At 41.3% G+C, this 499893-nt stretch overlaps 3 protein-coding genes and 1 long non-coding RNA gene across 55 annotated transcripts; 3 read left to right on the top strand and 1 right to left on the bottom strand.

Moving 5' to 3' along the window:
- Nucleotides 1-81859: 81859 nt before the first annotated feature.
- Nucleotides 81860-86087, bottom strand: LOC102931054 (arg8-vasotocin receptor). Its single transcript, XM_007052659.3, has 2 exons — nucleotides 85172-86087; nucleotides 81860-82210 (listed from the first exon to the last, which is right to left on the bottom strand). Exons 1-2 carry the CDS (start codon nucleotides 86085-86087, stop codon nucleotides 82011-82013), a joined length of 1116 nt encoding a protein of 371 aa, XP_007052721.1. The 3' UTR covers nucleotides 81860-82010.
- Nucleotides 86088-89009: 2922 nt separating this feature from the next.
- LOC122466332 lies at nucleotides 89010-92985 on the top strand. The gene is made up of 3 exons (XR_006291752.1): nucleotides 89010-89150; nucleotides 89682-89962; nucleotides 91953-92985. It is a non-coding gene; the product is annotated as an uncharacterized LOC122466332 (long non-coding RNA).
- Nucleotides 92986-119956: 26971 nt separating this feature from the next.
- On the top strand, nucleotides 119957-182525 carry PNPLA8 (patatin like phospholipase domain containing 8). 3 transcript variants are annotated; one of them, XM_037888470.2, is made up of 11 exons: nucleotides 119957-120262; nucleotides 122593-123800; nucleotides 124207-124356; nucleotides 127959-128110; nucleotides 132361-132455; nucleotides 136941-137112; nucleotides 148068-148125; nucleotides 150378-150404; nucleotides 151558-151752; nucleotides 179550-179745; nucleotides 181256-182525. In XM_037888470.2, the coding sequence occupies exons 2-11, from the start codon at nucleotides 122682-122684 to the stop codon at nucleotides 181528-181530; spliced, it is 2439 nt and encodes an 812-aa protein (XP_037744398.1). In that variant the 5' UTR covers nucleotides 119957-120262; nucleotides 122593-122681; the 3' UTR covers nucleotides 181531-182525. The 3 variants fall into 3 exon arrangements, with proteins under 3 accessions (XP_037744398.1, XP_037744405.1, XP_037744410.1); XM_037888477.2 differs by lacking the exon at nucleotides 150378-150404; XM_037888482.2 differs by lacking the exons at nucleotides 150378-150404; nucleotides 151558-151752.
- Nucleotides 182526-215358: 32833 nt separating this feature from the next.
- Nucleotides 215359-499652, top strand: NRCAM (neuronal cell adhesion molecule). Of its 50 annotated transcripts, XR_005223675.2 has the most exons (36): nucleotides 215397-215549; nucleotides 328163-328253; nucleotides 377706-377805; nucleotides 386320-386517; nucleotides 391962-391979; nucleotides 394635-394740; nucleotides 398191-398387; nucleotides 399345-399467; nucleotides 399887-400057; nucleotides 400607-400663; nucleotides 402951-403062; nucleotides 414403-414587; nucleotides 416976-417107; nucleotides 430598-430741; nucleotides 432197-432308; nucleotides 432651-432817; nucleotides 432912-433059; nucleotides 436252-436376; nucleotides 438610-438639; nucleotides 440233-440334; nucleotides 441684-441881; nucleotides 441995-442065; nucleotides 443010-443235; nucleotides 443555-443670; nucleotides 457105-457309; nucleotides 457573-457695; nucleotides 463091-463267; nucleotides 464479-464514; nucleotides 477593-477658; nucleotides 478203-478328; nucleotides 479908-480060; nucleotides 484545-484676; nucleotides 486274-486352; nucleotides 492910-492971; nucleotides 496763-496774; nucleotides 497308-497367. XR_005223675.2 is itself a non-coding variant. In XM_037888172.2 (35 exons), the coding sequence occupies exons 4-35, from the start codon at nucleotides 386427-386429 to the stop codon at nucleotides 497543-497545; spliced, it is 3978 nt and encodes a 1325-aa protein (XP_037744100.1). In that variant the 5' UTR covers nucleotides 215397-215549; nucleotides 328163-328253; nucleotides 377706-377805; nucleotides 386320-386426; the 3' UTR covers nucleotides 497546-499652. The 50 variants fall into 50 exon arrangements, 47 of the variants coding, with proteins under 47 accessions (XP_043405275.1, XP_037744100.1, XP_037744113.1 ...); XR_005223674.2 differs by lacking the exon at nucleotides 496763-496774; XR_006291724.1 differs by lacking the exons at nucleotides 496763-496774; nucleotides 497308-497367 and adding an exon at nucleotides 493094-496158.
- The last annotated feature ends 241 nt before the right edge of the window (nucleotides 499653-499893 follow it).

Here is a 499893-nt window from a genome sequence, read left to right as displayed (position 1 = left end):
ATTTGGTTAAACCAGTGCAAACCCATGTATGGACATTTGTTTGTTTTACATCTGGATTTATATTAACTTCATTCTAAATATAGTATCATAGAAATTGCTTCAGTATATCAGACCAGTAGTTCATCTAGTCCAGGTTCCCACCTCCTATAGTGGCCTGCACCAGCTATTTCTGAGAAAGGGGTAAATAACCCTGTAGTAGGTGATTTATGGAATACGGTGCCCCCAGAGTAAGTCTTCTAACTACCAATGGTCAGATGCTGGATTATAACCTGAAACATGAAAGTTTGCAGCCTTTTCAAAACATCTGTTTATTTTGTAATATTTATTATAACAGCTGGATATGCTTGTTATATCAATGTCCTGCTGAGCTCTCAATTCTCAGCCTTGTGGCAATGAGTTACACAGTCTAATTATGCACGGTGAGAAAAAATATTTCCTTTTACCTGATTTGAATTTACCATACTTCAATTTTGTCAAATTGCTAATCCAGCTGCAGTTTCAACCCACCTGGCACAAGGTTTACTGTTCTGTAGGAACGCTTAAGCTCCCATACCCTCCTCTACATTCTTTTTAGTTCACAATTTTTGTCCACTGGTAGTTTGGGGTGAAAATTGAAATTGCTCTGCAGTAGAATTTATAGAAATAAGAATATATAGAATATATATAAGAATTTCTTTTTATACCTAGCAAGCTGTTAGTTAAGGCTTAAAGAAGCTAGCTCTATGAAGCAGCTATGGAAGTATTTTGAACTGGTTGGATCTTCAGGATTGTAGCCTAGCCCAGCACACCCTGACTGCCATGTCAGGTTCTGCCTCTCAAAGAGCAGCACGCTTTGGTAAGACTCATTGATAATGAATCTGCAGCCTTCACTGCTACAAGAAAGGAAATTTCTGAGTAAGTTAAGGTACACTTTCTTATTTCCTATCTCCTGGCCACTTTGATCCATGACAATATGTTGCTTGAACTATGACTGTTTAGGTTCTTTAGTAGTTCTTTTGTGAGGAACTTTGTCAAAGGCCTTGAAAGTCCAAATAACTGAAATTGGTTCTCCTTTATTCACTATTTCATTGATATGTTCAAAGAAATCTAATACATTAGTGAGGCATACAATTATTTTGTGGAAGCAGTGTTGGTTAAACTCCTTCTAGGTGTTTTATAATTCTATTTTGTAATTGTAATTTCAGTCAGTTTACTAAGTACAGAAGTAAGGCTTTTCAAATCACCCCTAGCCCTCTTTTTTCTAAGTATAGGTACAACATTTTGCTGCCCTCCAGTCCTCTGGAATAATAGCTGATTGTAATGAGAGATTGCACATTGTTGCTAGCAGCTGAGCCACTGCATTCTTAAGTTTCTTCAGAATTCTTGGATGTGTGCCAATTGGGCCTGTGACTTGCTTTTTAAATACCCACCATAGCTTGTGCTCCTTTCTAGGTGGATTTCCATTTTCAGAAGGAATCCTGCTTGGCTTAAATAACTTCTTGAGGCTTGCCATTTAGCTGGTTTACTTCTTACCTTCCTGCTACTACCCTTTTTATTTAGAGTAATGTACTTAGACAATAAGTGCTTTGGGGCAGGGATGGTCTTTATGTTGGGTTTGTACAGCACCTAGCACAATGGGGTCCTGGTCTGTGACTAGGGCTCCTAGGCACAACAGTAACGTATAGCTTTGTGAACTCCTTTTTTTTTTTTTTTAAAGTTACATCTGTGCCGGGTCTAAGCATTTTAATTTCTTTACTTTTGACACTGGGGCCTTTTTGACTAGCTTCCATTTTGTTTTTATAAACTTAGTCATAAAGCAGGACTTGAACTAAGTCCTGCACATTACTTAGGACTATGTTAAGTCTCTCCTCTTGTGTACCATAATACCCACCATCCCAAAAGCTATTGTTTAAGGTGTTAAGAAATGGCTTCTCTAAACCTTGTCCTGTTGTGACGTTTGATCAATTCATGTGCAAGAAGTTGAAGTTGCCCATTTTTGTTTTTTTGGACTTTGCTTCTCTTCTCTTGCTTCCAAGTGTGTTCTCAATATCGCTTTCCTGATCTGGAGCCCAGCCGCATAATCCTGTGTCGTCCTCTCCACTCAGAATTTTATCTCACTAAATTCTATGGAATCTTTCAGATACAGTATTATTCCCTGACAGTTGCTCTGATTGGTCCTTCCTGAAGCTGTGAGCTTAAGCTTTCTTCCTATGAAACTAATTTTAGCTTCTAGGACCTCCTATACCTTTTCACATCACCAATATGGAGTACATCCACAGACTCCTCCCCACCACTCATTAGATGTCTTGTGAGATCTGCCACCTTTGCACCAAACAGTTCTCATGGTTATTGTCATGTTCTGGGGTGCAATTCCAGACCAGTGACAGATTGTGTCACCGCCTGCCCTGTAACCCTGGGGTGCCTCACAATGCCTTGCTGCTGTAGTTCCCAACCTGACTCGCTCACAACAAGCCTACCAGCATGGAGGTCATACCCTGAGTGTCTGTGTGCTAAACAGCCCTGGTTCAGCAGCTTTGACCCCAGCAGCCTCTCTACAGTCGCAGTGTTGGTTACAACCAGCAAGATGACCCCAACACACTCCCAATCCTGAATTTCCCCAAAACCTGAAGTATCCAGCCCTCTCCTGGGCAATGTCCTGTAAAGAGACAAAACCACTTACAGCATATTAACTTAACTGGGGGTAAATGCACCATTCCCTTTAAATACAGCACTGAGTTGGTTCATGGTAAAAATGAAATAAGTTTATTAACAAAATATACATAGGATTAAGTGAGTTCAAGTATAAGGAATGAAGATAGAAAAAGGTACAAGTAAAACAAAACAAATTATGCTTCTAAAAGTCTAAAATTTAATCTAGCAAGGTACAATCTTCGTTCAAGATGGTTTCTCTCACCAGTCATTCTTTTTCCCAGCCATGGCTCACTTTCCCTCATTCACAGCCTTCCACAAAAGGTGCTGGCTTCCCTTGTCATCTGAGGTGAAAGATCTTTACCACAGCAGGTTTCTCACCTATATTCAGTTCCAGAGACTTCAACCCCACTTGGGTGAAGGAGCCATCTCTGAGCTTGCAAGGGCTCTGTTCCTTTGTGTCTGTCTAGTAATTGATGTCTAAAATGGCTTTCTGTCCTTGCTTATATCTCCCAAAGTTCAATGACCTTGCTTCAGGAGGCAGGAAGCCCTCCAGTGTGCTTAGCTTGCTGTGTCCACCAGGAAGGTGAAATATTGTTCTCCCCTTCCTATGAGCTTCCCATCCCCCCATATGATTTCTATGTAAATAGGGCTTCCATTGTTTCTGATTTCACCACGCTTAATTTACAGAGGGGAGAGATAGATGGCCATGACATTCCCTCCTGTCTGGGCAGACTGTGCAGTCTAATATCAATGAGTGTCCATAGTTCCTTACATAGTGTTAATACGTATATTTCACAATGACGTCAGTCACCGGTATATCATTAGCTTTCAGTAATGACCTCACTTCCTGTACTCTTATAATACAGTAATATTGCATACAATCAGTTGATTCAATTGCTTATCACTTGAAGTTCAGACCCTCTAGTCTTTATAAACCAGTAAAACTTTGAAATGGATTCTTCTCAGTGTTGCCCCTCAAAGTAAAGTTTATTCAAGCTGTGAGGAAGGCAACATGGCATCTGGTAGTAAAGGAAGCACCACGCTCTCTCTTCCCCACTTGATTACCGAAGTGCAAATTGTTCTGTTTCTGCTTATATGTAAATATGGACTTCCATTGTCTTTGCCTGAATGTTGGGCTGGTGAGAGAATGAAATACACATTCCTTTGTCTAAGATAGACCTATTTAACAACTCCCCCAACATACCTGGTTTGCACACATTGTCATAATTCCAGCATATATTCATAACTCTTAATACATGTTGCATGCATACATCACACAACAATATTAATGATCAGTGAGTTATCAGTTTTCAGATGATCCTTCACAAGACCTATTTTGTACAGATATTGCTACAATAGTGTGTAGGGTATGAATACAGTGGTGCTTAGTGTCACAGTCACCACATCAGTTTCTATTCCTGAGGGTCAAATCCTTTACTACCACAGCTTGTCTCCCAACTGTAACACCATCCTTTGGAACAGCCTCCCCAATGTGAAAGCCTCCTCTATCTCACTCAGAAGCTGTGACTGATATGGGGTTTATTCCTCCATTCCACTTAATTCCCTTCCTATCATGGGACTTGCTCTTTCAAAAGGAGAACTGGGGTAGTTAGTTCTGAGGTAGGTCCCCTATATGCCATCCCTATAAATAGTTCTGATTCTCTCTGCTCCTCCATATCACCAATTCTACCCTCAGTATGCTATACTTGGGCTCTGAGAGCCATGATCTGCTTGCACTAGGTTCATACATCTGCTACTTGGCCATTTTAAGATGGGCTTTAACTCTAAGTGGACAGAAGATTATACTAGTTTACTTTAAATAGAATTGTAGTTGTTTTAGTGTCCTTACAACTAACATAGGAGCCTGTTTCCCCTTAGCACCAGCTCTTACTCTGTCCAAGCTTTCCAGAGCCCTTGCTGTCAGTTGCCCCTCTGCTCAGTCTGGGGCCTCTCCTCCCTCAGGAATATGACCTATTGGTTTCTTTACTCCACTATTACGTGGTTCTATTAATAAAAGTGAACATTCATCTGGGGGGATGTGTTCCTTATAAACTCATGGAGGTTATTGTTCAAGGTTCTGTTATCCTTTTCAGGTTTAAGAATTTACTAGTGACCAAAGGACATCCTGAGGTTGGCTGAGCTAATAAAGGATACAAATGAAATACCACGCTCATGTCTATGCTTCAGAAACTTAGGACTTGTCTACACTACAGAGCGTTGGCCAGCTTAGTTATGCCAGCAGAGTTGCCAGGATACCTGCAGCGTAAGCCTGCAGAAGGAGTTCATTTGCCACGCTACCTCCCAGAATGACATTCGCTGTGTTGACAGAAGTTGTGTTTACAATGGAAGTTTTGCTGACATAGCTAAGGGTTGTGACTTTCCTCTTCCCCACTCTCCCACTCCTATCCAACATAATTATTCTGGAAAAACTTTGTAGTCTAGACCAGATCTATCCCAGCAAACCCAGAAAGCACTGCTAACAACAGCCTGAATAGCTTGTGAACATCCAGATGGAGCAAAGAAGTTCATATCCGGCTTCAAAGAAAGGTTTAGTATAATGGAAGTTCTATCTTACCTCTATTGTTTTACAAATGCATATCAGAACTTGAATGTAGACTGATCGTAGGTACACTTCTCTCTGCTCTGATTACCAGTTAATGTTATTTGTGACCTTCTATAGCTATTTCATTTTATTTCCACAGTCTTGATTGACTCTTCTGAAACAGGAAAATATTTAGTACTTTTGGTCATAAATTCTATCAAATATCAATTTTATTCATTTTTGTTCCTCACTGGAATCAAATGATTGACTTCCCTATATACCAGATTATTTACTATTGTAGTGGTGGTGGTTGTTTCCTGAAATATTTTGCACAGTTAACTAGTGAGGTACTAAAGTATGGTTGGCCCCAAAATATACAAGACTTCTCATTTTGTAAAAATGATATAGCAACGGGTGCAGAATGTAAACCAGAATTTTAAATTTCTACTTTTTCCTGTATAGGACATTTGGAGGAAAATGTTCAAAAGCACATAAGCAATTTGAGTCTGTCTCATTGACTTTCAATGGGATTTAGGTTCCTTAGTCACCAGGGCCAGCCCACAACATTTTGGCACCTGAGGCGGGGAGCTCAGATGATGCCCCCATGCCCCCTCACTTGGGCCAAAACTTTGAAAGGTCTCAATTCTGCCTTCTTCCTGTTCTACTCCTCTCATGGTACTGCTCTGCTACCTACCCCAATAAAGGAGAACTAACAACTTAAAATGCCTTGTTCAAACATTTTAAGTAACACTTAACTTTCAAACGCCTGAACAGCAAATGTAACTTTTTTTTGTCTGCATAGTAAACACTGGCATTTTTATCTGTTTGAATAATCAAAGTGGTGCTTTCCATGCCTTCTTGGTTGCAAAGATTTGAACTGCTTCCTGAAGGTCCACAGTCTGGGCCAGCTCATGATCTATTGAGATGGTTGCAATGCCGACCAGCCTCTCCTGTGTCATTGTGGAGCGTAGATGTGTTTTTATTAAATTCAGCTTGGAGAAGCTGCATTCTCCACTGGCAACTGTTACAGGAAGTGTTAGAAGTATGCGCAGAGCAACAAAAGCATTTGGAAAGAGGGTGGTCATCTTATTTGTGCACATATATTCCAGAACAGCCTTTGGAGTTGATCCTGCTGAAATGTATCTTGAAAGGGCTTTTAGTTCATCACCTAAATCACTCGCATCAATATCGCGCATGTCATCATGTGTCAACACTGTCTCTAGCGCCCTGCATTGCTGGTGTAGGTCTTCTTCAGGTGTAGTGAGGAGTTTTGGAATATCATACAACATCCCAAATATACTGCTGTGTTCCTTGAGCTGCATGAAACGTTCTTCAGCTGACTGTATTGCACAATCTAGCACCTGGTTAAAGAATTCAACTTTGAATTGTTGTTTGGGGTCTCTTGTGGGATTATCCCGTGCCTCATAATCAAAATGTCATCTTCTTCGGTGACTCTTGTCTCTTGTATTCTTGAATGGGTGGGAAAATAGCTTCAGTGTGAAGTTCCTCTGCCAGCTTCTGTGCACTCTTCAGAACGTTTTGAAATCCCTCTTCTGACCGGTAAGACTGTAGGTCTGTCTTTGCTTTGTCCAGTTGTTCCATTGCTCCAGATATATCAAGGTCAACACCTTGGAGTCTCTTGCTTACAACATTTATTTCAAACAGTATGTCATGCCACAGCACTAAGCCACACAGAAATGTGAAGTTATGTATATTTCTGGTGATTCCGTTTCCTTCTGCCACTGTTCTCCCACAAACAGTTCCTGTCATAGCATTATCCTCCATAATGGCAACTATGGCATCATTTATCTTCCCAATCTGGTGTTTGATAGGCTTTATCACCTCCACTCGACTTTCCCATCTCGTGGAACTCAGTGGTTTCAGTGTCAGAGAGGATGTTTCCAGATGTTGCTTCAAAATTTGCCATTGATGAGTTGATGCAGAGAAAAATACATAGATGCTTTGAATTACATTAAAAAATTCAGCAGCCTCACTAGAAGCTGATACTGCATCACTGACCACCAAGTTCAATGAATGAGAGAACTGCATGGGACAAAAAAAGCTCGAGGGTTTAACTCTCGGATCTGTGTCTGCACTCCTCTGTTCTTTCCTCTCATGTTGGCATCATTATCGTAGCCCTGACCTCTCATGTCAGCTATCGTGCTTCTTAAAAAGCTGGAAGATATGGGAATTGCATTTGTCATACCAGCTCCTGTAGTATCATCAATGTCAATAAATTCTAGAAAATGCTCTCTGGAAGTCACCACTGCAGGGACATTTTCACTTGTTACAAAACGTACCATTAAAGTCATTTGTTCTGTACGGCTGATGTCAGGTGTGCAGTCCAGAATGACAGCATAATATCTTGCTGATTTCAGATCTGCCACAATCTTCTGTTTGACTTTTGTTGCCAGTAACTGTATGATCTCATTTTGAATTGTTTTTCCAAGGTAGTGGTGTGTGTACATTTCTTGGGTGGTGATTCTTCTTAGATGCTCCTGGAGTACAGCATCAAACCCGGCCATCAGCTCCACAATTTTAAAGAAGTTTCCATTTTTTGGCACATACAGCTGATCTGAAGTGCCACGCAGTGCTAGGTTTTGGGTAGCAAGCATTCTCACACTGGCAATGAGCCTTTTCAGAACATTTTGCCAGTAAAGAGACACTGATGCAATCTTCTCTTGATGTTGATCATCTATGGTGGCCTTTAACCTTAGTCCCATCTCAAGCTCTTTCCACCTATGGAATGCTCTCTGGTGATTTGCTGCCTTCTCGTGGCATGCCAGATTTCTAGCCAGATTTTTCCAGTCCTTTGTTCCCTGTAGAGCCCAATGTGGCTAGAACATTAGACTGGAAGAGTTTGCAACAAAAACAGTATGCAGCATTATGGGCTTTTAGTACATAAGCCATGCCCTCTCCACTTTGTCACCATTTGGGATTTCACGCCAGTAACGTGTTGGATGGAAACTTCTATTTTCATTGTCTTTGGGGAACATGAAGTTTTTCACTTGCTGTGGCCCATGCAGTACAAGGAAGTCCCTCAGGCTACTGCTCAAGTGGGTCCACAATCCTGGATCATCTAGACTTAAGGAACTAAACTCAGCAGCAGCAGCTGTTTCTTGCGCCTCCACCACACTCTTCTCTGATTTCCACTTTTCTTCAAGAATGTGCATGGTTACATCCATTTGAGATGGAGATATGGATGCTGCAGTAGCTGCCAGGTCACCTGCACTCTGACTAACTGGAAGATCAGGCATCTCCTCACCACTCACATCCTCACTGGGGCCGGAAAGCTCACTGTGAACATTTGTGTCTATGTATCTCAGGAGAGCTCCTTCCTGATTAGATAGAAAAGCTTCCTTTGCTTTCTTTCTTTTTCTGAATGCTGCCGCAGAGGGGTGTTTTCTTCTTTCACTCATGACTGCTGTTCTGTGCCAGCTATAGTGGCTCTCAACACTCAGTGGAAGGGGACAAATAAGCAGGCTGGTAGAAGGGCCTGAGTGATGGAAGATATCAGTGTCTTAAGGGCCTAACTGGCTCCTACTTCTTCAGTTGACTACCTGTTCTCCTCAAGTAGGTTCAGGGAAGCAGCAGGAAACAGGAAGCTCCCTGAGAAGCTGGTGTTAATCAGTCCAGACTCCTGAGGGTGCTAAAGAGGTACATAAGAGGCTCCTCCTCCTCTCTCTCCCTCTCACCTTTTCTCCTGCCTGCCTGTTATGTCTCTTGTGCCCTCCGCCATCTTTGTGCATCTAGAGCAGAGAGAATACATATGCACCAGTAGCAGACACAATTTTCTACACTCTGGGTCCTAGTGGCGCCCCCCACACACAATCTGGCACCTGAGGCGGTGCCTCAGTTCACCTCATGGTAAGGCCAGCCCTGTTAGTCACTCCTTAGAGCTTCTGAAACATTTACCCTTCATAAGCAGAACCAGTGCCTTATATTAACAGTAGATGGAGCTACTGGATCACATTGTAGAAGAAATAGTAGCAAACTGGATTATCCTTTCCCTTTGTTGTGTTTTGAAATTTAAGTACCCAAATTACATTTGCATAGATTATTTTCTTGTATTTCTAAATGTTGCTGATATATAGTTCCTGCCCAAGTCAATGGAGGATGCATTCCTTGTTTTTACTCAGACCTTTTGTTTATTGAACTGGGTCAGTGTGATTAAGATTTGAGTCCCGTGAACAGTTTAGCAATGCTTATCTGCCTGTTCATCAGGGCAGCTGTGTAAGCATGCAAGCACACACTCATCAAATATGTCCATCTTTCCTCACCACTCACCCAAATAGTGCGTAAAAGGATTGAGACTGAGCAGATTAAAGCACTGTAGCTGTTCATATGATTTAATCTCCTCTCAAAATTTTGAGCGCCAAATTCTACTTAATGCATGCATAGCTTGAAAGGACTTGGACAGGATTTGAATGTCCATATATGATGACAGAATTTGGTCCTGTATAGTCAAGTTCGCTCCCAGCTTATTCCAGCAGGTACTACCTAGAAATACAATAGATTGGGAGAGATTAGAGATATAGATGAGAAATGTCTTTGGAGAGTCATCACATTATCATTGGCTGAGTGAATAAGCAAGCTTAAAAATAACAGCGGAGATAAAGGGTCCAAATCATTGAGCTGTAACCCTTTAAGATGGCTTCAGTGACAAAAAGGGATCACACAGCAGCCCCTTCTTTGGATGCCTGGGGAGTTCTCACGTGGCAACACCTGCCGTATCAGCTCTACACCAGGACCCCTTTGCAGAGCATGGGTAGGGGCACAGTTTGAGTGCTTCTAGCCTCTAGTTGTTACTGGCTGCTACAGCAGTCTCTTGGAACCATAATAAGCAACAGGGTGCAAACTAGGGTAGCTCTGAGGCTGCTCTAACTTGTATTAATGACACAGTAGCCAGTACCGAGCACAATATTGTCCTGCGTCATGACTCAGGCTCCTTGGTACTATCGCAATACAAATAATAATAATCTGACCTAAGAATAAAAAATGTCTTTTGCCACCCCTGCTTTGGATCTTATGCTAACAGAGCTTGGTTGCATATGAGAATTAGGGACAGGATGCTTAAGTGATCAAAATCTCTACTAACCGGAGGAGGGGAAGGGACACAATTTAAATGGGCCAGGCATGTCCCCAACAGAAACTACAATTCAAAAGGTGGTGACCTCCCTTTCTTTACTGCACCCAGAACAGGAAAGGATAACCTGGCCCACTCAGAACTGATTGGGTGAGAACATTCTGCAAGAAGTAAAATATGCAGATATGGGCAAAGAATCAGCATGGAATTATATTTCATTTAGGGAGATTAATTAGGAACAATAAAAACTCCCAATTAGATTTTTAAATTAAAACTATATATTAAAAGTTGACACTTATTTGGTACTGCCATAAAAAGATGAGCTTAGCCACTAGTTGTATTTGAATTGACTAATTTTCACAGCATTAAAATGTATAATTCTCTGTAGTGAGATCACACCCATGAATTAGATAGGATTTTGCATTGCACAGCTGTGTCATTGCAACCATGAATTACATTTTTAAATCCACCCATTTGTGTAATATACGAAGTATCTGTGTAATACATTTGAAGGGCTTCAGGTACTTTATTCTGTAATCAGCATCCTGAGATGAGTTTGTAGCTTTGTTCACAGGTTTCCAAGTAGCCATTGTCCTAGCTTCCAAGAGGACAAGAAAAAAATTGGGCTTCTAGATTGGGCTAATTCCTTGTTGGGCAACAATTGCATGGTTGCTGACTCAGGACACTTTTTCCTCCTCTGGTTTATTTACAATGTGCACATAGTTCCAAACACAAAAAAGCAGCAAAATAACTAGTCTTTCTGGCACATCCAACCGCATTTCAGGGCTCCAACAAAACAGCTTTCTATTCAAAATATCCAGCCCAACTGTGTCTGTGTCCGCTGATTAACTCAGGCACTGCTTTCTACTAATGTACTTCTCTCTTATCCACACCCCACATATTAAAATGCTGTGGTAAGAACATATACTTGGCTCATAATTAAAAAAATCATAACTCCTCATGGCCTTGGTTATGTGGTTCTGAGTGCTAGGAAAATGTTGCCTTCCACCTGCTGCAGTCATTCTCTCCGAGATTTTTACTCCCAAACGGGGACCTAATTGAACATATCACATTTGAAGGTACCGACATGTGAGATTGTAAAGGTTCCTAGCTGTAAAAGGCCTACCATTTGTTCAGCATCTCAGCTTCTCATAGACAACACAGCTCTCTCTCTGACATTATTTTACAACAGAACCAAGGATAACATGCTAGACTGATCAGGGAAAACACAAACAGGAGAGTTGACGAAGGTTTCCTTTGATTCATGGTTCTTCTTCATGGACATCAATTCATCTGAAACACTTTTTCCCTCCTCCAGAAACTGATGCAGGGGTAGTTCTATAATGGCAAGCTCCTGGACCAATCTCTGATAACAGGAGCCCAGATGTGTGGCATACTGAGGCCTATGTTGGAATTGCAAGCTATTGTTTTAAGAGCTTGGGAGGGAGCAGTTCTGGGCCCTGCTTGTTAGAGGGCTCTGAACCAAAGCGTGTGAGCCCTCTAGCAAACCTCTTTGAGATGGGGTGTGAACAAGGCAGTTGTAAGAAGGGCCACACAGTCTGCCCAGAAACTAGCACTGTGGGCAGAAGGTCCACTGGGTATTGTGACCGGATCTGGGGGCAAGGGGGTGAGGGAAGACAATGCACAGAAACTGAGAACACACAGAATAGAGAAAGAGCAAAATGGAAAGCCAAGCAGCAGCCTATGAGCACAGTGTGACCCTGGAAAAAAGCTAGAGAGAGAGCTTTTGGATCTGTTGACTAAAATGACTTGTAAACTAAGAAACTGCTTCTTTTGTTCTTGGTGCCTCCTGCATTTGGAGAAGCAGCACTTTGTACATTCCTTGTAAATAAACAAGCCTGCATCAAAGAAAATATCAGAGTCCATCAATTTCTACTTCCAACTAGAATCATAGTATCATAGAATATCTGAGTTGGAAGGGACCTCAGGAGGTCATCCAGTCCAACCCCCTGCTCAGAGCAGGGTCGATCCCCGACTAAATCATCCCAGCCAGGGCTTTGTCAAGCTTGACCTTAAAAATTTCTAAGGAAGGAGATTCCACCACCTCCCTAGGTAACGCATTCCAGTGTTTCACCACCCTCCTAGTGAAAAAGTTTGTCCTAATATCCAACCTAAATCTCCCCCACTGCAACTTGAGACCATTATTCCTTGTTCTGTCATCTGCTACCACTGAGAACAGTCGAGAGCCATCCTCTTTGGAACCCCCTTTCAGGTAGTTGAAAGCAGCTATCAAATCCCCCCTCATTCTTCTCTTCTGAAGACTAAACATCCCCAGTTCCCTCAGCCTCTCCTCATAAGTCATGTGTTCCAGTCCCCTAATCATTTTTGTTGCCCTCCGCTGGACTCTTTCCAATTTTTCCACATCCTTCTTGTAGTGTGGGGCCCAAAACTGGACACAGTACTCCAGATGAGGCCTCACCAGTGTCGAATAGAGGGGAATGATCACATCCCTCGATCTGCTGGCTATGCCCCTACTTATACATCCCAAAATTCCATTGGCCTTCTTGGCAACAAGGGCACACTGTTGACTCATATCCAGCTTCTCGTCCACTGTAACCCCTAGGTCCTTTTCTGCCAAACTGCTGCCTAGCCATTCGGTCCCTAGTCTGTAGCAGTGCATGGGATTCTTCCATCCTAAGTGCAGGACTCTGCACTTGTCCTTGTTGAACCTCATCAGATTTCTTTTGGCCCAATCCTCCAATTTGTCTAGGGCCCTCTGTATCCTATCCCTACCCTCCAGCGTATCTACCACTGCTCCCAGTTTAGTGTCATCTGCAAACTTGCTGAGGGTGCAATCCACACCATCCTCCAGATCATTTATGAAGATATTGAACAAAACCGGCCCCAGGACCGACCCCGGGGGCACTCCACTTGATACCGGCTGCCAACTAGACATGGAGCCATTGATCACTACCCGTTGAGCCCGACAATCTAGCCAGCTTTCTATCCACCTTATAGTCCATTCATCCAGCCCATACTTTTTTAACTTGCTGGCAAGAATACTGTGGGAGACCGTGTCAAAAGCTTTGCTAAAGTCAAGGAACAACATGTCCACTGCTTTCCCTTCATCCACAGAGCCAGTTATCTCGTCATAGAAGGCAATTAGATTAGTTAGAACATCCCCAGGGCCCTGAACTTTGATTTGCCACTCATGTGAAAAAGAGGCAACAATAGATTTAGTCTTAAGAAACGAAGACCTGATAAGACTTCAAATATGATAAGGGATATTACCAAGAGTTTGATGATCAATTGTACTCCATAGCCACTGATGGTAGGACATAATGTAATTGGCTTAATCAGCAGCTGGAGATTTAGGCTAGATATTAGGAAAAACTTTAACTATAAGGATAGTTAAGCACTGGAATAAGCTTACCAAGGGAAGCTGTGTAAACCTGTGTTTGAGGTTTTTAAGAACAGGTTAGACAAACACCTATTGGATGGTCTAGCTTAACTTGGTCCTGCCTCAGCTCAGGGGGGTGGACAGATGACCTCTCAAGGTCCTTTCCAGCCCTACATTTCTGTGATTCTGTGACATTTATCTAATTTCTGTTTGTATGCTGTGAAACATAACAAGATCAAGGAAGCTTTTCAGCTGCCCTGAAGTGAGAACTTCCCCCCCCCCAGCTTTTTTTTCTAACAGATGCAGGCTTCTGTTGGTTTATGCACACCACTCTCCATGTAATTAGGAGTATCAATATTTAAGCTACTATAATTCTTTTTTTTTTAATGAAATCTTCAGAACAAGCCCAAAATTTGATGCTGCTTCTTATCTGCTGGTGTATTGGCTTATGTGTGCTGCCTTAGCACTCTTAATGTTAAACATACATTTTAATACTGATAAAGTATCAGTAGGACATGAAGGTTTTAAAATGATGCCTGGTGGAGTCTCTGTATCTTGAGGACTTTAAATCATGCTTTGAGGACTTCAGGAACTCAGCCAGAGGTTATAGGCCTATTACAGGAGTGAGTGGGTGAGGTTTTATGGCCTATGATGTGCAGGAGGTCAGAGGATCATGATGGTCCCTTCTGGCCTTCGTCTATGAACGGAGAGCTATGTCCTGACTTTTTTTGCAGAAGATGGGTTAATATTATGGTGCATTTGAAATTACTATTTACAGTGATGTGGAAATGTGTCAATATTGATTACATCATCTTAAAAAAGTGAGACCGTCTTATTAGGAAATAATCCTTTTGCTGTAGTATAACTAACAAAATGACTGTCTTTGGTGCAGTAGGAAAAGGCTGCCTTTCAGGCAAACAAAGCCTGTGAGCTAACACTTTCAAATAGAATAACTATTGATGCGTGTTCAGGAGTTCATGTTTTCTGCCATTTTCTCCAGAGATAAAGCAGAAGCAATTCGCATTTGGAGCATTGCAGAGTCATTAAGTGTTAATTGCTTGTTCACTTTGCACTGGAAGCCGGTAACTCTCAAGGGGCATGGCTAGGTGAGGATGGTGAGCAAAAGTTATATCACAAGCCTCCATAAGTCTGTACTGTAAAGCAACCTTGGTATTTTTATCCTAATATACAGTTTTCTGTGCTGTCAGGAGAGGTGGGAACTGATCCCCGCTCTCCTGAGTTCCAGTCTTAATCATGAGTCCATCCTTCTTCCGTAACTTCAGGTGCAATGAAATTATCTTAGTGCAGATGTGAGTCAGGAGGAGGCTCAAGAAGGAGGTCTCAGATGTAGCCAGGGCCTAGGGTATTAAGCCAGTAGTGCCAAATTAAAGCATACCTGCTGTTTTACAGACAGCCAGTGTACAAAATACAAGATGGCATAATGTGGTCACAGTTTCTGAACAAGCTGCAGGAGCAGATGCGCTGATTATAGCCCTACTAAGACAAATTCCAATAATCAAGAATCAGGTCACAAGAGTACAAACAGCTGTGGCAAGGCCACACTGCACATGTGGAAAAATCACATACCATGCCCGACACATGGCTTTGTATGGGAAAGGCATGACTAAAACAGGCAAGAGTGGAAGTCTTAGTCTTTTTGAGCCAATCTCCTCAGTAAGAAGGGACATGTAAAATTGTTAATGATACACCTCTATGGACCATCTATCCTCCATGTGCCCTGCAGAGAGACCATCAGAGGTGGGGGGGGGGGGGGGGCAGGCAGGCAATATTGCCATAGTTTGTGCTCCCTTGGATCTTCTGGTGGAGTAGGACTGCTTTCAGTCATCACTGGAGCCTCCAGGGAACCCTGTCAGCGTAGGCTACTGAGGAGATGTGCCAAATCACTGCTAGTTATTCCCCCATTTTGGCCAGCTCACTGCTGTGCTGCTCTCCTTCTGATCCACCAGCAGAGGGGTGATTGTGACAGCTATCTGTTGTTACAACCTCCTGCATTCCACTCCCCATACAGAGACCCTGTTTTTTACTAGCAGACACCTCTCTTCAGATTCTAGGCTGAATCTGACCCCTTCTTTTCTGCTTTCTGCCTGATTCAGCATAGTTTGTGGTCATTAGCAAGTTCAAACCAGATGGAGGGGGTTTTTTTAATGCTTTATTAAACATTTTACAGGTCTCCCCACTCTTGCTCTACATATGGATAACAGCAGCAAGCGGAAGTTTTTATTTTATGACCGCTGTATCATCAAAGGAAAGGACAAGAATATGAAATGCGGAGGGCAAGAGCATCCAGATGACTTTCCGTTCTGTCTCCTGAAGAGTGTGGAAAAGCTTTCTTGATTAACTTTTATTGTGATTTGGAGAGCTCCCCTGTAGCCTATTGACCTCAGTGGGCTTTGGATCAGCTCCATTAAACAGAAAATTAAAATTCAAAATTAATATATTCTTTGATATAATTCATAAGAGAAATAGAAATACTTTGGCTTGCGTGGTTTATTTTTTTCACTGCATATTTACTTATTTCTTGATTATTTTTCCTAGTTTTCTTCTGAATAACCTCCTGTTACAAAGAAACCAGATTTGAACTAGGTCAAAGTGTGTGGGGGAACAAGAGGGCAGTAGAGTATTTTCCTTAGGAGGATCTTAAAATATGTAGCCTTTGAAGCTGTAAAGGAGTTAGAGACATTCCAGTATTATTCAAGGAAAACTAGGAACATCCGTTTGAATCAATGGTGGTATAACCAAGTTATTCTACCATAATAAGTCACTCTTTGTTTTCAAGTCATGCTGTTGATCTTGAAAGGGCAATATCACTAGGGGGATGAAAAGAGGCCTGAATATCAGTGGAGACTCCTCAGGGTAAGCATTACCAATTGAGTCAGATACTGTGTGAGCTTCACTCGCTGCTATAAATTGGCTCTGAAGAGGTGCCTTTGTATGTCAGTTTTCCAACCCTCTCTCAGATGTCAACAACAACAACCACAGCTGAATGTTTTTAAATGTTTTTAAACAATGCACACAAGTTTATTTCCTACACAGTGAACGTGCAGGGAAGTGTAAAAACAAAAAGCTAGTCTACTACTTCCTAGAGAGCAGGGGGGGCAGTGCCATCACTTTTGGTGCTTTCATTGTTCTGACATACTCCACTGATTTGAATAAAATTTGAACACAATCACTGATTTGAGGCAGTCAGCAGATTCTGATGAAAAGTGTGAAAATATGTTCTCAGGGGCAGGAAAGAAAAAAATAAGGTCAAATCTTTTCCCTAGGGAAACTGAAACTAATTAACAGAGTATTCACTCCGAAATAACTGTGACATACCAGAGACAACTTTAATGATGGCATGAGGGAGAGAGATCCCATTATTGATAAATCCTTTTCTATTCCAGATGCCATTCCAATTATTTCACTATGCCAAATACCTAAAAATATTATTACATTTTGCTGCTTCTGCTCCCTTGATTTTTTTCAAACAAATATCTGATCTAAGAAGCATGGATATTTTAATATGCATGTGATCTTATTCAATAGACTCAGAGACCCGTAGTAGGGCTATTATGCTGAAAATAAATGTTTTAGTTAGGGCTGTCAAGCGATTAAAAAAATTAATCGCGATTAATTGTGTGATTAAAAATATTCATCGTGATTAATTGTGCTGTTAAACAATGATAGAATAACATTTATTTAAATATTTTTAGATGTTTTCTACATTTTCAAATATATTGATTTCAGTTAAAACACAGAATGCAAAGTGTACAGTGCTCACTTTATATTTTTTATTACAAATACTTGCACTGTAAAAAACAAAAGAACAATGTTTTTCAATTCACCTAATTCTAGTACTGTAGTGCAATCTCTTTATTATGAAAGTTGAACTTACAAATGTAGAATTATGTACAAAAAAAACTGCATTAAAAATAAAACAATGTATCACTTTAGAGCCTACAAGTCCACTCAGTCCTAATTCAGCCAATCGCTCAGACAAATAAGTTTGGTTACAATTTGAAGGAGACAATGCTGCCCGCTTCTTGTTTACAATGTCACCTGAAAGTGAGAACTGCATTCGCATGGCACTGTTGTAGCTGGCATCACAAGACATTTAGTGCCAGATATGCTAAAGATTCATATGTCCCTTCATGCTTCAACCACCGTTCCAGAGGACATGCGTCCATGCTGATTACAGGTTCTGCTCGATAACAATCCAAAGCAGAATGGACCGACGCATGTTCATTTTCATCATCTGAGTCAGTCAGATGCCACCAGCAGAAGGTTGATTTTCTTTTTTGGTTGTTCGGGTTCTGTAATTTCCACATCTGAGTGTTGCTCTTTTCAGACTTCTGAAAGCATGCTCCACTCCTCGTCCCTCTCAGATTTTGGACGGCACTTCAAATTCTTAAACCTTGGGTCGAGTGCTTTAGCTATCTTTAGAAATCTCACATTAGGACCTTCTTTGCATTTTGTCAAATCTGCTGTGAAAGTGTTCTTAAAACAAACATGTGCTGGGTCATCATCCGTGACCACTATTACATGAAATATATGGCAGAATGAGGGTAAAACAGAGTAGGAAACATACAATTCTCCCACAAGGAGTTCAGACACAAATTTAATTAATTCATTATTTTTTAACGAGCATCATCAGCATGGAAGCATGTCCTCTGGAACGGTGGCAGAAGCGTGAAGGGGCATATGAATGTTTAGCATATCGGGGACGTAAATACCTTGCAACATCGGCTACAAAACTGCCATGCGAATGCCCGTTTTCACTTTCAGGTGACATTGTAAATAAGAAGCGGGCAGCAGTATCTCCTGTAAATGTAAACAAACTTGTTTGTCTTAGTGATTGGCTGAACAAGAAGTAGGACTGAGTGGACTTGTAGGCTCTCAAGGTTTACATTGTTTTGTTTCTGAGTGCAGTTATGTAACAAAAATCTACATTTGTAAGTTACACTTTCATGATAAAGAGATTGCACTACAGTACTTATATGAGGTGACATGAACAATACTATTTCTTTTGTTTATCATTTTTACAGTGTAAATATTTGTAATAAAAATAATAATATAAAGTGAACACTGTACACTTTGTATTCTGTGCTGTAATAGAAATCAATATACTTGAAAATGTAGAAACACATCCAAAATATTTAATAAATTTAAATTGATATTCTATTGTATAACAGTGCAATTAATCGTGATTAATTTTTTTGAGGTAATCGTGTGAGTTAACTGTGATTAATTGACAGCCCTACTTTTAGTTTATACTCAGAGACTAAAGGCTGTCTGTCTACTCAAGCAACTTGTCTCAGGCCTCATCAACATGAAGCATCCAGGCTCAGCAGAAAGACAAAAAGGTTCACATGTAAAAGCAGATTAAGCAGAAAGCAACTCAGCACCTTCATCAAGATGAGAGTCCTGTAATGAAACAATGTGCCCGGATCTTAATTTTCAACTCATTTTAGGGTTTAGCTTTTGACAATTTCTAGCCCTACAGGAGGTGATCTGCTGGGGGGCAGTAGTAATGAGATTACTTTTAGTTTGTAAATAAACATTTCTCTATAAACATCCTTTCCCCCTTTATAATCTCTCATTTGTTTTGTAATGTCTTATCTGTTCTCCAGCACTAATATTTAAGTGAAGATCAACTTAGATAACATAATGATAGAACGTTACCTCAGAGATGCATATGGTACGCTATTTTCCCCCCAGATGCTTTCCAGGTTCAAATAAGAATTGCCTATTTGCTAAATCTTACTATATATTTTCAGTTAATCTTCTTATTTGGTTTCCCCAGCTGCCGTCATACTCAATAGGATTTAATTTTCGGAGCAACTTGCTTATCTTTGAAGTCAGTGTTATCCCTTCATGCAATCCTTTGTGTGTCAAAGCTTAGGCAAGTCACTCTTTAGCATGTTCAGCTTTCAAAGTCAGCCTAGCTATTTCTAGCTAACCTGTCAGTCTAGGTAGGATCATGTTAATTCTGCCCTGGGAATCAAATATGCCCCTCAGCAGTCCAGTTTATCTGGAAAGGCTGAAATTGAAACAGCTTTGGACACTGCAGATAGCTTAGAAAATGCTTCAGAGTCTGGAGAAAATCAAACTCCATGAGAAAAACAACACACACACACTGCACTATTACAGATCATTCTGATTTTGCCCAGTCTGTATTAATTTTACCCCTTACTTGTCTTGGAGATTGTAACAATGGAGTTTAGTTTAATTCCAGGTGGGATATTTCAGAGACATAGGCTCCTGCTGTTGCATTAGCCTGATAGAGCTATCGTGAGAGGCTGTAAGAGATATAATGGCATCACTTGTATGATGTCTTGCTTTCAGTCTGTTATCTGGGGGATGGATCTAGATATTAGAAGAGTTATTTTACACCATTGGGACATTATCATTCTGGTACAGCCAGATAACTTGATATTTGCTAATCAGACTGTAACAGCTGCCAGGTGGCTGCTCATCTTCAAAAGAACCTCTGGCTGCCAGAGAGGTGGTTGTTTCCTTTGTAACTTCCCAGGTGGTGAATTAGAGTGTGGCTCAGATAGTAGGCTCAGTGCTCCAAGGGATTTTTCCTTTTACGTTTATTTTTAAAAGACATTTTTTCCATAAGCAAAGAAAAGACTCTTGTGTGTCGGGCTCCCAGGGAAAGGACGTAGTCTGTGGTTACAGCACTGCACTAGGATGCGGGAGATCTGATTTCACTTCATAGCTCGACCCCCAACTTGTTCCCTTGATCAAGTCACTTCGGGCTACATTTAAATTTAACAGACCCAGGGCTGCCCAGGGTCATGCATATAGCATGACAGTCACATCTGACACCTCCGTCATACATTCTGACACCTCTGCTGCAGTCTCAAGCATCTGGCTGAGCTGCAAGAAGGCAGCAGTCAGTTGTATGAAGTTGTGCCTGTTGGCCAGTAGAGACTGCTGTGGTGCACGATGAGCACGCAGCCAGGCGCCTCCTTTCCCTATCAAGGCCAGGAACAGCAGCAGCCCAGAGGCGGTGGAAGCAGAACACAGCAGCTGGGGAGGTCGCTCAGGATGCCCGATAGAAGCTCCCTGCAGCCTGCTGCACCAGGTTCTCTCCAACACAACCCCCAACCCTTAAATAGCTCTTTCCTCCCTAGGAGCCCCCAACACCCACCTCCCCACCCCCAGAAGCCTAACCATCAGCAGTCCCTGCACCTTCTTCCCATCCAGGTGTTCCAGAGTCCTGTTTACCTCCCCCCCCCCCCCGCCCTCAAGGAATGCCCCTGCCCCTAGCAGCTCCCACACCCATCTGCTCTCCAATCAGCATGCCACCCAACCAGCTATCCCCACTACATGTTTTTGAGCACTCAACCATTCTCCCCTCCATAGCTGCCAAGTTCTGTACAGCTCCACCACCTTCCCATACGCAAGGGGTGTTCACCATAAGCTTATTTATTTTTATAGGCAAATATGCAACTTTGTTCATTAGATAATTTGTATAGCATCATGCAGGGAGCAGAACAAAGCTTGGCAGCAATTCAAACCAGGAAAGTAACTGTGACTCTCAAGAGTCAGAATTCATTCCCCACTTCCCCCCCTTTCTCCCCCAATACAAACACCTGATTCATGCAGGAAGCAATCTACTACCAGTACAGGCTTTTCTAGTAACAGGTCTGGTTCAGCTGTGCTGGCTAGTGCATTGTGGGATGCACAGTCAAGGGTTTGCCTCATGAAATAGAGGAGAAACAGCCCTACACCAGCTGCTTTCTTGCACCTCATGATGTGAGCCATGAGGTGTGTGGTGTGCACAGGGCAACATGACCCTTAATCACTGCATCTCAGTTCCCTAAGTGTAAAATGAAGATAATACTCCCCTACCATACAGGGATGTTGCAAGGATAAGTCTATAAATACGTAGGAAGTGCTCTGCTATCTGATTACGAGGGCCCTATAAGTATCTAGTGAGATAGTAAATGGTTTTACATTGGCAAACTGTGCAGATTGTGGTAACAGTACATCTTTGTCTTATAGGTTTGGGTGACTCATCTTTTTTTTTTTTTTTTTGCCATAGAGAGAGGTTACAGCAACCAGATATGCAAATTACCCCTACAGCATACAGGAGAATGTGGGATTACTAAATTTTCTAGCAGGGAGCCTGACTATTGCAGAGCTCATACATTTCTGACAGCTATTATGGTAACTTGAATTGCTTTTCATTATACTGAACAATTTCATTGGTTCTTTATGAAGAAATGTATTTTATAAGCATGTACTGACTCACATTAAAATGCCAATGTTCAGTTAACTACAAGGACACTCTTAGCGCGACTTTGTTGGGTGTATTTGTAAGAGTATGTTCGCAGGATCAGGCCCTAATTTATTGCATAGAAAATATTCTGTGCCTCACAGTTGTTTTTAATGAAAACCTAACCTCGCCATAAGGCGAATGTCATGTAACACAGAACATCTTGAAGTTCCGTTGTTACGGTGCTATGAAACATTTCCAGTTTTCTTCTGTTCAATTTCTTTTTGTAACGAAGAGATGGGCTTGATCCTGTATCCACTCAAATCAGTGGCAAAGCTTTTGTTGACTTCGGTGGGTGCAGAACTGTCCCAATGCTTTGTCCCAAGATCTCCTCAAGCTACCAGATCAAATCTCTTTAAAATTGACTCCAAAAAGTCATGATGCTGCGAAATGGAGCTTTAGGGAGCTCATCTTTATCAGTTCTGCTTTAGCTTTCTCTGTTTGCTTTGATGCATATCCACTAGGATTAAGATTTTAATCTTTCATATAGAACACACATTTAGATTTTGCTTACAGGGAATAAACACAGTGAACTAAGATACCATAGGAAATGTTCCTGTACCACTTGCATGTTCATTTCACATTGCTGATAGTGTAGCATAAGAATGGAAGGCATTAAAAGGCTATTTCCTAATCTAAATTCATTATCTTGTATCATTCCATTCCCTCAGGACACTGTCATACTGTTTCTTACAAAACCTGCAACTTTTGCTGCTAATATATTCCATACATTACTAATTCTTGGTGAAGAAAATAGTCCCTGATATATATACTGTGATTAAGGTAATTCCTTTTTCTAATTTCTAGGCTGTGCAGATAATGCTTTCAAAGCCCATCAGTCTCAGGCATCTAAGAAGTGGCCTGATTTCCAAAAGTGCTGAGCGCCTAGCAGCTCCTATTACTTCCACCACTCCAGAACCACAGCACAGAATCTGTATAAGCATAGCCCAGATGTCTATCGTCAATGGCCATCTGCCCTCTGATTGTCAAGGTGATACATAGTATCAGGCTCTTTTACACTGTTCATTGCTCCCAAATGGCTTCAATAGCTAGAAATGCCTTTTACCATCTTCTGGGAAGGAAACTGCCCCACTTCTTATTGGCCATAGCAGTCCACACATTCATCTTCTCCAGGTTTGACTACTGCACGGCAAGCATTCTGGGGACTGCCACAATTCCGTGAAAAAGCTCCAAACGGTACAGCATGCTGCAGCAAACATTCTGATTGTCTTCTGTCAAAGAGAACACCCCATCCTAGTTCCCGCCGACAGCCCTGGCTCCTGGTCTGACACAAAATTGAGTTTAAAGCTCAGGGGCCCTAATTTTCCACTTAATTACACCAAGTTTACACTGGTATATAACTCTACTGAAGTAAGAGTTCTAATTGCCTGAGCTTCTCTTCTTCGTATCAAATGTAGATTTGAAAAGAAGCTTAGTGAATGGGACTGCATTCAGTGGAAACAGAATTAGTCCCCAACTCTTTCTTCCACTTTATTGTCTGTATCATTTCCCTACCTCTCCATTTATTCTTTGCTCACGCTTTTGTCCCTTTTTCCTTACCAGAACAAGTTTTTTAAATTCCTTAATATCCTCTCTAACCGTTTAGCAATCAGTTTATACAACACAAATAGTATCTCTAAGGGAATATTGAAGTATAGATATCATCTCAGCCTCAAAATAATAAGTCAGTCATGTCAAGGAGGGAATCACTTAAAGATAAAGATATGATTTTAAAATGTCATCGTTTGTATGAGTTTAATTGCCGTTGTTGTGCTGGAGGATGTTGGTATCTGCCACCAAGAGTGTCTTTGTTCCATGGCAAGTTGCAAGCCTTGTTGAAGCTGATGGGCATGCTAGCCAGCTTTGACTCTGACTAAATGAGGGAGTAATAAAATGCCCTTTCTTTAGTGAACCCATGGATCAGCATGGCAAGGCTGCTGTAGATGCTGGGCCATGCAAGCCTAAGGGGTTCCCACCACTGAATGCAAAATGCAAGAGCTGGTGCATTGATTTGGTTGCAGCTGCATTGTCTGTGTGCATGAGAGGAACAGGAAAGCCAGCAGAAAGACAGAGAAGTGCTAGCAGTATGGCCCTCAGAAGGATAAAAAAATGAGAGCTTCTTTTGGATACAGAACTGGCTGAAAGTGGACTTGGATTGCTGAACAACTACCTCCTGCTTGTTCCTACTTTGCTCAGGGAAATAGGATTTTGTGTACGTAACCCACCCATTTCCTGGATGTCGTGTTCTGTCCCTTCTAGTGGAACAGAGACCACTTAAAGAGAAATTACTAAGTTTCCTCGACAGCCTTAGCTAAGTGCATGGCTTTTAGCTCGTGCAGTAGCAGCTTATACGTTTAGCTCCAAAGGTCCCAAGTTCAATCCTGCCTGCCGACGACCGGGGTCTGTTGGTGTTACAAGTACATTCATTGAAAGTAAACAGAATTGTACTCGAGATACCTGGCTACCATCAATTTCTTCTTCTAATGGAAACAATCCCAGCAGGGCCCTAAATGTTGGCTAACCTTTTGGGTGAAGGGGCAACTCTATCATCAGTCATACAGAGTTGACTGTATTATTTAGGGATTACTTGAAGTAGATCAGCTGTAGACCTTGTAAACTGGAGTAATAGTAATAGGATGAAATTTAATAGTGAGAAGCGTAAGGTCATGCATTTAGGGATTAATAACAAGAATTTTAGTTATAAGCTAGGGACGCATCAATTAGAAGTAACGGAGGAGGAAAAGTATCTTGGAGTATTGGTTGATCATAGGATGACTATGAGCCGCCAATGTGATATGGGTGTGAAAAAAGCTAATGCGGTCTTGGGATGCATCAGGAGAGGTATTTCCAGTAGGGATAAGGAGGTTTTAGTACCGTTATACAAGGCACTGGTGAGACCTCACCTGGAATACTGTGTACAGTTCTGGTCTCCCATGTGTAAGAAGGATGAATTCAAACTGGAACAGGTACAGAGAAGGGCTACTGGGATGATCCGAGGAATGGAAAACTTGTCTTATGAGAGGAGACTCAGGGAGCTTGGCTTGTTTAGCCTAACTAAAAGAAGGTTGAGGGGAGATATGATTGCTCTCTATAAATATATCAGAGGGATAAATACCAGAGAGGGAGAGGAATTATTTAAGCTCAGTACCAATGTGGACACAAGAACAAATGGATATAAACTGGCCACTAGGAAATTTAGACTAGAAATTAGACGAAGGTTTTTAACCATCAGAGGAGTGAAGTTTTGGAATAGCCTTCCGAGGGAAGCAGTGGGGGCAAAAGATCTATCTGGCTTTAAGATTAAACTCGATAAGTTTATGGAGCAGATGGTATGATGGGATAACATGGTTTTGGTAATTAAATATTCATGGTAAATAGGCCCAATGGCCTGTGATGGGCTATTAGATGGGGTGAGATCCGAGTTACCCAGGAAAGAATTTTCTGTAGTATCTGGCTGATGAATCTTGTCCATATGCTCAGGGTTTAGCTGATCAACATATTTGGGGTCGGGAAGGAATTTTCCTCTAGGGCAGATTGGAAGAGGCCCTGGAGGTTTTTCGCCTTCCTCTGTAGCATGGGGCATGGGTTACTTGCTGGAGGATTCTCTGCTCCTTGAAGTCTTTAAACTACGATTTGAGGACTTCAATAGCACAGATATAGGTGTGAGGTTTTTTCTGTAGGAGTGGTGGGTGAAATTCTGTGGCCTGCGTTGTGCAGGAGGTCAGACTAGATGATCATAATGGTCCCTTCTGACCTAAATATCTATGAAAATACATATCAAAACATTGCAAAAATGTTATTCTCTTTACTAGCCACCTAAGTGGCAAATTTAAATATGGACATATATATTGTTGTGCCATATTTGTTGTTCTTAACTTTACAAAATAGCCTAACACAAGAGCATGCTACAGAATGGTACAGAAGGGGGGATATTTATTTAGGGCGATAATGATTGCATTCCACTAAGGAGTCTACAAGTATATTGCTAAATGTGCAGCCAATTGCTTGACTACACTTGTTTATTATTAAGAATGTTTAAGAGACCAATTAATCAAGCGTAGCCAAACTTCTTGGCTGAAGACAAAGCAGCACAACACAGAAAGGAAAGAGTTAATACATCGTCAATCCTTCTGGGAAGCAGTTCTCTCAGCATTCAGTCCACCTAGCCCAGAAGGGCTGCTCCCCAATATGCATTCAAACCCACCCATGTTTAAGGTAGTTTATGAGTTTAAACCACTTTATATGTCACCCAAGATTAAAATTTACCAATCAGCTTTTTATCTTGTTTCACTGGTACCACTTGTTTCTTTAGCTCTGTTTTGGATACTAGATTCCAAACCGGTTGCCCATTAAGTTCTCCTTCCAGTGAGTAACCAGGGCTGTGGGACACCTCACTACCACCTGCCCTTAGCGTGAGAGACCCTTGCCTGTGCCTGCCGTGGGTCTACTCCCCAACTCCATCAGCCGCAGGAAACACCAGCATTCCCCTCTAGACCTCACAGGCCCCACTCTCACTCTGCAAGTTACAATTGGCACACTCCTACCCTGGAGCCCTCTGAGCATTTCCCTGGAGTGCCCAGCCCCTGCTCCAATGGACACTTGCCATATTCACGGATCTGCTGCTTCCAAAGAAATGGTACACCCAGTTTATCAGTTCCACCTCAGATCAATGCCCCACTTAACACACCGCACTTAAATATGTTTATAGTGAAATCGAGTATAAGTTTATGTAACAAACCCTAAGGATTCAGGTAGTTGCAAGTAGAAGTATTGGAAACAAATGGTTAAATAAAAAATAAAATCATAACATGCATTCTAGAGCCTAGACTAAATTAACAAGATATTTTCACGTCTTGCAGAGGAATGCTCACCCAAAATCCATGCAGCGCTTTACAGCCAGACTTGCTGTGGCCCTCCTTCCATGAGATAGAAACGCTGTCAGTTAGCCTCCTAGGTGAAGGATTCAGTGTGTCTCTTTGCACTCCGAGATATACCAGACCCATCATTTGTCTTTATTCATAAACTGGACAACCCCCAGCTGGTTATTTATTCCTGTAGATTTCCTTTCTTGTAGATATTGCAGTCTCTCAGTCCGCATCTAACTCTGGATGCAAATAGAATATATTGTGGGGTGTACAATACACAAATGCCAAGACAGGGAGATAAGTGTCAGTTATGTCCAGCCTGAAAGGAACATTTCTGAGGTTTGTCACCTCCTGTTGGCCTGCCCTAATTCCAAGACCTTAAGAACACAATTTTTAGTATTGATACATAGCTCCTTAAATATTATTTGTAGGTACATTTTGCAATGCTTATGATGACCAGTGCTATCGGTACTTGCTCTCACTACAGATTTCACATTCCAACCTTTGGTGACCTATTATGCAGCTCTTTGACCCAGGGGATGCCTGTAAAACCCCATGCACCCTCTGTGTCCTCTGCCAGTTGGCCTCTAGGGTCCGTGGGTTACAATACCTCCCAAGCTTGTACCAGGGCAGAACATTCATGTTTCGTGTCTGTAACTATAGCACCCTCATGGCCAAGATGGAATCCACTCTCAGGCAGTTCCAGCCAAGAAAAGGCACATGCAGGAACGCAGGAGGGAAACTCCCTTCCACCCCAGGGACACTTATTCCAACTACCCCCTGGAGTAAATACACACACACGGGAATAGTACAATGGATATAGAAGGACCAACAGGCCCAGTACCACAGTATGAAAGGGTTCACACTGAGCAATGCATCTAGACTCAGACTTCAGGAAACCTGGGCAGAGTTCCAGTCCATCAGTGAGTCTTGGGTGCACCTGGTCACCTTGGGCACCAGTGAATTTTCCCCAAGAAACACCTCTGCTGTCCTCTTCTGCTGCTCTCTGCAAACCCACACCGAGTGAAACCTCCACTCAACTAGCTAACAGCTTCCCGCCATATTCCCAATGCAAAGTCACAAGCCCCAGTATTCACAGTCCCAGACAGCTCTGGGTGACAGTGATACTGGGTCTAACTCCAGTTTGTCTTTTTCAGGTGAATTCTCCAGGGCAGGGTGCTCCTCCTGGCTCTTGTTCTGGGATGTACCTGGTCCGCCACAATGTCTAAGGTGACCATACTTCCCAAAGAGAAAATGGGACAATGGGTACAGCTAGCCTGAGCCTCTGCATGGGGCTGGCCCGAGCCACTTGCCTGAGCCTCCCTCCCTATGCGGAGCTGGCATCGCTGCTCACCCAAGCCCTGCCTGCCCCCCACGTAAGGCTGGGGCTGATGTCGCTGTTCGCTCAAGCTCGGTTTGCCCTCTGCCAGAGCTCTGCCTCTCCCCAGTGAGGAGCTAGCATCCCCGTTCATTCCCCGACCCCCCCACCCCTCCCTGCCGAACGTTCATCTGCACCTCCCTTTTTTGACAAAAGTGGGCATTTGTCCCACTTGCCCTTGCCAACTTGATGCAACTTGATGACTGTCCCGACTAAAATGGGACATATGGTCACCCTAGTTCTGTCCCTCCCAGGCTTCAGGCTGGTTGTCGGCTGCGTCACTATGTGAGGGCCTGCTTGCTGTAGGCCCTCTTGTCTGGAGTGCCAGATACACACTCCCTTTCACTTTCTCCTTCCCCTATCCTGGAACAATCAGCACTTCCTCTGCCTCTGAACAAGGTTTTAAAGGGGTTATGTTCCCTTAATCCCCAAGGGGGGTTTATGTCTTTGACAGGTTTTGTATTTTCCTATGACTTCAGCTTCGCAGAGTGTTAAGGTTATTGGATACTTAGCATGGCTGAACAGAACTATGGGAAGAGCATAATACATTCAGTAACATAACTTCCCAACACCTAGACATAATGTATTAATACTGCACACCTAATACTTATTAATGGGGGCAGGAGTTGTGCACACCATGTGTGTAGGCTAACACGTACCAACAGGGGAAAATGGGTAAAACAAAAGTCACATTAAAATTCCTAGAATTGGGAGTGCAAGAAATGTGTTCATGTTATACAACTTGGCCCACCTTCTAATTTCCACTACATGCATACAACTGTGGCTAAGTGATTTGCTTGCAGTTTTCTGGACAAATTTGAAAGCCTACATCGTCAAGGAAAAATGCATTCAGCTGACTAAATCTAGTTCAAATTCAGACCTGATGGAAACGTTCGTTAAGGTGGAGTGTGATTGACTGGAACTTACGTACTAAGGAGCCAGAAGGGAAAGCTGTAGCAGGAAAAGTGACCAACCAGAGAGTGTAAAATACACTGGGTAGGGACAGCTTTATCTTATTTTTCTTGTTGCTTGCTTTTTGGGAAACATTTTTTTCACAAAGAAGAAAGTGTTAGCGTGTCATTAAACTTTCAAAATTTGAAATACTTTCCTGCTGTGACCCTGTCTTTAGGCCTATTCAGTATGAAAAGGATTTTCAGCATAGAAAACCAGATCTTTGGCCCTTCTTGCTTTAACTGCTCAAGACTCAGGCTACCAGGAAAGGGAAGCTCAGGGAACATTACAGAGGGCCAGGTCTTCTCTGGGGAGACACTAAGCTCACAAGACAAGAGCCCAATTTCCAATTGAAGCTCAAGATTCTTTAGGACAAATCCAGTGGAGAAAATACTACAGCAAATCCACAAGGTTCTTCTCGTGGGGTGTTTTGAGCAGTTTTTCCCCCTCCTGCAGCCCATTTCCTGGTATGATGCCATCATACCAAATGAACTATTAATTGCACAGTGTATCAAAGAATGCAACATTCTGCCATCTCCCCTTGCGTATTGGTCTGGAGAATATGAACAAGTCTTTCCTTATTTCCCACCATTATATATAGTCTTGTGTTTCTAGGGCTCAGTTCAGCTCTTAGATATGTGCATGCAAATCAGCAGTTACCCTGGGAATACACCTACTTAGTTTGTGTATGCCTGCACAGTAGCTGATTCTGGGAGGTACATGGCAATGCATTCCCACATATTGGAGAGAGATACTGCGTTCAAAATGTCTCTCCATTCTCCAGATTAAAGTGTATTTTCCTCTTAGACATAATGAATCACATTCAGCTCTGATGAAAACATGTGTAAGTCCAGTCAAAAGTGAGAATTGTATCCACTTACACCAACCCTGAATTTGGGTTAATGTCACTTTTTGACTTATTACACATTTCTAACTCACAATTGTCTCCAAGTCTGGCTTTCAGGAAATTTAGCAACATTTTCTCCTTCTCCCCAATTTACCCTGTGTGTTTCTCTAATTTTGTTCCCATTTTTGTGGTGTTTCTCCCCTTTATTTCTAGTTTACAAAACACTGGTAGCTACTTTCCGAATGTATTCAGCTGACTAAGTAAATTATTGTTTTTTGTGTTGCCAGTTCACTAATCCCTAAAGGCAAACCAAAAACCACAGTCAAAGTCATTGCATTGATTCTCTCACAGAATGGGAGTCCAGCAACGTATTGTTCATTATTGTACCTATTCAGGAAGAGCATACAGCCAGCACTTTGAGTCCTTTAGGAGGTTAATGTAGGATACCATGTGACCTGGTTCTGTTTGACAACTTGTCATCCAAACAAATTGCTGCAAAAACCCCCAAACCATTTCATATATAAAAGCATTTGAACAGATTTGTATCCAGGCAACAGTTGTAAGCTTCTAGATAAATTGCTCATTGCTCCTAAATTAGTTGCAGCTAATTTCCCTGAGCAAATGCTGTCTGCAAACCCCTGATAAAGCAAACTGGTGAAAGCAAGTTTTAGGAAGACTGCCCTTGCTGTCTTACTACATTCAGCCATTTCTTTTTCGATGGATTTCAAATATGAGGAAGACACTAACTGAATCTTCGGCAATGCATCATATGCACAAACTCTGACTATTACACAGCCATTGACTGAGCAAAGTATTTCTCTTTTCCTCTTGTGTGAATGTTGCCAATTTGCATTACTATAGCATTTTAATGATAACAAAACAAAATATATAAAAGACATTTGCAAGCACAATTTACTACAGTGTGTTACAGGATTAGCTCAAGATCTCAGAGCAACCATGACCACAATGGGACTGTCCCAGGTGACTTCAATTCATATAGCTGGCTACACACTGGATCTTCCTTTTACGCTGGGACTGGAGGTAAAGGGAAGGGATGGTGAAGTTTACGCTTTTGTCATAGATAGACCATTACTTTCTCTGTTTGAGGTCAGGACCTAGTTTGCTGGTGTGTGCTCTCAGAGGCTAATGGAACCCCCTGGGTTTCAGAGAGCTCTGAGGAAAGGTACTGTTTTGCTAACTGGGTCACTCTGTTAATGGCCTGGTGGTACTTTATAATGCTTTTGTTGTCTTCAGCCATTGACCCAGCGGTTCCTAAAGGCAGGCTTCCCACTCTCTTTAATAATAATGAGAGGCTTTAATACTCTCAGGTCAGCACAATATTCAAAATGCCTATGTCTGAGAGAAAGGGGGTAAAAGTCTAAGGCAAGTGAACCAAAAGTCCTGTTGTGAGTCTCACCACTTGGTGATACAGAGTTTTGAAACTTGGCTGTAACTGTGAAGGAGGCAGTGAAAGGTTTCCCAGGCCAATTCATCAGAATTTTGTGGGTCGTAAACAACCTGGATAACCCAGGTTGTTTACATCAGGTGACAGCCAAATGTTCCTTCCATGTGAAATTTTCAAACTATTTTGCTGGTGAGATCACTGAGATACTGCACTGTTTCCATGATAGCAGAGCTTTACCCTATTGGGAGAAATGCAGAGTCTTCCCTGGTCAAGCTTCAGACCGTGTCTGTCACGCACTGAGGTGCTGGCAGATGCACAGGATATGATATGTGCATTAGACTTAGGGCCCCCTTGTCTGGCAAAGGCCAGTAGGAAGGTATTGGAGCCATTACTAGAATATAGTAATTTTCTTACTGGATGAAACCAGTTGGTTCATGTAGATCAGTATCCTGTCTCTGGGAGCAGAGTACCAGAGTGTTTAGAGGAAGGAGTAAGAAGCCATGCCATAAGCACCTACTTCCACTCAAAAGCCTTTTTGTCTTGACCTGACATATACGTGAGACTCTATTTTCATCACAAAGAGCACTTTAGTGGGTATGTTTGTATAGTGTATCACTTCATCCTTTTTTCCTCGTGTACTTAGATATTTTTACTTTTAAACTATAATCATGCTAGATGCCTGAAGAAGAGCTCAGTGTAGCTTGAAAGCTTGTCTCTTTCACCAGCAGAAGTTGGTTCAATAACAGTTATTACCTCACCTCCCTTGCCCCTCTCATATCCTGTGACCAACACAGCTACAACACCACTTCTTTCTATACAGCACTGTTGCCAGTTAAAACATACACAGGAATTTATTCTTGAATGTGGTAGGTATACCTGGTTTTAAAGTATAATCTCATGAAGTTATGCAATAGGGACCTGATCCAAAATCCATTGACGTCAGTGGGAATCTTTCCATTGACTTCAGTGGGTTTTGGATCAGGCTTAAAGTAAGATAATAGTTTATACAGAATACCTAGTTCTTCCTCATTTCTAGACATTTCTTGGCCTTTCATTCTGACTCAGTGAATAAATGTGTAATGGGACAAAACCACATGTGTCTTAGCTTACTATTATTGTTTGTTAATAAGCACTAGACTAGTGCTGCAGAGGCACTGGATTTTGAAAGGGGATGGGCCAGGCCATAGGCTCAGCTCCATCTGCATGAACCGGCAGAGATAGTTGGATTCAGAGGAGAGTGGATACTGCATCTTCTCCAACGGTGGCACAGCAGTACCATACTACACTGAGCTCCAGAAAACACTGAGTGAAATCCTGCTCCATTGAAATCAATGGGAGTTTTGCCATTGACTTAAATGGGGCCAGAATTTCTTCCATTGTGCCTCTGAGTTCGTATTGGGGCAGAAGCCACTACAGACTCCCGTTTTAAGGGTACAACTGAATATTTTGCCAAGTGGTTCTGAGAGACTAGAAATAACACCTTTAACTTTACTTGCTATATTGTGAATAATTTTCAGCAACCAGCAAAATTCAGACTGGTGCTATGGACAATCAATACATAAATATGGGCTATTTTACAAGTAAAATTGACTCTGGTTTACAGCTTATCAGCTGTTACCACTTGCCATGAAAGCATTTCACCCTTTTAGCGTATCAGCCTTGAGGGCTAGATTTGCCAAATGAGGTGGCCATGAAAAAATAGTCACTTTAAATAAGTCCCATTCTGCTTTGGGGAAAAAATATACTTCTTGCAGTCACATTAATAAATTCCATTCCTTTAGAGCCTTTTCTATTAATCTAGTTTTTTTTTCTTTGGTCTGGATTATTTCTGTTGATATTACAAGTTTGTCTTTAATATCTAGCATTACACCTGTAGGGCTTCAATGGCAGTTGTGAAGCCACTTTAGAAAATCCCCACTTGTAAGCCTTCTGCAGACATGTGTGTCATTTCTGGAAATTTCGTCCCCCGCCCCCCTTCATATTTTGTCTTAGGACAGAGACAAACATTTTCAGCTTTATTCTGAGTCACAAATGTTTCAAGCAAACGGGTAGATTAATTACCTCCATACTAAACCAAAACTCTGTTTCCTATTAAGAGGCAGTTGTCCAAGTCAAGAAATATAGAGTTTGTAGTGGACTGTCTCTGGAAGTAGACTGAGGAAAGCTGGAGAGGGAAGGGAAAAGCAATCAAAACCCCATACAGCATCCAACTAACAAAGCTATATGAGGGGTGGAGTGGTTTACTTCCTTGCTTACTTCCTTGATAACAAATTATCTCATCAACTCTATACTACTTGCCATCTCTTTCTTTCCCTTGAGAAAATGTATATATTTCTGAACTGGGCAGGGGGAAACCATCTTCAGCTTCTCCCCCCATACTAAAGATACAGGTAACTAACAGCAGCAGGTGGTAATTGTACTGGAGATGTCTCTCTCCTATCCATTGTAGCTATAATCAGCACACACTCAGAGATGCACGTTAGCAAATACCCAGTTGTGGAACCCTCCCTTAACCACAAGTGGTGAGCATTTTAGCAAATAGTCCCACAGACTTCAGTGCAGCAGCTTGCATGAGTCAGTGCTCACCTATTCTACATCAAGCCCTTTGTAATGATCAGGGCTTGCTTCTGTAACTGTCACTCACACATAGTACCACCTTATACTGGGAGTACTCTCATAATTTTCTTTTTACATTTAATTCTACAGGATCCCTAGATCATTAGCCCCAATGAGTCCCCTCTCACAATATAGAGGGCACATACAGCTGCCCTATGTAAGCAGCTGAAAATTGGCCTGGCATGAGAGTATCCACAGATGACATCGAGCCAGGTATGACATTCTCTTCCACTCCTCCCCCGGCGTGTGAGGTGTATCATAGCCAGACCACAGCCAGCTCCCACACGCAACAATAGCCCATAGGGGGCTGTTACAAACTGGCACAATTTAGAGAAGATCTTGGGGATGCTTGGGTCTGAACTGGCTTTCAGGGGGGACCATGGGAATCAGTGCAAAGAAAAATGGCCTTTACCCCCTAACTGGTAAGCTGTGTGCTGTTCTAGCCCACCTTTCAGTAGCTTTACGCAGCTAGGGAAAACAAACTAGACAATGAAATTTCAGTGATCCCTGCTGACACCCACAGAGTGCAGTAATAACGACTGTCACAGATAGCAGGACTTTGATCCTCCTGTGACAGTTCACTAGACCATTTATTCCAGCCATCCTCCTATACATATCTCTCATGTTCTTTGATTTGTTTTATATTGTCTGAATTGAAATGCATATGCCATAGAAAAAATTAGTTCTATCTAGCCATTTCTAATGATGACAGCATTTTCAGATAATAGTATACCTCAACTCTTGGACACTAACAGCCCTATTTGGGAGACAGTTACTGTCAGAGTGTCACTAAAGGTTTTTAGGAATTGAAGCAAATGCAAGAGCAGACATGTACATAGTTCAATTTTCCGTTGTTCTGTTGGGGGTTGGGTGAAACCTCCTTGAAACTGGTGAGCGTAACAATTGCTTTTTATATTTGTTCGGAATGAAAGGCAATTAAGCACCTGTATGGAATAGATAGCTGAAACAAAAGAAACCACCAAGTAAAAGACACAGCCCACATTCAAGGCTGGTTAGGAATCTGAGCATGTGGGTAGAGGGATTTCACTGGGGGCTTCATAAAATGCAAAGGGCTGGGTATTGTTTGATTGAATTGTGAGTGTGACAGAGAGAGAAGCAGAAGAAACACCAGAGGCAGCAGGGAAGTACCAGAGACTGCCAGAGAAGCACTTGTAGAGGAAAAAAAGCTAAGAGAAATAACTAGCCAGCAAGTTTAAAATGAACCAAAGGAAGTATTTCTTCACACAACATACAGTCAACTTGTGGAACTGATTTCCAGAAGATGTTGTGATGGCAAAAACTATAACTGGATTCAGAAAAGAATTAGATAAATTCATGGAGGTAAGTCCATCAATGGCTATTAGCCAAGATGGTCAGGGATGCAACCCCATGCTTTGGGTGTCCCTAGCCTCTGACTGCCAGAAACTGGGACTGGACAGGGGACAGATCACTTGATAATTGTCCTGTTCTGTTCATTCCCTCTGAAACACCTAGCATTGGCCACTTACATTAAAGAGCACTTTTGGGCAGAGTGCTGGATAGAAAGGAGTTTGGAACTGTGAGCAAAGAAGCTGTCTCTTGTTTTATTCCTACTGTGTTCAGGGAAATAGGACTTTGTGTACACACTGTATCAGAGAAATAGCTGACTCCATCATCAATTCCTCCTCCTAACAGAAACAACCTGAAAGACCCTGGATACTGGCTAACCACTCAGGTCAAAAATACTAGCACCATGTTTGAAAACTCCTTTGGTCTCTGCATACAGAACAGCATCTCATTTATACAACCTAAAGGTGTTTCATCCCCAAAGATAACTACTGACTGTAACATTTAGGGTATGTCTACACCAGAGAGGGAAGGTGTAATTTCCAGCTCCGGAAGATAAACCCAAACTGGCTGTGATTGATCTAGCATGGTAAAAATACACGGGTGCCACAGCAGTAGAGGGGCTAGCCACCCAAATACATACCTAGGGTCTTAGATGGAATTGTACTCAGGGCCACTAGCTTGTCCTGCTGTGCACACTGCAGCTGAGCACCTGCAGCCACCCTTCTATTTTCAGCATACGAGCTTGATCAGAGCTACTGCAGGTATGTCTACTTGATCTGGAAATTACCTTCCAGCTCCAGTGTAGACTTGCCCTTACTTAGGCCCAGTCTAGACCTAAATATTAGGCTGACTTAACAACATCACCCAGGGCTGTATGAGATTTTGCACCCTCCGCAATGTAGTTAGACTGACATAATCCCAACTGTGGCCACAGCTAGAGTGACAGAAGAATCCTTCCATCAACCAATGGCAAAAACCTTTCTATCATCATAGTAAGTGTCCGCACTATGACGCTGCAGTCGAGGAGCTACAGCACTGCAGCTGTGCCACTGTAGCGTCATAGTGTAGCCACGCGCTTAGCCGTAGCTGTAACGCAGAGCGATTAATGGGCCAGCTTCTGGTCTCAATTATACCACTGTAAACCTGGAGTAATCCTATTAAAAAATCTGTGGGGCTACACTCACGTAAATTAGGAGCAACTGAGACCAGAATGTGGCCCTATGTTTGTGAACTCTGACAATATTACTGCAAAATTCTCATATTAGGCAACTGTCATGTTGTATGACACTTTGTAAGACTGCACCATTGTGAATGACAATCCACACACACAGACCAATGTGTGTTGTAGATTTATATTTTTGAGGTTACCAAGGAGGGCTAGGGATGGAAATATGACGTGCCTGATTGGCCCACACACTATTAGCCCAGTGATAGAACAAAGTTAACTTCACAGCTTGGGAGAGCCTGACAGGCCTCCAAACTGAAATCCTCTCTTTATTTGTAGACGTAGAAGATGCGTGACAGCAGTGAAGGAGCGGGTTCCGCCCAGACATGGAAGGAGCATTATTATTTTTTTAAAAGTTGGCTCATGATTATAAAGAAGAAAGGAAAGGACATTTATCCAGACTAATATTTACTGTAAACAAAGTTATGCAAAGGAGAATTTCTCTGCTGACAGGACACTTTGTCTGGTAAAGAGACATTAGCTTTGAGCACATAGTATCTACAGTACAACACAGGGAAAATATACATGAGAAGATAAATTGATTTTCATTTTGAATGGCTTCAAGAAATAGGGCTAGAATAGCCTAGTCTACCTTCTATTACTGGAGTGAAATGAAGGTGCCCTGCAGTCTAAATTATGTCACTGATGCCCACCCTCAGAGGCAGCGCACTTTCAGAAGGGTGCAGCCTGCTCCTCCCAGATTACTGCTCCCAGTCTGCTCTGTGGGCTGGTATGGAGGGGAGCAGGGCTACAAGAGCAATTTATAATTGTCCCTAGGGACAGCAATTGTCACTAGCCCAAGGTGCACAAGTGAGGGAGAATCCATGCAGCCTCCCTCTCCTGCACAATCAGAGGCTATGCAAAAATTGCCCCTCCATGTAACCCTGATTCAGATTCATTACGCCCTAATGCTATTCTTCTGTCAGACCTTTTGGTTAAACTGTGTTCAGCTAGCTTGTTAAATCAGTTTGCTCTGTGAGAGAGAGAAAAACAGCATAACAGAGAGGTTGGGGGAGAGGGACGTGGAGAGGAGAGAGCATGGTAGCATGTGAGAAAGGGTCAGACTGTGAAGGTTTTTCCCCACCCCCTTTCAGATGTCACTGGTTTGAGAAGCGTAGATGGTTCAGATGTGAACACGCTACTCCACGCACTCAGAACTATGCTGATATGTATATCATGCTCCTGCCACTTGGAGCAGGGTATGGGCTGATCTACTCACAGCTTTTGTTCTGTTTTCACTCTATAGGTTTCTAAACCAATACATACTTAACGTAGTACAAACCACTAGTATGGATGCAGTTATATCAGTGCTTATATGGGTGTAGCAGGCCGGCTCTGTGAAAATACCATCACCTTAAGTGACCCCACACAGGTAAACAGAGACTCAGAAATTTCAATATAAACTCACTTTTACTGAGACAGCAACAGCTCAGCCTAGTATCCTTTCATTATCTGTGTTTGTCAGGTGGGCTGGCAAAGGGAAAGATAGATTTCTAGTTCGCTGTGTTGGTCTAAGTCTTTTTCCATACCTGGTAAAGACACTCTGGCCCTTTTATTTTATATCCGCTTCTGTGATCCAGAGCCCTTTAGGACAGCAACCAAATTGGCTTTGACAGCTAGTCCACAAAAGGCAGCAAAATACAACTTCTTGATCCAGCTCTGCTAGACACACTCACTTTAAACCATATAGAAATCCCCCACAATTAAAGGGTGAAATCCACCCCTCTGCTGAGAGCCCTCCAAAGGCCTGTACATCACTTAATTCCTCAAAATAGACTCAACAGCAACGACGAAGAAATTGCACATTTCCTGTCAACAGATCTGCTCCCTATGTGTAGCTATGGAGTTTTGTGACCAAAAAAGCTTGCATTACTTTTATTCCTGTTAGCACCGCCAAGTAGATACAGCTATGGGAGAGTGATTTGGATTCTATTCTGGTTCATCACTCAGAATTTGTTATTTAGGCCAAGATTTTCAGAACTGGGTGCCGAGAGCACCTAAAATCAACAGGCAGATTTTCAGAAGGGCCAAATCAATGGCAGTGGCTGGGCACTCAGCACTTTAGAAAATCAGGCTTCCAGTTTAGGGAACTACATGTGGCCTTATGAGCCTAACTTTAGGAACTCACTTGTCAGATTCTGTCCTCAGTCACACCTGGGCATCTTCACGATGGACAATGGGGTCATCCAGATGTAACTGAGGGCAAATTTGAAGCCATTGGAGTTGCAAAGCTGAAACTGAGGGCAGAATTTACACTATAGAATGTTCAGTGATAGGTAAAGAAGGGACAGACCCAGCTTATTTTTACATTTTCTATTTTTAAAGGGATGTATTCAATAACTATCCTTATTCTGTCTAGACACACCACAATACACAGGGAAGAGTTTGTTGCTAGGCCAGAGGTGGGCAAACTACGGCCCGCGGGCCACATCCAGCCCGCAAAACTGTCCTGCCCAGCCCCTGAGCTCCTGGCCCGGGAGGCTCGTCCCCGGCCCCTCCCCCACCCCCTCTCCCGCAGCCATGCCACCGCATGGGCAGCGCTCTGGGCGGTGGGGCTGCATGCTCATGCAGAGCCACGCAGCAGCGTGTCTAGCTCCAGCTGGGCGGTGCGGCTCCAGACATGCTGCTCTGAGTGGCATGGTAAGGGGGCCAGGGCATGGCGGGACGGGCCAGGGTGGGGCGGGGCCAGGGGGTTGTATAAGGGGAAGGGGGTCCCAGGGGGCAGTCAGGCAACAGGGAGCAGGGGGCGGTTGGATGGGGCAGAGGTTCTGGGGGTGGGGGAGTCAGAGATTGGGGAACAAGGGGGGTTGGATAAGCATGGGAGCCCCGGGGGGCCTGTCAGGGGGTGGGGGTGTGGATAGGGGCTGGGGCAGTCAGGGGACAGGGAGCAGAGCGGTTGGATAGGGGGCGGTTAGGGGCAGGGGTCCCGGGAGGGGGTGGTCAGGGGACAAGGAGCAGGGGGGGTTGGATGGGTTAGAGGTTCTAAGGGGAGCAGTTAGGGGGAGGATAGGGGGCCGGGCCAGGCTGTTTGGGGAGGCACAGCCTTCCCTACCCAGCCCTCCGTACAGTTTTGGAACCCTGATGTGGCCCTTGGGCCAAAAAGTTTGCCCATCCCTGTGCTAGGCTGCCACTGGCATAAGAACATAAGAACGGCCATACAGGGTCAGACCAAAGGTCCATCAAGCCCAGTATCCTGTCCTCTAACAGTGGCCAATGGCAGGTGTCCCAAAGGGAATGAACAAACAGGTTATCACCAAGTGATCCATGCCCTGTCACCCAATCCCAGCTTCTGGCAAACAAAGGCTAGGGACACCATTCCTGCCCATCCTGGCTAATAGCCATTGATGGACCTATCTTCCATGAATCTATCTAGCTCCCTTTTGAACCCTGTTATAGTATTGGCCTTCACAACACCCTCTGGCAAGGAGTTCCAGAGGTTGACAGTGTGTTGTGTGAAAAAATACTTTCTTGTGTTTGTTTTACACCTGCTATCTATTAATTTCATTTGGTGGCCCCTTGTTCTTGTATTACGAGAAGGAGTAAATAACACTTCCTTATTTACTTTCTCTATACCACTCATGATTTTATAGACCTCTATCATATCCCCCCTTAGTTGCCTCTTTTCAAAGCTGAAAAGTCCCAGTCTTATTAATCTCTCCTCATATAGAAGCTATTCTATACCCCCATATAATTTTTGTTGCCCTTTTCTGAACCTTTTCCAATTCCAATATATCTTTTTTGAGATGGGGCAACCACATCTGCTGCCAGTATTCAAGGTGTGGGAGTACCATGGATTTCTATAGAGGCAATATGATATTTTCTGTCTTGTTATCTATCCCTTTCTTGATGATTCCCAACATTCTGTTCGCTTTTTTGACTGCCGCTGCACATTGAATGGATGATTTCAGAGAACTATCCACAATGACTCCAAGATCTCTTTCTTAAGTGGTAACAGCTAATTTAGACCCCATCACTGTATATCTATAGTTGGAATTATGTTTTCCAATGTGCATTACTTTGCATTTATCAACATAAAATTTCATCTGCCATTTTGTTGCCCAGTCACCCAGTTTTGTGAAATCCTTTTATACCTCTTCGCAGTCTGCCTGGGACTGAACTATCTTGAGTAGTTTTGTATCATCTGCAAATTTTGCCACCTCACTGTTTACCCCTTTTTCCAGATCATTTATGAATAAGTTAAATAGGACTGGGCCCAGTACAGATCCCTGGGAGACACCACTATTTACCTCTCTCCATTCTGAAAACTGATAATTTTTTCCTACCCTTTGTTTCCTATCTTTTACCAAGTTACCAATCCATGAGAGAATCTTCCCTCTGATCCCATGACTGCTTATTTTGCTTAAGAGCCTTTGGTGAGGGACCTTGTCAAAGGCTTTCTGAAAATCCAAATATAGTATATCCACTGGATCTCCTTTGTCTGCATGCTTGTTGACCCCTTCAAAGAATTCTAGTAGATTGGTGAGGCATGATTTCCCTTTACAAAAACCCCATGTTGACTATTTCCCAAAAAATTATGTTCATCTATGTGTCTGACAATCATAGAATACCATAGAATATCAGGGTTGGAAGGGACCTCAGGAGGTCATCCAGTCCAATCCCCTGCTCAAAGAGGACCAATCCCCAACTAAATCATCCCAGCCAGGGCTTTGTCAAGCCTGACCTTAAAAACTTCAAAGGAAGGAGATTCCACCACCTCCCTAGGTAATGCATTCCAGTGCTTCACCACCCTCCTAGTGAAAAAGTTTTTCCTAATATCCAACCTAAACCTCCCCCACTGCAACTTGAGACCATTACTCCTTGTTCTGTCATCTGCTACCACTGAGAGCAGTCTAGATCCATCCTCTTTGAAACTCCCTTTCAGGTAGTTGAAAGCAGCTATCAAATCCCCCCTCATTCTTCTCTTCTGCAGACTAAACAGTTCCCTCAGCCTCTCCTCATAAGTCATGTGTTCCAGTCCCCTAATCATTTTTGTTGCCCTCCGCTGAACTCTTTCCATTTTTTTCACATCCTTTTGTTGTTCTTTATGATAGTTTCAACCATTTGCCTGGTACTGAAGTCAGGCTTACTGGCCTGTAGTTGCCAGGGTCACCTCTGAAGCCCTTTTTAAAAATTGGTGCCACATTAGCTATCCTCCAGTCATTTGGTACAGAAGCTGATTTAAATGATAGGTTACAGATGACAGTTAGTAGTCCTGCAATTTCACATTTGAGTTCCTTCAGAACTCCTGGGTGAATACCATCTGGTCCTGGTGACTTATTACTGTTTAGTTTATCAATTTGTTCCAAAACCTCCTCTAATGACACCTCAATTTGGGAGAATTCCTCAGATCTGTCACCCAAAAAGAATAGCTCAGGTTTGGGAATCTCCCTCACATCCTCAATAGTGAAGACCAATACAAAGAATTCATTTAGTTTCTCTGCAATGGCCTTAATGTCTTTGAGTGCTCCTTTAGCATCTCAATCGTCCAGTGGCCCCACTGGTTGTTTAGCAGGCTTCCTGCTTCTGATGTATTTAAAAAAAATTTTGCTATTACTTTTGGAGTCTTTGGCTAGCTGTTCTTCAAATTCTTTTTTGGTCTTTCTAATTATATTTTTACACTTCATTTGCCAGAGTTTATGCTCTTTTCTGTTTTCCTCATTAGGATTTATCTTCCACTTTTTAAAGGATGCCTTTTTGCCTCTCACTGCTTCTTTTACTTTGTTGTTTGACCACGGTGGCTCTTTTCTGGTTCTCTTACTATGTTTTTTAAATTGGGGTATACATTTAAGTTGAACCTCTATTATGGTGTCTTTAAAAAGTTTCCACTCAGCTTGCAGGGATTTTACTTTTGGCGCTGTACCTTTTAATTTCTGTTTCACTAACCTCATCATTTTTGTGTAGTTCCCCTTTCTGAAATTAAATGCTACAGTGCTGGGCCACTGTGGAGTTTTCCCCATCACAGGGATGTTAAATTTAATTATATTATGGTCACTATTACCAAGCGGTCCAGCTTTGTTCACCTCTTGGACCTGATTCTGTGCTCCACCAAGGACTAAATCAAGAATTGCCTCTCCTCTTGTGGGTTCCAGGACTAGCTGCTCCAAGAAGCAGTCATTTAAGGCGTCAAGAAACTTTATCTCAGCATCTCTTCCTGAGGTGACATGTACCCAATCAATATGGGAACAGTTGAAATCCCCCATTATTATTACTGAGTTTTTTAATTTTAATAGCCTCTCTAATCTCCCTGAGCATTTCAGAGTCAATAACACCATCCTGGTCAGGTGGTCTGTAATATAGCCCTACTGCTATATCCTTATTTTTCAAGCATGGAATTACTATCCATAGAGATTCTATAGTACAATTTAGTTCATTTAAAATTTTTACTTCATTTGATTCTACACTTTCTTTCACATATAGTGCCACTCCCCCACCAGCACGACCTGTACTCTCCTTCCGATATATTTTGTACTCTGGTATTACTGTGTCCCCCAGGTTTCTGTGATGCCTATTATATCAGTATTCTCATTTAATACTAGGCACTCTAGTTCACCCATCTTATTATTTAGACTTCTAGCACAGGTATATAAGCATTTTAAAAACTTGTCATTTTTTGGCTGTCCCCTATTGCATGATGTAATTGAATGGGATTTTTTTTCATTTGTCTGTTTCTCATCAGATCCTCCCTCTATTTTATAATTTTCCATCCTCTCCTCCTTATTAGGACATAGGGAATCTCCATTTATAGAACCTCCCCTAAGAGATGTCCAAACCACATGCTCCTCCGCACCTGTCGGCTTTCCCTCAGCTCTTAGTTTAAAAACTGTTCTATGACTTTTTTAATTTTAAGCTCCAGCAATCTGGTTCCATTTTGGTTTAGGTGGAGCCCATCCTTCCTGTATAGGCTCCCCCTCTCCCAAAAGCTTCCCCAGATCCTAATAAATCTAAACCCCTCCTCCCTATACCATGGCATGTTCTTTTATTTATCTAAGAATATATTCATCTACTGTTCTTAACAACAATGGTACTCACCTAGCTCTCTGGGTATTTTGAAGCACAGTTAAGGATTGCATAAAACTTTGAGATCATTGGATGAAAGGCACTCTATTCTGTAGTTACGCAGCCTTGTTGTTAAGATGTGTTGCAGAGATGATAACAGAAAACAAGGTTCCTATTCCTCAAGTTTCTGTTAGGTTCATTCACTGTCTCTCTCTTGGCCATTATGAGCTAAGTTCATGGGAGTTCACTGACTACAGATTTCAGAGTAGCAGCCTTTCAGAATAGGCTGTGTCCGCAAAAAGAACAGGAGTACTTGTGGCACCTTAGAGATTAACAATTTTATTTGAGCATAAGCTTTCTGATGAAGTGGGCTGTAGCCCACGAAAGCTCATGCTTAAATAAATTTGTTAGTCTCTAAGGTGCCACAAGTACTCCTGTTCTTTTTACTGACTACAGAGAGATTGAGAAGACCATAATGAACAATGGCAAAATTAGGCACCACCAGGCCTTCTTCAATCTACTATAACTCTGGTTCCCATACTTGTTCCACCACTTGTGCGGGGAAAGCCCCTGGCGGGCTGCGCCGGGTTTGTTTACTTGCCACATCCGCAGTTTCGGCCAATTGCGGCTTCAGGCCAATGGGAGCTGCTGGAAGCAGCGGCCAGTACGTCCCTCGGCCCGCGCTGCTTCCAGCAGCTCCCATTGGCCTGGAGCAGTGAACCACAGCCACTGGGAGCCGTGATTGTCCGAACCTGCGGACGCGGCAGGTAAACAAACCGGTGCGGCCAGCCAGGGGCTTTCCCCGCACAAGTGATGGAACAAGTTTGGGAACCACTGTCTTAGAGGCATAGCACAAGAATCTCACCACAGGACATTACACCACTTCCTGCTATCCTCTGATACCTTATTAGCAATGTATTTTTGATAGAGAGTCTGTAAGAAACCACCCACTTGCAAATAAAACTGCAGGAATTGTATGAGCAGTGGAAGAACTGTCTCTTCCCATGCAGAGTCCAACATGATCCTTAGTCATTTCTTTTAAACACAAAATGTCTGAAACTTGTTAACTAATTGCCCTTCATATAGTGTTTTGGCCTTCATCTCTGCTTGTGCTTTACTACAAAAGCTGGAACAAAACCTCAAAGAAAGTGATTACTGGAGCTGCCAGAAACAAGAACACTGGAAATAAATTGGATTTCATGGGGTTTTTTGAGTGCTCCCAAAGATGCTACCATCAAAAACAACCTTCCAAAGCAGTCAGCATGATACTTAATCCAGCAACAACCTCAGTAATGCTCCAGTGTAAATTTACATTAAAAACCTTCTGTTACTCAGGCTGTAGAAAAAAGAAGGCATAAAATATCAACTACCCTTAACAGAAAGGATGATCTGGAACCTGGTGGCATCAATGTAACATGATTCCGCCATCACCAAACCAGGAGTCTGGAGCCGCCTTCAGTCTTTTTTGAATTTTCAAACCTATAATCTCTGTTCCAGACACTAATACCTCTCATAAATAAATATCCCTGGATCTGTTTTGTGAAAAGATAAACAAAACAGGTAAACCATGTGCATAGCTAGCTGTCAGTCATGAGTGGTATAGTGGATGCTGATCTGCAGTTTCTACAGATGGACACTAGATGTCCCTAAGTAGTAATAAATACAGCTGGTTCAAATTGCTTCTTTGTATGTGCAACCACAAAATAAAGTAAAAAGAAAAGGAGGACTTGTGGCACCTTAGAGACTAACCAATTTATTTGAGCATAAGCTTTCGTGATGCATCCGATGAAGTGAGCTGTAGCTCACGAAAGCTTATGCTCAAATAAATTGGTTAGTCTGTAAGGTGCCACAAGTCCTCCTTTTCTTTTTGCGAATACAGACTAACACGGCTGTTACTCTGAAACAAAATAAAGTGACTGCTTGCATTCAACATCTGTGCATAACGCCTGTTATGCACCACCTTGGCAGTGAACAAACCAGGCTGTGTATCAACCAGAGGTGGCACCCATTTAAGGGACATGCAAAAGACTTTATGCCCTTGAACCCGGTGGCCTACTCACTGCTGGGTAGCGCCCCCTTTTTGCAATTCTGGGAGTTAGCTCTACCAGTCTAACACCCCTTCCTGAGGTTGCTCGCTCCATCACTCTCTCAGTCTTTGTCTCTTAGGACTCAACTGCTCCCACTTCATGGCTTGGCCCTCCAGCCAAGTCACTCAGGTTTTTCCCTTCTGGGAAATAGTGTGTACAAGCCTCTCAGGGCCACTGTCCCTGGCAGTTTTCTCTTTCACTGCCCCTTAACCTTGCCACTTCCCCAGTAGCTGGCATGGGAATCCAGGCCTGCCCTCTACAACTGGGGTCCAGCCCAGGGACCCTGCAAAAAGCAGTCAAGGTCTGCACTTATCTCTGGGCTACTTCCTACTTTGCCTTCTTTCACCTTCACAGTGACTGCAGCCTCTCTCTCTGCAGCCTCTTTCTACTCTCAGCTACTGGGCTTTATACAGGCCCCTCCTGTTCCTGTCCATAAGAACATAAGAACAGCCATACTGGGTCAGACCAAAGATCTTCTAGCCCAGTATCCTGTCTTCCAACAGTGGCCAATGTCAAGTGCCCCAGAGGAAATGAACAGAACAGGTAATCCTTTCCCTGTCGTTCATTCCCAGCTTCTGACAAACAGAGGCTAGGGACACCATCCCTGTCCATCCTGGTTAATAGCCATTGATGGACCTATCCTCCATGAATTTATCTAGTTCTTTTTTTAATCCTGTTATAGTCTTGGCCTTCACAACATCCTCTGGAAAAGAGTTTCACAGGTTGACTGTGCATTGTGTGAAGAAATACTTCCTTTTGTTTGTTTTAAACCTGCTGCCTATTAATTTCATTTGGTGACCCCTATGAGAAGGACTAAATAACATTTCTTTATTTACGTTCTCCACACCAGTCATGATTTTATAGGCCTCAATCACATCCTCCCTTAGTTGTCTCTTTTCCAAGCTGAAAAGTCCCAGTCTTATTAGTCTCTCCTCATACGGAAGCCCTGTTCCATACCCCATAAAATTTTTGTTGCCCTTTTCTGAACCTTTTCCAATTCCAAGTCCCGTTGAGCTTCATCTCTATTTAATCCTCTTTGCTCCCTGGCTGCTCCTCCTGGTGCAGCCTAAGTGGTCAACTAGCCCTCTAAACTATCTTACGCCCTTCAGGCCTTGAGTGGGGTGAACACCCATCACGGCCCTTTTTTACTTCTTTAGGATATACACAGAGGGCTGGAGAGGGACTTTTTTTATGTTGCCCCAAAATGGTTTTTCTTGCTTACTCTTTGACATTGGAAATATTGGGAATGTCAAGTCTGTTTTTCTGTACTTTCGTATGTTGGGAGTTTCAGGTGTTAAGAGGTTTGTTGATATATCAATAAAGCAGAAAACAGGGCGCATATACCTGATCTACATTAAAAGCTGCTCACTTAAACTTCGAGTTTACTTGGTTTTGCTTCTCAGATATTGTAGAACATAGATTTTAACGTTGGGGGGCAAGAATAACATCTTTGCTGTATTATACAGCACTAAGTAACACTCAGTAATAATGCACAATAATAATCTTAAAGCTTATTTCCAACAAACGCAGAGAGTGGATCAGCAGGGCTGAATGAATTGCCTTTGAGCTTACATATTTTTAAAAAGTTGACACTTTTTTTTGTGTAGACTGAAGATATGAATTACTTTAACAATAGACAAGACTGCTTCGATTTATTTAGATGCACAGAGCAGGTTGACAGATCCAAAATTTAACACCCCAGCAAAAATTACATTTTAACTTAAGTTGTGTAAATAAAATGTATCCATGCACATGGCATAAGAGTCTCTCCCTGTCCAAAATGAAAGCAGCAGCTGTGATTAAAAGGCTGATTCTGCTCCCACTAAAGGCAATGGGAGTTTTTTCCACTGCCATCCTTGGAAGCAGTACTGGGCCCAAACCACTGCTGTTCAGAAAGAAACAAATCAGCGGGATGGGTTTGTGAGCAAGAACCTGTGTATGCACTTCGTGCTGTCACACCATTCCCCTCCATGGCTCAGCTGACAATGTTATGAGCTGGCAGTGCATTGGAATTGACATTAAACTTGCTTTGAGAGAAGGAATCTTGCCAATTTAGTCTCCTGTTGTCTCTCATAGCTAGAGCTGTTAAAGAGAGTAAAGGGACAGCGTGAAAGTCACATGTGCATTTGCAGTAGCTTCAACATATTGTACTACAGTAGTTTGCAGCTGATGACTCAGTGATGCATGGAAAGGCTGATCACTTTGACTGTAGGGTGTGTATAGACAGAGGAGCAAATTAAGACAGAGGTGAAAATGAAGGGGCCTATTAACTTTGAGTGTCATTTTCACAAATAAAATTTGTAACAGTAACTACCACAGTCAGTGGATACTGACCCATATTGTGCAAAAGGGATATTTGCATTCAGAACCCTGACCCAGGTCACGTGACTGGGGTCAATAAAAGCCCAAATAAATTATCAGCATATTTAGCAATATCTATAAATATAGGGTTAATAATCCAAAAGAGAATTTCTCACTGCCACTAAATCTTTGCAGCACTCTTGGCTATTAGCAATAGTTTGCTGCATGCCAGGCAAATGTCTCAAAAGTTCATCTTAAGACTATATGTTTGCCAATTGCCATTACACTCACTAGTCCATTGCGTTTGCCCACTTTCTGGTACATTTCCCCTCAGTGACTGATACGTTTAAAAACCATTCCAACTGATCATTATTTTTATTCCAAGGTCACCAAAATGACTGTAGGTGGTGTTTTAGCTTACACAGCAAACATAGTCTCCAAGAATAAGAGCACCATCTTAATGGAGAATATTCTACCCAGGCTGAGTAACAGTGTTAAATGCCCAGTAAGGTTTGTTAACCCTTAACTTGATGTTTAAACATTCTTTCATTAATTCCCAAGTGCTGGTGCTATTCCTTTTCCATTTGAAATGGCAAATTTCCTTTCCATTTCAATCCTTACCTAAATTGTACTAATATTTTAACAAAATTTTAAAGGAATCAAGGCAATATTTTATAATAAATGAATTTTTTTAAGAAGGATAACTATAGAACAATAGAATCCAGTTCCTCAGAGCAGCATTCAACTGATTTAGCAATGTAGGATTAGAAGGGACTTTCTCAGTCATGAATTCCAGTCCCCTGCTATCTCAGGTAACTCTGTCATATAATCCCATTATAAATGTATGAAGTGCCATCTTAAAACAAGTTAGGTTACTTACTCCCATTACTCTTACTGGAAAGCTGTTCCAAAAGTTCACATCTCTGATAGTTACAAACATTCTTTTAATTTCTGGTCTAAGTTTATTCATGGCCAGTTTATAGCCATTTGTGTTTGTGGCAACACTGTGCTTTAGATAGCTTTAAATAGTGCTTCCCCTGCCTGGTGTTTGCTCCCCTGACATGTTTATAGAGAGCATCCCCTCTCAGCCTTCGTTTGGCTAAGCATTCTGTAGTAGTTGGAGTTTCCTAAGCTTTGAATGTTTCATGGCCAAGTATATCATCACACTGCTGTAGTCCAGATGGGAGATGACAAAGATGTATATAACTGAGGCCATGTCATCATCTGCCAGAATGGGATAGAGGCTCTTCGCCAACTGGAGATGGCAGGTGGTATTACTCACAGATTCTGCTATGTGAGAGCCTAGCATCAGTGGGGAATCCAGTGCACTTCTAAACTACTGACTGAATTGACCAATTGTGGGCTGCCAACTTTGCAAAGTGCTTTCCTCTGCTCACCAGTATCACTTCTGTTTTGCTCAGGTTCAGCTTCGGCCAGCTGTTCTTCATCCATGAGCTAATCTTGTCCATGCACTAGGCCATCTTGGTGTTGGTTGTCTAGTTGTGTGTGATGAAGGATAAGCAGATCTGTGTGCCATCTGAATATTGCTGGCACTTAAGTCCATATCATCTGACTGGTTCATCCAGTGGTTGCATGTAGATGCTGCATAGGACGAGAGACAGAACTGATCCTTGTGGGATTCCACAAGTGAGAGGGACTAGTAGCTGAGTTGCAGTTTCCTATCATTACTTGTTTAGTGCCTCCCTCCGCGAAGGACTTAACTATTTTAGCATGTTACCCTCTATTCCTGCCACCTCTCTCATGTGGGACAGCACTAGTCTGGATGCTGTAGGGCAGGAGAAGTTCTAAAGGGGACAGACACTGAGACAATGACTTCTGATGGACATTCCTTAAATTCGCAGCTCTGTATCTGAGATGAGTGAAGGTGCTGGTACTGGAAGCCATATATGACTGGAGTCTAGGACATTGTTCAGTCCTGTATGCAGGGATAAGTGACTTCCAGACAGAAAGAGCGTAGATAGATGTTAGAGTAAGTCATGAATTGGCAGGATTCTGAGGGACTGTGGGAAAGTACTGGAGAACTAATAGTCATTGATTGTTGTGTCATGGCAGTCACCTGCATTCTCACTGAAAATAGCTTATGATTGTTGCTCACTCAAAGTAACTTGAGGTCTACCCAAGGCCATTGTCCATGCTCGCTGCAACAATTACTGCATAAGAAACATAGGATTGAGGGAGGTTTGTATCTGGACAGGATGCAAGTTAACAGAAACAGTTAGGCCAGACCTCAAGATAAATCTCTAGTGAAAATAAGGCAACAGAGAATGTCCCACCAGGAACCTCTTTTTTTTTTTTGTATAGAAGGGGGCTCCAGCTTATTCTCTGAGCTCAGCTGTGTTAGAATGAGGCCACTGTATCCTCAAGCAAATGACAGAACAGGAAGTGCAGCTACCCAAAGACTGAGAAAAAGATCTTTACAGGTTTGCATGCACCACAGTTGCAAAATGGACTGTTTCCTGCCGAACTGTTAATGAGAGACAAATTACAAAGATGATTTCATGGAATCACTAAAGAGTGGCCTGGTAGTGAGCTATATCTACGATAATGCTCATGCATTACATACAGCAGATGCCTTACATTTCATCTGATTGCCTATATCCTCAACCCACGGCTCAAAGCAGGACCAACACCAACTAAGTCATCCCAGTCAGGGCTTTGTCAAGCCAGGCCTTAAAAACCTCTGAGGAAAGAGATTCCATCACCTCCCTAGGTAACCCATTCCAGTGCTTCACCACCATCCTAGTGAAATAGTGTTTCTTGCCCAGAAATTCTGCCTCCCAGTCTCTAAATCAATCCTGTCCCCACCCAGCCACATCAGTCCCCACCCCACAGCTCAGCCTCCAGCTTCACCTCTGCTCCTTCTAGGATTTTTCAACCCTTTCTCCCAGGGCTGGGGTGGCTGCCGTAGGGTCCCCTTTCCCAGACGGGGTGGAGGCAACTCCAAGAACTCATCAGCACCTTCTAAGTCTAGGTGCTACAGGAGAAGGAGCAGAGGTGCCGTCCTCCCATATCACAGGAGGGAAGCGGGGAAAACAGAGCAGAATTGCACTGGGCTGCTAGGCTCTTTGCTCCCTCTTTTCCGCTCCCCACCTGTGAGAACAAGCAAGTGGAGACAAGAGACTTTGCTGGCTACCAGCAGGGGCTGAACTTTGCAAGAGGGCTGGAGCTGCTCACTTCATCACAAGACAAGCTCCAGCATTCTCTGAAATCTTGTCACTCATAAAAAAAAAATCACAAGAGTTGGCAATACCGTGTATGTCACTGTGATGCTGAGCCAGGCTAGCAACTAGCAGGCTAAATGACCCAAATTCTACCTTTAAAGACATATTATAAAAGTATGTGAATGGTAATTAGGGCCATTCCTTATTAATAGTCAACATGTTAGATAGACTAGGACTTTGAAATGTAGACTTGTATTGCTAGAGAACTGGAAGAAGATAGTGATTGTAGTGGTCTATGTTTACCTATATCTTGTTACAGGTTAACAATGTAACCAAAGATTCCTGTCTGTTACTCTGTTCTATTGATTCAGAGATCAAAAAGGGAACATTAACATTTAGATGAAACCTGAATGTAATAATATCATTGTCTATATTTCTTTTTGAAGTTTATAGTAAACTGTATATGAACTGCTTAATGGATAATTACCTTATGCCAGGGGTTCCCAAACTTGGTTCGTGGTTTGTTCAGGGTAAGCCCCTGGCAGGCCATGAGATGCTTTGTTTACCTAAGCGTCTGCAGGTACGGCCACTCGCAGCTCCCAGTGGCCGCGGTTCACCATTCCTGGCCAATGGGAGCTGCGGGAAGCGGTGGTCCGGCCCGCACCCCATTCTTTGCAGTTTGCCTGATTGAGCAATCTTAGCGTGGTCCCCCTGGGACCCTGGTCACAGTCATGACAGGGCATTGTGGGGAATTTTGCCATACTTCTGTTTGTGGCACAGATTAATAAAGAAGTTAATTCTTTAGGGCTGACAATGCAGCTCAATACACATATTCAAAAAGAAACCCTGACTGGATATTGGTCCATCATTAAGATATACACCAGAATCAGACATCTAGCTTTCTTGATTATTTAGTTGTTTATTCCTAAAATAGGAGAACAATGGTGACACTTTATTACCATGGCTTTATCGTCAGTTCTTAGATATCATGGTGACAAGCCCTTTAGAAATACCATAGATATGAAGAGAAGTAGAACAAATAATTGTTGCTGATTTAGCGTCAACAAATCTAAAAGACTCCAGAATGTTTTTTTAACTAAACACCACATAAAGTTACAGCACTTTTTTCATTTCTTCATTGCTCTAGAAAAGAGGAACAGACTAAAAGGGGTAGGCACCTTTTAGCACATAAATCACCAATCCTGTTAATATTTAATATTTTAATAAAAGGAAGGTTTAAAATATTTATCCCCCTTCCTTTGTTCACAAATCTTCCCCAAAGCAACCCCAAGGACAAGAAACAATCTGTCAGTTCTGCACTAGTTGTTCAGCGGCTTCCTCCATTTGTAACAATCTAGTCTATGTGACAGATGTCATAGTCATAGAATATCAGGGTTGGAAGGGACTCCAGGAGGTCATCTAGTCCAACCCCCTGCTCAAAGCAGGACCAATCCCCAATTTTTGCCCCAGATCCCTAAATGGCCCCCTCAAGGATTGAACTCACAACCCTGGATTTAGCAGGCCAAGTGCATCCACTGAGAAATGATGCAACTCTTTCCCACTAATACAGACTTGTCCTAGTCTCGTCTCTTCCATTGAAAATTTCAGGTTTACTCAAACAAGAAGTCCCTGCTGTGTAAGTAGAGGAGGGTTTTATTACCAAGCAGGGTGCCTCTTTTCCTTATACCTGTTAGCCCCCACCCCACCATGCGGTAATGTTGGTTCTATAGTAGATTTTGGAGACAATAATTCTCTTTCAGGAATGATATTTGCGGCTACACTACAGCCGGGATCAATGCTCTGAGATCGATCCACCGGCAGTCAATGTAGCAGATCTAGTGAAGACCCACCAAATCGAGAGCAGATCGCTCTCCAGTCTACCCCGTACTCTACCCTCAATGAGAAGAGTGAGGTAAGTCAATGGAAGAGTTTCTCCCATCAATCCCCCACGGTGTAGACCCTGTGGTAACTCGACCTAAGGTACGTCGACTCCAGCTACGTGAATAACGTAGCTGGAGTTGCATAGCATAGGTCGACTTACCACTGTAGTGTAGACATAGATTGTGTGTGTGAGAGGGTAGAAGGTTCAGACATACAGGTCAAAGAGAGTTCCTGCAAGGGAAATGGTTATAGGGGTTAATTTCTTTTTACTGACACAGCTCTCAATTCTAGTAATGTATTAAGTGACAACTTAATAATAAAGAATAATAACTAGTTATTATAACAAATATTAAACAATCTACAAATCTTGCATGAATCTAATCTGTCAACTCCATCCCCTCTAAATCGAAACAAACCCCAAGTTCTGACTTCTGATTTTCACATCCACAGCAGCAAAAGGTAAAATAAGCAATGTGTCTGAGCAGTTCACAGTAGTTTTTGCACTAAACTATTGGGGTATTGTGGCCTTCCTAAAATATATTTAAAATAATTATAGTTCAGATACTCAAGTACGGCTCAAATTCACTAGAAGATTATAAAAATGAAGTATGAAAAACCCCAAAATGTGGGACGCTTCAGCTTACTTCCGAGATATTTGTACATGCCTGTCTGAAGGTAGTATACCAGGAGCATATTTCATAAATACAATATACAAGTACTATGTAACTGCTGGGATAAACAACACATATCAGCCTCTTCAGATGCATAGTCTACAGGACATGTGTTTTCATGTGACTGGGGTTTTTTTTTCCTGCCACACAACACTTTGGGATATCACACTAATAATTATAACCCATACAGCACACCACTGATGTAGATAGTCTTTTTCACTTAATTAATCCAAGTATAATTCAATACAAACTATTAAATTTAGTTTAAAATACTCCTAATGAGAGAACAAACCCAAACACAACTCTCTGATACAAATCAGAGAGAAAATAATTGCATTTAGTAGCACGTGACTTGCCTCTCGGTGCATTAAAATGCGTATCACAGTCTGGTGTTTCAAATGAACCATGCCAAATCCTAGGTGGCGTTTCACATGTGAAAAGTTGATGTGTGCTTTTTTTTTTCATTTCACTGAGAAACACTCCATATGCTAGGAAATGCTATAATCCTAATAGCAAAATCCTGGGGGCTATATATGGGTCAGATGTAATAAGTGTTAAATTACAGTCTAGATGTGGTATACAATGGAACAAGCAGGAATAGGAAGTGAAAATGGGTCAAGTATATATCTTTCCTGCTTATTCATTCAGATGTGGGTCCAAGCAGTTTTAGCCAAAGTTTATGTTTCACATAATGCTTGTCTCGTCCGCTGTTCTAGTTATTCTGCACCTAGCAAAGATATGGCTCAGAAGCCTGTTCTGGGCTGATTCACAAAAAATAGTCATATAAACACATTATAGGGGGCATAGGTTAACACAGACCATGTTTATCTGCAGGACAGACTTAGAACAGAGGGTATGTGGTGTGAGTTGTGTGCTGCTCAGAGGTACGTACTGTACGGGCTCCAGGCACTAGGCTCTGGCCTTGGGTAGATTGCCATAAATTCTGATGAAGTAACAAAGGATTCCTTTACTAGGGCTGCTAGAAATGGAAAATGCAAATACCCTGGGCACAATTTCTTTATCAGTTAAAAGGAAGGGTGAACCAAAAGCTTCTAGCTCAGCCCTGAGAAGCAGCCCAGTATAGAATATGGAGGTAGGGTTTGCCCAGCCTTGTGCCCAGAATATTCACTCCACCACACCCGTCTCCCGAACGCAACCATGCACTGGCCTACAGATCCCCCAGCCAGAGTGCAGTCCTTTTGTCCTGTTTGATCCCATCTGCATGGTCCCCATCTGCAGGCCACTCCTCACTATCAGCGTCTTGCCAGCAGAAGACTGTTTCTCAGCCTTTCAGTCCCAGCTCTGAAGATGCCTGACCTTCTCTCCACAGCCAGCTTTCAGGCTGCCACCTCCAGCCAACTGCTCCAGCTCCCACACAGCCTCTTGCTCACCCTCATGTCACCCTTTGATTTCTGGTTGTACTTCCCATTCCTATTTGGAGTCCTCTGCTGGTTGGATGTTGAACTGGGGCTAAATATGTTGCCTGGTAATAACTAGCAGGCTCACAACAGCTCCACTCTTCCCACTTGTTCACTTTTTGCAAAGGTTAGAGTCAAGCCCTTAATATATAATAGGATTCTTATTAGTCTGAGGAACCATTATTTATTTAATTGACATGGAACAAGATGGCTATCACATGTTTAACATTAGTGAAAATATGGAATTCATCAGCATTTAATTATTTAATGCCTAATTAGTTTGCTGTAAGCTAGTTTGTGAGAAAATGGAAATTAGAAATGGGAGCATCTTACAAGATTATAGGTTTTAAGGTTAATAAATTTAGACTCTTAAAAGTTCTAGTAGTTCTTGAAATATTTTGGAAGTCTTTAGGAAATAATTTTTATGGTTTCATTATGAGGAATTTATTAGAATAACACATAACATGCCTTTCTAAATAGATCATGTTATAAGTACATACATATTAACTTCATTTAAAAGAGAGTTCGTATTCGGGGCTGCTAAGTGAGGTCAATCTCTTGCGTAGGGTTCCCCCTCACTGTTTTATTTTTCTTCTAGATCATTAAGTTCACTTCTTTCTTTCAAACAGCCCTTTAAGCCTTGCTTCCACTCCTTCTCTGTCCAGCCTTATTCCTTACTCTCTCAGCCCCAACTATGGTCACAATTCCACAAGGTAAAGCAATACTGTGTAAGTGACCGTAAGCACATGAGTAGTACCATTGACTTGTATTTAAAGTTATATACGTGCTTAACTACCTTGCTGAATCAGGACTTACTGCTATCAGCAGTGCTTTGATCAACATGTTGCAAGGCCTTTCTTTCAGAGACCTCAGTTTTGTCCTTCTGAGTCTGCATATCCAGATTATCTTCTCCTACTACTGCACGTCCATGCGATCTCAACCTCAGCCACTTAACTATGCATCTTCATTTGTCCATGCTGCTTGCTTGCTCACACGGCCACTTAGGAAAGCACAATATTTTAATTATCTGGCTAGGGAGATGACTCAGGCCCAGCCTCTACTTTGAATCATCTTTTGAGATCTTACCCTTCAATCTGTATGGATGACCTCAGCAAGGCAGTGCAACCTCTTTCTTGGAACCTGTAGCCTAACTGATGGATTTATATATTGATGATTGGTTAATTTCTTAGACTGCAGTGGTCAACAAAGACTTGGTCTCCTGAACAGCTACAGCATCAGGAAAGTTCACTCCACTATTATTAGAATGAGAGACACAAGGAGCACATGAGAAACAACTGCAATTTATCACAAGTCCCTTTATTATCAAATCCATAAACAGATGAAGAATCCCACAAACATTGAAATACAGCAGCAGACAAAGAGACAGTGCAAAGGGGTTAGCCCTAGGGCTGGCATCACTCACATGTCCTGCTGGGAAACACCAGCGTGTCAGTTATTATCTTCCTCATCAGTTATTATCATTGTTGTCACCATCATCACCACTGAGTATCTTCCTGCCATCGTCCCAGGCACACGAGCTGGGATACAGCTTTGATAATGTGTTACGCTGATGCCCACTGGGGATTATACATATTTATGAAGGTGGTTACAACCTACTTTTCCTTATCTGTATTTTCACACCACACTACATTTTGGGTGCCCCATTTTTCAAAGGCCAGCTTGTCAGTTCCCCTGATACGCATTAACATTTACATCCTTCAGTCACCATAACAACTTGTGGCGAACACGTTCCTGACACCCTAAGTCTGCAAAAATCCCCAAAATGTTACCATCAGCCTTAACTGGCATCTTTTAACTGGTATGTTACAATACACTTTCCCCAAAATATCAGCACTTAATACATCCGTTACTGTAACAGCACAATTTACAAGGTTATTCGTCGGTCAGCTAATCATGTCAATGTAGTCCTCAGCCTGAGGCCCTGTTTGGCTAAGCTAAATATCTTATAGGCCTTTGGGGGCTATATTACAACATTAATGAATAAGTATATTTCACTTCTGTATCCTAAATCTACCTGAGCTCTTATCCTTGGCTACAAATCATTTTATGGGTGTTTTTAAATTCTTCATACCTGTTCGCATATTCAAAATCATGTGAACCAGCATAATGGTCAGGTTACATTGTCAGTGAATTGTAACTCAATTCCCTTTCACCAGCAGTCCCAAGGCCCAGCCTAAAGTATGCTCCTTCGGGGGCATGAAGTGTTTAAGGCCAATCAGAGCAGAGGAAGAGGAGGGTAAGGATGATTTTGTGATTAAGGCACGAAACTGGGACACAGATTCCGCTTTCTGCCCCACATTCCCCATGTGACCTTGTACAAGTCATTCAGCGTCTCTGTGCCTCACTTTCACCAGTTGTAAAATACTTCCCTGGCCCTCACCTGGAATAAATTCATTCCTGTTGTAAGGCACTGAAATTCTAAGGTGATGAGCATGATACAAAAGCCTATAGATTAAAACCAGTATGTGGCTTGAACTGCTGGGTCATTCAGCTCCTGGGTAGTAGAGAATTTTTCCAGCCAGCTAACTGTTCCCAGAAAACAAGTGAACTGAGATTTTCAGTTCTCATTTTAAGTAAGAGTATAGACATCGGGGGGAGGGGGGGGGAATGCAGAAGCCTGTGACACTGTGTCACACTGAGAAATTCTCTCTTATAAGTTTGATGTCCCTCAAAATGCAAATGGTATCCTATAATTCTCTGCACATTCATGCATGCCGCTTATGTGTGCTAGTGTCCCTGCCATCTGCTCACCAGCATTAGCTCCTGTCAGATCGCTCTCTTTTTGGAACTGAATAGACTGCAGCTTTCATAAATTTTAGCTTGAAAGAAAAAAGATATCCCATACAAATAGCTACTTTTTGATATACATGCGTCAGGAGTAAAATTCTAAGCTCCTGGGATATATAGTGAGTATATTTTTAGCATCCATGATTGCGTGTGTAAGCTACATGCAAGCTATTTCTTTGTTAATAGGCCCAAGAGATGAAGTTTCTTTTCCACTTAAGCCTTTCATGCTGGGAGTGGGATTTTCCCAATGCTACACTTGAAAAGGGATAATACCACACATCATTTGCTGGAGCTCCTAAGGCCTGATACCAACTTACGACATGAAGCATTTGAAAATGACAATGGATTTTTTTAAACTTCAATTTCTTATCTTTTTCAGAATAGAATGAGGTCCTGAAATTCCTTAGAGATATCTCAGTTCCATAAGAATGGCCCTACTTGTTCAGAACAATGGTCCATCTAGTCCAGTATCCCATCTTCCAACAGTGGCCTTAAGGTGCTTCAGAAGGAATGAACAGAATAGGGCAATTTGTCAAGTGATCCATCCCCAGTCATCCAGCCCCACCTTCTAGCAGTTAGAGGTTTAGAGACACCTAGAGCATGGGTTTGTGACCCTGACCATCTTGGCTAATAGCCACTGATGGACCTATCCTCCATGAACTTATTCAATTCTTTTCTGAAACCAATTATACTTTTTGGCCTCCACAACATGCCCTGGCAACAAATTCCACAGGTTGACTTTGAGCTTTGTCAAGAGATACTTCCTTAAGTTTGTTTTAAACCTGTAGTCTATTAATTTCATTGGGTAACCCGTCAATAGGGTATTATGTTAGGGGGTAAATAACACTTCCTTATTCACTTTCTCCACACTATTCATGATTTTATAGACCTCTATCATATAGACCCCTTATCTGTCTCTTTTCCAAACTGAACAGACCCAGTCTTTTTAATTTCTCCTCATATTGAAGCTGTTCCAGACCCCTAATTATTTTTGTTGCCCTTCTCTGTACCTTTTCCATTTCTAACATATCTTTTATGAGATGGATGACCAGAATTGCATGCAATATTCAAGGTGTGAGAAGGTTAATAGAGAGAATCATTCTGCCCCATGCCCTTCACACTCCCACACTTCTGTGGCACAAAGCAGCTGGAAAACCAGAATAACCAGCTACATGGGGGTTTCCCTAGTGTAAGAGCTGGCTGTATATCACTCCTTCCTCCTGACCTCCAGCATAGGGGCTGTGGGCCCCTCAGGAATAGTTGCAACTGGGTGCAACTTAGAGCAGCTCTGAGGCCGCTTTACATTGTCCTGGGGCCTGAACCAGCCACCAGCTTGTTGGGGTGAAAGGGGCCCCGAAGGAAAAGCAGAACAGAGACATCTTTGCATCACCTCACCCCTGTGCTGCACTGGGCACCTCATCAATGTGTTGGAGGATGTGGACCTTTCCATACAAATTTAATTTCAGAGCTGGAATTCACAAACTTGAGAAAAAGCAAGGCTGAAAAACAAAATGTTGCCAAGCCCTTAGTTACAGCAGCACAACCAAATACACACTAGACTAATTTTAAAAGAGGAAAAAGTCCTTTAAGAGGTTTTAGAGCTGAATTCTCCCCAAGCCGAGGAACAAATGAGAAACTCAGATGGTTGTTTAATAGTCTATATATGCTCACAGCAGGGTAGAGCAAAGTTATTTAGCCCAAGTGCTTCTCTAATTGTGCAATACAATTGGGGAAACATCAACTTTGTTCAATGGCCCTCAAACTCTTACTTTCATCTCCCTGTTACAGGGTGCTGTGCCATAGCATAAGCCCTTGAGAGAGATTGCTTGGATCCTGAGTATTGTCTACAGTCTGCGTTTCCTTTAGCATATTTGTTTGGTAGCAAGACTGTGACAGTGCTAGTCATTTACACAGCAAACAAGAAAATTGGCAAAGCAGGTCAAAATAATGTTAACATTGTGGCCTGTGATGATAGTCCTGATTCTTTCATATATTTATATCCTGAAGCTAGGGCTGTCAAGAAATTAAAAAAAGTAATCATGATTAATCACGCAATTAAAAAAAATAATTGCGATTAATCACACTGTTAAACAATAATAGAATACCATTTATTTAAATATTTTGGGATGTTTTCTACATTTTCAAATATATTGATTTCAATTACAACACAGAATACAAAATGTACAGTGCTCACTTTATATTTATTTTTATTACAATTATTTGCACTGTAAAAAGACAAAAGAAATAGTATTTTTCAATTCACCTAATACAAGTACTGTAGTGCAATCTCTTTATCATGAAAGCTGAACTTACAAATGTAGAATTATGTACAAAAATACTGTATTCAAAAATAAAACAATGTAATATTTTAGAGCCTGCAAGTCCATTCAGTCCTACTTCTTGTTCAGCCAATCGCTCAAACAAGTTTGTTTACACTTGCAGGAGATAATGCTGCCTGCTTCTTGTTTACAATGTCACCAGAAAGTGAGAACAGGCATTCTCATGGCACTGTTGTAGCCGGCATCACAAGATATTTATGTGCCAGATGAGCATGCTTCAACCACCATTCCAGGGCACATGCGTCCATGCTGATGACGGGTTCTGCTCAAAAACCATCCAAAGCAGTGCAGACCGATGCATATTCATTTTCATTAACTGAGTCAGATGCCAGCAGCAGAAGGTTGATTTTCTTTTTTGATGGTTCGGGTTCTGTTGTTTCCGCATCGGAGTGTTGCTCCTTTAAGATCTCTGAAAGCCTATTCCCTACCTCACCCCTCTCAGATTTTGGAAAGCACTTCAGATTTGTAAATCTTTGGTCGAGTGCTGTAGCTATCTTTAGAAATCTCACATCTGTACCTTCTTTGCGTTTTGTGAAATCTGCAGTGAAAGTGTTCTTAAAATGAACAACATGTGCTGGGTCATCATCCGAGACGGCTATAACATGAAATGTATGGCAGAATGTGGGTAAAACAGAGCCGGAGACATACAAATCTCCCCCAAGGAGTTTAGTCACAAATCTGGGAGCCATGGGAACCACTGCACCCCTCTCAGACACACTGCGAGCTGTGGGCGGCTGTGCCTGCGGACGGTCAATGTAAACAAACTGTCTCGTGGCCCGCCAGCAGATTACCCTGATGGGCTGCATGCAGAGCTCTCCCTACCAATTATAGTGCCCTATGCAGCCCAAGCACCTGCTTCCCCCCACCGCCCACGGAGGGTCTGGGCTGCACTCAAGGCCTGTGGGGCCATGGAGGCAGGAGCTGTGGGGGGCCACTTTGGGGGTCCCCACAGGCCCAGAGCAGCCCAGGGGATTAGTGGGGGACCTGGCACTAGCAGCAGGAAGCAGAATGACCCAGCCCACTCCGCTCCCCCCACCCCAGCCATGTCGCTCAGGGGAGGGGGTTTGGTTGAAAGGGTATATCTCCCCCACCCCGCCCCCCGACTCTCCACACTCACTGGTGGTGGGAAGTTGAGCAATACAGCAGGGAGCCAGCAGAGTGGAGCAGGCTGAGGCTGGGTTGCTCTGCTTCCCGCCACCACCAGTGAGTGCGGGGGTAGGCCTGACCCCTGCTGCCATCGCCAGGCCCCCCTGCTAATCCCGTGGGCCGCATCCATCACTGTGGGAGGGGCTTGGGAGAAGGGGTGGAAAATGGGGGCAGGCTGGAGGCTAGAAGAAGTGGGGCAGGGGCAGAGGGAGTTGTCCCGGGCCCCGCACCCCTCTAGGAATGCACATATGAAGCACACAGGTGCTAATTTCATGGTGCCCTATGTAGGTGTGTATTTTGCATATGCCTAAGTACGGCCCTGGCTGCATGCGGCCCACAGGCCACAGATTGCCCACCGCTGGGTTGGAGACACAGCCAGCCTCACCAGGCCCTATTAACACCCAACATGGCATTAGGTGGCACCACACGCCCAAACTGGGCTACCTGTGTACTGTACCAAAGCCACTCAAGGACATACAGCCAACTTCCCAATTCCCCCCGCCTTGCACCTCTGCAAGGCTACAAACCCAGAATTATGCCATCTTATACGTCACAGGGATCTATACAAGATATGCACATTAATAAAGTTTGCCATCTACTTGATGTGGGAAGGATATGCAACAAGCCTGTGTTAACCAAGCTGAGATTTTTCATCAGCACTGTCCAGCTTCTTCATTGTTGTACCCGAAAGGCTAGCTGTGGATGTTTTCCAGAGTAAGCACATTTGAAATACAGGTACATAGTCAATATTCATACCTTCAGATACAAAAATGATACATGCACACAAATAGGATAATTGTATTCAGCAAATCATAACTTTTCCAATGACACCTTACATGATCCATCTTCTACAAATTGCATCATAATTATGACATAATCATATCAAAATAATACCACTATGACAAATATGGGGTTTAGTGTCAAACCCCCATTTGAACAGAATGGGCAGAGCCTGTTTAGCCATCAAATGCCACAGAAAGAACAGGCGTTCCTCAGGGGCCGACTGAAAGGGGCCCCTCACTGATGGCTGAAAGGAAATCCAGAGAGAGAACCCAAAAGAGATTTGGGAAGGAATAAAGTTTTTATGTTGGCGACGTGAAACTATCTTGAGAAAGACAGTGTAAATAGTCTGTGACAGGGTCAGGCCAGATTGCTACAGGAGAGTGATCTTACTGGGATTTGGGAAGTGGGTGGGCAAAGGATCCCCCCGCAGCCTAAGAGGGGGATCCACAGGTCCTGGAGGGCAAATAAATAGGGGGGACAACTAACGAAATAACAGGGACAGGAGTGTGGTCAAAGGGTCAGATGAAGGGAACCACATGGGGACACCAAGCAGAGAACCCTGGACAGCGCCCACTGCTCCTCGAAGGCGTCAACGGAGCCCGTGGATGTCGCCCAGAGGAACTCTGCCTGGATACGTGAATGGACGGAGGATCGGAAATAGGCCTCACAGTCACAGGAGACTCCATCGGCCAATCTCCTCACCCTGGTTTTATAGACGGCCACTTTAGCCAGGGCCAAGAGGAGGTTGACCAGGAGGTCCCGTGACTTTGTGGGGCCATGGATAGGGAGTCATAGATAAGGAGGTGAGGGGAAAAGTGCAACCAAAAGCATAACAAAATATCCGTGAGGTGCCGGAATAGGGCTGGTGTCCGGGATAAGGGTGGACCGCGCCAAGTAAATGTGCACCAGGGTTTCCCCATGCCGCAAAAGGGGCAGATGTCCAGGATAGGGGTGAACCACGCCAAGTACATGCCCGTGCTCACGGCCCCATGAAGGAGCCACCAACTGATATCCCCGGCGGGCCTCGGGACCAGGGTGGAGTATAGGCTGGCCCACCGGGGCTCCTCAGCCTCTAGAGGTGGCAGGAGGTCCTGCCACTTTGTGTCAGGGTGGGACACGAGGGTGAGGACGTGAAGGGTGTGGAGCATGAGTGTATATAGTTGTTTCCTTGGCGCAGTCTGGAAGCAGACTGGCTGCAGATCGTGCAGCCTGCTCACGGTGAAGGGGCGGGGGCGTCGGTTGGGTCCACGGGGCAGGGGCCCGATGAAAAGGTCCGGAGGACCTGGGGTGAAGGGTGGGTGGGGCGTGCCCTCAAGCAGGACCTGGTCGAGGTAAACCCAAGCAGCGGGCGGCAAAGCAGCCCTCACCTCCTGAAGTACGCGCCGGGGAGTACGAGGCCTGGAGAGCCCCATGCGCTGAGCAAGCATCAGAGGATCCAGCCAGTCTCCCTGTTCATAGTCCAGGAGGTCTCTGACTCTTGTGACTTCTGCCAGGACCAGCCTCTGGCGCACCAAGGGGGACTCCGCCACCTGCACATAGAGCTGCGAGTTGTGTAGAAGGGGCTCCGCGAGGAGATCTGCCCCCACGGTGGCTGCCACGGACCTGGTTGCTGAGAACAGTTTCCAGGTCCGGAGGAGGTCCTGGTAGAAGACTGGCAGCCCGGAGAGGTCTCGCAGAAGTCCTCTCGGATGGAGATAAAGGAGCTGCCAGTCATATCTGAGCCCTCAGAAGTGGCACAGGAAGGCTTGCGCCAGTACGCTCCACGCCAAACTAGCTGCACCATAAAGGAGCCTCTGCAGGGCCTGGAGGCAGAAGACATGGACCTGAGTGTATAAACATTTCAGGCCCTGCCCTCCCTCCTCCAGGGGTAGATGGAGAACCCCTGCAGAGACCCACTGCAGTCCTGACCAGAAGGACTCCAGAATCGATGTCCGGAGGTTGGCCAGAAAGCCCAGGGCTGGGACCAGGGTGTTGAGCATGTACAGTACCAGAGCATGGACAGGACTAGTTGATTTAGCACCAGCGCTATCCCTCGAAGGGAGAGGCACCGGAGTAGTCCTGTCCATTTCCAGAGCCGCTCTATCACCCTGCCCTCTAAATTGTGCCAGTTCTCCGGTGGAGCTGGATGCATGGCAGAAAGATAAATGCTGAGATAGAGCAGCAGACCCCTGCTCCACCAGATGGCCTGAAGCATGGGTGGGAGGGAGCTTGCCTGCCACCCGTCCCCAACCACCAGGCCAGAGCTCTTGACCCAGTTGACCTGAGTGGAGGAGGCTGCCAAGTAGATGGTCTGGCAAGCTTCCACCTGCGCCAAGTCGCCCAGGTCCTGGACCACGAGGAGCACGTCGTCGGCGTACACTGACAGGACCAGCTATGGAGGAGACAGAGGAAGGGATCAATCCCCAGAGCATACAGCTGGCCCGAGAGGGAGCACCCCTGCCGTACTCCTCACCTGAAGCTGACTGGTTTGGTCAGGGTCCAGTTGAGCCTGACCAGACACTCTGCGGAGGCATACAGCACCCGGAGAAAACCCACAAACTGGGGTCCAAAGCCAAACACTTGCAGAGTGCTCAGGAGATACCCGTGGTCCACCCTGTTGAATGTCTTCTCCTGATCCAAGGACAGGAGGGAAAACAACAGACAAATCCCTACACCTTGAGTTCTAAGAAGTCCCAGACCAGATACAGGTTGTCGAAGATGGTGCGGCCTGGGACGGTGTAGGTCTGGTCTGGGTGGACCACGTCCGCCAGCACAGACCCTAGCCACAGCAAGATGGCTTTCACTACAACTTTGTAGTCCATGCTGAGGAGTGAGACGGGACGCCAATTTCGTAAATCGCGGAGGTCCCCCTTCTTTGGTAATAAGGCGAGCACGGCTCGCCTGCACGAAAGAGGGAGGACCCTGCTCTGCAAAGACTCGGCCCAGATGGTGACTAGGTCTGGGTCGAGGACATCCCAGAACACACGATAGAACTCCACAGTCAGCCCGTCCATGCCCGGAGATTTATTGGTGGGCATGCAGCGGAGGGCTTCCAAGAACTCAGCCACAGTGAGAGGCAGCTCTAGCTGGTCTCGGTTGCCCACGCTGACTGTAGGGAGTTTGTCCCAGAGCACTTTGCAAGCGTTAGGATCGGTCGGATCTGGGAAGAAAAGGTTTCCGTAGAAGGCCCTGGCCCTCCCACACATCTCCACCGGATCCGTGAGGGGGGTGCCGTCCTCTGCCAGAAGGCAGGTAATGTGCAAACTGTGAAATGGCTAAAGTAGACCCTGTCCCCCCATTCCAGCTGCCAGCTATTTTCGGCAGCCAGATCCATATGGGTCTCCTGCAGGAAAACCACAGAGTACCCCCCCTCCTGAAGGAAGGAGAGCACCTGGGACCTGCGGAGACCCATCCTACAGCCCCGGGTGTTCAATGTTGCGATGATGATAGGTGCCATGAGGAGGGCTGGGGGGGAGCCTCGCTGGCAGGGTCACTCACGGCCCCCGTTGGGCCGCGCAAAAAACCATAACCTACCCCGTAGGTGAGTAAGGAGTCACGGAAGAGGTGGACCCACTCTTAGGCTGCGGCGCCCTGCTTCCTGGTCCTTTTACCCTCCCCCATGAGGGCCCTCGCAGCCCAGAGGATTTGATGAAAATCCCCCCACTGCTGGAAAGCCAGCTGCACCTTATTACGGGAGCTGCGGACATCTCCAAGGAACTCCCGCAGCTCTTCTCGCAGCGTATGGGGGGCTGGGGTCACTGGCCCCCGGCTATCCTCTGGTGGGGCCCCTGACACAGCCCCGTGGCCCACCGAGACGGGCAGCCAAGGGGCGGACCCCCGACGTGGCACCCGATGGGCCGGCGCCACGCGGCCCGCCTCAAACCCTGGCTCAATTGGGGCTCAATTGGTGAAAGGCAGGGGTCAGGAGTAGGGGCAGGGAGGGGGCAGAGGCAGGATCCTCTCCCTCCTTCCTCCCTCCAGGCCAGAGGGCTACAGGAGAGTGATAGAAGGCAGATATGTTAGCCCCAGGTTAAGTAGGTCCCATTTCTCTGGGTAAGGTAAGAGGGAAGGTTCCAGAACAATCAGGAACTTTCTGGAAACAATTAAGACAGACAGGCTGATTAGAACATCTGCAGCCAATCAAGAAGCTGCTAAAATCAATTAAGGCAGGCTAATCAGAGCACCTGGGTTTAAAAAGGAGCTCACTTCAGTTTGTGGTGTGTGTGAGGAGCTGGGAGCAAGAGGCTCAAGAAGCTGAGAGTGAGAAGGCATACTACTGGAAGACTGAGAAGTACAAGCATTATCAGACATCAGGAGGAAGGTCCTGTGGTGAGAATAAGGAAGGTGTTGGGAGGAGGCCGGGGGAAGTAGCCCAGGGAGTTGTAGCTGTCACTCAGCTGTTACAGGAGCCACTGTAGACAGCTGCAGTCCACAGGGCCCTGGGCTGGAACCGGGAGTAGATGGTGGGCCCGGGTTCCCCCCATTCCTCCATCCCACCAACTCCCTACTTGATACCGGAGGAGTTGAACTGGACTGTTGATTCCACCAGAGGGGAAGGTCTCTGGCCTGTTCCCCGATCCACTAGATGGATCAGCAGAGACTGCAGGGAATTGTTCTTCTTCCTTTTCCCCATGCTGGCCAGAGATGAGGCTAACTGAGTGAACGGCAGATTTGAGCCGTGAAAGTGGCCAAACAGAGGGCTGCCGTGAACCTCTGAGGTGAGCAAATCCGCCAGTAAGCGCAGGACCCACCAAGGCAGAGGAGGAACTTTCTCACAAGTTATATTGTATCACTTGTCATTTGTCAAATTATTCCTTTAGTTATTGTTTGGGATGGTTTGGGTGTCCACATTTTAGGTCTCATGAGGATGATGACTGAAACTGAGGCGTGGAATACTGTTAAGTACTAGGTGAAATCTTGTGATGGGTTGAGTTAAAATCCCATTGAGATTGGTAGGTTATGTTAACTGAATGGTGAGTTCATGCTTAAGACAATTTAATCTTTGTCAACAGCAGAAATTTGTGTCTCACAAGTCTTTACATTTCTACATTCCCACTATCAAAAGCAAAAATTCTAAAGTGATGATAATACTAAAGCATATAATTCTAAAAACAAGCTTGAGAAAGTGTGTGTGGGGGGGGAACAGTCCTATCCTATTACATTGTGATGTCTTATTATAGTCACTTAACATTTTTAATAAAAGACATTTTACTAAATAGAACGTTTATTACATGTGATCCCTTCAGAGTGCAATGTTAATTAATACGGATGGTCAAAAGATTTTAAAATTTCTGGGGAAAATGGGGAAGAGGCATTTGGGAAAACATTCTCAAATTTTGCTTTCAATTTTCAACCATTAGTGTTGATTGGAATAAAGGTGCCACTTCCATTATTTCATCCTCAGATTCAAGAACATGGTAAACAATTTGAAATTAGTTTGATAACCATTTAGATGGATATCATCAACTGCACCCTGATAGTTATCTAAGTATTTTTGTAATTTTAGTGCATATATATTTTCAGTTGGTTGCATACTTAACCCATGGAAAGTTGATACTTCATGTCCAGAGATATCCATTAATTAACATACTCCAGTAGGCTAAAAAAGTGTAAATTGTGCAAACTGTAACAACTCACAAAATTAAATTCAACAAAGAAACACAAAATCAATATTTATTCATGATAGATATGTAATGTTTCATTATAAAATGGACTTACATTATGAACTGATTTGTTCCTCAGTATTTAACAGCATTCTTAGGGCAGCCTTTTTTGCCTCCTAATGTTTTATAGGCAACACACAGCGAAAATACTGTTTTTCTTTTGTTCAACATCTCAGTGAATTCCTTTTCTCACACCAGTGAATTCATTCTAACTAAGAGTATCATCACAGCTTTGAATTCAATAGAATTAGCCTAATTTTGCATTTATGATATTCCACTTGACTACTTTGATTTAAAGAAAAAACCCTTTATTAACTGAAAAACTGAACTCTATGAATTAAAATATAAATCAGCTATTCACTCTAATTGGCTTCTACTTTATTTTCTATTCTATTGAGTGATAAAGATCTGATGAGAATAATGTAACTTTTATGGTATCCTTAATTAACTAAAAACAAAACTCGGTTTATAGTCAAATCTGGTTTAGGTTACAAGTGAAAGAGTTTATCTGTCTGACTCTTAACCTATCATAATCCTTAGTAGATGTTCAACAAAATCATCAGACAGTGTGGTCCTGGTGTCAGTCTCTACTAGAAAGAATCCAGCTGAAATGGTATATAGGTGTGGGAGGTCAGAAGTGAAGGTCATTTCCACAACTGTGTTCAGTGGATCTTATATCTGCACAAACTATTTCTAGTTATTAACCTCTGACTTGTGTGTATATTAAAAGTCCCAAAAAGCCAAGAGCTGGTTTCGTGCCTTTGTGGTAATGCTTTGTGCTGACATATTTACAGCTCCAGGCTTGATTTGCAGTTATATGCTGCCAGCCTTGAGCTGCTCTGATGTTAGAAAGAGCACTTAGCCAGCAAATGGCTAAGATTATTCAGTACTTCTCCTAACATAAGAGGCATCCCCAGTCACACAGAGCTACTGGAGCAGCTCTGTGCCATCCCCGCCTTGTAGTCCCATGGTACAGGGAAGGGGTCAGGGAAAAAGGAAGCTTCAATAGAGTACCTCTTCACTGAGGCTACTCATGGTTGAATAAGTGGCCCTTTAAGGCCACTGGTAGCCAGATATAACTTAGAGAAGCCCCTGAGGGCCCCTCACTCCTGTCCTGTGAGGAGCATAGCTGTTTGACTCAAGAATTGGAACCTGTAGTCATAGGTGCTGACTCCATGGGTGCTCCAGGGCTGGAGCACCCACAGAAAAAAATTAGTGGGCGCTTAGCACCCTCCAGCAGCCAACTCTCCCCACCAGTGCATCCCGTCCACCTGCAGCCCTGCTGATCAACTCATCCCTCTCCCTCCCAGCCCCTCCCACCCGCTGCAATTAGCTGTTCCGCAGCATGCAGGAGGTGCTGGAGGGGAGGGGGTAGTGGGAAGGAGCGAGGGCTGGGCATGCTCAGGGGAGGGGGTGGAACTGAGCAGGGAGACGTGGGGCGGGGTGGAGCGGGGGCAGGGAGAGGTGGGGTGGGGGTGTGGGCTGTTAGGTGGGTGGGGGTGGGGCCTGGGGTGGAGCAGTGGCGGGAAGAGGCAGGTCGGGAGTGGGGGCTTGGAGGAAAGGGGCGAGTGGGGGGCGGGGCCTGGGGCGGAGCAGGGTGTTGAGCACCCCCGGGTCCCAGAGGAAGCCAGCGCCTCTGCCTGTAGTTCAATATCCAGTACCGATACCCTTCTTTATTGGGCAGGTCTAGGGAAGGAAGTGTTGCACAGTACCTAAAAATGCTTCTCGTTGATTATAGAACAAAAGCATCAATGGGCTCTGAAAGGAATAATATATAGGTGGAGCTGGTAGCACTGCCTGTACTTAAGGTTGCTATTATAAGTATAAAATTTCCCATTTCCTATTATAAGACCCTGTTGTCAGTTGCTTATAGCTTCACTAGACTTTAATCATTCGGGCTGAAATTTTCCATGCTGAATAGCAGACTCAGGCTGAATTTTTTCTGGGAAAGTTTCAGCAAAAATGGCTCAGCCATTTCTGAGACAGAGATTAGAGAAAAAAATAACTTTGTTTTGCTGTGTTAAAAATAGCTTTGCAGTTCTTTCAGCAAGAAGCTCTAGGGCCACCATGTTTGAGAAGGACTTGAGATTTGGCAGGCGAACTGCTCGGGCCTCAGGGCCTTTTTCTGTTCAAGTGAACTAAATTGCTGTTCACCCATGCTCTGTAGAGACTTGTTAGAATTTGGCAGGTAAACTCTCCAAAGATTCCCTGCCAACGGAGCATGCTCCATCCTGGGGCTGCAGGGGCTGAACAGCGCTTTCTCTCCAATAGCTGATCCCAGTTGCTGTAGGCCACATACAATTAAAATCTGTGTCATACTGCATATGCTTAAGGGTGCTGAATTAAGGTTGCACGGGAAATCTTAACTTTGGCATTTCCTAACTTTCGAGTGCTTGACTTTGTAACTGTAAATCTCTGTTACAAGTTATCTATGTGTAATTATTACATGCATCTATATAGTCTGTGTGTAAACATAAGAGGCAAAATACCACAATGGAGTTTTTAATCCCCTTTACTGCAGCAAATGCATCACGCCTCCAGCTATAGTGGCATGTGGAAGAAAATCAGGACTCCTTTACTTTTATTTGCTAGCATATTTTTTTAAAACAGATAGTTCAGCTTCATTATTGCTGAGCACATGCCCACTCAAAAGCTGATGCTGAATCCTTCTTCTCAACAGAAGACCAAGAATCACATCACCACCAGATTGAAAGTTGGACAGAATGCATCAATAAGTCATGTGTCCAGTTTATGACCGTACTCATGGGTGGTGGGTATAATAGGCCAAGGGAAGCTAAGCCTCCCCTAACCCAGCCCGTGGCCCCATGCATGCTCCACCCCGAGGTACCACCCTCATTCACCCTCTCTCCCGAAGGCAGCAGGGGCTCAGCTCAGGCCTGCAGCCTGGATGTCGGGGTTTGGCTGGCCAGCAGCTCAAGCCAACCCAGTGGCCTGGGGTCGTTCAGGCCAGCCTGGGGGTCAGGGCGGCCAACAGCCCAGGGGTCGGGGCCACAGGAGCAGGCAGTTCAGTGCTCTGGGTGGTTCGGCCGAGGCTCCTCCAGCCGTGAGGGGAGGGGGCTCAGGGCTCCAGTGGGTGAGGGGGACAGAAGGGGCGGGTTGGGGTGAGGCTTCAGGTGGATGAGGTGGAGCTGGGGGTCTAACCTCCCCAAAGGGGGGGGTTCATGCGCCACCCATGACTATAGTTGCCAGATAGGGTGACCAGATAGCAAGTGTAAAAACTTGGGACAGGGGTGGGAGGTAATAGGAGCCTATATAAGAAAAAGCCCCCAAAATTGGGCTGTCCCTATAAAATCAGGATATGTGGTCACCCTATTGCCAGAAGATTTGTGCTTCTCTGTGATAAAGTGCAGATTTTACCTAGGGTAAGGCCTTGTCTCCACTACACAGTTTTGTTGACAAAACAATGTAGGTGTACATACTACAATGCTCCTTCCACTGATTCACTGCTCCTGCTATGCCAACAAACAAAACCACCTCAATGAGAGGTGTAGAGCTTTTTGCGACAAAGTTTGCTCGAAGCAGTGTCAGTGTAGACCCTGCACTTGATTATGTTGCTGTAAATGGCCTCCAGGAGGTGTCCCATAATGCCCTTCCTGAGTGCTCTGGTCAGCAGTTCAAACTCTGCTGCCCCGCACCCAGGTACACAGACATCCACCCCTTCCCCGTTAAAGCCCTGAGAATTTTTAAAATTCCACTTTCTGTTTGCTCAGCGTGGAGAGCTCACATCATATCTTCCCAGCTGATCATGGAGGCTCCACCCTGTCTGAAGCCACATGCATGTAGGAGTTGCATCCTTGTTTACACTCAGGAGTGAGATATTGGCTTCAATTACCCTTGCCTGTGGAAAATGGTGGCATAATTTACAATAGTGTCCCTCATCATTTGCCATGATCCCCTTAAAAAAAATCTAGATTCTTTGCCCCATCTTGGATCTTCCCCACCCACCATGTTTAGGGTGCTCACCGAGCTGTGTGCTTGTCAAGAGAGAGTGAGAAAGAGGTGTATTTAATTATGATGATTCAATGCTGTGAGTGCACTCACAATACCACTTCTGTTTCTTGTTGTTCAGTAGTAGTGCCCTTGAGGGGAACCCCTAAACACCAGTAGAGTGCCTCTGTCAGATATGAAGGTGACCCAGGAGGAGTAAGGAGGACATGTTTAGGGAGGTGCTCTAATCGTCTCCCACCTCAGATCATGATCACAGGGCCTGGAGAGAGATAATTAATGAAAAATTGAAAATAGCCTGGAGAGGAAGCAGGGCCAGGAGCATATTTTAGTGGGCAAGGAGTGAATGATAAAACAGATGGAGGACCAAACAGAGATGCCGAAGTCCCTGATTGTGCTGTAGTCAGAATAGATGCATGAGCGTGTCCCCTTGCAGCCTATATAGAATTGTGTGCCATGCCCTCCCCAAACACATTCCTTGCATGTTCCCAGCCCATAGCAGTACCCCTTTCACTCCACCCCTTCGGACAAGTTCCCTCGTGTCAGCTGGACTTATATACAGCTATGAGAGCCTCCATTAAGAGAAAAAAGAAAAGGAGGACTTGTGGCACCTTAGAGACTAACAAATTTATTTGAGCATAAGCTTTCGTGAGCTACAGCTCACTTCAGGAATGCATCCGATGAAGTGAGCTGTAGCTCACAAAAGCTTATGCTCAAATAAATTTGTTAGTCTCTAAGGTGCCACAAGTCCTCCTTTTCTTTTTGCGGATAAGACAAACACTGCTGCTCCATTAAGAGAGAGCTCCTCAATGTCCTATCCCTTGCAATAAATCGAATTCTCTGTATTGATTACTGTTGTTTAATAAAAAATGTACTCATAAAAGAAAATGAATCTTTATTTTTCTCCTACACACGGTCATTGCTGCTGGAATTCATACACAGTGAGAACTGGCACATTTGCAAACTACAAATCACATTCAGGAAGGGTCATTCCATGCAGCAAGTAAACAAAGCCTGGCTGAATGCATTACATAAAGACATATTATTGGGATTCATTGTTAAAATGCTGCTTCAAAGCCTCCCTGATTCAAACTCCAAACTGAATCACGACTGACCTGTAGCAGTCTAGAGTTGCCAGCTTCTACACAGTGATCACCGCACAATCTTCCACCAAGAAGGCAGCTCTCATTTTGGCATCCTTGTGCCACAGGGCAGGGACACGCTCCACACAGAGTTCCAGGCAGGTGGCTTTGCGCATCTGAAAGTTTCACAGCCACTACTTGTCATCCCCTACCAGCATAACAATGCAATCCCACCACTCATTGCCTGTTTCCTGAGCCCAGTAGTGACATGCCACCATAGGTAGCTGCTCCATGAATGTCAAAAATAATTTGGAATTGTTTCTTTCCATAGCAAACAGCAGGGCAGACACCATGGATTCCTGTTCAAGTTTGCAGCTCATGAAATACTGCATGATCAGCCACGTTCTGTTCAGTGATTTCCCTCTATTCAACTCTTGCAAGACCACAAATCACTATTTAGTTTGGGACATCATAGTGCTATAAAAAGACAATAACAAATTCAAGAGAATCAGAGGAGAGCAAGCAAAATAGGAAAGGGCTTGGAAATAAAACCCATGAGGACAGACAAAGAAAGTTTGAATAAAGATAAGGAAACTAAGTGGAATTAAATGAGTTTCAAACCTCGAATGTAAAGGGATGTTATAATTGGCTGGGGATCAGTTGGTCTCATTAACCAAGGACAGAACAATTAATCGGTTCAAATTGCAGTAGGGAATATTGATATACATTATTAGAAAACTTTGTAACTATATTGTTACTTAGACAATGTATATTGCAGAATAAAATACAGTATTATAGTAAATGCAGGAGAATAGATTGAAATATAAACCTCAGTTTTGAACTCACAGGAAGCTTGTGACTTGTGATGTAACAGTGTTCAGCAAGATACAATAGAACTTGGAATTATTCACATGACATCTCCAAGGCAACACATGGTGGAAATTCCAGTCTCACTCCTTCTCGAGTTTAGGCTGGAGCTGGAAACTGGATTAACATGGTATTTAGTTTGCTGTGATTTACTGGTAGAAGAAAATATTTAGTTGCTTTGTCTTACGGAGTGGTGGTCAGAGAGAATGGGAAGGGAAAATGGCGGTATCCTGCATAGCTTCATTCAGAGCTGGAATCCATAGCAAATCCTCTCTTTCCTTCCTAAAGTGGGAAGCATTGGAAATGTGAGTCACCAGATTCTTGGAAAAATACCTGGAGGCTGTCTTCTGGGTCAACTGAGACATGGTAAGGCCTCTTGTAGCAATAGTTGAGCCAGCAAATAAAATTTAAAGTTGTTTGGGTTTAATATAATTTATGTTTTTCCCCTATGAGACACAAAATGTTTTCAATCCTGTTTTACTATGTATGTAGTTCATCTTTTTATAATAATGTAAGTTTCTTGTACATACTGATGGCCAACTCCTAGTCCTAGCGAAGAGAACAGAAGGTTGTCATTAAAACAAGATTTTGGCTGTAGCCCATAATATTTGTTAGACTTAAGTACTGGCTTGTTTATCATCATCCATCACCTTTGTCTGCTGCTCATAACTCTAAGGAATGTAATGAAATTGGCAGGAGAGAAGTGTAACCACCTTCAACATAATTTCAAAGAAACATTAGTGACAATCATTAGCACTGAGGAATTATGCACATAAAATAGAGGCTGAGAGGTGACAGCAGTGATCCACTTGAAATGTTCCCTTTAAAAATAAAACATCAAATTCCTATGTTATGATCAGCTTTAAGGTCTGTGGTTGCCAGCCAGGACAGTCCCTATCAACTGACAATCCTGATTTCAAAAGTGCTTAATTGTGTGTGTGTGTGTGTGTGTGTGTGGAGAAGGGACCTGGCTGTAATGTGCAGCAGCAGTTGGAACTCTTGCTGGAGTCCTTGCATAGGCCAGGCAGCCATTGATTTTAAGGGAGTTTGTAACCAGGTTGCCTAGGTGGCACCCCTTTGGGGCCCTTCGGGGCACAATTTACCCAGCTGCAAGTCTCAGTTGCTATGTCTCTGTCAGGTCCAAGATAGCAGTGCTTCCCTCCTCCCCCCGGCCAAGACACACTTCTGTTCTACCTTTTCCAGGGTATTAAGGTCCAAGGGAAATCAGGAACAAACTCTGCCCGCACCCCCACCCCCAATTAAAGCCAGGGCCATGCAATAAACCTTCAGTGTGACCCCACCCTTCTGTTCAGGGTTTGTCTCCTAACAGTCAGTACTTCCCCTAGGCTCTGGTTGTTTCTTCTACCAGGGTCTTATCCAACTGGCAAGCTATCTCAGGCTCTCTGCCATAAAGAAAAGAAAAGAAAAGCTCTCCCTCCAAGTCAACCTTCAACTAGCCTAGATCTCTTCCTTTTACCTCCCCTCTCCATGCCTGACATTTGCTGCAGGTATAGTAGGGTACGGTCAATTGGGCCCACAGGTTCTCCTTAGCCCTCTTATAGCCAGTGTGGGGCCTGTCTGCTTTAGTGTAGGTCAGAAAATTGGGAATTTTTTCTGTGGAAAATTTCTACTTTGGTGACAAATCAAAAGCCAAACATTTTTCAGCTAAAAACTTTAATCTGAAAACTAAAATTTTGGATCTGAATATGCTGCTGCCATGCCACATGGGAGCTGTAGTTCAGGTATCTCATACCCTACGAGAGAGGTCCACAAAGTGTGGGGCATGCACCCCCAGGGAAGCATGGAGGAACATCCAGGGGTGTAAGGTGAGCCCAAGCCAGCCCCCACAGGCCTGGGAGAGAGTGCCACCCAGTCCCTCCCTGCCCGCAGCTCTGCTCCAGTCCCCAGCTTCCAGCCCCATGCCTAACCCCATTGTTAGCCTCAGCATGGCTCCGCGTCTGGCCCCACACCATCCCCCAGCCTTGACCGCTAGCCATGGCTCTGTTCCCGGCCTGGGCCTAAGGCTGGGGGCAAGGCCAGGAGTGGAGCCACACCTGGCCGCCGGCCCAGTGGCTGGCGCCCACTGCAGCCTGGCTTCGGCTCCACTCCCATCCCCGCTCCTAGCCTCAGCCCCTGTCCACAGCCCCACTCCCTGTGGTGATTTCCCATATTAACATTAATAATTTAAAATATTATTAATAATTCCAACAGGGGTGGAACAGTTTTTTGAAGAAAAATGGACATTTTCTGCCCAAAGCAGACACTTTTCATGAAAAAAAATGTTTTGGTGAAAACCCAAATTTCCATTGAAAAACGGAGTTAATTAAATATTTTCAACCGGCCTTAAATTATTTACATATATGGGCTCATACACCTGATATGTGTATCTGCCAGGATGGGAAACAAAGTAGCAGAGGTGATTCAGCAGCTGATCAGGTCTGTAGAACAGTGCTTTCACACTGTAGGTAGAGCTTATAACACTATATTTGGCCCCACAAAATCAGAGGTACAGCTTGAAGTCCCGGGGACTAGATGAGGGGTTAAATCAGGTTCCTGATCAAAAGTTAGTGGGTGAGCACATGAATAGTGAACTGAATGGCATGGAGAAGTCACTTCAGCATAGGGGTTCAGGGTCACAACCTTTTCATCAGCAAACAGAGTTAATGCCAGTACTTCGGGGGAGATAATGAGGCAGGCTGGAGACTGCAGACAAATCAGATTCCCCAGGAAAAGAGCAGACAACTCTATAAAGCAGCTGCTTAGAAAACAGAAATGGGAGTAATTATAGTTGTAATCTTGACACTTCAGTGCTGATGGAATAACCCAGATTGTTGGTTTTTGTTTTGTTCATTTTGTTTTTTCTGGCAGTGGAAAACTTGATTGTTGTTCGATTTTTTTCGTTTTGTTTTTCTGTTATTTTAGAGATGACATTGATCCTCAGGAAGTAAAAACGTTGATGGACTATTTTGTTTTACACATTACAAACACTGAATCTTTGTTACCTGCTGTAACGCTGGGCCAGAGAAGGTTAAAGAATCAGCAAGCTGGGTGACCTGTAAGCAACCCTTAAGGACATATCAAAAGGGTATTGCAACGGTGAACAGCACCATTCCTTGTAGATAGTTATCAAAGCCATGTTAAGTAAATTAGAATATTTAACCTGTTTGCCTGTATTGTTAGAGAATCAAAGAGTAAGTGCTAAATGTGTTTATGTTTACCTGCATCCTATTAGAAATCTAACAATGTGATCTAATTAGCTGGTAGATGCTAAATCCTGTTCTTGTCTTATAATGTTTCATTACTGTATTCTATTGACTCTGAGATCAAAAGTGGATATCATCATTTAGATGGGACTTGTGGTATAATAATATTATTGTCTTAATCTCTCCTGGAAGTTTGTAATTCCAAAGAGCAAACAATCTGTGAAGTGCATTGATAATTTGAATGGCTATTGCTGAAGGTATTGTCTGAGAAAGGACCCATTGACTAGAGATCACAAACTGTCGGCTCGCTTTCATCAAAGCCCACGGTGGTGGAGTTGCCTGTCAGCACCCACCCTGCTTCAACTATAAAAGAAAGCTTCGGGCCTGATCCTTTTATCCCAGGTCTGCTTAAACTTTAACAGGGAAGGTTTAAGCCATAGGACTGAGGTCTCCAGGTGGATACCTGGATTACCCTAGAACTCTGATGGAGAAATTCTAACAGATTCTACACCTGAACTGCCTATTGGACCATAATGCATTGAATTGATTCCAGAGAGACTTTTACACACCAGCAGCTACAACATCACTGCTAAAACAACAAGGAATCCTTCTGGCACCTTAGAGACTAACACATTTATTTGGGTATACATGGGCTATAACCCGCTTCATCAGATGCATGGAGTGGAAAATACTGTAGGCACGAAAGCTTATGCCTGAATAAATTTGTTAGTCTCTAAGGTGCCACAAGGATTCCTCATTGTTTTTGCTGATACACACTAACACGGCTGCCCCTCTGAAACATCACTGCTCCGATCCTGATCTATGAACATTGAAAGTCATTTGTATGTATATTGTTCTTTTAACCATTTTAACTCTCTTCTTTCTTTTTCCTTTTCTTAATAAATCTTAGATTTAGTTATTAAGGATTGGCTGTAAGCATATATTTGGGTATGATCTGAAATATTCATTGGCCTGGGGAGTAATGTGTCTGATATTTTGGGATTGGGAGAACTTGATTTATGGTGAATAGGTTTTTAATAACCTCTCACTGTATTAGAGTTCGTTGTCTAGACGGGATTCAAGGCTAGAATGCATACAGGGAACTGTTTAGCTTCTTGTTAAGCAGTGTGGCAACATAGGAGCACAGTTTTGATACTAGTTGGTGAAGCTAATTGTAGTGTAATCTGCCAGTTTTCGGGAGCATCTGCCCTGAGTGTGGCAGTCTCAGTGTGTCCCATGAAGGCACCAGGGGCACCTCTGCTCTTAACAAGTTGTGGCAAATTCATTCCCTTTGGGTGATCAGAACATCTGAAATATGAAAAGTTAATATTGCTCCCAAATGAAGGGATAAAAAGGAAGTCTCTTCAACAGGACTCATTGAGTTATTGTAGCTTCAGAAATTTAGTTCCACAGGATTATTTGTAAATCCGGTTATGAATATATGAAATATACAGTAAAGCAGCCATCTGAAGCTATTCTTTCAAATACTGCAGGCTAGATCCTCAACTGGTGTAAACTGGCACTGCTCGGCTGAATGATCCAGGTGCTATTCTGATTTACACCAGCAAAGGATCTGGCTCAGTATGTGTAATATTTGTGCAGTTTGCATGCTTACTTTAATATAACTTCCAAAACCAAAAACTTGAGACTTTCGAAGAGATATGTAGCATTTTCAGCATAGGTTCATAGATTCCAAGGCCAGACGGGACCATTTTGATCATCTAGTCTGACCTCCTGTATAACACAGGCCAGAGAATTCCCCCAAAATAATTCTTAGAGCAGATCATTTAGAAAAATATCCAATCGTGATTTAAAAATTGTCAGTGATGGAGAATCCACCACAACTCTTGGTAAATTGTTCCAATGGTTAATTACTCTCACCATTAAAAAATTACACCTTATTTCCAGTCTGAAATTGTCTAGCTTCATCTTCTAGCCATTGGATCATATTATACCGTTCTCTGCTAGATTGAAAAGTCCATTATTAAATATTTGTTCCCCATGTGGATATGCAGAGACCGTAATAAACTCACACCTTAACCTTCTCTTTGTTAAGCTAAATAGACTCATGGAGTTCAATCTATCATGTTTTCTAATCCTTTAATCATTCTCATGGTTCTTCTCAGAACCCTCTCCAATTTATCAACCTCCTTCTTGAATTGTGGGCACCAGACATGGACACAGTATTCCAGCAGCAATCACACCAGTGCCCAATACAGATGTAAAATAACCTCTCTACTCCTATTCAAGACTCCCCTGTTTATGCAGCCAAGGATCACATTAGCACAGTGGTGGACAAACTGCATATAACCTGTGGCCCTTTCATTCTTTTTTGAGTCCCATAATAGCTGCTCCATTATCTTGCCCAGAATTGATGTCAAGCTGACAGGCCTATAATTCCCTGGGTCATCCCATTTATCCCATTTACTCTTTTAAAAATTGGCACAACAGTAGTTTTATTCCAGTCTTCTGGAACTTCGCCACTGCTCAAAGATTTATTGTAAAGCAACATTGATGCTCCAGTGATCTTCTCAGCCAGCTCTTTTAAAACTCTTGGATACAAGTTATCTGGAACTGCTGACTGAAAAATGTCTAGAGTAAGTAACTTTTGTTTAACATCCTCCAGAGACACTAGTGGAATGGAAAGAGTTTGATCATCACTATATGATGAGACTACATAATCTTTTTTCCCCAAATACAGAATGGAAATATTTATTTAACCTTTCTGTCTTTTCTGCAGTATTATTGATAATCCTATCATTTCCATCTAGTAATGGGCCAATACCATTGTCAGGATTCTTTTGGTTCCTAATACATTTTAAAAACTCCTTATTGTCTTTAACTCTGTTGACCATAGATTTTGCTTTGTGTCCTTGTGCTTCCCTTATCAATTTTCTACAATTCCTAATTTCTGATTTGATAGTCATTTATATCATCTTCCCCTTTCTTCCATTTGTTTTTTTTTTTTAATTATTTTTATATCTGCCTTCACTTCTCCTCTAAACCAGGTGTTCTTTTGACCAGTACAATCATCTTCCTTGATTGTGGGATTGTGACTTTTGGGGCATTTAGTGAGGTGTTTTTTAAATGATTTCCAATTATTGTTCCCATTTTTTCTTATTAAATTGTTTATCCTTGTGCCTGAGTTTAAAAAACAAACAAAAAGTCAACAAACAAATAAAAACAACCAAATGTCATTTAGGAATAGATTTTTCAAGATTAATATTTCAGATGTGCAGATTATTATCCATAGTTAATTTAAACTGACTGAATATGATACATGTTTTGCTGAAAATCCAATTGACAAAACTAATTTCAGAAATATTTGTAATATTTATTTATATTCATTTGAATATGTTTCTGTTATATGAAATGTAACCAGCTGAAATAAAACCAAACAGAAAAGACAAAAACATGCTAACCAAAGGGTTAAATCCTCATGAGAGATCCTCACTGGGAGCTGATTTCATTGAGAGTTGAAGACATTCAGTGGTTGCATAGATAGAAACCCAGTCATCTGTGGGGTCTGAATCCTGGACCTTCACCGCAAAATACTGACATCTGCCATTTGAGATAAATGGGAACACCACTAATTATAAGTAGTACATTGCTATAGTTACTAATGGGAAATACAATCAATACCCCACACATCAAGCCAGTGTACATCAGCTCATTGTATATCAGCACTTGTCAGGATTTGGTCCAGGTGTCTGGTACATTTTGTGCTTAAAATACCCACTATCTCTTAAGATGATTGTGTAATGCATAGTGTTTTTCTTTATGTCTTAGAATATTAAAAGAGCAGATGTCAAGTACACTTTTATAGGTTTTTTTCCTGTACATCTGAGAATTTTAGCACTCATGAAAATGAAGAATAGCACTGATTTGGGCTAGACATAATATAGACAGACGATGTGCAATCATCTCCAGAGATTTTTTGCCAATGCATCTCTGTCTTGGCCAGTGACAGACCTACTAATATTCCAGTCCACGCTCTCTGGAATAGACTGCATATATTGAAAAAGGGAAAAAATACCTATCTGCATAGGGTATCCACACATCAGCCAGCAAATAGCAATCTAGGTAAGGATACTGCAGATCTTGGGTAAGTGACTAATTTCTACCACAAAGGTGAAATATTTATTTTCCTCTGCTGCTAAGCCCATAGAGAGCTATATGGTTCAGAAATTACCTGTCAAGCTGCCTGTCCTAGATGCACATTCAGTGCTAGCAGATGGGTGCTAGGAGACAGAACAGGTCTGAATGCACTCTGCACAAATATATGCAGAATTCAAAAATGGCTCAAATTTACCCATTATGTCTGTTTCGATAGGGTGCAAATTCACTGCACACCTGTCTGTGCACCAGGTGACTTGATAGAGAAACTAGTCCTATGTGGTTGTTTTGTATTATATATAAATGGGAGCTATAATGAAGCCACCATTCTCCTTATACTGGAACATTACCATAGTGCCTGAGCACTTGTGACCCAAGATGTTATTTGAATCTTCAGCAGATGTCCAGAGTTGCAAGGGCAATGTATAAAGACACTGTGACATTTAACTCCCCAGGACTGACACATTTTTATAAAGTGTTTAATTAAAGCTGACAGCAGACTTTAGTGACTTTCTGATGCCTCTCAAGGTTTCTCAAATATGTCCCCCAAATATTTCCAGAACTATTCATGCTTCAATTTCAATATCACACATTCAAATCTAATTATAGGATTCTCCTTTCCAATAATATCACAATTTGTCATCACTCTTGTAGAAATCTGCTAGTTGGCAATCCAAAATTAGAGAACAGAAAGCAGTTTTTGTAGACAAAAAAGAAGTATATAAAATAGCTCTACATATCTTTTTTATAGTAGCAATAGTTATATGAATTCATTTGTCTTTTATAGCGCAATGTAACTGTTAAAAGTCAGGCTTGCACAACACTGGAATTCTTGTAATGCAGTGTATGCTACAATATTTAAGAAAAATATATTTATACTGTGAAGGACCATTTTTCAACTCACTCCACTCCTCAGATAACAAAGGATAGGGATAAAATATTCCCAAAAAATTTGAATGTAATTAATGTGTCAAAGCAACAAAAAGAAGTTTACATTTATAAACAAGTTAGGTTTTCTTCTGGTTCCCTGTCTACCAAATTAATGCTTCCTGTGATCCCAGATTCTTCCTGAGCTGAGATGTTTTTTGACTTCTTTTTGGCACAATATGGAATGTGGCCACAAAAATACATGTAAATCCATGGATTGGCACAACTATTCAAATTACCCAGGAGCATGATGATGGTAAATGCTGCACCTAGAATGAAAGAATTGGAGAGAAACCAGTGTAAATAATGATAGGTTTCAGAGTAACAACCGTGTTAGTCTGTATTCACAAAAAGAAAAGGAGTACTTGTGGCACCTTAGAGACAAACCAATTTATTTGAGCATAAGCTTTCATGAGCTACAGCTCACTTCATCGGATGCATACTGTGGAAAATACAGAAGATGTTTTTATACACACAGACCATGAAACACTCTAGAAAGTAGTAATGTTCTTATGAATTGATGCTCTTTGATGTACTTGTTGTTAAATCAATTGACTTAACTGTTGTAGGATCAGTTTAGCATTTTGCAATAGAGAAAAAGTTAAAATAACATTAGGAGAGTTCAGTTTATTCAATGGTTATAAAAAATTGTAATTCTGTGGCTATCTACAGTATATAATACATTGTAGCTGCATATGCATACGATGTATTTCAGAGGTCGATATTTTTGTATAACTCTTCTTACCCCATATAAATCTAAATGTTAATGTAGTTGCTTGTTATCCTAATCTATGTAAATACTGTACCATCTCAGAAATGCATACCTGTAGAAAGAATTTTTAAAACAAGGATCAGAATGTGAGATCTTTTCAGAAGACAAGATTATAGTCTAATTTTATAAATTTATAGCATAATGTTGTCTGATTTCTATCCGTATTTGATCTTTCAACAGCTAAACATTAGAAATGAAGTTGATAGGGAGTTTGTTTTAACAAAAGTGTAGCAATATAATTTTGAAAATATTAAAATTGTGTACAGCATTTTATTCTTTTGTCTTTTAGTTTGTTTTCATTACAAATATCAACCCTTACACAATTTGTAATTGTTCCATAGTTCACTGAAGATACTTCACTGCTAATAACATTTTAATATTCAAAAACACTTCAGAGGTTTTATAGTGTTGCTGTTAGAAATAGTAAACCAGAAATATTTATTTTATTAATTTGAATAATTATTTTATTAATTAAAGTTAAAATGCTATATTGCTTTTAATTTCCCTAATATACAAAAAAGTAACTCCATAATCTCTAAAATCGCTAAATGTATATATTGATCTCTTGCTAGTACAGATAAAAGTTATAACATTTTGACTGTTTTGTTTACTAATAATTAAATGCTAATTAATCTTAGTTAGCCTTCCATGCAGAAAAAAAGCCTTATTGAAAGCATATGTTTGTACATGTGTACACACACACACACACACATTAAATAACCCCCAAGATTATTTTTGATTATGCAGTGTCATACGTTACCAGCTATTGTACATCATTAGGGCCCTAACAAATTCATGGCCATGAAAAACGCCTCATGGACTGTGAAATCTGGTCTCCCCTCATGAAATCTGGTCTTTTGTGTGCTTTTACCCTATACTATACAGATTTCATGGGGAGAGACCAGCGTTTCTCAAACTGGGTGTCCTGACCCAAAAGGTGTGTGGGGGGGGGTGTCGCAAGCTTATTTTAAGGGGGTTGCAGTATTGCCACCCGTACTTCTGCACTGCCTTCAGAGCTGGGCGGCCGGAAAGCAGCAGTTGCTCTGAAGGCAGCTGTGCAAAAATCAGGGTGGCAACACCGTAGCATGCCGTCCTTACTTCTGTACTGGTGCTGGTGGTGGTTCTACCTTCAGAGCTGGGCTCATGGCCAGCAGCCGCCGCTCTCCAGCCACCCAGTTCTGAAGGCAGCACTGCCACCAGCAGCAGCACAGATGTAAGGGTAGCAGAACTGCAATGCCCCTTCAATAACCTTGCAACCCCCACCCCCCCCCCCCCGCACCACACAACTCCTTTTTCAGTCAGGACCTAAGTTCCCTGTAAGCTACGTGACCGCACAGTGGCCTATTTAGCGATGTGCAGGCGCTCAGGGAACCCGTGCAGCTGACATGCCGCAGCCAGGGGATAAGCGTGTCATAGGCACCAACTTCCCCTCTAGTCTGGGGGGTGCTCAACCCTAACCCTAACCCAGACCCTGCCCCCACCTCACCCCTTCGCCCCTTCCTGCTCCTGCTCTGCCCCCGTCCCACCTCTTCCCCACCTCCTCCCCCTTCCTCCCGGAGCTTCCTACATGCTGCGAAACAGCTGTTCACGGCAGGCGGGCGGGAGGCACTGGGAGGGAGGAAGAGGAGTTGGTCAGTGGGGCCGCCAGCAGGTGAGAGGCGCTCGGGGGTGGGGGAAGCTTGGCTGCTGGTGGGTGCTGTTCACACCCACTAATTTTTCTCTGTGGGTGCTCCAGCCGTGGAGCCCCAGCCCAGACCTGCTGCGGCTGGGGGAGGGGCACCTATGCCATGGCTCCAGCCCCAGAGCTGCTGCGGCGTAGAGAGACACCTCTCCCCCCTAGCCCAGATGCTGCTGCAAGGAGAGCTGGTGGGAGTCCTCTCTCTCCCTGCCATTGCCCCAGAGCCCCCTCCTGCACCCCAAACCCCTCATCCCTGACCCCACCACAGAGCCCGCACCCCCAGCCAGAGCCCTCACCCCCCAACACACCCTAACCCTCTGTCCCAGTCCTGAGCCCCCTCCCACACTCCGAAACCCTGGGCCCCACCCACACCACATGAATTTTGTTTTGTGCACCAATATGGAGGTGATGTGTCACACATCACCTCCATATTGGTGCACATAACAAAATTCATTCCACACATGTGTGGGAAAAATTAGAGGGAACACTGGTCAGGACCCCTACAATTACAACACCAGGAAATTTCAGATTTTAATATCTGAAATAATGAAATGTACTATTTTTAAAATCCTATGACTGTGAAATTGACCAAAATGGACCCTGAATTTGGCAGGGCCCTATACATCATTAATACAGTATGCAAACAAACTCGTCCTTCAAATTTAATCATACATAAAATGATTACACATAGTTTAACCTAAATAATATGTATATATAAAGAGGAAATGTAGCAATGTGGTAGTCTACTATAGTTATTGATAAGAAAAAGAAGTATCTTACCTTCAGTAACACCACTGGGGTACCATACAGACCACAACTGTACAATGAAGAAAGGTGCCCAACACAGGACATATGCAATAACTGTCACCACTGTCATTTTTACAGTCTTGATCATAGCCTTTGAAATACAGTTAATACTGCTTGCTTGGCATGGCAGGACTTGCTTCTGATTTATTGCTTCAAATTCATTCCTTTTTTTCACCTGTATGTTCATTTGTATTATTTTGCAGATCTTAACCTGGCAAATAGTAAGGATAGCTGTGGGAATGAAGAAAATAGCTACAAAAATCCAAGTCACATATGCCTTTAAGCCCCAAGGTTGGATGAACTCACCCCAGCATTCAAAAATATCTGGAGATATTTCAGTCTTAGAAAAGATAAATACTTGTGGAAGACTAAAAATCAGTGATATAGACCAGCTGGTGCAAATGGCAGCATTCCAAAGAGCCCTTTTCTTTTGGAAAGTGACCAAGGGATAGCATACTGCTTGATATCTGTCCACTGTCATAACCACTATCATATAAGTAGAGGCAAACATGCCCAACAACTGCAAATATTTGATAGTTCTGCACAATGCATCTGGCCCTATGAAAACGTCTGTAATATCCCATATTAGTTGGGGAAGGACTTGAAAAAATGCTACCACTAAGTCCGCTATGCTCAGGTGAAGCATGAATACATACATCCTAGACAACTTCTTTCTCCTCCTCCACAATACCAGTATGAGAATAAAATTGCCCACAGATGCTGTCATAAATATTACTCCCAACACAGCAATCTCTAGCTGAGCTAATTGCTCATCTCTTTCTGATCTTCCAACTGGATCTGACTTATTTGTCAAATTCAGGACAAGCTGAGGAAAAAGATTTTCAGTCTGATATTCATTAGCTTGCACAGGAACTGAAAAATTCTTCATCGTGCACAGAAGCCACTTACAGTAGTTGTTACTCACGACTCAGGTTGATAGCTCTGAAGTATGGGCTAGTAAATATATCAGCACGGGTTCAGGTTTCAGTGTGTCTTGAAACAAAGCTCCATGCATGAACGAACCTGACGCAGCAAACCTGCATCTTGATAGACTTCTCTCTCTTGCTAGAGTGAAAAAAAGGCTTTATATAGTCTTCAAATAGAGTCTTATGTAACTTCATAATCATTTGGTAGGCTGTAGTTATCTTAGCCAATAGGAAAACGACTAATATAATTGGGATAAATATATAAATAAAATGAGAATCACAGAAACTTGAAATAATCAAATCACTTATTTCAGTGTGGCCAAAATCATACTTACATATTTTTATCCATGAGAGATTTTCCAAATATAAATGTTATGTGAACCAGAACTGTATTCCTCAGTTTAGTAACTAGTAAATATTTACATGTGGATGGAAAAGTTAGGTCCTTGAGTCTGGCTGCAACCACCTTGGATCCCTGAGACAAAGACCATATCCTAAAAGCTGCAAACACAGAGAGAGAGATTTTTTTCCATTAATTTTTCTGTTTTCAGATCTCAATCAGCTGATCTAGAAAAGAAGAGACTTAAATGATCCTTTATTGCAAGAAGACTGGATTCTTTTCTAAGCAAAAAGAAAAATAACACATGGAATACATTACATCTATTGGGACTGCAAGCCTGCTGATATTTTAATGAGAGGGGATGGGAGGGAGGGCAGGAACATTCTGTGGAAAATCCAGCTGCTGAAGAGATATGAATGATATAGCAGTCTATAAGACCACTTCTAAACTCCAGTCCTACAACCTGTATAGTTGTTTAAATGTTTTAAAGTAAACTGTCTAATATTTTTCTTTTCTCTACGTGGAGTAAATTATTTTGATGATTTGAGGAAGCTTGTCTAAGTATAGCTTATGAATTCTGTTTCAGATTGCAAACTCGATTTTGAAAGTCTGGCTTGCTGCCTTTTTTGTTGTCTTTATGCCTCCATCATGGACTAAATTCTAAGGGGTGGTGGCACATGGCTAACAAAGACTTAATCTACACTAGCAACTTATATTGGTATAACTATGTTGCTCAGGGGTATGGATTTTCCACACCCCTAAGTGACACAGTTATACCAACCTAACTCCTGGTGTTGCCAAAGCTGTGTTGATGGGAGGGCTTTTCTCGTCGGCATAGTTACTATCTCTCGGAGAGGTGGAGTACCTATACCGATGGGAGAAGCCCTCCCTGTCAATGTAGGTAACTTCTACTCAATGCAGCTGCTCCCCTGTGACCCTTTTAAGTGTAGACAAGCCCAAAGGAAAGTTGTTAAATGTTGATTGTCCATTTAAATGGACAAAGAGATGGATACTGCCCAGGGCAAACCAGTTTTTCAAGTCCGAAGTCCACAAGATTTGGCAACTAAGAGTTTGTTTTCATGTACAACTCTACAGCAGCACAGCTGCACTGGGGTAGCTGTGCCCTTGTGGCATTTTAGTGAAGACGTTATTATGTTGACCAAAGAGCTTCTCCCATTGGCGTAGTTAATCCACCTCCCCGAGAGATGGTAGCTATGTTGATGGGAAAAGTTCTCCCGTGAATGTAGTGCTGTCTACACAGTGGGTTAGGTCGGTAACACTATGTCACTCAGGGGTGTAGAATTTTCACACCTCTGAGCAATGTAGATATACCTGTGATGGGATCCCCAGGGTACAACCTGGAACTGTGGGACCACTGTGCCCCCTTAACTCTCCAGCCTGGGCTGCCTTTCACAATGCTCTGCTAGTGACAAGGAGCAAACCTCTTGAACAATGCAAGCTCATTAATTAGTTCACCACTTCATCAAATGATAGTGCACAGGAACCAGCCTTTGTAAGCTGAGCAAATTCCCCGAGCACATTAGTCAAACTCACTGGTAAGGATAAAATATTAAAATAAGTTTACTAACTACAGAAAGATAGATTTTAAGTGATTATAAGCGGTAGGCATAAAGGTCAGAGATAGTTACCTTAAGAAAATAAAAAGTAAACACACATTCTAAATCCTAAACTTTTAGGCTAAGCAAGAGTTGAATCAAACAGCTTTTCTCACCCTAACAGATGTTACAGGCAGCTCACAGCTCTTAATACACAGGATAAATTTCCTTCTCAGCCTGGGACCAATCGCCTCAGTTTTCAAAGTCTTTGTCTTCCCAGCGTTCTTGTTGCCATCAGTGTAGGTGGAGGAGGAGACAGGTGATCTCATGGTGCCACTGTCCCTTATTTTATACTCTCAATTCATGTCCCAGGGAAGATACTGGCCCAGGCATGTCCTGGTGGGCCTTGCTGAGTCACAGAGTTGAGCAATCCCCATTATGTGGTGCTTGCGCAACTGAGTCATACAGTTGAGCAATCCTCATTGTGTGGTGCTTGCACAACTGTCTCTTACAGAAGTGTAAATCTCTTGTTTACAATTCTCTGGCTCGTCAATGGCTCATGATGGTTGCTTAGTGCCCATTTGGGTGTGGGTCACCACCTTTGTTGTCATTGGAGAGCTAACTGTGGGCATGTCCCAGACACACAACATATTTCAAAAACAACCATATAGCAAAATCTCATAATTTCATACACCATAACAATATATGTATTTTGACAGGACAAGGAGTTTCAGCAGATCATGACAATTCATATGGTACCTTACAAGGCATGTTTTGTATGAAACATCACAACCATATACAAATGAGGAATATGGGGTTTACAGGATGCTATTTTGAGGTACAGCATGTCACAATACCAATATAGGTCTGTAGTGTAGACCGGGCCTAAGCAACAGATCACCTAGTAAGGCTGATCAGTGAGTCACCTGACAAAGGGGGGGGCAGGAAATTATAAAAGAGAGTCTCTCACTGGGCACTTTGGAGAGAGCGGGAGGAGAGACCAGAGAGACTCCATGTTCTTGAGGAGAAGTCATATTCAGGAGGACAGGAAGTATCCTGGATTACGTAGTGACCTGAACCCAAAGAAAATTCAGAGTGGTGCAGAAACTGAGGTAGAGAAATGCATACAGGTATGTTTATTATTCTGTTTAGACCTGTATATTTCTTGTGCTAGCTAATGTAAAGAGTGATTGGTTTTGAGACCCCTTAAAAAGTCTGTGTATTTATTTGCTTTCAACTATAGCATGTCTCTAAAGAAGTGAACTGTAAATCTAGAGTGCCTAAAAGATTGGAGCTCTGAGAAAGGTCATGCTTAAGCTCCTAGAGCGTCAGTACTGCACCTGGGGGCCCAGGGCAGATATGCTGTGAGGACCCATTTCTGTGAAGGGGTAACAGAGAGAGCCTGTGTCCAGTCAATGTGCCAGAGAGGTAAATTAGAAAGAATGTTGCAGTTTGTGGAGACCAAGGGAAGCCTAAGAGAATGCAGGCTCAGCTTGTGAGGCCCAAATACAGCAGCTATGGTGAGCTCTGCCAGGGCTTTGTGTGACAGCAGTACTAAGACTGTGATATTTTCCCCCAGTTTCTCTGTTTGGTATGAATTTTGCATATAGTTAGTGACAAAAGGGAATAATAATACATTTATTATCATCTCATCTCCCCAGTCTTTCTTCTCAGTCCCAAAAGACATACGTGGATTTACAAGAAAACTGAACATGAATAGAAACATACATCTTGCCATGGTGTTAGGGTATGCATGTTCTTGTGACTGAAGTATGGAACTGGGAGTCAGGAGTCCTTGTGGAGAAGTACCCGACAAGGGGACACAGGTGTGACTGAGCCCACCTCGCTTAAAGGCCCTGCTCATTATGTGACAGACAGACTCTGCTACCTTTGCCTGACTCTGAAAGTTGTCCTACTGCTATGAAGTTTTACTTCACCTCAGGTATAATTTATTTTGGTACACTTTATTTGTATTTCCTTATGTGGTGTGTGTCAATTAACCTCTGAAGTCTTTTACCCAATGCACAGGAGGAGTTCAGATGAATTAACTAATGGTGAGACGTTAAAGTACATTAAATTTCCGTGTGGACACGCTCATTCAAAAGTAAAGTAGCTTTACTTTATTGTACCTTCTTCCCGTTTACTTCTGAATGAAAATGTCCACATGAGGGTTTTATGCACTTTAACTTATGCATATTAACTTCACACCCTTAGTTAATTGGTCTTAACTTCCCTGAGTGAACCCATGTACACAAATCTTCTCTCTATCCTACTCCAGTGGAATCACATTGGGGTACTCTTCTGAAATTATAGATTCAGTCTTTGAGGATAACTTTGAAAGTCTCTCTCTCTTTGTCACTCCTTAGATGTTTCTTATGAATAAACTTGAGTTTGGTTCTGGACCCTGACTGTAACATATGCACCACTTCATTTATTAAGCACAATTCTGCACAGCTCCTGTCCAGTGTTTTATTCAGTACAGGCCTTCTAGCTTCATTATGCTGGGTTTGCAGTGTTAAAGCAGGTCATGGCTTTTAAAAGTCTTAGTCATATAGTTTCCTCGGTTTATAAGACGACCTTTTCAAATGTTCCCTGGAGACATATCACACACCGAGGTGTAGGGGGTTCAACACAGTGGTCAGAGCAGGAGTCAGGTCTCATGGTCAGAGCAGAGCCAGAAGGTAGAACCAGAGTCATAGTCAGGAGACAAGGCAGTGGTCGGAGCCAGGGAGTTTGGAGGAAGGCAGAGACTAGGGCTGGAGTGGGAACAGGCGAAGGTTGGAGCAAGGACTGGTACAGGAAGCAGGTCTGGCACAGCGGGGGGAGTAGAATGCATTGAGAAGCCACTGTGCTGCTATTGCTACAAAGCTTAAATGATGGTCTGCTGGCTGTTCTGTCCAGTCACTTAGTGAGCGCTTATTGAGCCCAGCAGAGCTCACTGGATTGCCAGGCCACCGCACCTGGAGCCATCGCCTCCGAAAGGCCATCGGCCCTGGCTTTTCAGGGTATCTTCAGTGAAATTCCTGCAGGAAGCTGGGAGTGAACATTTTCTTCTAGTTCCCAGAATCACTCCTCTGGACCATACATCTTCCTGGCTATCAGACACTGCAGCTTCCCCCAACCTGTTGAGAATCAAGGACCTGATGGACTTCATGTTCCTCCTGCCTTTGGACTTTTACTTAGGGTGGAGGAGAGTCAACCCCATCAGGGAAGGGGTTGTCAATGAAGAGCTTGAGGAGGGAAACATACGAGATAGGGTAACTCTTAGAGATTCTGGGAGTTGAACCTTGAAGGACACTGGATTTATTTGTTTGATGATCTGAAAAGGATTCAGGTATTGGTGGTTGAGCTTGGCAGAAGAACAGTCCATTCTCAAGTTCTGCTCAAAAGCCAGACTTTATCTCCTACAGCAAGTCAGGAGTGGCTTGTCACATTTGGTTGGCATTATGCTTATAAATAAAAATTAAGAATAGTTTAAATTAGAAAATACAATAATGGCAGCTGAAGGGTTATGTAATGTAATGGGAAATTCTATAGGAATCTATGAAAGCCCATAGAAATTAATAGGAATCATGCAATCAAGGCACGGTATTGCATCACTTCCTGTGGGCAATGATTCAGCAAAATCCCGTAGAAATACATTGTAGCCCATAGAAACAATAGGGACTTCAAGTCAGGAAGAAGCTAGGGTTCATCTAAAGGTCAGCTGAAAAACCCCATAGGAATGCATTGAGCCCATAGAAGTATATGGGAGGAGGAGGAGCTTTCTGTATACGTGACCAATTAGCATATGCTAATCTCTGAAAGCTGGTTGGCTAAACTTGAGTGTCACATCAGTACACATGACATAAATTAGCATATGCAAATCCCCAAAAGCTGATTCGCTGAGTTATAATAATAATTTAACTAATGAGCTGAAATCATATATAAAGGTGACAACCACCAGACTAAAACCTTGTAGAGACAGGGACCTGAAGGAAAATGGAACGCTGCAGGACACCTGGAAGGAAGAAGATGCTTATGGAGCTGCGGCAACCACACCAACGGACCACAGCTGGGGAAGAAAGCTACCTATTGCCTTACAGCACCAGAAGGAGCTAGCTACACATGATCACAAGCATCAACAGCGCTCACTAGCGGCCAGCGATCTCAAGGCAGATACTATGGAAGCAACATCACAAGCCACAAGTAACGTTTTTTGTAAGTAGCTAACGGCCCTGCTACCCTAGCATCTTTAGCAGCACCGCAGCCCACACTCGCTATCATTGTTCTTAAGCAGCTCTTACCGCAACAGCAGCAATCCACCCAGGGTTCTGAGGTTGCCCTGGCAATGGCCGTTTCTGCCACTCCACCTGCAGGAAGCCACCACAGCAGCTACCATAACAGCTACCAATGGCTTCCGTATCAGTCATCTGACGAGAAACTTCACCTCAGCAGGAGCAAGCAGCCACCCAATGCAGCCACTATCACCTGCAATCCACCATCTCCGAACTGTGATCTCTAGCTACTGACAGAACAGAAGGACCCTTGTAAGATGACTCAGAGGGACTTTTTAAGAAGGCTTCTATAAGTTTAATTGTCTTTTATCTCAACATGGCGTATGGGTGCGAAGTGTAAATAAAGCTTTGGATGTTCGTGGTCTGAGTGACATCTTTCCCCTACCTATCTAATAATCGCCTGATCAGCACTTGTTAGTTGGTTAGCGTTAAGTATTTAGTATCAAATGTTTAACTGATATAATGTCACATGTTTAATTGTTACATTGGCATAAGGCATAGAGTGTTAACAATATAACAGTATAATCATTTACTTATGTGCCTTCAAGTTAAACTGAAATGGTTACTGCAATGTTGTGTTTTTATTTGCCACGCCACTTCATTCCCTTTTAAACTGTAACCGTGTCTTACCTATCTCTACTCTTTTACTGTAACCACTCACTTCTAAATAAATATTATTTTTGTTTTTGAAAGATTTACTGCTTGACTGTCTATTCTTAATCAGAGAGCTGTATCCATGTCCTTTCAAGGGAAAGTTAGCTAGTCGCAACTTAGAATATCAGGGTTGGAAGGGACCTCAGGAGATCATCTAGTCCAACCCCCTGCTCAAAGCAGGACCAATCCCCAATTTGTGCCCCAGATCCCTAAATGGCCCCCTCAAGGATTGAACTCACAACCCTGGGTTTAGCAGGCCAATGCTCAAACCACTGAGCTATCGCTCCCCCCAGACTTTCCCTGGAACCTCCTTTAGGGAGGGCCACAACCTTAATTACCGGAATAGATAAATTTAAAAATAAAGGTTGTTAATTAAAAACAGCATTTGTAGGCAATATCATTGTCTTAGTACAATTGGTTTCAAATCTTCTGGTAACAAGCTTTCTGGTAGGTCTGGATTAAATTAGGTGAAAATTGAAATTTGATAGAAGGGAATCTTTTAAGTTGAAGAGTGGGTCAAGTTGTACACAAACTTGGCCAACACACTTTTCAGCTGACTTTTTTCGGCAGCTCTATGCTAATTATTTTTGGGAGGGCGGGGGGAGATTTGCACTTATTTCTTAACTTAGTACATTTTGCCTGCAATGCTGTACTCACTAAATACAGTCCTTGAACAGTGGCTTCTTTTTACTTTGTAATTATACAAATAAGTAACAGACATTGTTTTCCCCCTGACCTTTCAGGAATCATTCCTGTTTAGTTTGTTTCCTCCTCGTGCTTTTTGCAATCATCCTTCAAGGTGGTACATTTCATACTCCTGGGAGAATTCATAACAGTTCTGCACACAATACTTTAAAATCTTACAAAATTCTGCATATCTTATTTGTCAAAATAACACAATATAATCACACCAGTTTCAATTATTTTGGTAATTTATTTCAAAATATCTGTCAGCAGTATGTCTGTAACAATAAAGACAACAAAAAAGATTCAGGAAATGTTTTTTACAAATAGATTCCTTACTAGGCATATTAATAGAGAACTCTGAGTAATAATTCATTTAAACTACAATACAGAACCATATTTCCCACACTCTCAGAAGCAGTGCAAAGGCTTGGGGGAGTCAGGGGCAAGAGAGGGGCTGAGGGAGAGGGAAGTAATTGCTGGGAAGGAGCCTGGGTGTGAACTTAGAGGGTTGTTGTATATGGGTAGGAAAAGTATAGAACAGGTTTTTTTTGTGGGGTGGGGCAGGATTGTTAGGGAGCTTCCCCCATGCAGACCTTGGCTGACACCTTGCTTCTCCCATTCAGTCAGGCACTTCTGCCCCTGTCCCCATGTGTCTCTGTGCCCCCACTCAGCCATCCCCCTACCCCCATGTAGCTCTGCACCCTCCATCCCCCTATGTCCCTACACGCCATCCTGAGACCCCTCCCCTCTGTGGCTCTGCACCTCCACTCCTATTCAGCCCCTGCCTTACTCTGTCCTCCCTAGCTAGCACTTGTGAGCCTCTGTCTGTGACCCCATGTGCCCCACACTGTCTGTCTATCTCCCCATATCCCCCTTCTTCTGACCTGGCCTGACAGGTGCTGTGAGGAAGGCACTGCAGGCTCTTTCTGTTCCCTATGGTAGCTGGGGCTGGCCAGAAGCAGCTGCTCTGTTCTAACATCACAGAACCCTCTGGTGGGCAAAAGGCAGAACTGCATCAAACTTTCCAGCAGAAGCTATTTTCTGCAGGAAAAAAATTAATTATATGTGGCATATGAATTACGCATGCATGCAGTGGCGCAGAATTCCCCCAGGAGTAATTTCATTTGTAAAGTTTTACCCTCCAGAAATAATCCTTCCAAAACTGCTGCCTTGATTTGGTCTTCAATTGCCTTGGTTAAAAACAAAAAAAAACAAGATACTATTTTTCCCACAGTTGCCAATGGGTCCCCTATTTTGAAAATTTCAGTGGCATTCAACAAACCTTTGCTGTGCTCTACCAAGCATTCTGGGTTTGGAGTTTTTTGTTGTTGTTTTATTTTTTTATCTAATACCACTCTCTGGAGTTCCTTTTTCACCTGGTCCCAAATACTTCTGTGGGGAGTCCATAAAGTCTACCCTTAGAGTTAACCCATTTCTCCAGCATAGTACTAACTTCCACATATTGAAACTCCTAAACCCTTCCAATGTAATTTCCCTCAATTCTAGGTTATGACCCTCACATTAAAAGGTGTATACATTACTGTAGCAAAGCGAGACTCACAAGCATGGAACCTCCTGCTGGTCATCTTGGGAATTAGCTCTTCCAGGCCAGAGTGCCCTCTGCAGGCCAGGTTCTCACCTGCCTTAGGGCCCCTCATGTCCCTCCCGGACCCCGGTGCCCCTTACCCTGGGGTTCTGCCCACTGCAGTACCCCACAGTCTGGGTCTCCCTCCCAAGGGAACCCCCAACCCTCAAAACCCACCTTGCCTCAGGGGCTACTACCAGTCATCATCTAGTCCCTGCTCACTGGGGCAGACTTCAGTCCATAATGTCCACTCATCATTGGCAAGGGGGTAGGACCAGCTGCCTCTGCCTATTCCCAGGCTACACCTCTGTAGCCCCAATTCCTTTCCTGGCCTTTAGCAAGGCCTGCAGCCTCAGAGTTTGCCAGGCTGGAGCTCCCCAGCTCCCTTTGCCCTTCCCAATACTGCTCTGCTCTGCTTCAGGTACCTTGCTCCCAAACAGCTAACCCTTCCTACTCCAGGACTAGAGCAAGACTCTTCCAGCTTCTGGCCCACAGCCCTCTTATCAGGGCCAGCTGGGCCCTAATTAAGCTGGCCACAGATGTGGCTGCTTCCCCAATCACCCTAGCTTGGCTGCTTTTAACCCCTGTTTTACTGGATCGGGCAGCCACGCCACTACAATTACATGCTTCCAATTAGTGTATGAGTCATAGCACCATTACATTTGAGTTTCCCTGGGATCTCTTCCACTTGGTTTCCTAAGAACTCAGTTCGACTTCAGCCTCATCACTTAGGTTCCTTTTTTTGGCACACAGCAAAGCTATGCTGACTTGATTAGACTCAAGCACAGGAGGTGAGTATAGGGCACACCACACAACCAAAGTTACACAGAAACCCTCTTTATTTTTTACACATTTACACATCACATTGCATTTACTACATATCACATTACATGGTTTGGGATTGGCTGGGTTACTTCGTAGGAACCAATCCCTGTACAGCATACTTTCTCCATGCATTGTCCATGTACGATTTACTCTTTACCTCATCTTAAATTCCAGGATTATCTTATCCATTTTTATCTTGTTGTGATGAGACATTCACCCCCAATGGGCCTAGAAAGAGTTAATGGGTCTGAGGAGAAGCCAATTAACAAGATAGGCCTCACCTGAGGGAAATTAGCTGGCCTACATAATCCCTGAAAAACGATGGAACCCAGCTGAGAAGGAGCAGGTGGAGCTAGGATGAAGCCAGGAAAGTGGTAGTAGAATGGGGCTGTAGTGAAGGAGGCTATAGCCACTCTCTGGACAGTAGAGAGGGAAAGAAGAGAAATTAGGTGGAGAGGGTCAGGAAGAAAGGCTCAGGGAAAAGACAGCAAGATTTAAGATGGTGTAGGTCTTGGCTGCTGATTGGAGGGTCCCGGAGCTGGAACCTGGCATAGAGAGTGGGCCCAGGTTCCCCTATCAGCTACTGGGGAGGTGGCACACTCTAGGCAGTGAAAGAAGGAGTGCAATCTTGTAGGGAGAGACTTAGATACCCCAGAAGAGGAAAACACACAGTGACTTGGCTGGAGGGCCATGCCAGAAAGACAGAGCATCCTGAGTCAAAGAGAGTGAGAGTGCAGCAGAAGGGGGCTTCAGGTCATGCCAGTGAGCAGCAGAAGGGGGTTTCAGACCTGGAAAGAGTTAATCCGCAGAGCAATCAGGAAGAAATACACCTATGGGTGAGAGGACCCTGTGAGACTTGTCCATTGTCAGTGGTTCCCTGGATAGTTCACCCTTATCTTAGCTACTATAGACATTCTGTTTCCAGCCTGCTAATCCACTTACCTTCCTATTCCTTTCTCCCAAGAAATAAGGCCTCACCCTTGTTCAATTACTCATGTCAAGCCAGGTCTACAAATCTTAGCACATAAAGCCAGGAGCTGTCTTCGGGAATGTCAAGGTAATCCCACAATAGAGGAGGTCTTGCTGCAGCTAGAACCTTGAATCCAGGGAAACACCAATAGGTCTTAGAGACCAACAGATTAGGTCTGCAAAAGGATCACCTGGGAGCAGAGATACAACTAGTGGCCCCACTGAAAAGTGGGAGGATTTAAGGACAGTGGTGAGGGCTTCCTGCTCCACTTCACAGTACTGTTCTTAGTTCCTAGATGGTGCGTAACCATAAAGTCAAATCAAGAGAGGAAAAGGAGCCAGCAAATCTGACACTGGTTGAGTGGTCATGTTGTCTGTAGATGTTCCAAATTCTTGTGATTTGTCCAAACTTGGACAGGGGCACGGGCATTCTCAAGGAGGTGACGCCATTCCTCAAAAGTGACAGTGATGGCCAGGATCTCTTTCTCCCACACATCATAATTTCAGTCTGTGGGAGTCAGTTTCTGAGAAAAGAAGGTGCAGGGATGGAGCAGCTGGCAAGGACCTGTGAATACATAGAGGACTACACCTATCACAAAATCCAAGGCATCGGACTCTACTATTAGGGCCTTTGTTGGGTCCAGATGAGTCAAAATGAGGTCAGAAGAGAATGCCTTTTTCAAGTAGTCAAAAGCCACCTGCGTGTCAGCCCGCTTTTTGAAAAGGGATGTTATATATGTATATATATCAATCATGTTAGAAAAGCCTTTGATGAATTGCTGGTAAAAATTTGCAAACCTGAAGAACTGCTGCACCCTACGTATGTTCAAGGGCACCTTCCACTCAGTGATAGTGGTAGCCTTATGGAGAGTTTCACCGGTAAGATGGCTCAGCTGAGAAACGCCACACTATCCTTGTCAAATTCAAATTTCTTGGATTTCATATAAAGTTGATTTTGGCAAATCCAATCAATAACAGTGCACACATAGTGGTCATGGAGCTCTTGATTCTCAGGAAAAATGAGAATATTATCTAAGTAGATGATCATGAATCGGTTAAGGGTATTTCTGAAGACATTCATAAAATGCTGGAAGATAGTGGCAGCATTTTATAGACCAAACAGCATAACTAGGTATTCAAAATGGCCATATCTGATTTGAAATACCATCCTCCGTTCATCCCCGTGCTGGATTCTGGCCAGGTTGTATGCTCTCTGCAGGTCTAGCTTCATGAAGACCTGGGACAGAGTCTGTCCAGGAGTTTGTTTATGAATTGAAGGGGTATCCATTATGGATGATGATTTTGTTTAGGGCTCAATAAATGACCCAAGATCAGAGAGATTGACCCTTCTTAGCCACAAAGAAGATAGATGCCCCCATTGGAGAAGTTGGAGGGTGGATGAAGATCAGACACAAAGACACTCCCAAAGGACCTTGTCTATGGTGTAAATGTGTCCAAAATGAACTTCTGCTCCTGACTAGAGGTTGATGAGGCAATTGTATCTGCAATGAGGTGGTAAAGTGTCCACCTCCTGTTTGTCAAATACACTGGCATACTCTCAATATTTCACAAGAATTCTGGCCACTGCTGATGAACCTACAGTTTGTGACCCTGGATCATTAGGGGTCTGGAGCACCCTGCGGAGCTTGACTGATCATCAGATGGGACTGGGAAGGCATGCTCATCAGCACTGTGGGGAACAGAAGAGTATAGACTGTGATTGCGAGTTGATTCAGGAGTCATTGGTGATGAGCCAGGGGACACCAGGGATGACTGGCGCATGTAGAGCATGGATAACCCCAACTGCAAAATCTCATGATAACTAATGAGAATGATCTTCGGGAGGCTGTTTGATGCATGATGGGGCCTGAAGAAAGAGGTGACCCACTGATAACCTCGATGATCTCAGGGAAGTCCTTGTAGAGGTTGGGAATCAAATGTCCTTAAACTCCTGGTCAATGATTGGAGGCACCTGCGTCAGCTAATGCTTCTAAGTGGACATCAGGCATGACAGGATGCTGGAAATGAAGAGGAAGACAAAAAGTGGCGATGTGTGGAATAGAAGCTGCCAAGATTCTGGCAGAGAGCTGGCGGTGAGACTTGCTGTGGGGAGGAGTAGGGCATAAGCCCAACCAGAACCCCTTACTGGAGCTGGGCTCTGGAATTTCCCGATCAAGGGGTGGGCCAACCCTTGGTCAGCCAACCTGCTGTAATGTGCATCCCACAGTACAGGCATGATCCGACTATCTCATGATGGCTGTTTTCATCAGCGGAGAGATGGGCTGGACTCAGTCAACTTGCGTCAGTTCAGGGTTTGGTAGGACAACTGAAGTTTGGGAGATGGAGGAGTTCTGACCGATGGGGATCGGGTAGCACAACATGTTTCTTGGGCCCTCCCCATTAATTAGTCATCAATCCTAATGCAAAGATGAATTTACAGCTCCCAAGCCAGGCGGTGGTTCCACCCATGATAGTTCATCTTTGACAGAGTAACTGAGCCTGCCCGGCCTAAAGTGGTTTTACTGAACAGCCTCATTCCAGTGGGTGCTCAAAGCCAGAAAGGGACACTTGTTTCATTTTTTTATAGTAGGTTTCAGAGTAACAGCCGTGTTAGTCTGTATTCGTAAAAAGAAAAGGAGTACTTGTGGCACCTTAGAGACTAACCAATTTATTTGAGCATGAGCTTTCGTGAGCTACAGCTCACTTCATCGGATGCATTCAGTGGAAACTGCAGAAGACATTATATACACACAGAGACCATGAAACAATACCTCCTCCCACCCCCTCTCCTGCTGGTAATAGCTTATCTAAAGTGATCATCAAGTTGGGCCATTTCCAGCACAAATCCAGGTTTTCTCACCCTCAGCCCTCCCCCCCCCCCCCCACACACAAACTCACCCTCCTGCTGGTAATAGCCCATCCAAAGTGACCACTCTCTTCACAATGTGTATGATAATCAAGGTGGGCCATTTCCTGAACAAATCCAGGTTCTCTCATCCCCTCACTCCCCTCCAAAGGTGCCAGTGAGGTTACCTTTAGCTTCTTAACCCTTTACAGGTAAGAGGATTTTTCCTCTGGCCAGGAGGGATTTTAAAGGTGTTTACCCTTCCCTTTATATTTATGACAAGACTCTTAGGAAAATAAGAACTGATCTAATTTTAAATAATCTTCCTAATGATAAAAAATATGTTCTGGGATATTAATATAACTACAGTCATGTAAACACAGCAAGAGTTCCTTCTGAGAGCAGGATAATTGCTAGCAGAGGGATTCTTGTGTATGGGACGTTGGCAAAAAGAGCAAGGACTTAGCAAAATCAAAAGCTGTATAGTTAAAGCACAACCCTTCTAGAAGGGAGGGAGTTATAGCAAAAGAAGTGCTTTAACAATTCAAGCATTTAGTATTTAAGTATAGCTTATTTCCCTTACCTTATAAGAATAAGTTATAAGGCACATTTATACCACTATAGCTGCAGCCATGTTAGAGGTTGTACCAGTATAACTATTTTGATTTAAAAAAAACACAAAAAAACACACCACCATAACTGAAGGAGTTAGGCCTGGTCTACAGTTTTTGTACTGGCATAAGGATTCATTTATAGCTCATACAGCTAGAGCACTGGTGGGGACCGTGTATATAGGTAAAACACCCATATAGTAGTAGCTAGAGCTATGCTGTCTGCATTAAGTAGAAGCAGGCATAATGGCCATGGGTTATTGCATGGAATATACTTAAAAAGCAACATTTAGAACACCTTTAAAATCATGCAACATAGACTGCTGCTGATGCTGGCCTCGAGGCATTAGAAAATGCAGGATGATGAATGTAGGTGACAGTTCCACTCCTTGAACATGATGAATTTTTCTTTTATAGGGGTAGAGCTCATCTGGGCAGGAAACCTGTCTGAGACTATGGAAGAGACTCCCACAGAAACTAAAGGCCATCACAAACATGGGCGGCAGGGGGGACACTCTCTTTAGGGAGGTTAACCCCCAAGCCGTCTGGAGGAGCCCCAGGCCAGCTGAAGCCCTGAACCTTACCCATCCCCATGGCTGGAGGAGCCCTGAGCTGGCCAGAGACCCTGAGTTGCCCCATGGGACAAGAAAAAGCTTTTCCTGAACAACCTGAATTTATATGCACCATGCGGTTCTGGAGCGGCTGAGGAGGCGGTGTGTGCTACTCAGCTTTGTGGGTACATCAGTAAATCTGGCTGGAGTTCAGGGAGATTACTGAAGAATCCAGGAAGATGAGTAGCACACACCGCCTCCTCAGCTGCCCCAGAACCTGCATGGCCCATAATAAAAACGTCCTCCGGCGGAAGCCAGGCCCATGCAAACCGCCAAAACCCACAACCTGGGGTCCAGTGGTGGTGGTTGCACCAGGGGAGGCTTAGCCTCCCCTGGCTTATTATACCCACCACCTACGATCACAAACCTTGCCAAGTTCTGCTCCCCCAGCTGCAAGCACAAGGGCCACTTCTTTGACTGTGCCTTCTCTAACATAAACATACAGCAGCATGTACATTTTAAAAAACAAAAAGACAGCACTACACATACAATTCTCCCCCTGGGGAGAGAATGAAAGAACAAGCCTAACAGTTGTTAGTCACATTGCTTAATGCACTATTTGCAAGTGCTCAGTTACGCTGATAAGGGTGGTATAACAATCTGAATAAAAAGGGCTTTGTGGGAGAGGGCTGATATGTCTCCAACCCACTCACTCAGATTTCTTCTGGAATACTTGGTGAATCTTGCAGCACTAGTTACCTCTTTGTGCCCAGGGACTTCAAGAAGTAGCACTGAGACTCTCCTACACGAGTGTGCATTTTCCAGCGGTTTAAGGTCCTGAGATCGTTTTCCCAAGGAAAATTTCAATTTTTCATTGAAAAAAATGAAAACTGAAAAATGTTAGGTTGAAAAACCAAAATTTTCTATAGAAAATAGAAAAATTCCATAGAAAATTTTGTTTAGTCAAAAAAAAAAAAACCATACAGTTTTTGATAAACATTTTTAACCAGCACTAGATTAGATTCTACTCCCACCTTTGCCATACCATAACACTTTGTGTTTGTGTAGAATTTGACAAACAAACATTATTACTCTAATTTTAAGTGAGATTAAGTGATCTGCCCAGTGCTACACAGAAAACCACTGCCAGGTCCAGAAATAGAATCAGGTTGTGTGACTTTTGGTCCTATACTTAAATCATAGCATCTCTCAGGCATCACAATCAGTCTCACTGCCTATAAAGGATTTGCCCATGATCCAGTGTGGTCTAATGTATTAGGCACATTACTGAGAGTCAGAAGTACTAGATTCTGCACCTGGTACTGAGATGTGACTTTGGCAATGTCACAACCTCTGAGGCTGTTTTTTTATAGATGGAGAAAGGATCACAATAGTTATTTGCTCAGTAAATTGTTATGTAAGAGTGTGATGGGGTGTCCACCCTACCCAAGACTTGAAGGGGTTAAGGTGGCCAGGTAACCCCCCAGGCTGCACTTAGAGAAAGAGCCCGGGAGCAGAGATTGATTAAATGAGGCTCAGCTGGACAGAAACAGGAGGGGCCTGTATAAAGCCCAGAAGCTGAGAGCAAAAAGGGGATGCAGGAAAGGTCTGCAATCAGTCCCTGGGAGAAGGGACGTGTGTTTGGGGCTATAGAGCTAGGTAGCCTACAGTTACACCCTGGGAGGAGGGATTTTGGGCTGGTGAACTCAGAGAAGAGGGAGAGTAAGAGAGGTAAGAAAGGCTCAGGGAAAAGGGAGCAAGGTGTGGGATAGGGCAGACCTTGGCTGCTAATGACAGCCTTGGGTGCTGAGCTGGAACCTGGAGTAGAGGGCAGGCCTGGGTTCCCCTATCAGCCACTGAGAACGTTTACCTGGGGCCAAAGTTGGACTCCAGATTTAAGTGCATGACTTTCATTGACTTCAAAAATATCGACTAAAGTTAATGGGAGCCCCACTTGCACATCTACTGTAGATTTTCCTCTAAGACTCCAACTTTCATGCACAATTGCTACAACTGAATTCCAGTTGTAGAACTCTTTTCCCTCATCTTGTAAATGATTCTTTAAACATCAGTTTCTTTCAGTTGGCCTCAGAAAACTTTGTGAGGTTTTTAAAATATTAGCATTCAAGCTACTGTGCACACTTTAAGTATGTCTACTATTCCTGTAAGTAACAGTGGGGTCCTTCGCATTCTCCCTTTAGCTGAACCTGAGAAGGGTATCTGATTGAATCACTGCAGTTGCTAGTTGTACTAACAGGCAACAAGTTATCTCTTTCCAGTTATACCATCCTAGATAGCCCAGAAAGACTTTGCCAACCCCCTTGGTGCTGTGAGGAATAGTTGCCAGATAAGGGAGCCACCTACAAGAGCCTGAGGTACCAGGGAGGAGGAAGCAAGGAGGATGGAGAGATACTGGGCTGGAGGGTGGGTTGTTGAAAAGATTGATGGCTTTTGGAAGGGCAGCCTATGAAACTGATGGATTGTTTTCTGTGGGTCAGTGGAAAAAGTGTTTTACCCCGAGCTGTATTGCTGTCTGAGGTGGGAAACTTCTGAAATAGCTCCTTGTTAAATTTTTGGCGTTACATTAATGGTGGAATCTGTTACATACAGAAGTTGTAAACAAAGACATAATAAATGGCAAAGTATTGAGTTGGAGGAAGTACCTAATATGATACATCAAGGATTGGCAAAAAGTCCAATCTTATTTAATATCCTTATTAAACAGCAATGAATGAAATTCTCAGGCGATACTAAACCAACAGTTTCAAACACCATAGTGAGGACAGGGAAATAATGCAAACGCACCTGGAGAGATTGCTTATTCTGACCCCCATTCATGCCAAACATTGGGCCTTGTCACTTGTATAAACTGTGACAACCCTACTTTCAACCAGCTGCTACAGTAATGAAACTCATATCTCGATTATTTGTTGCAGAAAAATTATACAACTATTTCAGTCATCACAAATAAGCATAAAAGGAACCACAATACTGTATTTTAGCATGGCTATGACTCTTAAATTCTGTATCACATTATTATGTTCCTTTATTAAATATAGTGCTGGAGAACACAAAGGGCCCAATCCAGGAAGTTGTACTAACATAAGGAAATAGTCCCTGCCTCTAAGAGCTTTTTTACAGTCTAAAAAATACAGACTATTAAAGGTTGGGGAAAGGAACATAATAGAATCATAATTTACTCCTTAGATGTTAAAACTAGGGCGTCCATTACTCACTTACAGAAATAACTGAAATCCAAAAATAAAATATACTATTGTCCAGCCCTAGGCTGTTTGCAAGCAATTATATAGGAAGGGATTTTCAAAAGACGGTGAGATGCCCAACTCTCTAAGACTTTCAGTAAGAGTATGGTACCTACCTCTTTCAAGCGCTTTGAAAATTCCACCCGTAGAGAGTAAAATAAAATCAGAGAATCAGGTTCTATAATTTTGATAATGGCTGTATGGGCAGAACACTGAATGGTCTTTCAGAAATGAAATAAAGAAAATATTAAACATAAGCCCAGTGTCCTGAAGCCTTGGCCTAGGGGAATAGGGAGCTCACTACTGGAACCTGTTGGTGAACTGAGAAAAGAGCAGCCCAGACTAGTTTGAGAGCTGCAGGTGGACAAGGGTTCCCTAAGGCAGTGGTTCTGAACCAGGGGTACATATACCCGTGGGAGTATGAAGAGATCTTTCAGGGGATACATCAACTTAGCTAGATATTTGCCTAGTTTTACAACGGGCTAGATAAAAAATACTAGTGAAGTGAGTATAAACTAAAATTTCATATAGACAATGACTTGTTTATACTGCTCTATATACTATACACTGAAATGTAAGTACAATATTTAATTGATTTATTTTATAATTATATGGTAAAAATGGAAAATAAGCAATTTTTCAGTAATAGTGTGCTATGACACTATGTCTGATTTTATAAGCAAGTGGTTTTTAAGTAAGTTGAAACTTGGGGGCATGCAAGACAAATCAGACTCCTGACATGGGCACAGTAGTCTGGAAAGGTTGAGAACCACTAGCCTCGGGGAGAGAGCTCTCTGCTAGCATCTGTTGGTGAGCACAGAGAAAGGACTGAATAGGCCAGGCTTCATTTGCATTTCTGTTATGCGACAGTTAGGGGCAGTTGTTTTAAATTTGGGGGTAATGAAAGGTGAAGAGAACTGCACCAAATGTACCTGGGGTGAAGCCTCATGCTAACCAAAACAACAGTCTGGTGCGCTTGGGGAACAGCCAGAACAAAGCCAGAGGAGAAAGGGGTTCCTACCCCTTGTCACCCAGGATAAGCTTGCATCAGACTCTGTTCAGCCACTGATCTCTCTGACGACTTTGCAAAGAAGTGATACAGAGGTAGCTTTTATGAGTGGGGAACAGTGCAGAGGTGGCCTTGAAGTGGGCAGAGGCAGTGGTGAGCTGGAGCCGGTTCGCACCGGTTTGCTGGAACCGGCTGTTAAATTTAGAAGCCCTTTTAGAATCGGTAGTCCCGCGAGGGACAACTGGTTCTAAAAGGGCTTCTAAATTTAGCAACCAGCCAAAAGTGGCGCCTTAGACACCAACTCCATGGGTGCTCCGGGGCTGGAGCACCCACGGGGAAAGTTTGGTGGGTGCAGCTCCCCTCCCCGCCCCGCCCCAGCTCCCCTCCGCCTCCGCCCCTGAGTTACGCTCCGCCCCTCTCTGCTTCTTCACCCCCCACCCCCAGCTTCCCGCAAATCAGCTGTTTGCGTGGGAAGCCTGGTAGGGCTGAGAAGCAAGCGGCGGCTTCGTGCTCAGGCCCAAGGAGGCGGAGCGGAGGGGAGCTGGAGTGGGGGGGCACGAGGAGGGCCGCCCACGCCACAGCAGGTAACCTGGGGGGGCGGAAGCGCGCAGGGGAACCGCTCCCCGCCCCAGCTCACCTCCGCCTCCCTGGGCCTAAGCGCAAAGCCGCCGCTTGCTTCTCAGCCCTCCCAGGCTTCCCGTATGAACAGCTGATTCGCAGGAAGCCGGGGATGGGGGGGCCGAGAAGCAGACTGGCGTGGCGCATTCAGGGGCGGAGGCGAAGGCAGAGCGGAGGAGAGCTGGGGCCGGGTGTGGGGCGGGGAGCTGCCGGTGGGTGCTCTGCACCCACCAAATTTTCCCCGTGGGTGCTCCAGCCCCGGAGCATCCACGGAGTCGGCGCCTAAGGCGCCACTTTTGATGTGATCAGTGGGGGGAGCAGCCGCTTGCCCTGCTCCCCCCAGCTACGCTACCCCGCCCCTAGGGGCCAGAGGGACCTGCCGGATGCTTCGTGGGAGCCGCCCCAGGTAAGCACCGCTGGGAATCCCCACCTTGCCCCCCAGCAGGTCCCTCTGCCTCTTAGGGGTGGGGCGGGGTGGGCAATAGATTTCAAAAAAAGCAGACTTTAACAAACTCAGAACTGGTAGACAAGGTATTGTGGGAAGAAAATTGAAGGGATAAAGGAGCTCAGGAGAGCTGGCATTTTCTCAAGGAGATAATATTAAAGGCACAACTGCAAGCTATCCCCATGCAAAGGAAAGATAGTAAGAGGCCAGTATTGCACCGTCAAGAACTCTTTAAAGACTGAAAATAAAAAAGGGAATCTTACAAATAGTGGAAACATGAATGAATTGCTAAGGAGGATACTTGCACAAGCATGTAGGCACAAAATCAGAAAGGCTAAGGCACAATATGAGTGTAAGCAGACTGTGAATGAGCTCTCCCCTGACATCTAGTGGTGTGCTGTGGAAAAGGACTTCAGGAGCTGATCTCGTTTGCATAGGCACACCCACCCTGCCTAGGTGCTCAGCATGATGCGACTGCTTGCCCAGATGATCACTTGTGGCTGGTGTTGGATCCTCAGTCTCCTTGTTATTGGGGCAGGAGTAATAAATTGTTGTGTGAATCAAGGGCAGCAGAACTGTATCTGGTAGACCCCGATGACGGGACTCACCCTCAACTGAATAGAACTCGCTAGGAAGGGGACATGGGTTCCAAAGCCCAATGAGGAGAAGGAGAGAATAGAATAGAACAACAAGAACCTGTACCCTCTGTTTAAGTGTTCTAGACACATTTGACCCTTCCTCTCTCTATAGTATAATAAAAAAGCTAATTTAGACTCATTTAAGAGTCTTATTACACGCTGCAGAGCTGAAATCACTGATACCTAGGTCTAAGTACTGGACCTACCCTGAGATAGCATCTGTATTGCAAGAGACTGCCCAGTGTGCACCAGCTAACAGCTGAAATCACTGAGAGCTGTGTTAAGTGGTGGGCCCTAAAGAAATCTTGGTGAGTGGCCAACCATGTGGCTAGCAGAGAGGTGTGGCCAGCACGGCGGCTGGTGGAGAGGCGCGGCGAGCGGACAGCAGGGCGGCTAGCGGAGAGGGCCAGAGCAGAGCCCCACAGAGAGGTGTGGCAATTGGCCGGCAGGATGGTGAGCGAGTGCCCAAGCAGCCCAGCGTGTAAGGTGCCTCCTTACCCCCCTTCCACTCAGAGTGGGAGGTGAACTCTGCGGATGAACCTCTGAACTCTGGGGCTGCACTGGCCAAAGACAGCAACTGTGAGTGGGGTGCAGAGAAGGGTCAGGCACGTTAAAGGGACTTTTGCGTTGCTGGACTTAAGAACCTGAGAGGAAAAGAACACTGCCCAACTTACTTGGGAGTGGGTCTTTTGCTCATTGTTTAGGTTTATGAACCCTAGTTGCAGTGTTTTTCCAAATTAATACTGAGTTACTTCCCTCCTTTTATTAAAAGTTTGTGTTACACTCAGACTCTGTGCTTGCAAGAGTGAAAGTATTGCCTCTTAGAGGCGCCCAGGGGGTGGTGTGTAATAGTCCCACATCACTGGGTGGGGGCTCGAGCCGGTTTTGTGTTGTATTGGTGAAAAAGGAACCCCTAGATACTGAACCCGGCCCTTGTTGCTGCTGGCTCCACATGGCAGAAGGGTTACATGAGTTATACCTAGCAAGGGACATAAAAGGCAATAAGAGGTTCTTTAAATACATTGGGAGCAAGAGAAAGTCAAAGGCAAGTGTAGGTCCTCTCCTTAGCAGGGAAGGAGAGCTAATAACAGATGACAACTAGAAGGCTGAGATGTTTAATGTTTATTTTGCTTCCGTCTTCACTACAAAGGCTAATTGTGATCAAACACTCAACATAATATTAACAAGGGAGAAGGAATGCCAGACAAAATAGGGAAAGAAAAGGTTAAAAATATTTAGATAAGGTAGATGTCTTAAAGTAAAATATTCAAGTAAAATTCACCATAGAGTACTTACACAACTAGCTGAAGCAATCTCAGAATCATTAGTGATTATCTTTGAGAACTCACGGAGGATGAGTGAGGTGTCAGAGGACTGAAGAAGGGCAAACATAGTACCTATCTCTAGAGGGGAGGGGGGGAGAACCAGGGAATTATAGACCAGTCAGCCTCACTTTGATACCTGGAAAGATAGTGGAACAAATTGTCAAAATCAGTTTGTAGGCACCTAGATGATAATAGGGTAATAAAAAATAGCCAGAATAGATATGACAGGAACCAATCATGCCAAACTAACTTAATTTCCTTCTTTGACAGAGTTAGTGGCTTAGTGGATGAGAGGCAGAACACATGATATACCTTGACTTCAGTAAGGCTTTTGAACATAGTCCCACATGACATTCTCGTAAGCCAACTAGGGAAATGTGGTCTAAATTATATTACTAAAAGGAGGCGCACAACTAGTTGAAAGACAGCACTCATAGTAGTTATTATTCATTTGCTGTCACTGGGAGGACATATCTAGTGGGGTCCTGCAAGGGTTAGTCCTGGGTCTCATATTAGTAAATATTTTTATATAATGGAGTAGAAAATATGCTTATAAAATTTATGGATGATACCAATCTTTGGAGGGGTTGCACGCACATTGAAAGATAAGATTTGAATTCAAAATGACCTTGACAAATTGGAGAATTGCACTTGTTTTTACTGAATTTCATCTTATTGATTTCAGATCAAAGTCCTTCATTTAGGAAGGAAAAATCAAATGGGCAACTACAAAACGTGGAATAACTGGCTAGGTGGTAGTACTGCTGAAAAGGATCTGGGAATTTATCCTGGATCACAAATTGAATATGAGTCAACAATGTGATGCTGCAAAACAGGCTAATATCATTCTGGGGTGTATTAAGAAGAGTGGTGTATGTAAAGCATGAAAGGTAATTGTCCCACTCCAGTAGGCATTGGTGAGGACAAGGTGTGTCCAATTCTGGGTGCCACATTTAGGAAAGATGTGGACAAACTGGAGAGAATGCAGAGGAAAACAACAACAAATGATAAAAGCTTAACAAAGGTTAGCAAAACTGGGCACGTTTAGTCTTGAGAAAAGAAGACTGAGGAGGGACATAATAATAGTCTTCAAATATGTTAAGGGCTGTTATAAAGAGGACTGTGATCAATTGTTCTCCATGTCCACTGAAGGTAGGACAAGAAGTCATATCCTTAATCTACAGCAAGGGAAGTTTAGGTTAGCTAATAGGAAAACCTTTCTAATTATAAGGGCAGTTAAATTCTGGAACAGGCTTCCAAGGGAGGTTGTGAAGTGCCCACCATTGGAGATTTTAAGAGCAAGTTGAATTAACACCTGTCAGGATGATCTAGGATTACTTGGCCCTGCTCCAACATAGGGGGCTGGACTTGAGGGCCTCTCAAGGTCCCTGTCAGACCTACATTTCTATGATTCTATCATTAAGGGATGAATGTGTCTGTCAAGGTTCCTTCCCCACTCTGAACTCTAGGGTACAGATGTGGGGACCTGCATGAAAACCTCTTAAGCTTACTTTTACCAGCTTAGGTTAAAACTTCCCCAAGGTACAAACTATTTAGCCTTTGCCCTTGGACTTCCACTGCCACCACCAAACATTTATCTGGGTTTATTTATTAGGAAAGTGTTGTCTGGAAACATCTTTCCCCCCAAAATCCTCCCAACCCTTGCAACTCACTTCCTGGGGAAGGTTTGGTAAAAATCCTCACCAATTTGCATAGGTGACCACAGACCCAAACCCTTGGATCTTAAGAACAATGAAAAAGCATTCAGTTTCTGAAAAGAAGGATTTTAATAGAAGTAAAAAGTAAAAAAGAATCACCTCTGTAAAATCAGGATGGTAGATACCTTAAAGGGTAATTAGATTCAAAACATAGAGAATCCCTCTAGGTAAAACCTTAAGTTACAAAAAGACACACAGACAGGAATATCCATTCTATTCAGCACAGCTTAATTTCTCAGCCATTTAAAGAAATCATAATCTAACGCATATCTAGCTAGATTACTTACTAAGTTCTAAGACTCCATTCCTGTTCTGTCCCCAGCAAAAGCATCACACAGACAGACACAGACGCTTTGTTTTTCTCCCTCCTCCCAGCTTTTGAAAGTATCTTGTCTCCTCATTGGTCATTTTGGTCAGGTGCCAGCGAGGTTATCCTAGCTTCTTAACCCTTTACAGGTGAAAGGATTTTTCCCTCTGGCCAGGAGGGATTTTAAAGGTGTTTACCCCTCCCTTTATATATATGACAGTGTCCTTATGTGGTTATAGTTCCTTTAAGGCCCCTGACTTTCCTGCTACAGGAATTCCTCAAATCTCTTTTTGAGTAAGTGCAGTTGGATTTGGGACAGAGAGGGAAGTGTGTAACTGCTCAGAAAGTTTCTTCTGTTCCTTAAATGGATTGATTTCTGGATGTCTACAACAAGCCCCGGTTTGTAACTTTCTATCAAATTGAACTGCCTTTTCTACAAGTATGCATTTTAGTCTCTTCTTCCGTCAAATTGGGGTTCACTTACAAATGAATATCACATCAAGTCTCCATTTTGTAAGATGCTGAGCACCCTTTTATTTTCCATTAAGCTAATGAGAGCTGAAGACACTCAATGTATCACAAAATCAGGTCTCGCATCATTAGTTTTCAGAAGCTGAACAAGCACAGCCATGGGGATCATTGTTAATAAAAGTCTTCTCAGTAGGCTTACTATGTATCTGGCTCAGTTGTTTAAGCCCAAGAATAATAATTTTTAATTATTCCCTAAAGAGGGGGGGAAATACTGTAGGGATGTGGCTGAGGGAGGAAAAAGCAATGAGGAAGCCTAGCTATAACACAGAAAATGGTCTAGTCAATTAACAGCATCTGTGCCAGAAACCACAGTACTACTGAAAGGAGCTCAAAGCATCTAATGTGATAAGATTATAACTTTTACACCCATCCAATCCTCTCCATTCTTAATATTTTGAGAACTTTAAATGTATAAAACCAAATTGTCAATTAATCCTTACATAATAGTTTTGAAAGAAAGGGGCTTTTGCCAATTTTGGCTGCCATCTAGTGTTAGGATGCAGAATATATATATATTATGTATTTAAATATTTTTTTAAAAAATGAAGAATACTATAAAGCTTCTGACTACTGTTAAACTATGTTAATGTGAAAAACAAACAGTATTTTCCTCAAAGCTGAATTTGAGATATTGGAGTCAAGCAGACTGACAATATCCAGTAATATCCTGGACAAACCTTATGGAAAGAAGATAAACTTTAATGAAGTAAGTTAAACCTTACTGAATTATGTTTAATACTTTTGGGGTCCATTATATTAAAAATGCAATTGTGTATGTTATTGTATGTACCTTTTCTACTAGGAGCGTGAGATGATGATATAATTCCTCCATCATCAGATCTTTGAAGCCACCCCCTGGAGTGGTATGCATATACTAGTTCAAACTAGATTATCCAGGGTCCAACAGACAAAAAATGGATTTTTGGATTAACAGCCAGGTTTTAAACTGGCTCAGGGCAAACTGATCCAGCAAACAGACAGGACCTCTGGCCTACAGAGGGCCCCAATCCTTAGAGATGGATTGGAAGGACTTGGGCCTATTGAGGCCCATAAGACTGGATGCTAGCTCTGAGCTGTGGCTGTTACGAATTTGTGACTGTAGAAGAGACCCCTTTATGGGGTTTTGAAGGACTGCTCCTGCTAGAGCCTGTTATGGTTCGGGAGATCTCCTGTAAGCTTGTTAACGGGTATAGGTTCTTTTATTGTTTTTAATGCTTCCTCCATAGCATTTTTACCTTAAGATTAAAACAAGTTTGAATAAAAAGAGCTGTGTGGTATCTGTAACCGTCGGCAGTCACTCTGTTAGCCATCTCTGAAGGGAGAGCAAGCAGGTATACTTGGGCAGCCTGTCTCTGCTGGAAATAACATAGTGAAGGCAGCAAACTGTGCAGTCTGGAAATACCCTGGTCAGAAGGGAGGGAGACACAGGTCTCCACCCCAGAAAGGCAACAGCTGGGGAACTGGAAGCCTAGGAGTAGGTGCCCTTACTGGACCACTGAAGGGAAATACAGGTGCCGTTGCCCTGAACTGTGACAAATGTCAACCCATTTTCACCATTAACTTCATCTGGGAGCAGTCTCATGCTGTTAAAGACTGACAGACACAGACTACTAGGCGTAGAATCTAATAGGACTCTTCATGATGCTAAGCAGCATGGTCCAGATCCACAAAAGAGACTTAACTGTTGTGCACTGAGCGTTGCAGTGCCTAATGTTTAGATGCCTAGAAAATGAGAGGAACAAAACTGTGTGTAACTAAGTCCTGAGTTAGGTGCCTAGGCTTCTATACAATAAATAGGGAGAGATAAGTTCCTTAGAAAGCAATCCACAAAGCCAGCACGCTAGGCGGGAAGCCGCTTAATCTAGCCAATGGGAGATTCTGGCAAGTGGCATATAAGCTGAGGTCCATCCCTCTCTTAGAGTTCGGTGCCCAAATCTGGGCTACAGAGAGGCACCTACCCTGCTAGAGATCTACAAAGTGGGGAAAGATAGGTGTTTGGCTGCCCCGGTTACATGTGGGGCCCAATCTAGTAGGTGTGCGCAGAGGCCACCTAACAGCTCAAAGCAGCTGGGGGTAGGTGGCAGCAGTAGCCTAGTGGTTAGGGTACTCACCTAGGATGTGAAGATCTCTGGTCCAAGCCTCAGCTGCCTGATAAGGAGAAAGGTGGTAGACCCCTGTTCAAATCCCAACAAATGAATGCCCCAGCCACAGGGCTACAGTCATTCTAACTTTTTTCTGGCTCAATTAATATTTAAATATTCAATTATTTAATTAAAGTGCAACAACTTCAACAGGAGAGATTGAGGGAGCCCCACACCAGAATATCCTATAGCCCAGTAGCTAGGACACTCACCTGAGAGGGTGGTAGATCCAGGGTTTGCCAGGGCTGATCCCCAACACCTCTAGGCTTAGCAATTCATACCACCTCTGGGCTTGCTGTATCAGTTATTAATGTAAAAATATAGCTTGAGCCCAGCATTTAATTGCTTGAGCCCTGGCACCTCTTTCATTACAAATTAAACACTGGGTAGATTCTGGTTCATCTCCCTTCTCCTCACCAGGCTGCTGGGGGGACTTGTATCTGGGGTCTCCCACAGCCAAGGTGAGTACCCTTACCACTGAGGTAAAGGTTATAAGAGAAGCCAGCTTCTCCCTTCCTCCCCCCACCTCTCCTGTGTGGAGTTACATGGCTTGTCTACTGTTAGAAGAGCATGCTTACTGGATCTGGCACTACATCTGACTTCGGCAGAGAAGCACCTATCTGTCCAATGGTTTGTGGATCACTCTGGAGCCTAGGTGGGAGATAGATTGCCCAAGCACCCAGAGCAGTAGTTCTCAACCCAGGGACTTATTGCAGCCCAATCAGTACACAGCTGCAGCTCATGTGACATCCTCAGGGCCATACAGGTAGCATATCTATTGTGTGGATGCAGCCCACATAACACAGAGAGCTGCATATGCAGCCCACAATGGTAAGTAGGTTGAGCACCACTGACCTAGAGTGAGGCAGCAGAGTGCATGCTCAGAGGCAGGAACATAGGCACCTAGGGAGCTTTTACTGTAAAAACTTACTCACTGAATAAGCTTAGGTGCCTACAGGATTAGGTGGCAACTGAGTGGGGCTTTTATGGCTCACAGTGACACCTAAAAACAGGATTTAGGCACCTGAGTATCCTTGTGGATTCTAACTTATCAGTTACAATGTGGAGCTACACAGCAAAGCTTAGGATCTGCCATTTGCAAAGCAAACCCTTGAGCAGGTGAACAGGGCAGTTTAACAGGTAGTTTACAGGAGGAAGTGCGTAGTTCCTTCTGTTTAGGTATGACTATCCCATGTAGCTGATATGAACACCAGGGAACAACTGCTGTGACCTGCCTTGGATGTGTTGTTTTCCTTTCTGCCACAAGCCAGAAGAAATTTCTGGTATAAGATGGTAGCCCTGTTGGAGGAGATGATACAAGGTCTGGAAGAGCAAGTTCAAACACTGCACAGCATCCAAGAAAAATTTTTTTTGGACAACCAGATTCACAAATGGTTGCCACAGACACCACAAGTAGAAGGTTGGCAATACAGGAACAGGAGAGTAGAAACTAAAGAACCAGACTTACTTATGACTAAGGGGAAAGAACCATGAGGCATTTAACCCAGCTAGAAGTATTGATTTTTTTTTATCAGATACTCAGAGTCAACTACCAAGGAACCTACCCCCGGAGGAATGGAACAGAAAGCTACAACGGACATACCTGATGGGTGTCCTCGTAGTATGAAGCAAGCCTTATAAAAGTCCTGAGTGAGCTCAGTCTGAGAGCTGTTAATGAGGGTCATTAGGAGGCTGGGATGGGAGGAGTACCAGAGCCAGGGCTGACTGTGGAGTGCCATAGAAGATAGTCTTACTTTTTTGGGGGGTGGGGCGGTAACTCCAGAAAATGAAGAAGAGCTTAGTAGAGAGGACAAATGGATACAAAGTAGGAAAAAAGTAGAAGCAGACTGAAATGATGGTGACATAGTCAAAAAAGCAAAGCTGAGAAAATAAATAAACCAAAATGTTATAACTAAGGCCACTACCAAAGGAAACAAGAATAGGTGACGTTAGCACTGTGAAAGTAGATATGACTGGTTTTAAGAAAGCATAGGGGATATAGTAAAAGCCAGAAAAATGCAAGATACGGATATTTTAGCTGCATGTAAATACAAAGAGTAGGCTGATAAATTCCTAACAAACTAAAAGTTTAGGGAAAGTTAAAATAAGTTGCCATCTACCAAAATGTTTGAGCGAAACAAAGGGGGTAATACTTGGGGTACCACTGGAACTGACCGATGAGATAACAAAAAGCCTAGAAGATCATGTTAAAAGTAAGCAGCTAACTAGACTGTGTCTACTATACAAACTTTGATTGATGCAAATTATGTCAGCATAAAGTCGCTGCAATTAGTATATAGCTTGCGTATGTGCACACTTGGCTCCTTGTGTTGGCAGTGCAGGTACTCAACAGGACTGCTTGTATAGATATACAGTGTAGTGCTCCAGAAGTAGGTATTCCAGTGGGCAACCATTCAGCGCCTTCTCCTTTGGGAAATTTGGTAACACATGGTGGGGCAGAAACAAGTTGTACAGGGGTGACTGGGATCAAGGTGTGCAACTGTCTCCATCCCATAATTTTCATGTATTTTTTTTTTCAAAATCCTACAAAATCCCACATGGCCCTCCTCACTGTCCACCATCTCTTAAAAAAGCATGGAGCCTGCACATCTGCACTATTGTCATGAGTTTTGTAATCACAGGACACACAATCCTCCAGTATTTGCAGAGCTGCAAGAACTGAATCATTGGGGAAAAGGATGATTTCTCTGCCAAGTATAGCATGCAGCTCTTTTTAAAAGCAGCAGGTCTGCAGCTTGGTACTGGATTGACTGTTGGCCTCTCTGGTATTCCTGCCACAGATCCTTCACTTTCACATGGCACTACTGCTGGTCCCTGTTGTACCCCTTTTCCTGCATCCCCAGTTTGCTCATAAATGTCTACATTTCTGTGGCTGGTCCATAGCTGTGCTTGCACAGACTCTTCTCCCCTTAAGCCCAGAAGATCCAGTATCTTCTATCTACCCCAAGCTGGAGCACATCTGGAGCAAGTAGCTGGCATGGTCAGCGGGGCAGCTGCACAATGGAGAGCTGTTAGGTTTGCTCACCAACCTGGACAATCAGGAAAAGGCACTTCAAAAATTTGCAGGGCTTTAAAGGGACCTGGGGCCTTCCAGTCTGCATGATTTCTGGGCAGTGGAGTTCAAAATTATGACCAGAGCGGTCAGTGTTGGGCATTGTGGGACAGCTGTTGGAGCACTGTTAGGATCGGCATAGAGAACTCAGTGTCTACACTTGCACGACCTCAGTACATCAACCATGGCTCAATGCCACTCAGAGAGGGGGTATTATTATGGCAGCATAATGGGGAGCTTATATTGGTGGGAGACAAATTTAAGTGGACATATGCACAACTAGGTCGATGCAAAGAGGCTTTCTTCAGCTAGTAAGTAATATATCTTAATTGACAATATTTCTATTATAACATATAATGGATCCAGTAGGGCTGGCAATTGGGATCCCTGGCGCAGGGCTGGACGGGAGCCCTGCATAAAATGTGGGGGTGCTGCATCACCACCCACATCCCTAGCTCCCTGGCTATGTTGCGAACTCCTTAATGGTTAAATGTTTAACCGATACAATTTGAATATTTAAATGGTTACTTTTTTTAAACAATATTTACATCCCTATACATAACATGCATCCTAAAGGGATGCTGTATGGGCGGTGTCTATTCTTTAAAGTTATTAGGGAGCATAAACTGGTTGACATTTTCCCTTTGAAGACCTATAGCCATGCTGCCTTGGTGATCTCATGAGTTTTCTAGAACTGAACAACCAAGCTGGGGCTACACTGCCACTTAAGTCAATGGAAGTTACGTCACTCAGGGGTGTGAAAAAATCACCCTCCTGAGTGACACAGCTTACATCGACCTAATGCAGCATCTATACTGCACGCTGTCTGTGGAATATGCTGTCCTGCCAACTTAGCTTCCACCTCTCAGGAAGGTGGAGTACTGAAGTCGACAGGAGAGCACTCTCCCATCCATTTATTGCATCTTCACCAGATCTACTGAATTGATGCCACTGCATCAATAGCAGCATTGCCAATTTAGTAGGCCAGTGTAGACAAGCCCTGGGTGAAATAATCATTATAAATTTATTCAGCAAATATATCCCTTTTTTTTGTTTGAGAATTTTTTTTGTTTGAGAATTATTGAGAAGGACTTTAATTTTCCTTTCTCTTTAGTTTTAAATGCTAAAAAAAAATCCAGATTTCTACAACAAAACCCTGGACTACTGAGAAAAAGAGGAACACTACCACCAACCAACATCATCTTCTTGGTATTTGTTGAGAAAGAGTTTAAGTGCCTATCTCCAGAAGACGGTTTGCAGCTATGAATCTTACATTGAGATCTGCACCTCCCCCGGTCTGCATTTACGTACTTAAGTCCCTTTGAAAGGCAGCAGTTTAGCCCTCATCATGCCTTCCTTCCATGCCACCCTTTAGCATTTGATATTGACTAGGTTAGGTGACTCTCTGCTTAACATGCTTGCTTTTGTAGATCCCGTTCAGAGGTGCTTAGCTTTTCCCTATTGTAGGAGCCTGGCCACCTAAGTCAGTGCTATGAATGCCTAACATTTAAGTCCCCTTTGAGTTTACAGTTGAAGGAGACAGTGCCATCTGATCCATGAAAAAAATCATCCACATTTTCATCATGTGTAGGTCAGGCCTGCGCAGGTCAATTTATCTATGACTGAGCACGATCATCATGTGGAAGCTGCATCTGGTACTGCATGCAAAGTGGACCTAAGTAAAAAAACCTGACACACATGGCTCACACCTGCCCATACCAAATGCCTCAATAGATCCACAGACTCCCCAATGGTCTCCAGCCTGAACTACAACCTTGGTTCTAATCTATAAAGACTTTTCACAGATGAGGCACCTCAGAGGCAAATTGGATGAAACTATAGAAAAGACCAGAATTATCAGTCACACAGATGAACACAGTTAGTTAAGGAAGAGTCAACTTTTGTAAAGGGAAACCATGCCTCACTAATCTATTAGAATTCTTTGAGGGAGTCAACAAACACATGGACAAGGCTAATCCAGTGGATATAGTGTATTTGGACTTTCAGGAAGCCTTTGACAAGCTCCATCACCAAAGGCTCTTAAGCATAATAAGAAGTCATGGGAGTAGAGGGAAGGTCCTCTCATGGATCACTAAGTGGTTAAAAGACAGGAAACAAAGGGTACGGATAAGTGTTCAGTTTTCAGAATGGAGAGAAGTAAATAGTGATGTCCCCTGGGGATCAGTACTGGGACCAGTGCCGTTCAATATATTCATAAATGATCTGGTAAAAGGGCTAAGCAGCGAGGTAATATAAGTTGCAGATCATACAAAATTACTCAAGATAGTTAAGCCCAAAACTGATTGCAAAGAGTTACACAGGAATCTTACTAAACTAGATGAGTGGCAACAAAATAGCAGATGAAATTCAATGTTGATAAATGCAAAGTAATGAACACTGGAAAACATAATCTCAATTATACATACAAAATGATGGTATCTAAATTAGCTGTTACCACTCAAGAAAGATCTTTGAATCGTTGTGGATAGTTCTCTGAAAACATCTGCTCAACATGCAGCAGCAGTCAAAAAAGCTAACAGAATGTTAGGACCTATTAGGAAAGATAAGACAAAATATCACAATGCCACTAGGTAAATCCATAGTACGTCCACACCTTGAATACTATGTGCAGTTTTAGTCACCCTATCACTAAAAAGAACAGGAGTACTTGTGGCACCTTAGAGACTAACAAATTCTTAGAGCATAAGCTTTTGTGGGCTACAGCCCACTTCATCGGATGCATAGAATGGAGCATATAGTAAGTATATATAGTATATATAGATATATATATATACACACACACATACAGATAAGTTGGAAGTTGCCATACAAACTGTAACCCACAAAAGCTTAGGCTCTAATAAATTTGTTAGTCTCTAAGGTGCCACAAATACTCCTGTTCTTTTCGCGGATACAGAGTAACACAGCTGCTACTCTAAAACCTATCACTAAAAAGATACCTTAAAATTGGAAAAGGTACAGAGAAGGGCTACAAAAATTCATGGCTGGGAAAAACATGTCACAGACCATGAAATCTGATCTCCTCCATGGGAAGGGGCAGGGCTGGGGGTGCTGCAGCCAGGGAGAAGTTCCATATGAGAGGGATTAATAAGACTGGAACTTTTCAGCTTGGAAAAGAGACGACTAAGAGGGGATATGATAGAGGTCTATAAAATCATGAACGGTGTGGAGAAAGTGAATAAGGAAGTGTTATTTACTCCTTCACATAACAACACCGAATGGGTACCCAACAAAATAAATAGGCACAGGTTTAACACAAGCCAAAGGAAGTACTTTTTCACACAACGCACCGCCAACCATGGAACTCGTTGCCACGGGATATTGTGAAGACCAAAAGTGTAACTGGGTTTTGAAAAAAGAATGAGATAAGGTCCATCAGTGGGTATTAACCAAGATGGTCAGGGATACAACCCCATGCTGTGAGTGCCAGAAGCTGGGGCAGGGGATAGGGCACGGGACAAACTGACCTGGTCATTCCCTCTAAAACACCAGCCACTGCTAGGAACCAGGATACTGGACTAGCTGTACCATCGGGCTGACCCAGCATGGCCAGTCTTATGTAACAGAGCCACCGGGGGCTGCCAGGTGGGCCCAGCCTGCACAGAGCCCCCGGCGTTTGAGCCGCTGGTAGGAGCACTGGGCGGCTGCGGTTTCTGCCGTTACAGCGGCCCTGCGCGGGGCGACGCACTCAGCGTGGAGAAGGAGCGAGCACTGAGCTCGGCGCCGGGGGTGGCGCCCATCAGCAGCCTCCCGCATTCACCCGCCCTGGCCCTAGGGCCGGGGGCGGGGCCACTCACGGGGGGCTGGGCGGAAAGGACGACACGCACCGCCCCTCAGCAAGCGAAGTGTCAGCGGGTTCCGGCGCATGCGCGTTGGCAGTGCCTCCGGTTCCTGCCTGTGGCCGTGTTGTTGTTTGGAGCCGGTCTCCAGGCCCCGCCGCCTCCCTCCTTCCCCGCCGCTGCGAGGGACCCGCCGCGGCCCGCGAGCCAGGAGGGACGGGGGACGGCCCCGGCGCTGGCCCTGTCTGGGAGGGGCGGCGGCAGCAGGTCGCGTGGCCTCCTCAGGGTCTTGCGAGTGGGGAGCGGAGCGAGGCGGGAACGTCGCCCAACAGGTGCCACCCCGCGCCAGCCTGGGGCCGGGTCCCCCGGGGTAAGTGTCAGCGGGCTCCGCTCAGCGCGGGCCGGGACTCTTGCCGGACCGGCTCCCCGGGCGTGTGTCCCTGCGCCTGGGCGGCCCGCGTCTCGGGGCGGGCGAGAGACTGTGCCAGGCACGTCTGTGGACGGGAGGGCGAACAAGCGAGACTGACAGGCTTGTCTCAGGGTGGGTGTATCCCCAGGGTGTGCCCTGCCCCCCTCCCCCGCCCCGCGTATCACACTGCGCGTGTATCCCTGGGTGTGCCCTGCCCCCTCCCCCGCCCCCCCGTGTGTCACTGTGTGTGTATCCCTGGCTGTGCCCTCTGTCCCGCCCTGCATGTCACACGGGGTGTATATGCCTAGGTGTGCCCTCTTCCCCGTGTGTACTCCCTCCGCCCCACGTGTCACGCTACACGTTTATACCACGTATGGCACTGTGTTTACGAGCATGTGTCTCATGTCCCTGCGTGCCTATCACTTTGTCCTGCGTTTGTGTGTATCACCGTGTTTAGACCATGTTTATCTTGTGTGATGTCACTTTGTTTAGACTGCATATTTGTGTCCTGTGTGTGCATATGCCATGTATCATGTCCTCTGTATATCATGTACGTATATCTCTGTGTTTATACAGTGTGCGTGCCCTGTCTGTATGTTGTGGTGCTTATACCATCAGTGAGTGTCTTGTGTTCTTGTCACTGTGTTTGTAGCATGTATTGGGTTTGTGATAGCTAAGTAGCACCTATGTGTACCTATCCCTGTATTTATACTGTGTATGAATGTGTGTACATGTATACCGTATCTCTGTGTTCTGTGTATACATAGTCTATGTATCTGTATGCTGTGCATGTACATCACTTACCTGCCTGCAGCCATGCACCTCAGAATATGGCTTCCTCAGCTTTTGCAAACCATGTCCTGACTACTTATGGCACTACTCACAAGTACAGAGGTGTTAAACCCTGATGTTTGGGCCAAATTCTAGTTGGAGTAATGATCTGCCTGCCTGAGTTCTTCCTACAGTTTCAGCTGATATAGCAGCTATTGTATAGTATTTTTTCAAACTGTTGCATTTCACTCCAGAAGTGGGGTGCTTCAGTGGTGTGTTAAATCTCTGTGTATAGGTTGTATGAGATTTATAAGATTCAGAGTGAAAGGTATTCAATATATTATTTTTATTGGTGGAATCTGCTGGATTTGCAGTCCTAAAGTGTAAAGTCAACTATTTATTCACAGAACACATGCAACACCTTGACTGGAAAAATCATTTTTAGGGATGACCGTTCCATGTTGCCCTTGGTCTCTGCTCACCTGTCTATTAGAAACTGTATGGGGGCTGTGATTTCCTAACAACAACAAGGAGAAGTGCAGAGTCCTGCACTTAGGACGGAAGAATCCCATGTACCGCTACAGGCTAGGGACCGAATGGCTAGGCAGCAGTTCTGCGGAAAAGGACCTAGGGGTTACAGTGGATGAGAAGCTGGATATGAGTCAACAGTGTGCCCTTGTTGCCAAGAAGGCCAATGGCATTTTGGGCTGTATAAGTAGGGGTATTGCCAGCAGATCGAGGGACATGATCATTCCCCTCTATTCGGCATTGGTGAGGCGTCATCTGGAGTACTTGGTCCAGTTTTGGGCCCCACACTGCAAAAAATGGGAAAGCGTCCAGCAGAGGGCAACAAAAATGATTAGGGGACTGGAAAACATGACTTATGAGGAGAGGCTGAGGGAACTGGGATTGTTTAGTCTGCGGAAGAGAAGAATGAGGGGGGATATGATAGCTGCTTTCAACTACCTGAAAGGTGGTTCCAAAGAGGATGGATCTAGACTGTTCTGAGTGGTAGCAGATGACAGAACAAGGAGTAATGGTCTCAAGTTGCAGTGGGGGAAGTTTAGGTTGGATATTAGGAAAAACTTTTTCACTAGGAGGGTGGTGAAGCACTGGAATGCGGTACCAAGGGATGTGGTGTAATCTCCTTCCTTTGAAGTTTTTAAGGTCAGGCTTGACAAAGCCCTGGCTGGGATGATTTAGTTGGGGATTGGTCCTGTTTTGAGCAGGGGATTGGACTAGATGACCTCCTGAAGTCCCTTCCAACCCTGGTATTCTATGATAGGCAACCAAATATTTTGAGTTGCTGCTTATTGCCTTGGGGTGCATTTAAACTAATAACCTAAAGTGGGAAGGTGCTGCATGTAATTACCAAATACTCTGAGCAATACAGTACCCCTAAGAACTTACCTCATTTCCATATGTTTGTTCCCTATTTAAGAAGAAAGAGAACTAAATTGTATTCATTTGTAAACTACTCCTAATCTTTATTTTAATTTACTAATGTTTTTCCATTTCAGGTAACATCATGAAGTGTGACTTTTTTGAGATAAGCTTTCTGGAGTGAAGTAAAGAAGCAACATATGAAATACATAAATATTTATAAGTAATGTCAGTTAATTTGCCTTTAAATGCATATTTTTATCTCCTGATTAACACAAGAAGCCTTTGGGGGAAGCAGAGAAACAAGCAGCTGTACTACTTGTGTAGACCTAAACTTTATTGGAGGATTAGTCATGGTATTCCACTTAGAGTTTTTCATACAAGCAAAACTCAATGTAAATGGACCAGAAGCAAAACACTGAATTGTAGTAAACACATTTATAGCCATGACTTTTTGTATTATAGAGTTTCTAAACATAGCACTTCTTCTCCCAAGGGACTAACAAAAGTGAATAATCGTATGTCACGAATTAAGAACACTTTCGAATCTGTTTCAAAGGCTGTTTCTGGCACTCACAGTGAACTGCTTGCACGAATAGCTCGATTCAAGCCCAACTCTGGCACGTTGGGGAAAGCATTTGAAAATAATGTTCAGGAAAACAATCTCCAGGTAAACCTAGAAAATGATAAACAAACTACATGTGCTGGAGCTCAGGGAGATTACAATAGCCTAGCTGTAAAGAACTTTGTTCACACAGATGAAAACTCAGAGTCTACATTGATAAGTAGAAGTTGCACTAATCAAGATACTTTAAAAGATTCTGTAGATATTAAAAACAACCTTTTTCATGTAAGCTACTTCATGACAAATTTTGGAGAGACTTACAACTTTTTAGCAAATCATATCAACTGGTACTTTGGGAATAATACTGTTATGGATCAAGAGAAAAAAGGAAATGCTTTTCTACAAGACTCTAAGAACGAACTCAGAAATAAACTTGATTCACCAGAAAGTGACATAATGAGTAATGAAAATAGGATGAATTCAGCATCTGCTTTAATTTCTGCAGCTGAGATTCAAGGTGCTGACAAGACAAATACTGCTCTTCCAGCTTCCACTAAAAAGAGCATTGCAAGCTTCCTTTCATACCCTAGTAACAGTGTACAAGCTTTTGTAGACAGTTATGTAGGCAGTCTGGTCCCCAAGTTGAGATTTGAGACAAAGGCCGCTTCAGAAGATAAACTACAAGAACGTGAAGAGTCTTTGAAAGATGAAGAGGATGGCATCAAAGAGATCAAAACTGCAGAAGGGAAAGAAAAGCGTTTGTCTCTTCAGAGAGAAAAGGCAAGTATTTGCTTAGTGTTTACAAATACTGGGTTTTTTAGCTGCTATAGTTGTCAGAGGCATGTTATAGCCTTATAATGTTATAATTTCAAAGCTATATTGAAATCTCACCTGCATAGGTGAAACATTGAACCAAGATATTTGAAGGACTGTCACTGTGAGCCAGATTTATAGTAGGCTCTTCTAATTTACGTAAATGAAGAACCAGAGATCAGTTCGGTAAAAAAACCCAAACAAACGAAAAGCCACCTTCCTTGAATGGCTTATAGTAGAATACCACTAGAGGCTTCATCTCTTCTTGGAGTAATCTAAGAAAACAAAAATTTGAAAAAAGTCATGTCAAGATTTGTATATATCTTCTTGGAGCAGTTTCATATTCTTAATATACATATCTGTTTATCTTTAGATAATTGCAAGAGTGAGTATTGATAACAGAACACGGGCTTTAGTTCAGGCCTTACGAAGATCTTCTAACCGAAGAGTCTCTATTAACAGGATTGAAGAATTGACTTACCATCTTCTGGAATTTCCAGAAACCAGAGGAGTTGCTATTAAGGTACAAATCACTTTCACTCTCAACCTATCAACTACAGATAGATAACAAGTATTTTTTGTAATGACAGATGTTTTATCATAAAATAGATAAATGTATAATCGATCATTTTTTTTCTTCTTAAACTGTTGTATCTTATACTTGTACTATGTGAGTATCTTCGTGTTTTTTTTTTTATTGCTAATGTATTCCCTCCAAGAGATACATATGTAATCCATCATGATTGGCAGTCAGTATCTGCTTTGGAGAAAACCTTGGACTTTTAATTCTCCTATACGTTAACTGTTAAGGTATTCTTTAGTTCTCAAAGCAATACTGTGTACAGTGCCATAACAGAACCCCTGTTCTAATTGGGGTCCTTTGTGTGCTTGTGTAATACAAATAATGAATAGTAGTAATAACCCTAATAGACTGTTCAGTACAAAGAAAAGTTTCTGTTCTGTCATACTACTAAAATAATTTGAAGGCTTTTCCTGTTTGAGAGTGCCTTATTTTGTCTCAATAAACACCTTAGCTTTTGGCATTGTAGTTTATAACGAGCTATGGATACCTGTTCAAAACAAAAGGAAGAATGGCCCAGATTTGTGCATTACTGTGATGCACAAAACTCCCACTTACCCTTCCCCTAACCCTGTAGGCATCTAAACTCAGTAAGTACCTAAGTTTCTGTCTCTGGTCATGTGTACCACTGCGTAAGGCAGGCTTCCAGATGCCTAATCTCACACCTAAGCCCCAGCACAATTATCAAACCAGGTGGAGACAGGTGTTCCCCGCCTCTTGTCTGCAGGGGCCTGATCCAGAAGGTGTGCTTATAGCACCCTTAACTCCACACAAAATGGTATGGGGGAGAAGGAGGCTACCCTTATAACTAGGACCCTACCAAATTCATCGTCAATTTCATGGTCATAAGATTTTTTAAATAGCCAGTTTCAGATGTTTACATCTGAAATTTCATGGGGTTGTAATCATGGAAGTCCCGACCCAAAAGAGGGTTATGGTGGTGTGTGTGTGGGGGGGGGGGGGGGGGTCACAGGATAAGGCAGGGTTGCCACTTTTTTGGGGAGCAGGGCCTGCCTTATGGGTGGGTGACCGCCCATGGTCAGGGGGACACCATGGTCCATCCCGCCTCCTCCCCACAGCCAGCAGAAGGCCCCTTGAACTTCTGAGCCCAGAGCTGGGGAGGGACAGGGATGGGTGTGCCCCAGCCAGGGTCTCATACTGTGCTCCAGGCTTCAGCTGCTATTCCCGGCAGGGCTGTGGAGGGACAGGACTTCCTCTTCCCCTGCACAGGCCGCTCCCGGGGCTGGGTCAGATCCACATCCAGGAACCTTCCCTGGCTGCACTAGGAAAAGTGGAAGTCCCATCCCTCTCTAGCCTGGCTGGGACTAGCTGCTGGAGCGCGTTGCACATTAGGAGATCCCAAATGGGTCGTCCCCAGTCCTGCCCCTCCCCTATAATATCTCTGTGGCTGCGCTGCCTTCAGAGCCCAACTCACCAGAGCCCAGAGGTGGGTCTGACCGGCCCCAGGAGCTGCCTCTGCAGGTAAAGAGGAAGTCCTATCCCTCCCCAACCGAGTTGGGTCTAGCAGCTGGAGCCCAGCACATGATGGGAGTCCCCAGCTGGGGTACCCCCAGCCCTGCCCATCCCGTACAATAGCTAGGTATCATGCGGGAGATCAGATTTCACGGTCTGTGCGTTATTCGTGGCCATGAATTTGGTAGGGTCATACTTATAACCCTTAGTACAATGTATACGGTACTCACCCAGGATGTTGGAAACCCCAGTTCACGTCCTCCCTCTGCTTGAAGAGAACACCATTTAAACAGGGGATTCCTGCTTCTTAGATGAGTACCTTAGCCACTGAACTGCAGTTGTTCTGTCTCTCTAGCCTAATGCATATTTAATTGTTTATCCAAGGTGGAACAGCTTCAACAGGAGACCCACATCAGAATATCCCTGATAGGTGGGGAAACCCCTGTTCCAATCCCTTTTTTGATCGAGGCCAGGGTCTTCCAAATCCTGCAATGAGTACCCTGACCACTGGGCTAAAGGTTATAAGGGGGGACTCCTCCTCTTTCACTTTCCACCCTGACCCCCTGGCTGTTTTGTGTGGAGTTAGCCAGGGGCCGCTGTTGTTCTTTCAAGAAATGGCTTATGCACCTAAGATACCTAATTCCAGGAGAGGGTTCCTAGCTGTGTAATAGGTACGTAGGCAGTGGGTATAATAGGCCAGGGAAGGCGAAGCCACTGCCACAGGACACTGTTAGCGGCTTTTTGCTTATTATTATGTACCATGCAGGTTCTGGGGGCAGCTGAGGAGGCTGTATCTGCTATTCAGCTTCCCGGGTTCATCGGTAATCTCCCTGGACTCCAGAGGGATTACTGATGAACCTGGGAAGCTTAGTAGCAGATACAGCCTCCTCAGCCATCCTGGAACCTGCATGGTGTATATAGAAAGCTCAGCATTCTTCTGTTGGGAAGGTGCACTGTCTTTCCCATTTTCTGGCTGGTGTAGCTTGGGTCAGCTCTGAGTTTGGGGCTGCTGGAGCCGGGGCTGCTGGGGCTGGCTAAGCCAGGGCTGGGCTGCTCAAGTTGGCACAGCTGGAGCTGGCCCGGGGCTTAGGTCGGTTGGCTGACATGGCTGGGGCTCGAGTCGGTCAGCCAGTGCAGCTCTGGCCAGCCCAGGGTTGCATGGGTTGCCGGGGCCAGCGTGATTGGGCTGGGGCCGGCATAGTTGGGTTGCCAGGACAGCCAGGCTGGTGCTCAGGTAGGCCTGCTGGTGCAGCTCAGGCCGTTCTGGGGCTCCTCCAGTGGCAGGGGGAAGGGGTTCTGATAGGCCCTGGGCTTTTCTGGCTGTGGGAGGCAGGGCAGGGAGTGCCTCAGGGTTCTGCCTCGGGGGTTTTGTAGGGCGGGGCAGAGCCAGGAGGCTAGCCCCTCCAAAGGTGTCCACCCGCTGCCCAGGGATAGGTACCTCCCTCCAGCCCAGAGAGAGGCTCCTAGGTCCCTGAGGGGGGCAGGGCGTAGGATGTTCCCCTCTCCTCAGTGTCTGATATGGGCTAATTTACGCATGTGCCCGCTGAGCATGCTGGTTTTTGTGCATCCCATTTTCAGGCACTTCTCTCTCTTTCCATGCATTGTATAAGGAGCCTAGCTGTCTGGTGCAGGGTTTGCCAATTCCAGTGTGTGGCTAGGTGACTAGAATTCAGGAGTTGCAATGCTGAGGATTGTCATGCTTTGGCCCAGATCCAAAAAGGGACTTATGTAATAACCTGAGCTGGTATTTGGCTAGTACACCAAAATTGACACCCTAACTCTAAAACCTCTGTAGCTACAGTTGTAGTAGATATTAGAATTTTTTAACTGTTTCACCCTTGATTGTTGCACTGTGATATGAAGTTTCCTGTGAATACACAAGACACATGGTATTGGACTTTTTCCTACCCTTCCCACCCTGAGATAGTAAATCTACTGGGGAAAAACAAAAAGCTATTATTTTAAATTAAACTTTTGCATTTAAATTTAGATTTTAAAGTAGTAAATTAACGGTGGAAGTTTTTTGGTGTTAACACTTAGTCTAAATACAACTTTTTTCATTTCAACTGTAGGAAAAAATAATTCCATGCTTACTACAGCTGAGACAAGGAATTGATGAAACTCTTCATGCTGCTGTTAGGGAGGCTTTGGCTATAATTGGATATACAGACCCTGTGAAAGCCTGGGGAATTCGAATCCTCACTATTGATGGAGGAGGAACAAGGTATGACAGAAACTCTTTATCTCTTTGTAAACTGCAAATGTAGGTGAAATTGCAGTCAAACTCTAACCTCTAGAACCTGATTCTACAAAATTTGTGTGTGTGCTTAACTTTACGTATGTGCATGGTCCAGTTGATCCCCTAAGATAACTCACCTGTGTGAAGTAAACTATGTACATAAGTGTTTGTGGGAATGGGCCCCTCGTTTGTTTATGGAGGCAAGTAAAGGAAACAAATGTAAGATTCTTTTTGTAAAAAGTCTTTCTGTTCTTAATTTATGATTGATCTTAATAGTTCTGATACCTGAGATTAGACATTGTAAAAAAGTCAGTTTAGTTTTTTTAATCTTAAAGGGTTCCATCATGCATTATGCTGTTTAGAGTGTGTAGTTGCTAATTGGTTGGAAGAATCAGCTTACAAAACTTCAAAATGTGGTATTTTTCATTTTTATACCAAAGTTTAGTACCACAAGTATTTGTTTGTGGTACTAAACTCGCAGTAAGACAAACAAATTCACATGTAGATCCTGGAGCAAGGATAACACAAAAGTACACTACTCTCTCACAATGGGTATAGCAAGTAGCAGCTTTTCAGGTATTCTGTTTTAGCAGCTCATCTGGTATTGTCCCCTATAGAAGAATGAATGGTGTGGTGAAGAAAGCACTATTTAAAGGCCTACTGATTCATACATCCTCTTCCACCACCAGTCACTGATATTTTTTTTTTCTTTTCCTCTTCCTAACTTACTTGATTACTAGAGTTCCAATCCTGAAAATCACTTATGCACATGCTTAATTTTCCATATGTGAGGCCTCATTGAACTCAGTGAAACTACTAACATGTATGAAGTTAAGCATGTGCACAAGTGTTTGCAGGTTTGGGTCCCAAATTTTTCAAAAAGAACTAGTGTTTTCAAACATGTTAAAAAAAAAAAAAAAAAAAAAAAAAATTGGGTTTCAGATAATCCCCAATGGAAAGTGAAATATTGGGCAGTTGTAGTTCAGTTTCAGTAGCTTATAGATATAGGTGCACCTATATTTCTTACTCCTGTGGGGAATTCTGCACCACTGCGCATGCACAGAATTTGTCCCCTGCAGATTTCTTTGCTTACCTGCAGAAAAATGACTTTGTGACGGGAAGCAAAGGGAAACCACAAGAGTGGTTATGTGACCCTCCCAAGCAGTATGTTTCTGGTGTCCAGGGCAGCCAGCAGCGAAGTAAATCACTATGGGCCAGAGGTGGGACTAGGTAAGACCCGGCCAGTGGCTCCTACCCTGCGCTCAGCTGCTAGTCCCAGCTGGGCTGGGGAGGGCAGGACTTCCTCTTCCTCTGCACAGCATCTGGGGCTGTGTCAGATCCATCCACAGATTTCTCCCCTGGCTGTAGGAAGCTCTGAAAACTCTTCCTAACCCCCTTCCCCCGCACTTCCTGCACCCATTGCTGCTCAGGTGCAGGGGGAGGGATCACTGTACAGGGAGCTACTCCCTCATCCACCCAATCCTGTGTATCCAGACCCCCCTCATACTCAGACCCTCCCACCGACCCTCACACCCCTCCCCTGCACCCAGAACCCCGCTGACGAGCCCCACTCCCCCTGCACCTGGACCACCCCGGTGAGCCACCCACACCCAAATACCCACCCTGCCGAGCCCCAAACAGCTGCACATGGATCCCCAACCCACTACCCCAGCATCTGGACCCTACCCGCCACTGAGCCCCCCACACCGAGACTCCCCTGCTGAGCTCTGTCCCCCCCCATACCCAGATCCCCGCTCTGCTGAGCCCCAGCCTTCTCTTGCCCCCCCCCCCCCCCGTCAGAGTCCCATTTCCATTGCACACAGTAACCCCCAACGAGCCCCATGCATCCAGATCCCCCTGTACCTGGATCCACCATTGAGCCGCCCGCACCCAGATTGCCCCACACAGAACCCTCTCAACCCACACCTGGATCCACCCACACTAAGCCCCTTCACACTTGGATCCTGCCTTGCTGAGCCTGCCTGCTAACACCTGGTGCACTTGGCATGGAGCAGCAGGTCCCTTGGGTGTTTCTGCAGCAGGCCTGGCCCTTGCGCTGTGTCAGGGTTGGATGCAGCTTCACCGTTGAGTTCATGTCCCTGTGGGAGCAGGAGCTGCACAATGATCTCCCACCTCTGTGCAGCCAGTGGGCTGTGTTCCCCAATGCCATGCTGGAGCTTCCACATTTATTTGTCAAATAAAATTTGCAGAATTTTTCAGAATTTTAAAATATTGTGTGCAGAATTTTTCTTTCTTTTTTTTTTTTTTGGGTGCAGAATTTTTAATTTTTTGGCAGAGAATGCCCTCAGGGGTAAAATTTCTTCATTCACATCAAAGGCAGTTATTTAGGACTAAGTCCATGGCAAGTTTTAAGGTCCTGTTTTGGTTACTTGAGTATATAAATCTTTTTTTTTTTTTTTAAGAGGATATGCCTTGTCCCCCCTTTAGCATAACTCCAAAGCTACTCAGCTGACTTTTGTTAATGTTTTCCAAAAGAAAATCACCATTCCACTTAGAGCGTGAAAACTTCAATGCAAAAGGAAAAGTCTTGAGAGAGTTGACATGGTGAAAATAGATTTATATAATGCAGTGGCTCTTTTCAATCCTATATTTAATTTATTTAGCACTGATAGTGTGCTCTAAACTGGACAAACATGTTTGATGACAGGGTTCATTCCACAAGGAGTTTAGATTCTAAGGACTGTTACTTCAGCCCTTTTTAGCATGAATAAGACTTGCGGGGGTCAAGTCTTAATTCAGACAATTGTAGGTTACTATGGTGCTTTGGCAGAGGACCCACAAAGCCTGCAGTGCAGGGTCTCAAGATCATAAAGAGGTAACGATAGGCTCAGTCTTCATTAAAAATACCAGTGTAGTTTGAACAAAAGGCATTCACTTTTCTGCTTTACAATTATACAAATATTTGAATATTTGCATAGTTTTATTATTTACAAAGAAGTCCAATTAACTATATTGGAAATGGAAGTCTTTTATGTATCCATAGAGTAGATATACTTGCAGTGGGCATGTGTATTTTTTCATGACATCTTGCCGCATTACTTTAATTCTGCTCTAGAGGGATAATCTTCAGGCTGAAAACTTGTTTCTTCCTATTTATTCTTCAGACGCAGTGTCAGAGTGCCAAGAGAAGTGCCAGTTGCCTTTTTGGGGGAAGTCTGGCTTCCTGCCCACTAGGACCTGAATTTATTTTTACAACCAATAGCATAAAAATTATAAAGCTTTCTTCAAGGATTAGTTTCTTTTAATCACTATCATCTTGTCTGGTTTTGAACCAATGAGCTATAAAGGTGAATGACGACAGATTGTTTCCCAATTTATGAGACATTAATACTACCCAAATAAAATATTCTAGTTTTTGTACTCCATTTCAGTTTTCCGAGGGCTTTACATTTTCACTATGCAGCCTTGACTTTTTTTCCCATGAGTTAGATCTGTGTAGTAGAAACTAAGTTTCTGAAAACCGGGGACTAAATTTCTATTTACTTCAGTATAAAATTATTTGTAAATCCTTTAATTTTTAAGGAATTAGATACTAAGACTTGTAGGTCTTCATATTGTAATTTTATTTTTTATGGTATGGTTTCTAAAGCAGGGGAATAGAAAGTTTGCAAACTTAATTTTATTTGGTGTCCTAAGGCAAATCTGCAAAATTCTTCAACTTTTAAAGTAAAAGTAAAATGCATTTTCTTATGTAATCAAAATATAAAATCAGTTTTATGGTACCCATTTGTGTTTCATCAACTGATATAATAATTCCTGTACTTTAGTTTCAAGATAATGAAAGTTAGAGGTGGAGAAGTCATATTAGATTATCTGCCTCCCTGTGCAGGATTGCTTCCTAGAGGACCCTTTCTAGACAGGTTTTAAATAGTGACTAGTCATTTTGAGTACCTTAATTTGGGTGTCTGGCTCGATTTTCAGAATGTACTGAGCACCATGGAGTACGTCAGGTTCCTTCAAGGGCTCTTAAGTTAGGCACCCAAAATCATTAGTCACTGGTATTTAACCTATACCTTTCCCTTTCTTATTGCATCATACTACTCCTCATTATAATTGTCAAACTACAAAATTCCTCTTCCTCCTTTGTATTAAAACCTTGTAGACTTATTATGTCCTGTCTTAGTTGTTGCTGCTTCAAACTGTATACATGTTTAGCTCTGTGTAAGGCGTAACCAAACCACCATTCTCTGTGATGTTCCTTTAATATGTTTCAGGGGTTTAGTAGCACTTCAGACTTTACATAAACTAGAAGAACTTACTGGAAAGCCCGTTCATGAACTTTTTGACTACGTTTGTGGTGTAAGCACAGGTAATTAGTATTCACATTATGGATTTTTATGTGATAAACTTAATACAAGTAAAAATATGAAAAAATCTTGTTTTTGAAAAATCTTTTTTCCCCCAGGAAAACAACTCCGTGTTTATAAATGTAAGCCAGTTCTTTTGTTGGGGAATGTTTTATTTTTTGGTAACTGGATGAAACTTTGAGAAGTTTGCTTTTGTATTTACAGCGTAATTTAAGACCTAGGTTAAATGGCTATAATTTTTTGCCAAGTAGAAATGTTGGTGACACAAAGAATGCTTGTTTATTACCACACGATTTCCGTCTAATTTTATGTTGAACCATGAAATTGAGAGGAATTTATTTTTGAAGAAAGTGCTCTTTAACACCTAGCTATCAAGATATTTGGTGTCCCATAAATACTGACAAGGAATATTGCAGGTTTTGATTTTGAGCAATACCACAAAGGGTCTATAGAAAAACAAATGTAACAGATGCAATAATATTAATATCTTATGTATGTGCACCTTCTTTGATATTTAGCAGGTTTCCTGGGTCTTGCTGTTTTGGGAGGGGGATTGAAATCCACTATCTCTTTGGCATCACATTCCAAGATGCTTAATCAACACATAATTTTGTTGATGCGGTTCATAATTGTTATAAGGTTTGAGTGACTAAAAATGGGCACCTCAGTATAGAAGAGAGAAGTGGTAAGACTTGTCATGAATATATTAATATATCAGCACTGTATGTATTATGATCATGTGTACATATTATTACCATGGCTTGATGTTCTTTTTAAACGTGCTGTTTCTTTAAAAAGTGAGTGTCATAGTAAATATACTTGTAATCTGGGTCTTTTTTTAAAATAGTTTTAATTTTAGCTGTTTGCCTCCCCATGTCCGGGAAAAGCCTTGCTACTTGCTGAGATTCTCTCCTGTATATCAGCAGGAGTGGGGCTCTAGACAGCAGATGTCCAAAGTGCCTGAAGACGTGCAGTGAATTTGAGGTCAGGGAAGGGGAAGCAGTTGTGCTTCTCTTCTAAGATCTGGCAGCTTGTGGGAGGGGACAGATAAGCAGTTTCCTCTGCAAAAGAGAGATCCATAACAGGGTGCACAACAATTACAGAGAAGTGCTGAACTCCTATTCTTCCTCTTGTCCCATGTCAATCTGCTGTCCTGGCCTGCTTGTCACTACTCCTCTTCTGGCAACCATTTGATCTGCCACCCACTTGAAGAGGATACAGCACCTATGTTTCCTTCCACCCCTTGTCTTGTCTTCCCTCATAGAATTGGTTTTCCATCAACCAGCTTCTTGATCTCCCCTTAGTGATCTCCACCATAATCATCTCATTCTCGGGAGGTGGTATGTCTTGCCTAAGCTACCATATTCTGTTAAGGATGGGCACCAAAGCTTCTTTGACCATTCATGCTGTACATCTTAAGCTACTGTTCAAACAGCAGTGTGTTATTTTCAGGAGCTCCTACTACTACCCCATGTGTTGATTTAGAAAACAACCTCAGGAGGTGGGCTGATGCTTCTCCCTAGAAAAGAAGAAAGGTTCCAAACCATTTTTTAAAAGGCCAAAACTGACCAATGAATCACCCTGGTGTTCACTTTTCAAAAAGTAATGTCAAGTCAGTAACAATGTTATACTGTTAAGGCTGATGTAAGTGGTCTATTGTAGGTTACAACACAATACAGCTTAGGTTACAAAACAGTACACTTCACTTTAGAAATTTAAGTACCTCATTTCTCCTGCTCTGTATATCTCTTCCAATGTAATCTGTTCCCAAAATACATTAGCAGGCATCACAACTTGAAAGATTGCAGTTTGACTTTCCATGAGGAAGTACTAAGTTGAATCATAAATACTAGAGAGAACTTCCAGATCTAATAGGCAGTTTCAAGTAAAGGCTATTTATTCATGTCTGAATACTGGTGACATCAAAACACAATTTTTAGAAGCCTTCTTAATCCATCTCTAACTTCACACACTCAGCTGACCTCCCATTTGGTGTTTGTAATGACCAGATGATTGGAGCCTTCCTCTCTCATTTTGTAAACAAAGACCATGTTCCCATTACTTCTTTAGGACAGCATATAGCTCCAATTTTTGCTTTTAAGTTCCCAGTTACAAGGGTGATGTCTTTGCTTGGTGTTTTGAATGAGTGTCTCTTCAAACCAGGTGGAGAACTTATGAATTGCGTCATCAGCTGCTGCTGTTGGGTCATAAACCTGTAGGATCGACATATTAACTGGCTTAGTTCAAGGCGAATTATAATGAGTCAGTTGTTGATGGGTTGTATCGAAGCACACACTTGGATGTCTCCTTGGATAAGATAAATATAATTCCATTTTCTGTTACTCTTCAGGATCCAAGAAAGCATGTGAAATGACCTCTACCATTTATCATCCTGAAATGACCTCTACCATTCCATCATAGCTTTGAGGTTCCACATACAGCTATCTTACATCTTTCCAATTCTTTGGTCACAATAGTAATCCTCCATTTATATATACTTAACTCTGATGATTAGTTTATGAAAGTTCAGGTCATTCTTTACCTTGGAGCAAATATCAGGCACTATTTCCGGAAGGATTTGGTATACCACCATAACTGCAAGCAGTACTCTTATATGGTCAGAACCTCTTCCCCAGTGTAATTTATCATGCCGTCTGGACTGTGTGTGCGGGGGGGAAGGGAGAGGGGTGTTTCTCACCATCCAGCACCACACATGGATCATGTTACCTTTGTTCTCCCATGATAGTTCTTGTGAGAGAAAATATAAAAGGTGGTTTGCAATTGCCTTTCCTCAGGTTTGTGGCTGCACTGGTTAAGTCGTAATTGAATACTTCTGCCTTTAGATTGCATTTCCTCCATCAGCTGTTGCACTATACTCCCCACGTGTTTGTCCATCCAAAGCCATTGGTGCTTCCTGAGACTTTGGCCAGACACAGATGGTACCATCTACTGCCATTATGATAGCAGGCTACAATACAGCCTGACCTGACCAGGCAGTGTGGATAATATTAATTTGTGACTGCAGGATTTTTCCCTATTACATATTTTCTATTACTCTGAGAAGTCTAGCTTTTAAATGACTACTAATTAGACATTTCCTAATAAATATCTCAGTTATGTCTAGGACTCTTTTTGGGGGGAATATTGAGCCTAAATTTTCTTTTACCCAGTTTAATGTAATTACTCCTAATTTGTACCTTTTTGTCTCTCCTGAACAATTTTTCTCCCTCACCAGCATTGAAACTCTTCAGATATTACTAAATTCTCTCCCCACTATCTTAATTGTCTACTGGTCAAATTAAAATCTGTCTCGTGATTTTTTTTTTTTTTTATAAAGGGAAATTAACAACACCCTGTCCCTGATACTGTGCCTCTGCTCTTTTGGGGGAGGATGGAGGTGGGAGGAGAGGTTCAGTCATAATATCACATTGCCAGTCCATATCTAATCTGTGGTCCTGCTGTTCTTTATATGTATGCATTTTTTGACATTACTGGTGTCCCAATATTTCCCCTTTTTTTGAAAATCTGTAGTTTTACATTATTTTTCCTGAACGGCACCAATTTGAATCTAATTTTATTTTATACCCAGATTTTAACACCTATACAGTGTATAGATTATTTGTGTTCTCACCCACATTTGCAGTATTGTCAGTTCATTGTACTATAAACTCTGCATCTGACTAGAGCTCAGCTTCATTTCAATACATCTATGCTTCTCTTTTGTGCTAGCTGCAGAGTGACTCTAGAACAATAATTCCATCTGTCATAGATCCCTGGCCCTGCCCTTAAAGCCACTGCTGTGATACACATGTCAGCACTGTCTAAAGTCCATTTGGTGGTATTCTGCAAGCATGCTCTTCAAATACCATTGAACCTTTTTTCTCAGTAGTTCAGGGTCAGGCTATTTTGATACACACTACGTGACACTATGAATGAATGGCTAACTATAAATCAGTTGCAGATAAATATATTACAAAGCTTTTAATTTTTACGAGCTTTCCTGGAATCTTTACATATTTATTTAGTATCTTTACTGAACTGATGAGTTTGTCAGACATTCTGTATGTAAAGAGTGAAAAATAAACATCATGATTTGATTTTAGGCCGTTACATATAGCCTAGACTTCACGTATTAGGTTGCCTTCTCAAATAAAAAAAGGGACTTAACTTGTTATAAATATATTTATTTTATGTAACTCTTTGCAATAATAAATCACAGTATATTTTATTGTTTCTTTACAAAACTTTCCGTAATTTTATTGCTGAAAGTAAACGCTGTCTCTAGTTATGTCCCTCCAAACAAATTGATATACTCTTTGAACAAAAAAGAGCCTGTGAAAAAAATGTCAGTTGATCATACCTTTTAAAGGAAAATATTTTAATATGTGAATTACCATGGCTTCTGAAACTTATTATATTAAAAGAAGTAATACAGCATCATTGTGTCATCCCAAGTTACATTTCAAATTTTATTTTATTTTTTTCAGGTGCTATATTAGCATTTATGTTGGGGTTGTTTCATATCCCTCTGGATGAATGTGAGGAACTGTATCACAAATTAGGATCAGATGTGTTTAAGCAGAATGTTATTGTTGGGACAATGAAAATGGGCTGGAGCCATGCATTTTATGACAGTGATATCTGGGAAAAGATGCTCAAGTAAGTTAAAATGGACTTTAAATCATTTTTGAAAATATGTGGTCTTGTTGCTGCTTTAATTGTAAGCAAAAGTTTAAAAACACAGCTCTAAAAGGGTAGATACGTTATACCAATATCTTTCGAAATAGCTGATTGTTTCCATTTAGCCCAAGTATCTGAAAGCATTTAATGCAATCATTCTTCTGTTTCCAGGGAATAAAATGAGCTGTGATGTACAGCTTTCTGATTTTATGCCCATATACTTTCCAACTTTGCTAATTCTGTCTCATTACGTGTCTGCTACAAATATTGCTAGCCACATGCTGTGAATTTTCCCTAAGGAAAAGTGCTAAAAGTGAAATAATAGGCTGTGTCAAGCACCCCGCCCCCCATTTTAAATGCTACATTATGTATCTTCCTACCCACTGCCTTTTTCTTTGAAAAGGGGAAAATCCACAAAAAGATACTGTGATGAAAAGATGTACCTGCTGCTGTGTAAAATCTGTCTATAAAGTGAGGAGCAGTTGGTTTTCTGTGTGTGTAATAACAGATAAGTTAGGAAATCATTTGTTGAAGAAACGCATTTAGTGTTTTTAAATATTGATGTCAGGAGGTTTTTTTTTTTTATTAAATTGCTTCATATTCATATTTAAAATAGTTCTAGTATTCATAATTCATTGTATATTTAGAGTGGCTTGCTTTTTGGAAATAGTAAAGTTAAGAAAACCTATATCAACGTTATGGAGGAAAGTTGTTTAAATTTTAAACTTATGGGCGCTTAAAAATGAGACAAATAACATTGATTATCTATCAAACAATAATGGCAAGCTTCCATATGTAGACTTGCCAATACATTTTAATCCTGATTTTTCAATACCCATTCTGTTTTGTTCCTTGTCTCTTTTTTGAGCAGCTTTTATGTGAGCACTTGAGGTTGGTTATTACAATATTATCTTCCAGTATTTAAGGGTGAAAGCATTGAGTATTTGTTTAGAGGACATTTTAAAGCTGAGATGGACTAGACCTCCCTATTCATTACCAGAAAAGATCACATTCACCGGCTGCTAACTCTCTCTCCCTCGATGATAACATTTCCTTGTAGAAAACTCAGCATTGCATCTGTGTTAAGACAGCTGAGTATTTGTGAGTCAAGTTTCTCTCAAGCAGGCATCTGTAGATAGTAGGGTATACACAAGGTTGGCTGACACATTTGTTTACCTCAAAAAATTGATGCTCTGGACCGTATCTGCGCTACCAAATAGTATCTACTGACTGCAAGTTTGCAACTGTACATAAAGTAGAAGCAACTTGCTATCCAAACTCAGTAGCATAATGGAGAATTTGCCATGTCTTGCTATTCTGGGAAGTCTGTCTTCCCCACTGTTGCTTTGAAAGCCACACAATATTGAAGGTCGCGTCTATTAGTAGAAGATTATACCTGAATTGCTTCAGTATCCGGAAGATGATCGGGGACATAGTTTAATCCTTGAAAACAAATGCTGTTTTAACTCCACATTCAATATTTTAAAGAGATGAAAATGTGGAGCAAACATTTTACAATAACTTCTTTCTTCCCCAGCCTTGCCTGAAGTGAAAAATATATGCATCTTCAGGGTTGGCCTTGAATTGGCATAAGATATCTATTCTGAGTGATAAAGCGTTACAGGTCCAGTCTCTCATCAGCTTGTGGTTTTCTGTGGCTTTAGTGGTCCAACTCCTGCATATTTTCAGGTTTAGACAAAATGAAGTCAAGTGACTTGACCCACCTTGGGCTGGGGTATAGGATCACTGCAGCAGCTTTACCCAGGTGGCACATTCTGCATGGAAAGATATCACTAAGAGCTCTTATTTAAGTGATTGCCCATGTGCATTCCACTCTTAGTGTATGCCCTGATCTACACTACGAGTTTAGGTCAAATTTAGCAGCGTTAGATCGATTTAACCCTGCACCCGTCCACACAACGAAGCCATTTTTGTCAACTTAATGGGCTCTTAAAATCAATATCTGTACTCCTCCCCGACAAGGGGATTAGCGCTGAAATTGACATTGCCGGGTCGAATTTGGGTTAGTGGGACACAATTCGACGGTATTGGCCTCCGGGAGCTATCCCACAGTACTCCATGGTGACCGCTCTGGACAGCATTCTCAATTCAGATGCACTGGCCGGGTAGACAAGAAAAGCCCCACAAACTTTTGAATTTCATTTCCTGTTTGGCAATCAGCAGAGGTGACCATGGAGTTTCAGAATCGCAAAAGAGCTCCAGCATGGACCAAACGGGAGGTACTGGATCTGAACACTATGGGGAGACGAATCCGTGCTATCAGAACTCCGTTCCAAAAGATGAAATGCCAAAATATTTGAAAAAATCTCCAAGGACATGAAAGACAGAGGCTATCACAGGGACCCGCGGCAGTGCCGCATGAAACTTAAGGAGCTTAGGCAAGCCTACCAAAAAACCCAAGAGGCAAACGCCCGCTCGGGGTCAGAGCCCCAGACATGCCACTTTTATGATGAGCTTCATGCAATTCTAGGGGGTGCCCCTACCACTGCCCCCCCCCTGTACATGGACTCCTGTAAGGGGGGAGTCTCACGCAACAGGGATGAGGATTTTGGGGACGAGGAAGATAGCGCACACCAGGCAAGCGGAGAAACCGTTCTCTGCTACAGCCAGGAACTGTCACCCTGGATCCAATACCCTCCCAACCCGGGCTCCAGGACCTTGAAGGTTGGAGAAGGCAGCTCTGGTGAGTGTACCTTTCTAAATATAATACATGGTTTAAAAGCAAGCGTGTTTAATGATTAATTTGCCCAGAAGACTTGGGATGCATTCGTGGCCAGTACAGCTACTGGAAAATTCTGTTAACGTTTCTGGGGATGGGGCTGAAATCCTCCAGGGACATCTCAATGAAGCTGTCCTGAAGGTACTCCCAAAGCCTTTGCAAAAGGTTTCTGGGGAGGGCAGCCTTATTGCGTCCTCCATGGCAGGACACTTTACCATGGCAGGCCAGTAGCACGTAGTCTGGAATCATTGCATAAGAAAGCATTGCAGCATGTGTTCCTGGTGTTTACTGGCATTCAAGCAACATCCGTTCTTTATCTCTCTGTGTTATCCTCTGGAGAGTGATATCGTTCATGGTCACCTGGTTGAAATAGAGGAATTTTATTAAGGGGACATTGGAGGTGGCCGTTCCTGCTGGTCTGTTTGCCTGTGGCTAAAAAGAAATCATCCCTGCTGTTAGCCACGTGGTGGGAGAAGGGGTGAAGTGATCATCCCAGAAAATGGGTGGGGGGGGGGGCGGCGGTTAGTTGGGTTTGTGCTGCACGTTAACCTGAAAACATCAGCCCCTCCCTTTAAATGGCCAATGTGTCTTTTTCAATTTTAATCTCCCTTTTTTTCCTCCCGCAGCTGCAAATGTTTCAACGCTGTGACTAGCATCTCCTTCCCAGAGGCTAGTGCAGATAAGAAGGCGAAAAAACCGCATTCGCGATGAAATGTTCTCTGAGCTCATGCAGTCCACACAAACTGAAAGAACCCAGCAGAATGCATGGAGGCAGACAATAGCAGAGTCCAGGAAACCACAAAATGAACGCGAGGACAGGAGGCTGGAGCAACAGGAGAGGTGGCAGCAGCGTGATGAAAGGAGGCAGGATGCAATGCTGAGACTACTGGAGGATCAAACTGATATGCTCCGGCGTATGGTTGAGGTGCAGGAAAGGCGCAGACCGCCACTGCAGCCCCTGTGTAACAAACTGCCCTCCTCCCCAAGTTCCATAGCCTCCTCACCCAGACGCCCAAGAACGTCGGGGGGAGGCACTCCGGGCACCCATCCACTCCACCCCAGAGGACTGCCCAAGCAACAGAAGGCTGACATTCAATAAGTTTTGAAGTGCAGTGTGGCCTTGTCCTTTCCTCCTCCACCACCTCACCCGGTGCTTCCATCCTCCCCTACCCCTCCCAGGCTACCTTGGCAGTTATCCCCTTATTTGTGTGATGAATTAATAAAGAATGCATGAATGTGAAGCAACAATGACTTTATTGCCTCTGCAAGCAGTGGTCGAAGGGAGGAGGGGAGGGTGGTTAGCTTACAGGGAAGTAGAGTGAACCAAAGAGTCTCACTGCTGCATTCGTCCATCGAGCAAAAACTCGACTATCTGCTGCACCTGAAATAGTACAAACTTAACAGTTTTCCTCTATCAGTGTTTACCTGGCAGCAACATCAGCTTTCTGCCCTCACGTGGATAACTGTTCTGTTTTTTCTAACAACATGACAATTAGATTCCTTAAAGGCCTGGAAAGATTTTACCCTCAACTAAAGGAGCCCATTTCCCCTTGGGACTTGAACTTAGTTTTGTCTAAACTTATGGGATCCTCTAGCAATGTGCTCCTTATCATATCTTTCCTGGAATGTGGTTTTTCTAATTGCTATCACTTTTGCCAGAAGGGTCTCCGAACTGCACATCATCACATCCAAACCACTGTACAGTCTTCTTTAAAGATAAGATGTATTTACACCCTCGTTCGTGGTTTCTCTTTAAGGTAGTTTCAGATTTTCATATCAATCAATTTTACTTGCCTGTATTTTACCCAAAACCATATGCAAATAGGGTTGAGCAATGGCTATGCATACTGGATGTTAAACCAGCACTATTGTTCTACATAAATCAAACTGTTTTGGCAGTCCACCCAACTGTTCGTGGTCATAGCAGACAGAAAGAAAGGTCTCCACACAGAGGATTTAATCTTGGATAACTTCTTGTATCCTTTTGTGTTATGATCTTGCAGGTGTCTCTCCTCCAGGCAAGCCGGCTGACCACTTTACAAGATCGCAAATATCCTCAATGGGATCCCTAGCACAGATCCCTATCCATTTGCAAAGTAGCAACCTGGTCATCTGTGCACATTTTCTTCTCCCATTATGCCACCATTCAGTATTCAAGAAATGATGCCAAATTTGCTCGAACTATAGTGCAGTCTTTGTGTACATGAACTCCAGTCCCTCCACTTGTTTAACTGTTCGGGAGTCACCAAGAGTGGAATGAACATGTGCAATCACTCAAAGAAGAAAAAACAGTTACAACAGACCCTCGCTAGAGCACACATTGCTATAGCGTGGATTTGCATATAGCGCGGTCACAATGATGGATCCCAAATTTAAATGTTTAAAGTGGGATCCATGGTAACGCAGTCCCCACGTTAACACGGTACCGCGCATGGATCCCGAACCCCACGTTCTAGCGAGGGTCCAGTGTACTAACCTTTTGTAACTTGTTCTTCAAGATGTGTTGCACATGCCCCCATTCCACAAGCTGCCCTCCTACCCCTCTGCATCAGAGTTTCCAGAAGGAAGGAACTGAAGAGACTGGGGGTCAACTGGATCCTTTGTGCCGATGCCGGCAGCAGAGGTGCTCAAGCCACCCTGACAGGTACCACTGAAGGAGAAGTTTCTGGTGACTGTCCGTGAGGCGCGCACACACGCTAATAGTGGAATGGACATGTGCAGCGCATCTCAAAGAACAACAGTTACAGAAAGTTAGTAATCAACCATCTTAAGCAAAATTGAGATAAGGAATCATTCTACTGAAATAGCTAATGAGGGATCTTAATGTAAGAGTCTAATTTCTGATATTGTCAGAAGTAACTGAAATACTATATGGGAGTAAACACAGTTAAAAAGCATAACGTAGAAAAGTGTTTCATTGTTGAAGTAGAAGAGGAAAACATGGAGTTGGATAATCCTTCAAGTGAGACACCTTCAGCATTACCGTTATCCTCAAAACATAGCCATGATGATATCTTTAGTCATTATTTCAGGCCTCTCAGTAGCTTTTCGGCTTCATTCAGGAGTTCTCTTTGTCTGTCACATCCTGAAAATGGCGGACACCAATCTTTGAATATACTATAATATCATAGTGTAAAGGCAAAGAGAGGTACTCGATTAAACAAAGTTTTGTCCTCCCTTTTATGTCATCCACACCTGCAGTGTATGACAATAATTGGAACTCTTTGTCTTGGATATTCTCCTCCAGACAACTTTAAACTCTCAGGTCCACTACGACGTCTGCAAATGAAGAAACACAATATTAAAAAACAAAACAAAAATCCAATGTAAAATGGTTGAATACGAAGAATGATCCGATAATGGTGACAAGCACCCATTCAGGAAAAATGCATTCCTATTTAGTTATAGTTTGCCTTTCTGAAAGGAAAACCACAGACCTATTGTGTCCAGATGTCTGAAGATGCTATCCAAGAATGCAGAGAAAGGAGTATGACTTGGAGATCTTTGCCATTTGGTCAGACAACAAAAAAGAAAAAGATGAGAACTTTCTCATGTGCAGTTATCTGATACATTTGTCCAGTCCTATTTAAACCCCATTTATAAAGAAGCAGCATCTAACACAGTCCAGTGCACGTTTTTTAAATTTCAAAAATTCTTCCACATCCACCTTTAGTGTTAGATGGTTGAAAAAGAAGGATTGACCTTCAGCTTCCCAATTATGCTCAACAGAATCTTCTCAGGAAAATTGTCTCACATTTAGGGCAAATGGGTGCAGACCCCTTGGATTGGTGTAAGTCAAAACCAACTTGTCTGGAAATGCTACACACACACTTCTATGAAAATGAAAATTTTACTGCAGCTACAAAGAACACAGGAGGAAGGCAGTGTATTGATTAAGCACTCTAGTACTGTACGCTTTTTGTGATGTGGATAGTGGCAAGGCAATTACTGTCATCTTCATGTTACACATTTTGTCTACAAATTAAACTGAAAATTAAAATCCATGAATATTAATTTAACTATTGACCTGATCCTACAATGAGATTTTGGAGGGATCAGAGCAGACTCTGTGCCGGCACAGTGTTCCATTGAATTCAGTGGGGTTCCACACAGGTCATGATCCAGCAGCTGGGCCTTAAAATGTATACTAAAAAAATATTCATGTTGGATGGCATTTCTCTAAACGCTTCAGTAAGGACATTCGATTAAGCTCACTTCTAGTCATTGCAGAATATACAAGGCAGTTTAACTTTACATGCCTTGTTGTGCTAACTTGTTCTATTTGAAATACACAGTCTTCCTTGCTTCAGCGTAGGGTTTCCAATATAAAATTTGCCGTAGTATATATTAATAAACACTTTTTGACAGAACAATTCTAATAACCGTAGTAAAGCTAATGTTTTCCCTACAATTGTGGGGCATGTGGTATAAAGCCTACTTGGGAAATTACAACTCATTTTGGTGAACAATAACTTTTTGCTGTAAGTAATGCAGAGAATTTGCTTCAGTATTAATCTTATGCATATTTCTTTGCTTTTTAATTGAGCCACCTATTTTGCTTTTCATTTAATTTGATGGCTTCCTATTATAGCATCATTAAGATAATTACATTTATGACATGTAGTTACTTTTACTATTCATTTCCATTTTCTTCCTGCAGAAAACAAAAGCGACCTTACTTTTTTTATGTAAATCAATTTACATAATACCATATTGAGTTTAATCTGCAAGAAAAAATAGGGGTATAGTTTTGTTCCATTTTGTTGGATTTTGTATTGAATTGAGTTTAAATGTGTGTTTTGTTTTATTTTGTCCTTGAATAGTGTCTACTATATGCAGAAGACTTATCTGGGAGGGAGCAGCGGAGGGGGTTTGACAAACTAGCCAAAATATTGGTACATTGAGGGGAACTGATTTGTCTATGACAGTGGTTCTCAACCTATTTACCATTTTGGGCCAGATCCCATACTCTGACAAATGAAACTGAGTGTTGATAAATGCAAAGTAATGTATATTGCAAGGGAAAATGTAACTGCTTCTACACCTTGCAGGTTTCTAATTAACTTTATTACCTCAGGAAAGGGACCTGGTGTCATTGTGGACAACTCAGTGAAGAAGATCTGTGCACAAAAAAAGCAAACAGGATGTTTGGATGCATAAGAAATAGGATGGATAATAATACAGAAAATATTACGATGCCATTATATGAATCAGTGGTGCAGCCCTAGTGGCGAAACTGTATGCAATACAAGTCACCTCATTTCAGAAATAATAGAAGAGTTAGAAGAGGCTTAGAAAAGGGTGACCTATTATTTATGTCATGGAAAAACTCTTAAAGGAAGAGAGATTGAAAAGATTGGATTGTTTCCTTTTGAAAGGAGACAAATGAGAGGGGGCATGACAAAAGTATGTAAAAAAATGAATAGCATAGAGGAGGTAACCCAAAAACAAGAGGACACTCAATTAAATTAAAAGATGGACTAATTCAAAACTAGTAACGGACAATGACTTGTACCACTGGATGAAAATTAGACTGTGGAACTCATTGCCATGGGATGTTGTTGAGGCCATATGCTTAGTAAGATTCAAAAATGAATTGGACACTTACGTGAATGTTAATATCAAGAGTTATAATAAATAATGCTAACAAATTTGTAGTGGATGCTGGTGCAACAGTAAACTTTCTCTGCCTGAGTTGGTCTTGAAAAATTACCCAACGTCTGCTATCCCAAAGGCTCAGCCTACTTTTCCCAAGGGCAGTTCCCTATCTTGAGCCTTGCCCAAGACATGCACCCCTTTTACTTGGTCTTCCACTGGTCCTCTACTTGGATCCGCACAATCTGGTCCCTATAAACAAATCAATGAATGCCAACCCCACGTAAACAGTCACCTCCCCCGCTCTACTGGCCATGGGCAACACAAGCACTCTCCTTTAAGGATTGCAGTCTCTACAGGTTAGCAGTTGGTACGCTCCAGCCCTTGAGCATTTTCCTGGAGTGTCCAGTTCCTCGTGCACTGGACACTCAAGGTATTCAGATCTGCTGCTTCCAAAAGATAGTACACCCCAGCTTACTAGTTCTATCTTAGATCAGTGCCCCACTTAACACACAGCACTTAGGTATGTTTATCATGAAATCAAGTATAAATTTATAAAGATTCAAGTAGTAGCAAGTTCAAATATTGGAAACAAGTGGTTAAATATAAAATAAAATCATAATGTTCACCCTAGGGCCTAGACTGAAATACTGTCATATATAGTAGAGTAATGCTTCCCCAAAATCATTGCAGCACTTTACAGCCAGGTTTGACTGTGATCCATCTCTTCATGAGACACAAATGCTGTCAGCTTGCTTCCTAGATGAAGAACTCCAGTGTTTCTTTGCTTCCCAAAATATACCAGCCCTATCCTGTGTCTTTTATTCATCAACAGGAACACTCCTGATGGTGTTCGTTTCATCTTGTAGATTTCCTTTCTTGTAGAGTTTCACAATCTCTCATTGTATTCTTTCATGCAAATAGGCATACAATACACAATACCCAAATGGCCAGATAGGGAGATAAGTGTCCGCTAGCCTTTGTATGAAAGGAGCATGTCTGAGTATGCCCCCTCCTGGTGACCTGCTTTAATGTCAAGACCTTAAGAATGTAATTTTTGGTATAGATATGTTACTCCTTAAATGTTATCTGTAACTCCTTAAATGTTATCCGTACATATGTTTCTCAATGATTATAATGACCAGTTGGATACCAGCTCTCAGGACAGACCTTACATGCCACCCTTTGATGATTATGTGTATATCTGACCCAGAGGATCCCTGTAAAGCCCTATGCACTCCCTGTGCCCTCTGCCATTTGGCACCAAGCGTTGACTGGGTCACAGAACCACCTTAACTAGTGACTATGGCAGCACTGGAACTGTCTTTGCAGACTTAGGAAGACAGCACCCCACTGCTTTAAACTTGGGCTGCGTTCAGAAAGTTTTTTGGTTATCAGGAGGGCTAGAATTTTTTTATGTAAATGAAAGCTTGTATTCTGCAGAAGCTGAGGGAATCTGTCTTGGGCAAGAGCCTACTGTCTATAACTGTCCCCACAAGAACTGTCAAGCTGTCATCTATTTTAAGGTGTAAATGAATATTGTAAGCTGAGAAGAAAGATCAGAGGTATCTTCTGATACAAGGTCCCCTGCACAGTGCTGCTTCCAGGCTTCTACCCAAACCAGTCTTGGATCATGTATTGAGGTCGTCTTCTGACTCAGAATATACAAGGGTTATATACAAGATGCAGCACTAACCCTAAAGTTGATGTGATGATCTATTCAGCTTTGGATGATTCGCATGGTTTCTCCTTAGCAGTTGGGAGACTTGTAAAGAATCTATGCAGAGTGAAGAATAGATATTTTAACTTCTGTTTTCTTGCTGCATGCTTATAGTCTAAAAAATTCATAATAGTGGTGGGGGTTTTTTCAAGAAAGATGTTTTTATTTCTTGTTTGATAATGGTGTACACCTCAGCAAGAATGACTTTCATTAAAGTAAAACCACTACATTTAAGAGTTCCTTTTTCAAGTCCCAAACAGTCAAAGCACTCTAACACGTTCCTAACTTTAATTACATGTCCCATTGATTTAAAATTAAGTACATGCTTAAATACTGTGCTGGACTGAGGCCTCAGTCATTCTTTTCAAATCATTTGTATACTGAATTCATCATTTCCAACCAGTGAGGAGATACAGAGGGTGAAATCTGGGGTCTGTTGAAGTCAATGGCAAAACTCCCATACATTTCAACATAGCCACGATTTCACCCTGTATGTTTTAAATAGAAAATATCAGAAGTAAGAGTAGGCATAAATGACTCGTTTTGACTATGCAGTGGTGGGGTAGCCATGTCCGTCCCAAGATATTAGAGAGACAAGGTGGGTGAGATAACAGGCCACTTCACCTTGAATGGTCCCTTGAAATATGTTAACTACTTATGCTACACAATCTGTTGCATCTTGTGTTTATCTATCACACACTGAGTAAGTTTCCCAGACCTGAAGAGCTGTGTAAGCTCAAAAACTTGTCTCTCTCACCAACAGAAGTTAGTCTAATAAAAGATATTATCTCACCCTACTTGTCTCTTTGATTTGACTAATTTATTGTTCTGATGATGCCAAACTGGTGATGCGTTTTCAATTTTTTACCTGTTATATAGAGATAGAATGGGATCGGATCTCATGATTGAAACTGCAAGAAATCCCAAATGTCCTAAGGTAAGTGTAGATTTTCAAAAACTAATATTTTACAGAAAAAAATTAATTAGGAACAAATAGCTTTGGGTGATAGTGCCATCACCTGACGAATGTTATTTGTATAACTTGCATGATTTTTTGTAACCTATACTCTGAAAACTATCTATAAAAACAATCCCCATTTAAAAATTAAAATTCCACAAGATATCTTAAATATTTGCCAACCTGCTGCAGTAGTCTTGTACTTCTTAGCTGATAAGTGTCCTGATTTTAGATACATTAATTCCCATGAGATGATGTTTGTGAACTGACTACGAATACATACTTCTCAACTACCCTTGCTTTTATGTCACATCTTGGATTCTACAGTTCTGCTATTTTGTCCTAGAATCCTTTCAGTGTTTCCTTGCAGTACTGTGATGTTGGCTGTTAACTTTCTTCCTGTGGGTGGTGTGAGAGAGCTAGTAGTCTCTCCCCATTTTTTTTTTTCAGAGATATTTAGGTCAGAAGGGACCATTATGATCATCTAGTCTGACCTCCTGCACAACGCAGGCCACAGAATTTCACCCACCACTCCTACAGAAAAAACCTCACACCTATATCTGTGCTATTGAAGTCCTCAAATCGTAGTTTAAAGACTTCAAGGAGCAGAGAATCCTCCAGCAAGTGACCCGTGCCCCATGCTACAGAGAAAGGCGAAAAACCTCCAGGGCCTCTTCCAGTCTGCCCTGGAGGAAAATTCCTTCCCGACCCCAAATATGGCAATCAGCTAAACCCTGAGCATATGGGCAAGATTCATCAGCCAGATACTACAGAAAATTCTTTCCTGGGTAACTCGGATCCCACCCCATCTAATATCCCATCACAGGCCATTGGGCCTATTTACCATGAATATTTAATTACCAAAAACATGTTATCCCATCATACCATCTCCTCCATCTGCATCACCAGGTTTCCTCTTGTCCTTTTGGTAGGTAGTGATCTCTTTGCCTGTAGCATATGAAGGGCACTAATAAATTGGAGGGGTGTTATGTCTAGCACAGCACAAGAGTGAAAAATGAGAAAGGAGAGGGTATTTTGTTTGTTATTAGGAAGGAGAAGAAATAAAATAGCACATTGTTAAGAACAATTTGGTAATTAACAGGTGTCTTAGTGTCGTCATAGTACTATATTGAATGTTTTACTATTAAATGGAAAAGGTTCAGATTCTTGTGAAAATAGACATGAGCTCAACTGACTCTCCTTATGCTCTCTGTGTAAAAGGAGGACATGGAAAAAGCTGGAACACCATACTACTTTTTGAGGGATTTGATGTCCTATACTGACTTGATTTAAAAGTTATCTTTGAACTGAGATCTTGCCTTTCTAAATTCCTGAGTAATAAAATGAGTATATAAATAGATATGAAATTGTTAGTTATTCAAAGTAACAGGGCTATAGTATTATCCAAATAAAACATGCAACCGTACAAGGTGCTTTATGCTCTCAACTCCTATTGAATTCCTATTAAGAGTTGGATGCTTAGTGCCTTGCAGGAAGCATTTAGTACTTCACAGGTTAGGATTATATCCTGAAGTGAAAAATGTGTAGGTGTTAAAAAAACAAATATGAGTTTTTCAGTGTGATCCTATTCCCATTGAAGTCAATGGAAATTTTGTCATTGACTTCAGTGGGAGCAGAAGACGACCCTTTTGGGGTGAAAAGAAAATTGTTGTACTTCATCATTTGTATCTTAATCACTGTCATATAGAAGTTTTACATGTATTTTTTTTCCTGGTAAAGCTATATTTTTTGTGAATACAGTGATTTACTTGTAATTGTGCAACTGAGAGATGGGAGTTAATATGCTGATACCATAACTTCAGCTTCAAGTGCTGATGAGTAATACATTCACAAAAACAAAGACTGCTTTGTAAACTAGTATGCAAATAGTATCACCCACCCACTAATTTGCCAAGAGACGTTGTTTTAGACAATGCCAGCCATGCACTATGCATCATCCGTTAAAGATCTTGCAAATTCTTACCATGCTGATCGTTGCTTCCAGACCTTTCTTTCTGGGAAGGACTACTTTCTGTCTCCCACTTGGAATGACATGCACAATTCTTTTGTTCATGATATTTCAGTATCTTTATGGAAAATTCTAGAACTATAAAATGTAGGACAATTTCATACTACTAATCACCTTAGTGATTTTAGTTATATAGTAATTTGATTAATTTTTTGTTGAAATATAGTGAATGTTTTTTATCTTTTTGTTTTCCTGAGATAAGGAAGCATGCCACAAGTATAATACAAAGGTACAGTTTATACATGAATTATTAAGATATGAGCTTCCGTGCTAGACTGGGCAATCTAAAGTTACTTCTGTGATGCTTGTAACATTAGGTATGTGTTGCACCTCATTTTTACTTGGATAGTGCTATTTTTTTTTACTTTTTGAGTGCTCCACTCCGCACTTTGACCACATTTTAATGTAGTTCTTTGTGTTGATTAGAAATAACTATTTTATAGTAGCTCCAAGAATCTGTAAATATCCACATAAGTTAAAAATAATAAAACACTTGTTAGACATTGGGACTTGTCTTTAAACAGTATTTTTTCTCCAACATTTGCCTTTGCCTGTAACATATTAAAAAAACCCATACATCATTTTATGTCAGGCACCTGACTATTTTCTGTTAAATTTCAGTTGATAGGGCTTGTGAAAAACAGAATAGCAAATGGTGATAATCTCATCATTTCTCTCAGAAAATAACAAGTTCAAGAAAAGATATTTCACTGATTTACAAACTTTCTTAGTTGATATGGAGACCTATTTTCTCTTGACTAATGTAGCATAAGGTGCTGGTAACTCATAATGCCTGTTTTGGAAGAGGAATAGGGAATTTAAAGTCTGTAGGTTCTTTCTACTACCACCTGCAATTCAAAAACAAACAAACAAAACTTCATCCTCTGTGCTTTCTTTCCATTGAGTTTTGTCGTATTCTTTTTAAAGATAAAAATAATACAGGATGCTGTGTTTGCCTCAGAGTTTGAGCTTCTCTGGCTTTTATGGGCATGCAGACTCTTGGGGAGTAGGTATCTCAACTCTGCAGCTATGACTCTGGTTGACATGGGAGAAGCGTTGGTGAGCTCCACAGGGAGCAATGTCCATATTTCACAACTAGAAGGGCAATAGAGCCTGACATAGAGTTAAAAACAAAGAAGAAGAAAATTTCTTGATTATACATTATAAAAAAAATTGGTATGACAAGGTTGTAGATTACAAGGGATTCATTTTTCTTCAAGCTAGTCATGTGAATTTTATTTTCCCGTTTTACTTTAACGGTTGTTAAGTGTACTTGTATCCACAGCATGATGTACAAAGCTAATATTTAAATCTTGTAGCTGTGGGAGGGGAGATACAGTGTGCCGGTATCTGAAATTATCTTTATTTTTCTAATCTACAAGGTAGCTGCAGTAAGCACCATTGTAAACAGAGGAACACCACTGAAAGCATTTGTGTTTAGAAACTACAACCATTTTCCAGGTGTCAAGTCTCACTACATTGGAGGTTGTCAGTATAAATTATGGCAAGCCATTAGAGCATCATCTGCTGCACCAGGTTACTTTCAGGAGTATGCGTTGGGTAATGACCTTCATCAGGTAGGTTGACATCTGCATAAATAAGTATCCTGTTACATTATATTTGGAGATGAATATGTAAGAACTATTATCATGTTTAATTCTAATCTTAGTAATTATTTATTCTTTAGATTATTAGGAAGTGGCAGCATAGAGAAAATCCAGGAAGGTTAGGGGAAGGAAAGGAAACTCTTAGTTTGCTTAGCAATTACAGAAGAATTAAAAAGCATGAAGAAAGAGAATGTCTGTCTCTCACTCACCAACCCCCTCCACACACACATACCCCACTCTCGCCTTCAAATTCTTCTAATTCTGGAAGGAAACTATACAAGAGTTGCAAATTGCTTCCAAGTTCCTATTTACAACTGGTAATTCGTTAAGCATTATTTCACTAAGCAGATGTTATAACTAATATTAAACAATAGCATAAAGCATGAAAAATACAAATTAGTACTATTCAGTGTTCCCTACACTAGGGAAGAAAATTTATTATTTCAGTTCCCCTCACTGACGGTCATAACTCCTAAGAGAATTTCCCTTGCAGTCCAAGACCACATGCTATGTTATGAGAATAGGCCTGCTGTTACAACACCCCTTTTGGCAGCACCCACTTTTAACTAGTTCAACAAAAATGTATAGTTATTAAAACTTGAATAAGCCAATGTCTTATGTCAACAGCCTATTTCACCAGTGCTGACTGAGGTTGTTATTTTGTAACAGTTTTATTTTTAAAAGAAAAATGGAGACATACATCACATTTATTACCAAGCTGAGCACTGCTTGAGACCCAGCAGTATGTGCATCTCCCATCTGGCCAGGAAGGACTGGAAAGGGGGCTGCCTTTGCTTTTGGAGACCTTCCAAGCTGCTCCATAACTGCTTGTTGGTTTCACTGTTAAGCTATGTGAAGCACTTTTCTTCCTCGTCTCGCCTTTCCTTCCCATTTTCCTTGGGCTGAGAGCACTGTTCACAAAAGTCTATTTCTATATGACGAATGGTTTAAAAAGTAGAATGATTTTCCCCTCAGTAGAATATTTTGATTGTCATTGTTACAGTATGATGGGACTGAGTCTCATTTACACAATGCCCACTTTACACCACAGTGTAAAAGGGCCTTAAAGATGATGATATACTCATGATCTACAAACTTTAAGGCCCCTTTAAACTGCCAGAGCATGTAAGGGGCCTTGGTGTAACCAAGAATCAGGTCCATTGTCTACAATTATCAAAATCTGCTGATGCCAGACTCAGTACCCTATTTGTTCTATTTTTCCACTCCCATCTCTGTTTTTTCCATTCTGGTCCTTTGTGTGTAAAGTCCTCCCAATTCACAAATCCATCACTCTTTTCTCATTCAGATCTTTCCAAAAACCTCACTTGGTTTATTTTAATTATTAGGAGACAAGAGATATGGGACGTGGTGGGTTACTCTAAATTATTCCACCTCTGGGTTTCCCATTCTTTCAGTCTAAGCTTTTGGGGGCAGGAACAGTTTTTATTTTTCTGTATTGTGCAGGGCTGAGCATGTTTCCAGTACTAAACACTGTTTCCTCTAATGGAAAGAAGATGGTAAACTAACAGAATGGAATTTAGAAGACATTATGTCAGACATCATCAATCAGTGCATACAATTTACAACTTTATAGAGTTCTTTTAAAACTGTCAAACCTGCTGTTTCCCATGCATTCCTTTCTCCAAGTTAGTGTAAAGTAATTCTGGTATATAGTCAGCTCAGTGGTTGTTTAGTTTGAAACTTCTCCAGCTCAGGTAGGGAGAACTTGATGGTTTATTTCCTCTCTGCTTTCCTAAGGTCAGCTCTCAACATATCCACTTGCCTACTTATATTTTGAGAGTTAAAAATCGTGGATGACAAATGACATTGGAGAGCAAGCACCAGGGGAGCTCTCTCTCTAGAGGGGCAGAAGACTCTCCTGTAGAGTTCTAAAGGATGCAGTCAGAGGGAATCAGTCTTCCCATTGGACTCATCCTGCAAATCTTACTTTGCCAGTGTGTGCAAGGCATACTGGACAAGTGAACTGGTACATGACCTGTCAAGGTTGCCTGGACTCTGATGGAATTTGGGGAAAATCCTAGTACGCCTCCCTGTACAGTGATGTTGATATCATGGTGATATGTACCTTAGAAAACCCTACGTGGTACAATTTCTGGAGCACTCAGTACTCACATTTTCATTACCTACATCCATCAGTCTCATTGACCAAAATACTGCAGAAAAGGTTTTTTCCTTTTGATTTTTAGTATAAAGAGGAATCATTCTGTTTTGTCACCTGGTATTACTTTTTTTACATTACATCTGTTCATTTATCAATTTGATGGGGAAAATTGTGGCTATATTTTGGGAGCTTTGAATACTGCATACTCTTAAAGACTCAGCTGGAAATTAAATACATACTAAAATTTTTATTTTTTTTACAGAAATTTATATAGAATGCTTACATCAAATAAATGATATAGATATATGTTTGCAAAGGGTCTCAGAACCAGGAGGCATTACTTCAATTGGAAGTAATGGCCTGTGTCAAAGGCTTTAATATTTGTAGTGTTGTCTCAGAATGATGACACTTCTTTTTAAAAGAAGATTTTTTCAAATGGCTTGGAAATTGTCCTCTCACCACTCAGAATAGCTCATCATCATGTCGTCCTTTTTCAAAAATACTAATTCTCTATTCACATGAATAGTATATGGAGACCTGGTTACAATTTTTACAGTTGAAAAAAATTCTGTAGAGGTCCCTGGAGACCCAGTTAAGGTGTCAAGATGGTTCTTAAAGTATCAGTGAAAGTACAGCATTATAACTGAAACATTATCATGTATGGCTTTTGGCCTTTCAGTTTTTGATAAGGGATTACTTAGAGACAATATGTTGCATCAGTTCGTCAGTCAGTTGCATCCTTCAATTCTGCTTTCAAAAACAGACCTGACTTTAGGGTATCAGGATGAATCTGAAAAATATTTATTCTGACATTTCAAATTTTTTGTAGATTTTTACAGATAGTCGGCCTGACTGTTTCCCCTACGAATGTTGTCTGATATTTGTTGAACTTGGAGTCCTGTGTGGAACTGTATGAAGTAGTTGGATGAGTGAAGCAAGGCCAGGATTGAGATGCATTGGCCGAGTGGCATAGGGAGTGTTGAACAATGCATTCCTGAACTGTGTCTGAATCTAACCATGGCTATCGGTTTCTCATTTAAAATTTTTTTTTCCTTTTTCTCTCTCACTCCCTCCCTCGCACGTGCACACACACACAATTTCTAGGAAAACATGTACAAGATGGCTTGCTGAACTGGATGCTATCAAATTTTGGAAAGGCTCAGAAATGTATTATGCTAATTATTTCTTAAATTTAACTCTCAGTATAAATGTTGACAGAGTATGGGATTGCTACATCTCACAGGCATCAGATGCCTAAATATTTTTCCTATTTGTTGGATGGAGATCAGCTGCTATAAAGTTTATATTGCCAAAAAAACAACTAGCAATGTTTATGTTCGCTCAGTCGTGCAGTGCTATCCTGTTACGCCCTAGCAAGTCGGAAAAACAGTGCAGCTGTTGGTAGATGAGAGGAGGAGGATTAATGCTCTTTGTGGCTCAAAAGAGGAACACATTAAACATTCAAAGGGATTTTATCCCTCTAGCGTGCTTCAGCAGTAACCATGAAAGTCTAGGGATACCAAGTCATGATGTCAAGATATGGAAATTATACTACTATCTATATATAAAAAGAAATCTGATATTAAAATCTAGATATAAAACACCCATGATCTGTTAGAATCTCCCAGTCTTCTTGCTACCAATGAATGTTTTTTTTTTTCCCTTCACTTCCCCCTGAAGGGAAAGCAGTTTCTTAGATCTTCTCCTCCTTTTTTCTTCATTATGAAAAACATTCACTGTTTGGGATACTCAGTAATGTCTCTTGACTAGGCAGCCTAGCATGTTAAGCAATTTGTTAGTTAAATAATAGAGCAGGCTAAGATTTAACCAAAATTATTATGCACATTTCACTTGTTTGATTTCACAGGAAAAATTATTCCTTGTATCATAGGAATAATTAAAAAATAAAGATTTAAAACAGCAATATATCTTCTTTCATAAGACAAAATATACTCGTTAACACTAATGGCTCCCCTTCACTAGCAAATTTCTTCAGACTTCCCATCATTGCGCTAATATGTTACAACTCCACTTGTGGGAGCACTAATGTAGGCAAGCCACTAATGATTTAACCACCATGTCATCTAGACCTGTTCTGGGCAGGGTTAGATAACATGGTAGTTAAATTGCTGTCAGCTAGTCTACATTAGTATTGCTAATGGTGGAATTTCACCTGTGAAAGTGGAATAATGGGAAATGTGAAGAAGGCGGCTAGTGAAGATGCAACCTAAAAGATAACAGAAATATCTTCTGTAATATAGAAAAATATTTTAAAATGTCAAAGTAATATACTGAAGTGCCTAGAACTTCAAGTGGGCTCTTGATAAAATGAAAGAGAAAACAATATAATTCCCAGTTATTTTCTAGACTTTTTTCTCCTAGTGACTAGAGGCAACAAACCTGCAGAGGTACTCAACATTTGCACCAAATAGAGAGGCCCTCAAAGGTGACTTGCTCAGTGAATCCTTACCCCAACTGGTTTTAAACTTGCAGCTTTCAAAATTAAACTCCAGACTGCCTCCCATCTTCTAAGGAGGCGACTTAGAATGTAGGTCATCTCGGCGGTCTTCACATTCATGGGATATACCAGGAGTGGCCAAACTTACTGACCCTCCAAGCCGCACACAATAATCTTCAGAAGTTCAAGAGCCACAAGACACACACAACCTGTCCCACGGGTCAGTGCCTGCCAGGGTATGGGGCTTCTTCCCCTCTCTCCCCACACTGGGCTAAAGCCCCTAGTCTTACCACCCCGTTGCAGGGCAGAACCCCAAGCTCCCCCCCTGCCCAGTCTTGTAGCCAGACAATGGGAGATGCATTGGGGATTCTGGGAGCCACACTTTCATAGTAAAAGAGCCACATGTGGCTCACGAGCTACAGTTTGCCCATGCCTGGGATATACTATGGTGATGGATGTGCAATACAGGCTTAGATAGGATGCAGCATGATAGGTATGTCTTCTCACAATTTTATAAAATTAAACAAATTTTGAAACTAAGAACTCCAAATATTTATTTTTATCTCTTGTTTCAGTCCAGTTGTTGTCACATGTACTTTCCTCTAGTCCTACTGGAAATTTCCTTTACTGTTTAGGAGAGGAGGAATTTACCTTTATGCACCAAGTATATGGACGTGTGTAAATTCTTGTTTGTTAGGGCTTCTGGGGAGGTTTGTGAGTATAGTGTGTTTGGGCAAAGTGGAGAGGAGGTATGTCTTGCTACTATGTTATTGGTGGTTTAATTTTTATGTATTGTGCAGTTGGGTGATATCTTTTTGTAGATGTGAATTTAATTATTGGGGCACTTATAGCTGGTTTATGGTGACTTTTTTGGTATTGTTAGATTAAAATATTTTGTTTAGATTTGTGAATTTGTAGAACTTTATTGATGCAGCTCACCCAGCTAGTTATTCAACACAACACAAATTTACACAAAGCAGAAGAGGGTGGTATAATGAAGAACTAAATCTGAGTCCATTCAGTTGCGTCATAAAGGGTTTGCATGATATCCATGCCATTGTGGAACAGGAGAGTAAAGAATCATGTTCCTTTTCTACCAGGACTTCCGCAAAATATCAGCCTGCAGTACTGGCTCAGTTAGTGAGCCATCTAACCAGTCTAGGGCACTGTAGAGTTCCAGACTTAAATGCTACATGCTATGAGAATGCTAAAAGAATGAAGTGTATCAGAGACAATCTCTCCAGCTTTATGAAACGAGCTGGAGATAAAAGGTGAAAAACACTTCACCTTTCCCAACAGAATGTAAGCCAGTGTTTCTAACAGAGGTACTGGAAGCACAGAAGGAAGCATGTGACATGGACTTGTGGTTTTCATTGCTAGTAAAAGCCAGAGGAGAATACTTAGAGCCATTATTGACAGCTGTTCCCTCAAGGAAGGTTTATTTCTTCTTCGAGTGCTTGTTCACGTCCATTCCACATTAGGTGTGCGCGCGCCAAGTGCACGAGCATCAGAAATTTTTTCCCTTAGCGGCTCCTGTCGGGCCAGCGGGACCCCCCCCCGAGTGGTGCCACTGCGCTGTGCATATATACCCCTGCCAGCCCGACCCCCTCCAGTTCCTTCCTACCGTCCATGGCGGCATTGGAACAACCTCTCTCTCTTGTAGAAGAGCAGTCCCTTAGCTGTTATCAGTTAGTTAACATACCTTTATTGTGGACACTTAAGTGATTAGCTGCTTGAAGGCTTCCAGCACCCGCCGCGGGGCATGCCGCAGGCCCACGGCTTCAAGGCTTGCGCCATGTGCCGCAAACCTATGCCAGTTAGTGACCCCCACGACTCATGTCTACGTTGCATGGGGGACAAACATCAAACTGAGCGGTGTAGCATTTTGCAAGGTGTTTAAGCCAAGAACAAGGAAAGAAAGAGATTCGTTTAAAGTAGCTGTTGATGGAAGCCGCATTACAGCCACCGGGCCCGGAGCACCCGACGCCGGCTCAGGCTTCCTCAGTGCGTAGTGCCCCGGAGCCGTCAAGAGACCCGGCACCGGCTAAGCACTGTAAACTGTCGGCCCCAGAGCGCCAGACTAAGCACCGGCACCGCTCGTCCTCCCCGGTGCGGCCCCCCACACAGCCAAAAGGAAGGCGCAGTCGTTCCCCGCACAGGAGGCCGGCGCCTCCCAAGGCCCGGATAAGAGCGGGAAGGCCGTTGTACCGGCACCGGCAGTCCCAGCAGCACAAGCCCCACTGAGCCCAGACCTAAGCAAGCACAGTGCAGACGATGAGCTCGAGGGCATAACTGATCAGCCCTCCATGCCTGGCACCTTTCAGGCTGCACACCGAATGTGGAATGGACGTGAACAACAGTTACGAGAAAGTAAGTAACCATTTTTTCCATCATCTCTATAACATGCATCAATCTGTCTCATGGTCAAGAATCAATCATTTAATTCCATCAAGCACGTCAGCTACTCCTCAGTCACTAATCTTTCTCCCTCCTGTGGTAAATTCATTTAAGTTGGTGGCTAGCAAACTCTAGGAACTTGTCACTACCACCAACATTCTAGACCCCTTCCAGTCTGGTTTCAGGTCTTCAACTAGGGTTGTCCCTGCTAAATGCACTATCAAGTGATCTCAATCCTATGGACAGAGACCATTATTGAATGGGAGAGTTTCTAGTTGGGTTCTGTTGGGATTGGTACTAGTCCCAATACTTTTCAACATTTTTATCAATGATCTGGAAGTAAATATAATATCGCTGCTGATAAAATTTGCAGATTACATAAAGATTGGCAGAGTGTAAAATAATAATGACAGATAGGGCAGTCATACAGAGTAATCTGGACCCCTTGGTCAGCTGGGCCAATTCAAACAAAATGTGTTTTGATACCGCCAAATGCAAAGGTATACATCTAGAAAGAAGGAATGCAGACCCTGCCTATAGAATGGGGTGTTGGATTCTGGAAAGCACTGTTGCTGAAAAGGGTCTTGGGGAGTCACAGGGGACAAGCAACTTAACATGAGCACCAGTGCGATGCTGCTGCAAAAACAACTAGTGATTTTCTTGGATTTATAAACGGGAATAGTGAGGTGATTTTTTCCCTCTGTGTATACAGCATTTATTAGACTGATACTGGACTACTGTGACAGTTGTGATGTCCACATTTTAAAAAGTATGTTGAAAAATCTCCAGAAGAGCCACAAAATTTATTCAAGGGCTAGAAAAATGCCTTAGTGCGAGACTTACAGAATTCAGTCTGTTTACTTTATCAACAAGAAGATTGAGAGGTGACTTGATCACAGTGTATAAGTATCTTCCTGTGGAGAAAATACTGGGTACTAAATTTGGTGTTGGGTTTTAAATCTAGCACAGAGAGGCTTACCAAGAACCAATGACTGGAGGCTGAAGCCAGACAAATTCAGATTAAAAATTGGGCACAGATTTTTAACAGAGGGGGTGATTAACCACTGAAACAAACTTCCAAGGGAAGTGGTGGATTTGCCATGTCTTGAAGTTTTTAAATCAAGACTTCATGCCTTTCTGAAAGGTATGTTTTAGCCAAACACAATTTGTAGGGCTCTAAACAAATGGAAACTGGGTGGAATTTTGTCCTGTGATATATAGGAGATTGCACCAGGTGATCTAATAGTCCCTTCTCTTCTTAAACTCTGTAGCTGTAAGGTCAAGCGTTTTTATAAGAATTGAACCCTCACAACATCCCGATGAAGCAGGCAAGTTGTATGTTGTATATCACAGTACAGTAGAACTCCCCAGTTCCGCACACACTGATTTTTATGAACCACCAGTTGCATGAACTATTTTTACCCAACAGGAAAAAAAACCCATATCCCTCATCTACGTTCACATATATGTTCTTGGGCAGTAAGCAGAGGTCACCCACACTTTGTATGGGTTTATTTACCTTCCCACACTTTGGGGAAGGCACCTTGGTATCAGATGAGTCCTGCTTTGAAAAGGTAGTGTGTGAGCATCTGTGTTCTTCAGTGTTCTCTTTCGTGATAGCCAAGAAACACTGTACATTTTGTTACCCTTTATGTGCATTATCATTGAATGATTCATAAGTTAACTTATGTACAGTACTGACTAATTTTGAGATGTGAAATTTTGTAAACTTTTCATTTAATGAACTCAATCTCCAATTAGCTCATAAAATAGGAGTTGTATTGTGTATTGTTTGGTGATGTGTGCCCCGGTTCATTAAACAGTGTACAGACTTCAATTTATGATATAAATACTATGTTTTGTATGAAACATCTAACAGTATACTTTATGACCAATCATTGTTCTTTAATATGCTAGTCAATATTCAGCAAATGTGCATCAGTAGGATATCAGAGTATTTTCTCAATATCTAGTATGCAGCCACTAATTCAGCAGTAACTACCAACCAGCTGAGCATTTCCTGTTGATTAATGAGTGGCTGAGAGGAGTTGATAGCTCAAGATAATCAGCCCATTAACCCCAGCACATCATTAATCCTGAAGAAATGCCCTGAACAAGCATTGCTATTTTAAAAAAAATAAAGTTTTTCAAATGTTTAACTTCTAATAGCAATAGCATTCATATGCCCAGTTAAGAATTTGTAGTGACATTTGTTTGTTCATTAGTGTGTTACAGTATCAGCTGAATGGTTTTCAAGACAGGATTTATTATATGGGACAGTATATCATTTTAGTAAGGGAACCAATTTTTATCTGAATAGAATTATTTACATTTTAAATGTAAATATAACAATTATCCTATGTATAAGTGTGTACATGTATTTTACTTCACAAGTATGTTTGGGTGGGTTGGAAAGGACTTTCAAACTTTAGTATATAGTGTTAATTCATGTTTATAAGACCTCTTATTTGTGTATTTTTGAGTGCAATGCTGATTAATCATACTTTCCTTAAATATACAGTATGTATGTGAAATTTCAAGAGTTTCAGAAATTCTGTTAATGCTATACTGTGAAACTTAGTTTCCTTTTCTATACATTGTTACTGTCTGCATAGTTTTCTTCTCAGTCGAAGGTAAAATTGAGAGGAGACATTATCTCATCCAGCATAAAGTAATCCTGTCTTTGTTCATAATGCAGCTTGTGTGCCATTTACATCCATTTTGTATGATGATTAAAAGTCAGACTAGATAGCAAAGGAGGCTTTTATACCAGAATTATTTTTGCAACAAGATAAATACATGGAGAGGGAAAATTTTTCCTATTTACATTTTATTTAATTTGTAATGCAAATAATTTTTTTAAAATAGTTCCGTTAGCCAGTTCTAGTGGCATTAATGTGTTCCATTAAGCAGCCAGATTACAGCAATCACTTCTCAAAGCTTGATTTAGCATATTTTTTTCTGGTATTAAACTTTTTAAAATAATAAATTGAACGAAAATCATAGTTTGGTTAATATAATGATGGGTCTTTTACTTATCAATTTACACGGCTACATTTGAGAGCAATTTGAAGGAGGGTCTCTGTCTTTCTGGATGGGGAAACGAATAGATTGATTCTTAAAATGATGGATGCATTTGGTTTATGGAAGGAAAGTATTTGTTATACATCATCAATTAATTCCCCATTTTAGAATACAGCAACACACAGCATACATTATAAATGAATCTGGTGACCTTAGGGCATCTCTATTGTGTAGCAAAAGTGTGTATTCTTTTCAAATAAACTGTGAATGAAATACTTTATTTATATGATAAGGGTTACCTTTAAGCCACAAGATCAATTTTCTGTAAAACATAAATTTTATTAAGATTAAAAACTACTTTTCCCCCTTCCCCTTTCCAAATGTAACTTTTAAAATGGAACAGTCCTAACATTAAAATGAAACGGTAAGTTCCAGAGCCTTATGAAAATATGTATGTGGGGTTTCTGGTTTTAAGATAAAAATATCACCACCCTTGGTTGCCAACCACCATCAAAGCAAAAGTCAGGCAATTCTATCTCTCCATTATTTAGTGTGTGTAATTTCCATTTTCCCTACTTTTGAAAATAGCTTACAGAGCAGACTGACAGTCCCTAAGGATTTCAGGTGCCTGTTGGGGAGCTCATATTCGGTAGCACTTCCAAAGTGGTTACGTTTTGCTATTTTTTTATTAAAAAAAAACATTTTTAAAACTGATTTTTATTCTTATAGAGCATATTCACCTAAAATTATACATCACCACAAATTAGAAGTTCTTCACACACATTCAGAATGAATAGGTAAGAATAATCAGCCTGATGACAATTGGATTGTTTTATGCACTTACATCAGAAGTATGTTCCTATTGGGGATAATTCAGGGGTTAGTTTATGATACTATTGGATTTGGTTTGTTAGACTCCTTTTATATGTAAAAGGAAAATCTTGAATTCGAGCATATCTTGGAAAAAACTAGGATTTAGCAGACTAGTAATAATTGCCTGAACAAATATAAGGGCTAGATTGACAAAGAGATTTAAGCACCTAACTGGCTCTCTAGGTAACTAAATCCAATATTTAGGCACCACTGGCATTCACAAAACCATACCCAGCTGCTGCTTAACCCTGTAGGCAGCTAAATTTCCCCTGATGGGCATATCAAAAATGCCTAAATCCCAATACCACTGAGATATTCAGCACACTAGTTCACACTTCAGCCCTAAAAGCATTCTCAAACTGGACATTTTCCCTATCTGTGTCACCTGCGGAACCCAATCCGTTAAGCATGTTCAGATTATGCCTAATCTGCACAAAAGATAGCCGAGGGAGGGGAGTGTGTCCTAACCACCAGGCTATTTGGAGTTCAGGGGTTGGGTCTGTCTCTCTGTCTCTTCTGTTGGAGCTGTTCCAATTTGTAAAAATAATATTTCTTGGAGCAGGGATGTGAATCTGCCTCTCCCACCTGCGAGGTGAATGTCATAATCACTGGGCTGTAGAGTCAGTCTCTCACTTTCTCTGTGTGTCTGCCCAAATCAGAAATATTGCACATAGTAAAAGATGCTGCATAAATTTGGCTTCTAGGCTTCGTCCTGCCTTCTGGTCTGAGGACATCCACTGCCACTTATGCAAGCGCATTAACTGAATTTACAGTATACTTGGCAGTGCACACTCACTTATTGGAAACTAGGATAAAGTCTTTAATCTATTTAATTTTTTTAGAAAGTAGTCCATTTTAACAATGTAGAAGCGTTTCATATGCCTCAACCCAAGAACAAGTCTTAACTTTAATCTCTGTTAATTATGTTGATTTTTACGTTTAGACTTGAAAAATACTTTTGAGAAATCCTTTCAAAATCTTGGCTTTGCCTGCAATACTCGTGTATTAGTTCTGTCTCCACTTTTTCATAAATACAATGAAGGTAAACAATAGAGCAAGTCTGTAAAAGTGAACTAGAAATTCAAAGCATGTCTGCACAAGCAGTGAAGTGAAATGGTTACTATGGAGCCAACAGACTCCGCTCCCAAATATCAGACTTGGCTGTACCAAGTCATATATAATGGTAAATTTTTTCACAGAGCTTAACAGCATTATAGTGAATCTGTGCAGTATACAGGATGCCATAGAAAATTTCAAGGCACAATCTGAGTTTAACAAATTTAGGAAATACAGTGACTGGCTATGAACATACAAACAGCTGGCTGTCAACAGTAAAGTATGACACAATTAAACTGTAATTAAGCTTCTATTGTTAGTACAATATAGAATAATGTAATGTATTTTGATTTGATCCTTACCGATTATTTATATACTCTAAAACCAGGATTATTCAAGTGCAGTCTGTGACCATCAAGGGAACAGAAGACCTCCCGTGAGGTCAACAGTACTTCCTCTGTGCCCCTGTGTTTCTAGTGGGGGGCATAAGATTGCTGTGAATGGGGGGGGGTGGAAGGATATGAGGGGGAGCAAAGGGATCTATGGGGACGTGAGCAGGGAGAGCAGCCATCTCCACCCTGGAAAGGGCATCCCAGCAATTCCTGTTGCCATTCCTATGGCGATTCCTTGGCAGCTGGTGCCCTGTGGTGGCTGGCACCCTGTGCTCTGATGCTCCACTGCCTGGGTGGCCTGTCCCCCACCCCAACAGCTTGCACATGTGCTTCTGCCCTTCCCCTGGGCTTGGTGCCTCTGCTGGGACTAGTGGTGGCTAGAAGGCAGAGAGCGGAGATCTGTTCCTAGTAGCCAGCCCAATCCTCATGCACTGTGGTGGCTGCTCCAGTCTCTCCTCTGTGAGATATTGTGGTGGTGGAAAACACTGGGGGGGAGGGGGACATGCATCAGCTGCTGCCCTCCAGTATTTCCATTGTGGGGACACTAGCCTTCTTCCCACCCCATCCCTGTTCCACTGCTTATGGTTTCTAGCATGTGTGAGATTTCCCTATGACTTTAGAAGTCTGTGTCTGCCTCCTTTATAATACTTATACATCCCTGCCACAGTTGACTTCCATATCATAATTTTAATTCTTTACCTTTGAAACCAATAGTAGTTGGCTGGTTTCAGTTTTCTGGAGGACGGGGGTTGGAGTGCGGGGCGAATGTTGGTTTTCATTATTTTGGTTTTGTTTGGTTTTTAACTTCACAAAAATTACCTTTTCTTACTGCTGCAAATTAGTCAGTATCTTGCAGGCTGGTCACAAGAAATCATTTTCTAGGCTACTTTGCAGTTACAAAAATCTGTTGGGGTTTTTTGTCTTTTTGTCTTTTTTTTTTTTTTAAAGCTCTGCAAGAGCCTGAGCCCCCTCAAATCTCCATCAGTAAAACTAAAGAGAGGAATGTTCCACAACTGTTAATCTGTTTTGTAATGTGGAGAGAAGGTGTGAATTTTTGGGAAGGGGGCGAAATGGGCTTAAGAAATTTGAGAACCACTGCTCCAAAGGCCTGGTCCTGAGGAAGACAGAGTGCATGCAAACCCCATCAATTTCAAATATGTTAATTTGACATGTACAAATCAACCAGAAATGCCTACAATTACCCCTTGTGTCTTGGACTTCAGTGAGACTCAGTATCTTTCAGGATCCATGTATGTTGAATTGTGTGTATTTTCTCTCTCACTTTATGTAAAAGCTTGTACATTTATGTGTATGCTGTAAATTTTGGGGGAGTGTTATAACCAGCTTTTAAAAACTTGACCATCTCCTTCCAAAAGAATAAATAGGGCAAAACTGCAAATGGCTGCATTTAGAATCTCATCCATTTGATTTCCCACACCCTATTTATTGCATCGTATTTGCTTTTGCATTATAACTGGCACATATCAGTTTCTTTGGCAGTATCAAGTTGTAACTGTGAGTTCTAGTAGAAGTAAAATTCTTATCTTTCCCCCAGCCTTGAAATTACTATTCTAACCGAGAGCAGACATTCAAAACTTCAAGGAAAAAAAATCTTATATTGTAATGTTTGTTGTTGAATTTCCATATCACACTAAACACTAGATCTATGAATATATTATTAAATTGCATAAAAATTAAAAGATAGTACTGAATTACTTTTATAAAAGGCTTTGGTAAAATTTGTCACTGTGTGAAAAATTTTATATTGTCCAGTATGACACTAGTTGATTTGCTGTTGAGCAAGGGATGTTAACTGAACACCTGTTGGAAAATCTTTTTCAGCACTCATTTACATCCTCTTTCTTTGCTGTATGACTTTATGGTCAGTGTGCTGGCAGCAAAGCAGACTTACATCTGGAGAGGTGTTGCAAAAATCATAATGTTAGGAAGTGTGACTTATTTGCTATCTCACTGACTGCAGCAGCATGACAGGATAGAGCATTGTAAGAATGGAGAAACACCAAAGGGCAGGGATGACTCTGTTTGGTTAAGTGAAGAGGGGGACTTGCAGCTGTTGTGAATGTAAACAAAGGGAAGAGATGTCAAAATGTAGGTCAAGACAACATAAGAACCAGAGAGAATAAAGGGAATGAGCCACTTGTCAGCTCTGGCCACTTGCCCAGTAGTCTAATAGAACCCTGGACATTTGCACAAACTTTATATGGATGCTTGTTAACCGAATAGTTATTTGAAGAGTGGCAATACATTGTAGTCACCCTTTTCATCATAAAAAGAAAAGGAGTACTTGTGGCACCTTAGAGATTAACAAATTTATTTGAGCATAAGCTTTTGTGAGCTACAGCTCACTTCATTGGATGCATTCGGTGGAAAATACAGTGGGGAGATTTATATACACAGAGAACATGAAACAATAGGTGTTACCATACACACTGTAAAGAGAGTGATCACTTAAGGTGAGCTATTATCAGCAGGAGAGCTGGGGGGGGAGGAGGGGGAGCTTTTTGTAGTGATAATCAAGGTGGGCCATTTCTAGCAGTTGACAAGAACATCTGGATTCATCATGGATTCCAGCGTACCAATCCCTATGGGTCATGACCATTCCATTTATATTATGACATGTGATTTAGGCTGACACTAAAGTTCAGCTTCTAAAAATACATTTTTTTAAACAAGTGTTCACTTTAAATCTAAACTAACTGATTATATATGCTTCCATGATGTACACGGTATTCCTTCTAAATAAATAAATGAGGCTTTATACTGGAATGTGTTCTGTACTTTCTGAGAGGAGTTGATTCTCTTCTCACCTCTCTTCTCCAGGAGTTGAGAAGGCTCAGTTCCCCACATGAGGTGCTCATGAGCTTGGAGAGTTGCACCTTAAATTGGTCATTTTGTTTGGGATATAATTTAATCTTGATGAAAACATTTTCAATCTGGTAAAGCAAGAATAGGTTGGTTTGGATTGTTTCTTGATCTTTCCTTAGGATAAGCTGAAAGTTGGGGGAGGCTTTGAGACAGAAGAATGCATATATGCACAGTGGGTCCATGAAATGTGTGTTATAAGTGTAAATCACTATTTTGAAAACATAGAGAGAGGAATGAATATTTGACCTTAAAGGTAGAGATGTCAGAATGCATGTTAAAGGCTACATGCTTGTTGTGATACATTCTATACTTCTTGTTGATGCCTTGCATTCACTAATTGTTACACCTAGGAGCATTCAAAAGTTCATCATGGTTTAAGTGCAACTGTTATACATGTAGGTGAAAAACAAGCTAGTTCTCCAAAACCTCATCGTTATTAATCTGTAGGTTAGAAAGTGCAACTTGTCACCACAGCTGGTAGGCTCTTGTACACTATAGTTCCCACATTCTTTTCAGTGATGGCCACTCCACTGTATAATTTATTGTACCCACCAAGGTGTTTCATAGCCTCATTCCATTACTTGATTTCACACAATCATGAACTTGTATTGGTCCATCTCTTCAAGCAAGAGTCAAACATCAATAGCTTGGGTAAGTCTCTTCACATACAGATATACTACCCTTGGCCTGTCATTGTTCTTCTTTGCTGCAGAAGCATGCTGGGAATGGTGATAACAATTACACCTCCAATATTCAAACAGATGAAATGCTTCAGAAAGGTGATTGATAAAGGCTTCAAAAAGGCAGATACAGTGGAAACTGGGTCTTTAAATCAAACCGACAAACTTGACATAATTGCTTTTTAAAATAAAGGCAGGAAGTCAAGAGCAAACCTTCAGATTTTGGCCCACAAATATAATCCCTGCACCCAGGGATTGGTCAAGTTTATCTATTTACTCATCAACTCCTTGCCAATGTAGAACTTTGGCATTTTTACCTGACATTGTTTTAGTACTTCTGCATTTTCTTTAATTTTAGTCTATCGGATATTCCATAGCACTGAAAGGACGTGAGCCAAACTGAATGATTAGCCTATATTTTGGCTTGTGTCTATTATAGTAATGCCTGACTTTTAGAAGCTAAGAATGCTTACAACTATGGAAAAAAGCATTTAAAATAGTAACAAATATGGAACATGCACAGCAAATGGAAGAAAGAAACTAAATGAATATAAGCACAAACCCAACTCAAATTGACAATAAAAATAGATACTCTCAAACACCAACCAAGGATTCATATGTTGTAAAGAAGATTGTGATAATCTCAATGTGTTTTATAAATACAATTGAATAAGGAATTATTTTTGCAGTGTCTTGTAGAGTCTCAGACAAACATGAAAAGCTCGTCATGATCCCATGAAGCGATCCACTTTATGCAATATTTAAGTCAGTCATTCAGGACTTATGTATTGACTATTTAAAAATGTTTTGTTCCAATGAAAATGTTTTACAGTTTCCAGTCTTCGCCAATATGAAGTGAGGAAACAAGTATTTAGAATCTGAAAGATCATTTCATTTGATATAAATGTTTATTATACAATGACATTTGGAAATCCTTCATTGTAACTGCATTGTCTATAGCTAGTGCCCTGTATACAATGCATATACCTGGCTGAAGATCATAGCAGATAATTATTTAAGTGCTACACAACATTACTCCACAATCTAGGATTTCATTTTTTTAAAGTATATAACCTTAATGGTTACAAAGAAAAGTCTCACAATGTGAAACAAATGTAAATGGATATGGTAATGTCTTCCTGAGTCTGCAGAAGGCCTAAAACAATAGCTATGGTAAGTCTGAACGTACCTCACTAATGTCAGTAGGATGTTAACTCTGAAGCCAAATGATGACATTAACTGTCAACATTTACTGTTTCACCAGTATTCATTTTAACAGAAACAGCAATCTGTTATGTTTTTGTCTTTGTTTAAATTAGTAGCAGATTGGGAACAGGATGCAGTCAGGTAACTAGTTCAAGGGGGGAGAAATAAACCAAACCTCCTCCCCCGCCCCCCATTTGTTTCCTCTGCCCTGGCCCAAAAATCATACAATCATAGAATATCAGGGTTGGAAGGGACCTCAGGAGGTCATCTGGTCCAACCCCCTGCTCAAAGCAGGACCAATCCCCAACTAAATCATCCCAGCCAGGGCTTTGTCAAGCCTGACCTTAAAAATCTCAAAGGAAGGAGATTCCACCACCTACCTAGGTAACGCATTCCAGTGTTTCACCACCCTCCTAGTGAAAAAGTTTTTCCTAATATCCAACCTAAACCTCCCCCACTGCAACTTGAGACCATTACTCCTTGTTCTGTCATCAGCTGCCACTGAGAACAGTCTAGATCCATCCTCTTTGGAACCCCCTTTCAGGTAGCTGAAAGCAGCTATCAAATCCCCCCTCATTCTTCTCTTCTGCAGACTAAACAATCCCAGTTCCCTCAGCCTCTCCTCATAAGTCATGTGTTCCAGTCCTCTAATCATTTTTGTTGCCCTCCGCTGGACGTTTTCCAATTTTTCCACATCCTTCTTGTAGTGTGGGGTCCAAAACTGGACACAGTATTCCAGATGAGGCCTCACCAATGTTGAATAGAGGAGAACGATCACGTCCCTCGATCTGCTGGCAGTGCCCCTACTTATACATCCCAAAATGCCATTGGCCTTCTTGGCAACAACAGCACACTGTTGACTCATATCCAGCTTCTCGTCCACTGTAACCGCTAGGTCCTTTTCTGCAGAACTGCTGCCTAGCCATTTGGTCCCTAATCTGTAGCAGTGCATGGGATTCTTCCGTCCTAAGTGCAGGACTCTGCACTTGTCCTTGTTGAACCTCATCAGATTTCTTTTGGCCCAATCCTCTAATTTGTCTAGGGCCCTCTGTATCCTATCCCTACCCTCCAGCGTATCTACCTCTCCTCCCAGTTTAGTGTCGTCTGCAAACTTGCTGAGGGTGCAATCCACACTATCCTCCAGATCATTTATGAAGATATTGAACAAAACCGGCCCGAGGACCGACCCTTGGGGCACTTACCGGCTGCCAACTAGACATGGAGCCATTGATCGCTACCCGTTGAGCCTGACAATCTAGCCAACTTTCTATCCACCTTATAGTCCATTCATCCAACCCATACTTCATTAACTTGCTGGCAAGAATACTGTGGGAGACTGTGTCAAAAGCTTTGCTAAAGTCAAGGAACAACACATCCACCGCTTTCCCCTCATCCACAGAGCCAGTTATCTCATCACAGAAGGCAATTAGATTAGTCAGGCTTGGTGAATCCACGCTGACTGTTCCTGATCACTATCCTCTCCTCTAAGTGCTTCAGAATTGATTCCTTGAGGACCTGCTCCATGATTTTTCCACGGACTGAGGTGAGGCTGACTGGCCTGTAGTTCCCAGGATCCTCCTCCTTCCCTTTTTTAAAGATGGGCACTACATTAGCCTTTTTCCAGTCGTCCGGGACTTCCCCGGATCGCCATGAGTTTTCAAAGATAATGGCCAATGGCTCTGCAATCACATCCGCCAACTCCTTTAGCACTCTCGGATGCAGCGCATCCGGCCCCATGGACTTGTGCTCATCCAGCTTTTCTAAATAGTCCCGAACCACTTCTTTCTCCACAGAGGGCTGGTCACCTCCTCCCCATGCTGTGCTGCCCAGTGCAGTTGTCTGGGAGCTGACCTTGTTCGTGAAGACAGAGGCAAAAAAAGCATTGAGTACATTAGCTTTTTCCACATCCTCTGTCAGTAGGTTGCCTCCCTCATTCAGTAGGGGGCCCACACTTTCCTTGACTTTCTTCTTGTTGCTAACATACCTGAAGAAACCCTTCTTGTTACTCTTAACATCTCTTGCTAGCTGCAACTCCAGGAGTGATTTGGCATTCCTGATTTCACACCTGCATCCCCGAGCAATATTTTTATACTCTTCCCTGGTCATTTGTCCAATCTTCCCTTTCTTGTAAGCTTCTTTTTTGTGTTTAAGAGCAGCAAGGATTTCACTGATAAGCCAAGCTGTTCGCCTGCCATATTTACTATTCTTTCTACACCTCGGGATGGTTTGTCCCTGTAACCACAATAAGGATTCTTTAAAATACAGCCAGCTCTCCTGGACTCCTTTCTCCCTCATGTTATTCTCCCAGGGGATCCTGCCCACCAGTTCCCTGAGGGAGTCAAAGTGCGCTTTTCTGAAGTCCAGCGTCCGTATTCTGCTGCTCTCCTTTCTTCCCTGTGTCAGGATCCTGAACTCGACCATCTCATGGTCACTGCCTCCCAGGTTCCCATCCACTTTAGCTTCCCCTACTAATTCTTCCTGGTTTGTGAGCAGCAGGTCAAGAAGAGCTCTGCCCCTAGTTGGTTCCTCCAGCACTTGCACCAGGAAATTGTCCCCTACCCTTTCCAAAAAGGGGAAGGGAAAGAGGAGATATATTGCTCTCCCCACTACCAACATCCATACTTGCTTAAAGATCTCCAGAACTTCCCATGACTCACCCTCAACTGTCTGTATTCAGCGATTAACTTCCAGTTTCTCCGCCTCCCCCCCCCCCCCCCCCACTTCTGTAACTCATTTATTAATTGTCGGTACAAAAATTCACAGAATTTAAAATCAGGGGCAACATAAAATAATTGAATTTATATTAAAATAAACAGCTAGTAGGAATAAGTCTCATGTGCCACATAGGATGCGCGACCTTGTTGATAGTCATGATTACCTTGCCAATTACTTTGATTAGACACAAATAAAAGAAAAGATTGTTTATAGAACTTCCCTGTCAATTTTTTCCTCTTCAAGTATTGTAACTCCCATTATTTTTAATAAACAATAATTTAGGCTGTTTTAAATCTTACCCTGTTATATAATCACTAGTATTTTAAAAGTATGCATTTTCAGATAAGGTGGCATTACATCCTGCTTTTGATGTCAGCGCCTGTTTCATGCCCTACCTTTCTTCACTGTAGGAGAGATTTTAAAATTTATGTTGAAATCCTGGCCTCATTGAAGTCAAGGGAAAACTCCTATTGACTTCAATGATTTCATCTTTAATATCTCAAATATATAAGAGGTAATTTGGAATCTTTCTTTCTGCTCTAATTTTAACACTTCTTTTGGGAAATGGAAGAGAACCATGTACTGAGCTAAATTTAGGAGAGAATCTTTCTTTGTAAAAGTCCCTTTAGAGCTGTAGGGACCCATATTTGGGAAGCACTTCTCTTGAATCTCAGTCCATATCCCACTCATGCCTTCAACTTTAAAAATATGAATTGGAAGCAGTGAACAATTTCTAACTTTATTTCTATGCAGCTGAAATTGGCTTCCCCTTTAAATCAGTATTCTATAGAATCTTTATTCTGTGTGTTCTCATTGCAGGAGCTTTGTAATATAAGTTTTTAGGGGCGGGACAGTGGGTGGGGAGGGAAGGGGTGTGTTTGTACACACACACACATACACACACTTTTAAAACTCTTTGCACAGGTCTGTTATCCCTGTGAGATACTTCAGGTGTATGCTGTGCTGGGAACATTCCAGTGGTTGTGTACACTGCACGCTCCTTTGGCCTTGGTCATGGCAACATGGCCAGATTTAGTAATATCCCAGCATGCAGTGCACTTCAGCATTATTGCTTTAATGGATTTGCCTACTTTACAGATGGTTGTAATTCCATTCAGTTTTTGGTGACAAGTCACATATTCTTCTCTACAGCACATGGGGGATGGGTGTGTGTGTGAAAATCAGAACTGTAATGAAACTTAAATGAAATTCACTAGAATGATTAGATGTGATTCAGTTAACACACTCTATTCTAAGATTAAGAAAATAAGCAGGCAAAATACAAATATTGACGTTTTAGATTAAGGTCCTATGAATAATTAGCTTCTTCACGGACATCACTATACTTTGATTTTTGGGTTGGGATTTTTTTTGTATAGAACACAGATTAACAATAAGTGAGGATACGGTGTACCAAAACAAGACTGTTCGTTTCAGCTGCATTTGAGCAAAATGTACTGACCAGTCCAGCAACAGTTCAAAGAGCTTTTGTAGATCCAAATGAAAGCTTAATAAAAAAAAAAAAAAAACTCATCAAGCCAATAATCCTGTTTTCACAACACTTATTTATCCATTGCAGCTGTAGTTTAAAAAAAAAAAAAGTTTCTGTTGAATGTGAATCCACTCTAAATTATTTATTATTCCAAACTAGGCTAGAGTATGAATGCATCTTTGGTTATTCTTGTGATTTGATGGACCAGTGTTAAGAGCTGATATGTTTTTATCTTATATTGTACTGTAACTTTAATCTATATTTACATTATTTAAATGTTTTTGGATATGATTTTGTTAGGATTTAAACTACAATAATAAAACCAATCCCAGGCCCTAGACAGCTCTGTCATCCATTAAAAGTGCAGTCCTTATCCACTAAAATCAACTCAAACACCAGCTAAACCTCATACATACAACCACTAATATGCAGAGATAAAATTTCTCCTCAGATTCCAAAAAAAAGCTGCATTTCCTTAGTCTTGCGCAATGCCTACTGAGAATGATGGGCTTTCACCATGCCCAGAAGGAAAGCAGATTTGGGCTGTTTTGAACAAGGGGGAAGTGAAATCCAATTGTGAGTGGCTTTAGGAAAGCACTTGAGCACGTTCCTGAGTTCGGGAAAAGGTCCCATAGCTCATCATAGCAGCACATTGGAGAAAGATTGTAGGATAATAGCGGTGTAATGTTGACACACATGCATTACTGGACTGCATCTCTGCAGTAAGAAGAGATTGTAAGCAACCCTCCTCTGGTATCTGTTTTCACTCCATTCATCTGGTGACTGGGGCTTTGTCTACACTAGCACTTTTGTCGGTAAAACTTTTGTTGACCAGGGATGTGAAAAAAAACACACCCGACCGACAAAAGCGCCGGTATGGAGATGCTGTCCTGCTGACATAGCTACCGCCACTCATTAGGGGTGGTTTAATTATTCCAGCGGGAGAGCTCTCTCCTGCTGGCATAGAGCGGCTACACAGGAGACATTACAGCAGAGCAGTTGCAGTGGTACAGCTGTGCCGCTGTAAGGTCTGTAGTGTAGACAAAGCCAGAGTATCTGGTCCTGCCCCGATATAGGCTAGTTCATGTTAGTGGAAGCAGAATCAGGCCCTTAAACAGGTCACAATTTGGCTGAGCTATTAACTTACTTTGAGTAATGGTTAACTGGGCCAGACACCAATAGAGCCACAGTCACAAGAAAAAAAGACTACTTGCCTCGTATCAAAATTCAACTTTCAGAACTAGGAGGTCCACTTTTATTAAAATAATCTACCCTCCAACAGGAGAGTTACTGGGGTTTTAAACCATTGGTGTGCATCTTAGCAGTGATATAATTCCAACATTCACATCAGAGTAAAAGGTGTTATTCCAAGATGAGTGTCTGTCTATCAGCTATAACATCTCTCTAAGCTTCAAGGGCAAAATAAATGTACAATAACTGATATGTACTTGCAATAAGAAAAGAACTGTTTGGTTAAAAAATAAGTATCAAAATTAGTGGCAAATTGGTCTGTTTTCTCCAGAGGTAACTCAGTTTTACGTAGCCAGTGAAAATTATGTTGTTTGGAATTTTTAAATATATCATAAATGCAGAAATATTAAAAACCATACCCCCACCCAAAAGAAGCCTGAAGGTGAACTTTTAAACGGTACATTTCTAAGGAATTCAGATTCAACTGCTGCTTGTTGAACTTGATTATGTTTTCTGTCTTGACTGGGCTACTTCAGACTATTTCAGATTTTTGTGATGTTTTCCCCATGTAGGAAGTTCTTTTCAGCATTTTGGATTTTATATCCAATTCTTTTGGTTGGATTGAAAGATGAAAAATCTGTTTGAGTATGTGTCAAGGTTATTGTAAGGGCTAATTGCTTAGTAAAGGATAATGTGACATCAGCTCCAGTGAAGTAGTTTTCCCAGTGCATAGTGACTCACTAGTATTGGTAAACTTTTAAAGGTCATTTTACAGTTAGTAGAACACATTTTGGTTCCAGAAAATATGTAGTTCCCTTTTTTTTAAAATACTGAAACATTTGAAATTGTATGAAATTGTAGCAAGGCTTTTATGTGACTGCTATCTGAAAAAGGCCTTGCATTTTTGGATTGTTACTTAAATGTTTTTAACATAAAATTTAATTACTTCACTGAAATATACATATTAACACACACAATCCTGTTAAGAAAAACACCACTGTGGTTGCAGCAAAATTTGCATTGGTTATATGTGTAGTCATATTAGCACTTGAAGAACAACCCTTTGGGGCACCTGAAAGTGAAAGGTGTCTATATCTTGTCTGCTTTTTGAGGACTAGAATGGCTTCAGACATTTTGTGCAGTACATATATTTTATTATAGTGTTTTTACAGACAGGACTTTGGTAGTTCCCAAGTGAGTTAATCCTTTTCTCTGAATGCATAAAATATAATGGTCATAAGACATCAGCCATCATATTTTTCTCTATTTATAATAAATTATAGATCACTACAGTCTATAAATGCATCTAGTAGCTATAGTGCCATAATACATATTCATAGCTTTGTAACTAGAACTACAAGCTGTATCAATAGACTGTAGTGACATTATATGTTTAATAGTCTTGTAATTCATTTTTCCAGCTTTGATTTTGCATAATTTGATATTTCTGTTATTTAAATAAAAAGGAAAATGCCCCTTTTGCTTCTGCAGTTCTCCATACAGCTCCCCTTTCTCTTTTACTTCCCATATCACTTTGTTCTCCTTCAAACTTCCTCCCTTTCACTTACACTTCTTCCAAAGCTACACAGCTTTTAACATTCATCTTTTCTTTAACAAACAAAATTGGAAGACCTATCATGATCCCTATTTAAAATGCAGTGGCTAAGGGTTAGAGACTTGAACAGAATAATATTGGAAGCCACAGCAGCAATGCATAATATGTGGTAAATCTTTATTACATCCTTTGGTGTTCATCATAATAATGATCACGGTGAATTGTTCTGATTTTCCTGTAACTGTAATAAGTAACTCTGTTGCTATTTAACATTATTTGATGTCCACTTATTAGAAAGTGGTGTGGGTGCTGAAATAGGAAAGCATCCCAACTCAGGACAAGCACTTAAGTACATGCTTAAATCCCATTAGAATCAATGGAATTTAAGTACATACTTAAAATAATAATGTAATCTTCGAACAGGTTATGTTAATGCAAAGTAGGAACCTTTTAGTTCATGCCTGCAGTGGTCACATGGGGGACTTGCAGTGCAGCACTTTTTTGTGCACTTCTGTTCACACCCGCATAGTCTGAACTGCAGGGCTGTGTAGACATGCCCTAAGTGACGGTCCTGAATAGGGGTAGATTAAGCATGTGCTTACATGCTTTTTTTGAACAGAGAACCTGATCCAAAAGCCATTGAATTAAATGAAAAAACTCTTTTCCTTCAGTGGGGTTTGGAAGTGGCTAAGGAAAAGTAGAATTGTATAATGGCTATTAAAATTCAGTTACTGCTGACTAGGTAATTACATTACAAAATCCTGTACTGTACATTATCAATTTTTATACTTCCATTAGAACTGTGATTGCAAATTAACTCTGTGATAGCCGAATGTCCTTGATATGATTATAATAAAAATTCAATATGTAGAGTAACTAAATGCTACATGTGGGGAGACACGTTCCTTTTGGCTATTACACAGAATGCAGGGAGGAAGAGAAAGAGAGGGGGTCTAATTTACTTTGTGGCAGTTGATATTGTGGTTTTATCAAATTTTTCATTACACCTTTTAAAAAAATCAGAAATTGGAAATAAAGTCTGGTACTCAGTGTCAGGATATAACTAGGTGTCCTATAGGAAAAATATATTTTTATGACTGATTTTCATAAAGAAACAAACAATACAAAAAGCTAAACAACTTAATTTTTATGTTACCAAATATCATACATTTCACAGTATAGCCAATAAAATTGTGCAATTATACAACATTACAACTTGTCAAAGCTGCAAGATCAAACAATATTACGCAGAGATAAAATCATAGGTGAGAGTAACAGTTTAAAAAACTCACATGGTACGCCCACATCGTGAATACTGCATGCAGATGTGGTCGCCCCATCTCAAAAAGATATATTGGAATTGAAAAAGGTTCAGAAAAGGGAAACAAAAATGATTAGGGGTATAAAACGGCTTTTATATGAGGAGAGATTAATAAGACTTAGACTTTTCAGCTTGGAAAAGAGACGCCTAAGGGGAGGATATGATTGGGATCTATAAAATCATGACTGGTGTGGAGAAAGTAAATAAGGAAGTGTTATTTACTCCTTCTCAAAACACAAGAACGAGGGGGTCACCAAATGAAATCAATAGGCAGCAGGTTTAAAACAAACAAAAGGAAGTATTTCTTCACACAACATAGTCAACATGTGGAACTCTTTGCCAGAGGATATTGTGAAGGCCAAGACTATAACAGAGTTCAAAAAAGAACAAGATAAATTCATGGAGGATAGATCCATCAATGGCTATTTGCCAGGATGGGCAGGGATGGTTTCCCTAGCCTCTGTTTGCCAGAAGTTTGGAATGGGCAACAGGAAATGGATCACTTGATGATTACCTGTTCTGTTCATTCCATCTGGAGTACATGGCATTGGCCACTGTTGGAAGACAGAATACTGGGCATGTTAAAGATATGTGCTTAAGGAGTCCTGTTCTCTAGTGTGATTTTTGGTGGTCTGTAGCAGGCCCCAGTCATCTTGAGTGTTATCTATTAGGACAATGATCCATAAGCATTCAGAATAATTTTGTTTCAGAGTTGTCAGTGACTCAGACAGCCATTTTTGACATAGAGTGCCTCTCCCTCTCCCTGGTTTCTGCTCTCTCTCATTCCTTTGTTAGCACTTCCTTTTCTTTCCTTGAATCTGGGATGGTGATGCTTCCTGAATCTGGCTCTCCAAGTGCTCTTCAGCTTTAATGATGCTCTGCAGAGTCAGTATTTGTTCTTCCCAACCACAAATCTTGTCTTCCGGCCCAGCCACCAACTTGCACTTCATACAGAGTGTCACAGTTTAAAAGCTAGCTGCACCTTTGTCCCCTTCCTGGTTTCTCTGAATATAATCCTTTATGTGTCAGGGCTCGGGCCTTTACCTATCCTGGGATGGAATTCCAATATTCTCCCACTCTTAGACTGTGTCCTGGGCTATGGTTCCCTGTGTATAAACCATGTTTACCCAGCAGGTCTGACTGCATTTAGCACTTGCAGTTCTCCCACTAGAGAGTCTGTGACCAATAATATATAGCATCTGTCATGATCAAATGACCTTATTAAAACCTAAGTATTGCTTATTTTAACAGTAGGGGAAAAGCATTTAGAGAAAGGGATTTTGAAACCATCTACAGATGTCTGTCTTACCCTAAGGGGCTAGTAACCTACCAGGCCCAGCTTCTTCAGACACCACAGCAGGGGCTCTTTCTCACTCTGGTTTCCCCAAACAACTCCCCCGCCCCCTCTCTCAAGATAGTCCCTTTTTTTAAACTGCTAGTCCTTTGATCTTTTATGCTCCCCAGTTGTTTCCTGGCATTGTCTCTTAACAACCCTCAACTGTTTGCTGAGTAGTAGTTTAACTTGAGCCATTCTCTCGTTTCCTGCTTGTTTTCATTACAGAACTCTATTAAGCTAAACCACTATATTCATACACGTTTCAGAGTAACAGCCGTGTTAGTCTGTATTCGCAAAAAAGAAAAGGAGTACTTGTGGCACCTTAGAGACTAACCAATTTATTTGAGCATAAGCTTTCGTGAGCTACAGCTCACTTCATCGGATGCATCCGATGAAGTGAGCTGTAGCTCACGAAAGCTTATGCTCAAATAAATTGGTTAGTCTCTAAGGTGCCACAAGTACTCCTTTTTCTTATATTCATACAGTAAACATCCCGATAATAGATCAATGTACAGTATTTGTGAATTATTACACAGTATCTCCAATTTCTTCACATAGAGGAAGTCCCTTTTGGCTTCAGGCAGGAAAGAAAGTACGGCATAGCCCTTGCAGGTCACTACCTCCTCCTTGCCATCGCATTATTGCATTTAGAACTGTACCTAGAGAGTCTCTTACGTTCCCTTCAAAACTGCCATTTGCCCTTCCTGTATGGTTGTTTAGGAGTTCGCTTAGCAACTGACTTCTGTACTTAGCCTCACTGCTTGAATCCATCCCCTCAAAAAGAGGGAGGGATTAACCACACAAAGACTTCAAACGCAGGGCCTGCTCACAGAAGCAAGGTTTCAGCCACATGGTCCTAACAGAGATACAAATCAATCCTGTCTCACCTGGCCTATTCAGGTCCTGGAAGCCAAGCCACGTGACCCTCATGGAGACCAAGGAGACCAATCACAATACTCACCAAGTTACCGTGTGTTCTGTTTCATTAATTTGTCATATTTCAGCTGTGCAGTGTTAAATTATAATGAAAATGCAAGCAACTTAATATAATATTAATTTGCAGGATGGAGGTCTGCTTCTGAATAATCCCACTGCTTTAGCCGTCCATGAGTGCAAATGCCTTTGGCCAAATGTCCCACTGCAGTGTGTAATATCGTTGGGCACTGGTCGATATGAAAGTGAGAGGAAGAACAGCATCACGTACACAAGTTTGAAAACCAAACTTACAAATGTTATCAGCAGCGCAACTGACACAGAAGGTTAGTGTCTAATGATTTGTCATCTTGTTTCTAATTGATTTTAACTATTTATGGTTCTCAGGATGTCACTTGTTATCATTAGAAATACAGTACATCAGAAAACATATAATACCATGAAAATATATGCAATAAAGAAAATTTAAATGTATCTTGTCCACTTTTAGTCCAGGGAACATTTCATGACCTTTTTTCAAATTGGGATTTGATTGTTAATCTCTTTGCCTGCATATGCAGTTGGATTTCAGGTTCAGTTTAGATGAAAAGTCAATTTAAACCAAAGCAGGAAAATGGAGATTTAAAGAATAATTTTTTTTCAGTAATCTGTTTTCACCATACATCGTAAATATTTCCAGTTTTCTTGCTATAGTTTAAATTTATCGTTTTCCCTCTCTTTATTACCTCTGATATTGGCTTTTTATTTTTAGTTATTATTGTACTGGGTGATTATAGAGCTAGTGAAATATGCATTTAAATTATCTCTCTGAGTCCGCACCTTGAGTATGCTATTACTAAGCTGTCTTTAATTGATGAATACATCACATCAGAGCAGTGTAACCATAATACTGATGCTGTATTAGGAATACAAAACTACACCAAGAAAGGTTACAAACCTTAGAAATCAGAATAAGAATTTGGCTGAGAATTACTGTAGTCAAGCACTGTTTATTTTGTTTGTTTGTTTTAACTTGGCTTTCAGAAGAAGAACAATCCTGGAAATCATTTCAGGAGTAAAGGAAATAGGGGACACTTTCTATGTATATAGTTTCAGCTTTTCACAGAGAAATATTAAAGCAGTTGATTCAGAATGTTGATTTGTCTTTTGAAACTTGTGACATTTTTTAAAACATCCTCTTCACTCTAAGGACTAAGTTCTGTCTGTCAATCAGTGTGTCTTTCTTTGGTGTCAATGGGAGCCATTCACACACATCTGAGAACAAAATCTCACCCAGGCATGGGAGCACAGTAGAATTACATAATTAGATGGTCATACCTTTCTCCATTTTATAAGCTGCAGAAATGTGAATGTCTGGAATAATGTTTTGTCCGTATCAACGCTTATTGGAAACTTATTGGCTCAGAGTGAACTGATACATGTTGATGTAAAAAGTACCCACATGTCTTTATAGTTCTCCTGCTGCTTAGTTCCATGCATGAGCAGAGCAACAATGTGAGACGACTCAGTAAGGCAAGCTGGATTTGGTCTCTTATTACTTTTACTTTGCCTCCCATCAGTGTAAAATGGTGAAGTGGAGAGGTAGCTGAGTTGTTCACGTTGTGTGGAGGTAGGGAAGGAAGAGAAGCTTAACTAAGCAGTTTGGTGATATGGGAGCTACTATGGCTAAGAAATGTGGAGAGGGAGGAGATATTGAAGGAGGTGATTGGTAAGGGTGGAGTTGCTGTGAAGTTAATTAGCCTGCAAAAGCAAGCAGAATTTGTAGGACTGCTTCTCTCTTGATTTGTCAGAAACTTCATTATGATTTAACATTTTACTATCTTTGTTTTAAACCAGAAGTCCATACTATGCTGGATGGCCTGTTACCTCCAGACACCTATTTCAGATTTAATCCTCTAATGAATGAAGACATACCTCTGGATGAAAATCGTAAGGAAAAACTCAACCAGTTGCGGACAGATGGAATACGGTATTTAGAACGAAATGAAGAAAAAATTAAAAAAGCTGCCAGAATCCTAACACAAGAAAAAACAGTTTTGCAGAGATTTAATGAGTGGATAAGATTAAAAGCCTACATGTGTGAAGGACTTCCATTTCTTTCCAAACTGTGAATATGTAATTAACGAAAACTTATATATACCGTTCCAAAAAATCCAGCCAATACTATAAGGGATCTGTGCATACATCGTTACTGTATAATTCTGGATAGCTGTCAAAGTCCAGGGAATGCTGGAGAAAGCACTTCTCAGTCAAGCACTGGAATAGTGCTGCTTGCTTTGTACACACATCCTTGGAATAAGGTTTCATAGTGTTCCTTTTTTGAGCTTTAGGAACATTACTGTTGTACTAGTTAATTTTAGTAAAATACTGGTGGTTTTTTGGCTGTTCATGCAGGCCTATTTTAGATTAATTACACCTAGCTCACTTTGTGCTAGCTAAGATTGACAATTATGAAAAGCAAATATGCTAGACATTTTTGTAAATATATACCATAATCATGTTGACAGTAATACCTTGTTTATTTACCTATTATTGAATTTAAAATAAAAACAAAAATCAAACTCATTTCTAAATAAGTATATTGTAGGCCTGCAATATATAGTACAAGCTGTTTTACTGCCAGCGAAGGTAATATCCTTTCAGTTTATGAAAACCTAAAACTTGGCCTATGTAAATGCACTTTTCCATTTCAAAGATAATGTTAAAATTTGTTTTTAATATGCACTTTTTTGTGTGTAACAATTAATTTTGTCCAGTAAGATGTTTGCTGATTATAAAAAGGTATAAAATACTCAAAATCAACCAGTATTTTTTCTGTAATTTTAAGCTGTGCTGTGCATGAACTCTTATAGGTTCAATTCCAGAATAATTTATTCGTTGTTGGAAAATAACTCTCAAATCTCATCCCAGCAAATATTCTTGTCACATAATAAAGGAAATAAACTCTTGAAATAACCCACTTCTCATGCTGCAATAGTGACTTTCTTAACATATTGAAATCTCAGAATTGGACAGCACCAAACTTTAGAAACCAATGTACAAGAAAAGTATATAAAGATGATGCATGGAGTAAATAAGTTCAAATAAAATGTGTATTTTCTTTTGAGACTCTGTCTACATATTTATTCAAGTGACACCATCGTAGGACCTAATCACATTAGCCACACCATCAAGGGCTCGTTCACCTGCACATCTACCAATGTGATATATGCCATCATGTGCCAGCAATGCCCCTCTGCCATGTACAGTGGCCAAACCAGACAGTCTCTATGCAAAAGAATAAATGGACACATCTGACATCAGGAATCATAACGTTCAAAAACCGGTAGGAGAACACTTCAACCTCTCTGGCCACTCAGTAAAAGATTTAAGGGTGGCAATTTTGCAACAGAAAAGCTTCAAAAACAGACTCCAATGAGAAACTGCTGAGCTTGAATTAATATGCAAACTAGATACCATTAACTTGGGTTTGAATAGAGACTGGGAGTGGCTGGGTCATTACACATATTGAATCTAGTTCCCTAAGTTAAGTATCCTCACACCTTCTTGTCAACTGTCTAAATGGGCCATCTTGATTATCACTGCAAAAGTTTTTTTCTCCTGCTGACAATAGCTCATCTTAACTAATTAGCCTCTCACAGTTTGTATGGTAACTTCCAACTTTTGTGTGTGTGTGTGTATATGTATAATATATATATATGTGTGTGTGTATGTGTATATATATATTATATCTTACTATATGTTCCATTCTATGCATCCGATGAAGTGAGCTGTAGCCCACGAAAGCTTATGCTCTAATAAATGTTAGTCTCTAAGGTGCTACAAGTACTCCTGTTCCTTTTGAGGGAGTGGCTCTAAGGGGGATTCAGAGTAGGAAGAGGAAGCTACTACTGAGATCCTGCATTCCCCTCAGCAGGGTCCCACATATCTCATGGCTTGATTAGGGGAAAACAAAATCAACACTTTCAACTTTCACATGAGAGACTCTTGTCGCCTCTCTGCCCCACCTGTTCTTCCTTCCTCAGCCATTATAAGACCCTCCATGATTTCCAGGTTTCTTTTTGTCTTTGAAGCTAGTAAATTCTGTTAAGGCCCAAGTGTAACCTTTGGCTGGAGTGTTTTAATGATCTCCATGATGCAAATAAATTCCAGATACCAAAAGGCCAAAGAAGCCTTTCTACTCTGGGGCACCAGAGAGGGAAGGAATGAGGTTGGGTTTTTCCTTGATCTGAGGAAAGATTAGAAAAATAGGATGTCACAGTAATTGGGTGAAAGAATAAAGTATATTGGTCATTTGTCATTATGAACACTCATGTACCAGAAAGGGTTCCCAGAACAAAGACTAACGTTAATTCCTTTAAAAGAACATGTCTATAGTCTTTGCTACAGCCTGGCTTGCCCTGTAAGGCAAGCTGGGCTCAGCCTTGCTGTGACCAGACAGCTATCCCCCAGCTGAGGCTGATGGACTTAATTATATGACTGACCCTAGCTTGAAGGGATCAGAGAGGGGCATTGCTTAAACAGAGCTGTGAATACAGTCAAAGGAAGTGACCAGGGAAAGAGGAGCAAGGGGTGTTTTTTCTCTGGGAAGAGCTTGGGAAATTCATGCTGGAAGAGACCCTCAGGAAGCACGCTAGGCTCTTGTGGAGGAGGCGGTGAGAGATTGCCTACAGGTAGTAGGGAAAGCCCTGAAGAAAACTGCCATAGTCTCTGGGGAAAGGACTGGGAAGACCCAGACAGCAACAGGCCACTGCAGGGCCAAGGAAGTGGTCATCAGGGGTCACTAGAGGCTAATTCCCCTGCAATGCCGTCACCGGACAGCAAGGAGTGTCTGGTAAGAGCAACCCGTAGAGTCTTGGTGGGGAAAAGAATTATACAACTCCCACCCTCTCTTCAGGATCTTCGCCCTCAAGTATCCTTAAAGCCAAAAGAATGGCAAGAATCTGTTTAGTTCACTGGCAGTCTGTCCTGTGAGCTGTGAAGTAAGGAAGGTGGGGGGGGGGGGGTTAAAAAAAAACCCTATACACCCCTGAAGGAGGCACAGGAGGTGTTTGGTGAAAAGACAAGTCATTCTGTCAGTGTCCTTTGGCAAAATGGACATTTTAGGGTAAATAGGGCACAGTGCCTACCTCACTTTTCTCCCTTCCCTGTGGGTTAGATGGCTCTCAACCTTTATTTGTAACACTTGCAAATTCAAATTCAAAGGATGCAAATTCAAAGGGCTTAACTATAACTTCATAAGTTCACAATATCCATGTATCTTGAGAAAACCTACATTATTTTGCTTGCATACACATGCACAATCAGGGTTGGATTAACTCATCACCGGGCCACTACCTTCTAATATGAATAATAACAATCAGTTACTAAAGGGAAAGAAGGGGGGAAAATACACTTCAGTGATATTCCCTCATACATGCCTCTGCAGGAAATCCCCATGCCAGCCTGTTCACTTGCTGCTGTTGGAGAAGGAAGCGATTTCTTTACCCAACACCCTCTTCTCTCCTTGGTTCTGTTGGGAATGGCAAAGGGACTCAGGCCAGGTCAACTCTAAAAAGTTAGGTCAACTTAGCTATGTCACTCAAGGGTGAGAATTTTTCACACCTCTTGAGTGAAATAGTTAAGCCAACCTAACCCCCAGTGTAGACAGTGCTAGGCGGACAGAAGGAGGATGAACTACAGCAATGGGAGAACCTCTCCTGTCACTGTGGTGAATGTCTACACTGAAGCACTGGAGGGGCACAGCTGCAGCTGTGCCATTGTAGTGGTTTAAGTGTAGGCATAGCCTCAGCTGTGTATGAGAACTATCTGCCCACTCACCCACTGGTGTGGATTCGCATGTGAACTGAAAGAACTTCACTCACTTGAGTGGCATTGCAAATCTGGTGCATGGGAGCGCAACACCACTCACTCTAGGGAGCGAAGTTCTTTCAGTTTGCACTCAACTCTGCATTGGTTTTTTTTTAAATTGCTGCGCCCTCCCCCCCCCGCCCCGTCCTGCCCCCCAACTCCTGCAAATTTTGACCGAAGGCATCTGCCTAGTTTGCCTTTGCTTTAATCCGGCTCTGTGCACAATAGTGCTAATTTTGGAGTATGCAGTTTTTGAAGTATATTATCACTTAGGAAAGAACTGATTGTCTTATCTGTAAGCTTTTGTTTTGATTTAATTTAAATAACAATAAAACCCCTGAATTTGGAACTTTGAGATATTGGTACGAGCACATGCACTTGGAAGGGTAATGTGTGAACTATTGTCTTTAACGTGGCCTCACCCTCACCATGTGGTAATGGAACTCTAGTTCAGAGTTGGATAAGTATGACTGTCTGGGACAGAACAGATTCATGTCAGTACACAGGGATACATAGCAAAAATTCCCAGTGTGAAATCCTTCTTCCATGTAGGGAGTGAAGTAGGTCAAAAATCAAAGTTCTGACCTTAAGCTAGCAAAACGGGGGTCACGAAGAGATAGGCAGAGGAGGCTTTCTTCAGGTCCAGATTGGGTGTACGAGAGGGTTCTGGTTTGAGTCAGGATTATTGTCGTTGATTTGCATGCTGTTCTTTTCAGCTGATTTCCTGCTCCCGAAGGAGTTCTGCTTTTGCTTCAATTGGAGCAGGAGCTGCATTTATTCTATTAAATTTTTTCTGCTGGTAGCCTGTATCTGTTCTTTATTTGTAACACTTTTTCTTCTATTCTTTATAGTGCAACAACATTATTTACTGTAGCTCTATTTCTCTCATTAGGTGTACTTATAAATTATACATAAAAGTGAGCTGAGCTGCAGAGTAGAATTAATTCTGACTCTTTCATGCCATTACATGCACACATTTCTAAGACAAATGTACAAAATCCTTTCATAGTAAACACCTTGATCCTCAGGACAAAACACACTGTAGAGGCATAGATTAGGAGTACGCTTTCCCCTTTGGCCCAAGTGAAAATATACAGCGGCCATACATTTGTGATTACCTATTTAGTTCCTTCAAGAAAAATGGTAACAGTGCATTAGAATCTCATCTGCTGTGGACATGTTCGTACAACCCTACACATAAATTAAGGCTGTATATTCAGGTGGGGCTCTGGTGCACTTTTGTATGCTCACAGAGGTGCTAGAGAACAGTGGGTTAGATGACTCTGAACCTTTGCAGACTACTGGACCCCTTTCAGGAGTTTGATTTGTCTTGCATACCCCCAAGTTTCACCTCACTTAAAAACTACTTGCTTACAAAATCAGATATAAACATACAAAAGTGTCCCAGCACACTATTACTGAAAAGTAGCTTACTTTCTCATTTTTACCATATAATTATAAAATAAATCAATTAGAATATAAATATTGTACTTACATTTCAGTGTATAGTATGTAGAGCAATATACACAAGTCATTGTCTGTATGAAATTTTAGTTTGTACTGACTTCGCTAGTGCTTTTTATGTAGCCTGTTGTAAAACTAGGCAAATATCTAGATGAGCTGATGTACACCCTGGAAGACCTCTGCGTACCCCAGAGGTACACACACCCTGGGTTGAGAACCACTGGGTTAGATGGAATTGCAGGAAAATTACAATGACTTGGAGGATGGCCTGGAGAATGTGTTAATTAACTGCATAGGTTGCACTGAGCTGGGAGGGATCACAAATACTTTGAACAATGGGATTTAAATGCTTTATGATTTTGGTAAATTGAAGAAATTGGCTAAAACCAATAAAACGAGACTCTAACAAGAACAAATGTAATTTTGATCATGGGAGAAGAATAATGCGAAAGCACAAGCTGGAGGCACACAGCCTTGGTGCAGTACCACAGCGAAAGCTCTGGGCGATATCGCAGTTAACAAATTGAAAAAGTCAACAAAATGACACTGTTGAGGGAAAAATAAACCTCTAGTATCATATCATATCAGAGGGTTGTATGAATAGGAATATGTAGGTGGAAGAATAAGATTTTAATTTTACTATGCTCAGCATGTAAGCCCTCAAACAACATATTGTAATAGGTTTTGTTACTACATTTAAAAAAAAAAAACCAAACGGGAGAGAATAACAAAGAGTGGGAAAACAAGAAAGATTGAATCAGAAAAGATAGAGAAGTACTGGAATTTTCAATCTAGAGAAAAGATGGCAATGCTCAATTTTAGACAGTGGACAAAAATAGATGTCAAACTCAGAGTGATATCTTTGCCATTGATTTCACTGCAGCCAGGATTTCACCTTGTGCGTAGTACAAACTATGGGACTACTTCCAGAGTAAGGTACTAATCAGAATCAGGGCTGTCAATTAATCGCAGTTAACTCACGTGATTAACTCAAAAAAATTAGTTGCGATTAAAAAAATTAATCGCAGTTTTAATCGCACTGTTAAACAATAGAATACCAATGGAAATTTATTAAATATTTTGGATGTTTTTCTACATATATTGTATTCTGTGTTGTATTTGAAATAAAAAAGTATAGAAAACCAACAATGTAAAACTTCAGAGCCTACAAGTACACTCAGTCCTCCTTGTTCAGCCAATCGCTAAGACAAACAAGTTTGTTTACATTTACAGGAAATAATGCTGCCCTCTTTTTAGAATAATAGAAGATTAGGGTTGAAAGAGACTTCAGGGGGTCATCAGTCCAACCCCCTCCTCAAAGCAGGACCAACCCCAACTAAATCATCCCAGCCAGGGCTTTGTCAAGCCAGGCCTTAAAAACCTCTAAGGATGGAGATTCCACCACCTCCCTAGGTAACCCATTCCAGTGCTTCACCACCCTCTTAGTGAAATAGGTTTTCCTAATATCCTACCTAGACCTCCTCCACCGCAACTTGAGACCATTGCTCCTTGTTCTGTCGTCTGCCACCACTGACAACAGCCTAGCTCCATCCTCCTTGGAACCCCCCTTCAGATAGTTGAAGGCTGCTATCAAATCTCCCCTCACTCTTCCCTTCTGCAGACTAAATAAGCTGAGTTCCCTCAGCCTCTCCTCGTAAGTCATGTGCCTCAGCCCCCTAAACACTTTTGCAAAAAGAAAAGGAGTTCTTGTGGCACCTTAGAGACTAACCAATTTATTTGAGCATGAGCTTTCGTGAGCTACAGCTCACTTCATCGGATGCATCCGATGAAGTGAGCTGTAGCTCGCGAAAGCTCATGCTCAAATAAATTGGTTAGTCTCTAAGGTGCCACAAGTACTCCTTTTCTTTTTGCGAATACAGACTAATACGGCTGTTACTCTGAAACCTAAACACTTTTGTTGCCCTCCACTGGACTCTCTCCAAATTGTCCATCCTTTCTGTAGTGGGAGGCCCAAAACTGGACACAATACTCCAGATGTGGCCTCACCAGTGCAAAATAGAGGAGAATAATCACTTCCCTTGATCTGCTGGCAGTGCTCCTACTTTTGTAGCTGGCATTGCAAGGTATTTACGTGCCAGCTGTGCTAAACATTCATTTGCTCCTTTGTGCTTCAGCCACCATTCCAGAGGACATGCTTCCGTGCTGATGATGCTCGTTAAAAAATAACGCATTAATTAAATTTGTGACTGAACTCCTTGGGGGAGAATTGTATGTCTCCTGCTCTGTTTTGCCCACATTCTGCCATATATTTCATGTTATAGCAGTGTCAGTTGATGACCCAGCACATGTGGTTCATTTTAAGAACACTTTCACTGCAGATTTCACAAAACACAAAGAAGGTACCAATGTGAGATTTCTAAAGATAGCTACAGCACTCAACCCAAGGTTTAAGAATCTGAAGTGCCTTCCAAATTCTGATCAGGATGGGGTGTGAAGCATGCTTTCAGACATCTTAAAAGAGCAACACTCCAATGCGGAAACTAGAGAACCCGAACCACCAAAAAAGAAAATCAACCTTCTGCTGGTGGCATCTGACTCAGATAATGAAAACGAACATGCGTCAGTCCACACTGCTTCGAATTGTTATTGAGTAGAATCCGTCATCAGCATGTGTGCCCTGGAATGGTGGTTGAAGCATGAAGGGACATATGAATCTTTAGCACATCTGGCACGTAAATATCTTGCTACGCAGACTACAACAGTGCCATGAGAACACCTGTTCTCACCTTCAGGTGACATTGTAAACAAGAAGCAGGCAGCATTATCTCCTCCAAATGTAAACAAACTTGTTTGTCTGAGCGATTGGCTGAACAAGAAGTAGGACTGAGTGGACTTGCAGGCTCTAACATTTTACATTGTTTTATTTTTGAGTGCAGTTTATTGTGTACATAATTCTACATTTGTAAGTTCAACTTTCATGATAAAGGGATTGCGCTACAGAACTTGTATTAGGTGAATTGCAAAATACTATTTCTTTTTTTTACAGTGCAAATACTTGTAATCAAAAATAAATATAAAGTGAGCATTGTACACTTTGTATTATGTGTTGTAATTGAAATCAATATATTTGAAAATGTAGAACCATCCAAAAATATTTAAATGATATTATATTAATGTTTAACAGTGCAATTAATCGAGATACATTTTTTTAATCGCATCACAGCCCTAATCAGAATGAATAAAGGTAGAAAAATCTGTCCCTAAAATAATATTATTTACACAATACAGTGCATGTGTAAACTTAACATTTACAAATACATTTGAAAAGTAGAGTGAAAGGAATTTTACCTGCCAGAAGTGTGTTCAGAATTCTGTAAAGTAATCAATAATGCCATGGGGGGAAAAAAAGTATAACGGATGAAGTTCTCTGCTTAAATTTAGATGAAGATGGTATCGGGTCTTTTGCAGAAGTGACACAGAATTCTGATCTCATCTTGAGAGGCAATAGGAAGGAAAAGCTCAAACAAAGGAAGAAACAGGTATAGATATCTTGTTTATCATTCTTAAGACTACCCATGTAACCACTAAGCACCTTGGATCTCAAAGTCTTTTAAAATCAATAAATATAAATATAACAGGATTTTCTTTATCTTTATGCTACACCAGAGACTTAGGACGTCCACAGGTCATCTGTAACTCTTCAATAATGTGAGTGGAAGGGAATGCGGGGGGAAGTTTCACCTGCCAGAGGAGGGAAATAAAGTTTAAGGCATTAGGTTTTTTTTAAGGTCCAATGTTTGGAGCTTCTTTTATTGTCCTAAGAACATAAGCAAATCAGGCAGGAGATCCCTATTCAAATCCTTTCTCCTCCTCTAGCAAGGAGGGGAGAATTGAACCTGTCTCTCCTACATGCTAGGTGAGTGCGCTAACCACTAGACTAAGAGTTATAAGGTGGGCATCATCTCCTCCAGCTGGATGTTGAATGGGACCTGATCCACTAGATGTGCTCAGAGGCTGCCTACCAGATCAGGCCCCAAATGCGGTAGATTGGCCCAAGTAGCTAGCCAAGTTTATGGCCCTGCAAAGTTGTTTCCAGTAAGATGAGAACATCAGTTATACGAGTCAGGTGTTATTGGTGTAATATTGTTTCTTTACCAAAAAAGAAGTCCTGTTTTCCTGAACACAGTAGAAATAAGCAACAGCAGGCAGTTTCCTTGCTCAGAAACCCTCAATTGTGATTTTTGTGATCTCTGTGCTTAAGAAACTGTCTCCATGTTTCCTCTCGGGGTCATGCTCACAACTCCTCCAGTCTTTTTCTGCTCTAGTACACCCAGGCTGTAACCCAGTCTCCTAGTCCATGCCTTTGCAATCAGGTTTCTGGCATGCCACACACCTAGTCCTTGGGTGGTAGCCTCAGTTATTTGCAGCTGTCCTTACTATATAAAGGGGCTTGAGCTTGAAGGAGGGTGATTGACACATCCACTGGCTCTAATAAGGTCTCTGATTATCTTTGGATCCAACACTCTGCTGATAGCAGCCATTGGCGTCTTTCAGCACAATAACATATCAAACCATGAATTTAAATGTTCTTGTAATCACTGGGAGCAAAGTATATTTTAAAATATTCTTTGGTATAATACAGTTTGTCTTCTGAATTTTAATTTAATACAGTTTCTTATAACAATATTTTATAATTATAGCTTAATTTTAGTTCAAGCGTTCTAAAAAGGAAACCAAATATCATATAACTGTAGTAACCTAAGAAACATCATCATTGAAACGGAATTTGAAAGCCCTCTATTTTGAGGAGGAAAGACCATACCATTATTTTGATTTTTCTCAGATAACACCATTTAGGATAGCTAGAGATACAGCTGCTGGCAAGCCAATAAAGTAACATGCTGATCTTAGTAAATCTACAATTTAGGTTTTAAGATTCACTAAGTTGTGAAAACCCAGATAAAGGGGGGAGAAAGGCTTGCATCATGCCTGTATCTATTAACCTAAAGCTAAAATAACCTTATTTGGATCACTCCTTCAGCATCTCCAGATTTTCTCAGAGTTTTGATAGTAAAGTACTAAGTGTGACGTTGTCTGATTAAAATATAATTATGCAAGCCATTATTTCTACCACTATACTGTTGTATACTTGCAACAAATCTTATACAAAGTGTAACTCATGGCCAGAGAGGCTTAAACAGTTTGCAGGCTGCAGTATGCAAAGCCGACCTTTAAAGACATGTTAGAAATTGTAATTAGGGCCATTCCATGGCTAGGTAGGCTAGAACTTATATTATTAGACATTAGAAGTGATACTAATTGTGTGTATCTTTAACGCTAGCATAGAATCATAGAACTGGAAGGGACCTCAAGAGGTCATCTAGTAGTCCAGTCCCCTGCACTCAAGGTAAAACTAAGTATTATCTAGACCAAAGGTGGGCAAACTACGGCCTGGGGGCCACATCCGGCCCTCCAAACGTTTTAATCTGGCCCTCAAGATCCCACCGGGAAGCGGGGTCTGGGGCTTGCCCCGCTCCAGCTCTCCAGCCGGGGAGTGGGGTCGGGGTCTTGCCCCACTCTGCACAGCTCCCGGAAGCAGTGGTATGTCCCCATTCCAGCTCCTATGCGTAGGGGCAGCCAGGGGGCTCCGCACGCTTCTCCCACCCCAAGCGCCACCCCAGCAGCTCCCATTGGCTGGGAACTGCAGCCAGTGGGAACTGCAGGGGCGGCACCTGTGCAAAGGGAAGCGTGCAGAGCCACCTGGCCGCGCCTCCACATAGGAGCCGGAGTGGGGACATGCCGCTGTTTCTGGGAGCTGCTTGAGGTAAGTGCCACCCAGAAACTGACACCTTACCCTGTCCCGTGCCCCAGCCCTCTGCCTCAGCCCTGATCGCCCTCCCACCCTCTGAACCCCTTGATCCCAGTCCGGAGCAGCCTCCTGCACCCCCAACTCCTCATCCCCAGACCCATCCCTGAGCTCACACCCCTAACTGGAACCCTCATGCCCTCCTGCACCCCAACCCCAAATTTTGTGAGCATTCATGGCCTGCCAGACAATTTCCATACCCAGATGTGGCCCTTGGGCCAAAAGGTTTGCCCGCCCCTGATCTAGACCATCCCTGAGAGGTGTTTGTCCAAACTTCTCTTAAAAATCCCCAATGATGGAGATTCCACAGCCTCCCTAGGCAATTTATTCCAGTGCTTAACCACTCTGACAGTTAGGAAGTGTGACGGATTGGATCACAGAAACCCCCTTGGGGCTGCCAACTGATGTGCCAAGACTACTTCTGTCCCTGCTTTCCCTGCCAGCTTGGGACTCCAGCACCCTGTCTTGTGGAGCCAGACACTCCAGTCTGCTCCAACACAGACCCAGGGTCTGAACCACATGCCCCAAAGCTGCAGACTAACTGAAAGCAACTTGAGAAGTGTTCCTGTCTTTAACACTCAGATGCCCAACTCCCAATGGGGTCCACACCCTAAATAAATCCATTTTACCCTGTATAAACTTTATTATGTTTGCCCCCCCCACCCCAGGTATTAATACATACTCTGAGTTAATTAATAAGTAAAAAGTGATTTTATTAAATACAGAAAGTAGGATTCAATTGGTTCCAAGAAGTAACAGACAGAACAAAGTGAATTACCAAGCAAAATAAAATAAAACACGCAAGTCTAAGCCTAGTACAGTAATAAAACTGAATACAGATAAAATCTCACCCTCAGAGATGTTTCAATAAGTTTCTTTCACAGACTGGACACCTTCTGAGTCTGGGCACAATCCTTTCCCCTTGTACAGTCCTTGTTCCAGCTCAGGTGGCAGCTAGGGGATTTCTCATGATGGCTGCCCCCTCTGTTCTGTTCCACCCACTTATACATCTTTTGCATAAGGTGGGAATCCTTTGTCCCTTTGCGTTCCCACCCCTCCTTCTCAATGGAAAAATGTCAGGTTAAATGCCAGGATTCCAGTTCAGGTGACACATGATCACATGTCACTGTAAAACTTCATTACCCACTTGCCAGCACACATGTATACAGGAAGACTTACAAGTAAAACAGAGCCATCTACAGACAATTGTCCTGGTTAATGGGAGCCATTAAGATTCCAAACCACCATTAATGGCCCACACTTTGCGTAATTACAATAGGCCCTCAGAGTTATATTTTATATTTCTAGTTTCAGATACAAGAATGATACATTCATACAAATAGGATGAACACATTCAGTAGATTATAAGCTTTGTAATGATACCTTACACGAGACCTTTTGCATGAAGCATATCCCAGTTACATTATATTCACACACATTAGCATATTTTTATAAAATCATATAGAGTGCAACGTCACAGGAAGTTTTTCCTAATGTCCAACCTAAACCACTCTAGCTGCAATTTAAGCCCATTGCTTCTTGTCCTATCCTCAGAGGTTAAGAAGAACAATTTCTCTCCCTCCTCCTTGTAACAACCTTTTATGTACTTGAAAACTGTTATCATGTCCCCTTTCAGTCTTCTCTTCTTCAGACTAAACAAACCCAATTTTTTCAATCATTCCTCATAGGTCATGTTTTCTAGACCTTTAATCATTTTTGTTGCTCTTCTCTGGATTTTCTCCAGTTTGTCCACATCCTTCCTGAAATATGGCACCCAGAACTGGACACAATACTCCAGTTAAGGCCTAATCAGCACGGAGTAGAGCGGAAGAATTACTTTTCGTGTCTTGCTTACAATACTCCTGCTAATACATCCCAGAATGATGTTTGCTTTTTTTGCAACAGTGTTACACTGTTGACTCATATTTAGCTTGTGATCCACTATGACCCCCAGATCCCTTTCCTCAGTACTTCTTCCTAGGCAGTCGTTTCCCATTTTGTATGTGTGCAACTGATTATTCCTTCCTAAGTGGAGTACTTTGCATTTGTCCTTATTGAATTTCATCCTATTTACTTCAGACCATTTCTCCAGTTTGTCTAGATCATTTTGAATTTTAATCCTAACCTCCAAAGCACTTGCAACCCCTCCCAGCTTGATATTATCTGCAAAATTTATAAGTGTACTCTCTATGCCATTATCTAAATCATTGATGAAGATATTGAACAGAACCAGACTCAGAACCAATCCCTGCTCGTTATGCCCTTCTAGCATGACTGTCATAAATATAAAGGGAAGGGTAACCACCTTTCTGTATACAGAACTATAAAATCCCTCCTGGCCAGAGGCAAAACCCTTTAATCTGTAAAGGGTTAAGAAGCTAAGGTAACCCTGCAGGCACCTGACCCAAAATGGCCAATGAGGGGACAAGATTCTTTCAAATCTGGATGGGGGGACAAAGTGTTTTGTCTGTCTGTGTGAGACTTTTGCTGGGAACAGATCAAGGATGCAAGCCTTCCGACTCCTGTAAAATTAGTAAGTAATCTAACTAGAAAATGCACTAGATTTTCTTTTGTTTAATTGCTTGTAAAATTCGCTGTGCTGGAGGGAATGTGTATTCCTGTTTTTGTGTCTTTTTGTAACTTAAGGTTTTGCCTAGAGGGATTCTCTATGTTTTGAATCTGATTGCTCTGTAAAGTATTTACCATCCTGATTTTACAGAGGTGGTTCTTTTACCTTTTCTTTAATTAAAATTCTTCTTTTAAGAACGTGATTGATTTTTTCATTGTTCTTAAGATCCAAGGGTTTGGGTCTGTGTTCACCTGTACCAATTGGTGAGGATATTATTATCAAGCCTTCCCCAGGAAAGGGGGTGTTGGGCTTGGGGGGATATTTTGGGGGAAGACATCTCTAAGTGGTCCCTTTCCCTGTTCTTTGTTTAAATCGCTTGGTAGTAGCAGCATACTGTTCAAGGACAAGGCAAAGTTTGTACCTTGGGCAAGTTTTTACCTTAGAATTCAGAGTGGGGAAGGAACCTTGACAGACTGTGAACCACTGATAACTACTCTCTGGGAACGATTTTCCAACCAGTTATGCACCCATCCATCTAGGTTGTGTTTCCCTAGTTTGTTTATGAGAAGGTCATGCGAGACAAAAAGCCTTACTAAAGTCAAGATATACCACATCTATCGCTTCTCTCCTATCTACAAGGCTTGTTACCCTGTCAAAGAAACCTATCAGGTTGGTTTGACATGATTTGTTCTTGACAAATCCATGCTGACTGTTATTTATCACCTCATTATCTTCTAGGTGTTTGCAAATTGATTGCTTAATTATTTGCTCCATTATCTTTCCAGGTACAGAAGTTAAGCTGACTGGTCTGTAATTCCATAGGTTGTCCTTATTTCCCTTTTTATAGATGGACACTATATTTGCCCTTTTCCAGTCTTCTGAAATGTCTCCCGTCTCCCATGACTTTTCAAAGATAATTGCTAATGACTCCGATATCTGCTCAGTCAGCTCCTTGAGTATTCTAGGATGCATTTCATCAGGCCCTGGTGATTTGAAGAAATCTAAATTGTCTAAGTAATTTTTGACTTGTTCTTCCCCTATTTTAGACTCTGATCCTACCTCATTTTCACTGGCATTCACTATGTTAGAAGTCCAATCACTACCAATCTTCTTGGTGAAAACCGAAACAAAGAAGTCATTAAGCACCTCTGCCATTTCCATATTTTCTGTTATTGTCTTTCCTCCCTCATTGAGTAACGGGCCTACTCTGTCCTTGGTCTTCCTCTTGCTTCTAATGTATTTGTAGAATGTTTTCTTGTTTCCTTTTGTGTCCCTAGCTAGTTTGATCTCGTTTTGTGCCTTGGCTTTTCTAATTTTGTTCCTACATACTTGTATTATTTGTTTATATTCATCTTTTGTAATTTGACCGAATTTTGACTTTTTGTAGGAGTCTTTTTTTGAGTTTTAGATCACTGAAGATCTCCTGGTTAAGCCAGGGTGGTCTCTTGCCCTACTTCCTATCTTTCCTATGCTCTGGGATAGTTTGCTTTTGTGCCCTTAATAATGTCTCTCTGAAAAACTGCCAACTGTCTTCAATTGTTTTTCCTCTTAGGCTTGCTTCCCATGGGATTTTACCTACCAACTCCCTAAGTTTGCTAAAGTCTGCCTTCTTGAAATCCATTGTCTTTATAACATGTCTTTATAGCATGTAAACAGATAGTTCCTGTCTGTCACTATAACTATTAATTCAGAGATCAAAATGGAATATTAACATTTAGATGAATCTTGGGTTAAATAATGGCATTGTCTATATGCCTCTTTGACGTTTGTGTAACTGCCTAATGGATAGATTAGACTGCCTAATGGATAAATTGCCCTATATTAATTTGTGTAACTCATTACTGGTGGTGTTTAGCAAGCAAAAGGTTACATCAAAAGCCTATTTTTTAAGCAGGACTGTGTGATCAAGTTGATGCTAGAACACTGTATAAAAAGACCCTTGGGTCCTGATCCTGTTCATTTAAGATCAGCTCGAGGTGTCATGCAGGGGAAGCCTAAGCCACAAGGACTGAGATCCCAGTTCTAACTGGATCACCCTGAAATAAAAACATTGGACTATAATCTATGGACTATTTCTGAAAGAACTCTTTGCAACTACAAAGCTCACCATCTCTGCTATGAATCTGAATCTTAAGAATTGAACTTATGTCTGTATGTATATTCATCTTTTAACCATACTCCCTCTCTTTTGTTTTTTAATAAATTTTAGTTTAGTTAATAAAAATTGTCTGTAGCGTGTATTTGGGTAAGATCTGAAATATTCAATAACCTGGGAGGTAATGTTTCCAATCCTTTGGGATTGGTAGAACCTTTTCTTTTATATGGTGAAATAAGATTTTCAGAAATCAACATATTTGACTTAGGTACCTGGATGGAGGCCTGAGGCTTGATCACTTTAAGGGAACTGTGTTGTTTGGACTTCTGAGTACCCAGTAAGGTAATAAAGAAGCTGTTTTATGCTGTCTTGGTAAATCTAAGTATTGGAGTATCCACCAGCTTTTCAGGGATTTTCTGCCCCATTCTTTGCAGTTCACCCTAGTTGAGTGACCACAGCTGACCCCCACTGGAACCCCAGTCACACTAAAGTAATTGCTTTATAACCTGATAAGAATATATCTCAAGTATATGGTCTTTTTTTTCAGCAAAATCGCTGGTTTGGTTCCTGTTAGGTGGATTAATGTGGCTGCTCAGCTGGAACCAGGAACTCAGTCTTGTCAGTTCAAAGCTGTTTTCTAGACTGTGTCTGGCTTCTTTTTCATCTATGTCAGGCACTGGGAAATAGGGAGATAGAAGACAGAAAGACAGATAAGACAAGCAGTCATGCAATCCAATAAACAAGGAGTCAATAGTCACAAGTGTTGCAGAAAAAATATTTTAGGAAGGTTTGATAGTTTGAAAGTTGTATTAGAATTAATTTATATCCTTCTACCTGGAAAATCATGTAGCTCTGATACCATGAGGTAAGGTTAGGAATAAGAGGGAAATTAAACTTGAAACCTCTGAAAATGACTTAACATAATTTTGCTATGGATAACCTTGTCACAACTTTAAAATCTGAGAACTTAGCTGGAAGCAAGTGCTGTTGTGGCCCATTGATGCCGAAGGGGGATGAATGTTAGAGAATTCTCATTTCTAGCTGTACAGGTTAGCTAGATATTAGCTTAAACCTGTCATGGGGCAGTGCTGAATAATGCCTGGCTTTGGGCTATTGCAGATTTGTGTGAATTGCACACATTGGGGTAGAAGGAAAAGGAAACATTTCCCTAGGAGGTTGAATTTTAAAAATAGTGGATGTTTGCAGCAGGCTTGAAATGTTGTAAATCCCTGGGAAAGGGGCTTAGTGGATAGAGTGCAGGTAAGGCAGTCCAGGAGGAGGTATATTTATCCACATGGATAAAAAATACAATATAAAGTGCTGTGTTTATGCAGCTAGTTATAACCAAAAATCTTCTTTCGTATGGCTTGGGTAGGTAGCAACGATTACAAATGTATATCTAGATTTGATAGCCAGCACACTGCGGAAGCAATGAGCTGGTATGTGTCCTTCAGAGTCCCAGCGAAAGAATGAAGGGGATACTCAGATATGATGTGCTCCATTGTTTGTGCCTGGTGACCACCGTCACATACAGGTGTTTGCCTCATTTTCCATTTAAAGAGGGTTTGTCCACATCTCCCTTGAGATGTCCTGACGCGATTCAATCTGCACCAGTCTCTCCAACATAAATCAAAACCCAGTGGTTCCTCTGCATGGTCAATGGTGAGCTGTTTGTTTTGAGCAGTCAGAATGCTCCATGTGGCTCTCCATTGAACCTCAGAGTCAAAGTTGAGTGTAAGGGTCTTGATGCGGTTCCATCCAGGGTTACAGGATTTTAATCTTGTGCTTGGCAGGTTCTGAAGTCATCGTGCAATGGGATCCTTGTGTTTGCATTGACATGGTTGAGAAAGCAAGATGTCTGGACAGCTCTTCAAATCTGTGGAGGCTGGATGCATGATAGGACTGGGAGCCAGTGAACTGGAGTCAATTTGAGCATCCTTGACACTATGCGCATGGTGTTAGTCAGTTGAGTATCAAGGAGTTTAGTGTGACTGCTGTGAGGCCACACTGGTGCACAGTATTCACTAAAATCAACATCCCAGCCCCATTTTGACCTGGATTCCCAGTTCCTGATCATCCAATGTATTTTGTGTTTTCCCTGTATTATCCATCTACTTCAGACTGTAAGATCTTTGGGGAACTGTCTTTTCCTCTATACTGACTAAGTGCATTGCAGACAGTCAACAAAATGTCTTTTCTCCCCAGTTCAGTACAGCTGCTCTAGGCTTACATTGAGATGACTCAGAGTAAGTAAAAAGAAAAGGAGGACTTGTGGCACCTTAGAGACTAACAAATTTATTTGAGCATAAGCTTTCGTGAGCTACAGCTCACCGGATGAAGTGAGCTGTAGCTCACGAAAGCTTATGCTCAAATAAATTGGTTAGTCTCTAAGGTGCCACAAGTACTCCTTTTCTTTTTGCAGATACAGACTAACATGGCTGCTACTCTGAAACCTGTCAGAGTAAGTAGGAATTATTCAAGTAAAACAAAATATTAAAAGAAAAGCAGAATACTGGTTCAAGAATTCAGAATATATCCAGAATCTATTAGTTGAAATCATGTAGCATTGCTCCAGCTTTATACTATTCCAGACCATTGCTGTGTCACTCCTATAGAGCAGAATTACTCACATTCCATTTCTGTTGTTTGCTTATTCATTAAATTGCCATTGCTAGGCTGGCTGGTGCCTAACAGCAGCCATACCCAGGGAGTGGCCAACTGCATAACAGATCTACTCCTTCTGAATTAAGGCTACTCTACATCAGTTACCACTCAGTTATCCAGTTAGTCCTTTCACAGGAAAAGGGGTAAAAGAACCATTCTTTTGTTCTGGAGCTTATTAGAAAGACAGATATTGCAATGATCTAGAAGGATGGTTGGATTAGTCATTCACTATTTGTGTCTCTTCTTGCTCAGAGAAATCAAGTAAGAGGATTCCCAGTGCAGAGGAGAAACCAGAAATTAAGTGGGATATGACCAGGGTTGGATAGGGCAGTGAATAAAACTCTTAATCTCCCATTCAGGAGTGTGACCCTCAGGACTCCCTAAACAACAACTCCAAAATATATACCTTATATGACAATCCCTAGACAGCTTTTCCTCCCCAGACACCTGAAAAGAAACAAAAAAGGTAGGTCGCCCTGTCAGGTTGTTTTTTCAAAAGCCAAACACATTGCTCCTTGTAAATCTCATCACCCCAAACAGTAACACAGCAGGTTTTATATTTTCTAATCTGATGCAGATATACTTGAAAAGCTTTACAGTAATATAAGATTGCAAGCCTTCATTTAATTTGAATGAAACAATACCCTTTATGGCTATTCTTTATTTTAAAGTTAACCTCTTGTCTGTAGTCACCTTACCTCATAGGCAGGGATGACATTACAGCAGCTTCAATGTTAATGTTTTACATCTTTGTTTGGCCTTTAGTCTGTTAAATATACTACTTATGTGTACTGGTAGGTGTCTGTGTCAGAGAAATATATTTCTCATCTCTACTTAAAATATCTCTATCGTTACTAAACAGGCCGCACTGGTAGTCGCTGGTGAGCAGTCAACTGCTTTCAGGTGCATCTGATCCCTCTTATCTCAGCGAAGATGTCTAATTGCATTAGATCTTCTCAGGTAAGTCATCTTGCCTTGTTGTAGGTCCAGTCTCATCTTACTATCAAAATCTAGGACAACATCTGGTGAAAATCAGGGTCTAGAATGAAAGGTATGCTAGTGTTCCTGTCTGAGTTCAGACATGAGTTTCTCTGTTACTTTAGGTTCTTTATTATCCCTTTCCCAGAAAACCTCAGCACTTTCCATGCATTAGCTCCAATTTCTGACAAACTCTCACTAGCTCTGTCTTACAGGCTCACTTCTTGTGGTTTGTACTCTAATGTTGACTCCCTTCCCCAACCTCCTCTTCTAGCACTCTTGTTCGCTTTATAATGTTGTCAGTGCATGAATGCCTACTTTTGAAAGTTAATGCTGCTGTAGCTATTAATTGCTAAAAGATTACAGTAATTATCTTTGTCCTCAACTATTTTCCTGTTTATTCAGGGACAAAGTTATACTTGGGTAAGGTAATTCTCTTAGTTACTTTCTGAATTTGAGTTTGTGCCGTTGAACAAAAAATAACACAAAGTGCTATAATAAAACAAGAAATAACCTTGTCTCTTGTGTTCAAAAATGACAATATTAGGGTATTTCTGAAAGGCTGAGTTGAGCACAAATGTTTCTTGCCTATCTCTTGGAAGATACTTTAAGACATTCAGCAAATAACTGAAACAGTAATATAGCTTTCTCTTTTTCGATGAGAGATAGCTCCTTTTTTAAATCATGTAGCTAAAATAAAGGAAGATAAGTAGTGTTGGAGAATTGGTCAGGGAGGGGGGTTGTTTTTGGAGAGTTGGGGAAGGTACTTGTATAATAAAAATATAACTTCAGAGAAGTTGGGGCAGGTACTAAACCAGTGACAAAGGGGTTGGATATTGGAGGTAATTTAGTAAGCATATGGGAGACAGACCTAGATGATACAGGAGAGGAGGAAGTAGTTTCCTTAGAAGGTGGATTGACATTAAAAATCTGCTGGGGATAAAAGATAGGGGAACAAAGAAAGTAGAAGAAAAGGGAATTATCAGCGGAGAGAGGAAAATACTATAATTAAATGGTGCTATCGTAGATTGAAAGAAATAAAGAAATTCTTTGTGATTCACTAAGGAATGGGAGTGGGTGGAATAGTGGGAGCTAATATTATAGATGTTTGTATTGAGTGTATGTAGCTAGTATGCACACCAGGGGATCTTATTCTCTGTCCCCAAGGCTACAATACTTGTTCATGCACTAAACAAGGGGGCTAATATCTTTAGACTCCACCTGGAACTCTGGATGTGGATTTCCAAAGGTCACATGGTGGTGGAGCTAGCTTTGGGTCAATACATGACAATCCTACTCTCAAAATTTTTTTTCTCGTAACACTGCTTGCTATAAAACAGGGTAGATAGCAGCTGGTACTAATACTGCATTTTGCTCTGAAAAGCAAACTAAGTTCATTTAGCATAGAGGTGTTGTAAAGAAGAATTTTATGCATATAAAAACTGTAGAATTGAACAGCTTACTGCATATTTGGTAAATCTCCCTTTTACAAGGAGCTAGGAAGCTGTTGCTGATAGTCCATAGGCAGCACCATGCTGAATAAGTGAGTGTCAGAGACCAGCATATGTAGGAGAGAGATGGATAAGTGGCCTGAATGGGGAGGACCACTAGTGTAGAGTAAGGAGATTTGAAGAAATCAGCATAGGGTTGCCAGTTTTGGTTGGATATTTTCCTGGAGATTTCATCATATACATATTATTTAATGAAAGATTAAATCTTTAATTCCTGGAGACTCCAGGACAATCCTGGAGGGTTGGCAACCCTGAGTTCTAATCACAAGCACTCTCTCATTCTGACTGAGCTTTCAGAGGACCTATTGTGATCGGCACCCTACTACCTCCCCGGGGATCAGAACCCCAGCATCATGCCCTCACTTATTTACCAGAACTTTCCATTAATTTCAGTGGGAAGTTCTCCTTGAAAGTCAAGAGGTCTGACAATAATGAGGATTGCTGTAAGCTGGGTCCTCCAGTGAAGAGTGGAGAAACAGAGAGACACTGGACCTCACTACCAGCATTTTCAATAGCAGGTGCCCCCCTTTATTTCACTCTGCAGAAGGAATCAAAGAGGGCTTCTGGCCAGATAAGAGTGGAAAGAGAAGATAGCTTTGTGGGCATAATGCAAAAGGACTGAATGGGGCTGAGGGTGTGGGCAGAAAGGAGGTGAGACTAACCAGGTGAGAAAAGAGAGAAAATGGTGGAGAGAGAGAGACAGATTGTTTAAGAAGGTAAAGTGGGAGATTGGAGGAAGGGGTTCAAGAGAGGAGAGAAGAAAATCAAAGTTAAGGATTGAAAATATGTAGTAAGTAATAGGAATAAAGAAATGAAGGATAAAAATATCTTTTAGGGGGCTGTCTTTAAGTTGGATGACAAAAAGTATGGAGGGTGGCAAAGCAACTGGACATGTTAAGCTTTTTGAGGCTTTTTTTTCAGTGTTTGTACAGTGCCTAGCACAAGGACGTTCCGCATCCATAAATGGGGCCCCTAGGCTCTACGGTAATACAAATTATAAGATTTTCAAAAGTGTGAAAAAAATAGTAAAATTAGTCTGAGGAAAAAATGGACACAGAAGGATTGAGGAAAAGATGCAACTACATATGGGCATGAAGATTTTATCTTCTAATATTTGCTAACAAACATTACTATGTGTTAATACATGCAGTGTGGCTAATCAGTCTACATAGTCTATCTATGTTTGCAATATGATGTGTGGACACTAATACTGAATATGTGAGGACTGTAGAATTTGAACCCAACACTGTCCCTCTCCTTTGGGAGAAAATGAAGAACTCTCTCTATTCCCAACTTGATCAGCTTCAAAATGTTCCAACACCTCTTCCCCCAGACAATCAAGTTTGAAATACAACACTGGCCTTATATATGACTTTGCACATGGCCACACAGAACCTAAAGCAGAAATCAATGGTAATTTTGAGTGTGTAATTTTGGAGGATGGGTTCTGTTGCTAACTAAATGAACTAAAGCAAAGAGACTGATTCAATTTACTATTGATTTATTCATGTTGTGTATCTACTTTTAGTGAGGAGAAATATTATTTAAGTTTGGAAATCTAGAGAAGTGTTTCCTTTCACTGAGGGTGAGAATTATTGGGTGATTTTTTCCCTTCCCCCGCCTTAATAAACAAACAAACCCTTTATTCCTATATTGGGAACTAATATACAGACTAATATAATCTGGCCTATGTATGCGAGGGTAGTGTATTAGCCAACCATAGATGTAAAGTTTAGATCCCAAATTTAGGTTTTAAGAACATGTTGTTATAAAGTGTAATATGAATAGAACTATTTGTCATTTTTTTTATTGTTCAATATTTTAAATGGAATTGAATGTACTTCTCTGTTGTGTCAAAAACGTAAACATGCCAATCATACATTAATACAGGGGTTCTCAAACTGGGGGTCGGGACCCCTCAGAGGGTCACGAGGTTATTAAATGGGGGGTCGCGAGCTGTCAGCCTCCACCCCAAACCCTGCTTTGCCTCCAGCATTTATAATGGTGTTAAATATGTAAAAATTGTTTTTAATTTATAAGGGAGGTCGCACACAGAGCTTGCTGTGTGAAAGGGGTCACCAGTACAAAAGTTTGAAAACCACTGCATTAGTATATGAGAAACTGAAAATGACCATTCCAGTGTCCAGTATCTAAACAGAATTAAATGCAAAAATAAGAACAGTTGTTGTCCCTGGGCCCAGCAGGACCCACCAGACCACTTTGGGGATGGTGGTGATAGGTAGGGATGATGAAACCTACGAAAATCCTATACCTAACAAGACATGTGCCAAATATCAGCTCAGTCTCTTGTCTGTAATCCTACAGACACTTAAGCGTGTGCTTAATTTTAGGCATGTGAGTAGACCCAATTGTCTTCCATGACACTACTCACATGCATGAAATTAAACCTATGCAACATTAAACAATAATGTTGAAAGGCAAAGTCAGATAAGAAAACTTTCACTTTTTAATAATTTCAGGCATTACTAATAAATAGGTAAGGAAATTTGTAAAGTACAATTCTTTATCTTGATGCTATCCTGCTAACAGATTCTAGGCAAAATGTTTAGTTGCTTAGCAAGAGAAACTAAATAACGGTGATTAATCTGCGAAGAAAGGCTCCATCCAATTAAACTGAAGTCAATGGAAATACTCACACTTCGCTCAATAGGAGTTGGATTGGGCCCTAATTGTGCAGCTCTCAAAAATGAAGTGCATTAGTTTAAGAATTAGAAATCAAATATGATTTTTTAAATTGCATTCTATCTAATTTCAGTAGAGAGACAAGGTGGATGAAGTAATATCTAGGACCCACACGGCTACAACATTAATTTCATTAGCATCGGTCAACTCATTATAATGGTTGACTAGAACCTGAAATGAAACATTTACTTAAAAAAAAAAAAAAAAAAAGCTACAAGGCCATCAAACTAAAATTCAAAGACTTTCTTCCTCAGGGAATCATAACAGATCCTACAAATTTATCCAGAGATTTTCTCACTTAAACTACTTCAAAGCATCAAAACATATAAGCCTTTAGGGCAACAGCCTGTATGTGATCCAATGGCATCTCCTCTTTGGAAGCTCCAAAGGATTTAGAATAAAGAGTATCTCAGGAATTCAAACTACAGAAGATCTTTAGGGCATCATTCTGGTTAAAGTCCCCGGCATCACTTCCATCTGACTTTTGTTATATGATTCAATTTTTTACTAACATTTTCCCCTCTTTTTTGTAGTTGCTTATGCAAAATCCTTCATTCCCCAACTCCCTCAATCATGAATCCTAATACATTTGATCATGTGCACAAAGTTGACTTTACAAAATTGTGTTGGGGGGGGGGGGAAACAAACAAAAAAGGCAGCACTTATTCCTTGATCATCAATTTGCCTTCTCACCAAATTTACTCTCCCTTCCACCACCCTTAAATCTCACACAATCTCCAATCCTGCAAATACTTAAACACACAATGAACTTTACACACTGCGTAGTTTCACTGAAGTCAGTAAGTCTACTGGTCATATGTAAGGTTAAATCTTTGCTGGATCAGGACATACAGAGTAATGTAAAACTATATCACTAACAAAAATTAGTTCACACACTAATCAAAATTGACAGTCTTAAAAGGAGAGTTGCCCCCATGCTCACTTTCTGTTTTGTAAAACTCCAGAGAAAAAGCAAAATCCCTGGATTATATATGATTAACCCAAGAAGTGTTTTAGATAAATCTCTCAAGGTTAAGCCTGTCTTTAGGCTTCCTATTTTTAAGAACTTTTGAGTGAGATGTTTTTTACAAGAGAGAAAGGTGAATGATGCAGTCATGCACAAGAAATATTTAGAGTTTGCAGACTACATAACATCTGCCCCTGTACACTCTGGATAAATTCCTGGCTCCAGTGAAGTTAATGGCAAAACACCCATTGACTTCAATGGAGATAAAATTTCATCCAGTTGGATACAAATATAATAAATATAGAGTAGGTAATATTCTTTTGATCTCAATAAGCGTAATTTTGACATCAATAAAAACAACTAGTTTACCATGGAGTATCTGCCATGCAGTATTCTGTGGCATACCCTTCAGTTTAATTTTAAAAAAAAGGAATTATCAACTGGACCCATTAAAATATCAGTTTGTGGACAATGAAATTGATATTTATTGTGCACTGATGCCGTAAATTAGATATTAATTATTTTCAATAACCAAGTTCTTCACAACACAGCACAACATGTGCATTCACTCTTTTTCATCTTCAGTGTGATTATTTTCCAGACAAATTCTCTACATCTTACATCAAAAGAATATATCCTAGATGGCATGCTGTGAAACGTAACCTTGTTACTGTATACCAGACAGTGCAACTTCTACATTAGACCTTGAGCACTAGAGTTTTTGATCTTCTCTTTTTCTGCTTTGCATTATTTAGTTTTCCTATATTTGCATCACAGTTTATCTGATGCCTAGAAATACTAGTTTCCTATGTGCATTAGTACAGCAACCCAGAAATAACCATTAAGGAAAAGTGAATATACTGGATCAGCAGGCCCTCTGAGAGAAATTAGTAATAATAAAAAATTAGTTAGATGAAAATGTACCAAGTTATAAATGTAAAACAATTTGCTAAATCAGTTTGTTGTGTGGCTTATTGTAAAAGAAGAGGTAGGGGGAACACCTGGATTGGCCACTTCCACCTTAAAAGGTGACCAGGATACAGCAGGGATGGCCCCATGATACCCTGGGTAAAATTTTCAAAAGTGCCTGAGTCACTTAGGAGTCTAAGACCTATTTACTTTCAATATAACTCAATAAGTCATTCAGGTGCTTTTGAAATTTTTATCTCTTATCCTCACTGCGTTCTGCTCCATACATCAGCACGAGTGACATGAAAGCAACTGGTGTTGTAGAACTTGAACTAACTCACATTACAGTCTTTCCATTTTCTTTAACGAGAGTTGGATCAGGAGCAAAATGTTTACAATTTTTTTTCAGCTGATACCATCCTCCTCCCTATATCAACACTCAGCAAATGTTAGCTGGTAGCTTCTTCCTACCCATGCTTCACAGGAGTCCATATCATGACTGATATCCATAATGCACTCTATGCCTATATACATGGTGTATTTCCCTATGCTATAGCACAGGTACTTATGAGAGAGCCTTCTATATGTCAATTATATGAGTGTCATATGCCATATTATATCATCTGACTGGTGTTTAAGTGACCAAAAATCGAAAAATATCAAAGGGTTAATAAATGTAGTATCTAATGCAGTACGTAAAATGGAAAAAGGTAGTGTTAATGCAGCACAAAGACTTTAGGATGGATTCTCAACTGCCTGGCAGCCTGTGCAGTCACTTACACTCAGCGTGCAAAGTGAGAGTAAAACATTACAAAACCAGAAAGGTAGCAAAATGAATTCATAGAATGCAAAGCTGCAGAGAGTCACTCTGAAAACTTACATGAAGAAAAGTGAAGGTTCCCTCAGAAGTGTAAACTCTGCACATCATAAATAGTTGGTATTTTGTATTATTGTTTATGCTGTTGAATGACTACATTAGAATGTATACGTACTCTGTGTGTATGTAATATATATTCTACCTCACACACAACTTTCGGAGCTTAAATTACTGTGGAAACTATGACTTTGAATTTTGTGACTTGTGTGATTGTATACTTAATATTGTATTAAGATATGTTATGTGCACACAAAAGGGTGTAAAAGAGCAAAAGCTGTACTACATGCTATCTCTCCTTCAAAGTTTGTAGAAGCTCATTGCTGCAGCTCTGCAAGGTCACTCTCAGAATCTGGTGGGAACGCAAGCAGATATCTTTCTGGATGTTAATGCTGCTTTCAGCATTTCATGCGTGTTCTTCCTCACTCAGGGAAACAACACATCTCTTAAGACAACTGTGTCCAATGGGGAGGATAAGTTAGATAGCACCATGGCGTTCTGGGCCCTCTGGTTTCCTCTTGCAGGTTGTTGGGTTTTTAAATTGTATTTTTACTATGCTCATGATAAACAAAAATAAGTTAGATGAGAATTGGAGAATGCTATATCTGAAGGCTGTGTAAGTGCAGAAGTACAAGTAAATTACATCATGGTGTACTATGTGAGTGCTTACTGTTTCTTTTTTTTTTTAAATGTTAACACAGTTAATTAGTCTAGATAGACTTTCCCTCATCCATCTAATCTTGGACAACAAACTGATAATACCTAATATCTTGCACAACATTGATTGACTTGAACTTAGTACCTATGGAATCTAAAGTGGCGATCAGTTGATTTACTACTTAGTAAAATTCTGGATATTTAAACTTGTGCTGCATCATTTCTAGAACCTGCCATTTATCCACTGTGTTTTCAGTAGGTCAGTAGTACAGCTTTAACATTGCCACAGTTGTAATGATGGCTTTGTTGGTACAGTCAGTAGAATTAGGATAAGCTTTTTGCACACTGCAAACATTGTGTTCTGCACTATTAAGTTAGTGCCATAGAATTCATCTTGTGGGTTGATTCATCTTTAGTAACTATGCATCCGATGAAATGAGCTGTAGCTCACGAAAGCTCATGCTCAAATAAATTGGTTAGTCTCTAAGGTGCCACAAGTACTCCTTTTCTTTTTGCGAATACAGACTAACACGGCTGTTACTCTGAAATATGTCTAGGAAGTTTTCAACTTTCTAGAGCTATGGCAGTATTGAGAATGTAGATTAAATTTACTTGTGAATGGTTTGAAATTCAGTAGTATAGGATTTGGATAGGCTATTGGCTGTTCTAGACTTGGAGCCCTTTTGGATAGTCCTCAGGACAGTTGGAACAAAGAATGAAGTGGGGAAATCAAGGGATTGGTATCAAGAGATGGATGTGGAAGGTGGTCTGCAGAATGAGAATGAAAAACCTTCTAGTCACAGCCTGTAGGAAGAAGCTGTAATGGCTCATCATCATTTTACAGGAAATTCAGCATGTCCCAGAATTTGGCCCCTATTAAGCTTCAGTTGCATGAGTTTGGTATTTTAAAAATGATTTTATTTATTGCATTGTTGTACAGTGCCAGAGCAAAAGTATTGACTCCAATCCTGCAAACGCTCATGTTTAACTTTATGCAGATGAGTAGTGCAGTTGAGTTCAATGGGACTATTTTTGTGAAAAGTTACGCATATGTAAATATTTTGTGATCAGGACTGTTAATAAGTAATGACTATATTAACTCTGAAAGTCTGCTTCCGGAAGTAAAATAGCTTAAAATTACTTAAATTGAAAGCAATACCTAGCATGACAGGGTCATGTACAATGACTAGGGCTCCTCCTAGGTGCTATTATAATACATGTAATAAAGACCAATAATAATCCCTAGCTCCAGTTAGGAACTACTCTAAATTATCTATTTAAAGGGCCACTATGAGATTAAAAGTACCATGTATTTAAAGTCAAGTCTTTGAATTGGATTCTGGGTGTAAAGGTCTGCTTGTGCTGGTCCCTTTGCAGAATCGGGACCTCTATTCCTGTTAACAACACCTGCCTGTTACCGCAGGAAGAGCATCCACCACCTCTTCCGATGAAGTGGGCTATAGCCCACGAAAGCTTATGCTCAAATAAATTTGTTAGTCTCTAAGGTTTCACAATTACTCCTGTTCTTTTTGCGGATACAGACTAACACGGCTGCTACTCTGAAACCTTTCTTTTGTGGTACTCATGCTCATGGTGGGCGTCTTGCATCTCTCTCCTGGGTGAGGGTGCAAACAGACTAGTCTGCGGTTTGCTGTTCACAGCCAGTTTCATAAAGACTGAGCCCTGGTCTACACTAGGAGTTGAGGTCGAATTTAGCAGCGTTAAATCGATTTAACCCTGCACCCATCCACACGACGAAGCCCTTTTTTTCGACTTAAAGGGCTCTTAAAATCAATTTCCTTACTCTACCCCCGACAAGGGGATTAGTGCTGAAATCGGCGTTGCCGGGTCGAATTTGGGGTACTGTGGACGCAATTCGACGGTATTGGCCTCCAGGAGCTATCCCAGAGTGCTCCATTGTGGAGCTCTGGACAGCACTCTCAACTCAAATGCACTGGCCAGGTAGACAGGAAAAGGCCCGCGAACTTTTGAATTTTAATTTCCTGTTTGGCCAGCGTGGCAAGCTGCAGGTGAGTGCAGAGCTCATCAGCAGAGGTGACCGTGCAGAGCTCATCAGCAGAGGTGACCATGATGGAGTCCCAGAATTGCAAAAGAGCTCCAGCATGGACCGAATGGGAGGTACAGGATCTTATCGCTGTATGGGGAGAGGAATCCGTGCTATCAGAACTCCGTTCCAGTTTTCAAAATGCCAAAACATTTTGTCAAAATCTCCCAGGGCATGAGGGACAGAGGCCATAACAGGGACCCGAAGCAGTGCCCCATGAAACTTAAGGAGCTGAGGCAAGCCTACCAGAAAACCAGAGAAGCAAACGGCCACTCCGGGTCAGAGCCCCAAACATGCTGCTTCTATGATGAGCTGCATGCCATTTTAGGGGGTTCAGCCACCACTACCCCAGCCATGTTGTTTGACTCCTTCAATGGAGATGGAGGCAACACGGAAGCAGGTTTTGGGGACGAGGAAGATGATGATGAGGTTGTAGATAGCTCAAAGCAAGCAAGCAGAGAAACCAGTTTTCCTGACAGCCAGGAACTGTTTCTCACCCTGGACCTGGAGCCAGTACCCCCCAAACCCACCCAAGGCTGCCTCCCGGACCCACCAGGCGGAAAAGGGACCTCTGGTGAGTGTACCTTTTTAGATAGTATACATGGTTTAAAAGCAAGCATGTTTAATGATTAATTTGCCCTGGCCTTTGTGGCTCTTCTGGATGTACTCCCAAAGCCTTTGCAAAAGGTTTCTGGGGAGGGCAGTCCACCATGGTAGAACACTTTACCACTCCAGGCCAGTAGCACGTACTCGGGAATCACTGTAGAACAAAGCATTGCAGTGTATGTTTGCTGGCATTCAAACAACATCCGTTCTTTATCTCTCTGTGTTATCCTCAGGAGAGTGATATTGTTCATGGTCACCTGATTGAAATAGGGTGCTTTTCTTAAGGGGACATTCAGAGATGCCCGTTCCTGCTGGGCTGTTTGCCTGTGGCTGAACAGAAATGTTCCCCGCTGTTAGCCACAGGGAGGTGGGAGGGTGGAGGGGCTAGCCACGTGCTGGGGGGAGGCAAAATGTGACCTTGGAATGAAAGCACATGTGCTATGTATGTAATGTTAACAGCAAGGTTTTCCGTGAAACAGTGTACCCATTGTTCTATAAAATGCATCTTTTTAAATACCACTGTCCCTTTTTTTTCCCCACCAGCTGCATGTGTTTCAAGGATCACAGAATCTTCTCCTTTCCAGAGGCTAGTGAAGATCAGAAGGCGAAAAAAATGCACTCGCGATGAAATGTTCTCTGAGCTCATGCTGTCCTCCCACACCGACAGAGCACAGACAAATGCATGGAGGCAGACAATGTCAGAGTGCAGGAAAGCACAAAATGACCGGGAGAAGAGGTGGCGAACTGAGGAGAGTAAGTGGTGGGCTGAAGCTGAAAGGTGGCGGCAGCGTGATGAGAGGAGGCAGGATTCAATGCTGAGGCTGCTGGAGGATCAAACTAACATGCTCCAGTGTATGGTTGAGCTGCAGGAAAGGCAGCTGGAGCACAGACCGCCGCTACAGCCCCTCTGTAACCAACCGCCCTCCTCCCCAAGTTCCATAGCCTCCTCACCCAGACGCCCAAGAACGTGGGGGGGAGGGGGAGCCCTCCGGCCACCCAGCCACTCCACCCCAGAGGATTGCCCAAGCAACAGAAGGCTGGCATTCAATAAGTTTTAAAGTGCTGTGTGGCCTTGTCCTTCCCTCCTCCACCACCCCTCCTGGTGCTTCTCTCCTCCACCACCCCTCCCAGGCTACCTTGGCAGTTATCCCCTTATTTGTGTGATGAATTAATAAAGAATGCATAAATGTGAAGCAACAATGACTTTATTGCCTCTGCAAGCAGTGATCAAAGGGAGGAGGGGAGGGTGGTTAGCTTACAGGGAAGTAGAGTGAACCAAAGAGTGGGGGGTTTCATTAAGGAGAAACAAACAGAACTTTCACACCGTAGCCTGGCCAGCCATGAAACTGGTTTTCAAAGCTTCTCTGATGCGCACCGCACCCTCCTGTGCTCTTCTAACCGCCCTGGTGTCTGGCTGCGCATAACCAGCAGCCAGGCAATTTGCCTCAACCTCCCACCCCGCCATAAATATCTCCCCCTTACTCTCACAGATATTGTGGAGTGCACAGCAAGTAGTAATAACAGTGGGAATATTGGTTTCGCTGAGGTCTAACCGAGTCAGTAAACTGCACCAGCGCGCTTTTAAACATCCAAATGCACATTCTACCACCATTCTGCACTTGCTCAGCCTGTAGTTGAACAGCTCCTGACTACTGTCCAGGCTGCCTGTGTACGGCTTCATGAGCCATGGCATTAAGGGGTAGGCTGGGTCCCCAAGGATAACTATAGGCATTTCAACATCCCCAATGGTTATTTTCTGGTCTAGGAATAAAGTCCCTTCCTGCAGCTTTTGAAACAGACCAGAGTTCCTAAAGATACAAGCGTCATGTACCTTTCCCGGCCATCCCACGTTGATGTTGGTGAAACGTCCGTTGTGATCCACCAGTGCTTGCAGCACTATTGAAAAGTATCCCTTGTGGTTTATGTACTCGCCGGCTTGGTGCTCTGGTGCCAAGAAAGGGATATGGGTTCCATCTATGGCCCCACCACAGTTAGGGAATCCCATTGCAGCAAAGCCATCCACTATGACCTGCACGTTTCCCAGGGTCACTACCCTTGATATCAGCAGATCTTTGATTGCGTTGGCTACTTGCATCACAGCAGCCCCCACAGTAGATTTGCCCACTCCAAATTGATTCCCGACTGACCGATAGCTGTCTGGCATTGCAAGCTTCCAGAGGGCTATCGCCACTCGCTTGTGAACTGTGAGGGCTGCTCTCATCTTGGTTTCATGCGCTTCAGGGCAGGGGAAAGCAAGTCACAAAGTTCCACGAAAGTGTTCTTACGCATGTGAAAGTTTCGCAGTCACTGGGAATCGTCCCAGACCCGCAACACTATGCGATCCCACCAGTCTGTGCTTGTTTCCCGGGCCCAGAATCGGCATTCCACCACATGAACCTGTCCCATTAGCACCATGATGCCCGCGTTGCCAGGGCCCGTGCTTTGAGAGAAGTCTGTATCCATGTCCTCATCACTCTCGTCACCGCGCTGATGTCGCCTACTTGCCCGGTTTCGCTTTGCCAGGTTCTGGTGCTGCATATACCACTAGATAATGCACATGTTTAATGTGCTCCTAATTGCCAAAGTGATCTGAGCAGGCTCCATGCTTGCCGTGGTATGGCGTCTGCACAGAAAAAAGGCACGTAACGATTGTCTGCCGTTGCCCTGACGGAGGGAGGGGTGACTGATGACATGGCTTACAGGGTTGGCTTACAGGGAATTAGAATCAATGAAGGGGGTGGCTTTACATCAAGAAGAATCAAAAACAACTGTCATACAGAATGGCCCCCTCAAGGATTGAACTCAAAACCCCAGGTTTAGCAGGCGAATGCTCAACCCACTAAGCTATACTTCCCTCTAGTATTTCAGGCAGGACTGAATCTCCATTAAAGTTTTCAAGGTGCCCCTGACAGACCTCACCAAAATGATTGTTGGCTGTTGATTTCAAGGAGAGAGGGAGGGGGGAGCAAATGAATACAAAACAAATCTGGTCTATTTCTTGTTTTGATCCACTCCATCTATCTTTTACATCTTTGGCTGGCAGCAGACAGTGCGGTAGGACTGCAAGCCACCCACATCTCCTAGCTGCTCGGCAGAAGATGGTGCAATAGGACTGCTAGCCATCCTCATCTCCTGCCTGCTCACCATAAGATGGTAATATAGGATTGCCTGCAGGACTAAAGAGAATGACCTGGTCGAGTCACTCCTAATTTAGTCCCTGGGCCCAGGTCTGCCCAGGCGCTCCTGACCGACCTTACCGAGGCGGCCAGGAGCACCTCGGACACGATGAGGATGGTTTTCAGGCCTATTGCACCGTCTGCTGCCACAAGGCAATGGGTTGCTGCTGCTGTGTAGCAATGCAGTACCGCGTCTGCCAGCACCCAGGAGACATATGGTGACAGTGAGCTGAGTGGGCTCCATGCTTGCCGTGGTATGGCGTCTGCACAGGTAACTCAGGAAAAAAGGTGCGAAACGATTGCCTGCCATTGCTTTCACGGAGGGAGGGAGGGAAGGAGGGCCTGATGACATGTACCGAGAACCACCCGTGACAATGTTTTTTGCCACATCAGGCATCAGGATCTCAACCCAGAATTCCAATGGGCGGCGGAGACTGCGGGAACTGTGGGATACTACCCACAGTGCAACGCTCTGGAAGGCGACGCTAGCCTCGGTACTGTGGAAGCACTCCGCCGAGTTAATGCAGGTAGAGCATTTTGTGTGGGGACACACACAATCGACTATATAAAAACGATTTCTAAAAAACCAACTGCTATACATTCGACCTAATTTCGAAGTGTAGACATATAAGAAAAGGCGGTTTGGTTTATTCTTTACTAAACACTGGGGGAGGGACTAGTCTGTTTCGAAAAAAAAATGTTTCAGGTGGAATAGCCCCTCCCCTCAAAGTGGGAAATCCTTGTAGCAGCGGTAGATGTCTAGGGACACCTTTCTTTAGCGCACACGCCTGGGATACGAGTGGCTGTTCTCCGTCGCGGGCTGTGACAAGTGGCAGGGACAATTGTATTCACGTATCTGCGCTGCACAACCTCCTGCGCCGGGGCGCGCGCACCGTGGCATTAACGAGCCCAGGCGGCCGGGGCCCGCCGCCTCCCCCCCGACCAGGTGTTCGGGGCAGAGCAGCAGCTCGCCGCCGGCCGACGCCGTCTGTTCGGCGGGCGCGCGCGCGCGCGCCCCCAGCCTGCTCAGCTCCCTCCAGGCGGGCGCGCGCCCCGCGGCACTGTCGGGGGCGGTGGGGAGGGGATAGGCTCGGGAGCGCGCCTGCCGGCGCGCTTTGCTCCAGCCTGCCGAGCGGGGAGGAGGGCCAGGGGCTCGCCGCGGGAGGTGCGCGCCGTACCACCACCCCGAGCCGGGCAGCGGGGCCGCAGCCACTCGTGAGTACCGTCCGCGGGGGGAGTCTGGGGAGAGGCCGCCGCCGCGCCGGGCCCTGTGGCAGCGGGGAGAGGCGGCGCCGCTGCAGCGCCGGGCATGGGGAACCCGCGACCCTCCGCCTCCCGGTGTCCTGCGCCGGCTGCCCCCAAATACCCAGGCAGCCCGGCGGGCGCGCGCCCAGCTGGACCGCCCCCGCCGGGCTGCCGGGGCTGTGCAGGGCGGGGGCCGGCGGGCACGGAGGGGTCTGCGGGGAGCCTTGCTCCGGGGCGGCTGGCGGGCGGGCGGGTGGCCGAGACCGGCGTCTAGTCCCCCAGGGTTTGTGTGCGCGTGAGCAGCACCTGCATGGGTGTGCCGTGGCCCCGGGCTGTGTAGGGAGCTATTTATACACCCACCTCCAGGGACGTGCGCACAGGCGTGTGTGTGTGTTTCCCTATCGGCGCGGTGCCCGCCGCCCCAGGGTGGGGTGCCTGTGTGGCTCCCCTGCCTGGCCCTGGCCCTGGCCCCGGCCCAGGCTCGTTCCCGCCGGGGCAGCGCTACAGGTGCGGGCTGGGAGGGCTGCCAGGTGCCGGGGCACGGTCTGCCAGCGGCAGGTGGCTGGAGCTGCCTGGGGGCCGGTGTGCGGTGCTCAGTTGGGTGCATGCGGGGGGGACTGACCGTGCCGGCGCCCGCACTGATGCTGGGACTGGGAGAGTCTCTCCCATCCCTGCTGCCCCCGCCCGGCCACGGCCGGAGACGCTGCGCGCGTCGCGCTCCGTCTCCGCTGACCGGGCTCCAGCCCCGCCGGGCTGGCCTCGCACGCGGCGCGCTCCGCTGAGCCGGGGAGGTCGCCATTTCACGCGCAGAGCAGGGGGCAACAGGCTGGCTGCTTGGCGGGGCGCCCGCTTCCCCTGCCTCCCGCAGGCCGCATTTTCTCACCCTTGCACGTAAGTGGGTTGCAAATGCGCAGCGGCGAAGGAAAGGAGCTGCCTCCCTTGACTCAGGCAGGCCGCTGAAGCTGCTGCCCTGTACTCCCACCCACGCCACCCCGCCCCCTCCTCCTCCTCCTCCTCCTCCTGTCTCCCTGGCAATACACGGAAGGAGCTGTCTATGCTGAAGTAGCAAACTGCATAGGATGAGGGTTGAAGAGTCCCCTGCACGCTGCTAAACGCTTTTCCTGCCCGTAGAGCAGTTTTCTCATGAGTACTGGACCTATTGCTGGGGGATCACTCACTGCTACTAAAGCATTAGTGAATTATCATTAGTGCTGTTTTTTTCTTTTTAGCTGTATCCTGTTATACAGACGGCCATTCGAACTAGACCAGCACAATCTAGTTTAATTTGAAACCTGTCAAATGTATCATTGTAGTTTGGGATGTATTTAGTAGAATCATTTTATTTTTAACCCAAAGATGCCCTGCTGCTCCATCAATAACTGCCTTTCGGCATTTTCCTTGTGGTTAAATTTATATGCACATACCGGTAAATACAGTATACTGTATGGCTGCAACAACTTAACGGTACATAGATACTGCGGTGTTCATCTGCACCTTTTCTCTGCTTCTTCCCTTTTAATGGTAACTGGCAGAAAATGAACATAAAGTCGGTGTGGCAAATGTATTTACCTTTTAGTTAAAAAGTAATAATTAACCTGACCTTGATCTGTTACTATACCATTGAGCACAAAAGGTTATTTTTGAAGTGTTGAATGTATTTCAATCAAGGCCTTGTAGTTCAATAGTAAGTTATATCTGATTATCAGGGAAAAATCACAAGACTTCCAAGCTGTTAAAAATTTAAGACGATATTGTGCTTCTGTCAAATCGCCAGCGCTGATCCCTATTGGCCATCTGATTAAGAAAGGTAGTGCAAAACGTTTCTTTGGTGTTGGTATTGTGAGGTAAAGGACATAATAATAGTGTGAGACTGTAGTTTGGGAGTCTAATACTGTTAGGGATGTGAATTTTTCCGCTTATGTAGCGTCCAATTTTGCGCTCTTTACTCAGACAAAACCTTTTGAGTGAGGCAGTGAAGATTAGCACTTTCACTGGTGTTCCCATTCTTCAGCCTTGTAGTATTTCCTTCTCTGTTGCTTTCCTGTTTAGACTCAAATTAAAAATGTGTTTAGTACATAGTGTGGAACAGTGGATAAAAGTTTAAAACCTAATCCTGCACTCATTGAAGTCAATGGTAAAACTTCCATTAATTCCAGTAGCCATATGATCAACTTCTTCAGCTTTTCCAGTTGTTTGACATAATTAACATTACACTTTAAAACTGAAATTGATAGGGCTAGGCGCAGAGCTGGGCATTACTCAGTGTCAGCTGGCCTCATTTTAGATTTCAGTTCTCCAGATGTGCTGAGAGAAAAGTCTCAAACTTTGGTCAACAAATATCTATAAATATGTGAGCTGAAAAATGGAAGAAGTTGTTCAGATGGTACAATATTGATATAAAAATTTATTTGAAAACCAATTTGCAGGGGCAACAGACATTCTATTTTTAATTCAAACTATTTTATCTCTTATATTTCCATGTATTTGAGGTAGCTTATATTATAAGCATTTCAGGGAAATCTATATGCAATTAGTTGGTGGCTGTACTCATTTTAAAATGTTTAATTACTGAGCAAATGACTTAAATGGTTAAACAAGTGAATATTTTTAATACAAATTACAACAAAAACAAATATTTGAAGTCAGAAATATCTGAAATTATATCTAATCTATGATGTAAAATTAATGTAAATATAGGATTTTTTTTATGCTGAGGCCATTGAAATGAAATATTACCAGTTGGAAGAATATATGGGGAAAGAGTCCGATGCCCTTACTATGCAGTTAGTCTCACTGACCTCAATGGGAATACTGGCAAAATAAGAGAACACTCCTTGTGAGTAAGGGCATCAGAATCTGACCATTACTTAGCATGCTTTTTCTCCAGTGTGGAAAAGATTGTCTAATTGATATTAATTCTGTTGTTGTTAGAGAGAAGGATTGTAAGAGAGAAAAGGATAATGGTGTAAACATTCAGGTGGATGTTTACTACTTTGCTGGTGCTGCTAGTTAGATCCTGCTATGTTGGGGTATTGCCTTGTACTGTGGACTCTGCAAAGATGACAGCATAAGCTTTAACTACAAGATTATAATTGTTCAGCAGAGTTAATGGGAGAGCGACAGCATCACCCTAATTTACCTGTTTTATTGGTGTGCAGGATTGAAACTTCAATTCAACAAAGGCGATGGTTTTTTTTTTAATCCAAAGAAGTGAATCTGTACAGTTACTATTTGAATATAAGAAATACTGAGTCCTAAAAAGGCTAACTGGCCTATTACACAGATTAAACTACAGAATAAATATCAAAAAGCAACGCTAAATAAATCTGTTTTGCATATCTGTAGCTCCGTAGTTTCCCCAAATCACCTTGAATTGAGATATTATTTACCCTATGTTTTTCTTGGCTGTCAGTTAACAAAGCCAAACACAATTGAAGTCGACATTGTTATTAAGTGGCATTAGGACAGGCTGGTATTAGATCTTATTGCATGTATGTTTATGTTCTGTTTTATGTAGAGAGCAGGAAAGAAATGGAAAGTAACACTGAAAAATACATATCCTGGGAGTGTAAACTGAGGGAATGAAGTAGCAGGTCATCTGCTCTGCAATATGCAGTGGATCTGATATTGCCTTCTTGAGTGGGCTGATAGCATGTAGAAAATTCAGTATATTTTCTTTATAGTGATGATTTGCTGAATTTTAAGATAGCAAGCAAATAGTGCCTATTGTGTGTTAACATTAAAGATATTGTCACTTTATGTATACATGTTTGATTAATATTGTAAATTGTACTATTCCTACTATAATTTAAAAGATGTTCTAAGCTTCAGTACATTGTTCTTTAAGGTTGAAATGATGCTCCCTAAGTTTCATCATACTGTTTGTTGATCAGGAAAGCATAGTTGCAAGCTAGCTATATTGCATTCTTCTGAGCCACTGAAGGCTGGCTGAGCTTTTCAGTTATTTACCTCAATAGAAAACTGAAAGAAAAAAAAGAAGTGAACAAAGGAGGTCTGTTTTGCCTGTCCCACTTGCTGGGTTGTTGTCTTTGCCCTTTTCAGTGAAGGAGTGGGTATAGTTGGGTCAGAGTTGAAGAACACTAAAAAAGGAATTCAGCTCTCATGTCGGAATTTGAATGATAGCTTAGTTTGAGTGCAGAGTGCGTTTGTATGAATTGAAAAATTTTGTATTTCTGGAAGCTATAAGTGACAAATGGTGGTGGACCAACAGAAAGAGTGCGCTACATAGTATAGCTAGAAATGCGTTCAGTCCCTGATTAAAATGCTCAGTAAACGTAGAGTTATCTGATGAGATTTTTAAGATTGTTGGTAGTGATGCTAGACACTGTGCAACACTAAACATTTGATCGTGTGAATTAAGCGCAAGCCCTTGCAGCTGGCATACAGTCAGATTTACTCATCTAGCCTAACTGCATTGCAAATATTCGTCTTGACCACTCTTCAGCTTTCCTCTTGTAGTGCTTGTTGAATTCATACAGAAATGTTCATCTGGATCTTCTGTTACTTCCTGCGTTGTTTCAGTTTTGAAATGGTTCAATTCATAATGTGATTACAGCTTTCTCCTTGTTAACTTTTAGTATGAAGCATAACAGCTTGAATTATAAAATGTTCCTGTAAGAGCTCACAGTACCTCTTTTCTCCTTTGAGCAACTATACTTAGTATTTGATCCAAATCTCTGTGCAAAAAAAAAAAAAAAGTCAAATGAGGAAAAAGAACAGTTCAGAAATAGACGTGATAATTTTAAAAAACAGCCGCATTAGAAAAGACTTTGCCTTTCAAATTGTCAATTAAACAAGACACAATTAAGGCTAACTTGGCTTCTCTTCTGTTTTTTTTTTTTATAAATCTAAACACAAGATCTCTGAATTTTGGTGAGGCATAAGGAAGAATGAGTTAGCCCTAATTAGGTGTTGTTTGCCCGCACCATTAAAATATACTGAGACCTTTTTATTTCAGCTATTTCTAAATACAGTTATTGCTGTAGTTTAATATTTTGCCTTAGAATAAATAGAGTTGATCTGTAACTTAATTGCTGGATACATTAATACCACTGACCTGTATTCAGGTCCTCAATTTAGACAATGTCCCCAAATATGAATATATTAATTTTAAAACATAATTATCCCAGAAAGGGGTTACCAAGATGCTTATAAAAATTAGCGTAGCATGATTTTTCAGTATTATAACAATTGTTTCTCATTTTCCCCTCCCCCTCAATATCTCGTCATTCCTGTTTGTTGTCATCCATGCTGTTTGTTTAATTTAGATTGTAAAATACTCTGGGAAGGGACCTGTCTTTTCTTTTTTTTAAGTGGTCAGTAAGATGCCGTTTGCACCAATATAAAGATCAGCAAAACATTTTTTTAGCAAAAACACCAATAAAGAGACATTTAATGGTTTAAATGCATTACATTGATTGAAGGAAAAATCAAAATTTGCTACAGGGTTTGGACAGACTAAGGTACAGTATATGACCAGTAGATGCACAAATTAACTTCACACAACGTTTTGTAACCGAGAACTCAATGGTAGTGTGTTAACTCACCTGTAAGGATGAATCATTTAACAGAAGACACTGAGTGATGACAACCTCTTCTCCTGCTATTCTCACTGGGGATATTACTGTAGTATGGAAAGTGTATGTGGAAAGGAAAGGCTGTAGAAGTCGGGGGATAGAGAGCAACATCTATTATGAGAAAGGCTATCATGTAAATGAAAGGGTCAAGGGCAAAAAGTATTGGAGACTTGAATAGAAAATAGCAATGAAAGTGAGAGAATTGAGAATAAAATACATAAGAGATTTGAGGAGAAAGGACAATAGTTTTTGATGGAGCATTGAGAGTTGAATGGATTGAAGAAGAATGTACACTTTTGGGAACCAATTGGCATGTAAAATTGTGGTATGAATTGGAGAAACAATGGAAAAGATAGCTAATGGAGGTAAAAGTGAAAAATAGAATAGATCAGGAGGGAAGGTAGAATCCTCAGAAAGAAGTTCAGAAGCAGAAAAGATTAGTTACTTGGGAGAAGAACAGTAAAAGGAATAGAAAGTAGAAAGAGAATTGCCTTGGTATTGGCAGATTTTCAGTTCAGTTATACAGGGCATTACCAGTGCTTAAAACAGGTCATTTAAAGGTTAACAGTGCATGTTCCTACCATTTCCCTGAGAGTACAATCTGTCAGTTAAAAAAGGGCTGTTAAAAGATGTTTGTAATAATTTAATGCAGCTATTATCCCCTCTGGAAAGGCTGGTAACTCTGGTGGCTGGAGTTGCACATAGTATAAGTTAGACCAGTGGTTTTCAAACTGCGGGTCGCGACCCAGTACTGGGTCGTAGGATGTAAGGCACTGGGTCACGGTGGCTCTGGTCAGCATTGCCGACTGGGCCGTTAAAAGTCCTGTCGGAAGTGCTACCCGGCTAAGGGAGGCTAGTCCCTACCTGTTCTGATGCCAAGCTGCGCCCTGGAAGTGGCCAGCAGCAGGTGTGGCTTGTAGGCAGCAGGGGCTATGGGGTTCTGCACCGTGCCTCAAGCACTGGCTGCGCACTCCCATTGGCTGGTTCCTGGCCAATGAGATCTGGGGGGGGGGGTGGCACTGACTACAGGCGAGAGCCGCGCGGAGCCACTTGTGCGCCTCCACCTAGGAGCCGGAACTGCTGCTGGCCACTTCTGGGGTGCAGCGTGGTCTGCGGTGCCAGGACAGGCAGGAAGCCTGCCTTAGTACCCCTGCTGTGCCAGGAGCCCCCCGAGGTAAGCCCACACCCCAATCCTCTGCCCCAGCCCTGAGCTCCCGAAACCCGGAGCCCCTTCCTGCACCCCAAATCCCTCATCCCCGGCCCCACCCCAGAACCTGCACCCCATCCCCTCAACCCTGCCCAGCATCTTCTCCCACACCCTGAACCCTTCATTCCTGACCCCAGCCCTGAGCCTCTCCCACACCCCAAACCCCTCATCCCCAGCTCTGTTGCGTCTCGGACATCAACAATTTTCTTCAACTGGGTCACCAGAAAAATTTTTTGAAAATGACTGATTTAGACAGTCCCATGTGCTGTCCAGACTCTCCACAGCACTATGTGTGGCCCTGGTCCTGATGCTCTTTTTCCTGCCCCAGCACACTCCTTGGCTAGTTGAGCTTGTGAGGGGGTATTTGGAAGGACAGCCTGCTGCTGTTATCCTCAATTGCTGTATTGGCTGATACTTCCCCATCCAGAGCTGGGACTTTTAGAGACTCTTTACACTGCTCTGGCATTTTTACCTAGCACATAGGGGCTGGAGTGAGGTTGAGGATCTGACTCAAGTCAATGGAATGCTACTAGCAGTACTGACAAATTCAAAAATTATGTTAATCCCCAAGAAATCATCTGATTGGTTTCAAGATCATGAGATTGAAAAAAAAAATGCATTCCTTTTATCTGTCTTTTGGATTTTGTGCTTTCAGGATTCAAATTGTGTCACATATGTTAAGCTTTTCCATGAAAACATGGTGATTAGAAACTTCATCCTTTTAAAATGAAAGCTGAGATTCTCATATAATTGTCTTTAGAAGCTGGAGCTTTAAGTACAGCAATCAGATTGTGAGAGTTGTCAGCATAGCACTAGGGATGGATTTGGTCCAGTATGTACAGCAATAGATATCAAAATTAAAAAAACGGAATGTGTGCATATATATAATTCACATGCACAATGAAGAGGGTTGATTCTCCTGTTTCTCCCATCAGTATAAATTAGGAGTGACTCCAGTAGAGTTATGCTGGCTTTTGTATCCATGTAAGTGAGAGGAGAATCGTGCATTTCAGTTTTGGTTGCTGCAGAAGTGAGCTGAGCTTTAGTGACTCTTTGTGACTTAAAAATAAAATGCCAGGCCTAGCTCAAAAGTTAATGTCGATAGAAAGATTTGTCTTACATATTTATAGTGTGCCCATCGCTACGGTATATAAGCATCCATATAAGTGTTTTGTCCTTCTGTTTTCGGAAGGGAATTTCAGATATTGTGTGGCACATGTGGACAGGGTTCGCATACTTTTTCCTTCTCAGTTTGATTGGGCTGGAATATTTGAAGCCAACCCCTAATTCAAAGTTATTCTCCCTAGTTTTATCTTTAAACCTTGTAGTGGCAGCAGAGTTTCTCAGACCATGTCTTGGTTACCTTTTATAAACCTAAACAAATAAATGTAGTCTGGTCAGGAAATACAGCCTTAGGTGCCAGTTTTTAGGCAACTGTATTTGAAAAATACTGACCACTTAGAAAATGTTGTTGTGGAGCAAGCTGTATAGTCCAGCGGCGGGATTAGAATGGAGGAGACAGAATTGAGAAGAAGGTGCCTGTAGCAAACAGAAACTAGAGGGAGGCTGGAAAAAAGCATAGGGGAATCAGGAAGATGGGGTCTTGGAGGAGAAAGAGAACTGAGAGCAGAGACTACGGGCTTGGAACAGAGAAGATGAAAGTCCAGTTCATAAGCAGAGGGAGAAGACTGATGAGATGCTGACAGTAGACAAAGGCCAGAAAGAGAGGTCAGAAAGGAATATAGTTGAGTTTTATCTATGCTACAGAACAAATTGATATATGTTTAACACATTCTGAGTAATTTCCATTAAATGGTTTGTTTAAATCACTTCTGTATATTTTTAGAACATTTAAAATAATTAGAAATATTTCTTTAGGGTTTCACAAAACCTAAACCCCTGTGATCTTCTGTTTCAAGTGCTGTACCTTTAAAAAGCAAGCATAACAGTAATGGGGACCTACAAGAGGGACATGAATATTCGTGTGGGATTTTTTTCTTAGTTGAATTGAAAGATGAGCTAGAAGCATTTTGATGTGCAAAATAGAAAGCTTGCTCTCGGCCAAGGAAGAGTTCAGAGAAACCTTCATAGGGTGGAACATATAACCTGGTTTTATCATCCCTTCTTGACTGTATCTATTGTAATCCAAGGCCAAATGAAAACATAAAAAAAGAATAAGGGGAAATTCCTTGTAAAACAGCAGTTGGTAAAGGAATATTTTATACAGTAAATGCAATTAAATAGAAATATGAAATATTCCAAAACTTGTAGGTGATGGATTAAAACCTGGACCCTTTTAGAGTAGGAATTACAAGCTCATAGGAACGTTTGCAATTTATAATACCAGTTTTATTTACATAGTTAGCAGCAAACCATGTAAACACACATGGCTTCCAAAAATACAAAATGCAAAACTATGATTTCTTGTAAAATCATCAAAGCACTGTTTTTATGAATGGCACAATTAACTGCCAATCAGAATTTATCTGGACTGCCAAACAAAGCAAGTTGGTGCAAGATCTCACTGTAGCAGAATAGTACAAGTTCTACTAAATCTCTTAAAAAGCATTTATTTATTTAAAATTTAACTTAATCACACATCTGTTGTTCTCTACAGGTCAATTAACATGACCTGGCCATTGACTAGTTAGTTTCTTGATCCAGATTGTGATGATTATGCATCACATTCATATTGGGGCTAAGTTTTTGAATAAAGAACATAGATTTATGGAGAGATAAAAACAGCTGTGTAAGAGTAGGGAAGGAGAGCAATTGTTTAGAGTGATCCAAAATGGTATAAGTAGGAGAAACTAGATCAAATTAAGCAAAGGAAAGCTTGTTCTGAACATAAAAAAAATCATATTTGTATTAGACTGTAGAATAGTCTCCGAAGGCAAATAATGGAAGTTCTGCCACTTGAGTCATTTACAAATAGTCAGGACAAAACACTCTGAAACAAGTCTATACAGATATGGAGATAGAGAAACTTAATACGAACTATATATTTGTTTTTTCCAGTCTAATTTCTATAATTCTGTGATGATTGAGATGTGTAGCACATGTGCAATCCTGTGATAGCAAAAGGAGTTGTGAATGGCTGCAGTTACAGTCTGCCATCAGACCATTACTCTAATTTGTTCTGTCCTGGCTTCTTGCCTCTGCAGCTTATTCGATTTGGGAATCTTATACCGACTTACTGATTAAAATCTATAGTATATATTTTGAGTTTGCTGTGTTTTCTTTTTCCTTGGGTCCATATGGGGCTTGGAGCACACAACACAATATGTTCTTTTGTTCCATATCTCCAAATCTTTTTTTGAACACATCAGAAAGCAGTCTGGTTGTTTGTATCCTTATTCTTTCGTCTGAGGCTTACACTTGCATCTTGTATGATTGTACTGTGACATTACCAGGGTACAGTCTGGACTGATGGACACCTGTGTCCTCTCAATTCTCTAACCTGGGGTGCCTTTTATACTGCTTCGCTGTGAGAGCAACCACTCCTGAACTGTGCCCACACTACCTCCAGTATGTAAATCACTCCCAGTTATATTGTATGAGTGCTACAGCCAGCCACTCATGAATTACATTGCAGAGTAATACCAGCAAATTCGCAGTCCCCGACTTGCCCCCAGAAATGTGCATCTTACTACTGCCCAGCACTCTCATGGGCAATACAAGCTCATATAAAGCCTGTCATTTTATTAATAGAAAATGATATGCACAAATCCTGTTATCTCAGATGGAGTTTCCCAAACACTTCAATCCAAACACTGGTTAAGATAAAACAGTAAAACAAGTTTATTAAGTACAGGAAGAAAAATTTTAAGTGATTACAAGTAATGAGGCATAAAAGTAAGAAGTGGTTACAAGAAAATAAAAGGTAAAAAAAACTAACATCTAATTTAACAAGCTAAATGAATTCAAAACAAAGGGTCTCTCTCACTACGTGGTTCAGCAGTCTTGCTGGCTGGAACCCTTTCAGCCAGGACTCCTCCCCCAGTTCAGTGTTACTTTCCTTGTCCTTCAGGTGGTGTTGATGCCATGCGCAGAGAGAAAGGGAAGAGTATTTTGGGTCATCTGTTCCCTTTATCATTCTCTTTTTTTTTCTTTGAAAATAATCTCCAGCTGGGGTTTAGGAGACAGAAGGTCAGTGGGGATGGGAACCTCCAGCTGTTCCTTTGCCAAGATGTAAATTTCTCGCTCACACCCTTTTCCCTGCCAAAGAATGGCCGGTTAACCAGGTGATTGTCAATTTGATTTTGTTAACACCTGGCTGAGGTGTCAGTTTGCCTTTTGTCTCTGAGAAACTGGTTTATGCCTGCTTTTCTAAACTTGGAACATGTCTCAGTGATATCATACAGTAGAATTTTATAGATTTACGTAGAACGTTGCCACAGATATTTTACCAAGACAACAATGATCAGCAAATTGAGTTTTCAGATGATACTTCACGAGGCATACTTTGTACAAAATTTATCATCATCTTGTAAAAGGGGAGAACATAGGAATACAGACTGTCACAAATACCATCTTGATCCATGACAGTTTGTGATGCAAAATGTAAATTAGAGGAGGATTCAGTGCAGTTAAGTTAGGGTAGTGCGTATACATGGGGAGCTGAGCCAACATTTTCTGGAATATATTGGTGACTCTATTGGTCAGACTGTCTGATACTATGTGAATTCTGGGTTGTCTCAGGTTTGTGCTTTCAGTGTATTTCAGTGTTTAGAAGCTAATTTTGACATAGTGGAGTGAACTGTTAGAGGTACTGAGTTGGCTTTGTTGAACTGTGGTAAGTTCTTTGAGAAACTGAGAGAAGAAAAGGGAAAGAAGGAACTGTTGCCTTGGAAGATGCACAGTGTTTGCAGTCTGTTACATTGGGACTCTGTAGATTTGGTGGAAGGGATTTAGGGAGTCTGTTTAGCTGGAGCAGAGAACATTAAGCCAAGAACATATGAGTAGTGTACTTCAGATAATCATATTTAGTACTGACAGGTTTCAGAGTAGCAGCTGTGTTAGTTGCATCCGATGAAGTGAGCTGTAGCTCATGAAAGCTTATGCTCAAATAAATTTGTTAGTCTCTAACGTGCTACAAGTACTCCTTTTCATATTTACTACTGTCAATGTTAATGGTGCTCTGTAGGGAAAATAATAGACACAACAGCCTTTGACCAAAAAAGTTTACAACATAGACCAGCCAAAGTAGGATATAACAGTTGAAATAAGGGAGGGGGTGGAGAAATCATTGGTGAGGGAGCCAACATAGGCAGGAATAATGGGAAAAGAGTCACAGATGACAGTAATGGGTGCAGTATAGAATACAATAAAATGTGAAGATAAAATTGAAAGAGGAGGAAATAGCAGGTAAATGGCAATCAAGAAGTAGAAAGACCATAATAAGCTCAAAGGACTGTATAAAAGTAAGTGTGAAGCTAAGAGTGGGTGAGTGTGTGGCCCAAAGGGTATGTCTATGCTGGACTGTTTTTACCTGGAGTTAACTGATTGTCAGTTAGGCTTAGGCTGGGGTAACAAACAATTTTATCCTGGAACTAGTGCTTGTAGATGCTTGTTGTAGACACGCTCACCAAACATGTTAGCATTTGTAGGAGGAAATGAAAGCACTGTGAAAACTGATTTGCAAGGGCAGTACAGAACTCAAAAATCCTCTTGCAGCGTGATCTGCTGCACTCAGATTGAAGGAATAGATAGAAGAGGATTTGAAATTAGACTCTATAGCCTAGTTATGCACAGAAATCTTAAAATGAACATCCATGAGAGGGGACCCTGCCTTTTAATAACTAGCTAGAATATTGTGTGACCTTTCTTTCATCTTTGGTAAATGTTAAAAACTCTAAAGGAGTCAGTCTTGCTTAAATAATAGTCTGCATAGGTTCTCCAGTGCTTTAGTGGTTAGAGTATTTGAAATGACACTGCAGTTTAGCAGAGGAACCTGTTCAGTAGTGTAAGGTGCAGAAATGATGCTGATACGTAGATTTATTTAGGAAAAGGAGGACTTGTGGCACCTGAGAGACTAACAAATTTATTTGAGCATAAGCTTTCGTGTGCGTGAGCTGTAGCTCATGAAAGCTTATGCTCAAATAAATTTTAGTCTCTAAGGTGCCACAAGTACTCCTTTTCTTTTGCGAATACAGACTAACACGGCTGCTACTCTGAAACCTGTAGATTTATATGTCTAACATCTACTAGATGATGAAAGGTGGATATCACAATTAATTTTATAAAACATGTACGTAAATTATTTCAATATATGCTTTTATCAGTTGCAGGTTTTAACTGTGGTTGTGTGAATTAATATTCAGAATAACCACTGTAGACTGTATCTAAACAATTATCCAATTGTGATGGCTAGAGTATGCAATAAGCTACATTTCTGACCGTACCTTAAATGTGTGTGTGCTTGTTTATTTTGATATATAGTAGTAGTATTTGGAACCCATTTGATGCTGTGAGTGCTCATACACTGAATTACAATTTGCAATACCAAATGCAGTTAGTATATTTAAATAGTCTGCCTTGCAACACTAAACATTACACACCAAAAATCAAAGGATCAGAGAGCCTTTCAATTGTTTCTTGAACCACCTATAAGCCCTAAATGTTTGTGAAAACAGATGGGCAAAGCATTTTCTGACTGACCAGGGTTCTTGTGTTTTTAATTTTTAATAATATTTTTGACCTCAAAATAACCCACTGTTTTTCTGAAAGGGAAAAATAAAAACCTTGAAATTATCAGTTGGGAGGTGAGTTGACAAAAATGAACTACCAAACCCAAATTTTGAGATTAACTTTGAGCATTTTCGTCTCGCAAAAGGACACGTTGTTCAAAATGGAAAAAAAACTTGCAATGCTGTAAGTAATACTCAGGAACATAGGTCTTACTAGTTAATAGATTGAGGATTTAGCTGTTGCCATTATTTAGTGTTTGCCCTTATTCTCCAAACAAGCACCACTAGTGGCAGAACAGGAGCTTCAGGACGACATGTGACTGCTTTGGTTTTCCTTCCCCCATAAGCAGAAGGATTAGCACCCCATCTTAAGCACATCCTGAGGCTCTTTTTCTTGTCTTTCCCTGGGGGCCTTTGCCTCTCCAATCCTATGCTGGCATTTAACGCAGGTATAAGAAAATAGTTAGACATCTAAATTCTATCTTGTATGCCTGCAATTCAGTGGTCTCCAACCTTTCTATGCCCAAAATCACTTTTTGAATCTAAGGGCAACCCAGCCTCTACCCTGTCCCTTCCCCAAAGCTCTGCCCCGCTCACTCCATTTCCCGCCCCCCCCCCCCGGTCACTTGCTCTCTCCCACCCTCATTAACTTTCACCAGGCTGGGGCAGGGGGCTGGGGTTCAGGAGGGGGTGCAGGCTCTGGGCTGGGGCCAACGGGTTCGCAGTGTGGGAGAGGGCTCTGGGCTGAGCCTGAGGCAGGGGGTTGGGGTGCAGGAGGGGTTGAGGGGTGCAAGCTCTAGGCGGGAGTTTGGATGCAGGAGGGGACTCTGGGCTGTGGCAGAGTGTTGGAGTGCAGAAGCAGGTACAGGGTGCTGGCTCTGAGAGTGGGGTCAGGGCTGGAGAAGAGGGTTGGGGTGCAGGAAGTGGTTTGGGGTGCTGGCTCCGGAAGGGGGCTCAGGGTAGGGTTTGGGGTGCAGAAGAGGGTATGGGATGCTGGCTCTGGGAGGGGGCTCAGGTAAGGGGCTTGGCATGCGGCCTCCATGCCAGGCAGCACCTGCTTCCGGCAGCTCCCGGTTGGCAGCACAGTGAGGCTAAGGCAGGCTCCCTGCCTACCTCAGCTCCACAATGCTCCTGAAAGGGACCAATGGGCCCCTGCGGACCATGTGAGGGATGGGGGCACATGGCTCTTTGCACTGCCCCTCTTTGTAAGCACCACCCCTGCAGCTCTCCCAGCCAATGGGAGTTGTGGGGGCGGTGCTAGCAGGCAGGAGACGCGCGTGGAAGGAGACCCCTGCTCCCCCGCCCCTGAGGCTGCGCTGGACGTTTCCGGGAGTGGCGTGGGGCCAGGGTAGGCCGGGAATCTCTGTTAGCGGCAGTCACACTGCACTACCGGAGATCGCGATCAACTGGGAGATCCTCTAGGATCTCCCAGTCAATCGCGATTGACTGATTGGTGACCACTGCTGTTATTGATAGTAGGTGCATCATTGCAGATGCAAGGTTTAAAAGCCTTCTTAAAAAAAACGTTCCCCATTTTTTCCTAAGACTGTGACCAGTTCAGGAACTCCCCCAGAACAAATACTCTTTTAAAAAAAAATTTGCTGCAAAGATAGATGTTTGTGTATGAAAACAAGAAAATGTTCATATAAACTAGTAATTGCAAATTATTAAACAACGAGTTGCAGTTAAAAAAAAATTAAAGTAGGACCTGCCAAATGTTCACATCAGGCATAATAAATACCCTGTTCTTCTGTTGTTCGGCAGATCTTAAATTCTTTTAAAATGCAACATGAAAGAACATGTATTGTTTAAAGTACTTCTTTCTTCGGAAGAACTTTATGTATAATACCTTGCTTGTCAGAAAGGTTTCTGTTATTTAAAAAAAGCAGGATTTGTATCTGTTAATATTATTCACTCTTGAGAAAATGAAGGCTTGTATTTATACTCAGCTAGTTTAATTTTTGAATAGAGCTTCAGTGTGCGGGGACTAAGAACTATATTGTCAAGAAGATAAAGTGCCCAGCAGCTGGCTTTGTGAGACAGCACCACTATCCAGCTTGAAGGACCAGAACAGCCATCTTCTCTTAACTAACTTCATCAACAGTCTGAATAAATGGTACAACCTATTGTAAATCTAATTATGCAGTAGCTTATTTACAAGTATAAAATTTGGCTCAGGGAGTAAGTGAATGCTGGGATTTAATTCTGTGAAGTTCTGAAGCATCCAAAGTAAAAGAGCTTTCTGTGCACATCTGCTTTTAATGATATTTTAACATCAAATTATTGGAGATTTATGATGATACAAGAAGCAAGTATTTTGGATGAAGGGAGGGGAGCGAATTCAAAATTCATAGGCCTTTCTTAGGGAGAACGTGGCCAGCAGCCCCTTCTCAATTATATAAGCAGTGCTTGAGCTCAGGTTCCTCTGCTGATCTCAACTTTGGTGTTATGGCACAGGGTGATAGTCTCTCAGGTAGATAGATCCTAAACAGCTTAAACCTCTAAAAGGTAAGGCCAACACCTTAAACGCCACCCAGAAATACACAGGCAGCCCAGTGCAGGTCATGAAGCACAGGCTCACTATGTTTAAGATGGGATATCTGCTTACTAAACAGCCACTGTGCATCAGGCTCAGATTCCACATCCTTTTAAAGGTGTACCCTATGTAGAGTTCATTGCAGTTGGTTAATCTTGAAGCAACAACGATATGGATAATGGTTCAAGGTATCTATCTGAAAGAATGTGTCACAATCTTTTGGCTGTACAGAAATGATAAGAAGCTGATTTAGCTGCAACTGCTATCTGCTCGAGCAGCTGGCAATTCAATGAGACTCTTAACCTGCAAACCTGTACAACAAATGACAGGTGCTCACCCTCATTTGAATATTCTATATTCTCGCTGTATCCTCCAGCTGCATATGTGAAGACCCAAATAATTTAGATAGTACACATTCACTTCTGTGAACAGTACCGTTTTTAAAAAAAAATGTTTAACTATCAAAGTATGTGCATAAACATGGACACTGTCTTTTTGGTTCTAGTGTGTAGGCGTATGTGCAGTTATTTCAAAGTCACTTTAGACTAGAGGTCTGTTACTGATCTGGCACCAGCGTAAATGGAAATTAACAGTGAAGTTAATGTTGAATCAAGCCTTTGATCTCTTGTTCTTTCATTCATTTATAGTTTGATACTACTTTGACACTATAAATATTTCCATATACTTTAAAGTATTACCCCAAGATGTATTCAGAATGCAATCTGAAGAACAGAAAATAGGCTTATGCATTAAACATTAGTGAAGCAACACCAATGCAGATTAATTCAACTGATTGTGCCAGTTGAGTTGTTTTGAGGAATAATTTAAATTAACATTTCCCAAAAGGGGAGAATATAGTTTTGTCTCTCCAAACAACATTTTAAGCAGATAGTTTTCTGTCAAAGTGTGGTCTAAAAGTTCTCTCCTTATCTTGTTTTTCCTAATGGACAAAGTTGAAAACATCTGTGGGAAAGTGTAGGGACACTATTTTACATTTTTATGTGATGGCATTTTGTATCTTAATTGCAACATAATATTGTATTTTTATATGCAGTAAGTGGCAATAATAGATGCACTGTTTTAAATAAGGCAATCATCGAGTTCCTGAATGCAGAGTCTAAAAAGTCAGCAGTCATTATCCTGATGACAGAACCAGAAATCCTAAGTAAAATGGTATAATAGTGCCGATATCCCTTTTAATACCGTACATCTTTTTAAAATGCTTAAAAAGCATAAGACAGTGAGGCAATAGAGCTGAACAGTGCAGAAATTAATTCAAAGCTTGGAAGCAGCCATATTTTGCAAATTTAAAGAGGACACTTTTGATTTGAAAATAAATGGAAGACATTTTGCTAGTGGCTTGAAATTTGTTGGGGCTTTTTCTTGTCCTTTCCCTCATTCTTAGATTGTGTTAACATTTTACTTTAGATCATTTCACAGAAGAGGCATATAAACACAGCATGGTGTGTATATAGAGGAAGCGCACATGATGGTGTGATGTGGGCTAAAGATTTAATTTAATTTGCATGAAGTCAGAATGACCACATTACAAATGAGTGGTAAAACATTGGCTGAGTTGTACATGTCATTTCAAAAAGTGTGAGTAAAACCTTTAAATCACGCCACTATGTATTCTTTATAAGCCACATATGTTGTGTAAAAAAAACCCAAACAACCTGTTCTAGGAATGTTTTACAGAGAATTTAAAAGTATTATTGGGACATTTTTTTGATCTTCTTTAGTTACCATCAGTCCAAATGTACAGAGTTCAGAGGAAGCCACAAAAACTTAAAATGATATGAAATAGCTTTTCTAAACTGAAAATCACTCTGGACACCAAGCGCTAGAAGCAAGTGCTATTTGTTTCTTTGGAAAGCTGGGAAATCTTCTCTTGTCAGTGGTATAAAGCTCGCATTCTAGCCTTGCAGTGAAATGAGATACTGTATCTTAAACCTCTCAAAAATCCAGGAATTAATATCACCTAGACTTTGGGACAGGGTCACTTTTGGAATGAAAAGAGCTATTCCATATTTGGAAAGAAATGGGGGGAAAAAATTGGTAGATTATTTTAAAAATTTGGAGTTGTTTAAAGGTGCTCAGTGGTTTATTTGTTAAAAATAGTCCTGAAGCAGATGGGCAAAGGGCAGATATTGTGGTAAAAGACACAAATTGCATAATCATGTGATTTTAAAAACATCACTTTAATTAAAAATTTCACATTTATCAGCAGAATATTCCCACCACTAATGTGATGTGTGTGGCTGCATGTCTGTCGGATGTATTTCAAAATATATAAAGGCATATCCTGATCTCTAGATGCCTTGGACTTAATTTTAAAAGCACAGTGAGATAAAAACCCAGCAGCAAATATACTGGATGAGAGCAATTCGTGGATTGGATATAACAGTAGTGAATTTAATAATCAAATGGATCTGATGTTATAAGTATTTTTAACAGGATTACAGGATGCAAATGGCTTTATGTAAGATGGATTACCCGTGCTTTTAATATTTGATCATTTTAGGGGTAGATGCCCGCATTTTATACACAACCCAGTACATTGAGTTTGGAAAGTGGTGTTCTTCTGATTGGAATCCTAGATATATTTTTAGTTCTCTTTTCACAGTTTAAAGCGTTGAATTTAAAACCTGTGAGTAGTTATTTTAATAGCTTTCAAAATGGATAGCCTCTTTGGGTATGTCTGTCTGGCAATTTAAAAACCCATGGCTGGCTTGTGCCAGCTGACTTGGGCTTGTGGGCTCAGGCTAAGGGGCTATTTAATTGCAGTGTAGATGCTTGGCCTGAAGCCTGGGCTCGAGGACCATGCAAGGAGGATCCCAGAGCTCAGACTGTAGCCCGAGTCAGATTGTCTACACTGCAGTTAAACATCTCCTTAGCCTGAGCCCTGCAAGCCCGAGTCAGCTGGCACAGGCCAGCACCAGGTGTCTAACTGCAGTATGAATGTACCCTTAGTTTTTGAGTTTCGCTTCAATAGGTATCAGACTATCACTTTGTGTACTTTTCCTAAGGCAAAGAATGTTCATGGCCATTCTACATAGTTGTCAAAACAGCACCACAAAACACCTAATATATGCTGTATACAGGAGACATTTTTGGGATAAAATGTCATACAATGAACAAGATCAGTGAACTGTTAGTTTTGGGCTGAAGTACATGGAAAATGTCATGAGCAATTAAACTCCAAAGAATGTCTGAAAAGTCTTGTACTTCCAGTACTGCAAGTTCTTGACCTTTTGGTAAATGAAATTTCAGGAAGCTTGCAGCTGGCACAGAAGGGTTGCTTCATGTGACACTGCATTGTTGGTGGTGCTTTATTCTGTGAATGCTTATAATATGCCACTCCCTATTAGAGGAAAGGAGAGTTACCTTCTTTTAAGGTAATACAACTCTCTTTGGAAAGCTGAAGACTTTGAAATCCATGGAAGAATATTTTTTTTTAACAAATTTAACTGGAAAGATGCCAAATAGTTGACATTTTTGACTTTTATGCTAGTTTGAACTAATTCTTTTGTCTCTAATTTGTCAACATTTGTAAGGAGATAACTATGATCAGAGGAGAACTGTGATACTACTTCCTAGTGCTAGCATCATGGTCCCTACCAAGCCTGCTATTTATGCTGCTGTACTCCTGTGGAGGAACACTTCTACTGCACTGCAGTGTGTACCCTTTAGATATAGGCTGACGGAAGGAGGCAGCATTGAGGCTATACAGAAGGTAATAACTTTGACCACTGGGAGCACTTAATGGATATTTATGTAATATTGCACATCAAAAGTGTGCAAGAAAATTATAATTTCAGCTGGTTTTAATTAAAGGGAATCAATACCATTATCTTTCTTTCCCTTTTTCTTTCAACTGCTAGTAATGCATTCTCATAAGAAATGTGAGCACAAGTTGCAGATTACAATTAATTGCAGCTGGCCTGATGGCGGAGTGGAAGAACAGAATTCTGTTTCACTTGGATCAAAATATGGGTTCTAGTGCCGTCAACCAGGAGTTGAATTGTTATGATGACAGCATAGGCTGCCTCTACAGAAGGGAGTGCCTTGTGTTGCGCTCAATCTACCCCCTGTCTGAAGTTCAGATTTAGTTACTGAAGGACTCCATACGGAGCAACACTAAAACCTGCAAGACCAGAGGAGGTGGGGATGCTGTGAGTAGGCTCTTTGACAAGTGGTGAAAGTAACAAATGGAAACATCTTAGAAAATGTCCCCTAAAATGATTAAATATGGAATTTACACTTTGAAAATCCAGTGTGATGGGGGGTACCCTGGTTTCATTAAGTAGACTCCAAATCCCAAACCATGTGCCTGAGAACCCTTACCTCCCCCTAGGACCAGATCCCCCGGTGGTTCCCTTCAACCCTTGAGAAAAGAGGAATTAACCCCAGAAACAGATGGTCCACTGAGTTATGAAACAGCACTTTTATCTGGTTAGCAACAAACCCTTGATTAGTACAAGACAGCATGGACAGGGGGAAGGAGGTTGGCTATGGGGAGTCTCATATACCTCCAGCCAGTGGTGAGCTGGAGCCGGTTCACTAGAGTCGGCTGTTAAATTTAGAAGCCCTTTTAGAACCAGTTGTTCCGTGAGGGACAACTAGTTCTAAAAGGGCTTCTAAATTTAACCGGGCAAAAGTGGTGCCTTAGGTGCCAACTCCATGGGTGCTCCAGCCCTGGAGCACCGAAGGGGAAAATTTGGTGGGTGCAGAGCACCCACCGGCAGCTCCCCGCCTCACCCCCGGCCCCAGCTCGCCTCCTCTTCCTCCCCTGAATGCGCTGCCCCACTCTGCTTCTCCGCCCCTCCCTCCACCCCGGCTTCCCGCGAATCAGCTGTTCGCACGGGAAGCTGGGGCGGGCTGAGAAGCAGGCCACGGCTTCCTGCCCAGGTCCAGGGAGGTGGAGGTGAGCTGGGGTGGGAGGGCGTGAGGAGGGCCGCTCCCCTCCCCAGCTCACCTCTGCCACTCTCGGCCTGAGGGGGAAGCTGCTGCCTGCTTCCCAGGCTTCCCACCAAACAGCTGATTCGTGGGAAGCCGGTGGGGGGCACGGAGAAGCAGAGCGGGGCGGTGCATTCAGGGGAGGAGGCGGAGTGGAAGTGAGCTGAGCTGGGGCTGGGCGCGGGGCAGGGAGCTGCCAGTGGGTGCTCTGCACCTACCAAATTTTCCCTGTGGATGCTTCAGCCCCGGAGCACCCAGGGAGTCGGCGCCTAAGGCTCCACTTTTGATGTGATCAGTGGGGGGAGTGGCTGCTCCCCCTGCTCCCCCCCCCCAGCTACGCTCCCCCACCCTTAGGAGCCAGGGGGACCTGCCGGATGCTTCCTGGGAGCTGCCCCAGGTAAGCACCCCTGGGACTCCCCACCTTGCCTCCCGGCAGGTGCCTCTGGCTCTTAGGGGTGGGGTGGTCACCCACTATGGTGGCCCACGAGACCTTCCTGCCCGGTTTTGGGGGCAGTCGGGACAGGGGAGGGGGTAGATGGGGCAGGGGGGGTGGGGGTGGGAAACGACCCCCTCATGGGGTGAGGAGGGAACCCATTGTTAATATTGTGGCAGCTCATCACTGCCTCCAGCCCCAGCAGTAGCACAGTGTACTGAGTCCCCAGTGCCTAGATGTAGAGGAATGCTCTCCAACCTGATAGAGGCCCCTAGCCTTAGTCTCTTAGTCCTAAACAGGGTGCCTCCTACACCATGCACTGGTGCTTGAGTACCATGTGAGCTCAGAGGGTAAAGCCCAGTCTCTGCTGCATTGCTTGGTGTCTGTCTCCATGATCACTGTGCTGATCAGGACGCCTGTGCTAGGTGCAGACTGGTCATTCATCCTGGCTATGCCTGTGCGCCTGGCCTGTTTCCTGAGCCAGTCCCATAGCCCTGTATTCAGGCTGTGTTTGGGCCTGCTTCCTCTAGCGGCAGCAGCCACGTGCTCAGGCCTGAGCATATTTCCTTTCTCCAGGCCTACCTCTGTCTGCTGATATGCCTACAGCCAGTCAATTGGCCTGAAGCCAGTTCCCTGTCCTTGCTTGGGCCAGCTGCAATCCCACTCTGGAATGGGGAATTTCTCCCTTCCAGTGTGGCAGTGGGCTGGCAGCAGGAAGTCAGGATGGGATTTCCTCCCAGTCCTCTGTCTACTAACAGTGCTCCAAGGCCAGCTCCCTGCTCTACTTACCCCTTAAGACTTGTGGGAGTAGGGCTGCTTCTTTTGCATTGCTGCTGATCTGTTGAGTGAGGTCTTCATGCCAGATAAACTGCCAAACCTTCCCAAATCACAGTCTGAGATGATTACCCTGTAACATGGCTGCTCTATGGTAAAGTCCTTACAAAATTTTACATTAAAAATGGCTAGCAATTTATGTCTGAAGTTAAAGTCAATCCCACCAAAATTAGTCAAGAGTCTGCAAAACTTTGCCTACAGGAAAGCATGTGTGTAATTGCATTTAAGTCAGTGAGACTACTTGCAGTGATTAATTAAGCATTTGTGTGTGTTTTATTTTTTTTAAAAATAAGTCTCTCTTCTGAATTGTTTAAAGGAAATGTTGTTTGTTTTTTCCCCTACACATAAAATAGTGTCTACAAGTATTTAAACAAATAAAAGGGTCTTGGGTTATTTTACAGATACTATTAACAAAGTGAATACTTAGATTTGTAATAATATTTTTCATGAAAAAGTTAAGTTTTTAAAATCTCTCCAAGGCGCATACAGTACAGGCTAAATTGGCTCTGTCCTCATCTCATCTTATATACCATTTTAGGCCTGTATTTCTTAACTAATGTCCCATGAACTTCTGTGTTATGGAAGCCCAAGAAGGTCATAAACCTTGACTCCTTGGCAAGTCCAGTCTGTTCATTTTCTTAATTCACTTGGATCTAGGCAATGGAGGATATTTTAATGTGTTTTATAAAACACTTTATTGCCTCTCTCTTTCTTTTTTCAGTTTATGTTAAAGAGAATTTTTGGTATTGGGAAATTAACTCCAGTGTACAGGCCAGGAACTTCATGTGTTGAAGCTTGAATTGCCCCCTCCTGTGGTAAAACTCATGGGAGGGGGTAAAGTGGGAGAAAAGCTCTGCAAGGTGTTTCTTCCAGCATTCTCCCTGGTGGTTCTGTTGATGAAGCAGGAAATTTTGCTAGCCTGTGTAATGAGTTGCAAGGCCCACGTCCACAGTGTTGACCCCAATGGATATAGGAGATAGGGCCATCCATGCAGAGGGTCTGTGCTGGTTCTGTACCCTTGTAGACTTAGATGGAAGGATCTGGCTACCCATTTTGTGTACCTCAGTTCTGTGCAATCTGGCCCTGTGTTACTAGGGCTCTATGAAGAATGTGAAAATCTTTGTAATGTTTTCATGAAAAGGATGTGTGACTCACTTTCTCTGCTCACTTTGAATTGCTACCCATTTGATGTGAAAGAGTTAATTTCTTCTTCGAGCAGTGTCTCTATGGATGCTCCACTTCAAGTGTACAGTCGCCTCTTGGGCCCTTTATCGGAGATTTCTAGCCAGCAATGTCCATTTGGCCCATGCACGCACCCTCTACCTCCTTGTGGCGCAGACAGAAGCTATATAGGGGTGTGTGATCGAATCCCCCTCAGTTCTTTCTCTACCGCCTTGGCCTTAGATGGAACACTGTCTAGAGTGCAGTCAGCCTTTTTTTTTCCTTTATGCAGTTAGGTAGTCTATAGTTGTAGTTAATGTTTAGTGTAGTTAGTTTTATATAAGAGGATTGAGAGCGTTTTTCCTCTCTTTTTTTCCTTTTGGGAGACTCATCTTCTCCTGGCAGGGCATGCCTGGCTTGCCAGGCTTCCAGCTCTTCTTTCTTGCCAGGAGGCTATACTGGTAAGCAACGGGCACTCCAAGTCCCACATGTCCCAGAAGCGTTCCTTCTGTTTGGCCCCAACGTCCAGTGCTAGGAACTACAGGGAGAGAAAGCTCAGACTGTTAGCCACGGAAAGTTCCCTGCAACCACCCTCTGAGTCAGGTCAGGGGACTCCCCCGACCCACACCCAGTACATGTGTCCCTGTATAGATCCAGAGCCACGTCAACCGAGGGCATGCTTCCACTAGACAGGGAAGTCCTTGGAGCCCGTTGGGAAGAATCCCAGAAAGAGGAGTGCAGACTCTCACTCTAAGGAGCTAGCTCCAAAAATGACCAGGTCCCTGTTGAGGTCCTCTGTCTCCTAGGATACAGTTTGGGCCAAGGACTCTTCCTCCCATACTGGTACATCCAGAAAGCCCTGGAGCTGCAAGGATGGGAAGCATAGCTCCAGTAGGGCACCATACCTTCCGCCAGTAAGGAGGATAAGCAAGCATTGGTGCCTAACATCTACAATGACTCCTTTATGTCTGTCATTGTAGGTACCATAAAGTCACATAAGCATTAACTATGGTGACTCTGTCTACAGTGTTGGTACTGGGGTCCTTTCTGGTACCACAGGAATTCCAATACTCGAGGGACCTCTCGGTGTCAGATGAACCAGTGTCCCTGTTGTTGATGGGTACTGAGCTTCTTTTGGTACTGAGACCTTGCTCTCTGAATGGTCATTTTGCGGGACAGGACTCTCCTCTGTCCTTAATGACTGCCCTTTCCACCCACCAGAGGATGTGTAGGAAGAGGTCTCACAGCCGGTCTCCTCGACTTTTGGTGAGAGTTCTTCTACATACCGCTTCAGAAATCTGCCTTTGCACTGGGAGGACCTTTCAAGTTATGAAGGATGGTGAAAATAGCCATGTGAGTCACCCCTGCCTCCTTATCGGCCCCTTCAATGGCCATACTGGGACCTGAGGACTGCTTATTTGCAGCAATTTCACAGAGCACTGGTAGGCCCAGGGTTTCACATACTCCAAATATTCATCCATGGCAGGCAGGAACATTTGAAGAGCAGAAGGCGAGGGCAGATGAGGAAGTCACTCCTGAGACTCCCATTTCCTCATCATCGCTGGATACGGCAGTTACGCCTCCACCACATTCCCTGGCGTACAACTTCAGGCAGTTTCAAGACCTTATTAGAAGGGTAGCAGACACCCTCCAGATCCCTGTGGAGAAGGTCAAAGATCCACAACAGAAGCTGCTGGATATTTTGCAGTTGGCAACACCCTCTGTGTGGTGCTACCTACTGAGGAGGTTCTCCTGGATTCTGCTAAGAGGGTATGGCAAATGCTGGCCACTATTGCATTAGTGTGCAAAAGGGCAGATCAGAAGTACTATGTACTGCTTAAGGATTCTAATTTTTTTATTTTACCATCCTCTGCCTAACTTCTTAATGGTGGATGCAGTGAACGAACGGGGTAGACAGCACTTTTTGAGCTCTCCCCCTTTTGAGTAGGACCACAAGTGGCTGGATCTCTTTGGATGAAAGTCTTACTCATCCACAATCCTGCAGTTTTGGATTGCAAACTACCAGGTGGTCATGGTACTAATTACAACAAGCTCACCACCTTTAAGCAGCTGCCATGTGACTGCATGGAGCAGTTCTAGTCTATAGTTGATGAGGATCAGCGATTGGCTAGAAAGGCCCTCCAAGCATCTCTAGATGTGGTAGACACTGCTGTACAATCCATCTCCATGGCAGTAGTTATGCCCAGGGCATCGTGGCTCCAACTCTCAGGGTTTTTGAGGGTTTGGTCAAGGATTTGAATCTGCCTGCTCCTCTGGATTTACAGCTATGCGCTTTAGCCCATCTCTCTCCTTTTGGAGACCGCCTTATCCACTTCCACCAGGCTTGGGAGCAGATCACCACAGACCAATGGGTTTTGGAGGTCATAACCTCATGCTACACCATCCGGTTCATGACTCTCTCTCTTCCACCCCCGTTCCTGGTCCCTCAAATACCTATGATTCACCATAGGCCAAGATCATTTCCAGTGTCAAGTGCTCCCCTTCAGCCTATCCTTGACCCAAATGATGCTTTCGAAAGCTCTAGCAGTAATGGTGGCTTATCTTCATATGGAAGCATTCCTGGTCTTCTTGTACCTTGATGACTGGCTGCTCAATGGCCGCTCCTTTGAGGTGGTGTTATCATCCACTCAGAAAGCTCACACTCTGTTTCAACTGAACGCTGAACGTAAAGAAATCCATGCTGGTACCAGTACAAAGAGTACAGTTCATAGGGGTGTCTTAGATTCGTTGATGGCCGGAGCATGCCTCCCTTTAAACAGACTTGTGACCTTGTCCCTACTAGAACTGACAATTCAGGGAAGCCCTCAGACCACAATAAAGAACTGTCTTCAACCCCCAAGCCATATGGCAACTTGGACCTTTGTGACCAATCATGTAAGGCTATGCCTCTACTGCTTTCAGGGATGGCTCAAAATTACATATTCTCTGAACAGGGACATCTTGGACAGGCAGGTGATGGTCCTCTTGCTCATAAAGAACTCCCTAGAGTGGTGGAGGAGCAACTCATCATCTGTGCGAGCATCCCTTTCTGTTGCCTAACCTCATCAGTGACTCTAACAACAGACACATCCCTGTTAGGATGGAGAGCCCACTACAATACTGTCACGATTCAGATCAGATGGACAGCACACAAAACCAGTCTCCACATGAACTTGACAAAGCTTGGGGTAGGAGTCAGGAATGCTCGCCCCCCGTTTCCTGCCCCTTATTGTGGCAAAGCAATCTGGGTCATGTCAGACAACATGTCCTGCAAGTTTTATGTCAACAAAGCTTCCTTAGTTACCATCATGTTGGCCTAGAGACTTAGGGGGATTGGAGCCTAGATGGCAGATCACCCATATACAGTGCTCTTTAACGATAGTCTCTTTACGTCCACATCCTAGGTTCTTACCAAGGATTACATTGGATTTTCATCTTAACCAGTCTATTCGTCTACCAGTATTTTTTTCTGAAACCTCATAGTTCTCCAGAGGATCCTATTTCCATAGCCTGGGCCTTCTATCTGGATAGCAGTAACAGTTTAGGTCACCTAGATTCTTTGTATCCTTCACAGGTGGCTATAAGGAGGAGCCTGTCTCTACTCAGAGACTTTCTAAATGGATATCTGGTTGTATCTCCACCTGTTATGAGTCTGCAAGGGCTCAGCCCCTTGGGGGTGAGAGCACAGTTGGCCAGATCTCAGGTAAAATCTACTGCATTTTTGAAGAATGTTCTGTGTATGAGATATGTAGAGCTGCTACTTGGTCCTTGGTCCATACATTTTTGAAACATTATGCCCTGCTCCATGCTGGCAGATTCGATACAGCACTTGGCTTTGCAGTACTGTCTTCAGTACTGGACCCTGTACCGAAGCTCCCTCCTCCCTTTAGGGATACTTGGGATGTACATGTAAAAACTGAACATTTTTATCAGTGACTGAGAGAAAACATAAAATCATCTGTGATAAAGTTTGCAGATGACTCAAGAATTGAGGGCATGGTAAATAATGAAGAGGACAGTTCACTGATTCAGAGTTATTTGGATTGGTTTGTAAGCCTGATGCAAGCAAACAATATGCATTTTAATATGGCTAAATGTGTACATCTAGGATCAAAGAATGTAGGCCATGCTTACACAGTGGGGGTCTCTGTCCTGGGAAGCAGTGACTCTGAAAAAGATTTGGGATTGTGCTGGATAATCAGCTGAACATGAGCTTCCAGTGTGGTGCTGTGCCAAAAGGGCTAATTTGATCCTTAGATACATAAGTAGGGGAATCTCAAGTAGGAATAGAGAGGTTATTTTATCTCTGTATTTGGCACTGGTGTGACTGCTATTGGAATACTGTGTCCAATTTTGGTGTCCACAGTTCAAGAAGGAAGTTGATAAATTGGAGAGGGTTCAGAGAAGGATTAAAGGATTAGAAACCATGCGTTACAGTGATAGACTCAAGGAGCTCCATCTATTTAGCTTAAACAAGAGAAGGTTAAGGGATGACTTGATTACAATCTATAGGAACCTATATGGGTAACAAATATTTGATAATAGTATTTTCAGTCTAGCAGAGAAAGGTATAACACAATCAAATGGCTAGAAGACAGAGCTAGACAAATTGACTGGAAATAAGGTGTAAACTTTTAACAGTGAGGGTAGTTAACAATTGGAACAGTTTACCAAGGGTCATAGTGGATTCTCCATCACCGGCAATTTTAAAATCAAGATAGTACAGTAGAACCTCAGAGTTACGAATGCCTCTGAAATGGAGGTTGTTCGTAACTGAAATGTTCGTAACTCTGAACAAAATGTTATGGTTCTCTCAAAAGTTTACAACTTAACATTGACTTAATACAGCTTAGAAACTTTACTATACAGAAGAGAAATGGTTAAAAGCACCATCTTAATTTAAATGAAACAAGCACAGAAACAGTTTCCTTACCTTGTCAAATCTTTTTTTAAACTTTACCTTTATTTTTTTAATAATTTACATTTAATACAGTACTATGCTGTATTTGCTTTTCTTTTTTTTTTTTTGTCTCTGATGCTGCCTATTTGCGTACTTCTGGTGCCAAATGATGTGTGGGGTTGACTGGTCAGTTCATAACTCTGGTGTTCGTAACTCTGAAGTTCTACTGTACATTTTTTCTAAAAGATCTGCTCTGGGAATTATTTTGGGGAAGTTCTATGGCCTGTGTTATAGAGGAGGTCCAACTAGATGATCACAGTGGTTCCTCCTGGCTTGGGAACCTATGAGTCTAGGCGGTGGGCTACTGTTGGTTTGATCTTTGTTGTTGTTGTAATTATTAAAGCAATCGTGCCTAAGGTATGTGCACCTTTTTAGTGTTTGGCAGTCTTAGTGAACATTTATGGGGGCTCTTGGAGAGCTAGGGCCTGAAGAACCTAGTACTTGGTGTGCCTATAATGCTTGTGTCTGAGCTTGTGGTATACCCAGCATGCAGCCACATATCTAGAGGAACTGATACGTCAGAACACTCAGCAGTGCCCTACAGTGAAGTTAGTAAAAATATGGAAATAGTAATAGAACAGTGCCCATGTATAGTGAAATTGCCAGTAGTGATGTGGAGTGCAAGTTTTTCAGTATGGTGCATCAAACAGACTTTTGCTTCACTTTTAGGAACAGATCCAGGACCCCTGCGTGTAGCCTGAATTTCTCTCCCATCCTCAGGTTACAAAATGCCAGCTGTTAGCCAACAACTGTTACTGCAGTTGAAGACCTGTGGTAATCCTGCATGCTTTGTGCTAAACTCTAACGGGTAGAGTGGCTGGTGGATTTGTGTAGTGATGGATCCATTGAACCTGCACCAGCTTCTTTTCCCCAAACACTTTGTATGCTAAGGCAGAGGGAGCCCCCTACGGAGCTGACATCTGTGATAGACAGTGGTGCTGCTGGGTCAAGGCCCTCTTTTCCAGGGAAGGAAGGGGCAGGATTTGGCTCTAGTGAATTTCCATTATACTATAAGAGGATTTTACTACACAGATCACCTTGGAATGTTGAAGTTAATTGCTGCATTCAATAGGATAACCTCATTACAAAGCATGGGAAGACGGTTAGTAGAAGTGGTCACTATCTCATAGGCCGGGATTAAAAAATTAATACTTGACTCCCAGTCCTGCTAGAGTTACTGCTAGTAAGGAGTAGGAAAAGCTGGGTCAGACTTGGTGCAAGTGTTCTACGCTGGGACTCTGAAAGTGAAGATGTGGCTTTTCATTGTGGCCAATGCCCTCTGCAGTTACGAGTGAAGGAAGTCTGTCAGCCAGGTAGACCGTTTTTCTCTTATAAAAGTGTTGCTATTGAAGCTTTTTTGCACGCTGTCTTCGAGTGTATTTCATTCCAAACGATCCCAAACCATACTTCAAACTCTCCAGGTAAAGAAATCTATTACTAGCCACTGAAACAGAGTTGCAGTCACCACTAGGGTGGAATATAATAAACAGCTGTTTAATGATGCTGAGCATCACTATACAATAGTCTTTCATACAGAAAAGTAAATGCATCCATGTGAAATGCAGGAAGAATGTAGTTATACAAAACGCAATTAAGAATGAAAATGCCCCCCTGTTCACTGACTTATGTCTGTATTTCTAGTGCATACAGCCATGGTTCAAAATATATTCTAGATCAGTGATTTGTTGATTCTGTGGTTATGTCATCTGAAATAATAATGCCGATTCCTCTTAATCGGCTGGTCTACTTCTAGCTCTGAAGTATCAGTGCAGATTCCTGACTTTGATTACTATTTAATGTAAAATACAAAGCAGACCATATTTTATGTTGGTTTGTGCAATTTTTAAAGACACTTATATATAGACTAGTGAGGCTTACCACTTCTCATGTAACCAAAGATTTTTGTTTTTTTTCATGTAATATGCCCATTTAGGGATGTTACAGTGAATGAAGGCCCAACATGAAGCAGTTCTGTGCAGATTAATTTTACAGGTTTATGTGAAACCCTATATGTGGCTTTCTAGAAAAATATTTTTATTTGGTTTACTGTGATGTACATAGTAAAGATCATACTTTTATCATTGCTTTATGTATCTGTGTGTACATTGTCCATTACTTTATAACATTATACACAATTTTAAAAAGCTGTTGATATGTCATTTTCCAAAAAATAAATGCTTTAACAATTGCTTACATTTAGAGAAGTATATGTTCTTCTGTAGTATTTTGTCCTCTACATTTTCAGTTTTAAAAGTGCATCTATTCCAGATAATCTAGGAATTTTGACCACATTTTATAATACGACATTTAAAAATCACTTTCCGTGTAGATGGTGCAAATATTGAGTCCAACATCAAGTTCTGAAATTGGAAAATATATATATATATGACACACATACTCTCGCTCTCTCTCTCTCTCTCACCACAATAGGAGTCTTGCTATGAGTAAAGCTAATAATACAAATGATTTTTGTTTCTGAATTAATTGTTTCTAGGAAGTTTAATACACAATGTTCATATGTAGTTTTTATTTTTTAACAATATCTGATAACACATCATCTTTGTTCAGTAATCATGTGTATGCAAACATTGTTACTTTTGGTGCATAAAAGTTTGGTTGTCACGCGGTTCAGAACTAAAATTTGTCTATATTAATTTTGGATTATGAGATTGTGTAGGCAATTAATCTCACAGTGCTGAAAACAGTATTTAGCACTTACAGATCTTTTTAGTATCTATGCATATGGCTTGACATTCTTCATCTCTTTGATTTGACTTCTCACATCCCTTTTCCATTTGGCATTTATTGGTAAACTTGTTTAATCCTCGGGTTTGATTTATCATGTCATACCTGATGTAACATTAACTTTGGGTTCTTAAAAAAAGATGGGGATTTAGTGCCCCTGCAGTCCTGATGAATGAAGCCCTCTGTTTTTGTACAGAGCACGCCACTAGCATGACAGAACCCTGATTTGGGGAGGAATTTCCTCCAGGGATAGTTCAGTCTCACTGGCTTATGAAATTCTTGGACTCTTAGCTGTGTCTGCAAAGCATGGTCGTGTGTGTAAGATAAAGGAGCTGGAACTGAGACCTACCAAACTCCTGTCATTTAAGTGCCATCCATTAGATGGGAACAACTTCAAATTCCTACTCCATTGGTCTGGATTCAGACTGGTGACTTACAGGCAAAAGGCTCTGAAGCTCGATAGCAATGTCTTGAGGCTTCCAGTCCCCCACTCCCCATACAAGACCTAATTTGACACCTTTAAGATACGTTTATTAAATCAAGTTCTGTTCTTGTTGTAGTTTACACAGATAGGATCTTCCACTCTCTGCACACACAAGCATCATCTCCCAATCTTCATAAAATGAAACCCTATAATATGTGCCCCAACCCTGTTCTTAAAGTGACAGCCCCCATTAATCAAAATATTAAATATTAAAATTCAGCAATAGCATATTCAGCAATAACAACAAAGGCAGAGTGACCGAGGGGATGAGACTCAGTCTGTCATGTTAGCAACGGGGATTCTATTTCCCAACTCTCCCTGCAGCGACCTTGTACGACTTACACCCATTTTACAGCAAAGATAATGGAACGATGGTTATCTCCCATAAGGCAAGCTCTGAGGCCTTGAATAATAAGGGCTGTGAAATGCTCAGAAATATTAAGAATAGACAGAGCTGCGACTAGAACTCATGGGTTTTTGGCCTGTAGCTCAGGGCATTTTCCTCTAGTGTATAGGGTATTGTCAGAGTCTCTCTCTTACTCTGTGTTTGTGACAGATGGAGCTTCAAAATGCATGAATGCCATGTGAGATGCAGAACCCTTGGCAGGTGTGCTGGGAGGGAGACTGAGTCTTCCCCAAACTCCACTGATCTGGAGGGGGTGTAAAATTATAGATGTAACTGTGATAGGTATAGATGTAACTACAGTGCTAATCGGGTTGGGTGGGGGATAGAGCTCCCACTCCCCAGCTCTTTCTGCCCACCTGTAAGGGGGAAGGGAATATAGGCTCTGTGGAGTCTGCTTCCCTCTCTGAGTGGGAACAGTGCAAGAGAGCAGAGGGGGTGCCTTACAGCCCTTCTGCTTCCTTTGTGCAGGATGAGCCATGATTTGGTCCTAAGCTGTCTTCAATTCAGAGCTAGTAGGACAGGGAGAAAGGATGTAAGACCTTTCCTCTCCTCTCCCACCCACTTATATGTATCTGCTAGTCTAGAGCTGGGCTTTATGCTGTGGAAGATGGGGGTGAGTTCTGCAGTTCTGAGGAGATGGTCTTGGCAGTCTGACAGCTTTAAAAAGGCCAGATATTGTGAGAGAATGAGTGTTCCTGTACTTCCCCCTGACCACAGAAAAGGACTAATAGGGCTCTGTGTGCCCAAATAAGGTTAATAGGAGAATCTGATTGATTTTACCCCATTTATGTGTGTGAGATGATTTTTAGCCTTGTATACTATACCTTCTCAACTTACATGAAACCATGTTCAGTCCAGTCCAAATTACAGTTTACTCAGCTAGTTTGGAGGACCCAAACAATTAGCTATAGATAATATCAAGATAATATGTTTTGAAATAGAGGTTGTTTACACGGCGCAGCAATGCACACGAGAGGGTTGTGAATTCTAAAGCATACCAGCATGTGGCTCACGTAGGCCTGGTAGTCATGCACTGTGAAAGTTCTCTAGTGCACGTTAATATAGTGGTGTTAATGTGCAGCAGGGAACTTTTAGTGCATGCCAGCAAATCTGCATGGGCTGGTTAATGTGCAGCCTGGTGGTGTACTTTAGAATTCACAACCCTCGAATGTATGTTGCTGTGCCATATGGACAAGCCCGAAGAGAGTGGATGGTGGTAAACTCTCGTGACAAAAGTTGTTTTGCTTAGGATAATGTAAATGTGTCCCAGCCCAGTGAGTAGAGAGCTCTTTACTGGTGCCACAGGTCTTTGTTTTCTTTTCTGACAGACTGCATATTCTTTTATTCAAGTGATTAGTAGAAGTAGTGCAGTTGTCAGTTGGAAATGCCAAATGCATGCCTGGCTGACTTAATTCTCTTTATTGCCCAGAGGAATCCTCTACACAAGCACATTGGACTGTTTTTTTAACTATGCATGGTATCCTAGTGGACAGTAATATGTTACTAGAAGTTGATCTAGGGGTCAGTGCATATACTGTAGCCCTGTAGAGAAAATTTAGCAGCAAAATATATTCAGAGGCAAGAAAGCTACTTAATGATATTAGCTTTGCTGTAAATGTTTTGCGGAAGCAAGTTCCAATTTAGTTGATTAATCCTGTTATCTAGTGTAACTTGATGAATAAATAACAGTACTTCAAACTCATAGTGATGCATGTCTAGTATTGTTCAGAACTGGTCCTGCTAAGCCTTTTCCCTCTACTGGTGTGTTCCTCTAATTTCTGATATTAGAGGATAGAATATATCTTTTTGGAAAAGACAACTATAGTACATGAAGAAAGACCAGATAAAACAAATTCCAGTGGTACAAAATTCAGCTTATCTCTTGAAGACTTACCAGCCTAAATAATACACATTTTATATATTAATATTCCCATTTAAAGGTAGTAAATTTAATGTAGTTTTATTTAAGTATTAATTAATACTATGAAAACATTCATTTAGAAATTATTAGTTAACTTCAGCATATCCTACACAGGGATTTGATAATATTTAAGTCTTGGAACAATTGAAAATATATTCATATAGCTGTATTTTTTGGTAAGATGGAATGTAAAGGTTTTTTTAATGGCATTGTTGCAGAATATGCACACCCCATCCTATTTCAGGGTGAGGTGGAGTTGTGATATCACAGCAACTATTGTCTGTCAGATTATCCTTACGCTGAAAGCAGCATGGATCAGTGCTCAGGATCAAGATGGCTGCCCTCGGGCAAAGGGCTGTGTAGCCTAGTGGCCAGAGTTCGCATGGCTGCCCTTGGGTTTGGGGCTGCACGGCCTAGAGGCTGGAGTCATGGAAGTGGGCTGCCACTTAGGTGTGGGTGGGGCTATCGTAGGGGGACCCGGGCCCTCCTTCTCAACCGGGTCCCAGCCCAAGGCCCTGTCGGTAGTGAGTGTGGTCACCACCCAATCAGCGGGGATCCTGCCACACATGCTGTCTTTCCTTGGGTGGGCGATACCACTCACCCCACCTCCCTGGGCCACTTTCTATTGTGAGTTCTGAAGCTGGAGTCCATTTGTAGTCTGGGTCTCCAAGCTTTCTGACTCCTGTTGGCTGGCTGTAGGCTGGTCTCCTGGCTATGCCTCAGGGTCTCTGGTTCCTGCAGTCAAGGGCTGAAGCCTCCACCGAGCATCCTTCCTCCCTGGCGGTCAGCCCAGAATGAGCTGGGCTGCTCCCTTTTATACTGAGGCAGCAGTTGGAGCATGCCCAGCATGATCTGAGGGGCGGGACTATATGCTGCCCATAATGTGGAGTTAATCCTATTTCTCCTAGTGCGGGGTATGCTCATCTTGTCACAGGCATATAATAGAAAAATACTATTTCTATATTGTCCACGTTCCATTCCATGCTTCCAGACAATATATTTGTGATTCTTCAAACAGCCCCTTAAGTTGTGGGTTAGACCAAGGTTCTCTTCTCATCAAGCTTCTCTAGGGTGACCAGACATCCCGATAAAATCGGGACTGTTCCACTATTTAATTCTTTGTCCTGCATCCCCACTGATGTACAATCGAGACACCATTTGTCCTAATTTTTTAAGGTTGCCTGGTATCCAGTTGGTGCAGGGCTGGCAGGCTTCCTACCTGGCTCCGTGCAGCTCCCCTTTGGGTCCTAGGCACAGGGATGGCCAGAGGGGCTCTGCGTGCTGCCCCCACCGTGAGCGCCTCCTCTGCAGTTCCCATTGGCCGGGAACCACGGTCAATGGGAGCTGCGGGAGCTGCAGCATGCAGAGCCGCCTGGCTGCGCCTCTGCCTAGGACCCAGAGAGAGATGTCACCACTTCCAGGGAGCTGCCTGAGGTAAGCGCCGCCTGGAGCCTGCACCCCCTCCTGCACCCCAACCTCCAGCCCCCTCCCGCACCCAAACTCCCTCCCTGAGTTGGCACCCTGAACCTTCTCCCATGCCCCAACACTCTGCCCCAGCCCTGAGGACCCCCCCCCCCCTTGAAGTGGGGGCTCGAGATGGAGCTATGTGCTCCCAGCTGATCCTCGGCTTGTGGGGGGGCCAGAGCTGGGGACATGCGCCCCCAATCAACCTGCGGCTTGCGGCGGGGCTGCGGACAGGGGCTGCTGTTGGGGCCGTGCGCCCCCAGCTTGCAGCAGGGGCCAGAGCCAAGGCCACTTGCCCCCAACCTGCAGCTTCTTTGGGCTGTGCACCCTCCTCCCCGATGGCTCTGGTGGGGCTGTGAGCCTGTGGCTCTCCCATATGTGGCCCGATATTTTATTCTTGTGATCTGGTCACCCTAAGCTTCTCCCATCTCATTCTGATTGACAGCAGTAGTAGAACTGCAATTCTGTTTTAATGTTCAAGTCTCTGACTTAAAAATAGGTGGCCACAAAGTCCATTTTGGCATGATTCTTGTTAATTTAATATTAAAAATAAACAAAGGGGTTGCAGCTCACATTTATATGAAAGGGACACGGTCACATTCTGTCCAGAATTTTTATTCACTCTTTTTACAAATAGCCCCTTGAAATGTGCTCATCACAACTGAATGTGATGAGTCTTTGGTTGGCAGGTAAAAGGGCTCCTTTAAGAGTCTCTGCTGCATTTCGGCAATGAGGAAGGGGAAAAGGGGATGGACTTACCTCAGTTAGTTAATTCCTCTTGTTATTTTCACACAGCAGCAGGGAAAGAAAAATATTTTAAAAATTCAAAAAAATGTGACTATAAAATCACACTAATTGGCAGAGGGACCTAGATGCACGTGCAGCACCTGAAACGACTGTTACCTTTTTAAATAAGCTGACCAAATATCAACTTGATTGTGTCTCTTTTAACAATGAAATTATTTGAAATGGTGTTTTTCTTTTAATTTTGCTCAACCTAGCAATGCTATTGCCAAAACATTTCATTCTGATATGCAGCCATCCCAAATGAATCCTTACATTACCTGCATATGTGCTGAATTCCAGCAAGTTAGGCATAGCAGGACAGCTTGGCTTTTAAGCTATTTTTATACTCAAAGCAAATGCAAATATTTCACATATTCATTGCACATAGCTCCAAAATAAACTCTACAGTAAATTAATGTTGGGTTCTTCATTTCTGGATCTGGGAGGTAATGAAAAAGATAACCTTAAAATCTTATTGTGCCTTCTTTTCCCCCTCCTGTTTCACTTCCAGTATGTGTGTTAGCAGATGTCCCTATTTTATAGGGACAGTCCCGATATTTGGGGCTTTTTCTTATATAGGCACCTATTTACCTCCCACCCCCAGTCCCGATTTTTCACACTTGCTATCTGGTCACCCTAGCAGCAGCACTTAGTGGTATTTCACTAGTGTTGGAGATTAATGAAGCTGTGATTCCACCCTTTTGGTGTAACATGGTGGCTTCTAGCTCTTCTGTTCTAGAGTTACAGGCCACCAAAATTTGATTAGAATGGAAGGGGGAGGAGAGGGAGGAGTAGATGGTAAGAAGAATGACATGATTAAGGTCTGCTATCTCATGACTTACTAGAAATACTTTGGAGGAACTGAACAAATGCTTACAGGACTAATAAAAGTTTTCAAGCTCTGATTCTGTATCACTGTTCCAAGCATTTGTATTTATGTAAACAGTAAAAGAATAAATGAAAACTTGATTTCAAATTTCCATCATTCTTGGTGTTGGTAGGACATCTACATCCTTAATTCATTCTACATAACTGTGACAGCAATTAACTGTTATGTAACAACCACAGAGATACACGTTTCTAAACAGATTGACATATAAAACTAACTAACCCAGAACCACATGGCATATTTAATTCTTCATGTCTCCAATTTTACAGAAATGTATTCTGCTTCAGTCATGTGAGGGTCTTGCAATTAACTTGTGTTGACAGTAGTGATATTCAATACCACTCATCTGTGGTGTTTTCTTGGATTCATTAAATTGAAAACAAAATGCTCCATGTGAATTGATGATAGCGTTTGTGTTGGTGCCAAACTACACAGCCCTGTACACCTGCTTTGAAGCTCTGCCTTTCTCCATCGGCAGTACCGCTACAGTTGTGATCAGCAGAGGTGCTGAAACTGGAGTTTCTTTGGCGTGCCTCCTGACATGTAAGAGAGGGTGCTACTGGGCTGAATGTTTTCCATGAAGGTGCTTCAACTTTGGAATTCACTTTGGATCCCACCTTTTAAGTTTTGTCTGCATGGTGGGGTAATGTGCTCTACAGGGGTGTGATCTGTGAAGGGCACTAACATTGTACATTAATTGGTCCACGTAGATCTTGCTGGTGTGCTTTCATGTAGTACCATTTCAAACAGCACCATGTTGAAGCACATTTGGGAGCCTTTAGTGTGCACCAGTGGGGTCTTCAGAGACCTATTAATGTGCAATACATTTGTGAACTTTAGAAATCACACTCCTGTAGTGTGTATTTCCTTACCATGTAAACAAGCCCTTTGTTTGAAATAGATTCTACCCAAGATTTTTAGGGCAGGCTGCAATGCCCGTCTTTCCATACAGCTGTTTGGGGTATATGTTTTATAGTGGTGATTGGAGGGGTGGAGACTTTTGGTTTAGTAATGTTTGCTGACCAAAAGTGGGCTCGTCTGCTGTTCTGATTTTATTATGGCTATTGGGATTGTGCTTCTAATCAATGGCAGGGCATCAAGAACTTGAGATAGATGCTAGGGACTGAGTGGCTAGGCAGTAGTTCTGCAGAAAAGGACCTAGGGGTTACAGTGGATGAGAAGTTGGATATGAGTCAACAGTGTGCCCTTGTTGCCAAGAAGGCTAACGGCATTTTGGGCTGTATAAGTAGGAGTATTGCCAGCAGATCGAGGGACGTAATCATTTCTCCTCTATTTGGCATTGGTGAGGCCTCATCTGGAATACTGTGTACAGTTTGAGCGGCGGAGCACCGGGGCGGGTGGGGGAGGGGTAGCCGAGCCTCCCCCCGGTGGGGCGGGTGGGGGAAGAGAGCCCCAGTGGGGGTGGGAGGGGCCGGAGAGCCCCCCGGCGGGGCGGTGGGGGGGGTAGGTGGGGGAGGGGCAGGAAAAGGCTCCTGCCCTGGCTCAGGGCCCGCGGGGGACACCGTTCCCAGGGCTCGTGGCGCGCATGGCGGGGCTGGCCCGGCTGCCTGGGTGGCCCCGCTCCGGGGGCAGCGGTGGAGGCTCGGTGCCAGGCTCGCTCCCATGCTGGTGGGCCCCGCGGGTCTGAGATCCGGCGGCTGGGGCGGGGTTTGCGGCATGTCGGGGGCTCCGGGCTGGTCGCGGGAAGGAGCTGGGCTGCGCATGTGTGCGGAGGGGCCGGGGTTTGTCCCTGCGCTGTGTGGCCAGCCTGGGCGCTCGGGCGTTTATTTAAGAAAATCAAGATGGTGAAGCAGCCTCAGTGGGGGAGCTGGCAGCCCTGGGGAGGGCGCCAAGTGGCTTTCCCCCTGGAGCTGAGTGTGTCCCGGGGCCCGTCCGCGCTGGCGGGGAGCTAGTGGCAATTGCTATTGAAATGCAGATCCTGTTAATATGGCCAAAGCATGACTTGCCTGAAGCCCCAACCATGCCTGCTCTAGATCCGTGGGGCCTTTTCAGACTGCTGTTCCCCCTTTTGGGAGTCTGCTTTGGCTTGTGTACCCCAAGTTTCACCAAAATCAGACCTAAAAATGCCAAAGTGTCACCGTACATGAATACTGAAACATTGTTTCCTTTCTAATTTTGATCATAAAGGTAAAAAATCAATTGGAATGTAAATATTGTATTTACATTTCAGGGTACAGTATATAGAGTCATAAAAACAAGTCATTGTATGAAACTTTAGTTTGTACGGACTTCGCTAGTGCTTTTTATGTAGCCTGTTGTAAAACTAGGCAGGTATCTTGATGAGTGGATGTACCCCCTGGAAGACCTCTGTGTACCCTGGGTTGAGAACCACTGCTCTAGAACATGGGTTTTTTAAATAGTTTGTAAAACTTGCATCTGGTGGCCCCTGCCCAGACACAGTGCAGGCAAAAGACCTATCTGGCTTCAAGATTAAATTCGATAAGTTTATGAAGGAGATGGTATGATGGGATAACATGATTTTGGCAATTAATTGATCTTTAACTATTCATGGTAAATAGACCCAATGGCCTGTGATGGGATGTTAGATGGGGTGGGATCTGAGTTACGACAGAGAATTCTTTCCTGGATATCTGGCTGGTGAATCTTGCCCATGTACTCAGGGTTTAGCTGATCGCCATATTTGGGTTGGGAAGGAATTTTCCTCCAGGGCAGATTGGCAGAGGCCCTGGAGGTTTTTCGCCTTCCTCTGTAGCATGGGGCACGGATCACTTGCTGGAGGATTCTCTGCACCTTGAAGTCTTTAAACCATGATTTGAGGACTTCAATAGCTCAGACATAGGTGAGAGGTTTATTGCAGGAGTGGGTGGGTGAGATTCTGTGGCTTGCGTTGTGCAGGCGGTCAGACTAGATGATCATAATGGTCCCTTCTGACCTTAATATCTATGAGTCTGAGTTTTGGGCCCCACACTCCAAGAAGGAAGTGGAAAAATTGGAAAGAGTCCAGCGAAGGGCAACAAAAATGATTAGGGGACTGGAACACATGACTTATGAGGAGAGGCTGAGGGAACTGGGATTGTTTAGTCTACGGAAGAGAAGAATGAGGGGGGATTTGATAGCTGCTTTCAACTACCTGAGAGGTGGTTCCAGAGAGGATGGATCTAGACTGTTCTCAGTGGTAGCAGATGACAGAACAAGGAGTAATGGTCTCAAGTTGCAGTGGAGGAGGTTTAGGTTGGATGTTAGGAAAAAAATTTTCACTAGGAGGGTGGTGAAGCACTGGAATGGGTTACCTAGAGAGGTGGTGGAATCTCCTTCCTTAGTGGTTTTTAAGGTCAGGCTTGACAAAGCCCTGGCTGGGATGATTTAGTTGGGGATTGGTCCTGCTTTGAGCAGGGGGTTGGACTAGATGACCTTGTGAGGTCCCTTCCAACCCTGATATTCTATGATTCTGTGTCTTTTGTTCTTTTTTAATCAAAATAAATACATATATTGAGCTGCACAGAACAGTGAGGAAAAACATAATTGGAGAGTATCAGAAATAAAATCTGCACAGAACTCTCCAGGGAAATTAACTTTTCTCATCTTCCTGTTACCATTTGCCTCGTATCATGTAGCTATCTTTCAAGGAGGGTTATGTGAAAGAAGCAAAACATTACATTGATTCTGTTGTATAAGAGAATAAATTTGTGTAACCAATAACGAATAAAGAAAATGAAGACAAGAAAGCCACATATGATGACTCTCAATCCCATTCTCACAAGGACAAAGTGAACCCATTAAAGGGAAAACAGGAAAACATAGTAGTAGTTTAGTGTTTATGTTCTCAGTATATTCTATGTGATATTTATTTTCCCACATAATAGAATGGAGTTTACAGACCAGACCTGAGAACAAGATGTCTTGTGTTTCAAGATTCTCTACAATTTATCCCTTTCACTTGATCAATGAATTAGTGGATGTGCAAACAATTATCACTTTCCATGTATGTAATCAAGAAACAAGTGTAATAGATGTAACAGATTAAATAAATGCTGTAAATGTGAACAAGCCATTAGACATCAGAAAAAGCCTAGCAGGTAAACAAAGCCAGGCCTAGAGTTAGTTCCAAAGACTAGTTAGTGTAGAATTAAGATTAGATAGATTTTGTCCAGATTTTGTTAGAATTTGAATCACTGAATGTTTTAAGTAGATGCGAATGAGCTATCAGATAACCATTATAAGCTGGTGAACCCCAAATCTCTATGTTTTCAGTAAGTAATCAAGAAAATTTCCCCAGTACCTCATGAGCCAAATTCAGCTTGCCCTACATACACAAATAGTTCCACTATTTTCTGTAGGACTGCTCTTTGTGGGTGGGGTGTATAGGATTTCACCCATGTTAGGATTTTAAAATGGCTTTGGATAAAAGATACACAGGGCAAATTTATAATTGTCATTTTCTCTTATGGAGGCTCTTATAATGATAACTAGAAACAAACATTAAATTGTTCCTGTTCCTTTCCTTTTCTAGATGATGATCAGAGATATGTAAAAATGTCACCCTAATGTATATTTGATGCACGCACAGTCTCATCCCCAAATGTATTAAAAAAATATTTTAAATGAAGAGATGGACATTTTTCTATGGTTGGTTATTTTCAACCATTATAACAAAGAATAATTAATTACTCAAATATCAATACAAAATTCATTTAAATTCTAAGTAACAAATTAATAGGTAACAAACAATAAACAAAAGTAAATATTTTCTTATCAAACTATTCACTTAAATTTAATTTAATTGTATTCTAATGAATTTCTCTGGATATCTCAATAAGATTGATATGGGTTACTATGCTGAGAAGAACTGCCTCAGGGGAAAAAAGGGAACAGACTCATTCTCAGCAGCACACCCACACTATCTCGATCTGTCAGGTCTATCCTTTATTATCATGTCTGTGATCGGAGAGATGGTGCTCTGATGGTGTACTGCATTTTTCATGATTCTGGCCCAGGAGGAAAATATTTAAGGATCTTCCTTCATTTTATGTTTAATTGCGTACTACTTTGGTAAGAAACAGAGAACTTGTTAACAGCTAGGTTAAAGCCCTAGGGGCAAAGTGGAGACTTTAAATTCTCTTTCAAAGCATGTAAGATTCAGGTTAATGGAACTTGGAGATGTGAAAACACAGCAAATCAGAATGAAACCAAAGAGGGGGAAACAACAACAAAAAGAGACTGAATACAATTTTACATCATTGTGAATAATTTAGTAAGATTCTTACACTAATCTCCCTTCATAATGAGCCACATGTTCTTAAACCTAATTCCAAGTCTATTTCATATCAACCTCATGCTGACATTAAATAGAATTAATAATAATTCTGAAGTACAGGAAATAATAGGTGTGCTTTACATTGTACCTTTTCACTTAGTTTATAATAAAATATAATTTATTTAAAAAGCCGTCCTTGCCAACATACAATATAATAAATTAAAAATACTAATAACACCTTCATAAAATTAAAAAAAGATAAAATTGAACAAATGGTTCAAACAGAAAAAGAAGGGACGAGGTGCTGGGAAGATAATAAATGCAGAGCTGATAGTGTTGCTGACAATTAAAAAACGTTAAAATTAAAAAAATTATTAATATTACCTAAAATGGATGTTGGTGGGGAGAGAATGGAGGAGGGGAATCTTATTTAAAAAATAATGCTTTTTGGGAGATGAGTATTGTATTTTATTAAAAAAATAAACAGTTACTGAAACTGGAATTCTTAGGTGCCAGGTCTATCAGAAAATTGAAATTCTATTTCTGGAATTGAAGACAAGCTAGGAAATAGGGAAGTAGAAAATTAATTGGTTATGCATGTGTAGCTCCAAGAAGCTACGAAATATACTTTTTTTCCACAGAACTGTGAGGCCTAAAGGGTGAAGGATGGGCGAAAACAGAAAATAATTTTTACAGCACTGTCTTCTCCACTTGCACACATGACAGGATCAGCTTGTTCAACACAGGCCCTTCCATGATTGCAGCATTGTAAAAATTTTGCCAGGGACAATTATCCAAATAAGACATAGGCTTGTGGGCTGCTATACTTCCAGCCACTGGAGAGTTGTACATGAAGTTCCAAGATTGGGGATCTATAGAAGTCCCTCATGATCCTCCATCTGCTGCAAACTTCTACTCCAACCACAGACATACCTTACCTATGAGTGTCGTCTTGCGAGGAGGACGACAGATCTTTTCTTGTCATGGTATCTTACTGGAAGGATGGCAGACCTTCTTTCTCCTCCTCCATCTCTTATTCTTGGGGAATTCTGCACCAAAATATTAAACATTTTGCACCAAAAAATTAAAAATTCTGTGCACAATATTTAAAAAATCTTCAAAATTCTGCATATTTTATTTGTAAAAATAATACAATATAATCACAGCAGTTACAATTATTTTGGTAATTTATTAAACGAGAATAGAATGGATTGAGAATGGGCGTCGGGAGCATTGGAGGAAATTCCCAACCCCCCTTTGTCCAGTAGTAATGTAGCTAAGTTTGACCCTTTATTTCTAGTTATTAGTCAACAAATATATGCAGCCATATGCTCAGTGTTACATTATAGGCGACTGAAGAGCAATTGAAGGGTGCGGAACCAAACTCACAATTTATATTGACTACTGACCATCTCCAGAAAGGTCAGTACCAAACAGTCATGGAATGCATTTTGATAGGAATTTTTTTCAGTCCAAAAATTTAGACCAGTTCTTATCACTAAAACACCATAAGCATTTATAAGGCCATACTGTCCTTTACACCACTCTGACAATGTAAAGGAATCTTAAAACTTTTACATCTGTTTTGTACTCCTGGGGGAATTCACAAAGGCAATGGGAACAATTCACTAAGCAGGCAGGCTTGCTACATTCTGAGGAGATAGGTGTGAAATACCCCTAAGCCCTGCCTCTCCATGCCAAGCATGCTGCAATAGTGAGCAAGAGGGACAGAGTGTGTCTCTCTCTCTCTCTGTCTCACATGCATGACTGCTCAGCGGGGCTTCCCATCCCAGTGGTGATTTAGCAGTCTCTACTGACTGCTCCGGCACACAAACCAACCTGCTTCTGCTGCCAGGGAGGAGCACATGACCGCTCTTGCAGGCTTCCCTTTGCTTCCCCATCATTTTCTCTGCAGGGAAGCAAAGAAATCTGTGGGGGACATGAATTCTGTGCATGCGGTGACACAGAATTCCCCCAGGAGTAACCTCTTAGGGTAGTGGACGGGAAGCAGGTTGCAGGACTTCTCCCATCTCCAGAGGACTTTCTTCTGAGTGGCCTTTGGGCTTTTCTTCCTTTCCAACCTTCTCCTAGGAAGAACATAGGGCTTTTCCAAAAGGAAATCCCCATTTTCTCTTCTACTCTTGAGCTTTCCCATTTCTCCTGCTCTGAAGATCTTATCTGTCTCTCTTCTTTCAGTGTCCCATTTCTTCTGTGAATGTTTTCTCTCTCTCTCTCCTTCCATTTGTATGATTCTTTGCCTTCCCATTAGGAACCCCTTCTTCATGTAGCTTATGCTACTGTTGTTGAGGTGTCAGTATTTACACATTAAGCCTAAAATTTCAGGAGTTTATATCTAGGTAGTAGAATTCGCTTGGCACACATTTGACACTTTTGCCAAAATTGGAAACTTGGATAATTTAAAAACAAATTCTGGGCTGTTGTGTACCAATCTATGCACTTGTATTACTCAAAAAAGGTGTTGTTTTTTAACTGAAATGTTGTGGGTGAATTGTCTGATGTGCAGCTCATATGTTTTGTTTTAGGTGGATAAAAGGAAGGAAAACAGACAGAAACATGGTTATTTTGTGTATGTATGATCATTTCCATTCCATCATTTTCATAAGGATTTTTAGCATGTAGCTTAAGGGCACATGACCTTCAGCTTCTTGATTAACACAACAGACCATAATGACTTCAAATGAGTGTTGAGTCAGTTAAATAAAAAAAGATTTACATGAGCTACTATAGTCAATGGGGTCAATAATCCAATTTATAAAACATGGATGGACAATAGCAGATTTATGGTGCTCAGACAGCAGTAGTGAGCCAAAGGATGTTTCTGTTTTTCTTGTACATGAGACCCGTTATGTGTTCAAAAGCTCAAAGTAGGTATCAGGCAGCATTAGGTATAATTTCACAATTTTATTGCATCAGTAATAAATAGTACTACTACACAAGAGAACTGACAACATGTATTCATTCATCCTTTTTTAAAATAAAGGGGCGGGATACAAGAAATTCAGTATGTTGTATACAAATAAACATAACTCAGCAGCCCACATAATTATATTAAGCAGTTTTTTGTAAAACTATGTAAAAATGTTCATCTGTATTGAGACGTCTTCTCTTTGTCAGAAGTTGTTCTGTATTTTGAAATTGAACTGGTATGGAAAATTGATACTCATGTACCAAATGCAAATATTATTGATTAACTAAGTGTGCATGCATATATATTAAAAGGCTTATCATATTGTGCAACTAATTTGCGAAAAATCAGTATGTATCTAAGATGGGGATAAGAAATAGATGTCTTGGTAATCAGAAGGATACTTGTAGGCTAGGTCCCTCCTCATCCTTTCTGCTTTCTCACAAAGGCACCTGTAGCATCAGAAATTGGATTCCACTGTAGTGCCTTCAACCCTGAGGAGAGAGATGCAATCTGCCATCCTCCCCCAACTACAGTCTTCCTAGCCTCTTCAAGTGGTCACTGGGCTCTCCTGCATGCCCCACAGCATCCACTTGGTTAAGCAAATGGACTGTCTGCTGGGGCTGCTGTGCAGTGGAGCTAACATTCATGCTCCTCAAAGACCCTGAGATCCCAGCTTCTGCAAGCAGAGCTAGATATAAACATGTTTGCTCAAGCTTTCCTGCAGTAGTACCATCACCTACATCCAACACTCACTTCTGTTTTCAGTTCTTAAAAAAGTAAAAAGCCAATAACGAAAGACTGTCTCTTGCTAGAGGAGGGTGGGGGAGAGGAAAAAGAGAGAATAAGAGATGGCTGTCATTCTGACTCTTGGGTGGTTCTTGGATTACCATGGTTATAAGGGCTAATATAAGAACCTCGATGGACAGGTAGACACCGAGGGAAGATTGTTAAGGTGGTATAAACCAGAGTAATGAGAAGAAATTGAGCAAAAGAAAATGTTGGTTAAATGTAGGTTTGGCAGAATTTTATTTTCATTTTTTATAGTTTTGACTGATAATATCAATGTGTATTTTAAGCATTTTTAAAGACTTTTGTCTATTAAAATTTTCGAAATTATGTGGGGTCAATTATGAAATTGATAGTAGATGTTGAGATTCAAAAAGTTAAATGTTCAAAGCATGTAAAATACAAATTGTCAACATCACCTGTCAAAATATACAAAGTATCCTTAAATCAACAACAAATCATACCTGTTTTTAGCAAGCAAGACTAATTCAAATGTCTACATCACTTGATTTTGCCACTAGTAAGGTCCTAGGTTTTCCATGTTGTTCTAGCCATTGTTTTCAGCCACCAGCGGACTGGGCTAGGCAGCAGTCTGGAGTGCGAGACGTTGTTGAAAGCAGGCTCAGCAAAATGTGGTTGGTGGGACATGTAGCCCGACTCAGCGACAACAGTTGGACGGCAGCTGTATCCAAATGGTATCTGTGAGAACAGAAACGGCCACATGGTTGGCCTCCAAAGAGGTGGGATGATTTCCTAACAAGGAGATATGGACAAGCATGGTGAAGGATGGCTGGAGCGAGGGAAGATTGGAAGACGTGTTGTGATCGGCTCAGTCTCAACTGATGAAGGACCGACAGTCTACGCAGCAGTCTACGCAAGGTCCTAAGCAGCATTTTTCTTTCTTTGTCTGTTTGTAAATTTTGATTATCATCTAGAGAAATACTTACTGTCTGTTTGCATGTGTACAGTAAAATTGACATTTACCACTAAAAATCTAATCCTTTCAAGCCCAGCTAAATGTAAGGAAAGTGTTCGTAGATCAGAGGTCTCTTATACTGTGGAGAGCCAGCTGAGGTAAGTGTGGTTGCCATATTGCTGTGATCATGAGAGCTAGATTCTGTGAAGCACTTGAGAATATTCTGCAAGGAGCAATGCTACTTTGTCACAAGAGTGATCAAAATGCTCCAATAGGCCTTTTTAAATCCCCCTCTCTGACATCTATGTTTATATTAGGGATGATGGTAATGTATTTTATTTAGCTGGCATTTGTAATTAGTTTCTTGGGGGAAATATTCAATATGGTACATAGGGAATTACCTTAAGAGTAAAATTCATGTTGTTGGTTGTGGGATTTATATTACTAATTTTCTGTGCCGTGTGCTGAAAATTGATGCCTGTGTGTTTAGAAATGTTTGTAGGTATGCTAAGTAGCTATTAATAATTATCACACTAAAACAATATTTTGTATTTTCTATGGATCATCATAATAGTTGAGTATTTAAATTGAAATAGTGTAGGTATGCTTTTTGTATAACACTGGGAAATTATACCTGTACTGTGGGATGTAGTGAAGCTAAGGTTGGTGTAGTAGGACAGTATAAAATTTACAGATTTCTTTTCATTGAGGGTTTGATTCAGTTCCCATTACAGTCAGCAAAAGAACTTCCCTTGATGGTGATGGAAGGTGAAACTGACCCTTTTTGCTTTAGACAATAGGAACATGAAGATCTGTATATTGCTGAACATAATTCTGTGGGTTGTGTTCATTATTAGCCTTTTTAATTTTATCATAGGGGGTTTTCATTAAATGTAATCCACGGTTATTGTAAGAGAGAACAATGGCATAATTCCTACTGCCACGTCTCTCTCATGCTTGAAATGTCAAGAACAATAATAATCTCATTAGTCCCTCTTAAAATATATCAAATGTAAGGATTGGCAAATTGGGTCATATTCATTTTTCTAGCAGAATTATTTAAAATAAAGATCATTTGTGATTTGTTAATTAAAAATTTTGAAATGTGCATGTAAGATAGGGGAAATTGTACACGAGAGAACACACACATTTTTACTAGTTTCCAGAATTTCATCTGTGTATTGAGCTTGCTGTTTAAATGAACAAATATATGAGCACACTTACAGCAGCTAGGGAATGTATATATTTTCTAATAGGGCTAGATTCTGACAGCTTACTCAAGCTGAATAACACCTTACTGCATGAGTAACCACACTGACTGCAGTGAAATTACTGGTGAAATAAGATAACACTCAACATGAGAAAGTATCAGCATGTGGTTCATAGATTTTTGATATGTGATCTTTTTGCTTGATATTTAAATGTACAAATACAATAAGGATGACATTTTGGAAACTAGTAAGAATGCAAGTTAATATGATGATGAATTATACACATCTTGCCTAATTGAAGTTTTGTGGTTTATATTTATCTCATATTCAATGAGCTTTTCAAAATAAAATAGAATAAAATGGTACTTAATTATTTCATTTAATTTAGGAAAAATGCAATAGGGGTCAGATCTTGCAAACACCTACTACTGGGTATAATGCCTACGAGTGAGAGTAATTCCATGCCATGCTTGCTACTGAGAGTATCCTTTTGGAATATTCCCTCCAGCAGGCATTGTGGATGGTAGTAGATGTTAGCAAGATCAGGCTTATAAAGTATTTTATTTTTTTCTGCAGTTCACAAGCAAAATTCTTCACCAGCTTATATCTCTGATTTTGTATCTTACCATGTTTTCGCTAGCCCTCTCCATTCTAATAACTGTGCCAGCCTCAATGTTCCATTTGATTCCTTTGCCACTCTCATTTCTATGCTGTCCTCTTATGTGGAATGCAGTTCTGATCTTAGTCTTATGTGATCTCATAGTCTTTATTGGTGGGACAGCACAGTCACAATCAGCAAAATGATAGCTGGTACAAATTCATTATACAAAACCATAGTCAAAGATTTTTAAGATCAGAAGGGACCATTATTATCACATAGTCATACTCAGGCCCTAGAATTTCACCTAGTGATTCCTCTAATTCGATAATTTGAGGTTGAACTAGAACATATGTTTTAGTATCTTTTTAATGCAGGAAGAGAGTACCCAGGCAGCTCACTTGCTCCTAGTGTTACTGTTACCTTCACGCTGTAATCGATGCCTCTGCAGGGTGTCTCTCTGAGTTGTGGTAAAGCAGTCTCTTGGGTGTCTGGTAGCGTATTGAGGTAGCCCCTGCTATGAAGCAAGTGCTATAGGTGCTACAAGCATGAGGCTTTTCAAGTTCTAGCCTTCAGTAGTTCCCAAAAGAATCACAGATTCTGGGTAAGTATGGTGGGTCTTGCTGACATGCTCAGGGTTCAACTGAACACCATATTGGGGGTCAGGAAGGAATTTTCCCCTGGGTCGTATTGGCAAAGACCCGGTGCAGGGGGTTTGCCTTCCTCTGCAGCATGGGGCACAGGTCACCTGCAGGTTTAAAATAGAGTAAATGATGGATTCCCTGGAACTTGAAATCTTTAAATCATAAATCAGCTAGAGGCTCAGGGTCTATTACAGGCGTGGGTGAGGTTCTGTGGCCTGCAACGTGCAGGAGGTCAGATGAGATGATCACTATGGTCCCTTCTGGCCTTAAGTCTGTGAGTCTATGTGAACTGCTTTATTGCGTCTTTCAGAAATAAACTGTGCAGATGTTCCAGGCACAAATTGACATAAACACAACACTTCTCAATTTAGCCCTTAGGGGCAGTCCAGACCAGGGCATAAAAGTAACTGAGTCCCAGTGAGTCCCAGTCTCTTCATACTGTCCTGCCTACCTGCAGGCCGCAACCTCGTGTTCTCCTGATGCGGCTACTGCCAGTCCCAGAGAACAGAGTGTTGCGCTCTGTCCAGCTGTCCACCCCTGCAGCCACTGCACTGCCTGCTTGTCCTGCTCTCTCTCTGTCTCTGGCTTCTTCCCTCTGAACTCTGATTGTGCTTACCTTTCCACTGCTCCGGAGGTTATGGAGCCCTCTGCTGGGCGGTTGTTGAAATGTGCCCAGTAATAAACCAACAAATTCATTACAATACTTTGCCCTTAAAGATGGGAAAACAAACACGTTCCTGGTTTCCTCTCAGATTTCTTCTTGAGAAAAGGGTCTTCCGTATATCAGAAGGTCCATAGCCTTGTAAAGGTGGTTGGTTGGGTATGTGCCAAGAAACACTCATCAAATCGGCACCATATCTCCGTTACAGTAGGCCAGTCTCTGAATCTTCTCCTCATTCAAATCCCTCCTATCTCACACACAGTAATTTATGTCAAATGCCATCTTCAACCCTCCAAAGTCATTCACCCCAAGAACCTTCACAGGGATGCAGGAATTGCCATTCTGGGTCAGACTGTTGCTCCATTTAGTCCTCTGGCCAACGGTGGCCAGCACCAGATGCTTGAGAGGAAGGTGCAAAACCTGAATGACTATGCACCCATGGGGAATTTTTTTTTTCAACTCCACTTTTCCTGTTCCACTTTTTGACATTTTTAAACAGTAAATGTGGAATAGTATTCACATCCAAAGATGAAAGCAAGGATTTCTTTTTGCCAAACATACAATATCCAAGAGACTACTTTGAGCTAAAAGCTCTTTCTGGATAGAGGACTACAGTTTCAACATCTGGTAGAAAAATTAGAAATACTCATATATGGCTCCTTTATAACAATTAAACTCTTCAGAATTAAGAGAATAAGAGTGTTTAGTGAAGGTGTGAAAAATATATTTCCCCCAGGAAAAATGGTTAATAATAATAATAATAATTAATGAAAAATGGGGCAAGGAGAAGGAAGAGCAGAGCTTAAATGCCATGCTCAACAGTGATTGTTACAACTTTTCCTCTCATGTTTTACCATGTTTGTGCTTTGTGAAGGTGGGGGAGAGGCAGAGGAAGCAAGAGACCCAGACAGATTGTGTTTCTTTACAATGTTCTGTATCATTGCAATGTGGGGGCCTCAGGCAAATGATGTTACCATTCCCTGCCATGTTGTTACTGTGCATTAGTGTGGAGTTATTTCACACTTGTACTATTCCTGGCTCAAAATTCCATTACATCATTTATAATAAATGGTAGTGGTGTTTTTAATATCCCTGTCTACCTTAGATATTGCTCCTGTGCTTTACTGAACATAGTCAAAACCAGACATCTCTTTTTGCCTACGTTTGAATTTTTATGTACATCTGTGCCTTTCCTAACACCCAGCAAAACAGCCCGTCTCACTTCCAATGCAAACTCAGTGTTTTGGGCTTTGATTCATGTGCCTGATAAACATACTAATTTCTTCATTAAATAGCCATGAATAAATCACAAAATACGCCCCCCCCCCTTTTTTTTTCTGATGAAGGCTATTTTCAGCCTGGAAGATAATTCAGGTATCTCTAGATATCTATGCTTCAGATTCACAATGCATTTCCATACACTGCTTTTCCGAGGAACAAAGATGACTTTTGCAATTTCCATCCTGTAGTGACAAATAATCGTTAAATCTGACTATTAAATCATAATCAGAAATACAAGAACATAATATTTTCAGTGGTGCAGATCAGCTCATTTTGGCAAGGCTTCTCTTTCTCCCCATTGCCTTAAAGAAACATCTGCATTCATTGGAAATGTCAGAATAGCTTAATAAACACAATGAAGTTCAAGATGATTTATAGAAAACTCCGGGGGCTCTCTTAGTTATTGAAGCGTTATTTGTAATCCCCAGGATGGCATATCACTGTAGGATAGCCAGTGTGCTGTAAGTTGCTGGGGTGCATATAGTGTGATTCACATGTACTGAAAACGGGCAGTGTCAAAATAGTCTTCTCTTGTTTTACTTTCAGAATATATGGGAACTTTCTTTTCACAGATATGGACACTGCTATGGGAACATGACAAACCCTCATTGTTCATGTACTTTCAGTTTAATGTATTGACCCAGCTTGAAACAGTTCTTGCGACTCTCTGCCACCTTCCCATCTCATGGTAAATGCCTTGACTCATTTAAGGAGATTGGTCTCTGGCACGAAATCACAGAAGCCTTACAAATAAGGATTTTTCCATACCATAAGGCAAATGGTGCACTGAGCACATACAACTTCAGAACTGTAACCTTTTTAATAGCTTCTCTATTAAAACCTGAACTTCAAGGTTGACCTATTGAACTGGCAGGGTTTCAATAGGTTTGCAACACAGTTTGAGCCGAAGTGTGTTATCTTTTGCCCTGATGTTACTTATGAGTTTAAAAAATGCAGATTAAATCTACCCATAGAGTCCAAGCACTGGTATCAGCAGTTTGTAGTTGTGTGTACAGGACAATAATGACAATAGGCTTCTATTGAGATAATGATTTCAAGTTTATTATCAATAGTAAGAATTTTCTGTATTAGAATTATGTTTTCATTGTCTTGTTGATTTGATAGCTATTAGATTGGACTGGATATGTTTGTGGTAAAGCATAATTAGCTTTTTTGAACCCTATTGGGTAAACTTCTTATCTCAAAATCAGAACAGCACCTGATGAATTTATTTACGCCTTAGTTTATAAAATGATTTAAATAATGTAATATGAATTAATGATATCTTCTCAAATGTTCAACAGTATTAGGTAGAAATTCTGTTGCCTCTGGGGTCTTGGTCTCAAATTGGTATTTTATAAACTATTCACAGTGGACTCGGACCTCAGGCTTGCTTTTTTTCAAAGCACTATTGTATAAATAATGTATGAACAAAACCAATCCTGATTTTAAACTTAAAAAGACTGGGCACTGCACACACATACAACAAAAAGATTGTCCGTGCCTCAAAAGACGTCACAATCCAAATCTATTTTAAGAGACAATAGGGTGAACACGACAGACAGAGAGGGAGCCCAAGGTAGTAATATGAAGTTTACGATTAGCATAGTGAGCAGGGTTCACAGCACACTAGCACAGCACCCTAAACATGGTCAACTACTTTGTAGGCATCATGACAGAAGCAAGTGTTAAGAATGAATGTGAAGGAGGAATGTATAGTAGGTTTGTGGGTTTTCACAGGAGCTTCTTCTATGCCTAAGGGGGGATGCAAGAGAAAGCACAAATGTGGCTGGGGGAAAATTGGTCTGACAGGTGATGGATGAGGGCTTGATAGGGTGGGGCTGAGTCTTCAAGGGACAAAAATAATATTCTGTATCGCATAAAATGGAGATATAGTCAATAGTAATATTTTTCTAATGCTACTCTATATCCTAAATCTTTATTTTAGATCGTTGTGTGGAGTTTTCCCGTGCCTTTTGCTCTGTGGTATTGCTGAGGCTGGGTGCATCCTATAGGCGTACTATCAGCCTCAGTGTTTGGGGAGAGCATAATTCACTTAGTATTATTGCCTCATATTCTGTGGCAGAGAGATTTCTACCGGAGATTGTGCTGGAGTCGCAGCTTTGCATTGAGAGATAATATTGAGGCAGGGGAATCTGAGTGAGTGCAAATTAGTCCACATGAGGCAAACCTGCCAAGTCTATGGCTTTTCCCAATACACTGCTGCATTTAAACCCTTTTTAGAGGTCTACTAAAAAACCCAACAAGTGTAATGTCTCTCTCACTGCTGGCTCTAAGCTCACTGCAGGGAGACTTTATGTGAAATTGGAGTGTGATTTGTGTGCTAACATGTTTAAAACTCTGTCTGTTTCCTTGCCATCTTTAAATTATCTAATATGGATTTCCATTTGTCTGTGGTAACTCTCAGTCTTAAACAAATATTTTTCATTTTCATCTTCACATTTCTCTGAATTCTCATTTTATCAATTTCAAGTTTAAAATTTGTTGTTAGAACATTTTGGGGACTATCTTGGAATTGTTAAGGTGAGAGAAAGCACTACTTTGCAGAGAAAAAAATGGAAATGGATTTTTTTTATTCTGCTCTTTCCAGTGTACAGTCTTAAGCTGTCATTACCATCTCAGAGTTGTTGAAAATATCTAGACATTTCCTTTTGAAATTTTTTGAATTAAGTTAAGTTTGGGGCTAGCACTAACTAGTATCTGTACTGGTATCCTGGTGATTGATGATAAGGAAAACTGCTGAGATGGGTGACCCCAATGCACTCCAGTCCTGAATTCCCCCTTCTCTTACCCCCCCCCCCCCCCCAATATCTGGACAGTAGTGATATTTTAGGTTTGTTGTCCCTGTAAGGGAACAATATACAACAACTTGCTCCTTTCAGATGGAGTTACCACACAGCCCAGGTTAACCACAACACTTCATTAGTTTTGATTAAAGGCTAAAACAAGTTTATTTAACAAAAGAAGATAGGATTTTGAGTGAGTACAAGTAATGAGGCATTAAAGTCAGAAATGATTACAAGGAAAAAAAGGATAAAACACTTTCTCAACTTAACAAACTAGCCTTGGTTTAAGGTGAAGTTTTACCATATGTTTTCAGTATATTGTTGACCAAGTTTCAGATCAGAATCTGCTCCAAAGGTCCAACAGCTGTTTCGTTTGTCGTCTTAGGTGAAAAGAGGGAGATGGGCTGGGAGAGAGAACTTGGGGTGGTTTTACCTCTTTTATAGTTCAGTAACCCTTTGAAAAGCATTTTCTTGACCATACTCCTAGTTGAAGTTCTTTCCAGCTGAGAGCAAGGAGACCTGGAATCTGGTGAAGAAAGGAGGCCTCATGCTGTTTCTTTTCATCTGTGTATGCTGAAGTGCAGATTTTTTTTTGTCTTCTTTCTTCCCCTTCACGATGCCTGATTAATCTGTTTACACTTATATGCAACCTGAGATAAACACACATCCTTTTGTTTAAGATAGGCCTGCTTGAGCAGCTCTACCTAATTGGAGCTATGTGAGTTTGAAAATGTATGTTTGATATCGTACAGGGGGAATTTCATAACTTTACATATAATGGTGCTACATATATTTCACCATGATATTATTGACCAGCAAGTTATTAGTTTTCAAATGATGCCTCACAAGACATATTTTGTACAAAGATTATTACAATCATGTGTAGGGTTTGAATGCAGGGGTGCATTGGGTCACAGCTTAGGGGGGATTCCACAACCTCCTTTGGAAGCCTATTCCAGAGCTTAACTACCCTTATAGTTAGAAAGTTTTTCCTGATATCTAACCTAAATCTCCCTTGCTGCAGATTAAGCCCATTACTTTGTATCTTATTTTCAGTGGACCTGGAGAACAATTGATCACAGTCTTCTTTATAATCCCTTATCATATTTGAAGACTGTTACTAGCTGCCCCTTCAGTCTTCTTTTCTCAAGACTAAACATGCCCAATTTTTTAATCTTTTATCATTTTTATTGCTGTCCTCTGGACTCTCCAGGTCTTTTCCGAAGTGTGATGCCCAGAATTAGACACAGTATTCCAGCTGAAGCCTCGCCAGTGTTGAGCAGAGCAGGACAGTTACCACCCGTGTGTTAATACAACAATCCTGTTAACATTCCCCAGAATATTAGCCTTTTTCACAACTGCATCACATTGTTGACTCATATTCAATTTCTGATCTCCTGTGTTTACCATATTTTGGCTTCCTTCCTTCCCCACTGTTAATATTAATTGTGTTGAGTATCTGGTTACCATTAAGCTTTTTAGAGAAGAATGAAGCAAAATAGGCATTAAACACCTCAGCTTTCTGGATGTCATCAGTCATTACTTCTCCTTTCCCGCTAAGTAGAGGACATAAACTTTCCTTCATCTTTTTCTTGCTCCTAATGTATTTAAAGAACCTCTCCTTGTTGGCTTTTATATCCCTTGCTATGTGTAACCCATTTTGTAGGTTAGCCTTTCTGATTTTTTCCCTACGTGCTTGTGTTTTTCTTCTTTACTCTTCCTTAACGTTTTGTCCATGTTTCCTCCTCTTGTAGGATTCCTTTTTGATTTTTATGTCGTTAAAGAGCTCTTGATGGAACCATGTTAGCTCTTACTGTTCTTCCTATTTTTCCTTCTAATGGGATTATTTGCAGTTGTACCTTTAATATTATCTCCTTGAGAAACTGCCAGCTCTTCTGAACTCTTTTTTCCCTTAGATTTTCTCATGGGATGTTACCTAGCCGTTCTCTGAGTTAGTCTGATTTTTTTAAGCCCGTTGTCCTTATTCTGCAGCTCTCACTCTTTCCTTTCCTTAGACTGAAATCTTTCATTTCATGATCACTTTCGCCCAAATTGCCTTCAGATGCTCAACCAATTCCTCCCTGTTAATCAGAATCAAGTCTAAAATAGCTATGCCTCTGGTTACTTCCTCCACTTTCTGAAATAAAAGGTTGTTCCTAACACCTTCCAAGAATTTATTGGAAATTTTGTGTTTTGACATACTATTTTTCCAACACGTCTGGGTAGGTAAAGTCCTCTGTTACTACTAGGTCTTGTGTTTTGGGTATTTCTGTTTGTTCAAGAATGGCTTATCCGCCTCCTCTTCGTGTTTTGGTGGTCTATAGAAGAATGCTACCATGATGTTAGCCCTATTTTCAATCTCTTTTGTCTTTACTCAGAGACTTTCAGCTGTTCTGCTTCTCCTCCTTTGGAACCAGTATATATATTCTTGATGTATAATGCAACATCTTTTTTTATCTTGCCAGACCTTCCTGAACAAGCTATACTCCTCTATAGCAAGATACAGCTTGGCCCAGTTCCACATCCAGGTGGCTGACTTTCACTTCTATTTCTTTCTGGAGCGCAATTTTTATCTCCTTTAGTCCTTGCTGTAACTCATCTTGGTTAACAAGTTTCAAACTGGCCAAAGCCTGCTTGTACTCTATTGTTTTGATGAAAAACGTCCAGTCTATGGCAGTCAGGGTACTGGTCACCTCATCAATCCATTTTATCTTTCCAATTTGGGAATGTTACAGCTGGATTTCCCGAACTATCTGGGCACTTTGTAGTTGTTGCTTTAACAGAGATTAAGAACAAGTCATCTCTGAGCCCTTTCTAGGAAAATTCTAGCCCTGGTTTTAGGGCCTCAGCTTCTGTTCTAGGTCTTGTTTGAAGTCATTTTGGCCATCTTTGAGTTCTGTGAGCATTGTCGTTATTTGCTCCATCTTGGTTCAACAGCAATACCAACTCACAATTTCTTTCCTTGGAAACTGGATCCTATGGCTGACACCAGTGTCCCTCTTCAAATTATGCAACTAGTCAAAGTTCAGGAGCATGTGGGTTGTTCCAATTGGGAGGAGAATTTAAAGATGGAGTCTGGTACCTTTCATGTAATCTTGTTTATTTACAAAGAATGTACAAAGTCCTGTTCCCCCAAACAGGAAACAGCACCAAAATCTCTTTCAACTATCATTTCCCTCCTCCCTGCCCCCCCAAATGCTTTTTCTCTAGATTTTTTCCCAGGTTTGTCCCACCAGCTTCTTATTCAGACTCTCTCTCACTAACAGCCTCCCTCCCCCGTACACCCTTACCCAAAGGCAAATACTACCCTGTGGAGCCTTCTGTCCATATGGTCAAAATTACTGGGTGGGCTTGCATACCTCCCTTGTTTAAGATGGGACTCCTTAGCTGTCTCTTACAGCTATCTTAAATGAGGGGTGGAGCTCACAACTTTTTAAACAAGATTTATCCTAACCCACAATAATCCTACAACGTCTGTCTTGTAACTACTGATTCTTTCATCAAGTATTTTACACGATAAAAAAAAAAAGAAAAAAATCAGTATTAATACTTGTCAGCATCTAGCTTCATACTTTGATTTATATGGACCGATAAGTAATTTATGTTTTAAGCGTTTTCTTAATAGCCATTTCTAAATACACAGTAACAACCCTAAAAATCTGTTACAGTTTAAGGCTAATTGGATCAGTAATAAGAAACTTTAATAAAGACTCCCTAAGTACATATTTGCCTAATGAATATGGACTCTGAAGGAACTCTTTGGCTCCATGATGTCAGTGATACTAATTTTTAACTGTCTTCTGTGGCAAACGCTTCCACCCAGCACACCCCGGTCTTTTAATCTGTAACATGTTAGGCTGCCAGCAGTCTGACTCACATCCCATGGCCTTACCCTCATTTGCACATAGACAGTAGTTTTTTGAATCCACTAAAAGGTTTTATAGCATCTCTTTCATTGGTGGAAACAGCAAGTTACCACACAATATTTCAGAAAAGAATGTGACCAAATACTTAAATTAATGAGTTCTAAGTATACACTTTATTAATACAAATGTAATAACAAACTAAAATTCTTTTTTAGACATTTCTAGCCAACAAATTCTTAAACTTTGAGAGTTGAAAACTCTCACTTCTAGGTTGTTCCAAAACCTAAGACATAAGCTATTTTAAAAGAGTGATATTATGAGTGATATTACAATTTTTTTTAAATTTGTGAACGCTGTTGGTATTTATAATTTCTGATTATATCTCCGTGTTCATTGTTTAAATTATTATCAGATTAATTGGTCATTGCAATGTATTTTATCATTAACATTTTAGAGTAAAATTGATTTTGTACAAGTTATTTGATGGAGAATGTGTTGCATAATTTATTTCATCTGTATAAGTTGTGTATGGTAGGCTGTTGGCGAAAGCATTATTTGTTAAAATGACTGCCTTACAGCTTAGAGATTTATCTAAACACCATTGAAATCAGTGGAAGGACACCCATTAACTTCAATGCCCATTGGATCCAGCCCTTTACAGTATGAACACTGGACAGAGGGTTGGCCAAACTGTGAACAGGGGCAGAAGACACCTACCTAGGACTCAAAGGGTATGTCTATGCAATGTAAGACCATGCTCAAGCTTAAGTCCCCTTGTGTATACACTACAGTTGCGCTAACCCAGGGTTCCAGGACCCTGTAGGGCTGAAGGGTCCAAGCCTTGCTGCTTTGTAGTGTAGACTCAGCCTTGCATGACCCTGGTCCCAGGAGTCAGCCAGAAGTATCCCACAATTCCATGGGACAATTTTCTTAGTCCTGTCTATCCCAACAATCTGAAATCCACTCTGTTGAAAACAGAAGAAGCCTCCTTTGTGAATGGCAGCTGCTCAGTGAGTCAGTGTTAACCCATTCTCTTCTGGTGACTGAGCTGCAAGCCTGCTACCAGAGAGCCTCCAGGGTTTGCAATGGAGAGCATACTAATCAAGCCTTTTGCAAAGTGAGCTGCCTCCTGGTCACGGGAGTGCAGCCAGATTTTGGTGAATCTCTGGCACGAGGTCAGTAAAACTGTGGACTTCAGTAAATGCACCAGGAATGACCATGTGAACCAGCAGATAGCTAAAACTGGCAGGTCTGCAGATTTTGTGGACAGGTGATCAGTGGAGGAAGTGTATTGAGAGGCTGAAGAGCAAGTTTTGGAAGACGAGGGACAAGAACTGCACCTGGGGCAACTTGCCAACCACATGCCCATTTTATAATGAGTTTGCCAAGTCCTGGACATTGTGCCGAGGACAGAGCCAACCATTCTTCACGATGACCTGGTCAGCTGGGACGGTGCCCTGCTGGCCTCTGAATCCAGGCTGGGGACTGGTGGGAGCCAGCAGCGGGCTCCCAGTCAGGAGCATGAAATGGCTCTTTTAATGAAACCAGTCTGAGAACAGCGTGGATCAGGATCAATACCAAATTCTCCGTTCTTATGCGGAAGAGCTGTTTGATCCACCTCCCCATCCCACAAGGAGCAGCTCACTGCTGATCCTGCAGAGAACTCTGTGGAGACAGAAGCTTCCCCAGGGTCCGGTAAGTGTGTGACTCAAATTAAAAATTGAATACTACGCTAATGGGAGGGATTTCTGCTGAAAGAAAAAATGTAAAAATGATAAGCCCCAGCTACCAGTGGTTGGCCACTGATGATGGATTGTATCACAGCACCTAGGCATTCCCCACCCCTTCCTGCCCACATGGAGATTCATAAACAACTGTAAAAGTTATTTTAACTATTAAGTCACAGAGGTTTGCTAGCGTCATTCTTTTTTTCCTTTCAGTAATTAGAAATTTGCCACTCTGTAATCACTTCTATGCAGCTGCCTGTAAACAGTGTGTGTGTGTGTGTGTGTGTGTGTGTGTGTTTGGGAAACAGGAATCTGTTTCTAAATCTAGTCCATTTAGAAATCTGCAGGTCACAAAGTCATTTCTCCCAAGAATGAGTGAGGTTTCCATTTTTTCCCAGAACTGTGCAGGTTCAAGTAAAGCTGCAGATTTCAGTGAGTTTGCATACAGCAATAACAGGGTAAGCCGTGTGTGAGCAAACACAGCATCATGTTAATTCCCTCGTGGATTCTGACCCAGTCCTGGATGCTGATAGCTGCTGAACCAGGAACTCCAAATAGTTAGTTACACTGTGGGGAAGGACATATTTTCCAGGCCCCCCGTATAGCTGATTAGTTTGCTCCACTCACAGATGTACTATTTGATCATTATTTGTTTGAATATTTCAGCTATGTACACTGAAAGTTTCCTTCCAGCAGTTTGGAGTAGTATCTTCCTTTGCCAATAGGGCATCACAAGAACAGTTATGATTCCAAAATATGAAAGGCTGACATAACAGAAAAAGGCTTTTACAGTGAGAGCACAATACACACCTGCCACCCCTGCATGTGGCAATTATTAACGAAAATTTTATGAAACAGAATAAAGCTTTGCATAATGACAGGTTTCAGAGTAGCAGCCATGTTAGTCTGTATCTGCAAAAAGAAAAGGAGGACTTGTGGCACCTTAGAGACTAACAAATTTATTTGAGCATAAGCTTTCGTGAGCTACAGCTCACTTCATCGGATGCATTCAGTGGAAAATACAGTGGGGAGATGTATATACACAGAGAACATGAAACAATGCGTGTTACCATACACACTGTAACGAGAGTGATCAGGTAAGGTGAGCTATTACCAGCAGGAGAGCGGGGGGGAAAAAGCCTTTTGTAGTGATAATCAAGGTGGGCCATTTCCAGCAGTTGACAAGAACATCTGAGGAACAGCGGGGGGATAGGGGGGATAAACATGGGGAAATAGTTTTACTTTGTGTAATGACCCATCCACTCCCAGTCTTTATTCAAGCCTAAGTTAATTGTATCCAGTTTGCAAATTAATTCCAATTCAGCAGCCTCTCGTTGGAGTCTGTTTTTGAAGTTTTTTTGTTGAAGAATTGCCACTTTTAGGTCTGTAATCGAGTGACCAGAGAGATTGAAGTGTTCTCCGACTGGTTTTTGAATGTTATAATTCTTGGCGTCTGATTTGCGTCCATTTATTCTTCTACATAGAGACTGTCCGGTTTGGCCAATGTACATGGCAGAGGGGCATTGCTGGCACATGATGGCATATATCACATTGGTGGATGTGCAGGTGAACGAGCCTCTGATAGTGTGGCTGATGTGATTAGGCCCTATGATGGTGTCCTCTGAATAGATATCTGGACACAGTTGGCAACGGGCTTTGTTGGAAGGATAGGTTCCTGTGTTAGTGTTTTTGTTGTGTGGTGTGTGGCTGCTGGTGAGTATTTGCTTCAGGTTGGGGGGCTGTCTGTAAGCAAGGACTGGCCTGTCTCCCAAGATCTGTGAGAGTGATGGGTCGTCCTTCAGGATAGGTTGTAGATCCTTGATGATGCGTTGGAGAGGTTTTAGCTGGGGGCTGAAGGTGACGGCTAGTGGCGTTCTGCTATTTTCTTTGTTGGGCCAGTCCTGTAGTAGGTAACTTCTGGGTACTCTTCTGGCTGTGTCAATCTGTTTCTTCACTTCAGTAGGTGGGTATTGTAGTTGTAAGAAATGCTTGATAGAGATCTTGTAGGTGTTTTGTCTCTGTCTGAGGGGTTGGAGCAAATGCGGTTGTATCGTAGAGCTTGGCTGTGGACAATGGATCATGTGGTGTGGTCTGGATGAAAGCTGGAGGCATGTAGGTAGGCATAGTGGTCAGTAGGTTTCTGGTATAGGGTGGTGTTTATGTGACCATCGCTTATTAGCACCGTAGTGTCCAGGAAGTGGATCTCTTGTGTGGACTGGTCCAGGCTGAGGTTGATGATGGGATGGAAATTGTTGAAATTATGGTGGAATTCCTCAAGGGCTTCTTTTCCATGGGTCCAGATGATGAAGATGTCATCAATGTAGCGCAAGTAGAGTAGGGGCGTTAGGGGACAAGAGCTGAGGAAGCGTTGTTCTAAGTCAGCCATAAAAATATTGGCATACTGTGGGGCCATGCGGGTACCTATAGCAGTGCTGCTGATTTGAAGGTATACATTGTCCCCAAATGTGAAATAGTTATGGGTGAGGACAAAGCCACAAAGTTCAGCCACCAGGTTTGCCGTGACATTGTCGGGGATACTGTTCCTGATCGCTTGAAGTCCATTTTTGTGTGGAATGTTGGTGTAGAGGGCTAGGATGGCGTTTTCAGGAAGATCACCGATGGATTGTAGCTTCCTCAGGAAGTCAGTGGTGTCTCGAAGATAGCTGGGAGTGCTGGTAGCATAGGGCCTGAGGAGGGAGTCTACATAGCCAGACAATCTTGCTGTCAGGGTGCCAATGCCTGCGATGATGGGGTGTCCAGGATTTCCAGGTTTATGGATCTTGGGTAGCAGATAGAATACCCCTGGTCGGGGTTCTAGGGGTGTGTCTGTGCGGATTTGTTCTTGTGCTTTTTCAGGGAGTTTCTTGAGCAAATGCTGTAGTTTCTTTTGGTAACCCTCAGTGGGATCAGAGGGTAATGGCTTGCAGAAACTGGTGTTGGAGAGCTTCCCAGCAGCCTCTTGTTCATATTCCAACCTATTCATGATGACGACAGCACCTCCTTTGTCAGCCTTTTTGATTATGATGTCAGAGTTGTTTCTGAGGCTGTGGATGGCATTGTGTTCTGCACGGCTGAGGTTATGGGGCAAGTGATGTTGCTTTTCTGCAATTTCAGCTTGTGCACGTCGGCGGAAGCACTCTATGTAGAAGTCCAGTCTGTTGTTTCGACCTTCAGGAGGAGTCGACCCAGAATCCTTCTTTTTGTAGTGTTGGTAGGAAGGTCTCTGTGGGTTAGTATGTTGTTCAGAGGTGTGTTGGAAATATTCCTTGAGTTGAAGACGTCGAAAATAGGATTCTAGGTCACCACAGAACTGTATCATGTTCGTGGGGGTGGAGGGGCAGAAGGAGAGGCCCCGAGATAGGACAGATTCTTCTGCTGGGCTAAGAATATAGTTGGATAGATTAACAATATTGCTGGGTGGGTTAAGGGAACCACTGTTGTGGCCCCTTGTGGCATGTAGTAGTTTAGATAGTTTAGTGTCCTTTTTCTTTTGTAGAGAAGCAAAGTGTGTGTTGTAAAAGGCTTGTCTAGTTTTTGTAAAGTCCAGCCACGAGGAAGTTTGTGTGGAAGGTTGTTTTTTTATGAGAGTATCCAGTTTTGAGAGCTCATTCTTAATCTTTCCCTGTTTGCTGTAGAGGTTGTTGATCAGGTGGTTCCGCAGTTTCTTTGAGAATGTGTGGCACAATCTGTCAGCATAGTCTGTGTGGTAAGTAGATTGCAATAGATTTTTTACCTTCAGTCCTTTTGGTATGATGTCCATCTGTTTGCATTTGGAAAGGAAGATGATGTCTGTCTGTATCTGTACGAGTTTTTTCATGAAGTTGATAGATTTCCACTCCATATGGCTTGTCATAAATATATAGGGAAGGCTAACCACCTTTAAATCCCTCCTGGCCAGAGGAAAAACCCTTTCACCTGTAAAGGGTTAAGAAGCTAAGATAACCTCGCTGGCACCTGACCAAAATGATCAATGAGGAGACAAGATACTTTCAAAGCTGGAGGAGGGGGAAACAAAGGGTCTGTCTGTGTGATGCTTTTGCTGGGACCAGAGCAGGAATGCATGTCAGAACTCCTGTAAAGAGTTAGTAAGCAATCTAGTTAGATATGCGTTAGATTCTGTTTTGTTTAAATGGCTGATAAAATAAGTTGTGCTGAATGGGATGTATATTCCTGTTTTTGTGTCTTTTTGTAGCTTAAGGTTTTGCCTAGAGGGATTCTCTATGTTTTGAATCTGATTACCCTGTAAGATATTTACCATCCTGATTTTACAGAGGTGATTCTTTTACTTTTTCTTCAATTAAAATTCTTCTTTTAAGAACCTGATTGCTTTTTCATTGTTCTTAAGATCCAAGGGTTTGGGTCTGTGTTCACCTATGCAAATTGGTGAGGATTTTTATCAAGCCTTCCCCAGGAAAGGGGGTGTAGTGCTTGGGGGGATATTTTGTGGGGGAGACGTTTCCAAGTGGGCACTTCCCCTGTTATTTTTGTTAGACACTTTGGTGGTGGCAGCATAAGGTCCAACATAAGGTCCAAGGACAAAAGGTAAAACAGTTTGTACCTTGGGGAAGTTTTAACCTAAGCTGGTAAAAATAAGCTTAGGGGTCTTTCATGCAGGTCCCCACATCTGTACCCTAGAGTTCAGAGTGGGGAAGGAACCTTGACACGGCTAAATTCAGTGCCTTGCATAATGACAGGTTTCAGTGTTAGTCTGTATCTGCAAAAAGAAAAGGAGGACTTGTGGCACCTTAGAGACTAACAGATTTATTTGAGCATAAGCTTTCGTGAGCTACAGCTCACTTCATCGGATGCATTCAGTGGACAATACAGTGGGGAGATTTATATACCCCCCCCCCCCCCCGTTCCTCAGATGTTCTTGTCAACTGCTGGAAATGGCCCACCTTGATTTTCACTACAAAAGTCTTTTTCCCCCCCGCTCTCCTGCTGATAATAGCTCACCTTACCTGATCACTCTCGTTACAGTGTGTATGGTAACACCCATTGTTTCATGTTCTCTGTGTATATAAATCTCCCCACTATATTTTCCACTGAATGCATATGATGAAGTGAGCTGTAGCTCACGAAAGCTTATGCTCAAATAAATTTGTTAGTCTCTAAGGTGCCACAATTCCTCCTGTTCTTTTTACAGAATATAGCTTATAATTTTAAACTTACCATTGTTTCTGCACTTCTGTAAGTGTGGTTAACAAGGCTGGGTCCAGAGGCAGTATGAGGACTGAAGCATCCCCTCCACAATAGGTGTTGGTTCACTTCAGAACTGTTAAATTTTATGTGTTTGAGATTCCACAATAATTAATTCTGTGCTCTTCTGCTTTGGGCAATAACCCTCTGTTTCTTGACTTGTTTTCAGGACCCTCAACATACCCTGCCTGCTGTTCTTCAGGAACTCAGTCTCTTGCCCAACATTCCTTCACAGACAGTTACAAATGGAAATGTTTCTGTTACAAAGTTATTGTTGGTGCTCTTGAGAGGGCATCACAGCAGGTTCAGTACAAGAAGAAGAGGGATGAGAGACTTAAATAACAACATGCTGATAGGCAGGAGGAAAGGGTGAGGCTCACCATGCAGATGAAGGACTATAGGAAGACAGAGTTCGAGAGAGAGAGAGAGAACTGTTTCAGCAGCTCCTGTCTATAATGGCTGCAAGAGCACCAGCTCCTGCTGCCTCCCCCACACAACAGCATGAACACCCTGCACCATACCCTCACTCCAGCAGTAGCTTGGCTAACTCTGTGTCAGGGCTGCCCAGGCATTCAGGACTCATGAGCAGCTGGGCAGGGCAACTAAATTCTGTGCAGCCTTCCTTCTTCTATCCCTCTTCCTGCCCCTCATCCCCTGCCACCAAGTGAGGGGAACACGTGTAAAGACAGGAGAACATGGGGCCAGGGGACATGTAGTGGTATGGGTATTGTGTCAGGTATGAACTATTTCCTGTCCTTTCTTTTTGGATGTGTGCTTTTGTAATGGCAGCTGTCCTGCCCTAGACCATGTGAGTGGTTTACTGTATTAAGGCATGTTTACAAATAAAGCGTGTTATGTTTTTGATAGTTTATTACTAGCAGTGCATCACATCATCCAATCATGATTTGAGATAATAAAGCTAAAAACAAGTTAGGAGCAAATAAGCATTAGTAAGCAAATGGTATACCTCTCTTTAGCTAGATACTGGGGGGAAAGCCGGCAGGTGCGGAGGAGCATGTGGTTTGGACAGAGACATCGCCTAGGGGAGGGTCTATTAATGGAGAGTCTCTATGTCCTAGTAAGGAGGAAAGGATGGAAGATGATAAAATACAGGTAGGATCTGATGAGAAACCGTCAAATGAAAAAGAGTCCCATTCAGTTACATCATGTAATGGCAGACAGTTAAAAAGTGACAATTTTTGAAGTGCTATTATACAAATGCTAAATAATAAAGTGGGTGAACTAGAGTGCCTCATATTAAATGAGGATATTGATATAATAGGCATCATGGAAACTTGGTGGAATGAGGATAATCAATGGGACACAGTAATACCAGGGTACAAAATATATCAGAAGGACAGAACAGGGGCCACTGGATGATTGAGATGCTAAAGGAACTCAAGGATGATAAGGCCATTGTGAAGAAACTAAATGAATTCTTTGCATCAGTCTTCATGGCTGAGGATGTGAGGGAGATTCCCAAATCTGAGCCATTCTTTTTAGGTGACAAATCTGAGAAACTCTCCCAGATTGAGATGTCATTAGAGGAGGTTTTGGAACAAATTGATAAACTAAACAGTAATAAGTCACCAGGACCAGATGGTATTCACCCAAGAGTTCTGAAGGAACTCAAATGTGAATTGCAGCTTACAAACCACAGTTGGTAGTTCTATCATTTAAATCAGATTCTGTACCAAATGACTTGAGGATAGCTAATGTGACAGCCTATTTTTAAAAAGGGCTCCAGAGGCAATCTCACCAATTAGAGGCCAATAAGTCTGATTTCAGTACTGGGGAAACTGGTTGAAACTGTAGTAAAGAACAAAATTCTTTGATGGGATCAACAAGCATGTGGACAAGGGGGATCCAGTGGATATAGTGGTTTTAGATTTTCAGAAAGCCTTTGACTAGGTCCCTCACCAAAGGCTCTTAAACAAAGTAAGCAGTCATGGAATAAGAGGGAAGGTCCTCTCATGGATCGGTAACTGGTTAAAAGATAAAAAACAAATGGCAGGAATAAATGGTCAGTTTTCAGAATGGAGAGAGGGATCTGGGGTCTGTACTGGGACCAGTCCTATTTAATATATTCATAAATGTTCTGGAGAAAGGAGTAAACAGTGAGGTGGCAAAATTTGCAGATAATGTAAAACTACTCAAGATAGTTAAGTCCCAAGCAGACTGTGAAGAGCTACAAAAGGATCTCACAAAACTGGGTGACTGGGCAACAAAATGGCAGATGAAGTTCAATGTTGATAAATGCAAAGTAATGCACATTGGAAAATATAATCCCAACTATACATATAAAATGATAGGGTCTAAATTAGCTGTTATCAGTCAAGAGAGAGATCTTGGAGTCATTGTGGATAGTTCTCTGAAAACATCCACTCAATGAGCAGGGGCAGTCAAAAAAGCAAGCAGAATGTTGGGAATCATTAAGAAAGGGATAGATAATAAGACAGAAAATATCATATTGCGTCTATATAAATCCATGGTACGCTCATATCTTGAATTCTGGAAAAGGTTCAGAAAAGGGCAACAAAAATGATTAGGGGTATGGAACAGGTTCCATATGAGGAGAGATTAATAAGACTGGAACTTTTCAGCTTGGAAAACAGATGACTGAGGGGGAATATGATAGAGGTCTATAAAATCATGACTGGTGTGGAGAAAGTAAATAAGGAAGTGTTACTTATTTCGTCTCATAACACAAGAACTAGGGATCACCAAATGAAATTAATAGGCAACAGGTTTAAAACAAACAAAAATAAGTTATTTTTTCACACAGCACAGACAATCTGTTGAACTCCTTGCCAGAGGATGTTGTGAAGGCCAAGACTATAACAGGGTTCAAAACAGAGTTCGATAAAGTCATGGAGGATAGGTGCATCAATGGCTATTAGCCAGGATTGGCAGGGATGGTGTCCTTGGCCTCTGTTTTCCTGATGCTGGGAATGGGTGACAGGAATGGATTACTTGATGATTACCTGTTCTGTTCATTCTCTCTGGGACTCCTGGCATTGGCCACTGTGGGAAGACAGAATGCTGGGCTAGATGGACCTTTGGTCTGATCCAGTATGGCCATTGTTATGTTCTTATGTACAGCAATTCACATTTCAAAGTATTTAATCTGTACAGCCATTGGAGACCCCGCCTTTCCCCACAACCAAATTCATTATTTATTATGGGGTTCAGACTTACATTGCATTGGCAATCAAGGTCACCCTCCTCTCAAGCACTGCCCTCCCCCCAAATAAATGAGATGGTTTCCCCCCACAAGCACATTTGTACAGGTAGTATTCCCCCCCCTTCCGTTGGGCCATGCAATTCCATAAAGTGAGAACACAAATCATCCCTGACTTCTGCTGCCTGAGTGCAACCAGCTCCTGCAGTGATAGCTGCACTTTCTGGCTGAAAGTCCAGATCCAGTGTCTCCTTGCTGTCACAGGTCCATTTAGGGGGAAATGGCTCATGTGTGGCTTCACAAAGGTTGTGAAGAGCACAGCAACCCACAGTAATGCGAACAGCATTGATCAGGGTTTGTAGACATCTTCAACATGATTTTAATCTACCAAAAGCATATTCAACAATCATTCTGCACCTGCTAAGAGTGTATTTAAAGTTTTTTTTCCCCCAGGCCCCTGAAATAGGGATACAATTTCATAAACCAAGGCAAAAGGGAGTACATAGGGTCCCCCAGAATAACAGTGGGAACAGTAACATTGCTTATGTCAATGCCATTTGGTGGAAATAGTGTCCCAGTCTGCCCATGAATGTGGACTGCTGAGCGGTGGAAAACTCCGGCGTCATAAACTTTTCCTGTACAGTCCACATTGACATTCATAAATCTGCCTCGTGATCCACTAGTGCCTGCATAATAATGGAGTAGTGCCCTTTGTGGTTTATGTACTTGTGCTCCTTGAGGAGGGCAAACTATGGGCATGTGAGTCCCATCAATAGCCCTACCACAGTTCGGACACCCTGTTCTCTCAAAACCAGCAATCACTTCCAAAGTATCTTTAATGCCTGCTGCCTTCGGTAACCACATGCCTGATTGCCTGAGAAACCTCTGCCACCACTTTACCCACAGTCAGCTTTCCAGCTCCAAACTGGTTGGCAGTGGACCTGTAAAAGTCTGGGTTAGCTAGCTTCCAGATGATTGGCTATTTCATTTAATAATGAGTACACACGTGAAGTGCTGTATGTGTGCATTTCGGGAACATGATGAATAGTTTTGTTCACTAGCATATATTATATAGTTGATCTTATTTTTTTAATAAAGCAATTTAAATACATAGCGGAAGTTTTTTTTGTTAAGGTAAAACACTTTGAGTGAATTCTCTATCTGGTGTATGGTATGCGGTGATGCTATGATTATAATTGCACTTAAAATGTAGTATTGGAAAGTTTGGCCTTTTCATATTGTTGTGAAGAAATAACATGAGCAATCTGAAATATAAATTAACAAAGCTTTTTGATTGGGAATAGTATATTATCAGGAGAGGAGATGATGTATGTTTTTTGTATTTGTTGGTATAACAAACACACCCACTTTTAGTTTCTCCAGATACTGGAATAAGATCTTATTTTGTTGCTTTCTCTCATAAAACTAGGAATCTTCCAATGCTGAAATATCATACAGGTGTTCTAGGCATGTAGAGGCCCATTTGGAATTCACTGCAAACCAGATTCCCAATCTGGTCCCATCTCTGAGGACCAGAAATCTTTTCTCCTTTTAGCAACATCAGGACATTGACCATTCCTTAACATGTCCAGCACTTCAGGTCTAGATGTAGAAGTTAATGGAACAAACACAAATAATAGTGCAGATGGAAAAATATATCTTGAGCCGAATGTGTTAAGGGAGTCATCAGTTAGTTGAAAGCGCAGTGGATATGGCTTGGTATTTGAGAGAGGATGACCTTACCAATCTGGTGCTGATGTCATCTGATTTTAAAAGCTGAATAGGATGAGCCTAATTAGTACTTGAATGAGTGATCCCATGCACTGCTGAAACCTAGAGCTGAAAGATTTGTTACTTCTCCTTTTGTGTGGTACTCTGACTCCGGCTGTTTTTATTGTGCTCTTTGCTCTATTTCTTTTAGTGGTCAACAGAATTTTTTTGGAAGGGGTGCCAAGTTGACTCTCAGCCCTGAGTATGGGGAGACGTTTAGATTTGCCATCCTAGGAGGAGCTCTGAAACATGCCTTTGAGGCACACTTCTCCATGAACATCTGTATTGCACACAATGGGGAATGTGCTCTGTTATTCCATTAATAAATGTAGCGTACTCTTCTCCTCAGCACTCTTACCCAGCTACCTGTGCTGGCTGGGCCCATGGGTGTGGGTTGGGGAGAGCTCTGGCCCAGCCTTGTTCCCATTTGCACCCACCCTAGCTTCTCCCAAACCTCTCGCTCATGGAGTATTGGACATGTAGCACCTGCCTTCCCCCCCCAGGCACAGATTCAAGATCTGGGTTGCTGCTGTTCTGGCCATGGGCTAAGGGTGGGCTCTTTCGACCCTTGCACGACCATGTAGGGCTGAATACTAATCCAGCTCTTTGAGATATACTACTTTTAAATTCAAAGCTGTCTTTGCAATGGGACTACTACTGACAGGCAAAGACATTCTTCCTTAGTGCAACAAGGGCCCAATCCACAAGGTTCCATGTACCTCTTTCAAGGCTCTGAGCACCATTTTCTTTTATTTCAGTCAGTAGGAGCTGAGGGATCTGAGCACCTTGCAGGATTAGCCCTCAGTAACCCAGTTGCTTTTGATACCTAGATCTCCAGTTCAGTCCTCTGGTGGAAAGATTCTTTGTACACAAGGATAATCCTTTGTTTGATGTTTATTTCCTTGGTTGCCTTCCTGAATTACAAAATACCCACTTCAGGATTTTTAACTTGTATGCACTTTTGGAGACCCTTGGATGAAAGTTGCTGTTTTCAGTTCAAAGTATTATTTATTCTTGCCAGAATGTAGGTCTACACCAGCAGCTTTATTGTTAATGTGACTGCTACTACACACAAACTGTTGTGTGGTTGGACACTGAACAGAGCTGCTGTTGGGCAAAAACAGTGATAAGTTAACCATTAAGTTCCATAGATCATCTGATACTGTAGTGTATGAAATCATCTCTTTTTCCATCCTTTTATAAAAAAAAAAAAAATCAAACAATACTTCCACACTTTCAGCTTTTCATATTTTAAAAAATTGTATTAAAGAAAATTATGTAATGCTAAGTTTAAAAGTGGAATCTCTTCCAAATCAGGATATTTTAACTTTTACTTTCTTACTGCATGTTTAAATTAGGGTTGAATAATTCATTATGGGATCATACAGAATTCAGCCATGTTGGGGTTATAGTGGACCACAAACTGAATTTGAATAGTCAATGTGATGCAGCTGCAAAAAAAGGATAATATGATTCTCGGGTATATTAACTGGGAGTGTTGTTTGTCAGACACAGGAGGTAATTGTTCTGCTCTACTTAGCACTGGTGAGGCCTGAGCTGGAGTACTGTGTCCAGTTCTGGGCATCACAATTTAGTCACTTATAGCCCAAGTTGAATGTATGTATCATCATTTTGTATTGGTAGAGGTGGAGCTGGTGGCTCTGCCTATTATTAAGGTTGCTTGGCACTTTCCATGATAAGACCCTGTTTTCAGTTGCTTGTAATTTTGCAAAACTTTAGCTGTTTGGGCTGAAATTGTACACACCAGGCGTCTGGTTTGGGCTGAATTTCTCTGGAAAATTCCAGTCAGAACAGTTCAGCTGTTTCCACGAATGAAGTTAGAGAAAAGTACATTGTTTTACCCATGTTAAAAAATTCTGGACCCTTTTCTTGGAGAAACTAGGGCATACCTATGCTTTGGAGCCTGAACTCAAAACTTGGCCGGCATGTGCCTTTTGCCTCCCGTGGGAAAATCTGGTCAAATATGGCTGAGTTAAAAGGTTTTGAGAAATCATAGTTAGCATGTGCCCGGTAGAGTTGTCTTAAAGCTTTGCAGCTACATTTCCTAAAGATTCTGTCTGCCCTGACCGTGGTCCAGATTAGTTCTGCAGGGGACTGAGTAGGTCTTTTTCTGCAATTGCAGGTCTGCGCTGCTGCAGGCTGGACCAGTCACTGGAACTGAAAGCAAGGAAACTCTCCTGTGCTCTCAGTGTCCCCCTGCTGATGCCCAGGCAATGTGAAGGAGGAAACTGCCTGATTCAAATGCACAGGGTACAAGAGCTGGACCTGGAAGGGGCAAAAGAAGGAGTAGATTGCAATAAGGAGACGGGGATGGATGTGGGAAACCTGAGCCTGACCAGAAACGGTGAATGGGAGTCAGTGGGGGAGGAGAGACTGAGATCAGACAGGGAGCTGAAGGTGAGTAGACTGGGGCTGAGATGAGAAGCCTGGGGATTTGGTACTGGAACAAGGAGCCACAGGTGGGGAAGAGACATGACTGGGACATAGAAAAGTAGGAGGGAACAAGCTTTTGGGAAATGCACAAGAGTCTCTGCCCCCTAGAAACACTCCAAGCCCCCTCCCTCCAAGCCTGGGGTGGAACACAAGATTTCTGAGTCTCACCATTCCTCTGCTGTCAGGAAATCTCCATGAAACACACTGCAAAGTGCACCTCATGCCTGTTTAGTGCGGAACTACACAGGGGATGACAACCTACTACAGCTGTCTGTTACTCCATTAGCTCAAGTTGCAAAGGTCTGTGCAGTGGATCTAAAGCAGTGGTCCCCAAACTTTTCAAGATTGTGACACCCCCCCTTACCTCTGTCCATACTCGCAGGAACCAGAGCCAGGAGTGGGGCTGTGGTTCCCGGGGCAGAGGGAGGACACAAACGGGGATAAGGGGCTGAGGCTGGGGACTCAACTGGGGGCAGGGCTGGGACCGGTAGCATAGCCAGGGCCGGGAACCAAGCTGCAACCAAGGCTGGGGGTGGGGCTGGGAGCAGAGCTGTAGCTAGAGGAGGAGTGGGGCTGGGTGGCGCTCTCTCTCCGCCCCCCCTGTGGGGCTGGCCTGCACCCCTCTGTGCCCCTTACTCTGAAGACAGAATTATTAATTTAATTAATGGGTTTTTCTATGGTGCTCATCACTATAGTAGCTGAGTACATCAGAAACATTAATTCAGTTTGTTGTCACAATATCCTCATGAGATGATAGGTTAGTATAGCCATTTTACAGCTGGGGAACTGAGGCACAAAGATTTAGGTCAAAATATCCACTAATTTGAGATGCCTTGGACCTGATTTTTCAGAGTACGTAGCATTATGTAGCGCTTTATATGGTCAAAACACAAGTGCCAGTTCCAGCTATGGGCGCTCAGCACTTTTGCAACTCAGACCCCAGGGACAAATGTCACGTAGAAAATGAGGAACACACAATTAGTGACCATTTGTACATAATTTGGTTTAAGGGACTTCTGACTAGCCCAGTGTCATGTACGAACTCTGTGGCAGAGGTAGGGAAGAATTAACCCAGAGTATGTATTAATACTTGTGGAGGGCATACTCTGGGTTAATTAATAAGTAAAAAGTGATTTTATTAAATACAGAAAGTAGGATTTAAGTGGTTCCAAGTAGTAGCAGACAGAACAAAGTGAATTACCAAGCAAAATAAAATAAAACATGCAAGTTTATGTCTAATCAAACTGAATACAGATAAAACCTTACCAGTTCCAGTAAGCTTCCTTTTACAGACTAGTCTCCTTCTAGTCTGGGTCCAGCAATCACTCACACCCCTTGTAGTTACTGTATAGAGGGTGAACAATTTATGTGTTTACCCTGTATAAGCTTTATACAGGGTAAAACGGATTTATTTAGGGTTTGGACCCCATTGGGAGTTGGGCATCTGAGTGTTAAAGGCAGGAACACTTCTTACTTGCTTTCAGTTAAGTCTGCAGCTTTGGGGTATGTGGTTCAGACCCTGGGTCTGTGTTGGAGCAGACTGGCGTGTCTGGCTCAGCAAGACAGGGTGCTGGAGTCCTAAGCTGGCAGGAAAAGCAGGGGCAGAAGTAGTTTTGGCACATCAGGTGGCAGTTCCCAGGGGGTTTCTGTGATCCAACCTGTCACAGTTGCTATGGGAAACTTAGTCAGATACCAAGTTCTGTGTGATAAAGATGAACTTTAAGATAGTTTTTCACATATGTAATGTGTGTGCCATCGGTATACAAACTGAAATGTAAATTTGAGAAATCAAAATCTATCTGAGAAACATGTTACAGAAACACATATGTCAGGCTGAAAATCTCCCTCATCTCAGCATGAAACATTTCATTTTTCTATTTTCAAGTATCCTACTGATAGTTTTATAGGGTTATTTTTTCCCTCCACTCTCAGCCCTCCAGCGTGAAGGGTTCTGCAGCATTGTTAAAATCCCAGCTCTTCGTCTTGGTGACACAACACTTTCATTGTTGAGATTGCGAATGTCCTGTCAGCTCTTTTCCTGTAAATCAGTAGGGGATTGAAATTGACAAAAATCCTCCTCTCCAAAGTTTCATAGAGCAAGAATCTTGTCACTTTTAATAACCTGCCAACTCACAAGATCTTGTTTTTGGGTTTTCCAGCCTTGTGGCCAGGATTAGCTTCTTGAAGAGCTAAGTTTTTTCACTAGGAGGGGGACACTTTAGTTATATGTTTAATATATTCTATTTTATATAAATAATTAAAATAAAAATTGGGAGTAAGGAGAATAATATACATTTTTGACTTGTCATCCGGTCCCATGTTTCTTATGGTAGCAGCCATGTGGCCTCTGGATTACTCACCATATCAAGTGGTGAAAATTAATTTCATACCCTGCAGTTTTTGCGGATGTCATCTTTTTGTATCATGCTGCAAACACAGACACTTGCAAATTCAAATATGTGACTGATTGTTACTGTTTTATTGTCATTTTATATGGACTATACAATAGTGAGGAGTGAAATGTTACTATTTATAAAGTGGGCATTGTGAGTGGAAGCATATGATTAACTAGAAAATGTTCTGGCTCTCCAGATATCCGATATAATTGCTTAGGTTGAGATGCATTAGCCGCTTGCCTTTCAGCATCATTCCACATCCCCAAAATTAAAGGGAAAGAATATTAGTGGATCCTTCTCTGGATTTCAAATTTTTATTATTGATGTTAAGCTCATACAATCTGAAAGAGCATTTCCAGACCTTGGCTGATAGTCAGCAGTTGAACTCTTCAAATGACAAGTCTGACAGTCAGCTGCTATTTCCCCCTTTAAATATAAGTTTGTTCAAAAGGAAGTTAGAAGGGCAAAAATTAAAGTCGAAAGGTAAAAGGAAAGTTGGAGTTCTTCTTTACCTTATTTTTTCTTGCCAATACCTATTTCACACAAGTGGAACAGGGAATCTGAAAGTAAGTCAGTGCTCCTGACTTCTAAAGTGTCTAATAATTAAAAATTTGAGAAAAAATATTAATTACGAATTGTTTTGGTTTTAAGGGTCTTCATGGTTTTGTAAAATGGAAACAAAGACAGCAAAAAAATATACAGACAAGAATATGGTAAAACCCATTTATCATGTTTCAGGTACAATAAAATTTTTCATAAGAGTAGAAACATACTTGAAGCAATGGTACTGCTTCCAGGTGAAATAAATGACAAAACTCCTGTTGACTTCAGTGGATGCAGGAAAGGGTCTCTAATGAGAGAGAGTCGCAAAAGAATTGTAGATTCTTTTTGAGGTAGGGATTGTCTTTTTTGCTACACTACCTGACACAGTAGGGCTCCAATCTTGGCTGAGATCTCTAGGAACCACTGTAAGTAATAATAATTTAATAATATGTAGTTGCCTAAGTACAGGACTGGGAGCTCAGACCTTTGGAGTCCTAATCCCATCTTGAACTTTTACTCCCTCCTAGCCTTTAAATGATTTAAACTGTCAGCCTCATCTGTAAAATAAGAATAATACCTTGTGACTAAGGTATCTCAAAGGGTGTTTGTTGTGAGGAAGTTAGTGAAGTGAAAATGAAGTGCCACATCAGTGCCAAGTATTCAGTTATTGTTTTAACTCTCACTTCCCAGGTGAATGAAGGTACTTGGAGTTCAGGTTTTTGTCTCATATCCATATGCCTCAAGTGTGTTATCTCACATGCAGTCCCTCTGGAGGGATAAGGGGAAATGTGCACCCCCTTCCTTCCCATGGACAACTTTCCTCTACCACATGTTACTGCCCCCAACATTGCAATTTCAGTGGTAGTTATATGGTTAAATTCAGAAGGACAGGGCCTGTAGCATGGATAGAGCAAAACAGTATGAGAGAGGTTTTCATGTGTCACTCTCTCCAGGTTGGAGTTTTATAACACTGGTTTTGATTTAGCCCCATTTCAGGGCCCTAATCTATCCAAAATCTCACCTAATTTCATTACCGTTTTGCAAAAATTTACTTCAAAAGAAATTCTAATGTGCATCTTTTCTGAAGGCAGCTTTAATAAAGTGTGTCGGGAATTGTTTGAATAGATTTCGTCAGCTATATGGTAAATATATGGAAAGTAATTTTGTACTGAAATATTTTTGAGGTTTTATTTCTAAATGATGTGAGATTATTTTATGTATTTGAGTTGACACACTGTAACTGTGAAACAAAAAGTGTCTTGAAGGCAGAGTTCTTCAAATATTTTCAAGTATCTGGAAGATGAAAGTTTTGGACTGAATTCATTAAATTTGAGTATGTGCTAAAAGGAAAGTTCAAATGTTCTTTGATGTCACAGTTACTCATACCATGTGTCACATATTTTGATGAAATAGACATCTTGTCCTTTTTTTAAGATAAAGTGACATTCAATATTTTTAATAGCAGCACAATTTCAATATACCATATCATGTTTTAAGTCTAAAAAGTCATCTGATTAGTTCAAACTGAACTGGTTACTGCACACATTACCTTCAAATAACTTAGGAGTGGGGCACCTGTAAATGATCTCATTTCTTGAGCAATCCATGCTGACTCTTTCCAGTAATTTTTGTGCGTGACAACGAACGTATAGCTTTTCCTGTAATTCTTGTATATTCTCGATGAAACCAAATCTATTTCATATATTCGCAAAAAGAAAAGGAGGACTTGTGGCACCTTAGAGACTAACCAATTTATTTGAGCATGAGCTTTCGTGAGCTACAGCTCACTTCATCGGATGCATACTGTGGAAATTGCAGAAGACATTATATACACAGACACCATGAAACAATACCTCCTCCCACCCCACTCTCCTGCTGGTAATAGCTTATCTAAAGTGATCATCAAGTTGGGCCATTTCCAGCACAAATCCAGGTTTTCTCACCCTCCGCCCCCCCACAGACAAACTCACTCTCTTGCTGGTAATAGCCCATCCAAAGTTACCACTGTCTTCACAATGTGTATGATAATCAAGGTGGGCCATTTCCTGCAGAAATCCAGGTTCTCTCACCCCCTCACCCCCCTCCAAAAACCACACACACAAACTCACTTTCCTGCTGGTAATAGCCTATCCAAAGTGACCAAAGTGGATAGGCTATTACCAGCAGGAAAGTGAGTTTGTGTGTGTGGTTTTTGGAGGGGGGTGAGGGGGTGAGAGAACCTGGATTTCTGCAGGAAATGGCCCACCTTGATTATCATACACATTGTGAAGACAGTGGTAACTTTGGATGGGCTATTACCAGCAAGAGAGTGAGTTTGTCTGTGGGGGGGCGGAGGGTGAGAACCTGGATTTGTGCTGGAAATGGCCCAACTTGATGATCACTTTAGATAAGCTATTACCAGCAGGAGAGTGGGGTGGGAGGAGGTATTGTTTCATGGTGTCTGTGTATATAATGTCTTCTGCAATTTCCACAGTATGCATCCGATGAAGTGAGCTGTAGCTCACGAAAGCTCATGCTCAAATAAATTGATTAGTCTCTAAGGTGCCACAAGTCCTCCTTTTCTTTTTGCGAATACAGACTAACACGGCTGTTACTCTGAAACATTTCATATATTGTTTCACTTTTTAAGTGTAAATAGTTTTGAATTACATTGCTTCTCGTGGTATTTGTTAGAGTATTGCTTTTTTATAATAGAGAGTACAGTACATACATGGCAACACTCTGGGTAGATGAACTACCCAGCACCACAGATTACAAAACCATGGAAACAGGAAAAGAAACCTAATTTTAATTTAGGCAAGGATTCCATAGCAACAGCTGAATGAAATGTAAGTTTGGCAATATTTACTGGGCAGCTATAGTACAGAGTTTAAGTGATAGACCTGCCGTGTATATAAAAACTCCCTGCATGTTCACTACTTGTGTTTTCCTTAATCTTGATCATAATTTTTTCTCCTTTAAAAAAACTGTTAGCAACATCAACCAAATCAACCAAACTTTAAAAGAAATATTAATCAGGAATAAAAAAATAGAAACTTTTAACAATATGTACTTGAAGAAATAGGAAAAGCAAACTATGATTTATCAAGGTGAAGAGGAAAGTTTTTATTTCTACATTTATTTGTTGAACTTTTAAACTGAAAAGAAAAAAAAGCTGTCCACAGAGACATGACACAAACATGTTCATCAAAAGCTGAGTAGATATATGCCTGATTTATGCCTGCCTAACTGTATTAATAGCCCACAAAGCGATAAATACTATGTAGGTTTGTAAGTTTTTCATCTTTGGGATGGAATAGGTGCTGTTTGCAGAGAAGTCTGCAGGAATCCCATAGGTTGGTTTGTATTTGGATGATATATGACTAATGCCAATGAATGAGTGTTTCTGCTATTTCCCCCCTTCACTGAGGTGCAATGATTAGTCAGTACATAGCAGATTTTAGGCATTTTGTGTGGACACAAGCACTCTCTTTGGTGTATACCGTGCAGCTCACTTACTAGAATTTAGTCCACTGAGGACAGACTCTAGAGCCTATGCTATTAAGAAAATACCCATAGTGGCAATTGTAGCCCTCTTTCCATTGTAGGCTACCCTTTCTTGTGGCTGTCTAACTCTGTCCCTGCTAGTCTGTATGTCCTGACACTGCACTGAGTTCACACTCAGTATGTGAAGTGTTTCGTCAGTCAGCGAGAGGAAACGCTGAGTGTGGCAGATAGTACATGTATCAGTGTGCCACACCGGAAACTATAATCTAATGTCAGCACTGGACAGAAGTGGTAATTAAGCACTTTTTTGCTGTTGTTTCCCAATGGACATAATTCAGGGGACCAGAGTAGATCTATCCAAATACAAGGGAAACCCACCAGATGTTTTGAAGGATTCTGGATTAGATTTTTTCTGAGAAAGAGGCAGCAATGGGAGAAGACTTGAGAGGTCAGCAAAGTATATATGCAAAAACAATGAGGAGTCCGGTGGCACCTTAAAGACTAGCAGATTTCTTTGGGCATAAGCGTTCGTGGGTAAAAAACCCACTTTTTCAGCTGCATGGAGTGAAAATTTGCAGATACAGACATAAATATGTATTGGCACATGAAGAGAAGGGAGTTTCCTTACAAGTAGAGAACCAGTGTCGACAAGGCCAATGCAGTTAGGGTGGATGTGGTCCACTCCCAATAATTGATGAGGAGGTGTCAATACCAAGAAAGGGAAAATTGCTGTTGTAGTGAGCCAGCCACTCCCAATCCCTATTCAAGCCCAAATTAATGGTGTTAAGTTTGCAAATGAATTGTAGCTCTGCAGTTTCTCTTTGAAATCTGTTTTTGAAGGTTTTTTGTTGAAGGATGGCTACTTTGAAATCTGTTATTGAACGTCCAGGGAGATTGAAGTGTTCTCCTACTGGTTTTCGTATGTTACCATTCCTGATGTCTGATTTGTGTCCATTTACCCTTTAATGTAGAGACTGTCCAGTTTGGCCTGTGTACACAGCGTATGTGGAGAGTCAGATCAAGTCTGGGAGGCAGTAGCCGCAGAGAAAGCAGGGGGAGGGCTAAATTTCAGGTTGGGCCTGAGATCCAGCAGAGAAATGAAAGGAGCTTTCTGATCCAGTCTCTATTTTCTGACTAAATTCAGTTAAAGTTACATGCTGTGGCAATGGAACTATGTCAGTTTCCTCTTTGACAATCCCTCAGACGCCTGTTCCGATGCTGCATATTTCATAGTCAAATGCCTAAAACTACCTCTCTTTCCCCCCATACCTTCCTGTTGTATAATGCCAGGTTAAACCGTTGCTGGAAATTAACTTAAAATATAATAGTGATCTTCCTTTTTACTTCTAGCTATATATTCCTCTCACTGTGGTTTCATCTCAGTTCTCCTAAATACTTTCTTTTAATAAAAGTTTGCAGATTAAAAAAGCCAGTCTTTGCCCGTCCATGCTGACTGAATGCTCCTGTCATAAATTTCAGCTGACTGTGTAGGACTAGGAACTAAGTCAGGATAATATACCAATGAGAAGCAATTGGACAAAAAACAGTCAAAGTGGTCTGAGGACTCACCTTGCTTCCTCAATCTAGCAGTCAGTAGTGAGCTTTCAAGGGCTTTCATAGAAGAGGCAGAACCTTGGGCAAGCAACTTGAGCACCTTCTTAAATAAACATACATACATCCCTTGATAACACAGATACTTCTTGATTCTTAAAGAAGGTTAATGCACAACATCCCATTCAGGAACATGATTCAGCTCTTGCTCAAGTCAGTGGGAAAATTCCCATTGACTTCAGAGCTGCAGGACCAGGCCCCTGTCTTTGCTCCTCTGTACCACTGAGAATCTCAGAATCTTAATAATGATGATCATTAGGGTTTATCCAGAGAAATAAAAAGTAGGAATATTGCACTGTGCCAGACATCTGTTGGCTTCAAATAACTACAAGCAACCTGCACTCAGTGCTATTTGATGATGAACCAGCCTGTCATTTGATATGCTTTCAGGCCAGGCCAGAATGAAATGTATTCACACCCACCTACTGCAGCTGGAAAATGACATAAATAGCCCAAATTATTGATTGCACTGCTCAGATTTCCAGGGGCTGCTTTGTCAGTAAGGATGTAAATTTAAAAAATGTCCAGTCCAACAGACAGCATGCAATGTGTTGTGTGGGACAAGTTGGGGAGAGGTCCCATATATAATTTAATGGAAATAGGAGTTTCCTTTGTTAATGAGAAAAGGGGTGTTCAGTGCAGAAGATGGAGGAAGACTGAAGAAGATTGGTTTTAAAAAACAGTGAACACAGTTTGCCAAAGTTTTTAAAAACATTTTTTGGCAGTGAAGTTTTTTGTTCAACATAATGTAATTTTCTCCTTTGACTCTTTATTCTTAGTTTCCTAACTATAAGCAAATAGCAGTAGAATAAAAACAAAACAGCTGATGCTGAAAATAATTTGGAAGAATGGGAGATATGTGGGTATAAAAGCCGGATGGAATTTTGATAGGTTCGGTGTATGTCCCAATTTTATGGCTGTTGTGAGAAAACAGTGATTGATACTAGTTTATTGAATAAAGCCAAATATCAATTCTAGTCAGGCCTTTAGATAAGTTCCTCAAAGGCAAAAAGTCCATTATAAGACTATAATTGATTACGATATGTATATGTTTTGTAAACTCATCTAACTTGAGCCCTGTGGTTGCTTTAGTATGTAAACACATTGTCTGCATTTCTGCAGGGGTGTAATCAGTTCCCTTGCTGAGGCAGATATTTATTGAAAACATACAGAGTTCTGGGTCACAATCATTTAGGACCTAATCCTGTAAGCCCTTTACACAAACAACACGCACTGGCTTTGTGAAGGGTTTGATGAATCTGGTTCTTCTGTGTTTTAGAAACTGGCCATTTATAAAATTCAGTTTTGTGTTTTCTCATGATTCTTTCCCAACTAAAATGATTGGCTGGGCTGGAGCCTAGTCTTGCAATGACATAGGAAACTCCAACGTCCCCTCGTGACTTTAAGCCTTCTGATTGGTTGTCTGCCCCAGTTGTCCACCTCCTGGGGCAGAATAATCAATCAGGGTTGCTACAGACAGAGCTCTCTTCTCCCTCCCTTCCTCTCAGCAACCTGAAACTATTATTACAGGAGGAAAGTGGGGAGGAGGGAGTTAAGGAGCCCAGCCTCTCAGGACAGCCCTGCTCCCTTTTCCCGATTCTGAGCCACCAGAATGGGATGGCATGCTGCTTCTGCTCCTCTTCCAACCCTCCTGCAGCACCCAGACTGGTAAAGAACAGAGGGGTGTGAAGAACCCTTGGAGCTCCCCCTGCAAGTCTGCAAGGGGAGAGGGGATCCCACTGCAGCCTCCACCAGGCCGGGGCAGGAGGAGGGTGAAGAATCCGAGGAGGAGCTGGTGAGAGGAGGTGGTTTACTGCAGTGGGGGACTGAACTGAGGAGGGGCCTGATGGGGAGAGCGGGGGGAGCAGAACTGATGTAGAGACTGGAGGAGAAGAATTGATTTGGAGGTTGGGGGCAGAATTAATTGCTGGGCAGGGAAGGGGCAAATGTTGGAGTGAGCGCTCCAGCAGTGGAGGCCAAAATCATCTTACTTAAATTTGGAAGAGTGGGCAATGCTAATTGCCTCCGCACACCCACCCACTTTGGGGTGAGCAGGGGTGTGGGGTTTCCAAAAATCAAAACATAATTTAAAAAAAATCTCATGACTTTTGGGGTATGTCTCATGATTTTTGATCTCTTGATTCCATGAACAAAATTGTCTTTAATATTTTCACCAACAGAAAACCTGAAAAGCAGAAATATGGCAAATTATGAGACACTTCTTAACCATACCCTGATGTCCACGTAGCATGTCTCCATTGATAGTAACAGATTCTGCGTTGTTTCAAAGAACTTCCTTCTGCTTCAGTACTATATGCAACGCATTACTCTCCCTCACTGTACATCATAAAATCTCAGTTATGACCTTCCTGAGAACACCGCACACTTCACACTTAACTTGTGCATGTATGTAAACCCTGAACATAGTGTTGCTAGTATTGTTATTGAGGATGTAATTAAAATGTTGTGTTCTACTAAGACGGAGATTCATGTGTTGAGTGTATGTGTTTCTATATTGGTTGGAGATAGAATGAAGTTCCTTGTGATAGTGCAGAGTCCTTGATCATCAGTAGGAATGTGCTGTGTGAGCATTAGAGTACCATTATGAAGTGTGCCAGAACTTGGCACTTTCATGCTTTATTATTATTTATTAGTGTCACTCTAGTGCCTCAGTCATGCATCAGGGCTCTATTATGCTAGGTGCTATCCAAGTCCATAACAAAATGATAGTCTTTACCTAAGACATCCTTACCTATACTTCCAGCTGGAAGGTGTGAATTCCAGCTTGAGGAGATATACCTAAACCAGCTCTATTAGCATCTTGGGCAGATACCTATTTGTGGCTGCTAGCCCTTCCTGCCATTTGTGCTGCTGTTGCTACAACTCTATATTTAGCATGCTAGCTTGATCAGAGTTAGCATGGATATATCTCCCTGAGCTGGAATTTAAACCTCCAATTGGAAGTATAGATATACCCTAAGAATAAGACGAGACAGTGGTGGATGCAACAAAGAGACAGGGCACAAAGTAACAGTGAGATGATTATCAATATTGTGATAATCATCCATCACCAACCATATTATCATGGTTTTTCTTCGACATCACATCAGAGATGAGTTTTAAGGAGACATTTGAAAGAGGACAATGTGGTAGCTTTGTGGATTTTTATGGAGAGCATAAATGGTGTCATGGAAGAGTGCATTAAGTGGTGTATGGAAAATTTAACAAATGGGCCATGAAGTCTGGCATTGATGGCGGAATAGAGGTGGGAGTCAACATCTCAGTTGCATAAAAGAGATGATAGCTAGGCTGTGGCTTCATTTCCATTGAAAGCAATAGAAATTGAAAGGTGGAGGCCATCTTTATTTGATGCAATGACCCACTATTGCAGTAAAGGCTATTTTTCCTGAAGGCATAAGCAGCTTCTGTCCCAATTGGTATCTTCAATCCCACTGTACATTTTAGAAAATGGCTGACATTTTGAATAAGGAAAAATTGTAAATATTGGTAAGACAGGAAAAAACATCATTAATAATTTTGCTTTATTATAACCTAATTTCTTCAAAGGTAGCTGGCAATACATTTTAACTGAATGGAAAGCTTGAAGTATGACAACACAAAACATTTTTTTAGCCAAAAATAATTGAAAAAGTCAGAGATTGGAGAAAAATGTCTTTAATTGTAACTCACAAAATACGGAACAGATTTAATTGACAAACACCAGAAAATTCAATCTTTACCCACGGATTTAAGTTTGGTGAAGGTACTGTGCAGGGTCGGGCCAGATGGCTATAGGAGAGTATTAGAAGGCAGATATATTAGCCCCAGGCTAAGTAGGTCCCTTTTCCCTGGGTAAGGTAACAGGGAAGGTTCCAGAACAATCAGGAACCTTCTGGAGACAATTAAGACAGGCTGATTAGAACACCTGCAGCCAATCAAGAAGCTGCTAGAATCAATTAAGGCAGGCTAATCAGGGCACCTGGGTTTTAAAAAGGAGCTCACTTCAGTTTGTGGTGTGCGTGTGCGGAGCTGGGAGCAAGAGGCACTAGGAGCTGAGAGCGAGAACGCGGACTGTTGGAGAACTGAGGTGTACAAGTATTATCAGACACCAGGAGGAAGGTCCTACGGTGAGGATAAAGAAGGTGTTGGGAGGAGGCCATGGGGAAGTAGCCCAAGGAGTTTTAGCTGTCGCACAGCTGTTCCAGGAGGCACTCTAGACAGCTGCATTCCACAGGGCCCTGGGCTGGAACCCGGAGTAGAGGGCGGGCCCGGGTTCCCCCCCAAACCTCCCAACTCCTGGTCAGACACAGGAGGAGTTGACCTGGACTGTGGGTTCACGAAAACGGCCAAGCTGAGGGCTGCCGTGAAGCTCCAAGGCGAGCAAATCCGCCAATAAGTGCAGGACCCACCAAGGTAGAGCAGGAACTTTGTCACGTTACACAATTCTTCATTTAAAGCAAAGAGATTGAATCCCAGCTTTAGTGAAAAAACTGTACCCAAACTTACTTAATTATGATTTTTATTTATTTATTTATATGCATTTGTGTTTTTATTGTCTCAAAACAGGACTTTTAAGCGTATAAGTTGATACATTGTGAAATCATATATGCTTTAATAATAATAAAAAGCATTTTTGGTCATAAAGTCAGTGGTGGTAGATTTTCACCTTTTTAATTTCCTCTTGCTAACTGCTGGCTCCCTTCTTTTGGGTTGTGCATTGTGGTGATGCATAAAGTACCAACTGCCATGTATGCTGACGTTACATTTCAAGTCATGTGCACTAGTATTAGAATTTTATGGCGATTTCAACAAGAATCTCATTAAAATTTTGTTTATTTGAAAATAAGAGAAGAGAGAGAGAAGAGGCATTATGAAAAAATAAGGTGACTAACTTTGGTTTAGGTTTTGGAAATAATAATTAAACCTTTTGGGATATTTCCAATGACTGACTTTGGATTAGGTTTTGGAAATAATAATTAAACCTATTTGGATATTTCCGATGGCTTTGTTTTGTTTTATTTTATTTTATGTTTTTGATTTACAGAAAAAATTAAGGTCCCAGTCCTACATTCCTTGTGCACCAAAACTCAAATCCAACGAGAGTTTTGGGTGTGAGAGGAACGCAGATTTGTGCACAAAGAGCGAAATGAAATTTCCTGTACAAGTTCCACATTAAATAGTTGAATAATGACTGCATCTCTTCATGAATCAAACCCTTCTTTTCCATCTACTTTTGTATGCCCATACAAATCCTACAGCTTTTTTCCCTCCTCTTATATTTGCAAACTTCATTTACTTGGTGGAAAAGTTTTTGCAGTATGTATGGTTTAATTATTTTTAATCCTTTTTTTCATTATCTGTGCTTCCAAATTGCCTTTGCTGTCTTAAAATATATATATTACCAGCAGCATTATCTGTTGCCACAGTGATGAGAAAGATTGCATGCACATGGTTACTTTTTATTGCTCCTTTAGAGGATATTACATGAATGAAATGTTTCCTCTGCATTCAAGTAATGTAAATATGGAAGAGTAAGTTGAAACAACAAAGGTCTGCTTGCCATTATGGCCACTTACAAAACACGGATAAAGTGTACTTTAAATACAGAAGCTGCTGCTAATTTTATTGAATGGGGGAAAATGGTCTTGCTGTTGCCAGCAATGTCAGCTGATGATGGAATGAGTATGAATATCAAATGTCACCTTTCCTTCTGTATTAATTATTAAGATACATTTAAAATAACAAGACTCTGGGGTGGGGTGTATGGCTCAGGGATTTGATAATGGAATGTGGAGCCTTTCGTCTCCAGGTCAACAGTTCAAATCCAGTGTCATAGTTCAGGGCAACTGCACCGTATTTCCCTTTGTGGTCCAGTAAGCTCCTCAGCTGTCACCTCTCTTGGGTGGAGACCTGAGTGTCTCTCCCTCCTGACTGGGGTATTTTCAGACTGCAAAGCTCCCTGCCTATACTGTGAACTCCTTGTCTCCTCAGAGATGGCAAACAGGGTACTTGCTACAGTTAAGGTACCATACAGCTTTCTAAACAAGCACATCTATTCTTAAGGTAAAAGCATTACAGAGGAAACATATTAAAAATAATAAAAGAACCTACATGCATGCTAATAAGCTTACCAGAGATCTCCCCCCCCCCCTCACTTCCACCAAGGGCTCTGGTTGATGATTAGTCCTTCAAACTCCACACGGGATTTTCCTGTGGTCACAGGTTGATCACAGGTTCAGCTCATAACAAGCACCCTCATGAGTAAGTCAGTTTCTCCATTATACAGATTGTCTTTGAACTGTGCTCATGTCACAGGTGATCAGAACAAAAGGTTCCCCTGCTTAGGGAGAAGCTTCAAACACTGAGTCAGGAAGTGGGAGTTTGCAACTCTTTCCTCCTAAGTACTGCCTAGGAATTTCACCTCATATAGCAGCCTTCAATTACCTGAAGGGGGCTTCCAAAGAGGATTGAGCTAGGCTGTTCTCAGTGGTGGCAGATGACAGAACAAGGAGCAACAGTCTCAAATTGCAGTGGGGGAGGTCTAGGTTGAATATTAGGAAACACTATTTTACTAGGAGGGTGGTGAAGCACTGGAATGGGTTACCTAGGGAGGTGGTAGAATCTCCATCCTTAGAAGTTTTTAAGGCCCGGCTTGACAAAGCCTTGGCTGGGATGATTTAGTTGGTGTTGGTCCTGCTTTGAGCAGGGGATTGAACTAGATGACCTCCTGTGGTCTCTTCCAACCCTAATATTCTCTGATTCTATGATATGTACTGTCCCGAAAGATTTGTTTGTGCTACATTGTTCAACGTAACTTTTTGAAGCTCATAGTACTTCCCAGAGATTGCGTTAATCCTCTCTTGTTCCTAAAGATGTTCCACACAATCCCACAACAGTACATAAACATTTCCATTTTTAATACAATGAACTTCTAAAATACTTAAATATAATCCAGTAAGGTTTAAATTAATTCAGTAAGGTTTGTCCAGGTTATTGCAGGCAATTACCATGATTGTTACATCCAGCTGAGACCAGTACAGTAACTCCTCGCTTAACGTTTCTGAAAAAATGCTACTTTAAGTAAAACGATGTTAAGCAAATCCAATTTCCCCATAAGAATTAATGTAAACAGGGGCGTTAGGTTCCAGGAAAATTTTTTTCGCCAGACAAAAGACCACACACACGCACAGAGAGTATAAGTTTTAAAGAAACAGTTGAATACTGTACACAGCTATGATGATTGTGAAGCTTGGTTGAGGTGGTGGAGTCAGAGGGTGGAAGAGGGTGGGATATTTCCCAGGGAAGCCTTACTGCTAAATGATGAACTAGCATTCAGCTGAGCCCTCAAGGGTTAACACGTTGTTAATGTAGCCTCACACTCTACAAGGCAGCACAAATGGAGGGAGGAGACACAGCATGGCAGAGAGAGACAGACACACACCGTGTGTGTGTGTGTGTGTGTGTGAGTGTGAGTGAGAGGGAGAGAGAAACAGAGAGACACACCGTTCTGTGGAGACGGGGTACAGGGGCAGGAGGAGGACACCCTGACATTAGCACCATTTACCATCAGACTTTCTGTGATGTGAATAATGATCTCAGACCAGTTCCTGATGATGTACAAGTTTCTGCATCATAGCTGCCATTAACTGGCACTGTTGGTGATGGTCGCAGAATGAGCATGGAGACTGACTTATCCTTTCACCTCCAGACTTGGTCCCTTGAGAACAGGAGGAAGGCATATTGATGGTGGTCTAGAGAAGCTTGCGCTGCTGCTGTTGTGCTGTATTTGGTTGAGTGCTTCAGTCCAGCACCTTTCAAAAGCATTGAATAAACTCAAAAATCATCCTTGGGTGTGGTTTGATGAGACAGCCCCTGTGCAGGAGCATTCTTTTGAAATGTGCGTGGAGTACGGCAACTTCAGGGGCCTTGTCTATGCTAAGAAAATGCACCAGGTTAAGTAACACAATGCTAAATACAAATTTATCACCTAGTGCAGAAAGGGGCATTCATACTTCAAAATGGTCGTGGTTCACCCTAGAGATGTGCCAGGTATGAGAGGCAGCACCAGAAATGTTTTGCTTTTTTAATTCTCATTATCCTCACATCAGTCATTTGTAAAGATGCCAGTTTCTACCCACAGAACTGTGAGTTCCATTAACTCTCTATCTCGCAAATATAAGTGTTGAGGTACATACTGTATGTTGTACAACCAGGCATTTGAAAGGCCTATATTAACAGCGAACAGCAGGCTAAATTGAAGGTGGAGTGTCAGCCTCAGCTTTCAGCATCCTTGTGTTTATTGGTTCATGCTGCAACCTTATTGTTACTTAGTAATTCAGTTAATTTTATTATTTAATAAAAGCCGATATTCTTTACAAGCAAGTTTCCTTAGCATTTTTGAAAATATCCACCACATCTTTTATACTAGCGGTTTATAAACTTTTTGAGCTGAGTCCTTGCTTTGAGTTACAATTTTTGGTTGCACTCTCCCTCCCCACCCAAACAAAAATAGACACATGCAAAAGCTTGATAGCTTACTCATAACCCTAACAGCGATCTTAATATACCTTTAATTACCTTACCTACACCTGTAATTTTCAAATATGTAGATTCTTATCAATGGCACAGCCAAGGCTTCCTCAGCAGTGGGCTGCTTCTACCTTGCAGCCAGGCTGCACGGCGAGGGCAGGGCCGATACCTGCCCCTCTGCCCCTCCCCCCTTGAGTTTTCAGGGTGGGGGAAGGTATGTGCAATGGGTTTCTGGAGGCAGAGCCAGCGCTGGGCGTGGAAATCAGTGCAGACATAGTGGATGGCTAAATCGCCCATTGAGGTAAGTTGGGGTGGAGATGGCCATCTCTCCCCAGTCCCATGTGGGGGTGGCCTGGGGCTGTGCAGGGTTGCCACGAGCTGCCTGGCATCGCCACTCACCCCCTGAATGTTCCTCCATACACCCCTAGGGGGGCACGTCACACAGTGTGAAAACCTCTGTTTTATACTATATTATGTGACTCATGTTTTAGGTCCTTTATATTAACTGCTGTACAGATCACCTAGTGTCGGGTGCTATGGCAACACAAGCCCTACCATATTAATAGGGGCTCTGCAGCTATTTGTTATAAAGAGAGAGGACTGCTGACAGGGCAGCTGTTCTCTATGGGTACATCTACAAAGCCTGCAACAGCAAGCCTCCCAGCCCAGGCCAATCACTTAGATATTGTGGCTTGGGCTAAAGCTCAGACTGTGAAACCTAGGGAAGGGGATGGGCTTCAGAGGCTGAGGTCCAGCACAAACTGCAGTTTCAAAGTACCATCTACAGAGCTATTTTTAAATCACTAGTGCGAGCCTGAATCTATCAGTCTGGGCTGGGAGGCTTTCTGCCATGGCCTCTGTAGACATATCCTGTGAGGGCTCGGGGACTCTGGAACTTTCTCTTGTCTTTGGTCCACAGTAGCCTGAATTGGTGACCTTCCAGGCATGCTATAAAAGAAATATGCTTAAAAGGGTTTTCAGAAGGGACTGAGGGATGCTTTCCAGAACAATGAAAGAGTGCAAAGGAGTTTTTGGTAGATAGCTGGCAAGCAGAGCTCCTGTATGAAATTGTTGTTTTAATGCTGCTGGGATTTTATTTTATTACTAATTACTTGTCAGGGTGCCTGCGGCCTTATTTAGGCATCTTTTTTAATTTAAAAATAAAATAAGTAACAAATGCTCTTCACTGCCTCTTCAAGGTCTGGAGAGTAGTTGTTCAAATCCACATCTAAATTAAGTGTTTGTTTTTTGGTTTCTTGGTGTATCTACAACTCTGATGTGGTTGTGTGAAAGGTTGCAGGACTTAAACATTCCTTCCTTCTCCTCCACAAACAAGTTCAAATTCTAACCAAGTGTAGAAACAGCCCTCAAACAGGCTGACATTGAAACTGAAAAATAAGCTTTATTGTATCACCTGCTTTCTGACTGGCATCTCGCTCTCACAGTGAGCGTGGAGCAGGAGTAAGAATAAACTGCTTGGATTTCCTCTCCAAGGGTAATTTTTGTTTTCCAATATACTTTAATTTTGTTTTTGTTTTGAGTCCTATACCTCACTGAGTACCTTGTCAGTGCTCAACAAATAATGAATATTAATAATTGGGGGTGGAGGGGTTAGAATGTGTAATTGCCATTGTCAGGCCAGGATTATACATGCAAAGATGTGTGGACCAAACCTTCTGATCCTGGCCTCCCAACCAAAATGTCCCTGTGTCTCCTGCCACCAGCAGTCTGTGGAACAGCTTCCCAGCAGATGTTTGGGAAGCCAGAAGGGGGTATAAAACATCCGTGTTTACATTTCCCCTGCAGGTGTCTGTGGTGTACTCGTGTACAGATGGAAGCCGGGATTTGGTCCTCGGGATGATTCGTTACCTTTGAAGATAAATAAACATGTTGGTGCTCCGCCGAGACCTTTTCCATTTGGTGCTCCAAGAACTCAGTTCAACTTCAGTCTTGTTGCTTAGGTTTCTTTACTTAGCATACATCATGAGTTGATCAGACTCCAGTGTAGGAGTGGGCATGGGGCATTCCACACATCCAAAGTTACACAGCAAATCTCTTCCTTTATATACATTTACACATTACATTGCATTCACTATACATCGCATCACACATTTTAGAACTAATCCCTGTACAATATGTACTGTCTGTGCACAACTTACTTTTTACCTCATTTTATGTTCCAAGCTTATTTTATCCATTGTTGTCCATTGTAAATGGTTCCCTGAGTGTTCCCCTTTATTTTAACTAGTCTAGACATTCTGTTTCCAGCCTGCTGATCCATTTACCTTCCTAATCCTGTCTCCCAATAAATGAGACCTCATCCATGTCCAATTATTCATGTCAAGCGAGGACTACAAAATGTTTTGATTTTTGTATATCCTTCTGTCCCTGTTTAGCCAACTGTCCTGTACTCTGTAGAACTGGCCAGAGCACCTCTCGCTCAAAGATAATGAAAACAGGGTGGAGTTTGAGTGTAAGTGAGAGATTTTAGCTGTTTGTCCTATTTACTTTCATTTTTCTGTCTGAAACTAGCATATTTTGGGCACATTTCATGAATATGATATATTACTAGAATAAACAAAGCCAACAAGTCCCCTTAGATGTGTAATCAGTAGGGAGTCATCATCTTACATTCAGTAATTTTACACAGCTTTGAGCTAAATCAGATCCAAATGGAAACTCCAGCACTCAGGGACATCTCAGGAGTTTGTACATACTCAGGGGACATTTGGATCATAAACCAAAGAATGGATTACACTCACCCATATGTTGTTGTTTTTAATCTTTGACAGATACAATATGGATAATCTTCATTAAATGAGTAATCCAAGTATAATTCAATAAAGATTATTTATCGATTTGTTGTGGCATCTGGGTGCTTTGCATCAGTTGAATTATCACCACATTAGACAACATATAGATTTTTCATCTTAAATTACTCACGTTGGAAAATATTCTTTATTTTAGACCTGATCCTATTTCCCATTTCAGTCCAATGGGAGTTTTGACATTGACTTCAGTGTCTTCAATTACTTTACTTTTTTTGCAGTGTTTCCCTGTGGGAGAACACACAACCAGATGGAATGACTTATCTAAATGTGACAAGGGATGGGAGCATTTTGTGATATCTGGCCCACCTCTCAGATAAGGAAAAGCATGGCACACTTCTAGGTTAATATATACCTTTCACTTTGCTGAGGGGCATGATACAAGTCACGATTTCTCAGCAACCCCAAGTGCAGTACGTAGTGGGCTGGCGTACGTTTTAGCTAACCGCTGTACTTAGTGTATTATTGCAACAGTCATGAACAGGATATGAGAAAATGTTGAATAACATATATTTATGTTTACATATGCATACATTTATTTTTATATCATAACACACATACTCTAGCTTTTTCTTTAAAGCCTACAGTTTCAGTACAGGATTGATTGTTTATCTTCAGACTGTTGTAGATCAAGTTGCTATGCTGGTCTTCGTTATGGCCTGTAAATAAATGGCTAGGAAGTCTGTTACAGATTACATAGCCAAAATATGGCACATAATAGACTGAATTGCCCAACAAGACCTGTATGTAATCAGAGGTAGAGCTGGGAGAAATATTCCTTATAATAACTTCCAGTGAGTGAGCCTTTTTGAGTTAGTGAAATGGAATTTTACAAAATTCCAAGGTAAATATATTCTGTGCTGTAGATGCATAAAACATTTCAAAGCTGCTATATAGTATGAAAATTCAAAAGTGCATATTGTGAAAAGTCAAAAAAACTACATAGCCTGGTGGACTGAGCACAAAGTAGTAAGCCAGGAGTTTGAGTTTTGTTGTCACTGCTGCCACTTAATAATTTATAAATGCTGTAATAATGCTTTACAAACAATATTTAGTAGGTACATTATTTTGTTTTACAGATGAGGCTCAGAAAAGTAATTTGCTAAAGTTCCTGTGACGTGTCATTATTAGAACCCGTGTCTTGCACCTTACTGTTTTAGGTTTAATCTACTAGACCGCAGAGCCCTCAGGCAAGAAAATTACTACTCAGACACTTTTCCCTATCTGTAGAATGGAGATAGGATATTTACCCACTTAAATATACATTTAATCCTGAATATTTTCATTGTTGCTTATGGTAAATATTACTATTCCGATTTTGCAGAGCAAAAAATTGAGGCTCATGACTCAAGGGCTCAGCACTAGGTCTCAGACCCACAGCCAATATAGCTTTCAGCAACAGCCGCGCCCCCTTCCCCCCCTCCCCCCACCCTCGGTCTGTGGTAGGAAGGGATTTCTTGAGGAATATTAAGCTTTAAGGTGCTAATATATGGAAGTGTGAATATTTTCCTGATATTAATTTTATTGTGAATGTAAATGTTACTCTACAAGTGTATCCCTACTATATGTTGTTTAATAATTTGCTTTTATTACCAAGAAGAATTGTCATAAAATAAATAATTTTGGCACCTTTCCTAAATAATACCCCTGCAAAAAATGTATCATTCCTGCCTTCTAGTTTACCCAGCACCTAAAGTAGGCTCCTGGTGCACAGTTTATCACATCCTTTCCCATCAGAAAAATAAACACAAAACCCCTTAGACAACTCAGCAGTCTCAAAAGAGTCCTACACATCATAAATAAGAACTCCGCTCTCTTCAACCCACTCTCCCAGGTGGAAAAATACATCTGGATTATTTCTGAACCAGGGATCCAATTTGAGATAGCAACTGCCTCCTTTTTCTCTGCTGACACAAATGGCTTCCTTCTCAAATGGTTCCTTCTAATGCACATGAGGCCAATCCAACTTACTCCTGAGGGAATTCTGCGCACAATATTTTAAAATTCTGCATATTTTATTTGTCAAAACAACACAATATAATCACACCATTTTCAATTATTTTGGTAATTTATCTGAAAATACCTGTCAGTGAGAATGTCTGTAACAATACAGACAACAAAAATAGATTTAGGAAATGTTTTTGACAAATAGTTTCCTTATTAAGTATATTAGCACATCTATATGGCTCCACAGAGCAGATGGCAATACTAATATTTCCAAGGATGTCAAGCACAGAAGACTTTAAGGGTATGTCTACAAAGCAAAGAAAAACTAGTGGCTGGCCCGTGCCAGTCGACTTGGGCAGAGCTTAGACTGAGGGCCTGTTTCATTGCTGTGCAGACTTCTGGGTTTGGACTAGAGCCAGAGCTCTGGGACCTTCCCACCCTGCAGGGTCCTAGAACCCAGGCTCCAGCAATGAAACAGAAAGACCATAGGGCCCTGTCCCTCTGCACCAAGGGCACCACAGTAGTGACCAAGAAGGACAGAATCTCGCATGCACGCCTAGACCTATCCCCAAATCCAGGTGGTTTGGGCTCAGTACAGGTGTCTGAGTGTGGGAGGAATGGGGCTCAGCATGGAGTGGGTCTGGGTGCTGGGGGAGTGGGGCTTGGTGGGATGGAGTGGGGGTTCAGGTGCAGCGGGTTGGAGCTCAGTGGGGTGGGGGTCCAGGTGCAGGGGCCTGAATAGGGTGGTCCAGGTGTGTGGGGGGGGGCTTGGTGGCATGGGGGTTTGAATGTGGGGGGCTCTGCATGGGGTGGTCTGGGTGCGAGGCATCCGGATGTGGGAGGGTGTGGCTTGGTGGAGGGGGGTCTGTGTCTGTGGTGTGAGTTGTTCTACCTCACTTGCACGCATGCCCCCCCACCCAGCCTTGCTCCTCACCCCGATTTACGTCTCTGCTGGCTGCTCCAGGCACTCAAACCAATGCTCCCGCACTGCTGGGGAGGAGTGCATGACCACTCTTGCGGCTTCCATTTGCTTTCCAGTCAGAAGTCATTTTTCTGTGGGGACGCATGTGGGGACATGAATTCTGCATGCGTGTAGTGGCACAGAATTCCGCCAGCAGTACCAGTTGGGCTATGCACTGGATAAGTTCTGCAGAGGTTGTGGGAGATAATGTCTCCCCTTCTCTCTGATGGCTGTAGAGCAGCTCTGCTGCTGGTGAACCTCCACATTCAAAGAGGAATAGATGATGGGTTTCACAGGAGCAGAACAACTGTTGCACCACACACAGGGCACACTTTTGGCTCCATGTATGCTGTACCTCCACATATTGTGCAGTGAAACTGTGCTTGGCACTACAGTCAGGACCACCACACACAAGGAGGAAGAGAAAAGGATTTGCCCCTTTGTGAAAAGAGGAAGAAAGAATAACATTGGAGGAAATAAACAGTGTAGTGGAAGCTGATCCTGAGAGTCTTAGCATGTACCATGCACTTCAAAAAGTAATATGAAAGCAAAAGAGAAAACATAGTTCTATCAATTTGTAGTAGCACTAAGCTATCTGCTTCAGCTGATAAAAAGTGATAGATACAGAGGCATTTGAAGAGAGTACTACTCACTCCAGCACCCTGGAGTCAATCTGAGAATATGTAACTATCCCTAGAGACTCCTCTGTGTGTTAAACAGCTTAAGCACCTTAGATGTGGGAACAAAGTCTCTGCCTCTGAAAGAATGAGTGAAATCAGACTAGTAAGTCTGCACTCCTAGAGCATTCTAAAAATAATTTTCTGCTACTGGCAAGCAGCCAGTTTGTCTTGGCCATCTCAATGGATGTTAAGAGGAAAATACACAGAAGAGAGTAGAGCCCAGGCATCATAATCACTGCATACATACAACAGTGAGTGTGGAGAGAGAGAATTTAGTTATTCAGGTATAAATTCCATAGTGTCAGTGTGTTTGGAAAAAAGGAGAATCCCCATCCCAATTCAGACACCATAAAATGCACTGTAGAAGCAAACAATATATTCTAACTGTTCATGTGCTCATTGCTCTGAGACTGTTGTTATATACTAGTCAATATGCTGATTGACTTGCTTGTTGTTAGAGCTGTTGGGGAAAAAATGGGATAAAAATAACATTTTTCTTTATATTTTGTCACTTTGAAATTATATGATTAACTTTATTTATTATTGACTGTTGACATTGGATAAAAACTAAAATAATATCAGACTGATACCTGACATTTACACTTTTAACATGCAAAACTATTTATAGAATAAAAAGCTAGGAGCAAATTTATATCTACAAACTGAAGACAGTGGTTTTAGTCAAAAATAGGTCCATGGGGTTTCAATTGTGACAGCTATTATTAATTCAACAAAAGCAACTTCATGCTTCATAACTGTTCTTGTGCTTCACTTATATTAAAGTAATTATGTTATCATCTATGGCATCCTATTTTGCATATCTTTGTTTTCATAACCTCAGGACATCTCTACTACCCGATCATTCCCTATGAATTGTCCTACTTTGCAATTTATTTACAAGGCAGAAAAACATCTTTTCATTTTTTAAACCTAAATTAATTTTTAAAAAGATTTTTAAAATAGCCAATATCCAGAATCTGCATATTTCCTATTAATGTATTTTTCATTTGCCACAATATTTTATATTCAACATATAGTATCTTTCTAATTTATTATTAATGCTGAGAGGAGGTAATACAGAAGACACAACATACCCTTTTCCCCAAGTTACATTTTCCAGTGAATCCAGGTTTTTACATTTTTAATGTCATGTGAGCAACATGGTATAATTGCATTTGAAGTAAGTTAATATTTATTTTTCAAGCCTTACGATCCAAATCCAGTGTCCAATCCAAGTAGCTCGGCTGGGCACTCGGGAGCCAAATATATACAAGAAAAAGGAAATGACTCTGGAATGACTCTGGAGCTGTTCCAAAGCTATTACTGCGGTAATAACCCTAATATGGTCCTTACTCTAATGAGAGGGAGAGTTGGATCTGAGTAGCAGAAATACACCCAAGCCTACCCTTGCACCACCTAAATCCCTGTGTTCTGATGTTCTGGAGGCTACTGCAGAGCTGAGCCCTACACTCACAGCAAGTGTACAGCTCCTCTCCTTTCCATCCTGCATTGCTCCTTGTACTGCTTTCATGGCCAGAAACCCTCTAAGACAAAGGAGGATAGAGGGTGCAACTGTCTGTGACAGCTCAGCTAAAACAAATTCTAACATAAGGCATGCAAATAAGTTGAAGTATATATTTTAATTGTTTAAATGTTAGGCAAAATGTGCTACCTAAATAATTTTGATCATACTCAATCCTTTTTTCACTCACCCTTAAATGTATTATGATTATCAAGCCCAAGTATTCATACATGATTTCATGCTATTTCCTAATCTGTCTTTAATAATAATCATATAGTTTAATATACTCTTAGGTTATTTTAACCAACTGTTAAAAATTGCAACATTCATTGATTCAAAGTGTTGTTTTAATATCTAAGATGCCTACAATTTAAAGTAGTATCATAGGAACCTTAATTGCCTTTTGCATACATGCTTTTTTTCTTTTTAAATATATTGTTGCATTTTGGACACCATTACTTATTGAAAGCAGTCATCCATGTTCACATAAAGGCAGACTCTGCCATCTTTCCTTGCTCTACAAATTGCCACACTGAGAATAATGAGACTAAAGATGATAGAATGCAGCCCGTAGTGTAGAGAATTTTCAGCATCTCAGTAGTCTTAAACATTTATCAGAGTAACAGCCGTGTTAGTCTGTATTCGCAAAAAGAAAAGGAGTACTTGTGGCACCTTAGAGACTAACCAATTTATTTGAGCATGAGCTTTCGTGAGCTACAGCTCACTTCATCGGATGCATAGTGAGCTGTAGCTCACGAAAGCTCATGCTCAAATAAATTGGTTAGTCTCTAAGGTGCCACAAGTACTCCTTTTCCTTAAACATTTAGTGATTTAAAATTATCCCAAGGACCTAGAGGGGAATTGTGTAAGTGAAACACATGTACATATCATGTAATATTGTAACACACACACACTATGTTAAAATAACGTTATTAAGGTTGTAAAGCCAAGCACTAATTAATTAGGAAATGCCAGTCTTAAAGTTGCCCATGCAATCTTAATTCAACCCTCCTATTCATATGCATTATGATACAATCTTTAATTACAAATCCACATACTATTTTTTTCCACAGGACTCTTCTTTCAGTACACAGAATGGGTAGCACTCAGTTAATGTGTGGCCCCATACCTTACTTACAGCACACGATTCAAACCATGCTCTGACGACAGAATTACTGCTTTACTCATGGGTTTTTCTGTGGTACTCATAACTGTAGTATCCAAGTGCTTCACAAACAATTTATTTTCACAACGCTCTTGTGAGATGGGATATTATTATCCCCATTTTACAGATGGGGAAATGAAAAAGAGCCAGATTAAGGTCAAGAATGTCCACTTATTCTGTGTGCTCAATTTGGGACAGTTAGGACCTGATGATTCAGAGTACATAGCATTATGTAGCACTTTATATGTTCAAATCACAGCTTCCATTGACTTCAGTTGCAGCTGTGAGTGCTCAGCATGTCTGCAAATTAAATCTAAGGTCTTACGTCAGACACCAAGAGAATGAGGAACACACAATTGGTGACCATTTGTAAAAAGTTTGATTTCCTAGTGACTTGCCCTGCATCACATAAGAACTCTGCATTAAGGTTGCATGGACAGCCTTAATTCTGGCATTTCCTAACTTTTGAGTGCTTGACTTTGCAATCTTAATAATGTTCTTTCAACATAGTTGTGTGGACTTGTGTGTATGCACATACACAATTTACTAAGTTTTTAATAAAGCTAATTGAAAAAAAAACCCCAGCAATCACATCGACACCCAGGAATCAACAGGGTTGGGACCTTTAGCTCCACTACATAGACCTCTGTCACTTGAACTAATGGAGTAACAAATAGCAGTAGAAGATTGTCATCTTCCCTGTGGACCTACGTGGAGCTATTTGCAGACAGCAGAGGAATGGTGAAATAGGAATTTTTGGCTCCATTTCAAGCTCTGGAGGGGTATGTGTTCTACTGGGCATAAACTCTTCTGCTCATTGTCCCTGTTCTGCAGATTTACTCTTTCTGCCTCATCCTCTCCAAACTAGCCCCAACTTCCAGTCCCGGGCTTCACAGTCAGTCCCAGTCTCATTCTTATTGCACAGCCAGTCTCAGTTCCCTCCATCCTGGCTCATTTTCTGTTCTTTCTCTCCTCCCCTAAACCCCATCTTTAATTGTCGGCCCCTCCTTTCTATCTACTTTCCCTGTTGGCTCTAGCTCACAGTCATAGTCTCTCTCCTTGACCCCTCAAGAGATCCTTCTCTCCTCTCACCCACCTCCTTTCTCCAATTCTACTGTTTCCCAGTCCTGGTCTTCTGTGCTAACTTCTCATTTGGTCTTTCTTTCCCCCACCCACTGGCAAAAAACAAAAACGTTTCTCCCAGAGTGTGTAGCAGACAGTTGTATTAAATACATCTTATCTAAATCCCATACAGTTGGAAACACCCCTATTTTGTTTGAAATTGCACCTCAAATCATATTTCCCATATCTATAAAACCCAGGCTTATACAACAGATCTGCAAGATACTTAGTTTCTCGGTTTTACAGAATCATAGATCCACAGTGTGACACAACTAGAAATTTTCAAACTCTGGAGTCATTGGGCATTACAAAAATCTTTTTGTTCGAACGTTATTCATAGTAGTAGGAAGCATGACTGTTAACATTTTAGTGTAGGTATGGGCATACATATATATACACATACATACACTATTTAAAGCAAAGAAAATGAATAAAAATATTTTAATAAAAATGAAAAATTGTACAATGTGTGCAAGTTCTGTTGATCAGCTATATTAGAATTATTCTAAATAATTCATTATATGAAATAATTGCTAAGTTGCATTATTGTAATGTATGCAATGAAGCTGGGCATTTCTAATGGCCGTATCTGTTAGTAAAAACTTCCCAGGCTGCAAAGATTTGTAAAATAGCAGGCCACAGATGATGTTCTGATGACTTAAAAATAAGAATATCTCAGTGAACATTTTCAGAGACATACATAGAGTTGCTTTTGTTGAAGAAGTAATAGATGTCGTGATTAAAAACCTTTTCCTAATAAAAATGTATTGCAAGGTAAGAGAATTAGTTCAAAGGACTCTTTTGTAACTCTCCGTCACAAAGAATCTGTTTTATTATGATAGCTGCCATCCTGGCAATCAAGTGACAGATTTTACTGTGGGTTTTCAAATGTCTGTTAAATATAGCGCCTCCATTTTTTGAATGTTTTGAGTAGCCCACTGTGTAGCTACTGTTTGAAAAGTAACGTGTCACAGTGGGAGGTTGAAAGGGAATGGGCTTCCAGAAGCATTTAGTGCTTAATGGGTCTACTGCTGTAGTGAAGCAGTGTGCAGAAATAATTCTGATTAGGCTTGGTCAATCAAGCTACAAAATCAGACCTGTCCCTTTTCCATTCAGCTCTAAAATACAGAGAACAATCATTATTTAAAATACAGTTTTTAAAAGTCCTTGCATCTTTAGTTAAAATACCATTTATTTCTTAACATCATATGGCTGATTCTTATACCTCTGGATACTATCAAATGTAGAGGGGATCAAATGGTTGAACTCAGAGAGGAAATTATTTCTTTCATTTGGGATTTCACTTTAAAAGGAATGAGTAAAGCTATGAAAATAGTAATTTTGAGAATTGAGTTCTGCATGTATTAAATGATACTAAATGTGAATAATGTTGTACCACATTTGTAGTGTAATAAATAGCTAATTATTTACAGTTTCATGTCAGATGGTACCATTAAAAACTCTTGCACAGCCACATATGTGTAATTAAAAAGGAATAACTTTGAATGATAGGATTTTTGCGTAAGCATCATTATATTGATTTAAAGATAAATATTTGGGTAAAAGACAGACAAGACTTGGCTGTTAACTTTTAATTTCCTTTTTTTAAAATGTTTTATATTTTTCAGCTAAATAAATCATAGCTTTAGTACTGGTTCACCATATGTGCAGAAGGGGCCCAGTTAAGATACTCTGTTAAGTTTAAGAGGTCATATGACTGTGGTCATTGTTGAACCACACTGACAATATGCTTTGAAGTAGATTATATTACATGTTAGTTGTGCTTTTGTGAAGAAAAGCATTCTTCTGAACAGGTCTTCAGAGCTAAATGGGTTTCAGGGGAATTTGTAAATAGTTATTGTTGTGAACAAACACTATAACTAATGTTGACAGGATTTTTACATTTTTACTTGTAAAATAATAGCAAAAGTCATGATGTTTTTAACTGAAATTCTCTGCAGCTTGCATTGTGTGCTGTTTCAGAAAATAGATGAATGGTATTTAAACATGTTTCTAAGGAATTATAAAGCTTGAAAAAGAATCACTGTTCTGTACCTATGTTTCCTCAAGGTAATTGCTTGAAAAGCAAAGGTGATTCAGGGATTCATGAGAAGTGACAAACCGTGGCTGCCAACACTATGTATGGTGCAGTCAGCTTTTTTGACCTTTCTTGGTTTATTTTTCAGTATGGATAAATTTGCTTTCTGGCACTGGAATGCCATTTGTCATCATCAATAGAAGGCTTTGCAAGGATCCACATCTCAAGCATGGTGAACAGAAAATTGAGAGCTACTCCATTTGGCAATTCATATAGCCGAATGCCAGGGCAAAGTGAAAGCAGGTCTCTGAGTTAAGAGAAGCAAATCACTATCAGTTGCTTAGGGGAAAATACTGGAGGGGGAAGATCTGGATGGAAATGCTTGTTGACTTAATTGGTTTTAGTATTTATGTACTGTGTAAAAGCAGGAGGAGCTAGAGAGATTCTATTTTTTTAGATAGAATGTCAGTTACTGTTTAACCTTACCTCCACCCACCCCCAAGCAATGCACATCATTTTACTAAAGGTTCAAGCAATTAAACAGATTTTTGCTTGCTTTTAAATAAATACAGGGAAATGTTTAACCCCTATTGTATTGACACAAAGCCTGTGCTGATCACACAGTGAAGCCTGGGAGGTCCAAACACAATGTGATTGGCTGTTTAAAACTGTCCTCTTTTTATACATGTTTCTGCACACGGTCCAGCAACAGCAGGGTTCAGCAGCACACAGTTTTGTCCACAGGATTACAACGTGAGGGGGAGAGTTTTACCAAGTTACCATTTTTTAATAAGAAAATGGAAAGAGGCAAATAATTACATCTGTAAGGTAATATTCTACAGCTACCTTTTGTACACTCTTTTGTTCCTCTTTGATGTTCAGCTTATTAAGATAGATTTGTGCATCTGAGTACTGTATCAGCTAGTTTGGTTTATCAGAATATGAGAAATGTGAGGAAGTTGAGTTTATAGCTCTGAGGATGAGGTTGAAAATCTCTTTTGTGCAATTAATTTTATATATTTGATTAGCTTGGTTAAATGTTCTAAAATTTGAAATCAACACCGCTCTAACTTTGTTAAATTGTGTAGAATGGCTTGAACTGGTAGCACAGTGAAGCCCAGATGTAATTAAATACGGTGTGCTGGAAAGTCTTAGGTTGATTTTAATGCTGATTTCTGGGAAAATAGATCCATTATTTTAAAGCTTATATCATGTGAGATAGAACTGTTTCTGAACTATCATAAACTTGTTTAATTTTCTTCAAGGATTTACATTGCTGAAAGTTTTCTTTCATGAAAAATTGACATTTTTTTCAGTTACAAATTTATCATATTAGTTTTAAATGAGTTTTGGGGCGTTCCCTGGTTATTATTCTTCCAGAATGAATATTTGAGGAGGATCTAAGTAACAGAGTACTATGTGTTCACAAGAAGAAAAAGTGTTATCACTCACTGATTCTTCTGCTCCTGTTTCATTAAACAGAGAAGAGCATGTTCACTCCTCTCTAAACATTGACATGTGACAGTTCTGTGATAAAAATCCCTATAGTGACCGTTAGATTTTTGCATATAACCATCTTTAGAAAATACTTGGGGGAAAAATTCTGTCAGAAAAATGAATTTTGGTTTTTGAAATCTCAGAGACCACAATGCAGTCTAGGATGCTGTATCTAAGCAATCCTGTTGTATGAACATCTATACTAGTATATCCCAGAGAAGTATGATCACTCGCACACTCCAAAGCAGATCAAAATATCTTTTAAAAACTAAATTAACAATTTTAGTCTGGCTCACGTTTACTATACATTCAGATCCAGATAAGCAAAGCTGAATGTCATATTTTAAGATCTTTTCCCCACTGATTTTATCTATGCCTTTTTCACAATCACTTAAATCAGCTGAAATCTTTGATTTTTTTTTCTTTCTTTGTATTTTGGAACTTTAAAAAAAGTTTGAGCTTTTATGTGTGTTTGAGGGGGGATTGAAAAGGAATTGAAATAGATATACTGTGCTGTATCTTAGCATTAAAGATCAAATTGCCATCAGCTGATACTAAAATAACTATGACAGGTTTCAGAGTAACAGCCGTGTTAGTCTGTATTCGCAAAAAGAAAAGGAGTACTTTTGGCACCTTAGAGACTAACCAATTTATTTGAGCATGAGCTTTCGTGAGCTACAGCTCACCGATGAAGTGAGCTGTAGCTCACGAAAGCTCATGCTCAAATAAATTGGTTAGTCTCTAAAATAACTATGAAATGTCATTGAGTTTAACTGGGGTACTGTGTTCTGTCAGTTTCATTACAACCTAATTTATATAATAAAACACCACTATAAATGGTTGGCAACCTATTTTTGAATTGCACGAAGTGTTTAGGAAGTCTTTTGGTCGGCTCATCATATATATTTCACTTAAGTAAAAGCTACCCTTTATAAGAGACTTTCATTTGTAACAGTTTACCGTCTGGCTCCTCTGCTTGACCATAGTATGCCTAGCTTTAAAGTCTGTTATGTACCGAAAACCGAAAGCATTGATTTGGTTATTATGTTAATGCATTATGTGCAGATAGACCACTGAAACTTTGAAAACATTTATATTTAAAAAGTCATCAACATCATCAACGTCATACAGAATTTTTAAACTCTGCTATCACACTCCATTGTTGCTCCATTTAATTGAATGGGGAGCATACTCTGTGGTATCTGAGTGCCTTGAAAGTCCAAGATATATACCTTAACATACTTAAAACCACCTTCACTAAACAGGGACACTCCACCAGAGAAGTAGATCGCATCGTGGAATGGGCCATCCAACTACCCCGAGAGAACCAGCTTCAATTCAGAAATAAAACCGCACACCCATATGGGGTATCATGAAACAACTATAGCCCATATTTGATGGGGACCCCATCCTGAAAGAAATATTTCCTGAATCCCCACTTCTGGCCTGCAAACAACCCCCACCCTCTCCAAGCTCAACAGCAGAAGCAAACTCCTCTCAGAGTAGGACCACACCAACTCACAGCTGCACCAGATCTTGCTCAAACTACAGATGCAAAACCTGCAGACACACCTCCACTGCTACAGTGGTCAACACCCTCCACAATACACGTTTCAAGATCCATGGGTCTTACACACGCCTATCACAAAATGTGATGTACCTCATCCAGTGTGCTAAATGCCCCGACAACAATCATCTGGCTGAAACCAGATAATCATTATGCTCTTGAATGAACTCACACAGGGAAATGGTAGAAGACAAAAACACTCTAACACCTGTGTGTGAAAGCTAACCCTCTATACCTGACATACCAGTCCTCATCCTCAAAGGAAATCTGCACAATGCTTTCAAAAGATGAGCCTGGGAGCTTAAATTCATTACTCTGCTGAACATTAAAAATCATGGGCTGAACAGAGACACCGGATTTATGGTTTATTACAACAATTTGTAACCCACTAACCCCTTCTATTTGTCCTAGAGGTGTTAACGAACCACTTTACCTTAAATGGTCCCTTACAATGTTACTCCCTGTCATTTTCATCCATTTCTAAGTACCACCAGGGCCAGATTAAGGCAGGGGCTTTAGGGGCTGCAGCCAAGTGCCCCAGCTCAAGAGGGGCCCCACAAAAATAAATCACAGGCAGTGATTTCCAGCTCCGGGCCGCTAAAAGTCCTGCGGTGCAGTGGGGTGCTCAGGCAGGCTGCCTGCATGCTGTGGCTCCACACCACTCCCAGAAGTGGCTGGCTGTTAGCATGTCTCTGTGGTCCCTGGAGGGGTTGGGGGGAGGCGGCTCTGCATGCTGCCCCCACCCCCAGCACGATCCTCACAGATCCCATTGGCTGGAAACCAGCCAGTGGGAGCTACAGGGGTGGCGCTTGTGGGCATGGGCAGCACACGGAGACATGTTGTCTCCCTCCTCCCAGGGGCCGCAGAGATGTACTAGCAGCCAGCTGCTTCTGGGAGCAGTGTGGGGCTATGGCAGGCAGGCAGGTAGCCTGCCTGAGGCCTGCTGCGCCTCCGGCTGGGAGCCACCTGTGGTAGGCACCTCCCGGCTGGAGCCTACACCTCATACCCCCTCCTACAACCCAATCCCCTGCCCCAGCCTGCTCCTGCACCCAACTCCCTCCCAGGAAAAAGTCTTGCACATAGGGCCCCCACAAAATCTAATAGCCCTGGGCCCACAGGAGAGTTAATCCGGCCCTGAGTACCACAATAACAACAATTATAAAAATTAAATATCTTAACAGAACCAACGTTAGCTGTAGGCCTCAGGAAATTAAATTATATAATTATATAATTAAATTATACTTTTTGATATTGTATATTTTTCTTTATTATTAATGAAATGATCAGAGAATGGTTGTGCCAGGCTAGAGCATGTGCTGGTTTGTTATAATATTTATTTATCTGCCTTATGTCATCATGAATTAACCAATTTACACATAACACACCAAGAAGATGCCATACAAAATGAAGGGATGCTGTTCTATGTTGAGATAAAAACAAACTGTAGCGGACAAAGCTACTGAAGAATCAACTATCACCTCAACCTGTTCTGAATTTGGACTAAAAAGAGAATGTTTGATCCAACAAATCTCTTCTGGAAGGTCTTCCATTGTCCTGGCATGGGTGAAAAAGAAAGTTCAATAGAGGCAAAGCAGTTACTCACCCTTGAGGTGGAATAACTTTCCACTTCAGATGTGGAATCGTTAGGCTAATGCTGAAATAAGTAGATCTGCCCATGTACCGGATTTGGTGATAATTACTTGAGAAGCTTAGCATATCACTCCAAAAGCACAATAACATTTTGGATAAACTTCTGAGGATATCAGTTCCGTAAAAATGTTAGCATCTTGGAACAAATGAAATCCTGATATCTTAATATTCATTATTGGTTTTATTTACTGTTTATATTGTGAAAACACTCAAAGATGCCAGTTAGAATCAGTATTGTTCTAAACAAAAAGAAAGGCACAGGCAGTTCTTGCCCCAAAGATCTCACAATCTAAAATGAGAGGGAGGGTAGAGGATTTAATACTTCTATCTATCCCTCCCTCTCATCTCTCTCCCATTGAAATCAATGGGTGTTAGGCGCTTAGATGCTTTTGAAAATCCCCCTGGGCACCTGTAAATGTTTAGGTGTCTGAATACCTGTAAAAATCTTTCCCTTAGGCACTTTTGAAAATGTTGCCAATTGTGACTCCCATTTAAAAATAATGGAATGTGGGATAGTTACAGGAGAAGGTGAGTAAGTAGGATTGAGGGAGTGTAAGAAGGGAAAGAACACAGGGACACAGATTGGATGGGGAGTGGAGAGAGGAAAGAGGTGTGAGAGGAAGAAGGGGAGGAGAGTAGAGGGCAGGAAGTGTGAAACCAGCATAGGAGGAACTCAGATGAGGAAAAGTAGGAGGATGTTGCAGCAAGCAACAGATCAAAAATCATATCCAGAGTGCAAACTGCAAAAAGCAGCCTTCTGGGAGATGGTAAGAAGCCACAGCTCTGAGCCTCTCCACTGCTGCTGTTACTGCTTTCAGCCCCAGCTGTTGCTTGAAAAGTTTCTGCTACTGCTGAGGACTGGCTCTCCTCTGGGAGGTTTTGCTGTACTTTCATCACCCCACGTAAGTGAGTAAAGTGAGGAGAATGGAGTTATCCCAGAGGGAGGAGTTCCCACACTGAATCCCGAGTCAAAAGGTGAATTAACACACAAACCATGCTTTTTTTTTTTTAAAAGGTGTAACGCAATAATTTCACCAATAGTGGCAGGTGTAGGGCCCAATCTTGTAAACCCTTAGGTATTTGAATAGTCTTACTGAAGTCATTAGGACTATGTGCATTAGTAACTATATGCACTTGCATATGTGTTTGTAGAATTACCGCCTTTGTACATTGAATTGCCCACATACTTGCCAGGTACTTTTCTTTTGCCTTCTTCAGAAGCATCTGGTGTTGGCACTGACAGAGACATGATACTGAACTAGACAGTCTGATCGGATGTGGCAGTTCTTCTTCTAGTACTGGTCCCTATGTGTAATTCCACTGTGGGTATGCATATGCTCCATGGAGCTGAGACTGGAGATTTCTAGCAAGTAGTGTCCATTAGTCCGCACCCACATAGTTGTTCTCTTCATGTTCCATACTGAAGGTATAAGGGGTGGTGCAGACCAATCCCTCTCCAGGTCCTTCTTTCTGCTTCATGGTGCTGACTGGTGAATCATAGGTTTCAGAGTAACAGCCGTGTTAGTCTGTATTCGCAAAAAGAAAAGGAGTACTTGTGGCACCTTAGAGACTGACCAATTTATTTGAGCATAAGCTTTCGTGAGCTACAGCTCACTTCATCGGATGCATACTGTGGAAAATACAGAAGATGTTTTTATACACACAAACCATGAAAAAATGGGTGTTTATCACTACAAAAGGTTTTCTCTCCCCCCACCCCACTCTCCTGCTGGTAATAGCTTATCTAAAGTGGTCACTCTCCTTACAATGTGTATGATAATCAAGGTGGGCCATTTCCAGCACAAATCCAGGGTTTAACAAGAACGTCTGAGGGGCGGGGGAGGGGGGTGTAAGGAGACATTCTTAGCACACATTCTTAGCACAGTATGCCATTACCTAACAAGCCAGAGACGATGCCAACGTCGGCCATGCAGTGTTGCAGTCAGCTTGTCCTTGAATGCCGAGCTCACCTTCTGTGTAACTGCTTGTGAGTCATCTACATTGGAAAGGACATGTGCAAGCACTCAAAGAAGAAAGAACGGTTACTAATCTCTCTGTAACTATTGTTCTTTGAGATGTGTTGCACATGTCTTTTCCAAGACCTGCCCACTGTCCCCTCTCTCCGAGGGTTGGTAAGAAGAAACTGATGGGGTGCTCCAGACAGCTCCAGCTGAATTTAAGCCCTTGCTGTAATATATTATAAAGCAGCATTTCTGTAATCATATTATTTCTTACAAAACAATCTAGTTGTATATTACATATTTGAAAGTCTTCTTCTGAGCTTTTTAATAAATGCCATCACCCACCCTTACTCAATTTTTCATCTACGCTTCAATTGCTCCATAGAATTTCAAAACCAAGAATCAGGTTTTAATTTACATGTTTAAACCTCTAGGGTGTAATCCTGGCCCCTCTGAAATCACTGGGAGTTTCACCATTGACTTCAGTGGGGTGAGGATGTCTCCCCATGTCACTAACATCCTTAATACTGACAACTCTTATTCTTTTTAATGTGGGTTTAATCAAGTATTGGTCTGTAGATGTTTCAAAGCTGATCCCATTGCATAATTTACTTGGATCTTCAAGCTTTTGATTAGCTCTCTTATAAGAGACTATTAAGGAAAAAATAAATAACTACACAGTAAAGGGCTAATTCTTGTTATGAATTATAAGTGAGTTCATTAGAAGGGTTCTAGAAGCCTCATTGCAAACAGTTGATCTTCAAAGTAGATGGAAGTTAATACTGACCTAACCAAAGGGTTGACACTTTGACCTTTACCCACATCAGTTCAGAAATTCAGCAGTTTGAGTATGCTCTTGTTTCATTCCTGTTTCTTTTCTCACAATTAAATGGGAAAAACTGAAATGAATTAAAATGGATTACAATGCATACAAGGCTGTAGACCATATTTAGTTTAAAAGGTCATCATGTGGGAAAACAGAAATCGTTTGGGCAAGATTAAGAAAAAAAGCCTTAAAACTGGTCAGTGAAGCTGCACGTGTTTGGCACGCACAAAATGAACATTCATTTACATCAGTGTCTATATGGTCCAGATTCAGCAAAGCACTTAAGCACCTGTATAACTCCAAGCACAGAAACAGTCCCATTGACTTCACATGCTTCAGTGCATTGCTAGATTGGGAGCTATGTGCATGCAACATTTGAGTGCAAGTCTGGAAGTTGACTTTGGAAAATTAGATCCTCTCTGTTGTAAGTGGTCCAGCTGAAATATATGAACATTTGGGTTTTTTGAACATGGCATCGAAATGGAAGGCTGTCTGTAACCGTGAAACTAAAGACACATATCAGTCTTCCAGAGTTACTAGACTTGCTTTCTCTCTCTGGTTTTTGACTATGAAGGGACCACAAATTCAGTTTAAAGAACATGTCAAATGGTTACATAGCTGTGAGCAAAGTAAAACACCTCTAGGCTAGTGCTGAGAAATAAATTAAGGTTGTCAGGTCACAGAACAGTGTAACAGCAAAATGGACTTAAACAGGAGGTGAAAGAAATGTAGATGAATTATCATGTGTGACCAATGGTATCAAATTGAATGAAACTAAAACAAATGAACTAAGTCACTGAAAGGAGTTGTGCATAGTTTTAACTTTTTAAAAGTCTCTTCTGTTTTAGTCTCCTCATTTGTAATCAGAAATGCAATGAGATGCAGTAAGTTATACATCTGTAATAACCTCTCTAGAAAGGAAATAAAAAATTGATATTGTAATTTTAATTATATTAATTGTATCATTTAATTATATTAATGATATTGTATTGTACTGTGACACATGGCCTGATCTTGCAGACATTGCCGGGAATAGGCCTGGCAAGTGGGACTGCTCATAGTTGCAAGCCCAGTTGTGTCTGCAATCTGTAAAGTCACATTTCAGAACTCACTGCACTCACAGTGAGAGGCACGTAAGCTCATTTCTCACCGTTTCAAACATAATAGATTTGAAAGGTCAACTCAGCTTGTATTTGGTTTGATTTCTAGTGAAGAGACACTAGAAAAACAGCAGAAAGAAAACAAATCTGGTCACAGTAGCACCTCTACTTTATGAACTAGTTGGGGATTGAGGAGTGCATAAAACAGAGACGTTCATAAAATTAAACATCTCAGAATTACAGTTGGTACAGTGCATACATTGCAGCATGGTGCATTGTTCACTTTCTTCTTGACTTTCAGACCCACTGCGCAGTGATTTCCAATGCACTGAGCTCATTGGAATGTGAAGTGATGTTATCTTGTTCTTCATCGACATCACTTTCCTTATGTGATTTCCCTCTCCCCCCCAAATTGGGAAAAATTCATGAAACTTGTTATTCATAAGATTGCTGTTCATAAAATCGAAGTTCTGCAGTAAATTATAGGTTTAAAATTTTGACGAGCAGGTGGAGTGAAAAACTGATACAGAGACTGTGGAAAAAGGATCAGAAAGAAGTAACTGAATTAAAAAAATACTGAACTGGGCTTGCTTTACTCCTGTGACTGAGCGCTCAACAGGACAGGCTGGGGAGACCATCAGGGTGCTGATTACAGCCTCCTCATTCTTTGGGCCAGCCGGGGTCCTGACAAGAGGTAACAGCTCTATATTCCACTGATGAAGGGTCACTGTAAACACCTGTAGAGCACAGGCATGGAAGCACAGAGCTCTAACACAGCTGCTCCACATCCTGCTTACCGGTGACATGCCCCCTCCTGCCTCCTATGTTGGGAGAGGTTGAGAAACAATACACTTTTATCAGCAAGAACTTTCCTTCTAACAAGCGAGTTCTCTGCTGGCCAGTTGCATCTACTGTCCAGCCCATCTGCACTTCCGAAGTGGCACAAAGGAGTTGGATCTCATTACGGAATCGTGTGTGTGTGTGTGTGTGTGTGTGACCCATTTTTGCCAGTGTAACTTTTAGAAAGTTGTTCTAGCCCTAAGACATAGTATAAGCATCTCTTTAACTTTAAAAAAGTTTGTTTTTCAATTTGGATTGTCATTGGAGGGAGGAGGAAATGGGCTTAAATTATGGGGAGAAATGGGTGAATAATTCTAGTTGAAACATTCGGAATAATTGAATGTGATTTGAAAAAAAACCAATTCTCCCCCCTGTGCCCTCATGCCTAATCACAATCCACATAGCATTGCTTCAAGTTTTCACTATTGAGCCAAAAAGTAACTCTCAGAGAACAGATGTAATTATGAGGTTTTTGATCTACTCATTGAAGTCTTTGAGACAGTATCATTAGTGAGATTAAGCTTTTTAGAAAGTTTTCTCTGTATTTTACATGCTTCACTAAGTAAAGAAAAGGTTTTAATCTGGAAAATGCTTTGCAATTCTATGCAGACATTTTTCCCTCTCCAAAACTCCATTTATTGAAGCATTTTACTAATGCACTGTATTACTAAAGGACAGCTGTACTTCCCTCTCCCCTCCAGTATCTGGGATATCTAGGAAATTATGTATAAATAGTTGAATTCCTGACTTTTTTAAATTATGTAACTATAGCGTTGTGTGTATCAGAGCTTTCAGTGCAGATGTTAGTCTTTCTTTATTACAGATATTTTGAAAGTAAAGAAGAATTTTTTTATTTCTTTACGTCAAAATGCTGTCTGCTACCCCAAAATGCCAGAATGTAAAAAAAGAACAAAACAAAAAGGAATAAAGTTATTTTGGTGTTAAGGTACAGAGTTGATACATTGTTGTTGTTATTTATATAGTTCCTAAAGTTTGCTGTTTGCTTTACAAGGTAGTAAAACAGACACAGTCCCTGTCCTGAAACGCTTACAACCTAACTGTAGTCGTGACACAAGAGAAAGGAACAAACACCTGGGTATAGGTTTGATGTGGGGGGGAAATAGAAGGCGTATATGCAGGTGATGATAAGATCACATGGTTATTCAGGTAACATGTATACATGTCTTATTGGTCTCACAATATGTATATCAACACATTTCCCTCTTCAGTGCTTTTAGATCAGTCATTTTCCTGCCAAGACCTTAAATTTTGCCTGATTTTTCTTTATTTTCTTTATTATTTATTATCTCTTTATAGCAGAACCTGATTCCTGAACCCTTGCTGCAGAGCCACTGTTTTTTTAAACACATTACATTGCTCATCATAGATAAAGTGCCGCCTTACCTTCAACCAGCCTCATCCTCATTCCACCATGCAACTCTCCTCTTCCCTCCACTTCACGTGTTGACCACAGTTTCCCTTTCAAGGCCCTCTCCCAACCCACATTCCCTTCTCTCATCTCAAATCTTTCTCCCATTCATAATGAGCCAGTAATACAAGAAATCACAGGGCTGTAGGGAGGCTATTGAAGCTCTAACAAGTAGCTGCTTTATATTGCTGATGAAGCAGTCTCTACCTCTTGCAGGCTAAACCCTCACCTGGGACGTAGAGGGTGCACTTCTGCCCCAAGTAGTTGCAAGTGACCATTGGGACTCAGTGCTCCTGTATGAAGGGGAAGAGAAAATCAACAGAAATATTATTAATTCAGTCCTTACTAAAACACAGTTTTGAATATAATTTCAATCCACCTACATTGAACTTATTGTGGCAGGTATGTCAAGACGTATCTCTGACAGGTCTATCTACTTCTGTACTACAATTTTAATTTCTATTTTGTAGAAGGTTACTATTTAACATGATTCAATGAGAAGGGATATATACCTATTTAAATGTCTCGTTCTCCAATTTTTTTTCCAGACCAAGCAGTAACATAAAGAAGTCCCAAGAGATAAGAAGGAAAGAAAAACAGAGAGACAGATCATTGTGCTCTGAAAGTATTTGTACAAAGGTAGGACAGTTTTTATTTTCTTCCTAAACATTTATCTTCTTTTACCAATTAACACTAGGTGAAATCGGATCTCATGGCATAAGATACCATGATTGTGTTGTGTTCATAAAATGATACATCACATTCTGTATTAAGTTGCATTTTCAAGCTTGGCATAAACAGTTTGTGATGAGTAGAAACTAAAAAATGTAAGTTTTTCTAGTTGTTAAAGAGCTCAGATCAAATGTATTAAAAAAGAAAAGCAGACAAACAGTGTCCCATGGCATCTCATGTTTAAGAAATTACACTTAATAAATGATGATGTTCGTAGCTGGGCAAAACAGGGAACAAACTTCAGAACAAGTCATACCAGGAAACAAATGCTCCTCTGAAGATATTGAAGTTCGAAGATTCTTATTATGCGAGTAAATACAATTTTTTCCCCCCTCTTCCATACTCCCTTACAGTTTTTGTTATGGAGCCATCCACTCACGGGTTCTTCAGTCCCACAGTTTCGGTCACAAGAGTAAAAAGCCTGTTTTGGAAGTTTTGAAGTTACTTTGATTCTGCTTTCTGTTCTTTTTGTATTTGCTCTGCACAGGCCTTTCACCACTAAGAAGAGATAGCATTGCTAGAATTCAGCAGTGGCTGCTGAATAGACATCTGTGTTTTAATATATGACTTTTGTGAAAGAAAACTCTTATTTTGGGATCTTGAATACAGTAGTGTCCATCAGAACAGATGCTATCTATGTTGTGCAGTTCATAGGCGTGGGTGGCTGTACAGACATTTCGCTCTGATTTGTGTGTTTCAGATTTTTTCCCAACTTGATGAACTGTACAGTAGACTTAAAACAAGGAAAAGAAAGTGATAGGTAACAAAAAACATTGACGTGAGCCAAATGGTGCTGCTGTTCCTAAGAGTCAGCATTCACTGCATCTTTTCTCTCTAAAGGTTTTATTTTGTACAGTTCAAGAATCTTGTCTAAAATGGTACCAAGTCATTCATGAACTAAATGCAGTTCCATAAAAGTCAACTGTTACCATCATTTTTTGAAGCTAGATTGCTGTCTGAAAAAAACACTATTAAAGATGCTCAAAAGCTCATTTGGGTGGTAACCAAATGTTCTCTAGGAAGTCTTCAGGTCCTCTGGCTTTGCTGAAGGCTGCTTTGATTCACTAGGGTCTTGAGTTCCTGTCACAGTGCCCTTGCTGCCCAGTTGAGACCCTGTTCTCTTGCTGGGCAGTGTTGCCATGCAGCAGATTCCCTGGGACCATATGGCTGAGTGACAGCCAGCCATACCTAAGCTGACAGCCATTTGAATGTTGAATTGGCTCATGGACAGGTGCCTGCTCCCCAGCAGTGAGGTGGTCTGGCCTTCCTCTGTGACTCTTACTCTCCCTGTGCCTTGCTAGTTGCTTCTACAGTTTGAGCTCTTAAATCTTGATGCTCCTTAGAAACAACTTAGATAGAGAGGGATGATGCATTATCTTCTTTTGGCAGGGACCAGTACCTTACACTCGGACTTGTGACTGTAAAATGCATAGTAGCATGAAGACCTGGGAGAAGGGCAGAATCTGGGGGGAGCATGGGCTGTTACAGCAGAAATAAGGGAGAGACAAGACAGAACTGGTGGGCATGGGAATCAAATCAGTATCTTAGATGTCTGTATACTAATGCAAGAAGTATGGGGAATAAGCAGGAAGAACTCGAAATGCTAGTAAATACACATGACATAGTTGGCATCACAGAGACTTGGTGGGATAATACGCATGACTGGAATATTGGTATAGAAGGATACAGCTTACTTAGGAAGGACAGGCAGGGCAAAAAGGGAGGAGGTGTTGTCTTATGTATTAAAAATGTATACACTTGGACTGAGGTTGACATAGAAATAAGAGACAGCCCTGGTCTACACTAGGTGGGGGGGGGGGTCGACCTAAGGTATGCAACTTCAGCTATGCAAATAGCATAGCTGAAGTCAGTGTATCTTAGGTCGACTTACCTGGCCATGAGGATGGCGGCGAGTCGACCACTGCCGCTCCCCTGTCGACTCCGCTTCCGCCTCTCGTGAGCTGGAGTTCCCTATCCGGTGGGTAGTGAAGACCTGCCACAGACTTGTTGAAAGTCTCTGGGCAAGGATAAAAGGGGTAAAAAACAAGGGTGATGTCATGGTAGGGTCTACTACAGACCACCAAACCAGGAAGAAGAGGTGGATGAGGCTTTTTTTAAACAACTAACAAAATCATCCAAATCACAGGACTTGGTGGTGATGGGGGACTTCAACTACCCAGACAGATGTTGGGAAAATAACATAGCAGGGCACAGATTATCCAACAAGTTCTTGGAATGTATTGGAGACTATTTATTATTTCAGAAGGTGAAAAAAGCTACTGGGGGTAGGCTGTTCTAGATTTGATTTTGACAAATAGGGAGGAACTGGTTGAGAATTTGAAAGTGGAAGGCACCTTGGGTGAAAGTGATCATGAAATGGTAGAGTTCATGATTCTGAGGAATGGTAGGAGGGAGAACAGCATAATAAAGACAATGGATTTCAAGAAGGCAGACTTTAGCAAACTCAGGGAGTTGGTAGGTAAAATCTCATGAGAAGCAAGTCTAAGGGGAAAAACAATTGAAGACAATTGGCAGTTTTTCAAAGAGACATTATTAAGGGCACAAAAGCAAACTATCCCACTGCGCAGGAAAGATAGGAAGTAGGGCAAGAGACCACCCTGGCTTAACCAGGAGATCTTCAATGATCTAAAACTCAAAAAAGAGTCCTACAAAAAGTGGAAACTCGGTCAAATTACAAAGGATGAATATAAACAAATAACACAAGTATGTAGGAACAAAATTAGAAAAGCCAAGGCACAAAACGTGATCAAAGTAGCTAGGGACATAAAAGGAAACAAGAAAGCATTCTACAAATACATTAGAAGCAAGAGGAAGACCAAGGACAGAGTAGGCCCATTACTCAATGAGGGTGGAAAAACAATAACAGAATATGTGGAAATGGCAGAGATGCTTAATGACTTCTTTGTTTCGGTTTTCACCAAGAAGATTGGTAGTGATTGGACTTCTAACATAGTGAATGCCAGTGAAAATGAGGTAGGAACAGAGTCTAAAATAGGGGAAGAACAGGTCAAAAATTACTTAGACAAGTTAGATTTCTTCAAATCACCAGGGCCTGATGAAATGCATCCTAGAATACTCAAAGAGCTGACTGAGGAGATATCGGACTCATTAGCAATTATCTTTGAAAAGTCATGGAAGACGGGAGACATTCCAGAAGACTGGAAAAGGGCAAATATAGTTCCCGTCTATAAAAAGGGAAATAAAGATAACCTGGGGAATTACAGACCAGTCAGCTTAACTTCTGTACCTGGAAAGATATTAAGAGAAAATAATTAAGCAATCAATTTGCAAACACCTAGAAGATAACGAGGTGATAAATAACAGTCAGCATGGATTTGTCAAGAACAAATCATGTCAAACCAACCTGATAGGTTTCTTTGACAGGGTAACAAGCCTTGTGGATAGAGGGGGAAGCGATAGATGCGGTATATCTTGACTTTAATAAGGCTTTGGATACTGTCTTGCATGACCTTCTCATGAACAAACTAGGGCAGGGATCAGCAACCTTTGGCACGCAGCCCATCAGAGAAATCCGCTGGTGGGCCGGGCCGGTTTGTTTACCTGCAGCATCCGCAGGTTCGGCCGATTGCAGCTCCCACTGGCCCTGGTTTGCCGTTCCAAGCCAATGTGGGCTGTGGAAAGCGGCATGGGCCGAGGGATGGGCTGGCTGCCACTTCCCTCAGCCCCCATTGGCCTGGAATGGTGAACTGCGGCCAGTGGGAACTGCGATCGGCCGAACCTGCGGACGCTGCAGGTAAACAAACTGTCCTGGCCCGCCAGCGGATTTCCCGGATGGGCTGCGTGCCAAAGGTTGCTGATCCCTGAACTAGGGAATTACAACCTAGATGGAGCTACTATAAGGTGGGTGCATAACTGGTTGGAAAATCGTTCCCAGAGAGTAGTTATCAGTGTTTCACAGTCATGCTGGAAGGGCATAACGAGTGGGGTCCTGCAGGGATCGGTTCTGGGTCCGATTCTGTTCAATATCTTCATTAATGATTTAGATAGTGGCTTTGAGAGTACACTTATGTAAAGTTTGCGGACGATACAAAGCTGGGAGGATTTGTAAGTGCTTTGGAGGATAGGATTAAAATTCAAAACGATCTGGACAAACTGGAGAAATGGTCTGAAGTAAATAGGATGAAATTTAATAAGGACAAATGCAAAGTTCTCCACTTAGGAAGGAACAATCAGTTGCACACATACAAAATGGGAAATGACTGCCCAGGTAGGAGTACTACAGAAAGAGATTGGGGGTCATAGTGGATCACAAGCTAAACATGAGTCAACAGTGTAATGCTGTTGCAAAAAAAGCAAACATAATGATTAAAGGTCTAGAAAACATGACGTATGAGGGAAGATTGAAAAAATTGGGTTTGTTTAGTCTGGAGAAGAGAAGACTGAGAGGGGACATGATAACAGTTTTCAAGTACATAAAAGGTTGTTACAAGGAGGAGGGAGAGAAATTGTTCTTCTTAACCTCTGAGGATAGGACAAGAAGCAATGGACTTAAATTGCAGCAAGGGCAGTTTAGGTTAGACATTAGGAAAAACTTCCTAACTGTCCGAGTGGTTAAGCACTGGAATAAATTGCCTAAGGAGGCTGTGGAATCTCCATCATTGGGGATTTTTAAGAGTAGGATGCACAAATACCTGTCAGGGATGGTCTAGATAATACTTAGTCCTGCCTAGTGCAGGGGACTGGACTAGATGACTTCTTGAGGTCCCTTCCAGTTCTATGATTCTGTGACATAGGTATATGATGACATGACTACACAATGAGATGGTTTGATCAGTGTAAACAAAGCTACAATAGATGCAGCACTGAAGCTGCCTATTAGGTACAGAGACACATGGCACTAGTAATGGCTAGACATCAAGAAATAGAACCTTGGGCATCACTATGTACATGGGAGAGGTGGGAATTGATTTCAGTGGAGCTGCAAGACAAAACCACCCTATAAGCTTTAAACAGCTTGACTGTATGCAGTGGGATCCAATCACAGGCAATGGAGAAGGTAGGGGGATCAGAGTTTAGCCCTTTTCCCTCATCAGTCAGCCATGGCAGCCTGCCTTGTGGCCTTTTCCTCTAGCTGGTCTGTCCTAATCTGCATCTTCAAAGAGTGTCTCACCCAGACATACGCCCACTTTTTCTGTCACACTGAATCCTGCTGGCAGTGTCCGTCTGCCTCTGTGAAGGAAATGTTTCTCCATTCAGCATTTATTTAAAGGGACACAGTTGTTTTTTTTTTTCAATTGGCTAATTGTAAAAATGCATTTGTCTGGAAGAGCACCTTTTAAATAGGAGCCATTTAAAATAATAAGCATTTAAAATAATCCTTTAAAAATTGTTAAATAGGATTTTATACTCCCTTATTTATATTTAGAAGGGTCTTTTGAGTGGGTCTAAAATGAGCATATAGTCAGACCTTTTCCCAGCCCCCTTTCTCTTTTTGCATAATGATGTTTGCTGCTGTTGCCCATTTTCATTTTCAGCTGTGCTGCTACTATTACTGGTAAACACCTACTTTCAGGGCCTAGAAAGTTCATGTACCATCAGCAAAACAGTAAAACTAACTAAACACAGAGTGGTGACAAAACCACAAAGCAAACAAACTAAAATAAGAGAGGGAAAAATATTTCTCTAATCTATTTAGTTAATAGAAATCTTAATGGCTTACTTGTAGGTACAATAGTAGGTACAAATAGAAATGTGATTTTCAAATCAATAGTATTCCTTTAAAAAGAAATTGAAAATGGTTTCCTATTCTAACAAAACTGGCTCATGACAAACCCTCTAGCTAATTTTCAAAAACTTGACAACAAAAATCCTCTTTTAAAAGTTGTGTATGCATTTTTCAACACTTCTGTAGTAGTGAAAAGTATAGTAGTTCTTAAAGTTCAGCAAAAAAGATGGTGAAATGATGCTTTATGAATCACAAAAAATCTCACTAAGGAACTGTCGGCATTTTGAAAAATGAGAGAAATTGACTGAGGAATGATGTTTTTTTTTAAAGAAAAAAAAAGAATCTGAGCTGCCAATTTATCCTTTGTGAAAGCAAAAGTTTATAGAATGAGGAGTACTTGTGGCACCTTAGAGACTAACAAATTTATTTGAGCATAAGCTTTCGTGGGCTAAAGCCCACTTCATCAGATGCATGCAGTGGAAAATACAGTAGGAAGATATATATATAGATAGATATATACACACACACACACAGAGAACATGAAAAAATGGAGGTTGCCATACCAACTCTAACGAGACTAATCAATTAAGGTGGGCTATTATCAACAGGAGAAAAAAAACTTCAGTGATAATCAGGATGGCCCATTTCAAACAGTTGACAAGAAGGTGTGAGTAACAGTAGGGGGAAAATTAGCATGGGGAAATAGTTTTTAGTTTGTTTAATGACTCATCCACTCCCAGTCTTATTCAAGCCTAATTTAATGGTGTCCAGTTTGAAAATTAATTCCAGTTCTGCAGTTTCTCTTTGGAGTCGGTTTTTGAAGTTTTTTTGTTTAATAATTGAGACTTTTAGGTCTGTAACTGAGTGTCCAGGAAGGTTGAAGTGTTCTCCGACTGGGATTTTGAATGTTATAATTCTTGACGTCTGATTTGAGTCTATTTATTCTTTTGTGTAGAGACTGTCCGGTTTGGCCAATATACATGGCACAGGGGCATTGCTGGCACGTGATGGCATATATCATATTGGTAGATGTGCAGATTAATGAGTCTCTGATAGTGTGGCTGATGTGGTTAGGACCTATGATGGTGTCCCTTGAACAGATATGTGGACAGAGTTGGCAACAGGCTTTGTTGCAAGGATAGGTTCCTGGTTTAGTGTTGTTGTGTGGTGTGTGGTTGCTGGTGAGTATTTGCTTCAGGTTGGGGGGGCTGTCTGTAAGCGAGAACTGGCTTGTCTCCCAAGATCTGTGAGAGTGATGGGTCGTCCTTCAGGATAGGTTGTAGATCCTTGATGATGTGCTGGGTAGGTTTTAGTTGGGGGCTGAAGGTGATGGCTAGTGGCCTTCTGTTACTTTCTTTGTTGGGCCTTTCCTGTAGTAGGTGACTTCTGGGTACTCTTCTGGCTGTGTCAATCTGTTTCTTCACTTCAGCAGGTGGGTATTGTAGTGTAAGAACGCTTGATAGAGATCTTGTAGGTGTTTGTCTCTGTCTGAGGGGTTGGAGCAAATGCGGTTGTATCTTAGAACTTGGCTGTAGACAAAGGATCGTGTGGTGTAGTCTGGATGAAAGCTGGAGGCATGTAGGTAAGTACAGCAGTCAGTAGGTTTCCAGTATAGGGTGGTGTTTATGTGACCAGCGCTTATTAGCACTGTAGTGTCCAGGAAGTGGATCTCTTGTGTGGACTGGTCCAGGCTGAGGTTGATGGTGGGATGGACATTGTTGAAATCATGGTGGAATTCCTCAAGGGCTTCTTTTCCGTGAGTCCAGATGATGAAGAAGTCATCAATGTAGCTCAAGTAGAGTAGGGACTGTCAAAGTTCCTTCCCAACTCTGAACTCTAGGCTACAGATGTGGGGACCTGCATGAAAGACCCCCTAAGCTTATTTTTACCAGCTTAGGTTAAAAGCTGCCACCACCAAAGTGTTACACAAAGAACAGGGGAAGTGCCCACTTGGAAATGTCTTCCCCCCCCCCCAAATCCCCCCAAGCACTACACCCCCTTTCCTGGGGAAGGCTTGATAAAAACCCTCGCCAATTTGCATAGGTGAACACAGACCCAAACCCTTGGATCTTAAGAACAATGAAAAGCAATCAGGTTCTTAAAAGAAGAATTTTAATTAAAGAAAAAGTAAAAGAATCACCTCTGTGAAATCAGGATGGTAAATACCTCACAGGGTAATCAGATTCAAAACATAGAGAATCCCTCTAGGCAAAACCTTAAGTTACAAAAAGACACAAAAACAGGAATATACATTCCATTCAGCACAACTTATTTGAGAAGCCATTTAAACAAAACAGAATCTAACGCATATCTAACTAGATTGCTTACTAACTCTTTACAGGAATTCTGACCTGCATTCGTGCTCTGGTCCCGGCAAAAGCATCACACAGACAGAAACCCTTTGTTTCTCCCCTGCTCCAGCTTTGAAAGTATCTTGTCTCCTCATTGGTCATTTTGGTCAGGTGCCAGCGAGGTTATCTTAGCTTCTTAACCCTTTACAGGTGAAAGGGTTTTTCCTCTGGCCAGGAGGGATTTAAAGGTGGTTAGCCTTCCCTTTATATTTATGACAGGGGCGTTAGGGGTCAAGAGCTGAGGAAGCGTTGTTCTAAGTCAGCCATAAAAATGTTGGCATACTGTGGGGCTATGCGGGTACCCATAGCAGTGCCACTGACTTGAAGGTATAGACTTCATAAAACTTTCATTTATTAAATAATAAAATATATTACAGGGAAAGATGTATCTGAAATTAAAATATTTTTTTCAATAAAAGTACTTGCAGGTTCTGATTTATTTGAAAAAAGAAAAGGAGTACTTGTGGCACCTTAGAGACTAACTAATTTATTTGAGCATGAGCTTTCGTGAGCTACAGCTCACTTCATCGGATGCATCAATAAATAAATTAGTTAGTCTCTAAGGTGCCACAAGTACTCCTTTTCTTTTTGCGAATACAGACTAACACGGCTGTTACTCTGAAACCTGATTTATTTGAGAATCTTGGGTAGTGACATTCTAATGAGCAAAGCATGACTGATTCTAATGAGCAGAAACTGACTTCAGATCTTGGGACCACTTGAGTGTGTGTGAGGGATTTTGGATTGATTGGCTTTTTTTTTACCTTAACTGCATGGAAGCATGAAAGCACAGGGTTCAGAAACTGTAAAAATAAATTAAATTCACTGGACCGTGTCCTTCAGCTGCTTGCTTGGTAGCTCTGTTGTAACACATTTCTTCAAGATGGTTGATGCTGAAGGAGGAATAAAAGGAATATATTTTACCCTCAGTGGAATGGCTGATACAGTTTTCATAGGTGATAGGCAGTGAATTAGACTTAACACAATTTTATGCCACAGTTCTGCCAACCCAAACATTCAAAAATCGTGAGTTAACCCCGCATCATGTAAGTGGTGCAAAAAATCTTGAAATTATTTTTTGAAGTTTAAATAGTGTTTTTTGATCTGTCTGCAGATTTTTGAACCCCCTATGCACTCCCCCACTAGGTGTGCATAGTTACAGCATTGACATCTCTCCCAAAATTATTGTGAGTGATGCGATTTTGGCTTCTCTGGCAGGAGCTCTCATTAGAGGTCCCATCCAAGATCAGGGCTCTGTTGTACAAATACAAAGAGACAGTCCCTGCTCTGAAGAACTTATAGTGCTAAGCATAGTGATGGTTGTGTGACATGGGAGCAGGAACTGGGACTTGTCAATCTCCTGTCTTATAGGGACCAACAAATATTTAGTAGAAGGGAACAACTTTTAATCCTTGCTGAGCTGGGAACGGCAGTGTTGTCATTTCTTGTGTTTTTTTGTGAGTGACAGGAGTTTTGCTGGAGCTAGCACCAGTTTCCTGGTGATGCAAACGCTCCAGGCCTGGAACAAATTTGAGCCTTCAGATTGGCTGCATGCCCCACTTGCACACCTCCTGGGACAGAATAATCAATCAGAGCTGCTGTAGGCGGAGCTCCCTCCCTCTCACTGCAGCAACCCAAAGCTGTTCTCACAGGTGCGGGGGAGAGAGCAAAGAGCCAGGCTGCTCCACTGCCACCTCTCCCCATGTTTTCCCTGGAGACAAGATAGTGCCTCTGCTCCTCCCCCCACGCTCCTCCCTTCCTGCAGCATCCAACCTATGAAGGGGCAGAAAGGACGGGAAAAGCCCTTGGAGTTGTAAACATGTTTTTACCCTACATCAGTGGGACTTAAAGACAGATTTAAAGTTGAGCACCTGATTAACTGTCTGCTTATGCCGAATCACAGCCACAGCATCTGACAAACTTGCTTGACTTGATGTGTAAAGATATTTAAATCAATATTAGTAAAAACACCGTACTACTTAAATCCCAGATAGCCTCTATATTTTGACTTCTTTTTCTTTTCCTGTAACAAACATCCTCCTACCTTTTCCTCCTCAAGCTTTTTCTACTCCTCTGACTCCCACTGAAATGAGTGATTTTTGCTGTTAACTTCAGTGGGGCCAGGATTTTGCCGTTGCTGGCTTAATATGTGAAAAGAATGCAGTCAGGTGCAATAGGTAACTCCTGATTGCATAATTTTAGTACTGTTACCTTGCCTGAGGGGGAAGCAATAGGAACTGAAGAGAGACTGGGGAAAGAGATGTAGATCAGAAGGGTAGCAGGAAAGAAAGGGTGACCAGACAGAGGAAAGGTGAAACACAGGGCGAAGCGTAAGATATAGACTGTCTACAACAGCGGAGGTTGTAAACACAGGACAGATGGAACAAAACACGTGGGAGTGAGGATTAGAGCAGGAGGAAAAACCGCCGTACTCCTCTCCCTCCCTTTACATTCAGGAGGGTGGAGGGAACACTTCATATAGAATTTGAAATGCGCATTTATTGTGGGAGCCAATGGATTTAGAAAACCCTCAATTTTGGTTTTTAAGATATTGAATATGGTATATTAATCCCTGTTTAAAGAAGTAGAGCTGCCATTCAGGAACATTTCTAGAGAGGCGTTATTGCTCTTTACTTCTTCATTTCACTCTCTCATTTTTTTTAGTTTATTGTATTTCCTAAAATTTATGAATGGCAGATATTTTTATTGCTGAAATTTCTGCAAGCTTGAATGAATTCTTTGTATCATAAATATCTGAAAGAATCAGGAGATTGTATACTAGACATAGGATTAATTTTGCCTAGAGGGGAGAGATTGGAGTAAAATATTTTCTAGTTATGCTTGAAATTTGGGAGGAAAAAAAGATAATTAGGTGATAAACTTCTCGACTAAGGTGAATTATATCCTAGAATTCCAGAAGTACCATATTAAAAAAAACAATCACAATAAAAGGTAGGATTATTTTACCATAGCATCGCAGCCCAGAGACAGGCAGGTATCCAAATAGAGGCTTTTTGTTACTCAGTCTTGGCCAGGCATATATTCAATGGAATCTCTTCTCCCTGAGGCACAGATTCTTATATAAAATTAATCCAAATGTCTCTTTGAGCTGCCAGGCCGAAGGCAGGGCTGCCCCTCCCCCACCATCCTATTTCAGTGATCCTAATGGATCCTCTGTGACCGCAGGGGCTGGTCCTTGTAGCATAGTAAAACCTTAGTGCCCATAGGGATTGGGTGGCTCATAAACATCTAGATATAGTTAATACCTAGACCTTTGGTAGAGGAAGCTCTGTAAATAGATTTGGGCCTATAATACAGAAGATTTGGAAATGCTGAATTTGTTTAGAATAGTCTGCATACGTGTAACTTCATGCATGAGTTTCCTGAAGTGGCAAACAAAAGAGAATCAGTGAACATCATAATTAATCCAAATTTCAGAAAAACTTTTGATACTATACTACACAAAAGATCAATTTACAAGGTTAGTTAGAAAGAGACCCCTGGAATGGATTATAGAAACATACAAAAGACAAAGGATCGCAGTTCAAGGTGGAGAGAGAGATGAGCTGGTTTGTGCAAGTGTCTCTATTTTTTTTATTATTTTGTTTGTAAATGGGCAAAAAGGGATGCAGTTTCTCCAAGGGCTACATTTTCTGTTTTGAAATTGTAGAAAAGTTAGCAAATATAAATGAAAAGACATGCTAAACTCAGATGATCTGGACTGATTTATACTGCTTGAGTTCATGCAATATAGCATAGAGTAATCTTGGATAATGAGGCTAAAGACTACAAAGAATTTAGTATTTTGTGTGTCCCATCAGCATTGAAAGCTGATGTCCTTTCGCATAGAATATAGCTAAACCTTTAACAGCAGGAACATTTTAACAAACTTGTATAGTACTGTATGTCTAAATAGTATGGAGAATAATACAATACAGTACATTAATTTTAATTTTGAATTAATCTTTTAAGCAAATTATATCCCAAATTGTTTATGCCTGCAAAAGTCAGTTGTGCATTATAAACTACTGAGCATAGATGGGCTGTAAAGGGCTGATATTTGTAGTGAAACTAGACATTTCTTTAAAAAGCTATTGCTCACAAAATTGACAGTTCAGGTTTAGATCCCTAAAGCTATGTGTACACTGGCAATTGAATGACAAAACTTTTGTCTTTTAGAGGTGTTAAATACCCTCCTCTCCCCCTGAAAGACAAAAGTTTTGCTGTGACAAGTGCCAGTATGAACAGCGCGTTGTCAGCTGGAGCGTTCTCCTGCCAACAACGCAAATGCCGCTCATTGGAGGTAGACGTTTTTTGTCGTCAGGAGAGCCGACAAACAGCAGTTACACTGCATGACTTTTAGCAGCATGGCTGTTGCAACACAGCCATGTTGCTAAAAGCTGTGTAGTGTAGATATAGTCTATGTCACACTTTGAGTTGGCTTCACTATGATTCAGAAAACTCCCACCAAACCCTAAACTCACACAGTGCCTACATTTTCAGTGTAAAAGTTCCCTTGGCACCTAAGTTTCTGCCTGTGAGTATGTGCTTTGCTGCCTCACTAGTTGTCCAGGTAGCTCTCTCCCACCTAAGCTCCAGAGCAATTCATGAACCAGAGAAGATAGGCCGGGGAAACCTAAATCCCATGTATGGCCTGATCTGGTAATTATACTTAGAGGCTGCCTACCAAATTGGGTCCTATTCAAAATCTAGTGGGGTTGGAGGTGGTCACGGTGATGGTGCTGACCTTATAAGTTTTAGCACAGTTAGCGCACTCCCCTGGGAGGTGGGAGACCAGTGCTTGATTTGTAATGAAAGAGGTGCAGGGGCTCAAGCAATTAGATGCCAGGGCTCAAGCAATTTATATTACATTCATAACTGATGCAGCAACCCCAGAGGTGCCGGCCCTATGAACTGCCAAGCCTAGAGGGAAAGGGGCTCAGCCCTAGCAAGCTGTGACACAAATTAAGCACTGTGGGAGATCCATGTTCAGTTTCTCCCCTGTGCCTCGTGGGGAGATAGAGTTTGAATAAGGGTCTACCACCTCTAAGGAGTGTGGGCTGACCACGGAGAAATAGGTTATTAGGATGTGGGTTCCTTTAGTCTCTTGTTGAAACTATTCCACTGTGGGTAAATAATTAAAAAGTCATCGGATCAGGGGGACTGGACCCTGGGTCTCTCACCTACCAGGTGGGTGCCCTAACCACTGCTTGACAGAATTGTTCTCTATGGACCAGAGGCTCTCTAATTATGTATCCACAGTGCAACAGCTTCACCAGGAGAAGTTGAGGAACCCCACACTGGAATATCCCCTAGCTCAGTGGTTAGAATACAGACTGGAGAAGTGGAATACCCCTGTTCAAATCCTTTTTCCCCTTCTGCCTGAAGGGGGGCAGAACTGAACTTTGGTCTCCCACATCCCAAGTGAGTACTCTAACCACTGGGCTAAAAGTTGTAGAGTTGGGTGGTGGAGGTACTACCACCAGCTGTTATGTGTGGAGTTAGGTGCCTGCTTAAGGTATTATCACAAGAAACACCTTAGGTGCCTAAACTGCCTGACTCCAGGAGATGGGTTCCTGATTGTGAATTGCAAGCAGCAACATGGGGATGGGTGAGTGGCTGTCTGAGTGGGGATGGAGGGACACGTGGATGGGGGGTGCAAGGACACATGGGGGTGCAGGGACTCATGGGGACAGGGGTAGATGTGCCTGACTTCATGGGGGATGCTCCCTAATAATCCCTCCCCCCCCCAAAAAAACCCCAAACCTGTTCCATACTTTTCCCACCCATACCCAGTAGCCCTCCAAGTTCACACCTAGGCTCCTTCCCAGCAATTACTTCCCTCTCCTCCAGCTCCTCCATTACCCCGACTCCCACAAGCCCTTGTACTGCTTCTGAGGGGTGTGGGAAATAGGTTTCTGTATTGTAGTTTAAATGAATTATTACTCAGAGTTCTCTATTAATATGCCTAGTAAGGAATCTATTTGTAAAAATAAAAACATTTCCTGAATCTTTTTTTTGTCTGTATTGTTACATACATACTTGCTGACAGGTATTCTGAAATAAGTGACCAAAAATAATTGAAACTGGTGCGATTATATTGTGTTATTTTGACAAATAAAATATGCAGAATTTGAAAATGTATGCAAATTTTTAATTTTTTGTTACAGAATTTTTATTTTTTTGGCGCAGAATCCCCCTAGGATTATTACATATTTGTCATTTATAGCAACTATGGTCCAGAAGTTTTCACTTAGTCTGAGTTCACTGGCTGTTTACTCACCTGTGTTTTGCTGAACCCAGCATTTCAAGACTCATTCATTATACATTAGTAATAAACTGTATCATTGGTGATTAACATTCTGTGTTGTAGTAAGAACAAAGTATATTTGCTCTGTAAAACAATTATTTCCAAACTAAAAAGGTTACAGGGAGGTTTGTCTTGTCAGGGAATGTTTACAATCCGATTTTGTTACAATTTAAGTTTATGTTCTGTAACTTTTTTTTTCTGACACGTTAGTCATGCTTTTGAATTAGCCAAGCTGCATTTTTTTATAAAGTCTTGCACAATTGTATTAGCTCTTTGTGAGGAACTTTAACTTGATCTTTTACTGCTTTCTGCCTTTTTTTCCTTACTTCTGTAGAGTATAACTTTCAAATAATTTTGAAAGACCTCACTCGTTTTAGTTCCCAGGTTACTTGCGTACTTTTGTTACATAAATTTGAAGTCTCTTCACTTTCACTGTGGCAAACTATTTACATCAGAAAGAATGATGTAGCTGAGGGGAAAGAATAATCCAGAGGAAAAATGATGTTCATATAAGAGTTTTGGCCAAAATTTTCAAACTTTAGTGCTTAGCAGTTAGGCACGTAAATCTATATTCAGTCACCTAAATAAGTGGCCTGATTCTCAGAAGTGCTGACCAATTGTCTTCTGTGAGAGTTCCTCCCCTTTAATCCAGGACTGAGTTTAGTTTAGAATCCCAGTTTAGTCAAAATTAGATTCCATCGCTGGTGGCACACAAAGCTTCTCTACCCACCTTACGGACTGTGAAAGATGTATAAACTATTCCATACTATTCCCCCTGGAGTCTCTAAGGGCTAGTCTCTACTTGAAAGTTTTACTGGGCTGTTACATTCTCAAAAAGTACTTCAAAGGAACTAGAGATAAATGAGGGGTAAAAATAGGCAGGCAGGAACGGACTTTATCCAGCCAGAGAAAAGAAAGAAAGATGTTGCAAGCACAACTTAAAGCCTGCTGTGTGGACTGAAGGGAGCTCCTACTTCCTCTTCGTCTCTCCCAAAAAAGTCTTTAGGTTTTTTGTTTTTTTTTAATGACCTAGTCTAGCCTACATATTCATCCCCACTTGTCAATAGATGTTTCAATAGGCTTCTCCAGTCCTATAGCTGGAGTAATTCTTTCAGCCTACATTGTTTCAGCAAGTACTGAAGGCCCTCAGAATCTGGAGCAGTGTAATGTATGAAGATAACTTACTTGCACAAGTTCACTTCCTCCAAGTAATTGTACAACTTGCAGATGCTCAACTGTGTTTTGGACATGGGGGCACAATAATATACAACAAGCAAACTGTTCATCTGAGTCTGCTTGCTAGAGCTAGCACCTGGTCTTACAGGATATGCACAGCTCAGGATAGTTTTAATTCATGAAAGACAAATGAATTTAATTAAGAATAATATATTTTAGCATTTTCCCTAGATTCACCACCATTCTTTTTAATATTTAATAGGATCAACGTAGCACAATATTTACTAGTGAAGCCACAAGGGATAGTGGATAGTATTTTATTCTCTTTAATGTTTCTTACCATGTTCAGCTTACATTTTTTCTTAAATATTTTCTATTTCACCCTCATATAAGTGTTACAGATCTGTTACTGTCTTGAGTTTGGGATGATTGAATTATTCATAAGGTGCAAAGTTGTGAAAGAGTTAAGTAGGTCATTCATGGAGAGCTGATGAAAACTGTTTACACCGTCATCATATATTGGTTGTATGGTACACATTTTAACAGGAAGTCATTTTAGAATTTTGTTAGTGTGTTTTAAATGCTTTTGTGTGTGTGTGTGTGTATTTTCTCGTCTCCATTATTTGAGAGTTTACTCCAGTTAAAATTTCACCATATTGAAAACAAAAGACTAAATTAAAAAAATTTAAAAAGCATAGCACAAAAGATGCAGTGGAGTAGACTCTTCCCTTGATGAATATGCATGGCTTACATACATTAGAAGGAGTTATCTTGAAGTATTTTGGGTAACACTAAAATCTCTTTCATACGTGCTTATTTAGTTTATTATAAATCTAATAAGATGTCTTTGGGATGTGAATATGCCCATTTAGAAGTGAAGTCAGAATCCTGGGTTATGATTTTAGGACCCAATTCAGGAAGGTACTTATGTAAGTGTCTGACTTTAAGCATATGAGTATGCCTATTTACTTCAGTAGGCATAGTCACATTATTAAGTAACTTAACAGTTGAAGCCTTAACGATCAGTCAGGATTGAAACATGGTTACATTGTTAAGTTTAATTTTTGTTGATTAAAGTTAGAGTTATATAAGATTAAATCAAATCAATGAGAAGATCCAGGAAGCTAGAGAAGTGTAAAGAAATTCTGTGTTACGCCTTGGATTCTGATCAGTGACACACTTCTGAATTCTGGTCATTCACAAAAACTGCTGGTAGGAAGAAAAGGCCCCTCTGCGTGGTGATGTGAAAAGTGGAGGTGGGGTATAAGGGAAGGCCATGCCTGAATTCTTTTTTTGAGTAAACAATGAAGTTTTGTTCCCTTCTCCCACATGACTCCCCCAGAACAATATCTAGTGTGAAGCACAGATGCAGTTCACAGAACCTTCACAAAGTGTGCTACTTGTCAACATTTTAACTTACGACCTTGTGAAATGACTGTACTCACTACAAAAATATGCTTTGTTTAGTCAGTTGAAAATTAATCACAGGTTTACGTACGCTGATTTTGATTTTGACTGATTTCCAGCACTGATGCAAATGTGACTGGCAACTATACTTAAAACTGCAAGGAAACTGTAGCAACTTCACATATGTTGAAGCCAAAGCATACCCCTGGATATATCTGATATTTGCTCACTGCTCTCTCAGAATTAAGTTATTAGAAATACAGAGCCTGATTCTGCAAACTACTGCTCTCATGAATAGTCTTTAATCGTGCAAGTAGCCCCAGTGAAGTTGATGAGATGCATAAGTAAGTTCTGCTGAATAGGATTTGGCCCATGGATTCCAGGGGTAGGCAACCTATGGCACGCGTGCCAAAGGCAGCACGCAAGCTGATTTTCAGTGGCACTCACACTGCCCGGGTCCTGGCCACCGGTCCGGGGGGCTCTGCATTTTAATTTAATTTTAAATGAAGCTTCTTAAATATTTTAAAAACCTTATTTACTTTACATACAACAATAGTTTAGTTATATATTATAGACTTATAGAAAGGGACCTTCTAAAAACGTTAAAATGTTTTACTGGCACGTGAAACCTTAAATTAAAGTGAATAAATGAAGACTCGGCACACCACTTCTGAAAGGTTGCCGACCCCTGGATTAGACAGAAACTATCAAAATCATTTTAAAAGCCCACCACAAAGAATTTTATTATACTTAGTGAAACAGTCATTGCTACCCTTGCAATTACCATTTCCCCTGTATTGATGCAATATTTAATAGTGCACTGCCAAACAGGAATGGATTCACTTGGTCATTTAAAGCATTATCTTTTGAAGAGCTGGAGGAGGGGAAGATGGTGTAGAGGGAAGGTTTTATGCAATTTTATTTTTGCATACCAATGCCCGGAGGTACTTTAAAGGGAAGAGAGACACAAAAAGCTTCTGCAGGAAATATTAATAATCTTTATCATGCTACATGGAATTAAATATGAGTTTGTTGTTAATAATCATTTGGGTTTCTAGGAAGTTTCAGGAAGAACATTTACAACATCATCTCAAAAAAAGTAGCAGTAGTCAATGGGCCAAATGTTGAGAACTCCATGCAATTCCGTGGGGTAACGAAGCGTGAAAGGTCAATATAATGGAACACCCCCCCCGCCCCCCCCACCACCACCAGATTTTAGAGGTAGTGTAGTGTAATTTGGTGCAAGAAGATGAAAAACTGCAAGAGCATCAATGAGAGATTCTGGGAATCTATAAACAGAGTCTTTGTTAAATTAGATATTGAGGTGGTGGGAAAAGGGAATCTAGTGGCAAATGGTATATCACCAGTCCAAAATGGGGCATTGCCTTTTAAATTATTCTATACAGAGGCAGTAAAAGAGTAGCCACACACAACTAAAATTATGTTGCAGATTGAAGCACTAGTACCACTACTTCAAAATGCTCCCTTCCCCCATTAGTCCTCTTGAAGCACAACACTTATACAATTCTTTATCTCCTCACACAAGCCTGTTGTTGGTGCTATAACAGTACGTTCCCACAAACAGATCTAACACATTAAAAATGCTTGAGGAGCAGGGATATGGCATGGTCAAGTGAGCTTGTTGTGGTAACATGTACACTGACATAGGACAGAGCCATTCTGTAAGGGCACTGTATGACATGTGTATTTGCACCTTGACAGATGTCTGCATTGATCTCTGTTGTTGTGTGTGGTGCAGTTGTGTCTGTTCAGTACAGTAACTGCCTCTGACATCTGCTGAGTTTGACAGTATTTTCCCTGGGGGAGTTTATGAGATACAGCCTGCATCAGACCTTGCCTGTCAGTTATACTACTGTGCACTGCCCTGACTTTGCACCCATCACTATGATAGCATTACTTTACACGGTGTTCACTGCAGTACTTTTCAGCCGTTTAGCGTACCACATGTTTACATCCTGTGGGTTCCTTTTGCATTCACTTTGCAGAATTTGTCCTAGTAATGGCTATAGCTAATTAAACATTTGGATTGAGGCAGACATACATTCCCCTGTACAATTGGTGGAAAACACTGGGTGAAATGCTGGCCCCGTTGAAGTCGGTTGCAAAATTCCCTTAATTAGGCCATGCAGGTGAATGAAGATAGACACAGGGATGGATTTAAGTAACAGGCTTTAACTTTATTAATTTAGCACCCACCCACAGTGTAATCTGCTCCATCTCCCTGACTCTTGCATACCAGGCATTTAAAGTGGGTCAGTTTTCTGGGTTACAAGGCTTTACCATATAACTCAAAACAGGCTCTGCTCCGCTTACCCATAGGGTTCAATTTACTCTTCTGAATCCTCCTTCCCTCACGGGGGATAGAGATTACCAAAGAGGGACCTTGCTCTGCAATGACTTAAGGTCTCCCCTTCCCCCATAGCCACGAGTCCACCATCAAACTCCCAGGGCTCTTTTAGATCTGGGAGCTGGACCTTTAGCCTTTATCCACACTGGACACTATTCACAAGTTGCGACAACTAAACATTCCTACAAATTACTAATATTAATTTCGGAGTCCTGCTCTTATTTAACCTAACTCCATGATGCTGTGGGGAAAGCAAAAAACAAAAACAAAAAAACACAAACCTGCCAGGCCACTGCCAATTTAGCCCCACTGGGAAAAATTTCTTCCTGACCCTTGAAACAGGCAATCAGTGAGACCTGCAACATTTTAAAAAACATGCTACAACTATGGGGAAGGAGAGTGGGGCAGTCTCTAAAAGACCCAGGCGAAGGTTTATATTAATGAGGGGGAAGGAGGAGTGAGGGACCAATCAGCTCTCATGTCCTTTTGGCTGGCCAATGGCAAGTTGAAGAGTCCCTGTGTTAGAATAATAGAATCACAGGGTTAGAGGGGACCTCAGGCGCCATCTAGTCTAAACCCTGCATGATTTATTGTGTCTAAACCATCGAAGAGAGATGGCTATCCAGTCTTCTTTTGAAAACCTCCAGTGGAGGAGCTTCCACAGCCTCCCTAAGCAATTTGTTCCATTGTCCTGCTGTTCTTACAGTTAGGAAGTTTTTCCTGTGTTTTAATCTAAATCTGAAATGCTGTAGTTTGAACCCATTGCCTCTTGTCCTGCCTGCCCTCCGTGGAAGAAAGAACAACTTTTCTCCATCTTTTTTATGGCAGCCTTTCAAGTATTTGAAGATTGTTATCATGTCTCCCCTTAAATTCCTCTTTTCCAAACTAAATATACCCAGTTCCTTCAGCATTTTCTTGCATGCCATCTCTTTGATCATCTTTGTCACTCACCTCTGGATCCTTTCCGGTTTCTCTACATCCTTTCTGTACATTAGTGACCAAAACTGGACACATAACTCCAGCTGTGGCCTAACCAGTGCTGTGTAGAGCACTACTATCACCTCCTGTGATCTGCATGCTGTCAAGTTCCTTCCCCACTCTGAACTCTAGGCTACACATCTGGGGGCCTGCACGAAAAACCCCCTAAGCTTATTCTTACCAGCTTAGGTTAAAAACTTCCTCAAGGTACAGACTTTGACTTGTCCTTGAACCCTGTGCTGCCACCACCAAGCGTATTAAAGAACAGGGAAAGAGCCCACTTGGAGACGTCTACCCCCCCAAAATTTCTCCCCCTTTCCTGGGGAAGGCTTGATAAAAATCCTCACCAATTGCGTAGGTGAACACAGACCCAAACCCTTGGATCTTAAGAACAATGAAAAAGCAATCAGGTTCTTAAAAGAAGAATTTTAATTAAAGAAAAAGTAGAAGAAAAACCTCTATAAAATCAGGATGGTAAATACCTTACAGGATAATCAGATTCAAAACATAGAGAATCCCTTTAGGCAAAACCTTAAGTTACAAAAAGACACAAAAACAGGAATATACATTCCATTCAGCACAAACTATTTTACCAGCCATTTAACAAAAGGAAATCTAATGCATTTCTAGCTAGATTACTTACTAACTTAACGGAAGTTCTGATACTCCATTCCTGTTCTGTTCCTGGCAAAAGCATCACACAGACAGACAGACCCTTTGTTCCCCCCTCCAGCTTTGAAAGTAACTTGTCTCCTCATTGGTCATTTTGGTCAGGTGCCAGCAAGGTTATCTTAGCTTCTTAATCCTTTACAGGTGAAAGGGTTTTGCCTCTGGCCAGGAGGGATTTTATAGTTCTGTATACAGAAAGGTGGTTACCCTTCCCTTTATATTTATGACACATGCAACCTAAAATTGCTTTTGCTTTTTTTGCAACAGCATCACATTGTTGGCTCATGTTGAAGCTGTGATCCACCACAACGCCGAGGTCCTTCTCAGCAGTGCTGCTGCCAAGCCAGTTAACCCCCATTCTGTATTTGTGCATTTGGTTTTTCTTCCTGAAGTATAGCACCTTACATTTCTCTGTGTTGAATTTCACTTTGTTGTCTATAGCAGTGATGCACAAGCTAGATGCGGAGCTGGTCTGGGGGCAGAGAGGGAATGAGAGCAGAGCTCGGTGGGGGTGGACTAGGGGCAGAGTGGAGCTGGGGCTTGGGAAGTAGCAGGGTTGTGGTGGAGCTGGGCTGGAGGCAGAACAGGACTGGGTGCTGAACAGGGTTGGGGGAGGAGCTGCTCTCGGGTGGAGCAGGGCTGTAAGCGTGGCACTCTCTCCACACCCCCTATGGGAGCTGGCCTGGGCCCCACCACACAGGGGTGGCATGAGACACCCAGTGTTGCTGCTTGCCTCCCCTAGGCACCCCACTGGTCTATAGCCCAGTTCTACAGTTTATCAAGATCCCTCTGAATTCTGATTTGTTCTTAGTAAATCCAGCTGGCTGCTGGTGATCACCCCTTCATCCTCCAGGTATTTGCAAATGGAATGTTTTATGCATTGCTCTAGTAGCTTCCTAAGTATCAAGGTCAGACTCACTGGTCTGTAGTTCTTTTCCGTTTCCCCCTTTTTGAAGATGGGCACTATGTTAACCCTTCTCTAGTCTTCTGGGACCTCTCCTGTCATCCATGGGTTTTCAAATCTTGTTGCCAGTGGCGCCGAGATTTCTTCAGCTAATTCCTTCAGTAACCTGGGGTGAATAGCATCAAGCCCCGCTGATTTGAATTCATTCAAATTGGTCAGAAGATGTCCAACATGAGCTCCTTTCCTCCATATCTTTTCTGGGTCTGTCCACCACACAGCAGGTCCAATCTATATCCCACCTGGTGAGATGAGTGGGTGGCAGTTGACTTCAGTTGCTCCAGGATTTCATTCAGTATCTTTTGTGATAAAATCAGAATGACTAGGGAGGTATGAAATTAGAACAGATAGAATGAACATCAATTACGTGAATTTTCTTTTCCTGTTATATTTTGATTTTCATCAGTCATTTTGATTTGTAATAAGCCAATATAAGGAAGATTACACACAAGGCTGTCTTTGTTTGTTGAAACTTAGTTAATTTGAAATGAGAATAACAACTGTGCCATGCACAATGGGGGAATTCTCTAAGGAGAGATACCTTGCCCTCTCTGAATACTGTGGTTGCCATTAAACTGTCAGCAGTCATCATACTGTTGTTTTTGAGATCCCACAGTTATTCAGATATACAAATAATAGGAAATAACTGTGGTGTGGTGACTGCTGCCTTTCCAGTGATGACCTTTGTACTTTGGTAGTCTCCTTCTCTGGTACACAGAGCGTTGGTCTATAGGCCCTGGAATCCAGGAGTGGTTTAAAACCTAGTGACCCCAGCTGTATTTTATGGATCCCAATCCAGCATGTCTGATTCTGAGGTAAGAAACCCAACCCAAGTCTTGTGAACAAACCTGCTAGGCAGACCAACTAGCTTCAGTTTACACTACAGAGTTGATTAAAAGGCTTTATAAACTACTCTCAATAGTGAGTAAAGGAGAGAAAGACTATGGGTATGGGCTAGAGAGGATGCTGTTTATCATGTTTTAATTATACTGTTTGTGCCTTCAATTGGACTCATTGTTAGAATATAAAACACAGCAGATGATTTCAGACTAAAATGTTGTTAATTGGTTACCTAAAGCTGCAAATCCTGGCTGTTCCACAGTGACCAAAACTAACTTTCTGTGTTTCTGTCCAAAATTCTCTGCTTATGCGAAAGCTACCTAAGCACTTAGTAAAATAGAACAAGCACTAGTAAACTACTGAAGAACCCAAGGGGTGCTGTGTTCGATATGGGAATTCAAAGCAAAAACATGTAAATGATGTATCTTGGTGTAGACGTATTCTGGTTTTTACTGAACAGTGACTTCTGTTCAGGAATTCACGGGCTCTTATGGATTCTCTAAAATTAAGCAGATGTGTGTACTGTAGCTGTTCAATAATGTCATCAGGCATTGGGAACCCTATTTTGCAGGAGCTAAGTGTCTTTTCATATTTGACATGGTCCAGTAACATTGCAGAGCTTTGCTGCTTCGCTAGATGGTTGATTACTGTCAGCAGTTTCTAAAGCCTTTTAATACTGCTGAAAGAATAGATAATGAGTGTACAATGCACAGTGCTAGAATGACAAAACAAAGAATGGATATTTAAACATTGATGCCATTTAGTTTCCAAAATAATTACAATTCATGTGGTTTTATTGGCTTTTACAAGTTTGGAATATAATTCTTTATTGTTCAACTTGTATAAAGTATCATTCAGCATGAACACTTTTCAGCATGAAATCTATCAAATGTTTTAACAACAAAAAGTGAAAACACACATTGCTTTGAATATTGTCATCCATTCGTTTGCCAACAAACTCTTTGGTTTATGAAATACTATCAGAAGGATCTGAATTAAACAGTGCAAATATTTTGAAAAAGAACATACATTTCTGGTGTTAAAGTTTACACTTTAAATGTTTTAAAAGCTTTGCAAATACAAATAAATTATTAACATACTATGGTGGCTAAATGAATCAATGAACTACATACAGAGGTGAAAGTAAGCCGGTACACCCCAGTACGGCGTACCGGCAAGAATCGGTGCACAGTACCGGGACCGGCTTTCCCAGACGGCAATTTAAAGCCCTGGGGTAGCGGCAGCAGGGCTCCGGCGGGGATTTAAAAGGCCCCGGAGCTCCAGCCCCTGCTACTGCCCCAGCCCTTTAAATCCCCGCTGGAACCCTGCTGCCAAAGCCCTGGAGTAGCGGCTGTGGGGCTCCGGCGGGCATTTAAAGGGCCCCAGGGCTCCAGCCCCCGCTACCGCCCCGGGGCCCTTTAAATCGCCACCGGATCCCGCCGTCGCTCCCCCAGGGCTCTGGCGGGGATTTAAAGGGCACGGGGCTCCGGCAGCCACTAACACAGTGGAGTCCCAGGCCCTTTAAAGTTCTGCCAGAGCCCTGGAGTAGTGGTGGCAGCCGGGAGTCCCCAGGGCTCCTCAGTGATTTAAAGGGCCTGGGGCTCTGCTGCGATTGCGGCAGCTGGAGCCCTGGGCCCTTTAAATCACCCCCGGGGCTCCCAGCCCCCTCTGCAGCTGGTGGCTCGGGGGTGATTTAAAGGGCCTGGGGCTCCCAGCCACCACTACCGCAGCTGGATCCCCGGATCAAGATTTAAAGGGCCCGGGGATTTAAGGCCCTGCCTCTTCTGGTTGAGGCCACGCCCCCTGCTTAGGACTCTGGCGTACCAGTAAATCCTTTAACTTACTTTCACCCCTGACTACATATTGTGTTTGGCAAAAATAATATAAAAAGTTACATATAAACAAGCACTGGAGATTAGCCATGCAAAATAATATTATTTCTTCTAGCTGTGTGTATCCTTTGAAAGAATACATGTTTTAAAAGTAGGAAACAATATGAATTTTGGTTACTTATTTTTCATGGAATTCTGTACTAAGTAAAGCAGAGTGTGAACATAAATTTCAGATTTTCATGAAACTTTGAGAAAAGAATAACTTAAAAGTATAGATCACAACAGCTTTTGCAGACAGATTTCTTTTGTGTGTATATATATGTGTGTGTATATAATACATTTCTCTGTTGGTATCATAAATTGTTAATGCACTGTAGTATTTACATCTGAAACAGAAACAACACTGAGTAATTTACTGTAGCTTTGTTGTGATCAATCAGTGCTTCAGAGAAAAATATTCTTTTCTGTTTCAAATAAAGTATATCAAGAGGTGAAATAGAGTTAGTGGTCACAACTATCTCTGATAAACATTTGTTCTCATGTCAAAACTTTTACGTATTTTGTCAGAGTCAGCGCAATTGATTACCAGCAGGCAAAGGGTGACAGTGATATTACCGGTTATGGCTGAGACACTTGGACTAGTTCTTCCTCTTTTCACCACTTTCCAAACAGAATCTTTTAGTAATGTGTAAGCAGTTCTATCCTTTCCTCTCCTCATCCAGAACCTCCCCTTTATCACTGCTGCAAATGTGATTTGCTATATTCCGTTTTAGCAACTGTTTTAAATTTTGGATCACTCCATGGTTTCCAGACTATTTGCACCTTAATGTGTAAACTGAATAGTTTTAGAATTCCAGACATGTTGAATGCTCTGGGGTACAACTAAATGAGGGAGCCAGGAGTGTTAGGAAATTTATTTTTAAAGGAGCAACTGCAGGACCCAGCAGACAAGTCACCAGACCTACAGGACTCTGGTTACAAACCTTCCAGATACCGGGTATCGTGGCACGTTGTATGCTAAGGGCCTGAATGACAGATGACTTATTTACCAAACCGATTTAGATGTGAAAAGAGGTCATTCCTTTATATTGGTATAAGGGAATCATCAAAGTTTTAGGATTTTTTTTATATTAAAAGAATCAATTTTCACATCTTTGGTTAAAACATTATTTTTCCTCATGACTTAATCTATGGTGTGTAATCTTTCTGTACAGTGTATCCTGATACATGTGTCTGAAAGTCAATAAAATGAATTATAGCATATTTACAGAATTATGTGGGGGAAACGTATGCATAATGCTTGCCTGAATCCAAATGAGCTGTAGAAGATACCATACCTTTATGAGCATTTCATTCCACAAATATTTTAGAAATATTAACTGAAAACATCTAGGAATTATGCTCTTGAATGATGCAACAGTTTTTAAAAAATCAGATGGTTTATTCAAGCTGCTTAGAGTGAATAAGTGCAACAAATAAATGAATTATTATGCTTCTTTCTGAATGAAATATTTTTCAACTAAAGTTAATTCTTACATTATTTTATGTTTTACTAAAATATTTTATTTCTTTTTGACATTCACTTTATACAGGTTGTCTTAGGTTACTAAATATCTATTTCTATAATAAGTTATAGGAGTATTTTATTAGGTTGGATAAGGATATACTTTTGTTATTAGATATGCATTACTGGGCATAAACTTTGTTGCACATTTCTTTTTTATGAACACTAAAATGTAAAAGGAGAATAAAATAATTCGGTAATAAGGTTGTCTTTTCATGTTTTGGTAAAAAGGGCATCTGTTGTTTTTTTAAATTATATTGTTAGTGACTTATCCTACCCATTTTTATTCTTGAACATAAAAACAAATTTTGTGTAAGCAAACTCTCTATAGGAAATCCATTGAAGGGTTGAGATTCCTTCTTGCATGATTTATTGTGAATGGCGAATATATCCTATCTTCCTCAGTTGCTGTTTTTCTACATCTTCTCGGTTTTGATGGAATATACAAGTTGTGCTACAATTCTTGTGAGGAAATATGGAGAAAATGTGTTTTGAATTATAAAGATTGTTTAAAAAAGAGAAACTAATAATGGAGTTCTTAAGATTATAATGAAATTTAAGAAAACATATCCTCTGATTGTATACAGGAAGTTATAAGAAAAGAGTGAATGTGGAGTTTAAATTTTGCTGTGCTGTTTCAGAATGGTTGCAGCATAGTTAAAAATTAAGACTGTGGACTTGAGCCTACTCTCACTTTTTCAGTGTAAATTAGGAAGAATTCCATTGAAGTGAATAGAGTTATACCCATATAAAACTGGTGTAAATAAAGATAGAATTGGACCTAAAATTTGAAGCCATCAGTTTAACTGTATTGAGTACAGAAGAGGGCATTCCTAGAAACTGACTTGTCATTTTGCCTATGAGAAGCAGAAAGGAAGGACAAGTCACATATATTTATGTATTTAAAAGTAACAACCGTAATTGTTTACATTCCTACGGCTCTGATCCTGCAAATATTCATGTGCATACTTAATTTTAAACATGAGAGGACCCCTTTGAAATCACTGGCAATAGTCAAGCTGAAAGTTAAGTATGTGTCTAAGTGTTTTGCAAGATGCGGTCTAAGTAACTACAAGATAATACTATATTGCAACCCTGTCTTTCTCCCCTTCTCCCCATTCATACATACCTGTTTATTATCTTTCCTTGTTGTTCCATGTTGAATGTACATTATGCACTTTGGGGGGCAGTAGCCTTGTCTTTGTGAGGCACCTAGATCATCCTTTGGCAATTGAGAAACTATTAATAATAATGTGTGGAATTCTCACTATGTATTCCTTCAAATGCTCCTCTCCATCTGAGCGGTGGGGAAGCATGGCCAACTCTTGGGGGGGCCAGGGAATGAAAAGCGCTTGATCCCAAATATGCTAGAGCTTAGCCTTTCCTTGTCCTCAAGTGCACAGGGATATTTGACCAGCCGGGGGAGCCAAAAGGCTCTCATGGGGGCCCCTCTTCTTAATTTAAAGCCCTTCTGGGTATTCATGGGACATTTTTCCTCTATTGCTGCCCTGCTTCATTCCCCGATAGTTAAGGTATTGCTGAGCTGTGTTTCCAGGATGCTGTGGGTCTCACTCATTACCTGTTTTTTGAATAAGGTAAGAATTTTTTCTTATGAGCGAAATTGGCAGGTGTCCAGAGGAAAGCTTTTCTTGTACCATTATGAAGGTCAAATTTAGGTCGAAAGAGTAAGAATGGGAATCTTAATGGTAGGAGGAGTATAAGAATGTTTAGCTCATTGCAACTTACAGCCAGTGTCCAGTGCAGATAAAGGCTGAAAGGGCCAACTCCCAGAGTTAAATGAGACCTGGAATATGGCTGAGGGATCTTTTTTACCTGTAAAGAGAAGGGGACACATGAAGTCTTCATGGACTGAGATAACCATTGATACCATTTTCCCCATCACAAGGGTAGAGCAAGAGGATTCAGAGGTGATGTGAGTCCTTGGATTAAGCTGAAGAGGTTCAGCTCTGAAATACTGGTTTTATGGTGTGAGGCCATTTAACCCTGCACTGGACCCAGTTAAATGCTCACTATGGGAGTGAGGGGGATGGACAGCTCAGATTTGCAGCCCACAACTTAAAATCTATCCCCTCATCTGTGTCTTATTCCCCTGTCTATCCTGAGAAATAGAAAGTGAAAGGAATTCAGTTTGAACTCTGTGTGCTATAAATTTTAAAGTTTAAAGCTATAAAATATAAAGTTTAAATTCAGTTTGAACTCTGTGTGCTATAAATTTGCTGAATACAGAATAGGAATCCAGGAGTAGTTACATAAAATTGATAAGACATAGTTCTGTGAAAGCAGGTGTCATAGCCATCAGGTGGTTGAGCTGAATAGACTGCTAACATGAAAGCACAATGATATAATGCACAGTATGCATAAAGATTGTGTGTGTCAAAGTTATATCACAATGAGAAAAGTGAAGAAATTGTGCCCCTATTGAAAGGAATGAAAAAGAATGACCATACTATGTAATTATTTGAATAGCATGAATACAAGTGCATAGTACAATGAAGTGTGGAAAACATTCAGTAGCAGTGTGAAGGAAGTCTGTGGGAGATGCAGCAAGTGTGGACTTTTGGTAAGTGACTTTATTTTCCCTACAATAAAAACAAAGCTGGGGGAGGAAATCTATTGTGATGCCATCTCTTAGTAAGGCCCTTTAACTCTTAAACCTTTTTGAATACTGAATGAATTTTGAAGATTGCAGAATCATTGTTTGTTGATGATGCCTTGGCACTCCTGTGTGTGAATCAAAAGCAGTGAAGGGGAACAAAAATACTAAGAAGTCTCTTTGGTTAATTTTATTTGTATTTAAAGAACTTTCTTCTGCCTAAATATATATAGCCAAATGTTCCCCTCTACAGCACAGACCCCTTGTTTCCCATCCTTGCAGAGGTGCTCCCGGGGATTGGGCTCCCATAGGAGGGAGGAGCGGAGTTAGAGTTAGGATCATGGGAATGACTTTTCATTGTGGCATTGCTCCCACCTGGTGTCATGAGAATTCTCAGACATGTTGGCTATGGCAGTACTAATTTATAGTAGTTTCTTCACTGAAGAGTGAAATGCACATACCTCCAAAGGGTTAGAGAGAACTGTTAGGATCATAAACGAGTGAACACATTGCCAACATGGCTCCTGCAGGAATCTCGCTGTGTGGGATGCTGCAGGCAGAGGGCACGTGACATTTGCTCAGATGGCCCTGGCATCCAGTAGTTTCCTTGAGACCGTTTAGTTGGGGCAGAGGTGCAGGGGGCAAACATTGGTAGATGCCATTCTCAACTTACGGAAAAGTGATGATTATGGACCTGATGACGTTTAGGATGTATGAGGCAGATGTCTCATCTTTTACAAATAGGAGCAAAATCAGTTCAGTTTTTGTGTGGTCTCTTTTTTCGTGTCTGTAGTTATTTGCAGACACAATGTAGGTCACTTGGTAGTTCAAATATCTGACTGCACCTTCAGATCAGGTGCTTTGATAACCAAGTGACAGTAATTACAGGTAAGAGAAAAGCCACCCAGCTTTTGAAATTCTGGACCCTAATGTCATTAAAACAGTGAAAGGAAATTGAATAGCTGTCTTTTCTTCTGCTCTGTAAGGATAGTTAGAGTTAGTTAGGGTTTAATTATATTTGTCATAATAATCCACACTTCACTAGGTGCTGTTTTTTGTACAAATCCCATGACCGGAATACACTGAATGGTTCCTTTTAAAACAGTATTTTAACCATCCTTTTTTAATCCTTGTGTTCTCTCTCTCTTTTTCCCTATGGCATTCAATATCTTGGTTAGTCCAGTGCCAGTGGGTGTTCAGTGGCTTGGGTAAACTCTTGCTGATTAAACATTTGGGAAAACATATGTTTGAAGTTCAGAGAGTCTCAGTCATTCTTCTTATTAGCTTTGTAGTCAGAAATTCTGCTTTATGATATTGAACATCAGATTTGTCGCAGTTCCCCCAACGAACATTGTAGATATTAACTTATTGCATTTTTAATATTTCAAGACCTATTAGAAGAGAACCATAAGATTAGCAGAGACCAAAGTGTTTCTCATATGCCCTAGTACTCATATGAGGATTCTAAATGTGTTATTTCCTGCCCAGAAATAAGTCTGTTCCTTATAGACTTGGCGAAAATTGTTTTTCAGTGTTATAGTATTTGTTCATTAATCTTAAGAATTGAAATTATTTCCCTGGATTTAGAAACTTAAATGGTTTTTAAATCCTTTTCTAATGCACAGTTAATTCAGGTGGTGAATGAGAATTTAGCACTTTACATGATCTGGTAGGAGCATATGTTGAGCTGACCTTGATTCTGAAGCATAACTCTGAAATAATTTGTAATTTATGTCAGGTAATTTATAACATGCCATTGGCAAAACACGGCAACCCCAACCCAAAAAGGGCTAAGAAATCTTCGCAATGGTACAGCTTAGAACAAATTCATGCCAAAAAGAGATGGGGGCAGTATGCTTAATTTCACGAAGTAATATCACCACGCTTTCTCAAACTGTGGAGCCAGACCCCATGGTTGCAGACTAGCCTATGTATGGGTGGGTCTTAAACTCTTGTCTTAATATTGTATTTACAAACTTGACAATAAGAAAATGCAAATCTCAGCATGAGATGTCGTTTTAGATTTCTTGTACTCTTGTTCCAACTCCCTTATCCAGGATTTCCCCTGTAATGACTGTGTTTGCAGGAACGTGCTGTAGCACTGGCATTAAGAATATCTCTTCCTCCACTTTCAACATTCTCACTACTGGTGTCCAGACATCCAGGAGCTGCTGGGAAAGAGAGAGTTGGTTGGAGGAAGAGATAGCAGATGGCAGGGAGGAAAGGTGTCATGAAATGCTAAACTGTATTACACTGTTCAGCTACTAGGTGGCACACTGGATAACACCGTACCTGAGCCGGTAATGGCTACAGGGCGCAGTGTATTAAGATTTCTAACAGGAACACATCTGGTGCATCTCTGGGATGGAAGCTGTGTAACCAATCCATATCTGGCACATGTCATGGTGTCAGAAGCGAAGGAAGCCAAACTGATGCCAGAGGAGAACAGAAACAGAAAGAAAGCTGCACCAAATATTGCAAGCAGAAAAAAAAACCCAACAAAGTTGATGCCATTTTTCAGTGCTTCAGAGAAAATCAGCTTTGGCAGACCTTCAGAATAGACAGATTGGAAGCAGCATTTTGCAAGATTTTGAATTGCTACTAAATTCTACCCATAAACTGAAAACAGGTATGCTCTTTAATGTATGCTATGGGGATGGGATGCAAGCAGACAGTATCTTTAAATCCTTTCCTTCACTGAAGACAGTCAGAAAGATGACTATGACAGAGTTCTGGCTTTGTTTGAGGCATACTTTATATCTCAAAAAAATGGAGAATTCAAGAACCGGGGAATCTAGGCATCTTTTATTAGAGCTTTACATGCATTGGCTGACAACTGTGGTTTTGTGCCTGTAAAAGGTGAAAACATTAGAAATAGATTAGTTATTTCCCTTGCAGGTGATAGTCTTTCATAGCAACTACAATTAAAACAGACTTAACCCTATATACAGCTATTCAAATAGCAAGACAGTCCAAACTTGTGAAGCAGCAATACAAACTTGCCAAACCAGAAACTAATTTAGAAGAAGTAAACAGACACAGCATGAGTGCTAAAAGTAATTATCATAAAAACCTTGAGGCGAAGAGGTAGAACTCCCAGGCTAATTACAAAGCCTTCCAGATCAACTGCACAAGATGTGGGAAAACTCCTAGCCCAAGAGATGTACGTCCAGCCAAAGGCACAAGATATAATAAATGCACAAAATGTGGACATTTTGCAATTATTTGCTGACTCATATTACAGACAATCCAGAACAGTAGAGGGGAGGCTAACAAGCTCTTATGGGCTCAGCCAGCACTAGCCAGGCACACCTCTAAGGCTTGCTCTGCCTGGAGGGAGGAAGCTTAAAAAGGGAATCCGGCCACAGGATGGGGAGGTGACTGGGGTAAGACTGCTTTGCCTCAGAGACTGCTGGCTTCGGGGATAGATCAACAAACAGGAAAATGGTCACAGATCCTGCCACACCTGAGAATGTATGGACCAGGTATAAACCCGGGGTTACCAAAAGAAGGGATTGGAGGCAGACCCTAACCCTGATCAGGGACCGTAGAGCTTGCAGATAAGCCAAATCCCAAAGGGGTACCCAAAGGACTGCCTAAAAGATTGAGCACCTTTGTCTTTTTCTTTTACTCTGATTCTCCCTCTCCCAGAAGATGGAGAGGGAAAGGCATCTTTTTTGTTTGGAGAATCCCTTGTATGCCACAAGTCTGGAGAAGGAACCAGCCCAAATTGTGGTCTGGTGGGGACTTGAGAGACCTCACCCACCACAGCCTGCCTTATTATACTTTTACACTTGACTTCCCAGAGCTTATGTTACGTTCCCTTTTCCTCACTAGGATTTAACTTGCAATTTTTAAAAGATGCCTTTTTGTCTCTAATCGCCTCTTTTACAGTGCTGTTTAGCCATGGTGACTTTTTTTGGTCCTCTTACTGTTCTTTTTTATTTCTGTTATTTGGGGTATACATTTAGTTTTGAGTCTATTTATGGTGTTTTTAAATAGACCCCATGCAGTTTGCAGGCAGTTCACCCTTTTTATTTCCATTTAACGAGCTTCCTTATTTTTGTGTACTTCTCCTTTTTGAAGTTAAAGCTGCTGTGGTGGCTTTCTTTAACATTTACCTCTCCTACAAGGATGTTACATTTAATCACATTATGATTACTACTATAGAGCAGTTCAAGAGCCATTGTTTCTGAAATATATCGCGTTTGATGATATACAGCCTTCCTGGAGAGTGAAACTGAATATTATGGAAAGACTGTTTACTTAAAATTGACTTATCATCAGAAGGGATTATGTCCCATTAAACCATCTTAAAAACTGTGCCTCATGCCCTTGCTCCTTCTCAGTGAGCGACAAGCACACCTGCTACCTGTAATGTCTGGGCAAAACCCACATATTCTCTCACTATTCCATTTGCTGCTGTTTTCCATCCCAGATGTAGGCAGCTCACAAACTTTGGCTCCGAAATTTTCTAATGGAGGAAGCCACGTGCGCAGCAAGATCCAGCTCCGGCAGAACCACCAGAGCGATGCCTGTCACCGACAGTGAGCACCTCACCTGTCCCCTCCCATATGGCACCGTCCAAGCCCCACCGCGTGCACAAGAAGCACGGGCATGGGCACAAGGGTGGCTCCCCAACGAGGACCACCTCAAAGTGCAGCGTTTCCTCCCCAAGCTGGGATCGGTTGGGTGAGAATTTACACGCAATAGCTGAAGATCTGACTTTGACTTCAGCACCAACTTCCAAGAAAGCATGCATAGAACATCACTCTAAATGCCACTGCTCTCTGCCGGCCCCGTCGATTCCAACACCAGGACTTTCTACATCACTCCTGGCACCGTTGACCCCACCGAGTCCATCGAGCTCAGTGCTCCCAGTCCTGCACACTCCAGGTTATTTATCCCCTCTTACACCAACAGCAGAGCTAATGTTACCCTGTGCTGTACCCCACCACATTCTGGACCACCACCGGGCCTGAGGCTCCCTACTCCGTCCAATGAACCCCTCATAATTCGTTCCTTTGTGCCGGTAGCAACAAGCCGAGCCCCTTCTCCTGGTTGACAGTTGACTGTCCTCTGACATCACTGGTACTGTCGGTACCAGCTGCACCATCACCTCCCCGTTCCCGGAACAGTTGGAGTCTGACTCGTCTTCTGAACCGGACACATTTCCCTCACCTTCTCACTCTTAAAGTCCAGACCCTCAGCACTGTGCCTACCCTCCGGACTAGTCACACTGCCAACCCTTGGTTCCGGTACTCACGGCCCCTGCCTATGCATGGCAGCCCCTACTCATGGCCGTTTTGGGCCTCATGGGACCCTTACCATCATCGCAATGTGTGTCACCCACACTGCACCTCTCCAGTACATACGGCCACCCTCCAGGAGTTCTTGCTTGTGACCCAAGAAATTGTTTTGACTCTCAGATTGAGACCCGCAAAACCACTGATAACTCTTAGGGACAGACCTCCCGTCATATTCAGGAGTTGTCTAGCACTCTTTGCCTGCACTTGGAGCTCAATCACCTCCAGCTGCTGGGATACCGTCAGGGATACCTAATCAAATTCCTTTCCTTCCACCCGGGCCCTTTCCAACTCCACCTTCTCCATAATGAAGCCACCGCCTTCCTCCTCAAGGGCGCCATAGAACCTGTGCCACATCACCACCATGTCCGTGGCTTCTAGTACCCCTATTTCTTCATTCCAAAGAAAGGGGATGGTATATACCCTATCCTGGACCTCCATGCCTTAAATAAATTCATCCCCTCCCTCCCCCACGGAGCCTCAATCACAGCTCTTGATATGAAAGATGCATACTTTCATATAGACATACATCCTGCGTATCACAAATTCCTTCACTTTGTGGTGGGCGATGCTCATTAACAGTTCCTTGTCCTCCCCTTTTGGGATAGCCCCTGCCCCTCGCAAATTTACCAAGGTCTTTGTGGTTGTAGCAGCCTATATGCACCAACTTGGGCACACTCTATTCCCTTACCTAGATGACTGGCTTCTTATGGCACCCTCCTGCTCCCGCTTTTTGACCACCATATGCACCCTGCTCACCCTCTTTCAGAAACTAGGAGTATGCATCAATGAAAAAAAATCCGTCCTCGTCCCTACCTGCAGACTTACCTTTATAGGAGCCTGTTTGGACTCCATGGCAGCCAAAGCCTTTCTCCCCAGGGACCGCTTCACCACTCTTGTTGCCCTCATTACCATGCTCCAACATCATCCGTGCGCATGTGCCCGCGAATGCCTCTCTATTCTAGGACATATGGAAGCTTACATTGCTGTTATACCACATGCCCACCTCCATATGTGCAGCCTCCAATATTGGCTCCGCACAGTCTATGATCCACAGGTAGACTCTCTCACCAATCTGCTGGTCCTCCCCTCCACATACTGACTTCCTTCTGAAGATAGTGCAACCCCTCCATGGTCCTGGTGGACATGCCATTCACACCCCCCACAACCACTGCCACCCTCATCACAGATATGTCCTTAGTGGGCTGGGGCACCCACCTCGACAACTGCACAGCTCAGGGCTTCTGGTCCTCACGAGAAGTACAGATGCACATCAACATCCTTGAGCTCCAAGCAGTCTGTCTGGCCTGCCAAGCCTTTCTAGACTTCCTCCGCTCCTTCCGTGTCCAAGTACTTTCAGACAACATGACAGCGGTCGTGTATATAAACGTATAGGGTGGCGCCCAGTTCCCCTCTCTGTGTGTGGAAGCTGTCTACCTGTGGAACTGGTGCCTCTGACACCAAATCACCCTACATATTGTACACCTCCCAGGCACCAGCAACTCTTTGGCAGACAGACTCAGCCATTCTTTCCACACCAACCACGAGTGGGAACTCCACGATCGCACTCTCCAGTCCCTCTTCTACCAATGGGGCATGCTCACTGTGATCTCTTTGCAACACCACAGAATAGCAAACTACCCGTGTTCCGCTCCCAAGTAGGCCTGGGCGCAGGTTCTCAGGGCCATGCCCTTCTTGTCTCCTGGCCTGCACATCTACTCTATGCATTTCCCCTCATTCACCTTCTCCCCAAGGTCTTATGCAAAATACTCAAGGGCCGAGTGATGGTGATCCTTATAGCCCCCTCATGGCCTCACCAATATTGGTACACTGATCTCCTCCACCTCTCCGCTTGCCCTTACACCCCTCTCCCTGACATTCCCAATCTCCTGACACAGAACCATGGCCGTCTTCAACACCCTAACGCACCCTCTTCACCTCACAGCTTGGTATTTGGCTGGGGATCCACTGTAGACCTGGCCTGCTCTACACCTGTCCGCAACAATGTCACTAATAGCAGAAAACGCTCTACTCAACCTGCTACTCTGCCAAATAGCATCGCTTCGCAGCCTGGATGAGCTGAAATAACATTCCTACCAACTCTGTTTCCATTCCTACACTCCTAACCTACCTTCTCCATCTCCACCATTTGGGCCTGGCTCATTCCGCTATCCGAGTTAATTTAGCCACTTTCAGTGCCTTCCTCCCTCCTGTGGATGCCTTCTCCGTCTTCTCTCATCCAATGACCTCCAGATTTCTCTGGGGACTTCTCAATGTTTTTCTTCCCGTGAAACAGCCCTTCCCACCTTGGAACCTCAACCTGGTCCTCTCAGCCCTTACCAAACCCCCATTTGAGCCCCTTGCGACCTGTTCCTTTGCCCACCTCTCCATGAAGGTTATCTTCCTGGTCATCACCTCAGCATGTCGTGTCAGTGAGCTAGCGGCCATGATGGCAGACCTCCCCCCCGCTTCTGTCTTCCACCCCAAATTCCTTCCCAAGGTGGCTTCTTCCTTTCACTTCAACCAAAGTATACACCTCCCAGTCTTCTACCCCAAACCCCACGCCTCCTCCCTGGAGCACACCTTCCACTCCTTTGAGGTTCAATGGGCACTGACCTTTTACCTCCCCCAAACCCGGGCATTCCGCACATCTCCGTGACTCTTCGTCACCATCGCTGAACGTTGCCAAGGCTCTGCCTTACCCTCACAACGCCTCTCCAAGTGGGTCTCCCACTGCACTGAAACATGCTATGACCTCTCAGGCACCACTTTTCCATTCAGGATCACAGCCCACTCAACACAGGCTCACATTGCCATGTTTGCCTTCATGGCAGATGTACCTTGGCAGGACATATGCCAGGCAGCAACCTGGTCCTCTGTACACACCTTCTCCACACATTACACTATCTCACTCCATGACGATGGATGCTGTTGTCGGTCATGCTGTCCTACACAGTTGGTCTTCTTGAAAGCCCTCACTCCCGCCTCCTTTCAAAGTACTGGAATCAACATAGGGACCAGCCCTTGAAGAAGAAGAGGTGGTTATTTACCATAACTGGAGGTTCTTCGAGATGTGTGGTCTGTATCTGGATTCCAGTCCCACTCTCTGTCCCCTCTTCTCTGGGCAGAGCCATCCCTTGGGTAGGGCGAATCGGGGCGACCGCTCTGAGCCCAGCGTTTTGGGGGGCCCTGCGGGCTGGTGCGATTGGCCAGCGCGGTCGGTCTCGGAAGAGACGAATCCGTCACTTCAACCCCAGGCTCCGCACCCCTGTAGGGATGGCCCTGGCTCCGGGTTCTCCTACCACCTGGTAAGAGGGAACTGGAGTGGCGTCGACCCATGCAGCCTCTTAAAGCCTCGGACGCACCATGTGGTCGATGTGTGCGCAGGTCAACGGACAGTACTATGAACAATTCCAGCTCTGGCGCATGGTGTGCATGCACACCCATGCTTTGAATCCAGATAGGGACCACACATCTCGAAGAACCTCCAGTTATAGTAAGTAACCTTCGCTTACATGGAATAGTCAAGTCCAAACATGACTGTGAAGAGTTACAAAGAGATCTCACAAAACTGGATGATTTGTCAACAAAATGGCAGATGAAATTCAGTGTTGATAAATGCAAAGTATGCATACTGGAAAACATAATCTTAACTATATGTAAAAAATGAGTTCTAAATTAGTTGTTAGTACTCAAGAAAGAGATCTTGGAGTCATCATGGATTGTTGTCTGAAAATATCCGCTCAATGTGCAGCAGCAGTCAAAAAAGCTAACAATGTTGAGCATCATTAAGAAAGGGATAGATAATAAGACAGAAAATATCATATTGCCTCTATATAAATCCATGATATGCCCACATCTGGAATACCGTGTGCAGATATGGTCACCCCATCTCAAAAAAGATGTATTGGAATTGGAAAAGATTCAGAAAAGTGCAACAAAAATTATTAGGGGTATGGAACAACTTCCGTACGAGGAGAAAAGAGTTTGGAACAGAGATGACTTAGGGGGGATATGATTGAGGTCTATAAAAATCATGACTGGTGTGGAGAAAGAAAATAAGAAAGTGTTATTTACTCCTTCTCATAACAAAAGAACTAGGGGTCACCAAATGAAATTAATAGGCAGCAAGTTTCAAACAAACAAAAGGAAGTACTTCTTTACACAATGCACAGTCAACCTGTGGAACTCCTTGCCAGAATATGTTGTGAAGGCCAAGACTATAACAGGGTTCAAAAAAGAACTAGATAAATTCATGGAGGATAGGTCCATCAATGGCTTTTAGCCAGGATGGGCAGCAATGATCCCTTAAGGATGAGAGATGCTCAAGAGGAAGTAGGCTGATGGGGAGTGTGTCTTTACTTTCCCCAAAACAGTGGCTACCAGAGCTCCTACTTAGAATTCTTGCATCTGGTAGGAGATTTTTATAAACCCTTCCCCTGAATCCCCACCTCCCCCCATTACACCTGCAAACTCTCATAAATGTACACAATTGTCATCCCCTTGGCCCTTCCCCCAATCACCTGTCCACACATTTCCCTAGATCTCTGCTTTTGGCTACAGCAGTTTCCCTGCAGGGCCATAGGGAAAATTGGCAACAACCCTAAGTCCTGACATATTGCTTGCCACCATGACTGCTTTGGGATGTAGGTCCTGTAAGGAAGTCTGGGTGAGGATAAAGTTGTGAAGGCTGTGGGAGGCAGGGTCCTTTAGACTGATGAGAGATCAAAGATGGAAATAAACCAGTGGATGATTTTTGGAGGTTTAGGAAAACAAGGCCAGGAGAGGAAGTCAAACAGTGCTGAAGTAGTTTGCTTATTCTGTCCAACCCCTCATTACAATGCATATAAGAAATCACAGTTTTAAATAATTCCATACATGTGGATGAATTATACTGAAAAACCATGGAATTGTAATTTTGCCTTAAAGATTAAGGGCTTCAGTCTGTTCTTACTGAAATTAGTGTTAATCTGGAGTAACTGCAATAAAGCAACTCTGTACAGAATCAAAGTTCTGTGCTCAGTGGAGTTACTCTGGATTAGTTCAACTGGTGTCGTTCAGAACAGAATTTGACCTTTAACATTTGAGTGTCAGCAGCTGAACACTGTTTACAATTAGAAATCCTGTATAGTGAAATCCAGCACATCTCTGTCATCTCCAGGTCTCACTTCAGACCGGGAAATAGCTGTCTATCTGAAGTACCATTATTCTGATTATGATTGGGTTGACTAAAGATATTGATTCATTCTAAAAATAAGGTAAGAGTGAGAGAATTTTAAAGCATAGCAAAGCATATGATCAAAACCATTAAAAAATTCTTCTATATATTTTTAGGAAGTGTGTTGCTTTACAGTGTTGTTTGTGCTGGAACTTACACACTATGGAATATAGTATGTATATAATAAAGAAAGTACACATGGAATTCCACAATTGCAGTTTTTTAAAAAAGTATTTTATAAAACATAATTTCCAATAACTTTGATACCAGAAATTACACACAATACAATTTAGTACTACTAGAATGGGGAACTGTATTTACAGTGTTACCTGCATATTTATTTAGAAATGCAGGGCTACAACTTGGGTGAGAAGACAAAAGTTAAGAGTGTGGGGTTTCAGTGCTGATGGTCATAATAGAAGCATAATTATGGAACTGTATATTTTCTTGATTGGGTTCAAATTGTACTCTACTGGCCTTCTCCAGAGATAGTATTCTCTCACTGTATAATTTAAAATATTTTCACATTTTTGAAGTTCAGTCTTAATTTTTCTTCTGTTTCCATAAATCAGTTCTCCAATTTGGAAAATAACAATGTGCCTACCCATGAGCTACACTTACTAATACATACATGCTCCAGGTAGAAGTTTGTAATCAGTTCCTTTGGCAGTAGCATCTGAATAGTCCCAAATGGCATTTTTCTTGGGTTTCTGATATGCAGCAACATTTATCTGCTTCTCTTTTGTGGTGCTACGGAGCTGTATTTCCTTTTCACATTATTTTCTTTGGATTCAATACTTACTATGCATTTTGTGAGAATCTATAGTATATGCTTGGCATAAGTTATATGTGATGTGGAAGCAAGTATTTTATAGTAGAAAAACCCTTTCCCATCTGTTTGATGGAGAAATATACTGATCTTCATTTCAATAACTAAAAAATAGACGGCAATAAATTCTGTATGTATGCATAGCCTTGGAGAATAAAATTGAAACATACCCTTCTTGTTCAAGAGCTTGATTTACAAGGACAAAATAGGAGTTCTCATCAAAACAATAATGTATGCAGAAAATATCCTGAGGAAAATAGCAGTCAAGCAAATTAGCATTAAACAATTCTGTTTAGTGGAATTGTGGATCAGTATCTCTGTGAATTGGAAATTCATGTTTGCATCTTTTAAATTATTACATCAAAGTGTAAAGTTTGCTCAGGGCTGGATTTAGGAGCAGGAAACCCAGGTGACCACCTAGAGTGCCAGGATTGGGGGGTGCCAGCTCGGGGTCGTGTTTCTGTTGTTAACAACAAAAGGGAAAATAAAATGTTGGAAGTAACATGTTTCAGGTATTCCATACGTGGATTCATTTTTCACTAGCCTCCTAGAATGTTCTGGACTTTTGTAGAATTTCATGGAACCTTCTAGTCTTTCTGAAGACTACAATCAGCCCCATGTGATGACAGAAACAGCAGTGAGAAAAATTGCATACCACAAATAGATAGATATTGATCGTACAATTTTGAATAGGCCTGGGCAAAACTGACATTTCCAGAAAATGAGGAGATGTGATACTTCTCAAAATCATACTGTGAAAGAGTGCTCAAGAATGGTGAGAAACTGAATCAGCGTTGGCTAGTTTACTGTAAATCAACTAACAAAATGTTCTATTTTTGTTGCAAAATATTTGACAAAAATGCCAAATCATTGCTTGCACTTTCCAGGTACAATTACTGGCATAATTTAGCTGATATTCTGAAGCAACATGAAAAGTGACCCAGCCATTTTACAACCCACTCCAAATGGATGGGGGCTGAGTCCAGGCTCAAGCTGAATAAATGCATAGATGCAGATAAACAGCACATTGTTAATGTAGAAACCCAGCACTGGAGGAACGTGCTCAAGCATCTGATCTTTATCATCCTCTTCCTTGCAAAGAATGATTTGGCTTTCTGGGGCTCGTCGGATAAGTTGTTCTCTGAACATAACAGTAACTTCCCCAGTTTGGTAGAGCTCCTTGGGAAATACGCCACTGTCATGAGTGAGCTCCTATGTCGAGTATTTCGTAAAGAAGCTAGGAACCATTACTGCAGCAAAACAATTCAAAATGGATTGGTTGGCTTTATGGCAAGGAAGGTGCTTGAAAACATAATGATGTGGCTTGGAAAAGCAAAGTACTACAACGTAATAATGGACTGCACTCCCAACATTAGTCACAGTGAAAAGATGTCATTTACAGGAAGGTTTGTTGCCAAAGAGGATGGCTGTGTCCAAGTAAAGGAACACTTTATCTGTTTCTGGTCTGTGGACGACTCTACTGGAGAAGGCCAAACAGGACTGTTTAGGAACATATTGTATGAGAATAAAATAAAGGTTCAGGACTGCTGCAGCCAAGGCTTCAACAACGGCACGAACATGAAGGGAAGAAACAGTTGTGTCCAGGCAAGGATCCTTGTGCTGAATCCAAGAGCTTTCTTCATGCCTTGTGGATGCCATTCCCTCAACCTGGTTGTGTCAGATGCAGTGTCATCTTCTTTAGATTCAGGATCTCTGTTTGGAGTACTGCAAAGGATACACATCCTGTTTTCAACATCAACTATCAGGTGGAAGATCCTCACTTACAATGTTACAAATCTGACAGAAAAGCCTCTAAGTGACTCTTTCTGGGAAAGTCGCATTGACAGAGTAAGGCCAGTGAGGTACCAGGTGACTGAGGTTTATGAAGCCCTGATGGAACTGGCACAGTCAAGTAAAGCCAAGGCTGGAATCCAACACAAGGTGCACAGCCTGGCAAACAAGATCACTGACTTCAAATTTCTGGTCTCAATTGTGGTTTGACAAGATATTCTGTTTCAAGTAAATGTTATAAGCAGGGCATTACAAACTCAGTTGATGGACATTGCGACTGCTACTACTTTGATGAGAAGCTGTCTTGATTTTGTTGTGGCCTACAGAGACAACATAGTGAAGATGCCATCACTGCTGCCAAAGAAATGGCGGAAACTTAGGAGTTGAGCCTGTCTTCTAGGAAGCTCGTATTCATTGGAAAAAGAAACAGCTTGGTTAAGAGGGCGGAGGTGAGGTTATGGGAAGCTCAGAAGAAAAATTCAAAAGGGAGTTTTTTTGCTTGATCAATGACACTGTTCGAGTATCCATTGAAGAAAGGTTCGGACAAATGAAGCATGACAAAAAGACTTGTGTTTTTTTGTGTGACCTTAGTAAGCTTCTGGCGGACAAGAAAACACTTTTAAGCAATTGTATGGACCTTCACCAGATGTTGACATCTAGGGAATGTTCGGACATCAATGATAAAGACCTCAAAGTCAAATTGGACAACATCCATCACATTTTGCCACACTGGAAGCACTCTGCTCTCCAAATTCTCCAATTCATTCGTGATGCAGAGCTGAAGGACACTTTTCCTAATATGTGGATAGCATTGAGAGTTCTGCTCATGCTGCCAGTCGCAGTTGCGAGTGGTGAGCACAGCTTTTCGAAGCTCAGGCTCATTAAAACATATCTTCGATCAACAATGGCCGACAAGAGACTGAGATCACTTGCTATTCTGTCACTTGAAAATGCCATTGGCCCGTCTTTTTGGATCTCTCTGACACTGTACTTCAGTTTGCGAGGGCAAAGGCAAGAAAAGCAACTTTTTGAACTAAAGGACTAGGGTTAATATTCTAAGACTGTCACTGACTGCAACACTATTTAATACTGGTCCTCTGAATGTTGGTGCACAGTTCAATTTCGTGATATTAATACATTTCAGTTATTCTTAAAATTAAAAAGGTTCTATAAGCTTAGAGGAAATGAATTTTTTATTTGTTTATATATCGGATGAATAGGTACAGATTTACAGATCCTAGAGTGCAAATTTATCCTCTTATATGGTAGGGATAAATCATGCATGCAAATCGTGCATCAAAATCATGAAAATGGCGATAAATACAATACAAATAAGGTATTCAAAAGTTTAACAAATGGGGTGGAGGCGCCGAAGATATTCCTCATTACGGCGCCATTTGGTCTAGGGCCAGCCTTTGGTTTACCTAGATAATATTTATATACTTCTGAATAAGTATGGATAATTATTTTTGTCTAAGTAAAGTATAGCATTTGCTTCTTCACTCCCCCCTCCCCACACACACACACACATGCCATGGATAAAGTAAGTTAGAGAACAGAGTGGATTTACCTCTTGATGAATAAATGAATCCTTTCTTACCCTAACGCTTTGAATTAATGACTTGTGTCACTTAGACAGATCATAGTAATCGGCATTGTCCTAGTGATGAGCTGCTTGATGATATTGCACCTAAAACTGTATTATTCTAATGGTTTTAAATAACCTTCTCTGATTTTTGAAAACAGAAAATATCATATAATCTAAGTTTAAAATAAGGTTTAACTGAAAGGGAAGCACATTGGGAAAGGATGTTAGCATTTTCTCTTTTAGAGGGATTAGTTTGTGATAATGATATTTTTAAAATGCCATTAGATATGCAAGATTAACATGTCAGAGAATTAAGCTTTGGTTTTATTTTTGATGCATTAAAAATAGGCATGTTAATCCTTTCAAATTGCTCAAGTCACAGAAAATATCCACATTTACCTGGGTATGAAACACGTATAAAAATTAACTCATTCATATTTTGGGATTTTTGGGAGGAGGAAATTAAGGGGTGAAACCAATTTTGATGCAAGTTTGTGTGTTGCCCTTTCCTTACACTGTAAGTTCTTTGGGGCAGGCACTGTCACTTACCACATGTTTGCACAGTGCATAATACAATAGGGCTGTGACCTGTTTGAAACCTGTAGGCACTAATGCAATATACATGCTTAATATTAACAACATTCTTTTATCACCTAATCCTGTAGCTTCTTCCTGTGCAATATCTCTATTATCCATCTTTTCCTTTCTAATCCTAGAGCTAAAATGTAAGTCAAAGTATTAGTCATCTGTCATCTAAACTATTGCAACTTGTTCACTGTGGATCTCCCAGATTCTGTCCTTGTTCCTCTCTGATCTGTCCAGAACGTTGCTGCAAATATCGTTTTTCTGTCCACAGCTCTGATCACTTGCTTCTTTCTTTGAATCTCTCTATTAACTCCCTCTCACTTTCCACATCAAGTTTTAGCTTGTACTCTCCACTGTTAAGGCTCTAAAATCTCTACAACTCCTCTTTCTTCTGTTCTGCCCTCACCCCTGTAACTCATAAAAGATACCATTCTTTTTGTATTTTCTCCCCCTCTCATCTCCATCTTTTCATCCAAGCTGCCCCCTACACCTAGAATAGTCTCTCCATTCTGCTGTTGCAATTACACACCCTCTCCTTTATCAGGGTCAGTCTGCCACCTAATGAAGGGCTGCTAATTATTTTTATTTTATTTTATTTTAAACACCGCACAAAACATGTAGACTACTCTGTGCTGTATCCACCCCAGTTCAGCAAGGAGGAGGTTGCTCTGTGTTTGAATTATTGTCTGTTTGGTTCCTTTGTAAGCTCCTCACGGCAGGCAGGCTCTTCTACATTCTCTAGTGCCAAGCAGATAGTCAATACTCAACACAATAACATGAATGCGCAATGAAGTGCCTTTGTTGTTATCAGTTTATTGTTCTGAGACAAATATGTTTATTTTGTTTTCAGCTTTCTGTTTGCATTTGCACCATTTGTGCTCTCTCTTTGTCCTGTTACACATGCTGAATGTTTTTCTCTGTCTAGAAATCTGGAAGACTTTACTTTGCACTTTATAATTTAAAAAAACTGAAAGAATTAACAGTAATTCCCCCACCTCCAGTGTCCTTTTCTATGCATACCTGAGACCACCAAAAGCAGACAATCCCCATTGATGCATACATCAAGTAAACCATTCTTGCTTACACCCACCCTTTTATCTTCTTATCACTCATTGCTCCACTGCCAGTTATGTATGTTTATCACCATAGTGTAAGCTTTCCTTCAAGCAAAGGTACAGCAGTTAGTTATAAAGTTCCAGAGACCTATTGTGGTGTCACAGTTTACCGGACATCCTTGAAATAATGCATCTACATTCTTCTCTGGAGCGTAACCTGACCCGGGGTCTGGTTAGTGAACCCATCATGGCTGGGATATCTGTTGACAAGTATTTCTCCTGATATCTTTCCTCACTGTGCAGTGGCAGTATGACTAGTCTCATTTGTTAAAGTAGAGATGGGCTTGATTTACAAGCTTGCTCACTCTGTATTGTAACCAATATTAGAATGAAACATTGGGAATCCCTTTTCTAGGCACTTGTCTCTCCCCATTCATATTGCAGGAGCCTAGGCATTTAATTCAGGCTTTGGTGATCACAGTGTTCCTGTGATTTTCTAATTACCTTTCTAAGCAAGGTTAGGTACCATGATGCTCAGCATAATCTTTGTGAATCTGGGCCTAATGTAGTTAGGTACCAGTCCAAAAAAATATTGTAACAATGGTATCATGGGGCTGCCTGTGTATTATATGTCAATGACTTTTAGAACAAGCATGCTTAGTTTACAAATAAAAATATTGTTTTCCTAACTATCAGTCTTGCAAACTCCCACTCCATCTTGAGGGTCAAGCTGTGTTCTTTCCTCCTTCCCCATCTGTAAGAAATGCTAAATTATGTCTCACTTACACCTGTGCAAGTTGTATTCTCGGTGTCAACAATGCATTGTCATTGCCTTCGGTGAATTTGTATTGGTGGAATCAACTGAAACTTTGTAAGCAATTCTTTGACACACAAAAAGGAGCATGCTTTCTTGAGTTGTACAGACTCTGCAGAACTAACCAAAGTAAAAAGCAGTATTATTTTTATCACAAAAGTCAGTAGAGATGACTGAATATATAATGATGGGTGAGAGATTGCAAAGCTGCGGAATAAGAAGGCGCCATTTTTACATAGTCACTTTTCAGAGTAGAACTGCAGAGACTCTTGGGAGGACAGGAAAACCAAACAAACTAAAAGCTTTGGGTTCTTGACACCACTTGCCCCTACTCCGGCAGTGTGGAGCAGCTGTAAGAAGAGGAACTGACATCCATTTTTTATTTTTAAGCCAAAGGCCCAATTGTTTCCCCTGGTCTCCAACTCCATGCAGAAACACCCACAGGAGAGAGAGGATCTATTGAAAAGAGCCTCCTTGTGGAGTTCCTCAGTCTTGTCTTGAAACCACATCAACAGTTACACCTGTGCAACCCAATCCTGTAATTAACTCCAGGCAGGTGGAAACCCAGCACCTATGTAGATAGAGCTCAACTGAGTTTAGACTGTATTGATCCAGAGTGCTCAGCCTATTGCAGGAGTAAGCCCATGGAGAAGAGAGTAAATTACAGGAAAAGCTGTGTGATTCGGCACTTTACAGACCAAAAAACTCTATAAACCGGCATTTCATGAGGGGGTGCTGGGTGTGGGCTCTGAGATGAGGTTGGGTGTGGGAGGGGTCTTGGGGCAGGGAACTGGGGTACGGGAGGGGGCTCGGGGTGCCAGATCCAGCGCTCACCTTGGGCCACTCCCCGCAAGCAGCAACATGTACGGAGAGGCGCAGCTGCCTGCAGCTCCCATTGGTTGTGGTCAATGCTCCTAGGTGGAGGAATGGCCACGGGGGCTCCGTGCACTGCCACTGCCCCAAGCATTGGTTCCGCAGCTTCCATTGGCTGGGGACCATGCCCCTGATCCCTCCTGCACTCCAACCCTCAAGCCTGATCCCCCTCCCATACTCAAACTCCCTCCCTCTGAACTTACCGAAATTTTTGACTTACCGGCACCTCCCATTCCCCCAACATGCCTGATAACAAAGCTTTTACTTTATGTTGTCGCAATCAGAGTTGTCAGTTACAACAGAATGATATAGAACACAAACAGAATGGGCATATAGATAATAAAACTGGTTTACTTTTATTATTATTTTACCCTTATATTATGGTAGCCCTTAGAAGCAGTCAGATCAGGGGTCCATTGTGCTGGGGGCTGTACAAATCTATACTAAATGACAGTCCCTGCCTCAAAATACTTTCACTCTAAAGGAAAATAATGTTTTCATCATTGCTGTGAAGGAAGTGGTAAGTAACATGTTTATGTATATTTTTGTGACTTGGTCATTATGAATAAGACTATTTTCTTGAGACTTCAACACAGAGAAGTTCAGCTTGCAATGGTTTTTGAGTTGTATGATATTTCGTGATTTGTTTTTTATTCTGTTAATGCTAATTTTATCGTTTTAACTGCAATGATAAACACAATGTAACTATTGTTCATACTGAAAATGCATAATTTGGAGGAAGCATAATAGTTCTAGAAACACGTCAATATTTGTATGTCTCATAGGAAGTTATGCAGTTTATATCTTATAAATTTATTATAATGTTTGTGTTTTACAGTAACACTTAAGAAGCCCCAAGTAAGACTGGGTCTCGACTGTGCTAGGGATTGTATAAAAACACAGTGGGTGACAGTTCCTGCCTGGAGTGCATATATCTAAACTGACAGGACCGACAAAAGGTGGGATGGTTTCAGAGTAGCAGCCGTGTTAGTCTGTATCTGTAAAAAGAAAAGGAGTACTTGTGGCACCTTAGAGACTAACAAATTTATTAGAGCATAAGCTTTTGTGAGCTACAGCTAACTAGCTCACAAAAGCTTATGCTCTAATAAATTTGTTAGTCTCTAAGGTGCCACAAGTACTCCTTTTCTTTTTAAAAGGTGGGATGGCACAAAGGCCCAGGGAGGTGAAGTGTCTTGCCCAAAGTCACTCACTGAGTTACTGGCAGGTTTCCTGAATCCCAATCCAGTGGAATCATGCTGTCCTCCATAAAAATATATATGTTGTCTAAATGGCATGAATATTACTATTAATATTCTGTCACTAATGGCTTAAATAGTCATCAGATTGTGTTAGCTTTTTTTTATTTGCTTTTAAGATTTTGGATTATAATTGTTTCTAATTGGAATTCTTATTTTAACTTTATCATTTGAATACTAGGTAATAGTAAATGTTGCATTTCTTTACGATATAGACTTGTTTTTAGAAAAAGCTCACATGTCATAAAAGTATATTTTCTATTAAAAATTCTGATGGTTTCATAATTGTTGTGTAAAACACAGAAAGAAACCCTGCAAAGATCTGGACTTGACTGATAAGGGAGTTGCTATAATCACAAAAAGAGAATATTTTGATTAAACTTTTTTTCCCCAGAAAATACTATGTGCGCCATAAAATGAATATTTATAACATATAAGCTTTTTATGTACAAATCATTGAATGCTTCTATTTATTAACTCCCTTTTCCCTCATGTGGAAATGTTTCTCTTCATTGTTTCCCTGGGAGCCTATATACTGCTGCTCAAAACAGATGAATTTCCCTGAAAAAGCCTCATTGTCCTCTATAGTAAAATATTCATCTATTTGTCTACGTGAAGAATACAGATATTAGACTGAGGGGGGAAAAGAAAAGTTTCATACTCTACCAGTTTACTTGTAATTTTGCTTGGATTTACAGTGTCTGACGTGACCTCCAGTATTCATAACTAAATGTAATAGATTGCACATTTTCCTAAAACCTATTCATTTTTTTATTATTCCTTTCTTGCACTGTCATAGTCTTTCCACATTTCTAACTTTGTTTGACTCTAATGTGAATACTCTAGAATGATGTAAACAGGTGGGGCTGTATGTGTGATGTTATGTGCATATTTGTACATCAAAACTATATTGGCCAGATTTACTAGGCATAGCTCCTGTACCTTGCCACCAGCCAGCAATATATGGCACATATCAGACATTCTCCTAAAAAGATGGCACAGCAGCTGCATTTAATGGGAGATCAGGGGTGTGTTGTGCCTATTCAGTACAGGACTACTTTCGAGGTGGTGTGTGGCTGCCCCACCCCAATAGCATCTATGGGAGGCATTGAGTCTCTTTGGTTAGATGGGGACTTGTTCCATTAAACACTGAGGTGTCCATCCAGATTTTACCTCCCAGTTTACCCCTTCCTTATATGTACTCTTCCTCCCAGCCCCCACCCCTCCTTTCAAAGGGATTATTTGCTTTCTTCTTTTCTTTTCCCAGGTGAAGCAACCCAGACACTTGAAACCTTGTGAGCAGGTGGCTAGCTGGAACCATCACTGTGTGCTGTGCCAATACCTAGTGCTCTGCTCCTGCGTCATTGGTACGTCCAGAGCCCTTACTCTAGTCCTGTTCTCCAAATTTCAAAAGGAACAGACATTTCCCCCTTGATTTTAAATATTATTCTTTTTTTCTAAGCATACTTTAAAAAAAACTTCCTTTCAGGCTCTAAAATTGTATTTTGCTTGCTTGCATATGTCTCCCTTAACCCATGTTTAACATACACATGTTTGAGCTCACTCACAATTAACACGTCAGCAAGAAATACAGGAAATGCCACCGTAAGTTAGTTTTAGTGGTGTATATACAATCTTTTGTATCATCTGAAAATCTATTGAATGGCTCTTTCTGCCAAATTTTACTATGAAAGATTGTTTTCATGTGTTTTCTTGTAAAGAATCTACGTTGGAGACACTGGTTTATGAGATATTTGATAAAAAGGTTAAGGGAAAAGGCAATTTGTTGTACCAAAATTGGAGATCTGAAACTGAACCATTTATACTGACCTGTATTTAAGGACACGTCTTATTTTGTAGTGGCTGACTTTATGACATAATATAACAACATTCAGCAGCTGTTGTATTCATATAGTATTAAATTATAGCAAATTGAATTTTGAAGATGTTGAACGTGAGCACCAAGTTGTGCTGACGGACATACAGGAGTAATTAGTTAAATACATAAACCATTTGGGCATTTTCTGTTTATAAAATATGACACTTAATAACATACGTAGTGCAAATTCAGCATTAATTTTCCCAATGCTACTTCCCCCATAGCATACCAGAGTACTTCAGCATTCTATATTGTATTAAAGCATTGCAGTAATAAAGATAGAAAACCGGAGGTATTTTTGCATGATGCCAATTTCACACTAGTTTTAATTGTATTTACAGTCCAGGGGCCTCATTCTTCATGGCCCAATGCCTTGTGGAGTCATTTACATGTGCGCAAAGTGAATGCAATGTAGGTGTAAAATGCTATCAAATCAATGCACGAGCGTGTTATACTCACTTTGCACAGGAATAAATACACCATAAGATGCCATGCAGTGAAGAATCGAGTGCTGGGCATTTCCCTAAAGGGAGAGTGAAGTTAGCCGAGGCTATCTGGGTGGAAACTTTGCAGGGAGTGGAATCAATGAAGGCCAAAACTCATCTGGGGTGTGGTCCCATAGTGCTGAGAGATTTGTCTAAATCATGGATGTCACACTCATTCTGTGAGGAGTGCCAAATTCCACTTCTAGTTGTGGTTTGGGATATAAATTTCAGTTCACAACAGACCTCACACTAATGTCAAGATGAAGCTTGAACAAAAATCAAGGGTAAAGTATGCAGATCTGGATAAATGCACAGGCAAACTAAGAATGTGCCTAGGGCCTAAATGCATTGGTGGGGGGCCCGGTGCCCCCCAAACAGCCATACAGTCTGCTCACCATAGCCGGGCTGGCCATGTTGTGGGACCAGCTGTTTGTCCTGCTGCTGCTTGGGGCGCTCACCTGCCATGACGGTGGGGCGATCAGACCAAATTTGAGTGAGTGGCACTGTGACCCGTGTCATGATAAGCAGCCCCCCGAACAACAGGAACATGAGCAAATGGTCTAGCAGATCCACAGTGTGGCCAACCCAACTGCAGAGAATGTACTGAATGGCTGTTTGTCATTATTCATGAGAAGGTGGGGCCAAAAAGTGTATTTTGCCTCTGGACCCCTGGTGGATTAATCTGGCCCTGAGAGTACAGCCCTGTGTAATAACTTAAAATGCAGTCATTATTATTTGTTATTTAATCAATTAGCCTTGTGCAAGTGATAAAGCAATTATAATTATCATCTAATATTTTTATTGCAGTAGCCCTTAGGGTCCCTGATCCTGAAAGAGGCCTCCTCGTGCTAAGTGCTGTACAAATATTTAGAAATGTACTTTCCAGTTTAATCAGAAATGCTACTGGGATACAAACAAAGAAAAGTATTTCCCTTATTTTCCTCCACCATGTAAAAAGTTCACTGCAGTCAGAAGTCCTAGTGAGCTGTTTTGCCCAAAAAGGCAAGTCCAAGAAATTCTCCCAGGAGGAGCTACTTTTAGGCATAAGATGTTTTTGCAGTTATACAAGATCCCGTGTCCCATCTTATTTTATGTAATCTTAGCTAGTTGCTCTTTGTAAGGTAGTTGCTATTTACTACCTTTGCTCCAAACACATTTATCTAAAAAACCAAACATTTCCAAGAGATTTTCCTCTTTTTGAGGTTTAATGTTATTTTCTGTGTACGTGTGATGCTTCCCAGAGTTGTGAGGCACCCTGCTACCACTTGCCTTTAGCATGGGGAAGTCTTGTCTGTGCCATCTGTGGGTCAGATCCCCAACACCACCAGCCTCTGGAAACACAAGCAGTGACTTTCAGGCCTATATAGGCCCCATTCTCTGTTTACAGGTTAACGATGGGCACATTCCAATTCCTGTGTCCTTTGAGCATCTCCCTGGAATGTCCAGGCCCTGATCTACTGGACACTTACAGAATTCACAGATCCTCTGTCCCTGTCAAACCTGGCCATGGATGGCCTGTGTACACCAGTCAGGAGATGAATAGCAAAGTCAGAGTTGAGCTGAGTCAGGATACCAGGGCGTCACAGTCAGGCACCAAGTTACAGACAGTAGGCAAGTAGCAGAGTCAGAGACAAATGAGGGTCAGCAGCCAGAGTCTAGTGTCCACAGAAAGGCACAGTCTGGAGCGGAAGTAAGCAGGTGGTCTGTCTCATTGCTCAGACATCTCCCCATGATGGTTTCCTGGTTTATATATTAACTTGAGCCAATCAGTGGGCTGTGGTGGGCCACATTCAGACCCTGCTGGGTGGTACTTCCGGCAGTGTCTAGCTTCAGTAGGTCCTCCAGCAGAAACCCAGACTAAGCTTCCAATGGAGATGTGGAAGCATCAGCAGCCCAGAACCACCATGGTCCCAGATTCTAGTCCTGCAGGTTCTTACATCATCCTCCCCCTTCAGGCTCCTCTTTGGGGTGCTGCCAGTCCAGGATTGTTGTGGTGAGTTTTCAAGAGTAGAATGCACATGGGTGCAAAACTGATTAGGTTCTCAGCCGCTGCGAGGGTACTACCCTGAGGCCATGTTGGATGCATCCGCTTCCACTATAAATGGACAAGTCAGGTCAGTGTGTTCCAGAACTGGGGCTGTGGTGAATGAGATCTTACGCTGATCAAAAGCAAGGTGGGCTTCAGGTGACTAACTGAACTGAATGGCTTTATGAAGGAGGGAAGTCAGGAGGCCTGTTTGTTCAGAAAAGTTGGTGATGAATTGCCTATAAAAAGTTATGAAGCCCAAGAAGCACTGAAGTTCTTGGCAGGTCTGGGATGCTGTCCAGTTGCAGATGGCTTCCAACTTCTGCGGGTCCATCTGAATGCCCTTCAGGGAGATGATGTAACCTAAAAATTCAGTGGTGGCCTCGTCAGAGGTGCACTTCTCTAGTTTGGCAAGCAAATCATGCTTCTGTAATCTCTCCAAGACAGACTGGACATGATGGCGGTGCTGCTCAGGTGTCTCAGAATACACCAGTGTATCGTCAAGGTGGATGATCATGTACTGGTCCAGGATGTGCTTGAACACATTATTTATGAAATGTTTAAATGTTTGCAGGGGCATTGGTTAAGCCAAATGGCATTGCTAAGTATCCAAAGTCTTCCATTTATTCCCAGGTCTTATGCACACTAGATTTTATGCCCCCACAAAGATCTAGAGTAGTGAAGATCTTAATAGTCCTTCAGTGGTCCAACAATTCCAGAACAAGGGGTGACCCATCTTTTTTTTTTTTTGTGCACAACTGGCACCCCTGCTGAAGAGGTGAATCTCCAAATGAACCCCTTGGCAAAATTTGAATGGATATGTGTGCGTAGTGCCTCCAGCTCTGGTTCAGACATGGTGTATATCTGTCTGTAAGGCACCTTTACCCCAGGTTGTATGTCTATTGAACAGTCATAGTCTCTGTGTGGAGGTAGTAAATCCTCATTTTTCTTTTCAAACACATCCGGATAGTCTTGGCACTTTGCAGGGAGGCTGAGGTTCTGGTCTGGAGCCACTCCCTTCTGGTTAGCCGCCACCGTTTGGGGTCTTGCTTCCGAGAGTCTTATCCAACTCCTGGGGCCCTGGGTGTGGGTCACCTGGGGACTGGTCAGTTTTGTTGGAGGCAAGCTTTTGGCAATATCCAGAGAAGAAGTTAATACTCCTGCGCCACTAGGATATACATGGGTTATGCTGCTTCAACCAAGTGTTGGGAGTACAAATTGGGGAACTGAGTCACAAATCCACTCAATGTAGGCTTAATGTTTGCCTTTATCTATATAATTTCAGACAGAATTATTGTCATTTATAGTGTATCTGGACATATATTTATGCCAGACACACTATATTGGTAAATGGGCCAAAGTTACCACATTCTGGGGCACCAAGAAGTTCTTCCACGTTCCATGACAGTCACTCCCTTCATTAATCCCCTGGTCTGGTCCTTCAGTCACATTCTTCATTTTCTGTGCTGGTGTTTCTCCAGGTTGGGCCCATGTTTACTTCAGTCTTTTATACATTTCTACATTGCAGATTAAGTAATCTTGATCCTATTGTCTTTTAGCACATCAACTCTGGGTTTTAGGTAACCTGTACATTATGCATGAGCAAGCCACAATTACTCAACTTCTGTATTTTTTCTGATGGTTTTACAGTTTCTGGTCATTTTGTTTTGTGTCACTCTGCCCTGGGTCTTCCCAGAAGAAGGGTTTTTTTTATTTATCATTACATTTTTATGTATCTCTTACTTACATCTTCCAATATGTTACCTTTGTTCTGTCGGCCTTAACATTTTAAACAGATTAGCAGTCTATGTAAAAGAAGAACTGGCAAAATCATGCTTATGCCACCAAAGCCTTAGCCTGTTACTCCTCATCTGTACTCATTCACTATACATAGCTATGTTTTTAATGACTTGTAATTATCAAAGCTCTGAATCTTACCGTTAATAATTCTTCATTTTATATTTCAAAGTTGTACATCAGTATATGTTATTTTTTGCTACTCTTAATCTATTAGAAAGGGAAGGAGGAGTTACGGAAAACATAATTATTCGTAAAATCAACATTTCTTATCTCCTTTACACTTGGGGTGTTTTTTTTTTCATTTAAAGTCCAGTTTTATTTGTGAATCATTGCAAAGAAACTTCATTACAGATTTTTCTGTGAATGCATTTTGAGGGGTGTATCAATTTTAGGGCCTTGATATTTATTTGCTTTTAATGATACCACTCCACAAGGAATGCCAATAATTATTGGAAAGAATGAAGAGCAGATCACATCAAAGCATATTATTTCCTGGTTCCTTTCCGTTACTGCCCCTGCTATAGAAGTGACCCATCGGTTGCCTCCACCAGTGTGTGCCCTGCTACCCGGCCTGTGCTGGTTTGTTTCTCAAGCTCTTTCAGATTGGACAGGAGTGGAGGATATGTCTTTGTGCCCCACAGTAAAAGCAGAGGTTCAGCTGTCATTAACATTGTTTCTCCTCTGGGACCAGGCATCAGTGAGCTGCATGGGTTCAGGACTTGGCTCTACGGGTTTTGGTGTGGTGGGCAGGCATGGGGTCATTGGGTTATCCCTTCTTCCCTCCTTCTGCAAGCACAGCTGAAAGTCAGTGCACAGGGTGAGATAAATAAAGGCCTCTAGGTGGGTGAGGTTTTCAGTGTGGGCTAGCTCTTCTTTTACATCCTCACTGAGTCCCCTCCAGAGCTGGTATAGATGGGCCACCACATTCCATGTGATATCACCTGTAAGCCATCGGAAATAAGTGATGTAGGAGATGGCCAGCCCTTGCCCCTGGCAAAGCTTCCAGAGGGAAGACTCTGTGGAGTGGACGCCATGCAGGTCATCAACGATAGTTGGGAAGGCTTTCAGGAAGGTGTCCCAATTGGAGAGCACTGGGCTGTTTGTGCTCCAACGGGGAAAGCCCAATAGAGCGCTTCGCCGGTAGGAGGATAGACTGCTAGCTTCACCTGTGACTGCTCTGCTGGGGTATATTTGAGGGTAGGCAGGAAGAGCAGCCTGCATTGGTTCAGGAACCCCCGGAATTTCTGACGGCCCCTATCAAACTGTTTGGGCAGCGGCACCACGGGAGCCAGTTCAAGTGATGAGTGATCTGTGTGGTCACATAGCATAGCTGCTTCTCCCTGTTAGCGTGCTAGCTACTTGCATGAGGTCTATGCTTTGGCAGCAGGCTGTGCCACTTGGGCCTGTAGCATGATATTCTCCACCTGCTGGTTGGTGACTTGGTCCTGCAAGTCCTGGGCCCTTGGGGACCTCATTGTCGGAGGGTGACCCACCCCTTTCATCATCTGTGGAGGGGTTGGATGGGAGGGTAGAGCTGAAAGTGGTCTGAGCAAACTGTCACGGCTGGGTTGTGGGTGGCCTGTATGCATCAGTCAGTTACCAAGTTGAGTATAGGAGATGAGTGGTGGAATCAGAGTTGAGCTGGGTCAGGATACTAGGAAGTCAGGGTTCAGGCAGCAGCTTACAGGCAGCAGGCAAGTAGTGGAGTTGGTGATGAATGAAGTTCAGAAACCGGAGTCTAGTGTCCACAGCAAGGGAAGGTCTGGAGCAGAAGCAAGCAGATGGTCTGCATCATTGCTCAGATAGCTCCCCATAATGGCTTGCTGGTTAATATACCAATATGAGCCAAATGCTGGGCTGTGCGGGGCCACCACTCAGGCCCTGCTGGATGGTTTTTCCAGCAGTGTCTAGCTTCACCAGGTCCTCCAGTGAAAACCTGGCCTGAGCTTCCAATGATGATGTGTCAGCAACGCGAAACCACCATGTTCCCAGATTATAGTCCCTTAAATTCTTACAGTTCCCAAAGGAACAGTACACCACAGCTTACCAGTTGCACCTTAGATCACAGCTCTGCTTCCAAACCACTTGAATGTTGTGGTAAAAAGACTCAAAGATGCAGATCTCACAGAAAAAGGGTTCAAGTGTAAGATAGAGGCAGCTAAAGTCCCGAGATGCAGGAGACAGTCAAATTTGCCCAAATCTCTTGAAAGTGGAATCCACAGTTAACTGGTCTGTGTCTAAAACAAAAAGTCCAGTCTTTTATAGGTTTGGCTAATTATTACCACATTATTATACCATATAAATTATTATTTGTCGGGGATTTAGTGACATTGTGTCTGCTATTACAATCTGAGTGTTGTGAGATGGTATTGATAAGATAGGCCTTCTCTTAATGCTGAATGCTATGAGGTTTCTGTTCAGTCTGACCTCTGGAAAGTAGTTTCTCAGCTGGAGTCACACCACAGAGAATCCTCTGCCACAAGCACCTAACAGTTTTATCCTGGCTTTCTCAAGCTACATTGCCCATGTGGGTCTTTGTGGGTTACAGATGATGATGGAGCTAAGAGGTAACTAGGTCTCAACCCATTAAAGTCACTTTAGATTAGAACCAGGACTTGAATTTAGATAAAAAGGAGCCACTGTAGTTCTTTGAGCATGGGTTTGAGGTGATCCCATCAACCTTTGATGCCAGAGAGGTGGACTACTAAGAAGGACTGAGGAAATTTTTAAAGGACAGTTTCCATTGGGCCTTCATTGCCACCACTATGTCAATGACCTTCATAAGAAAAGGGGGTTTGGAAACTGGGCATTAATTGGTAAGGTTGCAGACACTTAGTGTAGACTTTTTCAAAATTAGCTAGACTGCGGAGGGTTTGTCTTTCTTAGAGGAGGTATTGATGTTTTCAGTTAATAAAGGGCCCAGTTAAAAAAGGGTGCTGGCATCCACTAGTAATGAGGGAAAAGCACCAGGTTCATATATCACGAGTAAGGCTAAGATTTTGTCATGGTTATTTTTAGTAGAAGTCACGGACATGTCACGAGCAATAAACAAAAATTCACAGAAGCCGTGACCTGTCTGTGACTTTTGCTGTTGCGGCTCCATGGCTCCCCCCCGCCACCATGGTGGCTGGGAGCTGTGGGGTTCCCCCTCTGCCTGCAGCAGCTGGAAGCTGCAAGGGGGGCCCCCCTCTGCCCATGGTGGCTGGGAGCTGCAGTATGACCATATTTTCAAAAGAGAAAATGGGACACCCCCAACCGCTTGCCCGAGGCATCCCTCTGTGCAAGGCTGTTGCCCGTCGCTGAAACCCTGAGGAGGGCCCCCTCAGGAGTCTGTCATCTGTCGCTGGAACCTTGCAGGGGGCCCCTTGTCCCTGCTGTCTCCTGTTACTGGAATCCTGCCAAGGCTCCGCTGGCTGCCAGCTCCAGAGTCCTGCAGCCCCTTGGACTGAAGCAGAGAATATCACAGATTCTGTGACTTCCATGATCTTCATGACAAAAACGTAGCTTTAATCATGAGCTAAGTCTTCCTTGCAGCTTTTAGGTCTGATTTGATGAGTGGCTTAAATTTCACCAAGGCCAAAAGATTTGGCACTGTTCTTAGTCCTAAGTATAATATATGAACTACTTCTGTACTGATGGAACATCTCTGTAGTATTGTTACATCAATTATTCTCTTATTCTTCTCTTCCAGCTTTCTTGGTTACATTTACATACCTATTCCAACATCTAGTTTGGTAAGAAGAAAAGAAAGTTGAGCAGGTTTGTCTCAGTGGGAGTTAACTAATCCATCTTAAAATAATGATGACAAAGAAGACCATATCTGCGAGCAGAGCTTCCTTGATTCTCTTTCTGTGCCAGATGATTACTGCATTGGAAGTACCTCTTGATCGTAAGTATTAACTTGTGAAATAAGCATGTTATAATGGAAGATAAGGACAACATCTAAAACCAAACACTGAGAATGTATTAGCAAATGAAGGAGAATCTATGTATCAAAACATTTTAATCATTAAGTGTTTACTTTCAATTTATAATGTTTTAAAAGAACAGTATAAATAAAATGGCCTGCATAATTAGACTGAGAATGGCTGATGGAAGATTTCCATAATTATGACAAATTTCTAAAAGTATCTACTATACGCCGGGATGGTATTGTTAAGGTTGCCTAACACTTCCCATTATAAGACCCTGTCTTCAGTAGTTTATAATTTTGCTGAACTTTGACTATTTTGGCTGAAATTTTCCATTCCATGTTCAATGCCTGGTGTCTGCCTTAGGTTGGATTTTTTTGGAAAAATTTCAACCAAAACAGTTCAGTCATTTTCAGGAACAGACTAGAGAAAAATACATTGTTTCTCCCATGGATCATTCCAGGAAGGAAGTCCAGGCCCAGGACTGGCAAAGATAATTAAGAGCCCTAGGTGGCATAGGGGGACAGCTTCCCTAGGGCCGATCCTCCCCTTCTCCCTGTTTCCAGGTGCGGGGGTCAGGGTGCAACAAGGGAGGGCAAGGGGGCTCAGATCTCCCCGCTTTGGCCATAGACAGAGAGGTGAGGAAAGCTGGGGGGAGGAGGTCCTGGTTTCTTCAGGGAGCTGGTCCTGGTTTCTTCAGGGAGCTGGGAGGGAGATGAGAGGGTAGCGGGGGAGAAAGAGCTGCAAACCACCTCCTTAATTCCTACCTAATTTTTTTCATAAATATCCAAGGTTAGCATCTCTGCCCCAGGCCACCTGACGCTCCAGGGAGTAGGTCACCCTTTTATAGTGGCATTTCCTAAATTTGGAATGGTTGACTTTGCGACTTAAATAATGTTCTTGTAACAAAGTTGTGTGTGTGTGTGTGTATGTGTGTGTGTGTGTGTGTCCGTGTGTGTAATACTAAAAATAAACTACATAAAAGTAAAAGTATCAATTCACTAAAGAGACCTAAGTGTTATGGTAGATATCTCAATGAAGATCTCTGCTCAATGTGCAGATGCAGTCAAAAGAGCAAACAAGATGCTACAATACATAAAGAATAGGATGGAGAATAATACATAAAATATTATAATGCCATTGTAGAAATCAGCGGTGCAGCTTCATCCACAGTACTGTGCATTACTATTCACACCATCTCACAGGGGTATTTCAGAATTATAGAGGGTTCAGAAATAGGTAATGAGAATGGTTGGGGACATGAGAACACTCTTACATGTTGAGATATTGAAAAGGCTGGGATTGTTTACCTTCGAAAGAAAACAAATAAAAAGGGGCATAATACAACTATATAAAATAATGAATGGTACAAAGAAAGTAGATCTTGAGCTTCTGTTCTCCCTGTCTCCTAACACAAACAAGGAGATGTTCAATTAAATTAAAAATGGCAAATTTAAAAGTGATAAAAGGAAATGCTGTTTACTCCTGGGGCATTCTATGCCAAAAAATTGAAAATTCTGCACACAATATTGCAAAATTCTGCAAATTTTATTTGTCAAAATAACACTATATAATCACACCAGTTTCAATTATTTTGGTAATTTATTTCAAAATGCCTGTCAGAAAGTATGTCTGTAACAATACAGACACACACAAAATTTCCCCCAGGAGTAGAGAGTTAAAGAAACCCCTATGAAAACTCAGTTCCAGTTTCTCTGTCCCCTTCCTCCCCTCCCCCCCACAGCCCGAGCCCAGCCCGGGGGGGGGGGGGCAGACACCCACAACCCCCTTACCCCCAGAGTCCAGCCATGGTGCCCCTTAAACCAATACACCCAAACCCTCTTCCCCCCAGAGCCCAGACATCCACCCTCTCTCCCCCACCAGAGCCAAGCCATGGCTCCTCCAGCCCAGACACCTGCCCCAGAGCCCAGGAATCTAGAGGGAGAAACAGCCTAATGCTTGGTCCCAGGCTTGCATGGAGCTTCCTGCGCGCTGCCGTCTCCTTCTCTCAGGGTGTGCTGATAACTGCAGCTGCCAGGAATCCTCTAGCTCCCTCCCCCTCCCCCCAGCAGTGTCTTCGGTGTGTGAGCTGGGCTCTGTCTGGTCCAGTGGCCCCTAGTGGCCGCCAGTAGCATTGCAGCCCATTTCTGTGGGGGAAAGAAAATTCTGCGTGCACAATGTTAGTTTCTGCAAAATTCTGCATTGCGCAGTGGTACAGAATTCCTCCAGGAGTAACTGTGCCACATACATAATTAGACTGTGGAACTCACTGCTGCAGGAAGTTTCTAAGGCTAAGAACTTAACAAGATTTAAAAAGGAATTGGATCATTGTATGGATAAGAATAATATCCAGAGTTGTTGTAGATAATGCTAAAGACAATTCTGGAAGGGGTATGAAAACTCCATGCTTCTGGGTTTAAGACAATCTCTAATTATTACAGACTGCGATGAGATGTAATGTGGGGGTGCAGATTACTCTACATCTAGCTACTGTGGAGTTCTTACACCTGCCTCTAAAACATCTGGTGCGGGTCATTGTTGGAGACAGAACATTGGACTAGATGGACCACCAGTCTGGTCCAGTGCAGCAATTGCTATGTTCCTATATTGAACACTTCCATTGATTATAACCACTGTGACAGAGTCAGGCCAGATGGCTACAGGAGAGTGATCGAAGGGAGATATATTAGCCCCAGATTAAGCAGGTCCCTTTTCCCTGGGTAAGGTAACAGGGGCAGTTCCAGCATAATCAGGAACTTGCTGGAACCAATTAAGGCAGGCAGGTTAATTAGGAAACCTGGAGCCAATTAAGGAGCTGCTAGAACCAATTAAGACAGGCAGGCTAATCAGGGCACCTGGTTTCAAAAGGACCTCACTTCAGTCAGTGAGGGGCGTGCAAGGAGCAGGGAATGAGAGGGTGTGCTGGTGGAGGACTGAGAAGTACAAACGCTATCTGGCATCAGGAAGAAGGTCCTGTGGTGAGGATAAAAAAGATGTGGGGAGGAGGCCATGGGGAAGTAGCCCAGGGAGTTGTAGCTGTCGCACAGCTGTTACAAGAAATGCTGTAGACAGCTGTGATCCACAGGGCCCTGGGCTGGAACCCAGAGTAGAGGGCGGGCCCAGGTTCCCCCGCATCCCCCTTCTCCCATTGGATATAAGAGCAGTTGACCTGGACTGTGGGTCCCACCAGAGGTAAAGGTCCCTGGCCTGTCTCCCAACCCACTAGGTGGATCAACAGAGACTGTGGGGTTTATTCTCCTTCCTTTTCTCCGTGCTGGCCAGCGATGAGGTTAGCTGAGTGAACGGCAGGTTTGAGCCACAAGCAAGGGCTGCTGTGAATCTGTGAGGAGAGCAAATCCGCTAATAAGTGCAAGACCCACCAAGGCAGAGGAGGAATTTTGTCACACCACGTAGAACAGGGAAACCCAGTTTAAATCTAGTCATATTTAACAGAAGTTAATTTTAAGACAGGGAAACTCAAACTTTGCTACACCAAGGGTTATGTGGGCAATTTGCTGGGAGTCTGAGGTGGATTCCTAATTGGTGTAAAACAGCCTCCTTCATCTTTGAGCCAGTGGTGTAGCCTGCAGGGACTAAAAGGCCAGCAGGTAGCTCTGCAACTTTATCAGGGCATTCAAGGCATCTGGCTTCACTTCCATTTTGAAGATCAGTATGGTCATGGGCCATGTTTCAGAATTCTGAGCCACAGGTTTCCCCTTAGGTGCTATGCCTCTCTTAAACCAATTGTCTGAAAGGACAATTTAGGACCACTGATAACTGCGGGATTAATACATGAACAAATTCACTGATGTCTCTAATCTGCATGGTTTCCTTTACCCCAGTTTTGTCTGTAATAAACGCTTATCTACTGTAATCATCTTGGGGTTCATTAAGCAACAAAGCAGTGAATGAGAAAGGAATAAAACGTTTAATAAAACAAAGCAGAGCGATTCTGTGGTGAACTGCTGTACACAGCTACACTGTGTTCTCAATGCCAGTGTCCAGCGCACATCTCTAAAGTCCTATATTCATAATATTGTCCCTTATGAGGGAGCGTCTCTAAATTATAATCTTCCACAAACATATGTCTGCATCCACTACTGTAAATGCTTGTTTTTCTTTAATAACAATACACCTAAATTGCAAGTATTTGTGGTTTTCCCCTACACGTTTCCCAGATATTTCAAACTAATGACCTTCATTTCTGTAACAAGATCAATATATCTAAATGAGACTGGACTTGTAAATGCCCTTACAGCACTACATTACTAAACTGCCGTTCTGTGATTTTTAAAGCATGAGGTGCAAATGCCTGTGTTTTCTAAGTAGAACTTGTTTCCCAGGCTCTTTAATTTTACACAATAAAAAGAAAAGTAATTCAAGGCCCTTCGTAGGTTTGAAATGTATATAGTTTATTTGAATGATTTTAATGTGCCCATCACAGTGGTATCTGGGCACATGAAAGACCATAAAAGCAACGCTTTCGATTAGATTAACCTGCCTTCAATAGACAGCAAAAATGGACGTCCTACCTATACCATGCCAGCTCTTAAATTATTAGCTAAATAATTGTTGTTATAAATAATGGTAAAAACAATCAGAACATATATTAATTATCTCAGTGTGACCAAGGGATGATCAACAGTGTAGGTAATAAAAGGTAGTTTTAGCCTTTTCATTCTTTGAAATATTATTGAAGATGGGACCATATGCAAAGTAAACAGTATGAGGATGAGATCATATAGTGTAGCATGTGACAGGGAAGTTTAATTATACTTTTCAGTTATTTTTCAAATTGAAATTAAGTGCATGTCTGTGGAATAGAGTTAGATGCTTTTGTCTTTGCATCCAATGAAGTGAGCTGTAGCTCACGAAAGCTTATGCTCAAATAAATTTGTTAGGCTCTAAGGTGCCACAAGTACTCCTTTTCTTTTGTGAATACAGACTAACATGGCTGCTACTCTGAAACCTGTCTTTGTAAGAGTTATTTTAGCCTTAAGCATTTCCTTTGTACTTCCATATGGTCATATGGGTAGATTGATTTTGGCTGCAGCATGAGAGCAATGTACTCTATTAATTCTGATTTCCTGCCTCCTCAATACTTCCGAATCAATGTTCTATGTCCCTTTTAGGTCAATGCCACATACCAGGGTTGCCATTAAAAAGTGAGCATTTCAGAGCAGTTTCCTATACAGTGGAATCTGAGATACTGTAGTATTTCCTGACACAATGGCAAATGTTTTTAGTATTTCAGATATTACTGTGTGGTAACTGTTGATAAATGTTCTCTTTATAGACGTCCACGTATTTGTCAGAGATACTTACCTTCCCTCTCTAAGATGCTAAGTTTCTTCTTACTAACAAATGATTCTCTTTAATCTCTGTTTGCCCATTCACCTGCTGATTCTGATGGGGGGAAAAGCAATACTTCTCAAAGAATGTAAGTTTCTGTCCACAAAAAATAGATAGTGAAAAATAAAATGTGTGCTGCTTAAAATTAATACTTATTTTGTTGAGCATTGAGTGTAAAGTCCAAATAATATGGATCAGGTATTTGTTCACAACTGTGTTTGCTGTGGCTAAATGTTTTGTGCATGCAGTGTTAAGAAAACACTATTGTATACATGTCAGCTTGAAGGTGTTTTTATAAAATAAAACATTCAAACACAGTTTAATTTTACTTTACCTGAACAGTAAGAGTCTTACAATTTTTTTTAAAGCAATTTGCTATTGCTACTTTCAGGAGTAAACACATTTGGTGAAACTGAATTCATTGAGAGGTGTGTATGCATAAGGCAGGGACAATATGACCCACTCATTTTTTATAACTCTAAAGGTGGAGAAATTTTTATTTATTTTTAAACAGTGCATACAGTGAATTAACTAGGTCCCGTCTTCCTTCAGGATGCACTAACACGGCCATTGTGCCCATCTTGAATCCAGTGAATTCAAATACAACGGGACTCCACATAGGTTTGAATGTTTTCAGATCTTGATGCAGGATTGAGATCTTATATGTGCATCAGGTGCTATCAATATACTGTATTACAGAAGTGCTCAAATTGTACCCCTTTTCAGACAGCACTTTTGCCATCTTAGAACATTGGGTGTACTGGCCCCAGGAACTGTTCCCCAGAGGGGAAAAGAACTAGCCTCTGACTGCTTCTCTACAGGAACATGTGAAGAGTCATATCCTGGGAAGAAAACCTCCCAATCACTTTCCTGTATGCAGTGAGGGAGGAAAGGAGATGCTAACCCTGAAGGACCCGTTCTGTTCTATTTAGGGGATTATACCATGCCATTACAATGGTATTTGAACATATCCACCTTGCTATTCCAGGAGATGAGCATGTGCAAGTCCCACTGCAGCCCACTGGGAAGTATCTCCTGGAATGGTTGGTCCCTTGTGAAACCATTTCTCTTTCTCTTTTCAAGATATGTATTAACTAGTCGAATAGGGAAATATGCATTTGCAATGAGTTAATGAAAAATTTCCAAAATTTGTAAAAAAGGTTGGCTCTGAGAATTTCAGTACCTTCCTGTTAGTGTGACAGTTATGGCCCAGTACTGTGAGGCACTTGAGCACCTCCTGTGAGATGGTGTGCACTCTCAACTCCCATTGATAGGATCAGGACCCTTGTTACTAAGACTTCTTCTAATTTTGAGGTACTAACCAACTTCTAGCTGGAAAATCTTGCACAGTTTTATGATTCCTTAGCAGCATGTTTAGAGCAATCTTAGGTCCCTGTGCTACAATCCTTACACACAGAAGTGTCCCAGAGGAACTTTATGGTGAATATTTTTGTCAGTGAACACTTTTTTACCTGTGTAAGCATTTCAGGATGATAACCTTACAGATCAGGTCAGATAATTCAGTGGTTAAGTGTATACTGGGGTGTACATGCTTACATGCACAATAATTTACATTTGTTTTCAGAGGAATTTACTCTGGAAAAAAGCAGCATATGTGAGGAAGGGTCATAAGCCAAGGGATTTCATGGACTTTATTTATTTAAAGCTGAACATATTCAGGGATAGAACTCTGACTACTGTAACGATACTCTGGCTGCCACTGTAGTGTAAAACAGATTGGGAGTGAGATATGCAGTAAGACTTTGATTGGCACTGTCTGCAACTCCTTCTTTTGTCAGGAAATTTTGCATTCCTTTCTGTGCAAAGAGAGGTGCAATCAATGGTAAATGATTGCAAATTACTTTACATAGATTGGCACCAACTCCTTCACCAGGGGAATGAGTTTCAAACCATGCCAATCATTCATGAGCACTTGACTGACCCTGACATCTCTTGTTCATCCTTGGGCAATTCAGCAAAATGGCTATTCCTTATTAGTTTATGGAAAAGATAGAAAATGCAAAATCCATTTTAGGTTTGTTCAGTACTAGGAGAATAAAATGTAGAATTTTTCCAAGTGCTACTTTTGATACAGAATTCCTAAATGTCAATATCTGTCTTATTCCATCCTTAGTGGATATATTTATTTTTCTAAATACTTAATCTATAGTCAAACTTTCAGGTACAAATTTATGCAAAAATTATTTTACTCCTGAAATGTAGCTATCCTTAAATCATACCTCAAGTGTGAATTAGTCATGTTACGACTGAAATTTTGAACAAACTGGACTCCTACTTGGAGTGTTTGAAACACATCCGATATTTATAAAATAAAAACAATGTACATCACTTTTGATTGGTTTGTGTAGACTGAAGAGAGCTCTTTTCAAGTGTAAATTAGGGCTCTTGTTTGTTTGTTTTGAAATATTTGTTGGCTTTAAGGATTCGGGTGTCCTTTGACTTCACAAATATTGAATGAGATCTGTAGTATATTAAACAAGGAATATCCATTAAAACCTCTTTGGAAGGGTCTTCAGTTGTGGTAAATCAACACAGCTTCATTGAAGTGAATAGAGCTAACCTGATTTACAGTAGAAGACCATCTTGCCTTTTGAATGCAAAGGATACTTTAATACCAGTCTTTTGTTGCTAATTTTGTCTTTTTTGCCTATAAAACTGGTGTGTTGGTACCTTGAAAATATCATTGTTTCTTAATGTTTCTTAATTATGTTCTGCAATAAAGTATCACAGCCTCCAACAATAACTCAGCAATCTCCAAAAGACTACATTGTTGACCCTCGAGAGAATATTGTAATACAATGTGAAGCAAAAGGAAAGCCACCTCCTAGGTTAGTACTACTTTTATTGTTTTTGCTGTTACAGAAAAATGTAGAAAAGCTAGAATAACAAATATGAAAACTAAGAGGAAATGAAGTAATTTTCTAGACTAATACACATAGCTTTAATCTAAACTAGTAACATCAAATCAGTATGAAGTCTTATGTTTACCATCCTTGTTATTTTTATAATATTAATAATATCTGCATTAAGTGAGTCCTTCCCATAGAAGTGCTGAGGACACTGAACTGAACAACAGTACCATAGAAACATTCTAAAAATGTATAGTGTTACAATTTTGAAACATCCTCTTAAAGTTTTCAATAGGAAAATCAGTAAAGGGGATCATTACAGTAAAAGGGGTAGGCAGCTGTACATGGGGGGCACTTCAAAGAATACCATAGCACTGGTCTGTTCACCTTCTATCCTTGGGTATCCCGGTGGAATTTCTAAAATGCAGGTGGCGTATGAGCACACATAACTGCTAGAACAAGGCTGAAAGTGGAGGTCTCAAATTCATCCATGGTCTGCACCATTATTTGCTTGATTGATGTATTCTATGATTGCTAAATTGTACAATTTTGTGAGCAAAATGCAATGCGCTAAGGAATGTGTGTCAGCTTAAACTTGAGTGTCCTTGATTTTCTAGGTTTATTTTATAGCTTTCATATTACTCACCGTATATTAGAGGCAGAGGTGGTGGTGCTGCCTATAGTTAAGGTTCCCCAATAATTCCATTATAAGACCATGTTTTCAGTTGCTTGTAACTTTACCAATTTTTAATAATTCTGGCTGAAATTTTCTATGCCACATGTCTGCGTGTTAGGCTGAATTGTTTGGAAAGTTTCAGCAGAAAGAGTTCAGCTGCTTTCTAGAATGAGGGTAAGCAAAAATATATTGTTTTGCCAATATTTAAAAAAAATCTTACAACTTTTGTGGAGAAGCTCTAATTCCCTCCAGTTTTTAGAGTTGGGTCTTGAAAATATTCAGGGATGTGACTATGGGATCAAAGAGAGGTTCTTTTTGGTGTCCTCATGAAAATCCACCTGAATTTGTTCAACTTATAAACATCTGAAAATTATCATTTGTATATGTTCAGTAGAGGTTTGATAGAGGCTGGAAGTAAAGTTCACCAAACATTTTGTGTACTGAGCATGCGCCACTCACACAATGCTCTATGCAAACTACGCTGAGCATGCTTCACCCCCACAGAGCTCATTGACATATGCCAGTCGATGGCTGAGCAATTGTTCCTTCTGGCATCTGGGGGCAGTTCTGATGCTGGACACCAGAACTGAGAGCAGGGAGATTTTCCCTCCTGTGCTCTCAAATTTTTTATTGTAGGATGTTTTTAATGTCACACATCTGTTATAGAGGTGTGGTAGCATCTCTAGAGTTAATGCTGCACCAGGATTTCTATTTCAACAGAGGTAATGACATTCTCTAAAAACTCCGTGTTGAGTGAGATGATGAATTTGTAATGCTTTCTGTAGTTTGTGAATTGCTTGAATTTTCTAGTGCAATTTCCAAAGGGAAGCGGGGGGAACGGACAAGACAGGGACAGCCTGAGTTTATTTATGCCTATTTTCATAGGCACTATGTGACCAAATATTTTTTTTGATTAGGCTAATTGACTTGATTCATTAGGTCAAGCAGTAGACGCTCATCTTTTAGATCAAGTGGTTCTGGGTTAGATCCCTTCAGACACAAGTGGGAATTAGCATGGCTATGGAACTCTAAAGTTTGCTAGGGAGAGGGTTAATGCAATGTACCTCTTTGTCCCCTGCTATTGAATAAACCATGGGTTCTCAAACTGTGGGTCGGAACCCCAAAGTGGGTGCCAGGGCTGGTGTTAGACTTGCTGGAGCCTGGGACCAAAGCCTGATGGCTTCAGCTCTGGGTGGCGGGGCTCAGGTTACAGGCCCCCCCTCCTCAGCCCCCCTTCCTCAGGCTGATGCCCTTGGGCTTTGCCCCCCCTCCCCCCAATCAGGGGTAATGGGGCTCAAGCGTTGGCTTTGGCCCTCCCCGCTAGTGCGGCGGGGCTTGGATTTTGCCTCCCACTCCCTGGCCCGGTGGAGCTCAGGTGGGCTCAAGCTTTGGTCCCCTCTCCTGGTCATGTAGTAATTTTTATTGTCAAAAGGGGGTCACGGTGCAATGAAGTTTGAGAACCCCTGGACTAAACCATAGATTGAGGCTTATGAGTATGCTACTGCTTCTAGCCAGCAAACTGTCTTTTTAGCTTGAGCAACAGAGCTCATGCTTTTATTCCAAGTTCAGTCTCCTACATTGCCCATTCCGCACCTATCTATCTGAAGCTAAAATTGAGCCACTCATGGTGCTCATTGATTACAGAAACTCTCCTGCACTGTTCAACCATAGGAGGACATACCACAATTTAAGCTGTGTGAACCCTGCTGAGTTGGTTGAATTTCACTTGTACTACATGTATTTAGATTTATATGTAAAAATCTCACTAGTTTTCAAATGTAAATGTTTAAGGTCTGATCCTGAGAGGTAATGAGTATCAGCAACACCCTCTAACTACACTAGGGGTTGTATGTGCTCAGCACCTCATGAGGTGCTGCCATACAGTCACGATCCTAGCATTGTATCAATGTATTTTTGGAAGTAAGAGAATATATCTTATGAATGCATTTTTAGAGCAGTAGAATTGGCATACTGTGGATCTATTTTTTTTCCCCAAAAATAAATCTTTATGAATTGTAATACTGTAAATTCTCAGCAGCTACTTTACAAAACATCAGTTGTTTTGGGTAACACCAAAAGGAACCTAATAGATTGGTTATGGCCTACCCGAATGCAAAATTTAATGTATAGAATCACAACTGTTTGCATTAGAGTAGTGAAAAGCAATCAAACCCACAATATTACCTTTTTATTCACTCCGGTAACTTAAAAAATGGACAAACCGATTAAGAGACATGATCTCCTGCTGAGAACTTATATGACACATTTCAGCCCAGAGCAAATTCTTACAGGCCAGTTATAAACCCTTTGAATAATGGGGTTTATAATGGAAATGCTAATGAAGCTTTAACAGTATCAGTGCTAGCAGATTTCACTGTATCATCTTTAGTGGAAAATGAAAGCATTTTTTTCTCTGTGATTAGCTTATCAATCCTTCTGTGTAATTTTATAATATAAATATTATAAACAATAATTTATCTTTTGTAATTTTTAATAATATAAATAATATATAGCAAAACTGCTGACCCTAAAAATGGCACCTATTAACAAATATAACCAAGTCTTTTGTCTCAAAGCATGTTTGTTTATTACTTATTTCCCAGTTAAATAATTCAAATATATTATTCTTAAGCCACATTTTTATGGTATACACAAAAATCTGTGTGGTGTTAAGAGATTTTTCTAAAGTTATTTTTCTTGTTTTTTCCAAATCTTTAGTAATTAGTTTCCTATTCTTGTATTTATGATTCTAGTTTCTCATGGACACGTAATGGAACTCATTTTGATATAGATAAAGATGCAAGGGTAACAGTGAAGCCAAACTCAGGAACCCTTGTAATAAACATTATGAATGGCGGAAAGGCAGAAGCATATGAAGGAGTGTATCAGTGTACAGCAAGGAATGAACGTGGAGCAGCAATTTCCAATAACATTGTTATACGCCCGTCCAGTAAGTGTAACTCTAACATTCATCAAACCTGAAACATTTGTACTTATTTGTTTTGTTGTGAACTTTTTGGTTTAATTATTTTCTTTTTTCCTTTCCTAAAAAAAAAAAAAAAAGACATCTTTTTAATCATCAAAGCGATCTTATTAGAAGGTAATTGTACAGTTTCTGATATTCTGGTTTAGTGCTGTACTGCATGAAAAAGCTGCCAATTTTCTCCAAAGTTCCTTAGTAAGTTAAACACCCAATATGTTTTCCTGGTTTTCAGTATGTCTGACTCATTTGTCATGTTTAAAATTGGACAGTGTATAAAACATTACAATTAGAAAAAAGAATTGTAAATCTTTAACATATTTCTTTGATGTGGAGTACTTTTTTTTAAAAAAATCTGTTCTTGCAAAGCAATTACTTTAAAAAAGAAAAAAAAAAAAAAGCCCTAACATGGAGTATATTGAGACAAACACATATATCCCTCCTGTCCCCAAATCTTAAAATTTATTGTGGTATTATATTGGCTTACTTTTCAAACGTCACGGCTCTTGAGCTTAAATGTATTTTCTTGAGCTACTCTTATTTTTACCATAGTCTTTGTTAAATCTCTCCACATGGAATGCCATTTTAGAACTGTCTCACTTTGTTTTTTTCTAATTGTATGCATTGCTTTTCTACATGATCCAGAATCAAACTTGTCAATTGTTAGTGATTACCCAGATGAATCCCTTTCTGTTTGATTGCTTAGAGTAAAGCAATGATTCTCTAAAACGTATGAACAAAAATATTATGAAACCTTTCTTTTTCCCAAAGACAACACAACTACTCAGAAGTAGAAGTTATAATCCATGTACAGTAAATGTCAGAAGACCGTTCCTTTTAAATTATGTGACACATATCGTTCTTTCGTGGGGTTCTGGAACTTTATCAATCCAGAGTGTATATGAATGTGAAAATTATCTTCTACAGGATCCCCCTTGTGGACTAAAGAAAAAGTAGAACCAAAACATGTCAGAGAAGGTGATCCTCTAGTACTTCACTGCAGCCCTCCAGTTGGCTTACCACCACCTATAATATTTTGGATGGATAATTGTAAGTTTATATTAAATCTGCATAAAGAACATATTTCTTGACAATTTTGATTACTGTTCTAAATAATTTATAATTACTTATGAAAAATTTCAGGAGACAGTGTAGTTGCTCAGTGAGGATAAAATCTAGTCTCTGCTTGTGCAAGGCTGCACAGTTCCACAGAACAGGAAGGGCCATGCCTGCAGAGAGGCTGCTCATGAGCAGTGCGTGCAAAGAGGGTTTGGGCTGTCTGCATGTGTCTTGTGGTTTTATATTTGCTGACGTATTTTTGAGGGGAGATAAGGAAGCAGCTGAGAGCACTTACAAAGAGATGAGACATTACAAAAGGCAGAAGGTAGGTCACATCTGGGGTCCACAGATCACTAATGTATTTTTTTATGTATTATAATGAAAATAAATGTGTCCTTGTTTTTACTTAGCTTTCCAAAGGCTGCCTCAAAATGAAAGGGTTTCCCAAGGTCTGAATGGAGACCTTTATTTTTCAAATGTAAAACCAGAGGACACTCGTGAGGACTATATTTGTTATGCGAGATTTAATCACACTCAGACTATACAGCAGAAGCAACCTATTTCTGTGAAGGTTTTTTCAAGTAAGTATTATTTTTCTTAATTATACACTTACATTGTATTTATCTGGATTTTTCACTTGCTGGCCTACAATTAAGTAGTTGTATGTGAGAGAGAAATTGTAATCTTCATCACAATAAATAAGAAATAATTCTATACAACTTTAAAATATTAATGTCCAGTTTTCTTTATAAATACTTTACCAAAACATGAGTGGTCCTAAATCATACATGCTGTTTTACTTTCCGTGTTCGCCTTTAAAGTTTTACATTAAATACTGATTTTTTCTTTTTCAATAATACCTCACTCAAATCACCTATATTTTGTAACATTTTACTTATTTAAAAATTATAATGTGATAAATACTGAATTTAAATTGGCACTCCTATGTGCATACACCAGTTTATAATGCTTATGACTGTTCAAATGAATTAATCAGCAGACATCTGCAATAACATACTGCTCTCTGCTTGTATTGTTAAATCAACTTGTCCATAGTGATTCACGTTTGATGCCCAGTAATCTGATTTACCCACTTGTATGCATTCTTCATGATATTCTGTTTATTTCAGTGGATTCATTGAATGAAACTATATCTGCTAATTTGAGTGACACTGGTTTTTATGGTGGTGAGTTATGGGATGGTGATCCCCACTGGTATTCCCTCTTTCATAGTAGAATTTAGTTAACTAACTTTCACCTCCATGGCTACTTACCTTTGACTCCCCTTTCCAATTTCTAATAAATATATCCATTAGTACTGGTGATAATATACACTTTACAAAGGGATGCCACAGTGTGAGCCTTTAAAAATACTTAAATAATTTTGATGTAATGTCAACAATATGCCACACAACAAAAATCTCAGCTTTTACAGCAAATGAATCCAGTCACACTGGCAGATTTTACAGATTATTTGTCTACTTGCTTCTGTATTATGCTGTTCATTTATGTTTTTCCTCTAATTTAATTGATAAGTGGAAACCTTCATTATCACTGGGACTAGTCAATATCACATGCTATATCATAAGCATTAATAGTACCCTTAAATATTTTAACAGATGCTCTTAATATTTAATAATTCACTTAATATACCATTCATTTTTAATCTGTTTCATAAATGTAAAACTAGATTGAATTAAAGTCTAAGACTTTTAAATGTATTTGAAAAGTAACTTAAAAGAAAGAAAATTCTGGATATTTTTGTTTTAATTAACTTTAATTCAGTCCATTTTGAATGGTCTATTTTTCTATATTGTGGGCCATATCCTCAACTGGTATAAATCTCCTTAGCTCAGTTGACTTTGATCGAGGTACACAAATTTACATCAGCTGAGGATCTGGCCCCACAATTTTACATTCTATGTGATGGGTAGAAAATAGATAAAAAATATATTATTATTTTATTGTATTTATCTTGAGGTCTTTTCCATAACTGAAGTTCTATAGGCACTAATCTTCAATTACTGAAAACTAAAATATAGCAGGAGCATGACAACTTTTCATTGTCTACATAAAAGTTAAGTTTAGTTAGCGAACCATAACGGTGGGTTTTCTGTAATAGGGTAATAATGACCTGCAAATAGAATGACATATCGAGTACAGTTATTAAAAACCCATTCAGTTGGCACATGACACAAGGCTGCAGAAATCAATTTTTCAGGATTTTTCACAGCCTTGAGTGGGTTTTTGCAGAGCATGAAATGGGCAGATTGTTTATTGTAGTGTGACCTTTTTCTATGTTCCCCTTTATCTTTATCTTCTGAAGAGGCACATTTCATATACTTGCATCTGAGGTGCTCTAGGTACATCCTAAAATTATTGTAATGTGTTCTTTATGACTTAATTTAGCAATAAATCCTATGTCCAGATAAACAAGGCATATACATCTTTATATTGCTGCCCATATAAAAAAAATACCACAGCAGACTACTATGTTTTAAGCTATTATAGTAGAATACTGAAGTGTTTTATAATGTTTATTTCCAGAAAAAAGTCTGATCCAATTTCATTATCATCAATATTTTAAAATGGAGTTATGAAATACTGTAATAGACTTTGAATTAAATCAAGAAGTTCCAAAGGTTTTGGAAGCAGATATAGTAATCTGTGTATAAATTTGTGTTTAGATTTAGGTCTATATATTGGCCATGTTATATAATTTTTATTATTGTGGAGAAAGCAGTTGATCATACAGTTCAGGTTTGCCAAAATATTCAAATTAAAATTATGTTTTAAAGGGACAAGACATGGTTGAGGTTTAATGAGAAAGGTCCTTTGTAGACTGGAAGATGCTGAGCAAAACATATTTTAAACTGCAATATATCCTGTCACTCATGTTTTTGAATACAACAAGTTTACATTGGTTCCATTTTTTTCTGTGTCTTATTTGTGGTGTTAGTGGAAGTACAGAAAACATCAGATGTTGAATATGATTCCTGCAATATGATCCCTGCACCTATGCAGAGCCTAATTGAAGTGTGTGGGGTTCTGCACAGATGTACGTGTCCATATGAACCCATCATATTGCAGAATCAGGGCCTAAGCAAGTACAATATTGAACAGGTTGGCTGTTTTTAATGTATGTGTCCAAAATTACAATGTTTCTTATGTCCAGATAGGACTCTAGCGTGCTGGGCAAAACCCTAACCCTTTGTAGCTGTGCAAATTCTTACAAAAGGATTTTTGAATTAAATGAACAATACACAGAAAAAACTCCTGTGCTAAATTCTGAAATGCCCATATGCATGAAACTGGGCCTTCATTTTCATATTAATATATATGCTATCACCAGACCTGACTATAAATATATTTACTGTCAGTATTTGGAAGCAGATGGATTTTTGCTGGGTTGGGAAATATGTTTGAAATATATCTTTCTGATTGTTTTCATTATTCTAATTTTTTTTTAATCAGCCAAGCCATTGACAGAGAGACGACCAACTCTTTTAACTCCAGTGGGGAGCACAAGTAATAAAGTGGAACTAAGGGGAAATGTACTTTTGCTGGAGTGCATTGCAGAAGGATTGTGAGTTGCTTTTTCAGTCAAAATGTTCTTTAAATACAAATGTAGAAATACTGAGAAATATTTCAGAAAGAACATCAATGCCGTAGAAAGTACTCATAGCATAATGCTAGATGTCATAATGATAGACATTGTTAGATGCACAGAGACAAGCAGATAGAAACTAAAAACCGAGGTGTTTGTTTTCAAAACGTGACACATATATTTGGATAGTGATTGATTAAAAACATATTTAGAACATAAATGAAACAACCCTTATTATGCTGGCCAACCCTTGCACATCACAAAACTTCTACACAAACTCAGTAGTATTGATTGTTTATGTACAAGAGAGGCCAGGTAGTAGAATAGCATGGGTGCTTCAGGCTACACTTGGGATGCATCTGCAGAGGTGTAGGGAAGGAAGAGTTTGTTGTCATGTTCCCGCGCCATGCCTGAATCAAGCCAATGCTCGTGTTCCCTCACATTTGTGATAACTAAACTCTCTGAAACTATAGAAACAAGTAAGAACCTGCTGACTTGATCTTCATCTACTGACAATAGCTGCAAATCACTTGTGTGGGAAACCTTAGGACCACATTCTATTCCTGCCTCTGTCTTTTCTTTGTAAATTAATTTGTTAATTGGTATGTATTTATGTTTCGTTAATATTGTGTTTGGTTGCCCCCACTGGTACCTGTATGCATAGGAAATCACAAAATACTTTTATCATTGAGTCTACCAATTTGATAAATGAATTTTACCTAACACATCCGTTTTTAACTCTTAATAAGCAATTGGCAGAGAAGGGTCAGAACTGATTTGGTGCAGAACTAGAAACATTCTATCACTTGTTGAGACTTCTGTGGTTCCCTAAGATAAAAAAAACAGTCAGTGGCCCATGTTAGCATAAAGTACACATGATTGCATCAAAATGGGGTAACATTTTGAAATATTAACCAAGTACATTGTGTCTTGTCTATTTTCATGGTGGTTATTTCATAGATTCATAGATTCATAGATATTTAGGTCAGAAGGGACCATTATGATCATCTAGTCTGACCTCCTGCACAACGCAGGCCACAGAATTTCACCCACCACTCCCACAAAAAAACCTCACACCTATATCTGTGCTATTGAAGTCCTCAAATTGTAGTTTAAAGACCTCAAGGAGCAGAGAATCCTCCAGCAAGTGATCCGTGCCCCATGCTACAGAGGAAGGCGAAAAACCTCCAGGGCCTTCCAATCTGCCCAGGAGGAAAATTCCTTCCCGACCCCAAATATGGCGATCAGCTAAACCCTGAGCATATGGGCAAGATTCATCAGCCAGATACTACAGAAAATTCTTTATTTATTAGTAGATAACAGTGCATGTGGAGCCAAATTCTGCTCTGTTATGCTGGTGTAAACCAGTTACTTCTAGTTAACACCATCATTACTGAGAGCACATCTTACTGTATATAATTTTGGATATTAGATTTCTAAATCGATATCTGCTTTGAATTATTTATATTTGAGAGGTGACATTCTACTGGAGAAACAAATATAATTTTTTACGTTTATACTTTTAAAAATAGTTCTCCATAAGTTTGGTCAGCTCAGATGTGGTGTTAAAACAAACAATTTGCTATTAGCATTTCAGAATCTCAATACACTACAGATCATCTGATATTTTAGATGTGGGCCCAGAAATTCAACTGCAGCCAAAGAGCACTGAGTGCAGCTGAAAAGAAAGGGTGGTTGGCCTCCCCGAATACAGGGGCTGCTCTGCGATGGGCTCATCCCCAGCACATTTAGGCCTGGTCTACACTACAAAGTTAGGTCAATGTGAGTCACCTCATGTCAACCTATTTGTGCATGTGTCTATGAACAAATTTATTTCTGGATGATGTAAGTGCCCTGCTACAGTGAAGCAGTAAAACTACCTCCCTGAACAGTGTGGAGTCCTGGTTGACCAACTGAGGTTGACAGTGTGAGTATAGACAATATGGGACCTGTGTCGACACTAACAGATCTCCAGCAGCTATTCCACAATGCCCCATTCCCTGAGGCAGTGACTGGTCTGGTTTCAATTGTAAACTCTACTGCTCAGGAGTCACAGAGACCGCAAGTCATTCCCCTACCCCTCCTTTAAAACTTCAAATATTTTTGATATGCCTTTTCCTGATTGCCCACCTTTGCAATACACCTATCAGCTCATCCTTGTTGTATGCAACTGCCCAAGTTACTGTGTTGGCTCCATGCACTGCTACTTGGACTAAGCAGGAGATATTGAATCTCCTGGCCCTGTGGGGAGAAGAGGTTGTGCAAGCACAGCTGTGGACCAGCCACAGAAACATTGACCTCTACAAACAGATTGCATGGGGGATGCTGGCAAAGGGGTACAACAGGGATCAGCCACTGTGCCATGTGAAAGCAAAGAAACTTCTCCGGGGATATAACAAGGCCAGGGTGCACAACATTTGATCTGATGGCGCCCTGCAGACCTGCCCCTTTTACAATGAGCTGCATGCCATACTTGGTGGAGACCCCACTAGCACTCCACAGACCACCATAGATACCTCAGACAAGGCTGATACAGAAACCCTTACTGTGAACATCGAGGAGGAGGAGGGGGATATGCAGTGGGGGCTCCAACCATGCTGGAAGCCAGGACCTGTTTGAGACTCCGCCTCAAGTCTAGCCAGTCCCACCAGGCAAGCACAGATGAGCACGGTGAAGGGGAAGGGAACTCAGGTAAGCGTGTGCATGCATCTTTCCTCACAGTGTTTAAATTTAAAGATGGAGCCCAGCCCAGCCCCAAATTAATAAGTCACAGGTATTAACTTTCCATTGATTTACTCACATGCGAAGAGGTAGAGGTACAACAAACAAGTTGAGTTGGCAGCTGCTTTTTCATTCCCCGGCTGGCTGAGGCAAGTGGGAAAGGGCAGGATGCGGAGCACTTTGTTTATGTACGTAGGGACGTCCATTTTATCCGCCTGAGAGATCTCAATGAAACTTCCAGGGAGCTACTCTGCAATCCTCTCCCAAAGGTTTCTAGGATGGCTGCGTTGTTCCTTCCTCTACAATAGAACACTTCCCCATTCCACTCTGCAGTGAGTTTTGCAGGCACCACTGGAGTAAACAGGCTAGAGGCACAGGGACCCAGGCAGCTTCTGGACACCAGCAGTAGCTGTGCTTTCTGTGCCTTTGTTACATTAAGAAGTAAGATATCAGCTAAAATCACCACCTCCTGTGGAAAATAGTGCCCATATTCAGTGCCATTGCCCTGTACTCAGCACCCATGGAATAGGGACTGAAATGTTATAGCTTCAAGTATCAGAAAATCCTTCCCCCCGGTCCCTGACAGGCAATATTCACCGTGGCTAGGGCTGTGCCAAGGCACTCCAAAGCTGAAGTGTCAATATGCATTTCTTATTAAAATTGTTTATGGGATTGAGGGAAGGGAATTTAGAAACTTATCTTTCCCTTTCTGTTGTGACTGTAAATCCATTGGTACATCTCGGTTTTTATCAGCAGCTTCTGCTATGATGGCCTTGAGGAGTGCCTTCTCCACAGCCCCAGAACGCTTGACCCTGAGGAGGAGGAGAAAGAAGACATGTTCAGAGAGATCTTACAAACCACTGCTGCATCAGACTATGAACAAAGGGCTTGGAGGGCCAATATGACTGGCAGCATGGAAAAGGAAAGAGGACAGGGAAAAGGCCCAGGAATTCCAGCAGAAAAAGGAAAGGGAAATTAACCAGGACGTAATGTCCAATAAGTGCAATTATATGAGGAGCTTGATTCTGATGATGGCAGGGTTCTACAGTCCTAAGGTTCATTTCCAATTTATTTCTTACGTTCCTAAAGCTCATGCTTCAGGATTCAGACAGCCACCAGGAGGGGTCAGGAAGATCCCCCCATCCAACATATTCAAGGAGGGTTTTTTTTTAATCTTCTTCCTCTAAAGCAGTAGGGATGGCCATAGCTGGAGGTGGGGCATTGAGTAGGGTAGGCCAGGGATCTGAAGTGGCACAGTGCATTCTCTCTGTCTCAGGTGCTTGGCTGACTGATCCTTGCTCACGTGCTCAGGGTCTAACTGACTGCCATATGTGGTGTAGAGAATGAATTTTCCCTCAGTTCAGTTTGACAGTGACCTTGTGGGGTTTTCGCCTGCCTCTGTAGCATGTGGGTGTGGGTCACTTGCCAGGATTGTCTGGGTATATCTCACTTAACCATTTCCTTGCCATTGTGGGGGCTCAAGTATTGGTGCCCCTTGGTGCCTCCTATTTTCTGCCTGTGGCTCATAATAGTCTCGTCTCCTGTGGGTTGTAATACTTTGGTCTCATTTTGATTGTTGGGTTTGGAGTGTGGGTGCTGAGTGATGTTGGTGGCCTGTGAGAGTCATGAGCTCACACTAGGTGATCTAGTAGTCTCTTCTGGCCCTCAATTCTATGACTCTAAGTTCTTGGAATATATTGGGGACAACTTTTTGTTTCAGAAGGTGGAGGAACTGGTTGTGCTTCTGAAGGTGGAAGGCAATTTGGATAAAAGTGACCATGAAATGATAAATTTCATGATTCTCAGGAAAGGGGACCGAGATCAGCAGAGTAAAGACAATGGACTTCAAAAAAGCAGATTTTAACAAACTCAGAGAACTGGTAGGTAAGGTCCCCAGGGAAGAAAAGCTAAAGGATAAAGGAATTCAGGACAGCTGGCAATTTCTCAAGAAAAGAGTATTAAAGGCACAACTGCCAACTACAGTATTCCGATGTGAAGCAAAGATAGGAAGAATAGTAAGAAGCCATAATGGCTCAATCAGGAGCTCTTTAATGACCTGAAAAAAGGGAATCTTACAAGAGGTGGACAAATAAGAAGGAGTACAAAATAATAGCACAAGCATATAGGGACAAAATCAGAAAAGCTAAGGCACAAAATGAGTTACATCCAGCAAAGGACATAAAAGGCAGTAAGAAGAAGTTTTTAAAATATATTAGGAACAAGAAAAAGATTAAGGAAAGTGTAGATCCTCTACTTAGCAGGGAAGGAGAGTTAATAACTGATAACATCAGGGGCTGTGGTGTTTAATGCCTATTTTGCTTTAGTCTTCACTAAAAAGTTTAATGGTGACCAGATACCATTAATGGATACTCAGCACAATTGATATTAACAAGAAAAGAGAAGGAACACAACCCAAAATAGGGAAAAGAACAGGTTAAAGAATATTTAGATAAGTTAGATGGTTTCAAGTTGACAGGGCCTGATGAAATTCATCCTAGGGTACTTAAGGAATTAGCTGAAGCAACCTCAGAACTATTAACTGTTATCTTCAAGACCTCTTGGAGGACAGGTCAGGTCCCAGAGGCCTGGAGGGCAAACATAATACCTCTCTTTAAAAAAGGGGAACAAAGAGGACTCTAGGAACTGTGGACCAGTCAGCCTACTTGAATCCCTGAAAAGATATTGGAATAAATTATTAAACAATCAGTTTGTAAGCACCTAGAGTATAATAGGAATAGCTAGTATGGATTGGTCAAGTACAAATGAGTGCCAAACCAACCTAATTTCCTTCTTTGAGAGGGTTACTGGCCTTTTGGATAGAAGGGAAGCAGTGAACATATCTTGATTAAAATAAAGCTTTCAACACAGTCCCACATTATATTATCATAAGCAAAGTAGGGAAATGTTGTCTAGTTGAAATAACTATAAGGCAAATGCACAACTGGTTGAAAAACTGTATTCAAAAAGTAGTTATCTGTGGTTCAAAGTGAAATTGGCAGGGCATATTTATTTAGTGGGATCCCGCAGAGTTTAGTCCTGGGTCCACTACTGTTTTTAATTAATGCCTTAGATAATGGAGTGGAAAGTACGCTTATAAAATTTTCAGATGACACCAAGATGGAAAGGGTTGCAAGCACTCTGGAGGACAGGGTTAGTGTTCAGAACAACCTTGATAAATTGGAGAATTGGTCTGAAATCAACAAGATGAAATTCAATAAAGATAAGTGCAAAGTACTTCACTTATGAAGGAAAAATTAAATGTACAACTACAAAACAGGGAATAACTGGCTTAGGTGGTAGTATTCCAGAAAAGGATCTAGGGGCTATATTGGATCACAAATTGAATATGAGTCAACAGTGTGATGCAGTTGCAAAAAAGACTAATATCATTCTGGGATATATCAATAGGAGTGTTCGGAATGGCGGTAAATGTCCTGCTCTACTCGTCACTGGTGAGGCCTCAGCTGGAGTACCGTGTCCAAGTCTGGGCGCCACACTTTAGGAAAGATGTGAACAAATTGGAAAGAGTCCAGAGAAGAGCAACCAAAATTATTAAAGGTTTAAAAAACTTGAACTATGAGGAAAGGTTAACAAAACTGGGCATGTTTAGTCTTGAGAAAATAACACTGAGGGGGACCTAATAACAATCTTCAAATACATTATGGGCTGTTTTAAAGAGGACAGTGATCAATTGTTCTCCTTGTCCACTGAAGTTAGGTCAAGAAGTAATGGCCATAATCTACAGCAAGGGAGATTTAAGTTAGATACTAGGAAAAACTCTCTAACTAAGAGGATAGTTAAGCTCTGAAATAGGCTTCCAAGGGAAGTTGTAGAATTACCATCATTGGAGGTTTTTAAGAACAGGTTGGACAAACTCCTGTCAGGTATGTTCTAGGTTTACTTGAGCCTTCCTTAGTGCAAGGGGCTGGACTAGATGACCTCTCAAGATCCCTTCCAGCCCTACATTTCTATGATTTTATGATGGGTCTTCTCAGGTAGCAAACTCAAATGCTGCAGATCTTGGCTGACCTGCAGGTCCAAAAATCCAAGATTCCCCACCCTGGGTAGTCCTTGGAGAACTCTAGAGTCACTGCTCCCTGCACACCGCACATGGCATCACGGGCCTCATATTTACCCCTACCACTCCAAGCTGGGGACAGCAAGGAAAATCACAATTGTTTTTGTTTCAACTCAAAATGGCTTTTCATTTTTGCTGTTTGGCTTAAAATCATAGACAATTATGTTTTAAGTCAAAATGAAATGAACATTTTCAAAGATTTTTGTTTTGGAAATTTCTTGTGTGAAAAATTTCAGGTTTCTGGCGTGCTATACTATAATTTATAAAGTACAAAAAATAATATGGGTTTGCTTAATATAAGGTGACCAGATGGCAAGTGTGAAAAATCGGAACAGAGGATTGGAGGTAATAGGCCTCTGTATAAGGAAAAGCCCCAAGTATCGGGACTGTCCCTATAAAATCGGGACATCTGGTCACCCTAGCTTAAGAAGACAGATGCTGCATATATGTGACATTGACTTGTGAGAACCATGGTTGGTGTTGTATAGCCACAACGGACTGCATGTGTGCACTCAAATGGACAGAAATGTTACCTCCTTTTCCAATGTTAATGTTCCACCCCTTTAATTTATGTTAAACATTTGTGTTACATTGTCAGGGTTTTTTCCCCCCACATTGTTTTTCTGCACTGTTTTTCCCACTCAATAAAGTTCTATTTTTGGATAATAAAATTATCTTTATTAGTTCACAACACATATTGCAGAATGCATGCTGAAAGCAATCAGTACTTGTAGATTTACAGCATGTGCTATTTAATTTATAGCTACAGGAAAACACTCTGTCATGCTTATAAATGTACAGCCAGCGCTACACAATTCTTAGCAGCACCCAAAGCTCTAGGACCAGAGAACACTTCAGCACAGAACACTACTGTGCCTGACCATTAAAGTGCTCTTTCAAAGCCTTCCTCAAGCGTATCGCTCCACACTGGGCTCTTGTAAAGGCCCTTGTGTCTGGCTGTTCAAACTCAGCAGAGAGCCACTCAACCTCCACCTTCTATCCTGGCAGCAGCTTTTCCCCTTCGCCTCACAGATATTATGCAGGACACAATAGGGAGCTATAACCATTGGGATGTTTTGCTCACTGAGACCCAATCTGTGATTTAACACCACCAGGGTCCCTTCAGTCTACCAAAAGCACATTCAGTTGTCATTCTGCACCTGCTGAGCCAGTAGTTGAATCCGTGGGGCTGTCAAGATGGCCAATGTGCAGCTTCGTGAACCAGGAGAGCAAGGAGAAGGCTGAGCCCCCCCAGAATCGTTGTTGGCATTTCAATATCACCAATGATAATCTGCCAGTCAAGAAAAAAAAAAGTCCCTGCTTGCAGCTCTCTGAACAGTCCTGTGTCTTTAAAGATGGAAGCGTCATACACCTTCTCTGACCAGCCCACATTGATATCAGTGAAGCTTCCCTGATTATCCACCAATGCTTGCATAACCATAGAAAAGTAGCCCTTTCTGTTATACTCTGTGGCAAGGTGGGCTGATACCAAAATAGGGCCATGCATGCTGTGTATTGCTCCAGTGCAGTCAGGAACCTCATTGCTGCAGTGGTAGGAAGTTGACCCCTGTCTCCCAGAGATGCCTGAGCAAGTCATTTCTGTCCCACAACATGAAGCAAAAATTTCCTAAAAGGTATTGTGCTGGATAGCGGCATGTGGCACACTCGGATACCTACTCACAGAGCACCACACTTTGCATTGACACAAGCATTCCTGGTGAGTATGTGCAATAACCGACATAAGCAGCCAAGTATGCACTCGCCCAAATGATATACAAACTTCAACGGCTGTATGCCAAAGTAACTTGTATCGACCAAAGTTTGTAGCGTAGACATGGCCTTGTTGGGGCACAGGAATGGCCTGCTATGTCTCCTTTGCTCTGTCCATTTCCTCTAAACCAGCTTTCAAGGAGTGGATGATATCAAAACTAATATTGTGGCTCTGTACTATTCGAAGATCCTCCCTCTATTGATGATAAATCCTTTGGTGAGCCAGATCTGTCTGGTAGGGCACAAAGTGTCTGGAGTACAACCAAGTATTGGAGCTATGGTCCCTATCCAGAGTAATGCTGGTTGTGATCTGATCAGCTCTCACAAACTAAGCAAGAATGATATGGCCTGGTCAGTGCTCAGATGGGAGACTTACAAGAAGTAAGTGTCTCTCTTCCTTCTGAGTCGGTTGTGACTCAGTGCCCTTTAATGTTGTTAGATGATATAGTTGTGCTACAATTGCAGTCTTTAGGATGAGACTTAAAACTGAAGCCCTCCCCAGTTAAAATTATGTGACACTTTTTACAGAAGATAAGGGTGTTAATATTTCTTTTTGGCCCGGACAAATTTAGGGTTATGTAACTTCATTTGGCCTACCTATATTCTTTCTGCACTTTCAGTAAGATACAATATTCCTGGTAAAACTTGTGCAGATACTTGCAGTGTGCTGTTAGGCCTACTCCTAACAACTCCCGTTGAAGTCAATGGTAGTTTTGCCAAACATTTCCTGTGGAACTGGGGCCTTAAACAGCTGTCACAAACCACCCCAGAGGTGCCTTAATTTCAATATCAGTGAAGTGATTCTTGGGTGTACACGGTAGTTGAATTTTTTTCCTCAGAAAAATACAGTTTTGTCAAAATAGACATTTTTTACACGAAAATATAAATTCTGATGAAAAATTTCTACCTTCCTATGGGAAAAGTCAAAATGAACATTTTTTGTTTTGAATTGACATTTATGAAATGAATTTTTTTGTTTCAACTCAAAATGGCATTTCATTTTTGCTATTTGGCTTAAAAACATAGACAATTATGTTTTAAGTCAAAACGAAATGAACATTTTCAAAGATTTTTTGTTTTGGAAATTTCTTGTGTGACAAATTTCAGGTTTCTAGCCTGCTATAGTATAATTTATAAAGTACAAAAAATAATATGGTTTTGCTTAATATAAGGTGACCAGATGGCAAGTGTGAAAAATCGGGACAGAGGATTGGGGGTAATAGGCTTCTGTATAAGAAAAAGGCCCAACCATCGGGACTGTCCCTATAAAATCGGGACATCTGGTCACCCTAGCTTAAGAAGACAGATGCTGCATATAGGTGACATTATTATTGAAAGCTACCTTCTTCTTTGAGTAGTGTCCCTATGGGTGCTCCACTGTAGGTGTGCTTGCGTCTCTGCACTACTGATTGGAGACCTTTGGTAGCAGTATCTGTTAGACCCGAACATGTCCTGTCTCTTCTCATGCCCCACCACGAGGCGACCCCCCCCCCCCCCTTAGTTCCTTTTCAACCATCCCTGGCTAGAGATGGTGCCATTTGCAGCCCGTTTGCTATTGTTAATTTCTTTAGCATTCCTAGTAGTTAGTCTCCTTAGTCTTAGCTGTAGTCTTTCTTTTTGTTTTCTATACCTTTTCAGTCAAAAAAGGAGACTCTATTTTCCCTCTTTTATTTTCCCCCTTTTTCATTGGGGACCCCAGCAGCCCAGAGACTCTCTAAGTCAGTCTTGGGCTGCATTAGACAATGTTATCAGATTGGCAACATGACGTCTCCAGATACTATTTGTGCAAATGCCATGAGGTCAATCTCTTCATTCGTCACCTTCTTCAGGAATGTCCCTATCTCAGAGATCTGTAGAGCGGCAACGTGGCCGTCAGTTTATACCTTCACAGAACACTATGCAATCACTGGGGACTCTGGCCTCCGATGCCATCTTCGGTTCCACGGTACCGTCATCAGTAACTGACCTGACTCCGAAGCCCCAGCCCTTGTGGGATACTGCTCAGGAGTCAGCTACAGTGGAGTACCCATAGGGACGCCACTCAAAGAAGAAGTAGAACAACAACAACAAGAATTTACTCACCTTCTGCAGTAATGATGGTTCTTCAAGATGTGTGTCCCTATGGGTGTTCCATAACTCACCCTCCTCCTCTCTACTTTGGAGTTCTTGTCGATGACTCTGCAGTAGAGAAGGAACTGAGGTGGGTTAGCCCAAGTGCACTAGTTAGCCTCAAGACGGGGCATGAGGGGAGATGGTGCATGTGTGGACCTAATGGACACTGCTGCCAAAGTTCTCTGATCAGCAGTGCAGGGACGCAAGCACACCTACTGTGGAGCACCCATAGGGACACACATCTTGAAGAACCATCATTACAAGGTGAGTAAATTCTTCTAAAGTAACATGAACATCAAGTTGCCACCACAAATAAATAATCATAGTTTAGATAAAGAACATTCACGTATGTATTTGAAACTTTTATTAGAGTCATTAAGGTTGTAAATTGCAATTGATTCAACATTATTCTGTAATTATTAAATCAAGGAAGTTTATTGATGTTAGTGAATTTACTGGAAATGACAGAGTAATGCTGGAACATTTTCCACATTTGTTGGTTATCCCCAAAAACCTGGGTTGAAGTTCTCAGTACAATAATTATCTTCACAATACAAACATGAAAAATTAATGGATTGAACTCTTAACCTCGCTTTTACCCCAGCTCTTTAATCTCATCTGTGTTTTTTTTTCTCCAGACCCACACCAGTTATCCGCTGGATTAAAGAAGGTGGAGAACTGCCCATCAACAGAACATTTTTTGAAAACTTTAAGAAAACTCTCAAGATCATAGAGGTTTCTGAAGCTGATTCTGGAAAATACAAATGTGTAGCAAGAAATCCATTAGGTTCCACACACCATACCATTACAGTAACTGTCAAAGGTAATGCTAAAATAACCCCAAATTTTACAATGTCAGCATCCCAATGCAAGGTTATATAGTAATATATTTTATCAAGAAAATATACTGCAGTAAATCGTATTTACAAGGATGAATGATAAATGTAAAATGAACTGAGTAAAATAGTCATTAAATCGACTAAGGTTTCCCACAAGACAGACTTTAGCATGTCTAGTCTTTAATTTTTATGATGGCCTCATGTTGGTATGTGGTGGTGGTTTTTTGCCAAACAGCTCTGTGGTGCTAACTTGAAGCTATCACTTAGAACACTGGTTCTCAAACTTTTGTACTGGTGACCCCTTTCAAATAGCAAGCCCCCTTATAAATTAAAAACATTTTTTAATATATTTTACACCATTATAAATACTGGATGCAAAGCGGGGTTTGGGGTGGAGGCTGACAGCTCGCGACACCCTAAGGGGTCATGACCCCCAGTGTGAGAAGCCCTGCCTTAGAAAGAATTCCATTAATGCAATACTAACTGGTACCTATGGTGAATTTGGTCTAGGCTTTCTTTCAGTGTCATAAGAGACTGCTCCCCCACTTCCTCTGCTGCTCCTTTCCCTTCTGCTGCTCCTCGTCCTTCTCTCTTCCTTTCTCGCTTTTCCAGGGGTGAAAGTAACTGAGGACGCTTACCGGTACGGGGCCAGGGCGGCTTTGGCCCCTGGAAGGGACGGGGCCTCAGGGTGGAAGGGGCAGGGCTGATGGGTCAGCATCCCCCAGCCAGCCCTTCCAGACTGCCTGGCCCACGCTGCCCGGGGCTCCCGTGTTGATTTAAAGGGCCCGGGGCTCCGGACGCCGCTGCTGCGATAGTGGCAGCGGCGTCCAGAGCCCCAGCCCCTTTTAAATTGCCGGCCCCAGGGTAGCTGCTCCCTTCCCCCCCCCCCCCCCCGTCAGCAGCCGGGGGGGGGCGCAAAAGGGGCAGGGATGTTAAAGCGCTGCAGGGTCCTTTGCCGCGACAGCACTTTAACGTTGCTGCGCCCCCCCGTCGGCAGCCCCGCCAACGGGGGGGGGGGGAGGGAGTGCATCAGTGTTAAAGTGCTGCCGCAGCAAAGGACCCTCCTTAAAGCGCTGCCACAGCAGCACTTTAATATCCTGCCCCTTCCCCCGCCCCGTCAGTGGCAAAAGGGGCAGGGACTTTACTGTGGGCTGGGTATGGGCCAGTGCGGGTTCTTACCGGTACACAGTACCAGCCCCTACCAGCTCACTTTCACCCCTGCTCTTTTCCTTCTCTTCATCCTGCTCTGCCTCCCATCCCCATTCTCCTTCTCTTTTCCCTTATCAGCCCTTCCCATCTTCCCTCTTTCTTTTTTCGTATCCCCTTCTGGTTCTACCGAACTAATTTTTACTAGGTTTTATCTGTCCAGTGGTATTACAGCACTGGGATTAAAGACACTTCAAATATATTGGTATTTGAAGTGTGCCTCATGGCTTTTGTTTGAATTAGCTAATGATAGTTGATTATTACTCACCTGGCAAATCAGTCACTTCTTTTAAGTAACCTGCTAGTGTTTGTTAACAACTCTTGATACCAGTTTACATTGATGTTGACTTTGTTTGGTTCAAGATGGTTCTGTGGGTATCAACCACTTCCTTTTTAAAAAATAAAAAGATAAATTTTCCATGCACCTGTGTCCACGAATACAAATGCATTATTTATTTATTTTTATACAAAATGTGAAAAAATATGCTGTTTGCATAGACTTACTGCAAAGGATCTGCTGATAGGCACACAGAAGTTATTTTTCTTATAAAGAAATCATCTCTTGTCCATTTTGTCTCTCTCTCTCTCTCTCTCTCTCTATGTTTGTTAGCCAACCCCATTAAAATCACTGGAGTTTTTCCATTGATTCAGTGGGGCCAGGTTTTCACCCTAAATCTGTTTCTCCTCCCCTACCTGCCTGAGTCACTCGAACTTACTCTTTCCCTATTATCAGTCCCTCTCTTCCTCTTCTATGGATAGCCTGAGGACCAGGGACGCCTCAAAAGTTATTAGAAAGGCTACTGTACTAATCCTTTTACAGAAGCCAGAGTCTGTTATCTTTTGCTGTTTTTAGAAATACAGATTAGGATTAAAGCTATTGATGTGTATTAATCAAATTTACTTAAATTCAGTTAAGAATCACATTTTGTTTACTTGAAAATTTTGATGCAGACAGCTATGCATGCTTTATGATTTATTGTCCATCTATTTGACAGCCTAATGGCTTGTGTCACTTGTAACCTGAGCTAATCAAAACATGATTTTACCTGTAAATTATTCAGATATAAAAATCAGCATTTTTGCCAGTTATAGCTACTGGGCTGTATGACCTTCTGAAAGGAGACCTGTAACATTAATGATTGTTGTGTTTTCTTTCCTGGCCAAAGCTGCTCCATACTGGATCACAGCACCTAGAAACCTTGTGTTGTCTCCTGGAGAGGATGGAACCCTGATCTGCAGAGCTAATGGCAACCCCAAACCTAATATTAGCTGGCTAACAAATGGTGTGCCTATAGCAAGTAAGACTTTTAATAATCTTAATGGAGGATGAATAAAAACACAAACCAATAAAGATTAGGGACACATAAGGGATATGAAACTTGTTCACATATGAATAATTATTCTGTATTTAAGGATGTTTTTCCTGACATTGAATAATAAATGCATATGTCATGAAAGAAAAATGCTACTGTGCATGAAGATGAAACAGCAGAAATTACCTCTAATGTGCCCCAATGTGCTGAAGCTTCCAAATATTACTGTTTTGAAGTGGGCAACTCAGTATCCTGTTCCGCTCTCTGCTAGTGTAATACTCATGGAGATGAGGTCTTAGTAATGAGGCTGTGATGTGTTCCACTGACTGGAGATATCAGAGGAATAGAACTGCTAATCATATTGCCATTGCAATATGTATTAGATCTCTTAAGAATCATATCTACTCAGTTGCATCCCCACAGGAAAGTTGGTTCTGTGTAAGAACTGAAAAGAGGGTAGGAGGTCAGAAATAAACCTCTGTGGTTGTATTACGCACCTCTATAGGGGTTAGAATTTGGAATATGTACTAGCCTTCCAGCTCTCAGCAGTCAAAGGCTGTAGTAAGGCTGTGTGAATGAATCAGCAGCTATCTGGAAATCAGCTTGTGGCAAGTAGGTGTCAGAGGAGATGAACCCCTAAGGCAATGAAACAACTGATTCTGTGTATGTGGATAAGAAAAGCTCTGTGCATTGATGCCCCAGTCACTCATTTGTTAGCAGTGTTATGACTGGCAGCACAATATGACGGATGCAAGACAACTACTACCTATAGCACATCTGTTCTTGAGGAAGACTTACACACCAATGTTGCAATATGTTGTCAATTCTTCTTATATTCAGCTTATATTATATCATATAATCACTGCTGGTCCTTCACCCTTTTTCGTCATCTTTCCCAATGTAACACTTAAGATAAAGCCAGACAACCTAACCAGCTGCTTTGTCAGAAATGATGATAGTGTTCTGAAATTCTGCCGTCTTGTGCTGGCACTTTAAAGATTTGAAAGTGTAGTATGAAAGGGAAATTTCTGAAGAAGTTAAAAAAAGGTAAGAAGTAGTTCAAGTAAAGATCAGTGAAAGAGTCAGCAGGGCTTCCAGGAGTCAGAGTCCATCCCAGAAAGTTGCAAAAGAGAAAAGTAAAACCTTATCAGATAGGTGTGAAACCTCTTGGAAAATGAAGAGAGACAGCTGGTCTGAGGAAAACAGCTAATAATGTGACTAAAATGGAGACTATCAGAAGAAGTTGAGGGATAATGCTGTAAGCCAGACATCTGCGTGAGGGAAGGTAGAAAAACTCACCAGGGAAGTGGTGTGGGACACCTAGATAAATATGATTTGATTAAGATTGTAACATAGGTTTTAAAATGCTGGATCATGATGGCTTACTCAGTCACATAACCTTGACGTTAAATGGTAAATCTCAAAGCGTTCATAAGTGTGCTCGATACACTCAAATAGGTCGACAGCTGATAAAATAACAACTACATTTTTATACCCATTTCATAATTTTCTTCCTTTACTTTCTCCTGCTGTTTCGTTTCCTTTTCTGCCCTATATTTATGTAAATTTTTTGTCCTGTCAGCCCTTACAATTCATCTGGCCCCTCCCACTGCAGACTCCACTCTCACCCAGTTGTTCAACTCTCTCTTCTATCCTTCTTGATTATTCCAGTCTTCCTCCTCTGGTAATCAGGATCCACCTCTATTGCATACTGACGTATCACTGATATCTTTGGAAGTTCAAGATCTCTCTCACTCCTTAGCAGTGTTCTGTCCCCCCTCCACCATCCCTCTTTCCTTAGCAGCTGCAAATATTTAACTGGGAGTTTAGCTGACTGCTGCAGTGCAAAGTGTAACTAAATGACAGGGCATCTGAGGGAGTGCAGGAGATAAAGGGAGGCAAGTGACAGAGTGCTATACTTATGAATTCTGCAGCTTCTAAAAGGAAAATGTTCCAGTTTAAAATAGCTGAAGCCAGTCTGTGGGATTTGCAAATGCACCATGCCCTCATTTTCACTTGGCATAGAAAATACTCATGTGGGCGGGGTTCCACTTGCTTCAAGTTGAATTTTTAATGTATCATTGTAAAATGATGAAACTAAAGCAGCTGGTTGGGCTGCAGGGCAGTGCTGGAAGAGCTACACCCGTGGCACCATTTCAAAGCAAAACTGCTATGTTTGAATTTCAAAGACCTTCTGTCACCAGAGATCCCACAATGCACCTCCTGTGGCCCAATAATCTGTTTGCAATACTTTTAGTTTTCTATTGGAAAACACATCTGGGAGATGCTTAATGCTTCCGGTTTTGTTTTCCTATTATAGTCAGACAAGGGATGGGGCAGTGTTGAAGAGAAAGCCACTCACCCATGTTTCAGTTAAAGGAAAGGTCCTAACATCAAGGAGAGAGATGGGGGAGAGGGAGATGGAGAAAGTTGAAAGGCAACATCATGCAAAAAAGGGGGAAAATAGTGGGTACTTAAAAAATTAATTAAAAAAGAGTAGTGGCTAAAATAATCACCCTCCCCCCCGCCACCAGAGTCTGTTACCTCGTGTAAACATCTTTTTTAAAAGAAATAAATTTTAGTTCATTTTTAGTTAATGATCACATTTTTAAAAGGAAAACAATTTTATAATTACAGTAATTTGCTGGAATGATAAGAGCCTAATCTTGCAATCCTTACTCACATGAGTAATCTTTATATGAGTGGTCCAGTTGAGGTCAATTACGATAACTCGCATGAGTAAGGGTGTCCAGTTCAGACCCTGACTCTGCTTTGCCTTGTGCTTCAATTAACACTTGAGTTCTGCATTATTCATACTTCTGCACAATCTTTAGTGTTTTATGGTTTAAATGTTCAACATGGGTTTACAAAAGGGAAATCTTGCATAAAGTGCCTAAACTTTTAAGGAGGTAATTATCCAAATTAATTGGAAGGGGAACCACTGACATAACTGGACTTTAGAAAGGTACTTGTGATACTGCACAAAAGACTAATTTATTGGTTCAGTGGTTTATAGTACAGGCTGAGCTATTAAATATTAAACACACACATTTCAAAATAAGAGGACGAAGTATACTGAAAGAAACTGATGATCTTCACTTGATATGTTCTTACATGCTTATATCATTTTTCACATTAAAGTGATATTTTTATTCAGTCTCTCTTTGTAATCACATAATACATTGAATTGAAGACAGAAAGGATAACCCTTTGATCTCTGTTCATGAGAATGTTTCATAATCCTTGGTTAGGAAAATTCTTAGTTCTTATTATTTTCCCTGAATTTTTACACACACACATGCACTCTGCTGGTCCTAGCCAAATGAGTGTAGGATGGAGGCTACTGGGCTCTGATATTCTGGAGGAGACCAGTCCCATAAGAGAATGAGATGGGCTGTCAGTGCCAGCATGCACTCACCACTCCAGCCATCATTCCTGCTGGAGTTGTGCAGGTGGGCCAGGATCTGGCCTAATGAATATAGCATGGATGAAATCCATTGAAGCTGGGTTTTATTTAGTGCATACAGTGTACCCAATGGACAGTGCTTGCTGGTGCCCAAAATACGTGGTGGGGCTGCAAGTAACAATCTGTCACCCTATAGCCTCACCTCCTACCATTCCCTGTAGGTTGACCCTATTTTCAGAGTGAGAACCTGGAGTACCAGTTAGGGAGGTCTCAGGCAGCTAGTTTTCAGGCAAATAAGGAAGGGTTGGTGGAGGAAGAAAGGAGAAGATAAAGGGGCACTCTCTTCCGTCTTCTGTCCTCTCTCTCTTGGAGAATGAAAAATTGTGCTGGCTTACAGTAAAGGGCAAGATGAGAGAAAACAGTATTCATTCTTCTTAACATTGTGTCCCCTCGTTGTTCTTTCCGAGTCCCAACTTCTGCCCCTCCAATCTAGCTCATACCAAATCACCTCTCAGCTACTGTCTTCACCACCACGCACACCAACTACCAGTTCACCCACACTCTCATTGACCAAATGACTTCTTTACTCCCTTCACTCAACCCTGCAAACCTGGTCCTTCCACTGCCCACCTCAGAACTTCTCCAAGTCCTGCTTAGTTACCTTTAACACTTCCCCTACTCCTCCAAAGTACACAATCCAACTGCAGGCCAAGAGTCCCAGCTTTTCTCTCCTAGTTTTTCCCCACAGAACATATGTAATTAAAACAACACCTTGACTAAACCCACCAGAAAGACTCTAGTCCCATAAAATAGTGTAAATACATAATGTGACATTTAGCCACTTTGATCAAAGGTCTGAGAAAGTAGATCTGCACAAAGCCCTGAGGAGCTACAGATTTTGGTTATGATGGACAACGGAGAACACTCGGGGCCCTCAACCATCAGCCCCTAGACATTTAAATCTAGGCACCATTACTCAGAACCATCAGTCTTAAACCTTGGGATAGCATGTAGAAAAGAGGCAGCCTTTCAAGTTTCCAGGCCCAAAACTATGTAGAGTGAATTATACGTTGTCACAGGGTCCACTCCTGGCAGATGGCACCTGCCCCTGGTGGCTTTGGGGATTAGCTCCTTCCAGGTATGGTTTGCCTTGGAGGACTTTGATACCCCAGAATGGGAGGACGAGAGTGACCTGGCCGGAGGGCAAATCACAAAGAGGAAGCTGCAGCTCCTGGAGTAAGATTGTCCTCTCTCACCCTGCGGCCTATGTGTGAAGAGACCTCTGGCTGTCTTTTCACATATAGGCCACAGGGTGAGAGAGGACCATCTCATTCGAGGAGCTGCAGCTTTCTCTTTGTGACTTGCCCTCCAGCCAGGTCACTCTGGTCCTCCCATTCTGGGGTATCAAAGTCCTCCAAGGCAAACTATCCCAGGCAGTCCACTCTCTGCTGTTTGGTCCATGCCACCTCCCCAGTGGCTAGTAGGAGAACCTGGGCCTCCAACTCTCATCAGCAACCAAGGTGTGCCTACCCCATACCTTGTAGCACTTTCCGTGAGCCTTTCCTGCCTTTCTCATTCTCCCCGATCTCTGGTTTACAAGCCCAAACTCCCTCCTCCTAGGGAGTAACTGCAGGCTACTCTCTATAGGCCAAACACACCTCCCTTCTCTCAGGAAGTGACTGCAGACTACCTCCCTGCAGTTCATTTTTGCTCTTAGATCCTGGGCTTTATACAGGGTTTGTGTGGGGTGGACACCCCATCACAAACACTCCTCCTCAAGATTGCATCCCTGGAAGACATGGGTGTCTCCTGCCTGGCATCTGCCATAACTGGGCCTATAAGTCATCCATCTCTTGCTCAAGGTCCCCCACCATGAGGAGCAATCTGCCTTTCTCCTCGATGGTGTCCTGATACTCACTTCACTGAGATTCTAAATCTTCTACAGCTTCTTGTAAGGCATGCTTGGCTGCTCCTAATTTCTCCTGCAGCATCTTTACTTGCTGCACAGAATCCCCCAGCTCCCTTTCCCTCAGGGTCTGAGTTCCCATCATAGCCTCCTTCACTTCTGTGTTTGTTCCTGTGTCTGTTTGGGCCTTCTCCATCCCAATCATTTTATCTTCTGATCCCTTTTTTCCTATCTCATTCGGGTCCATGCTATCCTGTTTGCTACCCCATCCTTTCTTAAGAGGGCAGTGCCTTCTTATATGGCCAATCTTGTTGAACCCAAAACAGACCTTTTTCTGTGCCATGTCAGCCGGCCATGCTTTGGTCTTCTCTTGTCTAGTCCCCTCTCCTGGGCTCACCTTCACCTTACAACTCATATATGTCCTCCTTAGGTGCCCCTGCTGACCGCAGGCAAAACATGCCCCTCCCTTTCCTGTTCTCCACACAGGTTGGACTCTTTGGGGGTTTCTTGTTTTTTCTGCATTCTGGGTGAGGCTTCTCTCCCCCATACAGGTAGGGGCACTCTCTTTTTCAGGTGTCCCCTTCACCTGGAGGCATAACACTCCTTTGGCCAGGCTTCTGCCCTCCTGGCCCTAGTACCTCTTTTCCACTCTCTGCAGCCTCTGCTAATTTCTTCCTGCATGAGCGTAAATAAATACAGTGCTGTTGAGCCAGCTGTGTCAAATAGTTTTGCAGGTACCAATGTGCCTCCCACTGTCTCTGCTCATACTTCAGCAGGATCTGGATCCGTTCTGGCTGTTTGTCAGTCCCCATCTGCAGGGGCGAAGACTCTGGAGTCCAGGTTGGGAGCGTATAAGTGCCTTCAGCAAAAAAGGCTTCCACCTACTGTGACTCCATTTTCTCTTTCCCTTTTTTCTGTTATTGCCTTCCACACTCCTCTTGTATCAGGGGTGTGGACCTTATACTGTCCCTCATGGTCCACCACAATCTCTTACACTCCCCTTTTATAAGGAGTAATCGCCTGTCCGCATTCTCCACCACAATGTCACGGTCCACTCATTGCAGGTGACACCTCCTCCTGGTGGCTCTGGGGATTAGCTCCTTCCAGGTGCTGTGCCCTCCTCTGTCAGTCTCTTCACCCGTCATTATCTCCCACCCTCTGGCGTCTCTCATTCCAGGAGTTACAGCTTCCTCTTAGTGACTCAGCCCTCTGGCCAAATCACTGAGGTCCTCCCCTTCCAGGGTATCAAAATCTTCCAAGACAAGCTGTCCCAGGCAGTCCACTCTCTGCTGCCTGGTCCACGCTACTTCCCCAGGGGCCTGCAGGGGAACCCCGGCCTTTGTTCTACTCCAGGTTCTAGCTCAGTGCCCTTTCATCAGCAGCCAGGGTCTGCCCTATCTCATACCTTGTTGCATTTCCCCTGAGCCTTTCCCACCTTTCTGGCTCTCCCACCTCTCTGGTTTACCAGCCCAAACTCCCTCCAACCAGGGAGTAACTGTAGGCTTCCTATCTCTGTAGCCCCAAACACACCCTCTTCTCCCAGGAAGTGACAGCAGACTATCTCCCTGCCATCCCTTTGTGCTCTCGGATCCTGGGCTTTATACAGGCCCCTCCTCTTCCTGTCCAGCTGAACCTCAGGTCTAATTAATCCCATCTCCCTGGCTTCTCCAGGTGTAGCCTAGGCAGCTAATTGGCCTACCTGGCCACCTTGACCCTTTCAGGCCTTATGTGGGGTGGATACCCCATCATACACCTGTGTCGTGTCTTGAATCACAAGTACAGTCTTTACATAATATAAGTGTAACATGTTCATTGCAGCTAAAACCTATATGCAGGAGAACAGCCATATCCAGCACTAGCTGTAGCTTTTGGATGTTCTTCAAGATTAGTTTCAGGTAGAGCATGTGAGAAACGTGGAAGTCACAAAGATATGGATTATTCCGGTTATGATGCCATCTTGATTCAGCCAGTTACCAACAGAATTTACTTAAATCTAATAAGCACTAGGACATTCTTCTCTTACACTGTCCTTTATTTTATATTTACTGTCTTGTCCCCATTCTATCCTTTCAACTATAGCTAATAAAAGGCATAGTGTCACCACAATTATGCAAATAATTAACTATGATCTTATTTGACTGTTATGGTTTCAGCTCACTTCAGCAATACTGGATCATACATTTATAACTTTAACTAGGGAAATGACTGACAAGTAATGGATATGATTACAACTTTTACATATTGGTTATGAATGTGATCCTCTGGAGGAAGAGGCATGTCAGATGAAATAAATAGCATTACTTTTAGCATTATTGGCTGTAAGACAGATGATACTTTGGTCATTCCAAAATTTGCAAACCCTACATGAGGACTAACAGCATTCTGCATGAAGGCTAGACAAGGGCCAAGTATTTCAATTTATGTCAATAAGAAAGACTGCTTATCATTATTATATTATCTCATCAGAAACAACAACAGGATCTACTGTGTCTTCAGAATATTGCTCATGTTTTAGTTATCTCTGAAGTTGGTCTTAAGCACCATGTGCTAGGGATCACATATATAAGAGCTATGATTGACATGCGCCATAGTGTTTACATTCACTGCAAAATGTGCATAATCTATGAGAAATATTTTTGACAATCTGGGCTCTACAGTCATGGTGAAATATGTTCAGTGTCAACATTCATATCAAGTATTTGTTTCTTTGAATGATTAATTTTCTACCCTGTTGCAAAATGATACCATAACAGCTTTTTAAAAAAGATGAACAAGAGATTGTGAATTATCACAGTTGAACGACATTTCCTTCTGTTGTGCTGATAGTATCAAGCATCGAGTATAAGTACACTATTATGTGTCCCAACACTGTCTTATTGGCCTTCATTTGGGGGTGGAAAAAATAAAAATTTCTTTCTGAAAGGTTTATCAGAAATCATACCTGCTCGCTTTAAAAGCATGGAAGAAATTATTGCTCTTGATTCATAAGTGTACTGTGTTAAAGAAGATATTGGCATCTAAAGGCAATTAGAGTAATTAATGTTGCTATTCCGTCCCAAAGAGAAATTCTTCTCCACTTTTACTGTGTGTTTTTTATGACATCTTATTGATCAAAGTAAGATTACGCTCCAAGATGAGCAGAACGACAAGGTGTACGTTTTGTCAATGATATGTGAAAAAGCAGCCTGGTTACTGTGTTTATTTCCTTTTTAGTATATTGGGTTAGCTTTTAATTAAGGGAGTCTGCCACACAGCATCTGAGCATGTCATCAACATACTTGTTATCACCTTCACTATCAAACAGAAACACAGTTAACAGCCTACCCTACAAAATATGGTTGTGTTCCAAGTAGCATATTTCTGAGAATAAGTTGTGTAGTATCCTGAGCCTGCATTGCACTTTATGGGCAAATAAAGACACGGTCCCTGCCCTGTGGGTCTAACAGTTTAAATAAACATAGCTGAGAACATTTAATACCGGCTGTTCTGTGACATTAATATTTGGTGGCTTCTTCATTTCAGACATGGAAATAATTTGAGGAAGTCACTCAGTGATTCTAGGAACACTCAACTGCTTGACCATTATCATAGTAGTAATAATAATAATAATAATAATTAATACATCATAAATTCATAGAAACCAGAGATGGAAAAATACATCTTAGGCCATCCAGCCCATCTCCATTCTTGGGGTTATTCTCTAATGGACATCTATTACATGTTTGACTAGTCGAATGTTAAACATGTCAGGCAATGTAACTTCCCCCCTTTCCTTGGCAAGACTATTCAGCAGCATTTTAGGGCCTGATCCAAAGCCCATTGAAATCAGTGGACAGACTTCAATTAACTTCAGTGGGCTTTTGTTCAGGCCCTAATATTTTATTGTCAGGGATTTTTTCTTGGTAATCAGGGTACATTTTTCTTCTTTTCTTCTTTTGACTGCTAGCTATCTATGTTTATACGCAATGTACTCAACTAACTGCTGCTCTGAGAATCATAAATTTGAACTTCCTGAATTTTGTACGTATACAATCTAAAGAGTATATACATCTCATCAGAAAAGTTAGAAATTTCAATGAGAAATGGCAAAAACAATTCTGTGGAATTTTTTTTCCATTTTTCACCCAAGTCTAACCATAATGTTGCTTTTAATCAGTTGTATCTATAATGTTGCATTTACTTTTTTTTACAAGAAAATAGAATGGTGCTACTAAGTCCAATCAAATAAATATATTATTGTAAGAAATGTCCAGTGCTATCCAGTGGGGGATATCATGCAAAACTAGAACTGGATGTGCAGTCTAATGATGATGATAGATTCAGATCAACATAGGGGAGACTTATGGTGCGGAATGACTAGCTAAGATGAAGGGAGTGCCTGACGTAGTATATAGCTTTCTTTGTATTTGAACATGCTGTATTTATTTGCATATTTGGAGAAGCACATAGAAAGCTGATTCAACATACAGAAGGCAAATGTGCACCTAAGGGTGTTGCAAATATTGGGAGTGGCAAAGTATTCAGGTCTCAGTTCTGCAAATACGTAATCACGTGTGTAAGTATTTTCAGGATTAGGGTTTCAGTAACGTTGTGGAACCAAATGTGAGCTTGTCGGGGACAGATATTTACAAGTTTGTCTAGAGCAACAGAATTCCTTGAGCAAGTCCTGATCATTCCTTTAGCAGAAAGTTGCACACTGTGTTTAAACAATGTGCAGCTTCCTGCTGCTTTTGCTATCAATGTTTCTAACTCAAATTTTGTCTAACATGCCAATAGTCCATGTGCTGAACAAAAGTCATGATTCTGCACTCTGATCATCTACATGGGCAGATTCCTTATGCACAGAGTCAGCTGAGCTCTGCTTGAGGTCAGGGGTCTGTCCACATGGATCAGATTGCAGGATTGGGGCTTAAGTCCATAGATTCACTGAAGTTCTAAAAAGTAGCCAGCTTTTAGATAGGGCTGCAAAAAGCAGTCAGATTTGACTGTTCTTTCCATACACTGACATCTCAAACACAGCTGAATGGAATTCTGACAACCCGCCTCCCCTCACCTCACCACACCTTCCCCACACAAGTTGACTTTTGAACTGAGTCTTAATGTGAGAAATTTCATCCCAAAAAGAAATTTGTTGGAGAAAGTTATAAGCAACAGAAAATGGCACATATATTAAAAGTGGCTTTTCAATGCTACCTATAGCATCATTATCATAAAGGTGTAAAAATGAGCTCATTTTCAGTTGCTTCCTTCCACAGTGGTCAGTGTGATTTACAAATTATCAAATATGTCACAAAACAGGTCTTAGAAGGCAAATCCTTCCTGTTGCTTGCAAAAAATAGTCCATTTCCAAAAATAATGTCATCACTTTTATGTGCTACTGGTACATCTTTGTAAGTCTGGTAATTGCCCAAAGTCAGTTAACTGTTGATGAACACAGTAAAAGAATCATAAGTCTTATGAATATTACAGAAACTTCTAAATTGTGTTCCAGTAGAGTCAATCTTTGATTACATGAATTCCTAAATCAATCACACAGAATAGACACATTCCATATGAAGAAGATTTTTTTTAAGTAAACTGATATGGTTTTGCCAGTCAACTCAAAGTACTTCATCCTGTAAAAGGGATCTACACTGGCAGAAATATGTGCCTGCAAAAGTTCTTTTGCAAGATCAGGGCCTAGCACAGTAAATATGCCCTCAGAGATTATATTGAGACCTTGATTTAGTATTTAATTTCAGGGGATGGAAGGATTTGTTTCACTTCATGAGTATGAAATGTCATCATAAAATTAAGATCTTTGACATAGCATGTGAACATGTGAAACAGCATGGCTCCTTCACATTTTTAGTAGAGCCAGTATTGGCGACCACTGTTGCCAACTTTCACTTGGTAAATAAGCGCCCTGACTTCCACAATAAGCCAAAAATCAAGCTAATCCCATTTCAAAACAAGGCCAAAATGAGCCAATCCCTAAGAACCCTAACACTCTGTGTGACTAGACCCCCTGGTGTGCAGTCTGGGACTCTGGTGAGCTTGCTGTGCATCCCTGACTGTCTCCCCTGCTTGCCCCACCTTGCCCCTGCTTGCCGGGAGCCGATCAAAAAAAAGAAACAACAAGCTACAAGCCAAACAAGCTACAAGTCAAAAACTAGCCAACAAGCAACTCACAAGCCAATTAAGCCAAAAACAAGCCAAATTTCTGTGGGTTTTTTTGCGGGTTTGGCATGTCTGTTGGCAACCGGTTTTGAGCCAGGCATACGTAGTACTAAAGAGAGGAGGATTCTCTGAAGTAGAGGCAAGTGTTGATGTTGTGACCAGCCAAGCAGCCAGATAGTTAAGCCAGTTGAAAGATAGGTAATGGGCAGAATTAAGGCAAAATGGGTCTTGAAACAGAATATGAGAAAACCAGAAACTTTTGGTACAAAAGCAAAGCAAAGTTGATTCCCCCCCCCAGCAACAGAGTGATGGTGGCCCAGAAACAGGAATGGAGGTGGACTGGACTTGAAAAGGAAACCATTCTTGAGCCTGGAATTGGATAGGAAAAAATGTATTTAGAAAATGATTTAGTTAAATTGGTGAAATTTCTTTGTGAAAACTAAGCCTTGGAATCAGAGTGAGATGAGAGCCATTTGAGCAGAGGAAAGGGGGTCACACTGAGAAACAGAACTGGACCAGAGATATTTCTAGTCCACTATCTTGTCTGTCACAGTTGTCAGTACCAGATGTTTTAGTATAAGGTTCAAGGAAAACAACCCATAATAGGCAGTTGTGAAATAACGTGTATGGGAAATTAATTCCTAATTCCTCTCAGTTAGAATTTAGGTTATGCCTTGAAGCATGAAGATTTATATCATTTTAAAAAAAATCCTTGCTAATTTAGCAGTGGATGTTCTTATTATCCATATAAATGGTTACTTTTTTTTTACTTCTCTTCAGCTCTTGGTCTGAATTATATCTTTGGCAATGCGTTCTGCAGGCTTAATTATGCTCTCAAATTCACAGATAATATCAGGGGATGCAGACCCAGGAGATATCGTCAAAAATGTGACGTCTGCAAATACATTAAACTGTATTTTGGTGTATTTATATGCAACAAAATTTGACAGGCTAGATTCTATTTTCAGTTTCACCTTCAACTCCTCCCAATTTATTGTGGTCGTGCAGGGATAACTGAGCAATATTTGGTCCAGTAACTTCAATAATATGTCTGTCTTTTACTCAGCCTTGTATATTTCATCCCAAAGCATCCCATGCCACATCTAGAACTCAGCAGCTGTTTAATCGCATGCAGCAGCACTACAGAACAGTTTCGAACTGGCAGTACTCATTCAGAGGAAAGAGTGCCACCTACTGAATCACTAACACCACTTCCATAAATGCTCCTAGCTTGTTGACAAAGAACTCCTACCCCGTAATGCATCTGACCTATTATAGTTTCATTTGAGGTAATTTTCACATGGGGAAAGCTATTTTTTTATTTTATGTTTTTAGACATATTTACGTTTAAGAATAGCAGAACATGGGAACAGTTTGAGTTCTTAGAATATTCTAAAGTTCCCCCATCTTTATAGATTAATTTTGGCATTAAGAAGAAGGTTTTTTCTTATCCCACTCATTACATATCTGTGTCTGTATCTTTGTTTGTCTGAATCGTACATACATCAGTATATTTTTGTATGTTTTCCTCTTCAAATTACATGATCATATGCCTTTGGCATTAATCATAAAAGAACAGTGAAGGTATCCAGTTTGCACGGAATAAGTATAGAATCTCGGTAACTTCCTAAATCACAAAAACAAGAAGGAGTCTGGTGGCACCTTAAAGACTAATAGATTTATTTGGGCATAAGCTTTACAAGCCCACTTCTTCAGTGCATTTTTTACCCAGGAAAGCTTATGCCCAAATAAATCTGTTAGTCTTTAAGGTGCCACCGGACTCCTTGTTGTTTTTGTGGGTACAGACTAACACGGCTACCCCCTGATACTTGACACCTTCTAAATCACGTCATGATATAATGATGAACCACTGAAGGGAAGTCTGGGAAGATGGAATCAAGAAATACTTCTGTCTTTCATAATATTTCATTCCCTTCACAAATATAGTACTCATCTTAATAACAATTTAAGAAAGAATAAATACACTTTTTTTAACCCATATAGTTGCCCCAGAAGATCCTAGCAGAAAAGTAGATGGTGATACCATAATTTTCTCTGATGTGCAAGAAAGATCAAGTGCTGTTTATCAATGCAATGCCTCTAATGAATATGGATACTTGCTGGCAAATGCATTTGTGAATGTTTTGGGTAAGATCAATCTTTCATTTTTCATCTGTAACTTAATTAAGAGTTGTTGACTAGTAAATTTTCCTGATATTGTTTAATCTAATCCAGACTTTCTGCAATGCTAAGTAACAGAAAAATATTGCTGGTTAAATCAACATAAAAGTTAATAAAATAAATCTTTTATATTGCAAGTGATTATGAGTACTGATCAAACCCCTATATAACACAGTTCTTTCTTCTCCTTCATATATGGTCTCCACAGAGCCCCACTGAAGGGGTTGCATGCCCAGCCATATAGCTACAGAACTTTTTTGAGTAGAGTGTGAGCATATCCCTTGAGCCCTCACGCTACAGATGAAGAGCATAGATACCCCACTCTCTCTAACTTCCTCCCTCCCCTTTGCTGAAGCAGGCATGAAAGCATCTTGTCCCCTTTCTCTGTTAGGTCAGGCCAACAGAAATAGCTGTAAAGAGTTAATTAGTACTAGGTTTAAACTAATGTTTCATTTTAATTTTTTTAATGTTGCATTAAAAAAAATTATCTTGATCCGCATAAAAATCAGGGTTTCAGATAGTCATGAAAAAGGGAAAGGATACTCAGCTAAAGCCTGCAACACCTTTAAGATTTTCTCAGAAATTATCCAAAAGGATTTTAAGACACTGTTTCAGGATCTGCTCTTGCAAGATGATCTTGTTATGCATCCGATGAAGTGAGCTGTAGCTCACGAAAGCTTTTGCTTAAATAAATTGGTTAGTCTCTAAGGTGCCACAAGTACTCCTTTTCTTTTTGCGAATACAGACTAACACGGCTGTTACTCTGAAACCTTTCTCCTAAGAAAGTATCTCCAGCCATGAGTAGTATGGCCTTCAGTGCCTCCCTGTGAGCTTAAGCCTGCTGTAAAATCCTAGTTGGAAAGAGGTCACCTTGTAAAGCCTCCGCACGAGGAACCAAAATAATTAGTTCCAAAGATCAGAGTTCAGTGGATGTAGCCGAGGAAAGACCCTCTTTCATTGCAAGATGTTCCAGAGGAAAGGAGAGGTGCTCCACCAAAGAGTCTGACCCCAGATCCTGGAGTGTGCAGCTTCCTTGCACCCAGGAGTTGTAGAACCTCCTGGTAATTGTGTGGTCAAATCAGTCATCTGCACTGGGGCAATGATATTTGGCCCAGTGGACCTTGCTTCTTTTTTTTTTTTTTTTTAGCATTTTCTGACTTGAATTCTTCCAGTGAAGTCACATACTTCAGTGTTTATCACTATTGCTCAGTGAAAAACAAGAAGGAAGTATTGACTTGTAACAGGGAGATTCCCCTGTATTACAGCTTCTACAGACTACCAGCAGCAGAGCTAGATAGATCCCCTAAGTCACATCAGAGAGAGATGTAAATGTGTAATTTTATAGGCTACTCCTGATCGTCGTAATCAAATATGCCTTATATATAGATAAATAAAATAAAATGTGTTGTGTTGTCTTTTTAGCTGAGCCACCAAGAATTCTGACTCCTGCTAATAAATTATATCAAATCATTGCAAACAATCCTGCATTGCTAGATTGTGCTTTTTTTGGTTCACCTGTGCCTGAAATTGAATGGTAAGTTGTAGTCATTGTGTATAAGTACTTCTGAAGAGGCATTAACTTTCCTTGAAAGCAATCATTTAAATGTTTTTTGTTATTCTATATTTCTTTTTCTAAAAATAAAATAGGGCTCTCTTTTTTTTTTTAGCATGCACTGATTACAATATTGATACATTAAATTATTTATGTAATTTAACATTTAATTAAATTACTGATCGATTCCATTTAAATTTCACTGCATGGGTTTGCTTGACATCTGTATTTTCTTATGCAGTACTCTAAAATTTGCTTTTCTAACACTAGATATGATTGAATTAGTGCATGATATTGGATAATGATACAATTTTTAATATAAAGGTTTAAGGGAGTAAAAGGGAGCATCCTGCATGGAGATCTTTATGTTTTTCATGACAATGGAACTCTGGAAATTCCTGTGGCACAAAAGGATAGTACTGGCACATATACCTGTGTAGCAAGGAATAAATTAGGAAAGGTACAAAATGAGGTCCATCTAGAAGTCAAAGGTAAGAAACCAATCATTGTTGTAAACCATTTTAATCACAGTTTAACCCAGAATTTCAAACAATTTAAATGTCTAATAGCAACTCTAAATTTCAGATCCAACAATGATTATTAAACAGCCTGAATATAAAATCATTCAAAAGGGTGGCCAGGTTTCCTTTGAGTGTACTATAAAGCATGATCGTACCTTAATGCCAACTATTACATGGTTGAAGGATAATGGTGAACTGCCAGTTGATGAAAGGTACAGATAAATTATTTATTTTGTTTTTTGTAATTGTACTTTTAAACTCATTTTTGTTCATGTTTCTCCTGTTCATCTGAAATGTTGGGTAACTCTTCCACAAGAAGACTAATCAATAACAACATCAGACCCATGTTTGTCTTTGCCTAAAAGCCCATCCTAGTACAGTGGCAAAGTGAAGGCAGCAATTAGAAATGCAAAAGCAACATTTAAACAATGGAAAAAATGGGAAATAGATAGCAATCAAAATAAATTAGAAATATGAATAGTAGAAATTTGATAAGGGAAGCTAAAGACATCAGGGAAAAATCCATGGTTAGTGCTAAGAACAATAAGAAAGAGTTTTAAAAGTATATTAGCAGCAAAAGAATTCATAGCAATGGTATATGCCCATTAATAGATAGAGATGATAAAATTGTTTGTCTGCAGGCAAGGCAGAAGTGTTCAATAAATATTTCTATTCTGTATCTGAAAAGAAGCAGAATGATGTACTTGTATCACATCAGGATGATGAAGTAATTTCTAGTCCATTAATGAGCAAGGCTGTCATTAAACAATATCTGCTAGATATAAACATTTTAAACTGAATAGATCCGAAAAGTTGCACCCAGGAATATTGAAAGAGCTGTGTGAGGAGATCTCTGGCCTGCTGATATTAATTTTAATAAATATTGAAATACAAGGGAAATTTCAGAAAACTGGAAGAGTGCTAATGTTGTGCTGATATTCAAAACGAGCAAATAGGTTGACCCACATAACTATAGGTCAGTAAGCCTGACTTCAATCCTGGGGAAAATAATGGAAGAGCTGATACAGGATTCAATTAATAAAAAATAGGAATATAAATAATGCCAGTCAATATGGTTTTATGGAAAATGGATTATGTCAAACGAACTTGATTTCATTCTTGGATGAGATTACAATTTTGACTGATGAAATTAACTGTAGATGTAATATACTTAAACTTTTGTGAGACATTTGATTTAGTACCACATGACATTCTGAGTAAAAAAATAGCATTATACAATATTAAGACAGCACATATTAAATGGGTTAAGAAAGGGGTAGCTGACAGATTTTTAAAAGTAGTTGTACATGGGGAGTCATCATCATGGTGGTGTTTCTAGTGGGGTTTCTCAAGGGTCACTATTAGGCTTCATTCTATTTATCATTTTCATAAATAATCTGGAAGTAAATATAAAAACACAGCTAATTAAATTTACTGATGACACAAAGATTGGTGAAGTGGTAAATGATAGGGCAGACAGGGCAGTCATACAGAGTGATCTGGATTGCTTGGTAATCTTCAAACAAAATGTGTTTTAATATAGCCAAATGCTAAGTTATACATCTAGGAACAAGGAATGCAGACCAAATCTAAGGAATGGGGGCCTGTATGCTGGAAAGCAGTGATTGAAAAATATCTTGGGGTCATAATGTACCCTGAACTGAACATGAGCTTCCAGTGTGATGCTGTGGCAAAAGGGGTAATGCGATCCTTGAATGTATAACCAGGGGAGTGGTGAGTAGGAGCAGGGAAGTGATTTGACTTCTGTATATGGGTTGGTGAGACTGGTACTGGAATATTGTATACAGTTCTGGTGTGCACATTTTAATAAGTTTGTTGAAAAATTGGAAAGGGTGCAGAAAAGAGCCACAAAAAACATTTGAGGGCAGGAGAAAATGCCTCATAGTGTGAGACTGAGAACTGAATCTGTTTAGGTTTTCAGAAATAAGATTGAGGCATCCTTTGATTACAACGTATAAGTACTTTAGCAGGGAAAAAAATACCTGGTACTATAAGGCTCTTTAATCTAGAAGAGAAAGGAATCCCAAGAACCAATGGCTGGATGCTGGTGCCCAACAAATTCCAATTAGAAATAAGGCACAAAGCAGTGGGAGTGATTAACTATTCGAACGAACTACCAAGGGAAGTGAAGGATTCTCCTTCTCTTGGTGGCATCCATTGAAGATTGGATGTCTTTCTGGAATATGTGCTTTGGCCAAACACAAGTTATGTTTTAGTCAAACAAAGGTTATTGGGTTCAATACAGAAGTAACTGGATGAAATGTAAAGGCCTGCGATATACAGGAGGTCATATTAGGTGACGTTATGGTCCCTTCTGGCCTAAAATTCTAAATCACAGGGAGAGTACTTTTTCTGTTCTTGATCTAGAAAACACTAGAGCTTTGTAATTATGTGGCCGACTTTAACAACTTGTGTGAGAATGCAGGACTTTTCTGTTGAGGGCATCCTAGGCTAAAACTCTACATTTAACTGCAAGGTAACTACTGTTAAATCAGACTGGCAGATGGGTGGGAGAAGGAGCTTGGGAGCTAGGAGAGAGGAGGTCCTGTAGGGAAGCCCTAGCAACAGTCAAGCTTGGGTAGGGTTCTTAGACTGAAGTTTATATTGTGCTAATGTTAACCTGCCAATACAGCCAAATTCAACAAAGTAAGTTCTTTGTTCCAAAAGTGAAAAGCATATCTCTGTATGGATTTGGTTGCAGGGGAAGGGGGGGGGTCTGCTTATTAATGTTTCTAGCAGATTCTGTTAGTGTTTACCCTACATTCATGACCATGCATGGGTGAATCATTTCTAGGCTTCCAACTGTGATTTTGGGCAGAAACGTTAACAGGTTTTATTTTAAAAAGTTAAGGCAAATAGTATGCAAATATTCCACAATTAGGCATATTACACAAGTACACATAAGACTTTGCAATTTACTTTCTTTTATTCCAGTAAAACTGGATCAAACAAATGTTTGAAGAAAGCAGCTACAAAAGGTTAGCAAACTCAGAATAAGTGAATTCGTTATAAATCTGATCAGATGTTCACAGCTCTAGTTGTGTGTTGGTGATGTGTCCTGCCTTGTCTTTTGGAGGACATCAGTATCCTGTTGCAGCAACAGTTAGGATTGAAAGCTTCTGCTAGCTTCTGAGATGCAAAAGCAACACTTTTGCTGATCAGAGGTCGAATCAACTGCTAAGCGAGGTGTCGTTCAGAAAAGAAAACACATTTGAATACCTATCAGTGAAAATGTAGTTGTAGTCCAAATGTTGAAGTTACATTAAGCCATGGAGATGTTGCTGGTACCCACAAAAATATTAAGCCATCATTAGGATTTGGTAATTTTATAGACAACTTTATTATAACAATGAAAAATCCACTATTGAATGTATTATTTACAGGTTTATTATTCATAAAGATAGTTTGGCCATTATGAATGTAACTGATAAGGATGATGGAACCTATACATGTGTAGCAAATACTACCCTGGACAGCGTTTCTGCAAGTGCCGTACTCACTGTTGTTGGTAAGATTGCTTTTAAAATGTTGTGAGGGCAAAGCTGTGTTTGTTTTGTATAAATTGTTAAAGCAGTATTAGATTTGATATGACAGGCACTAACAGAGTTTGATAAAATAAAAACACCCCAACGCATATATGCTCTTTGGGCATTCAGTTAAATTTTAAGATAAAAAATAAATGATATTCAATCTTGCCTATATTGTCTGATATTTTTTAAGGTAATGTATGAAGCAGAAGGTAAAATATGAACCAGCTGCTTAATAGAAAGTGTTCAAACAGCAAGTAGTGTTTCCAATGGGACAAGGTCAATCTCATGCTAGATGCTCTCCTACATTGTACTTGAGCTGGTGCTAGTCGACCAATGACTCTGCAGAGTATTTCAGCACCAACACTGGTTGTCTTGAGGTTCTTGCCAGCTTCTACAGTTGCATTCTGCTTCAAACAAGTTGAACAACATGCTTGTTTAATTTTCACTCTTACTTCCAGGATTTTTCTTAGTCTAGTTTTCTTTCAGTTTAGCTAGGCTTCCTGTAATTAAGAAATAGCTATGAAGTCCACCAGCCAGGAACTGCTGGACCACAGTGTACTGTGGATATGCCTCCAGCACATGCTTTCTGCTGACTGGGGACACCAATTGTGGAGGGAATCAATACCCAGATAAGGAGATCCTGCTGCTTACCAGCACTCTTGTTGTTGGATCATATTAAAGAAGTTCTGTATTAAAATCACAAATGAGTTTGATTCCCCATAGTTTAAATTCCACGGTATTATTAATTAAGAAGTCTCTTGATTTTTGGTCTCTTATTTTTACTGTTTCTCTCCCTCTCTGTGTGAAACTTGCAAGCTGCTAATTGTGTTAGTACATCCTAAGACAGAGTCTGTTCTCAAAGCAATTCTTTGTAACAACAACTACTCACAGAGAGAGAGACTCAAAGCAATACTCTCTAACAACAGAAACAGCACCCAGAGACTCCCCGCCCTTTTGTTGTATTCATCTAGCTTTGTTAACAATTGTGATTACAATAGAGATAGAGGATGTATGTGGATGGATGCTTGGTGTGGATAATAACTGAATGATCCGGGAGGTGCCAGCCTAAGAATCCAGTGTCCATCGGCTGAAGAAGGCATCAAGTGGAAATAACTAGAGGACTCCCGGAGGGCAGACTGGAATCCACCCAACAGCCTCAAGGATGGGAGAACTGAAGAACAAGATAACATCTTGCAGCACGGAGCCATCAGGAATGTGCCATCTGCTGATTGATTCAGCAACAGCATGATGAAGCAATTCCCATAGACTGGCATAGGAATAAATTCCTATAAAAATAGACTCTAGAAAGTGAGAACTTTGGGGTCTGATTCTGCAAACCAACTTCCAGGAGCATCAGATGTGCATCTGACAAGGACCTGCTCCCTCCTCATGTCCAGGCCACCTGGCCAGTGGCTTGGCATGAGCAACTCTAAGGCTGGTAACTATGATAACAATCTTGCAGAACCTGTGTATGTGTTATATGAATGAATGAATGTGTGAATAAATATGAAATTGAATGGAATGTTATAGCTATAACTAACTGCTTACTATGATTCTGTCTGTATTCACAATAAATGTGGCATTTTGCCTTTTCCCCTTTAATAAGATCCTGCTGGGTTTTATTTTATTGATATAACATTGTCCAGCTCAGGATCAGTCCCCAGGAGTTTAAACTCTTCTAGTAGCTATTGCCTCTGCTCACTGAGTGTTTGAGAAGGCAGCCCTACTTCCTTTATTTCTCTAACCAGCTTTACTTCAGTCCAGTGTCTTATCATCTCCCACCTTGTAAGTATATTTTCAATGTATAGTCTGTGTGATCCTTAGCTAGAGAAGCTAGCAGGAGTCTCCAACCAAAATCTGCTGGTGCTCTAAAATTCTGCAGTGGTCATAATAACTATTCAAGGGTGAGATAAGCAAAATGTTAGTTTTGTCCATATGAAAAATAAGGGTAAAAACATTTGTCTAGTTTGTGTAAGAGTCATTTCTGTATTTATTTTCTTGATTTAATTTTTCATTTTAAAAAATTGGATACTTTATCTTTCTTGCAAAAAATTAAAAATAATCAATGCATGATTTAAAATTGACCCTTTCTTGTAGCAAAAATAACTTCACTTTATTATCTCTAATAAATATAATCTTTAACTATGTGTAAAATCATGTTTCTTTGGCTACTAATTTTGATTAAATCCTTTATATTAATGTCCTTTTCAGCTGCTACCCCAACTCCAGCTATCATTTACGGTAAACTAATACAAAATTTGTCTGCATCATCTACCAAACATATTTCACACTTTTGCCTGTTGCAAATTGTGTCATCTTTGGTTTTAATTTCCGTTTCATGCTTTTTACCAACTTTGTTTTTTTTTTAAAGCAAAAGAGAATTCTGTGCAATCATACCATTTTCTTATTAGCTATTTGTTCAGACTGTTTCATTACTATATTATTAGCCTTTAGAATTTTACACCAAGGCTATTTTAAATTATTTGGGAGTATACAATTTATAGAAAATGAAGTTTTTAAGCAATTTTTTAAGTTTGTTGTTTACAGTATTATTAAATTTCTTTATACTAAGTACAGTAATGCAATATATTTTCTGTAATAATGTGTAATACAAAACAAATACTTGAAAAACAAAGTTCAGCAGTGTCCTGAAGGCCCACATCAAAAACAAGTATAGGTCTGATCTTGCACTATTTAAATTAAAGGGAGTTTTGCTGTTGACTTCACTGAGAGAAGCATCAAGGCCTTTAATTCTAGCTTCCACAGTACAGAAGCATAAGCTAAACGAGGCCTGAAAATCTAATTGTAGCAGTTTACATGGCCCTAGATAGGTATTTGCAATGTCAAAAGCCATCCTGTTTTCTCAGTTGAAAGGGGTCCTTAAAAGTGGCCAAATAATTGATCTCATAAATGTCTTGATTTTACTCCACACTGGAAATGAAATAGGACTTTATTATCAAGGTTATTTTCTGCTTCTCATTAACATTTTACATTAAAATTAATGTTATGGCATAAGAGTGCCTAGATTTTAATCTTTTACAATATCCTGAATAAGGCTTTTTCATATTTCATATTCTCTGAATTTATGTTGCAAGGCAAAATATGGTACTATGGACCTGATACTGCAAACACTTTAAAATATGAATAACTTTATTCACTTTAATAAGTCCCGTTGACCTTAATGGACCTACTCCGGTCTTTCATTCCAAATGCTTATTAATATAATGAATGATTTTCAGCAATTCGGGATGAACAATTTCATAATTATGCATTCAGAGTATTGTAAATTAACAGTTTAGTTTATATTTTCAGGCTTCTTAAAATGTGTAGGTTAAAAGTAAAATGCCTTTGTTTTTCTTATTGCAGAGCATCTTTCTTAAATTGACGCATGAAATATTTGTACTAATTCTGAAACAGTTTCTTTTTAATATCTGCACTTCTTTATTTTTCACGACCAAAGATTTTATTTCGTGTATAATAGTTAGCTACTCATATTCATTAGTCATTAATTGAACATGATGCTGAACCATGCATTTCATATTTCTTTGCTTTTCATTACAGTAGCTTTTATATTGCAAAACAGTCAGGCATAGAGTTTCTGTCAGTAGTGTTTGCTTGTTACAAATGTATTTAGAAAGTTCCCAGCAACATCAGTTCTTATGCATTCCATTACAATTGCATGCAAATGGCCACTAAATCATATCGGCATAATGGAAGTAGATCTCTTTATTGTTGTGCTTTTGGAAAAGTTTTGGTTGAAATGTGAGAATTGTTGCCAGGAAGAAACTGTTTAATCTGTTATATTTAGTTACTATGTATTTATTTGGCTTATAGATCGTCCTGATCCACCCTTTGATTTAGAATTAACAGATCAGCTAGAAAGAAGCATACAGCTGTCCTGGATACCAGGATATGACAATAACAGCCCCATTACAAGTATGTTTGGTTGTATTTACTGGAACACAAATTCATTGTTTTACTTTTTCAGATTCCAAAGAGTTTTGAAATATACCTTTGTCTAGTAAGCTTAGCAAATACATTCTTTCATTGTTATTATTATTTAACGGTATTACAGTGGTGCCCGAAACATGTTGCATGCGGTTCAAACATATGGAAGGACACATTCCCTGCCCCACAGAGTTCAGTCAAAAGCCCCTAATCCTGCAGTCACAACCAGTAGCACAGACACTTGCATCCATGTGAGACCCCTTTTAAGGACTCAATCCTGCAAATACATACAGGAGTAAATTTTTAATCACATGCGCAGCCCCATTGAAATAAATTTACTTCCAGACATTTTTTGACAGTGTTAAAATCTTAAACTAACCTGAATGTGCGACAGTTGAATTTGAAAGCTCATTGGCAGCAATACCTTTATGTGTTATTTATCTTTGTTGACAGAAAAGCTTTAACTTCCTCAAAATTATAAACCAGATGATTTTTCTGATCTTTTCAAAGCCAAACTTTTGATAGAGGTAAACATCGAAAGCAGTTCATTCAGGCCTAGTGCTTGGGGTGTGCTCTCCAGTCCAGTCTCTATTCCAGCAAACAGGAGTTTGCAGGTTCCAGGCCGGCTCTGTTAGTGTCTCTCATTGGGGCCCTTCTGCAGTGGCTCCCTCCCCAGCCGCTGCTGCTCCCCCATAAGTCCCACCCAGCTTGCACTCAGCTGTAAGGTCCAGCAGTCACAGTCTGTTCCACACGTGGAGCTGTGTTCAGTTCCCACAGATTCCTCTCTGCATCCGATTTCTCTGCAGCTCCTTGCTTGTCAAGCAGCCACCGCTTCCCAGTTGAGCCCGGCCACTTCCTCATGCAGGACCCTTCCCCTTACCTGTCCAGGAGGAAGGGGACGTGCAGTGAGGAGGGCTGACGGGAGTTATAACCCCTGCTTAGCAGGTCCATCACACTACATATACAATTTCAAATGTTTTCTCTCACTGCTTATTTCTGTGCTGAAACTTCATCTATTGTGTCTTTCTCTCAGTACGGTCTTTCTAAGGCTCCTGTTGTGGCAGTATCCAAGCAGCTAAGACAGTTACAATAGAATTATGCGTACTTACAGTTAGAATGCCAAAGAGTAATGTTTCCCTTACATTTCTTGCTAAGGACTACTTGTTCAGTTGTATTCTCTAACTTATTTATTATAATTTCAAGTTTATTTTAAAAATATTTAGTGTAGATCGGACTGCTGACTTATGATTATTTCATTCATAAATGACTGTGCTAGTCTCTGATGCCTAGGAATGTTATAGATCTGACATATAATTGAACTCAATTTTTGTTGATAGATTTTGTCATTGAATATGAAGATGGAATGCGTGAACCAGGGGTATGGCATTACCAGACAGAAGTCCATGGGACTCAGACAACTGTACAGTTAAAGCTGTCTCCGTATGTTAACTATTCGTTCCGTGTAATAGCTGTCAATGAGATTGGTAGAAGTCAGCCAAGTGAAGCATCTGAACAATACCTAACAAAAGCTGCAAGTAAATAAACACTACTATTTACCAGTAATCAGTTTACTCTTTAGACGCCATTGAATTATTTAGAACCCAAAGAACAGTCGGACCTTACTCAATTATAAATATTTAACTTTTAGAGCCAGATGAAAATCCTTCTGGTGTTCAAGGGATAGGATCAGAACCCGATAATTTGGTGATTATATGGGAGGTAAGTTTTTTAGCCTATAAGCAACATTTTCTAGAAAATAAAAGTATAAACTTTGAACAAATTAATAGATGTTATAGTTGGTGCTTGTTTGAGACAAAATAAAAATCCACTAATTTGTCTGAACCTTTCCCCTTTCTTAAATAGGGGGAAAATGTAAATGAATACTCACAGTGAGAAACATACTTTCAAAGGACTGTTTTCTCTTTTGTTTATTAGTGGTTTCTCCATCTTCCTGACAGACTCATTAATTTAGGATAACTTGAAGTGTTTTCATGCATTAAGATTAAAAAATATATATAGTATCTTAGATCAGTTAGCCTCATAATTTTAGAATGGATTCCGATTTAAATCCTAACTCTTCACTAAACTTTATTATAAACTAAATTATCATTATACCTTCCTACTTAAAGCTGTTTGTGGATGCATTGTACTGACACTTACAATGCAAGAATTCTGATTCTCTTTCTAAACACAGATTCCCAACTACTCATTATTGCAAAGTCAGCTTCCCATTACAGCTTTGAAAAGATTCCAACTCTCTGGGAAATATGATTTATAATAACTTATTTTAGCTCTTTCGTAGTATCTGTCTTCCACGACTGAAGAAAACTAACAAGAATATATTTACATCAGATAGCTTGCATGATTAAAACACTTGGTGATTAGGTTCTCTGCTTTTCAAAACGTTCAGGGTGATATACAAATGTATTATTTCACTTTGATGCCAGTGTAACTGAAATTACAGCAGCGTAAAAACGAAACAGAAGTTTCAATATCATTACACTGGTATAAAACTGGGGGAACCACATGGTGAATCAGGCTCATTTTTACACCTTTCTTCTTCTTTAGCAGTCTATGATTTTGTTATTATCCTGGATTGCTCTTCTTTGCAAATGTTATAAAATAATTTTAAAACATTAATTTCATTTTTTTTTTCATTTTAGCCTTTAAAAGGTTTTCAGTCCAATGGACCAGGTCTTCAATACAAAGTCAGTTGGCGTCAGAAAGATGTTGGTGATGAGTGGACTTCTGTTATAGTTGCAAATGTTTCAAAATATATTGTATCTGGTACACCGACCTTTGTTCCATATGAGATAAAAGTACAGGCTTTAAATGACCTAGGATATGCACCAGAACCTGCAGAGGTGATTGGACATTCTGGGGAAGACTGTAAGTTTCTCAGACTGACTGACTGACTTGTATTAATTAAAAATATCCAAATACAAAGTCACAGAGGGATTTAAAAAAAGCTATTGAAAATTTGTGGGAGGGAATTTTTCTCTCATGTAATAAATGAAAATTGTAAACTTCAAATCTTTGGAGGATAGTGAGAGGCTTCATAAACCTCAGTGGTATGAATATTGAGGCCCACTTCAACAAACAGTTGTTAAACGAGACAATAGTGTGACCCATTTCTTTATGAGTGTATTATCTGTTCATATAGTCTCTGATTGTAATCTGGGATTTGTTACTTCTCTCTCCCACACAGTACCAATGGTTGCTCCAGGCAACGTGCAGGTGCACATTGTTAACAGCACATTAGCCAAGGTGCACTGGGACCCTGTTCCACTAAAAACTGTCCGAGGACACCTTCAAGGATACAGGGTAAGTAACGGTAGAAGCTTTTATATCTTCATCTATCAAAATAAAATATTCCTAATGTGTATATGTGTTTGGGAGGGAGGTAACTGCTATTTTAAATGAGTATTTTCGGTTCTTTATTATACCACAATTTTGGTTGATAATTTGTTGACATAATATACTTAAGGCAAATATGTAAGGCAATTAACTTATTCTTGCATGGCATTTTGGTTAAAAATAATTATCACTGTGCAAAATCAATATAGCCCATATTACAAGGATTAAAATCTGATTATCTAAGAGATCACAAAAAGTATTATAGATTGGAAATTTTTATCCTGTGGGAGTACTTTTAGTGGGGTTTTTCTGTTCTTAGCCCAATGCTATTTGTTATCTTTATCAATGATCTGTGTCACAGAGTGACTGGCCCTTTAAGGAGGAGATGGGGCCAGTCCCACTTAATGACTGGTTAGCTGCCTCTCATCTGCGGCTCAGTAAAGGCTCAGTTTAAAAAGGGAGAATACAGGGAGTGGGGCGGAGGGGCTCCTGTGGTAATAGTCCTTGGAGCAGGGTGGTGGTATGGAGGAGAACTGAAGACGATCTGCGGGGAGCAGGGGAACTTCAGGTAGGGAGACATCAGGTTGCAGAAGGACACCAGGGAAAGAGACCCTGGATGGATCTTACATCTAGTTGGCACTCTCGAAAGACTGGGAAAAGCCTGAGCAAAGTCCAGGAGGGTTGAAGAGTGTTAGCAAGAGAGGACAGACCCTGAGAGGAAGGGCTGTCACCAGCTAAGGAGTGGGTCAGAAGACTCTGGTTTTTATGTGGGTTTTTTTGGACTTATGTACCCCAGAAGTCAGACTTTACATGACTCATTGGGAGGGTTAAGTCACTCCAAAAATTGCACAGTGTTGGAAGCTGTGTGGCACAGGAAACCCAGGATAGAAAACTGAGGCAGGGTGTCTCCAGTAGCATGCCATAAGGGGTGCAGCAATCTGGAAGAAAATATAAAATCATAACTGGTAAAATTTGAAGATGGCGCAAAATAAATGGAGTGGCAGTCAGGAGTAAGACTTTTGGATAACACTGCATTGCATGGTAATACTTCCCAATAGGCCTAGTCCAACTCCCATTGAAATCAATGGAAAGCCTCACATTGACTTCAATGCGGGTTGGAGCAGGCCCAATCTGAATAACTACTTCACAAAGACAGTGCACTTCAAATGTCATAGTCTATGGTTTACAAAGTAGTCAATTATCTTTCATGAAACAATAGCAAAGTCCTAACGCCAAATTCAGGTCTTTCTGGAAAACAAAATGACTTCTATATTAGGATTACTGCATGTATTTACTGGAACTGGATTTCAAATCTTTTGGTCATTGGATGTGCAGCATTACATTAGAAATGCATACGCAGCTCAATGGAGAAGATGTGCCCAGGTGTCACATGTCTGAGAACCAGCCAGAGAATAGAAAAGGAGTACTTGTGGCACCTTAAGAGACTAACAAATTTATTTGAGCATAAGCTTTCGTGAGCTACAGCTCACTTCATCGGATGCATTCAGTGGAAAATACAGTGGGGAGATTTATATACATAGAGAACATGAAACAATGGGTGTTACCATACACACTGTAACCAGAGTGATCACTTAAGGTGAGCTATTACAAGCAGGAGAGCGCGAGTGGGGGGGACCTTTTGTAGTGATAATCAAGGTGGGCCATTTCCAGCAGTTGACAAGAACATCCGAGGAATAGTGGTGGGTGGGGGTGGGGGATAAACATGGGGAAATAGTTTTACTTTGTGTAATGACCCATCCACTCCCAGTCTCTATTCAAGCCTAAGTTAATTCTATCCAGTTTGCAAATTAATTCCAATTCAGCAGTCTCTCGTTGGAGTCTGTTTTTGAAGTTTTTTTGTTGAAGTATTGCCACTTTTAGGTCTGTAATCGACTGACCAGAGAGTTTGAAGTATTCTCCAACTGGTTTTTGAATGTTATAATTCTTGACGTCTGATTTGTGTCCATTTATTCTTTTACGTAGAGACTGTCCAGTTTGACCAATGTACATGGCAAAGGGGCATTGCTGGCACATGATGGCATATAATAGAAAGTCATGTGGGTAGCTGCAGAATGAAGCAAGTTACACCCAGCTCACCCTTGCACATTTGCAAAATGACACATAGATCAGGCCCCTAGTTTATACCACTGAGTGCAGTGAATCATTCTGGTTAAAAACAAACACACACATTGTTTTCAGTGGTGCTGCTCCCCTTCTCCCTATTGCTTTAATTCATTTTCCTGGCTGAACTATAAATTATGTGACTAACATAACATATTCTCTTTGAACTTCATATTCCCCTACCAAATCACCTTTTCTTTACCGATCAGAGTTCTGGCACCTTGTATTGCAGAGCCAGCACTGGTATGAAGTAGTGATCCTGTCAGTTTCCAGATGAATAGACCACTTATTTGATCTGTTCTTAGTAAGGTTGTTTTGCATCACCTGGTAGGATGTCCTCCAAGTTCATTTCAGTCAGAGACAATTTTCAGCCTGACTGCTGACATTCCCTTACTAAAATGCTTTCTGAAAAGTTTGTGACTTCAACATTTCTGAAAATTAACATGGCATGGTTTAGCTTTGATTCTACTACTACCAGCAGGAGTTCAAGCTAAACTGGTCAGGAGGGCGAAAGTTACCAGCATTTTTTAACACTGAAGCTGTGTGGAAGGCTCTTGTGAACCAAAATATTAGTATATCCTTGTTTGTTTTTTTTTCTTCTTCTTTTTACTCTAAGTATTTTTATTTCATTTCTTCCTCATAGCAGATTTGATAACATTTGTAACTCTCCTTCTCTTGACCAATCTTTTTAGGGTCACATTTGCCACATAATCTACATGCCATTGTTCTCATTTCTTTCCTTTTCTGTTACCTAATAAACTTTGGATTTGTAAAAATGCTTCCAAGCTCTTCAGAACAGATGCGAAATCCAAACTGAATCCAATCCAAAATACAAGCTCGCCACAGGCTAAACATTGATTGATTTACTCATTCTGATCATAATACTTTTGTAGGAGTACTACAGAACGGAAGAAGTTTCAAGGTGTTTCAAGAAATGCTGTTGCATGAATCTGGTCAATCAGGATGCAGTTTGTTGTTTGTCTAACTCAAATTCTGCCAACTGCGTCTGTTCAAAACTGAAGGGCATAAAGAGTTATCCTTTCTATTGAAAACCAGTAGAACCAATCTCTTTCTTTCAGAAGGAAGCCTCTTGCTCTGTAGATGCTTTTTTTATATTGTAGGTTTTCCCACAGTACCTTATGCTGGAATAACAAACAACAATATGAAAAGGAGTACTTGTGGCACCTTAGAGACTAACCAATTTATTTGAGCATAAGCTTTCGTGAGCTATAGCTCACTTCATCGGATCATACTGTATGCATCCGATGAAGTGAGCTGTAGCTCACGAAAGCTTATGCTCAAATAAATGGGTTAATCTCTAAGGTGCCACAAGTACTCCTTTTCTTTTTGCGAATACAGACTAACACGGCTGTTACTCTAAAACCTGTCAAACAACAATATCACATGCAAAGTAATAAAAACAAGTAGATCCTGTTATTACTATAATTGAAATCCTTCCATCGTTTACAATTGATGTAATTGAAACCGAGATCAAGCTACATGAGCCTGATAAACTTAAAATCCTGACAGCAATATGTATAACCCAACCCCTGACAGGAGAGTATGACATTAGCACCTTTAAGTAGACCCCCTAAATAAACTAAAACGAAATTAGAAGTCACAATGACAAGAATAAGATTGTTAACCAAAGGCAGCTGGTGTTTGTGTAACAGATTTCTTTATGTCTAAATGGGCTTTCCAGTACTAACAAAGTCCCTCTTTTCATATTCTTAATGGTAAAATCCTGACTCCATTAAATTCAATGGGAACCTTGCCACTGACGTCACTGGAGCTAGGATTTTACCCCATATACCTTACTCTAGTAATTTTAGTGTGGGATCACATTCACAGTGTAACAGTGGCCCTGCAAAATAAATGTTGATATATTTGAGGGTGACGTTCCTAGGAGTAACACAAAATTTTAAGGGAGCACATTTTAACACTCTCTGGAGAATTGTTTTAAGGAGACTGAAAGATAAAGTAAAAGGTGCCAAGGAGAATCTCAGTAATTATGCCAGGGAAGCTCACCTTCATTCTGGGAAAGTCTGAAGCCTCTAAACAAGAGAAGCAACACAGCACTAACACAAATACACTCTGAGAGAGATTAAACCATCACATTTGTTAAGTCTGAAAAAACACCATTAGGCTAACTGAAATTTTTTGAGTAGTACTTAGCAGACACCAAAGAGTGTGCGTTTCTGGAGACACCCCCCAGACAGTGAAAATCTTGACCTTTTGCTGAGTAAAGGAATAGATGTGACTCTCCAGCTCTGTCAGTCCAGTTCCTTTCATGAGCACCCAGGAAAAACGTGATGAGAATAAGAAAGGAGAAGCGCTCAAAGGAACCGGGGCTGAAGTATTCAAAATTGGGTTCATATTCACCAGAAAAGGACAGAGTAAGAGACTGAAGAGACTGAATTTGCTCAGCACCTCACAAGGTCAGGTTTCAAGAGAGCACAATAGTTGTTTGTAGCGTGTAAAGTTCTAAAATTTTGAAGGTGGATGGTAGAAATGACCTCCCCAGCAGTCAACTGTGAAAGAACTTTGAGTGGACAGCAGGGGAAATAGGCATTGTCCATGCATGGAGGGAGTGGGGCAGACAGAAGAGAAGATACATGGCTGGTAGGGACATGTTGTGTTTATTTTGATGGAATACATAGATATCAAGGTCAGAAGGGACCATCATGATCATCTAGTTTGACCTCCTGCACAATGCAGGCCACAGAATCTCACCCACCCACTCTTGCGATAAACCTCTCACCTATGTCTGAGCTATTGAAGTCCTCAATTCATGGTTTAAAGACTTCAATGTGCAGAGAATCCTCCAGCATGGTCCCAAAGAGTCAAAGGAGTTAACATGACGCAGTCACTGTCCACATTAAGCAGTGTTAAACAAGGTCCAGAGTTTACTACACAGAGGCCTGCTTAGTCTCATGGCAAACACACTATTAAAAATTCCTTTAACCTTTTATTAAAGATACAGAAAAGGAAAAACAGTTAAAGTATTTGGAATGTAAAAAAAATAACTAAGACTTTCATTTTAACAACCTCCCTTGTTCCTGTTCTCTTTCCCTGTAGCTGGAGTGTTTTTTTATAAGGAAAAAGTCCTTGTTTTACCATCTCTTAGATGGTATTAAAGATATGATAACTGTCCTTTTGGGCAAAAAAATAAGTTTTGGGGGGAAAAGAGTTGAGCTGGAGCTTTTGTTATTGCTGCTATTGTTAAAGTCCAATTCTGTTTTGTAGAAGCAACCCAAGACAAATACACACAATAGGGAAGAGAAAAGAACAGCAAAGATAGAATGTGCAGCTTATGTCTCTCATGTTGACTCTCATTTGCATCCTCTTTGCTGGAGAAACACAGGCACAAAATGTGGCGTTACCAGCCACTCCAAGACCTGACAAACTTCTACCAGCATTGGCCTGTTCAGACATTGCTTTTAGCTGTCTTTCTGGTCACAAGCTTACAGCAGTGTTGCAAAAATATAGTCTTTGCTGGCTAAGACAGAAGGCAATAGGAGAAGGATAAGAAAGAGAAGAAATAAGGTGGGGAAGTAAAAGAACAAACAAGGGACAAAGTAAGTCTCACATCCCAGGTGTTCAGGATTCAGCCAAAGCCAGTGGAGGTGGTGATGTCATCTGGGACTCTCTCTCCAGCCTGGGCTGATCAGAACATCTCTCAGAATCAGGATGACAAAGGCCCAAAAGTGTAACAGTAGATCCCAGAATCCCAGGAGCTGTAGGAGTGGCAGCCATGATGGTGAAGCTTACCCCTTTCCTTTTTTCAGTCAGTAATTGTTGCATTTGCTTTGATTTTCTCCCCTAAATCTTTTTTTTTAGGACACCAAAAGAGAGTGATGAGCAGACAAGCCTGTTCCCTCATAATTTTTTCCAGCAATTAAAGCTGGTTTCTGACATACCAATTGTGGTTTCTTTTCAAGTAGATGCAGACATGTATTACAAGTACAAGTGTGCACGCCCCGTGTGCCACAGCTGGACACTTTTGCTTAACACTACCCATAGAGGGGAAGCGCTTGCACCTAGCGTCCTCAGCCCCTCTCCTTGTTATATGAGGCAGCACCACCTGACCCCCCCCCACTCCTCCCGGAAGTTCCTTCTCACCACCTGACGGTTGGAGTTGGAGCTCCACATGGTTGTTGTTTTCACAACCTCACAATTTCTGCTGTTAGCCTAGTTAATTGTACATAGTTAATAGTTAGTGTTAGTGGAAAAGTTATAGAGTATAATACAGTGGTAGTGGTAGTGCTCCCTGGTGATGCCCTCACCGGGGTACAGACATTGACCTTTGTGTGGAGGGGCAATTCCTAACAGTGACCCCCATGCAAGATGCTGGCTCTGCCCACCTTAAGCAGCTCTGTTCAATCTGTAGATTGTTCAAGAAGAGGACTCAGGTGGTGCAGGACCTTCAGCTTAAGCAGCACCTGCTTGAACAGGCCATGCGGCCTGACCCAGTACCAAGGCCTTCCTCAGGCTGCCGATGGCCATCCAGCTTGGAAAAGGCTGCTGCCTCCTGTTCCAGGGCAGGGGCCTCACTGAAGGGGCACAGGAGTCGTTCTCTGTCATTGGTGCCAAAGAAGAGGTCTCATAAGAATAAATCATGAGCACTCGAGGTCCTGAGGCAACTCTTCTGCCTCCCGTAAAAGAAGCACAGACCAGCACGAGACCGGCTCCAGCACATGGGATGGCATGAGTACCTCTGACCCTCCCTTGATACAGGTAGGGAGGGCAGACACCCTGTACCATTGACTCCAGTTCCAGCCTCCAGGTGTCTGTTGAGTCTGGTGCTGACGGGAATAGCGTACAAGGCTGCAGCAGATCTTCTTTGCCTTTCAGTCCCATCTTTGCCACTGGTCCAGGACTTTGTGAGGCTGGCGTCCACGATGGATCCCCAGTTCAAGCGTGCTGCCGAACTCTCAGGCGGCTCAGCACTGCACCAGGAAGCACCCCTCCCGGGGGTTGGAATTGACTCTGCACCAGAGTACAAGGTTCTTTAGTATCAGGTTCCGTGGAGGTTGTTGCTGCTCTTGACATCGAGACGCTCAGGCGCTCCAGTACCACTGTTTGCACTGGAACTGTCCCGGCCTGCAGCACAGGCATTTTCAGCACCGATGGTGCTGACCTCATTCTGGGCTATGGATGAGTTGGATCGCCTGTTGGCTCCCTTTGGAGTCGCTCCCCGCCGCAAATTCTCCAAGGTGTCAGGACTCTTCTCTTTCTGAGTTGGGATCCTTATCATCCCACTCCACTTGGTCTGATGAGGACCGAAGGCCACCGGTAGAGCAGTGTGGCTACCAGGGTTGACATGTGCCCCAAGGCCAGGATGGACGCGCGTGGCCCCATGCCTACTGGCCACCAAAGTCTTACCCATACCAGTAGCCCCCTTGGGCTCAGTGGGAAGCTCCTTTGTCCAAGTCAAAACCAAGATTGCCTGCTCGTATGACTTTGGGGGCTGCAGATCAGCCGCAAGTCCAGACGCCCACAGTTCCCCTTCCTGTGGAGCCACCAGAGTTTCCCCATCTGGAGATGCTAACTCAGGAGTGACCCATCTGTGGCTCAGCCAACAGCGTCATCCTTGCCCCCAGACAATGCTGTGCTGCCTGGTTTATCCTCCCCTTCCATCCTGGAGGGCTTCCAGGTATACCAGTACCTTTTACGCTGTGTGGCTGCATTCCTTGGTATTCAAGCAGAGTTTCTCCAGGAGAATACCCATAAACTAATGGACATTTTCCAGCCCTCTGTCCCTGGGAGGGTGGCCCTTCCAATTAAAGAGGTGTTCCTCGAGCCTGCGAGAGATTTTTGGGGTACACTGGCCTCAGTACCGCCATTGGCCAAGCGTTTGGAGAAGTACTGTTTTATGCCTGTTCAGGAATACATGTGGTTCCGTTCCCATCTGGCCCAGAACTTCCTGGTGGTCAAGGCGATGAATGATCACCCAGCAGAGCAGATTCAAGTCCACTCCCAAGGACAGAGACTCTAAGTGCCTGGAAGTTTTGGGAAGAAAGATATACATCTCCTCTTCACTATAGATGAGGATCACAAACAAGCAAGCTTTGCTGCCGAGTATGACTTTCTTAATTGGTCAGCTGTGGCCAAATTTGAGGAGCAATTGCCCAAGGCTTCACATGAGGCGTTTCGGGCATTTGTCTTTGAGGGCTGCTTGGTGGCCAAAATATCTCTGTAATCCACCTGTGATGTTGCAGGGACTTCAGCCAGGGACAATTATCATGAAGAGGGCTTCCTGGCTCCAAAACTCAGGGATCGCTCTGGATGTCCACCAAGTTATTGAGGACTTGCCTTTTGATGGCCAAACCTTGTTTCCGGACAAGACTGATGAAACCCTGAATTCCTTTAAGGGCTACTTTAAGGTATTTGGGGGTGTATGCACCACCACCCTCGCAGAGATGCTACTGCGGGGCACTGCAACAACAGCTGTACAGGCTGCAACATCCATTTGTGCAGCCCTTCCCCCTCAAAACAGCAAGACTACTCCAGGAAGAGGGACAAGTCTCATAAGAGGAAACACTCAGTCTTGAGGCCCAGCTGGTGTGCGTGCCCTCCTTTGGCGCCTGCTAATCAGCCATTTTGACTTGTTGGACCAGAGCACTGTTCCAGTTGTTCTTCCTCCCTTGTCATCCCCCATTCCTTTGAGGACATGCTGGCCCATTTTAGAATTCCTGGGTCTTGATTACCTCAGACAGCGGGGTCCTAGACACTGTGAGATCGGGCTGTGCCATCCAGTTTTTCTCCATGTCCCTTGCCACCCTCCTTCTCCATCCTTCTTCAGGGACCCCCTCTCATGAGACACTGCTCTTTGAGTAGGTCAGCTCTCTGCTAGCATTGGGAGCAGTGGAGGAGGTATCCCCCCTGCTTTGTCTCAGAACAACTTGTTCACTGCTCTGGACCTTCAAGATGCTTATTTTCATGTGGCCATTCTGCTGAGTCATAAGAAGCGTCTTTACTTCATGGTAGGAGACTACCACTTTCAGTACACAGTTCTCCTGTTTGGCCTCTCTTCTCTCCCCCTCGCCCGCGACCCCGAGTCTTCACCAAATGCATGGCCGTAGTCATGGAAGAAAATCCATATCTTCCCCTACCTCAACGACTGGCTGCTGAAGGGTGGTTCCAGAAAGGAGGTTCTTGCCCATATTGACACCGTGCTATGTTTATTCAACCTTTTTAGACTCATTTTAAACACCGTGAAGTCAATCTTGGCTCCCACACAGAAAACAGAGTTCATTGGACCCTACTAGATTCCACAAGGTTAAAGTCATTTCTGCTGACTGACCACTTCCAGGCAATTCGACAGATGTGTCTTGATCTGCAGTCACAACCGTTTACAACAGTTGGCATATGCCTGAGCCTGTTGGGCCAGGTGGTACAACTCACCAGGTTGTGTGTTTGCCTTCTTCATATGTGGCTCAGGATGGTTTACTGCCCTGCCCTATATTCTCTGGACAGGTTGGTTCACCTTCCTCGATCATTCCTGGAGTCCCTATGCTGGTGGGAGTCTCCATGCAATGTGTGCAAGGCATCCCCTTCACTTAGCCCTCTCCAACCAAGTCACCGGCTACCAATGCATCCTTTCTGGTTCGGGGAGCATCGGAACTTGTTGAGGGTGCAGGTCTCTGGTTGGAACAGGAGGTCTTAGTCCACATCAAAATCCTGGAGCTTTGGGCCATCCACAATGTGTGTCGTGCCTTCTGGGACCATATCAGATGTTCAGTGGTTCACATACTCAGCAATGATATGACCGCAACATACTGTGTGAACAAACAAGGGGGAGTCCACTCCAGATCACTCTGCCTGGAGGAGATCAACCTGTGGCAGCTCTGCATCAAAGAAGAAATCACCCCAATAGCTGTCTACTTACCAGGGATCCAGAACCACCTCGCAGATCATCTCAGCAGGTTTTTCTCCCTGAGCTACGAATGGTCCCTGAGGGTGGAGGCCCTTTGGATGGTTTTTGCAGTGTGGGGCATCCCCACGATCAACCTCTTTACAGTGAGGGAAAACAGGAAGTGTCACCTATTCTGCTCTTGAAGGGACTCAGCCTGGGCTCCCTCTCCGATGCTTTGCACTACAGCTGGCAGTTGACTCTGCCATACTCATTCCCCAGGTTATTGCCAAGCTCAAGGTGGATCGAGCCAGGCTCATCCTGATCACCCCATCATGGCTGAGACTGTGTTCGTTTTGGGACCTCCTCACTCTGTCAGTTCAGCATCCCATGCCGCTTCCTTTCTTTCCCAACCTCCTCACACAGTACTGCAGGTGCACCTGGAATCTGGCGATCAGCCCCTTGCACCTTATGGTGTGGCTACTGCATGACTGAGCAAGGAGGAAAAGTGTTGCTTGGAGGCCGTCCAACAGGTCCTACTTAACAGTCAGAAGCCTTCCACTAGAACAGTCTACTTGGCGAAGTGCAAGAGGTTTTCCATGTGGTCTTTGGCCCGTGGTGCCATTCAGCAGAAACTTCTGCCCAGGACATATTGGAGTACCTGCTACACCTTCAGGAATCTGGTTTAGCACTCAGTTCTCTAAGAATGCACTTGGCAGCAATATTGGCATTTCATCCACCTATCCAAGGAAAATTGATTTTCTCCAGTGCCATGGTGATGAGTTTTCTGAAAGGACTTCTCCACCTGCATCCTCCAGTCCAAGGGCCAGTTTTGGGACCTGAACACAGTTTTAGCAGCTCTACTGGGGCTTCCATTCAAGCGCCTTGCTTCCAATCCACTACATTTCCTGTCTTAGAAAACAGCATTCTTGATGGCCATTACTGCTGCCAGGAGGGTAGGTGAGTTGCTGGTGCTAATGGCAGGGCCTCCTTATGCATATTTCTCCAAGAATAAGGTTATGCTCTGTTCACATCCGAAGTTTGTATGCCAGGTGGTCTCTCAGTTTCATTTGAACCAGGCGGTGTATTTTCCTATATTTTCCCCCAAGCTGCATTCCTCCCCAGAGGAGCAGTGCCTTTAGATGTTAGATGCTGTCTAGCCTTTTATCTGACCAGGACCAAACAATTTCATGCTTTGCCTGGACTGTTTTGTATCATTTGTGGACCGCAGGAAGGGACAAGCAATCTCTTTGCAGACCATCTCTAGATGGACAATGTCTTGTATCAAGATTACATATGAGATAGCATCAGCTACGCCTCCTCAACAGATATGGGCATGTCTGACTAGAGCTTATGCAATGTCTGTAGCATTACTCAATGACATTTCCATATCGGACATTTATAGGGCACCCTCATGGGCGTCCATACATACACTTATGGATCATTACATGATCACTGCTTCTTCCAGAATGGACACTAATGTCAGAAGAGCAGTCCTGTGATCCTTACTCAGATAAACTCCAAGCCCCACCTCCAGATGGGGGTACTGCTCACTGATCACCTAGTTGAAATACATGTCTATATCTACTCGAAGAATATCTATATCTACTCGAAGAATAATAATAAATGGTTACTTACTGTAATTGGGTTCTTTGAGATGTGATGCAGATGTATATTCCACAACCCACCCTCCGTCCCCTGTACTTCAGAGTCTTCCCTGGATGTTCAGTGTGAAGGAACTGAGAGTGATTGGGGCAGTGTTGCCTTATATAGGGGAGGGGCTGTGGACACAAGGCGTGAGCTTTACAGGTACTGGTCCCAAGGTAAAAATCTCCAGCTCTGGCACATGGGGCTCACACACCTACTGGGAATACCTGTCTCCATCACATCTCAAAGAACCACAGTTACATTAAGTAACCATTTCTTCATTGATTTCTGGTCCCACACATCTCTTGTTTATTGGACAAGATCTTAACATAGTCTTGAGTAATATCAGCAAGCCTTTTTGTTCGGACTAATTCAGTCTTTCTTTCTCCTTTTTGCACCCTTTTCCATCAACATTTATTGTTATATGTGATTGGGACCATTTGTAAACTTTTGTCAGTGTTCCCACAGTTGGGTTCACAATAAGGGCATATTTGTCGGGTGAATTATTACAACCGGGGGCTACCCTCTGCCAGGTCTGCTGCCTTTTCATTGGCTGGACATGGGGGAATGGACTCACTGGTTAGTTAGTTAATATTCATGCTGTAGGTCTGACTAAGTGCCCATTTTGGGATCAGGAAGGAATTTTTCCCATTGGACCAAATTGGTAAGAGGGTCTGGTCTGGTGGGTTTCTTTGCCTTCCTTGCAACATCTTGGAGGCACAGTTAGGTTACAGCATTAAGACTTAAAAAGGTTTAACATTAGGAAAGTAAGACGGCTTAGCTTGCCACAACTTGTGGCTGGTGTCCAATGTGGATAAGGATAAAAGGGACCAGATCCCAGCGGTAAATGAGACCTGGGATTGTGATGGCGGACCTTTCACTGATGGGAAAAGGGGAGACCTGAAGTCCTTCCTTGGGAGCCTCTTACCCCTCCATGTGGGGGAGGTGGAGAGTATTCAAAAATTAGCTGAGTCCTAGGGATGAGCCTAGTTATTAGTTCTATAGTGTGAGTTCTGAACACCACAGTGTTAAATGCTTGGTATAAGTGCACAGGAGGCAGGGCACATAATCCCCCTCTTCACTGTTAAATAAAATGTCCGTCTGCTTAAAATTCATCCCAAGTGTCTGTTCATTCACTTTCATGTATCTATCCCTTATTAAAGAGGGCTAAGCATTCAGAAGCAAAAGAACACGAAGAAACATATGAAGACAGAAGAGCCTCTACAAGAGCTCAGGGGGAAAGTTCCTTTTTAAAAAAAATGATTTATATGTAAAATGGACTGCAAAAGAAGCTTCATTTGGTCATCCTCAGCCTGTCTCAGACTGAGACCCAGATCCTGCAGTGAGATAAAGGCAGGCAGACTCCTGCACCTGTGTGGATTTCATTGCAGGCCTGGATTGTAGGTCTCCTTTGATAATTTGCCTATCATTCCAGACTAGAACAATCCCTATGTGTCCTTCACACACAAACATGTCTTCAAGATTCTGAAAGTCACATCCGATGAAGTGGGCTGTAGCCCACAAAAGCTTATGCTCAAATAAATTTGTTAGTCTCTAAGGTGCCACAAGTACTCCTGTTCTTTTTGCGGATACAGACTAACACGGCTGCTACTCTGAAGTCTGATCCTTGGTCTGCTTCTGGGACAGTGCATCTATGCACTGCCCCTTACATGGAGCTTGTAAAATGTAGTTAGGTATTCATGAAAAAATCATAGATACCAGTTTTCTAAACTGGAACACCAAAATACTCACTACAGATGTTTTTTTTTAATGCTTAGATTTACTACTGGAAAGTCCAGAGTTTATCTAAACGAAGGCGGCGGCATGTGGAGAAAAAGATTCTGACATTCAGTGGAAACAAGACGCATGGAATGTTGCCAGGACTGGAGCCTTATAGTTCTTACAAGCTGAATGTTAGAGTTGTTAATGGTAAAGGGGAAGGACCAGCAAGCCCTGACAAATTATTTAAGACTCCTGAAGGAGGTATGAAATGAGAAAATTAAGGTATAAAGCTAAGCTTAGTAAGTTCAAAAATAGCATGTTGTAAAATTGTTATTAAATTTTAAACTTTCTTGGGTAGTTTAGAAATAAAATTGGGGGTTTATAGTAGGCACAATATTAAACATTATGTTTTTATGTACAAAAGTGAAAGCAAATGTAAGGATGATACAGAAGTTATGCCAAAGTATTTTATAAGACATTCTAGTGCAAAATACTTAGCATTTACCATATATTCTTCTTACAAGTTCCCAGCTCACCTTCCTTTTTGAAGATTTCTAATCCAACACTGGACTCTCTGACTTTGGAATGGGGTCCACCTACTCACCCAAATGGTGTTTTGATAGCATATACACTAAAGTTTCAACCAAGTAAGTAAATAATTGTAAATTCAAAAAACCTGTCTCAGACCACCCACCTGTGGAATACTAATTTATATCTTTAATTCAGTAGTTATTTCACAATTTACAACAACTGTGTGGTATACCTTTATAAATTACAAATAAATCATGCTGAATTTTATATTTGTTAAAATATGGTAAAGGTTGATCTACATTGACAATAGTCCCAAGTGGAAGAGTTCATCCTCTGGGCTACAACTGTGGGATTTTTGGTTTTTTATTTATTTGTACTTCTCTACAGTGAATTGATCCCATGCTTCATCCCAAAATGCAAGTAAAAGCTGATGTGTAATTGTCAGCTAAGCAATAAACAAGTCAAGAAATACCCTCTCAATCTAGACTGGAAAGCCACTACCCTGTCCTCCTTCAGATCCCCACTTCTACCATGATGTCTACAGTAAATAGCCAACTGACCATGGTTAGGCAGGTAGCTGGTGTTATCAAGATTTTTATTTTATTTACATCTTAGAACTAAACCCCTCAAAAACCAAAAACTTTTGAATGACTCAAATCCATAGAATCATGGAATATCAGGGTTGGAAGGGACCTCAGGAGGTCATCTAGTCCAAACCCCTGCTCAAAGCAGAACCAATCCCCAACTAAATCATCCCAGCCAGGGCTTTGTCAAGCCTGACCTTAAAAACTTCAAAGGAAGGAGATTCCACCACCTCCCTAGGTAACGCATTCCAGTGTTTCACCGCCCTCCTAGTGAAAAAGTTTTTCCTAATATCCAACCTAAACCTCCCCCACTGCAACTTGAGACTATTACTCCTCGTTCTGTCATCTGCTACCACTGAGAACAGTCTAGATCCATCCTCTTTGGAACCCCCTTTCAGGTAGTTGAAAGCAGCTATCAAATCCCCCCTCATTCTTCTCTTCCGCACACTAAACAATCCCAGTTCCCTCAGCCTCTCCTCATAAGTCATGTGTTCCAGTCCCCTAATCATTTTTGTTGCCCTCCGCTGGACACTTTCCAATTTTTTGCAGTGTGTAGCCCAAAACAGGACCCAGTACTCCAGCTGACACCTCACCAATATCGAATAGAGGGGAACGATCATGTCCCTTAGTCTGCTGGCAATCCCAATGCTTATACATCCCAAAATGCCATTGGCCTTCTTGGCAACAAGGGCACACTGTTGACTCATATCCAGCTTCTCTTCCACTGTAACCCCTAGGTCCTTTTCTGCAGAACTGCTGCCGAGCCATTCGGTCCCTAGCCTGTAGGGGTGCATGGGATTCTTCCTTCTAAGTGCAGGACTCTCCACTTGTCCTTATTGAACCTCATCAGATTTCTTTTGGCCCAATCCTCTAATTTGTCTAGGTCCCTCTGTATCCTATCCCTACCCTCCAGCATATCTACCGCTCCTCCCAGTTTAGTGTCATCTTCAAACTTGCTGATGATGCAATCCACACCATCCTCCAGATCATTAATGAAGATATTGAACAAAACCGACCCGAGAACCGACCCTTGGGGCACTCCACTTGATACAGGCTGCCAACTAGACATGGAGCCATTGATCACTACCCTTTGAGCCCGACAATCTAGCCAGCTTTCTATCCACCTTATAGTCCATTCATCCAGCCCATACTTCTTTAACTTGCTGGAAAGAATACTGTGGGAGACCGTGTCAAAAGCTTTGCTAAAGTCAAGGAACAACACGTCCACCGCTTTCCCCTCATCCACAGAGCCAGTTATCTCGTCATGGAAGGCAATTAGATTAGTCAGGCATGACTTGCCCTTGGTGAATCCATGCTGACTGTTCCTGATCACTTTCGTCTCCTCTAAGTGCTTCAGAATTGATTTCTTGAGGACCTGCTCCGTGATTTTTCCAGGGACTGAGGTGAGGCTGACTGGCCTGTAGTTCCCAGGATCCTCCTTCTTCCCTTTTTTGAAGATGGGCACTACATTAGCCTTTTTCCAGTCGTCCGGGACTTCCCCCGATCACCATGAGTTTTCAAAGATAATGGCCAATGGCTCTGCAGTCACATCCTCCAACTCCTTTAGCACTCTTGGATGCAGCGCATCCAGCCCCATGGACTTGTGCTCATCCATCTAATTGTCCTCCCCCCTGCATTCCTTCCATTTATTTGTCACATCTACTTCATATGTTTCTGTCTTAAATTAGATGTTAAGTTTTTTGTGGCAAGAACTGTTTCTCTGTATGTACGATATGTGCTTGACACTGCCTTGGGCTCCTGGGCGCAATGTAATTCTTATAAATGATAGCAGAAATACAGTATTGTTACTCTAATAAATATATTTAGGGTGACCAGACAGAAAGTGTGAAAAATCAGGACGGGGATGGGGGGTAATAGGAACCTATATAAGAAAAAGACCACAAAATCGGGACTAACCCTATAAAATCGGGACATCTGGTCACTCTAAATACAGTTGAGCTTTCTGCTATGGTCATGATAAATATCTGACATGTAGCATATATCATACACTTGGATCCCTTTATAAAATTTCCTAACTGATTGATGTTATACTAACATATATCAAATGTATAGGTTTCAGAGTAACAGCCGTGTTAGTCTGTATTCGCAAAAAGAAAAGGAGTACTTGTGGAACCTTAGAGACTAACCAATTTATTTGAGCATAAGCTTACAAAAGCTTATGCTCAAATAAATTGGTTAGTCTCTAAGGTGCCACAAGTACTCCTTTTCTTTTTATCAAATGTATAGTAATCACTTCATCCACCACTGGAGAGCAGAGAGCTCTGTGATAAAATGTAACAACAGTGGCTTAACAGAACACGGTACCATTACACAACACTTACAGGATAGAAAGTACTCTGCCCAGTTGATGCGTATGGGGAATATAGGTAGGCAGAATATAATTTTGCAAAAATTTTCAGATTTATCATGACTACAAATGGTCTGGAACTGTTTCATATATTTTCTGAAAGACTGAGCCCCTAAGAGTCATTTTGTTTGTCTTTCAAGTACAGTTGAAAAGTAACGACCACTTTTACTATGTGCGTACAAACATGTGCATGGCTGGCATCTGTGATTTGGGGCGGGGTGCTGGGAGACCCTGCCCACAGTGGTCTGACTGTGGCACTGGCTACTGCCGAGAGGCAAGGGGACCCTGACCCTGAGAGGGAAGAACGGGAGCTGGTCACCCTCCTCAGGCAAAGCAGTCCGCCGTGTCTTTGCATAAAAATATATAGTTCTCTGGGGGGCCACCTCTGCTTGGCAAGAGATAAATAGGAGAGTGAAGGGAGAAACCTGTACAGCAGGGGGCAGCACCCATGACCCCACCCTGCCCTGGGGCAGGAGGCAGACCCCAGGAGAGGGGCACCTTGATGATGAGCAAGGAGGTGGCATGGTTAGAAGCCTAGGGGTGGGAAAGGCCCAGGCTGACATATTCAAACTTGGCAGCAGTGATGAGCTCCTCAGTGGGGACCTGCAGGTTGCAACTGGCCAGGACTTCCAGGGCAGGGCAGGCTGTTCTGGGCAAGCCAGGTGATTTCAGTCTCTGATTAAGGGGGGATTCGAAGGGGCTGAGGCAGAGAAGCTGGGAGGCAGTGGAGCCCTGCCCCCCTCGCGAACTGTTCTGGAGGGAGACTGGGGGTCCCCACAGCTGGGATTGAGGGGGGCTATGCCACAGATCACCCCACATGGCTGCATGAGGCTCCGGCAGCCAGAAAAGATGGTCAGCTCTACCCTAGGAGCTGTGAGACTATGATGGAGGGGCCCTGACCCCCCTACCCTCCAAGCATGGGGATCAGAAAGAGGGCCTGGCAGGAGGGGGCGAGGGTTACAGCAACTGGCATGAGTTCTTCCTGTGCCCGCACTTGGTCTGCAGGCCACTTGGCCATCTCAAACACCTTGTGCACCCCATCCTTCGTCCTGGTTGAGCACTCCAGGTTGCCAAAGGCATATTTAATTCATTATCAATGTGAAGAGAAGACTTCCATCTGCTGCATCACAAACACTCCTTCATGTACAGCCGGAGTTTTCTTTGCTGATATCTCCTAGAGCAACAGCCTACGCCTGACCCTGCATAGCTAATGTAATATGAAAGATGTCAGTACTGAGGGACTCTAGCTGCAGGTTCATCTGAGTGTTTTTTTATTGTTTAGTTGATAATTGCACATACATACCTTTTTATTATCTTTTGAAAGGAAGCATGGATCAGTTGTCAAAAAATAAAAAACCTGTTGGACCATATATAACATTCACATATGTTCATATATTTACAGTTTCTGAATGTTCAGGTAAAATATGGTTAATATAAAAAAAACCCTAGTGGCAACATGATGCTTGTCCTATTTGGAATATTTTATTCTCTGCCTGGTAACAGTATGGGGTTCATTTGACTGTGAAATACATGTGGGTGTGTGGGCAATTTATCAGTATTAAAATAAAAATGCACTAGATATATGTATAAAATACGTATTTTACTTGACTATTGATAAATTACAAATGTGTGCTTCAATAATGACAGTAATGAGGACCTTTAATCACATAATCATCTACTGATATCAGAAAGTATCTTAACTTTGAATTCATTCCAAGATTGCTTCTCACTCAGCCCTGCCGTTGGGATGCACTTGTCTCAGGCGATGCACCTAGAACCATTTTGAGCCATATGTCCCTCCCACATAAAAAACTCCCAGCTGCCTCAATTTCTGTTGAACTGCTGCAGTAGTTTGGCACCAGTTAGCAATCATTTAACTATTTTTGTCCCAACATTTGGTGTGTTTTATTCTTAGGTAGTTAGTTTAGCATATGCATTAGCTTTTATTAGTTTTTTAGGATAAATTTTTCAAAAGCACGTAAGTCCCATTTTCAGAAATGACACAGGTGTCCCAGTTTCATAAGTGACTTTCAAAGTGACTTAAACTCCTAAGTGCCTGAAGGTCAGATTGTTCAAAGGCATTTAGGCACCTAACCTACGTGGACATTTTTGAAAATCCCACTAGACAACTATCTTCATCCCTAGGCCCTTAAATACCTTTGAAAATCTGGCGCAAAGTCATTTTTCAAAATGGGGCTTAAGCTCCTAAGTCACTTAGGTGCTTTGGAAAATGTTGCCCTTAGTCTTTTTACTGGTAAAAATACCTCCCTGTCTCCCTGCCATTCTCAGGAGGGAGTAAACTGGACCTTATGCCCCATTACACAGCCACGCAAGCCTAGCCTCTGTCCAGCATATAGCTGATTTAGCAAGTCAGATAGCAGAAGTTACGGTATTTATCATTTCTGGAATCTGAAAATGAACAGCACTGTAGAGAAATTTGAAAAGAAGGTCAGTACCTGGTTATAAAAGTTTTTAATTTACACAACTGTAATATAGTTGAATATCTTCAATATTCAAAGATAAACCATCTAACTCTTTATGCTTTTTTCACAATGACAGTTAACAGCACTCATGAATTAGGCCCCTTGATAGAGATCAGAATTCCTGCAAACGAGACCAGCTTGATATTAAGTAATTTAAATTACAGCACACGATACAAGTTTTACTTTTATGCACAAACATCAGTTGGATCTGGAAGTCAAATAACTGAGGAAGCAGTAACAATTATGGATGAAGGTAAGCTGGGTATGTATAAAGAAAGGCCATTTAAGTTTAAAGAATCCTACTCGTTTTATTCAAAATGTTAGTACTTTTTCCTTGCTGAAGCAATCTTTATTAAAAATTATCTAGTGAATACCTAGTTTTAGTGTGTACTAATATAAACTATTTAAAACAGATTTTAAAGAAAAGATGTGCAAAATTTTTCTACTACAACTGACACTTAAAATAATTGGTATAAAAAGCCACATCTGTATATCACTTTCCTTAGAAGATCTAGGCTACTTGCTTTTCTGGGCTAGGCTGTGCCTTTCAAAATTTCATGCAACTTTACATACTCTTAAGTGCCTTCCCCCAGTCATCTATACTATATCTATATTATTCTGCTTCCATGACCTCTTCTGGTCACAGGTAAAATACTTTGTTCTGGTTATTATCCTTCGTCCAGTGATAAAGTCATGAAATGCTGCCTGCTACAGTTTGGCTAGTAGAAAATCTATAAAGTCTAAAACAATACAAATCTCTAAGTCACAATAACTTATATGTAGTCTAAACGTTTTGTCATGGGCCTAATAGGAACATGGGTGTACTGTAAATGTAGTACCACAGCTAAGACCAAGACTAGCCCAGTATATGGTCACCAGTTAAAGAGTCTGGTGTTAATTTAGGAGTGAGAGTATCTCTTTACAAGCTTATGTTGTTTTAGGAATTTTATATTCAGGATCTGGTACAGAATTCTTCTGTTGGGAGTGCTATCCTTAAAAATATTATGGAAATTCAATTTAAATCATTAAAATCACTCTGGAAACTTTGTGATGTGGCCTTTGATAATTTTGCACACCTCTAATATTAAATTCTGTTTTATTGCAAGCTTTAGATTTACTTGTTTCATACTTGGTAAGCTTATAGTTTGTTGAAACTGATATAAATTGGTTGGTATGAAACTCAGTAGATCTAGTAGGTGTATTCTGGTTATATCATAAAATGTAACTTTTTTAAAAAAGTGAATGTTAACAAGCATGAACAGTAAAGATTAATAAATGCATGTATATTAACTTTTAGAATAATCTATCAATGTTCAGCATAAGTATGTATTTAATTTCTTACTCCATTGATCTAATACATTTCACTTACAGCATGCTTTTATGACAATTTATATTTATATATATGTTCCCTCTGGTGTTGTATCTAATTATATAGTGTCCTATTTTTATTTTCCCCCATTAAAGCTGGTATTCTCCCTCCTGCTCTAGGTGCAGGCAAAGGTAAAATAAAACTCTGCATGATTTTGTAAGTGTGTGGATTTTTGCGGTGTTATAAATGGGGAAATTTCTGCTGGTAAGGAGAGAAAACACTGGCCTATATTTTGTTGTATTAACTATTAATTGATATTGAGGGAACGGTTTATTTAATAGGCTGCCTTTCTGATAAAGATGCACTCTACATATTTTGCATATTCTGCTACAAAGTTCCAGAGGAATTTGTTAGCTTTACTTCAGCAAAGTCTAATTCTTTCTCTGCATTATGAAGTTGTATAGCACTGTCCTGTGTGTTCAGGGTCTAGGCGCAGTTTCACCCTCTTACTAGCATGGGGTAAACAGGCATTCTTTCCCGCAAGCTTACCTACCTTATAGAGGTGAGCCTTTATGGGTACGTTTGTACAGCCCACGGCGGGGTCTCTGAGCCCAGCTCGACAGACTCAGGCTTGCAGGGCTTGCACTACAGTGCTAAAAACAGCTGTGTAGTGATTTGTGGAGGGCTGGAGCCAAGCCCCATCCCTCTGCCTAAGCTTCAGAGCCTGAACTCCAGCCCAGGCCCCGACACAGCTATTTTTAGCGCAAGCCTGAGTCTGTCCATCTGGGCTCTGAGACTGACTGCTGCTTGCTGTGTAGATGTACCCAACAACTGATATTGAAAGGACTCTGCCGAGCATAGGTACTCAAACTAGGGGTGCTTCTGTACCCTCTGGTTTGAAGTGGTTTCCATCACATACAGGGTTTACAGTTTGGTTCAATGGCTTTCAGCATCCCCACTATAAAAACTGTTCTAGCACCTATGCTGCCAAGTTTATGTTATCTGGGAAGAGGAACATCCTTTACTCCTGGGGGAATTCTGCTGACTTTCTGATGGGGAAGCAAAGGGAAGTAATAAGAGTGGTCATGCGACCCTCCCGAGCAGTATGTTCTGGGTTCCCAGGGAAGCTGGCAGAGAGAGAAATCACTGTAGGGCAGTGGGAAAGACCCGGCTGGTGGCTCCTACCCTGCGCCAGGCTCAGCTCCTAGTCCTGGCTGGACTCGGGAGGACAGGAATTCCTCTTCCCCTGCACGGCACCCCCAGATTTCTCCCTCTGCTGCAGGAAGCTCTGCAAACTCCCCACCACCACCACCATCACCCCGCTACCTGCACGCATCGCTCCTCAGCTGCAGGAGGAGGGATCCCAGTATGGTACCCCCATCCACCCAACCTCCATGCATCCAGACCCCCTCATACCCAGACCCTCCCGCTGAACCTCACCCCCACCGCACTCAGAACCTCCCCCCAATGAGCCCCGCTCCCCCTGCACCTGGACTAGCCCGACGAGTCACCCACACCCAGATCCCCACCCCACCAAGCCCCAAGCAGCTGCACCTGGATCCCCACTCCCTCAGAATCTGGACCCCCCCCCACTAAGCTCCCCACACCTGGACCCCCCTGCTGAGCTCTATCCCCCCACTCTGAGACCCAACTGCCTTCACCTGGACCCCCCCTGCAGAGTCCCACTACCATTGCACCCAGAACCCCCCAACAACCCCCTGTGCATCCAGATCCCCCCACAACTGAATCCACTACTGAGCTGCCTGCACCTAGATTGCCCCACACAGAACCCTCTCAACCCACACCTGCATTCCCCCCACTAAAGCCTTCCACACTTGGATCCTGCCTTGCTGAGCCTGCCTGCCCACACAGAGGGGCAGGGCCCTGGGGTGTTTCTGGAACAGGCCCGGTCCTTGCACTGTGTCAGGGTTGGGTGCAGCCTCACCATTGAGTCCATGTCCTGGGGGTGGAAGGGAGAGGAGCTGCACAGTGATCTCCCACCTCTGTGCAGCCAGTGGCCTCTGTTCCCCAATGCCATGCTGGAGCCTCCACATTTATTTGACAAATAAAATTTGCAGAATTTAAAAATATTGTGTGCAGAATTTTTATTTTTTGGCACAGAATGCCCTCAGGAGTAATCCTTGTTCTGAACCCTGGTCACTGTTGTCCATTCAGTCAACTTTCATTCACTTACAAATTAAATATGGATAGGAGGTAGATTACTGACAGCACCTTAAGTGACCTTCTCTTCTGCTATATGTCTGTTCACAGAAAGAGGGCATAGAGGAGGTATCAGGTTGAACATACAGGCAACAGCTTTCTTTGTCTCCCTTTTCTTTTCTTTCTCAGGCACACAAATTTTATGACTGAGCACTCAGAGCTATTTCCTTCAATTGTTGATCTATTGCTTGAGGCACATGTTCATCTTTGGCCTTGGATTCAGCTCTATTTATTCCTTTGTGAGGTAGCTGGTCCCTTTGTCAGACACAGCATTGCCTTTGTGCAGAGTTCTTGAAGATAATACCTTCCTATTTTGTGCATTTTCGCGTGTATAGTTCTTGTAATAGCTTTGGAAAAGGGAAGCAATTGAGACAGTAGATAAGAGCAGAGCCCATTGTATGCATTTTCAATAAGCAGCTCTAAACATTTTAATGTAGTTATGAGTCGTAAAGATGTCTATGTATATGAGTGATTTAACTATACAGTTTACTGTGAGGACATAATTAACTCTGATGAAACATCCCTGTTTCCTAAGGAAAAGTAAGTAGATACTCAGAATATGGGAGTCATAAATACCTAGGTGTGCAGTATCCTATCAAACATTTTCATACATTTGACAATATAAAGACATTGTCCAGTGGAAACTATATCTATAGCAATCAGATATGTTTAATGATGTCCATTAGTGAAGAACATACTTCAATTCTAATCCAGTATCAGGTGACTCAGACAAATTTGATTTAAAGTGTTTATACTCTGAAATCAGATTTATAAACATGGTATCTTCGTACAACAAGTGTGTTCCTGTTGTGTATACAGCTTACTTTAACAACAGTTTCTTTTTGCTGCTTTTTTACTCCATTTATCACTGGAAGGTCAACACAGCTGGGAGCAAGGGAATTGGATTCTTGTTCTTCTTGGTCATCATAAACTAAGTCCCAAGGAGTTCCCACTGTACAAACCCACTGAAGGAAAATTAGATTCCACATGTATAACTGCGGGTCTAATTTCAATCTTACTTTGAAAAAAAGTCTCTAGTTCTTATGATTTCAACAAAAACTTTGAAAACATGAACCAAATATAACAGAAGCCAAGACATCCAAGTAAGTTCTCAGACAACCTGAAATGACAGCGGTGAAATGTTAGCTGCCCCTTTCATCTCAATGGGCATTAACTCAGATAGTAATGATGATGATTGGTATGTCAACATGGTTAACTGTTTCCACAGCTGAGACAGCAACACTTGTTTTTTCCCCCCATTAAGGAGGAGCTAACTCCAAGGAGCCCAGCAATGCATTGAACCCCACTGATGTAGAGCCAAGCCCCAAAAGCCCAGTAGACCATGTGATCCAGTTTTCAGCATCTGCACAGTCTTTTGAAAACAGCATCTCATTTTCTCATCTCAAGTGGGTGGAGCTTATTTTCCGAGCAGAGCTTGGAAAAGTACAACTATTCTTTGTTTTTCCTACTTGACCCCCTGAAGACAAGCACATTTGTGGTGCAAGTCAACGGGACAAGTCCCATGATTCCATATTCCATCCCATGAACCACACCTTAAAATGCAGAATCAAGCAAAGCTATAGTAAACTAAGGATCTTTACAATTCCTCAAACTTTTTACGATAGTCTCAAAATAAACCCTCTGCCTTCTGAGCCAATACTTCTCTTACTGTCTCTCCAAACAGAAGTGAACTCTGAAATGGACTGTTTCTATACTACTGTTTCTAATCTTTTAAACAACCACAGTATCCTTGTTTTCTCCGTTTCTCTTAGCTGTTGATTGCTAAACTTGAGATTCTTTAAATTACCTCTAGCTGGATTGGTCAGATCTGAATGGTAGTGCGTGTCAGGAGAAGATGACTGCTTCAGGCATCCCAGAATTTTTTAGATCAAAACTAAGAGAAGCAATTGCTCTGCAATTTTCACATAAGGTAAAATAGACCTTTTAAATAGAAAAAAGAAAAAAGGAGCGTTGGGGGAAGAGATGGTTTCCTCACCCTGCTGTGAGAAGTTAGAAAGACAGAATAGTGCAGCAATTTAGAGAAAGTAAAAGGGAGAAGAATTGTTCAAACTTAATATACTGTACATATGAACTCCCATAACCAGATTCTCAGGGCTGGATAGATTATTACATCAAGTAGGCAGCCTTGGCAGACCATACATAATTGAGCTCTCATTCCCTTCAATATTTCCACTCTCAAGAATCCTTAAACAAAAACCAAACAAAACAAGGGAGAGGCAGGAGATTCAACACTCCCTTTGTCATGCAAATCTGCCTTTCCCCCCACCTGCCCAGATCATTGAAGAAGGAAACATAGTCTTCACTTAACTGGATAAATCACCCTGTCACAATGGGTTTACTTTCCAAATTACACTTACATGATCTTTGTCTTTCCTAACCCTGTTCTGTTTGACCTTCTCCATGACTTCTGTTTACTCAGAATATGCAGCTCCTTATAAAGGTGATTTTGTTTTGAGAAACAGCTGGTTAAAATGCATGCATCTAAAAACTGCATATATAAAACACACACACCACATAAAATATTGGCACTTAGGAGGTAGGTAACTACATAAATGTGTAATTGATGCTTCTTTTGCAATCCATCAACTGGCTGGACTTGAGGCTACTGAAATAAAAGAGAAGATTATCGACAGAGAAGCTGGATACATATACATTATTGAAGCAACTGGAAATAAATCATTGTAATTACTTGACTTCAGTCCCACCTAGCACCTTCTATCATCAGGTCATATAAATAGGTCATTAAGGAAGGGAGAGAGAATGAGATTTGAGGAACCAGCAAGATAAATACCACCAGAGCATATGGGATACTGACTTAACATTCACAGAGAGGCACAATTATTTGCATAATCTTCAACATCATTAGCATCAAATACGAACACTTCTAATCAAACAAATACATTAGGATAGTATCTTATTTTCTGTATTAATCCCAAATGATGATCATTTTTTAAAATATTATTTCTGTTGTTGCAAAAAGATAACGTGGGCACTGAGTCTGAAACTACCCCTTTTTGATTGTATCACTTGCATATACAATATGTAGCTGTTTGCTGTGGACTAAAAATCATTCTCAGCAGCAGTCCTGTTTCTTACTTTCAGCTAGAGTGTTGGTCATCTCAGGAGAAGCATCAGCAAACTTGTGCTTGCAGTAGGAGAAGAGACCACTTATTAAGGATGGTCCTGTTGTTAGGGCACTTGCCTGGGGCTCAGGAGACCCAAGTATGATTCCGCGCTTTCTCACAGGCTTCCTGCCTGACACTGGGCAAGTCACTTAGTTTCTCTGTGCCTCAGTTCCCCATTTGAAAAAAAAATGGGGCTAATGGTACTTCCCTACCTGAGAGGGTTCTTATGAGGAGACAATACACTGAAAAATTATGCAGTGCTCAGGTACCAAGATAAGTACTTAAGATAGATTTCCTGCACACTCAGCCTTTTCTCCAATATGACTTGTTGTTGCTAGTTGTTTTCTCCTCAGACCCCAAATCAGGAGGTATTTAGTATATGGAGAAGAGCACCAGTCTGGCCCGGATAAAAAGCCACTCATGAGCCCTTAGCTCACATGTGGAGTACTGTAGTGGAATTGCCTTTACAGGAGCTTGTGAAACCGTAAAAGAATGCCTGATTAGTCAGACAGTTTGGTCTGTAAAATTAGTTATGCCTTAATTACTTTGTTTTTCCTTCAGCTAAACTCTATATTCAGACCCTTACCATCTCCTATCTTGATTACTGTAGCATCCTTCTTCTCTTTGGCTTCCCAGACACCATTGTAGTCTACCTCCTTTATTCCATATAAAATGCTTCAGCTAAGATCATGTTCCCTGCTCCCTCTTTCAGTCCCTTCAGGGGGCTCCCCCTCCTTTGCCATATCAAGTGCAAGTTTCTTGTCCTTGTCTTCAAGGCTCTGCATAACTCTGTCCTAGTATCTTTTTGTATTACTCCCTTCCACTGGTTCCATCAATGAGGCCAGATTTAACGCACTGTTAATGTCTCTATGCTTTCCTCCATCCAGTCCCTATGTGTTGAACACCCATCAGGAGCTGGTCAATAAGGCAACTTCATTCTCCTTATTCAAATCCCCCTTGAATACTCATAATAATTGGGAGAGTAGACTAGAGAAGACAGTAATGACTTCTTGGTAATAGCATGCAATCATTGCTTCCTTGCCATAACTTTTCATGGTCCAGAAATCAGACAATTTTCATATGAAACTAGATAGACGTGTAACAGGAAGGTGACTTTCCTGCGGCTCTCTACTAGTAGAATATCATCTCAGCAACTCACATAGCATGAGAGTAGCCTAATACTTGCATCTCCTAATTCTAAAAAGCAATGCACTCTTGTTGTTGCACAGGGAAATGAGTTTCATTGTGCAATAGCTGTCTTTTAACAAAAATTCACTTTCACACAATTCTTTGTTTGCCCAGTCAATTCGTGGCAGAATCTACTACCTGTCATCTTTTCTTGCTTTATATTCTTGAGGCTATTCCTCATCTACCTATAATTTTGCAACAGTGCCTCATAAATGGCAGGTCTTATCAACAGGGCAATAAACCAAAATAGCATGATGCAGTTGTATAGACATATTCAACATAATTTCACTCTACAGAAGTCTGGAGATGTATATTTCCTTCTCAACCCAGCACTTTCTTCATGGAGTAGTAGTGTACTACTGCAGGACTCAGGGATTTGAGGATCCATCTGAAGTCATGTTTGATGGTGAGTTTGTCACATGATTAGATCATTCCTGAGGGAATTTAATTAGCTATTCAGTTGAACTAAATATTGAAGAAATTATCCACCTCAGTTTTAAAACTTTGTTTTATCTCATTACTAATCTTACCGACTGTGTATTCTATGTGTAGGTTAGTTATCTAGAGGAACAGTGTTAGTGAATGGCTTGAACGTTATACATGGCTATGCAGAGAGAATAAAAACAGTGGTTGTCATTGATTTTAAAAAGAGATTATTATTAGTTAGGTCCTATTATTTAGGTCCTCTGATCCTACAATTAGATCCAAGCAGGTGAATGTTTGTACCCAAGAGAGTTCCATTGAAACTAGTGGGGCTCCAGACCGTGCTTCCCATTGCAGGATTGGAGCCATGGTCACTGATTGATGCCAGCTATATTTTAGCATCATATCACTGCTACAGAGTGGTTAACAGAGATTAGTTTGTTGGAGGTAGCTGAACAATAATCAATCAGCCTGTGTAAACTGGTTCACTTCATAGTAATCCAGTTTCTTCTTTGTGGCACAAATGTACTATCAAATTACTGCTTGTACAGCACTATTGTATAGTTGCAGGGGCACAGAATTTAATGCACATTTACTCTCTTACTGAATAGGCATTTCTTCACAAGAGTACTAAGCTTTTTTTTTTTTAACCCGTTGGCACCAGTACAGTTTCAGAGCTCCTGCCAATTGTTTTTTATGCATTGGTGATGAGTGCTGAGAAACCTCTGTTTTCAGAGCCAAAGGTTAATTGCCATTAGAGGTGTGCTGACCCAGAAAGCTAGAATTTGGATAGATTTACGACAGACTCTGGGTGTTCAACCACTCAGATCCCTGGCTTTTATCACCTCAGGCTGCAGAAATCATATTGTATTATGTAACATGCAGTATCATACACCATGAGAACATGGTGCATGAGACAGACTTTAAAAAACAAACAAATCCCCCCAATTTTTCTAAAACATATGAAAAAATATGTCAATTAATTAAAAAAAGGACGGGTATAAAATTAATGATCCTGTGTAACTGAACTCTTTCTTCAAAATACTGTCTTCAGTAAGAAAAACCTAGAAAAGAAATCTGAACAATTAGTAAACAAGGAAGACCCTGTAAAAATAACCATTTATAAGAATCAGATGAGAGAATATGTGGAGAATTTGAACATAAATCAGACAGCTAGGTTGATATTGAACCTAAAGTACAAAGAGAATGAAGAACAGAGGCAACTTGGCCACTGTCTACAATTACGTATACAAAGAGAATTTACCAATGCCAGAGGGAATTTAACCTAGCAGTTCTAGCAGTCTAATTAGATCAAAAGCTCTAAACTGAAGTTGGAGAAGTTCAAAAAGGAAGAAAGATGCAAATTTTTTACAGGGAATGTAATTAGCGATTGGAATAGTCTGCCAAGTGATATAGTAGATTCTTTATCATTTGGAGTCTTTAAATCAAGATTAGAAATCTCTAGAAGACATGGTCTAGTTCAGCCACAAGTTATAAGACTTGATGAAAAGTTTATTGGGTGAAATTCTGTGGCCATTATATACACAAGGTCGAAGTATTTGACCATAATCAACACTTCTGCCCTTAAAACCTACAAAAAAACTTACTGTTCCTTTGACAATTATTTTTAAAAAATCATTGACAACTTTGGAGAGACCAGAATATTGCAGGAAAAAAAAGAGGTACCACTTTACCCGCACCCCCCCATCAAAGAGTGCTATCGTGACAATTGCCATCCTGTAAGTCTTTTATCCCAGTACATGAATGAAACAAATACTAAGGACCAGACTGTGGCTGACCCCTGTTCGAGTGCGCAAATGAGTAAGGACCATTATGTATCTTGCATGCTGCCAGTGCCAGGCACAGTCCCAGTCGCTGCACTCTCCTAAGTTCAAAGACTGCTCAGTATTAGCTCACTGTATGCTCTAGCTACCTCAAAGTGGGTATGGAAGAGTCAGGACTGCAGCCTAATGTCCTTATATATATGCATCATGATGGTATGTGATCATGTAATTAAAAACTGTTTCCCCAGGCAACAATAAATCTGGCATTTGCTAACTTTTGACTACTTGATTTTGAAATCTAAATTTCCTTTTTTAATGTAGATTTTTTGGGTTGGGGTTTGGTTTGGGATGTAATATATACAGTATAGCGTGGCTGAGAGATGATTTGGGAAGGCACGATAAAAGTCGACCAAAACTTTAATGAGGTAAACAAGAAGTATGGGAGGAAGAAGAGTAATGATGTGGTTTGATAGTGTGCTGAGGGATTTAACTAGAACTAGTCTGATGAAATGAAGACAATAAAACAGTAATATAAATACAGTATCAGGAAAAATTTCCTGACATGGAAATTATTAGGCTGTGGAATAATCTCATGAGAGAATGAGAATAAACCCCCTCATTATACTGGATTTAACAGCTGTAAATGAATTGCAAGGAACTCTCCTGCATTGTGAGGTAGAGGGATTGGCTCATCTTTTATCACAAGAATCTTTCTCTCTTCAATACTTGTATGATGAAAAGGATCTTGCCAAAAGAGTGGCTTAAAGAAAAAGACTATTTTAAACCACTGTTGTAATTACTGTAAAAATGTTGTTTTTTAAATCATTTAGTTACTTTGTACATCTTTGAGAGATTTACAGAAAGAATGATCCCAAAGGAGTTTGTATGTAATTTTCCCTCTCACCTTGCAGCTAGAAGTACTGTATGAAATGGTTTCAGAGTAGCAGCCGTGTTAGTCTGTATTCGCAAAAAGAAAAGGAGTACTTGTGGCACCTTAGAGACTAACCAATTTATTTGAGCATAAGCTTTCGTGAGCTACAGCTCACTTCATCGGATGTATGAAATGGGTATTTCAGATTTCAAGCCCCTCTAATTTAACAACCTGACTTGATACCCATTGAAGTCAATGGGATTGTTTCCATTGACTTCAGTGGTCATTGGATCAAGTCCTAAATGAGTTCATCTGTTATTGCAGAGTTATGGTGCAGCAGATAATTACAAGTTCTTGCAGTAGCTATTCAGGTGTTTATTTCACATTAGTGAATTAAGTGTTTTACTAAAGTGATATTTAAGGAGAGACTGCAGGTGTTACTTCTGCTCTAAACTGAATAAAGGTATGGTCTTGCTTTAATGGATCAGTTTTGTCCGTTTATGAATAGGTGTAAGACGTGAATTTCAGTTAGGAATCCTGTGTTGTAAGCTCTTTCTTGTTCCTTTGTATACTTTTATGATGCAAACAAGGTTCTGTAGTAGTAGTTTCTTATGTTTTTTAGAGATACTAAGATGTGGAAAGGACATAGAAGGGTAAGAATGTTAGCCCAGTAAACAAAGAACAAACAAAGAAGCAGCAAGAAGATACAGATGATACTTTTTAATTGACTAAATTAAACTCAAATTGGCCAACCGTTAAGAACCACAATGACTTCTGCAGACTATGGAAAATAACAGATGTAGTTTTAGGGTGTAATTTGAACCTTACAATGAAAGTATGAGAGAGTGAAACAAAGGGGAGCTGCTTTTTGGTTTGGTTTTGTTGGTTTTTTTAATTATTTTGGTGTGTGGGGGCAGAAAGAGAGTTAAAAATATATTTAAATACTGGACATCAGATCATGTTTTCCTGGGATTACTTGCACAAGTCAGATAAACAGGATTTTGCTGCAGGGTTGGGTGTGGAATGCCAGTGTGTTACATGTGATCCTATATCTTTCAACAATGAACTTTAAAAATATTAATAACTTTTCAGAGAAAATAATTAATTTAAATTTTCTGTGCCTTAAAGGATGGTAACATTTTCTTACCAGTTTCACTATTATTTTCACTCTGAACAGATCATCCACAAACATATTCCTCATAAGTGTATTACTGGAATGAGGCATTTTCTCTTTAGATTTAAATTGGGGAATTAATTTCACAAACTAAAAGAGAAAACTTAGAATGAGATTTTCATAAACGTCTTTAATATTATGAATATTTTTAGAAATTGGCTACCTGCAGCACATTTTGAATGAATTGCATTATTCTTCAAGATGTAGAAAGCAACTCCATAAATATTAGATCCTCTGAGTTAACAGAGTTATGAACATGGGAAAATAATAAACTTGGCAGGATTTTAAAAAAGTGTGATAGCACCTGAGAATTGCACCATCAAGATCTTTTGGCCTGTTTGCAAAACAAATTTCAGACATATTGTCATTTACAATTTAATAATATTAATTTGGCAAAGATTGAGTGCCCTCATATTTGTGAATCTAATTTGTAGAGTATTAGATTTCAGAGTAACAGCCGTGTTAGTCTGTATTCGCAAAAAGAAAGGAAGACTTGTGGCACCTTAGAGACTAACCAATTTATTTGAGCATGAGCTTTCGTGAGCTACAGCTCACTTCATCGGATGCATACTGTGGAAATTACCACTATACATACAGACACCATAAACAGTAGCTCCTCCCACCCCACTCTCCTGCTGGTAATAGTTTATCTAAAGTGATCATCAAGATGGGCCATTTCCAGCACATGCATCCGATGAAGTGAGCTGTAGCTCACGAAAGCTCATGCTCAAATAAATTGGTTAGTCTCTAAGGTGCCACAAGTCTTCCTTTCTTTTTTTTTAGAGTATTAGACTGTCTGGTTCCACATGAGGGGTGAAATCCTGGCCCTATTGAAGTTAATGGGAGTTTTTCTATTGACTTCACTTGGACTAGGATTTCCCCGATGGTATTTTGTTGGCCTTTGAGAAGCATTCTTGGTATTATCTCTGAGAGAGAGAAAGTGCCTTTTTACTACATGTGGAAACCTCAGTGACAAATAATACTACATTAGCAGAATATCAGCACAGAAACGCAATTTCATGCATTGTTCTCTGAAGGAAAACCGCTTAGTGAATGAATTGGTCTGGATTTCTATTTAGATGGATTTCAGGATGACAAATGTCGTGAAAAAGAATCTATTTACTTAATAGCATTGGGTAAACAAGAATACTAAAACCAGTTTCTATTTATGAACAGCCCAATTGAAGAACTGTAAAGTAAACATACTGATTTAAAAGAAGTGAGCCAAAATATAGCTAGTTAAGGGTCCACAAGAAACTGGTCCTACTCATTGCAATCAAATGCCTTCTCCTCATCCAGGAAAAGCGCCACATGTTGAATGGAATGTCTTTTTGCCAGTGTTTATAAGATAATACCATAATATCCATAATTCTTATCCATGAATCTTTCTTGGCTATGCAAAATATTGATTTCTACCCTTCACACCAGAATATTTTGGTAGTAATTACACCAATATGTGGTTCTTCCTGGTTTTTTCAAGTAGTACAGTCATTTTCATGCAGTAATGAGCTTTTGAAGTGTTGGGCCTCTGTTTCTCTTTTTTGTTTAACCACCCACTTTATATTTTTCAAAAACAGAAACAAAAAACATCCACTTTCGACTGGGTCCAGATTTACTATATAAGGTCTGAATTAACACCTGGATGCTATAACCTACGATTTCAGAAGTGTCCACTTATTTTGGGTACCTCAATTTTAGGGTTACCAACTTGAAACATGAAGGGCCTGATTTTCTGAGTTGCTCAGCACCGCAATTTCCACTGAAGTCAGTTGGAGTTGTGGATGCTAAGTGCCTCAAAAATCAAGTTCCTAGGTATTTTGAGGCTGGACAACAAAAATTGAGCTATCCAGACTAAATGGAAAATTGAAAATGTAGGTCTCCAACTCCTAAATCATAGAAATTAGAGAGAGAAAAGTATAATATCTCCCAAAGATTCTCAAGGAGTGTGTAGGATTGTCAAACCTCACTCAATTTTCCAGAACCAGAAAAAGATTGTATGGCTCTTGTTTTTTTCCCTTGAAGTTAGTGTCTACATACTGATTACTTGCTTTTCAAGAATGGGTTAGAATTAATACAGATTAACTAGAATCTAAAAATAGTTAATTGCTTTTTTTGGTGCAGGAGAGTTACTATTGATGGCTAAATTGTCAATAGAGTATTTAAAATAAAAGTCTGAAATGTTAATTATGATTATTTAAGAAATGTTCTTCTATAAATGTCAGGGTTTAGCACATCTGTAATCTGGCTTGCTTTCAGAGTAATTTACATTACCCTGTCCTTTTCATATTTTATCAAGTAAAATTATTTGTAAAGAAACCTGCATGAACTTAGAGTATGCATGCGTTGGTTCACTTAACAGGTAAGCTTCTGTTATCTGCTGTGTTGCTTAAACATTATTTTCCTATGTAAAACTGTTTTTACTCTTTTTATGTTTCTTCTTTTCTATTACCTCTGGTGATGAAGGATACTCAGAAACCCTTTTTGCAACATCCCCTGTCATACATACTGTTCATCCAACATTCTATAAGGGTATTGTGATCCTTTTTATCATTATAAATTCAGTAGAGATAGTTGAAAAGCAAAATTCTATGCAGGGCCAGCAGTGAGGAATTTGCAAAGTCTATGAAATACCACATGGAATCAAGGAAATTGTGTACCTGCATTACAATATATCCTCTCCTGCAGTTCCCAGGACTGAGTGACCTGTAGAATGCTCTTCACTTTTCAGCTGTCTGCATTGTACTTCAAGAGATTTAAACAATAGTATTTTCCAGGGCTTTGGCAATTTGGTATTTTAAAGGGTTTGGCAATTTTAGTGGTCTAGGCCATGCCAGTAGAGTTCATAGACTTAGTTCTAATTTAATAGTGTAGTGGCTACCTGCTGTTCAACTACCGCATGTGCTAATGCTGTAATTTAGTCACTAATTTTCAATAATGGTAACAATGAGTATGTATGAACCGTACATTCCATATATGTGGTCCAAATTAGCATAGTGGTTTCTTAAGATAGATTTTATTATATGCATGGAGCCACAATTTCATATTTTGCTTTGTTTTTCTATTGTGTATTCAGTGCGACCAGTTTACCCAAGGATCAGAAATGTTACGGCATCTGCTGCTGAGACCTATGCCAATATCAGTTGGGAGTATGAGGGACCAGATCATGTGAACTTTTATGTTGAATATGGTGTAGCAGGCAGTAAGAAGTCATTTCGTTTAATTATTCTAAATGCTGAGATACATTTTAAAATATTTTAATAACTGAATTTGGCATATATAGATCTAGCTTTATTGATAGCTTTTTAAATGTCTAGAAAAATATCTTTTAATTTGATCTAGCAGATTGTGTCATATTAATATAGTAATAAAAATTGCTGCTCTTCAGGATACATGATGCTTAGAAAATAAGCCTTTGTTCCCTTGTGTTACTTTATCAACTCTTGTGAACAAGAACCATTACTACCTTTAACTGCCTGAAGCTGTTGATCATGCAGTGATTACAATCCTGCAGTGAAAATTTATTGTAGTGGTTCTATTAAATGTCCTAAGAAAATTACAGTGACAAAAATACATATATCAAAATAGAAAAGAATCAAACAAAAACAAATCTTGTTAAGTTATCCCTTAAAATAGCAGCAGACAAATAGCATATTAGGAACAACAAACTTCTACCTAGACATTAGCATGTAGTTAATAACAAAAATAAAGCTCCAACCTTCTGTAAGAGCAATTTGATTTAGTTCTCATTATGCATTAACATTAAGATGCTGAGTTGATAAAATGGAGATACTTCCAGTACACTGTCCTTATTAAGTGGTGAATAAATGCCAAAGACAGTGTACAGTAGAACCTCAGAGTTACAAACACCAGAGTTACAAACTGACCAGTCAATCACACAGCTCATTGAGAACCAGAAGCATGCAATCAGACAGCAGCAAAGCAAATACAGTACAGTACTGTGTTAAATTTAAACTACTGAAAAAAAAGGATTGTTTAAAAAAAGATTAGAGGGGTTAAGGAAACTGTTTCTGTGCTTGTTTCATTTAAATTAAGATGGTTAAAAGCAGAATTTTTCTTCTACATAGAAAAGTTTCAAGTTTCAATATTAAGTTTCAATGTTCAGTTGTAAACTTTTGAAAAAACAACCATAACATTTTGTTCAGAGTTACGAACATTTCAGAGTAATGAACAACCTCCATCCCCGAGATGTTTGTAACTCTGAGGTTCGACTGTAATTATAAGTCTTCTTATGAAAAGGTATAAGTTTTGTTCTGAACTTTGCTCAGAGTCACTTGAGATGATTTTAGAAAAAGATGTACACAAGCATGAGGAAAACATTCAGAACAATCAGGAACTATTTCCACATCATCTTCAGCATTTAAAGAGAATTTCTCAACAAAAGTAAATGCTGATTAAAAGTGCAAGCAGTATTATCAAATTCAGTGAATAAATGTTTCCTTTATAATTTATAATTTGTAATTGCAAATTCAAACACATTTCTTTAAATAGATGCAAAATAATTATCTGTAATGCAGTGGAACAAAAGTATAAAATAAGCATTCTCATTTAGATAGTATTTTTTTCTTGATATTGCATGCAGTATAGTACTGAAAATCATTATTTTGCCTAAAATTATATTCTTTTTGGGGAAAGCAGTTATTTGTTCAACAAATCCAAGTTTAGCCAACTGACTATAGAAAGTGTTCTGACTATAACTTAAGAGTAGCAGATAGTAACTTAAAATATTCCAACTTGTTGTTTTCCTAAAATTTTTATAGGCAAAGAAGATTGGAAAAAAGAAATTGTAAATGGTTCTCGGAGCTTCTTTGTGTTAAAGGGTTTAACACCAGGAACGTCATATAAAGTCCGGGTTGGTGCTGAGGGTCTGTCTGGTTTTGTGAGTTCAGAGGATGTGTTTGAGACAGGTCCAGGTGAGGCACACCATACCAATTCTGTCTCACATTCAGAATTGTGATATGCCAAGTGCTGAAACATTGAATTGCTGCTAGTGGGGAGATATTTTAGCTAAAACATATTGATATCATTTTCTTCAGTGGTGCTAAACTAGTTTGTAAACTTCTAGACATGCCAGCCTATCTACTTTGTAGACTATGAATGTTTTCCTTCTTTCAGTTCTTTGTTTCCCTGCCATTTATGTTATGGGAAAGAACACTTACTGTTCACATTCGGTCTGTATTCTGTGCACTTAAGCTGAAATATTTTGTTTGTTTCTAATTCATCTTTGAATTGAATTAGAACCTATTGTGCAATATTTAAATAACGTCGTGTACTGTAACACAGCAGAATACCTATTTTTAAAACTAACAATCTCAATATCAGCAGTTTAGTTTCCAGAAGCGTGATGTAAAATTGTAATCCATTAATATATTAATATGTGCCAAATAAGAAGATCTCTAGTTATAAATGTTTCTTTTTCCATCAAACATTGGCTTCCAGATGATTTTTATATCACTTAAACTACAAAATACTCTCATTAATAAAACAGCTTAAGAATTTTAAGTGTTCCATAGCTATTTTCCATAGAAAAATAATAGATTTTAGTGCAAGAAAGTTTGAAGCAGTTGTGACTTCATACAAGAATAAGTAATGCCTGTTCATTTAACTCAGAGAAAGGGTTTTATTGGAAATGTATTGATGTCATGATGAATATGGTGTTGCAATATCAGCATGTTCTTGATGAAGTGTTATTGTTTGGTCTGTGTTTGCCAGGCACTCTTACTCATTCCAAGCAATGTGGCCCATGGACAGTTATCCAGTAGATCTTACTTTGGTCTCACCTACTACACAAACATTATGATTTAAGAAAATAGATTGCTAATATGTAAAGTAGTTTGAGCAATATGAAACAATGATCCTTCAGATAACAAAGCAAGTGATTAGCATGCCAGTTTGAAAGAGCGTTCACTTTCTAAAGTCATAATGTTTTTGTTTTGTTTCATGTTTATAGTACATTAATGCTCATAGTGTTACAATGTTGCTATAGGAAAGCTTTTGAAACCTAATGCTAAATAGCAGTGCCCCACAAACATTTGCAGTTTCAGAAAAAAAGGTTTTTATTAGTAACCTTTTAGCCAGAGGAGGCTAGTGATACCAGAAAACGGATATGCAAAATTATATATGTAGGTGTGTTCAGAACCAGTAGGCAGCAGAGCGCAAAGATTGTTTTGTAATGCACTCAAAGCAGCGGGGGAGGGGAAGACCAAAACCTTCCCAGTCAACGTTCTGCTTAACAGTAAAACTTCAGTAGATCAAAAAGTCAAGACTCCTGTATGTATCTGTGAGTAAGTTAAACACCTTGGCTCCATTCCTTGAGTCTTTCAAGGCTGGGAACACTAGAGGCAATGTTCTCTCTTTCTGGCAAAGGTTCAGTATAAAGCATTGCTTTAGAGTCCCCCATCAGATAATTTGTACAGCAAATTTCCTTTTTAAAAGAATCTAGCTATGTCACTTTCTGAAATCTGGGCTAATGCTTCTAAACATTGGGGATGGGGACAAAAGAGCAAGATACCTTTTTCGAGTACTCCTTTGCAAGGAAGGAAAACCCTAGACTGGGTATGTGAGGCCTCTACCAGAAAATGTCTATTTGTTCTAGCAAGCATTCCTATAGAGCATCTTCATAATGTGCAATTTTCTCTTCTTGAGTATGTCCAGTATAGTGGGTTATGTTTTTTCTCACATATTAGCAGCTTCTGTGTTCATCAGGAGTAAATATCTTTCTGCCAGAAGCAGATAATTTGTTTAGAGTAAACAGGAAATTTTATGCCATTTTTTAAAGTTATACTGGGCTTTAGAAACCCCTCTCTATTGGATATACACTAAGTCAAAGAATACAAGAAGCTGCATAAGTAAGTTTTCATCTTTACTCCTATCATCTCTCTTGCATGTTTTTATGCATGGATTGTTTTGTTTGATACTATTTTCTTACTACATTTGAATGTTAAATGTGCTTGTGTGTTTTGCTATAGCATTTGCTACTAAAAATTTAATGCCTTATTATATATGCATGTTTACAAAAAGCAAAATCGCTCTAACGTAAACGTAGACCTGAAAAGAAAACTACTGGTATAGGTTAATTTATAATTCAAAGCGAGATCACCTTTCTGCTTCTATTTCTTTTTTCTTGTAAATATTATCCTGACATTTTTATATATTTAAGTTTTAGGTTTTTAACGTCCACTTTATGTAAAAAAGAGAGAAAATGGGTTTGTTTTATTTTGTTATGTGTATTAGTAGAAGTGTTGGGATCAATTCCGTAAGAAATATTATTCAGCTTCTAAAAATCAGAATACAGATGCCCCACCAAAGGCTGTGAAAGCTGCAAAAATCAATCCCACACCGATCAGACTCATCCAACCATGAAGAAATTAAGTGAAGGGCAAATCATACCCTCCCCCAGTAAAACCAATAGGAGGGTACTAAGAAACAGGCAAACTCATCCCCAGAACTTCTAGTGGGAACAGGACTTGCACTCTAGGTGGAATGAGCAGCAGGTCCTGCCTCCAAACTTCAAAGATACCCTGAGTTTGCCTACAGATCCTGGGGAATCCACATAGGGTGACCAGATAGTAAGTGTGAAAAATCGGGACAGAGGGTGGGAGGTAATTGGCACTTATATAAGAAAAAGCCCCAAATATTGGGACTGTCCCTATAAAATCGGGACATCTGGTCACCCTAAATCCACAAGAATCCAGGGCCATCCCGAGGTTGTGCTTTCACATTGGCTCAGGAACCCCAGTGTCTCCTTCGACTTCTGGCTGCAAGGAGTTGCTGCTCCAATGGAGCTGCACTACCAGGGATTTGTCTGACCATAGCTGTCCCCAGGACTTTCCTTAAAGATGTATCTCCTTTGAGGAGGAGTGGTAATCTCCCTGGTCATCTCTGCAGGGCTGTTGGGGGAAAGGTATGTGTTTCATTGAACCCATCCCCTACCTAAGCATAGCTACTTGTTCCTCCTCTCCGCTTTCTTCTTCCCGGAGTCAAGTGCACAGAGCACCCTCTTCAGAATCTGGAGAGGGAGACTGTGCCAGGGAGGTGGCTGATCCCCTCTCATACAGAGGCAGAGCAAGGGAGATTCATGTGTGGATCTTAAGACATAAACTACTCTTATGTAGAATTTCTACTGAGATTGGATGTGAGATGCCACTGATCTCAATAGAAATTCTGGGTAACCTCCCTGGCACATGGTCTCATTTGAAATGGAGCAGAGGAATTTGGAAATTCTGGACAAAAATATCCCATCTGTGCAGAGAGGGGATTTTGTGCCTGTGGGCTTTCCCCATCCCTGTGGATCTGTTGTCTCTATCAACCCCTACAGACCCAAATCTCCTGGACTGCTCTTCACAGGCCAGGGGTTCTATGAGTGAGGAGTGGCAGGTGGATGCACTCCTCCTCTTCTTCTCTCAACTGACTTCCCCTCTACTGTCCTCCTTCAAGGGTTCCCTCTCCCTTTAAGGGGAGACCTCAGGGCAGCTGGCTCCACAGTTTTCACATGTGAGAGTGGGAAAACACTGTGTTCACTAGGAAAACTCATCCTGTGTAACAGAATAGTAAGCAGGGGGCACAGCACCCAAACCACACAGATTTCTGGGGTGCACAAGAAATGGAAGCTCCAACCCTGCATAAGGGCGCTCAGTATCTGCTCTATAATTGATGTCTCTTCTGAATGTCACTTTCCAAAGTCATGGTAGACAGTCAGAGGAAACTAGGTCAGAGAGAGACCCAGGGAGGGGCTGCCCAGTCAAATGCCACTTAGTCCTTCAAAAGCTAAAAAGGGTTGTTAAATCATGGCAATCAAGATGGACTGTATGATAATAGTTGGCCTGGAAGAAAGCAGAATCCTAATAAGGCTTTACATGGTGCTCAAATGCTGATTTCTTGTTCTAATTGAATGGTGGGGTCTTGAATGACCTACCTTCTCCCTTGTTTCAGTGGAATTGGCCTGTGCTAGCCAAAGAGTATTTGCTTTTTTAAGAATGTAATCCAGATGTTTATAAGTTATAAAACACAATTCCTTTTTTTACTTGTATCAGTGTGAGTTTGAGAACAATTTTAACATTTGTAAAAAGTGTATATGTGTAGGACATGTACATGCTTTACAATGAATTTTTAAACTTAAATGATAAATTAGTAAAATACAGGAATGTTAGAGATATTCAAGAGTCAGTTCTAAGCTTTTTTACTTTTACTAAGCTTTACTAAGCTTTTTAAAAACCTACAATTTTTAAATTTAAACAACTACAAACTACAGTGTTGCTATATCCCTCATGATTGCTAACTGCCACATTGTTACTATTGCTGCATTAATAAATGATATGTTATTTATGTGAATAATAATATAATACACATTTAAATGTGTATCAGATAATCTAATATTTCTTTCCCTTTCATTCTTCAGCAATGGCAAGCCGGCAGGTTGACATTGCTACTCAAGGATGGTTCATTGGTCTTATGTGTGCTGTTGCTCTTCTTATCTTGATTTTGCTGATTGTTTGCTTCATAAGGAGGAATAAGGGTGGCAAATATCCAGGTAGGATATACATCAATGTAAACTAAAATAATAACATGCAGGAGAAGTCATACCTGTTCATCAGCTAGTCATAGTGGACATTGACTGCATAACATCATGTGCTAATAGCCAGTTAGAAAGCTTTCTTTGTGCCAATTGTTCTACAGCTATTTCAGAATAAATTTTACTCAATGCATTACTCATCCACAGATGTGTCTGGATAGTCACTATGATGTAGTTTTCCAACAGTAAGTATAGTTCCATAAATAAACTGAGATATACATAGCACACAATTACTAACTATTTTGTGTGTTTTGATTTTAGCATGTCATGTTGAGCTGGCTTGTGGCAAAAGAAATCAGTTATTTCAATATGTAATTATAAGAGCCAGAAGTGACTACTCAAGATGACATGCATTATCATAATTTTACCATCTGAAAATACTGCCAAAGATGATTCACATCACCTTGAATAATGGAATATAAACTAAATTTGTACGAACCAAGTATGAAAATTGTTACTAGTGTAAAAATGTGATACTATAAACCACATACCCATAAGTACTATATCAGGATAACATATTAGAATAATAACTAGCAAAACAGTAATGAAAAGACACAAACAACTTGTAAGATTCATAATATAATTTCCCACAATTTATTGGCATATGTACTATATTCACAATTTATTGGCATATGTACTATTTAAATATCTATCTTCTATCTTAGTTATTCCTAGGGTTCTGTCACCTTGGTATCAAAGGTCCCAATATTGTAAATACATGTTAATATCTTTACATGAGTTAAATAGCACTAGTCACATGCATAAAGTTAGTTAAATCTCTGAGTGCTCCAAGGATTGCAGCCTCAGTATACAAAGAAGATGTATTTAATTGAAAATAGTATTTTTAGGAAAAATATTTTGAAAAATACAGTTAACTTTAAGAGAGACAAGATTATGTCAAATTTATCCCCAAATATAGGAGATTTTTTGGTTTGGTTTTGGTTAGTTTTAAAAAAAAGAAAGTTACAACAACAAAAATTCTTCCAGTAATTAAAAAAAATCCATGGAAACCATTTTTAAAATAAAAATAAACATTCCCTGTGTATTGTTTGTAACCCAGGTGTTCCTGCAATTGTACCAGTGGATAAGAAGATGAAAGCAAATTTGCTAGAAACTGGTTATAATCAAAAGCAAAATGAACTAATCATTTTCCTTTATTAGTATGAGCGAAATGCAGTCAACTAACAGCATAAATAAAACTAATGTATTTAAATTTTACTACTCTAACTTTTTTATTAATCTAAAAAAGTAATGCATTTTTAAAATAGGATTTTAAATCTGCAAGTGTCCCTTTTAAATCATGTTCAAAAATGGCTGCAACAAAGGACTTTCACTACTGCCAAATGATGTACAGTATCTTGTCCTTCAGTAAAGATATTTTTAAACTACCACATGTGCATTTTATTTAGAAGTAACAATCTAAGGCCCCGGTTTTACAAAGTGATCCTGCCCAATCCATAGTACTCACATCCAAATAGGTCATTTTGTAGGATCAGGGCCTTAAATATTTAGTCCTAAAATTTAATGATAAAAATCCCAATTTCAAATATTATAGTGAAGGAAAAGGAAGATGCACATGCTGATCCAGAAATACAGCCTATGAAAGAAGATGATGGAACATTTGGTGAATACAGGTAAGCAGTTAACACATAGTTTTCCTTATGTTTCCTTCTCTTGTTAATTTTTAGGTTTAGGAATAAAATATAGTTTATAGAACATGACACTTATTTTATGAAAATGAAATTAAAACCTTTTGTAATGGTGCAAATTACTTTGCATTTAATGTTTTACATAATTAATTATAAATATATCTTTAATGAGACTGGTAGAAAAATGTAAAACATCAAGAATTAGGATTTGCAGGATTATGCTAATTTTATCCTATATTTTAGCAATGGGCCATCACTGTAAAATTCAGATCCAAATTTGAATTTTGATGTCTCAAAATTGAGGGCATTTCCATACAGAGTTTAGTCTCTGGCCCATCTTTAATATATTGAAAAGCTCAGATACTTGGGAGCACTTTTGCCCTGTCCTGCAGCACATACAAAATACTTTGTCTTGGAAACGTGCTTCTCATATAAACAGAGACAGTAGTAACTTGTATCCCATTCACTGGAATGCAGGTTCTTTTAAAATTGCTGCCAGTACCAATACAGAAACAGCAAAAAAATTAATTACATGACAGAGAAGAGGAACTATCACTTAAGAAAAACACACCACTCCAGAGAATTCAGTGCATGAGATACAGCAAACTGCTTCAGACCATGCCACTGAGCTGACTGTCATTCTTGCATGCCATTTTTGACTGTCATTCTTGCAGAAACATGTGAGCTGAATCTCCTTGCAGCACAAAAAAGATACTCTTTAAAGAAGTCTTTTCATAGTAGTTACATATGGTGTGTTTTAAAGAGAGCTGTACCATTATATTAAATACATTTTGATTTAGTACAGAAAAGGATTTTATTATTTCTTTCACAGGTCAGTGTTACATTTATTTTTCCATAGGTAATATATTCTTTATAGTATATTCCTATGTAAATAACAATTTAAAAGACTTTAATTTTTATATGTAATCGATTCTAGTGCATGGAAAATCTGTTCTTTCAAATGGGGTTCACTGGACTGTTGTAACATTTTTTTGTGTAGCGGAATGTGCATCTCATCTGGCTGGAATAATTTCTATATTTTTTCACTGTTCTGAATGCCAAAGAGCAGTTTCTGTTTACTCCTGCAGCTATTAAAATTATTCTAATCCCTCATAATATTTACCAAGTCAGTACAAAAACATTTTAAACTTGGTGTTTGTTTTTAATTTGAAATGCCTATTGAGTTAATTTAGTTGATTTTAGCTGACAAAAATGAGAGACTGAAAGCATTGGCTGGGAACAGGCACAGTACAAACAAGTGCTATACAAGCTTCTCTATAGAGCCCAGCTATTGTACCTGAATTCTAATTTAAAGCCCCTCTGCTTTTCTATTCCTGGACATTTCTTTAGCAGAAACTGACATTGATGCAGAACTGTGCCAAATTATGTGATGGCTTTGTGATTTTGACAAATATTCAGTCAGGTCTAGGATGAGACCAGTGAATTTGCTTTTTATGTGTTGACATGTACCAGGGTTTGAATGTATGTATCCATATTTAAATGGCTTGTGTGTTAACCCACAGAACCATCTAGTGCTTTGTTAAATGGTTTTATAATGCATTTTAAAAAAGATATTACCAACCCATTGTGTGGTGAATATGGAGAATAACATCTGCAACTTCTATAATTGTTCACAGGAAGGGAGTTGCTCATCTAAGTCACCATGCAGAAAACTCCTTTCTAAAATGAATTTCTGAGCTATTAGCCTATGATGGGCTTTCCTTTTTTTCTCCTTAGAGACAGGGCATCTCCAGCAACCAGTCAAACTGCAGAAGATGGCACCCTCTCTGCAGCTCAGCATCAGTGCAGCCAATTAGTTCCCAGTTTCATTCCGCCTCACACAGCTCTGGTCATGGTGCAATGCTTCTTTGAGGAAAGGTGGTTTAGGTTCTTTCTAAAAATTTCTCTAAGAATTCTAGTATTTTGAATTTTTTCATCACTTCAGGTCCATGTCTATGTGGACAATAAAGACATTGGACAAAGACAGGAAGAAAAAAGGTAACTGTGCCATCAAAACTCATGAAGCTTTACCAAAGCAGTGTCTGTGAAATCTGAGCAATCCAGCTTGTCCAGCTGATCAGCAGATGAATCCTCCAGGACCAGATCAGAAGCCCCCTCTTCCAGGAGCAGGGCTAAGCAGTCTTCAAAGCTCTCAAGGATTAGTTTCCTCTCCTGTTCCCTCTGTCAGGAGGTAAAGGAATCAGATGAGTGGAAATCCAGGGATGGCTCTGGACATCATGTTTCTCAGCAATGGCTAATGGGGACAGAGAAAGTATGGGGTCTCTCGATCCTTTTGTGCCAACTACATAAGGGAGCCTGGTTTTCAGGGAGACAATAGATCCATTAAGAGGAGCCTTCTGACTTCATAGGGCTGCTTCCCAATCTTTCAAGGGCCAAAATAGGTGGAAGAAGTTGACATATTCAGTGACTGGACTATGATACTAGACATGTAGATCCTTTTGATAGCCCTAATGGGATACAGCACAGAATTTGTAGAAATGCTCTCCCTTCCTGCTGAATTCCCTCTCTGTTCCACAGGAAAAAGCAGCGCGTTTTATCAAGTCTCTCTCATTTGTTATCAGCCAAGGCTGTGATTTCAAGCCCTACTGAATAAAAAGTCTAGGTGTCTACTCTCTGAATTTCATAGTCTTCAAAGAGAGACCAACTCTGGACTTCAGGTGACCCAATCTATTCATAATAAATTAAAAATTGAGTAATCCAGAACTCTCCTCATAGCAGTATAGCCAGTAGACCCACAAGATGCTTACGTACTATGTACATCACTATAGATCACCAGTATCTCAGTTCTTATTTTATCAGTCAGCACCAACTTCAGTATCAGCCCTTCCATTCACTTTGATTTCTGGCCCTAAAGTGTTCTCAAAGGTCATGGCAGAAGTGTCTCTAAGAAGGCACAATCCCATACAAAAAGAAATAGCTGTCTCAAAGCCAGGTGCAAAGGATTTTACCACAAATTAATACTTTCCAGAAAGGTTACAATATCAGATTTAAGAAGATTCATTGTCCCATTCACATTCTAGTCTTCCTAGTATCCTGTACAGATGTGATGTCTTGGACTGTTTTCAGTTTAGACCTCTTCAATTGTGACTTCTCCATGTGAAGGCACACATGAGCTGGTTTAGCCTCTTCAGCTGGTGAATGTATTTCTTGCCAGATTCATGCAATGAAGGAAATGTCACTTCAGGAAACCCAGAAGCACACAGTAACTGGGGATGCATGCCTGTTCTGATGGGGAGCATATCTGGACCATCACAAAGTAGAAATGAAATTGAGTCCCTCCAGAAAGCTATTTTATATCAACATGCTGTTGTTATGAGCAATCAGTAAAGCCCTGTGCCTCTTCTGAGTCTTGGAAGAAGATTAGTCTAGGCCAGTATGCTGGGAACAGAAAATGTCTTAGTAGTGACACAAGCAACTAAGCAGGAGACTCTGACTGTGTAAAGAGACCTGAAATCAGAGACTATACAAGGAGCTCCTGTTCCCCTCAGTGCAAAAGTACCAAAGAGGTGTCAACCCTGTTCACCTTGCAGGAGTAGCCAAATTTCTATCCTAGGCAGAATATTCATTACTCCAGGGAAGTGGGAATTTTATCCACATCTACAAACCTGCTGATCCACAGTTGGGGAAAGGTCATAAATGCACATTCATCACTGAAGACAATAGAAAACTTCTAAGCTTCTTCAGTCAGTACAACTGTTTGATTTTTTTCTGTTCTCTGGAGCCAGAGATTTCTGTAGCATATATTTCCACCAATCCCAATTCTGTAAAAGGCGTTCAAGAAGACTATACAGGACAAGGCCTATACAGTAGTAAGAGTGCCAGTGTGATCATCCCAGGGATGGTCTGCAGATATATGTCTTAGTGTTCCTCTGCCTGTTTTCCACAACATCTTGACCCACAAGCAAATGTTTCAACCAGAAATCCACATCTGGACTGTGAGAGACTTGCTTAGGAATGGCTGACTCTGAGTGCTTTGTTTTATTAGATAAGGCATTGCAATCCTTCTTTATTCTGCATGATGGTCAGCATCAGGGATATATTTTAAGGCTTACAATATCATTTTCCTCTGTTGTAGTTTCAGAGTTTTCAGTTAAGAAGATGTCTTTTGTATCCTGGATTTCTTGATAAATGGAGCAGCTTTTGACCTTGTAGCTTAAGGGGTATTTTATAGAATTCCCAGTGGGGAATTATCTCTGCATATTCTAATTGTTTTTGGTGTGTCTTGCTTTGTCCCCACTTACACTTACTTTGAGGGGTCTTAATTTGAATCTTAAATTTCTTTGTCACTTTTCTTTTGGATCATTGCTTTTGACTCCTCTGTTAGAAGTCTTTTTTTCCCGAGTAGTCATAGCATCAGGTGGGAGGGTCAATGAATTGTCTGCTATTTCTTGTAAACTTCCCTGATATTTTTCTTTCGCAAAGAGGAAGTCATGAATGGTTCCTTGACACTTGTCAAATGTTTCATCTGATCTTGTCTTAGAACAAGAGCTTAAACTTCCAATTTTTTTCCTGCTTCTGCCACAGTTGAAAAAAAGCCCTGGTATTGCTGAGATGCTAAGAAAACATATCTAGACAAAACCTTTTTTTTATTTAGTGAGATTAAGGAAAGGTAGTAAAATCTCTAAAATCTGCATAGGCTTCTGGATTGATTTATACACTTTTAGTGTACAGAGAAGGAATTCCTTATCCCTTTCATCTTCAGACCCACTTGACTTGGGATTATGAGCAGAAGGGTTCGGAAGTGTTTTCAGGTCAGGTTTACAGAGAGGCCATACGTATCTAAGATCTTTATATGGCCTCTTATACCCAATCATTTCAGGCTGTTGATCTGAGAGCACAGAAAAAGTAATTTATTCCCTACAAACTTCATTTTCTGCATCCTCATATCCATCAGCCCAGAATGTCTCCCCCTTCTAGTCAGAGTTATGCTAGAAGTGAAAGAAGTTGTGTGTTACCAACTGGATGGTGCTAACCATATTTTGAGTTATTTTGCATGTCTGTGACTATGGAGGTATCTACTGGGAATTGGTTGGCTGCTGAGCTGTACAGAGAGCACAAAAACCTCTTCTGCATTCTGACTGGTTGTTGCATGTACCTATCTCTAGGGAGGAATGACTAATATGTAGACACAGAAAAGATTTGCAGGTAATACATTCCTTTAAAAATTGTGATGAACTTGTGAAGCTGTTCTGTGCACTCCACCTTTCTAATGTGTTTTCTTCAAATATTCTTAAATTCACTACAGTTAAGCTCTTCATTCTCACCTCCTCACTTTTTCACTCATCTCAGCCATCAGCTGCAAGTTTGCTATTTGTTTCATGAAACCAGGAAGAAAAATGAATTAGTTTTGTTACATGATTGTTACCATTTTGTTCAAGATATTTAATTCATGTCTCCAAAATATGCCTTTTAATTTTAATGAGCAAAGGTTCCTAATATAAGATAATAGGGAAAAATGTTTAGCCATCCATTAGTAGCAGTCTTTATTAAACAGCTAGGAACTTAAGGTTTGGTTCTAGCACAGCAAATAGCAAGCATGTCATTGGACTAACTATGATAACAACCTCATCTCAGTGCAAAATCCATACATGTTCACACCTATTATTCTGTTCCTGGTAGTTATTGTCTCGATGTTAATTATATGTAGTGTGTGTGCAAAACATTTCAAAATACTGGTTTTAAATTTTTCACTACAAATTTTTTCAGTAAATTTGTAATTTATTTTCCTGTTAAAAATTACAATAGGTAAGTATAAGTCAGTGAATAAAATCATGAGTAAGAAAGAAAAAGGGATTTTATGATCTGTCATGAATGTATTTTGGAATAGTTTTATGAAGCTCCATAAACAAGAAGAGCAAGCCTCACAGATACTACATCAGAATTTCTGGCTTTAGCAATCTGGTTTTGCAGTGAGTTATTAAACATTCTAAAGCTGATATTCTACAGCTCTTTGGGCTTCAGAATTCATAATGAGGCAATTCAGCTGTTTTGTGCAATATGCTTCTTGGCAACACATTGAAAACTCATTCATTTCCCCCAGAGCACCAGGGTCCCTTCTCTGTTTTGCACCCCCAGGGATATAAAAGCACTGTATGAAATGTGAGTGTTCTCATGTCCTCTCCGTCTACCCCTTCATCTCTCCTTTTCCCTTCGTTCCTTCCTTTTTTCACTCCCTCACCCTCACTTTCTCTCCCTTCCTCCAAAAATTTAGTAGTTGCTCATCTAAGCACACAAGTCTTGACCATAATCCGGGTTGATAAAAATCACATTATTCTTACTTTCCCTCCTCCCAAATGAGGAGTGGAAGGCTCCCTGGGTACCCCAACTGCTTTTTCCACTGCCAGTACTTTGGCAGAACTTCTTACTGTACTTCTGTGGTGCAAAAAGGGAGGGAATCCCCATGCCCAGATTTGATTTTTGCATATGCTGTAACTGTGCATTCACGCCAGCATCCACCTCCATGCAGGTACACTCCTGTGTAAATCTGCAGTTTTGTTTGTTTGTTTGTTTTAATTATACAGACAATAGAATCTGCATCCTTACTAGCATATAGAAAAATCACAGACCCAATGCAACCAACTGTGTAAGTATTTTTTCATTATTTAGATTATAAATAAATTTTGTAACCCCCTGCCCAATAAAATAAAATAAATATAAGTTACATAAAGGAACTTGGAAGTAAAAAGATTATGTTTTGTTTTGTAGAAAGTACAATAATTGTATGAAGTCAGTGCTGTTACAAATGTTTCTGATACAATTATAAAGTATTTCTTATTTACTTGTATACCCTAAAGTAATGAACTGAGCTACCTGTGCTCACGTGTTGTTCTGCACAGAGAACTTCTTCAGTTAAGTCCAAATATTTTGTTATCATGGAATTTTAAGTAAAAAGTGTTACAGTAGAATAGGAAGCAATAGCTTCTCCATGAGCTTTCTTTGCTGCTTATTGTACCAGGCTGTGTAAAATTCAGTGCCATAAATACCATCATTGTTGCTCATTGCCAGTTGTCATCCCACAGTGAGTACATTTAAACAAAACAAAAGATTCAGAAACTTTGGCAAAGTATTAAGTTAACTGAAGCACAGCTCACAAAATATTTGGATCTTTTGGTAAGCAAGATTCTTACTAGGTAACAGATCTGTTAAGTGTAAGAATTAAATTGATCATACGCTGTATAGTACAGAACTTTTAAATGATTTACATTCTGAACTCTTGAGAAGGAAATTATATTTTTGTCATTTTTAAATTGGACAGAATTTCTGGAACAACTAAAGACTTTTGTGCAGTGCTTATCAGCATTAACAAAACAAAATAGTTACATATGCAGTAACAATTTGGTTACATTTTTAAAGGTTTGTTGTGTTATATGGATTGTTTTATCCTGAAAATATTGCAGTTGACATGATCATGTAAATGTTGACCAAGATTTTCACAAATGGGTGCTGAAAGTTAGAATACATGGTAAGCACTTTCTGAAAATCAGTTCCCTTTAATATGTCTCAAACTAAATACCCAAAATTTGAGAGACCTCCAAATCACGAATCATTTTGAAAAATTTAGGAGCCTGTGTACAAGAGGTGACCTGATTTCTAAAGGAGCTGAATATCTAGATTCAGTGGAAACTGCTGGCTGCTCAGCACCTTTGAAAATCAAACCACTTATTTGGATGTCTAAATATACACTTGCGAGCCTACCTTCAGGCATCTCTATTTGTAAATCTTGGCAGCAATTCTTACTCGCTCAAATCTTTATTCAGGTGAATTCTCAGTAAAATTAGCTTACTGTACCTCACTGTTCTCACTGTATTAAATGCACATGTATATATGCACAAAATATATTTTGTTGTGGTGACTCAATAGCTATTTAAAGACATTACAATAAGCAAGTTCACATGCTTCACTGAGAACCTCACAAAAGCATGTAATATTTTCTGACTGAGTAGCTCAATTTTACATTAGTATAAAATGACTGCTGTTCCTTCTGCTGGTACTATACCATGTATTTTAATTTATATCTTTGTATTTTGTAACTGTAACCCTGTTTTTTGCATTGCAGCATGTATGTCAAAAGTTTAAATTATATTATGTGTTTTATTACATTTCATCCAAGATTATCTGAACATTTGGAAACACAAAATTGTGCAGGAACTCATTTTACACTTGTAAAATATCAAACTGGAAATGAATTGAGCTGCCTAATATTTATGGAGCAGTCACTATACGTGACTAACAACTTGTTAGGTCTGAATGTGATGCAAGAAACTCGTTTTTTTTTTTTTTCTTTTTCTGTTTTCACACCACACGTTATATAGCAAGTGGTGGTTAATGCTTTAGAATTAATCAAGAATTAAACAGGAAGATCACACATGCAGTATTAATTGCTAACTGCAGTTACATACAGACCACGGCAAACTCCACAACTGAATTTCAGAAAAAAACCAGGTTCCTTAAAATTGAAGTGGTGAATGTATCTGTCTCCTAGGCAGCAGTTCTAATGCAAACCTTTTTAACCACATTCACAAATGTGAGCTATATGTCATGAGAGAATGGAACAAGCAGAGTGAAGAGATAGTCTCCCATATGGTACTCAACCGATTTAAAATATATATATGTTTGTTTTAGCAGATATAGTAATATTACCAGGAGAGATGAGGCTGACTAGAAGGCTTAATTATGCTGTAGTTTGTCTGTCGCTTGCATTCAGATATTTGACTGAAATGGAAAAGATAAATACAGTATTATTGCAGCATGATATAGTGCTACTCAGAAGTGATGTGTTTCATCTTAAGTTGATTCAGGTCATACATATGTAGTGTTTGGGGAAAACAGTGAAAATGGCTAAATCACATTATTCTTAGCTAGCTAAAAGGATATTCAAGTATAAGATGTGTAAATATATTGTTCCCTCCTCCTCCTGACAAATATAATGCCCTGCCAAAATGAAAGCTCTTCTGAGAGATCCAACAAGAAACAACTCAGGATGCTGGCTGTGTATGTAATTACAGGCGCTTGCACGCATGATGTACCATGAGCCCACCACACTGCCAACTCTGTTTTTGTGAGCAGTCCTGCTGTTCAAATTGTAGAGTAGAATTCTTGTCATTGTTAATACCTTGTATGCTCATGACACCAAAGCAGGCAGAGAAGATGATGATATTGTTTGTATCCTCGTGCCATGTATGCCTAGGTAGCCACAAACAAAACTCCTTTGTCACTTGACTTTTTTATTCAAACATTAAATCCTTAAATGCACATATATGATACAATAGCACACCTTCTCTCTGTCTATGTGTAGATATAAAAACATGTACAGTGATGTATTTATTTGTAAATATAGGTCTGCATATAGATAACAGATTTTCTTAAGGTCCAGCCATTTGGGATGTTCTGAAGCCTAAAAAGAGGAGGTGATAATGTAAAAAGTAGCTTGTGTGATAGAAAGTTGGCTTAATGGTTTGTAATGACGGTAAAGTGCATTTCAGAATATTAATCAACAGAATCAATATCTGTGTGCTCTTGTGCATGCTGTACAACAGTAAATTCTTGGTTATTATATGATGATATCCCTTCAAATAAGAATGGAAAACAGATATTGTGAACAATTAAAGAATTTACTAACAGGAATTGTGCAGCTAATTCAAAACACTCATTGCTGAATATATGTCTAAAGTTAACAAGCCGTTCTGGGTTAGTATGGCATAATGTAAGTTTTGCTTTTCCTAATACAAATTTATTTTTCACCCCCATAATTTGTGAATCTGTGAATAAATGTTTGTCGACCCCTTCTATGCCCTATATGCATATGGGCTTGAGTGTTTTATTATACCTACAAGTTAGATATTTGCATTTGAATGTGCAGCTTAACCCAATGGTTACTAAATGGGAAGCCACAGCTTGAACTATTGCTGAAGTCTTCAGCTTCAAGGTCATTCACAGCCTGTTTAATAGAAGAAAAAAAAAATCTAAACACAGCCCAGCAAAGTCTGCTGCACTAGATTTGGACCCTATCATATGTAGATTGTATTTGAGTCAGGAGTATAATAGAGAGCTAACCGTCTAAGCAATGAAAACAGTCTTTTTCTATGTGCATACACCCACAGGGTGGTGGTAGCAAAGATAAAAGAAATCGGGCAAAGCATTTCTTCCATAACTAAAAAAAAAAAGTCTAAAATACTTCTAAGATCTTTAGCATGCTTGAAACTGAGCTGTGTTACCAATATTCAACTAAAGAGCTTCTGTGTCTTGAATGTTTTAGCAATTATAAGCTCAAATTCCTATTAAATGAATACTGATCATGATCAGGATATGGACTCTGCTTTTCTTCTTAGGCTATTTTCATTTGTTTCTTCTGCACCCTTTTAATGGACTATATAGGTCTCTTGAAAGGTAAGGTTGAAAATTGCAAGCCTAGCCTGCATAATGTAACAAATTATTTGAAATGCCCCACTTTTTTTTTCTTTTTTACTAGCAGAAAGAATCAATATATTTCATTTAACCGAATTCATTCTTCATTCATATTCAAGGAATCAATGAATTATGAAGTTTAACAGACTAACTTCATGGCACAGCATAAGCTTTTTCTTTGAAGAACAAAGAACTTGCTCTTATAATGTTAACAACCCCCTTTTTAATGCTTGCAGTTCTTTTGCTTCCAAATCAAGAGCAGAATATCTTATCATTGAAAAACCATGCACGGTGGGAAAAATGCACTCCCTCTACTGAAGACATTATATGTTTAAACCATTTCTACACCATGTATTTATCACATCAGTTTGTTTCTACAATGTGATTGCGTTTACTAAAGGATTGTAGGACTGGGCACATGCTTTTTAAAAATCTGCATGCATGGTTTGTTTTGGTTTTGCTTTTATAAATTATGATACGTCTCTTAATTATTTGAATTTCCTGTATTTTTCCAGTGATGCAGAGGATCATAAACCTCTAAAGAAAGGAAGCCGAACGCCTTCAGACAGGACTGTGAAAAAGGAGGACAGTGATGATAGTTTAGTTGACTATGGCGAAGGTGTAAATGGTCAGTTCAATGAGGATGGCTCCTTTATTGGACAATACAGTGGTAAAAAAGAGAAAGAACCTGCAGAAGGAAATGAAAGTTCTGAGGCTCCTTCTCCTGTCAATGCCATGAATTCCTTTGTTTAATCAAAAAACTCAATTCCCTTCCTAGAATATTTTCCATTGTGTTTAAAGCACTTGTGCATCCTCCTTCTCATACTAAGAACATACAGGTGACAAAGCTCTTAGCAACAAAATGTTTATACGATGAGAACATATAGGTCAATACAGTTATACACTATAAAAACACCATAAGTGATATGTTAGTATGAATCAAAGTGAAAAACTCAAAAATTTTGCTCTGAACTTGAGTATTTTTGCTTTTTTTAAAAAGGAACTGACACAAATAATATAACATCATCTGATAATGTTATTTCCTGTTGAAAGTACAGTATAATGCATGAAAAATGCTACACATTTCACAGATAAACCCGTGTATGCTATTAAAATCTGGTTTGATACTTTGTTATGCAGTCCTCAGCTGAATTCCTGGATATGAATTCCGTTTTCATTGTCAGAGTGTTATAGTAGTATTATATAGAACTTCAATGTCTTTGTGGACATTGTTGTGAAATTGGTGACTTAATGTCTAGGTATCATATGTCTTTTTGCAAGACAATTAGGAACAGTATGTATGGTATATAATTGCTAAATGATTTAATTATGACACTTGCATTTGCTGATGCTTACTGAGATCCTGTTATCTGCTCTTTGTTCCTATTACTTTATAGCCTTCCTAATCTATCAAGTATTACAGCACTACAGTGTTCTATTTTTACATCGTGTGTTTGTTGGATTGATTTTAAGACATAAACCAATATCCATTGCAATGCATTTTGGAATTTGTACAGTCACTGAAGTGAAATTTTAAAATGAGACAAAATATTCCAGAAGACACAGGGCAAAATACATTCAGTGCCTTTATAGAATATGCATTCCATAATGCACTGTACTACTAAGTTGGTGCAATAAACTGTGATTAGTGAACTACTATCATTGCCAAACAAAGTAACTGGTAAAAAGCAGAGATGTTCATGAAGTGTTGAGCTGCAAAAGGCAAGGGGTTAACATGTTTTAAATTACACAAAGCACAATATGATTTTTCCCTTGAAGATAAAATAACAGTTTTTAGACCGTTAGAGCACAACACGATTTCATAGCCTTACACAGTTTATACAAAAATGGCTGAATTCAGATATTTGAATAATGCTGCAAAACCTAGAACGCTCTTGCAAAATATGTTAAAAAATGCCATGCTAGCAACAGCACATTTTCCTCTGAGTCATTGCTTGACCCGTGTGGCAGCTTTTGAAATTATCTCCAGCATGAAAGCAGCGTGTAAATTACTGCTCAAACCACAGAATTCAAGGAATCTGACAAATGCTAACAAGGTTTAGTGGTAAAGGATTACTCTTATCAGTTACAAAAATATTCTCTCACATACTAGATCAATCAAACGGTTTACCTCCAAATATGAAATTTTATAGCAACCTATGGTTGAAGGAATGCTCAGTTTCATTTGCCAATAAATTGGTTTTTCATAACTTGCATCAAGTTTAATTTTAAGTATGCTTTTTATATGTAGATATTTGTTGAATTTGTAAATACACTTAAAGTGTAGATGCTATATGCTTCTAGGTGTTACAAACAAATAAACAAAACAAAAAAAGCCTACGTTGTACTGTGTAAGAAGTACTGTAGCCAATGGAGTGCATGGTATTTTAAAGCATCTACTTAAACATATATTTTTTGCTGTGAAAATGAAATAGTGAACTGTTCTACTTATTTACTGCAGATTTTTAGATATTATCTTAAGAGCTTGTGTCCGTGGATTACATTAGACCATAGTACACCTTACAGCTTTTATGTATGTATTGTAGGTAAAGCACAATTTGAAGTAATCACAAATGGAAGTCAGCTGAACAAGCTTCTTTTGCACCATTTAGCTTTCCATAATCCATTTTCCTTATGGAAACAAAAACAAAAAATGAACTATATAACACTGATTACAAAGCACAAAGAGAGTTTCTTAATAAGAGTTCCCAATGGTATTGGTAACAATGATGTGAAATTTTACTCTTCTTTAATTGTAGATGCTGAATTTATCTGTGCATGTAAGGGTACACATACAGGCTCACTTCTGTAATAGTGCAACAGATTTTGTATTAAAAATAAATGTGGTTTTAAAATTTCATTGTTTGTTCTGTTCACAAAATATTTAAGAACTTTTAAAGTGAAAAAACATCATAAATGAACTGCAACCCGGTTATTTTCAGAATGTTGCATTTCATCATTTCTGTAATATCAGTTGAAAAATATTAATTATGGGCCTGATCCTTTCCCACTGAAATCAAGTACTATTCAAGTTCCTTCACTGTTGTCTTTCCCTAGAAACATTATTTGATCAAAACTGAGGGCATGCTGCAAAAGACAAA

This window comes from Chelonia mydas, chromosome 1 (assembly GCF_015237465.2).
Source record: "Chelonia mydas isolate rCheMyd1 chromosome 1, rCheMyd1.pri.v2, whole genome shotgun sequence".
Lineage (NCBI taxonomy): Eukaryota > Metazoa > Chordata > Testudines > Cheloniidae > Chelonia > Chelonia mydas.
Note: the sequence above shows the minus strand (reverse complement) of the source record. Positions and strands in the feature narration are given on the sequence as shown.

Bases quoted from the DNA above. Each gene is read 5' to 3' on its own strand.
- LOC102931054 (XM_007052659.3), bottom strand. From the start codon at position 86,087: ATGAAGAATTTTTCAGTTCCTGTGCAAGCTAATGAATATCAGACTGAA. The intron at 82,211-85,171 runs GTAAGATACTTC...CTTTCATTCTAG, and splicing joins CCCCAGTGGTGTTACTGAAG to GTGCAGCATTTACCATCATC.
- PNPLA8 (XM_037888470.2), top strand. From the start codon at position 122,682: ATGTCAGTTAATTTGCCTTTAAATGCATATTTTTATCTCCTGATTAAC. The intron at 124,357-127,958 runs GTACAAATCACT...TTTCAACTGTAG, and splicing joins CCAGAGGAGTTGCTATTAAG to GAAAAAATAATTCCATGCTT. The intron at 137,113-148,067 runs GTAAGTTAAAAT...CCTGTTATATAG, and splicing joins ATCTGGGAAAAGATGCTCAA to AGATAGAATGGGATCGGATC.
- NRCAM (XM_037888172.2), top strand. From the start codon at position 386,427: ATGATGACAAAGAAGACCATATCTGCGAGCAGAGCTTCCTTGATTCTC. The intron at 399,468-399,886 runs GTAAGTTTATAT...GTTTTTACTTAG, and splicing joins AATATTTTGGATGGATAATT to CTTTCCAAAGGCTGCCTCAA. The intron at 484,677-486,273 runs GTAGGATATACA...CAAATATTATAG, and splicing joins TAAGGGTGGCAAATATCCAG to TGAAGGAAAAGGAAGATGCA.